This window comes from Malaclemys terrapin, chromosome 1, assembly GCF_027887155.1.
Source record: "Malaclemys terrapin pileata isolate rMalTer1 chromosome 1, rMalTer1.hap1, whole genome shotgun sequence".
Classification (NCBI taxonomy): Eukaryota; Metazoa; Chordata; order Testudines; family Emydidae; genus Malaclemys; species Malaclemys terrapin.
In genome coordinates, this window is record NC_071505.1 from 53,353,604 (window position 1) to 53,870,456 (window position 516,853).

At 41.3% G+C, this 516,853-nt stretch overlaps 1 protein-coding gene across 3 annotated transcripts; it reads left to right on the plus strand.

Annotated features, from left to right (window-relative positions):
• Positions 1-16,947: 16,947 nt before the first annotated feature.
• Positions 16,948-447,781, plus strand: CNTN1 (contactin 1). 3 transcript variants are annotated; one of them, XM_054024415.1, is made up of 24 exons: positions 16,948-17,073; positions 151,876-151,923; positions 267,235-267,367; positions 296,069-296,195; positions 301,261-301,433; positions 306,507-306,602; positions 311,015-311,224; positions 313,090-313,186; positions 313,368-313,549; positions 321,297-321,421; positions 324,217-324,334; positions 328,878-329,028; positions 332,902-333,029; positions 335,628-335,803; positions 357,369-357,489; positions 363,890-364,048; positions 365,365-365,514; positions 369,680-369,750; positions 377,317-377,551; positions 382,037-382,140; positions 391,114-391,300; positions 393,169-393,281; positions 394,452-394,608; positions 445,164-447,781. In XM_054024415.1, exons 3-24 carry the CDS (start codon positions 267,307-267,309, stop codon positions 445,238-445,240), a joined length of 3,018 nt encoding a protein of 1,005 aa, XP_053880390.1. In that variant the 5' UTR covers positions 16,948-17,073; positions 151,876-151,923; positions 267,235-267,306; the 3' UTR covers positions 445,241-447,781. The 3 variants fall into 3 exon arrangements, with proteins under 3 accessions (XP_053880390.1, XP_053880395.1, XP_053880403.1); XM_054024420.1 differs by lacking the exons at positions 382,037-382,140; positions 391,114-391,300; positions 393,169-393,281; positions 394,452-394,608; positions 445,164-447,781 and adding an exon at positions 381,131-381,705; XM_054024428.1 differs by lacking the exons at positions 382,037-382,140; positions 391,114-391,300; positions 393,169-393,281; positions 394,452-394,608; positions 445,164-447,781 and adding an exon at positions 380,288-381,105.
• The last annotated feature ends 69,072 nt before the right edge of the window (positions 447,782-516,853 follow it).

A 516,853-nucleotide genomic window follows, 5' to 3' on the forward strand; every position in this document is an offset into this window, starting at 1 on the left:
GGTTGTTTCTTTACAGTTCCAGAACTAAGTGCTGAGAACAGAATGGTACAGGTCATAATGGGGCCTGTATGGGTTATAAATTTTCTGGTACAAAATAATTCAGGCAAAATGCCTATTACAGAAAATTCTCAGAGGTGTTTTATTACATTCTCCTCTCTAACCCAGGGAAACTTGAGTTCCCACGGCTATCCCTCACCAGGGCCAATAAAATGTGAATAGGTAGCTAAAGAAGGAAAAGGTTCAATATGGGGAAAGGCAGTAAGAACCGGGCAATGGCAATGTGTGCTAGTAGACAAATCTGGAACACCTGCACACTCCAATAGTCTCTTGGTAGCCATAGAAAGAATAACTAGTACCCCTTTTGTAATTACAATACCAACAAACAGTGTACAGGCAAAAAAAAGGGGGGGGGGGAAATAATACTACAATGATATGTAAATGGTCTTTGGATAGAGATAAGAAAACATGGAGTTTAGTACACTATACCAAGGTAGTAAATATGAAAGAGGGCCATTCCCAATGGACAACCCCACCTAATCCATGTGATGAAGAAAAAATTATCCAAATTTCTGTAATATTAAGTGGACAAAAATATCAATGGAGTTGAGTAAAGAAAGGAAAAACATGGGCACATGTAGTTGATAGGTCACTGACACAACAAAATATGACAATTATAAATGATGGCCCAGGAAAAGATAAACTTATGCTATTGTACAAAGGTGGAAGGGTTTTGTGTATGGAACTATAAGGAATAAATAATTGTATACAAGTTTTAAAGGAAAGCCCTTCATGTGCTTTCATAGCATGGTATGCTGCCAAATGGACAAAAGAAGATATAAAGAACCAATATTATTAAAAGGGGCTCAGAACAATGCTAAAATAAGGGATGCTATATAATATCGTTGATCTGCAGGGAGGATATAGCAGAATAAGCATTCAGTGTGTAGCACAACCAAAAGTTCTATTTAAAAATCAATTAAGCCTGCACGCACCTTGGTATAGACAAATAGTAGGGGGTAGTGAATGTAAGAGAAATGACACAGGACAAGTTTTATTTTCCTATTGGAGGGGAAGGTAGTACAGTTATAACAAGAAAACATGGAAGTGGGACATGGAGAATTACTGGCCCTTATCTCAATTATACTTTTACTAATCTACAGATGTCCGAACTTAAAACCATTAACATTGGTCCTTCTAGTAAAAGAGAACATTAAAAGACAATTAATAATAGATCCCACTTATTCCCTAAAACAACAGTAGTAGACTTAGCTTCCATGAACTTTTTATCCATACAACCACAATGTATTAAATACATTGCACCTCTGTTTGTAGAATGGAAAAGAGGGATAGAAACCCAGCTTTTATTAAAAGCGCCTACTAATAGGAGGAAAAGAAGTTTAATAGATACAGCTCTAGGAGAAGCAGATACAGGATTTGGAGTGTTGAATAGTATAGATGTAGAGGTATTGGCTAACAAGTTAAACGCAGTAGGACAACACTTAGGAGTTTTGTCCAAGCCTTTAAAAACATGTTTAAATTACATTAGTACTAGCCATTACCTAATTGCTAGTTTACTCTCTGGCTGGGAAAAGTTACAAAGAGATGATCATTTAGCCATAATGTCCACGGCATTGGCTTGCATACCAGCACAGGCTTGGACTGATGATGTGGTAAAAGACAATTATAAGAGATGGAATGAGTGGAATCTTATCTTTAAATAAGAAGCATAATGTGGAAACATGCCACTAGAGCTGAACAAAAGTTGTCTTCCTGGTGGAAAATGGTGAATTTCACATACAATCCGCAAATAAATCAAATTACCACATATATAGTCATAATGTCCAATGTCCAAATTGAATGGATATCTCCTATTGTAGTGCTAGGGTTAAATATGAACAATAGCATAATGCAACAAATAGAACACAAACTATGGACAATAAGACAAAACTCTGAATGGAAAACTGTAGAACTTGAGGCTTGTATGGAAGAACATGGATTCGGATATGTTTGTAATAGTGATACAATCCAGCCATATGATGTATGTTTAACTATGGAAAGGAGAAATGCCATTATCAGTTAGACCCTTTCCCGTTTAACAGATCCGTGGTTGTGTATATTGGAAACAAGTGAGTATATATAAGAAGCTGGTGTAAGCTGTTTAAAGTTAATCATTTGTTCAATGTAACTCATAATCCTTATGAAAACCAATGTTTTTGTAATATCACCTCAATGATTGGTTGCAATTTCAATTTCAGGCTACCTGAAATTGGTAATGAGGAAATGAAAGATCAGTATCAGATATACAGGCAGATTGACCCGGTGCCTTTGGGATTAGATATAGGTTTAGTCAAACAGCTAATAGATCATCCTGATTTACAAAAACTAAAAAAGCCCAGGAAAACTCAGAAGATTATGATTACTGTTCATCACTCAACTAACTAACAACTAACAAAATTGGACAAATCATTGAACGTATAAAAAGGGACACCAAACATAGCTGGTGGGAAGTATTTTTAGGATGGGCCCCCTACAGCAACAGGATCCTTTAATACAATTTTATATCCTTTTATAATAATCTCAGCATTTCAGATTGTGATGCACTGATGCTTATTGTCTTCGTATGCTGGGTCAAACAAAAATTTATGCAGCTAAAGCATGTATAGTCCACAAATATTGAAAGGAAAATGTGACCTTGGTGAAAATCAAGGATGGTGAGGAAATGTGCCAGTAAGAAGAATTATCTGCTTGATCTCATGGGAGAGCCTTGAGCCAATACTGAACTAAACCGAACATCCATTGACCTCACTAATTAAATGTGTATTGGGGTTGATAAATAAGGAGGGGACTGATACAAGAGGCTTTTAGCTGCATTGTCCTGTGTGAGAAAAGCAGCAGCACCATGGAGAGCACTCAGCCACACAGCTGGAAGCAGGCAGAGAGGGAAAAAAACATGGTAAAAGTCACCTGTCCCAATTAGCATAACAAAAGTGGTGACAGTATCATAATGTTTAGACATGTGTAAAAATGTAATTAGTTATAGATTTAAGGCTTTTTATTAATATTAAATAGTGATAGTTTAAGCAGATTTAGCTAGAAATCCAAAATGGTGACCGCAATGATTTCTTAGGAAATCAAAATGGTTGTCTCGGGCTGAATTGACCAATAGCAGACAAGTAACTCGGGTGAAGTATTCACTAGGCTGAGATTAGGTTCACTCCAAAAACCTGAAGGGAGGGGTCAGTCAAGTAAGAGGCAGGTTCTCAAACAGGTCTATCTTGATTGACAGGTAAACCTGATTGGCCAAACAGGTATGCTAATAGCTGGCATTGAGAGAGCAACCAATCAGAAAGGGTCAAAATTTGTATATGAGGCAGAGGGCTGACAGGCTTCAGTGTGGATGTGCAGTGATAGAAGAAGGTGGAGAAGAGTTATAGGTGCAGTAAAAGCGAGCGGAAAACAGAGAAATTGATGAAGAAACAGGTGGAAGGAATCAAAGAAGAACAGCTGAAAACTGTACCTGACAGATCAGAGGACCAGAGACGAGTCAGATTCCGAGAAGAATAGGAGTAAGTATAATTATGTTAAATTATAAAGAATGCATGGGTACCGTTGTAAATAAAGCTGAATGCCTGCATCTGAATGGATTCTTCCCCCACACATTCTTTGATTGCCTGATCACCACTCATAGAATCTTATTACTTAGTAATGCCATTTAATGTATAGTATTGTAATGTTGTGTAAGGCTTTCTTAAGTGCACTGTAATTAAATATTATGTTATGTTGTTCTGTTTTTGAAGAATTACTGCTTGAGTGTCAACCCTTTGAGAGGAGGACTGTATCATATCGTCCCAGTTGTAGGCAGGCCATTATTAGGGTGCCCTGGGTCCAAATTTTGGGGTAACAACTTGGTGTCCCTGGGTGAGCCCACAGTGTTATTTGACGTGTATGGGAAGATACAGCTCCCCCTAGTGGATAGGTGAATGATAGGCACCAAGCAATAAAAAAAATATTTTTGTTTATTTTATTGAATTGTCTTGAAAACGAGTTTTATAAACTCCCTGGTAAAACCTGGGTAATTCCTCTAGGACGGGCCACCTCCTGTTACCCATTTAGACAGGTCAAATTGAGAATTGCTTTACAGTTATAGGCAGGCAATTATAAAGGTGCTTTGGGTCCAAATTTTGAGGTAACACTTGAAGCACCACCACCAGAGAATGTGTCATAATTCTTTTCATTCTTAGAACTGCTTACATACTACAGTAAATGTTTGCCTAATCTGTAGACAGTATTGGCATCTTTAGTTGAACTGTTACAAGCAAATAAAAAATAGAAATGGACTAAAAAGAATGTGTGTATGTGCATTTAAGGAAGCAAAGAAACTGCTGACATCAGCTGAAGTTCTTACACACTTGGATGATTCGCTACCATTGCAGTTTTCTTGTGATACTTCACCCTATGGAGTGGGTTCCATTCTTCCCCACATTTTCCCCACCTTTTTCCTAATGGCAATTACTTTTGCCTCATGAACAATCACTCCTGAGAAGGACTATGTGCAAATAGAGTGAGAAGCTTTCAGCATTATCTTCAGAATTCAGAAGTTCCTTACTTATCTGATGATCTGATGGGTTATTGCCATTACTTTCAATTTTTGGACTAAAACATGGAATTCCATTATTACCTGCTGCTCGTATGCAACAATGAGTATTGCTACTTTCAGCTTATTCCTATACTATTCAATTCCTTCAAAGGACTCAGCACAGTAGTGCTGATGGGCTGTCACTCCGTCCGTGCCCAAACTCCCATCAACCCAAAGAGACTTCAGGAAAAGTGTTCTATCTCAGTTTCATGGATAGGTTACCATCACTATCAAAGACAGCAACAAAAAGACCCGCTATGGATGACGTGCTTTCTCTTGTGAATTGAATGGTACTACAAAGTACAGTGTTGGATCAAAAGAATCCTCAGTTTGCACAATTTGTGTTACATCAACATGAATTATCTGTGAACCATGGTTTCATCTTATGGGGAATACAAGTGATCATTCTGAAATCACTTCCCTCTCATGTTTGGAAACTCTTCATGAAGGTCATTTTGTCACTGTATGGATGAATGCCATAGCATGGAGTCATGTCTGGAATTGACAAAGATATTAAGAGGCAGGTGAAGGCTAACACTTGTCCTATTTGGATTTGAATCAGGTAACTTCCTCTTTCACACTGCCTGGGCCCAGCAGCAGAGTCATTGAGTGCACAGAAAATCCAGGCTCCCGGCTGTTAGTTCAGATGTCTGGGTCCAGGCCTGAAACAGCCTGGAGCTGCAGTTGCAGGGAAGTCCTGCTCAGTCCCAGGCTGGAGCATGCAGACCAGGTCCTGCAGACCTGGGCTTAGTGTAGACATACCTGGAGTATTTAGATTTCTTCCAAAAGTGGTGTGAAGAAAGGCGAGACAATCCAGTGATTGGCAGAGGCCCTGGGTTTTTTTTGCCTTCCTCTGCAGCGTGGGGCACGGGTCACTTGCTGGAGGATTCTCTCCACCTTGAGGTCTTTAACCCACGATTTGAGGACTTCAATAACTCAGACATAGGTTAGGGGTTTGTTACAGGAATGGGTGGGTGAGATTCTGTAGCCTGCATTATGCAGGAGGTCAGACTAGATGATCATAATGGTCCCTCTGACCTTAAAGTCTATGAGTCTATAAGTGCTGTGCTACATGTCAGCAAATTCAGCATTATCCTGGTCGAGTTCATCTACTCCCTTGGTCGTGGCCTCAGACTCCAGGGACATGTATTCATGTAGACTTTGCTGGACCTTTAGAAGATTATATGTTTTTGGTCATAGCTGATGCCCATTTGAAATGGCCAGAAGATTTCAGAATGACTTCTACAACAGCTATCAAGACCATTGGATATCTTCGTACCTTGTTTAGCCAATTTGGTTTACCATTACACTTGATGAGTGACACTGGAAATGAGTTCTATTCTGAAGAATTTCAGAGGTTCCTAGCTTCAAATGGAAGTCAACACATACACTCTGCTCCATACCATCCTGCTACAGACAGACTAGCAAAGCACATTCTACAGACTTTTAAGCATGCCTTAGGAGCTAACAAGCCTATTTTGAGTCATCAGCAGAAATTGCATAATTTCTTGCTTGTCTGCAGGAATACACCACATGATACCACCCAGGAGTCACCTACAACTCTTTTCTTGAAGTGATCTTTGTGTAACTGTTAGGACCTGCTGCCTCCTGATATTACCTCACATGTAGCCAAATCCCATGCTGTACAAATTGATCAATAACATAAGACTTGCCATCTTTCTTTTCAAGGAGACACTTTTAAAAGTCAAAACAAGGCAAATACACACATAAGGTAGAGAAAATAGTGGCAAAAGATCAGAAAATGCCACTTTTACTTATGTTGCAGTTCAGTTGCTGGAAGACCACAAGCACAGCACAGAACACGTTTAGCCACTCATGGATCCTGGTTTTATTCCACTGGCTGTGGAATGTATTAGGCTAAGTAGCCTTTATTTTACTCTAGGTAATATATGGCATGTGATGCACTAGAATTAGGCTTCTTGAGAATTGCTTTCAACTTGCTAAAGTGGTAATAGCACAAAGAGGTGAGGTTAGATTTGTCCTAGTTGGACTCTTATTAAATAGAGTGCAAAAAGAAAAATGAAGAGAAGTAAGGGGTGTGTATATGGGGGAATTAACTATCTGGAAAGAGATGAGTATCAAGAACCTTATTTTCACTTCTTGGGATTGCTCAGTACACAGCCATGGAGATAGTTGGTATCATCTGGTTCCTTTCTTCATCTGGTCCAGTCAGAACGTCTTTCAGAATCAGGAAAGAGTGTGGAGGTAAATCTTTGGGTCACAGCATGTCATGGTGATCATGAAAATGTTGCACAGGATAGTAGATGTGGCAATTATATTGTAGTCTGCCACACCATAGTGAGTAAGTTGCTAAGTATGCCTCAGAAAACAAATGCCCCAGAGAAGTGGCAATGTTGTTTCATCAAAAGTGTCCAGTGCAGCGGTGGGCAGCCTGCAGCACATCAGGGTAATCCACTGGCGGGCTGTGAGACAGTTTGTTTACACTGACCATCCGCAGGCACGGCCGCCCGCAGAGCCCACTGGCTGTGGTTCGCCATTCCTGGCCAATAGGAGCTGCAGGAAACTGCAGCCAGCAGGTACCTATGGCCCACGCTGCTTCCCGCAGCTCCCATTGGCCAGAAACAGCAAACTGCTGCCACTGGGAGCTGTGGGAGGCCATGCCTGTGGATGGTCAATGTAAACAAACTGTCTCGCAGCCCGCCAGTGAATTACCCTGATAGGCCACGTGCGTCCCACAGGTTGCCCACCACTGGTCCAGTGTAAAGAAACTTCCAATAGTCCTATCTATGAATACTTTCTCTCATCTTTAGGAAATTCTGGTGTCTTACTATAACATTTTGCAATCTCACCAGAAACTTTGAAAACCCCTTCGCAACAGTTCTTTTAGTCCAAAGTCAGCTTATTATTAAATCATAGAAAATCATAGAATATCAGGGTTGGAAGGGACCTCAAGAGGTCATCTAGTCCAACCCCCTGCTCAAAGCAGGACCAATTCCCAACTAAATCATCCCAGCCAGGGCATTGTCAAGCCGGGCCTTAAAAACTTCCAAGGAAGGAGACTCCACCACCTCCCTAGGTAACGCATTCCAGTGCTTCACCACCCTCCTAGTGAAATAGTGTTTCCTAATATCCAACCTGGACATCCCCCACTGCAACTTGAGACCATTGCTCCTTGTTCTGTCATCTGCCACCACTGAGAACAGCCGAGTTCCATCCTCTTTGGAACCCCCCTTCAGGTAGTTGAAGGCTGCTATCAAATCCCCCCTCATTCTTCTCTTCTGGAGACCAAACAATCCCAGTTCCCTCAGCCTCTCATAAGTCATGTGCTCCAAACCCCTAATCATTTTTGTTGCCCTCCGCTGGACTCTTTCCAATTTTTCCACATCCTTCTTGTTGTGTGGGGCCCAAAACTGGACACAGTATTCCAGATGAGGCCTTACCAATGTTGAATAAAGGGGAACGATCACGTTCCTCGATCTGCTGGCAATGCCCCTACTTATACAGCCCAAAATGCCGTTAGCCTTCTTGGCAACAAGAGCACACTGTTGACTCATATCCAGCTTCTCGTCCACTGTGACCCCTAGGTCTTTTTCTGCAGAACTGCTATCTAGCCATTCGGTCCCTAGTCTGTAGCAGTGCTGTTTGACTCCATTTAATACTTTTTTTCAACAATCAAAACACTGAAAGAATAGCAAGATTGGAAAGCCAAGCTCGCATAAGTTAGGGAATGCCAGTATTAAGGTTGTCTGTGTCCTATTATATTGTATAATGTGTGAGGCTGTTGTCTGTGGGACCTCTGCCTCATTTACTGCAAAGACTGGAAAGGTCAGTAGTGAATAAATAGAGTATGCAGGAAGAAAAAGGATAATCTTGTGGTTAAGGCACTTGACTGCAACCCAGGAGACTGCAATTGGGTCCTATCTCTGGTTCTTCCATAAACTTCCTGTGTGATATTAAGCAAGTCACGTAAATCAGATTTTTTTGAGGAATGCACTAATTGTGTGTTCTTCATTTTTTGAGTGCCCAACTTGAGAACTAGGGTTTGACTTTTCAGAAGTACTGAGTATTCACAACTCCAGCTGAAGTCAATCCTCTCGGTGCTCAGCATTTCTGAAGAATGAGAACTAGGTATCTCAAGATGGTCACCCACTCACTAGGACATTAGTGAACATGTTTGTAAATTTTGTACTTCAGTTTCTTATCTGTGAAATGGAGATAATAATATCTCCCTATCTCACAAGATAAATTCATTAAGCATTATGAAGCACTTAGTATAGTGATGAGCACTAAAGAAAAGCCCATGAGGAAATAAAATATTTTTATTCAGATTAATATTTAGATAGTATGCAGTAAATAAGGACTGGAGCCACACATTGAACGATGAGAATAAAAAGAAATGTTAAACAGATGCCATATTTACTGAGCATCATCCATCCCATGTATTGAACAAGGCTGCAATTCTCCGGAAAAAAACTTTGTGATCATGTGATTAATGATGGTATCATAATGCATACATGCAGGGGGACAAAACTAAGTTTTCATGGCATATTTCACTTGACTCTGCAACCTTAATATTAAATAAAATGTGTTTTATATGAATTTTCCTGTGTGTGTGTGTGTGTGTGTGTGTGAGGGGTTATTTTGTTACAGAAAACTGAAGAAGCATAAATTTCAGCATGTAAAACTGTCAATAGAGCTTGAACTCAGGACCTTCAAATCCACAGCAACATCTTTTCCACTTGTGTTAACAGGAGTAACTGTTAGACGCAATATGCTGTTATCCTGTATGGGAAACAGCCACTACAGGGAGACACAACACATATTTTGGAAGTGATTTACAGAGCTTTATTCTAGAAGCGCAGTAGGATTCCTGGGTTCTGTTCCTGGCTCTGGGAGGAGAGTGTTGTTAAAGCTGTGATAAAGAATAGCATAGCCAGACATGTAGATTTAATGCATTCATTCAGAAAAACTGTTGGTAAGTAAACTTAGAAATGCCTTTTCAGAGGCTTGGTTTCTAGCTCTCTCAGAAGTGACTTTGTGCAACATCTGTTACCCCTTCAGTAATGCAGCGGGCAAAGGCTTTGCCTGCCTTTTAGGGTGTATATGAGGACTTGTTAATACTATGGGTTATTGCACAGAAAAATTGAAAACTAATCACTGAAAGAAATAAAGTTATGAACTCATGGGGTTAGATTCAAGAGGTGGCTGAGCTGCACTTGGTGCAGGATACAGGATAAAGCTAAGCCACTTTTCTACACCCCTTAGCCTTCGCCCGAACAGGGGGCTAAGCCAAACTCCAGTGTAACTTAAAGCAGCCTAAAAAGACTGTAAGTTCCCTAGAAATTGCTGTGCTGTGCAGAGACCACACCATGCTCTGGCTCCATTTGCTAAGACCCTGGGCTGGCCAGCTTCTTGACCAAATCTGGATGGATTTTCACAGGGATAGCACAGGCTCTTCTCTGAGTTTAGGACTACCCCACCCCCCCCTTAAATTACAAGTTCCTGTTCCAAACCATGCACCTGTTCAAATAAATGGTTAGAATATTTTTTCATTCACAAAAATTACCCATATTTCTCTAACCTCATTCCAAATATATATATATATTCTGAACTTTGCAAACACATTCCACTTTGGGAAGAGCTCAAGCATGGGAAATTTCAGCCTGAATGTTTAAAGTTCAGCACATTTATAAGCAATTGAAAACAGAGACTTACAATGAGACATGGAAGGTACCCTGAACTCTTGGTGTTGCTAGAGGCTTCCTGCCACTATTCAACCACTTTGGATAGGTTAAGATTCAGCAAGTACAGGATTCAACATAATTGGATCCAGTTCCAAAGCTTTTATTTTCAGCTAATAATGCTTTAATATAAAGGAAAATATTTGGCATCATTTGGATGCAACAAAAAAGAACTTGGGCTAGGGTGACCAGACATCCTGATATTATCGGGACAGTCCCAATTTAGGGGACTTGTCCCGTGTCCCGACCTTACATCGGTCAGGACGCCCTTTGTTGCATTCTCAGGGACTGTCCGGACCGCAGCCACGGCACCGCCACTCACCGCTTCCTGGGGTGTGCTGCAGGGGTGGGGCTTGCAGGCGCCGGGAGCGGGCAGAGTGCCCTCCGCCCCACCCCCACCCAACCTGACCTGACTTGTGACCCTAGGAGCCAGAGGGACCAGCCTGCTGGATGCTTCCCGGAATGGCAGCTGCCCCAGTTGAGCACCGCCGGGACTCCCCACCTCGCCCCTCTGGCTCTGGGGGGGGAGGGGGGGCTCTGCGTGCTGCTGGCACCTGCAAGCCCCGCTCCGTGGCTCTGGCAGCGCCCATTGGCACTTTTCCCAGACAATGGGAGCCACAGAGCTCGTGCTTGTGGCAGGTGCAGCATATGGAGAGTCTGGAGACTCCCCTCGCCTCTCTCACCGTAGGAGCCAGAGACCTCCCAGCAGGGCTGGTGAGTGCAGCCAGGGAAGGGGGCAGGGTGTGATGGAGTGAGTGTCTGGGAGGTGTGTGGGGGGTGCTGGGCTGTGAGGGTGCTGAGCAATGGGGGAGGTTTGTGTGTTTTGGGTGCTAGACAGTGGGGGCCTGTTGGTGGGTGCTGGGAGGTGGGGGAGATCAGCGTGTATCTGGGCACTGGGCAATGTGGATCTGTGTGGGGCATTGTGTAGTTGTGGTGGTGGGTCTGTGGGGAAGGGCACTGGGAGGGAGGGAGGAAGGAAGGGAGGGAGGGGAAATGTGTGTGTATTGGGAAACTAGCGAGTTGGGGGTTCTGTGTGGGGTGCTGGGCAGCTGTGGTGGGGCTGTGGGGTGCTGGGCAGGGTGTGTGTACACAGCACTGTGCATTTGTGGTGGAAGAGTTGTAGGGGGGCTCTGGGCATAGTGGATCCAGGGGGCGCTGGGTAGGGGAGCTGTGCGGCGCAACATGGGCCCACCCTCAACAAGAAGAGGCATGCTGGTAGCACAGGGCCAGGTGGACCAGTGTGCCTCTGGCTCCGGTCAGGGCTGTGCACCTGTGTCTGTCCCCCCGCCTCTCCTCTCCCCTCTGTTTGACCAATGTGTCCTGATATTTCACTCTTGCGATCTGGTCACCCTAACTTGGGCACCTGTGCTATGTTCAGATATTTCAGGGTTCAAACCCTGTGTGTGTGTATGTATGTGTATATATATATATATATATAGGCATTCAATAAGCAAAATACCATTGTTTTAAAATGATGTAATGTCTTGCTAGCCCTTTTATGTTGCTTTGAGCTGCTGAAAGATTTTTTCAAAGGATATACTGACATCAATATTAATAAATGCCCTTTTCCTTGGTGGAAAGGACCCACACAGTAAAGTCCAAAGGAATGGGAATTTGTTTTTTTACATAACATTTGCAGTTGGAAATGTGATTTCTGATCTTTACCTCTAGCAGTATTTCAAGGCGGTGCTGGAGTAGGGAGTAACATATGGCCACTTCTGTATGTTGACAAGAAAAGCCCCTTTTCAAATAAACAGCCATTAGCTAAACAATGGGGGTTCTAATTTTATTAATCCTCTGAAAGATTGCAGAGAATATGTAGTGTGTATAAAGCTGCTGCTGCTGCTGGCCTGTGCCTCTGTTTTATTATAATAACAAAAAGCTGCTGTCCCTGGTTCATCCTCCCCCTAGATGGTGGATAGTAAAGTCTTAGCTATAGAATGTGTACAGTGAGGTCAGTGGGTTGCTGGCTGGATGGATTCAAGTCTGTTTCACACCTGTGACTGAATTCTAAATGACCTGTACCTTTTTCCAGTCAGCAGATCCCTCTGAGGAATCAAGTAAGTACAGCTAGACATATGTATGGGTGTATTTAGTGATTTACATGCATATGTCATCTATATTACAGTGATCTCTGCAGAAACTGAGAGCTAGGGTGCAGTGTTAGCATGATACATACACTAACTGTCAGATTATTATGTGAATGAATAGTGCACTGAATCCACTCTGTCTACTGCTTCTTTTATCACTGTTTTGTTTTGGTGAATCCCTGGATCTGGCGATCACTATTTGGGTCATACTAGTGGAGTAGGAGGGGGGATATGGTGTGCAGTGCAGAGCAGAGACCCCATCTTACTGGCACATGTGACAGCAAAAATTTGCCCTGCCTTAAAATGTGCCTTTTAGCCATCTTAACTTCTGCCAATGAAATCTATGACTGGAAATGCTGAAGGGCATGGAACAGCAGCCTTCAGAAAATACTCTAAACCTTAAATGTATGGCCATGAGATATGGTACAAACCTCAGAACATGTCTGTCTTCCTGTTTGACTACGTGGGGCATCAGAGAGCAATATGGTACGTCCCTCAGAAAGTGCCCATCATAAAGTTACCATCCCTGTGCACTGAGAGGCACATTGTGAAGGCTATGCTGCACCCCTCAAATTGCCCCACCCACCGATTTTCATCCCCCTTCCACCAGTTGCTTATTCTAAGAATTAATGTTATATTGTAACAGAAGTCAGCACCCATGAATATATACATATTCAATCAGCTGTCTTTCAAATCAAATATTTTTCTTTTTTCCACATTGATACAGTTAACTATAAATGTATTCAAATATAAGACTGTGGAAGGCATCAACTATTAACAACCCAGAACTCACTCTATGACAGCCTTCAGGAGAAAATACCATAGCTTCACTGTGCTTGTAACAACTAATCACAGTAGTGGGAACACTCCATTTTAAACACATGGGGATATTTATTGAGGCATTTTGACTTTCCATGTTACTGGCATAGCCAGCTTTATTCCTGCCTGCCAATATCCTGAGCACAGGAGGCATGATTAGTGTGCACGGCCTTCTAGTGATCCCCAGCAACAAACTGCTAACCCCTGGGAACTTTGGTAGCTCAAGGTCATTTATAGCAATCCTAAAACTGCAGTGAATTGTGCTGGAATCTGAACTGGCCTCATCGCCCTAGGTATGGGACAAAGCAAAAGTGGTGAAAACTCTGCTGCAGCTGAAATCTGGGTCTGGGGTTTCAAAGTCTAGTAATTAGGCCCTACTTGAATTGTGGGATGATTCTCAAATAATGGCAGCTGAGTTGTGGACAAGACATGGAAAATCGTGGAAAAGTAATAACAGACCTTTATTAATTGCGGTAATTTGGAAAAGCCAGATAAGACCTATTTGTGTAAGGAAATTTTGCTGGAACAATATAAACACTAAAGTATTATGTTATGCCTGCTAATTGTTTTGATAACCCAGACATTTTGCTGTAACTATATTGCAATCATTAATGTGTGAGGCTGACCGCCTGAGCCCCAGCTGCTATCAGCTCAGATAAATGGGGTTCTATTGAACTAATGGGAGAAAAGTGTTGCAAACATCAAAATGTATGCAAAATTGTGGACTCTGCAAAGTAAGCTAATTAAAATCAAAATTGTAGTGGAAGCCTAATATTGCAGGGTCTGCAATTTCTGCAATATCACAAATTAAGTAGGGCCTTACCTATTAGTATTTTCAAATTCCTTCTGATCTCACTTGACCTGCTTCCATTGATCTGCTACTCCATACCCATCTGATTTTCCATTACTTCCATGCTTCCCATCTCACCCAATCTGTTCCCTGGCATACATATGCCCCCAGTCCCTTTCTGACCTGCTCTTTTGCATGATTTTGCACACAGATTAAGACACAGGAACTAAAGGTCCAAGCCTAGACCCTCAGATCCTGGAGTCATGTCATTACATCAGAATATATTTTTATTACAATCAAATAAAAAAATAAGTTTTTACCCCCCGGGTTGCAAAGAGAACCTTGAAAGCATGAGTGTGGCAGGGCAGGGGTAAAATCCCCTTTAAAGCCCTGCCAAAATGCTGGCTGCAGTCTGCTGTCTGGCAGGAGACCAGGGTAGAGACACAGGTATTCAGCAGTGGGCCCAGCTACAAACCCTAATCAGGGCTGGCTCAGTGGAACATGCTGAGCTGAGTGCTGACAGCTGGGCTGAGGCAGGGGAGGGCTATAAACACCCTGAACAAACCTCAGAGAGGGGACTAGACTGGGAGGAGACAGGAGGGTAGTATTGCTGTCCCCTTACCAAAGTGGGACATCTCAAAGGTGGGAGGGTCTGTGCGGTGCTAGTTGTTGGGAGACTGGGGAACTGTACAAACGCTGTAAATAAAGACACTTGGGTGATCCAGCAAAAGAAGGCATGGAAGACCCTTTATTATACCAGCCTAAACACAGGCTGCAGGCACAAAAGTGGGAGAGCCTGCACACACCCTGTGACAATGAGCCTGAGCATAACGGATGCAGTGATATCTGCCTTAGTCTGTGGATCTGTCAGCCTGAGTCAGTAGGTTTGAGGGGTGTGAAGTGCCTTCTGCATTTCAGTGCAGTACTAACTCCAAGACCCCCTGTAGGGGACAGCAAGAGAGCTATGCCAGCACCACCCCAACAGAGAATTCTGTGGCTATGTTTACTGTACACACCACAGGTGCAGTGTATCTACATGCTGCAGTGAAAAACACACCATGTCCATATTGCAATGTCTACCTACACAGGTCAGTGAAAGGCTCTGTCAGAGGGGAGACAGTGGAGAAAGTCTTTAGCTGCCAGAGCCTTTCACCGCAGTGAGGAAAGGCGCTCTGGCAGGGAGAGGCAACAGTGAAAGGCTCTGCCTCCCCACTGCTGGAGCTTTTCCCTACTGCCAGTCTTTTCCTGCAGTGGGAAAAGCTCCAGCAGTGGGGAGGTAGCAGGACACAACACTGCTACAAACAGCTGTGTAGATGGCTTGGGCAAATAGTGAGCTCTGTAAGATATCTACTCAATTACATACCCACACCCTTCAGGTGAGTTTACTCTACTCACAGATGCTGTGCCTCATCATCTACACTGTGAGAGGACTGTGTGTCTGTGTGTGTATGTAGATTACATGCAGCCAGAAGAAGGCTGGAACGTAGATGCACCCTGCGTATGGTAGGGGGAGAAGAAGAAGCAGGCCCAGACCACCCAAGTAAATACCCCTGTTGCTGGAATAAGCACTGTGAAGCCCCTGTTGCCACCCTTGTTTGTCCAGGAGGCAGAGGGGATTCTGTGGTGCCATTTCTAGTGAAAATAAGGGTATTTCTGCCTCTTGGGGAGGGGACAGGGTTGGGGAAATGGAGCTACAGACACCCCATGTTGGGGGTCCTAGGGCCACAGATTGCCTTAATCTATCCCTGATCCTATGACCCTGCCTTAATCTATCCCTGATCCTATGACTCATCTACTCAGCTCCTCCCATGAGTTTGCCCTAGCCTGATCTATTTTCATGTATGTGTAACCTTGTGGTGAATGTGTAGTGCAGGTCCCCACTCTGTGTAAATCTATAGAGGACATGAGATGTTACAGTCCCACCCTATGTGTTTGGCTCTTTAGCTCAAGATGTAGCAGTTACTCTTTGAGCTCTAAAGGTTGCAGTTCAATTCCTACTCTGTCCTTCCCCACTCCCTGTAGGGTAGTTGGTCACAGCTGCATCCCAGCACTGGTCCTGTTTGTTCTCCTGCACTCACTGTCCAGCAAACCTCCTCACTACGTTCTCCTGCATATGCCCATCCGATCTCTGACTGGTCTCCCACCATATTTGCTGTTTTTCCTCAAGCCCCAGCTTCTGGAGTCATCTGAATATGCAAGACTCTGAGCTTTTATTTTAAGTAAACATGTGACCTTTATCTCTGTGGATAAAAGCTTGAAAACATGGTCTCCATACAACCCAAAGGCTCAAAACCCAGAAAGCAAAGAAGGCAAAATGCAGTATTAAAACCCCCATGATTTTGACCCACTCTCATGATTGGCAGTGGCGGAGTCCTTATTGAATCTTGAAGGTGGTAATCCTGGGTGTGCCCCTTTGAGCATCATCCCTGCCCTGCCAGCCTGCTCCTCTCTCACCAGCAGCTCCTCTCATCACTCCCCGTACCCCACACTGCAAGCCGTGGGGGGAGGACAGTGAATCTCAGGGCAAAGGGCTGGGCAAGGGCAGCCGCTTTGGGCATGTGCGAGGGCCGCGCACACGCTGCCTGACACCCCCCGCCCGCAGGACTGGGTGGGGGATGCTGAGCGCACCGGCCGGCCCCCAGCATCGGTCTCCCACTCACTCTCCCTCCCTTGGTTTAACGGGCTGCACCGGGCCAGCGCTCAGCGCCCCGCAGCCTCCCGCCCACTGCCCCCTCGGACTGCGGACCCGCTGCAGCGGGGCGGCTTTCCAGCCCCCCCCCCGCGCAGCCTGGGAGTGACATCACCCTTATCCAATCAGTGCCCGCCGCTCCCCCTACCCCAATCGGCCCCGCTAGTCGCGAGCCCCCAGTGCGGGCTGGGAAAGGGCGGGCCGCTGTCCCGCAGGTTGGCTGGGCGCGCAGAGCAGAGCAGGGCGCTCCCAGATGTTTGCAGCGGAAGTGGGGGCTCCTCTAGGTGACAGTCCCGCTGTGCAGCGGCAGCAGCAGCATTGCACAGGTAGGACATGGCCTGCTATTTATTTATTGTCTTCTGCGCGCGGGGGAATATTTGCTTCACAGTAAAAAAAAAAAATTGCAAATGCTGTAAAATAATAGCAATAAAAAGATCCTGTTGCATTAGCTTTTGTTAGGGGAGCATTGCAAGCACGCTGGGGCGGCAGGGACGGAATGGGTGAAGTGTGACTCGGCAAGGGGAGGGTTCAAGGTAGCTAGATGAGGAAATGTCTTGGGAAGAGGCAGAGCTTTGCCTGGTGCAACGCATTCAACAGAGGGAGGATGGGGATGGTGACAAGTCAACTTTCCCCTTGGATTCAGCAGCCGCGCTACTGTGGCAGCTGCAGCAGTAGCACTAATCTGTGACTGGCATGATGATAATGTGCAACCTGTGCTGGAGGACTAGGAGCCACCTGTATATCCAGGATATCCGAGAAATATGTGCATATTTGAAACCAGTCACCCCCGTCCCTTCCTTCCCTATGTATCTTCAGGTAGAAGAAGCTCTCCTTCTCCCTAACCCTGCAGTCCAGCCATTTCTTCTCCTTAGACAGGAAGCATAGAGTACATTATTCTGTGGCCTGAACGCTGAAACCGAATCATAATTTCCCATATGGGTTCAGAGAAGTGACAAGTCAGTGGCATTTTCTGTTCATGAGTGTCTGGAATTGCAGCAGAGACAGCCAAGGAGGAGGGAGACTGTTCCTAGTCACTAGTCCAGGCTGGCGTTGGCTATGGATGGCCCAAGCAAGGCAGATAGGAGTTGACACATGTGTACTAAGGGCATTGACCAGAATATAGAAATCAGATCAGTTTTCACAACATGTGGAAAGGCCAGCCAAGTGAACTCTTAAATTACCATGCCCATGTTACAAAATGCCTTCTCTGTACTAATAATAATGAGTACAGGGTGGTCTCAGAACACCAGACTCCTACCGCAGGAAGTAGGATGTGCATCCTATTGAATCCTTTGTAAAATGCAGTTTTTTTCTGTCACAATCCCTGCCAAAAATAATTAAAAAAAAAATGTAAAAAGTATTATACATTCTTCATTCTCAATATGCATTGGCATGGATTGGACAAAAAGACCCACTACAGAAGATATATTTCTGTCATTGATTTCTAGGAATTTTTTTGGCATGTGAATGAATGTTTGGAAGCTTGTGAAAAATGTATCTACATTTATAACTCACTCCCATTTTCATACTACTGTTGCTGCTGTGCAGGCATCTTTTGGAGCCAGTCTGCATACACAAAGGAAGGTAGCACCGTCTTATTTGTTTGAGATAAAACTGTTTGCATGTATTTATGGTAATCGGGTTGCAAGACCTTTTTATTACCTCTTATTACAGTTACAATCACATTACTTCACTGTTTTTATTTTAAAATGTTACTTTCCTTTTCTTTGGCACTTTATGTATAAACAGTAGTAATTCACATTGACTGTAGTAACACCTGCTGATGAAAATAGATCTTTTGCAGACTTTGTCACTGCTGAGCTCAGCTAAAAGTCACTTCAAGAGGATGCGCACTTAAGTGCTTCTGATCACTAAGTTGCAGAAGGAAAATGACTGTCTTTTTATGGAATTTAGCTTCCTGGGTGGAGTGCTATTTAATTATGTCTGAAAGCAAGAACTTCTGCCTTTGACATGTATTAGAGATTATCTATGTAACTAATAAATACAGTCCATTTAGTAATTAAAATGAACCATGACCCTTAAGCTAAGGCAGTGATAAGCTGATGTTAGTGGTTCAGGAGCCAAATTAGCGATCAACATTACCCAAAAGAGCCACAGTAATGTGAATTCACTATTTCATTTACTATAGTACTAGTCATATGTAAGCAGTATGACAGGGGAAATATTTAGTTTTATTATATAATTCTCACAGCAAATAAATTAATAATTTAGTGAAAGTTCATAACTGGTTAATAACATAGTAAAATCATCCTGATTGGTTAATAACTTAGGTTGGTTAATAATTAAATCACACAGTGTTTTAATATCATGTGCAGCAAAAAGCCGCAGGAGACACATTAAAGAGCCAATTGCAGCTCACAAGCCGCACTCTGAATATCACTGAGCTAAAAAAATAGTTTTAAATTGAATTCCAGTTTGTGATTATCAGCCATTATGTAATTATGTACAGCGCAGACATTTTTTTTCCTAAAGAAGGCTATATATTTCTTTGCAGTGCTAGCTGAAAGAAAGAAGATGTTAACTAACATCCATTATTTAAGATGAGTATCAGCAAATAACTTTTTAAAAACATAGATAATTTCTGCCTCAGTATAATTATTATTAAACAGCAGGAGGAGGTCTTTCGTAACAAGGTTGGACTTGAGAAGTTTTAAAAATCTCGAAGTGGTCCCCTCGCATCACTAGTTTTTTTTTTTTTTTATAATATATGTTTTGCAACATAAAAATCTCTGTAAATTGATGTTTCAATATGATTGTAGGTACTTATCCTTAATCTGGCAAAACTCCCACTGACTTAAATTAAAATTTTCCCTTGTTTCCAGGACCTGGTCAATAGTGCTCTTTCTCTTTTTTGGAAGTTGTTTGTTTCCACTAGCAACAGTTACTTCAAGAGATTAACAAACAAAAACTATGTTTAATGACTGTTCAGGACATACCTCATCCACCCCAAACTTAAAAGCTTGGAAATAGGAAGAAGTTAAGGGGGAAGACCCCTGGTTTCCTTTACACCTTCGTATTGCCTACAATGCTGTTGCCTATACAAGTTTAATTTGCCTCCTTGTGTGTATGCATTATGATATAGTCTTTAATGACATGATCACATACATTTTTTTCCACAAGACCCTGCCTCATTTAGTGCACAGAATGGAAGATGCTCACTTAGGGTCAATGCTGCAATTAAAAACCTGCAGCTGACTAGTGTCAGCTGACTTGGGCTTGCATTTACAGGCCTGTTTAATTGCTATGTAGATGTTTGGAGTTGGGCTGGAGCCTGGGCTCTAGGATTCTATGAGGTGGGACGGTCCCAGAGCTTGAGTAGAGCTTGAAACCAAATGTCGGATATATGTTGGGAAAGTAACACAGCGGGGAACAGACTATCCAACAAATTCTTGGACTGCATTGGAGACAACTTTTTATTTCAGAAGGTTGAAAAAGCTACTAGGGGGGAAGCTGTTCTAGACTTGATTTTAACAAATAGGGAGGAACTCGTTGAGAATGTGAAAGTAGAAGGCAGCCTGGGTGAAAGTGATCATGAAATCATAGAGTTTGCAATTCTAACGAAGGGTAGAAGGGAGAACAGCAAAATAGAGACAATGGATTTCAGGAAGGCAGATTTTGGGAAGCTCAGAGAGCTGATAGGTAAGGTCCCATGAGAATCAAGACTGAGGGGAAAAACAACTGAGGAGAGTTGGCAGTTTTTCAAAGGGACACTATTAAGGGCCCAAAAGCAAGCTATTCCGCTGGTTAGGAAAGATAGAAAATGTGGCAAAAGACCACCTTGGCTTAACCACGAGATCTTGCACGATCTAAAAAATAAAAAGGAGTCATATAAAAAATGGAAACTAGGACAGATTACAAAGGATGAATATAGGCAAACAACACAGGAATGCAGGGGCAAGATTAGAAAGGCAAAGGCACAAAATGAGCTCAAACTAGCTACGGGAATAAAAGGAAACAAGAAGACTTTTTATCAATACATTAGAAGCAAGAGGAAGACCAAAGACAGGGTAGGCCCACTGCTTAGTGAAGAGGGAGAAACAGTAACAGGAAACTTGGAAATGGCAGAGATGCTTAATGACTTCTTTGTTTCGGTCTTCACCGAGAAGTCTGAAGGAATGCCTAACATAGTGAATGCTAATGGGAAGGGGGTAGGTTTAGCGGATAAAATAAAAAAAGAACAAGTTAAACATCACTTAGAAAAGTTAGATGCCTGCAAGTCACCCGGGCCTGATGAAATGCATCCTAGAATACTCAAGGAGCTAATAGAGGAGGTATCTGAGCCTCTAGCTATTATCTTTGGAAAGTCATGGGAGACGGGAGAGATTCCAGAAGACTGGAAAAGGGCAAATATAGTGCCCATCTATAAAAAGGGAAATAAAAACAACCCAGGTAACTACAGACCAGTTAGTTTAACTTCTGTGCCAGGGAAGATAATGGAGCAAGTAATTAAGGAAATCATCTGCCAACACTTGGAAGGTGGTAAGGTGATAGGGAATAGCCAGCATGGATTTGTGAAGAACAAATCATGTCAAACCAATCTGATAGCTTTCTTTGGTAGGATAACAAGTCTTGTGGATAAGGGAGAAGCGGTGGATGTGGTATACCTAGACTTTAGTAAGGCATTTGATACGGTCTCGCATGATATTCTTATCGATAAACTAGGCAAATACAAATTAGATGGGGCTACTATAAGGTGGGTGCATAACTGGCTGGATAATTGTACTCAGAGAGTTGTTATTAATGGTTCCCAATCCTGCTGGAAAGGCGTAACGAGTGGGGTACCGCAGGGGTCTGTTTTGGGACCGGCTCTGTTCAATATCTTCATCAACGACTTAGATATTGGCATAGAAAGTACGCTTATTAAGTTTGCGGATGATACCAAACTGGGAGGGATTGCAACTACTTTGGAGGACAGGGTCATAATTCAAAATGATCTGGACAAATTGGAGAAATGGTCTGAGTTAAACAGGATGAAGTTTAACAAAGACAAATGCAAAGTGCTCCACTTAGGAAGGAAAAATCAATTTCACACATACAGAATGGGAAAAGACTGTCTAGGAAGGAGTATGGCAGAAAGGGATCTAGGGGTTATAGTGGACCACAAGCTAAATATGAGTCAACAGTGTGATGCTGTTGCAAAAAAAGCAAACATGATTCTGGGATGCATTAACAGGTGTGTTGTGAGCAAGACACGAGAAGTTATTCTTCCGCTCTACTCTGCTCTGGTTAGGCCTCAGCTGGAGTATTGTGTCCAGTTCTGGGCGCCGCATTTTAAAAAAGATGTGGAGAAACTGGAAAGGGTCCAAAGAAGAGCAACAAGAATGATTAAAGGTCTTGAGAACATGACCTATGAAGGAAGGCTGAAAGAATTGGGTTTGTTTAGTTTGGAAAAGAGAAGACTGAGAGGGGACATGATAGCAGTTTTCAGGTATACAAAAGGGTGTCATAAGGAGGAGGGAGAGAACTTGTTCACCTTAGCCTCTAAGGATAGAACCAGAAACAATGGGTTTAAACTGCAGCAAGGGAGGTCTAGATTGGATATTAGGAAAAAGTTCCTAACTGTCAGGGTGGTTAAACACTGGAACAAATTGCCTAGGGAGGTTGTGGAATCTCCGTCTCTGGAGATATTTAAGAGTAGGTTAGATAAATGTCTATTAGGGATGGTCTAGGCAGTATTTGGTCCTGCCATGCGGGCAGGGGACTGGACTCGATGACCTCTCGAGGTCCCTTCCAGTCCTATAATCTATGAATCTATGAAAAAGTCTACACCAGAGTTTAACAGCCCCTTAGCCTGAGCCCTGCAAGCCCGAGTCAGCTGGCATGGGCCAGCTGTGGGTGTCTAATAGCAGTATAGACATACACTTAAGGTGCTGCTATTTAACATTTTATTTTCTCTTCATTGCTTATTACTACATTCTATTCAAACTCTCTGTCCTGAAGACAGAATTCATCACTATAGTATCTCAGTGCTTCACAAATATTAACAAATGTATTTGTACAACACCCCTATGAAATGGCTGAGCATAGAAAGATTAAGGTCAAAAGTATCCATTAATTTTGGGTGCCTAATCTGAGAGACCTAGGATCTGATTTTTCAGAATGCTTAGCATTATATAACTCTTCATTTGTTCGAAGTTCAGCTGCTTCACTGAGTGCTCAGCAATCTGCAAATCTGACTCCAGGGTCTCATGTTGCTTACCCGTGAAATATGAGGAACACTCAATTACTGACCACCTGTGAAAAGTTTGGTTTGTGTGACTTACCTAGCATCACACAGGAGCTCTGTTAGAGGCAGGAACAGAATCCAGTTCCAAAGAGCAGCAGTCAATTGCCTTAGCTTTGAGGCCATCCTTTCTCTTAAAACTATTCTTTGACTTATTCACTCTACACCTTCTAACTTCTGCAACAAATGAAGCAGGGGGTGGTACAGACAACGTCTCTTTCACTGCACAGCAGTGCTCCATCCTCAGAGCCGGTCTGTGCTGTTCACTGAATGAGGCAGAGGCCTGTGGAAAAAATCATATGTGATCATGTAATTTAAGACTATATCATAATGCGTATGCACAAGGGAAAGTTGCCCAGGCAGCCTTCATTCTGGTATTTCCTAATTTTTGTGTACTTGACTTTGCAACGTTAATAAAATTCTTTCAACATATTTTTTGTGTATGATTTCCTAGGTTTTTAAAAAATAAAACTGGAAAAATGGATATCCGGTATGTGGCATCATATTGACACCTATATGGGTCATCCGTAGGGTAGAAACCTTAAGTCCACTGCACAGACCTCTGCCACTTGAGCTAATGGAGTAACTCTTAGCAGCAGTAAGTTGTCATCCTGTGTGGACCAGTACCAGAGGAAGATGGGGGACACACTTTGCCAGTGGGTTTCACAGATATTTGCTGACAGCAGAAGAATGGTGAGACTCAGGAATCTTGGGCTCCATTCCAGGCTCTAGAGGGGAGTGTTCTCTAGTGGGCACATAGTTTTCTGCCATTCTCTTCAAGCATGACCCCTTCTGCTCAATCCCATCCCTCCTGTTCCTATCTCACTCCTGTCTCTTCCCACCCCGAATCTTCATTGCATCTCCCCATTTCACACACACTCCATGTACAAGTCATTTTGCCCAATCATTCCTAGTTCTCCCTCCACACCCCAACTCCTCATCAGACTTGTCTGCTTCTCCTCACTGGTTATCAGTCCTAGTCCATTTGACAAGTCATCCCCCTGGTTCTTCAGCTGATCTGTCTCCCCTGCTCCTCAGTTCTTCTCCACAGATCCTAGTCCCAGTCTCCTTGCCCAATCTGTCCCAGTTTCTGTGTCTGGCTCCTTAGGTATCTAGCCAATCCCACACTCCCTCCCTACCCCTAAATCCTTGTCTGCCTGTCCCCCACAACCCTCATCAGTCATCAGTCCCAGCTTCTGCCTTCATATCCAGGGCTGCCCAGAGGATTCATGGGGCTTGGGGCAAAGCAATTTCGGGAGCCCCTTCTATAAAAAAAAAAGTTGCAATACTACAGTAACATGTATTTGGAAATGTAAAAAATAACCGGTGAAATATATTCAAAATAATTTGAAAATACACAAAATACATTATTTAAAAATATTAAATGCTTTAATGGTATGTATATATTTGCAATTACATAATGTGCAGTCGCTGGGTGATGGTGATGGTTGGTGCCAATGGGCTGTCGCTGCCTGGGGGTGGCGCTACTGTTGCCCAGGGCTGGGTGGGGAGCTGGGCTCTGGGTCGGGTGGTACTCGGCTCACAGGGGCTGGGCTCAGAGCTGGGGGTCAGGGCTGTGGGGGGGGTGAGGTCAGGGGGGTGTCCAGTTCAGACGGGCTGGGCTCTGAGCTGGGGGTCAGGGCTCGGGGGGGGTGGAGTTAGGGGGGTGTCCAGCTCAGAGGGGCTTACCGTGCTGCTTACTCCCGCCTCCCCCCTCTCCCGGAGCCTCAGCGCGCTGCGTCCAGGAGCGGCCCTGGACAGCGCTGCAGTGGCGTGGCTCCATGGGACCTGAGCTCCCACCGCTCAGCCTGGAGCTCGGAGCCCCGCCCCCTTACCACGCGGCTCCGAGCGGGAGGAGCTCAGCCCACGTGGCTGCAGCGCTGTCCAGGGCCGCTCCTGGACGCGGCACGCTGAGGCACCGGGGGAAGGCGGAGACTGAGGCGGGGGGAGCCTCCAACATTCTCGTGGGGGCCCCTGCAGGCCACAGGCCTGGGGCAAATTGCCCCACTTGGCCCCCCCAGGCGGCCCTGTCCCTATCCCCAGACTCTTGTCCCCACCTATTTCCTCTCATCCCCCACAGGGCTAACACTTGTCCTATTTGCAATTGAATCAGGTAACTTCCTCTTTCACACTGCCTGAGCCCAGCAGCAGAGTCATTGAGTGCACAGAAGATCCAGGCTCCTGGCTGTTAGTTCAGATGTCTGGGTCCAGCCTGGAGCTGCAGTTGCAGGGAAGCAGGGCCGGCTCTGGCTTTTTGGCTGCCCCAAGCGCAAAAAAAAAAAGGGGGTGGCCAGAACCACAAAGCAAAAAACAAAAAAAACAAAAAAAAAACAGTGATCTGTGTGCCGGAGCATGGGTGCAGGGGGACTGGCTAGCGGGGGGGAGGGGGAGGAGGAGGGAGCGGGCGGAAGAGAGAGAGAAGTGGGTGGCCAAGAGGGCTGCCGGGAGGGCTCCGGTCGGCAGGGAGGGAAGGACGAGGACTGCCCTGCTGGGCTTGCTGCAGGGCGCTCCCGTTCTCTGTGCTGCTGCCCCCTACAGGGCGGCTGGAGCAGAACAACAACAACAACAAAAAGCGGCCGTGCCGCCCTAGGATTGGGCGGAATGCCACGTTGTTCAATCTGCCGCTCCGAGCACCAGCTTGCTCGGCTGGTGCCTGGAGCCAGCCCTGCAGGGAAGTTCTGCTCACTCTTAGGCTGGAGCATGCAGACCAGGTCCTGTAGACCTGGGCTTAGTGTAGACATACCTGGAGTATTTAGATTTCTTCCAAAAGTGGTGTGAAGAAAGGCGAGACAATGCAGTGGTTGGCAGAGGCCCTGGGTTTTTTTTTGCCTTCCTCTGCAGCGTGGGTCACTTCCTGGAGGATTCTCTGCACCTTGAAGTCTTTAAACCACAAGTTGAGGACTTCAGTAGCTCAGACATAGGTCAGGGATTTGTTACAGGAGTGGATGGGTGAGATTCTGTGGCCTGCATTGTGCAGGAGGTCAGACTAGAAGATCATAATGGTCCCTTCTGACCTTAAAGACTATGAACAGTGAAAAATGACCTTCAGGGTGATTTTTGAATACTTATGGTTTTTTTAGGAATCCTTTTTTCATCAAACCAACATGAAAAAGTAAAACACTGTTCATAGTTTATATTCTATTTTTTGTGTGTGTGTGGCCATTTCAATGACATTCTTTTAACAAACCCTCCTGTTAAGCTAAAATCTCAACCATGGTAGAACTACCACTCCACTATGCTATCTTGTCATGGCAAGCAGGCACTTCTTATATGACGCGGTATAGTTTCAATAACCGTTGCTGTAACATACAACTCTGTTTACAGATTTATTTACTTCTCTGAGAGAAAAATATTTATTCTAGTATGTGATTTGGAAAAAAGAAGAAAATAGTAATCTTGGGCCGTGTGATAAAGTGAGTTACCTATGGCTATTAACATCAGAAAGTATGTATAAGAATTTCACTATCTGCATAATCTTCAAATGGACTCAGCAGGGCTATAGGATTTCAGTTTTAAAAATGAGAAGTACAGAGCTTGATATATATGCAAGGTTGTATTGTTTTTAAATGGTGTTTTTTCTTTTAAGTTTGACACTTATCCAGCCAGATTGTCTGCTGCTCCGTCCTAATGGAGTATAATGATCTGATGGTTAAGGCACAGCACTGGGAGTCAGGAGACCCAGCTGTATCACAGACTTCATGTCTGAGCTTTGACAATACATTTAGACCCCAATTCAGCAAGTTAAACACACGTCTAACTTTAAGCAAAAAGTAGTTACATTCACTTAAAGTGTGTGTGACTTGAAGTCAATGCCACTACTCAATGCTTAAGGTTAGTCATGTGTGTAATGATCTCACTGCATTAGAGTATTATTTCTCTGTGCTTTAGTTGTCTTCAGTTATACAATGGGGATAATATACATCAACAATAATTTGATTTAGTTTGTTTGTATAGAAAAATGGAAGGCATTATATAAGAGCAAATCATCAATATCTATTTTGAACAGCAGCACCTGAATTAGAGGATGTAGGCTATGCTGATGTGAACATTTTAATTTTTAATTTGCTGAGTGAAATATTTCTTATGGCAAATTGAATCCTCATTATGCTTCTCATCAGGATTTTTATTTAACACTACTAGTTATTGCCTGCACTCATGTTAGTCTTTATGTTATACTGTCTACTTTATGGGAGTATTGTGTATTAAGAAGGCAGTGGGTTGGTCATTGTGTGTTCAGATGTCAGGCTTCATTTACAGAATATCAGACAGATTTAATGTACATACCAGAATATAATCTCTTCAATTCTGTTTTTTAAAGCAAGGATTAAATTCATTTTTATTCTTGGAACTGCAGTTTACTATTATGTAACTTGTATTTTTCAAACAAAAATGTATCAATTTATTCTTGTCAAACTGCATGTAAATATTTAAAACAAAACATACACTGATTGATATTAATAAATGTAAAAGGTTTGTAGTGTTTGCCTGATATATCCTTCCCTGTTAGCATGTGCTGATTCTACTGGCTGACTGAAGCAGGTGACTCATTACTCTACTTATTAAAGGGATGTAGACATGGCTCTCTGAGAAGAGAGGATCTAGAATGTGACTTTGAGCTGTCCTGAGCTAGGAACTCTAGTAAAAGCCAACCCTCGGTAAGAAGGTTTAATATAAAGTACATGTTGTTAAGCTTATTAAGCTTAATGGGGTTTCATTTTGTAGTTTTCATAATATATGGACTGAGTTTGAGAGCTGGTTGATACTCTCTCTTCATTAGTGCAGTAGATTGGGGGGTCCGGGACTGGATGCACTTACCTCTTCTTAATGCTGCCATGATTTTACAAATAACATTGTAATATTTTTCAAAGCACAGTTTTCTCTCTGAGTGTAAGTAATACAAAACTGAATATCCGATAATAGCATTGAGACATGGCATTCTTGGAGCTTTTCATCTTCAAGTATAATTGCATGGTGGGAGAAATATAAGAGTGTGTACCAAGGAATGCCACTACATAGCTGCTGAACAGGCAGGCACCAAAAACTTTGGTGTCGTGATAAGATTGCCAGTGATGGACATAAACTGAATACAGCCAGACCATCCTAAGGACTTAAGTCAGAAATTGATCTGCAAGGAGGCCACAACACTTGGGATTTGCAGTGATGATGAGAAATATAAGAGCTGCGATAAGAGAGAATAAAATAGAAACAGCCTACATTCCAAACATTTCTTTAGGAGAGTTTCTAGTAGGCATCCAGAATTCTATCTACTACACTTTTCTTGTAACTTAATGTCCACTTACCTTGATGGAAGCAGCTATTTGCTCTTGCCAAGTGTCTGTCCCAAAATGAGATCATGCGGAGTATATGCATATGCTCCCCCATAAGTTGCACTGTTTTTGAAAGTCATAACTTCATATTTGCCTTTACCCACCATGTGGATTAGTAGGCTGTTACTGCATATTACAAGACATGCACCAATACCTTAGTAGGCAATCAGCGAGCTATCCGCTGGCATAGCTTCAAGTATCACGGGGTAGCCGTGTTAGTCTGTATCCACAAAAACAACAAGGAGTCCGGTGGCACGTTAAAGACTAACACATTTATTTTGGCATAAGCTTTCGTGGGTTTTTTACCCATGAAAGCTTATGCCCAAATAAATCTGTTAGTCTTTAAAGTGCCACCGGACTCCTTGCCTAGCTTATTACTGTTAGAATAGGACTCTTTACAGTTTCATTTTAAGAAAAAAATAGCTTATCCTTCCACTGTGAAAAGTAGTTCCTAACAAGAGAAAAGGTGGATAACCTCTATCTATACAAATATATACTTTTTCTCTACTATCTTGAATAAATTTATCTGAGAACTGTTATAACAATCTTTCTCTGTTTTTTAATAAAGGGTAGCTGAACTCCTTTTCTCCATCTTACTGTCACCAGAAGCCCAACTCCATTTTATCATCCTTTTAAAATACAATATTTTTTAAAAAACAAACTTTGGAAAACTGAACAGTCCACAGTTAGTTTTTCACTAGGAAAGGAGTTAAAAATGGCTTAAAGGACCACAGACTGCTGCTGAAATGGCAGTTTCCAACTTTAAGAGTTGAACATTTTTTAAAGTTGTGACTTTTCTCTTCATCCCATTGCTCTGAACCCTCCCCCCAGTGCTTCTCTTTACCCCCTTGCCTTGTTATCTTTGGCTTTTCTGCCTCCACATTTTTCCCATCCCCCAATTTACCCAATAAGCTTAGAGATTTTTGTGTATGATTTAATAATAATAATATCCCATCTCCTAGAACTGGAAGGGACCTTGAAAGGTCATCAAGTCCAGCCCCCTGCCTTCACTAGCAGGACCAAGTACTGATTTTGCCCCAGATTCCCAAGTGGCCCCCTCAAGGATTGAACTCACAACCCTGGGTTTAGCAGGCCAATGCTCAAACCACTGAGCTATCCCTCCCCCCCTGAAGAGGTCTTCAATATCTGCCATCGGGACTTGGTACACATCTGTGACATCAGAAAGGCACAATCAGTCGATCAGAATATGTCTTCAGGCAAATAAGGTCCACAGCCAGACTCTAATAGTAGAAGTTCTGTGCTTTAGTATTAAAATATATATTTTTAAGTCACAAATAGGTTAGCTAATACTGAAATTACATGTGAAATTCTAGAAAGAAGATTTGTACTTCTATATCTCATCTTTCTCCTTTCTTCTACATGACTCTCTGTAGAATACACTGCATTTGAACAGTGTGACATCTGCTAGTCATGGCAACAAATGTCATCACGACAGGAGAACTAGTGGAACATTGCCAGTGCTGACTTTCATTCCAATTATTAGCTCAGTGATATTTGGCTACTTAAACATCTTCCATTTCAGTTTTGCCTTAGGTCTTGCAGGACAAATGCAGTACTGTTTAAAAAAAAAAAAATCAGTCTAGCAGAAACAGACTACATTCACAGTTATGGAGTTTTAGTACTGAATATGATCTTTGAAGACCCTGGTTCATCATGCTAGTTCATTACATCTTTTATTTCTTAATGTAGACCTGCCCAATTGGAGAGGTAAGTTTTTTGCAAAGGTTATTGGTGCATTAGCTGAAAAATGAATCTTTCATTATACAGTCCTACGTGCCAGAAATGTATCCAACTTTTATTAACTGTTTGGTTATCTGCACAGTACTTACATTCAAATAGCTCAGTGATACAATGGATTCCCCTGTTACCTCTTTGTTAGCATTCAGATTTAGACAGAGTTAATTTCCTCTTGAGCAGAACAGCCAGTAATTGTAAAATGAAAGTATGAATAGCATAGGACAAAAATATTTCAAAATACAAACAATGACACTTATAGTTAAAACAGATCACTTAATCGGTCTGATCTGGATTTACCAATGCACCAGGGTTACCTGCATTGATACATTATATTGATTACATTCATTTGTATGAACATCAATACAAGTATCATTCTAATCTGTAGTCTTGACATGTGTGAATCTGCACCTTTTCTTATGAGGGTGATTATGTCTTAAAGAGAGTGTTATCTGTCATTAATACACCAATACTGAGAGAAGGAAAGCCTTTTTAGGAAAGGAGAAACAGACCTTCCTTGTTTAGGATTCATGGCATAGTATTAATAGAGTGACAGCATGGGATTCCTGACTAATCATCTGTTAGTTAGCAAATAAGCCATATTTTCATATACTATGTTTTCTTTTTCAAGTCATTAGTTCTTTGGTGATCATCTAGTCTTAAGATACTTGAGAAAATGTCATTTAATACCTCTATTATGAGGGTTGCATTGCCACCTATCTTTGAAAATCGGCCACTGCATTTGGGCATGCACATGCAGTGGTTGATTTTTGAAGAGCAAAATGCAACATATCAGAGGATAGGATAGCATGAAGATTGGTATGCAGTATTGTTGTTTGAATCATAAGAGAGGCTATATAAATTATCTGTTCCTAAAGTAAGGAGTTTGGCCATTAATAACCCTAAAACAACAGAGAGTCCTGTGGCACCTTTGAGACTAACAGAAGTACTGGGAGCATAAGCTTTTGTGGGTAAGAACCTCACTTCTTCAGATGCAAGACTTGCATCTGAAGAAGTGATGTTCTTACCCACGAAAGCTTATGCTCTCAGTACTTCTGTTAGTCTCAAAGGTGCCACAGGACTCTCTGTTGCTTTTTACAGATTCAGACTAACACGGCTATCCCTCTGATACTTAACCCTAAAACAGAATTTTGAGCTAAATGTTACATGAAAGTGTTTGACATTATTAAGCAACAGAACAGGAATATAAATATAATAACCCTTTGGACATTTGAAATGGCAAGTTCTTTTCATATAGGCACCTTTTTTCATTAAACACATGAATTACTGACTTGTTATTGTGGGGTTGAATTGAGCTGCACTCTCTCTGCCTTTTAAAGGAAAAATAAACATTAAACCAATATTTAAAACACAAGAATTATATTGCTTTTACAAACATATGAGTAAGCAGGTTAAATTTTGTTAATCAACTTCAGTATATTAAATGGTGGAGTGGTTTAAAAATCTCTCTTAAAAAAAACTGGGTAGAATTTTTTTTCATTAGGTTGTAATAGTGATAGTTTTACCATTTCAGAACACTTCAGACTAGTGGAAAATTTTGAAATAAAAAGCTTGAATGCATTTCCACTCACCAACACATTGTCAGTTTATTTTTTATTAAGATGCGATTACACTACATGATAGGGCTGGCAGGGAAGCGAAACTATTGAGAGGAAAAATTAATTTGCACTTAGTTATGTACATGAGACACAGTAAAAGATAAATCTGACATTCTGACTTGATCAAGTATATTTGTTGTGGAGATCAGAAAGCTTTGACTTTGCTTCTCAGAATGGCATGAAATGCTACAGAAATTTATAAGCTTCAAGAAAGGTTTGTGCTAAAACAACCCAAGGATGGTCATAAAGCACACCTGTTTTCATTTTTGTTCAGTCTCTTATTGTCAAATGGTTTGTGAGTTTCTACAAATCAGCTGACTCTGTCTTTAAATATGGCTGAACCATAAAACCTTGTTTTTTCCCATTGCTTTGGGATCGTATTTGAAGATCTCAAAGGATATGGATACTCCTTTCCCTTCCACCCACCATTCCAGAATGATTAGCTCCACTTTTGTCAAGCACACTTTAAGTGTACATGGCCCCAGAAGAAGTTTAATTTAATTTATTCTAATTAAAAATTACAGCAGTTTGAACTGTTTCATATACATCAGACCTGGATTATCCTTATATCAAAAGCACGAGAGTTCAGGATGGACAGTAATGTTGGTGGTGCCACTAGGGATTCTGCTCAAATACCATATTTCACATTTCCATTATCTTGGTCTTATTTACATTCCCGCCACATTATGTTTTAATGGCATTGAAATCAGTCACAAGTTGGTCAGGTCCCTGGCAATGTTGCCAAGTAACAATAGCTTTATGGTCAGCTAAAACCTGCAAGTAGTGCTATATTGATGTTATATGCTGATTTACTCAAATCACACTTGCTGAAGCTTGTGTGCCAAATAAGTTTACACTGACATGAGAGGAAAGGAGAATACACAGGGAGTTCACATAGACTTCTGGCTGCTGCTCAAACAAATTCTGTTGTGTAGCACATCTGGGAAACCCATGAAAACCACTTGGCATGTCAAAATTCTTGTTTATTTATTTATTTATTTTTTTAATATAGCTCCTTAAGTGTTCTAGGCACTTTATGTAGCAGAAATACATAGTTTGCAGGCTTTCTCTGCAGTGGTATCTATGGATCAAATAGTCATAATGAAGGAGCACCTGAAATGAAATTTATGCTCCTGCAGTTAGGCCCATAACTCTAGCTGATCATTTGATACCCAGCGAACCTATAGATAGACATAACTGTCGATATACTTCTATCTAACCACCCAGATTCTAAAACTAAATGTTTGCAAGCAAAGTGCAGTTATGCATAAACTGTCATGCAGTGTGAATCCTACAGTTTTCATACTTGTATACATTTGAATTCTGTGTCTTGTTTTACCCATGCTGTATGTTTGGTTTTCAAACCCATCTGTAGTGATGCTAATTTAAAAACTGATGCCTCACTGAATTTTTTTTTTTAAAGGCATGTCCCAAAATCCAGAACAGAGGGATTGGATCCTTTACCTATTGTACATTACTGGAAATGTAAATAGTGTACATGTATAAGTTAAGAACAATAGATACAGATTCTTATTTTTCCCCTAAGATTTTCTTTTTAATTGTTTAATAATTTAGAGGCACAGTAATTTGAAAACCAGCGAACGGTTGAATGACTGCTTCTTGCTATGAAGCATGTCCAATAATCCATTACTCAGGTATTGGGTGTTTTACTCTGGGTACAAACCAAACATTGTCCCATCAACCAAGGGTATTTATTTGTAATGGTACATACCTTATATAATATATGCCTGGTTATGGTCTGTCCAGCAATTTTTGATAAATATTCTCTTTGCTGGCCAGTCCATAACGAGGCAGCAAGTTCCTATATAAATTATAGAAGGTATGTACCATTGCAGATAAATACCCTTGGTTGATGCGTCCGTGTCTTGTTTTGTACACAGAGTAAAGCACCCAGTACATGGATAAGACATGAGTAGAATATGCCTCCAAGGAAGGAGTATTTAGCAATTTGTTGTTGTTGTTGTGTTTTGTTTTTTTTTATATTACCGTGTTTCGAAATTACAAAACAATTCAAAGGGAAATCTGTGAGGAAAAATGTGGCAGTTTATGCACCTATGGTTCTATTTTTACAAAATTTATATTTTGGAACTTTAACTGTCACAAAGTAATTCAGGTTCTGGCTTCATAAAATACAGGGTGTCATTCCAAGAGCACTCAAGTTTTAGTAACATTTCTTTGACAACTAAGGGAAAATCACCCTGCTCAATACAGCTACCCAGGACTTCTGGATCATCACTAGATCACACACCATGGCAGTACTTCCTGGCAGAAGACAGAATGCCCTTCAGCTCTTAAACACAGTTATAGGAGAATCTGTATACAGGTAGAAGTAGACCTTTTAACCTCTGTCTTCCAGCCGCTAAATTGATTTGGAATGACAAGCCCCATATAGAAAAGGTTTGTCGTGTTTAAAAGAAAATGACAATCTTTGTATCGTTTTTTTGGAATCACCTCATAGACTTTAAAGAAAAGTATACACCTGCAATATAATTTTATAGGATGTATCAAAATACATGTAGAAAGGCTATATATATTCACACACACACTCTATTTCATTTTGTAGGTTTTAAAGAATATTTCTTTCCTTTTTGATTTCATCCTTATTAAATTCTGTATGACCTTTCCCATAAGGGTCTGTGCAGACAAATGATACAAACATGCACTTAGCTCTTCATATTTTAACATAGTGTCAGCCCCCTTACTCTGGAAAACAATGGCAGTTGTTCATAGTCTCTAATTCACATTTCATGGAGTAGGTTTATCTATGACCCCCTCAAAAGGACCCCAAAATAACAAAAATTGAAAACAAAGGAAAATCTGCCATCTGCAGATAATTATTCAGACATTCCTATATTAAATAACATGTGACCAAACCCAACACACACTTTATACATATTAGTAGACCATGGTAAGAAATCCCTATTTCAAGTTCAGAAGAAATGAGTGAACTTAAGTCTCCTATACAAACCAAATCAGAAGCTCTTTGCTGATTAAGTGTACTCACTCTGTATATCTTTGCCAGATTCTTTTGTTGTGGTGAATATAAAGTTAATGCTTCTTTCTTAACTAGAAGTTATCTTGTATTCATCTGCTTATATTTACCTAAAGTGTTGTATTCATGAACATTTCCAGATCTTCCAAACTGCCTCTAGCATTTATGTGACTTTTTGGTGTATATTTAAGCCACTCTCTCAGGGATCATATCAGTTCTGCCAGTTAATTTATGTTATGTTTCAACCAGTGTATAAGAAAATGCACAGATACTGAGAGAGCCTCTTATGACCAGCAAGTCATCTTCATCAGTCTGGATTTCTTTATCTCTCCCACTTATCTGGGAATGGCTGTTTGTTAAAGATGCTTTTCCTATTAAATAGGCAAAGTAATGAGAGAGATGCTTGGCACTCATTGCTGGAAATGTAACTTCCTGTATCCTCTTTTAAAACATAACAATTATAATAACAAGCAGCTATTGGAGAGCAAAGCTACATTATTGCATATAGATAAATGGAAATAATCAGAATTTCCACTCTAATTTTCACTTATCCAAGTCTAAAAGGCTTCTCAAAAAGAGTTGATGACAATAAAGGAAACCATTTTATTTAATTTCCCTATATCAGTGACCATATATTTTGGAGTAAATTGCCTGTTACACCACATGTGCTTTAATTTGTTTTCAACATTTTACAGGATGTTTCCCTTACATTTTGGATGGTTTGAATTTGGAATGGGGAATTTTGTTGTTTTTACACTATAATTAGCTGCAAAACTATATACATTACTGTATTTCTGTTTTTCTTTCTTGATCCAGTGACAGTAGGCAGGTATTAGCTCCCAATAAGTAAGAGTTGTAAGCTGCTGCTTGATAATTGGCATAGAAGTCGGGTAAGGAAATCACCCCCTTCTGTCATGCTACAATATAGTCTTTTAAGACAAGTTCTTCTGTTCTCTTTCCATAGGAAATCAGCAATTATCCTATCTCTAAAAGAAAATGTGCACAGATACAAATAAAGTAAAGAAGACATACTTGCCCTCTGAGTTGTGTGTGTTCATCTGAGGGGCGGATCTGTTTCTTTTCAAAATTGATCCAAAAGTGTTTGAAAATTAAAGTGGCTGCCAAAATGGAAAATCTTCTATTTTTTATTGATATATATCTCAACATCTGTTGAAAAAATAACACAGCAGGGCACAGATTATCCAACAAGTTCTTGAAATGTATTGGAGACCATTTTTTATTTCAGAAGGTAGAGAAAGCTACTAGGGGGAAGACTGTTCTAAATTTGATATTGACAAATAGAGAGGAACTGGTTGAGAATTTTAAAGTGGAAGGCAACTTGGGTGAAAGTGATCATGAAATGGTAGAGTTCATGATTCTAAGGAATGGTAGGAGGGACACGATAAAGACAATGGATTTCAAGAAGGCAGGCTTTAGCAAACTCAGGGAGTTGGTAGGTAAAAACCCAATCGGAAGCAAGTCTAAGGGGAAAAACAATTGAAGACAGTTGGCAGTTTTTCAAAGAAACATTATTAAGGGCACAAGAGCAAACTGTCCCATTATGTAGGAAAGATAGGAAGTATGGCAAGAGACAACCCTGGCTTAAACCAGGAGATCTTCAATGATCTAAAACTCAAAAAAGAGTCTTACAAAAAGTGGAAACTGGTCAAATTACAAAGGATGAATATAAACAAATAACACAAATATGTAGGTACAAAATTAGAAAAGCCAAGGCACAAAATGAGATCAAACTAGGTAGGGACATAAAAGGAAACAAGAAAACATTCTACAAATACATTAGAAGCAAGAGGAAGATCAAGGATAGAGTAGGCCCGTTACTCAATGAGGGGGAGAAAGACAATAACAGAAAATGTGGAAATGGCAGAGGTGCTTAATGACTTCTTTGTTTCAGTCGCACCAAGAAGGTTGGTGGTGACTGGACGTCTAACATAGTGAATGCCTGTGAAAATGAGGTAGGATCAGAGACTAAAATAGGAAAAGAACAAGTCAAAATTACTTAGACAAGTTAGAAGTCTTCAAATCACCAGGGTCTGATGAAATGCATCCTAGAATACTCAAGGAGCTGACTGAGGAGATATCTGAGCTATTAGCAATTATCTTTGAAAAGTCATGGAAGACGGGAGAGATTCCAGAAGACTGGAAAAGGGCAAATATAGTGCCCATCTATAAAAAGGGAAATAAGGACAACCCAGGGAATTACAGACCAGTCAGCTTAATGTCTGTACTCGGAAAGATAATGGAACAAATAATTAAGCAACCACTTTGCAAACACCTAGAAGATAATACGGTGATAAGTCAGCATGGATTTGTCAAGAATAAATCATGTCAAACCAACTTGATAGCTTTCTTTGACAGGGTAACAAGCCTTGTTAGGGGAGAAGCGATAGATGTGGTATATCTTGACTTTAGTAAAGCTTTTGATACTGTCTTGCATGACCTTCTCATAAACAAACTAGGGAAATACAACCTAGATGGAGTAGTTTATCAGTGGTTCACAGTCATGCTGGAAGGGCATAACAAGTGGGGTCCCGCAGGGATCGGTTCTGGGTCTGGTTCTGTTCAGTATCTTCATCAGTGATTTAGATAATGGCATAGAGAGTACACTTATAAAGTTTGCAGACGATACCAATCTGGGAGGGGTTGCAAGTGCTTTGGAGGATAGGATTAAAATTCAAAATCACCTGGACAAACTGGAGAAATGGTCTGAAATAAATAGGATGAAATTCAATAAGGACAAATGCCAAGTACTCCACGTAGGAAGGAACAATCATTTGCACACATACAAAATGGGAAATGACTGCCTAGGTAGGAGTACTGTGGAAAGGGATCTGGGGGCATCATGGATCACAAGCTAAATATGAGTCAACAGTGTAACGCTGTTACAAAAAAAGCAAAGATTCTGGGATGTATTAGCAGGAGTATTGTAAGCAAGACACGAGAAGTAATTCTTCTGCTCTACTCTGTGCTGATTAGGCCTCAACTGGAGTTCTGTGTCCAGCGAAGAGCAACAAAAATGATTGAAGGTCTAGAAAACATGACCTATGAGGGAAGATTGGAAAAAATTGGGTTTGTTTAGTATGGAAGAGAGAAGACTGAGAGGGGATATAACAGTTTTCAAGTACATAAAAGCTTGTTACAAGGAGGGGGGAGAAAAAATGGTCTTCTTAACCTCTGAGGATAGGACAAAAAGCAATGGGCTTAAATTGCAGCGAGGAAGGTTTAGGTTGGACATTAGGAAAAACTTCCCAATTGTCAGAGTGGTTAAGCACTGGAATAAATTGCCTTGGGAGGTTGTGGAATATCCATCATTGGGAATATTTAAGAGCAGGTTGGACAAAAACCTGTCGGGGATAGTCTAGATAACACTGGTCTACAATTTTTGAGAAGTCTGCTTCAGAGATAAAATGTGCTATTTATTATGTATTTTGATGTGCTGAATTCAAATATGACAGTTAAAACAACTGATTGGCTACTGTTTCTAAGATATTTAAGTTTTTAAATTTTATGTCTATGTATATTGTGTAGATAGTAGAGTTTTAATCATAAATTGTAAACCTAGGTCTTTTCATGTGTTTATGGTTGCTTTACATAATATTTCACCTGTCCTGTTTGTGTAACACTTTAAAAATCAGCAAAAGGGTTATATAAATAAAATTTATTATGAAACAGAAGGCAAAAAACTATTATGTACATAGTTTAGTCCTATTCAGTGTCTCCTCGGCGCTTCTTGGCTTGTCTCTTGTATTCATTAAATGGAGCATCTCTTGTCACTGTCCAGCAATAGTCTGCAAGCATTGATGGGCTCCATTTGCCCTGATAGCGTTTCTCCATTGTTGCAATGTCCTGGTGAAATCGCTCGCCGTGCTCGTCGCTCACTGCTCCGCAGTTTGGTGGAAAAAAATCTAGATGAGAGTGCAAAAAATGTATCTTTAGTGACATGTTGCAACCAAGGCTTTTGTGTGCCTTGAGGAGGTTTTCCACCAACAACCTGTAGTTGTCTGCCTTGTTGTTTCCGAGAAAATGTATTGCCACGACCTGGAAGGCTTTCCATGACGTCTTTTCCTTGCCACGCAGTGCATGGTCAAATGCATCATCTCAAAGAAGTTCACGAATCTGAGGACCAACAAAGACACCTTCCTTTATCTTATCTTCACTTAACCTTGGAAATTTTCCACGGAGGTACTTGAAAGCTGCTTGTGTTTTGTCAATGGCCTTGACAAAGTTCTTCATCAGACCCCGCTTGATGTGTAAGGGTGGTAACAAAATCTTCCTTGATTCAACAAGTGGTGGATGCTGAACACTTTTCCTCCCAGGCTCCAATGACTGTCGGATTGGCCAATCTTTCTTGATGGAGTGGGAATCTCTTGCACGTCTATCCCATTCGCAGAGAAAATAGCAGTACTTTGTGTATCCAGTCTGCAGACCAAGCTAGAGAGCAACAACCTTCAAATCGCCACAAAGCTGTCCTTGAACAATAATTGAAGCACATTGAGTGAATGTATACATAATCACAAAGTAGGTTAGATATTTCAGCTTCCACAGAAATCAGTGGGGCTCCATGAGGTCACAAGAGTCCACATAAGTTGCAGGATTGGGGTCAGATGATGGCTTAGAGTTTATAAAGCATCCCCTTCTGTTTCATAATAAACTACTTTCACAGCACCCTTATTGTGCTGCATCCTTCAGAACTGATGACAGACTATTTTTTTTCCTCAAAAAGATTTTTCCATCAAAATGAAAAAAAATCCTGTTAAAGTAAACAATGCTGATGCTTTAAATAAAACAATGTTAGGTGTAGGTGTTGAAATGTATGTCTATATGCCTAGCACAATTGGCCCTGATCTCGCGGGAGGTGGGGGGAGAAGAGGAGGGGGCAGGTGTTACAGAAATATCACTATTAATATGTGAATTTTCCAAAAGAACCTTGTGAAGAGTTCCCTCTCAGCCCTTTTCAAACTTACACTATTCTTAACTTGTATTTTGTTTGCAATCAGTCTAGTTTGAAACTTGGTATTGGTTCGAAACCTACTTTCATAGTAGTTTTGCTCTGGACTCCATTTGCACCAAGTTCAAGCCCATTAATGAATTGGTACAAAGATCGGAAAACAACAGACTTTATCACTTTAAATGTGTTTCATCCCATTTTCTCTAGCTGCCTGTTAAAACTCATTTGTATTGTTTTAATGGCTTTATAAATATCTCAAATAAATTTACTATTTTTGAGTGAAATATTTCTACTGAATGCATTTTTCTACTTTAGTCTTAATGGTATAATTTCAAGATTATATCTCTTACCCCCTTCTGAATTAAAATTGTGAATAATTTATTTTGTTTTAGCAATTTTTCATAATATAGCGCCAAGTACTGCATATGGGTCTTAGGTTATTGTGAAATCTTCCCTTTGCCCGTGAGAATAGGCAGAGTAACTTCAATCTGATTGTTTCTAATAACAGTACTGTGCATCCTGTCCAAAGCAGTGGTATAATTCCTAATAAAAAAATTGCTGCAAATGTAGTGCTTGTGATGTCCTATTGGCAGAGTTAGAGTATGAAATCCTCTATTTTTACTTAGGTGGTTAATATGACTAATCTCATTTACAGTGGTATAAATTGGGACTAACGGATGAAGTCAAGGGAGTGGCACTCGGGTAAAACAGATTTAAGTAGTTCTATGTCTGTAAAGCTTCTTAAAGATGAAAAACATTATATAAAGTAAATCGTGTCTGATGTTTGTTCACAAAGGCATAGATTCTTCCACTGGTATTTTGAGCAGTGATTTCAATGGGACAACTCGCAGAGTAAGGTAGTACTTATACACTGTAACTAAGGATAGAATAATCTGCCCCAAAATAAGTCAGAAGCAGTGCAAGTATCACTCTGTGGATAATGAAACCACTTGTGTGAAGCAGCATTTTGTATATTCAAAGTGCTGCAGTAAAAAGTACCTCAAACAGAATCTTAAAGATTGTGTTGCTGCCTGTTCAGTCCTTGGGCACTTTAAGCCAGGTAACAAAATATAACAGAATTAGCACTAATTTATGATAACCTGTCTACCATTGAATGGACTGTGACCATTAACTCTCTTTTCATAGATAGGGCCCTACCAAATTCATGGTCCATTTTGGTCAATTTCATGGTCATGAAATTTTCTATTTTTAAAATCCTCTGATTTCAGATATTTAAATCTGAAATTTCAATGTGTTGTAATTGTAGGGATCCTGACCCACAAAGGAGTTGTAGGAGGGGGGTTGCAAGGTTATTGTAGGGGGGGCTGTGGTACTGCTATCCTTAATTATGCACTGCTGCTGGTGGTGGCAGTGCTGTCAGAGCTGAGTGGCTGGAGAGCAGCAGCTGCTGGCTGGGAGCCCAGCTCTGAAGGCAGAGCCAGCACCAGCAGCAGAGTGGAAGTAAGGATGGCATGGTATGGTATTGCCACCATTACTTCTGCACTGCTGCCTGCAGAACTGGGTCCTTGGTCAGCAGCTGCCACTCTCTGGCCGCCCAGCTCTGAAGACAGCAATGTAGAAGTAAGAGTTGCATGATATGGTATTGCCACCCTTACTTCTGCACTGCTGCTGGTTGGGCGCCCAGCCAACAGCCACCGCTCTCCGGCCGCCCAGCTCTGATGGCAGCACAGAAGTAAGGTTGAGAATACTGTGACTCCCTTAAAATAACCTTGTGACCCCCTCCTGCAACTCCTTTTTGAGCCGAACTCCCAATTTGGTTTTCCCTGTGAAATCTGTATAGTATATGGTAAAAACACACAAAAGACAAGATTTCACAGGGGGAAGAAGATTTCACCGTCCGTGATGTGTTTTTCATGGCTGTGAATTTGGTAGGGACCTACTCATAGACCATAAAACTGTACTGATTTGAGGTCACTAATAACATTGGGTAGGTTTTTTTCAATGATCGGGACTATATTTGTAGTTACTCATAATTCTCATATTTTTGAAAGAAGGACAAAACATGCAAGGAGACCAGCAGAATACGGACCCTGGACTTCAGAAAAGCAGACTTTGACTCCCTCACGGAACTGATGGGCAGGATCTCCTGGGAGAATAACATGAGGGGGAAAGGAGTCCAGGAGAGCTGGCTGTATTTTAAAGAATCCTTATTGAGGTTGCAGGAATAAACCATCCCGATGTGTAGAAATAATAGTAAATATGGCAGGTGACCAGCTTGGCTTAACAGTGAAATCCTTGCTGATCTTAAACACAAAAAAGAAGCTTACAAGGAGTGGCAGATAGGACAAATGACCAGGGAGGAGTATAAAAATATTGTTTAGGCATGCAGGAGTGAAATTATAAAGGCAAAATCACACTTGAAGTTGCAGCTAGCAAGAGATGTTAAGAGTAACAAGAAGGGTTTCTTCAGGCATGTTATCAACAAGAAGAAAGTCAAGGAAAGTGGGCCCCGTACTGAATGAGGGAGGCAACCTAGTGACAGAGGATGTGGAAAAAGCTAATGTACTCAATGATTTTTTTGCCTCTGTCTTCACGAACAAGGTCAGCTCCCAGACTACTGCAATGGGCAGCACAGCATGGGGAGGAGGTGACCAGCCCTCTGTGGAGAAAGAAGTGGTTCAGGACTATTTAGAAAAGCTAGAGGAGCACAAGTCCATGGGGCCAGATGCTGCATCCGAGGGTGCTAAAGGAGTTGGCGGATGTGATTACAGAGCCATTGGCCATTATCTTTGAAAACTCATGGTGATCGGGGGAGGACCCGGATGATTGGAAAAAGGCTAATATAGTGCCCATTTTTAAAAAAGGGAAGAAGGAGGATCCAAGGAACTACAGGCCAGTCAGCCTCACCTCAGTCCCTGGAAAAATCATGGAGCAGGTCCTCAAGGAATCAATTCTGAAGCCCTTAGAGGAGAGGAAAGTGATCAGGAACAGTTAGCATGGATTCACCAAGGGCAAGTCATGCCTGACTAACCTAATTGCCTTCTATGAGGAGATAACTGGCTCTGTGGTTGAGGGGAAAGCAGCAGACGTGTTATTCCTTGACTTTAGTAAAGCTTTTGATACGGTCTCCCACAGTATTCTTGCCGGCAAGTTAAAGAAGTATGGGCTGGATGAATGGACTATAAGGTGGATAGAAAGTCGGGCTCAAGGGGTAGTGATCAATGGCTCCATGTCTAGTTGGCAGTCTGTATCAAGTGGAGTGCCCCAAGGGTCGGTCCTGGGGCTTGTTTTGTTCAATATCTTCATTAATGATCTGGAGGATGGCGTGGACTGCACCCTCAGGAAGTTTGCAGATGACACTAACCTGGGAAGAGTGGTAGATACGTTGGTATGGTAGGGATAGAATACAGAGGGAGCTAGACAAATTAGAAGAATGGGCCAAAAGAAATCTGATGTGGTTCAACAAGGACAAGTGCAGAGTCCTGCACTTAGGACGGAAGAATCCCGTTCACTGCTACAGACCAGCGACTAAATGGCTAGACAGCAGTTCTGCAGAAAAGGACTTACGGGTTACAGTGGACAAGAAGCTGGATATGAGTCAACAGTGTGCCCTTGTTGCCAAGAAGGCTAACAGAATTTGGGCTGTATAAGTAGGAGCTTTGCCAGCAGATTGAGGGATGTGATCGTTCCCCTCTATTCAACATTGGTGAGGCCTCATCTGGAGTACTGTGTCCAGTTTTGGGCCCCACACTACAAGAAGGATGTGGGAAAATTAGAAAGAGTCTAGCGGAAGGCAACAAAAATGATTAGGGGGCTGGAACACATGACTTATGAGGAGAGGCTGAGGGAACTGGGATTGTTTAGTCTGCAGAAGAGAAGAATAAAGGGGGATTTGATAGCTGCTTTCAACTATCTGAAAGGGGGTTCCAAAGAGCATGGATCTAGATTGTTCTCAGTGGTAGCAGATGACAGAACAAGGAGTAATGGTCTCAAGTTGCAATGTGGGAGGTTTAGGTTGGATATTAGGAAAACCTTTTTCACTAGGAGGGTGTTGAAGCACTGGAATGGGTTACCTAGGGAGGTGGTGGAATCTCCTTCCTTAGAGGTTTTTAAGGTCAGGCTTGACCAAGCCCTGGCTGGGATGATTTAGTTGGGGATTGGACTAGATGACCTCCTGAGGTCCCTTCCAACCCTAATCTTCTATGATTCTATGAACTTTTAGGCTTCTTGTAAAACCCTATTTCTTTTATTATTATTATATGGAGATAGGTATATCTCATAGAACTGGAAGGGACCTTGAAAGGTCATCAAGTCCAGTCCCCTGCCTTCACTGCAGGACCAAGTACCATCCCTGACAGATTTTTGCCCCAGATCCCTAAATGGCCCCCTCAAGGATTGAACTCATAACCCTGGGTTTAGCAGGCCAAATGCTGAAACCACTGAGCTATCCCTCCCCCCTCATAGCATTGTCTCCATCATCATAGTTTATTAGCATCTCATCATTAATTAACTTGTCCTATATATAATGTTTTTATTAGCTCAGTATAAAAAGTCATAAAGCATATGTGGGTTCATTCCCCCCCCCCATTTTATAAACATTATATGAGCTCTTTAGACTACAAGAAGGAAAGGCATATAACAGTGGTGGCCAAACTGTGGCTAGTGAGCTGCATGTGGCTCTTTTACAGCTAAAGTGCAGTTTGTGGAGCTTCCCCCCCCTCCATTCTCCTACCAGACTTGAGTGGGGGGAAGCTTAGGGCTTCTTCACTGAGCAGGTGATGGAGCTAGGGGCTTCTGCCAAAGATTACTGAGGCCTGCTGAGAATGGGGGGAGGGAGGGGCACAATTTAAAGATTCGGCCTCTCCACAGCCTGACTCATGCCCCCAAGCACCATCTCCCTTTTATCCTCAGCAGCCCCTCCCTGAAACTCCCAGGTGTTAGCTCTGTGTGGAGAGGCAGCTGCAAACATTTGGGAGCTGCAGGGAGGAACGGCTGCTTTAGCTCCGCAGCAAGAGGCAGCAACAAAAGCAGTGGCTGTCCCTGCAGCTCCCAGCTGTTTGCTGCTGCCTCTCCCCAATGCTGCAGCTCCCAACTTGCCAGGTCCAGCAGCTGCTGCACAGGGTGGGGGCCTGGCAGTACCATGTGACCCAGTGGGGCCAGCAAACCCTGGCAAAAATCTGGGGTGGCACATGACCCCACATGCCCCCACCACGAGTCGCCTCTGGCTTCTGCCCAGCAGGCTGATCAGCTACTGAGGTGACCCTGGGAAATACACCCTTCCCCAAAATGTGACTACCTTTCTGGAGTTCCTGCTTCAGGAAAAATTTGCAGCTATCAGCACCCTGGCTTTGGTCAGAATTCATGAGGGAATCAACAGGATGCTGAATTAGCTTTCACGTGGCTTACCTTGTTATGGCTGCATGCAAACATGCAGAACTCCACAGCTTTTCTTCCTCTCTTCACCTTTGGCTCCATGCTGGGTGACATGCCTACCACCTGGTGAAACTACTCATAAAGTGGGCATGAGCTTGGTCAGTTGTCCGAGGTGCAGTTCTGATCCCTGGTTTTCCAGTACTCATTCTTGAGCTGCTTAATTTGCTCCCTGCACTGGTCACCAATCTAGTAAATTTGCAAAACTGCCAACTTCTTCGCTATTTGCTGGTGTGCGTGGCCATTCGTAGTATTCTTACAAAAGTTCACACTTTTCCAGGCCTTGCACCAGAGATTAATCAAAATCTGTTTGTGCTCCCATGACCATGTAGCAGCATGCTTTGCAAAAGGCTTCTTCTATTCAGTCTCCGTTCAAACACACTAGACTCTCTGATGGTGTGTTTGCAGCTCAATAGTCAGAAGACAAAGGAAGGGTTAAAATTGACTTGCCGAGCGGCTGCTGTACATCAAGGGAGCTTCTTTCTGTCTTCACTGGATTCAACTGCAGATTCTTGGGATGAAGAGGACAAAGGAGGTTGGCACCTGGAATTGTGGGATACTTTTGTAGGACTCCCAGAACCTGAGTTGAGAGTGCTGCATCTCTAGTGCAAAGCAATGGGGCTTGTTCCCTGTGCCATGACTTGATGTGGGTTTGGACCTGGGCCCTTTGGTCTGAGCCATGGGTTAGTGAGATTTATGTGTAGATGGAAGGGGGTTTAGGCTTGAACCTGAGTCTGAGCCTGCCCGTACATTGCAGCATAGATATACCCTTAGTGCATATTGTTGTTCAGTGTTTGAAGTAATCCTTGTTCTAATGAGGAGTCAAAGACCAGGAGGATACCAAAGAATGGTCTCTAAATACCTCCCCCCACCTGCCCCGGGCTATGCTGTAGCAGCATCCTGCACTATGATTTCAGCCTTTCATTTCCAGATGATTTGAAAGCAGGTGACAATCGCGTGCCCCAATATTAATAGCCCCTTCTGTGCCCCAATATTAATAGCCTGATTAGCTAGTTCAGACTGGGGAGCTCCTCTGAGCCCTTGACTGGTGTGACGAACTGGGACTGTTCTTACTGTGGTCTTTGAATGCTGACAGGGGAGTGTGGCTAGGATAGTCTGCATTGGGGGATGGGAGACTGACCTACAGAGAATACCTGAGCATGTAACATGCGAACCCAGGAAGGGGTTAGAGGCCAGGTGACATCTTTGCCCGGGGAAACTGAACAAAGGCGGTGGGAGGGGTCGCTGAAGGTAGAGTTTCAGGAGCTGGCTGGTGAGATGGCTGGAGGCAGACGGGGCTCTGACCTCCCAAGGGGCTGGGGTGCCCTGAGACCCCAAGATGGACCCAACTGAGGGGGGTCCTGTTGTCTGTGCCTGCAAGACCTGTCTTGGACTGTATTCCTGTCGTCTAAATAAACCTTCTGCTTTACTGGCTGGCTGAGAGTCATGGTGAATTGCAGGAAGCCGGGGGTGCAGGGCCCTGAGTCCCCCATACTTCATGACAACTGGATTAAAAAAAAAACTCAGTCATTACCATGGGAACCTCTGAGAACACACTAAGACTGACTGGTCGGAACATCCCAAACCCCAGCGCTCCTTTAAAGGCAAATTCCCTTGAACTGTAAATTGTCTGTTTATCTCTGTCCAACTGCCTCTTTAGCTCAGTTTATCTCACAGAGGCATTTACAAAATCTCACCAGATAATCCCAGTCAGGCAGGGCCTGGATTTGTTATCTTTCTGGACAGGTTGCAAAGCTGTCTGCTCTTCCCCCAAACCCAAGCTTTTGATATGATGATGGGGTGGGTGGTAATGCTGGTCACATGGAATTGTTTATTTTTGTTTGTTTTGGGTGATCCTAATGGGGCAAATTATGTTTCTTTACTTGCATAGTGCATTCACTGTTTTTGAATGATTGCATTGCACCTGAAGCCATTGATAGGTGCTGTCTTTATTGAAAGAAAAATATAAAATAAGAGATACACGTAAAGACACAAATCAAATTGGGATTGAAATGTCATGGTTTGCAAAAAAAATAGAAATCTGCCTTAGAATGACATCTTTTGCTTGATTTTTCACATGTTTAATAACCTAGAATTCACTATGTGGGTTTCTTAAGTTTTCACCAAGTGTTGTCTTGTCCTGTATTTTTGTAAATATTTCATTTAAAAGAAAGGCATTTTGATTTCAGTTAATGGGAGCTGCTTTTACTTTGTTGATCATATAACACATATGATGTATTCTTAAAAGTTTGTCTTCTGCGTTATCACGAATAGCTTCTGGATTATATTATATGATTTTTTTTTTTTGGTAGCTACTCAAACAGCAAAATTAGATAAATGGTTGTCCTATATAGCATGTGCAAGGATGTTATTTTGTCAGGAAGACAAGGTGTGTGAGGTAATACCTTTTACTGGACCAACTTCTGTTGGTGTGAGAGACAAGCTTTTGAGCTTATACAGAGTTCTTCTTCTGGTCTGGGATGTAATTCAGAGTTGAGTGTTGAGAGCTGGGGATTGTGTGTTTTCACTCTGTGTACCTTAGGCAATGATGTGGCCCTTGAGAACAGCCTTTTGGTTATCATTACAGGCAGTAAATGAGCACTGTAAAATCTATGAAATAGGTCTTTTTCTTTTGTTCTGTTCTGAGTTTATCACCCAATAAAGTAATAGAAAAGTCAATGAGTATTGAAACCTGAGGGCATCATTTGTGGGTGTTGATATTGTTATGAGGAGCAGTCTGATATGTCCCTGATTAAATATTTGCATGATTGGATTTTATGAGAAAAAAGGTGATAATGATGTTTCCCAATCCTGTTTATGTAGGATTCTACTCAAACAAATGTTTTTTGCCCTTCACACTTACACAGTTTAAATATTGAATTGGGTTGAGGTTTATGGCCTCTAGAGATTTTTATTTTATAAAGAAAGCACTTTTAAAATTAAATGTTCAACCTTGGTTAGAATAACATTAGAAATAATCAAAATGAGTGTCACTGGTTCATGCCTCTTATTGGGACATTGAGACACACTCACTCTCACCACCCCCCCACGCATCTCTTTGACTTTTTTTAAAGAAAGTTTAAATGTTTAAATATTCAAGCCCAAATTTTCAAAATTGTGTGGATAAAGATAAGCTTTTAAGTCTATATGTAGTGATTAAAATAAGTAATTGGGTTCTCAAAAGTGCTGATCGAAGCAGCTCCCTTGATTCAACATGGCTGAGTTAACATTGCATTAAAACCTTTAATTTTACATTTTTTTTTGACGTTTAATTTTTTTTAACTCTATCCTTATGCTGGAAGTTAGGAGAAACATTGGTGAAGCTGGTGGGCACAACAACTGCTTTCCATTAAGACTAAAATAGGGAACAATTAAATGCCTCTTGGTTTAGAGATAGATGGAATATTGGGAACCATCACCTCAAACACAGGTCATATACATGGCTGGGCAGGAATCTGAACTCTGTGGGTGGAGGGGTTTCACTGTGGGCTGACTGTAAATGCAGAGCTGGGAGATTGATTTGTGTGAGCGGGAGCAGAAACACCACAAGACAAAGCAGACAGAGAGGGGACAAATAGCCGTGAATAGTGTGACCCTGAGAAAAAGCCCAGAGAGAGAGCTTTTTGGGTAGAGTGCTGGCTGGAAGAGGGTAAGAACTGTGAGAAAAGAAACTATCTCTTGTTGTTTGATTCCTACAGTATTCAGGGGAATGGGACTTTGTGTATATTCTCTATAAATAAACAGGATTGCATCAAATAAATACTTGACTTCATCATCAGTTTCTCCTCCTAACAGAAGAGACCTCCGCAAGACCCTCAAAATTGGCCAAGTGCTTGGGTCAAAAAGAGGTAATAATATTTTAGTTGTAGTACACTTTTCATATTTTCCCCAGTATTTTCAAATAAAAAGAGGAAAAAGAAACTGCTTGTGCTTAATAAAATTGGCATTCATGTCTCAGTTATGGTTTGTAGTTCACACCACATTGAGGAGTATCAGAGGCATGTGTTCTCTCCATTGCTGCTGCTATTTGGCTGAAGATGTCTCTCTTGGTTTACAGTATGCTGGATATGTCTTTGCAATGGAAAGCGGCAATGAAATGAGTATTGAGAGGTTTTTGGATGTACAGCTAGAATCATAGGTGCTGGAACTAGGGCTGCTGGGGGTCCTACTGTACTGATGTGGTTTCCATTATATACAGGGATTTACAATTTTGGTTCAATGGTTTTCAGCACCACCACTATACAAATTGTTTCAGCACCATGGATAGAATTGTGGAGAAGACACTAAATAGTCACAACTGTGATTTATTTTAGTTTTATTTGCTCACAATTTATCTTGTTCTGCAAAAACTCAGCCTGGGCTGTGAGTGTCATGGTAGATTCTTTCCCTTAACCATGTCAGTGCCATTAATAAAGGTTCCATTGGACAAATTAGGCCCACCTTTGCAACCAAATTGTCTTCAGACTACATCCTTATTGACACTTGTGAAACATTATGGCTATTAGTGAAATTGCACAAGGAAACTGATTGGAACTTGTGCCCCAATCCTGCAAATCCCTACGCGCATGCTCAGCCTTACTCCTGTGATTTCATACTTGTAAAGTGTGCATAAGTGTTTGCAGGATTCATAAACAATTCTGCCAATGATGAACAAGACCGAATAGAATCCAGTTCAATATAAGTTTCAATATAACTTGTTTTGGCTGTGCAGGGACAAGAGAAGTAAAACACATTGAAAATTTATTTTAGTCACTAAAATAAGCGGGTATGACTCTTAATAAGCAAAATGAACTGATTTGTTGAATAAGAAAATGCCATTTTAACATGGTCATGTTTTAGATTTCTACTATACTTTACATTTATATCTGTGTATTTACATGTGTATATTTATATGTAACAAATTATTTTACATGCCTGTGCATATATACACACATAAGACAATCCCTCATGGTGATATACTACAGTGTAAAAAGTAAAGCCCAGGTGGACTATATTTTGATAAGAAGAGAGCATATGAAAATGGTAAAAGTCACAAAGGTTATACCTAGTGAATATGCGGCAGAACAACATAAATTATTAATAGATAAAATCTGACTGCAACCTGAGGAGACAGGAAAGAAAATGAAATTGAGTAAGAAATTGCGGTGGCCGTGCTGTGGGGGAAGAAAGAAAGCTTTTTGTCAAAAAGTGAAGGAAGTTCTTTCATGCTTTGCCAACAACAGTGAAGTCAGTGGCAGAAGAATAGAGGAAGTTTAAAATATGTTTCATTAAGGCAGTGGAGGTAATGTGGCAGAATGAGTGGTAAGATGGAGTGCTTTCAGAGAACAAGCTGGTATTAGAAGTTTGATACACAAAAAAAGAAAGAACTACTCGGAGTTTGAGGAAGCAGGTCATGATGATGAGACATTCAAAAATGCATACAAACAGGTTAAAAAGGCAGTTGCTAAGGCAAGAATGGACACAGCAGAGGAATTATACAGGCACTAAAGGAGGAGGATGGTAGGAAATTGGTTTTTGGGTTAGCAAAAGAGAGGAACAATAAAACACAAGATATGAAGAAATCTTTGTGTGAGTGATGGGGACTGTGTGGTCACTAACTCTAAAGAGATGATAGAGGTTTGGAAAATATTTTCAAAGGCTGTTAAATGAGAGGAGAGAGTTGTGAGTACAAGCACTACCAACAATTATGGGGAAGCCTCAAAAGGTATTGATCTCTGTTGAGAAGGTAGAAAAAGAACTGAATAAGATGAAGAATGGTAAAGCAGTTGATGAAGATGGGATAATTGTTGATTTGATTGAGGCATTTGGAAATATTGTAATAGAATGGTTTCATAGTTTACAATGTGTTTGCTGGGGTCAAGCGAGGTTACCAGATGACTGGAGAATGGGATTAATTGTGCTTCTTTGAAGGGCAAGTGTGCTGAAATGATCGAAACACCTATCAGGGCATCACCCTATTAAGTCAGCCTCTCAAAGTCCTTGAGAATGTTTTGGTGGCAAGGTTGATGTTCAAGGTGGTGGAAAATATAGAAGAGAAGCAACATGGCCTTAGGAAAGGAAGGAGTACTATAGTCGCAATATTTGCAATGAGACAGAAGTTTGAAAGAATGATGAGTGGAGAGTGTAATTGCTATGTAGCATTTATAGATCTTGAGAAACTATATGACTTGATTCTGTGGGAACTGGAAGGTGGAGGTGGAGGAATCTCCATCCTTAGAGGTTTTTAAGGCCTGGCTTGACAAAGCCCTGGCTGGGATGATTTAGTTGGAGTTGGTCCTGCTGTGAGCAGGGGGTTGGACTAGATGACCTCCTGAGGTCTCTTTCAACCCGAATATTCTATGATTCTTTGAACTGGTGTTTGGAGAATTTGAGATGGATGGAAGGGGGACTTAAAAAAGTGGAGATGATACAGGAGCTATATCGAGGGTCAAGAGCTAACATGGTAACAATACATGGAATTTGGGAGAATTTTGAGGTGATGGTGGGATTGAGACAAAGCAGTATTCTGAGTCAACTTCTCTTCATCCTAGTTATGGAGTTAATTAGTAGGAGAACCAAACCAGTGGATACACACAGAAAACTAATGTATGCTGACTCTTTTGGCTGACAGCAAAAGTAAATGTGTTATCAGAGTGGGAATCTGTGTTTGAAGAACGTGGTTTGAAGGTAAATGCACAGAAAACTGAAGTTATGCAGGTAGGAAAGGTGGGAAAAGAGATGTTGATCGAAGTTTCAGGAGAGAAGTTGAATCAGAAGAATTTGTGTACTTTGGAAATACATATAGTGCTATTTGAGAGAGAGATTGAGAAATGAGAAGAAGAACCCAATGTGCATGAGCAGTAGTGAAAAAGGTAACAGAGTATTGTAGGATCAGCAATGAAGTAACAAACTGAAAGGACGAGTATGCTGCATGCATTTATCGCTGCCTACTCTATGGTTTGTAAATAGAGGGTTTTATGGAGATGGAAGAAAAGATGATACATGTAGTAGAAAATAATATATTGAGGAGACTGTCTACCCACTGTTTGCACATGGAAGAAATTATGGGGGAAGATAAGCTTGAAATTCTCAATGATAGATAGGCTGGAGAATTCACATTTGAGGTGGACTGGACATGTGATAAGAACAGGAGAAGAATGACCAGCAAAGTAAGTATGGGAGGAAGGAAGAGCATGGAAAGGACACAGAAGACTGAAGATATGATGGAAAGACTCCCAAGACCTACAAACCCATGCTATGATCCAGAAGGTGTGGTGGAGAATCCACATACAAACAAAAAGGAGATGAGAAAGAAAAAAAAGTGTGTGTAAGTAAAATAATTAGTGTCTTGGAAACATCAGTAGTGTGAATTACTGTACTGTATAGTAGTTATTATAGAAAAATTAATATTCCTGTATGTTTATATTCGCTATGGAGCAAAGGAGAAAGAGTCAAAACATAGACAGTTACTAAAAACCAAACAAAACCAACATCATAACAAATGACAGTTACAGGATGCAGTAGTTTCAGTTTAAAATTCCAGGTAGTGGTAATTAGAGTATAAAAATAATTCAGTCGTCTCCCACAGATTAGAGCTGGTTAGGCAATGAAATTGGGACTTTCCACTTTTTTTTCTTCTGTTGCTGTGTCTGTTAGCATCAAGTGGTTGAGGCTCTCATTCTGAAGCAAAATGTATAACTCTCAATCTACTTGACATAGCTGGTTATATTGTGTTAGTTGAGATAAAAAATAGAGAACATCATGTATGGCTGAATGATTGATATTACTTTATATTACAATAACTCCCAGAGGCCCAATCAGGATTAGGATTTCATTATTTATTTTTATTTATTATTGTGGTAGGACCTAAGGGCCCCAGTCATAGCCCAGGGTCCCATTTATCAAGGCGGTTGAACTAGAGAGGCCTCTTGTTCAATTAGGAATTAATTTACCAGACCTCCGTGACTTTTTCCGCCTACATAATGATTTAGTGCACATCGGAGGGGTGTAAATTCTGGTGCGCACTGGTATGTTGTGCACTAACTAGTCATGTGAACCTGCTGGTGTGCACAAAAAGAATGCTCTTCTACCCCACTGCCATGATCTGGCCCTCGTTATTCAGGAGTAGGGTGACCAGATGTCCCAATTTTATAGGGACAGTCCTGATTTTTGGGTCTTTTTCTTAAATCGGCTCCTATTACCCCCCCCAGCCCCTGTCCCGATTTCTCACATTTGCTGTCTGGTCACCCTATTCAGGAGGCCAGTCTAGTGATCACATTGGTCCCTTCTGGTCTTATCATTTATGAAAAATTTAGAAAGATTTAACAGCAAAACCTGCAGATACTCTTTTAGCTAGAAAGTAACTTACTTTGTTCAAGGGTAAACTGCTCATGTGACCTCTCTCCATGACTAAATCGTAGCCTTTCTAATGACTGGTATGAGCTTATAGTGAGTGAGGACAACTTCAACTTCAAAAACAAGTATGAGTTTTGTTGGTTCATAGAAATTTAACAAGCAGAGAAATACAGGGTTAAGACAGTACAAGCCTAAGCACATTCTCTCTTGCCTTTCCTTGATAGTTGAAGCATGTTCAGTTTAACTCAGGTATCCTGAAGCATTTGGTTTGTGCGAGACAGTTTCTTTCCCACACTACCCCCAACTATTATGTTTTGGACAGTCTTATTCCCAGTTAGCCTGAACTCACAGGTTGTCTTTGTACCAATTCAAAGTGGCTCTGTCCAGAGTTCTGATCCAAAGATCCCCAGGGATTTTGAGCAAAGACTTTAACCTGACCAGACTGGTTTATGCATTTCTTCAGACTGTCTCAGAGATACCTTGACACAGTGGATTCCTGGTATTGTCCCACTGAGCACTAGGCAATGGAATTCTGTCTACAACCATTGTGTGTGGGTTCCTGCAGGATTTAGCCCTGAGCTACCTTTAAGCCAGCAATACCATGATCCAGTGAACCCACAGATATTTACTGTAGATATCTATCTAGATATATAAACATTCACAAAAATAATGCAAATTATTTCAACGTTCTTCACTGTAACCCTTTATCTTTTAGCTTTCATTTAGTAAGATATAATAATATTGACATGATAAACAGAAGTGTGTTTGACAAACTAGATGTGTAAGTGAATAAAAGATACTAGGAACAATATTCCTTTACATCTTGGTTATAGATATAGCCATTAGAGCTTTTAATTTTTGTTTTGTTATTATTGTAAATATGGGTACTTAATGTATTTTAATGTATAATGTTGCCTGTCTGCTGATGCAAGGAGCAATCATGTTACGTAATCCTATATTATCACCAAACTACATTGTCGCTTAGCAACAAGAGAGCTTATTAAGCACAGTGTGGTACCAATTCATTCTTCAATCCCTTATCCCATCAACAAATGATCCTATAATCACAAAATGATGGCTGAACTCTTGATATGTTACAATAAGTCAAAAATGGACTTTGAAAACTATCAAAAATATTTTCCCCCTCTCCCATCTCCCAATAAACTGATCTGAGCTGTGTTCCAGCTTTAGGCAGTAAAACACACATGAATAATACTGCTTCTGTATCCCAGTACACAAGTCTAAGGCAGTAGGGAAGTAGTGTTCTTTTTGGGGTTTGTTGTTTTTTTACAAAATGCCTTTAAATCCAGATAACTTTTGATCTTACAACTCTGAAGCTTGAACTTGTGCCTTGGATTTGGATTTGGAGACTGGGAATGGCTGAGCCATTACATGAATTGAATCTATTTCCCCATGTTAAGTATTCTCACACCTTCTTGTCGATTGTCTGAAACGGGCCATCTTGATTATCACTACAAATGTTTTTTTCCCTCCTGCTGATAATAGTTCATCTTAATTAATTAGCCTCTTAGAGTTGGTAGGGCAACTCCCATCTTTTTAAGTTCTCTGTATGTATATATATCTTCTTATTATATGTTCCATTCTATGCATCTGATGAAGTGGGCTGTAGCCCACAAAAGATTATGTTCAAATAAATTTGTTAGTCTCTATGGTACCACAAGTACTCCTATTCTTTTTTTAAAACTCAGGGCAGGCCTTCACTACAGGGGAGGGGGTTGATTTAAGATACGCAAATTCAGCTATGCGAATAGCGTAGCTGAATTCGACCTATCAGAGCCGACTTACCCGCTGTGAGGACGGCGGCAAAATCGACCTCCGCGGCTCCCCATCAACGGTGCTTACTCCCACCTCCGCTGGTGGAGTAAAAGCGTCGATTCGTGGATCGATTGTCGCGTCCCGACGAGATGCGATAATTCGATCCTCCAGAGATCGATTTCTACCCGCCGATTCAGGCGGGTAGTGTAGACCTAGCCTAACTGCATCCATGGATTAACCCAAATGAGTTACAGCAATAAGAGCAACCGAGAGACAGAACTTAACTCCATAACCACATGAACTGTATATATTGTAATAGATTCTGTGGTGATAGGCATTTGCAGAATGCCAAACATAGATAAACAATGCAAGTAATTAATAACATAGATTATTAACAATCTTTATAAACCAAGCATATAAAACATTGTATAGTGCTCCCTCAGTTAACATTTTGTCTTACACATGTATTATAAATTGGAAGCTGATTACTGGAAATCAACATGCTTCATTAGTAATTACACTTTATTCCTGGAAGTGTGATATTTGATTTCTGTGACACATCAGGTATGGTACAGACCAGTGGGGGACTATGTCATTCCTGCCCGTCAAACTTGCTAAAGTAGCTCCCACCTTAGCTGCTCACAGCATGAAGAAGTGGGCTGTAGTCCACGAAAGCTTATGCTCTAATAGATTTGTTAGTCTCTAAGGTGCCACAAGCACTCCTGTTCTTTTTGCGGATACAGACTAACATGGCTGCTACTCTGAAAAGTGTATGTGTGTAACTGCAGCCTGCCAGTTACATCCTGGCTCTCACCAGCCTTGGTTATATTGCAGGGTGATCCCAACAGACCTGCAGTCCTGGATTTCCCCCCAGAAATGTATGTCCTGTACTGCCCAGCCTTCTCCTGGACAGTACAAATTTATTAAGTCTGTTATTCCTTTAAGGGAATAATATGCCAGTTTATTATTTTAAATAGAGTTGGCCAGACACTTCAACTTAAACACACTGAATTAGGTAAAACAGTAAAACAAGCTTATTAACTACAAAGAGAGAGATTTTACCTTAACCAAAAGAAGGCTGAGGGGGGATATGATTGCTCTCTTTAAATATATCAGAGGAATAAATAGCAGGGAGGGAGAGGAATTATTTCAGCTCAGTACTAATGTGGACATGAGAACAAATGGATATAAACTGGCCGTCGGGAAGTTTAGGCTTGAAATTAGATGAAGGTTTCTAACCATCAGAGGGGTGAGGTTTTGGAACAGCCTTCCGAGGGAAACAGTGGGGGCGAAAGACATTTCTGGCTTTAAGATTAAGCTTGATAAGTTTATGGAGGGGATGGTTTGATGGGATAAAGTGATTTTAGTCAATAGATCAATAATGTGCCATCGCTGGTAATTAGTAACAATGGTCAATGATGGGATATTAAAAGTTACTACAGAGAACTTTTTCCAGAGGGTCTGGCTAAAGAATCTTGCCCGCATGCTCGGGGTTCAGCTGATCGCCATATTTGGGGTCGGGAAGGAATTTTCCTCCAGGGTAGATTGGCAGAGGCCCTGGAGGTTTTTCGCCTTCCTCTGCAGCATGGGGCAGGGGTCGCTTGCTGGAGGATTCTCAGCGATTTGAAGTCTTTAAATCATGATTTGGGGACTTCAACAGCTGAGTCAAGGGAGAGAATTATTCCAGGAGTGGGTGGGTCAGCTTTTGTGGCCTGCATCATGCGGGAGGTCAGACTAGATGATCATAATGGTCCCTTCTGACCTTAGTGTCTATGAGTCTATGAGATTTTAAGTAAGTAGAATTATTGAGGCAAAAAAGTCAGAAATGGTTACCAGAAAAATAAAGATAAAACGTTTACTAATGCCTAACTGAACAAACCCTGTTGGATTCAAACAAGTATGCTTCCTGCAAAGTTATTGACCAAACTCTTCAGGTCAGGACCCCACCCCAAAAGTTCAGTGGCTATTTCCTTTTGTCTTTTCAGGTGTAGAGAACGTGATGGATAGGGAGGGAGAGAGAGAGAGAGAGAGGATTGTCTTGTGGTTTTTGTCTCTTCATTTTACAGTTCCAGTCCCCCTCTTGAAAAACATTTCCAGCTGAGAACCTAGAGACTGTGTCTATGTGGAAGGATGTTCCCTGCTGGATTTTTTTCACCTGTTTGAGCTTTCTTTATTTTTTCCTTCCTGCTTAATGACTCTGTTTATTATTTAAATGAAAATTAAGGCAAGCACACATTCCTTTGTGTCGGACAGATCTGTTTGCCAACTTCTGCCTAGGCAAGCCTCTGGGGTTTGGAACGTATGTTAATAACATAATACAGGAAAATCTTATAACTTCACAGACAGCGTTGCCACACATTTTTTTCAGGACAATACTGACCAGCAGATTGAGTTTTCAAATAACTTACAAGGCATACCTGTACAACGATTATTACAGTAGTGTGTAGGGTGTGAATATAGGGGTGTATTCCACTACAGTATCATCTGCATGTTGCATCAGGGGAAAGACTGATCCCACTGAAGTGAATGGCAAACTCCTGTTCCCTTCAATGGAACCAGAAGTTACCCATGTGCAATCGTCAGTGGGAGTTACACGACTAAACCACAACTTTGCTTATTGACCTTCGAGAGTTTCCCTGAAGTTTTATGGAAGGTTGATAGCAGTCTAACATGGCCCTAAAATGATAGAAATGTTACTTAATAATAAAAAAAAGTTTGTTGGTATTACTTTAGATAATCAGTGTTACCAACCCCATACATTCAAAAATCATGAGTCACACACACACACCAAAAATCATGAGATTGGCTTAAAATCAAGGGGTTTAGAAAAAATAATGCATGTTAGGGTCTTTGCTTTCTGGTTTTTGAATCTTTAGGGTGTATTCGCATCATTTTTTAAAACTTTTCTCCCCAACTGTGAGGCATAAAAATTTACTTAAAAAAACCAAACCAAAAAAACTCCTCAAAACTGAGCTTGTCATGTAATCCAGTGAAACCATGGAGCTGGGTGGCTTAAGAAGACCCTACCAAATATCACAAGAGTTAACAACACTGACAAGTGAAAGGTGTGGGGAGTCTCTCAAGGAAGGACTGCATGAGTGTATAAATGTGGAGTTACCATCACCCTTTAAGGCTTTTGGGAAATGTCTAAAATAGACGTGATCTGGGAGGGTAGACACCATTCTCCAAATAACATGCATTGAAGTTTACAAACCTAGGCTAAAATCCTGGCCCTGGTTAAGTTGGTGGGAGTTTTGCCATTGACTTCAATGGGACCTCAATTTCAAACCAAAAGTTTCAGGGCTGGGGGGAAGCATTGCTGGCCATACATCTATTGAATTCATGAAAATGTGGCAATTGCTGTCATGGGTTTTTTTCCCTTAGGGCAGTTGAGAAAATTTTACTCCCTGCTCAGGAGAAATCACACAAAATTACAGACCCTGCTACAATGGGAGTGGCAGAGCAGGATGGCTGCTCTGTCACCTAAGTACTTGCAGAGGCTGCTGGCACCATGCATGCTAACTTGAACAGTTCTTTGTTTGGGTCTGACAGTGTTTTCCCTGCTATATTTACAGCTAATGACTCAGAGTAACTGATGAGAGAAAAAGCATTTGTCTTCACATTCTCAGTTTGATTACTTAGTACACTTGACAGCACCATCGTGGGTCTCCCTTCTTTGTCTATGATTTTCACTCAGCAGCAGGGAAGAGGAAAAATGGATTTAAAAAAAACGGCAGGGGAGATTTAGGGGCAGATGTGCTATCGGGAACCACTTAAACTAATTTTTTAAAAGATTGACTAGATTTCATGTTGATTGTGTCCCTTTAACATATTTCCATTATTTTGACAATATGGCAGTAGAGGCTTCTGCAATGCTGTGTGAAATGATTTTTTTTCCACCAAGCATGTCAACAGCAATCTACTTTAAATGTCTATGAATTATAAAATCTCAACATGGTTTTGGGGAATTAGTCTAGGATTAGAATATTTTCTATTATTAATGAATCAGATGGTGGGAGAATAGCTTTGGCAAATTAAATATGGTGTCTACTTATCTGATAAAGAATGTTTCCAAATTATTACACAAAATGTAGCATTACTGCTGTGAGATTCTAGAAACCCCACATTCTGTTGACAAACTTTAGATGGATAGAAAGTAAAACAGGATTTGCATCTAAAGCCAGATGCCATAACGGTATGACAGTAGCCATTGAATGGTGGTCAGCACACAAGTTCATCATATTTTCAGGTTCTTCTGACTTAATCTCAGCCCTGTCTAGACATCTGAAAACTAGACTAATTGTACAAAGTACAGCAGGAAAAAATTGTAAATAAACAGAAAACATTCTCATTCTCTCCTGCCCAAAATACTACCTCCCTACTGGCTCGCTGATCTTTTTCTTTTTTTGTATGGTTTGGGAAGATAGCAATGATTACAAATCTGTATCTGGATTTGATAGCCAGAACATTGCTGCAGCTGATGATTCCATCTCTTTTAAGAACTCCACCCTTGAAGACTTGCTACAGGCAACTGTCCTCCTGCTTGTGAAGCATAGAATGTGACTCTTTGGGTGCCACAGACCTCTTAATCTTTTACAAGGGAGTATTGTTGGCATGACCTCATTTGCTCTCCTTGTCTTAGAATTTATAATTGAGAGGAACTGTGGGGCAGGATTTCTCAATCAGATCCAATACTCTCCTTTTGAACAGTAAATTATAGGTCAACAGTTCTTGATTATGAGGTGCATTCATTCCTCTTTCAGTGTGAACGTTGCTATGATTATATTTCATAATCAAAGATGGTAATCTCTCACAGAAAGTAAATTGGATAATGCAGACCCTGCACTGCTTCATTAAACAATGTTCTACCATTAGAGTAGGACAACATACTGTATTACGCTAGTCTTATCTACCAACCATTTTTAGAATATTTAATAGATTTATTGCAAATGCTTTTTTTTCTTCCAAATTTTCTTATCTAATCCAATAATGGATTACCATGGGACAGTGGTCTCCAACCTTTTTACGCCGAAGATCACTTTTTGAATTTAAGGGCAACCCAGGATCTACCCCGCCCCTTCCCCCAAAGCCCCACCCTGCCCACTCTAGCCCCCCTTCTCTCAGTTGCTCGCTCTCCCCCACCCTCACTCACTTTCACCGGCCTGGGATAGGGGGTTGGGGTTCAGGAGGGAGTGAGGCGTGCAAACTCTGGGAGGGTGTTTGAGTGCAGGAGGGGGCTCTGGGCAGAGTGGAGTGTAGGAGGGAGTACGGGGTGCTGGCTCCGGGAGGGGGCTCAGGGCTGGGGGTTGGGGTGCAGCCTCCCGCCAGGCGGAACTTATCGCGGGTGGCTTCCGGTCGGCAGCACAGCGAGACTAAGGCAGGCTCCCTGCCTGCCCTAGCCCCACACCAATCCCAGAAGGGGCGAACACGCCTCTTGGTCCTTGGGAGTGGGGAGGGGGGCACGTGGGTCTGCGTGCTGCCACTCTGCAGGCACTGCCCCCAAAGCTCCCAATTGCCACAGGTCCCCGTTCCCGGCCAATGAGAGCTGCGGGGGCGATGCTTGCAGGCAGGAGCAGTGCGCGGAGACCCTTGACTCCTCTGGGGCAGTGGGGCCATGCTGGCCACTTCTGGGAGCCACGTGGGGCTGCAGCAGGCAGGAGCAGATCGCGATCAACTGGGTGAGTCCCCAGGATCGACCAGTTGATCGCAATTGATCGCTGCCATTGCCATACGAAAATATAATTATATTTAGGGCTTCGTGTCTGTCACGAGGTCGTGGAAGACTAAATCGTAGCCTTAATTATAATATTTTGTTGGAACATTTTAAGGCTTAAGTTTCATACTGAAAATTATGGATCTTGTAACCATAACAGTTTATTTGAAAGAAAACTGTTTTATTTAATGTGTATAAAATATTACACTGCTATGCTGACTCATTCAGTCATTACAAACTAATGCCAAGAAAACTTTGTGCTTTATCTTTACTGTGTATTTTACACCATCTTATATTTGTCAATTACTATATTTTGTGGTAGCTGACAAAAATATGACTTTGTACAACACTATATAGTATCTAGGGTTACCATATTTCCACAATCAAAAAAGAGGACACTGGGGGGGGAGAGGAGCCCTGCCTTAGCCCCACCTCCGCCCTGCCCCATCCACTCCCTCCCACTTCCCACCCCCTGACTGCTCCCCTCAGAACCACCAACCCCCCCGCTTCTTGTCCCTGACTGCCCCCTCCTGAGAACCCCCCACCCTAACTGCCCCCCCTAGGACCCTACCTGTCCCCTGACTGCCCCGACCCTTATCCATGGGTGGCAGGTTTGTAGAAATTTTGGTGGTGGCCAGAACCCGCCCTCCCCACCTGCCTAAGGCTCTGGGAGGGGGGTTGGGTGTGGGGAGGGGGTCTAGGATGCAGGTCCTGGGCAGGGGATTAGGGTGCAGGAGGGGTCCAGGGTTCAGGCTCTGGGATACAGTTTGGGTGCTGAGTGCAGGCTCCGGGCTGGGGCAGGGGGTGGGTGTGCAGGAGGGGGTGAGGGGTAAAGGCTCTGTGATGGAGTTTGGGGGTGGGAGGCGGTGCAAAGGGAGAGGGTGCAGGCTTTGGGAGGGAGTTTGAGGGCAGGAGGGGGTGTGTGGGAAGGGGGAGGGAGTTTGGGGATAGGAGGGGGCAGGGGTGAGGGCTGTGGGTCTGAGGATGAGGGGTTCATAATGCAGGAGGGGGCTCAGGGATGGAGCAGAGGATTAGGGTGCGGGGGGATGAGGGTTGGGGCTGAGGATGAAGGGTTCATGATCCAGGAGGGGGCTCAGGGCTTGGGCAGATGATTAGAGGGCGGGTGGCTGAGGGCTGGGGATGAGGGGTTTGGGGCGTTGGAGAGGCTCGGAGCGTTGGAGAGGCTCAGGGCTAGGGTGGAAGGGCAGGGTAAGGGCAACCTGTCTTGCCATTAGTGGTTGGGGGGCACTAGGACCCTGGGGCAGCAGAACGCAGTTGCTGCCGGGAGCAGGGTAGGAATGTGCTACTCTGGCAGCACAAGCAGACAGGGGAGAGGGGCGTGCTGCTTTCTTTCGGGCAGGGACGGGGGGGCCCCCGTGGGGGCGGGTACGCGTGGAGGGGGGATGGCAGCTGGAGGCCGGGGCCTGCTCCAGGCAGGGCCGGGGGAGAGACCCAGCTCCAAATATTGCTGGAGCAGGGCCCCCGGCCCTGGATATTGCTGGAGCTCGGACACCACAAAAGAATATAACCCGCCGCCCCCCCCCCACCCGCTATTCACACCTCCACCCTCAGACAGGCCCCTGGGACTCCCATGCCCCATCCAACCACTCCCCGCCCCCTGACAGGACCCCCCAGAACACCCGACCCATCCAACCCTCCCCTCTGCTCCCTGTCCCGACTGCTCCGATCCCTCTCCACAACCCTGCCTCCTGACAGGCCCCCCAGAACTCCCGACCCATCCAACCCTCCCCCTGCTCCCTGACTGCCCCCCCGGGACTCCCCTTACCATGCCCATGCCGGTCAGATGCTGGCTCCATGTGTAGGCAAAACACGCTGCCGGTGGGGCTGTTTGTGTTGTTACACCGGGCTGCAGGCAGCAGGGGGAGAGCAGGGGAGGGGCTCTGAGCCGCTCCCATTGGCCTCCAGCAGCCAATCAGGCCCAGCCGCCCAATCAGCTGCGCCACACTCTGCATGGAGGGGATGGGGGAAAATCCCGGACCTCTTAACCTTGTTACCAATTCCTCCCAGACGGCTATTTAAAGATGCAAAAGCCGGACATGTCCGGGGAAATACGGACGGATGGTAACCCTAATAGTATCAGCAAAAGAAACTTGATCCAGACTATCTCCTTAGAGTTGAATCCTGCTTTTTCTTTGCTGGGTCTCAATCTTGTTTCTCTTAAATTGATGAGAATCTTACCATTGACTTCAATAGAGATAGATTAGGTCAATGATATACTAAAGCAGAACAGAGGGAAGAGGAGGTAGTGGAGGTCTTTTCCATGTCTGGTCTGCACTACGCAGTTAGGCTGATGTAAGCTGCCTTGTTTCAACTAGTCTTGCAGGTGTCTACGCTTAAACATATCCCCCACCAGTGAAAGCTCTACCTTATGCTGTCCTGAGTGGCATTGAGCCATGGTCAATGTATGGAGGTAGATGCAGCTGTTACCCTGAAAAACAGGTTTTGGGGAGCCCCTAGAATAACCTGCCTATTGCCCCCTTAATCTGTCCTTTCTTGAGTATGTGACTCCAGGGTAGCTAAGGAAATACTTAAAGGACACGGATACAGCCTTCCGATAAATGATTGACATAGGCAGCATTCTTTCCAAAAACTAGATACCTTTTATTGCTGCAACTAATAATCTCTAATACAATAATCTACAACTACAAATAAAACATAAATCCCTTATTGCAAGTTAAAGAGCATTTTAAACTGCAATAATGTACAGTTCAAATGATTTTAAATGGTTGTGCTCTGTAACAGATGGCCAATCTGTTACAGATCGCTGACAAGAGTTCTTAAATGTACCTTAAATTTTACATCGGTAAATTACAATAAACACACACACACACACATTGATCCACACACACATACTAATACTACATTATATTATACTTTGATTAAAACTGGCAGGCTTACTCTGTCTATTGGCTTTCTGTTGCTGCTACTGCTGCTGTTGCTGTTGCTTCTTCTTTTGGTCAGCTCTTTCTTTCTTGATCAGCTCCACTCTTCTTTCTCAGCAGCTCCCTGCCAGATCATCCACTTTACGCCTTTCTCCTCTCAGCGGTCCTACTCGTTTGCCTTTTATGCTGTCCTGCCAGAACTTTTCTAGACCTTTTTAACTGCACATTCCATTTGTGATTTTTTTACTACACATTAATTTATTCATGCTTACTGCCAGTTGTTTTCCTCCGAGTTATAAGCTACTGACTTACCATGTGATCTGCAGCTTCCAATGGTAGAATGACTTTTGCTTATTCAAAATGGAAGCTAGTGACACAAAATGGAGTCTGAGGAATTTCTCTGGTATCACAGCATGAATGTAGTCATTGTATTATCTATGTTGATCCTAACAGTTCTCCAGCAATTGTTCCACAATGCCTGACACTGATGACTTTTGTCACAATTGTGAACTCCACTGTCCCTGGACACTGGAAGCCATCCCCATTTAAGCCCTGTAAGTTTTTGAAATGCCTTTTCCTGATTATTTAGCTTGGCAAGCACACCTAGCAGCTCTCCATTGTTGTGTGCAATTGAACTGTGCCAGCTGCATGCTCCAGACATACTCGGGCATGGAGTAGATAAAGAGGTGGCCTGGGCCTGTGGGGAAAAGAGGCTGTGCAAGCTGACCGCTAGTTGGGAGGGAAGGGATGAGCATAAGAGACCAGTTACTTCATCCATACCCCTGCAATCGCCACCCCCTCTGCTGCCTCCTTGGCAGCAGAGTGTAAAGTAGGGGGGAAAAAGCTGAGGATCCCCAAAAACCTCATACTGTCTCTGCGCATGTTAAATGTCTGTGTATTCCAGAATGTCTTGTTACTCCTGACACTATAGTAGTATCTCAGCGTTGAACAGGTATTGTTCACAGTGAACATGATAGAGGACGCTCCACAGGCTGTCACAGGCTGTAGGAGCCTCTTCTATGCGCGTTATATTTTTTAACCCCCTCACTCTCAATTAGCATTTCTTGTCATCTGTTATGGCAGGACAGCTTTGACAAGAAAGTGGGTCTTGCAGTATGTTCTGAAGATGGCCTGGTTTGGGCTTAGTCTTCTCTAGTAGCTTATCCCAAAATCACGTGCTCTTTACCAAGAATGCTACATCTCGAGCTTCCACAACTTCTGTCCTAGGACTTGTGTTGTCTCAGAAGAGTCAATAGAACTTAGACCTCTACATGATGTAGGTGCTTTTGAAAAGTCTTAAGTTGTCAATAAAAGGGAGGTAGGAGCTAATGGAGGGTGCAAAGCACAGGTCTGAAGTGCTCTTGTCCAACTGAGGAGATGAGCTGCTGTTTTCTACACAAGTGCTATATGTTTTCCATCTTCAATCCTAGATACAACAAATCAAAAGCTAGCCTAGAGGTGATACATGTAAGCATCACTGTGGTCAGATCCTAATCCAAGAGGAAGGCAGCATTTCTCTCCATCTTTTGATTTTAAAACAAAATCAAATTATGCATGAAAAAACAAACCGTGGAGAAGCCACAAACAAAAAATTTATTGTAACAAAATTCAGGCCTGCCACACTCACATCTACCAATCTCATGTACCTCTTACTTGAACATCTTTTTTTTTTTTCTTCATTCGGATGAGGGTAAATAATTCCAACATCCCATTACATTGTTTGGTTATGTCATTAATCATATTAATAAGATGTTTATGTGAAAGCAATGTCAGCATACTAATCTTTTAAAGTAGGTCACAACAGCTTTTCCACCTTCTCAGGGTAAACATTTCTAAAGGAATGACCTTGGACAATATAGTAGAACAAACAATGCCTGGCATAACAGGCATTAAAAAAAAAAACTATTTGATCTTGGGGAAATTGTTCCAGACTTATAAAGCACTGGAACTTAATATGTCCCAAACCAGTGAGACCCTTGGTGAACTGCTATAGAAGAATCCATGGTGACCCAAGATAAATTGCTCGTTGAAGACGGAAAAGGCAGCAGGAGAGAGAAAGAAATGGTAAGGAAAGGGAAAAGGCAGAGAGGAAAAAGGAGCTTAGACAATAGTGATGGGCATTTTAAAAAAAAAAGGTTAGCCCATATAATTTTATTACCAAGAATTAAGTGGTCTGCCAATTTTACCTGTGGGATACCATTATTTATTATTTTGTTCACCCTTACAATAAGAACAGTGTTCATTTTGTGATATTTACTTTGGTTGCTACTGCTGGTGTTTTTCTTGAGCTCTCAGAAACGTCTGGAACAAGCAGTATAAAAATCTTTTGGTCTTAGTATGCTTTATCTGTGTAACTTAATTTGTATCTCAGCAGTGATAAATGCCATGGTAAATTATAAATGCCATGGTTAGATTTCTTAATTAAGCTAGTATTTCAGACTGGTATGTGCTAAAAAATAAAACAGACAAAACAGTACACATTACCTTGTTTTTAGTAGGCTGTGACTGAATGTGCCCCTGTATTCACACCCTACACACTACTGCAATAATCTTTGTACCAAATATGCCTTGTGAAGAATCATTTGAAAACTAATAACTCATTGGTCAGATATTGTGGTGAAATGTGTGTAGTATCATCATATGTAAAGTTATGAACAGAAACTGAAATTATGACTGAAATGTGTTTACTGGACAAATCTGGGCAGGGGGTAAACCTGTTTCTCAAAGAAAAGCACAAACCGATGCCTCAAGCCAGGAGTCATCAAAGTTGATTGGCAACCCCAGTCAAGTGGCCATTCTTCGGAAACAGAAAGGGGCAGGAACAGAACGATCTGCATTTTAACAAACACCAACATGGAACTTCTTTCACCATGAGACTCCATGTCTCTGTCCTCACAGTGGGAAGGAACTTTATCTAGGGATAAGCCTCTGGAAAATGCATTTTAAAGGGTGACTGGGCTATAAAATTGAGAGGCAAAACCACCTCAGGTATTTTTTTTTCTCTCCCAGCTCTCTTTTTCACCTAAGAAGACAAAGGAACCAGCCTTTTGACTTTGGGAGGGATCCTGACATGAAAATTTGGTTAGCAATATTGTTGGGAACATGTAAGGATTTTACCTTAAAGCAAGTCTAGTTTAAGTTTTAGTGACTATATTTCTCTTATAGCCATTTCTGACTTTCATACCTTGTACTTGTATTCACTTAGTCTTTCTTTGTAGTTAAATAAACTTGTTTTATTCTTTAATGAAAACTAATCCAGTTTGTGATTAAACTGGGCTATGTTGTAACTCCATTTAAAGTAGCAAACTGTTGTATATTGACCCCTTACAGGGGCAATAGTCCTGTTATTAAAAAAAACTTCTTCAACATAGCACATAAACCAAATGTATTCTTCACATCATTTTTAAAGCTGGAAGCAGAGCTAGTCTCTAAGCTTCCCAGTTAACTGCTATATATTGGAGACAAATGTAGCGTGTAGCCTTTTCTACTTAGATTTGATTTAGGGCTATAAGAGAAATGAAAATGTAAGAGAGTGACCCGTCCTCTTTCATCTCAATTCCATTCGCTCTTGACAAGAGTGAGGTAAATAATTCACAGCAAATCATATATTAATCAAATGTAACTTTTTTCTGTTTATGAATATCTGTAAACAAAGATTGAATTTCATAAGTTGCTTATTGTTAAAACTATTAGCTCAGGTTGAATGTGTACATATTTCACCCAGTGGATCACTTGTGAACTATTAATATTACTTTGTTTATTTGATATTAAAAATAGAAATTTTAGATGATTTGATTGGGTACATAGGTTACATGGTATACTTCTGTCCCCTGACTGGATGAGTATAACTTAGACTCATCTTCCCATTTGAACTCTTGTGATTTAAGTTTACATTCCATAAATATTATTAGGGCCCTACCAAATTCATGGTCCATTTTGGTCAATTTTACGGTTTTAGGATTTTTAAAATAAATCCTAAAAATAAATTTCATGATTTCAGCTATTTAAATCTGAAATGTCACAGTATTGTAATTGTAGGGATCCTGACCCAAAAAGGAATAGGGGTGTGTGTGTGTGTGTGTGTGTGTGTGTGTGACACGTTCCCCTAGTGTTATCCGGACTGGTGATGTGCCAGGTCACTCCAATCCTTGACTCTGGGAGCCAGCCTAACCCTGCTCTGCTGTGAGAACCTCCACTCCTGGGCTGTTCACGCACAGCCTCTGGCATGTAAGCTGCTCCCTGGATTGTACAACCGAATGACACTAGCCAATATCTCTGGTCCCAGACACAACCCTAGGAACCTCTGTCTTGCAGTGTCCAGTTATGCCCACTGGACGCTGCAAGCTTATCATCGATTTAACAAAGAAATTGATATGTACCAGACTTGTTATCCCAAGGGGAGTCTCCGACACGCTTCAAACACACTGCTTCGGTTAGAATAAACGAACAAATTTATTAACTGCAAAGATAGATTTTAAGTGATATTAAGTGATAGGCAAAAAGTCAGAGTGGTTACCAAAATAAAATAAAATTATAATCATGCGGTCTAAACTCTCAACCCTATTAGACTGGGCAACATCTAGATTAAGCAGTTTTTCTCACCCCACTGGATATTGCAGTCCTTAATATACATGTTTGTTCCTTAAACCTGGGCCAATCTCCTCTGTTGGAGTCTTCTTCTCAGTGTCTTAGTTGCTTGCAGTGAAGGTGGGGGCAGGAGAAGAGCCCAGTATGTATCCACTTTGTATGTTTTATACCCTCAGTCCATGTGCTTGGGGAGCACAAATCCAGGCATGTCTGGGGGCATTGCTGAGTCTCTCCAAGCAATGTTGAGCAATTCTCCTGGTGTGGCCTCATGCAGGTGAGTCATTTCATTGTAGCTCCCTTGCTGGAAAGTGGTGGTTGGTGGGTTGTTTGGCACCCTGTCCGGGCATTGGCTACTTTCCTTGCTGTTGTCTCTGGGGAGCTAGTATCTGGCTGATTCCCCAACTGACAGCATGTTTTAGTGACCACCCTACAACATAAGTCTCATAACTTCATATGCTTCATATGAACTTAATATAAACTTTATACGATACACATATGTGTCTAGAGAAATGACTTTCAGCAGATCATAACCTTTCCCCGATACCTTACAAGGCATGTTTTATATGCAAGATCACAATTATATGAAAATGAGGAATATGGGGGTTACAGTACGCTCCCCCAAGGCATAAAATGTCCCGGGGTGGGGGTCACAAGGTTATTGTGGGGAGGTTGCAGTACTGCTACCCTTTCTTCTGGACTGCTGCTGGTGATGGCGCTGCCTTCAGAGCTGGCCAGCTGGAGAGCAGTGGCTGCTGGCTGGGAGACCAGCTCTGAAGGCAGAGCCTCTGTCAGTAGCAGCGCAGAAGTAAGGATGGCATGATATGGTATTGCCACCCTTACTTCTGCACTGCTGCTTGCAGAGCAGAGCTGGACCCTCAGTCAGCAGCCACCACTTTCTGGCTGCCCAGCTCTGAAGGCAGCGCAGAAGCAAGGGTGGCAATACTGTGACCCCCTTAAAATAACCATGTGACCACCCCTGCTATTCCCTTTTGGGTCAGAACCCCCAATTTGAGAAACACTGGTCTCCCCCTGAAATCTGTATAGTATAGGGTAAAAACCACACAAAAGACCAGATTTCAAGGGGGAAGACCAGATTTCATGGTCCGTGATGTGTTTTTCATGGTCGAGAATTTGGTAGGGCCCTAAATATTATTATTCATTTCTAATTCTACTTTTATTTAAATGGTCTATCTATTGCTCTGAACAGTTTAACAATAATTAAAATAATTGTAATTGTTAATTATTATTTATTATGCTAACAACTTTACATGTAGAGAAACAAATTATATATAGAGTAAATAAACTGTCAGGGTGGAATCTGAACATTGCTTGGTGTGTGTGTCCCATGCATCTTCTGTGCCCTGGCAAGATATCACACAACCTCCTTTGAGGTGGACAGCAGGATTTCCATCTTGCTGTTGATTGGCCCGTCAGGTTATTATGGGTGGTTTTCAGGTCATCAAACTGACTCTCTTCTGAGCCTATCATCCTGAAAAGGAAATGGCCTCAACTTATTTCAGCGGCTATCTCTCCGATTTACGTTGTGTAGGATTTAACAGATTCTTTCAGTTTGCATGATCAGAGTAGTGGGGACTGAATAACATTTACTACCAGTTTTGGCATGACTGTCTTCAATTGCTTCCACTTGTTTCTGTGACTGTTTGCTGCTCACAGTAATGGGATATTCCCTCTTCAACCCTCTAAAGCAGGGATGCCTTTTTCGTCTCATAATTTGGTTTTCTAAGCAAAGAGGACTGATCTTCCAAATTGTCATGAACAATTGGTGGGTTGATGCTTATGTTGGTAAGGGAAAAATGACTGAGTCCCAGAAAATGAAGACTGGAGGCATTTGCTTCTGCACAATGTCTCCTTTTTATATACTTTGTATTGTTACAAATTGTACAGTTTTCACAATGCTTATATTTATTTATTGTGTGGGGTTAAGAGTGCCCAAAATCAAGCAAATACAAGCTTTCTGAAACTTTCATTTAACATATGTGTCAGAGGAAATAGCATCCATATGTAGTATTTTTGGTGCAATTATTTGAGGGTTAATTTAATGAGTCAGCTTGTCCATATGATTTTAGTGTTTGAAGTTCTTCTGATGTATTTTGAGGACGTTTATTATGTAAAGTTGTATCTAGTTCCAAACACCGCAGATAACAAAGTACTGTCTGTATATCTTCAGTCAGAGCAATTTTTAGTTTTATTTCTCAGCAGTGCTGTGGATAATTCAGTTTCAGCTTGACGCTGTAAAATTTCCACAGTGGTGTTTATAACTTATTGCCTTTTATTTTAAGACATGCACATTTTGGCAATATAGTATCTTGACATTTCAAATCTCTGGGTCTTCCTTATGAACATTTGTAGGAGTAATATCTAAATTGTGAGATAGGAAATTCATCCATGAATTAAAGGATCTCACTTCTATCCGAAGAAGAGAGTTTCAATCCCAATTAGGTTTCCCAAGTCATTAAAGAAGGATCAGAGTTCTATATAAGATTGTATTGGACTAACTTGTATGCCAAAGCTCTTAAAGTAGAACTGATCTTTTTTTTTCTATTGGAATAGATTCTGTGTTATTGGATAAATTATTAATTTTCCCATATCTGAGTTGTATCTACTGTTGTCAGCTAAATCATTTAAGTTGTGTGAATATGTTGATTGAGTTCCCTTCGGAAATGTCTAGGGTAAATATAAATTTTTTTAACCAGTCTGTGGAAATATCTGTGCTTTTTGCTCTGTTATTCCTTCATGATTGTTTTTATTGTAGCATCGAGAATTGAAGCTACTTAGATCATTACAACAATGATTGATGGTCTGAAAAATCTGCTTTGCAGTGACAGACTTAAGGAGCTCAATCTATTTACCTTACCAAAGAGAAGGTTAAGAGGTGACTTGATCATGGACTATAAGTAGCTACATGGGGATAAGATAAATGATACTAGAGGCCTTTTTAATTTAGCAGACAAAGGCATAACAAGATTCAGAAGCTGGAAGTTTGTCAGAAAAATTCACATCGGAAATAAATGCGGAGTTTTTGCAGTGAGGGTGATTTAATGTTGGAACAGCTTACCAAGGGATGTGCTCAGTTCTTCATCTCTTGGAGTCTATAAATCAACAATGTATGTCTTTCTAAAAGATAAGCTTTAGATGCATGAGAAATTATTAGGCTTGATAGCGGAATCACTAGGTGAGATTTTATGGGCTGTGTTACACAGGAAATCAGGCTAGGTGACTCTAATGGTTCCTCTGGTCTTGCAATCTATGACTCTGTTTCCCATGCATGTCTTTCCAATACTGTTACTGTTCAGTTGTGCTACTGCGTGAAGATGTGGGTGTAATTTGCTGGCTGCTGTCACTCGCAGTTAGTCACTTTCTCTACCACAGGAAATTTATTTTCTTGGCTATGATCTAGTAGAGAATCTGAAAGCAACAGCATGTTGGCCAGCAACAGCATGTTGGCTAGAGAGGGGAAGTAGAATCTGGAATAGCAGTATTAGTAATAATATTTAAGATGAAAATTGGGAAAAACTTCATTAGAATTAATTTTTAATTTTTTTTTTGGTTTTCACTCAGGGATTAAGTTATTTTAGATTTGGTTTTGCACAAATTATCAGTATTCCATACTTATAGACATGCAGTTACTTAATAAGAATACATCTTTCTAATATCTGTCATGCATGTCTGCTTAAAAATGTATAACCTTCTAAATGCTTCTTGGAAGCTGAAACACAGCCTCACCTTTCATACTAATAAAGAGCACAGTGCCAAGCACAAGATGACAATCCTGAATCTCACAATAGATAAGTGGGACACTCTCTGGAATAGGCATGTATATGTCAAAAAGAACAGGATAAAGTTCTAAATTGACAGTGTCTCTTCCCACCCTCTCCCTTTTTGTCTGAAATGTTTTAAACCTACTGTCATGACAAGTAACACCTCAGATTATAAAACATGTATTGCTAATTTTGTTTGTAATAAAATGAATGAAGATGCACACATGCACAAAGTTGTTGTGAGTCTCAGGCCTGGTCCACACTAACCCCCCACTTCAAACTAAGGTACGCAAATTCAGCTACGTTAATAACGTAGCTGAATTCGAAGTACCTTAGTCCGAACTTACCGCGGGTCCAGACGCGGCAGGAAGGCTCCCCCGCTGATGCCGCGTACTCCTCTCGCTGAGCTGGAGTACCGGCGTCGATGGCGAGCACTTCTGGGATCGATCCCAGAAGATCGATTGCTTACCACCGGACCCGGAGGTAAGTGTAGACCTACCGTCAGTAAATTTGGCATTTCAACTTAGATCCTCCTTTGAAAGATGCTGCTGAAGTTGTATCAGACAAGTATCTGAATGTTCTGTTGATGAAGAATCATATGGAAACAGAATCTCCCTATAAAAGTATTCAGAAAACCACTTTATTGAAACAATTTCTCATTTTTCTTTTATTGGCTATTTTCCAACATTGGAGAAAAATACCAGTGACAGCATACAACATTCTCAGCATAGCACAAGTATATGACACAGCAAGCTTCTGAATAAAAAGTCAGTCATCTCTCATAGCTGGACAAAGCCTTTAATACAGAGCTTTTGAAAACGTTCTTCTTTTGTATTCTGTTTCAATTGACAGAGTTTACAGTTCTTACAAAGCCTCAGAAAGATTGGCTGTATAATTCTTCATAAATTTCAGTTTAGTCCTTGGATGACTTTCTCCAATAGAGCTGAAGTGGTTAATTCTGTAACTTAATGCGGAAGGTGAAGCAGTAAAGTATTATTCTATACTTCAAGAATTACTAAGTATGCTGCATGAGTCCCAATCAAAATAGGCCTCCTGTGTTGCATTGCTGTGATTTCACTTGACTGAACAAGAAATGTCCTAGCCGGTATTAGTTAAAATCCAGTTTTCCATGCCTACTCAATTCTTTCAGTGCTTGATTGCTCGATAATTATATAGCATTGAATAGCTTCAGAATTTATATAAGAGCTTATTTTTCTCTCATCTATGTTTTAGACACATCTTTGTTAGTTAAATGTAGTCTTCTCGGAGTAATGTTCTGTGGAAGATTTGGTTGGCCTCAGTTGAAACCTAGTATGAAAACATGTTGATGCATACCCAGCCTATGGTCCTGTTCAGACCTCTTTTTTTAGTTTAAACATTAGTTAAATAGGAATCCTGTAAGTAAACTATTTTCAAACACGTTCCTTGTCAAATAATTATATAATATTATCGATATGAATACATGGGAAGTTAAATAAGTTTGACTAATATCATGCATAAAGATTTCTGACATTTTCTATCAATAATTACTTGTCCTCCTCTTGTTGGGTTACATCCCTTTACATCACCTGAACCTCCAGTAAAAACTACTCTATTCCTAAAGGAGTTCATGGTCAGTAAATACGAGTAGTGATTGCAACATCAAAAAAGTAATACATCTGTTAAGGCTGTATTCCCACTTTGAACTTTAGGGTACAAATGTAGGGGCCTGCATGAAAACTTTTAAGCTTAACTACCAGCTTAGCTTTGGTTTGCTGCCACCATTCCCTCCCTGGGAAGCCTTGAAAAACCTTTACCAATTCCCTGGTGAATACAGATCCAAACCCCTTGGATCTTAAAACAAGGAGAAATTAACCATCCCCCATCCTTCCTCCCACCAATTCCTGGTGAATACAGATCCAACCCCCTTGGATCTAAAACAAGGAGAAATTAACCATTCCCCTCCTTTCTCCCACCAACTCCTGGTGAATCAAGATCCAAACCCCTTGGATTTTAAAACAAGGAAAAATCAATCAGGTTCTTAAAAAGAAGGCTTTTAATTAAAGAAAAAGGTAAAAATCATCTCTGTAAAATCAGTATGGAAATTAACCTTACAGGGTAATCAAACTTAAAGAGCTCAGAGGACTCCCCTCTAGTCTTAGGTTTAAAGTACAGCAAACAAAGATAAACGCTCTAGTAAAAGGTACATTTACAAGTTGAGAAAACAAAGGAAAACTAAGACGCCTTGCCTGGCTATTTACTTACAAGTTTGAAATAGGAGAGACTTGTTTAGAAAGATGTGGAGAACCTGGATTGATGTGTGGTCCCTCTCAGTCCCGAGAGCGAACACACTTATAAACAAAGAACACAAACAAAAGCCTTCCCCCCCGCCCCCCTCCAAGATTTGAAAGTATCTTGTCCCCTTATTGGTCCTTTAGGTCAGATGTCAGTCAGGTACCTGAGCTTCTTAACCCTTTACAGGGAAAAGGATTTTGGAGTCTCTGGCCAGGAGGGATTTTATAGTACTGTACACAGGACAGCTGTTACCCTTCCCTTTATAGTTATGACAACATCAAAAAGTATTATAGTTAAATTTCCATTGCTTATTGCAGCCTGATTTAGGCTCAGTTCTGCTCTTAATGTTTGTAAACTGTAAGAGTGGTTCAACGGCACAAATAGTTATGGGCTCTAGTTTCGGAATGAGTACTCCCAGATACTCTACAAGATGTCTTACAATGCTTTCTTAAAATCTCTTACTATCTTGTGCTGTGGATGCCATCAAATCTCTCAAACTAAGCAGGATTGAAGTGAGTGATCACAGTGTGGTTTTAAGAGATTTGAATGGCTTGGCTATGCCTGCAGGCTCTCCTGTATGGACTTGAGAGCAGTAGTCATGCAGTTTAAAGTATTGCATGTTATATATTAGATATTAAATCATGTGCATGGTATGAAATTGTAAGTGAAACTGGAAATCTCTGAGTTGTCCTTCGCATGTGCGTGGGACCATTCTGAAGTTCAGCCTGTTTAGTAGGAACTGTTATACAGAATCAGTTTTGCCCTCAACCTATTTTTATAACAGAATGCAGATATTTTTTTTAATCAATGAATCCATCTATAAGTAACCCACACACCTCCTGGTTGTGATGTTCTGTCACATTGAGTGGCACCGAGACTACTTAGAAAGCGAGAAAGAGGGAGAGATTAATGAGTCTGCTCTACAGCCTTTGCTAATAGCCAGTTGGCTTTTAGCTCATGCAGTAGAGGCCCATGCACTAAGCTCCAGAGATCCCGGGTTCAATCCCGCCTGCCGACAATCGGGGTCTATCGGTGTTACATATACATTTGTCACTAAATTGTAAAGAAAGGACCTTGTTTTCTCAGAGCAGCTATGGTTGCATAGGGGTTAAAATTAACAAGATGGAAATCACAAGTGCTATTTGGTACTAAGAAGTTAATTCTTAATGTATTAGGTCCAGCACATTTAGGGAAAATTCTGTAGAGAAGAATTTCAGAAGGTCAGATATTTAATGGATGTTAATGCCTTACAGTATGACCACATTTAGAACTCTGACTAGACTGGTATGGTGATGTCTAGAGCACAATAGCTTATAGCTTTCTATACACCCTAGTATCTGGCCCAGAAACTAGTTTCAGATGAAGATGTTAATGTATTCTGCGTCTTTTGTCTTTTCAAAGCCTGGTTTATTTGTTGCTAATAATGATGTAATGCATATATACTGCACATAATCTCAGGATGTTCTGTAGGTCAAATATAGTTAAAAGCATTAAACAGATACTTTCAGTTTAGATTTAAAACTGAAATAGATTCATCTTTCTAAATAAGAAAAGGAAGGGGCAAAAGCATAAAAACCTCAATCTTTAAATGTCTCCAACTTATATTTTGTACAAACCAATAAATTAGCAGAATCAGACCATCTATACAACTGCTATAAGCATAATGAAAAAAGTTAGTCTGAAAGATATCATACTGTGTGTATCCCTTATCGCTCACTCACAATTTTATATTAGCACTGTTCTTTTTTAATGATGTGCTGTTTTGTATATACATTCCAGTGGTATATACAATTTGCCACGAGCTTAAATCTACTTTCAGATAAATGGTTACAAGTTTATCAAAATCAACGGACATCAGGCAAAACCAGATTCTCCTCCTAACACTGACACAAGAATGATGGTGCTTGGCCAAGAGAACCCTCCTTTCTAGTGATCTATAGTGCCACTGAATAAAAGCCCTTGTCTCCAACTGGTGTTTTAGGTAATTGGGCTTTTCTATTTTAATTCTGGCTGTGTCTGGAAACTTCCTCTTCTCCACGTGGATACTAAAGAGGTTTTTCATCAGATCTCTCATTATTTGCCTTTAATAAGACTGGGATGTTCAGGCTAATGGTGATGTTGAAAAATGTTTCCCTTTTCCTGGTATCAGGATCTTAGTGAATAATGAACAAGAGGAGTTGTGCAGTATGCCGATATCCCTACATCTCCGATCAGTGCATCTTCTTTTTTACTTTTTTATTTTGAATTTTAACTTAACTGTTACTTTAAAAAACTGTTACTCTTCCTCAAAACTGCTACATTTAACTTTTGTATTGTAAGTGTGGCATAATGCTCTTTCTGTTGTATATACAGACAGTTAACACTATTTGAAACGTCAAATAAGCAAGAAAAGGTTATAATTTAATGTTTTACTCACACTTCTATCACTTTCACAGAAGAGTTTTTACCATTTCTGTTCTTCAGGTTTAGAGCAGTAAAGCTATTTGACTTTATCATTTTTTTTTATTGATATAAAATCTCTGATTAAGGAACCGACATCTTTGAAGCCTCTTTTACAGCTAAGCCCCAAAATAGAATTCCTACATTCACGTGCTTTTAAAGTGAATTTTCCATGTTGCACTTCCTTTGACAACTCTGCTTTCAATTGAGAACAAAGATGTTACTATGTCCAATTTAGTCACATGTTTGTAAATGATGAGCTTCTGATGCCAATGATGGCTTTGTTTTTACGTTTATTAGTCCAGGCTCTAGTGTAGTTTAACTTGTCCTGAATTTACTCTACTGATTCAGAGCTACATAGTCTACATTATCTTCCTCCTGCCTGAATGACATTCTTCATTGATGAGACCTGCTTCTAGTTCACCTTGGGGAGAGGTCAATGTAACTTTTTTTAACTTTATATACAAACTTGCTCAAGTGTTTGATTTTTCATTTTAGTATATTTGGAATATTGTTAGCTTGCATCTAGGGTACTCAGATATCATGTCACTTGCGTGTGCTTTCACCGTGACCTGAGGCTGGACTACTGCACTTCTCTTTTCATTGGCTTTACTCTTATCTCTATCAAAAGATTTCAGTTAATTCAAAATGAGACATAACCAGTGTTATTAGTCATGACAAATGTTCATATGCTACCCCCTATTTTAGTTTTCTTCATTGGCTTTCAGTATTTTTGGCTTATTTATGTTTGTTGGAAACTTGCTTTTGACATATAGTCTAATTTGTGAGGCTTGTTAAACTTTTACACTGCTAGGTTGTAAATAGATATACGATGTATGCTTATAAAATTACAAAATTTTTTATATGAAAAGAAATACTGTCATTTGCTAGAAATAATAATGCTTTCATTCTCATCAACATTCTTCAGTATTTTCAAGAAAAATCTGAGAAACACTAGGATATAGAACACGAATGCGATACAGAGGAACCCTTTAGGTTTGCCTAATTTTGAATGAAAGTGTTCACACAGGTTTAATGTAGTTTAACTAATTTATTTTTCTGGATGTCCTTGTGTAGACAAGCCCTTAGCTCTTCATTTCTAATGCTCTGTTGTTGATCTGTTATTAATTTGTTTGTAATTTATTTATTACTAATCCTGATTGCTTTTACATCTTAAAGCATTGGTGATCCAAAGTTTCAGACAATTCAGTTTTTGTTAACTACACCTCTGCTTCGATATAACGCGACCCGATATAACACGAATTCACCCGGGGGGGTGGGGCTGCGCACTCCGGTGGATCAAAGCAAGTTCAATATAACGCAGTTTCACCTATAACGCGGTAAGATTTTTTGGCTCCCAAGGACAGCGTTATAGCGAGGTAGAGGTATATTTAACTGGTCTGTTATAAAGTAACTTTTTCTAGTATGTTTTCTGAGATTTTATTTTATGTAAATATGGTTTCCCTACTGAAAAGTGGTAAGGTTAAATTTTTACATTTGCAAATGATTTGGTTTTGTGTAAGAATATTTTGCAATATCATTCTGGGGTTTACTGAAAGGAGTGTCATATGTAAGTCACAGCAGGTAATTGTTCCACTCTAATCAGTAATGGTGAGCCTCAGCTGGAGTACTGCATTCAGTTCTGGGCATCACACTTCAAGAAAGATGTGCACAAATTAGAGAGAGTCCAGAGGAGAACAACAAAAATGATAAAAGGTTAGAAAACATGGCCTCTGAGGAAAGGTTGAGATAATTGGACATGTTTATTCTAGAGAAGAGAAGACTGAAAGGGGACATAAGTCTTCAAATATGTAAAAGGTTGTTATAAAGAAGGTAGTGATCAATTGTTCTCCATGTCCACTGAAGATAGGACAAGAAGTAATTGGCTTAAATTGCAGCCTGGGACATTTAGGTTAGATATTAGAAAGTTTTTCCTAACTATAACAATAGTTAAGCTCTGGAACAAGTTATCTAGGGAGGCAGTGGAATTCCAGTCATTGGAGGCATTTAAGAACAGGTTAGACCAGGGGTCGGCAACCTTTCAGAAGTGGTGTGCCGAGTCTTCACTTATTCACTCTAATTTAAGGTTTTGCGTGCCAGTAATACCTTTGAATGTTTTTATAAAGTGTCTTTCTATAAGTCTGTAATATATAACTAAACTATTGTTGTATGTAAAGTAAACAAGTTTTTAAAATGTTTAAGAAGCTTAATTTAAAATTATATTAAAATGCTGAGCCCCCCGGTCTGGTGGCCAGGACCCGGGCAGTGTGAGTGCCACTGAAAATCAGCTCGCGTGCCGCCTTCGGCATGCGTGCCATAGGTTGCCTACCCCTGGGTTAGCCAAACCCCTGTCACGGAAAGTCCTGGTATACTTAATTCATTCGAAGCATGGGGGGTGGTAGACTAGATGACCTTCTGAGGTCCCTTCCTGCTCTACATTTTGATGGTTTGTTTCATAAAATTTTCCAATTAAAAGCATAAATCTAATTAGATTGATTGTGATTATTTGATCCAATATAATTAAAAATCAGAATGTTTTCATGAATTAGTCCATCTTGCAGTATAGCATATAGTATTGTATCTATTGATTTGAAAAAGAAGAATCTTTAAATGGTCTAAAATAGTAAAAGGTCAATATTATTAAAAACTATTTATTGATATTAGACTAGCAAATGCATGCACATCATTTTATTGTTGAGAATGATCAAATTTTACCCAGGTTTAGCAGGAAACTTAGGACTGAATCTAATACATTGGTCTAAATCTGAAGTCCATCCGTATAACCAGATTTTTTTATACTTTATTTTTCATGTTGGAAAACTTTAGTGCATTGTAGCACTCTAGATACATCAAGAAGTTACACTTCAGCTGTAGATGCTAATAGCTCTAATTTTACAAACTTTTTTTTTAAAATGTTGGATGTTATGATGGGCAAAGGATTTTGTTCTACCAAGAAAAGGTTGTATAAATCTCTTCAGATTATTAATGGAATTATGATATTTCTTTGCCAGCAAGTTAAAGAAGTATGGATTGGATGAATGGACTATAAGGTGGATAGAAAGCTGGCTAGATTGTCGGGCTCCATGGGCAGTGATCAATGGCTCCATGTCTAGTTGGCAGCTGGTATCAAGCCAAGTGCCCCAGGGGTAGGTCCTGGGGCCGGTTTTGTTCAACATCTTTAGTAATGATCTGGATGATGAGATTAATTGCACCCTCAGCAAGTTTGCAGATGACACTATGATGGGGGGAGAGGTAGATATGCTGGAGGGTAGGGAGAGGGTCCAGAGTGACCTAGACAAATTGGAGGATTGGGCCAAAAGAAATCTGATGAGGTTCAGCAAGGACAAGTGCAGAGTCCTGCACTTAGGAAGGAAGAATCCCATGCACCACTACAGGCTGGGGACCAACTGGCTAAGCATCAGTTCTGCAGAAAAGGACCTGGGGATTACAGTGGATGAGAAGCTGGATCTGAGTCCGCAGTGTGCCCTTGTTGCCAAAAAGGCCAACGGCATATTGGGCTGTATTAGTAGGAGAATTACCAGCAGATTGAGGGAAGTGATTATTCCCCTCTATTTGGCACTGGTGGAGCCACACCTGGAGTATTGTGTCCAGTTTTGGTCCCCCCACTACAGAAGGGATGTGGACAAATTGGAGAGAGTCCAGCAGAGGGCAACGAAAATGATTAGGGGGCTGGGGCACATGACTTACGAGGAGAGGCTGAGGGAACTGGGGTTATTTAGTCTGCAAAGAGAAGAGTGAGGGGGGATTTGATAGCAGCCTTCAACTACCTGAAGTGGGGTTCCAAAGAGGTTGGAGCTCGGCTGTTCAGTGGTGGCAGATGACAGAACAAGAAGCAATGGTCTCAAGTTGCAGTGGGGGAGGTCTAGGTTGGATATTAGGAAACACTGTTTCACTAGAAGGGTGGTGAAGCACTGGAATGGGTTACCTAGGGAGGTGGTGGAATCGCCAGCCTTAAAGGTTTTTAAGGCTCAGCTTGACAAAGCCCTGGCTGGGATGATTTAGTTGGTGTTGGTCCTGCTTTGAGCAGGAGATTGTACTAGATGACCTCCTGAGGTCTCTTCCAACCCTAATATTCTATGATTCTATATTATCAATAGGGATAGATGATTTTAGTAAAGAAAAATACTTTTAATGAAGCTTACAAGTATTACATTTTCTAAGAGGTTGTTAAATGTGAGGTCATTAATTTGAAATGCATTTGCTTTTTTTTAAATTAAATTCCTTTCTTAACCCCCACTATTTTCAGATGTTTGCTTAATGCTCACAAAGGTCTTTACCACAGTGAGATACAGCTTCAGATTTCTCCAGAATTGTATTGACCTTTATTTGAATAGTGTGCACTAGACCAGAAGAATAATTCATCTGCAGCTTATATCCTTCTATGAACAAGTGCTGAACAGAGTTTTGCCATGTACCTAATTCAACTCAATTTCCTACTACTTAACTTGTCAGTTAGTGGAAAGTGAACTGCATTATTGCAGACTACAAATGTTAGCTTACAGAAATGGATCCTGAGTGATTGTTCATATTGTTTTGTAATCATTCAATGACTTACAAAGAGGGGGTGTTACTTTGCCACTGTTGATTAAAGGTATGCGTTAATGCATCTGAAATGTTATCAGATACAGCAAATATGGTATGCTACTCAAATGACATGATAGACTTGTGTATGGGACAATTCTTACAACACATAGGTTATCCAGGGCAGATTCTTGGCTCTTCTATGCTTGCTTTGCAGTACTGTAGTGGCACAAAGCAGCTGTAAAGCTAGCATATCCGGCTGAGGATCCTCCTTGTGTAATGGGAATTCCCAGTATTGCCAACATGAAATGTTAAAAAATAATGAATCTGGGTCAAATAATCATGAGATTAGCTTAAAAATCTCAAAATTTTAAAATAAAGTTTGTCTTCTTATTTCCCTTCTGGCTTTTGAGCTTCTTTTGGGTTGGGATCATGTTTTCAAGCTTTTCTCCCCAACCATTAAAGCTGGAAACATACTTAAGGGGGTGGGTGAAAAGCAGAGAATTTCACACTATCTCCAGGAACTGGGACCTTAAGAAAGCCCTCCAGTATGGTGAGTCTCCTGATAAAGTTGGGAGAGCTGGCTACGCTGCCAGTGGCATATAAAGTAACAGCTCCTCTTCACCACCATAGCGACTAGTCATGTATGGGGCTTTCCCAAGGAAATGGCATGTGATTGTAGCGTCCCCATGCTCCCATGTATTCCCTTTTGGCACTTGTGATAGGGCGAATGTGTTCCATGCCTGGCCGAGGCAGAAGGGCTGAGAAAGGAAACCTAGACCATAATAATTACCAAAGCTTCCAGGCTTGAGCTGGGTGGGGTGGGGTGCATGGTGCTGACGTCTGTGACCTCTTAGGCTATGTCTACATGGGGATAAAAACATGCAGCTGGCCCGGGGCAGCTGACTTGGGATCTCAAGACTTGAGCTTTGGAGCTGAAAAACTGCTCTGTAGATGTTTGGGCTTGGGCTGAAGCCTGAGCTCTGGGACTCTGCGAGGCTGGAGGGTTGCCGAGCCCGAACATCTACACAGCAATTTGTAGCCCTGTAACCCGAGCCCTTGTGTAATGGGCTGAGTCAGCTGACCCACCATGGCCGTGCTGCAGGGGTTTTATTCAGGGCCGGTGCAACCCATTAGACGACCTAGGCGGTCGCCTAGGGTGCTGCGATTTGGGGGCGGCGACCGCAGCGGTATTTCAGTGGCGGGACCTTCTGCCGCCTCTGTGAGGGGGCAGCATTTCGGGGCGGGACCTTCCGCTGCCTAGGGCGGCGGAAAAGCTGGCAGCTGGTTTTATTTCTATGTAGATGTTCACTTAGGTTGCTGGAAGGGGGAGGTGGCAGTTGCGATTGCTAATTGCAGAAGACGTAAGAAGAAGCTGGGGCTTGTAGAGGGGAAGGAGAAGTGCTGTCATACCTCCTTCTAGCCTAGGAGGCTGCTGAATCAACCTGCAGGCCAGGAAGGAAGGAAGCCAGGATGGACAGGCGGACAAACCAACGGGGAATTTACTGTCTGTCTGACACAGAAGGATTATACCAGAAATGCCAACTGCAGTAAAGACTGTTTTGAAGAGGCCTTTCTTGGAGCTGAAGGAAGCCACCCTGTATTTGTGTGAGTGTGTGTTTTGTTTTGTTTTTGTTTTTCCTTTTGCTTAGGCTTCAGGAAGCTGCGACTGATGTCTTGTTCTTTTCTGAACCTGGCTTACCAGGGCATAAGTAAGAACTAACTGGGACAGTTTGCAGCAGTATGGCTTACTACACCACTCCTACAATGACTGCTTGTACTCCAGATTCTCAGCATCCTAGTTTTATTTTTTTAAAGATGTTGAAAATGCAAACCATGTGCAAATAATGCACAAGTCTGATGCCTGAATCTTCAGAGTGCATGAAACAATAGCTCTAAAAGATATAACCCTATCAATTTGTCTCACTGAGGGTGCTAACTCAGTTGCCAATTATGATGCTATAAATGTCAATATACTTAACTGTGTTATTGCCATTGTGTAGATCTAGTATGGTCTTCTTAATTTACTCTGAGTGACAGCTCATTTTGGTTTCAGGTGTGGGTGGACATGGGAGATCTTTTGCTACAGTTACTATCTAAGACTACAATAACAGCCCAGGATGTGTCAAGAGACCTAAATTGCAAATTGTATGTCAAGTGGTGGTCATGTATCTCTCGGTCATAAATGCAGGGACTATTCCTATCAGTTCTGATGGTAGATTTGAGCAATTTGTAAACATTAGTTTGTCTTAGCCTAACAGAGATGCAGCCGGCATGCTCTCATCTAAGCCCCAATCTTCAGCAGACACCAAGTCATCTACTTTATTGCCATTATTGAATCAGCTCTACTTTTGGGTACTGCAAACACATACACATACTTCAAGAAGGAAAGACTCTTCCCGTATGCTAATCTCAGCTTCAACATTTTCCTCCATCTCCACACCAAAGGAACTGTACCCTGGTAAAAGTGACTCATAGCTTTTTTTCTTGCTATGTCTAAGGGTCACATCTTTATATTCATTCTTGTCAATCTTCTTCCATAGATATCCCGAAACACCCTCTTCTCCTTGATGCTTTCTCATCCTTTCATGTTTTCTGTGACTCTGTCCTTTATTGGTTCTCTTATTTAGTGGACTACATCTACAGTGTTAGTAGATCCTCTTCTTCCTTTCACCCTTCTTCTAGGATTGTCACTCCATCCTCAGTCCTCCCTTTTTCACTGTACACTTAATCTGTTATTGATGAGACTCAAGTCTCTTGCTCATCTTCATCTTCAACTTGCATCTTTGCAACAACTTCTTCTGGATGTCCTGCAACTTGCTAACCAAATAGGACAGACTCACTCAGGTAACACATAACATGTGACTTCTGTTTTATGATCATTCTAACCCAATATGAAATAATAAAATGAAATACTGAAAAATACTATAAATTACTTAGAACATAAAAACAGCCATACTGGGTCAGATCAATGGTCCAATGGTCCATCTAGCCCAGTATCCTGACTTCCGACAGTGGCCAATGCCAGATGTTTCAAAGGGAATTAACAGAACAGGCAGTCATCAAGTGACCTATCCCCTCTCTTCCACTCCCAGCTTTTGGCAAGCAGAGGCTAGGAACACGCAGAGCATGTGTTGCATCCCTGCCCATCCTGGCTAATAGCCATTGATGGACCTATCCTCCATGAATTTTGGTTCTTTTTTAGAATCCTGTTATAGTTATGGCCTTCACAACATCTTCTGGCATGGAGTTCAACAGGTTGACTGTGTGTTATGTGAAGAAATACTTCCTTTTGTTTGTTTAAATCTGCTGCATATAAATTTCATTGGGTGACCCCTAGTTCTTATGTTATGTGAAGGAGTAAATAATATTTCCTTATTCACTTTATCCATATCAGTCAAGATTTTATAGACCTCTATCACATACCCCCTTAATCGTCACTTTTCCAAAGTGAAAAGTCCCAATCTTTTTAATCTCTCCTCACGTGGAAGCTGTCCCATATCCCCTAAAAAGCAACAGAGGGTCCTGTGGCACCTTTGAGACTAACAGAAGTATTGGGAGCATAAGCTTTCGTGGGTAAGAACCTCACTTCTTCAGATGCAAGCCACAACACAGGCATTATGATATTTTCTGTCATCTTATCTATCCCTTTTAGTTCTCAACATTCTGTTCGCTTTTTTGGCTGCCGCTGCACATTGAGTGGATGTTTTCAGAGAACTATCCACAATGATTCCAAGATCTTTCTTGAGTTCTAACAGCTAATCTAGACCCCATCATTTTGTATGTATAGTTGGGGTTATGTTTCCCAATATTCATTACTTTGCATTTATCATATTGAATTTCATCTTCCATTTTGTTGCTCAGTCTCCCAGTTTTGTGAGATCCTTGTAACTCTTTGCACTCTACTTTGGACATAACCATCTTGAGTAATTTAATTTTATATCATCTGCACATTTTGCTACCTCACTGTTTACCCCATTTTCCAGATCATTTATTAATATGTTGAACAGCACTGGTCCCAATACAGGCTCCTGGCAGACACCACTATTTATCTCTCTCTCCATTCTGAAAATTGACCATTTATTCATACCCTTTGTTTCCTATCTTTTAACCAGTTACTGATGCCTGAGAGGACCTTCCCACTTATCCCATGACTGCTTACTTTGCTTAAGAGCCTTTGATGATGGACCTTGTCAAATGCTTTCTGAAAATCAAAATACACTATATCCACTGGATCGTCCTTGTACACATGTTTGTTTGATCCCCTCAAAGAATTTTAATAGATTGGTGATGCATGATTTCCTTTTACAGAAGTCATGTTGACTCTTCCTCAGCAAATTGTGTTCATTTATATGTCTGATAATTCTGTTCTTTACTATAATTTCAACCTATTTGCCTGGTATTGAAGTTAGGCTTACCAGCTGTCATTGTCGGGATTGCCTCTGAAAACTTTTTTAAAAATTGGCATCACATTAGCTATCCTCCAGTCATCTGGTACAGAAGCTGATTTAAATGACAGGATAGGTTTAAATCTAAACTCTACTGATACCCTGGCTCAGGTATGGGAATCTCCCTCACATCCTCAGCCGTGAAGACAGATGCTATGAATTCATTTAGTTTTTCCGCAGTGGCTTTATCTTCATTCAGCACCTCCATTATCCAGTGACCCCACTGATTGTTTAGCAGGCTTCCTGCTTCTGATGTAGTTAATTTTTTGCTGTTACTTTGACTAGTTGCTTTGGCTAGTTGCTCTTCAAATTCTTTTTGACTTGCCTAATTATTCTTTTACACTTGACTTGCCAGAGTTTATGCTCCTTTCTATTTTCCTCAGTATTTTTTCCCTCTAACTGCTTCTTTTACTTCGTTGTTTAGCCACAGTGGCACTTTTTTACTATGTATTTTAATTTGGGGTATACATTTAATTTACTTGCTTTGACTATCAGCTAATGGGAACTTTTTCATTTAGTTTCCTCTAAAATCATTGTCAGTCCAAAATCTTAAACTAAATTTACCATCATTTATGCATATATAACCCAATCCAAAACTGGCAACTCACAATACAGGTTGTATACAAATGTTGGCTTGTCTCTAATAATATCTCTAACTCTAATATGGAAACTTTTGTCCTCAAAGAGACGCAGAATAATGAATTATATCTTTCAACCAGGATAAGAACTGGGTGGGTAACCAGTTGAAAGAAACTGGGACAAGCCCCATTTTTACAAAAAGTAGCAGAGAGAAATAAATTTATTCAGAAAAACTTGCTACATGGAACTCAAGTCCATATATCTGTCTCAGAAGGATGAAGGGCTAAACCCATGTTGCTGGATTTTAAACCAGAACTCCATAAGTATTTCCTGCTTGATTCTTAGATCAATAAGTGCTTACTCTTTATGTCCATTCTGTGTAATCTTTAAAATTCAAAATTCCAATCCTTTTAATCCTTTTGGCTTTTAATATGATTATTTTAACAGATGTATTTTCTTTTATTCTGACATGAATTAAACAGGACAGTTACTGTTACTGCAGACTTATGTCACCTGGCTTATTAAGAAAATTGGAAATAATCTTAATAAATGTTTGCTATCTTGAGGGATCCTAATTTTGAGTTTATTAATCTGGAACAAATCATTAAGTGACCTCTCCTTTTGTTGTTTGCTCCATGGCAGACTTTCAAATAGAGAAACAATATGAGGAAGAAGATAGTTTTGACTTAAGGAACTATCATTCTCTTCCAGGTGGATTGGAGTCTCATAAAAGCTCTGCTCTTTATGTGAAAGTTTAAAACAACCTGAATTCAATCCTTGCTCAGCTAATTCAAATTAATAGTTGGAGAGTTATATATCTAGATACTAGCTCTGTGTATGTGTATAAATATATAATTTCAAACTAAAATGATCAAGTATTCTCCCTGGTGTATTAACTGGATAAAACAGATTATTAATTCATGCTGAAGAGCTGTTCGAGTGTTCCTGCTTTGGGACTTTTGAGTCTGCCATCAGTTGTTAGAGTTGCATTTATTGTACAGTACTGCGGGAAATTGAATCATATGTCCACACAATTTAAACGTAATCAATTTTTTACTGGGGCTGTCAATTAATTGCAATTAACCCAAGCAATTAATGCAAAACAAATTAATTTAGATTAAAAATTGGTCACAATTATTTCCAGTTTTAATTGCACTGTTAAGCAATAATAGAATACCAATTTAAATTTATTATAAATATTTTTGGATGTGTTTCTACATTTTCAAATATATTGAGTTCAGTTACAACACAGAATATAAAGTATACTGTGTCAACTTTATTTTTTATTAAAAATATTTGCACTGTAAAAAAGATAAACAAAAGAAATATTATTTTTCAATTCACTTCATACAAGTACTGCACTATAATCTCTTTATTGTGGAAATGCAACTTATGAACGTAGATTTTTTTTCCATAACTGCACTCAAAAACAAAATGATGTAAAACGTTATAGCCTTCTTCTTGTTCAGCCAATCACTAAGACAAACAATTTTGTTTACATTTATGGGAGATAATGCTGCCCACTTCTTATTTACAGTGTCACCTGAAAGTGAGAACAGGCATTCGCATGGACTGTTGTAGCTAGGGTCGCAAGGTATTTACGTGCCAGATATGCTAAACATTCATATGCCCCTTCAGGCTTTGTCCACCATTCCAGTGGACATGCTTCCATGCTGATCATGCTTGTTAAAAAAATAATGCATTAATTAAATTTGTGTCTGAACTCCTTGGAGGAGAATTCTATGTCTCCTGCTCTGTGGTTTTACCTGCATCCTGCCATATATTCTGTGTTATGGCAGGCTCAGATGATGACCCAGCATATGTTGTTAGATTTACTGCAGATCTGATAAAACACAAAGAAGGTACCAATGTGAGATTTATAAAGACAGCACTTGACCCCAGGTTTAAGAATCTGAAGTGCCGTCCAAAATCTGAGAGGGCCGAGGTGTGGAACATGCTGTCAGAATCTTAAGAGTGTTATCATGCACGGCTGTCTGAACCAACTTGCAGTTCCTATGTTTTTAGTATACTTTTTTGCCATATTTTCAAAATTGTCCTAAGAAATGAGATTAAGTGCTTGGTGTTTTTGATTTAAACACTGGAGAATTTCAATTTCTGGACAACATAATGTTCTTGTGTCAAGGAACAGCAGCAGCCTGTAAAGAATTAAGGGAACCCTGCCCATCACATGGCTGGGCAGGGTATATATGGAAGCAGAAGCTGGGCCCGGGAGTCACAAAGGAAGGGTGTCCTGCTTCCCTTGGCTGCTTGAGGTAGGGAAAACCCTGAGGGGACTGTGTCTCCCATTCATCAGTTGAGTTATTTTATTCATGATGTTTGATACAAGCAATAAACTTCCCAAAGAAAGGGCCTTAAAAAGGACTTGATAGTGGAGTTTGCTTCCCTTCCCCAGCTTGTGAAATAGCTCAGTAGCCTACAATCGTCCAAAAAATCTGGGGAAATAAAGGCACTGTTTGACACAGTAAACTTGTGGGTTAAATAACCTAAGCAGGATTGCACCCACCTGATACAATGCACATCAAGAGTTAATATGAGAAATTTCTTTGAATCCATAAACACAGTTTAGGCTTTGCCCTTGAAAAGTTCATCGTTCAATTTTGGTACCATATTTTCTTTCTTGTCAGATATTTGTGACTCAAGAATCTTTGGACGTGTTAAAAGCTATTTCTTCTGAAATGCTTGTCACAGGAGTGCTTGTCCCGCTCTCAGATCTGTCTGGTAAATGGCAGACACTGGCTTACATGTACATCCCCCAATAATAGCTTTGTAAATGCCTGTTTAATCACAAGATTAACAAAGCTGGCTATGCTATTCTCTAGAGAGAAGTACAAATATGTAGTTTTCCTAGTTTGTTATATTTGTTTGTAGTTTTTAGATGTTTTAAATTCCTCTCAAATATATATTAGAGACCAACAAGCTGGACATTTTGCAGAGTAAGTTTAAGGAGAACTAAATGAAATTTGTGTGTAAAACTCCTGACCTTAACTAAATTGAATATTAAGACCACTGTTTGGCACAGTAAGTTTGTTGCTGCGATTGGGTAATTAGATACTAAATTATGCTGCAGTCTTAGTTTCTGCCAGCAGGTGGAACCTTGGTATGAAATAGTCTATATCTGCTGACCTTCAGGACACACTGCATGACTCCCCTATTTCTTGGAGCATTGCGGAAGGGAGAGTTACTTAAGGAATGATGCTGAAGGAGGGAGGGGAGTATGATTTTTTTGTTAATTATAGGCAACATGTAAAAATCAGATGATATAATATAATGATGTATGTTTTTTCAAGGCTACACATCTTTCACTTTCAGAATTTTGATTTTTTTTTTGTGGTTGTGGGGTGATTTTTTGGAGGAGTTCAGATGTTCTGGCTTTATATAAAAGTTGAAAATGTTTAGTAGTCATGATTTCTTCAAGAAGTTTTTTTTTTTTAAAGTGTTTCTCACTCAGATGAGTTGACCTAATTCATCAGTTCCATCCTTAAGTGGAATGTTGCTTCAGTCAGGATCTGCACATATTTTTAAACCACAATATTTACAAAGACCCAGGGAAAAGTGGCTGTGGAAGCAGCAGAAGCTCAAGGAGCTCCTTTGTAGTGGTGTTAGTTGTGGCACAGGATGTTCAATAGACATCTTGAAGCCAGTGAGCTATTGCCCTTCTGAATGGTAAATGGTACAATGTTACATACAAACAATTCTGGAAAAATTGATCTTTTTATTTGGTATATTCAGTAAAAGCAGTATATTTTTGATTACATCTCATATAGTTTTGGTTTTGTCTAGTGGTTAATTACTATGGGTTAAACTTTGTTGCATTAACACTGTTTATGCCCAAATCTCGTTGATTGTTAGTGGGATTAGTGTATTCACTATAGTATATTGTACTTCCTGTGCATTGCTTTAATACTTTTCTCCTAAGAGGATGGGGTTTTCTTGTAGGCAAAAGCTGAGAAGTCGTAGGCAACTGACTTCTAATGATGCATTGCAGTGACAAGGTTTTCATTCTATTCAGTATCTTGATGTATGTGCAGACTTAGGTCCACTCAGACCATTCCCATAAGGATGGGGCTGAGCCAAAATGCCTCATCTGTCCATTGTCGCACTTTGTGGATGGATGTTTGATAGCCAACCCCAGATTTGAGTTTTATAAATGGCCCCTGTCTTTATAAAGGATAAGACCTCCAGAACTTTTGGGTTTTCAAGATCCTAATCTGAAATTATGATTCCCAGGCTTATGTTGGATGTTAGTAAAAATGGCTCGCTTTTAAGCTCTAGATTTTTGTTCATTGCTTGTTTTATTCTCCCACTTAGAGAAGTTAGGGTAATTTTAGAATTTCAAACTCCATAAAAAAATCCAACACTGAAATATATTGAATAAATACTATATAAAGTCACTTTGTTCTTTGCTAATAGTAAACATTCAGGGCATGTCTGACTGCTTTTTTTAGTTCACCTTTTTGTTAAAACAGATAAAGGTTATTTTAATCTCTAGCGATTGCTGGCTGATCACTGTGTTCCGTGTCAGAGAGAGGCTTGAATAATCTCTTTGAAGGCAGTATTCAAGCAGAGAATTAGCATTCTTTCCAGCTGTACTCCACTGTACACAGGTTGATTTCTCATTTGTCGTTGCAGTTTTTTCATTAGGTCAGCTGAAAAGCTGCCTTTCTCCCTTTCAGAATACAAAATGAGAAGCGAATAAAGAAAAACAGAATCATAGAAGTAACTGTTGGATAATGTGTGTCAATTAACCATGAAAGTGTCTACATTCTGATCGTTCACAAGTTTTAATAATTTGCATGTGGCTTTGTACACGGAAACATTTTGGACACATACTGGGGTTTTTTGGGTTTAAATGAGGGCAGAATTTGGCCCACTGCTGTTTAAATAAGCATATCTTTTTCTTTTGTTTTCAAATTAGAGTAAGTATAGATACTTTTTTTTCATTTTTGATTTGGGAAATAAAAAATTCAGATTGCTTTTGGTAGAAATTTTAAATGTTATCTTGTAGAAGTCTGAAAATAATACTGAATTCCTAATATTTTAAAATTTTTCTATGGTATAATAATCTTAATATTGTAGATGTATTCATCCTTATGTCTTACAAACCTAAACTGATTTTCTGGCAAAATGGAATACACATTACATTTTAAAAGTTTCACCTATTTTGAAATATGTTATTGTTTTGAGGGGTAGTGCTTATTAAAATAATGGGGATTAATGGTCTCAACTATCAATATCTCAACATCCCTCAAACCGATGTAAACTTTTAAAAATGCTTTGACATCTAAGATGAAAAGTGCTACTAAAACTCAAATATTCTTAAGTGCATCCACTGTGTGTTTGACATTTCCTAATTCTCTTTTAAGTTCCTATGAAAATGGGGAGAGAATTTTTTTAATAGTAAAGGCTTACGAGCATTAAGTATTAAAGGGAGTACTCTACAAACTCAGTCATTAGAATTATATTCCTTGTTGAGGAAATAAAAGTATATCTGCACTTCTGAGAGACATGTAAAGCAGTATATGGCTTTATTTATTTATATATCAATATATAATTAATAGCCACAAGGAATGTACACACTAGCGTGACTTTTCTGCACTTCTGAGAGAGGTGTGCATTCCTTGTGGCCATTAATAATTGAATCAGAACTGGTTGGCAATAGGATAGCTTCTGAACCCCAAATTAACAGCAGAGTGAAAACCCAGACATAGTTAATTAAAATTCACTTTGGAAGAAAAGCAGAAGCACAAACATTTTGCTGTGGGCTTAATGTTTACTCTGTCTTTTGTGAACTAGAATAAGTTGAAATGGATTTCCTGTTTACTGCATAAGATTAGATTGCAGACCAGATGATAAGAAAATGTAACAGTAATAAACTAGAGTTCACTATAGACATGGCCAGCCTTACAGATCAGATAGGTTGTACAAAGAATGTGATGGTGATCTGGAGAAGTGGATAAGAATGTTGTAGTAGTTTCTGGCACAGCAATAGTGTCTTACTATTTGACTGCAAAAGATGCAGTCAAATAGTGTGTGTTTTTCAAGTGTGTGTTTTTATACAAAAATATTGAAACTGAAATATGGGTCCTTTCGTCAGAACATGGATGCCTAAACAAACGTGGGAAAGGTTACAAAATCTGTTTCTCTGTTTGAATGAAACAAAGTAGAAAATCTGACTGTCCTTATTCTGCCAGGCTGCACTTAAAATAAATTTGATTAGAATATACCATTTCATGAATTTTGGAATTATTTTGGCCTCAGAATGCAGAAAATGATCAAATACAGAGAAGCTGAATAACTGACATAATGACTAATATGGTGTAATGTGAAATTTTACTGTTCATCCCACTTATCAAGATCTGTCTTGCAACTAATTTGTTGTAATATAGAGTGAACTGAAATTTTCAGTACTTTTTGAGTGATCACCTTCAATGACAATTTCTTATTTATTAGAAACCAAACCTTTTTTTTTTTTTTTACTTTAAATGGTAAAAATAAAATAATCCTTTTGGGTGGTTGTGATGTGCTGGGTCACAGAGACCCCCTTGGTACTGCTACCTGATGTTCTGGGACTACCTCTGAGCCCGTTTTCCCTGGGAGCTTGGGACTTCAGTACTCTGCCTTGTTGAGCCAGACACACTAGCCTGCTACTAACACAAGCCCAGGTCTGAACCACATCCCCGAAAAGATGCAGGCTTAACTGAAAACAGCATAATAAGTGCTCCTGTCTCCAACACCCAGATACCCATTTCCCAATGGGGTCCAAACCCCAAATAAATCCATTTTACTCTGTATAAAGCTTATACAGGGTAAACTCATAAATTGTTCGCCTTCTATAGCACTGATAGAGAGAGATTCACAGCTGTTTGCTCCCCCGGGAATTACTTACTTACTCTCAGTCAATTAATAAGTAAAAAGTGATTTTATTAAAGAAAAAAGTAGGATTTAAGTGGTTCCAAGTAATACTTTGTTCTGTCTGTTAAGTTACTAAGCAAAATAAAATAAAACACACAAGTCTAAGCCTAATACAGTAGAAAACTAAATGCAAGTAAATCTCACCCTCAGAGGTGTTCCAATAAGCTTATTTTACAGGCTAGACTTCCTCCTAGTCTGGGTCCAGCAATCACTTACAGCCTCGTAGTTACTGTCCTTTGTTCCAGTTTCTTTCAGGCATCTCTTTGGGTTGGAGAGGCTATCTTCTGAGCCAGCTGAAGACAAGATGGAGGGGGTTCCAGGGCCTTTTATAGTCTTTTTCTCTTGTGCAACATCACAGCCACAAGATGGGATCTTTAGCCACCTGGGCAAGTCATATGTCTATGAATGATTCAGCTTTTTGCAGGCTGACACCATTGTTTACATGGTAGTTTGAACGTTCCCAGGAAAGCTCAGATGTGGATTGGCATCTCCCAAAGTCCATTGTTAGTTAAATTCTCCCAATTACTTAAATAACCCCATCACACTATGCTGACCAAATTTGCCTTATGTGCTTCCTACAGCAAACACTTTAAATACAAGCATAGAGCCAGTACTCATAACTTCAGCTATAAACATGATACATGTATACAGATAGGATATATATATTCAGTAGATCATAACCTTTGCAAAGATATGTTACATGACATATCTAGCATAAACCATATTCCAGTTATGTCATATTTACACTCATAATCATATTTCTATTAATCATTATGGGGTGCAACCTCACAGTGGTGTCAAGTGCTTTTCACCTATTCTAACCAAAACAGAGAATGATCACATAGAATCATAGGGTTAGAAGGGTCATCTAGTCTAACCCCCTGCCAAGATGCAGGATTTGTTCTGTCTAAACCATCGAAGACAGATAGCTATCCAGCCTCCTTTTGAGAATCTCCAGCAAAGGAGCTTCCACAACCTCCCTAGGTAGTTGTTTCAATTGTACAGTATTGTAGGTTTTCCATAGTTGGCATGTATATTTATTGCCCAGACGGAGAGGTACCTGTGCCAAATTTGAGTGGCATAGGGGGCAGCCCTCTGAAGTGTTGCCTAGAGCAGCAGATTTTGTTGATTGGCCTGTGTACAAGACATTGACTAGGTCAGGGGTAGGCAACCTGTGGCACGTGTGCCAAAGGCGGCAAGCAAGCTGATTTTCAGTGGCACTCACACTGCCCGGGTCCTGGCCACTGGTCCAGGGGGCTCTGCATTTTAATATAATTTTATATGAAGTTTCTTAAACATTTTAAAAACCTTATTTACTTTACATACAATAATAGTTTAGTTATATATTATAGACTTATAGAAAGAGACCTTCTAAAAACGTTAAAATGTATTACTGGCATGCAAAACCTTCAATCAGAGTGAATAAATGAAGACTTGGCACACCACTTCTGAAAGAAGAACAGGAGTACTTGTGGCACCTTAGAGACTAACAAATTTATTAGAGCATAAGCTTTCGTGGACTATAGCCCACTTCTTATATGCATCCGAAGAAGTGGGCTGTAGTCCACGAAAGCTTATGCTCTAATAAATTTGTTAGTCTCTAAGGTGCCACAAGTACTCCTGTTCTTCTTTTTGCGGATACAGACTAACACGGCTGCTACTCTGAAACCTGTCACTTCTGAAAGGTTGCCGACCCCTGAACTAGGTCACTATGACTGGATAGTTTTGCCTAAATAACGGGGATAATGTGGACCAAACCTTAATGTGTACTAGTAATGAAGATTCCAAAAGATGCACAAGACCACGTAGTGATCCCTATGTCATCTGTCATGGTAGAAACAACACTGAGTACTTCTTCAATGGAAATTATCCACTTCATAGCACCCTAATATAAATTTAAATTGGCTTTTAAAGTCTTAAGACCGCAAAGTTTCTTTAGAGGTAAGAAAAATGCGCTCTAGCTTTGGCTAAGCAGAAGGTGAACTCCTCCGCTTATCATAGGTTCAGACTCTCATGAGTGTCTCCCTCAATCACAGCCATTATTTCTCCTCATATCTTGTGTGAGGGAACAGTAATCTTTTCTGTCTCCTACACTCAAATGTGTGAAGAATTAATTTAACAATAACAAAGATATGTGGCCTGATATAATAAGTACTACAAACATTCTATTTGTAACATGCCAAAGCCACAGCTTCTTAATGTTACCCTCTTCTTTCTGGAGCTTGCAAGCTGTCCCAGGTATTACCAGGTCATTTCTTAGGCTGAGAAATGTTGCACAGATCTGGGTGAGAAGCTTATTCCAGGCAGATTGCTCAACAACCTACGATGTGCTATTGCACCAGGCAAGTCGGTTCTGGCATCAACCTTGTGGATTAATGCAACCAAACTCTGTATCACCAAATAAGTAATTATTTAATCATAAGAAGATATTCAGCAAAGGAAAATCCATAGAACTTAAGGCTGAGACTGCTCTTGAAAAAATAAAATAATTTTGAGGACTCCATATTATCACTATAAGTTGTTGTTATACCTGCTAGAGGCGATCTTCAAATCTTTAGGACAGACCAAGACTCCAGATTTGTCAGAGGACAGGTTATTGCAGTTGCTCCTTCAACCCATCTTTCAGACCATCATAAAGGAGGCCAGGGTTTTTAGTTATAGGGGAAGAGGATATATTTTTCAGTCAGGTAAGAAGTTAGTGGACTCTGTGTCCCCAGTCACTGTCAGGTAGTATCTCTGGCTGCAAGTTGCAACGTTGTCATATACCAGTCTGATTGCTCTTGTGAATACTGAGGATAGCAAAACAAATGTACAACAACAATCACATACCCCACCCACATTCGCAAAGACTTATACAGGATTTAGGGAAAGACCTATAACATCAGTCTTGCTCTTAAGAGCTTTGGGAATGTCTCCTACTACGCTGCAGAGTAGGGACTAGCAACCTGTAAATTTTAATGTTTCATATACAAAGAAAAAACATTTTGAAAAAACTGAAGTACTTTAGACTTTATGTATTTTATTAACGTTTACTGCGCTTAGCTAACTGTTATATAATCTTACAATTTGTGAGAATTTGTAGGACTTTTTGCTTTTGAAAATTTGGCCCTAAACATTGTACATAATTTACAGCAACCACTCACAAGTCCTTCCGGAATGCTGTGATGTTCAGACATATCTTAGCTAAGGATACTTAGGCAATACTGGACTGTAACACATCACTTGGCAGATGTTCCTCATAAGTCGTGTTCATTTTCCTCTTCATTTTAATTTAACTCGGTAAGCTGTACCTCATTTATATAAATGTAATTTAGATTTACCAGCAATATAATCAAGGAACATCTTACATATTTTGAATCTTGTGGAGCTTTCCGCTGCTCATCTAGGAGCACTGCACAAAGCTTGACGTTGTTCAGGGCATCGGAAGCGGCGGGGATTTTTCAAAAAAAGAGAGCTGATCCTGTTTGCAAAAATACATGCTTACCTTTGTACTTTCAGTTCTTGCAAATTGCATGTGTTCTGATTAGTGTAGTGTCTAAATACAACTGTGTGCGCAAAACATTAATTAGATGAAGGAACATAAATCCACACTGTGTAGAGGTCAAGCATAGGAGTTTATTACGTACAGCGCTGACGGAGTGTCATCTTGCTTATCAGGCTCAGAGTCACTGTCAATCAATTGATTACAATGGAATATATGGATTTTCCATGGGCGAGGGAAAGTGACGGGGTAGGCAATTTCAAACCTTGGATAGGTCTAGCAGCAAGCAAGATAGCACAGTAGCCAGTGGTCAAAGGTTACATAATTTCTCCTCCCATGGTCTCAAGTTAACAAATTAACATTTAACATTTCATTAGTACTTTAATAAATGTATTAGGATAAAATATATATGTTGAATTCTGATTTGTGGTCCGTAGAAGTGAAGGAGCTCCTTTAATTGTCCAACAGGTACATTCCTAGGGGTTAAAGCAAAGAAACAGTGAAAGTATATGGCAATAAAGATTGTCTTTCAAGTTGCTTATTTGTATTTTAAGGCAGGCATTGGTCCCTGGCAAGGGAGGTGGGAGGAGGCCATATCTTATACTGACATGCTTGAACCATTCATAAACTCAAGACTGATGTGTGGGAAGAACATCTCCCTACAACAGAAACAAACACAAATAAACAGAGCTTCTTTGTTCTGTGTGCAACTTTGAATAAGACACAATTATTGCTCTTAGTAAAGCAAGGTTATTTTATGTTTTTTCTGCTTTTCTTAGCTAATCACTATTTGTTAGGCCTCTGACCTCTTGACTTTTGGCCTATAGAAAGAGCTGACAATCCATACACCAGGTTGTTACATAAGCAGCTAATGCGTTTTGACCCTTCATTAGACATTTTAATCCTGGGACCTGAAATTTCCCTTTTTGCAAGTTTGATTCCAAAGGGTAAATACTCAAAGCACATCCATAATTTCCATTAACTATAAAAGGGTATGCATCTAAGTGAGAATAGATGTCAAACAATCAGAACGTTTGAACTTAATTATGATACAACTGGTCTTCAGATATGTGAAAATAACAGCCTGTTATTCCATAGATATGCCTGATACAAAACAATGTGAAGATTATTCTTAGTTTTTCTTGCTCTAAAGAAGCAATTAACTATATGCCATCAGTTTTATATTTCAGTATTGTCCAATATTTTTGGAAAGCTGGCTGACGTACAGTGAATGAATCATGACATTGTCCTGGGTATTCAGAGACACTATCAGTTACTTGATGATTGACACATACAGCACCTGACACTGAGGGAGGTGAAGTGACTCCATTGTTGATATGAATCACCTAATTATGAGGACGGACAGAAGATGGGATTTGGGTGCAATCTGTAGTGTCTAAGACAGAGGGAAAATTAGCTGTTGTACAGTTCAGAAATAATCTGCTGTTAACACAGTTGATCTCTACATCTTCTGAAAATAGCATCCACAAACAGATGAATGCACTTTTTGTCTGAAGAGTTCACTAATGCATATATGGTGTTTTCTGTGGTGGTTTAAAAAGAGCCAGAAGCTAAAAAGCCTAAATAAATTCATATGTTTAAAACCATGGCAATGCATTATTTCTATTGGTAAGAGCTACATTTTTCTACTCGTACAGTTAGAGAGACTTCCATTGTTTCTACAGGATGGTTGGATCACTTCCTAAATCACCTTGAATAGTCAGTGAACTCTGCAGGTCAAACTATAGATAGAACACACATATTCTATATCATAGAATATCAGGGTTGGAAGGAACCTCAGGAGGTCATCTAGTCCAACCCCCTGCTCAAAGCAGGACCAATCCCCAGACAGATTTTTGCCCCAGATCCCTAAGTGGTCCCCTCAAGGATTGAACTCACAACCCTGGGTTTAACAGGCTAATGCTCAAACCACTGAGCTATCCCCCCCAATATGGGTCAATAGGTTTCTGTCCATTTATATTTATTATCTTCTTAACAGTTTTCAAGTTCTCAGTGAAAGATAACTTTTTGCTAACTAACAAAAAAGGTGCACAGGAAAAACAAATTGATTTTGTAAATTTAATTTTGGGGAGTAAATATTTCATCCCTGTTTTTGGATGTCTCAGATGACAGTGATCTCCTTCCACTGGGCCATTCTCTTTAAGCTATTATTCTTGAACTTTAGCTAGGCTTAACTAGCATGAATTCAGTTGCTTGTAATGTTCAATCTGCATGAAATTTAGCCACAGCCTACTTTTCTCTACCTTCTAAAGTTCCAGTGATTTGAAAGTTTACCTTGGGACTTACCCAAATCTGTATTTTATGTAGGGCTGAAGTATGGCTTGATACTGGAAACTCTATTGAGACTCGCACAGCCTTTTAAAGGAGGCAGCTTAAACAGGTAGAGGGAAGTGGATGTAGCATCCATGCAGAATGATGATTGGCAAATATATTAGTTCTACATACAAAACATGAGAATAAGATGCAGTGAAGGGGAGGAGTTACTAGAAGGATGGGAATAGGAAAACAATTAAGGAAAAGTACGTTGGTGGGGGAGGGAATGAAGGTAAGTAGGGAGAAGACAACAGGGAGAGGAGGGAGGTTAAGCATGGAGATAAGGTTAGAGGACCGGGAGAGTGCAGAAGTGCAGCCTAAATATATCTATTTTCTTTTTTCAACCACCAAGATGCACCTCACCACTGCATCCTAATCTAATTATTATGTATACTCTAAAGTTTTATCCAAGATATCTGTCCTTAAAAACAGACTGCGATCTCTCACATGAATGAATAAACAAAACTAATTTAGTCTTTTAAATACGTGTATTGATATCAAAACTTGCTTTTTATTCTATTTCTTGGATAGTTTAAGGCACTTATACCTAGAGTGACATTTCTATAAATGTAGCTGTTTTGGTAATTTAGGTACTAACCATAAACTATAATTTTATAGATTGTGTTATAGCACAAGGAGCAGGGCCTGCTCCAGGCACCAGCCCACCAAGCACGTGCTTGGGGCGGCACCTTGGGGCGGGGCGGTGCTCAGGTTTTTATTTTTTATTTTTATTTTTTTGGTTTGTAGGGGCAGCGCTGGAGGGTTTTATTGTTTCCGGGGCGCGGCACTTGGGGGGGTGGGGCTTCAGGTGGCGCTCGGATGGGGGGGCAGGGGTTGGCACGGCACTCAGAGAGGGACGGGGGCTTGGCGTGGCACGGCGCTCGGAGAGGGGGGGCGGGGGCTTCAGGCGGCGCGGTGCTTGGAGGGGAGCAGGGCTTCCGGCGGCATGGTGCTGGGAGGGCGGGGGCTTGTGTGGCGCTCAGGGGCGGGGCTTCGGGCGAAGGGTGCTGGGGGGGCGGGGATTTTGGCGGCGCGGGGGGGGTACGGCGGCGCGGCGCTTGCGGGGGCGGGTACGGTGGGGCGGCGCTCTTCTTTTTTGCCTGTGGCGGCAAAAAAGTTAGAGCCGGCCCTGACAAAGAGACAGATATCTATTTTTTAAAACTTGTTGGGAGAAAAACAAGTGGAAAAATAGGGACATTTTCAAATTTCTGTATTTACCTTTATAGTAATGTCAAAGAGAGGTTACATTTAGGAAATAATATCTCAGCAGTGTCTTTTAAAAAGATCATGTTTTACACTACCAAGTTCAATACATTGTATTTATTTTCTGTGACTAAAAATGCTGACAACTCTGACATAAGCATGTATCTTAAACATGAAATGGTGAGGCATGATACAACTATTCTAAAAAAATGTTTTGTGTAAACAAATGTCTGTTGCCATATGCACCAATCTGCATCAACCTTTGCAGCCATTTCAGTGGTTCATTTGGCTGGAATATTTGAGTGTTAATATGAATATTGGTGTGTCACCTTATTTAACTGTGCTTGATCATCTCATTTTAACTATATGCAATTAATGGCCAGAACCTGCTGCCCTTACTCAGGCAAAATCCTTAGAGATTCCAGCCCTGAGCTGATTCCTGGTTACCTCTTATTTCCTTCCAGCATGTAAAAATGCCTTACAGATGATTGTATTTTCAAAAGATTTAAACTCCTACTTTGGCCTTCCCTGACAGAAACAAGTTTAATTCCTCTCTGGTTTTCTCTGTACTTTCCCCATTCCTTAGTGCATGTTATGACCTTTAACAAAGCCCTAAATAACCATTGTGGACTTTGTTCTAGCATGTGCCATACTCCGTGCAATGCAGGGAGAGAGGGAGGGTGGGGTACCCAGGATGCACCATTTGGCTTAGGCAGAGGGGAGACTGTTGTGCATTATGGGAATGTAGTCTGGCCCATAGGATCGAATGGGGATGTGAAACTCTAAAACTACCACTCCCGTAAGGCACCATGGAATCCTAGGCAGATGGAGTTTAATGGTGAACTAACCCCAAACCTAAGTATTTCATTTTAATCTTCCACATGGGAATTCAAAAATTTTCTGAAAAATGCCATTGAAAGTGGAAGCTGCATTATCTGTGGATAAATCATTCTGACTGAAATTTCCCAACCACTTCTACTGGTTACAGCCCTCCAGCTCCCTCCCACCCCACCAGTATTCTTGGACCCTACAATGCTTAGAAGAGCTGATATCAGGTAGTTCTAAATTCCACCCCAGTAGACCTTCTACCAGTTGAGGATTGGGTTAATGTAGTGGAGCTCCACCAAAACCCCCCGCTCCAGGGAGCGGGACAGCAGGTACAGATCTGGATCTCACACAGTTTTGCTCAGCAGAGGGTTCACCTACGCCAGGGAAAGTCTCTGCTGGGCATTTGTTACTAGATTATGGCCCTTTTATGTTGCCTGAGTTCTGGCACTGTGAAGAATCTTTCCTCACATCTGTATTTGTGCCAAACAGCCTCAGTTAAGATCAGTGGAGACACAAGAGTAGGAGCCTTATAAGAACCTAGATGGATAAAATAGAGAAGGTTGTTTTTAAGGCTCTGGATTAAATCAAAGGGTTCTGCTTTAGTAAGGAGCTTAGCAGAAATGCAGTTGCTGTTCTTCCTTGCAGACTTGCTCTCATACAGTCTTTATATGAATTCACTGATTTTTTTCCTTTAAGTCCTTGAACAGCCAAACCTGGCAGGTATTATTTTGCAGGATATATTTATTTGTTATGTAAAGTATAATTTCTTCATTGATGCAATATCAGAAGGATATGGATATTAATAGATAGATATTAGAGAGATACAGATTTGGTTTGGTTTTCTCTTTCTCTCTGCCATTTCAGGGTATCTATGACAATTATTATTAGCAACTGTCTCGTTATTATGCAAAATTGAATTACAGCAAAAATACACGTTAGAGAAATTCAGTGTACTGTGACTTTGAAAACTTAATCAAAACTGACATGGCTTACCAACACAGTCCTGCTTCTTAAATCATAACAGAAGAAAATAAGTGTCTAGTCTACGTCTTTCTTTTAAAATGAAAATTTCTGTGTATAGGTCAAATCCCTGAAGCATGTTTTGTTATGAGTGCTGTATGCAGGTTAATCCCAGAACCAGAGGCTGTTTCAGGATTCCAGCAGGTTCATTGTATGTGAAAAATTGATTATTAGACATGCAATAAGCTGATAGCCCTTCCTTCCCTAGCCCAAGATAGTTGCTATTCTCCATTTGAGAAAATGATAGCATGGTCCAGTGGATTCCATTTTCATTTGTGCATTTGTAACACCAATAGACCCCAGTTGTCAGCAGGCAGGATTGAACCAGGGACCTCTGAAGCTCAGTGCTACGACATGAGATGGAACACCACACTCTGGAGGTGTGTGGGTTACTTACTTCCCCAAGCGAAGGAAGCATGTCCTGAGTTTTAGAGATTTCCCAGTTGAAATCCCGGACGAGCGCCCACTTGTAACGCTGACAGACCACGGTCATAAGCGGGCGGGGTTGAAGTGGGGACCTCTGAAACTTAGTTCATGAGCCTCTACAGCATGAGCTAAAAGCCAACTGGCTCTTAGCTCAGGTTGTAGAGCAGATTCATTTTTTTCCTCTCTTTAAGTGGTCTCGGTGCCGCTAGATGGGGCAGAACACCACACTCAGAAGGTGTGTGGGTTACACATTCATCTACAAAGACAGCAGGTAGACAAGCAGTCTTTTAATTATTTCATTTCAAATGATTTAATATCTGCAAGGGGAAAAAGTATGTGTTTATTTTGTTATGGGTCCAATTGTACTCTGATTTACACTGGTGTAAACTTCCTGGACGTTACTCTGCAGTAATTAATAGTAGACTTTGGGCTGTGCATACACATACTATCAGGGTCAGCTCAGTTTAGACAAGGGTACCAAACGTACAGCTGCAAAGAATTCGTGATTGTGTTAGCCCCAACCTACTAGGTGCAAGTTGAAATAATGGTCTTACATTTACCACTCAAAGAGCAATCAAAAGGCAGATTAATAACCAGACACTGGCTGGCCCCTGTTTGGGTGTATATGGGAGGCTGCAAGAAGCACCTGGGTCCCCATGCAAGGGCCAGCCATAATTGTCACCCTTACATTCCCCTGAGTTCAGGAACTGTACTTTGTTGGCCCATTATAGACTATTATGGCTGGCAGCCTGCACAAGATGGGGCTGTACGTATGCAAGGATTGTAGTAGTGGGCATGTGCCTCCTGACTGTGGAGATCCCAGTGGCTTCATGCTTTTCTAAGACATAGTGTCACCGGCTGAGTTTATTGGGATGGTGATGCCAGCATACGGAGGCTCTCTTTACTGGGCTGCAAAATGATGGAAAGGTCAAAGGAGATGTGAAACTCTTGACTCTGCAAAAATGTATTGGGGGCACCTTTTGTTTTCAGTCTCCAGGTCTGATAGTTATTTGACTCCAACACTAGGACTCTGGGTGAGGCTTAATGCTCCTGTTAAGAAAAGGGTTTGCTGCAAGCTATTGGGTGGGCTCCCTGAGGATTTTTCCTCCTCCCCACTGCTATCCATGAAGCTCCAGCAGTGCTGCTTCAGCCAAAAGAAAAATGGTTTATGTCCTGAAGGCCAGTAGAAGCATAAGTGAAAACATATCCAGTAGCAGCCTTGGTTTAGGGTTGATTGTGGCAAGTCCCTTCCCTCTGAGGTTTCTAAGTGGCTTTTGGTTCATATTGGGCACAGGGATGCCATTTGGGGGGGAGCAGAGCAGGCTTCTCCCCTCTTGCCCCCGAGTCTTGTACAGGAGGTCTCCTCATGGCACACATCCTAGCCCCAGGTGGAGCTCTTAACTGCAGCACAGCCTGTATATTTGTGTGGAATGAGTTCTGCAGAGGAGAAGTGCTGCTCCCAGCTTGTGTCCCTGGCCTGGGGAGTCAGTATTTTGTTTATAAACAGAGGCAGGGTGATTAAGATAAAAAAGGGCTCATGATTAAATTAAGGATCTGGAAGTCCTTAGATGAACCTGTAAAACAGGAATTCTTCTGCAGAGAATGGGTAGTTTTGAAGACAGAATGAAGTGGACTCAGAAGAAATACAGCCAAGGTTACATTCAGAAAAGAAGGAGATGTGAGGGGGATGGGTGAAAGGAAGGGGTGAAAATCAAGGGAAGGGATAGCATTTGGCCCCATCACTGTAGTATCTGAGTGCCTTACCATGTTTAACCTATTTCTCCTCAAAGCCCCTCTGTGAGGTAGAGCAGTGCTGTTATCCCTATTGTACATGGGGCACTGATATGCAGAGAGACTAAGGGCTAGATTTTCAAAGGTATTTAGGCACCTAGTGAGATTTTCAAAAGCACCTAGAAGGTTAGGTGCTTTGTAAACCCCACTAGTTGCCTCTTTGAGTGCATAAAGCTCTGTCCCTAAGGCACTGGCCTGAGACCATACAGGAAGTCCATGGGAGGAGGACTCAGGTCTCTGAGAGCTGTCTATTTCTCTGCTGCATGCTGCAAAAAAAAAGTGACTCTGATAAATGGGAGCAAAACCAAGAAGGCCAATTCTCTGAGACTCCAGCAAACAGTCCCAGGAGATTGGGAAGGATGTCATGGTTGACCACATGAAAGGCAGCACAGAGGTCAGGAAGGATAATGAAAGAGAGAGAATGAGAGTCAGATGAGATGAGATCAGTTACCCCCCCAGGGATGGTAGGTTCTGCCCCAAGGTGGCTGTAGAGCAATGGCTGCTGTGCAATTTTACATTTTGACTGAAAACCATTTTGTTTTGTCATTTTTTATTCTGAGTTTGAGAAAAGGAAGGAAGGAAAAAGTGTCATATGCATATCAGATGTGTTTTCAGGCCAATTCCAGAACACAGAACAGAAATTGTATCCACAGAATCCATAAAGTCGATGATTATTGTCATTATTTGTATTATTCACTGGGTACCATCTGTGTGCTCAGCAATGTTCAGAATATGCTAGAAAATGTAGTACCTGAGCCAATGCATATATAAAATAATGAAATCAAGAAAGCAGGTTTCATCTGTTTCCTTCCCCCTTCCTCTCCCTCCCCGATTCTCCCATAACCAAGGAAGGGGAGATTTCAGACTCAAGTTTCAGGGCTCTAAATATTGACTTTCAAGCTAGAATGTTTCCACTGGAGTGTTTTCCAAACCTTGATGAAGAGTTAAAATGCAGACCATTATGAATGACCAAGAGGATGCAATTAATGGATGCGAAATGTATTTTCTTTGCCCTTAATTCAGAACAAGAATTCCTTAACAAAAAATAATATATTTTATAGATCGTAGAAGGACAGGATACATTATGTACAAGTTGCAAAGGCTGATACAGCGGCAGCTGTGCTAGCCAAGGACACTTCTATAGATGGAGAAGTTTTTCTTAGAGAGAATTCAGAAAGACACATAGAAGTGACTCTCAAGAGAAATCATGAGGCATTAGCAACTTCTCTTCAAACATAAGTAGATTCTATTTGTTCTGCAAGAGCTACTCTGGCTTGGTCTGCACAATTGAGAGACAGTGCATCTGCTGAGGATAAAAATCAGAAGTCGCCTACAGGTAGGGTGACCAGACAGCAAGTGTGAAAAATTGGGATGGGGGTGGGGGGTAATAGGAGCCTATATAAGAAAAAGACCCAAAAATTGAGACTGTCCCTATAAAATGGGGACATCTGGTCACCTTACGTACAGGAGACATCGCTTGCATTTCCCCCAGAACTCCATCTCAGCCCATAGGTCATTGCACCAGTCACACCCTGCTGACCTTAACTCTGGTTTCTTTTGCCCCTTGCGTGGGCATACCAGAATAATTTGTCCCTCCAGAGCCTCAATACCTTGGTGTCTGCCCTTCTCTATCTTATCATCTCCTTTCCTCGGGACTATCAGGGTAAGTTTGCTAGTCAAGGCCTCATTATCAGGACCCTGCTCCCTCTTTTCAGCCTGCCCTTTCTCTCAAGCCATGTCCCATGGCTTGTTTCTCCTAGGAGCCTCCCCCCTCCTTTTCCTCTAGATGTCTCTGACCAAGTACTTCCTGATTTACTGCCCCCTTCTTGAGTTTTTCTCCCCCCAACATGCTCTCCTGGATGTTGGTTCTTTCTGGGCTTGTTAACATGCAGTTAAGTGCTTTTGCACTACCCCTGGAGGGTCTACATTTGGGATTATTTTATTCAGACCCACCTATGGGAGTCGCCTTCTCCTTACCCCAAAATTTTTCCATATAATCATACTTACCTTTCCTACTAACGCCTGTTTAACCAGCAATGTTAATAAATGCCATGTATATCATAACTGCTATAATGAATTGTTTGCATCTCTGTATTATACCCAGTGTCACAGTACTTAGTTTTATTGAGGTTTATGTACTGCAGCAGTGATATATGGGACAGGATATCTTTTGTAAGAAACTGTATCCCCATATGTAACCTCTTATGCTAGTTGTGTTGTATGTGTTTGTTGGGGGGAAGGTGGGTGTTACAGGATTGGCTGGCCCTATAAGGGATTTGGGCTCAGCCCTACTTGTATCTTGTCATCCAGTCCCAGATAATGTGTTTGGGCTTAATCTGATTGTTGTGTCTGCTGATCAGGCATTACAAGATGGTACCAGGGGGCAGGGCTCTGTCAAAGAAAGGAAGACCAGGGTCTAGGAAAGACCGTGGAGAGGTCTCCAAAGAAGCCCAGAGTTTGGTATGGGCCCAGCAAAGCTACCCTGGTATGAGGAGCTGAGAGAACTGGTGCCTGATGCCTTGATTCAAGAGTAACTGGGAAGTCTGGTCATTTGAACTGTGGTGTTATTTTAGTAAACAAACTCCAAGAAGGGGTGCCGTTTGACTCGTGAGATTCTGCGCAGTTACTGGGAAACCCATGAAGGAGAAACTGAGGAAATGGCAGGGTTTGAGGCCAGACTGGGTAAAACCCTGTTACAGGGTGGTTACATTTGTTTAAATTCTTGCTTGTCTTGTTTTATATCTCATTTCTGGTTGTGTCCCCAGTAGAGGGCTGGTGAACATCCCATTTATGAGAGAGAGGGCAGTGCCTTAACAATTTAATTTCTCATAAATGGAATGTTCACCAATCCAACCCACTCTCAACAAAATAAATGGTATGTTATTATAATCTGTTCAAAATTAGCTGGATTGTTGTAAATGTGATTTACATTTTAGGCCATTTGTATTGTGGTTGAGTTCAAAGGGATTGATAGCTCCCATAGGTGACCAATGATTGACAGTCATAGAATTGCCTTTTGTTTCACCTTTTCTGGGATCCAATCTTATAGACAGGCTGCTTAAAATAATTTAGTTTTTCTTGAATATTTTTTCAGTGTGCTGGCACAAAAATGTTGTGTATGTTGTAGTCAGCCAGTTCAAACACACAGCCCTTCTGAGACTTATCTTGAGTCAAATAATCACCAGAAATAAAATGCAAGATGTCGCTGGGCTTAGGAAATATGTAAAACTATGTGTCTAAAGCAGGAAGAGGGGATAATCTTATCAACATACAGAATGCAAGACATGGAAAATGTTAAGAACATCTAGAGAAAGTGTAGCATAATTTATCAAGATGGAACCACACAGGGACTAAGGAAGCTAGTTTTTGAGGGCTTTGGCAACATAGATGAAATGATTTGGGGTATCTGCTTGAGGGGTGTGAATAGGTAGTAGGACTGGGCAAACTAATATAAACCACAGATTTCCCTGTCTCTTCACCCTAGAGTCTGATAAGAGTGTTAGGCCATTCTATTAATATTGTATAGAAACATAGACTATCAGGGTTGGAAGGGACCTCAGGAGGTCATCTAATCCAACCCCCTGCTCAAAGCAGGACCAATCCCCAGACCAATTTTTGCCCCAGATCCCTAAATGGCCCCCTCAAGGATTGAACTCTCAACCCTGGGTTTAGCAGACCAATACTCAAACCACTGAACTATCCCTCCCAATAGTATCTGTTGATTCTATCTCTGATTTTATTTTGACTCTATGAATAGTGTGGTGAAATAGTATTTGTAGTAACCATTAGCATTTCATTGATGTCACCGATAGCAATATACACAGAAGATAGCTAGCATAGTTAGTTTGTTCTTCAACTTGCTATAGATATCAAGTAATGTACAGAATACAACTAGTCAGATGTTTTTTTCCTCCTTTCCCCTCCTAGGAAAGAGGAGGCAGCACCTGTCCTTTTAAATAGGTATTTAATTAATCTCCAAACAAGAAAAAGGTCAGGTTTCTCCAGTTTGGGAGAAAAAATGTCTTCCAAAACATAAAAGGAATATTAAAATACTTGTGACCTCTGGTGTATTCTGTGAAATGATATTTGTGTAATTAAGGAATGGGGATAGATCCTGGGCTCTGAACGGTACATACGGTTTGGAAGAATTGAAGCAAAGAGAAAGGACGATGAGCTGCTGCTGCTGATACTGGAGCAGATAAGGGGAGGAAGAGTGTGATTTTAATATTATGGATCCATTTACCTTTCTTTTTCTTTTGGTGAGGCGTCTGCAGTTCCTTCAGTGAAGCACAAAAGCATGTATGTTGTGGAGAAGTTTTCTTAGTACTGAGAATTTTTGACTCATTAGTGTAGGGCTGATAGAGTCCATTCTTGTTTCCCTGCTATGCATTGTTCTCAACTTATTATGAATTGAGGGTGCTCCTGGCTAGCATGTATAAGTCTTAATTACACAATGTAGCCTCTGTTTTTCATGCAGGCTAATCATGTCTTTTTTTTCTATGATTTGTTCATTTAATTGGTACAGTAGAGAATAGCAAGCCACTCTTACAGCAGGGAAGTATTTAATGCATATGAAGGGCTTCAGCAGTGGATATCATTAAAGCCTTGACATTTAAAGTTTGCATAATAATTGAAGAATTCCACATTCTCACATATAGGGATTATAAAAAATATAGGTAAATAATATAGCATGATGAACACTAAAGGCCAGATTCAGGGCTGCACCTCTCTAGTTGCATCAAAGTCTCTGTGGTCCCTGGTGTAAAGTTCTGGGGGCTTTATCTTTCAGAAATTGTGATTGGCAGCTTATTGGCTGCTTTGCATCCCAGAATGATGGGAGCACAGAGCATTACAGGCATGTCCATCAGTAGCATTGATTCAGAGATTTCTTGAGAGGGCAAATTCCAGATACTGTCCCGGGCAGAGTCCCCCTTCTGATCCCTGCTTGTGCCTCTCCACTGGGACCCCAGGTTTCTCTCAGGTGGGGAGTCTCTCCTCTCTCTTACCCCCATAGTGCATGAGCCGATGCTGCCAGGAGTCAAGTTCTTGGCAGATTCCCTGTGCTCCGCTGTACAGGAACAGACTCCCTGGACTCCTGTGTGCCAGATTGCAACACTCCATCTGGACAGAGGAGCAGACAGGCCAAATCTGAGTGGCGTTGCAACACAATTCACTGAAGCTTGGGCGGATGCTCCTTCATCTACAGAGAGAGGTGGCTGGGTGAAATGTCAGTAATTTTGTGACTACGCAGCTGGAGCAACACTACAGACTTATCTGGAAGCAGCCATGTTGATGCAGTACAGGACCACTGCTTAAAAACTGGTTGGGCCATTGCTCTTCCCCTGTCCCCACCATCCATGGCCTTTGAGCGTTGGAAAAAACTTGGTAGTAGAGAGGAAGGGTTCAATCCCTTCCTTAGTTGATGCTACTGATGCCTCTATGCCAAGGGCTGTGCAGAAAGTGGTATGAGGCTGCTGACATTAGCCCTACATCATTCCTGTTCTGGGAATATTGTCCAGGGGTCACAGCAGGAGTAATCTGGAATCATGAATTTCATAGAATCTACTATATATATGTAGGGGCAGCATACTGTTTGCAATGTAGATGCAGTTAGAACTGTAATCATGTTTAATTGGAGAAATTACATAACTTTATATTTCATATACATGACACGTTACTAACGCACAACAAATCCAGATTTACCATGATTCTTAATTTTATGTAGTATTAATGTAGGGGGAGATTTTTTAAAAGCACTTGAGGGATGTACTTTTATTCAGAGAATTACACACACAATATTTGGGGGCACCTGTGATGATGTGTCCCTATAAGGTTAATATAGTATTGTAACCTAAACCCCAGCAATGCTTTCTCCTAGGGGAATTCTGTGCCTAGGGCGGAAAAAAGTTAGAGCCGGCCCTGTGTGGTGCAACCCGGCCCTTCCTCACTCTTTTCCAGAGCTGGATTTCCCGCACCCTCTCCCGTCCCTGGGAGAATGAGGATCAACCATGGCAGCCAGAGTGTGTAGCCTCTATCCCCGCTGGGCTAGGCACTCCACTCACTGAGAGCTGGGCTCTGCAGAGTCCAGCGGTCTCTAGTGGTGGCCAAAAGCTCTGCAGCCCCAAGTCTATGGGAGAAATATGGAATTCTGCACAAATTCTGCATTGCACAGTGGCTCAGAATTCCCCCAGGAGTAAATGCTGGATGGAATCTAGTGCACAAGCTGTCAGTGTGAAGCAGTATGCTAGGGCGCTGTAAGTTATACAGCATTAATCCTATACCTGTTGTGGAAAGAAATCCAGGCACACAAGATACAACAGCACCCATAGACCTTTTTAACAAACCAAGAGACATTCGATCAGTCACTTGACCTGTGAAGACTTGTAATGAATAATGCTATGAATTCTTGAGCAGTAATCTCTGCCTCTTTTTAATATAAAAGTGAAGGACAAAGTAAAAATGTATACAAGTTGTTAAACAGCAAGCATAAAAATATAAAAATCCTGGATATTAAATATATATGTGCTAGAAATTCACATATACTGTACTGGTCTTGTTTATAAGTGTTTTGTCAACTTAGAAATAGCACATGAAGCAGAGGTAGTGTAATACAGAAGTATTAATTCATGTAGAATCCCTCATTCAGGATTTATTCTCTCGCTGAAGAATGTTAAATTTTACTCAGTTATTGTGGGAATTTCTTATGTAGGATACTCTGTGCATTATAGGGAGAATAGACATTTACAGTAAATGTCTAGCAGATAAGTTACATTTCCTTAAGGGAGACTTAATTTACTGACTGACTTTTGAAAATGTGTTACTTTTCCAGCCCCCCCCACCCCCAAATAGGTATGTCTTTTTGCTAAGCTGGAGATAGAGCTGTAGCTCATGGGCATGTATTGGTTGGTTAAGGGACATTTAATGAAAAGTTGCAAAGCTCATATGCTGCTTTATTTCCTGCTGCATTGGTTTATTTTGGTGAAAGGCTGTGTAAAAAAAACTATAAGGAGTGTGTTTCCAGGCTTCTTTGTGAGGTATTGTATGTGCACTTTAGAAAATGGGAGCTTGATTTTTATTTACACTGCCTATTTTCATTGCTCTTGCACCTTAGTGTTATAAAGGGGCTTTAATGCAAATGATACCCAGCGACAGATGTTTAGTGAAATTTTAATGCTATGTGCTGAGTTTCAGAAATATACATATGGATAAAAATCAACCATTCTCTAGAACATTAAAAGAACCCTGAAGTGACTATTCGTAATTGGTACTCAACACTGATTTACTGGTTATGTGTGGTGGTGATTAAGGCTTTTTTTGGTCTGAAGTCTTACCATCGGAGACTGTAATCTTGCCATATTTCATAAGCGGGGCCAACACTTGGGTGGGAGACCTATAAGTAGAGCCCCGTGTGGATATAAAATTTGTATCTGCATCCGATCCGTGATCCGCAAACCTGGTCTGCAGATATAAAGCGGATATCCGCAGATTTGCAGGACTCTAGATATAGAATTTGGATTTGCATCCATCCGCTGTCCGCAAACATGATCTGTGGATATCCACAGATTTGCAGGGCTCTTCCTATAAGAAAAACAAAGGTTTGCATGTGATGGTTTAGGAGTTTCAGTAGTTGTGACACTCTCCTTTGAGCTTATAGAGAACCAATGTTCCATACTGGTGTCAAGAGCCACAGTGGTGATGGGTGAAGACCTGAGTTTTGGATGTGAGGTAAAAATGAAGTTTTGATCTTCCTTTAGTCATTAAGGATCCTATATTACTTTTAATAAATTAAGGGTTTAGTTTTGGTGTGATGCTGCTATGTGGTGTGTGCAAATCACCGACAGGGCAAAAACAGCTAAATTAACCAAGAGGGACAAACAAGCAATATAACAAATTCAGATGTTGCACATGTAGCACATCAGTCCCTGCTCTTACTGTGTTCAGGAAGAGTGAGGCACATATCAGAAGGGAAATTGGAGGTGGCAGGATTTTTCTAAGCAGTATCTGAGTTGTCTTTCTTCTGTGATATATCAAGATGGTGAGACCCTCACTTGGAGGAGGAGTGAAGCTTCCCAGGGCAAGCCAGTCTGTGATGGAAAGATGGATGGCAGAATTGCAATAAGGACATAATCCAATCAAGTCAGTGGGAATTTTGCTGCTGACTTCAATGGGAGCCAAATCTGTTTAGAAATATGGAAGCCTGGCATGCCTCAAATTCAAGAATTGGTTCCCCAAAAAGTCCAGTGTGACATTGTGCAGTTTATATGGTTTTATAAAAACTTAATAATAAGTCAATATAATGTAACTGAGATAGTTTTAGAGAAAATACGGTAATAAGTGAATGTAACGTAACTGGGATATGCCTCATGCAAAAGGTCTCTTGTAAGGTATCATTACAAAGCTTATAATCTACTGAGTATGATCATCTGATTTGTATAAATGTACCACTCTTGTATCTAAAACTAGAAATATAAAATGTAACTCTGAGGGCCTATTGTAATTGTGTAAAGTGTGGACCATTAATGATGGTTTGAAATCTTGATGACTCCCATTGTCTGCAGATGGCTGTATTTACCTGTGAGTCTTCCTGTATATGTGTGTGCTGGCAAGTAAGTAATAAAGTCTTGCAGTGACATGTGATCATGTCACCTGAACTGGAATCCATCTTTAACTTGGTGCTTTTCCAGTGAGGGGGGTGGAAAACCAGAGAGACAAAGAGTTCCTGCCTTATGCAAAAGATATATAAAGGGGTGGAAGAGAACAGAGAGGAAGAGGAGCCATCATAAAAAATCCCCTAGCTACCACCTGAGCTGCAACAAGAGCTGTACCAGGGGAAAGAATTGTGCCCAGGCCTGGAAGATGTCCAGTCTGAAAAAAACTTACTGAAGCATCTCTGAGGGTGAGATTATCTGTATTTAGTTTGATTAGGCATAGATTTGCGCATTTTATTTTATTTTGCTTGGTGACTTACTTTGTTCTGTCTGTTACTACTTTGAACCACTTAAATCCTACTGTCTGTATTTAATAAAATCACTTTCTATTTAGTAATTCACTCAGAGTATGTATTAATACCTGGGGGAGCAAACAACTGTGCATATCTCTCTATCAGTGTTATAGAGGGCGAACAATTTATGAGTTTGCCCTGCATAAGCTTTATACAGGGTAAAACGAATTTATCTGGGTTTAGACCCCACTGGGAGTTGGGCATCTGAGTGCTAAAGACAAGCACACTACTGTGAGCTGTTTTCAGGTAAACTTGCAGCTTTGGGACAAGTGATTCAGACCCTGAATCTGTGTCTGGAGCCAAACAGGAGTGTCTGGCTCAGCAAAACAGGGTGCTGGAGTCCTAAGCTGGCAGGGAAAACAGGAGCAGGGGTAGTCTTTGCACATCGGGTGGCAGCTCCCAAGGGGGTTTCTGTGATGTGATGGAAAGATGGATGGCAGAATGCAATAAGGACATAATCCAATCAAGTCAGTGGGAATTTTGCTGCTGACTTCAATGGGAGCCAAATCTGTTTAGAAATATGGAAGCCTGGCATGCCTTAAATTCAAGAATTGGTTCCCCAAAAAGTCCAGATCTTGGCTTTCTGGTAATAGTTAGGATTTCTGCACCACCCATAAAACCCTTACCATGTCATTAAACCAGAGTTCATTTCTTCCAGTTCCTACCTATGTAGAGCTTCAAGCACTGTCATGTTAAAATAAGTTACCTGCCTCAAAGGCAGTTGCTCAGTCATTATCCCATACTCCTCTAGGTCCACTAACAATTCTAGAATGAATACATTAAAGGCTAGATTTTAAAGGTATTTAGGCACCTAACTCCTATGGGATTTAGGCACCTAGATACCTTTTAAAAATCTGGCCCGAAGGCATTTGCCAAATAGGACAGTTCACTCTTAGAACTTTAGGTATTTGATTTGGAGGAATTTGAAGCCTGATTGGCTAGCAGCTAAAAGATAAGAAATCAGAACAAAAGAAAGCATATTAATAATCTGTCATTTGTCCTTTCTTCTCCTGTATCCCTCTAGTATGAAGAAAAAGAAATCTGAAAAAGGAATAAAAGATCTAGTAAAGCCAAGAGTAAATATTGATCCTGTTATTTTGATAGTTCATCTGTGGAGCAAGGCAAACTCTTGCATTTGAACTTGGAGCATTCTGAGAAAGATTATAAGCGCAGGATTCCTTCCTCTCCCATCCCACTTAGGAATGTCAGTGGTCATCCACACATCACCAGATTGGTCAGGGCAGCAAAGATACTCATCATGGTGTGTAGGTACAATGTTTCTCATCCTGTTCAGGTTGTCAGCCTCTTTTTTTGAAGTAAAAAAAAATTGCATGACCCCTTAAACTTTTACTCCTATTTTTATAGTAAATGTATCAATTAGCTTATATAATTGTATGTGTTTGTTTTGAGAGGTTGACAGAATACTTGACCTTGAAGGGTAAGGATGTGCAGAGAGTGAAATTGGTCTTTTCTTTAGAGTGTGAGGCATTGAAAATTTATTACAATCCCCATGATTGTCTTTCATGGCCAGCCCCTGGTGTCCTATCTGGGGGGGGGGGGTGACCCACTGATTGGGAAACTTTGGTCTTGTGGATAGGCACTGGAGTGGGAGTAAAGAGACATGGGTTCTAATCTCTGCTTTGCTAGTGATCCACTGCGTGATGTTGGGCAAGTCACCTCACCATGTCTCTGTTTGTGCTCCTACCTCTTGTGTTTTCTCCTTTGGGGCAGGGAGTGTGTTTTATTCTTTTATAAAGCGCATAGCGTAATGGAGTCCCAATCTCATTTGGGGTCTTTAGGCACTACGTACACATATCCACATATAATCCATAGATGCTTTAGTTAGCACCTTAATCTCACCTTCCAAGCTTTGATGAGCAGACCCTTTGACTCTCTGAAGGACATCTTGCTCTCCTTCCTGTCAGTTGAGGTCACCCTAAATCTTAAAATTCAGAGCTCTTTTCCTGTGGAGAATCTCTACTTTATGAATTACAGTAATAGGAAGCAAGTGGTTGGAACCTGGACATAGTTCCCAAAGTTTGCTTGCTATTTCATAGTTGACTTGCACATGCTCACTTTGTCTCTTCCTCTCCAATTCTCCCCACCACCCAGAGCAGATGGTTCAATTTTGGGGACAGATTGCGATGGTGCTTGTGCAGCTCTGCAGGAAGAGGAAGGGACTGCACCAGAAGCCTTCCCTGAACCTTTCTGAGAGGACCTCTCCCAACAGCAGTCCTTTTTCTCTTGGGAGAGCAGGGACTGCTTGCTTCCTACTCTGGCCTGGGGTACAAATTACCTAAAAGGGGGCAGGGAGGAGGCATGCTTTGATAGAGTGTGCTCCTCCATGTGCACTGATAAGCCCTAAGAAACTGTGCATGGTTTTAGGCACAACATCCCTGGTGCTTCCTCTAAAGTGGTGGTCCTTGATATCAGACAATCCACCAAAATATAGTATTGGTAACAAAGTTTCAGGGCTTCAGAGCTTATGTTTGTTGCATTCTGTCTCCGATGCAGAGATAAGGCATCAAAACCTACCATAGTTGGATGGATTACTTTGGGTACATCTCAGCTATCCAAGAATAGCTGGATGGATCAAGTTGTGCATTTCAGTGTCCACTAGACAGTAGAGGACAATGGCCTGTGCAGATGAAATGCGCATGGCAGAAATCAGAAAGTCTCTGCACCTTTTCCAGACTTGATAGTAATCTGGACTAGTTGTCAACATCCAATACAGCTTTCAGATGACAGATTCTATGTTTGGCTGCATAAAGTGGACAGAAAATGTCCATGATAAGGCAGCCAAAGATTCCCCTTATATAGGAGTGTTCCTACATAGGCCAGTGTGTGGCTCAGCAATCCACAGCTATCAGAGCAGGTCAGTCCCAAAGTCAGAGAGTAGAAAGTGCCTGAGTCACTAACCCCTGCCCTGTATGTTGGTTCCTGTGCTGAGGACAGCTCTGGTCCTATATTCCCTAGCATCAGGATGCAGACATTGATGCTTTCATTTTTCTTCAGTTCCTAGACTCTTCCTTGGTAGTGTAACAGATCTGCTGATGGATTAAGAAGTTAGTCTGTTGTATAGGTTTGATTTGGCTACTTGTCTAATAGCCATACTCACTGACCTAACTCCTGCCATGACGTAAAATCTGAAGAAAGTCATGTGTGTTTACGGGAGAACTGAAGAGGAAGATTATTTTGGAGCCTCTCATAAATCAGGTCTGGCATTTCCTGGGTTCAGTCTGCTGATTCTGCCAAACTGAGTCAATTTATGTTTAGTGGTTTTATAATGCAAGACTTTGATCCATTAAGGACTGAGAGAGAAATTATTAACCTCAATCATTCATTTATTATTTATAACATTTTAGACCTGGGAAATCTTGGGATTTTTGTGTGTTGTTTTTTCTTTGTTGATGTTATGGGAGACAGCACTAATTTTCTCTAGGGGAGAATGGCTGGGTCAGGGGATTGGCAGTGGGATACAGAACCTTTCGACTCTAGTTCAGGTTGAATATAGACTGAGGGTTGGATTCACAAAAGGATTTAGGTGCCTAACTGCCACTTTAGGCCCCTAAGTCCCAGAATCAAGCCACACTGGGATTCAGAAAGTCCCACTCAGCGCCCCCCCTCCCCCAACACTATAGGTGCCTAAACTTGCTCAGTACCTAGATTTTTGCAGTAAAAGTTCCCTTGGCGCTTATGTGTCTGCCTCTGAGTGTGCACGCTGCAGCACCATGGCATGCATCCAGATCCCACAGTGAAGCATGAACTGGGAGAAGATGAGCGTTCCTCCACTAAACTCACCTGCAGGGCCCAATATGGTAAGTGTGCTCATACCTTGCCTACTGGATCCTGCCCCGGTAAACAAGATGACACAATAGGGCCCTCGGGAAGGAAGGAGCTCATAGCCCAATGGTTTGGGTACTCACCAGGAATGTGGGAGACCTCCCCCAGTTCAAGTTCCCCCTGTGCCTGAGGTGTAGAATGGATTTTAAATGTGCTGTCATCTCTCAGGAGGTGATATAACCACTAAGCTATGGGATATTCTGAAGCAGGGTTCCCTCAGTTTCTCCTGATGAAGATGTTCCACTGGGGATAAATAATGTTAAACAGTCACTGGTGCGGGGGGAATGGATCCTGGAGCCAGGGCCGGCTCTAGGCACCAGCGTTCCAAGCATGTGCTTGGGGCAGCCCTTTTCCAAGGGGCAGCATTCCAGCCCTTTGGGGGCAGCAATTTTCAAGGGACGACATTCCTGCCCTTTTTTTTGTTTTGTTCTTGTTTTGTTTTTGCTTGGGACGGCAAAAAACTTGGAGGCTGCCCTGTCTGGGTCTCCCACCTCCCATGTGAGTGCTCTAACCACCAGGCTATCGAGTCATTCTCATGGTTGCTTGCTTGCTTGCTGTCTCTGGCCCAATGATTGTTTCTTTATTCATCCACAGTGAAACTAGGGCACTAATCTGAGAGGTGGCAGATCCCAGTTCAAATCCCTTCCCCCTGTCAGCTGGAGGGGGGGACTTGAACCAGATGTCTCTCACATCTCAGGTGAGTACCCTAACAATTGGGCTAAAAGCTATGAGGGAGGCAGTGGTGTTGCTGTTAAAATGGCATAGGTGCCTATGCTAAGAGAGGGGTTGCAGCTCAGAATCCCAAGTAGACGGAGGTGCTCAGTGTCATCGCGCCTAAGTTTCTTTGTGACTCTAGCCCTGAATATTGGGTGAGCATGTTACATGAGTTGGTGGCTTAGTCCAGCTCTTACTGGATAGGTGTACATAAACCCCTCCTCCCCCGTGTCACTAATTGAACCCCGAGTTGACTGTCTCAGCAGAGATACATGTGAGAAAATGAGGTATGACAAATGCCCTGTCACCCAAAGAAGATGCCTTTCTAGGTCCTGGCTGATGCACATTGGCTCAGCAGTGTGGTGAAGTTTGCCCAGATATTGCTTGTATTGTGTCTGTTCTTGTGCATAAATAGAAGACTTGGCTCTCCATGGCTTTTCGTGGGCACTGAGTTTCCTGGACAAAAGTTAAATATAGAAGAAATAATGAAAGAAATCTTTCCATTGCTGAGTGATGCTTTTGTTATATATAGATACACACATAATTTTTTAGATTATTCTATACTGGAGCTATTTAAAGAAATGCTAAGAAAAACTAGTACAGTATCTCTCTATCACACTGTAGTTATGTAGAGTTGAATTAATAAGTAACTGGGAAACTCAAAATAGACATGAAAAATATACTTTGGATCTGATTTTGCTATACATACAGAAATCAGCGTTTCTCTGTCTCAATATTTTTCAGTTATTTTGTCTTAGTAAATATGTCAAATGAACAGAAATTTTTGATAGTGCTTCACAAATCCAAGGGAGATGGCCTTGGTCTTCAATTCACAGTTAGTTTCTGAGAAAATCATTTTATTACCAAGTACAGTAAATAGAAGAAAACAAAACCTGTTGAAATATATTTATTCTAAATTATTTTTAGCAAGTTCATTGTATACTATTTGAAGTCTTGTATTTAGATTTTTGAATTATGATCCTCATGACAACAGATAATTTTTAGAAGTCATCTTGATCTTCTATTGAGAGAACAGTTGAGTACATTGAGGGCTGCAGATAGAATCACTTCTGATACATATTTCTTTTTCCATTTCCCAGTTTTACAGTCAGTGTTCACCTGATTTTTTTGGTTTGCTGGCAATTCTGAAAAATTGGAAAAAAAAAAAAAAAGTTTGATCAAATCTAAATATTGCAAAAAAGAATTAAAATTTAATGAATTGGAAAAAAAATCCATTTGGGGTTGAACAAGCTGGGAGGAAGGGTGCAGGGAAGAGGAGACTTCTTTTATAACTTTTAGCCCAGTGACTACGGGACTCATATTGGATATGGGGGAGACAGGCTTAAGCCCCACCATGCCTGATGCGGAGAAGGGATTTGAGTTTGGGTCTCCCGCACTGCAGAAGAGTGCCTTGGCCACCAGGCGTCTGAGGGAACAGTGGATTTGAACTGGGATCTACCATCTTTCAGAAGCTGCTCTAACCATTAGGCTATGGGATATTCTGAAGTGGGACTCGCTCAGTCTCTCCTGTTGAAGCATTTCCATTGTATATAAGCAATTAGTCATTGTAGCTAGGACTTCCACATCCTATGTGAGTGCTTTAGCCACCAGGCTAGAGAGTCTGTCTCTTCTCTGGGCCAGTGACTACTCATTGTCAGTTATATGGCAGTTCATAGTCAGAACTTGCTCATGTAGGATGAAATTCATCCCTCCCCACACAAAGTCTGAGTAATTTGGCTTTATGAAGAGGATTAAGAAGGATTTCAGGGTAGGATTCACCACACAATTCATGGGTTGAAGTGCTCTTATTGTAGTCAGTAGACAAAATTTATTTACCTGTGTGCAGGGGCTCTGGGCCACTGGATCTTTGAAATCACAGACCTTATTGTATGGCTGCAAGTCTGTCACAGAGGTCACAAAAGTCAAGGATTCTGTTACTTTCCGGCACCTCTGTGACTTCTGGGGTCAGCCACACTGCTGCTGCAGGGCAGCCCCAGCAGCTGGTGCAGCCCCGATACCAGCCGCACCGGCAGCTGCTCGGGAAGTCCCAAGCAGCTTGCCCCGGGGAATGCTGGAGCAGCAGCGGTCCCGGGTGCTACCGTGCCCCTCCCCCCCACTATCTCCCTGCCCCTGGAGCAGCCGCCCCCCCCCGAGCAGCTGTGGTGCCCCCTCTCTCCCCCCCCAAGCAGCCGCCCCTCCGAGCAACTGCGGCACCCTGGGCCGCCCTCCCTCCTGAGCTGCCGTGGGACTCTGGGCTGCACCTCCCCCCAGAGCAGCAGCAACACTGTGGAGCCCCCCAGAGCACCTAAGATTTAGTCAGGGGTATTTATTGTACAAGTTATGGACAGGTCACTGGCTAAATGTAGCCTTACTTATTGCTTTGTCCCTCAGCCATGATTTGGTGAGTGATCTGTTTAAAGACACAAACCTCAGAAGGCCAGGGCTTGAAATATCCGCAACTGGTAAATGGAAAAAAATGTCCGGGTGAATCAGGAAATATTACTCATCAACTTCATCATCATCTTAGTTGTCATCTTAAAAAAATATTTCTGGTGGGGAAGTGTATTGATTGCTGGGTTTTCTTGGTGCAGGGAAATTATGTAATTTTTTTTTAAATTTTAGAACTGAGGGATTTTGCAGTTTAGAGAGCTGAAGCAATCTCAATTGAATGTGTGTTTTGTTTCCCTCATCCCCAAAATCCAAATAGTAGAAATGCTTTTAGAAGTGAATAACTTAGGTATTCTAGGTTGAAACTGCCAGAACAAGATGTACACTGGGATAGTGACATGCAGCTTCTTACTATGCTGGGTAAAAAATATCTTTTTTTTATAATATGTAGATTATAGGACAATAACGAGAAATATGATTTGGAGCATTACTAGAGGAGTTGCAGAACAAAGTACTTTCAGTCTGAAAGTAAAGCCATTTTCAAGGTAAAATGGCAAGCATCTTTGGTTTTAATTTTTATTGGCCTTCCTTTGATTTAGGGTTTATTTCTACAGAAATGTACAGGTATTACTGATTACTGCTGGCAGATATTTTCAGGGTAGCCAGTATTGATTTTCCTATCAAGTCATGAAGGATTTAAGTTGCTAGAGTTAAGTTTTGATTATATACTCCATAGCCCCAGCCAGGCAACTTGATTGCCTGAATATTTATAGGCCTTGGTCTCTACATACTCTATGGAGTCTCTCCTGCTATATGTTTGCTGGAATATCCCATGTGTTTGTTTGAATGTGAAAAGATTTATATTCCATTTATATTGTATTAACTTATTAATCAGTTCCTACCCCACAATATCATCGTTAAATTATCATTACAATTATGACATACAGTGAACTATTTTTCAGCGGAAATGGGGACTGTAGAGGGGTTTGGCCGGGGTTCGTCCCTCTCCGGGGTGGCGGGGAACCACACTGCCTTGCTGCTTCCTTCCAGTTGCTGATGGGGAATTAGCCTGGCAGTGGGAGTCTCTTGACGCAGCAGCAATAGAGGCAAACACAGACAGTTATTCACACCTGGCCAGTGGTCGGCGAGCAATAGTGAGTCAAGGCCTCAGGCGGGGGCTGAGCAAAGGCAGGTAATCAACAAGCCCAGGCTCTTGGCTCAGAGGGGCCTGGGAGAGGGGGAGACTGCCACCCACCAGTTGGGTGGCAGGAGCGACGCAGGCTCACCCACTCCACGGCGTCCCAGCCCGGGGCCCTAGTAGTGGCAGAAGACCTGTTGCTGAGTCAGTGGGGATCCTGGCCGCAACACACTGACATAGGCTCTGACAGTGCTGCAGCCAGACTAGGGTTGGCTTCCCCGGGGCCACTTCCAAACTCCCCCTCTGGAGGAACCTGGGTCTGGACGATGCCCTCCGGGGGGGTCAAGCACCATGGGGTCCTCTGGGTAACTAGCGAGGGACAGGCTGGGCAGCTCCTCTGGGGGGTCAAGCACCATGGGGTCCTCTGGGTAACTGGTGAGGGGCAGGTTGGGCAGCTCCTCCGGGCTCTGGTCAGCATCGGGTGTCGGTAGGTCAGACCAGTCCTTGGGTCACTGTAGGTCGCTGGGGTCTCCCAACCAGGAGATAGGCCTCTCCGGCGGCTGCCTCTTGAGTGAGCTTAGGGGCCGGGCTGTAGGTTTGGATTAGAGACCCTGAGCTGGAGAAAATTTGTTACATCCTGATGTTTGTTCTTTGATTCAGGGTAGATGAACACTCATTCAGGGGATATGATTTCAACTCGTGTAGACATACCTGAACTAGCTTTAATCTGTCTAGCTTGAGTAATGGAGCAGTGAAGCCTTGGCAGCGTGGGCCATACAAGCCCTCCTTGGAGCCGGATAATTACTTGGTCAGCTAGCCCATGCTGACACTGCATCACTAGAAAAGCTAGCTCAGGTATGTCCATACAAGCTGCAGTCACACCTCTTGATTACAATGTAGGCATAGCTTCACATATAAAGTTCTCCATGAAAAAATGGGACATGACCTCTTTGTTGACCTCTGAAGCCCACTCATGACAACCTAAAAGTCACCATTGAAAACTTTATTTTACTGCTGATCATTTTAGCAGAAATATCCAACTTAATGCACAAACCCATTGTATTGGATGTAGTAGAAGCTATAGCTGGCAAGAGTTAAGTCATCTAGTCCATCCTTCTGCCAATACCAAATTTTCCTGACTGTGTAGCTTTTAAAGAACTAAATGCATTTTAAATTTTTCTTAGTGGTGTTTGTTATAATAGATTAGCTGAGGGCTTATGATATGAATGATGGGATGTTATCAATAAATCATATTCTACATGTCAAGTCATATTTCTACCTTTCAGTATCCAGATGGATTGCATATTTTTCTTGTTAAACTTTCTAACCTTCTCAACAAAGATTTAGGAGTTATTCTCAATTAAGATTAACTGTGAGGAAAATTTAAAATCCATCTGCTTGTCAAAAGAAGGAAAGATGGAATCAGAAGTGTTTAGTAAACATCATTTATGACTTTTAGCTAAGGAATTTTGTAATGCATAAAGTAAAGGAACTGCCTTCCCAGTAAGAAAGTTGAAGGACGTATCATTAGTCCAAGTTGGTCACCTGCTCATAAGTTTAAAAAAGCCAAGGTTCCCTTGGACATCTCCAGATCATGAGCTGTCAGTTGCTGTGTAGGACATCCAGATCACTTCAGTAGGAAAAAGGATTTCTGAGCAGCAACCAGACAGATATATATTTTATTATGAGAACTGATTGAGTTATCCTGAGGGCACTGCATCAGTTTGTATTATAAGATGTCTTCTTTGCATTCAGTTAATTTTCAGCACCCCACTTTTCAGTGATCATGCCTGAACTCACACTACTCACTAGACACCTATAATCTACCAATAGAAGTACCTTCAAGGCATAGTATCACTTTGCATTAAAAACAATTACTGCAATACTGCAATGATAATTCAGATTTGGTGCTTCCTACTGTACATGTGTTTGATTCCCATCTTATTCTCTCTCTCTCTCTCTCTCTCTCTCTCTCTCTCTATATATATATATACACGCAGAGATTATGTAGACATATATGGATGACATATATCTTGCTCCAGAATTCTATATCCATATCATACACACATTTCCAAATCTATTTTCAAACCATGAGAGCCTCTTTATTCATTTATAAGTTTGAGGAACTGACTTTTGAAACTGTCAGAAAACTGTTACCAAAACCCTGCTATTTAAAGGAGAGAGGGCCTGACTACAACTTTCTGACATTACTGTATATTAGGAGTAACTCCAATGAAGTCAGTCTGACTACATTAACACAAAACCATTGCAAGTGCAAGGGCAATAAACACCAGAAAATTACATTACTCATACAGAAATGACTATCAAGACTGCTATTTCAGCCTCCTTACTGATATAAAATTATTCTACTTAACTGCTAGGGGGCAAATTTGTCATGTACACATGGGAGAAAGAAGAAGGACAAAATGCAGGGTCAGCTATAGGTAGTCAGGAAGTTCCTTCAAGAGGAAATGTAGCCAAACTCCAAACCTGGAGACAATGGACCTTTCTGTGTCTGCGTCCTGTAGATAGCTAACCGCTTAGTTTGCAAAATAAGCAAGGAGGAGGGGGCAAATAGATGAACAATAAGGGGTCATAAGAGGGGCAGATACATGTAGCTTGCTAATTGTGTATGGTAATGATAGCAAATTTTGGCCAGTCATAGAGTGATAGATTATCATAAGCAACTGCATATAATGCTTTGGTGTAAGTGTTTTCTTTGTTCTTGCTGACTTATGAGCTCGAACCCAATTGCAATTGAAATAAACGAATAGGCCCTCCCGGGGCTCCTTGCTTGGCTAGCTATGTCCGTCTCTCCTTATTCCTCAGCTGGAACGGACAGAAATTTCTATGACATTATGAATTCAGATGAGTTGTTTAGTTACTAGGAAAGACCAGATAGCAGAAGCTCCTAACAAAGGTTGGAGGTCTTTTGCATCAGATTTAAAACCAGTCAAGTCTTAGATTTTTTTTGCTTGGAGTGAGGATTTCCTAATCTACTCAAAATATGCCCTACCCTCTGCACACACAAAAAAAAAAATCACAGAAACATAATTAGCAAAAACCATCACATTGGCATTAGTGGGGACAGGATTTCACACAGGGTTTCTCAAGGATTCTTCTCTTGGAAAGAAACCCCCCCCCTGAAAATGTGTTTTAAGAAAATTGCAACTCCCTCTGTTGGGCAATGTGCCCAAAAACCTAACTGCTGCTGTGTACCCAGACTAACACTGTAAATTTTCATGCTACCATTATAAACTCAGTTTAAAGAATATCTGCATATTTAGTTCACTGGCCTTTATTAATAAAGTTAAACTCAAATAGCAACTATTGATATATGAGAAATTACATGCAAAACTGTTTAAAAGAGTGGTATTTAGGTTGCAAAGCCAATATTTGAGAGTTCAGATATGTCCAATTTATGGTTGCCCACACAACCTTAAATTTGACCCCTTGTGCATCCATTCTGTGAACTGAATGAGGCAGGGATCTTGTAGAAAAAACAGACTGCCGCCACTACTTGAGCTAGAGAACTAACAGCATTAGTTGGCTGCAGGACAAGACTATGGTGATTTTTATCTCTGCAAAAACCAAATCAAATTTCATAGGTCAAAGAGAAGGCTCTTTTGTAGTCTTGAGAGTCTTCTCACAGCTGAATATCAAAAGCTTCAATATCTCAAAGAAAAGAGTATAAGAATCATTTAGTGTGGGAAGTGTTAGGCTGCCTAAATATAGGGGTTGTTACCAGCTTTCCTTTAATAAAATGAGTTTTACTGATCCTTGTTAATTTTGCCTGTTCTATAAGGAATGTACTGGCTAAAATAGCTTCCAAATATCTGAATTTAAAAAGGAAATAAGCTATGAGCTTGGAGTACAAATCCCCTAAAGGATGTGAACTGATATTAGCAGATGTAAAACTCAATTAGCCTGTACACCAATCATTTACTACTTAATATGGCAGCAATCTAAGGCAAATTTATGTGTGAAATTTAGAGTGAAATTTGTGTCTTTGAGATGTGGCATTAATAACTTTTTAGTTGCATCTGGGACCTTCATTATTCTGCTAAACTTAACATGAGACTGAATCAAATCAAATCAAATTATAAAGTGTATTGAAATCATCCCACTAAGCATTCCCACTAAGCATAGTAAAGTACCTCTACTCAAACCCCGCCCCCAACAAAAGAATTGCAGCTTCAATCTTTATGTGACAATTAGGGTTACTACACTCAAACTTTAAAAGAGCTTAGTGTTCAGAAAGCACTTGGGGCAGTCTATAATAGGTGTAATTTCAGGGGCAAATGGGAGAGTGGCTTAAATAACTTTTCTACTTCTTTTTATTGCTCATAAAATGGCTTTTAAACGGCATGTCTTTGATTCCGTACTTCATTACATTTCTGCATAGGCTCTCTTGCCTGTGTGCTAGTGGAATTATAGAAGTGCTCTTGCTTACTGTTTGTGCACTTACAATAATCGCTCTCCTGTTGCTTATGGTATTTGGTATTTTCCAAATGGCTCATGAGAATACTTTAAAAGTCCAGGAAAAAGATGTGAGAAGAGCCCTTATCTGTTTAGAATTTGATTGAGATGATTCTTGTGCCCTGTAATTTTTTCTTGGTTAACTATCACTTCTTCTTTAATAGCCTTTCATTTGCTTATGGCAAATGCGATCAGGGCAAGTTTGAATTTTCTCACTCTTATGTTATCAGACTGTACCAAGAAACTAAACTGCAAATCAACACTCTACAGTTTTTCAAGAGTTTTGTTGTGAAAAAGTTATGGGAAAGGCCATATGTGCATGCATATTAAAACAGATGCTTAAAAGGATGAGGTGAAAAAGTGTACAAAGGGTTTAAAGAGGATTCTCATGAAAAGGAAGTAAATTATCATGAACAGCTTTGACAAAAGCTAATGGAAAATCCCAGAAGTCCGTGCTATTGTGACTCATAGCCTAAGTCTGAACACATCATATCCCTTTGTACCATTTCAATTTCCAGATTCAGAAGAAGTCAGTTTTTTTAGTATTCTGTGGAAACCTATTGTAGATCTTGATTTGGACTTTGATATTTGCAGATAGATGCAGCCTAGTTCACTGGATAGTGTGGAAAAATCCAGCCACTGTGTCTGCATATGCAAAGAAAGCATCAGCTTTTTATGAGTTATACAAGTGCATATTTTGTATCCTAAGGCAGAAGCAAACTCAAAATAGATAATAGATATCTATTCCTGAATGATACAAAAAATTGTTGATCACCATTTATAACGATTTGGGGAATCTATCTACAGCTTATGAATTCTGGTTGGTTTTAGTAAATTAGGGTTACCATATTTCCACGATCAAAAAAAGAGGACACTGGGGGGGAGCCCCGCCCCTGCCCTGCCCCCATCCACTCCCTCCCACTTCCCACCCCCTGACTGCCCCCCTCAGAACTCCCAGCCCCCCCGCTTCTTGTCCCCTGACTGCCCCCTACTGAGAACCCCCACCCTAACTGCCCCCCAGGACCCTACCTGTCCCCTGACTGCCCCGTCGATGGGTGGAAGGTTTGTAGAAATTTTGGTGGTGCCCAGAACCCGCCCCCTCCACATGCCTAAGGCTCTGGGAGGGGGGTTGGGTGGGGGAAGGAGGTCTGGAGTGCAGGTCCTGGGCTGGGGATTAGGGTGCAGGAGGGGTGCAGGGTACAGGCTCTGGAATAGAGTTTGGGTGCTGGGTGCAGGCTCCGGGCTGGGGCAGGGGGTGGGTGTGCAGGAGGGGGTGTGGGGTGCAGGCTCTGGAATGGAGTTTGGGGGTGGGAGGCGGTGCAAAGGGAGGGGATGTAGGCTTTGGGAGGGAGTTTGAGGGCAGGAGAGGGTGTGTGGGGAGGGGGTTGGGAGGGAGTTTGGGGATGGGGGTGCAGGGGTGAGGGCTGTGGGTCTGAGGATGAAGGTTCATGATGCAGGAGGGGGCTCAGGGCTGGGGCCGAGGATTAGGGTGTGGGGGGATGAGGGTTGGGGCTGAGGATGAGGGGTTCATGATGCAGGAGGAGGCTCAGGCCTGGGGCAGAGGATTAGGGTGCATGGGGCTGGGGGATGGGGATGAGGGGTTTGGGGCGTTGGAGAGGCTCAGGGCTAGGGTGGAAGGGCAGTGTAAGAGCAGCCTGCCTTGCCATTAATGGTTGGGGGGCACTAGGACCCTGGGGCAGCAGACAGCAGTTGCTGCTGGGAGCAGGGTAGGAATGTGCTACTCCAGCAGCACAGGCACGGGAGAGGGGCGCTCTGCTTTCTTTCAGGCAGGGACGGGGGCGGACCTGCGGGGGGGACAACGCGTGGAGGTGGGAGTGGCAGGTGGGGGCCAGGGCCCACTCCAGGCAGGGCTGGGGGAGAGACTCAGCTCCAAATATAGCTGGAGCAGGGCCCCCAGCCCTGGATATTGCTGGAGCTCGGGCACCACAAAAGAATATAACCCGCCACCCCCCCACCCCATATTCATACCCCCACCCCCAGACACGCCATTCCAACCCTCCCCCTGCTCCCTGACTGCCCCCCGGGACTCCCCTTACCATGCCCATGCCGGTCAGATGCTGGCTCCACGTGTAGGCAAAACATGCTGTCGGTGGGGCTGTTTGTGTCGTTACACCGGGCTGCAGGCAGCGGGGGGGGGGAGCAGGGGAGGGGCTCTGGCTGCTGGAGGCCAATGGGAGCAGCTCAATCAGGCCCAGGCGCCCAATCAACCACTCCACACTCTGCATGGAAGGGGGCGGGAGGGGATCCCGGACCTTTTAACCTTGTTACCAATTCCTCCCGGACGACTATTTAAAGACGCAAAAGCTGGACATGTCCGGGGAAATACGGATGGATGGTAACCCTAAGTAAATTATGTTATCATTGAATGCATCAGTGTATGTGGAAGTCACGATCCACTGTCAAGGCTGTGTCTTGTGTCCCCCCCAGACTAGGGACAGTGGGGATCATTAAGCTTTGATGGCTCCTCATAGGAAGCACTTTCAGACAAATAGGTTGGCCGAATCCTCATTGAAACCAGTTCTCTTCAACCTTTCCACAGGGGTTTGCAGTTTGGAAAGTAGAAAATCCGCAAACAGGAAAACAAAGAACCTAACCTGTTTGTGCTAATTCTTAAAAACTAGAGAGCCTGTGAGACTCTGTTGAAACTAAGATTTACTCATGGAGACAAAACTTTGGCAGGAAAGAGGAACACGTTATCATAGCAGAGGGGTCTTTTTTAACTTTGGGACCAGCCAAGGAAGAAGGAAGCTGAGAGAGAGTCCATGATTCAGAGGAAAAGCCATATGCAGAAAGGGGATATTGGACTTTTTAGCAGACTCTGACCTATGCCTAAAGAATGCTCGAGAGTGGTGAGGAAACTGAGTCAGGGAAATGCATACAGTTTGTTCTTGTTTTGTCTAGATCTGTGTATTTCTAGTGCTAGCTACTGTAAAGAGTGATTGGTTTTTGGAACCCTTTGCAAAGCCTGTTCTTTGAGTGCTTGCTCGTGTGTCGGTATATTAGGCGCTGCTAGCCCTATGTCCTCTCAGTTCCTTCTTACTGCCTGTGATGGTTAGTCAGAGCACCTTTCCCTTGCCTCACAAGGGCTAGCTGTTCTTCTACTTCAGTCTTCGGCCTTAAGGCCTTGTAGTTTGTTTACAGTAGTTAGTTAATAAGTAGTTAAATAGTGTAGTTAAAGATATGGTCCCAGTGGGGACTTTGCCCCAGGCAGAGCATGCCCGGGTCTCTGGGCTTTAAGCCATGCTCTGACTGCAACAGGACTATGCCTGTTAGTGACCCCCATAGCAGCTGCCTCAAATGTTTGGGGGAATCACACGGGAAGGAGAAGTGTCGCATCTGTAAGAACTTTCGTTCCAGAACTCGAGCGAGATGTCTGTTTGAGTGCCCTCCTCATGGAGGCAGCTTTCCGCCTGGTGTCTGAGCCTTCCTGGCCTTGGTCTTGGTGCGCAGCGCACCCCTGGCACCACGGTCTGCCTGGCACCACTCCCAATCACCGGTGCCTAAGAAAAGGTTGAAGAAGTTACTCCCCAGCACCTAGCAAGAAGGGCAAAGGACCCAATTTGGGCCGACAGCCCACACCGGAGCCACATAGGGATGCCTCCCAAAACGGGGACCTCTAGCCCCCCCGCGGGATCTGCCACTGACTCCAGGGAGCAGTAGGGGACCCAGACTCGTGGCAGTACTGACGCCTTCCGAGGCTCTCCTGGCGCTCAGAGAGCAGAGGCCTCTACCAGCGCTGCCGGCAATGCATGTGTTGCAGGTCACAGCAAAGTCTCCTGGCGTTAGAAAAGGTTCAGAGAAGGGCAACTAAAATGATTAGGGGTTTGGAACGGCTCCCATATGAGGAGAGATTAAAGAGGCTAGGACTTTTCAGCTTGGAAAAGAGGAGACTAAGGTGGGATATGATACAGGTATATAAAATCATGAGTGGTGTGGAGAAAATGAATAAGGAAAAGTTGTTGACTTGTTCCCATAATATAAGAACTAGGGGCCACCAAATTAAATTAATGCATAGCAGGTTTAAAAAAAAAAGGAAGCTCTTCTTCACACAGTGCACAGTCAACCTGTGGAACACATTGCCTGAGGCTGGTACTATGGGTATGTCTACACTATGGGATTAATCCAAATGTACAGAATTCGACTTTATACAATCTGTTTCCAAAATTCGAATGTATGCGGACACACTAAGCACATTAATTCGGTGGTGTGCGTCTATGTACCGGGGCTGGCGTCAATTTCCGGAGTGTTGCACTGTGGGTAGTTATCCCATAGCTATCCCATAGTTCCCACAGTCTCCCCCCGCCCATTGGAATTCTGGGTTGAGATCCCAGTGCCTGATGGGGCAAAAAACATTGTCGCAGGTGGTTCTGGGTACAGCCTCACCCCTCCCTCCATGAAAGCAAAGGCAGACAACCGTTTCGCGCCTTTTTTCCTGGGTGAACACTGCAGACGCCATACCACGGCAAGCATGGAACCCACTCAGCTCAAGACAGCAGTCGTGAACATTGTAAACACCTCGCGCATTCTCGTGCAGTTTATGCTGAACCAGGACCAGAAAAACGAGGCGAGGAGTAGGCGGCGACGGCAGCGCAGCGACAAGAGTGATGAGGACATGGACATGGACACAGAATTCTCTTAAACTGCGGGCCCCGGTGCTTTGGAGATCATGTTGTTAATGGGGCAGGTTCTATCCATGGAACGCTGATTCTGGGCCCGGGAAACAAGCACAGACTGGTGGGACCGCATAGTGTTGCAGGTGTGGGACGATTTCCAGTGGCTGCGAAACTTTCGCATGCGTAAGGGCACTTTTATGGAACTTTGTGACTTGCTGTCCCCTGCCCTGAAGCACCAGAATACCAAGATGAGAGCAGCCCTCACAGTTGAGAAGCGAATGGCGATAGTCCTGTGGAAGCTTGCAACACCAGACAGCTACCGGTCAGTCGGGCATCAATTTGGAGTGGGCAAATCTACTGTGGGGGCTGCTGTGATGCAAGTAGCCAAAGCAATCACTGAGCTGCTGCTACGAAAGGTAGTGACTCTGGGAAATGTGCAGGTCATAGTGGATGGCTTTACTGCAATGGGATTCCCTAACTGTGGTGGAGCAATAGATGGAACCCATATCCCTATCTTGGCACCGGAGCACCAGGGTACCCAGTGCATAAACCACAAGGGGTACTTTTCAATGATGCTGCAAGCCCTGATGGATCACAAAGGACGTTTCACCAACATCAACATGGACTGGCCGGGAAGGGTTCATGATGCTCGTGTCTTCAGGAACACTACTCTGTTTAAACGGCTGCAGCAAGGGGCTTACTTCCCGGACCAGAAAATAACTGGGGATGTTGAAATTCCAATAGTTATTCTTGGGGACCCAGCCTTCCCCTTAATGCCATGGCTCGTGAAGCCATACACAGGCAGCCTGGACAGGAGTAAGGAGCAGTTCAACTACAGGCAGAGCAAGTGCAGAATGGTGGTAAAATGTGCATTTGGACGTTTAAAAGGTCGCTGGTGATCGTTACTGACTCGGTCAGACCTCAGCCAAACCAATATCCCCATTGTTATTGCTGCTTGCTGTGTGCTCCACAATCTCTGTGAAAGTAAAGGGGAGACCTTTATGGCGGGGTGGGAGGCTGAGGCAAATCGCCTGGCTGCTGTTTACCCGGGCGATTAGAAGAGCACACCAGGAAGCGCTGTGCATCAGAGAAGCTTTGAAAACCAGTTTCATGACTGGCCAGGCTACAGTGTGAAATTTCTGTTTGTTTCTCTTGGATGAAAACCCGCCCCCTTTATTGACTCATTCTCTGTAAGGAACCCACCCTCCCCCTTCGATCACAGCTTGCTTTCAAGGGAAATAAAGTTACTATCGTTTAAAAATCATTTATTCGTTATTAATTGATTATAAAAAGAGGGAGAGAACCCGGATGGGGTTTGGGAGGAGGATCAGCGGGAAGGAAAAGGCCACTAAAAAAAGGTTTAAAAAAATGACAGCCTTTTGCTTGGGCTGCCCACTGGGGTGGAATGGGAGGGTGCACGGAGCACGTTCTTACATGTCTGGGTGAGGAGGCTATGGAACATGGGGAGGAGGGAAGGGGGTTATACAGGTGCTGTAGTGCCTGTCTGTGATCATGCTGCCGTTCCTGAAGCTCCACCAGACGCCGGAGCATGTCTGTTTGCTCACGGAGCAGCCCCAGCATAGCATCCTGCTTCCTCTGAACTTCCTGCCATCACCTCTCATCTCGAGCGTCTCTCCTCTCCGCACGTTGGTCCCGCCTGTCCTCACATTCGCTGGCATCTTTCCTATCTTTCCTAAACCATGTCCTTCCACTCATTCAGATGAGCTCTTTCACTGCGGGTGGATTCCATGATTTCCGCGAACATCTCATCTCGCGTCCTCTTTTTCCAACGCCTTATCTGAGATAGCCTTCGGTACGGAGGAAGGAGGCTTGAAAAATTTGCAGCTGCTGGAGGGAGGGAAAAAAGGAGAGAATTTTTTAAAAAGATACATTTTACAGAACAATCCTTATACTCTTTCACGGTGAACAACACTATTCACATTACATAGCACATGTGATTTTTGTGCAAGGTCGCATTTTGCCTCTTAATATTGAGTGCCTGTGGCTTTGCTGCTAGAGATCAAAGACGCAGATCTCTGTCCCCTTAATTAAATTCTGGTATTTCAACCAGGTTACCATGAGCGATATCACTCTCCTGAGGATTGCACAGTGAGATAAAGAACGGAAATTGCTTGAATGCCAGCAAACACCGGGACCATACGCTGCCAGGCTTTGTCATGCAATGATACCAAATTACTTGCTACTAGCATGGCGTGGTCAAGTGTCCTACCATGGAGGACAGAATAAGGCTGCACTGCCCAGAAACCTTGTGGAAAGGCTTTTGGAGTACTTCCAGGAGAGCTTCACGGAGATGTCCCTGGAGGATTTCCGCTCCAACCCCAGACACGTTAACAGACTTTTCCAGTAGCTGTACTGGCCGCGAATGCATCCCAAATCCTCAGGGCAAAGTAATCATTAAAAAACGCTTGCTTTTAAAACACGTTTTATATTTTAAAAGGTAAACTCACCTGAGGTCCCTTCCATGGGGTCATGGTCTTAGATACTGGGTTGGGAGGGTACTTCAGTCAGGCTGAGAAAAAGATCCTGGCTGTTGGGGAGAACGGAGTGCTGTGTGCTCTCCGCAAGCTCGTCCTCCTCCTCCTCCTCTTCCCTGTCCGCAGAATCCTCAGGTGTGGCTGATGAGATTACCCCCAGTTTGGAATCCACGGTCAGAAGTGGGGTAGTGGTGGCGGCCCCCCCTAGAATTGCATGCAGCTTGGCGTAGAAACGGCATGTCTGCGGTTCTGACACGGAGCGACCGTTTGCCTCCTTTGTTTTTTGATAGGCTTGTCTGAGCTCCGTGACTTTCACGCGGCACTGATCTGAATCCCTATTGTGGCCTCTCTCCATCATGCCATTGGAGATTTTTTCAAAAGTTTTGGCATTTCGTCTTTTTGAACGAAGTTCTGCTAGCACTGAATCCTCTCCCCATATAGCGATCAGATCCAGTACCTCCTGTACGGTCCATGCTGGTGCTCTTTTTTGATTATCAGCCTGCATGGTTACCTGTGCTGATGAGCTCTCTGTGGTCACCTGTGCTCTCCACGCTGGGCAAACAGGAAATAAAATTCAAATGTTCGCTGGGCTTTTCCTGTCTACCTGGCCAGTGCATCCGAGTTCAGATTGCTGTCCAGAGCGGTCACAATGGTGCACTGTGGGATAGCTCCTAGAGGTCAATACCATCGAATTGCGGCCACACTAACCCTAATTCGAAATGGCAATATCGATTTCGGCGCTACTCCGCTCGTCAGGGAGGAGTACAGAAATAGATTTTAAGAGTCCTTTATTTCGAAAGAAATGGCTTCGTTGTGTGGACGGGTGCAGGGTTAATTCGATTTAACGCTGCTAAATTCGAATTAAACTCATAGTGTAGACCAGGCCTATAACAGGGTTTAAAAGAGAACTGGATAAATTCATGGAGGTTAAGTCCATTAATGGCTATTAGCCAGGATGGGTAAGGAATGGTGTCCCTAGCTCTGTTTGTCAGAGGATGGAGATGGATGGCAGGAGAGAGATCACTTGAGCATTACCTGTTAGGTTCACTCCCAGTGGGGCACCTGGCATTGGCCACTGTTGGTAGACAGGATACTGGGCTGGATGGACCTTTGGTCTGACCCAGTATGGCCATTCTTATGTTCTTATGAGGGCAGGCCAGCTGTAAACTGCCCCTCCAGAGTACGGGCAAACAACGCCAGGCTTTGGAGACCACTGGCCTGTCCCAGGAAATGCAGACCTTATTCCAGGATCTTCCCTTTGATGGGAATGGTCTCTTCGCAGAGCAGACTGATGCTAGGCTGCATGGACTGAAGGACAGTTGGGACACCTTTTGCTTACTGGGTCTGCGTATACTGCAGTCGGCGAGGAAGCAGTTCTGGCCCACCCTTTGGCAGCCTTGACAGGGGCCTGCATGGAGAAGGGATAGAGACATGAGTTGTAGTAGTCACCACCCTTCATTACTCCACTCCCCTGCACAACCCGGCCCGTCAAAGCCTCAGAGGGGCCAGAAGCATTTGTTTTGAAGGTGCGTTCGAGAGCGATGCCCCAGTCAACTCCCCAGATCCACCTTGTTCTTTCTTCAACCGTCTTCGTCCCTACTGTTGAGCTTGGTTGTGGGTCACCTCAGACCGTTGGGTGCTCAAGATTGTATCTTGGGGCTACACCCTGCAAGTCTTGGCTGAACCTCTCCCCCCCCACTCTCCTTCCCTGTCCCTCTTCAGGGACCCTTCTCATGAGCAGCTCCTCTTTCAAGAGGTCGAGAACCTCGTGCAGCTGGGGGCAGTGGAGATATGAGGGGAAAAGGGTTCTACTCCCATTATTTTCTAATCCCAAAAGCAATTGGTATGTCGCCCTCCATCTGAACATAAGAATATAAGAACGGCCATACTGGGTCAGACCAAAGGTCCCTCTATCCCAGTATCCCGTCTTCCAATAGTGGCCAATGCCAGGTGCCTGAGAGGGAATGAACAGAACAGGTAATCATCAAGTGATCTGGCAAACAGAGGCTAGGGACACCATCCCTGCCCATCCTGGCTAATAGCCATTGTCTGAAGGATGCTTATTTTCATATCATGAAGCTCAAACAGGACAGGGCGAAGGTTATCCTGATAGCCCCTGTGTGGCCTTGACAGCACTGGTTTGGCACGCTGCTGGAGCTTTCGGTAGCGGCCCTGCTACAGCTACCTCTCTGGTCGGATCTGCTGTCCCAGAACCACAGAAGTCTTCTACACCCAAACCTGGCGGCATTGCACTTGACAGCCTGGCTACTGCATGGCTAAATGAGGAGGAATGGGAATGCTCGGCCTGTGCTCAACAAGTGTTGTGGAGGGCTTTCTGCTACCCAACCAGAACGGCCTACCTGTCTAAATGAGAAGAGGTATCCAGGCTGAGCAGGCTTCACTGCAGGCAATCCTGGGCTATCTTCTGCACCTCAAGCTCCAATGGTTGTCCTTGTCATAGATCAAAGTCCACTTGGCTGCCATTTCGGCCTTCCACTCTCTGCTCCAGGGGAGGTTGATCTTCGCTCATGACATACCAGTTAAGTTTTTGGAAGGTCTGGAGCTTCTCCACCCGCACATCAGGGATCCCGTTCCTCCCTGGGATCTGTACCTCATGCTGTCGTGACTCATGGGTCCTCCCTTCGAGCCTCTCGCTTCCTGCTCTGTACTCCTCCTCTCCTGGAAAGTTTCTTTCCTGGTCTCAATAACGTCCGCATGTAGGTTCTCTGAGATCAGGGCGCTTACTTCAGAGCCTCTCTATCTGGTGTTCTACAAGGAAAGGTCCGGCTGCAGCTACACCCAGCATTCCTGCCCAAGGTAGTTTCACAATTTCATACAGGCCAAGACATATACTTACCCGTCTTCTTCATAAATCTGAAGAAGAGCACAAATTGCATGTCCTGGACATCAGGAGGGTGTTTGCCTTCTACATCAACAGGACTAAGTCATTTCATAAGTCAACACAGTTTTTCGTTGTGGTGGAGGACAGGATGAAAGGTCACCCAGTGTCCATGCAGAGGATTTCATCTTGGATCACGGCTGCATCTGTTACTGCTATGACCTGTTGAAGGTGCCTCCACCGGTGACCGTGACTGCCTGCTCGACTAGGGCACAGGCTTCATTGGCAGCCTTCCTGGCCCAGGTGCCAATTTGGAATATCTGCAGGGCTGCTACCTGGTCGCCTATCTATACATTTACATCTCATTATGCACTCACCCAGCAAGTCCGAGGCAATGCTGGCTTTGGCAGAGCAGTGTTGCAAGCCGCATGACTGTGAACCCGCCACGAAGTATACTGCTTGGGACTCATCTAGAGTGGAAACAACATGAGCAAGCACTTGAAGAAAAAAAAATAGTTACCTACCTTTCCTAACTGTTGTTCTTCAAGATGTGTTGCTCATGTCCATTCCATTCCCTGTCCTCCTGCCCCTCTGTCGGCAAGGACTTAACTGAAAGGGCGTAGGGCCTACATCATCTAATATACTGATCCATGGGCACGACACTCAAGAGGGCACTATAACCAACCCTACCGATACTGCTAAAGCAAAAATCTCTGATGGCCGCACACATGGGTGCGTGCACATGTAGAATGGAATGGACATGAGCAACTCATCTTGAAGAACAACTGTTACAAAAGGTAGGTAACCATTTTTTTCCCCCACTATCATGTGTCCCTGAAGAGGTGAACTGTAAGCCTAGAGCATCCACAAGGTTGGAGCTCTGATAAAGGGTGTGCTTAAGTTACAGGAATGTTGTGGGTGGGGTGGGGGTTCAACACTGTTCCTGATGGGCGAAGGGAGTTGGGTTGAGAGGTCCCATTTCCATGAAGGATAGCAAATAGAGTCTGTGCGCAAAAAATGTATCAGAGAGGCGAAGGTAGAGAGAGACAATATGGAAGCCTACTCAGACCAAGAGAAGCTTAATAGCACCAGGGTCTAGAATGATGGAATCCAAACACAGCAGTGTGAAGTGCATCCAGTAGAGTGAGCTCTGCCAGGGCTGTGACACCACTTAATTTGGGAAACTTTTTTTTGATAGGAAGCCTTAGAAAAATGTACATGTTGAATTATTTTCAGCAGTTTTTCCTTATTGCACTGCAGGGTTTCTTTCCATTGGTGACCCTTGTATACCACATTCAGTAAATCGTTCTTTGCAACAATTTATCAGTAGAATAATCAATAATACAACAATTTTTTCCATGTATGGTTTAATTTATGATGACCCATTTTTCCCCATCATTACCCCTACCAAACACTCTGCATTGCCTTGATCTATCCTTCCAGCCAGTGAGAATGGAAGTGACTTCTACAAAAGCCCATCAGTTTAGCTTAGGAATTGTTGAGTTCAATAATTCTGCAGTGCTCCCTCCCTTAGCTCAAAAATATGACAGAAGCTGAAGACCTCAACTTACAATTGCAAAGCTGATTCTAAGTTTTGTGTGGTCATCTGTAAATTAAGATGTCTGGGGCCTCAAACAGACATATACTTACCCTGTAGTAAATCTGGAGTTGGTAGGTGAGGAAATGTTATTACTGGTGAAAGAAGCGTTTAATCAGCTAGAATATTGGTCATGAGAGAATTTTGTCATTTGGGATGGAGGTTGGGCTCTATGGTTTGTCTTTCGGTGTGAAGTATTGCCATGGGCACTTTGGTGGAAGAAAGCGTGGGTGCTTGCTTACAAATAGGCATTTCCCAAAAGCATGTGTCTTCTGCTGTGGCATATTTGGTACCCATTTCATGAATCTTCTCTAACTTTACTTCCTGTATTGATTAAATAAATACAGTTAGACATGAAGAGTATCCTGTGCCCAGCTTCTCCTGTGTTGCCAGGCTACTTGCTAGGAGATGTGCAGGTGGTTGGAATCCTACCCGCCAGGCCTTAGAGAAAGCAGCTATGGATCTGCTGTGTGCAGAAAGCTCCACTCCAATGTCTTGAGTGGCCTTTGTGATTCCTTGCCCTTCCGCTTGCTCTGCAGGGATGAGAATCAAAACATCTGTGAAGTGGCAGTTTCCACACCCTACCCCTCTCTGGCTCCCTATGCACTGCTCTGCAGGGGTTGTGCACCCTCTAGAATCCTTCCCCCATCCTGCACTTGTGCAATGAAACCATGCTGGTTTAGATGCCAAATGAACCTTTATTGCTGAGGAGGTAGGTGCAAAATTTGTTCTTAACTGAAGATTGCCACATGAGGCAAGAAGATTCTCGCACAATTATGAAAAATGATATTAACTGAGATCTATTTTTGTTTTTAGGCATAATGTAGTTTGCATTTTGGAGAGACACATTTGGATAGAGGTAGTCAAATTTTATGGGATTTGAGGAAACTTCACATATTACCCTAGAGAGACAACGGGTGTAAGGTAGTATCTTATTGGGCCAACTCGTGTTGATGAGAGAGACAAGTTTCTGAGCTTGCACAGATCAGATCTGAAGAAGAGCTCTGTATAAGCTCGAAAGCTTGTTTTACTCATCAAAACAAGTTGGTTCAGTAAAATATATTACCTCACCCTTTGTATCTAAAATCCTGGGACCAACACAGCCACAGCAACCCTGGGGGAATCATGGTAATAAGGTATAGATTTTTTCCCCGCTGATATGGAAAGATTGATTGTAACTCACTGGAAATGTTTATTATGCATCTGAATAATTTACTTCATACTACTAAAAATGAAGGAAAGCGTAGTCAGGAAAAATTACCTATTTTGATGTGCAGATTAAGAGTTAATTGATCACATATTTAAGAAAAAATTACAATGAAAATAATGTATATGTACAGAGTTATTGCGCTTAATGTCTGTGTAGACTTTAAGATTTTCACAATGTTTAAGGACCAGGAGAATTTGTACAGATTGGGAAAACTGAGGAGTCTAAATTTGTTAAAATTTTCTTCACAATTCTTTACACATCTGAGTTTAAAAGCATTTTAGGGTGAATAATTGTAGCACTGAAGATTTTGTTGGGAGATAAAGATTATTAAATTTCAAATTCCTACCCTCCCAGACTCATGAAGATGATGATATTCAGACAACCAACCAACAAAGCAAAACTCCTCTCCCTTATCCAATGAATTGTTAATTTAGGCTTCTGTTTATCTAAATTTCTTTTATAACATGCAACTTATATTGTGGTTGATTTTTCTAACAATTCTAATTTAAATTGTTAATATTTAAATACTCTTAATTCCTTCCTGTAGCACCACTAAAATCTGTCCTCAGCTTATCTTGTGGGTTTTTTTATTACTGTGTAATTTTTGTAATAGACCACAGTTTATGTTTATAAACAAGTGGGAAGGAAAATAGGCAAATGTTGCAGAGGAGGTTTTTGGATCTTCATTCTGCATGCTCTGGATAAGATCATTAGCGCTACTGATTATCTGTGTAATTCCTGCAACTCATAATGACCCAAGTGAGAGCTGCATGTGATCACCCACTGATAAGTCCCACAGAAACCCTTTAAGAAGAATGTGAATTATTTCATTTTTTAGAAATCGCATGATCAGGGCTGCAGCTGATTATTTGACATAGGATTATGAAAGCTGTGGATGCCATAAGCAAACACTGGGTTTCTCAATACAGTCCTCAAACTGTATTATAATATTCTTTTGTTCTTCAGTCTGTATTGTGCATACCTTGTAATCTGTAATATTGAGCCCTGCGAATTCATCACTGATAGTCTTACTTTATTGTTTAGTAAAGGAAAGTGATTTATTTATATTAAAATATGGCTACGAAGAAATGATGAGAGAACAATGTCATAAGCAGTTTCCTGCTTTTATGATGATTTAAATTTTTCACATTAGTCATCTAGTATTAACTTTATATAACCTTGGCATTTCATGCCGAAAGTATTTACATACTAGTGTGACATGAATTTTTGCCCTTTGACTTATCCCCTTTCTTTGTGAAGTGACTGTGCACATACAATAATAAAGCTCCAGATTGTTCTGCCTATGGAGAAGTCCTTCATTTTTATATACTTGTTGAATTTTAAACCTGTCTAAATAACTGTTGCAGTGAAAACAATTGTATTTGTGCTGCTTTAGATTGAGAAAAGTATTAGATTCTTAGACTTTAAGGCCAGAAGGAACCATCATTATAATCTAGTCCAGTGGTAATCAATTATTTTTGTCAAAGTCCAAATTTCTTGGTCAATGTATAGTCAAGGTCCAGACTCCAGAGAAGATAATACAAAAATAATAACTAATGATAAGGAAATAAAAAGATTTTTGCCATCTATTCAAAAGCATCTGACGGTCCGGATTTGGCCCGTAGTCCGCCTATTGATTACCCCATTTAACCTCCTGCACATCACAGGCCACAGAACTTTGCCCAGCCACTCCTGTAATAGACCCATAACCTCTGGCTGAGTTACTGAAGTTGTCACATCATGACTTAAAAACTTCAGGTTACAGAAAATTGACCATTTACACTACTTTAAACCTGAAAGTGACCTGTGCCCCATGCTGCAGAGGGAAAACCCCCAAGATCTCTGCCAATCTGACCCAGGGGAAAATTCCTTCCTGACCTCAAATATGGCAATCAGTTGGATCCTGAGCATTTCAGCAAGATCCAACAGCCAGACATCCAGAAAGATTCTCTGTAGTAACTCAGAGCCCTCTCCATTTAGTGTGCCATCACTAGCCATTGGCTACTAGTAGTTGCAGATCAGGTACATGCTACTGTAGGCAGTCTCATCATACCATCCCCTCCATAAACTTACCAAGCTCAGTCTTGAAGCCAGTTAGGTTTTTTGCCCCCACTGCTCCCCTTCCAGAACATCACTTCTCTGATGGTTAGAAACTTTCACCTAATTTCAAGCGTAAACTTGTTGATGGACAGTTTATATGTCCACATGGACACTTAACTTAAATAACTCCTCTCTCTCCCTGGTATTTATCCCTCTAATGTATTTACAGAGAGAGAATGTATCTCCCCTCAGCCTTCATTTGGTTAGGCTTAACAAGTCAAGCTTTTTGAGTCTTTTCCATTCCTTTGATCATCCTAGTAGCCCTTTTCTGTACCTGTTCCAATTGGAATTCATCTTTCCTAAAAATGGGAGACCAGAATTGCACACAGTATTCCAGACGATGTCTCACCAGTGCCTTGTATGATGGTACTAACACTTCCCTGTCTCTACTGGAAATACCTTGCCTGATGCATTTTAGGATTGCATTAACCTTTTTCATAGCCACATCACATTGGCGGCTCATAGTTATCCTGTAATCAACCAATACACCCAAGTCTTTCTCCTCCTTTGTCACTACCAGCTGATCAGTCTCCAGCTTATAGCAAAAATACTTCTTGTTAGTCCCTAAGTGCATGACTTTGCACTATTAAATTTCATCCCATTTCTATTACTCCATTTTTCAAGGTCTTACAGATCTTCTAGTACGATTTGCCAGTCCCTCATCTGTATTAAGAATACCTTCCAACTTTGTGTCATCCACAAATTTTATTAGCACACTCCCACTTTTTGTGCCAAGGTCATTAATGAAAATGGTAAATAAGATTGGTCCCAAGACCGATCCCTCAGGAATTCCACTAGTAGCCTCCTTCCATCCTTGACAGTTCACCTTTCAGTATGACCCACTGTAGTCTCCCCTTTAATCTGTTCCTTACCCATCTTTCAATTCTCATATTAATCTCCATCGTCTCAAATTTAATTGATAATTTCCCATGTGGAATCGTATCAAATGCCTTATTGAAATCCAGGTAGATTAGCTCTACTGCATTTCCTTTGTCTAAAAATTCAGTTATTTCCTCAAAGAAGGAAATCAGGTTCGTCTGGCACAATCTACCTTTTGTAAAACAGTGTTGTATTTTATCCCAATTACTATTTACCTCTGTCTTTAACTACTTTCTCTTTCAAAATTTGTTCTAATGGGCTACTGTCAGTTTCTACTAAACCTCTTCTTTATAATTTGGATTTTGTTTGCACCCACAATGGGGTAGATATTATGAATACACACAAACCAATCCAGCCCCTACTGCAAAATGCTTACAAGCATAGATTAACAATTATGTAAGAATCCTCTCCAGAAGAAAAGTGCATATTGGGCAACTAATATAAAATTTCATTAGAAGCCTGTGCAAAAAGCCCTTTTTGTCTTCCTATTTTCCAGTAACATGGAGCCATGTCTAACTTCTCACATCTTCAGAGTCTAATTTACATTTGATAAATTATACATCAGTTCTGGTCAACCTTGACAGATGTACAGTACTTAGGAAAACCTTAAGTGCTATATGGGTTCCTATTCACTAAACCTCAGAATCATGAAAAACGACACAATATTTAACGAGAGATTGCAGAAGAAAACAACTGGAGAATGGAGTTAGTTCCAGCTTTCTCCCTTGTTACCAAGAGAGAACCTACTAAGATGTATGCATCACCTTAAAAAAGAAAAGTTGTGACATTGCATCAAACTAGTATGTTTTAGGAGCAATAATCATATCTGAGAATTTACCTTGGTGCTATTTATAAATTTTGGCTTTTTGTTAGGATTGACTTACCACATAAAGCTGCTATCCGTTCTTCCAGCAGTGCTTCGGTGCAACAGGAGGTTTACTGACTGGCATGAACAATTGTGATTCTATTATGCTACTATGTATTCTTTACATTGTTTTTTAAAATGTTGCGGATTGACTTTAACTAAACTTGGTTAAGCCCCAGCTATTTCTGTTTATTGTGTGTATTATGGTTGAGTCTACGTGCCCAACTGAGATCAGAACCCCATTGTCCTAAGCACTATCCAAATTCATATTGTACATAAAGACTAAAACAGAAGATAGACAAAGTAAAGGGGAAAGGAATTACTTTTATTCCCATTTTACAGGCGGAAAGCTGAGATGTAGTGAGATTACAGCGCAAATCCTGAAAGGTATTTAGGCATCTAACTCCCATTGATTTCAGTGAAAGTTAGGCACCTACTTACTTTGCCAAAGGTCACACAGGGAGATTGTGGCAGACCTGAGAACTGAACCTAAACCTCCTGAGTCCCAATGCAGTGCTTAAGCCTGTAACTGTCCTTCCTACTAGTACCTGAACCTTAGCCTGATAGCTATTTATCCTCTCTTAGCACCCATCCCTTAGGGCTTCCATTATTGCTTCAACAGTTCAACAGGTGATCATGCTTCTATCTTTACTGTACAGGACTCTTGGTTTAGAACTCATTCTTGCTTTCCAGGTGTCTGTCAAATCTACTTTCTCTTTGGAAAACATTTTCCAAATGTATTTTTAGTCTGACCATTGTTGTCATCTTCTCTTTCCCTGTAGGGAGTGGGGTATTTTTGTTTGTTTCCTCTTGCATTGGGCCCCATATATTTGTTTTTGTTTGTTTGTTTTGCTTAAAGATTTAAGATTTTTATTAGAATTTTTTTGTTATAAGGTTGTTTTATTGTAATTATTATTGTTGAAATATCCCAAACATTTCTAAAGAAAAGGGAAGGCACTTCATAAATGGTTCATGTTTATGATGAAATATTGTGTGTGGGCAGAGTGGTTCCACCAGTTGAACAATCATTCATCATAACTTCCAACATGGCTCTGTGTGACACACTTTCGGCACACAGGGAGACTAGTCCTGTAGACCTGACTTAGGCAAAACTATCACTGTTTCCTGAATAAGGAGTCTTGCCTGAATAAGGACTGCTGATTAGGCCCAATATATCTGATTAAGCCACATAGAAGACTCCTCTAAATCCTGGCCTTGGATATACACGAAGGGTAGGTGACCAAGTATCAGTTTTTTGACCGGAACACCTGGTCGAAAAGGGATCCGGGCGGTTCTGTTCTGGTTGGCAGCCCCGCATAGCGGGACTGGCAGGCTCCCTGCTAGCCTCTGTGTTATGCAGCTCCCGGGAAGCAACCGGCATGTTCCACCTCTGGCTCCTATGCATAGGGGCAGCCAGGGAGCTCCGCATGTTGCTTCTGCCCCAAGTGCCACCCCTGCAGCTCCCATTGGCCGGGAACCATGGCCAATGGGAGCTGTGTGGGCGGCGCCTGTGGACGGGGCAGCGTGCAGAACCGCCTGGTCATGCCTCTGCATAGGAGCTGGAGGGGAAACATGCCACTGCTTCTGGGAGCTGCTTCAGGTAAGCACCGCCTGGAGCCTGCACCCCCTAATCCCCTCCTGCACGTGAAATCCCTCATTCCCGGCCTCACATCAGAGCCCGGAGCCCTCGCCTCCCCGCATTCCAATCCCCTGCCTCAGGCCAGAGCCTCCTTCCATACTCCAAACGCCTCAGCTTTGCCCCCCTGCCCGGAGCCCCCTCCTGCACCCCAAACCCATCATCCCAGCCCCACCCCAGAGCCTGCACCCCCAGCCGGAGCTCTCACCTCCTCTTGCATCCCAACCCACTGCCTAAGCCCGGTGCCCCCTCCCGCACTCTGAACTCCTCATTTTTGGCCCCACCGTAGAGCCCCCCCCCCAGCTGGAGCCCTCACCCCCTCCGACACCCCAGTCCCCTGAGCCAGCCTGGTGAAAACGAGCAAGCGAGTGAGGGTGGGGAGAGTGAGTGACGGGGGTGGGGGGGATAGCAGGGTCAGGGCCTCGGAGAAGGAGTAAGGCGTGGGCAGGTCCTCAGAGGAGAGATGGGGCAGGACAAGGGTGTTCAGTTTTGTGCAAGTAGAAAGTTGGCAACCCTGATGAAGGGTTCCCATTTTAGACAATTGTCGAGCATACATCTGAGAGCAAAATTTGGTCCTAAAAGTTCAAGAGTAAATAAGGCCCAGATCCACAAATGGATTTAAGTGTCTAACTTCCCATTTAGGCCCCTAGGTCCAAAATTTAAGCATGACTGAGAACCTGAAAAACGCTGCTTGGTTGTCGCCTAAACTTATTGGTGGTGAAAAATTTTGCAAAAGTTTCCTAAACACCTATATTTCTGCTGTGGGCATGAGTGCAATGCCTCAGTCTAGGTGTCTGGCTGCCTCTCTGATGCTCAAACCCCAGCAGGATCTCAGGCCAGGGAACCTCTATCTTCACCTGGTTTATCTTGTCTGAGGGGCCCAAAAGAGAAGGTGGTGCCTCCCTTATAACTTTTAACCCAGTGGGTAGAATACTCAGCTGAGATGTGAGAGACCCAGGTTCAGTTTCTCCCTTTGTCTGAAAGGATTTGAAGAAGGGTCTCTCACCACTCAGGAGAGTGCCTTAACTGCTGGGCTATTCCCATGTGGGGCTTTAATGTTGAAGCTGTTCCACTCTGGATAAATAATTAAATGGTCATTGAAGCAGGGGGAGTGAGCCCTGGGTCTCCCATCTCCTAGGTTTATTCCCTAACCATGCTCCCTACCTCTGACCCAATGATATGTTGTTAAGTATTTATCCAAAGTAGATACCACTTAAGACCCTTTCTGGAGCAGAAGTTCATTTTTGAGTACACAATAGTATTTGCTTAGTAGTAAATTCTGTAGCAATACCATTTCAGTTATAACTCCTGTGATTAGCTTCTTATAACTTTTGAAAAATTCTCCTTGGGATGTAAATTTGCCACACTTGGCCTCAAAAGCGAAGTTCTGGAGAGAAAATTAGGGGAAAACCCATTGAGCTGTTACTGTAATTACATCTTTTTCCTCCTGCAAATTGTAAAGCCAGATTTGCACTTAGTGATGTGACTATTTTAGTGATATGACTGTGGTGTACCAGAGTTAGCTGTTTAGGTGGAGAGGGAAAATAAGTTGTTCTATAGGACTGTAGCCAGGAACCAGGCAGGAAAACTGGTGAGGAGGCAGTCAGAGAGAATGCAGGTTTTCTGCAAAGTTAACATGTTCTAAAGTTTGCTCTGCTCATTTCTCCGCTCCTTTTACCTGAGTGAGGTGAGACCTACTGATCCTAATCAGGACCATTATTATGCTAACATTAATAAACACGGGATATTTCTTAAAAGCAGTGAAGTTAATTAAATTTTAAAGTTAAAGTTAAAAGTGCCTGTTGTGATGGAGGATTTTTTTATTTTTATTTTTTTCCCCCTGAGTGCTGGAACTGCTAAAGTTAAGGTGAAGACTCAGATTCAGCTCCTATCTGGCATTTTGACACCTCTTTCATGCTGCCTTCTTGTTCTTCACAGTCTAAGACTTCACTTACTTTATAATAAAAATAAAATAGTCTGTAGTAGATATGCTTGCTGAGATACACTCAGGTTGCATTTCCAAGGCTAACTGATGCAGTGCGGTCTGTATGTATTTATAAAATATGAAATAAGAGCTCTAAGAGGTGTGACTTGCCCCATTCATTTCCATGTGTACTACTCAGATGCCAGTAATAGTACTTTAAATGTCATCATTGTTAACTCACTGCTCCTTAAAGCAGAAAGAGGGAGCAATATATTATGAAGATCTGCACAAACTACTGTGACATAGCTCATTTGGCACTACCACTGAGTGAGTGGGCCTGAGAGAATACAGCTTACTCCCCCTTCACCTGCCCATTTAAGAAAGAGCCAAGCCCCTAGAGCCTAGGGTTGTTCAATGGGCAATTTGAATTCCCACCCAAGGGAGAGCTAACTCAAGAAGTCCAGAGGAGCATATGAACATCTCCACTCCTGAGGCTTTGATGTATTTGGACCTCACTGAGGGGTAGCTGAGCCCAGAGGAGCATGCACTGTTATATTTTAACATCTGTACAATCTAGTGGGAGTAATATCTCATGTGGATACTTTATTTTGTGGGGAAGGCTTGGAATAGAGTACCAATAGCATTTTTCCAATCTGTCTCCTTTAAGCTGCCCTGAGTAGTGTGACTTGGTCCAGTGCTTTTTATATCTTGTGGTATCTTGAAGGTAAGTTTTCCACTTCAAGTGGTGAATAAATCTCTTAATTAAACAACAATTGATAGAAATCATTCTCCAAGATGGATTCTTTCAAGAAAGAAGACATGTTAAATATATACATACTTTAAATCTTAGAATTCTACCAGAAAAGTAATAAGTTGATTTAAAGTTACTTTTTAAGAATTGTATCTAAAAATGTTAATGCTTTTTCATAGTATCTGATGTCATGTGAAATTTCATGCAAATTCTAGAAAAGCCCAGTATTTTTTTTTGGGGGGGGAGGCAAGAATATTCAAGATATAATTATTAGAATGGTTTCCCAAAACAGTTTATTTTTTTTGCCATGGAAGCCAATTGGACACTATTTTCCCCCAATAAAAATTAATCTCCTGTTCAATCTACCTTCCTGATTCCAGGCTACAGCCATTGGCAACTTTCGTCTGTACCTCTTTTAATTCCTGTCCATTTTCACTTGAGTTGTCTCTTTTTTCATTCTAAAATTTACTGGGTGGAAAGTCATAATATAAATTCTTTCTATTCCTTGGGAAAATCTGATGTAACTTCAGCCATCTTTTAAAATGATGTGGTTCAATATTGCATCATGAACTGGCAAACTGAATGGTCTGTGAGAATTAAATCTGAATTAAGTTACTTCTGTTGTTTTCTTTCCTGTATAACTGATTAAAGATGTCATGGTAAGGGACTGCCAGAAACAACAGGAAAAAAACAATGTTAAATTGTTCCAGATGTTGTGAAACAAACACAGACCTATTATGAAGTTATTAAAAATTGGATCACTGTCTCTGTTGATTATTCCACCTAACACTTCGTATCCAACGTGGTTTTTTAAAAAAAAGCATGTTTAGAGAAGCATTTGGGCTAAAAAATTTGTCTGGAAGCTTAATGCATCCAGCTTTGGGATATTCTCCGCAAACAGCCACTAATGATAGATAAATGATCAAGGTTTATAAAGCATGTCAGAATCCCTATTTTGAATGTATAGGTGGGCCCAGCATAACAGTAAGCATACAGACAGGAGGATTTGATCTCTGATCCTTCTAAGCCTGCTGGATAAATGGAGTTTGTACTTTGCAGTTTCCCACATTGTATTCTTAAGAGTCCCATCATTAAACCTCAGCATGGTATTGTTCTGCTGTTCCCTAATAGTAACAACAGTCTCCAATGCATGCTCTGTTCCAATCTATCTTCAAATGCCACTACATTATTGCCTATTTTTGTAGTATTCTATTTATCACACTTGCAAATTCATTTCTAATTTCCTGATCTACAAAGTAAAAACATGTTTCTGTTTTATTTTAGCAACTGTATAGCTGATACAGGTTTCTCCATAATGTATTGTTGACTAGATATTAAAAATTAATACTCAGACAGGTGAAATACTTATAAATGATGGACTAATATTACCCAAAATGCGGTTGAAAGGGGTAGAATGCATTGAATTTATTCCAGCATATTTCTAACCACCTGTTGCCTCAATCATCTTCCAGTGAAATGGATTCCTATTGATCTCTTTCATCTTTGTTGGCTTCTTGCATTCTGCAACAGCTGTTGGCTTCATTTGAGAGGCATACAGCAAAACAAATACAGAGTTTTATATAACAAACATATTTTGAAAAAAAAAATAGATATAGAAGTCTAGGTATGTTTTTAATGTTAGGATTTTCCACTAAATACGTGACAGGAACTAGTTAACACATTTTTAATTTATAAAAACATTATTTTTAATCAACATAATTTCTATGAAAACTTCACATATTTTGAATAATTGTTTGTAATTATCTTGTGGGTGGCATGCCCTTGCCTCAGGGCTTACAATGTGTCTATCTTTTCATCCTCTCCAAGGAAGGGGAGAAAGGGGTTTAAGCCCTTTCCACCAAAAGGGTAGGGTTGTAGGGAAGCCTGGGTCTTCTCTCTCCACAAGACTCCAACCCAGGGCTATGTGAGAGACAGTAATAACAAACTCTCTGGAGTGCTTTGGGGCTGCCTCCCTGGGCCACTTCCTACCACTTCCCCTCCAGGTCTTAAAGTCCAAGAAGAAATAGCACAAAACAACTGAATCTTTGGCTCAGCTGGTAGCCACCTTCTTTGCATGCTAGCCCCAGCTTCATGCTGGTCTAGCTTCCTGGTTTCACTGTCATCACCTGGGGTCTGCCACTCTCCCTCTACCCTGGGTTTCAGGCAGGCTGTAGTCCCAGATCAGCCCCTATCTCCAGTCAGCCTCCAAGGCTTCTCTCAGTTTTCAGCCCAAGAGAGAGAGCTCCCAGCTACCTCTCCCTGGAATCCTTTCCATGGATGCTCCTCCAGAGCCTGGGATAGCTGCCACGTGCAGTAAGGACTCTGGCTATACCTTATTCAGGGTCTCCCAAGATAGGTCTCTCTGCCTTTACGGTCCCTGTCTTCTCGTTTCTCCCTCCCTCCCCTCTGAGCTGTCTGTCTCCCTTTTCAGCTCCTCCTTCCGCTGGAACAGGCTCTGCAAGTGCAGCGGGGCAGATCAATCTGGGCCCAGAACTGCTTCTTAACCCCTGCTATTCCAGTGTGGCTTATATACCTTATCACAAGGACCCTCAGGCTAACTTTTCTGTATCTCATCATGTCTTCTCAATCCAGATTATAAACTGTGATGCAAATTTGTACCTTCTCTTTATGAAAGATTTAGGGGGAAGGAGGAATGGTGGTACTTTTTGTCTAAGTGAGTTAGTGGAGAAGCACCTGTCTTCCCCCAGTTCAGGGATCACACTGGGGCTTAGGTGGGAGGTGAATGTCCAGATGCCTAGAGGGAGGCAGCAGCACACATGCTCAGAGGTGGAAACAGGCATCTAGGAACTCTTATTGTAAAACCTAGATGTGGAGCGAGTTCAGGTGTCTACCAGGATGCTGAGCAATGGTTTTGTGGATCACAGTGGTGCCTAAAAATGAGGTTTGGGTGCCTTACTCTGAAGGTTGGGTATCTGAGTACCTTTGTGGGTCCGGGCCTAAAACTAATGACCATGCAAATGACAAGTTGTGATGAGTTGTACAAACTCCATACTGACCAGGAAGGCTGCTGTGGGCTGAATCAGCCTCACCCTGCTACACCTGCTGTCAGGCTTAGAGGGAGGGATTAAAAGGGGGAGAGCACAGCTCTGGTGGGATCTGAGTATGAAGGAGCGCGGACCCCATTCTGTGAGAGAAGCCTGGCTGGGGCCAGGAACAGCTTGAGAGGCTGTTCCCTGCTTGCTAGAGCCCATCGGCAGGAAGATGGGACTATTGTTTTGACTTGTCACCGGTGACTCACCAGCAGGTGCAAAGTGAGTCTCCTGCAGTTACTACCCTGCCTGAAGAGGCTAAATAAGACCTTTTATTTCCTTACACTCAATTTCGGACGCAGCAGTGGTTTGTCCTGTGCCCAGAAGACCTCAAGTGTTGATGCACTGCCTCTCAACCGCCTTGCTCTTTCTCCACATCATCCACATAGGTCTGGGTGGTTTATTGACAATCTGTGACAGATCTGTTGTGAAGGGAGGAGGCAGGTATGCCTTTGATGGAGAACTGGCACAGCATCTGCTGAGCTGTAGTCTTGAGTGTCTAGGTACTCCTATTTTATGGCCTACACCCCTCACACTTCTTCTGTCACTTTGTCATTACCAAAACTCTCACTTTCCTTTCTCTACTTTCCCTAGGGTGACCAGATAGAAAGTATGAAAAATTGGGATAGGGGGTAAGGAGTAATGGGCTCCAATATAAGTAAAAGCCCTGAATATCAGGACTGTCATAAAATCATGACATCTGGTCACCTTAACTTCTCTCCCCCCTGCTCCTTATTCTTCCACTCTTCCCCATACCTGCTCTGCCTTCAACATAATTTTCTCTCTTACTTTCACTGCAGCCCCAGTGTTATTTCTAGAGTATTATTTCTAAAAGACTTTGTCTTTTAAATAATCACCCATCTAACTTACTGTTTTTTTGGAACTTAGGACAATACTTACCCTATTGCTCATTAAAAAGCCTTCCTGCAATAATAGAAACTGAAGCACAACAATGAGGATAGGAGATGTAGGTGGGGACAGGGGGATGGAAAGCTAAAAGCTATGTGGCTGAATCCTAAAATGGCAAGAGTGTGGTTCACTTTGCTTTACAGGTGAGATTACATCTTAAAAGCCTTAGGAAATTGCCCATAGGGCAGAATGTGGATGCTTGGTTATTAATCGGTATCCTCCACAGAAATATCCCAATCTACCATTGGATCAGTGGTCCACACCAGATACTATTTTATTTCCAGGTGTTTGGTTTTGACTTGTGTAGTCCTAAAAAATGCCTGAGAATGCAGTTAAAGGCAGCTGAGTGATACTTGCAGCTGCAAATCAGAGAAGGTTTGGGAGTAAGATATCAGAGAGCGCCTTTTCGGTCATCAACAAGGATTCTGAGTGGTTAGGAAAAAGAAATCTAGCATGTGAAAGTAAGACTGAAATAAGAAGAGAAATCACAGGAAATATAGTCTGTGGAGGAATGAATAATTGTGGGGCAGGGAAGGTTGGAGCTCGATGAGGGTGATACAGAGCATGTGTTCAAGCAGTGAGCTTGGCATAGTTTTATGTGAGAGACAGTTGAGGAACCAAGTTTTTGAGATAAGATATTAATGATCTTTTGGTCATTTGTATTGATTTTAGAAATGTATAATAGCTTGTATTTAAGTAATCAGGAAAACTAAAACCACTCATGCTAACCTTGCATTTATAGTTAATGAAGATGGGATTTTATGAATATGTTTTAAATTGTTTCTCACAGAGTGACTAACTGGAAACCCATAGGAAATGATTAATGTCAGGTTGTTTCTTGGAAACGCTGCACATGAGTGAGTGTTGTGAAAGTCTGTTATACAAATATAAACAATAAGCTGTAACAGTCTGGCAGTAGAAAATTATGTTTAAAAACACCTGGATTGAATTCTGTCTGTATTCACTTGTAGGTAATGATTCAGGATCTGTACTGAAACAGTTTACTACATATAGTAAGGGTAAGTAACTTTTCTTTCTAAATTCCCTCACTGTTGTTCAATAGTAAAATAATTATTCATTGGTATATGTAAATAATCAAGTAAATGATATGAATGCTTGGGGAGTTAAAATATTTTTACGTTGCATTGAGCTTACATTTAAAAAGATGGGTAATATGACATCCTTAAATTCTACTATTGTATGTAACTGACACGCACAGGCGGGTCTTGCTGTTTTTCATATCCCTAACACTGCTTTTTAAACCTTATCTAAAGTAAAACTCTCAATTTTTTAAATTTACTTAAGTTTTTTAGTTTGAGGTTGTGACATTATTGATATAATCTGGGGCCATATAGATCATTGTTGCAACCATGGTCCTGTAGTGGCACCAAGTCTTGTATAAAGGGAGTCAAATGAGGTGTCTAAGACAAGGTTATGGTTTACTGGTTATGATTATGCTGTGTATATGTGTGTATCAATTTTGTAGTTGAAGTTATGAATATTGGCTCTATACTGTCTGTATTTCAAACTTATGCTTCTGGGAGACTTCCCAGACAAGTTGGTGTTAGCTCTGCCTAGCCTGCTTGATGGCCCATTAAGGACCATCAGCTATACAACTGACCCATTAAGAGAAGGCAAATACGCCTTGCAACTCAGCAAAGTATGCAGGGACTGGCCCATGTGACTCCAGACTCCATTTTGCTGTAATTTTCCACAGTAAGGACAAAGAGGTGTTCTTAAACCTGGAAAAGACTATAAAAGGCTGATGCCATCTTGTCTTCAATCCTGTTTCTTATCTCTGGAGAGACTTTGCTACAAACTGAAGCTCTGAATAAAGGACTGATGACCCATCCCAGCTGGGGATGTACTCCAGAGACTTGATCTAAACCTGCAGTTTATTCTATCACTGCTACAAGCCTGAACCAAGAACTTTGCCATTACTGTATGATTGATGTAATTGATTCCATTTAACCAATTCTAACTCTCATCTCTATATTTTTCCTTTTATGAATAAACCTTTAGATTTTAGATTCTAAAGGATTGGCAGCAGCGTGATTTGTGAGTAAGATCTGAGTTGTATATTGACCTGGGTCTAGGGCTTGATCCTTTGGGATCAAGAGAACCTTTTTTCTTTTCTGGGGTATTGGTTTTCATAACCATTTGTCCCATAACGAGTGGCACTGGTGGTGATACTGGGAAACTGGAGTGTCTAAAGGAATTGCTTGTGTGACTTGTGGTTAGCCAGTGGGGTGAGATCAAAGTCCTCTTAGTCTGGCTGGTTTGATTTGCCTTAGAGGTGGAAAAACCCCAGCCTTGGGCTGTAACTGCCCTGTTTCAGCAATTTGTCCTGAATTGGCGCACTCAGTTGGGTCCCGCCAGAACCAGCATCGTTACAGAGGTAATATTTTGATTTACAGGCCTTGCTTCTTGTTTGAAGGGAGCGGCAATGGGCACTATTGAGATGATGTCTGAGAAGCCATTGAAACAATGACAAGAACAAGTAGATAGAATGCCACTCTCTTATATGCTATGTACATAATGTTCCCATTCTCACTCCCATAGGACCTGATCTAAGGCTCACTGAGTGATTGGAAATTGTCCATTGTCTCTAATGCTCTTTGGTTTGGGGTTGTAAGGAGTGAGTTATGGAAGGGAGGCACACAGAGTATATTCCTGTCCTAGGTGACTTCTGTTGGTGGGGGAATGGATTAAAAACCTGGAATGAGGGCATATGGTAGTGCAGCAACAGACAGCTTCTGAAGAACATTTGATGTGCCGCCCCCCTGTTTAGCATGGGGCAATATAATGTATGTGAGAACCTGACTAAAGTAAAGCTCAGAAATAAGACAATTCTATATAGATTTTGGAAATGTTTATCAATATATTATTTAAAAAGCATGAAGTAGCATTTCTTGTTATATGGTAATAAAGAACCAGAAGAAGCCCAGTCTCTGTGTCTGGAATGGACTCATGACTACTCAGCCACCTCTTGCCTAAATATTATGTATTTTAAATAGCTTTACACTTTTTAAAACTTTTGTATTTTTCACTTTATAAATCATTAACGTTTTCTGCCAGAGGGATAGCAAAAAGCATTTCCATATAAACAGACTGGAAACCCTCAGCCCCTAGAATGCTGTAAGTTATCCCTGAGCCAAAACTAATACCCTTTAAAATCATTAAATTCTACATAATCACCCAAGTTTTGCTTAAATATATTAATATTTGACTTAGCTGCCTCAATTGGATCCTATATTTAGGCTCTAGTCCTGCCAGGATTTACTTATGTGCTTAACTTTATGCATTGTGAGTGGTTCTATTAAAGTAAATGGGACTACGCTCAATATGCCAAATTAAGCATGTGTATAAATCTTTAAGGCACCAGTCCTGCAGACCGTAAGCTCTTTGTGAATGGGGACAAGGCTTTTTTTGTTATGTTCATATAGTGCCTAGCACAATGGGGTCCTGTTCTTTGAATTGGGCCCCTAGGTACTACCACAATACAAATAAATAATAATTCCTCCTATTTATTACTTTCTCTATAAAATACCTTCTTAAATTCTCCTTATACATGTTGTTTCTTAACTTAAATGTACCATATATATCTTAGTTCTGGTTTGTCCACTTACTTTAAATAGATCAAGCTGAATTTCATAATAACCCTTAGCTAATTTAAATACTTCTGTACTTGATGGAGTCTTGAAAGAAAACAGCTAACTCCGTCAACAGTTAACTTTATCAAACCTCCCTCAAATTTGAACCCTACCACTCAACCTGTTATAGTAGCCCCACTATTCTGTACTCTTTCAAATTTCATGACATTTTCTCCTCTACTGTATTAACTAATTCAGTGCCATAGAAACCAGATATGGCATGGACACTATTTCTGTTCGAACGCATCTTCTATCTTTAGAGATATTGCATTTTTCATATTCCACCTGTGAGCACTGATTTATCACTTGGTCTCTCCTTTGAATGCTATTCTTTTTTATGGCTTGGAAAGTTGATTTCTTTGGTAACAAGGACAGAAGGGCAGTTTGTTATTACAGTATTACTTACTTTTTGGCATGAGCCAAAGATTACTGAAGTCAGTGGCAGCCTTTCCATTGTCTCAGTGGGTTTTTGATTGGGCTCCTATGGATCCTGGTAGGTACTGAGGCCCTATTGTGCTTCATGTTGTACAAAAGTAAATGATCTTTGTTATTTTTAATGATAAAATGTAAGGGGTAGGGTCTCATCTTGATACATGAGTATATCTATATATAACTTCCATAGCTCTTTATCGGTGAGATCCTGCCAAAGTTCAGTAAACTGGTTTTATGTGGTGATGAGAGAGGACAGAGTTCACCTCAAACCTGGGGCAGTGCATGGGACTACAAGCAGACTTTCTGCATTTCTGTAATTGTAAGGGGTACGAAAGGGCGGGCATGTTCATTCCTGGCTTCTGGATTCATATATGCATCTCATACATATCAGTCCCTATCAGACACCCCTGATAAGATACGGTCCCGCATCAGACATTTGCTTCTCCTGTACGATCTGCTTTCTCTCTGATGAATCTCATGTTGCTGTGATGTTGCATTCCATATGCTTTATAAAAATATGTTTATAAGTGTGAATATGATGTAACTGGAATATGCTTTACGCAAAAGATCTCTTGTAAGGTATCATTACAAAGCTTATGTTCTACTGAGTGTGTTCATCCTATTTGTATGTATGTATCATTCTTGTATCTAAAACTAGAAATATGAAGTATTACTCTGAAGTCCTACTGCAATTATGCAAAGTGTGGGCCATTAATGGTGGCTTGGAATCTTGATAGCTCCCATTAACTAGGACAATTGATTGTAAATGGCTCTGTTTACTTGAAAAACTTCCTGAGTACGTGCTGGCCAACCTTGGAAGAATGGAGACTAGGGGTCTCACAGGACATGTGACCATATCACATGATACTGGAATCCATCTTAAACCTGGTGCTTTTCCATTTAGAAGGAGGGGTGGGAACCCAGAGAAAGACAAAGGATTCCTGCCTTGTGCCAAAGTTATATAAGGGGGTGGAACAGAACAAAGGGGTCCCAGTCATGTGGAATCCTCTGCTTTTCACTTAAGATGCCTGCTGTAACTAACAAGGGCTGTACCGGGGAAAGGATTGGGCCCAGACTAGGAAGGAGTCTAGTCTGTGAAAGAAGCTTATTGGAACATCTCTGAGGGTGAGACTTATTTGTACTCAATTACTTAATGTATCAGGCTTAGACTTGCGTGTTTTTGTTTTATTTTGCTTGGTAACTTACTTTGTTCTGTCTTTTATTACTTGAAACCTCTTAAATCCTATTTTTATACTTAATAAAATCACTTTTGATTATTAATTAACCCAGAGTAAGTGATTAATACCTGGGGGAGCAAACAGCTGTGCATCTCTCTCTATCAGTGTTATAGAGGGCGGACAATTTATGAGTTTACCCTGTATAAGCTTTATACAGAGTAAAATGGATTTATTTGGGGTTTGGATCCCATTGGGAACTGGGTATCTGGGTGCTGGAGATAGGTGACCCGCTGAGCAGTTTTTGTTTAAAGTCTGCAGCTTTGGGGACGTGGACCTGACCGGGGTCTGTGTTTACAGCTGACTAGCATGTCTGACTCAACAAGGCAGGGTTCTGGAGTCCCAAGCTGGCAGGGAAAATGGGCTCAGAGGCAAATTAAGTACATCAGGTAACAGTCCCAAGGGGGTCTCTGGGACCAACCTGTCACAATTGCATCATAGGATAATGTGTAAAAAGCAGAGGCAGCAAATGTGCTTCCTCTCCCACACAGATTTCTTACTCCCCTTTTAAATCACCAGCTACCTTCTTTTCTTATGCAGATTCTCCATCCCCATTCAGCCTCTCATTCCTTCTTCATACAGAAACTCAACCACTTGCCTCTCTAGTGTGGGCATACCACCACCTTTTAATGCTGATACTGGGTGGAAATAGAGGTTACTAGTTCTAGTGGGTAGACATTTTGCTCATCCTGGTGGAGTGTGTATGTAGTGAGGAAACAGGAGCCTGAATGTGTGGGAGTGATGGTGGTGCTGCTGGTCCCAAAGGCAAGGGTGTGGTGGCAGTGGCGGATTAACGCATGGGCCCACAGGGTCCGTGCTCCGGGCCCGTGGCAGGAGCACCAGAACCTGGGTAGAAGTGGGGAGGGCCGCCAGTGCCAGAACTGTGGCCCACCCCTGCTCCTTCTCTTCCACTGAGGCCTGCCCCCTGCTGCTCCTCTTCCCCCTTGGGCCCTGGCCAGGCCAGAAGCTGGAGCTGGGCCATGGTAAGAGCCACCCAGGGAGCCCAGGCCACTGTGGGGAGCACTGGATCCTCCATGTGCTCTCGGTGGTCGCTCCAACCAGGGCAGATGGAGGGTCCAGGGCTCCCCACAGTGACTTGGGCTCCCTGGGTGACTTACCACGGCCTGGCTCCGACTTCTGGCCTGGCCAGAGGGCGCTGCCTTGCGGGGAGAGGAGAAGCAGGGGGTGGGGCCGCATGGTGAGCGGGTTGTGGGGGGCCCAAAAGTTCTTTGTGGCCAGGGCCTCAATAAATCTTAATCCACCTCTGTGTGGTGGTTATGGTGGGATGTAGGGAAAGGATGATGCGCACCTCTCCCGGGTGGCCAATTGTTGTATTGCTTAGGGGTCCCTCAATCTGCTTGTTCACTGTGGGCAGATAGTTGCCTTTGGAAAAGCAGAGGAGGCCTGTTTGGTGAAAGACCTATAGTTTGACCTGGGTGGCAAATTTTTTGATGTTTCTAGACAGGCAAAAATTCATAACATTCACAGTACCAGAAAGGCCAGCTATTCCAGCGTTCCAAGCACCGTGGTTCTGTCCCACATCTTGAGTGTTGGATTATGACAAACCCAGATTTACCAGTTCTCATAGTATTATTGTGTGTCTCATGGTTTTACTCATTGTTTTTATTTTTAAGCTGCTCATGATCTCAGGAACAGCTGGGTTTTTTTGATGATTTTTTTTGCCTTCATTAAAAATGGCCGTTATCTCCCAATGTTGCTCCCAGGCTGCTGTCAGTAATGATTAGGGCTCAGATTTTGTCATGGATATTTTTAGTAAAACAATAAACAATAATTCACAGAAGCCCATGACCTGTCCCTGATTTTTACTAAAAATACCCCTGTCAAAATGGGGAGGGAGGAGTGTACAGCACCCACAGCGGCTGGACTGCTGCGGGGTCCCCCTACCTGCCACCTGCCGTGCCTGGACTGCTGTGGTCCTCCTGCCCTCCCCCACCGCCCTCCGTGGCTGGGCTGTTGTGGGGGGTCCCCCCCCGCCGCAACTGAGCTGCTGGGGTGGGGGGGTGGGGCACTGTGGCTGCCTGCTGCAGGAAGCCCAGCTGCCCGCAGCGAGTGGGAGCTCTGGGGATCCCCCAGGGAGTTCCGGGGTTCCCCTGCTTCCTAGCGGCTAGCAGGGGAATCTTGTGACCTCTGTGACATAATCGTAATTCTAGTAATGATGAATACTCCTTGTGTTTTTATCTTGGAAATCTGTCATTAGATATTAGATGCGGAGGAGAAAGTGGAGAGACAGAGACTATAGAGGCAACAGAATGTGGGAATAGGGGAAGAAGGAGACTGCGAAGCATGGGCAAGATGGGAGGAGACTGAGGAGTAGGGAGGGAGAATGGAGGAGACTGTAGAGGAGTAGGGAGGCAGACTGAGCTGCAGGAGACTCTGGGGAATAAGAGGGAGGATATGAGGGGGACAGGAGGCTGGGAGAATAGAGAGCAGTTTGGGCACTGTGAGGATAGGAGCTGGAAGTAGGGGGTGGCAGGAGAATGTGAGGGGAAAGCTGAAGATAAAGAATGGCAGCTTTTCTGCTTTAGGGGTTAGGGGATAAATGAAATTCCCTCTGCTAGCAGCCAGGATGGCGGGAGCTACACTTTTAGGTCTGCATTGAAGGTTGCACTTTAATCCTGAAACGATCACACACAGATCTGTAGGATGAGGGGGCTTCATCCCTGCCCCTAATGATTTAAAAAATCAAGAAGCAGTCCAAAAAAACCAGCAAGATTTATTATTGTTTAGATCTCATTTGGTTTTGGATAATCTGACATGCATTTTGAACTTGTAGAATTAATAATACTACACATCTGAATAGGAAACCATATTTACTAATCTGTTTGTGGCAAAGTTCTGGAGCTTTAAACGTTGACATTTCTTCACAGGGCCGGTGCAAGGAAGTTTCGCGCCGTAGGCGAAACTTCCACCTTGCGCCCCCCCCCCCCCCCCGTGGCAGCTAACCCCGCCCACTGCCCCCCCAGTGGCAGATAACCATGCCCACCCACCCGTCCCACCTGAGGAGCCCCCCCCCGCGGCAGCTAATCCCCCCACCCCACCCGGGGAGCCCCCCCTCGCAGCAGCTACCCCCCCTTGCAAGTCCCCCCTCCATGGCAGCTAACCCGGCCCGAGGACCCCCCCCCACGGAAGCTAACCCCGTCCCCCTCCACGGCAGCTAACCCCACCCGGGGAGCCTGCCCCAGCTCTCCTCCGTGAGCATGCCGGCGCTGCTCTAATTCTCCTCCCCTCCCAGGCTTGCGGCGCTGATTGGAGGAGAATTAGAGCGGGGGCTGTGTGCTCAGCGGAGGAGGCAGAGTGGAGGTGATCTGGGGCGGGGAGTGGTTCCCCTGTGCGCCCCCCCTGTTACTGCAGGCGTCCCCCCACCCCCGCCACCGCCCCAGCTCACCTCCACTCCACCTCCTCGCCTGAGCGGGCTTTTAGGCGCCCTCAACCACTAGGCGCCCCAGGCGGCCGCCTAGTTTGCCTAAGTGGTTGCACCGGCCCTGTTTCTTGAGGGGAGGGGGAAAGTGCATCATTTTTCCTCCTAGGAATTCAGTGTTATTTCAATGAACTTCACCAGGCAACACAGTGAAACCTTTCCAGTACAGGTGCAATTTAAGACTCCTAGTTTTAAACACTACAGTATTAGCAATATGACTTATGTCCAGCATGTGCTGTTGTATCAGGATTAATCTAATGAAAGAGAAATACTTTAAATTTTATTTGGGGAAAAGAACTTAATCAGGATCTGCTGGTGCTCAGCACCTCTGAATATGATGGAACTGGTAAAAACAGTTCAGATCAACATTCAGCTGGAAAGCCTTTAGCAGGATATATTCTATTATCTATTCTATATTATGTTAACTTATGCAATTGGCCACTATGTAGGCACCATTATTTTGTATTATTAAAGTACTTTAAGAGTTGTGCCCTTGGTGAAGGCATAAACAAAGTACAAAGGCCAGTCTGTTTTCTAAATAGTAGATTGTTGTTGAAGAGTTTGTGCCAGCCAGTACAGAGAGAGCAATCATGTTTTATTCCTCTCAAGAGAGCTGAATTACTCAACTGCCTCTGCTCCTGCTGTATTACAATCTTATCCCTGAGTTAGAAAATGAAGAGGTCTACTCTGTTTGACTGAATTGCTGTTGAGAAAAAAATAATTTCTAATATAACTGGGCACAAGTTAGATATAAATATATAGAATTGTTCTAGATAGGGTCATTACCTGTGCAGTGTCTTGGACATATGCATGCAAGGCTTCTCAACAGTTTGGGGTTTTTTGTTTGTTTGTTTTTTTGTTTTTTAGAAAAGTCAGAGTAAGTTTTTTTGAGGGGAACGAATTTGTTCAGTCATCATCAGCACATTACAAGTGGCTATGTCACCCATTTATATGTTTTGATGTTCCAGGTAATGTTCTGTACTATTCTGCTGTCTGGAAAACTTGCACATTAACTCTCAATAATATTGATTTTCTCACTGCAGCAGGGAGATGTAGAGTTAAGGTAACTTGGAATAAGGGAGATCACTTAGCAGTTTGGGTGTATTTGCATCTTTATTTCAAGTCACCTTCATTTTGTTTTGGCACTCTGACCTCTTTCTAGACATGAAATAGCTTTCATTGTGTACCATGTCTTGCAAACAGTTTATCAGTTTTTTAGTTTGCATTATATAGTGAAATAGATTAACTGTGCTATCTGTTAACAGTGTTGTGCTGTTACAATGCAGGCCTTAGCCCTTGGTGTTAAAGTGGGACTGACATGCTAATGAAGGGCTCGTCTTGATGCCACAGATCAATGACAAAACTCCCTGTGACATCAGTAGGAACAATAGGGGCTGTATGATTAGCTATGAGAAGGCACTGAACAGCATTGCTAGGAAACCAGAGATGAATGCGGAAGGATATGCATGGAAGAAACCAGATTGCCTAGCCTGTAAGTGGATTGTGTGTAAAAAGGTTGGTTGCCCATCAGGTATGCAGTCTGATATAATTTTGGGGAAAGAAAGAAATTAAGATAAAGGACATTAAATCTGTGTAGTTTGGGAAATTGATAGTTTCAAAGAATATTTCATAATCAGCTTTACTTGCAAAGAGAAGGTACACTTGTGTACTGTCACTCATCATTGACTGTGTAAGAAAATAGATGGATCCACTTAGGAGGTAGATAAGATTAAAGGAACATAAGAACGGTTATAGTGGCTCAAACCAATGGTCCATCTAGCCTAGTATCTTGTCTTCTGACAGTGGCCAGTGCCAGATGCTTCAGATGGAATAAACAGCACAGGGCAATTTTGAGTGTTGTTCAGTCCTTGCCTGTAGCAGTTGGAGGCTTGGGGGGGGACGCACAAAATTTGGGATTGCATCCCTGACCATCTTGACTAATAGCCATTGATGGACCTATCCTCCATGAACTTATCTAACACTTTTTTGAACCTACTTATACTTTTGGCCTTCACAATAACTCCGGCAATGAGTTCCACAGTCTGATTGTGCATTCTGTGAAGAAGTACTTTCTTGTGTTTTGTTTTAAACCTGGTGTGTATTTTATCAGGTGACCCCAAGTTCTTGTATTATGTGAAAGGGTAAATAACAATTCCCTATATGCTTTCTCCACAGCTTTCATGATTTTATAGTCCTCTGTCATATCCCCTTAGTCATCTCTTTTCTAAGATGAACAGTACAGACTTTTTTAAATCTCTCTTCATATGGAAGCTGTTCCATACTCCTAATAATTCTTATAGCCCTTTTTTGTACCTTTCCCAATTCTAATATATCTATTTTAGATGGGGCAATCAAAACTGCATACAGTATCCAGGTTGTGCGTGTAGTGTGGATTTATATAGTGGCATTATGATATTTTCCATCTTATTATCTGTCCTTTTCCTAATGGATCCTAACGTGGTTAGATTTTTTGACTACTGCTCCATGTTGAGTGGATTTTTTCAATGAACTATCCATGATGACACCTAGATCTGTTTCCTGAGTAGTAGTAATTAATTTAGATCCCATCATTTTGTAGGTATAGTTGGAATTACATTTTCCAATGTGCATTACTTTTGCATTTATCAACACTGAATTTCATCTGCCATTTTGTTGCCCAGTTACCCAGTTTAGTGAGATCCCTTTGTAACTCTTCGCAGTCAGCTTTGGACTTATCTATCTTGAGTAATTTTGTATCGTCTGCCAATTTGCCACCTCACTGGCAGATTATTTATGAACATGTTGAACGGCACAGATCCCTGTAGAGCTCCTTGGGGAACCCCTCCATTTACCACTTTCCATTGTGAAAACTGACTATTTATTCCTATCCTTTATTTCCTATCTTTTAATCAGTTGCTGATCCATAAGAGCATCTTCCATCTTATCCCATGACTGTTTACTGTGCTAAAGAGCCTTTGGGGTGGAACCTTCTGAAAGGCTTTCTGAAGGCTCAAGTACAGTATGTCTAGTGGATCACCCTTGTCCACTTGCTCTCTCATCTCTCACAAGTGGCGAGAAGCTTGTCATATTTCCATAGTATTATAATTCTTTATCTTTCAGTGTTCTGCACATTCAGAACCAATCTAAAGAAACTTATTCAAATATTTTTATTGGGCTGTTAAATCTGGGATAATTTCACAGGGACCATGATGTCTGTCCTGTCAAGGTAGACAGAAGGAAGTGATGGGAGTGACTTCTGTGTAAAAGCCATGTAGTAGCCTTACAGATGAGCTGATGGGTGATTAAGCTGATGGGTGACAAAGTGAACAAAGGGGTTTGAGACACTTGTTCCAGTCATAACATCTAGCACAGTGGATGAGAGCCTTCACCCTTACCACAGATAAGCGGGACCTTCCCCCTATCTTGGTACAAGAACATATTTTAAATATTGTAAACATAAAGAATGAGGAGTACTTGTGGCACCTTAGAGACTAACAAATTTATTTGAGCATAAGCTTTCATGGGCTAAAACCCACTTCATAGGATGCATGCAGTGGAAAATACAGAAGATATATATATCTATACACGCAGAGGACATGAACAAATGGGTGTTGCCATACTAACTATAACAAGAGTAATCAGTTATGGTGGACTATTATCAGCAGGAGAAAAAAACTTTTGTAGTGATAATCAGGATGGCCCATTTCCAACAGTTGACAAGAAGGTGTGAGTAACAGTAGGGGAAAAAACCATGTAGTCTGCTCCCAGTGCAAGGCTCTTCAAGGTAGATGCAGAGCTCAGATGAGTGATGTTTAAGGGATTCTATTTGATCTGACACAGGCTTACCAGGAACAAGAGTTTTGACTTCCTGACAGGAATTGCCCCTCAAATATTGTCATCAGGTGTTTGTACCTCTTAGTTTTCAAATTATATAAGCAGAGACTCATGTAACTGAAGATAAAGACAACTAAGCAGTCATTCTTTATATAGGCAGTAAGGGGCACCAGAATCCTCCCTCCTGCAAGAAACTCCAATCCTGTTGAATTGAGCAAAAATGATTTCACTAAGAATGTCATGTTCCAATACTTGGCTCAGCTGACAATCAGTGAAATGTACTTTCCACCCATCGGTTCCCTAGATGCTAGGGAGGAAATGGGGTCAGCTTTGTTCAATCTGTTTTACTTCAGAAATGAAAAACTAGATAATGGGCATATAGCAGCACTATTTCCATTATTTTAGTAAGTAGATTGCAAGATTTACATTAAAGAAGGTTATATTTATACTTCTATGTAAGGTTTCATTACAGCACTTAAAGACTTGCTCTAAATAGCTATGTTCTTACAGCTTCCTCATTTGGGTGCTACCTCTCCCCTTTGTTTTTCCATTTTGCCTGGCACATTCTCCCCTCCTATCTCCTCAGTTGTGTGTTAGATTTTCATTTTTTTTTTGTGAGAAGGCCTTATCAGAGAGTACTAAAGGAATCTCTACCAGGGCCTCTGCCCAATCCTGAGAAGAGATGTGACTCTCTTGTGTAGAAGTGTGTGTGTTTTGGGATTTTTTCCCTTTAAATGTAGTCAGTGTTGAATGGAGAAAATACTTCTTTCTTTAACTTTAGCAAAACTAGTAACACTATCCAGGACTCTGGGACTTTCCTTTGCTCTTCAGAAAATTGCCACAGATTTTGGAACTGTTACCTGGACAGATACCACAAAGAAAGTTGGTTCAGTATCTCATCTGAAAGATGGCACCCCTCACAGTACATCACACCTGCACTGGTGTTAGCAGTGGGTTTGAGCCAGTGTGTGGGTATGAAGTTCTTAGCGTAGGATAAACATTCTACAAAGTGAGCTAGACTGCTGCATCTGGAACATGTTAAGCTCTTTATATTACAAAATTATAATACATCTGAGTTGGCTCTATAGTTGGTAATTAGCTAACCCTTTTAAAAAAAAGTCTGAATATATTTGCAATAGAGAAATGTGGCATCAACAAAAGTGCAAATTCAAACATGTTCAGTTCTGAATCTTTAGTCCCTAATCCATTGTGAACTACCAAGTACATTTCTAAAAAATTTTTGGATAGCCCCATTAACCTTCATTGTTAGGTTAGGATCCTAGTCTTGTAAAGTAAACAGATACTGCCAGGGACCACTGGTCTTGAACTCATGCCTGTGGGATTGCTGAGCCGGAACTTTACTCATTGTGCCTCAGCCAGATAAGGAAACTGTAGCGGATATTCTGCAAACAGAGGCTACATCCACTGACTAAGCAGGATCAGCTGAATGGCAGCTAACTGCTGATTGGTAACTGCCTAGCATAAAGCTTCCTGTTCCTGCTACACCCCTTTTCTGACTGACTAGTCATTAGGCCTGTTGCTGACCAGACCTCTAAGACGAAGTTCCTGCCTCCTTGCCTGGTTCCCACTCCTTGTTCTTGTTACCTTGCTTTGTTCCTTATTCTTGTTCCCTCGTCTTGACCCCAGTTATTGACTCCAGCTTTGACTCCTTGTGTGACTTCTGGCTCTGACTCCAGTTTGGAAAATTGCAACAGCGACATAGGAGCAACAAGAGGGAATACAGTGAGGGAATCTGCTCAATATCTTAGATGTCTATATACAAATGCAAGGAGTAGGGAAAAACAGGGAGACCCAGAAGTATTGGTAAATTAATGACTTATTTATGACTTAATTGTCATCATAGGAAGTTGTTGGGATAAATCTCATGACTGGAAGACTGGTAGAGAGGGGTACAATTTGTGTAGGAAAGACAAGTAGGGAAAAAAGAGATGTGTTTCACCGTACATCAAGAATATATACACTTGTTCTGAGGTCCAGAAGGAGGCGAAAGTCAGACTAGTTGCCCCTTTCCTCTTAACCCAGAGACTTTCAATGTCATGGTAGAGGTTCACTGTAGACAACAAAATCAGGAAGAGGAGGTGGATGAGGCATTTCTAGAACAAATAACAGAAATATCCAAAGCACAAGACTAGGCAGTAATGGGGGATTCTAACTATCCAAATATCTGTTGGAAAAGTAATGTGGCCAAACACAAAATGTTCATTTTTTCAGAATGTGGAGGAAATAACTGGAAAGACAGCCATTTTGGACTTGATTCTGACTAACAGGAAGGAATTGGTTTCAAATCTTGAGCAAGGCAACTTGGGTAAAAGTGATCATAAAATGAAAGATTTCATGCTTCTAAGGAAAGGAATGTGTAAGAACAATAGAATAAGGAGAGTGGTCTTCAAAAAAGCAGTATTTAGCAAACTCAGAGATATGATAGGCAAGTTCCCATGGGGAAAAAACCTAAGGGGAAAAGGAGTTCAGGAGAGCTGGTGGTTTCTAAACGAGACAATATTAAAGGCACAACAGCAAACTATTCCAACACGAAGGAAATATAGGAAGGATAGTAAGAAGCCAATGTGACAGCCTCAGAAGCTCTTTAATGTTCTGAAAATCAAGAAGTGGAAACATGGACAAATTGTTACGGATGAGTACAAAAGAATAGTACAAGCAAGTAGAGAAAAAATGAGAAAGGGTAAGACACAAAATGAGTTAAACCTAGCAAGGGACATAAAAGGCAATAAGCAGAGGTATTATAAATCTATTAGGCGCAAGAGAAAGACAGGGAAAGTGTAGGTCCAGTACTAGGCAAGGAAGGAGAGCTAGGCAAGGAAGAGAATAATGGATGAAATCAAGAAAGTTGGGGTGTTTAATCCTTTTTTTGCTTCGGTCTTAACTAAAATGGTTAATTGTGACCAGATTCTTAAAACAATTAACAAATACTAATTTGTTAATTAGTATTATCCCTCGTGGGAGGGATAGCTCAGTGGTTTGAGCATTGGCCTGCTAAACCCAGGGTTGTGAGTTCAATCCTTGAGGGGGCCACTTGGGGATCTGGGGCAAAATCAGTACTTGGTCCTGCTAGTGAAGGCAGGGGGCTGGACTCGATGACCTTTCAAGGTCCCTTCCAGTTCTAGGAGATGGGATATCTCCATTAATTAACAAAAAGGGAGAATGAACACATGAAAGAATAGGTTAAAATATTTAGATATATTTGATGTATTCAAGTTAGCAGGGTTTGACTAAATGTACCCTAAGGTATATAAAGAACTAGCTAACACAATCTTGGTTCCATTAGCAATTATCTTCAAGGACCCATGGAGAATGGGTGAGGTACCAGAGGATTGGAGAAGGGCAAAGATAGGTACTTGTCTTTAAAAAGGGGAACAAAAAGGACCTATGGAATTTTACACCAGTCTGTCTAGCTTTGATATCTGGAAAGATACTGGAACAAATTATTAAAATATCTGGAACATAAAAATCTACAGTTTGCTTTCAAACTGGGAGGACATATCTAATTGTTACCTGGGGTTCTTTCAACCCAAAGCTCTTGGTAACTTTTACTCTGTGCAAAGTGGTGTCAGGAAATAAATCAGGGGAGATACATCCATCCGACCGATAGATGGCTGGCACAAACAGGACAACACAAGAGTGCTTTCACTTAAAGTTAAACTTTTACTTAGCCCTACACTCCGAGTTTAGGTCGAATTTAGCAGCATTATATCAATTTAACCCTGCACCCGTCTACACGACAAAGCCGTTTTTTCCGACTTAAAGGGCTCTTAAAATTGATTTCTGTACTCCTCCCCAGACGAGGGGATTAGTGCTGAAATCGACCTTGACGGGTCGAATTTGGGGTAGTGTGGTTGCAATTCGACGGTATTGGCCTCCGGGAGCTATCCCGGAGTGCTCTGGACAGTGCTCTCAACTCAGATGCAATTGCCAGGTAGACAGGAAAAGGCCCGCGAACTTTTGAATCTCATTTCCTGTTTGGCCAGCGTGGCAATCTGCAGGTGAGTGCAGATCTCATCAGCAAAGGTGACCATGACGGAGTCCCAGAATCTCAAAAGAGTCCCAGCATGAACCGAATGGGAGATACGGGATCTGATCGCTGTATGGGGAGACGAATCCATGCCAAAAGATGAAATGCCCAAACATTTGAAAAAATCTCCAAGGGCATGAAGGACAGAGGCTATAACAGGGATCCGCAGCAGTGCCGCGTGAAACTTAAGGGGCTGAGGCAAGCCTACCAAAAAACCAAAGAGGCAAACGGCCGCTCCAGGTCAGAGCCCCGGACATGCCGCTTCTATGATGAGCTGCATGCCATTCTAGGAGGTGCCCCTACAACTACCCCACTCCTGTGCTTTCACTCCATCAATGGAGTAGCACGCAACGGGGATGCAGGTTTTGGGGATGAGGAAGATAGCTCACAGCAAGCAAGCGGAGAAACCATTTTCCCTGACAGCCAGGAATTGTTTCTCACCCTGGACCTGGAGTCAGTACCCCCCCTCCCCCGAACCCACCCAAGGCTGCCTCCTGGACCTGCCAGGTGAAGAAGAGACCTCTGGTGAGTGTACCTTGGTAAATATTATACATTTAAAAGCAAGCGTGTGTAATGATTAATTTGCCCTGTCATTTGCGGTCAGTACAGCTACTGGAAAAGTCTGTTATCGTGTCTGGGGATGGAGTAGAAATCCCCCAGGGACATCTCCATAAAGCTCTCCTGGATGTACTCCCAAAGCCTTTGCAAAAGGTTTCTGGGAAGGGCAGCCTTATTCCATCCTCCATGGTAGGACGCTTTACAACGCCAGGCCAGTAGCACGTAGTCTGGAATCATTGCATAACACAGCGTATGGTCCCAGTGTTTGCTGGCATTCAAACAACATCCATTCTTTATCTCTGTGTTATCCTCAGGAGAGTGATATCATTCATGGTCACCTGGTTGAAATAGGGTGATTTTATTAAGGGGACATTCAGAGGTGTCTGTTCCTGCTGGGCTGTTTGCCTGTGGCTGATCAGAAATGTTCCCCGCTGTTAGCCATGCAGTGGGGGGAGGGGTGAAGCAATCATCCCAGAGACTTGAGTATGTGTAGGGGGGTTAGTTGGGTTTGTGCTGCACGTTAACCCGAAAACCGCAGCCCCTCCTTTTAAATTGCCAACTCATTTTAAGTAGTCTACCCATTGTTCTCTAAAATGTGTCTTTTTAACTACCACTCTCCCTTTTTTTTCCTCCACCAGCTGCAAATGTTTCAACGCTCACACTATCTTCTCCTTCCCAGAGGCTAGCGAAGATTAGAAGGTGAAAAAAACGCACTCGCGATTAAATGTTCTCTGAGCTCATGCAGTCCTCCCACACTGAAAGAGCCCAGCAGAATGCGTGGAGGCAGACAATGTCAGAGTCCAGGAAAGCACAATATGAACGCAAGGACAGATGGCGGGCTGAAGATAATAAGTAACGGTCTGAAGATGATAGGTGGCGTCAGCTTGGTGACAGAAGGCAAGAGACAATGCTGAGGCTACTGGAGGAACAAACTGATATGCTCCGGTGAATGGTTGAGGTTCAGGAAAGGCATCATGAGCACAGACCGCTGCTTCAGCCCCTGTGTAACCAACCGCCCTCCTCCCCAAGTTCCATAGCCTCCTCACCCAGACACCCAAGAACACGGTGGGGGGACCTTCGGGCACCCAACCACTCCACCCCAGTGACTGCCCAAGCAACAGAAGGCTGGCATTCAATAAATTTTAAAGTGCAGTGTGGCCTTGTCCTTCCCTCCTCCCCCACCCCACCCAGTGATTCCCTCCTCCCCCACCCCTCCCGGGCTACCTTGGCAGTTATCCCCCTATTTGTGTGATGAATTAATAAAGAATGCATGAATGTGAAGTAACAATGACTTTATTGCCTCTGTAAGCGGTGATTGAAGGGGGGAGGGGAGAGTGGTTAGCTTACAGGGAAGTAGAGTGAACCAAGGGGGTGGGAGGGTTCATCAAGGAGAAACAAACAGAACTTTCACACTGTAGCCTGGCCAGTCATGAAACTGGTTTTCAAAGCTTCTCTGATGCGCACTGTGCCCTCCTGTACTCTGCTAACCGCCCTGGCATCTGCGTGTAATTAGCGGCCAGGCGATTTGCCTAACCTCCCATCCCACCATAAACATCTCCCCTTTACTCTCACAGATATTGTGGAGCGCACAGCAATCAGCAATAACAATGAGAATATTGGTTTCGCTGAGGTTTATCCAAGTCAGTAAACTGCACCAGCGCGCTTTTAAACATCCAAATGCACATTCTACCACCATTCTGCACTTGCTCAGCCTATAGTTGAACAGGTTCTGACTACTGTCCAGGCTGCCTGTGTACGGCTTCATGAGCCATGGCATTAAAGGGTAGGCTGGGTCCCCAAGGATAACGATAGGCATTTCAACATCCCCAATGGTTATTTTCTGGTCTGGGAAGAAAGTCCCTTGCTGCAGCTTTTGAAACAGACCAGAGTTCCTGAAGATGCGAGCGTCATGTACCTTTCCCGGCCATCCCACATTGATGTTGGTGAAACGTCCCTTGTGATCCACCAGTGCTTGCAGCACCATTTAAAAGTACCCCTTGCGGTTTATGTACTCGCTGCCTTGGTGCTCCGGTGCCAAGATAGGGATATGGGTTCCATCTATCGCCCCACCACAGTTAGGGAATCCCATTGCAGCAAAGCCATGCACTATGATGCACATTTCCCAGAGTCACTACCCTTGATATCAGCAGATCTTTTATTGCGTTGACTACTTGGATCACAGTACCCCCCACAGTAGATTTGCCCACTCCAAATTGAGTGGCACAAGCACTTTGGAGGACAGGATTAGAATTCAAAACAACCTTCACAAATTGGAGAATTGGTCTGAAATCAACAAGGTGAAATTCAATAAAGATTGTAAAGTACTACACTTAGGAAGGACAAATTAAATGTACAAATACAAAATGGGGAATAACTGGCTATGCAGTAGTACTGCAAAGATGGAACTGGGGGTTATAAAGGATTATAAATTGAATATGCTCAATAATGTGATGCAGTTGTGAAAAAGGAAAATGTCATTCTGGGATATATTTGCAGCAGTGTCTTATTGAAGACAGAAGAGGTAATTGTCCTGTTCCACCTGGCACTGGTGAGGCCTCAGCTGGAGTACAGTGTCCAGAAGGCTGAGGGGTACATAATAAGTCTTCAAATATTTTAAGGGCTATTATAAAAAGGATAGTGATCAATTGGACTCTGTGTCAACTGAAGGTAGGACAAGAACTAATTGGCTTAATCCGGAGCAAGGGCAATTTAGGTTAGATATTAGGAAAAACTTTCTTTTTGTAAGGATAGCTAAGTATTGGAATAGGTTACAAATGGTGGATGTGGAATCCCCATCTTTGGAGGTTTTTAAAAACAGGTTAAATCAATACCTGTCAGAGATGGTCTAGCTTACTTAATCCTGGACTAGATGACCCCTCATAGTCCCTTCCAGCCCTACATTTCTATGTTCACTAAATCCTTTTCAGAGTTACTGCTTTCCAGGATACAGTCACTCACTGTGTAAGTGAAATTGGGTTGTTTCATGATGATTCTTCAAGACAGCACTAATCCAGTATTTTTTTAAAATACCTCTACCCTGATAATTGAGAAGAGAACCTTCAAAATGTGAACCAAACTTAATTTGATTCAGTAACGTTTTCCTGACTCGGCAGGCAGTCTGAAATAGCTCTGAGAGAACTGTACTCTGTTGCCATATGTCTGAATGGGGATTACTCATGAATCCTAATGAGAGTTTGTATGTCAGTATTGTTAATTGATTCACTGCTCGCATACGCAAAAAGAAATAAATAATCCTATTGTATACACCTGCACTGTCTACTATGAGTGGGATCTGTTGTGGTGTTATGGAGTCAAGGATGTTTTATATTTTTAAGAATAACCCTTGGCTCAAAGATTCTCCTCGAATTCCTCTGAAATACCTTGTTTAAATATAGAATATAGTGGATACCATTATACTACTTAGAAGTGCCTTACCAAGTAATTAACATTACCATGATATTCTGTTTACTAAGAATAGAATACCACATGTACCACAATGATGTACTATTTGGACTATTTGTAAAAGCAAATGTTAAAAAGATTCTAATGGTGACTCTAAAATGCAGTTCAGGAAAAGCCTAGAAAATCTAATTTTGCTTCCAGTAGTTACCAGCATCTTTATGTATTTACTGATTCAATTGGTGGCTCTGCAGATGTGGAGTCCATTGAGGGTTACGAAACTCATAGGGGGTGATCATATATTTTATGGGATGGATCCCATGCGTACTGTGGAGTGAAATGACTGTGTAATCGAAGACGCTTTACAAATCAGGGAAAATGGGACAATGAGTACATGTGTAGAAAGGTTAAATTCTTAAATATGCTTAATATAATCAATAATTATAGATTGAGTTGGTGCTATGTTTTTAATAATGATTCAGCTGAAGAAATTACACTTGATAAAAGTCAAGCAGTCTTTTAAGGATTTTAATTATGCACACTGCTCAGTATTTTCTCGAAGATATGAAAAATAATCTGCAAACATTGAAGTGAAAAGTAAAAAAGTTAAGTAGCTGAAGAATCTTTTATTTGCCATATATATACACTGCACTATATTTTCTGCGTATTTTATTATATATTTATGTAACATGGTTCTTGTTTTTTTTCTTCATTTTAAACTCACCATTTACATGAAAAGCTAATCAGGGTGCTCAGAATTTTTTTGATTTTGGTCTTCATTTCTAAACTGTGTTTCACTCCAGAATTATACATAATTTTTTAAAGAATTCTTGTGTACTACGGGTACACATTTTTTGTCTCTCTCACCATCTGTATGTGTGCATACATACATACAGACTGTATGTATAATTAATATATAAGTATAAACCCAGTGAAATGCCCAAGACTGCTATAATAGTTTATTTCAGATTCCATCAGCTTTCAGTTTTGGTAAGTCAGTAACGTCAATTGGAATTTTTCTAAATATAGTTATGTAAAAGTTTCTGCAATTTCTGTATATGTTATCAGTAATTATTGTAATGTAAGTAGTGGTATATTGAAGTCATCTAATCAAAAGATGTGATTAGAAATGATCTTTTCACTGAAGAAACACACATGGTCACTGCCAGTGGCCTGCAGGGACCCCTGTTTTTAAGGACTAGAGAGAACTTAATTTTAATGCTACATGTTTAGTTACAGATCTCTGTTGGAAACAAGCTACTAAATGTGTGAAATTGTGCATGACATTAATAAATGCAAATAAATGCACATTGGAAAACATAATCCTAACTATATGTACAAAATGATGGGGTCTAAATTAGCTTTTACCACTCAAGAAACAGATCTTGGAGTCAGCATGGATAGTTCTCTAAAAATATCTGCTCAATGTGTAGCAGCAGTCAAAAAAAAAGTTAACAACGTTAGGAACCATTAGGAAAGGGATAGAAAATAAAACCAAAAATATCATCATGCCACTATATAAATCCATGGTACACCCACACCTTGAAAACTGTGTGCGGTTGTGATCACCCTGTCTCAAAAAAGATATATTAGAATTGGAAAAGATACAGAAAAGGGGAACAAAAATTATTAGGGGTATGGAACAGTTTCCATATGAGGGGAGATTAAAAAAAGACTAGGACTCTTCAGCTTAGAGAAGAGACACCAAAGGAGGGATATGAGAGAGGTCAGGGATGTAACCCTAATCTCTGACTGCCAGAAGCTGGGACTGCACCTCGAGACGGATCACTCAATAATTGCCCAGGTCTGTTCATTCCCTCTAAAGCATCTGGCCCCGGTCACTGTCAGAATATAAAACATAGTGCTAGATGTACTGTTTTCTGACCCAGTATGGCCATTTTTATGTTTTACTGCATCAAATATGCTGTCAAATATGAACAGAACTCAGACCACACACACAACTGCCTCTTCTCTTTTTTCTCTTCTCCATCTCTCTCTTTCTCTTTCTTGGACTCAGGGTGAAATCCTGACCCTACTGAAGTAGAATGGGTTTTTTTTCCATTGACTTCAGTGAAGTCAGGTTTTCACCCAGGGTCTTTCTCCTCTGTTCAGCGAGTGGATCTCTCTTCCATTGGGTCTCTCTTTCTAATGGAAGCTCTTTCTTTATCTCTGTGCCTTCAGTATGTTTGTGTACTCCAGCTTGTGTGTTCTTCCCAGCACTTCAGACACAGTCCACTTAAGCCCTAATAAAAATGTCCAAAGTAGCACCCTAGCTCTTTTGATTAGTCTAGAATCCCTTACTCCCAGCACTTTGCTTCCTACTCCCAGCTGCTTTCTCCCCCACAGATATGGGACTTGTGGGGTCCTGCCCTAGTGAGCATCAGCTCTGCCCATAAAAATCACTGAAGTGGGGAGCTGATGGTGCTAGACTTGGCACTAGTCCTCTCTCAGCCCTACTCTAAAGTCACTCTCAGACACTCAGAGAAGGGAGGTAGGGCACCCAGCAGGGGTGAAATGGTTGCTCATCTCTACATGTCTTGCCCTCTGGTGAGAGGCAAAAAATGCAGTTTTTGTAACTTTTTAATGTGTTCCATCCCATGTCCCCTTGCAGAGATTGAGCACGAGACAGCTATCTAAACTGAAAATATTTAATTACTGTAGCCATAAGGCACAGTCTGATCCTGTAGATGCTGTGCACGTGGAAATAATGTGGGCTATGAAATAATAATGGGAATTCTGGAAAAGGAGCAAAGGCATACTGGGAGCCATGTTCTTGACACACATTGCCTCAATGTCAATTTGCAATGGATTTAAAAATGTTTCATAACACATGGCATTAAGACATTGAAGGATTGTATGTTTGTGCATATGTATTGTACTATGTATATGCCACAATTAAAGTTGGCATTTGATGGAGAAGATAATATGACAATTTTTCCATGGATAACCCAATTATATGCCAGTATGGTTGAATGTTCAGTTATTTAAAAAACTTGAAATAAAGGGTTGTTCCTAATGTACTGTCATAGGGCATACCTGCCCTTTAGCATTCCCTGCTGGCTGGGTGTGGTTCTGCAAGCACTCCCTGCCTCAATTTCTCCTCTCCCAGGTTTTCTGTCCCTGCTGGGAATTCGTGTGGCTCAGCCCGCCAGCTGGGTCACTCTCCGCTCACTCCCCCTCTGATAACACAAACAAAAAGTTATTGCCACCCAGCTTGGGCTTCAGCCCTTCCTCAAGCTCACTTCCCAGTCCCTTCTTGGCTACCTTTACGTTTCTCTGGGATAGAATCTGATTTCCTAGCTGCTTCCCTTCCAGACTCTACTTCAGGGCCTTCCACAGGAACTTAACTTGCTCCTTGTGGCTCCTCCTCCAAACTGAGTTTTCTCAGTCCTTTGAGACCCAGGTGTTTCAGGCTGTCACCTGACACCAGTCAGTTCAGCCCCCCTTAGTTGAGGAGGCAATCAAAATATGGCTTGTAATGGAATTCAGCACACCACGTTAATTATGGAGCTGTATCCAGTGCTTCCGTTTTGTGTGAGCATCTGTGTGTAGTATTATGATTAAACAACACTAAATTGCATTTCATCCATCTTTGGATGGCATTCCAAGTAAGAGTAAAACCACCAACCAAATATTTTTTTAAAAAATGGGGTGGAAATCTCAATAATATAATTTCTAATGTCTAAGGATTCAGTCCTGTGAGGAGGCAACCACTCTGCCTGTGAACCAGCAAAGCACACAACTTTCAGTATGCAGGTAATCCCATTGACTTCAGCAGGACTATACTCAAATGCTTAAAGTAAAGCATGTACAGTACTTAAGTATTTTAATAGACTAGGATGTAAGATTCTGGACTGAGTACGTAATTGAGCTCCATAAGCTTGCAGTCACTATACTATCAACAGCTAATTAATTACCATGTAAAGAGTTTTGAGACATTGTACCTGAAGTGTGAAAGGCAATCTACACCACCATAAATTATTCTTCTGTTCTATTTCGCAGTAGTGGAAAAATGTATTTTACAGTTTTTACTAAACAGTTTTGACAGTTTAGGGGATGTCTGTCAACTTATGAATTCCATTTTGGTTCTGTGAACACCATGTTTTATTTCAGTCTCTACTTCCCTTTTGAATGTAACCTTTAGTGTGACTTTCAGCATACATTTTGTAGCAGGAACTTGACTGTCAGGACTGGTATGCATTAAGAAATTAGGTCGATATAATTACATTGCTCAGGAGTGTGAAAAATCCACACCCCTGAGTGACACAGTTAAATAGACCTAGCCCTCTCCCACTCCTCACCCTCCGATATAGACAGCTCTAGGTTAGCTACTGCCTCTCAGGAAGGCGGTGTACCTGTGCCAACAGGAGAACCCCTCATGTCAGTTTAGGTAGTATCTTCACTTACGCGATGCAGTTGTAGCGGTTTATGTGTAGACATACCCTTAGTGGAGAGACAATGTCTGGGAAATTGTGACAGAGCAATCAAGGGCTATCAACATTGAATAGCCCTAGCCTGGTGAAACAATGGATTGGCTGCCAGGATGATCATTGACTTTGAACAACTCTACCCAGAAGTTGACTGGGGCTGGGTATAGTTTCTTGCTTGGAAATTCCCCAGTGGAAGCTCAGGGTCAAGTAAGGTTTCCAAAGCAATTTCAAAAGAGGAATGCTCTCTAAGCAAAGGAGACCATTCCAGTGCCATAAAGAAGATCATGCCAAAGAGGAGGGAAATCTGTCTGTCCTAAGGACCTCGACTGAACTCAGGATTCACAGGGGTGAATCAAACTGGATCAAACTCCTCAGCAGTTTCCAAATTGTATTCAGCAGTTTGTTTTCTGAAGATCTAAAACTCTCTTGTGCTTTTTAAGAGTATTTGTAGCTAAGAAAATCTTTTGCTAAGGCTGTGTTTCATTTCTTTACTGCCATGTTGGTGCTGAAGGGTATAAATAGGGGGAAAAAAACACGTTGATGGGGGGGATACATATCTAGGTTACTTGGGGCTCAGGAGACACTGTTTCCAGGATCTAGGTGGCCAGATTGCAGGGTCCCACTGTCTAAGTAGGGTAGGGAGTGTGTCTAAGACACAGAGCTGAGAACTAGGGCTGGCTGTAAAACAAGAATTTCTTTTTGTGAAACTGTTAAGAGGCTTTTTAAATTGGTTTCCATTCTAATGTGAAACAAAACCAAGACCTCTCAAAAAATTATGTGGAAAAACCAGAGAAAGAGACCCACTTCAGAATAGCCAATAGCCTGTTCATAGAATCATAGATTAGTGTTGAAAGAGACTTCAGGAGGTCATCTAGTCCAACCCCTGCTCAAAGCAGGACCAACCCCAACAGGATCAGGAGTAACCCTTGTTGGTAGGTTACTCACCTGGGTTGTAGGAGACCCAGGTTCAAGACCTTGCACTGTTTGATTCAGACCAATTTCTCAAATCAAATCTCCCACACCATAGCTGAGTGCCCTAATTAGTGGGCTATTAGCTAATCAGGGTGTCTCTCTCTTGTTCTGACCAGAAGGGCCATGCTGGACCTGAGAATCCTTCAAACCAACGCTTTGTTGAAACAGGTAAATCTCCATGAAAAGTTTGTTTTGATTAATCCGCATTCTAAGACAAAAAAACATTTTGTTGAAAACTTCCCAGTCATCTCTTCCAGGACCAGTGATCAGTCATTATCTAGAATCACGGGACCTAGAAACACGTGGGATTCTGCAGTTGGATCTAGAGAGGAGGACAGGAGCCAGTTGTGACTGTAGTTATTAAAAAGGTTTAAATTGTAAGCTCCCAGTCCTGCATTGAGACCTATGCAGATGCACTGTCCGACTCAAGTCAGTTAATTTCAGGATAGGGGCCCTAGAATGGAAAAATGGATACTTTAAAAGGTTGCTTTCAGTTTTGACTTTTGTTGTTTGTTTGTTTTTGTACTAGGCAGAAAATTGGAAAGGTAATGTGACTAGGTGAAACAAGCTGCTATAATTTACACAGAAGCCCATGATCCAAGCATCACTTAAACTGCTTTTGAAAGTTTGAATTCAGTGTGGCCATTTTGTATTGTTTTTCCTGAGAACGTTTTCAAACAGTCTAATTACTAAAATACAACCTAAATAATACACCATATATAGTGTACGTGAAATAGGAGTCTGAGAAGAATGAGGAGAAAATTGGGGGGCTTTATATAGTATTTGTAATATTCCAGCTTACACTTAGTCTTTAGAATTGTTAACTAAGAACCGTTTGCAGGACCAGATTCTGTTCTTTGCTGTGCCTGTGACCTGTAGCCTTTAGAATTTTTTTTATTACTGATTATTAAATTCAAACCAAGAAAAACACATCTTGGCTTGTCAGTTAGAGAATTCTTCTTTTTACCTGTTTCTGAGCAAATTTGCTTTGGCACTCATGAAACACAGTAAACATGGAATCTCTTAAGGCTGCTTTTTCAGAATCAATTTTTCACAATAGAACAACACTAAAAGAGTCTAAATGTCTAGCTGCTGGCTTTATCATAAGACATCCACTAACTACTTACGTATATTTTCTTATTGTCTTATAACAAAAGAACTTATGCATTATACAGTGATTACTAAAAACAAAAAAACCTTCAAAATTAAATCAACAGTCCTACCTTTTACAAAAGCTTGCCAGGCTCAGTTCATCCAGCTAACCAGAACACACAATAATATTAAAAAAAAATTGCCTTCAACAGCCTGAGTGAACCAAAAAGCTTTTCAGCATGATTTAAAGTTTGCCAAATTCAGGTCCCGATGGATGGTTGGGGAAGCAAGTTCCAAAAATGATGGCTTGCGACTAAGATTGTCCCGTCATTGTCCTCAGAAAGCCAAGCTCCTGGCACTAATATCATACATAGATTCAGTAGATCTGTTGTGGTGAGATGTAGGGATGTGCAAAGATTGTACCTTGGAATATACCTAGAAATGAATGGGTTTCTTAAAAAATGTCAGTACATTTAATTAAATGTGAAGAACTCCAGAGGAGCAAATAAAGGTAAGTGAATGGACAGCATGATGGCTGATGAAATTGTTTCTAAATGGAAGATAATGCACATTGGAAGGAAATTTGAACTAACTATTATACATTGTTGTCTTTTAAAATTAATTGCAATTACTGAAGAAAAGAAAATATCATTCTACACAGCTCACTGGAAATCTCTGCTGAATGCTCAGTGACAGTCAGAAATAATGTTGCATTGTATTGAGAATTGGATTAAAAAAATGCTAAAACTAATGCTATTACCTAACATGATGGTACCTCTTCTTCTTGATCAGTGATGAGGGGTGCTGAAAATTTACAGCTACATATGATGAAAGCTAAAACTGACTAGGACTGTATTTTAGAGAGGAGACATATAAAAGGGAGCATGACTGGAGATATATAGTGTAACAAATAGTATAAAGAAGGTAGATTAGGAACTCCTAGTTATCTTTTCAAATAATAGAACAACAAGGGGATGTATACAGAAATTACCAGATGATAAATTTAAAATGTGTTGAACTCATTCCCACCACATATGATTGAAGCAAAGAGCTTGGCAGTGTTCAAAAAAACAGTAGACAGTTAGTTTCTTTAGAGAGAACAGAAAATATAAGGGATACATACTCTGTGTTTCAGGGTATAAGCCAATAACTAACAAAGTTTAGAAAGAAGGTGTTCATTAAGGGGTGATTCTGACATTTTCTTCAGAAGCATAAAATTGTAAGACTTGAAGGGACATTGAGAGATCATCTTGTCCAGTCCCCTGCACTCATGGCAGGACTAAGTATTATCTTCTAGATAGACCATCCCTGACAGGTGTTTGTCTAACCTGCTCTTAAAAATCTCCAACGATGGAGATTAACAACCTCCCTGGGCAATATATTCCAGTGCTTAACTGCCCTGACAGGAAGTTTTTCTGAATATTCAACCTAAACCACCCTTGCTGCAATTTAAGCCCATTGCTTCTTGTCCTATCCTCAGAGTTAAGGAGACAAATTTTTCTCCCTCCTCCTTGTAACAACCATTTATATACTTGAAAACTGTTATCATGTCCCTTCTCAGTCTTTTCTGCACACTAAACAAACCCAATTTTTTTCAATCTTCCCTCAGAGGTCATGTTTTCTAGACCTTTAATCATTTTTGTTGCTCTCCTCTGGTCTTTCTCCAGTTTGTCCACATCTTTCCCCAAATGTAGCACCTAGAACTGGACACAGTACTCAAATTGAGGTCTAATCAGCGTGCTGTAGAGCAGAATTACTTCTTATGTCTTCCTTACAATACTCCTGCTAATACATCCCAGCATCTCGTGCTGCCCACTATTAAAGAGAATACTGGACTGGCTGTAGCATTGGCTTGATCTGGTTTGGTAATTCCTATGTGTGATCATATCACTATAACCCTTGTTCTTCTTAACCCTATTTGGTCCTTACTATTCAGCTATGAGTACTCATTAGGGTTACCATATTTTAAGTGTCCAAAAAGAGGACACTCCACTGGGTCCCGGCCCCGCCCCAACTCCGCCCCAGTCCCACCCCGTCTCTGCCCCAACCCCAAAGTCCCCGCCCCAACTCCGCCCCCTCCCCTGAACGCTTTGCCCCCTGCTTCTCCCCCTCCCCTGCTTCCCACGAACATTTGATTCGCAGGAAGCCTGAAGCAGGCAGGCAGCAGGTAAGCTGGGTCTGGGGCTGGGGCTGGGGGGGAGGGGGGAGGCGTGGCCCAGTCCGGCCCCCCCAGCCGAGTGGCTCCATCCGGTGGCCGGCCCCGGCCAAGAGTCTCTGGCCCCAGCGTCCTCGGCTCGGGCCCTGGGCGAGCGGCGCCGGCCGGCGGCTGAGCAGCCCTGGTCTCAGTGGCTCTGGCCGGCTTGGCTCGGGCCCCGGTTCCAGCCAAGCAGCTTCGGCCCAGCCCCGGCCCTGGCAGAGCGAGCGGAACCGGCCGGCAGCCAAGCACCCGCCAGCCCCAGCGGCTCCGGCCCTAGCGGCTCCAGCCCAGACCCAAGATCCACGACCCCTCCCTCCCTATTTTCCCGGACATGTCTGACTTTTTGGCAGTTCCCTCTGGACGGGGATTTGAGGACCAAAAAGCCGGACATGTCCGGGAAAATCCGGATGTATGGTAACCCTACTACTCATGGAGCTGGGTACAGTCACTCAGAGAGGGGGCAGTTTGCCCTTGGCCCCCATTTGACAAAGCTCCTAAACTGAGTGGCATTATGATCTGGTGCACAGGCTTGCAGTGCCACTCAAATTTGCTCTGACCACCCCTCTCATGATTGAGGGGCTGGTGGGCCAAAAATGAGCAGTGCTATCACCCCGTATGTCAGGTAGTAATGGCCAGAGCAGGGAGCTAGGCCTCTCCCCATGAGACAGGAGTCTCTGTTGCAGGGTGAGGAGTGGTTGAGCTTGCTCTCCAACCCCTGCCCCCCGGCTTCCCCTCAGTGGTAATTTTTTTTGGAAGGGTGGGGGGTCCTCAGTTTCAGATTTAGTTTCAGTCCCCAAAATATGTATCTGCAACCCTGGAGCTGGGGGTGTGCCTCCCAGCTTACGTGGACATACCCACACTAGCTTACGCAGAGCTAGCATGCTAAAAACAGCAGTGTAGTTGGGGTAGCCTAGGATACGGCTCAGGCTAGCCACCCTGAGTACATACCCAGGGGTTCTGGGTGGGTATGTACTTGGGTAGCTAGCCTGAGCAGCCACCTGTGCCACCCTGGCTATTTTTAGAGTGCTAGCTGGATCAGAGCTGAAGCGGGGACATCTACATGAGCTGGAAATCACACTCCCAGCTCCCATTGTAGACATAGCCTATGTTACAGTCACCCTGTCACATAAAAAGCTTAGATTGTAGGATCTTCAGGGGGAAAACACAATCTTTCTGTGTTTTCTGTCAAGTGCTTACCATAGTCTTGGGAACTGTATCTGTGTAATCAATAAAATGTATTTCCATATCATACTTTTCTGTTTTAATTTTCTCGCTGACTCATCTTTGCATAAACCTTTAGCCTGAATGAGCCAGGCAATCCATTCATCTTTTCAGTGACTGTATAATTTGTTTTGCTGCTGTTAATGCTGTTTGCTATCATGTTTTTTGGTATTGACTTATCTTTAATAGTGTTGGAATATCCTTCAACATGTAGAAGGATGAAGTGGCCTTTGCATCTTTTGTGTGTCACTATATCTTGGATCTTGCTCACAATTTCCCCTGTTTTCTTTCAGATGCCTGTCATCCCCTACCAGGTAAATAGCTTAGGGGAGGGAAGGATATCATGGGTGATTAGTGTTAGAGATTATTACTGTTTAATAGGAAGTTATGCAGATGAATAGTGCTCTGAAGAGCTGTACTTCAATGATTGTACATTGATTCTGCACAGGTGGGAGGTTTAAATTAGTATTCAATGCTTTTTTGCGTAAATTTGGCAAGAGTCACTTCTCCATTTATGGACTCAGCTGCCCTATACAAGGAGCTAACCCTATGGGATGGAAGGCGATGGTGCTCCTGCCACCCTTTTCTGAGATTTTTATCAGGGGACTGGAACTTTTTAAAATTCCATGCAGGATTTCATAGGACTGTTGCTGGACAGCATTATAGTGTAAAAAAAATTCCCCTGGGGTGGGGAACTCAGTTGATAGTTGATTTTTACCAAGTTTTTTTTTTCTTTTCAGTTTTTTAAAATTGTCACTGAAGAATTTCCATATATTGGAAAATATAGAAACTTTAGCCTCTGCTATCAATGTGTGAATATACATTTTAATTATTTTAACAATTAAAAGGGAAGGGTATAAGATCTCTGGGGTGGAGGCCATCTTTTATGTGTGTACAGTGTCTCGCACAATGATTGCTGATTGGGGTCTGTACATGCTACCACAGTACAAATGAAAAGGAGAACATGAAAGGCTAGATTCACAAAGAAACTCAGTGAGCATTACTAAGCAATTAGGCCAAGCATCACCACACCTAATTTTAAGGCACCTAAAAAACTGCTGGGATTCACAAAGCCTAAGTTTGGTGCCTCAATTCCCTAGAAACTGGTGGATGGGAAGGATGACCACCCTCATCAATTTTAGCCCAGTGGTTAGGATACTCACCTGGGGTGTGGTAGCTCCTGGCTTAAGTCCCCTCTTCACCTTTCTCCACTCCAATCATGGCTTCATAAACCTGTATCAATGTTGTCTCTTTTCTAAGATGAAAAGTTCCAGTATTTTTTAATCTCTCCTCATATGGAACCTGTTCCATACCCCTAATATTTTTGTTGCCCTTCTCTGTACCTTTTTCCAATTCTGATGCATCTTTTTTGAGACAGGGTGATCACAACTGCACACAGTATTCAAGATGTGGGCATACCATGGATTTATATAGTGGCATTATGATATTTTCGGTTTTATTTTCTATCTCCTTTCTAATGGTTCCTAACATTGTTAGCTTTTTTGACTGCCACTTAACATTGAGTGGATGTTTTCAGTGAACTATCCATGATGACTCCAAGCTCTGTTTCTTGAGTGGTAACCGTTAATTTAGACCCCGTCATTTTATAGTTATAGTTGGGATTGTGTTTTCCAATGTGCATTACTTTGCATATATCAACACTGAATTTCTTCTGCTATTTTGTGGCCCAGTCACTCAGTTTAGTGACTCTTAGTGACACTCTGATCTTCACAGTCAGATTTGGATTTAAGTATTTTGAGTAATTTTGTATAATCTCACAATTCTGACACCTCACTTTTTACCACCTTTTACAGATCTTTTATGAACATGTTGAACAGCACTGGCCCCTGTAAAGCTCCCTCGGGGACCCCACTATTTACCTCTCTCCATTGTGAAAACTGACCATTTATTCCTACCCTTGGTTCCCTCTCTTTTAACCAGTTACTGATCCATAAGAGGATCTTCCCTTTTATCCCATGACTGTTTACTTTGCTAAAGAGCCTTTGGTGTGAGACCTTCTGAAAGGCTTTCTGAATGTTTTAGTACACGATAGCCACTGGATCACCCTAGTCCACATGCTTGTTGACGCCCTCTGTCACATTGTCTGGAGTGGCTCACAACCGTAAGTGCCAATCTCAGGTTAGACTATCAGAAAACAGGGCAGACACCCCAAACTGGCAGTATGTTCTTTAATTAGATTTCAGGAAGCCATAACAAATATGAATTCCTGGATCACTATATTAGTCTTACCATGGAGTCACACACAGTCCACTTAGGCTCTTCAGTTTTTCTGGGTGGCAAGATAAACTGAACTTTTTAAGGAAAACGTTATATAAACCAAAAATCCCATCGCATTAGGTTACTCCCAATCCCAAAGGATCAGTCACTTACCCTAGATCAGTGGTTCTCAAACTTTTGTACTGGTGACCCCTCTGCCTTATAAATTAAAAACACTTTTTAATATATTTAACAACAACATTATAAATGCTGGATGCAAAGCGGGATTTGGGGTGGAGGCTGTCAGCTCATGACCCCCCATGTAATAGCCTTGTGACCCCCTGAGGGGTCCTGACCCCCAGTTTGAGAACCCCTGCCCTAGATCAATTTGGTACTCTGGCTCTCACACCAAAGACAATGCTGGCAGCCAATTCTTTAGTAAACTAACTAAAGATTTATTAGCTAAGAAAAGAAATGAGTTGTTGAGAGGTTAAAGCAAGTAAAATACATTAAAAGGTAAGTCAAAGAATGTAAATCCAAAATGATAGCACAGACGTAATAAACTTCCAATTTCCCAAAAGTCTTGTAGGGTTACCCAGAATAACTCTGGGGAACTCTGTCTTCTTGTCCAGATATTCCACCCTGTTAGAATCCAAACAGTCCAGACATAAGGATTATTTCTTTGTATCTGTATTTATAGTTTCCCTTCTCAGAAGGCAATCTGAACAGTGTCTTCATCCATGTGGGCCAGTGAATTTCCATTGTCGAACACAATGGCCCTTGCTTTGAAATTAGCATTCTTCTTCATTTACATTTCCAAGGCTCCAGTCGTGTTTGATGGGTAATTTAATTACAGGGATGTACATAATGTAAAATGTAATGTAATAACAAACAACAATCCCTCATTAGTATTCATGAAGTTTTCACATCAAGTACATTCTCATCTTAACACTAACACACACTTTTGATGTATGGTTAACTAGTTACAGGGATATACATAATGTAATGCGATAGCAATCAACAGGTTATAGATAAGTGAAGACAACAATACTATTAACATTTCCTTTGAACTAGAGGAACAGAGAAGTGCATTGGCCTTATTATACTACAATACCTTCTGAAACTCCTTTGATTTCTATTAGCATATGAGTGAACTAGTCTGTAGTTCTGTTCTGAGTTGGCATCTGGGTAGACCGTGTCACAGCCTCAAAGAATTGTAATGGATTGGTGAGGTAGGATTTTCCTTTACAAAAGCCGTGTTAACTCTTCACCAAAAAATCATGTTCAACGGTATATTTTATAATTTTGTTCTTTACTATATTTTTGTATGAGATTTGCCAAATGCTGAGGTTAGGTTTACCTGCCTGTAATTGCCAAGATTGCCTCTGGAGCCTGTTTAAATATCGTCATCATCCTCCAGTTGTCAGGCACAGAGGCTGATTTAAGTCATAGGTTACATACCACAGTTAGTATTTCTGCAATTTCATATTTGAGTTCCTTCAGAATTCTTGGGTGAATTCCATCTGGTCCGGGTGACTTATTACTGTTCAGTTTATTAGATTGTTCCAAAACCTCCTCTATTGGCACCTCAACTTTGGATAGTTCCTCAGATTTGTCACCTAAAAAAGAATGGCTCAGGAATTCCCTCCCATTCTCTGGAGTGAAGACCAATGCAAAGAATTCATCAAGCTTCTCTGCAAAAGCCTTGTCTTCCCTGAGTGCTTCTTTAACATCTTGATCATCCAGTGAGTCTCCTGATTTTTCCTGCTTCTGATTTACTTAAAACATGTATTTCTAATTTCTGTGTCTTTCTAGTAGTCTTCAAATTCTCTCTTGTACTTTTACACTTGACTTGCCAGAGTTTATGCTCCTTTCTAATTTCCTCATTAGGATTTGATTTCCAGTTTTTAAAGGATGCCATTTTGCCTCTAACTGCCTCTTCTACTTTGCTGTTGAGCCATGGTGGCATTTTACTGGTTTCTTACTCTTTTTTTTTTTTTTTAACTTGAGGTATGCATTTAGTTTGAGCCTCTATTATGGTGTTTTCAAATAGTTTCCATGCAGCTTGCAGGCATTTCACTCTTGTGACTGTTACTTTAAATTTCCATTCAACTAGCATGCTCATTTTTGGGCCTATTGTGTCACAGAGAGATTCTACAGAAAGCCACCAATTTTTTTTAAAGGATTCAAAAATTTATATAATCTTTTATTCCACATAACTATCGTGCCTGATCCCTAACCCAAACATCCAACAGGAAGAAGAGTTTGAAACACGAGTGATGGAATGAAATCCTGAGTTTCTTCCTTCTCTTCTGGCCTTTAAAATTGATGACACAGGTTCGTAGCCCAAGCCTTTGTTTGTTTTTTATCTCTCTCTTGGCCCCATTCCTGAAGTATGTGCTGAGGGAAACCCCCCATTAAGGTAAATGGCGTAGAGGGACATCCATTGACATTAGAAAGGCATTTTGAATGATTAGTTCAGGATTGGGCTCACTCTGTTGGTGAGTCTGCACTTAACTATAATAAAGTGCCATCAGAGGAAAATGGCCTTGGCCTTGGTAAAATTTAAGTAAACACTTGTTAATATTTTCAGATTAACTTGACCTGAGAGCAGCTCCCTCCACCACATGAAAGCAGATTGACCAAATATTCTTTTAAATATTTAAATAACCTACAGAAATTTGATAAAATAAAGCTGTTACACCAGCCTTCGCATATGTTCAGAATATTGCTTTCATTTTCACTGATCCTAGTAACAAAATAGGAACACTGCACAACTGGGTGCAGTAGTGTGTACAGTTTGATATAGTCCCTGTGCTGTAGGCTGGCAATCTAAATAGACAACAAATAGGCAAAGAACAAACACTTTGCTGCAACAAAACACACATGATTGAACATTAATTTTAAGAAGCTCACTTGTTAATTCCACTTCCTTCTCCATTCTAAGCAGTATTTACCAATATCAGAACAGAGAAGGTCTATGGCTTGTAGGCATTTTGCAAATGGTGCGTGTTCATGGGGGACTTGAAAGGGGAGCATCTCTAATTGAGGGGGGAAGATGAGAGTGAGAGAAAGACATGAATAGGCTCCTAGTCTATCTTGGGCAGAGTGAAGGAATGGAAAATGAAAAAAATATTATCAGAAAAATTGGCAGGAACTGAAAGACAAGGGGCACAATTCATTGTTGTCCTTTGGCATACCCTCAGTTTCAATAGATAGCACATATGTAAAGAATCATTCCACCAGCTAAAGAACTGGCTATGCATCCCCTACAGATTTTCCTCCTCTGCCAATGCATGTTGGGGCATTCCAGGGTGGGCCAGGGGACAAGCTCTGAATGGAATTTGGCAGCTGGGTTGAAAGTCAGGACAACTGACAGGTCTGCCCTCGCCTGCATAGATGGCTAAATTGACTCCTGCAGCTCCTAAATAAGGGAAGCACGGGTTATCTCCTTTAGATCCCTGCACCAGTACTTGTGCTGATGCAGGAATTAATCCCAACCAAAGAGCTTAATCATAATGCAGTGGCAGAAGGGAAGCCAGTGAAGGATGTGAGTCTAAGCTTGGAGCAGCATATGAAGGTGATTAGTTTTTGAGTAGCATTGTGGTTGGATTGAACAGCACAGTGAGGACCGAGGCAGGAAAATTGGGGAGGAAAAGCCTGATTTTGGAATTGTTGTAAAGGAAAAACGGGAAGGGTTAATGGTAGCATGGATCGAGGGGGAAGAGAGTTTGTGCAGAACAGTCTTTGAACTATTTTTCAATGTTTTAGGCCCAGACAAAATTTTTAAATGAACGATACACATGCTTAGCTGAAGCATATATAGGTGAAAAGCAATCTTGTAGCACTGTATATTGAGTCCACTGTAAGAAAATGCTATTCTCAAACTCTCCATTAATATCTGCAAAAAGAAGAACAGGAGTACTTGTGGGGCTGTAGTCCACGAAAGCTTATGCTCTAATAAATTTGTTAGTCTCTAAGGTGCCACAAGTACTCCTGTTCTTCTTTTTGCGGATACAGACTAACACGGCTGTTACTCTGAAACCTGTCATTAATATCTGGGTTTCTTTATACTCTAGTTGTGATGAATGAAGTCCTTGCTCTGCACATATGCCTGAAGATTCCTGTACTGCAGCAGAGCACCTGGTACAGTTTGTTTTCTTCCAACATCAGCTTAGGGGGATTTTTTAGGTGGGACCTTGTTTTATATAACTGTTGAGAATGCACAATTCCTGAAAATGTGCCTTGGTACCAGAAAGAGGGAATGTGAACACAACAGATATCTAAATAGTCTATGTATCCATTTATTTATGTTCATGTTTTCAATAGCAACGAGTGCTGGAGGTGGACATGTCACAAACATCAATGCATTATACAGGATTTGTCTTTGTTGTTGTCCAGGCTGCACTTGAGTGCAGAACAACATAGTTCTGCCCATATGCTCTGTAATGTTCAGTAGGGTTTATGGTCTAACCTCCCACTGGTTCCGATATAGTTTCTTTTACTTGGAGGACATTTTGTCCCCCTCACCATGCTCTTGATCCCACTTTGCTATTAAAATCATACTGTTCCTGTAAAAGAAAATGAGACAGTGTTCACTGATGTGTCAGCTTGTTCTGCCTGAGCCAGCTTTTTTTGACCATATAACAAACAGAGCTAATATTTAAAGACCAAATTCCTCCCTAACTTTCACACCCTTCCAGTCCTAGTCATGGGGGTTGCCTAAGTTCTTAAACAGAATTTGGGCCTAAGGCTGCAAAGATCTAATTTCAAACTCTGGCCACAGTGTAATAGTCTGTATCTCTAATCTCAGTGTCACTTGTTTGTCCAATATGCTTCATAATGTATGGCAGCACATTTATGATTATTAAGAAATGAAAGGATAGTTCCCACAGCCTTCCAACGAATTCCATGAATTCCTGTACTCCTGATGTTGCAGAGCATTTCACTCTTTCAGGAGTCATAAAGCGTAAGCATTCAGAAATACCCGGTCAAATCAGAACTGCATGGAAGCCATTACTGTTCAGAAAAATCCTCTCCTTCTGAATGGACCAGATATCTTGGGACATTACTATAATACCCTCTGACAGGAATAGAAACCTTCTGGATTCTCATACCTTCCAGTTCTGTGTCCTGGATTTCATGGGACTGTCCTGCTTTGACACCCGCTCCCCCATTCCCTGAGTCCCAGTTGAAGAACAGTTTGCCTTAGGCCCTCTGTTTGAGAGAGCCCCGAAACCAGTTGGCATTGAATCCGGTGCACGGGGTCACAGCAGCATTCAGGTGTGACCTAGTTGCCCCTCTGTCTTGGCCTGTGGAAGGCCAGGCCATATTTGTATGTGCTAGATTGCAACTACAGTCAAATTTGGCATGTCTGACTCCACCTCCATCAGCGGAGGTGCGGATGGGCCAATGCTGAGTGGTGCTGTGCCCAGCTTTAGCAGCTTAAAATGTTGGGAGGTATGCATTCTGTTTTAGCAGGAAATACACTAAAAATGAGCCCAAAGAATGGTGGAATATGGCCAATTCCACTAACTTGAAGACTGATTCCTTTCCTTTGTTCCTACCTAGAGCACATAACAAAAATGGCCTTCATTCTGCAAAGGATTAATCTGCTCTCCCTGATATTTTTTAACGTGTGTGCCAGAAGTTCTACATTCTTAAGACAATTTTTAAGGCCATTTTTAACCCTATCATACTTGATACTTTAGAGAATGTGGGTTGAAAAGGTACATTTCTCATTTTGCATTTAAGTAATTGGCATTCCTGTTTTTTTTTTTTTCTTAAAGTGCTAAAGTTGCAGTGCAGCACAGATTTAATTGATTTCACAATACAGTCTCAGTGACATGTCACAGTTCTTTTCACTTCCCTTAAAATACTAGATTATTTTCTGATACAAGGTATATACTTAAAGCTAGTGTTTGAGTTAGTGATTTTTCACAGTGTGTTCCTAATAAAAGATTAGAGACCTAACATCTTGAGAGCTTTTGGGAGCCATGTTGGGAACCGATGCCGCTGCGGTAATGGCCTAATTCTCTACCTGGTAATGGCACCACATACAAAAATCTTTTCCAGGACAAGCTGCATCTCAGATTTGCTTGTCAGGTGACAAAATGTGGTTGTCATAAGGCCAAAATGCGTAATTTTTGTAATTTGTATTTATCTCTAGTCAGACAGGACTATTGGGAGTGTTATGTGGAAGAGCATCTGTTCATACAGAGTTGTGAAAAAGTGGCGATTGTCAAGTCAAAAGTCATTCTCTGGTGAGGGTTTGAGAGGGTTCCATCCTTGAGGTAAACAGAGCCAGAGGCTGATTCTGACTGGTAGTTCATCCTGCTGTTGGGGAAAGAGCTTGGCTTCTGTGTATTTTGACACTTTACTGACAAGCTACTGATCTGATCTGACCTGGACTTGAAAACAGTGGTTGCTGCTGACTGACAAGCTGTCTGACATGAGATTGAAAAGTAAATATTGGCCTAGCTGCATCCCATGCTCCATATCATGCAGCAAACAGATGCACTGCATTTTTGGAAAAAAGAAAGTATGTGTGAGATGCAGAGCAGTGTCATTGGACATATGTGGCAAAATTAGCAGGCCGGACAAGCAGATCATAGCTTTCTTCTGCCATTCGGTGGTATTTACAGGGGAGTGAAGAAAGCAGGCCTGTTTTCATTTTTAGTCATATGAATCAATAAGTGCACCTGAGATTTGCAGGGCAGTTGTCAAGGCTGAATCCCAACTTTGTCACTCTGAGTGCAGAAGTGGGGCCTACAAGGATGTTTAAAATTAATACTTGCCACTCCAGGCTTGTATTAAACTCCCAAGGTTACAGCTTTTCTCTGAACTTGGCTTGGTAAACGCTGCCACCACCCAAATGAGAAAAAAAAAAAAAACCCTTTGAACCCAGGAAGGAGCTCTTGGGAATTCCTTCCTGTGGGGTACCCTCAAGCCCTTTCACACCCCCTCTGGGGAAGAGCTAAGAAAGAAAACAAATGAAATCAGCTGTGGCTACCAGCTAATCAAACAACATATGCACAAACCTCTTAGGACACCAAAAATCCAATCCGTTCTTAAAAAAGGTAAATTTTATTAAAAATAAAAAGGAAAACATTACATCTGGAATTTAGGCTTTTTATTAGATCTTAAAAGAAACAATTACAAAAACTTAAGCACCCAAAATTGCTTTTTGGGGGGTTCATCTTAAAGGTTACAAGCAAACAAAAGCATCTGGGGTTGGCACAGAGGAGTCCACAAGCCAATAAGAAATAAAAGAAATAACCCTAATTGTGTCTTTGTAGACATTCCCTAATTTTACTTACTTATCTGAGGCTCCAGAGAAGTAGGTTCGAGGTATGACTGGATAATTTATAATCATACCTGGCTTAAAGCTGGTTACGGTGTTACTGCCCGTGTCCCTGCAGCTCAGAGAACAACAGACAAAGGAAATGTTTCTTTTCCAATTTTAAAAAGTTCTACCTTCCCATTGGCTCTTTTGGTCAGATGTCCACATCTGAAGGCCCTTCCCCCAGCCTCAGGGGAGAAGCCGGTGAAACCAGGGCTCAAGTAAGGTTGAGGGACAACAAATGATAAAACAGGGTTACAGGGTCAAAAGCAGGGAGCCAGAGGGAGACACCGAGCAGAAAACCCCGGTCAACTGAGACCTACTGAATTCTGGGAAAGGGGCGGGCATGAGCCCACCCTTATCAGAAGGCCCCTCCCCCATCTTAAAGGGGAGGAGCCATTAAACCCAGGGTTCAACTGATCACGTGGGGCAACAAATGATTAAGCAGGAACAGGAGTGAGGGTCATAGGTTCAAGATCAGGGATCCAGAGGGGGACACTGAGCAGAGAACCCCGGTCAGACTGAGAACCAGCAGCTGAACCAGCACTCTGGTCAGGGTGAATCCAACTAGTTCCCTGGAGAAGGCCTGATTGAGGGAAGGAGTAGCTAATTACTAGATCACCCTGAGCTGGGGAGAGCTAAAGGAGATAATTAGCCCATTAACTGCAAGAGTAGAAAAGGAGCATAGGAAAGAAGTGCAAGGGGGAGGAGAGAGAAAAAAAGAAAAGGCTAAGGGAGATCTTTGCATAGAGATATTTTTTCTCTCTCCTCTCTGGCAAAACAGGATGATGGTTGTATGTTACTGTAAATCGAATCGCTGCATGGGACAGTGAAGGGGTGGTGGCTGATACAATACAAACTACATGGTGAAGATTACAGACTAGAGGCGTTAGAGCCATTTGTGCAGGAAGACCTCGTTGACTGGGGCTCGGACTGCCTGGTCAGCACTCCACTGAGCTCAGGCTGTCAGTCCCCGCTGACCACTGGGGCTTGGGCTGCCGGTCCCAACTGCCCAGCCCCATGCTCCATGGGGCTTAGGCTGCCAGCCCCCGCGCTGACGGGGGCAGGGCTCGGGCTGCTAGCCCCAACTGCCTGACCCTGCCCTCCAAGGGGCTCGTGCTGCCAGCCCCGCACTGACTGCCATGGGCTCAGGCTGCCGGGGGCAGGGCTTGGGCTTCTAGCCCCAACTGCCATCTTCATGCATCCCCCATGCTAAACCCTGCCTTGGTCATTGCTCCCCTTGACTCCCGCACCTGCCTCCTTCCTCAGCCCCGCCAAAGTATTGTAGCTAAAATTACCTTCCTTCTTGCTGCTCTGCTCATGTCTCTCACTTCTGCAGAACCCTTCACTGTCTGCCCCGTTCCTCCTGCATCAGTCAGACTTCTACTCACCTGCAGGGCCCTACCTGCTCTGCTTCTGCTTACATCTCTTCCTGCTCCCCCCTTGCTCAGACCAAGCCTCTCTCCTCACCACCCTTTTGTAACCTTCTCCCCACTCACTTCATGCTGCCATCTGTGCCCCACTTTGTGCAGTGGTGTACAATGGCTCTCTCTTCCCATGCATAGGTGCTGGAGCTAGGGTTTCTGGGGGTGCTGCTGCACATCCTGGCTTGAAGTGGATTCCATTATATACAGTGTTTACAGTTTGGTTCAATAGCTCTCAGCCAGGGCCGGCTCCAGGCACCAGCTGAGCAAGCTGGTGCTTGGGGTGGCAGCTTGTTGGAGGCGGCATTCTGTCCAATCCTAGGGTGGCACGGCCGCTTTTTTTTGTTTGTTTGTTCTTGTTCCGCTCCTGCCGCCCTGTAGGGGGCGGAGGCGTGGAGAACCAGAGCGCCCTGCATGGCAGTCCTCTTCCTTCCCTCCCCGCCGACCGGAGCGGAGCCCTCACGGCAGGCGGCAGGGGGCGGTGCAGCGGGAGGGGCCGCGTGGCAGCGCCCCTGCTGTAGCCCTGGCCGCCCCCTTCTCTCTCTCTCGCCCGATCCCTCCCCCCGCCCCACCCCAGCCAGTCTCCCTGTACCTGCGCTCCGGCTGCGCCGCAGGTTTTTTTTTTTTTTTTTTGCTTGGGGCGGCCAAAAAGCCAGAGCTGGCCCTGCTCTCAGCACCCCTACTATAAAAATTGTTCCAGTGCCCTTGTTCCCGTGTGTCAAATGATATCCCTCTCCTCCTTCACATCCTCACCACAGCTTACTCCTCCTAATAGCATTCGCTGTGAGATCCCTGCACACAGCTCCAGGTGTACTCTGCGGTCTGAAGTATTCTGACTGGATTGTAAGCTTCCAGTTTTTATCCAAATCAATAGGGTTTTGCCCACTGACTCCTAGAACACCCCTGAAATTATGGAATTGATTGGCTGTCGTTTTTCAGATTTATTGCATTACTGATAGACAAACAGAGAAATGTCATTAAGTTGAGTGTAAGGCATTGCTTTGCTTAGCTAGTGATACCATTTCTCATGGTGATGGGGGAAAAGGCCAACAAGCTGTGTTTTGAGGGAAATGACAGAGATGGGTGCTTGCTGTCCATGGTTAGGGAGAGCATTCCAGAGGTAAGGCATGGTAAAGAAGGCATGTACTACATGTGGGCAATACATGGTTGGTCATGAGATTTAGGCAGAGTGATCGTGGGGAAATAGGAAAAGATCAGAGAAATGTGCAGAACCTTTTCATTGAGCATAAGGCACTTAAATTTTATGCAGAGGTTCAGATGCTATAGTGATAGGCATAGTATATGGATCTAAATAGGACAGCGAGCCAGTGAAAGGATTTGAAGAGGTGAGTGATGTGATCAGAGTAACGGTGATTTTCAGATCATTATTTTGGATAGTCTGTAGGGGGAACATAATTTCAAGCATGTTGCTATCTACTTAGCACTATTTTTTTTTTTGAAGCAGTAGCAACTTAAATTATATCACTCTACAATTGCTGAAATAAGATTGGAACTAGGGTACAAGGATTGGACTTTTGACTGAAAAATCAGGCAGTGGGCTAGATAAGTCCCATGGAGGAGCACTGGGTCCATTTTTTTGCAGATCCTTCTTTGGAGGGAGGTGTTTGTCTGTTATTACAGTGTTAGCATCACAATAATAAGCAGCAACAAATAGAACACAGAAGAATTATTCTCAGTGCTCCTTGGCTCTGTGTGTATGTATTTAGTTACTGAATGCAGGGTGCCATTTTGAGTGAGTTACAACTACCACATATTCATGATCATTTGGTGCAAAATAACTGTGTGGTGGCTATTTTAACGTCTGCAGAATATGTGCACAAGTCTTGGCATTTTCCTCAGTTCAGACTATATACAGGATCCCTTTATCCATCACTGAAATGCATTTACCTCTGAGTGAGAGACAGCAACTGTTTAACAGCACAAAGCAATGCTGCACAGCAGTTTAGTACAAAAAGTAAATTATCATTTATATAAAATATTTGAAAGTATTTCAGTCCTTGCAAAAATGAAATTCTAAATTAAAGGTAAGTAGACACGTTTTTAGAAAAATATAAAAACTATTGAATATCTGAAATATCTCAAGACAGTGACAATATAGTGTATTTATATACTTAAATGGAAAATGCATATTTGAAAAATTGTTTAAGTGGTAGTACTTGTGTCCCAGCCGGGAATGTTGTTTATGCATTCAGCTCTAATGACTGAATTGACAATCTTAGTTCCATCAACTTCTAAGACTCTAAGTAGGGCCTTTATTGACTCATTTATTAGATGCTTGATCCTGGGGAAGAGGTAATGTAGTGTGAAGGCTGGGATGGTAGATATGGGGTACTAAAACTGATGCGTGTGATGCATCAGCAAGAGCAGAGATACTTCTTTGCATTTGTATGTCTAAGTATCGGAACTCCAACAAGATACAATAAATACATGAGACCCTGCTGTACAATGATATGACAGCTTTAGGTTAAAAGGTCTGGGCAATGCAGAAAGAGACAAAAGAAGGTAAGACATTTGAGCTATCTCATCTTCATCTTTAGCATTCTTTGGAATGCTAAAACCAGTTTCTAGTGCTGTTTTGGTCAAGGACTGTCTCTTACGATATGTATGTGTTTTGGTTTGTTTATTTTTGACTGTGCCTAGGATGATGGGGCCTTGAGCTGATTGAGGCCTTTTGGTAGTGCTGTAGTACAAATAAGACATACTCAGATTCAACAGTAATATTTGGATTCAGTTAGGGCAAATTCTAGACCCCATCCATTCAGATGGGAAGAATCTCAGTATCTGTTGGCCTCAGGGCTGCCCACCAGTCAGCTCCTCCGGTGGCCCAGGGCTGGCTGCCAGTCAGCTGATCCAGTGGCCCCATGGCTGGCTGCCAGTCAGCTGCTCTGGTGGTCAGTGCTCCAGCAATCCCAGAGCTGACAGCTGCTTCAGCCCTGCCCCAGAAGAAGTCATGGAGGTCCTGGAAAACACGGAATCCATGACCTCTTTGACTCAAAAAGTAATAGCAATTTTTTTTCAAAGTATATCAGAAGCAGGAAGCCTGCTAAACAACCAGTGGGGCCACTGGATGATCGAGATGCTAAAGGAGCACTCAAGGATGATAAGGCCATTGCGGGGAAACTAAATAAATTCTTTGCATCGATCTTCACGGCTGAGGACGTGAGGGAGAGTCCCAAACCTAAGCCATTCTTTTTAGGTGACAAACCTGAGGAACTGTCTAAGATTGAGGTGTCATTAGAGGAGATTTTGGAACAAACTGATAAACTAAACAGTATTAAGTCACCAGGACAAGATGGTATTCACCCAAGAGTTCTGAAGGAACTTAAATGTGAAATTGCAGAACTACTACCTGTAGAATGTAACCTATGATTTAAATACGCTTCTATACCAGATGACTGGAGGATAGCTAACGTGACGCCAATTTTTTTAAAAGGCTCCAGAGGTGATCCTGGCAATTACTGGCTGGTAAGTCCAATTTCACTATCGGGCAAACTAGTTGAAAATATAGCAAAGAACAGAATTATTGGACACATAGATTAACATGATTTGTTGGCGAAGAGTCATCATGCTTTTTGTAAAGGGAAATCATGCTTCACCAATCTACTAGAATTCTTTGAGGGGGTCAACAAGCATGTGGACAAGCATGAACCAGTGGATATAATGTATTTTGATTTTCAGAAAGCATTTGACAGGGTCCCTCATCAAAGGCTCTTAAACAAAGTAAGCTGTCATGGGATAAGAGGGAAGGTCCTCTTATGGATTGGTAACTGGTTAAAAGATAGGAAACAAAGGGTAGGAATAAATGGTCAGTTTTCAGAATGGATCGTGGGAAATAGTGGTGTCCCCCAGGGGTCTGTACTGGGATCAGTCCTATTCAACATATGCATAAATGATCTGGAAAAAGGGGTAAACAATGCGGTGGCAAAATTGGCAGTTGATACAAAACTAGTCAGGATAGTTAAGTCCAAAGCAGACTGTGAAGAGCTACAAAAGGATCTTACAAAACTGGGGGACTGAGCAACAAAATGGCTGATGAAATTCAGTGTTGATAAATGCAAAGTAATGCACATTGGAAAACCAGAATAGCAACTATACATATAAAATGATGGGATCTAAATTATCTGTTATCACTCAAGAAAGAGATCTTGGAGTCATTGTGGATAGTTCTCTGAAAACATCCACTCAATGTGCAGCAGCTATCAAAGAAGCTAACAAAACGTGGGGAATCATCAAGAAATGGATAGATAATAAGACAGAGAATATCATATTGCCTCTATATAAATCTAAGTTGCACCCAAATCTTGAATACTGCATGCAGATGTGGTCGCCTCATCTCAAAAAATATATATTGGAATTTAAAAAGGTTCAGAAAAGGGCAATGGAAATGTTTAGGGGTATGGGACAGCTTCCATATGAGGAGAGATTAAAAAGACTGGGACTTTTCAGCTTGGAAAAGTGAAGACTAAGGAGGGGAATATGATAGAGGTCTATAAAATCATGACTGGTGTGGAGAAAGTAAATAAGTGTTATTTATTCCTTCTCATAACACACAAACTTGGGGTCCCCAAATTAAATTAGTAGGCAGCAGGTTTAAAACAGCCCAAAGAAAATATTTGTTCAGACAACGCACAGTCAATCTGTGGAACTCCTTGCCAGAGGATGTTGTGAAGACCAATACTATATCAGGGTTCAAAAAAGAACTAGATAAATTAATGGAGGATAGGTCCATCAATGGCTATTAGCCAGGGAGGGCAGGGATGGTGTCCCTAGCCTCTGTTTTGCCAGAAGCTGGGAATGGGCAACGGGGTCGATTTCTTGATGATTACCTGTTCTGTTCATTCCCTCTGGGGCAACTGGCAGTGGCCACTGTTGGAAGACAAGATACTGGGATAGATGGACCTTTGGTCTGACCTAGTATGGCTGTTGGTATGTTCCTTATCTGACATAATGACTTGCAGATGACTAATACCTTGATACAGACGTCAAAAACATATTTTCAGTTTTTATATGTAGCTCCGTACATAGTATCTGTATGTATATTTCACAATAATATTTATGACCAGTGTGACTGGCTTTCATTTGAGACTTCTAGAACATTATTTGGTGAACCAGAATGTATACACCAGACTCATAAGATCTGCACCTTATTGCCAGTTGGCATTAGGGGGTTCTTGGGTCATACAAAAAATCCACAGACAGTGAAATTCCACAAAATATCGGACAGACCCATTGTAGTACCACTTGGAAGAAATTTTGTCAAGACTGTACTGGGACAAAGAGAGAGAGAGGTTTATTCTTGGTATTTTCTGATACAGGGATGCATTCTGGTCACAGAATCCAACTCAGATTTCTATTAGGGAAATTTACTCACAGTTCAAGGTGTTGCTGTTTGGTCTGACTTTATTTTTGTAGAATGTTTGGTGGTTCCTACATTGAACTGGAGAGTGTAATCATTCTCCTATCTGTATGACTGACCAAGGTTGGAATTCCAGAAGGAATCTGTCTGAAACAACATGTCTGTCCTGGAGTTCTGCCCACCTATCAATAAAATCAGTTACAAGCTTTTATCATAAACTATTTAAAGACCACATGGATTCCTAGTCACGATTGGGTTAAATATAATAAAGGTCATCAAAGTCAATATTTTCCAACAATTACCATGTCTCCTATTCTGTGCTTAGATATTTGGACAATCCATGGTGTAGTGACCATTGACAAATACTGACATTTTAATGGTGACCACTCTGTTAGCTCTTCTAGTTATGACACAGATTAAACTGTCATTCTTTCCCATCCAAAAGTCCAAATTATATTGGTTTTGATGGGAAGTATAAGAATGAGCTATTGGGTTTTGTCTCTGCAGTGATGGTTGATGGCACCCCAGGGCATGCCTTAATACGAAGGGTCATAAATGAGCACTAAGATCTGTGGTCAGAGACCTCATTTTGCATTTCATTTGGGTAAAACTCCCTCCCTGGTTTCCAGGTCTGTTGAAGGTGACAGTGGCCTATCATATACATCATCAAAGAGGATACATAACTTAACATCCTGAACTGGATTTTTTGGCTTAATGGGGGGAGGGTGAAGGTTGACAAGTTTGATATCTGAATCTCCTAGCCCTCATGACTGTGTAGAAAGGGTGTATAAAAAAGACTTATAGACTCAAGATCTGTTCTCAGTTACATTTGTGCAATCCCATTGATGTTAATGGGGTTACACTGGTCAAATGAAAGCAAAACGTAGCCCATATTTTGTGAGTGGACAGGCTCATGCTCTGGTTTGAAGTGAGTTATGTGAATCCCTCCACGCATACCTCACAAGCTCTGTCTAATTACTTTGTGTGTCAGTCTGGGTTACGGATATTTGTGCCAAAATCTGCTATTCTACACCAAAGCAACTGAACTCATTGGAGTTACGTGGAATTTACACTGCTGTAAACAAGAATAGAATTTAACCTATGGCGTTCTCAGCTTTCTATGGATATGTGAAAGGTCTGTAGTGATCCCTCTGAAGGATTTGCTACAGCTGTTTTTCACTCCTCCCCCTCCAAGAAACCATTGGTGTGGCTCTTAGTAATCTTGAGAATGTTTGTTTTTGAGATGCTGGAAACCTGTAAGTTTCTTGCATGGGAGGGGCTTTATTCTGAATGACAATTACTTTTGCTTATAATTGGAAGAAAGAAAGTTGGTAAACTGTGCTGGGAGCTTTTTGTTGAGGTCAGTGTAATGGAAGAAGAGGGAGCATGCTGGAAAGACTTCACAATGTTCCGATCTCTGGATAAGGGAGGAACCATTAGGATGCTGCTCTGTACTGCAGTTTTAATCAAATCAGAAATAAATTACCATGTGAACTATGCTATTCTAGACAAAATGATACATGTGTACAGATTTATATAGCGTGCATGTAATATATATGTGTAAAAATAGGATTTCAGTTAAAGAGATTGCTCTTTATATGAACATTCTGATACATATGGATCATCTATAATAGTATAGAAAGTAAAACAAAGCTTTAGTGTTATAGCAGCTCTGTACGTTTAGTGGTTTGCTTCTTATATTATTTAGTGCAGGGGTCGGCAACCTTTCAGAAGTGGTGTGCTGAGTCTTCATTTATTCACTCTGATTTAAGGTTTCGCGTGCCAGTAATACATTTTAACGTTTTTAGAAGGTCTCTTTCTATAAGTCTATAATATAAAACTAAACTATTGTATGTAAAGTAAATAAGGTTTTTAAAATGTTTAAGAAGCTTCATTTAAAATCAAATTAAAATGCAGAGCCCCCCCGGACAGGTGGCCAGGACCCGGGCAGTGTGAGTGCCACTGAAAATCAGCTCGTGTGCCGCCTTGGGCACACGTGCCGTAGGTTGCCTACCCCTGATTTAGAGTATAAAACAAATGACTGCAGAGAATGTACACTTTGAATAAAAGAACAGATGATGCAGCATTTTATGAAGGGTGAAGAAATGCAGGGCCCATACTCTGCAGTATGTAAATGCCATGCCATGTACGTTGGGGTTATGCTTGAGTGCTGCAGGGGTGGAAAGTGTGTGTCTGCATCTGATTTTGGTTGTATATTGTTTGTTGCAGTAAACCAGTTGCCTAGCCTCAATTGTTTTAATGATGAGCAGATCAATATCCCATTATTGGATATAACAGTGGCTGCAGGAAGTGCCCAGAAGATTTTAATGCATGAATTATGCATTCTGTGCTCATTTTTTAGTCTCAAAGCACAGTAACAGAGATGGTGAAGATGACTGGGATAGTTTTTTGCATAAAGTAACTGCAGTCAAATGCTTCATATTTTCATGCACACAGGCAGCATCGAGTGGGACGGCCTATTTAAGAAGATATAAATCCCTGAGTTTACAGCACAGAATGCTTGATTTGAAAGCATTGCAGCCATGTACAGAGCCAGTTTTCCTGCTGTCTAACCTGTTTTCTACAGAAGGTTGGCTGAGGGATGCTAACGGCTGTGCTTTGCTCTGAGGTCACAGCTTGAAGTCTTTTCTTTTTTTTTTTTAATTTGCTTTCTGCCGCAGGAGAGGATCTGTGAATTTTATTGGTGCAGCCATCATTGTATTTTCAAAAATATAAACTTGGAATAGTTACTATGAACAAAAGGACATGAAGGAACTCACCTTCTCAGGTAAAATGAGTATTTTTTTCTGTAGGTTTGATTGCAGAAACTGGAATGTGCTGAGGCAGGATTATGTGGTAACATTGACACAGATCTCTGTACTGGAATTCAGAGTCAGGTTTCTCAAATGGTTATTGCTGAATTTATCCTACTATGATTATTTTTAAATGACTATTATTGTGAGTGACTGTTTTATACTTTTTGCATATTGCAGTTTATATAGGAGTATATATTGGTGATCAGTTTGTATCTTCTGTAGATGACTGCATCATAGGGAGGGGCTGTATCAAGCTTAATTGATAAAAATAAAGTGATCTGTTTCATTAGAGGTCCTGGCAGGAAAATGACAATGGAATTTCATTGACGTTTATTCCTATTTTTGTGCATTTACTATTACATTTGCAAACAATAGTAAAATAAAAAGCGTATCTGGGATGTGAGATAGCAGAATCTACTCCCAGACTGTCCTGTAAATGATTGAGATGATTAAACTGTTAAATCTTGGCTAAAAGTCATGACTCTCATATAGTACAGAAACAAATCTGTCCGTATTGTCCTTCAGAATACTCCATGCTGTCTGACAGTTTACATCCTCTGAGATCTATTTATAGTGACTTAATTTGCTGGAACTACGTGTTCTTGACAAGAAATATGGGATTAAAAATCATGTAGAATCTTTACATTTGCACACAACATACAAATTGTGAAATGTTTGTAATTTCTATATAATTAATCTAGAAGTACAGTATAGCAAACACTATTCTGAAATACAAGAGTACAATCAGTTTATACAATTCTTGCTCATCAAACCAAATTTTCTAGTACAGGAAATGCTTTATATGTTTGTATCATTTCCAAATATTTTTGTATATTTAAATGTTGAACTTCTGTGTTTTGGAGGAAATGGGATCAAATTAAATGCAAATCTACAGTCTCTGTAAAATAACTTGTAAAGATGTATCCAAATTTTTTTACATAGAAATATTTTTTTCTGAATTACAGGTACTGAAAGACCCTGACAGATAATTTAATAAGTCTGAAAGCTATGTGATATGAATTGTTGAGGAGCTAGTTAGTGCCATCTGTATTGTGTAAAAAAAAAAAAAATTAAAGGAAATTCCATGTGTTATATTTCTTCAGATAAATAACTTTGCCTCTGAAATTACATTATTATTTAACAGTGTCGCAGTAGCATCCGGAGGCTCCAATCAGAATCAGAGGCTCATAGTGCTAGACTCTGTACACACACATATGGGCCCCAACTCAAAGAACAGGCTGTGTTTGATTACTTGCAAAAAGTTCCCTTGAGAAATATGTAGGAAACTAACTAATCAACTAGCAAATGGATTTTCTTAAACCGATAACTATTAATATTTCAGATTTGTGTGGCAAGATTATTGCTCATTAGTGTTGTTTTTCTATTGTAAGCTATCTTTTGGTTGCACTCCCATATAAAAGACAGAGTTTAGACCATGTTTTATTATTCTTTTTGAATTGGGTGTATTGTAGAGGTGACACACACACACACAACTTCTAGGGAAGGGACTGTGTTGCTTGCTTGAATCTTAAAGGCCACTCGAATGCTGAATCACAGAGCAGTTTTAGGTAGGGCTCACTTGCCTCCTGGCTGGAGATAAAGCAGCTATTGCAGTATGATGACGATTGTGAAAAATTAGGGAAAAGTGCTATCCAAAATGAGTGGAGAGGGGGAAGTCTTAAAAATCTTCCATGGCAAAAACAGTATCTTAAACTAAGAATAATGTGTGAACATGCTTCTGGATGTGTGATTTTTCAGGGTGAAGTGGAAAGATGTAAATCCTGTTGTGTGAACTGCAGCAACATAAATGTAAAGCTAACACAGTAATTTTAACAAGCACATGTACATCAGTTTATTTTTTGGCAATGTGTTACTCACTAAATGCTGTTCTGCATTTGTTGTAAAAGTATTAAATATATGACGCCACTTTTCTCACAAGTGATACAAAAGTAACAAGAACCAGCTTCTTAGAGGAGTTAGACAATACTTAACTTTTGTGTATGATAGTAACTAACTACAAAATAACTACAAAATTTGTATGTATTTGTGGGTGTGTTTGCACAGATAATGTGTTCTGAGCATATAATACCTACTAAAATGTCAAAAATGAAGTTACATGTTATTCAGATAATTATGTATGTTCTTAATTGTCATAGTTGAAACATTAATAAATATTAAAATGTCAGAATACAGTGTTTAGCATTAAAAAGGAAAAATACTAATTTTCAGAAAAAAATTGTGGCTGGGGTTTTCCACAGTGGCTAAGTGAGTTAGGAGCCCAAACACCATTGTGTTTTAATGGGAATTGGGCCCCTATGTCCCATTAGCTAAGATTATCAAAGGAGCCAATATAAATATTTAAGTGAATACAGCAGGGACAGTTTGGCTAGAAAACAAGGACAATAAAGGCAGTTTGATTGTTCACAGCTGTTAATATAAATCTGGAGAATAATTAGAGAAAGATCAGAAATCGTATTATTTTCTCCCCACATAACTCTATTATTGTTTTGTGAAAGGATCAAGAGGCAATGCATGATGTTACAGAGAAATGAATTTAATATAAGTTGTTGGGAGAATCCTGAAAACTGTCTTATTATTAAGGGATTTTATTGAAAAAATGCAATTTGATTCAGGCATTAAGTCATATTTTACTAATCTATTAGGGTTTTTTATATCTCATACTTACGTAAAAGACTAAATAAAAGAACTAAGTGGACATAGTACGCTTAATTTTCGCTTTTGACTTTGCAGGTTTTGAAAAACTATTTTGGAACAAACTACAGCCATGTCATCTTGGGCTCTAAACTAAGCACAGTTCAGTGTAGCCAACAGCTGAATGGGAGACCACTTACGAAAACCAGGTACTTCAGGAAGTAGTAATGAGCTTCAAGGAGTGATGTTTAGATGGCAGTCCTATGAGTCAGTTCTGGACCAGTGCTATAACGTAGCAGCACTATCGTAATATTGTGCTCTATTCACATGTAAACAAAACTGAAGACTTTATTTCTAATTTCCATGGTACTTGTTACAACAGGAGAGAGAGGGAGGAGAGAAGGTATTAGTAAAAGATCAGCAGAGGCTAGTGAGCATGTAAATGAGGATGCAATGAAAATGGAAACAGAAGTTAAGTGGATGATTAGTAAAGTAATAAGAAATATTTACACAGTGTATTTTCCAGCAATGTTGAGTTTATCAGTCATTAAAGGGGATAAGGAAATTTCACTTTCTTCCATTCCTTATGACACTGTTTGTGAAATGTCTGAGATATCCTTGTCAAGTATCAGAGGGGTAGCCTAGTTAGTCTGGATCTGTAAAAAGCAACAGAGAGTCCTGTGGCACCTTTAAGACTAACAGATGCATTGGAGCATAAGCTTTCGTGGGTGAATTCTCCAGATTGATTCTTGCCAGCATATTTATACCTGCCCCTGGAAATTTCCATGACATGCATCCGACGAAGTGGGCATTCACCCACGAAAGCTTATGCTCCAATACATCGGTTAGTCTTAAAGGTGCCACAAGACTCTCTGTTGAGATATCCTTGGCATTAGTGCTGTGTGTTTCCCAGTGAGGGAGAGAGGAGAGAGGTTGTTGAGAATAACAGAATTTTTTATGAAATGATTGGACACACCTGAGATAACTAGATTACCAGTTCAGATCTATTCTCTGAAACTACAAGTTTTAAAGAAAGTGAGGAAAGAAATGTGTGAGTTCTTCAACTGTGTTTATGGTCAGGTAAGTATTTATGTATACATGAAAGCACAGTTTTACTCAGCAAATAAATTCCATCAGATCTTACTTTACTTTACCAATAAAGTACTGCTACTTTTTACTCCAGCTCACACTCACAAGCCAATACCTCTCTATGATACTGAAGTGATTTCTGTTGGCATCACTCATTCACAGAACTGAACACTACTTTGGCTTTCATATTCTATTGTGAGTTAACTGAGCAGCAAACTCAGAATTCCATGATGCCATTTTACAGAGATGCTCTTCAGAGTGAAGTCACACACCATTGTATTTCTGAACTTCTCAGAGGTTGGAAATAAGCTTCTCCATCACATCAGAATTGGTAAAAAGGATGCCTTGGGTGTCTTGTAACTCTATATTTATTAAAATGCTGTTGATACACTATGGACTAGTTTTCTTTCTACCCTATTTTATTTATTTATTTACCTGCCTAATTAGTTAGACACTATAAGCCTAATGATAAATGTAGCTCAATGAAAGCTTTTAGAGTTTGTCTAGTTCTCAAAAGTACCTCTTTATCCTCTTCTTAAAAGCTACTTAAGTGTTTTAAAGCAATATTCATTGAATTAGAACAGATATCCCTATGCCTCCTGCAGCAACTGTGCCCTAGGGGCATATTAACTGCTGGAACAACTGAGCAGAAAATTAAACAGTTGCAGATACCAAAGTCTCTTCCTCAAGATTCAGTGTTTATACCAAGAAAGTAAAGTATATCAACATAGTCGGACAGAAACCCAGAAACCTCTCCAACATGGTATTCAAGCACAAGCTTTCACGCACAGGCCTTGGCTCCCACCCCTGCAAAGATAATCTTCCCGCTTTCTCCTAAGTAGACATTCTTTTATAGTCATTACCTTAAGCACTTGTGCCAGGAGAGGGGTACCTGACCTGGAGTTATCCCTTTACTCACCTGGTACTAGGTTGGGCTCCTGCACCCTTTTACAGGGTGGTACTTTTTTCAGGCAGTGGAAACGTAAGTGTCACAAAATGTCACATTACAGCTTTTTATACCTGATATACTTTATAGCTTTTATACTTGCATACAAACTGTGGGCCAAATCCTAACCTATGCATTTTGGAACAGATTTTCAAAAGTGCTCCACTCCCATTTAGAGACCATGGTAACTGGCCGGATTTTCAAAGGAGCTCATCACTTTGGGTGCATGTTGGGAGCAAGCTCTTTTCAAAATTCTGACCTTGGTGGGTGAGGCGACCAACCAGGATTCAATAGTATTCAATAGTATAAGCCAGGGAATTGTTTTGGGTGCATGTAGTGAGGGAACTCATGTCTATTTCCCTGAGTTGCTCCTGAACAGCAGTCATAGAGCTGTCCAGCCCTGCCTCTCCTCTGCTCCCCACCCTCTTAATTTAAGTGGGAAGCACAGGGTGTTGACTCTAGGTGAAGTCTCATCAGCTGAGTTGCAGATCAACCAGAAAAAGGACTGATTCTGACTTTGAGCAGTAAGGTGGGAATGGCAGGGTCCATTGGTCAGAAAAATACCATTCCCCCAAAAGCAAATGGGCATAGGTTATCAGCAGAGCTTTTCTTTCTACCTTTCTACTCTCCCATATTTCCCCTTACCACAAACTTCTTTGAATGACTCTAACTGAGCCCCCACTCAAAACACACAAGGATTTACTGAATCACCAGGACTGCCATAGTCTTTGTAGCCTTTTGGTGGGAGAGGGAAAGGGACAGGGATCTGCAGAAAACCAGAGAAGAGCCTCTCTGGGGCTTCTTAGGACCTGATCTGGGAGTGGCTTTCGCCACAGCTGCTACCATATCACAGTGACTGTCCTGAGGATCAGTCAGGCTGAAATAAAGTTTTGAAGCTTTCCTCAGGAGTAGCAAGACCTTTGCATCTTTCAGGATACCTATACACAGCAGGTCCCTTTGCTAGACGCACAAGCACAGCTACCACTAAGATCAACCTTGGCCACCTTGCATAGCAGTCTAAAGTAGCATGTGAAGAATACTGTATCTAATTGAAATTGGGGGAGGTATATAGATATGCAGAATGTTATTTTACCCATGTTAAGATTTGACCAGGACAAACACTGCAATAGGAATGTTACATCTCATCTGATGAGGGGACTTGAGGATTAGGTTCAGTACAAGTAGGGAGGGTGGGCCATTCGTCTTCCTTTCCTATGATTGTCTTCCCCTGTTTGCTATGATTTAAATAACCTTGCAGAGAAAGGAAAGTGTTGGTTAATGTCAGTGCCACCACAGAAGGCCCCGTGGGAGAAAAGAAAAGATGCATCTTACAAAGAGAGACTGTCCATGTGCTGTTTTTGGTATAGGAGTCATGTCATCTTTCAATTTACATTTATTTGCTGGCAGATTGTTTATTTCTCCTGTCTTATAGCATGGAGTGTTTTTATTTATTTGCTGTGGAGGTCCAATTATGTTGCCCAGTTCCACTGACTTCCGGAAATGAAGCCCTAGTGGTGGAAAACATGCATAGTAGAAGATGTATCAAGGTAAACTGGCTGCAATCCTTGTGCAGCTCACATGTAGGGCTATGGCAATTTGCTGTCCTCTAAGCAGAACTCTGCTGACAAGTCTCATTACAGCCTGAAACTGAACTTTATGCTGGCATGGCATGGTGCGTATCTGAGGGAGAAGGGTTGTGTAGTGCCTGCCCTACTTCAGGAGTGAATTCCCTATGGGGTAAAATTAGCATTTATTTATTTATTTGCATCCCCCTTGTCCCTGAATCAAACCTGGACTCTTCAAATAACAACATACCTTATTTATTTGCTGAATCATCGAAGACCTGAGTACTGCTGCAAATGCCAAGAACTGTGGACATTTAAGGTTTGATGTTGCCAGTTAGGCCGAACCCATAATATGCGGGGCTGTAGAGTTTCAGTACACCGTGCGCATGGTGATCATTCTGTCTCCTGATCTCCCTACTGCACAGCAGGAGCCTGCTTCTCCTTTCTGAGGTGCAGTCTGCCCCAACATGGAACCAGTCCCACCCCCCTTTGCATCTCATTTGGAGCATCCTACATCTCTGGCAGAATAGATACCTAGCAGTTCCTCCCTTCCCTTGAGTGCAGGGACTGCAATTCCTTCTGCTATATGTGGGCTTCCTAGTGCCCTCCTCATCACTGCTCACTCACATACGGGCCAGACAGCATGTGTCCCTTCACCAAGACTGACCCACTTCTTTCCAGTCTTGTCATTTCTTTCCTAGCTGTTCCTGACCAAAGGGTACAATATCAATAGATATACAGCATGTAACACGTGGGGGTGGAAGGGTGAGGCAGTCTCAGTTGGGGCTTCTAGGCACTACTGGAATACAAATAATATGTGAATAACAGTAGCCCTGCCCTCCTGTCTCATTTCCGCTCTAACAGCACCGCTACCATTGGAATTATTGATCTCCTGAGGAGAGCTTTGTTTCTTATCTGAACCAATACCACCGCTTTAGAGTTTTTTTTTCAGTTTTTCCTTGGGAAAAGTAAGGATTCCTGACTCTTACTTCCATCAGTAAAGGTCTCTTTAACCCTAATGTATATGGGGAAATCCCCAGCTGGCTCCTTAGTTGAGCTTTCTGTCCACTGCTTCGTGGCACAAAGGGGACAGAGAAGGTCTGAAGATCTGGCCATGTATGTCACTGTGATCTCAATATCCCTGCCATTGCAGGGCCTTGGGCACTGGTGCACTTCAGTCCCTCCTGTTCTCAGCCTGTGGCGCATAACAGTCTAGTCTCCTATGGGCTGTAACACTTGGGTCTAATTTAGGTTGTTGGGTTTAGTGTCCTGGGTGCTGGGTGGTGTTGGTGGCCTGTGATATACAGGTCAGACTAGATGATCTGGTGGCCTTAAGCACCATGACTCTCTGTGACTCAATATCAAATATACTGAGGTTTATGTCTTCTAGCACATGTTTCTGTATTAATTAGCTGTGATGGAGAGTTTTGCTCAAAACTGAATGCTAAAAACCCGCTGTGTATTCAGGATCCTAAATATATATTTTTACTGTGTAGGTGCTGAAGTTAAATTTCCTCTGAGTAAATGTTATGATAATTTAGGATTTATTTGTCATAGCTGCATTCAAAGTGCCATTTTTGTACTTTGCTTTTTTTCCTAATTTTATGCTCAGTTTGAAACAGTGAAAATTCTGCACTGGAAAATACTATGTATTTGTGCTCCAGTTCCAGAAATAAGAGTCTTCCTTTGAGTTGATTCACATATTTTATCACATCATTTATGAAAACAGGAGTACTATACTAGTTACCTTTCAGAACAAGAAATCTGGTTGTTCTTCTTTTCCTTTTCTGAGATTTACTCAATTGAAAGGTACTCCTTTAAAGAAGGAAGTGATGACATACACATCCATAGTTTTATCTGAGTGAGATAAAATATACAGAATAGGAACTCTGAGACACTCAAGTGAGTTATTGAAGCTACTTTACTGCCTGCCTTTAATAAATGTGTGCATTTGCAGAAAACCTCAGAACAACTATTTATGCAGTTAAACTGCACATAAACTCTGGCTTGTGGGATTAGAAAGTTTTGAGTTAGTTTCTTAATTATTCCCCTTTACACAAAGTTATCTTTCCCCACTGATGCTGGCTATTTTAGCTGAATACAGTTATGACAATTAGGGCCCAGTGTGACAGACTTTCTGTGCACTTTCTCTTGTACAGCGCTGGCGCTAAAGGCTATGTAAAAATTCCAAAAGATGACTTCAGAGTTCAGTCTGTTTTGAGGTTGCCAAGTACTCCTTGTGTATTATGCTTAGTTTTCTCCTGAGGGACTTCTGCGCCACTGTGCATGTGCAGAATTTTTCTTCCCCACAGATTTCTTTGCTTCCCCGCAGAAAAATGATTTTCTGATGGGGATGCATAAGGAAGCCACGAGCGGTCATACGACCCTCCCCAGCAGTATGTTTTGGGTGTCTAGGGCAGCCGGAAGAGAGGTAAATCATGGGGCGGGGGTGGGACTGGAAAAGACCCTGCTGGTGGCTCCTACCCTGCACCATGCTCAGCTGCTAGTCCTGGCTGTGTTGGGAAAGACGGGACTTCCTTTTTCCCTGCATGGCATCTGGGGCTGTGTCAGACCCACCCCACCCCACCCCCAGATTTATCCCTCGGCAGTAGAAAGCTCTGTAACCCTCCTCCCCACACTTCCTTCACCCATCACTCCTCACCTGCAGGGGGAGGGATCACTGTACAGGGAGCTGCTTCCACATTCAGCCAACCCCCATGCATCCAGAACCCCTCATACCCAGACCCTCCCACCGAGCTTCACCCCCCCCCCCCCGCACCCAGAAACCCCCCTGATGAGTCTCACTCCCCCTACCCCTGGACCTCCCTGGCAAGCCACCTGCATCCCCACCCTCCCGAGCCCCAACCAAATGCACAGGTATCCCCACTCCACTGAGCCCCACTCCCCCAGGATCTAGAACCCCTCCACTGAACTCTGCACACTCAGACCCCAGCCGAGCTCTATCCCCCCCCACACCCAGATGCCCCCTCCCCACTGAGCCCCAATCACCTTCACCTGGACTCCCCTGCAGAGTCCCATTATCATTGCCACCCAGAACCCCCCAACAAGACCCTATGCATCCATATCCCCCCCCACACCCAGATACCACACTGCGCTGCCCGCACCCAGACTGCCCCACACAGAAACCTCTTATGCCACACCTGGATCCTCCCACACTAAGCCCTTGCACACTTGGATCCTGCTGGGCTAAGCCTGCCCACCCACACCTGCTGCATCTGGCATGAAGGGGCAGGGTCCTGTGGTGTTTCTGGGGCATGCCGGTTCCTTGCGCTGTGTCAGGGTTTGGTACAGCCTCACCGCTGAGTCCATGTCCCGGTGGGAGCTGCACAGTGATCTTTTCCCCCCACCCCCGTGCAGCCAGTGGCCTGTGCTCCCCAATGCCATGCTGGAGCCTGCATATCTATTTGACAAAAATTTCAGAATTTTGAAGAATTTTAAAATATTGTGTGCAGAATTTTTAATTTTTTTGGCACAGAATGCCCTCAGGAGTATTAGTTGTAATATATTGATTCAAGCATCAGAGCACCTATATATGGTATATGAGGGAGAACAGGTTCTCATCATAGTGTGAAAAATGTAAATATTTATATTCTTTGCAGTTTCTGTAGCATCCCATATGTTTGAACGGAAGACACTTTTGTGACCCATTGAATACAGCTTTCAGCTAAGGGCAAAACTGAGATACTTCATAGCATTTTTTATAAAAGATGAACCCATATTCTGATGTGTGTCTTAAAGAGCAATCCACTCTGCAGCATTCAGTCCATGTATCTTAAGTGGTCACAGGAGATGCCTGTCAGGAGAGGAATAGCTCTGTATTGACTTAAGGCTTAGGTGGCCTCTATGACCTTCAGCCACCACTTTAGCAGTAGGAAGGCACCAGTAGATCTTCTGGTTCTAGCTTTCCCTGGGCCTGCTCCACTATCAGATACTTCTGTGTGCTTTCACACAAGGGGGACACACAGAGCCCACCTGCTACCTTTTTCTTTGTTACTGGTACAGCACTAGTTCCATTATCAGGATGCTCCCTGAACCCACTCACATAAGGGCATAATTTGCCTCAAAAATTACATCTCACTGCTGAATGCAATGCTGTAAAATCAGCATTTCCCAGCTGCATTGCTGGTCAGTCCCCAAAGTGTTTTCACTTTGGCTACGGACAAGGACCTCTTTGCAACATTTCCTGAGCATAGCAGAATGTGCAGGTATGCCCATCTATGTCTTATAACAGCGATGTGATTTTTAGTGCAAGTGAATATTAGCACACTTCAGCAGATCCAGTTATTTTGAGTCACTTGCTCAGTTTCTGACCCTTCTGCATAATTGCCCTTTACCCCTGAATATGACCCACACAGAGCAAATTAAGCAGATTTTTTGTTTAGCCTATTACATAGGCTGTCTATTCAATACATATAATGAGCACATAAAAAGAATTTATGCTTGAATTCATCATATCATTGTGCATGTTTCAATTCTTTATGATTAGCTTTGATTAGTTCTTTAGTATTGCTAAGAAATGAATCCACTATGTAATGTATTACAGTACACCCAGGAAACAGCAAAAGAAAGATGAAATTTAGTTTGGGGTATGAGTATCTGGACTCGTGGATGCAGATCCAGGAAGGGCTCTTCAAGTTGGGACAGAATCCTGACAGAGTGATTCAATCTCCTCTTAGATGTGCTCTATCTTTTAAAAATCTTTGTTCCTTGCTCTAATAAAGTTTTTTAAAAAGTGTTATGACCAGGATGTGGGTGGTTTGGCCGAGTGGGTAGGACCAGGAGTCAGGCCTAGTGATCAGAGCAGGAGTGGGGAGCTGTGGGTCAAGCCAGAGTCGGAAAGCAGGAGTCAAACTGAAGGCCAGAACCAGAATTGTCAGGAATCAGGAGTCTAGTCGGAGATTGTCGCAGTGTCAGGGATCAGAAGTAAAACACTGGGTCAGAGCTAAAGAACAGAGCCGGGGTCCAAAACAGGGAACAGGAGAGGGGTCTGTTGTAGCAGGAGGCCAGGTACTGCTGTGTTGCTCAGATAGCTTCCTGGAACTTCTTCCATGTATAAATAGTGTCCCTGGACGAATCAGGGTCTTCAGTCGGCGGCACTTCTTCTGGTGCTTAGTCTCCTAGGGTTTACAGTGTTGTGATCAGAGCTCAGCTGTATTGATCAGAGATCAGAAGCATTGGTCACCTGGAGCCATGCAGACCTGGGTTTTATCCTTTGCAGTGTTAGTTTAATCTTTCATGTGACACCAAATGTCAAAATATGACCTGACTTAAATCCTTCCTCCATACTTATCTGTATATCATTCAAGGTCACAATAAAGTAATATTACTTAGCACTTAACATCTTTAAAGCTTTGTACAAAAACTAACTAACTCTTGCTGCACAGCTGTGAAGTAAGTGAGTACTGTTATCCCCATTTTACAGTCAGGCAAACTGAGCTAGAGATGTGACATGACTTTCCCAAGAGGCCACTTTTTCTCTATTTAAGTAGAAAATGTATACTATAAATTTAAGAAAATTACATGGTCATAACTTAGAAAAGATCATATTGGAACGTTGAGAAGAGGAGAAATCAACAATATGATTTGTGTATCCACTTAATGTCATAACTCAGTGGTTCAATGGTTGCAGATTACTAACAAGGTTTAGAAAATGTAAACATATTGCTACTAAAAAGTTTCTATTCCTAGTTGTCACATGAAAAAAAGGTAAATACAAAACAATCGCATTGGCTGCTAAATGCTGAGACAAATTGGGCCAAATTCATCAATTGATTTATCTAAACTGGGAAAAAACTGGGTGACATTCATGCCCCTACTCTGGCCACTTCAAGAAAAACCAGAGGAGCCTATAAGGGCTCTAAAAGTCCCAAGTCCAATGACTGGAGGAAATAGGGTGACCAGATGTCCCGATTTTATAGGGACAGTCCTGATTTTTGGGTCTTTTTCTTATATAGGCTCCTTTTACCCCCCACCCTGTCCCGATTTTTCACACTTGCTGTACGGTCATCTTAGGAGGAGAATTCTCTCAGTGCAAGAACTGAGAAGACAGCTACAAGCTGTTTGATGAGGCCTCTTTTGCCAAGCCACAGCCTATAGTGTGTGCCAAGTAGTCAGAAGGATGGGGCAGGGCTGCAACGCATAGAGCTGTGTGAGTTCTGGGCAATACTGCTGCCCATCGGCAGCTCATGACAGGCTGTCATAACTTACAGACCTCTCAGAGCTTTCTAGGTTATGTCATGAGTTATAGCCACAACCAAGACTCCGGTGGCTTAAAGCCCCCCTCATGGGCTGCAATTTCTGTGCTGCGCCTCAGAGGTATAGCCCAGAAACGCACCCTCTGTCACATACGCAGTAGAACTAAAGTGTAGATTAAATGTTTTAAGCCATTTTGTTTGGTCGTTAATGTTAAAGGTTTTAGAAGAAGGAGGTAAAAATATTGTCAAGATAGTGTGTATTACTATAAAAAATAGTTCACAGCAGTAGGATGGGTATATTTTAAGAAACCAATACAAATATTTGTATAAATACATATATATTTATAGAAGTATGTAAATAATTTAAAAAGTCTTATACAGCCACACCAAGCATAACATACTAAAAAAAAAAAAAAAAAAAAAAAACTTGTTACTCCATACCTTCAGATGTGAGAGATTTAAAAATAAAATATAACAAAACCTTAATTTACACCTACAGTACACTTAGCATTCCATCAACAACAAGCTAACACGTTGGAAGAGATGTCAGATAGTATTGTTGCATATGTCATAAAATATAAACGTTTAACCTATTATTTTGCAAAGATCTGTCTGAGAAACTGTAATCTGGGGGTCAGCTGTTGGTGGTCTGGTAGCCAGTCAGATCCTAGTAAAAACTGGCATCTTGTCTCAGAAAAGGAGACTCTGTTTTCAGAGACCGATAGAAAAAACAAGCATATAGTATTACCCAGAGGACAGTGGCTCGGGTTACCTATTACCCACGGCTTCTCCAGCCACCCTTTATAACACATATTATCAGTCTCAGAATTTATAAAGAACAGTTTGTTCTTTTGCTACATCTTAGTGTCCAGGACTAATGTATAATGTGTGATAATTAAAATTTAAAATGTACATGGGGTACAGAGGGATTGTACGTGTGCTCTCATTTTCAGTCTGATGCAAGCTGAAACAGTGGAGCTAGAAGATTCCTAAAAATGGGTTAGATGGGAATGGATAAAAGAAATTTTTAAACTGAAATATGGGTTTAAAAATAGTACTCAAAATAGAAACAACATTTTCTTAACTACCACTGTGCGTATTAGCGGCTGTAATCTGTTTCCTTTTCACTCCCCACTGTGAAGATGAATGCTGTGCTTCAGTATTTTTCAAATGACTCGTGAACTTTTCTCTTTTATGTCCCTTATGATTGCAAACTCCTCACAGATGCCTTTTTCTGACTCTAGCAGGCCCTTTTTATGCTTTTTATCATGAATTATAGAAGTTTTATATACTGTCAGAGCCAGTTCAACCATTAATAATGGTATTCAAAAGATAGAAAGAGGTAAGCAGTCTTATGGAAGTATACATGTGCATCTTAATTGATTAATATGAAGTAATCACTCATTTATTATCATCTATTGATTTGAGAAAGGATGGTCTTGTGCTTAAGGCACTGAACAGGGACTTAGGAATATAGGTTCTGTTCCTGGTTCTGCCACAGACTTCCTGTATGATCTTGGGAAAATCATTTTGGGTGGGATTTTCAAAAGTGAAAGGAAAAATGAGACTTGCCTTACTTTAATTCTTCATCTGTAAAATGGGGATGATACTTCTTTTCTCCCCACCTTTGTCTACCTTGTGCGTTTAAATTGTAAGCCTTTTGCGGCAGCAACTTTCTCTTACTGGGCTTTTTTACCGTTCCCAGAACAATGGAGTCACAATCTTGGTCGAAACATCCAGGCCCTACTGTAATGCAAATAAATAATAATGAGTATGATTTAAGTGGCAATTTAAAAATATAAAAATTAAATTCACAAACTGATAACCAAGCTCACATGTAATCAGATTTCTTTCTATGTAGCTAGTAATTTAAATATTTTATCAGCATCAAACATCTTGAGAGATGAAAAGCAAACTGTACTTCTGAAAAAAGATGGAACTTTCATTCCTGAATCATAAAAGCACTATCTTTTTATTACCTTTCTAAAATATTAAGCACTGAAGAACTGTGATATCTAAGTACTTTTTTCATTTGGTCAGAGAGGTCATGATGACGAAGGGAATGTGGCTTATTCCATCAAATTACAGTTCCTGGTTTGTTGGACTCAAATTACAAATTACCAATTTCTGAATAGCTGCAAATAGCTGTACTATTTTAACAACTTACTTTAATCAATCAGTTTTTGTCATGATGGGGCTATACAAACGTTTAGATAAGAAGATAGGAATTGCCATACCTGAACAGACCAGTGGCCCATCTAGTTCCCTATTCACTCACTGACAGTGCCCAGTACCAAATGCTTCAGCGGAGAGAGAAAAAAATCCCATAGTGGTGTAGCCAATTATTTTAGTTTATTGTTCATTTATTGTGTTGTTAGGCTCTGATAGGGGCCTCTCTATAGGATTGGGAGCAGGCGGATACCGGACACAGTGCTGGTGTATAATACTCTAAATACTATTATTGATTACAATATAAACCCCATTCACTCCGCATTCACACCCTAAACATACTGCACCAGAGACCAAAAATGACAACGAAGTCCCGATGGCCAGTCGAGGTTCGCTCTAATCATAAGGCGTGGGGAACTGGCACTGCACACCTCTTCAAAATCAGGGCTCGGGATCGGTGACTGACTCCAAATTTCAGATATGTCAGGCAACTATTTATAGACCAGTCCGTTGCGTCATCAGCTCTTTCTCTCTGTTTGCTAGGCCTTTCACCCATAACTTCAGGAAAACGGTTCTGGGCAGACTGCCATAATCCCAGATGATTTTTTTTAAGTACATCAGAAGTAGGAAGGCTGCTAAACAACCAGTGGGGCCATTGGACGATTGAGATGCTAAAGGAGCACACAAGGACGATAAGGCCATTGCAGAGAAACTAAACGAATTCTTTGCATTGGTCTTCACATTGAGGATGTGAGGGAGATTCCCAAACCTGAGCCATTCTTTTTAGGTGACAAATATGAGGAAATGTCCAAGATTAAGGTGTCATTAGAGAAGGTTTTGGAACAAATTGATAAACTAAACAGTAATAAGTCACCAGGACCAGATGGTATTCACCCAAGAGTTCTGAAGTAACTCATATGTGAAATAGGTTATAGACTACAGTTTGTATTCCTGCAATCATTTAAATCAGCTTCTGTACCAAACGAGTGGAGGATAGCTAATGTGACATCAAGTTTTAAAAAGGGCTCCAGAGGTGACTCTGGCCTGACTTCAGCACCAGGCAAATTGGCTGAAACTATAGTAAAGAACAAAATTGTCAGACACATAGATGAACATAATTTGTTGGGGGAATAGTCAACATGGTTTTTGTAAAGGGAAATCATGCCTCACCAATCTACTAGAATTCTTTGAGGGGGTCGACAAGCATGTGGCCAAGAGGGATCCAGAGGATATAGTGTATTTAGATTTTCAGAAAGCCTTTGACAAGGTCCCTCACCAAAGGCTATTAAGCAAAGTACGCAGTCATGAGATAAGAGGGAAGGTCCTCTCATGGATTCGTAACACGTTAAAAGATAGGAAGCAAAGGGTAGGAAAAAATGGTCAGTTTTCAGAATGGAGAGACGTAAATAGTGGTGTCCCCCAGGGGTCTGTACTGGGCCCAGTCCTATTCAACATATTCATAAATGATCTGGAAAAAGGGGTAAACAGTGAGGTGGCAAAATTTGCAGATAATACAAAACTACTCAAGATAGTTAAGTCCCAGGCAGACTGCGAAGAGTTATAAAAGGATCTCTCAAAACTGGGTGACTGGGAAATAAAATGGCAGATGAAATTCAATGTTGATTAAATGCAAAGTAATCCACATTGGAAAACATAATCCCAACTATACATGTAAAATGATGGAGTCTAAATTAGCTGTTATCACTCAAGAAAGAGATCTTGGAGTCATTGTGGATAGTTCTCTGAAAACTTCCACTCAATATGCAGAAGCAATCAAAAAAGCAAACAAAATGTTGGGAATCATTAAGAAAGGGATAGATAATAAGACAGAAAATATCATATTGCCTCTATATAAATCCATTGTACGCCCACATCTTGAATACTGCATGCAGATGTGGTCACCCCATCTCAAAAAAGATGTATTGGAATTGGAAAAAGTTCAGAGAAGGGCAACAAAAATGATTAGGGGTATGGAGCGTCTGCCATATGAGGAGAGATTAATAAGACTGGGACTTTCAGCTTGGAAAAAAGACTACTAAGGGGGGGATATGATAGAGTTCTATAAAATCATGACTGGGGTGGAGAAAATAAATAAAGAAGTGTTATTTACTCCTTCTCATAACACAGGAACTCGGGGTCACCAAATGAAATTAATAGGCAGCAGGTTTAAAATAAACAAAAGGAAGTGTTTTTTCACACAACTCATAGTCAACCTGTGGAACTTCTTGCCAGAGGATGTTGTGAAGACCAAGACTATATCAGGGTTCAAAAAAGAACTAGATAAATTCATGGAGGATATGTCCATTAAAGGCTATTAGCCAGGGAGGGCAGGGATGATGTCCCTAAACTCTGTTTTGTCAGAAGCTGGGAATGGGTAACAGATGATGAATCACTTGATGATTGCTAGTTCTGATCATTCCTTCTGGGGCACCTGGCATTGGCCACTGTCGGAAGACAGGATACTGGGCTAGATGGACCTTTGCTCTGACCCAGTATGGCCGTTCTTATGTTCTTATGTTCCATTTCACCCAGTTTTTATCCACAGCTGTAATGGATACATTATCATGACAACACCATCGATGTTATTCTGTTATCTGCTGATTCTTCATATTTCCCATGAACACAACACAGTTGTTTATCAAGAACAGTTCTTGACTGCTCATGACCTTAAATCCTCGCTTCAGTTGCCAACACGCAACTCATGTACTCATGTCAAACACACAGCATTCATACTAGGCCACAATGGCTTATAACATATTACAACGTATACTACTATATATATTCCAACAGCGTGATGTTATACTTAACTAACATGTTATGTTATATATAATCATTGTATGATAAATAGAGTTAAACTGTAAGATTATAGAAGTATAAGACTGATCAATATGTAGAGGGAATAATCATGTATAAGGTATCTAAGTACATAGTGTTGAAATGCAAGGCCTGTAGGCTGAGGCCTGCAAGATTTTAGCTTAGCTATTTTAGGCCTTGGAGCTAAGAAATGCTGATATAAGTAAGTGACCGAAGAATAACCCGATGCCCTAAGGTTATGGGAAAAGAGGTACCAAGTGGTAATATTGCAAAAAAGTAACCAGAAGATTAACTTTAAATCATAAAAATGCTGCAAAGGAACATCTGTTTCCAACATATGCCTTAACCACAGGACACAGGTTGTGCGTCAATGCTAAAGCGAATAAAGAGAGCTGACACAACCTATAGAAATCAGGGTCCCTTAAGTTTCTAGGGAACATCAGACCAATAAGGAAAAAGAGGGTTGACACGTTTATGGACATGCGCAGAATGTAGGTATAGACAGAATCACTTTATAAAACGAGGGAGCCTTGAGCAGCCAAATTTAGCTCCCTATGGGAAACTCCAGCAGGAACCATTCCTCTATTGATGATCAGTTCATGAGAGAACCATCAGAGCCTAACACTATTGTTAAGGATGTGAGTAAGGGAGGGTGTAACTTGTGCATAGGTCTGTATAGAATTTCTATATGATTGGGTATTCATAACTTTCACTTGTAAAATAGACTAGACCTTATATATATATAGAGAGAGAGAGAGAGAGTGTGTGCTATCTCATAGAGCTGGAAGGGACCCTGAAAGGTCATTAAATCCAGCCCCCTACCTTCATTAGCAGGACCAAGTACTGATTTTGCCTCAGATCCCTAAGTGGCCCCCTCAAGGATTGAACTCACAACCCTGGGTTTAGTAGGCTAATGCTCAAACCATTGAGCTATCCCTCCCCCACCTTGTACTTATGAATGTATGTGTGGTCACTACCCTTGGTCTTTGTGTTCCTACAGACTCTAAATCTAAAGTAAGTAGCACAGGTGGCAGTGGACAATTTCATGGAATAATCTATTGTTGCCCTGAACTGTGACTGCACCTGTAGTCCCCTCTATGGTCCAGCAAGGGCACCCACTCTCAAGCTTCCAGCTCCCCAGCTTTTGGGAGAAGGCACACTTCTCTCTCCTTCCCTGACTTTGGTATTTTCAGGCTGCACAGTTCCCTGCTTGCACTATAAATTCCTCAGCAAAGTCAAACTGACAAAGCAGTGTGCTATGCTTTTCTCCCTAAAGGCTATAAACAATGTAATTTACACATTTAGAAGTTACCACACAGTGCTTTCTAAGCAAGTACATTTATTCTTATGGTAAAAGCATTACAGAGAAAACATATTAAAAACAATAAAAGAACCTACATGCATGCTAATAAGCTTACCAGAGGTCACCCCCTCACTCCAACAAGGGTTTTGGCAGGCGGACAGTCCTTCAGACCCCATGAAAGGGTTTTTCTGTGGTCACAAGTTCATAACAGCTGTTAACTTAGAACAAGCACACCCATGAATCGGAGAGTCCCTCTTTTATCCAGTTGGGGCCTCTGATCTTGTCCTCATGTAACAGGTAATCAGCAGACAATGAGTTTCTCCTCAGACTGCAGCTTCAGAAGGATGGGCCCAGAGAAGGATAATTTGCATTCCCCTCTTCCTAAGTATTTCCTGGGAAGCCTGCTCAACTAAAAGTTCAGTCTTATCTGGCCCATTGTTTTAGAGTCCTTTGAAGCTCATAACACTCCCTAGAGTTTACATTAGTCCTGTCTCCCCCTTAACCAGGTTACATAGAATCCCCCAATAACACATAAACACTTGCATTTTTAATATAATGAACTCCTTAAATACTTACACTTAATTCAATAGGTTTAGCTTAATTCTCCAGGAAATTGCCCACACCTGTCACTAACGGAAGGTTTTATTTTAAATAGCTGGTTTATGCCCTGAAACAGAAAGGTTTATATCTCTCCTAGTTTTTTAATTTAATCTAATGTGACTTTGTATGTTCTCATTATGCATATAAATGTTGTTCTCTTTTAATCCTACTGAGCTCAGTCATATTTTGTGGCAATGAGTTCCACAGTTTGTGCTGTCTAATAAAAGTATTTATTTTAATGATTTATTTTTTGCTTTTTAGTTTCCTTTAATGTCCTCTTGCTCTTTAATTATCAGAGGAGATAACTAGGAGTGCCTGATTTACTTTGTACCAGTCATTATTTTGTTTATCTCTATATTCCTTGTTATTTATTTATTCTCAAGACTAAACAGTCCAAATCTTTTCAATCTCTTTATATGGAGGTTTTGCCATGCTTCTGGAACCTTCCTGCTTCTGCTCTGTTTTTTAGCCCAGGTGACATTTATTACTGAGCTACAATCTAAAGGCCTGATTCATAAATGGTAACTCCAGTGTCACTCTATTTCAGCAGGGATGAATCAGGGCTACAGTGTACATGACTCTGCTTTATTAGATTAATATCAATTCCTAATTAATTTGACCTTTGTTTTTTAAATATAATCAAATGCGTGTTTTGAGTGAACTGGGTGTTAAATAATTAATAGTTGCAAATAATTGGGCTCTAGATGCTAATCTAATCCTTACCATTCTCAAAATAGTTCCATGCTTGAAAAGGTTCACTTTACTGTAAAGTTTGAACAAAAGTGGTTCATCATATGCTCTATTTTTGAATTGGAGTATGAAAAAATAAACTTTCTCCATATGTTCTGATCAGACTTTTTTTGTTCATGTGGCTTGAAAAAGGATAAAGATAGAAAATTCAAACATGCCTGTTTTGTAGTCTTTCCTGAGAATTAAGACATGATGGATTCAAGTTTTGAAATATTTGGTACCTTAGTTTGAAAGTTATGAATAATTTGCATTGGCAGTTTTGTGTATTTGGCATAGAAGTTTTCCATTTTCTTGTATGTAGTTTTAAAATTTCTTTTAAGCATTTGTATCAGTTATTTTTACTATCTGTACTTAAGGCAGTATCTGAGCAGTAGATCTCCAAGTTATTTAATTCTGGCAGTTTGTTTGATTATTTAGGAGTCTCAGATCTAAACAGCGAACATCTGGAAGGACTGCAGCATCTTCCTAGTTGTAATCTCTATAAGAGGAATAGCTCTGGGTCAAGTAATTTACAAGTGCTGCTAGTGCAGCATCACTTAACCACTTAGCACTAGCTTAATGTTTTCACCATATATCAGAATTTATGCTAATATGGTCCTGCTCAGTCACTATAATTATGATAAATTGTTTCCCTAGAAGATATTTCAACATGTGGTGATGATATTAAAAGTGTGATTGGGTGACGTGTTAAACTACCAGTATATTGACAAATGTAACTGAAAATGCATGGGTTAAAAGCAGATACAGTAATGTCACTTAATTTTATTCCACATTTAGTCTCCTTTTTGATCAGTCTGCTATTAGTTTAATTTATGCCAGATATGTTAGGCCACTTTTGTAAAATAACCATGTGAACCACTTCATTAACATCTATTGAAAAGTTGTGAGTGAGCCATGCTGCCAGAAGGGAGGGGCAGCAGGAGACCAGCCATGTACAGGACCTGCAGCAGAATTCCATGTGGCTTCCTGGCTCTGTAGGTTTAAAAGGCAATGCCCAAACTGTTGCTCCCTGAACTCAACCTCCCAGGAAGAGAATCTTTTTGTTAAACACTCCTGTGCTCTGTTGCCATCCCGTAGGTTTTACTATGAGAGGGCACAGAATGGCCTTCACTGTTAATGCTTCAGGATGATCATTTTGAAAACTATAGTATTGCACTTCATTAAGGCAGGAATAATTTCCTCAAGCCTCTCAAAGTCTTTGATGTATGACAAGCCGATCTCAATCAGAAGTTGGACATATTTATATACCGTAATTACTTTCATACAGTATAAGGTTACAATTTGATTCAGTCATTAAGAAAATAGCAGATGTCTGTGTAGAGATGTCAAGGTAATCATAACCCAGAAATGATAAGGTAGAAATAATTACCTAAAAAGCCCAACTGTATGCAAAATGTCAAGTGCTATATATTTTTGTACTTGTTTGTTTATATTTATTGTACATAGTATTTATTCTCTACTCCTTGCATTACTATTAGTAGATTTATTTAAAGACAAAATGGATTCACTTAATTCCTAAGCTATCACATTTTCAAATTTGTATGATTAAAATGGACACCTGTAAGTAAAGCAATTTCTCGTCATAGAGCTCTGATGCTGCTTATGCTGGTGCAAATCATGAGTAACCATTTAAATCAATGGAGTTATATTGATGTAAAACTAGGGTGAGAGCATAATCAGGACCATGGTATCTACAGTTCTCGGTACTTGATTCTCCAGTGCTGTATACCCTGTGAAGTCATTTGTTCCAGTATGAAGTGGGTGGAAAGCTGGCTCTCTGTCCCTCACTCCTGGTTCTGTCTATGTGTATGGGGATGGGATAGGGTGTGGCTGGAATGCTTTGGGCTCTGGTGACTCTGGGCCAGTGGAAAGGCCCCTACTGGGCAATTACCAGCCAGCATATCGTGGAGCAGGCCTGAGGCTGCATCCAAACAAATGTGAATATAAGATTTCATTGGATAATCTTAGTTACACTTTTTCAGTCGACAAGGTGTCAGTTGACCCTAAGGACACTAAACATATTGCTGAACTTACCAGTGGGACTGAAGTCAGGAGCCCCCTTAGATTTGCCAGTGTAATCCACCGGTGCCAATCCACAGAGGATACGAGTTGTCAGCTAGATTTGGCTCACGTTCTGATAACTCATGCTTTTAGCTCTGGAACCTTGGTTCAGTCCCTGGTATGTTGGCCAAGAGGGCCACCATCACACCAGCACATGACTCTGAAAGATCGCTAGGTAAGATTAATCAAGGAGTAAACAAAGAAACATCTTGTAGTGCTCATTCATATTAAGAACTCTCATCAGTGGGTAAATAGTGGTCTGCTTAGTCAAGGGGCTATGGTTAAATGCACAGGGCACCAGACTGGGAAACATGAGTAATTGGGCCAATTCCTGGCTCTGTCAAAGGACTTGCTATTTGGCTAAGGACAAATCACTCTGTGCCCCACTTTTCTTGTCTATAGAATAGTTCATTATGATCATTGTTTGCTACCTTTCTACAGAATTTCAGATCTACAAATAAAAAATCTAAATATTATTAATACCTTGATCCATTCAAGGCTACAGAATTTATTATTAATGCCAGAACAGTTAATCTTGGGGTTCTCCTGGTACTATTTGATTCTCAGGATGATGTTTTTACCACTTTCTGTATATGGCAACAAAACTTTGTCACTAGTCAAAGAATATTATTTATTAACTGAGTCATTTGTTGTCCTCTGGGGATAAAGATGCATGTCTCTTTCTCTCTCTCTCTCAACACAACTTTCCTGTTCTTGCCAAGCCTTTGCAATTCATCTTTAAAATGCTTCTTTCCATCCACTAGCTCAGGTTGAGCATTTGATGCTGAAACTACAAGTTTATTGTACTTTTTTTTTTTTTTTTTTTAAACAGAAATGTACAGTCTTAGTTGACTTACCCTGCCGGTTACTTCTTTAACACACTCTCTCGGATATCTTCGTATAGACATTTCAGTGTTATTTCACTTCTTAGATAATGTCCTTGCAGAGTCATAAATCTCAAATAGGAATCCTATAGAAATGTTATTGTCTTTAATGCCTTAATTCTTTAAATCATTTAGCCTTAACTGATACCTCATCTTGCATCATCAGGAGCACAACTACTAAACTGTCATGACTCTTATCTTTATATTGGTCTAGTAGGGTGTCTGGGTGTCTAAACTAGCTCTTCCAGACACCAGTGATCCCTGGATGAAGAAAAATCCAATGGGCAAATTTCTTCTCTCTGGAAATTCCAACACTTTGCTAAATTTTAAACCCTGCACTGTTTTATCCCTTCATACATAAACAGTCATTGAAGTAGGTTGTACCACGGTCTTACTCAGAGCAGCATCAAACCTGTTGTTCCCTCAATTTGCCTTTCTTGGGTTTCTCAGTAACTGCACACATATTGTCATATAAGTCAAACAACGTGCATCTTTGGGGGTTGGTTTATTAAAACAATATCACAATGCAAATGTCAAAACAAATCTTCCCCTAACTTCACAGTTTCTTCAGCTGCTTGCTTCCTCAAATCTCATCATCAGGAGAGACAGCTAATAAGGCATAGGTGGGGTTAGCCCAATCTGTTTTGTAATGCTATTGTAAAGACTTCAGAGTGGAAGGAGCTCTCTGCTCCCTCTATTGGTGGAAGGGGGAAAGAATAGCTATAGGCAGCTTCATTTACATGTGTTACTTACCTACAATTCCACCAGTCTCATTTGGAAATCATCCTAATTTTGGGAATAAGACAGAGAATATCATATTACTTCTATAAAAATCCATGGTATGCCCACATCTTGAATACTTCATGCAGATGTGGTTGCCCCATCTCAAAAATATATATATTGGAATTGGAAAAAGTTCAGAAAAGGGTAACAAAAATGATTAGAGGTATAAAAATGGCATCCATATGCGGAGAGATTAATAAGATTTTTCAGCTTGGAAAAGAGATGACTAAGGGTGGGTGGGTATGATAGAGGTCTATAAAATCATGACTGGTGTGCAGAAAGTAAATAAGGAAGAGTTATTTACTCCTCATAACACAAGAACTAGTAGTCACCAAATGAAATTAATAGGCAGCAGGTTTAAAACAAAGGGAAGTATTTCTTCACACAATGCAAAGTCAACCTGTGGAACTCCTTGCCAGAGGATGTTGTGAAGGCCAACACAAAAACAGGTTTCAAAAAAGAACTAGATAAGTTAACGGAGGATAGGTCCATCAATGGTTATTAGCCAGGATGGGTAGGGATGGTTTCCCTAGCCTCTGTTTGCCAGAAGCCGGGAATGGGCAACAGGGGATGGATCACTTTATGATTACCTGTTCTGTTCATTCCCTCTGGGGCACCTGGCGTTAGCCACTGTCGAAATAGCGGATACTGGGCTACATGGACCTTAGGTCTGACCTAGTATGGGTGTTCTTATGTTTTTATGTTCTTAAGCACCCTAGACATATGGAGACTTGCCCTTATTGCTGCTATTAAACCTTCTGCATTATAGTTACCCTTAAAGGGCTAGTCCACCCTGCAACATATATATTGAAAGATTTGCTGACAGAAGGATAGTAAAGGCACCCACTCCAGAGCAACTTCATCTTGAGGAATATCTCCTAACTGAGGGATGCTTCTTGCAGCAGGGCCGGCTCCAGGCACCAGCCTGGCAAGCAGGTGCTTAGGGCGGCCACTCCAGAGGGGGGTGGCACGTCCAGCTATTCGGCGGCAATTCGGCGGATGGTCTCTCACTCCCACTTGGAGCGAAGAACCTCCCGCCGAATTGCCGCCGCAGATTGCGATTGCGGCTTTTTTTTTTTTTTTGTCTGCTTGGGGCAGCCAAAACCCTGGAGCCGGCCCTGTCTTGCAGTCAGTTGTCCATGAATGAGCCTTTCTGCTATTCTCTGTCACAGTGGTGTGCTGAGTCTTTCCTGCTCTGGCATAAATTCCATTTTTTGTGTGGCTATGGTGGCCATCCATTCTGATAGAGTTTCCCCCTAGTTTGGGCAGATAGGATACATGTGAGCTGTTATGTCACATACCATGTAAGTGGTAGGTCAGATTTGCTGCATTCAGGTATACTGACCTTTTCCAGAGCCCAATCGTAACAAAACAGAAAAAGGCATCTACAGCCAGAGATTTAAATTGGAAGTTCAACAAGCTGTTTCTCTTGGCCCAGTTTGCCGAAGAAAATCAATGAAATCAAAGCCAAAGGAGTCCAAAAGGAGCATTTCCACATTCCTACAGTAGAGTCTGAAGGCCAGATTTTTTAAGCTATGTAAGTGCCTAAAAAAGCAGATAGGTTCCTTCCTTTGAGGATCAAGGCCCAAGCAACAAACTCCTGTTGATTACAGGCAGCTAAGATCTGGGCCTTAGTGGGATTTTCAAAAGCACCTAAGTGCCTAACTCCCATTGATTTCAGTTGTCCTGCCATAACAATAGACATTTTGTCCTGCATTTTTCACTCTTAACAAAATAAATTCTTCTGCCCTGAGTTGGATCTCAGAAAGTTTCACACTTTCTAGTCTTTTGCTCATGCTTCAACAATGAACATCCTTAAAGAGATCTCCCCTGCCACAACTGTATTGTGCATGCACAGTGCTTTATGCCCCCTCCCCCATCCTTTGGAATCTATTTCTGGGAATGAAATACTGGGTGAAAGCCTCCTCCAAATTTGGAGTATGCCATTCCAAATTAAATTTCCCTCAGTCTCTCCTTGAGAGTATTTCATAAAGGTCTAGTATTGGATTTCTAACAGCAGGCAGAAGCCTAACCGTATTGCTCATTGGTTCCCCCTGAGCCTCATATTTCCTTTGAAGTGGTTCCCTTGGGAACTCAGTCTAGGTAAAGCATTCTGGTGACTGTTTTGCTGTGGTATGAGATAGTTGCATAGGGAGGAGGGTCTCAACCCTCCATCATTCAGTAGTTTCCATGGAGGCACAATGGGATTTCGATAGTCCCCTTGACAGGGCTGGCGCAACCCATTAGACGACCTAGGCGGTCGCCTAGGGTGCTAACATTTGGGGGGCGGTGACCGCGGTGGCCGGATCTTCATCCGCCTCTGTTGGGGCCGGCATTTCGGGGATGGGACCTGCCGCTGCCTAGGGTGGCAAAAAAGCTGGCGGCGCTCCTGCCCTGAGGAGAGATTATCTCAGATTTGTTTAGCGTGACTCAGAATTAATGGCCTGATCATTTGGGTAGACGTGAAGTGAGGGCCTGTGAGGAGAAGGAAAAGTATTCAGCCTAGCAGTCTCTTGGTGGTTTTTCTAATTAAGACCTGCATAATCAGCCTTTTGGCATGAGATTCAGACTTCCAGGAGATTTCTGGACTTGCTCAGAAAGCTCAGGACTTTTGGTGTGGCCAGAACAATTAGTGACAGAGGTGCCATGGATGCAGTGACCATTACCAAATAAAGGAATAAAGAATGGGTCCCACAAAAAGCAGACTACAAAGACAACAAAGAAATAAGCTTGACTCTTTTAGTCTATTGTTTCACTTAAAATAGGAGATAAAATTATTTTTAACCCTAAAGTTAATAATCTGTGATATTTTCTTGAATGGGAGAGAGAATGCCATTGTTTGTGTGGGGGTATTGGGGAGACCAGGGAATGACTCCAGGGAGTAGCCAGAGTTTAGACTTTTTAATTTGACATTGTAAGCAATGACTCTGAAGACTATCAGATGTAACTTTTCCATCTTCCCCCCCTTTGATTACTCCTTTGGCAACTGTTTATGATATCCTCAATTCAGTATCCCCAGTCCTTGCTCAAGCCAGGAATTGGACATGAACACTGTAAAATTATAGGACAAGAGTTTAAAAGGTAGGAGCCTAAAGTTATTGGGGCTAACTGCAAGTTACCTTGGGCTGTTGTTACAGAATGGTTCTTGGGGAGCTAGTAGTGAACTGGCTTTGAACTGGTTTGCAGCCACTCGACTGGATAAACAAGTAAAGAGATAAGGAAGACCAGAGGGTGTTGAGTGTGAGAATAGAAAGCAGTAGTGTTTCCTGCCAGAGCCTGCTTGTGTGTGAATATGCACCCCCTTAGAAGCAGATGATAAAAGCAGCTTTGAGAATTGCTTTAGATGAACAGTCTCACCTGCAACCCTGGCCTTATGGGTGCCCAGGAATTCCCCACGCTGGAGCAACACCTCCTATGAGGCCTCAAGGACAAGGCTAGAGGGTCCAGGACTATCCATAGCAGAAGGGATGTAAGCATTGATTCTTGCTTGCTTGCTGGAAAGCACGTATTTAGTAACGCGTGAAGGCTGGGAGCTGCTTATACTTTGGCAATAAAACCGGTTATACTTATGCACCTGGTGTGGCTTCATTGAGTGTATCCGAGCCCCCCACACTTTGGCTTGACAAAAGTCAGTCCATGTTGAGGCACTTAAATAAAGTACCCTGATTTTCAAAAGTATTTACCATCCAGTAGTTCCCACTGTCCTCTCTGGAGGCTGTTAGGTGCTCAACCGTATTAAATATCGAGACACTTTAAGTGTCTAAATGAGGATTTAGGAAACTAACTCTAGGCTCTTATTTAAAAAAGAAAAATCTTTGTCACTATTTTTGATATAAAATTAAACAGCAAAAAGAATTGGAGTGGGAGTTAGTGCACCTAATATTTGAAAATCTATTAAATTGATTTTTTGGTAAAATTCTACGCCCCTGAGCAGATTTGTCATGTATTCTTTGTTTGACCAAAGACTGGAAACAGAGTGAGGTAGAACCACCACTTCCAGAACAGAAATAGAAAAAGGACAACACAACATGTAGATAGACCATATTTTATTTTAAGTTTTTTAGTCAAGAGAAGGCACTGCCGAAAAATTGAAAAGGAATCTCCATACATTTTACCACAGAAATAAGTCTTAAAATATTTCCTTTTTTTTATAGTACATCTGGAAATCTCAAGCTGTTGTCAGAAAAGCTGTTCTATAGGTAACATTTAAGTCTAGTTAACTATTAAGAGTAATACAGGTTTATGATGGAGAAACAAATTAATACAATTTGAGGACAATGAATTGGAGTCAGAGTGAGTGAAGTTATCAGTTAATATTATTTCAAAATTCCTTTACTAATTTTGTTTTGCATTTGTAAATGTACATACAGCACAAGGTTTGAAGGGATTTTTTTACCTTCACTTTGCTTTGCTTACATTATACCTGCATTTGCTTACAGTATATGTGCAATAGTTTTTAGTGCACTGTTCTCAGTTACTTCATCATCCATTTTACAAAAGAAGTCCCGGAAGCTGTAAACGACTCCCAAAAAGTAGCAAATGTAATTATTATGAATTAAATTTTGTCTGTTATAGAAATTAGAGTGGTTTACAGCAGTGTTATTTTAGTCATACCTGCTAAACCAGCTCAGGGGGCATATTTTAAAAAAAAAAAAAAAAGAATTTTTGTTATTTCTTGAATCGGGGGCAAATAAGTAAATATCTTAAAGACTTTAAGAGGATTTCTTCAGCAAGTCCCAGTGCAGAGGATGACAAGAAAGATTAATCTGTCATTGAATATACTGTTTCTTAAAATCTACTGGACCATTCATAGAAGAATATAATTGAGGGCTAAATAGTGCTTTCCTTACTCAGGCAGACTTATTGGGCTAAGGCTCAGAGAGGCATCGATTTTGTGCAGATGTGGAATGTTATGAGCAGAAGGTTAAAAAAAAGTCAAAATCATTTGCAAAGGAGAACCCCATGCTTAATAAATAAAAATGCTACACTGTAGCCTCCAAGTACTAATGTCTAGTAGCAAAATAAGATCAAAAGGAGCCATATTCAGCCAAGGACTCCTATCTCTGAAATAACCTCTCTCTTACTCTGAGCTCAAGAGGTTTTGCAGGATCAAGGCCAGAATTGGCAATAAGTAACAATGCTGCAGGATAATGCATCTATCTCCCAGCATTTCAAGAACCTAAATTGGATATTTGCATGAAGAAACTCCAGAAAGGGTGGTTTCTTCTGATCTCGACTTTTACAGTAGTTTTGTAAAGCAGTATATTCTTCATGGAATAACCCTATAAAATAGATATAAAAGGAGTATAACGTACTCACATACTTTGGAAATTTTAAAAGAATTAAGACACTTCAATGAACTCCAAGCACATCCAGTTCCTGTGTCGATCTTGGACATCATTCATTTTCTCTGTTACACTGGAGCCTGACAATATTACCCAAACACATAGCTAGAAGTGTGTGAAACAAAATTTGCTGCACAGATTGAAACCTTTTAATGTTAGATTTATGTAGGATAAATTTAGGGACAAATCTGCTTTGTTATATCAGTATAATCATTTTTCCAGAGCTCCTAGAGATTTAAACATTGTAACTGAAATCTGAATTTGGCCCTGTGTCAGGAAAATAAATGTACATCTGTTTTTTTTTCAAACCTGGGTGCCCAAACTTATGCTGCTAAATCCATAGTTAGGCATCTAAATAAAGGTGGCCAGATTTTCCAAATGCTGATACCGGCAGCTCCAGTGAACTTCAGGTGATTTTGCAGGTGCTCAGTACCTCTACAAATAAGCTACTTTTATTAGGTGCCTAGTCAGGGATTTAGGAGCCTAACTTTAGTCACCCAGTTTTATTTTGGCCTTAATTTATAACTGCAGAAGGAGCAGCAGTGTCTGCTACAGTTAATATTGTATAAGCATTTCTACTCTTCCCTCCCTCCCTGCTAGTAGTCCACTAGAAGTTATAACACAGTCAAGGGCAACAAAAATGATTAGGGGGCTGGGGCACATGATTTACGAGGAGAAGCTGAGGGAACTGGGGTTATTTAGTCTGCAGAAGAGAAGAGTGAGGGGGGATTTGATAGCAGCCTTCAACTACCTACAAGGGGATTCCAAAGAGGATGGAGCTTGGCTGTTCTCAGTAGTGGCAGATGACAGAAGCAGCAGCAATGGTCTCAAGTTGCAGTGGGGGAGATCTAGGCTGGATATTAGGAAACACTATTTCACTAGGAGGGTGGTGAAGCACTGGAATGGGTTACCTAGGGAGGTGGCGGAATCTCCATCCTTAGAGGTTTTTAAGGTCAGGCGTGACAAAGCCCTGGTTGGGATGATTTAGTGGGCGTTGGTCCTGCTTTGAGCAGGGGTTTGGACTAGATGACCTCTTGAGGTCCCTTCCAACCCTAATATTCTATGATTCTAAGGTAAAACTGAAGGCAGAGGGCTACCAAAAGGATGGTGGGGTTTGGAGAGGGCAGGAAGGAGGATGGTGCTACTGGGCTATTATTTATAATTTATTTCTGTATAAGGCTTAAGCTATGCAGGAGTGAGTTACGAATTCATAGTGGGTAAGCAGTCATAATAATAAAAAAAATAGCATAATAATATAAACTTGAGAGCTATAGGAAATAAATTCCATGAAAAATTCTTTTGAAAAGAAAAACTAGTTTTTTTTCCTCATGAAGTCCATAAAATAATTATTGTAACTAGTAGTTTTAACTAAAATAAAGGATACTGTCAAATAGCTTACCCTCCTTTTCCCCGTTACTATAACTAAACACAGTGTATAAATGAATGAAAAGGATTTAGGTGCTACTGTCATACAAAGAATATTAATAATTTACAGAAACCTATCAGATTTTAATCAACAGTCAATAAGATGTTACACCAATGTCTGTTCGATAGCTTGACTGTAAAAGGTATTATAGAATTAGAGAGTGTGTGTTTTCTTACTGCATTTGTGCTAAATAATATTATGGTACATTTATTATGCATAATACATGTAATTGAACATTGCATCAAGCTCTTGAGTATTCTAGATGAAGAAGCAGGAATGCATGTCTCAGTTATCTCAGAAAGGGCATGCTGAGTTTTGGACAATATACTCTACAGAGAGGCAATAGAAAATTTCTATTTCCTTTAGATATTCACATCCTCATTTATAGCGTGTAGAGTATTAATGCTTTGTCCCCTAGTGGTAGAGTCTTTCATCCTGTGATTTCAAAGCCCTTTACAGACCTTAAAGCCCCAGGACTCTATACACACTGTGCAAAGTGGACATAAAGAAGGGATCATTTTTAGGATATCAATTTTCCATACAGTTGAAAGAAAGACAGAGAATTGTGACATGACTGCAAGACATGCAGCAGAGCTGAGAATAGAACTCAGAAGTCCTGACTTAGTCCTCTGATCTAACCTCTAGAAAACAGTTCTTTATGAGGGCTGTGTGCTTGGATTTGGTGGTAAACATGTGTTTCACTCTTCAAATGGTCAGTAATATTCCATTAGGGTAAAACTTGTCAAGATGTCAGCATGCACTAATAAATTTTTCAAAACTATGCGAAGTACGCACAAATAAAACTGCAAATAAGATCTTCAGGGGAATATTATATATATACATTTTTTAAAAAGATGGTGGGATTAGATGGTAGGATCCTCAAGTGGTGCAATTACCAGGCATGAATTTGCTTCTCCCCACCCCCACCAATGCTTTCCTTTTTAAATGTTATTGAAGCTAATAGAACACTTTCAACTTAATTAAATTGGAGAGATGATAAAAGCAAAAACTAAGGTAATAGAAATAGTGATAGAAAAGGAAACTTAATAGTGATAAGCCAAATTCCTGAGACAGCAGTTTCCAAGCTCTTATCTCTACTGCCTGATAAGTGTGGTTTTGGTTGGCATTTTGTTAAGCAGCAGTGACATCCGGTGGCCAGTAAGACTAATCCCAAATCTCTTCACTCAGAGATGATCCAGATATATTAAATATCCATCTCTGAAGTTGGTACTCTGAAATTATTTCATTTATCTACTCTCTTATTTGGCTCATCTTTTCTTTACAGTTTTCCTTTTAGATTATTGTATGCTGCATTGACAATAAGATTCAATAAATGTCTCCAGCTGGCATTGCCATTTTATTGGACTGCATGATATGCTAATTGCTATGTATTGAAGCCACATGTGATACCAGCTAATGTGTATACTTTAGAAAAAGACGACAGGACAATTAAAATTGTATGAGTTGGCTTCCCATACAGTACAATCAGGGGTCGGCAACCTTTCAGAAGAGGTGTGCCGAGTCTTCATTTATTCACTCTAATTTAAGGTTTTGCGTGCCAGTCATACATTTTAACGTTTTTATAAGGTCTCTTTCTATAAGTCTATAATATATAACTAAACTATTGTTGTATGTAAAGTAAATAAGGTTTTTAAAATGTTTAAGAAGCTTCATTTAAAATTAAATTAAAATGCAGAACCCTCTGGACCGGTGGCCAAGACCTGGGCAGTGTGTGCCACTGAAAATCAGCTCGCGTGCTGCTTTCGAGACCCGTGCCATAGGTTGCCTACCCCTACAGTACATTATCAAGGATAAATTCAAGTTTATTCTGAAACTAATTTTTCCTTGTTTATTTAGCATTCATTTTATTAACTGTTTATTTTACGTAAATGTATCTGAGGACTGTGGTTTGGTAATACATTTCTGTTGATTACAAACTACTCCTTCTATAGCAATTTATGACTAGAATGTAATAGGTAAACATGAAATATGCTCAGTTCTGTCATGTGCCTCTCATTATCAGCCCATGAGACAAATGCAGTTTTCAATGTTAACAGTTGTCACAATTATGGAAAAATAAACCTGTCTTGCATTATATATCATCTAAACAAAGCATATCAATTAGTAGATATGACTCATTCCTAAATGTATAAATCAACCATGATTTTAATGTTTTTTTTTAAACTTGATCTCTGTTCACATTGAAGTGAAGTCCAAAGGAGTTGAGGATGTTAAAACATTTCTCAGAAGGGCTCAGCACCTTCCAGAATTGGGCCCTAAACAAGGTCTTATCCAAGTGAATAATTAAATTTCGCTTATTGTTATGTATTATGTATTTGATTTATGAGGCTTGTGACAGGGTTGGGGGGATCCTGTCCAGTGACGGCAAGTGCATCATCTCCCTTAAGGTGTAGGGGCAGAGTATACGTAACCTGCATCAAGTCAATATACTCACCTCTGTTAGCATGGCAATGAGGCCCAATGGCCAGAGTCAATAGATTCACCCCTCTTAGCAGGGTAGTAAGGCCTAGTGGCCAAAGTCACTGTATCTGCCCTAGTTAGTAGGGCAGTATGGCATAGTGGCCAGAGTCAGTGGGTTCATCCCTGTACGCAGGGCAGTAAGGCCTAGTGGCCATGTGTCATCACTTAGGGAAGGGGGCCATCACTCCCAGAAAGGGGGATGGTGGCAGCCTGGGTAGGGGGGCCAGGCCGTCCCTCTCCACCAGGCCCCAGCCCAGGGCCCTGGAAGTGTCAGGAGCGCATACCTATCGCTAGCAGTTCTGAACTATGTCAGTGTATGTGTGTGTGGGGGGGGTCTGACCAAAACATGTTGATTCAATATTCCAGTTCACTAACCAGACCACTGCCTGATTCCCCTGGGCTGCTTCCTCCCCTGGTGCCTGCTGCTGCTGTCCACATGTCTCTGGGTTCCCCAGTCTGCGCTGTCCCTGGCGACTCCGAACACTATGGAGCCTCCATGGGTAGCCTAGTGTCTGCCTGGGTTGCGGTGTCTCCAGCTCCCATAGCTTCGGCTGGAGCCAACAGCGTGCACCCTTCTTCTCCAGCAGCCAGCTCCTACTGAGCTGAGCTGCTGCTCCCTTTTATAGTGGTGCATTTGGAGCATGCCCAGTAGAGTTGGGGGGTCATGGCTTCCTTAGCCCACAATGTAGGGTTAACTCTTACCCGTCCAGTGCGGGGTGAGTGTGCCCTGTCACAGGGCTAACTAGAGGTCCCAAGTGAGATGGTGGGGCAGCGGAATCACTGTGCTATACAAAGAAGTAGTATGAGACAGTCCTTGTTTAAAAATTAGAAATTTATTACTGAAAGAAAAAACCCTGGAGATTTTAAATTATGGAATATGCTTTTAATAGATAAGAGATTTTGATTGAGTCCACCAAGCATGTGCTGTACACTTATTCTAGTTAATACAATACGTCTCTCAGCATTTATTGTTTATAGTGTGGTTGCAGCTAACTGTGTGAGTTATTTTCCAGAGGGGAAGTTGCAGCCTCTGCTCAGAAGATCATACAGTCTAAAATGACAAATACAAAGACCCCAATCTTGCAAACACACTGATGCTTAAATGTATTGCCCGGAGCAGTCCAATTGAAATCAAAGCTAATGGTAGTGAAGTTAAGCACGCTCATAAGCATTTGTAGGATAAGGGTCAAAGTGTATAGGTGGTGTGGATGGGAGAGGGAGGAAAGAAAGTTACTGGTTTGGCAACAGTGATAAAGATTTGGGAAAAGAGTGTATTCACCCCTTCAGGAAACTAAAAATAAATGGTCAAAATACTGAAAAAGTGAAACTAGTAAAAATATTACAATAAAATTTTAGGTAAGGAAGATAATTGTGGTTTTGTAGATACATGGCAGATTAAAACACTAGATACATGAGCAAAGAGATGTCTTCCCCCTTCCCTCCCACCTTCTCTGAGTGGTATGCCTTACTTGTATGCTTACTTACAGTACTTACTCTGTATTTTCATTCATCTGTCAAAAGCACACATCATAGCTAGATGTTCATGGATATGTGCACAACAGAACATGAAATCACATGGATCATTCATAGTGATAAAAAGCTTGATTCTAAGAGGCACTGAGCACACACAATTACCACTGATGTTGACGGAGTAAAACTGCAGAATATTGAAATCAGTGAATTTGTGTTTAGCATCTCTCAGGATTAACCCACTATTTTTGTTTAATTATAGTGTGAACGTTCAGGCTGTATCTTCCGGAGTGAGGAATGGGCATTTTGCCAAAGCTTTGAGGAGAGACCCTGGGATTTGCAATCTGTCCCTCTCCAGTATTCTGCTGTTCAACTGTAGCAAGAAATAAAAAATAGGATTTAATAGAGAAAATGGGTGGCACCAAAGTTGTGTTTAATATATTTGTATGGAATACGTTATGTCTTTTCAGACAGGCCTTTAAGTGATGTTCCACTTTATACTGGTTTATTACTGAGAGACCTTGTGTTAAACTACAGTCTTGCCTCTCTCTGATATTCACACAGTCTTATCTCTCTCCAAATCTGTGGTGATCTTCTTAGTTACACTAAGATCTTCAGGACACTGTTATTTACACTGCACAAAGTTATTTACAAGAGTATATGAATGAATTGTTGGATGCTGCTGTGATCCCACTGAGATTACTGAAAGCAGAAGTGGGACTGGATGCTGTGCTTTCCATGCGTCCATCACTTATGGGGTGGCTCCTTAATGGAAGTCAGTGGAACTATAATAATTTACATCAGCTGAGGATCTGCCGCATAGTTACTTTAGCGACTGTCTGTACTGGAAATGAGGAGAGGTATTAAGTGTCAATTTTATTTTAAATAAATTAAATACATTTTATTTATTTTTTACTGAGGAGAGTTGTTAGACTAAAAGTCTAAATGTGAGTAGCGGGACCAAATGATTCAGGGGACTGAAAGTTGGGTGTGTAGGGTTTTTTTTTTTAAGTAAATAGTTCAAATGCATCCTAAATCAGTAGTGAAATCTGACACCATTCACTGCTGTAGAGCAGCTTCTGTCAAATAGGTTGCTGGACTCAATCCATTTCCTGATGGACAAATGTCCCCATCGCAGAAAACACTCTTTTGACTAATTGGTCATTGGCCTTGTTAACCTTGATGGTGTTGACAATCTCAGTAGTGAGGCCAAGGATTCAGCAGGCATCCCCGGGCCTCAGGTATGGTCCTTTTTTGTCAGGGTTGAGGCTCACTGACAGGGAAGTTTAGTGAAGCTGATATTATTGCTGCCGGTGCTGTAATGGTTTGAGTACTGAGGACTTTAGTTTCTAGTGGCATCTGGCACATTCCACAAGTTCTAAATTCATCTCACAGTGTGCTTGATATGGATGGATAGGGTCTCATTGTACCCAGCCCTCCACAAGTACACTAGGGTGCCGTGCATACAACTTCCAGCACCCTGGAAACTGAACAAAGGACAGGTGCAGTCTGCCCATTCCAGTCCTCTGAGCACAAACACTTTGAGGCTAGTGCCAGTAGCAGCTTGAGCCACTTCAAAATGGGCAGGGAGCTGGCATGAGAGAAGGGGAATAGAGCTGCCTCTTTGCAAGGAGTGCCAAAGGGGCTGTGATCCCCCTGCTGCTCCAGTACACATTGTTCCTGAGAGCATTGCCTTTGGGAGCTCCTGCTGAGGCAGTGCACCATCACAACATTCCTAACAAAGAAGTGTACCTTAAAGGCACAGTATAGCCCATAATGTTCTGTTGGCTAGAATAATATAGAAACTCTTCTTTGGGGGGATAGAATTTTTATTCTGGCATACCTCTCTAGGGACCAAGCTGGAATTTGCAGATGTAATATTAGTCTTAAGTACCTTTGTTTTTTAATGCTCAGTTTTAAAGTGGCCGGTTTTCAGAAAGTACCAACCATCCACCCTCTGAAAAGCAGGCCCCTTTAAAGTGTCTCAGATTGAACCACTGGCACTTGAAAATCTATATGTAACTTTTCTGTGTTGCACTACAGAAGGTTGCACATGTCCCTTTTGGGAGCTTAAGTCACTTTGCACATCATATGCATTGGTTGGGCTTCTTATTTAATCTGGTTCTAAGATTTCATTCTAAATTATAGGTAGGTAATTTTGCCATCAGGTATATGTGCAATAAGTTATCACTGGGGGAAAGAAAGAAGCTCCCTGTGCATGCGGGGGTGGAGGGAAAAGGTGGGTAGGAGGGCAGTCAGCTCCAGGCTGGGAAGGGGTGTCCCAGCAGTTCCTACTGCTGTTCCTACAGCAGGTCCTTGGTGGCTGGGGCCTAGTGTTGTTCCTCCCCCAGTGGCTGGTGCCCTGTGTGCCCTCTGCCCAGGTGCTAGTGCCCTGTCCTCTCCCCTACTCCATCCCAGCAGCCGGCTGATATACTCCTGCCCCTCCCCTGGACAAGAGTCTTCATCAGGACCCATGCTGTCTGGAAGGTGGGCTCAGACTGGGCCGGGGAGTTCTATCTGCTCCCTGGCAACTGGCCCAATGTTTCTGATATGCTTTGCGCCACCACGAGCCCACCAGCCCCTCCTTTAGGTCCTGCTCTTGTCTCTGCCCCTCGGGCATGTGTGTGCTCAGCATAGCCAGGTGCCACTTTTGCTTCCATGATATTGCGGGAAGAGAAACAAAGATCCCCTCCCCCAAATGTCTATAGTAGGGTCACTAGCTGCATCCCCACCCTGCTCTGCAGCCCCTGCTTATCACTGCTCAGCAATGCATTTCAAAGTGTGTGGGTGTTTGTGGGTGTGAATGTGTAATTTTTTTCCCTATTCATTTTGTGCTGGAATTGTCCACAGTGAATTCAAGGCTTGAAAAGACTGAGAGGCTGTGTGCTGGCTCTCTGCACTGGAGTGAATTTCTTACTTTGATTATGTTACTGTCAAAAAAGGTTCTTGTTAGTACCATGAAATTTACAACAAAACAATGGGCCGCATCCTCTGATCTAGCCAAGCTGCATTTGATGCAGGATGTGGGCGTTATAGGGTGGAGAGACAAAACATCGTTTTACTCTACCTTTGTGTTTCCCCAACCCACAGCCCTCTTAGGAGGCTGGGGGATCATCTGAGGGTATCTCAACTCTGGCTACATCCCGTTCCCCTAAAAGTATGTCTCCACTTTGAGCTGGGGGTGTAATTCCCATCTTGAGGAGACATACCTGTGCTAGCTCTGATTGAGCTAGCACACTAAACATAGGTGTACCTGCAGTGGTGCGAGTAGTGGGAGGGGTTATCTGCCCCAAGCACATACCTGTCTGAGATGGTAGGCATGTACTCGGGGGGCCGCTAACTCCTCCCTCCACTAGCAATGCTGCAGCTACTCTCTATTTGTAGTGCACTAGGTTGATTAGAGCTAGTATCTGTGTCTCCATGAGCTGGGAATCGCACCCTCTGCTGATCAAATACACCTACCCTAAGACAGGAACCCAATGATTCGCCTTATAGCAGGAGAATTCTAAGCTAACAAATTTAGAGCACTGGGACAGTAGCAGAGTTAAGAACTAGCACATTTTTGGGGGGGAATTCAGTGCATAATTTTACAAGTATTTGTAATCAGTTTAAGTCCCATTTAAGCCTTTAGCTTGGGGTGTCAGTAGATATGAGGGCATTGTCTGAATACTCTGGAGAGAATTCCACTCATTGTGAATGAAATTTTCTCTTAATGATGTGATAGAGATCTTTACAAGCAGTTTTTTGTATAATTGCTTATTAAGAAGTATACGTTATTTTTCAATTCATTAGCGGGAAAGTACCAAAAATGCAAAATTAACAGATGCAAAAATGAACATCTCACTTCCTGTTTGAGAGACATTATGCAATGACCTGGTGAAATTTATCTATTTGGCCGAAGAGGAACCTCCTTGCATCAGCCAGACCATATTTTTTTTCTGAAGCATTTCTTCAATTGAAAAACAATTCTATCTTTACTCCTATTAGCAAGTCTAATAACCATTTTTGTTTTTAAATTGTCAAATGCAATCAGGTTTTTTTCTGAAGATGGGTGTATTCTGAATATTGGGTAGACAGTGACCAAATATCCAAGTAGCTATTTAATTGGTGCTGTTTTGCTGTGTGTATACCTTTACAGGTGGCTTTAAAGCAATAGAAAAAGATTGCATGCATCATAAAATATTAATAGAAAATGTTCAGATTGAATCTTTGAACTTTTAAATATCTACTTTTGTGATGAAAGCTACCTTGTCTGGAGGATGATTGGAACTGGAACACAGGCCTTTGAACGTAAACCCATTGCAGGTGGAAAGAAAATAAAAGTTGTCACTGTTTTATTTTCAGTAACATACTGTAACTGGGACAAACAAACTTGGCATGAGGGACTTGGAAGTGAGCAATCCCAAGTTCCTTTCATGACACTGGAAACTTGCCGCCAGAGTACAAAAGCGACTGTAATGCTTCAGTGACTGTGCTGGAGTTCTTCACTAGCTTTCCAAGTGGAACTTGGAATTTGGTTGGCAGTGAATGATAATCTCCCCTGTACTGGAGTGTTTCACTGAGCACATTATAGATTTCGGTTTATAATAATGTACTCAACTGTACAGTCTCTCAATCTGGGAGTTAACCAGTTATTCAGAAAACACTAGCTGCACTTAATATGAGCTAAAGTGTTGGATGGAATGCCATCCCTTTAGATTTGGAGGTTTTTCGTATAAGCATGACTGGCGTGATTCATATGAAGGTGGCAGTTAGAGACCAGCATAAAGAACTGTTTCTGAAAATGAAGGTCTGTTACACAGGTTCCAGATGCTGAAAAATAAATCTTCCATGTTGATACCTCTTCATCTGCAGAAATTAGCATTGCTGAGTTCAGTATGCTTTCCGTGATAAGGCCTTATCAAACCCCCATTGAAGTCAATGAAAACACACCCATTTATTTCAATGGATCTGGATCAGGCCCAGCACAGGCTATTGTGAAAGTAAAAGAAATAATGACATACTCTGGCATCTTAAATGAGGGGAGAAGAATGAAAAAAGGGTATGGGGACTACGACAAAAAGGAACTCTCACCCCAAATGTCAACCATGCAACAATTGGAGGAATTCTTTACAGCCTTTGAAGGGTCTTTTTAAAGGCAAAAAGTCTGTAGACCTGTACAGTGACACAGTCTTCAATAATTCTGCATTATTCCTCTGAGGAGATTAGGTGAATGAAACCAGGTGAGTTTTTTTGGTTGGTAGGAGATCTTAAATGTTGTTTTTTTGAAAGACACGTGTGTGCAGGCACTGTGCTATACTCTACCTCCTATTGCAAATGAATTAAAGGCAATGGCTGGGAAAATGTACGTTTACAAAATTGCATGTTACAAAATGGGAAATGAAATTATTTTAAATTACTCATTCCGTGTTTTGATTTGTTTGTTACATGACATTTGTCCATCAAGTGATGACGTCTACTTTGTGTATGATACTTGGTTGTAACAATTAAGAGGACAAGGCATGAAATCAGTCACTGTAAATTAAGTTCACTGTAATGTAAGAATAATTAAGTATGGGTATGTCAAATCACTCTAAATACATATGTTTTTAATGCATCAATGTATTTCATCCATGAATTCTGTTAAAGGATATTTCTACACTGCCGAGGGTTAGTGGGACTTGAGTCAGCTGACCTGTGTTAGAGAATCCTGGGATTGAGTGTCTACATTGTTTCTTAACCCTACGTTAAGGCTTTTCTAACCCAGGCTTGAACCTGGAGCTGTGGTGTCCGCACTGCAGCACTCAGACCTAAGTCAAATCAATCATATTCCATAGTCTCTAACACCTTCCTGAAATGTAGGCGCTCTTGCTCTTTGATTGTGATGCATTGTGAAAATTTTGCTGCCCATCCTGAACTTTACAAGAAGTTTGAACAGCTCGCCAACACAGCCTGCCAAGCAGTCATTTTGGTCTGTATGCTCCCAGCTACCAGGGCCAGCAACATGACCAAGGCGCTTTTTGAAGAAGTTCTCTTGCTTGCACTTTCAGTCTAGTCAGCAACTAGGCAGAGCATTCGTGAGGCACTGGTGGACATTTCGGCAGGGTCTTCTGTCCCACCAAAGGTACATAACAGATTTCCTGATGGAGCAGCAGGAGCTGGAAAAGAGAGGAGGCAGAGGAAGAGGACTGGCATGGCAGACACTGCTCAGTACAATTGGCAGAGCTGCTGATACCCCTTGTGTAGACTGGTGCTTCTGGTCCACAAGCACAGACTGGTGGAACCATATCCTCATGAAGACCTGGGATAACGAGCAGTGGATCCAAAACTTTCATATGAAGAAAGCCATATTTCTGGAGCTTTGTGAGCAACTTGTCTTAGTCCTCCAGGAAAAGGCACACAAATGAGATCACCCTTGTCTGTTCAGCAGTAGGACACTATAACCCTCTGGAAACTGGCTAGCCCAGACTGCTACAGGTCTGTTGCCAACCCATTTGGTGTTGGAAAGTCAGCTGTGGGTAAAGTAGTGACAGAGGTTTTGGAGGCATTCAGGCATGTGGTTACCCCAAGGTGGGAGGCATTAAAGATATTCTGGAGATAATTGCTGGCTTTGAGAGAATGGGGTTTCGGAACTGCACTGAGGCCATTGATGGGGCTCATGTGCCCATAATTTTCCCTTCTCAAGGAGCACATGAGTACATACACTGCAAAGGGCTCTATTCCATTGTTACGCAGGCCCTCGTGGACCACAGAAGCCAATTTATGAATGTCAGCATGGGCTGCACTGGAAAAGGTCATGATGCCAGAGTTTTTTGCCACTCAGGAGTCTGCATTCATGGACAGACTGGGACACTATTCCCACCCAATGACTCATAAACAGAGTTACTGTCACCACTTATTCTGGGGGATCCAGTGTGTACCCCCTTTTGCCTTGATTTATGAAACTATAACCTGATTTCAGAGGCCCTGACAAAAGAAGGTTTAATTACACTCTCAGCAGGTGTAGAATGGTTGTTGAATGTGCTTCTGGCAGATTGAAATCCCATTGGAGGATGTCATTAATGCTGCCTGCATTAGTGTGGCTTGCTGGGCTCTTCACAATCTTTGTGAAGCCAGAGTTGAGCCATTTCCCCCTCTATGGACCTGTGACAACGATTGGTACCCTCAGCCAGAAAGTCCACCTACCACTGCAGAAGCCGGTTGCACCCAGGCAAAAAAAGTCAAGAATGCTTTGTGTTCTCACATTATGGACCTCCAAGGGAAGAGGAGGAATAGTACCTCTATGAATGTGCTTGTGTGGGGAAAGGGGCTAATTATTTTGTGTGTGGGGGGGGGTGTCAGCGTTTGGGAGGGGTGTGAGCTTGATTGCCATGCAGTGTCCTTATGAATGACATGATGAAGAACAAATCGGGGGAGGGAGGGGAATCACACCATGGGTTTATATATGAAATTTATTGAAGTATGAATTGCTGTACCTAACTAAATAGAGGAACGGTGTTTGCTTATTAATGCATAATTACTCCTGATTATATGTTTAGCTTTACTCTCAAATCATGGTTGCATCATGAGATGGACTGATAAATAAATAAACTTTCTTGATATACAAGGCTATATTTGTAATCATGGATTAAAACAGTACAACAGTCACCCAGTGCTGGGCAGTCCAGCTCCTATGCCCTGCATTCGCCTTTCCCTTCTTTCCCCGTTTTCTGCATACTTAGTGCCTGGCGAGGAGGAGGGTGAAGTTATCCACAGGAGAGGGGTTGAAAAAGGAAGGCTATATGAGGTTTAGTTGCCCTGTCCAGTTGCTCATAGGGGCTGAATGTATGGGCCATCCTGACATGGAGTTGTCCAAGCTACTTCTGGACTGAGACTGCATTGTGGGGGGATCAGGCCATGGTGTGGGGGAGGCAGCAGGAGCCGATGCTTTTGCAGCCATGAGGGAGGTGAGTCACTCAGGCAGTTCTCTCTGGTGAGCTCTGTCCTCCTCCCTTAGCTGCCATTCCTGTTCCATGAACTGCTTTGCAAGTGCCTGCTCCCTTGCTGAAAGCCTGTCCTCCTCCAGCTGCGTGGTGAGCCTCAGCCTTTTCTCCTGGTTCTCCGCATGCCGTTGTTCTAGTCTTGCATCCCTGTGATTCTGGTATGGGACCTGCTGGTCTGCCCTCTCAAGAACTTTGACCATAACTTTAAAGTTATGGTCAAAGAAATGCTTCCTTTTGGAACCATCTGTGCAGTTATGTTGGGCCAGGGATTGAGTTTTTTATGAACAGCAGACAGTAGAGGTGAAATAGGGCAAGAAACAGAGCGTTATTGTCTACAGTAGCTCAGTGGAGGAGCACTGAATTAATTCTTGTGGAATATGAAGGACATAAAGGGATGCTTCAGTCCACATTCTCTGGACACAGTCTGGTTAATCTTTAGAGAGCCTTCCTATCGCTAGCAGTTCTGAACTATGGCAGTTGTTTATTAAGAAGAATGATTTGCACTTTACTACAGTGCACAATTCCTAAAATGTAGTGAACCCAAAAGAGGGGTTGGTTCCAGGCTGACAAAATCAGGAATTTTGCCATTCATCTCAATAATCTTGCTAAATATGGATGAGGAAACTAATAAAAAGGCTAATATTTTTGCAAGGATGAATTCTTCAACAATTTTCCCAGCCAGAAGCTACTGTAATTGGTCAGCATTTGCCACGGAGTGGGAACAAGTGTAGGATAGATAGAGCAGAGGGCAATAATAAGAAGCTGGACAAAGAGTATAAAGGCTTCCATCATGCACAACACAAGTGAGTGGGGTCTTATGTTAAGAAATACTGGCATGGGAAGTGGAAGAGGAAGCAGCAATGCAGCAATACAAAGCTTATATAAGGGCAGCATTTTCATGGTACTCGGCAAGCAGAAGTACACTGATTATCTCCCTTTGGCATGCTCCCTTGGCATCGGCTTTTGCATGTACTTCAAAGCAGGGTCTGCTCACTTTAATTGTTTGTAATTTTGTTTTGGGTTTTAGGGTACAAAATCTTATTCTAACAAATATCTATATTTTCCTGATTTGTATTTCCAGAGGGCACCTAGCCCTCTCTAAGTACCGTACATCAGCTCCATCTTTTTGTACACTCTAATTTTTGTAACTCATAGCAATAAATGTTTTTTTAAATGAATACTAAATATACACTCCATACCCTAAGCACTGGGAAGTGTAGGGAATACCATAAACTCTGAATTATCATTAGCTGTTTACTTAAGGCAAAATGATGAGGTTTTTAGGGCAAGCTTTGTAAAATGCTTTGAGATCTGTTTGTATGACTGGCAGTAAAATATTTATTATTTCAACTGGTATCTTTAAGTAGGACAGTTTGATGAGCAGTAAGGGGGAGATCCTCAGCTTGTGTAAAGAGCCAGGGCTCAGTTGACTTCACTAGTGATTTATATTGCATGGAACACTTCCTGAAAGTTGTTCAGCATAAATCACTAATCCCAGGGTGAAGTGCCTGTGTTATGAATCACAATTTCTGCAGTTATTTACTGTCATCTGGAAAAGGCAGGAACTTCACTGCAATGCAGGTTTAAGAGCTGAATCCTAGAAATCGGTGAATATATTATCTAGCCCTTATATATGCTAAACTCAGGTGCCATCATTCACACTAATTCTCAGAGGCTCAGATTGTATATGCATCGTAACAGGAATATAAGCTGTTGAAAGTAAATTGGTGATTTTTAGTGGTTTCCCTTCACTACATTTGTACATACAAATCAAATAATATTAAATGTTATACTACGTAACCAAATGTACAATACATGTAGTGTCATGTTTTGTGCAAGTCCTAAATGAAAGTAAATGCATAATTGTTTCACTAGAACTACCATCCCCTACATATTAAGTATTTTTTTTCTCTAAGGTAGCCCACGTACCAAAATGGTATGAACTGTATCTAGCTGCCTTGGTAGAAAATCTGTACCATCTGCACATCGTTGCTCACACCGTTTACAAACTGGGGAAGGCAATATAAGAAAACGTTCAATGGCAAGAGATAGCATGTAGAGTAGAGCTTCACACATGCAACAACACTATCAACTAATGTTATTTTAATAACACCAAAGTTTTATGTAAGAGCAAGAAGCTGACCATCTTATTTAGAACAAAATGATAATATGGATCAGAGGCGGGGAAACCGCTTAAGGAAATGGAACGGACTCTAATCCAGTTGGATATCACAGACAACATATTAAGCCAAATAACCATGTTTATTCTCCCTCCTGCAACCCATCCTCCTCCCCTCAGGCCACTACTCTTCCTTCTTCCGAGCAAGTTGTGGAGGGCTTGATACCTGATGTGATCACTTTGCATGCCTGGTTTCTGTTCATGCCAGCACTTAGCACTGGATGATTTAGTTGAGGATTGGTCCTGCTTTGAGCAGGGGGTTCAACTAGGTGACCTCCTGAGGTCCCTTCCAACCCTGATATTCTATGATTCTATGAATAAGATGGAGCAATGTTAATATCTATTTCTGTAGAATGGTGTTCTAGAATAACTTGCCAGGGACAGTATGTTTTGTTAAAATACCAACAAACATAAACCACCCCCCCCCCCAAGATCTTATTTTTTTGTGCATATTTCCTTCCAGGTGCAATTCATAGTGAAGTGGAATAAAGGAAGAGAGGGGGATAAAAAACCCCTAAGGAATGAACTATGTTAAGGCAATTTTATTATTATTTTGTGTAAGTTTGATGCAATAATGTTACCCCATGGCATTAAACTTTCAACAAAATAGTAAGTATAACAAGTGTATGCTTTCCTTTCCTTTTTTCATCATTCAATCCACTTTCCTTTTAATTCAGTCACTGTCTGTTTTTTACTTGATTAACTTTTCTATCACCTCTTTCTACTTCCCTCCCTTCTAGAGAGAATTATGATCATCTGAAATCATGGTCCACTCCCCTCCCTTTTAGGCCAGTTAAGGCACATGCAGTCTATTTCCACCCATCACCTGCTGAGCAGAGAGTGGTGGTCCCTTTTCTTCCACCCAATAGCTGATTGCTAGCAAATAGGAAGCACCTGAGTCACTCCAGGTGAGCATTGCTGTGTCCTTCACAGTTACTCAACATCTGTGCTGGGAATTGTTTCCATGGGGGTGGGAGGCGCATGAGGGGGGAAAGAACATTGCCTTTAATTCCCCACTCTAGTGGGCCTGTGTTCACATCTTAGTAAAGACAGGCAGATACCATTTCCTGTCCCTGGTGTCAATCGCTTGAAAAATTATTTAGAAATAAAAAAATAAGAAGGTTATAGCAGCCTAGAAACAAAAGGGCTTGATTCACCACTGCGTTACTCCAGTTTAATGCCAGTGTAACCCTATTCGCAAGCTGGAGTAACACAGCAGTGAATCAGGCCTGCTTTTATAAATGCTTTCAAAGTGACATGCAGATTTAGTTGGATTGAGGTGGTTAAGAATTCAGACTATACCCTGAAGCAATGACTGTCTTGTTGGTTGAAAAGAGAGGTAACATCCGACATATTGGTTACTTCTCTTAACAGCTCGTTATTACAGCCAGTATAGTAATACTGCAAATTCAAATGAACACAAAGAAAACTGTTGATAATGGCAATAATAAAAATCACAAGATTCATGAAGCAACCACAAAGCAAGGAATGTGATGAATGTAGAGGGCCATTGGGAGATTTTAGCTTTCTGATTCCATTCTTTTTGTGCAATGCCTCTGTTAGATGTCTCTATTCTCTTCTAACACAAGTGACCGATATTTATATGCTATTTCCAGTGATGGAATTTCATTTTTATTTTTCCCTTTATTTTTCTTCTCTTGGAAAAGTACTTACTGTTTGGGTTACCTAGTAACATCACTTGAGTAGGCAGAGTGCAATCAGTGGTATATTTAATTGGCAATTAAATAATAGAGCAGACCGTGATTTAACTGAAAATCATTATGCACACTTCATTTACTGCGTTTCACTGTATTTTTGTTTTATAGTTTTAATAAAACACATAAAACTGTTATTGAGTCACATTCTTTTTAATAAACAACATGGGTCCGGAACCTGTGAAGAGTGGGGTGAAGCCAGGCTACCTAAAACCCTGAGGAGCTCTCCCTAATTAGCCTTGGTTCTCACAATAGGCATAAACTCTCTTCATACTAACTAAAAAGTATTCAATTCAAGTCTTTCTTTTACTTAAAAGTTGATTGGATATTAGAACAAATAGGCACAGATGTGCTCAGAGCATTAAAGAATGATGGTACAAAAGGCTAACAGAGATCAACAGGTAAACAAAATAGTTAAGGGTCTAACCTATAAGCACTAGACTTAGTGCTATACTATTAAGGATATAGGTAAAGAGAGTGATCTCAGACTTTTGTAATAGATATGTTACAAACACACACCAAAAGAGATAAAAGAGCAACTACAAGTAGAGAAAAGAAAACCTGCCAACTCTGGCTTCGCTCCCCAGTCTGGCTTCTTTGATAGTGCCTGTAGGTACTGGCAGTAAGCAAGTAATGAGTCCGTTCCCTAATTTATCTAGGGGCTTGTCTTCACTACCCACCTGGATCGGTGGGTAGAAATCGATCCCCGAATCGATGCGCGTACTCCACCAGCCCAGGTAGGAGTAAGCGCCGTCGACGGGGGAGCCGCGGTGGTCCATTTGCCACCGTCCTCACAGTGGGGTAAGTCGGATCAGATACGTCGAATTCAGCTACGCTATTCCCGTAGCTGAATTTGCGTATCTGAAATCGATCCCCCTCCTCCCCCCCCCCGGTAGTGTAGACATAGCCTAGTAGAAGTGTACAGCAGTTTTCTAGCATAATCTTCCCAGAAGTAATCTCGGGGTCAAATATGATGGTATGGATTAAGGGAGTTTTTTCACATTGGCCGTGTTGAGAAATTTGTCTGTTGGGTCAATTTGCTGTATGCCTTCTAAGGGTCCATCCTTTCCAAAAAGCATAAAGAAGACTGCTCAGCTAGAACATGTACAACAGAATAGGATATCCAGGCATCTTCTCAAACATTTGACATCTAGCTAGTACCCTGTGAGGTAATATGATAGGAATTCTATGTACCTGATTCAGATCTCACTTATAGTAAACAGTGTAAATCAGGAGTAAAATGTGGAACCAAGCAGATACAAGGCATAGAAGTCAAAAGAATCACTCAGAAAGAATTCTCCAGCTGGTACTTTATGCTCTGAGGTCTTACATCATGATATTTTGCCTTATGTTTCTCTGTGCTTTCACCATCATCCCTGCTTCATACAAGCCATTCTAGTTGGGAAGGGTTATATGTATCTCTTGACACATATTATTGTAGTACCAAAGAGTGTGATCCCTAGAACATTGGAACAGCCTGCAAATGATGGTATTTTAGAACTTTAAAAATTGTCAGTGCTTTTCACTGCTGATTGACCAGATCAAATCCTGGTTCTGGCATTAAGAGAAACTGTGGGTATGTCTACACTGCACGCTAAGTCCAGGTACTGACTCAGGCTTGAGCCCAAACACCCCTTCCATCCACACACAAATCAGTCTGACGTGGGTCAGCAAGCACTCAGAGCCTGGGTTCTAGGACTTTGTTAGGGGGATGGGTCAGAGCCTGAGTCTGTACCTGGACCTGGACTTAATATGGACATAATCAAGCCACAGAGTCGAGTCAGAAGGTGTGTGTAGTGCAGTATGGATGTGTTAATGCGTCTGTGAGACCCAGGTCCATCAATTGTAAACCAGATTTACAATGTAGTGTGGATGCTCAAGCACGGGCTTGGAAACACTGAGTCCAAAAGCCCAATTCCCACTAAGCCCAGTTTATTGTGCAGTGTAGACATATCCTATATGTCTGAAACAATAACAGATTATGCATTCTACACAGTTAATATAAAAAACTGTATTCAAGTTCATGACTTATATACTGTCAAATTTGGAGACTTTAAAACAGGAGTTTTCAACCAGACCCTGAGTTTAGATGTCTGCTCTCTACTAAAAATGTGGCCTTTTATATGTGACCAAGAGCTTCTCTCTAGCAAATCAAGATAGGATGTTTTTCCCAAAAGATCTGCTCTTGGAATTATTTTGGGAAAGTTCTATGACCTGTGTCAGACTAGAGGACCACAATTATCTCTTCTGGCCTTGGAATTTATGAAATGCAAATTAAAACCCTTGATGTATTAAAAATAGGCACCGTTTTAGTAAACCTAGTTTGTGCTTTTGTTGTTTAGGTGCTGTCAGTAGCTCCTGAAATAGCCTTCTGTGTTGTAAAACACATACACTGCATGGTGTGGATGCTGTAAATCTTTAATTAGCAGGGACAGCAGTAAATACTGGGTTAATGTACCAGAATTCTTGGGATTTATTTTGGAATTCAAAGGCAATGCCATTTTATTCCTCTGAGCAAAATGGAGCTGTGGCAAGATGTTATGGTATTACCGTGCAATCATTTTATGATGCATTTGATGGTTATTCTGCTTTGTTGGTGTGTCACCATATTTGGTTGGTAAGTATTTTTGTAACTGCATCTATAAATAGGTACTCATCTATCTAGTGGAACAGCTAATGTCTGGAATATCCCTAAATGTTTAAAATTATTCTGTCAGAAAATCTCACACTGATGTTACTTTGACAACTAAAGAGAAGACATGGCTTTTTTTGTGTCTGACTTGCCTAATCCATATTCAGAAATGTAATTTTTTTGTCACAGCAATATCAAACTCAAAACAAAATCTATAAACTGCTGCTTTTTAGGGATCAGTCCTGCAAACTGATGAGCACCTCATATCATTTTGCTGCATATCCTCCTCTCATAACCTAAATAGTTGCTGAACCCTCACAAGATCAGACCTTTGACTGACAGGTGATATTTGCTTGTTTGCATTTAAATTGTCTCCCTAAGTGCTTTTAAGCAATATAAAGCATAGCAATGTCATTGCTAAGTATGGCAAACCTCTCTTCTCTCTTTCACCTTTAATTATAAATTGATGAATTGCTTAGTTGTGCTCTGAAATGTCCACATATGTGCAAGTGCTCCATTGATTACTCATACTTTTTCAATTTAAAATTTGTAGATGATTGATTTTTTTTAAAAAATTTAATTGGTCTCCAGCGCTTTGGTGCTATCAAATTTTAATCAGGCATACGTTACTCCTAAAATATTTATATTTTTACAAATAAAAATTATTTGACTACCAATCTATATGCACAATACTCGTATGATAGATTGTGATGTCTAAACTGGAACTTTTATATGGATAAATCCTGTATGTCATTATGGAAATTTAGTCTCTTCAGCTTTGGGCCTCAGTATATGTTGAGTTTCTCAACAGTTCAGTAGCAGAAACTTTGCAGTTCTGTGCTCACGTACTACTTAGGTTTTAGTAGCAACCCATGTCTGTGGTTGATGGTATATTCAAATCACTCATTTAGACTTGGAACCATAACCAGTGTTAACAGTGAACTAAAAAACAAAACAGATTGTTGGATTCTTACAGGTTCCCTCCTTTTAATGATATGTTCCAATTGTCAGCTACCTGGGACAAAGATTAAATACGAGATAAAATTTATTTGAATGCATTAGGCAATAAAAGTCACAGGGTTAGATTCATGTCATACCTGCCTGCATTGCATTCCATTATTATTCATTATTTGTTAAACCTCACCATTCTCAGCACCACGTTTCAGGAACGATGTGGACAAATTGGAGAAAGTCCAGAGAAGAGCATCAAAAATGATTAAAGATCTAGAAAACATGACCTATGAGGGAAGATTGAAAACATCGGGTATGGTTAGTTTGGAAAAGAGAAGACTGAGAGGGGACGTGATAACAGTTTTAAAGTTCATAAAATACTCCTGGGGGGATTCTGCGCCAAAAAATTCAAAATTCTGCATACTTTATTTGTCAAAATAATACAGTATAATCACACCAGTTTCAATTATTTTAGTAATTTATTTAAACTACAATACAGAAAGAATTCACAATAACTATTCACCATTTCCTAAACACATGAAAGTTAAGTTACGAACACTTGGTTACTAATACCCTGCATTCCAGTTATAATCCTGGATTTTCATTTAAATTACATTACACCAAACAGCAAAGAAAAAAAAAAAGAAAAAAAAAAGTAGAATGTAATTTTAAATTGCTCAGACTTTCACACATGAAAGTCATACACTTCTCTAATCATTGTCCTGGACCTGGCTGGGTACTTTGGGAAGTGCTTGGTTCTGATTGTCCTGACATTTTATTGATTGCCTGGTAAATGTTTTAGTTGCATTCAAAGTCTTTTTTTTTTTTTTAATGGGTAAGTAAAATAAATCCTGAGCTGTAATCTAACCTCATTGTGCCACTTTGGCACAGGAAAAAAGTAAGAAGGCACATAGATTTTCCTAGCTGAGGATTCCCTTACTGTCATTTATAATAAGGCTCCTTTACATCACTCTGGCAATGTAGGGGCCTTAAAACTTTCACAGGTTTTTTGCTCCTGTGCGGGTTGACTGAGGATGGGAACAGTTAACTAACAATAGGAACATTAACAATGTTATTACATAGGCAGGCTGCTACATATATGCCTCAGAGAATGAGATCAATTAACCATCAATGGCAACTTTAACAACCTTACTACACAGTCAGGATGCTACATTTCTGCCTCTAGCCTGCCACGTGCATAATAAAAAGCCCTATTCATCCACGCCAGCGAGCTGCAGTCATGGGAGAGAGACAGTCTCTCTCTCTCTCTCTCTCTCTCTCTCTCTCTTGTTGGCATGCACATATGCCTGGCCCTGCCCTCCTGATGGTGACCAACCATGCAGGCACGCACCACCAGCCTCTCCCCCGTCTCTGAGGCTGCTCCAGGCATGCTGGAACAGACGTGCTGCCTCTGCTGCCAGGGAAAGGGCACATGTCCCCAGGTGGATTTTTTTGTGTGATTTTCTGCATGGGGGGCACAGAAAAATGTGGGCCATATGAATTCTGTGCCCCCACAGGGGCACAGAATTCTGTCAGGAGTAATAAAAGATTGCTACAAGGAAAAGGGAGAAAAATTTTTGTTCTTAACCTCTGAGGATAGGACAAGAAACAATGGGCTTAAATTGCAGCAAGGGAGGTTTAGGTTGGACATTAGGAAAAACTTCCTAACTGTCAGGGTGGTTAAGCACTGAAATAAATTGCCTAGGAAGGTTGTGGTATCTCCATCATTGGAGATTTTTAAGAGCAGTTAGAAAAACACCTGTCAGGAATGGTCTAGATAATACTTAGTCCTGCCATGAGTGCAGGGCACTGGACTAGATGACCTCTCGAAGTCCCTTCCAATCCTATGATTCTATGATTGTAGAAGTCACAAAATGATATTTCCTGTTTTGGGAATTTTTATAACCTAAAAAATCATAAAGGGAGAAAGGGGAGTTCTGGGAAGCAGAGACATGGGGTTTTGGTGATAAATGACTAGATGAAAGGTATAGGGCCCAGCAGAGTTGGGAAGGGAATTGAAAATGTGGACAAAACATTTAAACTTGATGTGGTAGACAAAGAAGAACCTATGTATGGGAGTGTGGGTGACATGATCTGAATCCCTGGAAATGAAAATAACTTCAGCAACCATGTTTTAGATGGACCAGAGTGGTGGAAGGCAGGTAGTGTTCTCTGATAACACTCCTCCTGGGATGAAGCTACTTTAACCCATGCTGGGAGCTCCAAATGAGCTCTGCATGCAGGACCTACTGAGGGAGACTCTGAATTAGCTCACTAATTCTCCCAGCTGGCATGGCCTTGCCAATTCTGTGATCCACATATACATATTTGGGGCTGTCTTGGCTGCATATTCTCTTTCCTCGCACAAGAGAAGTGTGGCTGCCTTGAATGGCCATAGCTTTGTGTCCTGTTGGACTTTCTACCTCTGGAACCCTCTGCTAGGTTTTCATTGAAAACCCTGATGATCTGTATTTCTTGATTCTGTATCACTAATTACTCGGAATTACTGGGAATTACCAGAGCTAGACATGTAGCCTATGCGGTAACTACAATGGGTGGGAGAATGATGATCCCCAGTGGCAGGGTGGCCCACTTTTTTGGAGTCTGCACAATTGATTACTGGGAGTTACTGAGGGCATTGCAGTGTATGCATAATAAATTATTTGGCTACGATGTGGCAGCCTGGGTTAAGGGGGCACAGAGAATATTGTAGTTAAGGTTGACTAACACTTCGTATTATAAGACTCTCTTTTCAGTTACTTATAACTGTCAAACTTTTACTATTTGAACTGAAATTTTCCATGCTAGGTGTCTGCCTCAGGCTGAATATTTTTTTGAAAGTTTCGGAAAAATTGGTTAGACATTTCTTAGAATGAAGTTAGGAGAAAATTTGTTGCTTTGATTTTTGTTAAAATTCTTACAGCAGTTTCATTGAGAAATTCTAGAGCCTCCAGGCTTTGGAGCAGGGATTTGGAAGTTGGTCAGAGAGTTGCCTTTATGTCTGGAATGTGTGTTTTACTGTTTCGGGGGTGGGGGCAGGGAACCAGCAACATTTGGTGACGTTATAGCCCTTTGAAAAATGTTAGCTCACACATGATCAGTAGAGACCTGTTAGAGTGTGGCAGGTAAATTCTCTGAAGATTCTTTCTGCATAGAGCATACTGCAGCCAAGGGATGCAGGTACTGAGCAGGACTTTCCTTCCAATCACTACTCCCCGCTGTGGATGGCTGTGGTGCCTGGCCCTGGATTTGGGTGCTGTTTATCCTGTGCTCTCAATGCTCCTCCTGTTAGACCCAGGCAATGAGGAGGAGGAAGCAGAAGGGACACAGTATGTGATCACATACGGTATTTAAAAACTATATTATAATGTATACTCACAAGGGGGCCACATTCAGATTGTATGAGCAACCTTAATACTGGCATTTCCTGACTCTTGAGTGCTGACTTTGCAACCTTAAGGTATTTGTGTATCATTGATTGATTGATTGATTGATTGATACTACCAGGACTGCCTGATGTTTTGTACAATAATCAAGGGCCTGACAATACCCAATGATGTAAATTAGATTCTTTCTGTTGATCTCATTCGGCACTACATCAGTTCCCACTAAAAGGAAAAAAATCCAAAAAAAAACCGACTATTGCCTCATGTTTACTACCAATAAGTGTTGGGGAAACTGGTACTTTCAGGTTCCACTGTCTGATAACTGTGGCAACCACTGTATATCCTTCTCTTGCTTTCATTTAGACCAGTGGTTCTCAAACTTTTTTTTTCCTCAGACCACTTGAAAATTGCTGAGGGTTTTTTGGCAGACCACTTAATGATCTTTCTAAATGTTGTTTGTACCGTTAGCTGTAAAGCGCTTTGGATAAAAGCGCTATATAAAAAAACTTAATAATTAACATTTTTTTGTTCTACAAATAAAAGCACAGAACTCATATTTTAATATCAGTAGTCTTACCTTACTAATGAGATGGATGTGCCCTCTCTCCCCCGCCGCGGCAGCCACCGAGCTGGACTAAGAAGGAGAGGGGTCTCTGCCTCTCTTCCCCACCGTGGCAGCCCCCGAGCTGGGGCTGGGAATGACGGTGGTATCTCCCCCACCACAGCAGCCACAGAGCTGGGGCTGGGAAGGAGGGCCATCTCTCCCTGGCAGCTGCAGCCCTGGAGCTGGGGAAAGTCGCCTCTTTCTCTGGCCACTGCAGCCCTGCACATCCCAATATTCCTCCCACCCCCTCTTCTCACACCACTGCCCCCTCTCACCTACCTTTAATCCCCCCCCCCAACCCCCAAGGCCACCACCTCACATGTGCATCTTCTCCAGGGTCCAGGCACCTAATTAGTGGAGCCACGCCTGCGCGGCTCCACTAATTAGGTGGGTGGCCCTTCATTTTCTTGTGTGCGGCCACCCAGGCGCGCACCTTAGAGGGAACTATCTGCGGACCACCTGAATGGAGCTCACGGACGGACCACAGCGTGAGAACCTCTGCCATACCCTGTTTTTCCAGAGGCTCACATGTGGTGAAACAGCAGTTCAAGTATTTAACTGACCTAATATCTGCAAAAATATGTTGTTATTAGGAGCAAGACTTTTGCCTTCTTTGCAAAATATGTTACAGAGAGTACTTCAGTGCAATCAAGAAATCCAATATTTTTGTTGTTATTAAAATGGCATGATTTGATTTCTAATCTAATATTTGAAAGGTTTTGTCTCTGCATTTGATCCAATGGCTGTTCTAATAGCATAGCTTTCCTCACAACAATGCATCTCTTGGTTGACTGAACATTATGAGAGATTTCTATTTATTTTATGTGGCCCAGAGGTTAAGTTACAGCTAATGTGCAACATATGCATGACATTTATTCATTTATACCTAGCAAAATACAAATGCTAAAAACTTCCTAATTTATTGTAAATTAGAAAGCTATAGAAAAAGATTGTTTTGGTAATATTGCCAATCTTCTGAAACCTAGGTAAATGAATATAATTTAACTTTAAATGTTCAGAGTACAACAAAGTCTAATTAATGATTAAGCATACATGAATATTAATCTTCAATACTGTATATATAGAGATTATTTCCATCATATCAGAATTCAAAATATTTTAAACAGTCTGATTATTTTCAATATTCCACCTCATGACAACTCAAATCCTTAAAAATTAGAATGTATCTTAAAAACAGCTACTTGGAAATGTGAATTTGTTTCTTAAACTTTAAAACTGAAAGACACAAATAACATATTACTCCAAAATCAACTAGAGAATTCTAGTAAACATTGAATTGATTTTTTCCTTTTTTCTCCTGTTTGCAGCTGCCTGCTAGTCTAATTCATATTGTTTATTCACAGGATGAAAGAGATGTTTCTCTTTCATTCTCATTCTCAACAGATGCAAGTGATTGATGTAAAAAAAGCCACTCTGGTTTAAAGAGAGTTGCTAGGAAACGTGCAGTTCGAAAATGAAATCCCCCACTGAGCTTGTCTTCAGATGTACAATAAAAAAAGTGTTATGGCATGTCCTGCTTCTGAGACTATAAGAATAAATAGATAACTTTTCGTAGATAGAAGTAAATCTAGTATGAACTTACTTAAAACACTTCATTTTGGAAATGTTTTAAAAAATTTTACTTACTTTATATATTGCAAATCATCTAATTTATCTGAATAGTTCCCAAGTCTCTATTTCAACCGGTACATGTTACTAAACTTGAGGAAGGTGAAAGCAGACAGAAAATAAACGTTCAGTGTTGGAAAGAAACTCATTCATATCCAATTTAAGCTTACAAATCTTTGTTTTAATATTTCTCAGAAATGGAAAATAAATAAACAAAATAAATCCACCAAAACAATGTTGTGCTGATTTCTTTTTTGAAACAATAATTGAGTCAGACGTCCAAGTGTAGACAGTAGTAACCAAGAGTGATGAGACATTTTCAAATCCCTCAAATTTCCTGGGAAAGTTAATCTGTTTGCAGTTTGTAAACAGATAGTGTGAAGAAAAAATAAATGATTACCTGTATTGAAAAAATGTCCAATTTTTAAAAGTGAGTATTTCTTTTTGTTTTTCCCTTCCATGTTCTTGTTTTCTTTATTAATTTGAGTTTGGAATCTATGTTCTGAGTGAATTTTGAGTGTCTTAGAACCAGAGTTAAATGACTTGGACTTTGTTGTTGTTGGGTGCTGTAATGTTTATGTTAATGCTAAAGGAGGGGAGAGAAAAATGGAAATTACTTGACATGAAATTGTATATATGTTCGCGAAAGAAAATGCAGCAATATGCTCTTTTCCCTGGTAAGGATTTTTGTAGTGTTTGACAAAAAGACTATTTGATCTTTTCAGTTGTTTGTTTGTTAAAACTGTTAACTAAGAGGCAGACAAACAGAATATTCGCTAAAGAGGACTTTAGGGCATGTAAGTATGGCTGTTAACTACTGGGAAGTGTGTGATCTTGGTGTTATTTATTACCCAAAGAAGAAAAAACAGCCTGTTGTTGATAGAGCAACCCATGTGAATAGAGGACTTAGAGGACTGGTTTTCAGCCCACTTGCTCCCACAGTGATGATTAAACACAGTGTTTAAGTACATCTAAGAAACACTTTTCATTATCTGAAAGCCTGTAAAAGCATTCTTTTTTGCAGCTCCATGATTCAAGAAAAATGATGTCGGTCTTTTAACAATTAACATTTAGGTCAATATCTTGTACATATCATGCATTATGAATTGCCCAGCATATTAACCTTTCTTGTGCAAAAATAAGAGTTTATAATTGAAATACTAACTGACCCTTCATCACAGTGCAATAATTAACTGTAGTAATAAGAAAGATGCAATGCCATAAAAAGCAATGCGGGTGGGGGGAGGGGGGAGAGGAATAGACTAATGTCAATACACAAGGAGGCTCACAATGCAATTAAGAAAAATAAGACCTCTTACTGGTCAGTTAACATATCTGGGAAAGGAGGGGATTACAAAAAGTCAAAATGGAAAATCATACTTCTATTTTGACTTTTCTATTAGATACCAGACAAGGCAAAGAAAATCCCATAATACTTCATTTAATTATATAAGAAGCTTAACAGAAAAGCAAAAAAAAAAAAAAAAAAACAAGGAAACTGACAGAAAAGGCTGCTATTGCTAGAGGTCTGTGTTCTTTGACATGCTAACCATAACGGAAACATGAAGGTAAAACGTCAGAGACTAGTATATATATTTCCTGTTAGAGAAAGTGGCATGTTTAAAGATACTGTAGTGGAAACTGGACCTCCAAAACCAGCAGAGTTGCATTTTGATTATACAGTGTCAATCATTATAATTTACAACAAAACACAATAGAATGTGTTTCTGTTTCTCAATACAAAGACTTTTAAGCTGTAGAACCTATTGCTTACAAGTACTTGGCTGTGAGCATGAGTAAAGAAGGGATTAATCTTTTCTGTGGTTACTCCGGGGAGAGAAATTGCAATTTCCAGAGAAGGTGAGAGAGAGGGAGAGAAAAAAAAGGTAATTCTGAGGTAGCATATGATGTGGTGTCATCATCCTGCTACAGTGCTGATTCTACTTAAGATGCCATTGCAGGTGCCACTAGAGAGTTACATAAGGAAAGAGGGTGAGAACCAGTAAACAAGTAAATTGTACTTGCTTGGAAAACAGGACCTACCTTGTTGCACTCTGGGAATATGTTAATATCAATCTATAGATTAATGGGAAGTGTACACTGGGCTGCAGAATCTCCACAAAACTACTGTACTGATTAAAGAGAATTGAAATATCAAAAACGACTTACTGCCAAATCCCTACTTTTTTAAAGAGTTATTGCTGAATGAGAATAAGGGAGATATGTTGGTGCACAATTAGTTTTGCTGAGCTAAATCTTGAGGTGCTGGATACATGCAATTCCAGTGGACAAAATGTTGAAATATTTACTAAGTCAAAATTCCCATATTCAGACAAAACCATTGTTGAAGCACACAGGCCACTGTGTTTGCTAGTTAGTTATTAATATTATGCGTTTAGACCTTTTGGGGGTTAGCACGGCATTTATGAACTGATCCTGATTTTCTCTGAATTTAAAATTGCCAAAGAATTTAGATAATTTCCAGATTTTAAGTTGTTCGCAAACTGTTCATTTCAACTAGTTGCTGTTTGTTGTACTATTACATATTGTGCTGGAGAGTGATGCTGGCTGCCAGAAAATGCATCTGTGACCTATTGGCAATCACAGTCAGGATGGAAGGTCATGGGCCTCCTTTCATTCAAGCTAAATGAAAAAAGCAATTAAGCACCTTTATTGAGTAAGATTGCTAAAACAAAGAAGCCACCACCCAAGGCACTGGGCCATATAGGAAGGCCTGAGCAAGAACTAACTCAGGGAGAATAAAACAGGGCATTGATTGCAAATGTAGGGGCTGGGACATTGATGGCTGGAGTTGTGTGTATCAGAAGCAGAAAGTGACCAGGAAGTGAGTAGATAGTAAGAGAAGCATTGGTAGCATGGCTGTGAGAGATCAGAGACAGAGCTCCTTGTGGCACAGGTCTGACTGGAAAGCAGACTTAGATTTCTGAACACGGAAACTGCCTCCTGTTGTTTGAGGGAAATGTCAACTGTGTTCAGGGAAATGTCCTCCCAGTTTGACAGTAATGATTAATAACTACTCTTTGAGTATGGTCTTTCAATCAGTTGTGCATATACTTTATAGTAATTTAATTTAGACCACAATTCCCTAATTTGCTTATGAGAACATCATGCAGAACTGTCTCAAAAGCCTGACTAAAATCCAGAGATATCATGTCTACAGCTTCCCTTATCCATTAATCCAATAACCCTGTCAAAGAAGGAATTTAGGTTGGTTTGGCATGATTTGTTCTTGACAAATCCATGCTGGCTGTAACTTATAACCCTATTATCCTCTAGGTGCTTACAAACTGATTGTCTAATATTTGTTCCAGTATCCTTCCAGGTATCGAAGTTAGGATAACTGGCCTGTAATTCCCCTGGTCCTCTTTGTTTCCCTTTTTAAAGATAGATACTAGGTTTGCCCTTCTCCACCCCTCTGGGAAAGCACCCCATCCTCTGTGAGTTCTCGAAGATAATCATTAATGGTTCTGAGATTGCTTCAGCTAGTTCCTTAAGTATCCTAGGATGAATTTCATCACATCCTGCCAACATGAATACATCTAAATATTCTTTAACCTGTTCTTTTTCTATTTTCTCTTGTGATCCTTTTCCCTTGTTGTTAATAATTGTGTTAATCATCTGGTCATAACTAACTTTTTTGGTGGAGACTGAAGCAAAATAGATATTGAACACCTCAGCCTTCTTGATGTCATCACTGATTAGCTCTCCTTCCCCACTAAGCAGAGGACCTGCACTTTCCTACGCCTTTCTCTTGCTCTAGACAATAAGCAGATGCCAATGATACTATAGAATGTCTATTGTCCAAATGGAATTCCACAGTATATTTAAGAGTGTGTGTGTAAAATTATTTACAGAACTAAAACTCCCAAAAGATATTGCTTAGTGAAATTTACTAGGATAGCTCTGTGTTACACTGTACAATTCATTTAATTGTCATGTAATTAAGTACAAACAAGAGTGCATCATCTGTCATGCTGTAGCATTAACTCGATCCCATCTTCCTCACCTTCACCCTTTCCCAACTAAACACAAACAAAAGTATCTTGTGTCTTTACTTAAAAAATTAAAAGTCTGCCTTTATCCTAAAAATAATTAGAAAAGTGGTCCGTATTTCAATAGGTTTTTTCAACTATTTTTGTATTGTAGTAAAACCACTAGTGGAATATTACAGAATTAGTCATATCACTGCATATGTACAGCGTATCACACAGCCATCCTAGTGAATTTCACTTAGCAATATCATTTGGGGGTTTTAGTTTCTTAAGAGTGAGTGTGTGTGTGTACATACAGTAAATGGAAATCCATTTAAATTAGAGACATTTTATAGTATCATTGACAACTGACTGATGTATAAAGACAATTAAATACTAAACAATTAAATGCAAGATTGTGAACTGAATTACCAGCTATTCAGGAAATAAGAAACTTCCTTGCTCTCCTGCACTTGCTACTCAGTCCTTGGGTCTGGGACTGGTGCACAGGAGCAAAGAGGATCTGTGTGCTCTGTATTGTCCCACCCCAGAGCAGGTTAGGAGCTGAGCCTTAGTTCTTCACCCCCGTGCACCAGCCAATGTTATTTTGCTACTGTATAGACCTTGAGTGCCACCCATTGCTCAACGCTGTGCTTGAAGACCTGTTGATTTAGTTGCACAATAGAATTGCTAAAGCCACAAATGAAGGGAGGACAGAGAGAGATGCCAGGTAGTATGCAATATACGTCATTAGTTTCATTACATTAAAAAAAAAGTAATTGGTAATTCTAGGTGCTGTAGCAGCTGATAAGATTTATGAAAAGTGAGTCAGTTTAAGTAATGAAAACTGCTAACTCTTCAAAGCAGAGCTAGAAAATGAGCAATTAAATGCTTACCAAAATCACAAGAGGCTAAAATAAAAATAAATACAAAACACTGGGTTGAAGTAACATGCCATTCTTAAAAAGCTTTGATTAGAACTTGCCACTGTGATAATTTGCTAGTGAATTGTTGTAATTATGCATATTCATGTTTTGAGAAAAGGTGGAGAACTAAAGATTTTTTCTAGATTATTGTATCTATTTATAATGTAATCTTGGTGGATCCTCCATTCTCTAACCATTTTCAAAGCATAAATGTGTATAATTGTAGTAATAGGCTAGTACACTGTAATAATAAGGGACTTGATTCACCTCTGCTGGCTAAATATGGCAAAACTGCAACTCCTTCTAAACACACTTCCCTCCCCACTCACTCCATCACCATAGACCGGGGGTTTTCAGCCTGGGAGTGATGAACTGGTGTCACAGGAATTTGACCACTCTGTCTTTCCCATATTGCAGAATCGGGACAGATAGACAGGAGGGAGTCCCAGATAGGTCCTGGTATGGAAACTGGCATAAACAGACAACTCCACTATCCTTTCTATCCAGGGCCGGCTCCAGGTTTTCTGACGCCCCAAGTGGCAAAAAAAAAAAAAAAAAAGCCACAGCAGCGTGATTGCACCGCTCCACTCTTCGGCGGCAATTCGGCGGCAGGTCCTTTGCTCCGAGAGGGACTGAGGGACCCGCTGCTGAAGACCCGGACATGCCGCCCCAATAGCGGCCAGAGTGCCGCCCCTTGCTATTGGCCGCCCCAAACACCTTCTTCTTTAGCTGGTGCCTGGAGCCGGCCCTGTTTCTATCACTCCAGCTCACAACCTGGGGATTATTTTACAACCCTCTCTTTCCCTTCTCTCCTCACATCCAGGCTCTCATCAAGACTTGTTTCTTCTTCCTGTAACATTACTAAAATCTGTTCCTTCCTTTCCTCTCTGTCTCCACTGGAGCTACTGAAGCTTTCCCCTCCCTGGCCTTCCAGAATCTTCCTTTTCCTCTCTCCAGACTGTCCAACATGCTACAAATAAAATAACCTTCCTCCACTGCTGCTCTCTCTATTCCACCCCCGCTCCTTCAGTCTTTTCACTGGCTTCTGGTCTCCTGCTTTAAAAAGTTCAAGCTCCTTCTCCTCATTTTGGTGTTCCACACTTTTTGCTTTGTTGTTTCCTTTTTCTCCTCCTCCTCTCACTTTCATGCTTTTCCTTCCCCCCCCCACCCCCCAGCTGGAACACCATCCCACTTCCAGTGTGCTAAGAATCTTTATAATCTGCTTCCAGATGCCATTTTTTTGGCTGCTGACTGCCACCATTATGCTGACTATTCCCCCGTTCTTTCCCTACCTTGGTCTCAAATTTAGAAGGCTCAGAAAGTATAAGATTCATTTGCACTATTTTCTGCCTCACATGATCTTTGTTTTAACTGTAGTCCTCCCTTCCCTTGTCTGTTATCTTTATTTTCCTCTGTATGTGTTTGTGTATTTGTGTGTGTGTGTGTGTGTTTGATATTCAAATAACTAGGTAAATGATGTGAAATACTGAGTTTGTTCAAAAGTGCAAAGCCACAAGAGTCCTGTGCCACTTAGTTAGGCCCTAAAAGGTGTGCAGTTGACAGTCCCGAGGAGGGGTTGTCAGGAGCTGCAGCACTCTGGAGCAATTCTGGGAGGCATTGAGCATTAGTGAGTTACAGTGTCCGTACTGTGCAAGGTGCAGCATAAACTCTAGTGTGCAGCTAGTCAGCTCCTCTGGCTAGTGTATGTGTGAGGGGGAGAGCAGCGCCAGTGCCTCAATTTCTCTCCACCTCTTTAGGGTGCCAGGAGTTTCAGGGAGCCCAGAAGGATCAGTTCTCCTATATTTAGAAGAGTGTGGGGACTGCAATTGTGGCTGGATCATGTAGGGAAAAACAAAATTGTCAAAAGGGAAATAAATGCTTTAGTATTAGGTCCATTGAATTAAATAATTAAATAATAATGAAATCTGACACTGAGGCAGGCAAGCATTTGCTGTTTTCAGCATGTGTTTTAAAATCTTTTATTAATTTGCCAGAATTATATGTCATTGAAAAAAATACATGCTAGTAAAAGATATATAGAAAAAAGAAATCTATCTGGCCACGTAGTCATTCTCAGCATGTACAGGAAAGTAAAGAAAGTTGATGGGGAACACTTTTCACTTATGATACGGTATGCCTCTTACTCCAAAGAGAAAAAGGTGCAGAGCTTCAAGAGAGAGAATCTTTTAATCCTTAATTAAATAATAGACATGATGCATGAGCAGTGCATCCACAATCCTGTCTCTTCTGATAGGGCTGCTGTCTTAGATCAATTTGAACGGCTGCTTGGGCAGCTGGGTAGCAACATCATGCTCAGTCATACTATCCTAGTCCTATAAAAAGTAAGCTGTGCACTGTCTCATTTAATAGCAGGCAGTACTACTGACTTGATCCAGAGAAATATATCAGAATGCCTCACTTCTCTTCCATAAGTCAAGATGAATCAGGCTAGACGTAGTGTATATGCCATTCTCGCTCAGCTGAAATAATTGCAAGTAAAGGAAGATTTTTATATCTTGGCAGGGTGTCTTTCTGTACTCACAGCTGAGTATGCTTGGGGATTTACAGCATGGGGACTTACAACCACAACATCCATTAACCCTAATTTCTGATGAGGTAGGGGAGAGAAGAGCTTTTCAAAATTGGTCATAATTTCCGCAAAGATCAATACAAAGGGAGAGGACGGAAGGGCCTTGCATCAGCGATAGTGCCTCTAATTTCATATAGATGACATAGTCTTACTGTTAATGCTCTCTAACTCATTGCTTTATTATATTCAAATACAGTTATTAGGTGATGACCTGGTAATGTTAACATGAGTAACATATAGTTACCATTATTCCCAGTGGAATTACTGTTTGTTATTTAATTATGTACATCATTTTGCAATAACTATCCATGTAACTCATGTCAGGCAATAGGAAATGAATAAACAACCTCATAAAATGATTAGCTTCATAGTCAGGAAATGTTCGGCCCTTGGGAAATGTTTTCAAAAACTGGCAGCATCTCTCTCCTGGAAGGGGAGAAAGAGAAGCAGAGAACCCACTTCCTGGTACTGGTTTTAGAATTCAGTGATGGTTGCTATGACGTAGTGGGTCTATTAAAACACTTCAAATTCCTGCACTTGTCCTCTTGCATTGCCATACTGTTCAGTGGATTATGCTGTATGTTAATATTTTGATTTTCTAAAAGAGAATTCTTTTTAATTTTGCATTCCAGGCAAAACAGACAGTAGTGCTGGACTGTAAAGAAGCTTTAGTGCTATGATAAAGGCAGGAGGGAAAGATTTTTAGTGGAAAAGTATTCCACGTAGATTAGCACATTCACCTAGAGTGAATACATTTTTACTAACTAAGAATTTTTTACTTGGGGCTCAAATAAGCCAGGGTTCTTTGGACTGCCCTATAGTTGTATGTATATTCTGCTGAACTTTAGCTGTTTTTTAATCTGAATAACATAATTAACAGGCTCTGACAGCTAAAACAGTTTTTAGGCTGCTGTTAAAGATTTCATCTACCAGACCGAAAAAGAGCAAACCCACCAAATCTGTCATTCTCTGCCCTGTATAGATTGCACTGGGACACTGCATACCATGTTTCCATACAATGAATGAATATTACGTGGCTTTATAGAGGTTTTTTTTTTTATAAACCCCACCATTGGCATGGGTGCAAAGTTGCATGGAAGACCAATGGGAGGAGATCCCTAGAGGTCTTGCATTCGTGATTAGTTCAGATAAGGATTCTAAAGTGAGGCACCCCCACCAGGCCTGCTAGCATCCCTCTCCATCTTTCGGCAGGGTGTGCAGAGGGAAGATAACAACTGTTCTTCTCTCCTAGTGCCATTTCTGCATTCTCTGGTCTCTCTCTATTACCTCTTGAAGGTCTGAAGCTGCTGCCTATGATGATGATGATGATGGGTGGGTAAATGAGTGAGGCAGCTGGTCCTGGTAGTTGCTACCTCCTGGCAAAGCAAGGAGCCATAAGATGCAGTTGGGGAGGAGGAAAGGACCTTCATAGCAGCTACAACAGCAGACCCTAGTGGCGAAGAGAAAGAGTTACAGTTCCTTAGAGAGGGACACAAAGGTAGGGTGGCATTGAGCTGGACCTGACAAGAACACTGTGGGATCTCAGAAACAACAGAATCCCCATTAATCCAAATGGCATTCGTTCCAGAATATAGCTTTAAATCTATCTGATTTAAAGTTCAAAGGCCTATATTTCTGGATATTACAGAATCCTACCTCTGTAGTGTTTTTGTTTTCTTTTCCCAGCAACCTCCATGATTTTTGAGTAGAATTGAAAATATTTATCAGCCTGCTGCTTCTCCTTTCTGACTGTTCACATCCATTCTGGGCTACTTGATAAAAGGTGTTTTGATAATGAATCATCAATTGCCCAGATAAGTCGCATGAAAGTGCACACTAGGACAAATGAGGTGAAGGAGGAAGTGAAACTGAGAGAGAGTAAGTGAAACTGAGAGAGAGTAAGCAGGTAGGATCAAAGGCATTTGTTTTTAAAAAGAAATAGTAGAGTAAAAATTTCAACAGACCCATGTGCCCAGATCCTCAAAGGTATTTAGTTTTCATTGATTTCAGTGGGAGTAATGTGGCTAAATAGTCTCTATGCAAGCCAGTAGATATAATCAGAATCACCAGCGCATGACAAAGCAAGCTGGTAGAAAACATTTTTGGAACTGAGAAAAGAGAGGTTTCATGATGCCTGTGTTAGCCAATATATAAACATGCATTGGGATCCAAAGAAAAAAGGGTCTAGAAGACACTATGTGAAGTTTTTAATCTTTAGTAAAAGGAATTCAAATGTACCATATTTGTATAATGAAATAGAGTCACAAAGGCTAAAAAAACCCACCACCCCACCTAAGAGCAGGAGTAAACCAAATGGATGGTGTCCACTCATGGGTAGGATATGCAGATATTCCTTCAGTGATGAATTGGAAATCATACCCTACCCACAGGTCATAGAGAAACTAGTGACACAGCAGAACCAATGAGCAGAAAAAAAGAGAAATGTGAACAAGATGTGAAGGATGTAAAGGATACTTTTATACACGCAGGGCAAGAAACCCATTAAACAAAACAAAATACATACTTCAATCACCATGACTCACTGCCTAAAGAAATAGATAACAGACAGCAGAAAAGAAAAAGCTAGCAAAATATTCTAATCTAAACAAGGAGGAAATATAGAAGCAAAGAATTCTGGAAAACTATGTCTGAACTCTGGAAGGATCCAAATGAAGCTGTGTACATCCATTACTGGGTTCACTGCAATCTTTGCCGCCCAACCACATACAGAATATAAAATCGCTCAAATCACATAAAATAATTGACTTATTCAAGGTTTTAAAAAAATCCACTAACCAGAGAGTAAAAACTAAGATTGTCTTTCCACAAGTTTGTGAACTACAGATTAGAACTCTAACAACTACAACATGCTAAGCAAAATAAATGCATTCTGAAAGAGATTACGTGCCACCATTTCATGGTCACAGAGGGTCCTGTGGCACCTTTGAGACTAACAGATTTCCAATTCATCACTGTTAGTCTCAAAGGTGCCACAGGACCCTCTGTTGCTTTTTACAGATTCAGACTAACACGGCTACCCCTCTGATACATTTCATGGTCATTTTTCTCTTAATGACACTGAAATCCCTGGGATTATTTTTAGTGTAAGGTGCTACTTAGCATGAGTAAGGGTGACAGAATCTTGATTTATATCATTAGCTATAATCCAGAAACCTTTTTCAAAGACCTCCACGCTGTAAAGTGTGTATACTAATAGCATCCACATCCAAACCAACCCTGGGTTTGGTTTTGCAAGATGAGCCAAAGCAGAAACTATTACATTAACTCTTCCAGACTTTGCATAGTTCAGATGAATGATTATAAAGTGCTTTGAGATCCTTAGATGGAAGATGCTCTGTAAATGTACATACATTTGTCAACATACATTTGGTCTAGCAGATTTGAGAGTACCCTTAATTTACAAATATATCTATTCTCTGTCTATTAAACATGGAAAATGTAGCTGACTTAAATGTAGTGCTAGTCTCTACAGGAACATTCTCTTATCAGAATTATTCACTCTTTTTGTTTCCTTTTTTATTATCAGGTATTTTTAGTTCTCTGAACACTGGGGCTGCAAGGCAGAAATCCTTTTGAAATAATCATCTCTGAATAGAAGATGAAAATGTGGTTCTTAATCAGTCATCTTGTTACAGTATGTTTCATCTTCTGCCTGGCAGGTAAGACGATCTCTCATTTTAGTTAAATGAATTAACTTATTTTCAGTGCCACACATTTCAAGGTCAATGCTGGTGTTTGTATCAGATTTAATTTATTCGTGCAGATGTGGTGAGCTACTAAATGTGGATAATGAAACTGGAAGAAAGAGTTTCACAGTATAACTGAAGCACTAATCCAAAAAAAAAAAAAATGAGCCGGACCTTACATTTGTTTCTGGGTCTGTCTGATTTAGTAAATCCCCTTGATTTATCAAGTTTTACATAAAATCAGTATAAGAAACAACTGTTTGTGGCCAGGTGACCAAAATGACTAGAAGAATGGAAAGATGTCTATGGAAGGAGAGATTAAAAAGATTGGAACTGCTGTAATGCAGATGCCATTTAATAAAAATAAAATAATCAGCATTCAGCAGCAGTGCCATATGGTGGTATCTGCTATGTATCTTGTATAACAGTGTGTTAATATGGCATATGTTGACTTTAATTAAATTGTATGCAGTAAAACTATAATCTAATCAGAACTGGGCCCTTGCCATAAAAATTCAGATTTTAGGGATCTAGATTTCTAACATTTCAGAATTAGAGAGTGTTTAAAACTGAAATTCAGTCCTTTGTAATTATAGCAGCCAATTACAAAGTTCAGATCCAGGCTTGAATTATGACAACCAGCACCTATTCCAACCACCCAAAACACAAAGGACATCAAGACAGTTAAATGTGCATTTCAAACATTAATTCCACCTTAAACAAATGCCATTTTTATAATGACACAATAAAGGTCAGTTTTGTAGAGCCAATGTAGGCAAAATTCCTTTCAGGGGACATTTTGCATATGTATGGACCATGTGATTTAGCCTTTGGTGTCTAAGAAGCAGAATATATAATGTGTGTCTCTTATAAAATGCTGGCTGAAGCAGATTTTGAAAAATTCAGGTACCTTGTGGAAATAATACGAGAAATTTTCTGCTCACATTGAGCCAGACTGTGAATCCCTTACTGCTATTGGCAAACAGTTATTCATGTGCAGTTCCTTTCGAGTTAATAGGGCTGCTTGTGTGAGTAACAGCTTGCCAATGGGAGGGAGAGGTTCATGGTCTGGCCCAGTATTACCTCCCATACTGGACATTGTCTTGGTTTTTCCCTGTTTGTGTTATTTATGGAAGTAGATCACAAAGTACTGTTACTGAGTCACAAAAGCTGAACAGCATTATGAGGTGCCACAAGTACTCCTGTTCTTCTTTTTGCGGATACAGACTAACACGGCTGTTACTCTGAAACCTAGCATTATGATGTCAATCCATTGCTTCTAAGACAGTCCTTCCAGAAAGGACTTCATAGCTTACAGTAGTGTAATTTGGTTTAGTCATGGGAACACAAGTATATTTTTGATCTCTGTTGGAATCATTCCAGTTGATGTGCGCGTTTTATCGTAGTTCACTGGAGAACAAATTAAATGACTGGCAAAGCATTAAGAATTCTTGAATATAAAGTGGTATGCATTGCAGGATTTTTTATATGGCTTTTGCTCAGTTCAGACATGAGAGCTATTGATGGGCCAGAGAGTAATTCATTCATTGGTTTCATTTAACCTGGGGCTTTTCTTGCAGAAAGGCTGTCAGCTCCAGTCAGTAATGTTACCTATGCCATTTCACCCTAGCCACATCAACATTTGGGTCAACGTGATTATCAGTTCCTGTAGCTAAGTGAGTGTTGGGTTTTTGTGTTCAGGTTTTTTGTTTGAAAGCAGTGCAGTGGGGCTAAGGCAGGCTTCCTGCCTGTCCTCGCTCTGCGCCGTTCCCGGAAGTGGCCAGCATGTCCCTGGGGCCCCAGGGGAGGGGTCTCCACGTGCTGCCCCTACCCTGAACACTGACTCCGCAGCTCCCATTGTCCAGGAACTGTGGCCAATGGGAGCTGTGGGGGCGGTGCCTCTGGGCCCCCCACCTAGGAACCACTGCCAGAGGGGTGCGGCGGTCGCTTTCGGGAGCCACCCGAGGTAAGCACCAACCCCCTGACCTCCTCCTGCAACCCAATCCCCTGCCCCATCCCAGAGCCTGCACCCCCTCCTGCATCCAAACTCCCTCCCAGAGCCTGCGCTCCACACCCCCTCTTGCACCCAAACTCTCTCCCAGAGCCTGCACACACCCCCAGCACTCAAACTCCCTCCCAGAGCCTGACCCCTCACCCCCTTCCGCACCCCAAACCTCTGCCCCAGCCTGGTGAAAGTGAGTGAGGGTGGGGAAGATTAAGCAACGGAGGGAGGGGGGATGGAGTGAGCAGGAGGTGGGGCCTCAGAAAAGGGGTGGGACGGGCATGATCTCAGGGAAGGGGTGGGGGAGTGGTCTTTGGGTTTGTGCGATTAGACAGTTGGCAACCTTGTCGGGCAGGCATGTGGAAGACCTGGCCATGATGGAAGCAGCGCAGCCGACAGCTTGCTGGGCACCAGCCAGTGCAAGCGCAGCACCACCCAAATGTCAGGTGGACCGCGTCCACCTGGGTGCAGCTTGTGCGTGCATGGCGACCAGAATTGGACTGTTCTGCCCTGCGACCCGGAATTCCTGTCGGCGGGCCTGTTTGTGAGACTCTGCAAATGGAGTGTAAAGGGAGAAGAGGAGGACTCCCACAAAGGGAAGAGGGTAGAGAAGAGTTCACTGAAAGAAACATTGAGGAACAAGGCATATTTGATAAGTTTAGAAGGGAAGGAAAAAAGGAAATGAAGAATCTGAAGAGGCAGGAGGGTTTCTTGACAATAAGGAGCTGATGAGAGCATGTTTGCATTTTAAAGAGAGCAAGCCAAAAGTGAATGACTAAAAAGGAGAGAGATTGGGAGGCTGATATAGATGAGGTAGATGGATGGTGGAAAGTAGGTGAAAAACCTAGGTCTTGGGGACAGGGGAGAAGTAGGATGGGGAGTAAGGAAGATCATGATAGATTTTATCAATCTTCTCCTGGAAGTTGTCATTAAGATCCTGCATGGAGAGGGAGGAGGAAGTGAAGGGTCAAGGGGGAATTGATGGTGGCAAAAAGTAATGTGGGTTGTGGGCGTGGTAGTGGGGAAATAATGCAGTTTGGGAAGAAATATAGCAGACGTGAAGGGGGAGAGTATGAATGTGTAGTGGTGATGGAGATGAACCGTGTCTATTTTAATGATTTATTAGGATACACCAAATATTTCTCATTCATTTCTGGTAATTCAAAACTAATGCTGCACATGAATGTGTTAAAACAACTGCTGAGGACTTTAAGGTAGGTTAAAACAGAAAGATACAAACAATTGCTATAGCAGCAGTTCATTTCAAAATCTCATCAAAACACTGTCAGTGGGAAGCCTGGAGTTACTTTGATGAGCAGAAGTGGACAAGAGTCAATGCAGCTGCTTTACAGGTGGAGATCATCTCCAGCAGTTGGGAGCAACATTTATTTTTCAGGTAAATCAGTGCTTGGAATCCAGTCTGGCAAATAGAAGTTGATAAGAAAGCCATGGCTAATTTCAGTGCTTCATCTCTGATCCATCTCTGACAGACAATAATAAAGAAGGTTCGCCTTTCAGAGTGCACTTTAAGCGGTGCAAGGCAAATGAGAGCAGCAAATCACTCAGTGAAGAGTGGGGTGATGATTGGCCGCCCCGCTGTCAGAGATATTTCATGCCTATCGTCAGCAATATTTGAGTCCCCATCTTCTCCCCATATCTGGGCTCTCTCCAAGCCCCCGGTAACATTTCTAAATTGGCTAACTTCCTGTACAGATTCACCTCTCCCCACTGTAAAGGTGATTTCAAGCTTTTCTTTTTCATCAAGTTGACCGCAAGCAAGCAAGTCAGTGACTCGTGGCCGTGCCTCAGTCTGATAAATTTGGGCTTAGTAGATTAGGCTTCCATTTCAGTAATGGCCTGGCTTTTACTCTGTTTTCCAATAAAGCATGTGCCAAAACCTAATGGCCATTTTTTAGTTTTTACTGTGCTTCATGAACCCTCAGTTCTGTTTGGCTAAAAGGAGAATCTGTGGAACCAAAAGATATGCGACATGCTACACTAATTCCTTTTTAATGAAAATACTCAAAATAGCATATGCTCTCAGACATTCTATTGCAATACAAGGCAAATACCCAACTTTGGTTCAGATCTGACCCAGAGAGTCAGTACTGACTGTAACCTTTTGCCATTCTAATGGCTGTTTGGCCTGTGCAAGATGATTTTACGGCTCAAGCATTTTTGAAAACTTTGCCCTAAGTTCCTAAGTGTCATTGAAAGTCAATAGGTCCAAAATCATTTTTGAAAATGAGGCTGAGGTTCCTCTGTACTTTGGGTGCTTGTGAAAATTTTAACTTAAGTTTTCTAATGGACATTATGCATGTGTGTCAATATAATTACAAACTATTACAACATGTATTTATTGACATCTTTGTTGGCAGTCTCAAAAGAGAAGCAAAGGACTAAAGTTACTCTTTCATTCATAAGCAGAGTGGATCACTGTGGAGAAATATATACTGTCCTGTGCCTATTCTGCATCTGTTCTTTAGAAAAGTAACACTTGAGTTCTGATGCTGATACTTTTCATATGCACTAAATTCACTTTTAACTTTTAAATTAGAAAAAGAAAAAAAATCTGCATGATATACCATAGTGAATCAGTGATCTCGCTGGTAGCTGGGAGATGGGCATAGATAATAGCAGTTTTCTTATCTTCTTTAATCTAGTAGTATACTATTTGTCTGTTCCAAGACAATCTAGTCACTTTGTACAGAAGAAGGTGACTACTTTTTGATGGGTGTTCTTTCTGTCCAAGTGGTGAAGTGTTCTTGGGAACCAATATCCATCCAATCCCTCAGGGTATGTCTACACTGCAGCTGGGAGCGTACCTCCCAGCCTGGGTAGACAGATGTGTGCCAATTCTGCTTGAATTACCACACTAAAAATAGCAGTGTGGACTTACTAGCCACCCACGCCCAAACCCACAGGGTTGGGGAATCTTGCACTCAGTCAGCTGGCTGGTATCATCACCTATGCTGCAATATTCCCATTGCTTGAGCTAACACGTCTATCTACTGTGCTAGGAGCCACACCTCTGGCTGCAGTGTAGACACACCCTCATTAGCCTATGCTGATATGTTATTCATGAAGTTGATGGCAACTTTCTAGCAGTGTTATGATGTGCCAGGTCCATGACCTTCATGGTCACGGACACAATGCTACAATAGCCAATGAGGCCCCACTGTGAAGTGCAGCATTCCCCACTCTGTTATGAGAGAAATAAAATACAGATCTTACATTATATATCGCTTGAGTTTTTCCAAGGCAAAAGCTTCAAAGACACATGCTGTTAACTGGGGAGTTGAATCGACATTATTTAAACTTTTTTTCCATACCATATGGCATTCACAGTTGTTAAAGGGGGGGTGGGATACACTTGCCTCTAAAAATAGAAAGTGGGTGAATGTACATATATCCATTTATGGCCTCCACCATGTCCCTGCTTTGTCTGACAAGGGCACTTTGTGCAGCACTGATGGTACTAGTGAATAAATAATCATGATGTTCTTCATGACCATAATGCTCGGAAACATGAAAGTGCATTGTTTATCTTCCTGTGAGCCTGGCAGAGTACGTTTTTGGCTTTTTTCCAAATTGTCTTGGTACGGACCATGAGCCTCTCTAATGCTGGTAAGTCATATTTCATGTGAGTTTGAATACAGTATCTGATCCAGTTCTCAATATCAAGTAATTTCTAGGGTGTATTCATAAACCGAGCCTGATGATTTAGTGATGAGTGGTAATGTCCATGCCTCTTCTCCTGTACCAATGTACATCAGCATTCAAGGTCAGCCTACCTGTGTACTATGTTAGGATATCTTTGGCCTTTGCTGTCTGAAACTGATAGATTAATACTTTTTAAGTTGATCATTATAAGAAAGAGGAACATTTAAGCATTTAAATAACATTTAAATCTTTACATGAGTCCACCCTCCAATTTTTGCAGACTTTGAGAATGATATCACTTAGGGCATGTCTACACAGCGAGTTCCTGCACATCAAGCCAAGGTATGAATCAACAGCACACCATCTTGCTGCACAGTAGCATCCCATGTGAACAGCAGCGTCCACACTGGCTGTTACTTTGTGGTAAGCTGGTGTGCGTTAGGTTTACAGCCTGATTTACTGTGCAGTAATTTGTTATTTGTTTGTAGATTCTTTAAGGCAGAGGCCATCCCTTTTGTGTGTGTTTGTACAGTACCTAGCACAGTGGGGCCAAGTGCCTGATCGGAGCCCATAGGTGCTACCACAGTACAATTAATATGCAACATTACTAATAACCTAACCTCATGTAAAGTTTCTAATTTTGAGATTACTGACTCCCCCATTCTCCCATGTGTTCCCTAATCCCCAAATTTGAGTTTGACAATCACTTATTATCTGATGGATTATTTGGTAATGAAATGAAAATGTTTTGTTCACAGACTGGGAAACATCTCATCTGCCAGCTCTAGAACCAAATGTTGGTTACCACAGGAATTGTGAAGTTATATGTCTCCAGATATATGCTATCCGTAAACCTACATGAGTTGCTATTATATGACCTGTAGACTAATCAAGATATTCCTTTCACCAGTGGAGAAGAAAGAAGAAGAGAGATGGATATGCTATGGAGGCACTCAGATACTGCAGTGATAACAACCAGATGTGTCCCTAGATGGGTAGTAATTACCCTTACCAACACTAAATGAATAGGAAGCAGATAAATATACAGAAAGCAAGGAACAGAGGGAGGAGATGGTCCTAAGAAAAAAAAAGAGAGAGGAAGCTAATGCAAATAATTCATTGATTCTAGTGGGAGTTGCAGGTGTTTGAGATGCTGAGCACCTCTCAGATTTTGGCCATTAGGAGATCACATTGAAAAGTTTCCTATCAGTATACTTAGAGCATTTTTCTTAAGTTTTGGGGGTCAAATTAAGAACTGTATCCTTCAAAGTGCTGAGCAGCATACACGGGTCTTGATCCAGCAAAGCCCTTAAGCATATGCTTAACTTTAAACACATGAGTAAACCCCATGGATTTGGGACTACTTATATGCTTAAAGGTAAACGTGTTTAAGTCTTCTGTTGGATCAGGATAGAGCCCTAAAAGAACTCAAGCAAGTCAGCTTACTGTCATGTTTTTTTAATAAATAGTGGTAGCGTCCTTTGTCCAAATGTGCATTCTAAAATGCACTATTTAAATATTTTCTTGGGAAACTTTCCTCCCTCACCAGAAATATTTTCCCAGTAGGGAGAATACTATATAATGCAAAGTTTGCTCTTTTTAAAACTGCTGTATATTCGTCCCTGACAGTGTTTTGATTTTACCTTCAAAATGCATGATTTTATCCATTTTAAACACACACAAGGAAAGATTTCCCAGAGTTTCAGCTTTACAGTTTTAAAAAAATGTTGTTGTTTATGTAAAAATATACAGAATTTCTGCTTCTTGAAAACCATTTCATCCCCTGCCCCTTTATTCTCAAGCTATTCCAGGTGAGTGGAAGTTTAGTCATTCACTCCAGGATCTGCTTTCTTTAGCATTGACCCCAATGAACACCTAGTAAGGCCTTATCGTGCAAACACTTACGCACGTGCTTAACCTTTCTACTGTGAATAGATCTATTGAAATGAATGGGACTATTCACAGCAGTAGAATTAAGCAAGCGGATAATGTTTGCATGATCTGGGCCTAAGGATGCATGCAGTGTAGTGTCTAAACAGATGGCACTTACAGGGCCTGTGTGTATATAACCCATATGTTTTATTGAACAGATTGCCAACTCTTCACTACATTTCAGTAATATCCATCACCTTTTCCTCCTTTAGTCTGTCTGTGACTAAACCATACGGTAGTTTACACACTAATATTCTTCTGTTTGATATATGCATACTGTTCTCTCTGATTAATTCCCCTTTTTGATAATGCCTGATCTGGAACCAATTCCAAGAACCTGAGTGTGCTAGATGTTGACTAGCTGTTTCCCTTCTTAAAATTCAATTATGGCTCCATTTTGTGTGTTTTTATTTAAAAATGTGATAAGATTTAAAACATGTAGGAATAGAGAGAATAGACCCTTAAATAGAAACCCACTAAAAGTCACTAATTAAAACAAAATCTGCATTAATTTGGGTGAGGTGGTCTAATCTTAAATGCTGATTTCCTTGTAACCATAACCATCAACTCTGCATCCTAATCACCAGATTCTAATATCCAGTGTGTTGAATGAGTCATTGAAAAATCCATTGCAGGTACAAGTTCAGGAAACGATTTTCTAAAATCTGTGTAAGTTATTAATTTTTTCCTGACATCTAATATGGGCTCTTACTGTAAATTCCAAAAAAGATGTAAAATGTTACCCATGAGGTTCATAGTAATAATAATAATTGATATATAGTCAAATGAAATAATCTAAGTTTAGGAGTAAACATGACTAACTATATAGGAATTTCATATTTTAGATTTCATAAATGTGCGTTCCATAAACTGACATAATATGGAATCAGCCTTCCATGATGGATTGAAAGGACCTTCTGTAGCTGCTGCATGATATATGTAGCCTAGGTCTTCTATACATCATCTTGTGCAGAAAAAAGAAAAAAACCCGAAACACTCTTATATGAAATGCGGGAAATGAATACATGCCTGAAATCACATGGTCTCACAATGGGATTTCTCAAAAAATATGAGAATAAATATTAACTCATAACAAGTCCTGGCCAAATCTTTTTGCCAGTAAAGTTATGAACAGGGCTTGTTATTAGTTAATATTTATTCTCATGATTTTTGTGAAATTCCAGTGCGAGAATTAGATTTGAAGAATGTCATCACTTCCTGCATTGTTTTTGCTTCTGTGCAAGTGGACTCACAAAAGATCTAACATGGGTGGATGACATATCACTGAATGAGACAGGGTTGAGGAAATCATTATAAATAGAGATATGAAACCTGTGATGAATAAAAGTCTCAAGCAGGATTGACAATTATATTCTCAATTTTAGGGAAATAAAACACAACTAGTAAAACACCTGTAAAGTGGTTTCTGATTTCTTGTGCCCTACTATGTATCAAACTGGATAATTGGTTGATTGCCTCAAATGCAAGAATGAGCATAGTGCAGAGACAGGCATTAGCCTGTATAAGTAATTTATACATATAAATAGGACTGCAAGCATTTCTATAAAATTATCTTCCAGATGAGATTTAAATGATCTCCCCATTTATCTATCATAAGTCCATGATAGTCATTACCGAATAAAAGAAAATAAACACATTTGAATCTCTCAGATGGCTATATGATAAATATTAAATCTAAAACAATTTATAATTAATATTAGCTGAATCTCCTAATTAACACTTTGCATCTTTTCTGTGTTTTCCTTTTATTCTCTAACTGCCTTTCAACTATTATGCAGTTCTTGAATTAAAACTGCTACTATGCCTTTGTGTGTGTATTTGTGTGCCTTTTATATACTGCATATGTGAGTTGTTTGACCAGGAGTAACTGGTGAGCAATATTCCAAAATTTGCAGGAATTCACTGGATATTTCTTAGGCTGTACTGGAACTAGATCCTCTGTCTTAATACCAGATATACCAAGGCCTGGTCTACACTAGGAGGTTATGTCGAATTTAGCAGCGTTAAATCGAATTAACCCTGCACCTGTCCACAAAACGAAGCTATTTAGTTCGACATAGAGGTCTCTTTAAATCGATTTCTGTACTCCTCCCCAACAAGGGGAGTAGCGCTAAATTCGACATGGCCATGTCGAATTATGGTAGGTGTGGATGGAATTCGACGCTAATAGCTGCGGGAGCTATCCCACAGTGCACCACTCTGTTGACGCTCTGGACAGCAGTCCGAGCTCAGATGCTCTGACCAGCCACACAGGAAAAGCCCCGGGAAAATTTGAATTCCTTTTCCTGTCTGGCCAGTTTGAATCTCATTTCCTGTTTGGACATCGTGGCGAGCTCAGCAGCACTGGCAACGATGAAGAGCTCTCCAGCAGAGGTGACCATGCAGTCGAAGAATAGAAAGAGGGCCCCAGCATGGACTGATCGGGAAATCTTGGATCTGATCACTGTGTGGGGCGATGAGTCCGTGCTTTCGGAGCTGCGATCGAAAAAACGGAATGCAAAGATCTACGAGAAGATTTCCAAAGCCATGATGGAGAGAGGATACAGCTGGGATGCAATGCAGTGCCGCGTGAAAATCAATGAGCTGAGACAAGGCTACCAGAAGACCAAAGCGGCAAAAGGACGCTCTGGATCCCAGCCCCAGACATGCCGTTTCTATGAGGCACTGCATTCCATTCTAGGTGCGACCACCACCACTACCCCGCCACTAACCGTGGACTCTGATGATGGGGTATTGTCGACGGCCGCTTCCTCGGAGATGTTCGTGGACGGGGAAGATGAGGAAGGAGATGAGGAGGACGAGGCAGTCGACAGCGCATACAACGCTGATTTCCCCGACAGCCAGGATCTCTTCATCACCCTCACGGAGATCCCTTACCAACCCTCCCAAGGCATTAACCCTGACCCTGAATCAGGGGAAGGATCAGTCGGTAAGTGTTTTAAATATGTAAACATTTATTTTGATCAGAACAGGAATGGAATATTAACAATGGGTTTTTCATGATTACTTTGCCCTAGGCGCTTTACTTTTTAGTCCTTGCCAGTGCAACTACTGCAAAAGTATCTCAAAATGTCCGGTTTTGCATGATTACTTTGCCCTAGGCGCTCTACTTTTTAGTCCTTGCCAGTGCAGCTACTGGAAAATTCTGTCAATATGTCTGGGGATAGAGCAGACATCCTCCTAGGACATCTCCATGAAGCTCTCCTGGAGGTAATTTGAAAGCCTTTGCATTAGGTTCCTGGGTAGAGCGGCCTTATTGTGTCCTCCATGGTAGGAAACATTTCCGCAACAGGCTAGTAGCAAGTACTCCGGGATCAGTGCCTCGCACAGCATGGCCGCATATGGCCCTGTGTTTTGCTGGCATTCACGCAGCATGCGGTCTTTCTCTGTGTCTGAAATCCTCATCGGAGTGATATCACTCATGGTGACCTGCTTTAAATTAGGGGAATGTTAGTATTGGGACTGATTGCCTGTTCCTTTACATAACTGTAACCGGCGGTTTACAGCCACGCGGTGGAGGCGGGACGGGGCAGCATACAGGGATCTTTCCTGGGGACAGCCGCGAGGGGGGTGGGCAGAGTTCATCCTGGCCGGATTGCCGGCAGCAGGAACTGGCCAACGCTAGGGGCATTGCTTTGAACGTGAAAGGAGGGTACTGCTATAAATTAAGCTTTCAGCAGCCAAAAGTCTACGGCTTACCATGTCCGCCTGCTACCCGAATTCCGCTGTCCTGCCCCGCTTGTGTGATCTGTACTCCAAGACCCCAGGCACTGAATGGGAAGGCCGAAAATTCGACCTTGTCCTGAGTGCGCATGTGATAGGTTCTGTGCATGGTCTTGTTCACAGAGAAAGACTATGTTTATTGTTCACAAAAATGTATCTTTGTGAGGAATTCACTCCCTTTTTCCCATCCCACAGCTGCGAGTGTCTCCCAACCTACCCCGGCATCCCCCTCCCAGAGGCTGGCGCAGATTAGGCGCCGAAAGAGAAGGACACGGGACAAGATGTTCTCCGAACTTATGGGCTGCTCCCGAGCCGAGGCAGCATAGCAGACCCAGTGGAGGGAGAACATGTCGCAATACCAGCGATCACACAGCGAACGGGAGGACAGGTGGCGGCAGGAAGACCAGCAGGCGACTCAAACGCTGCTTGGACTAATGAGGGAGCAAACGGACCCGTTCCGGCGCCTTGTAGATGTTCTGCAGGACCGGAGGCAGGAGGACAGAGCCCCGCTGCAGTCTCTAACCGCCCTCCCAAGCCACAAAGTCCCATCCCCGCCTCACCCAAAGGCCCAAGCAGGAGGAGCTGCAGGGGCTGTGAAAACAATCACTCCACCCCTGCAGATTGCTCAAGTACCAGACGGCTCTCATTCCCAAAGTTTTGATAAGTCCTTTCCTTCACTCCAAAAGCACCTCACCCAAGCCCCTGTCCCAGTGTCATCCGCTAACTGTGTAGTTGTTAATAAAAAATACGTTTCTGTTAATTACTGTTTCCGTCAGGTTCTTTTAGAGGAGAGTGTGTTTGAAAGGGAGAAAGGGAGTTGGTAATTGGAGAGGACAATCACCTTTACCAGGGTACAGACACGGGGGCAGGTTCAGCAGCAGGTCGCACACACATTGCAGTCACTAGGCACCCTGGTCAGTCTGGGAGGTGGTTTTCATGTTCTGTGTGGGGGGGGCTGTGTGAGTTTGTGGCAGGGGAGGGCGGTTACAGATCTTATGCAGCGGTCCTTAGCCTGGATGACAGAGCCACACAGCAGGGGATCTGTATCCGTCCTACCCTGCCACAAAGTCACATAGCCCCCACACACAGAGTCCCGAAAAGGAGGGGTGGCAGGCTCCGTTGAAACAACCAGTCCACCACTGCGGATCGCTCTAGGAGCAGGAGCCTGTCATTCCTCGAGTTTAGAAGTGTCCTTTCCATCACTACACCCGCTCCCCACCACAGTCTGCATCCCAGTTTCAACCCTTTACCACGAAACCCTTAATAAAGAAAACGGTGTTAATGAACAAAGTTCCATTTATTTTATTTTTAAAGGTGTGTTGGAAAGGGGGCAATGTAACTGGAGAGGATAGTCAACATTAAGTGGGTAAAGAAACGGGGGCAGGTTCAGCTTCTCTGTAAACAAACTTAATAGTCACAGGTTACCCTGCTCACTCAGGAACCTAGCTTTCAAAGCCTCCCGGATGCACAGTGCGTCCCGCTGGGCTCTTCTAATCGCCCGGCTGTCTGGCTGGGTGTAATCAGCAGCCAGGCGATGTGCCTCAACCTCCCACCCCGCCATAAACGTCTCCCCCTTGCTCTCACAGAGATTGTGGAGCACACAGCAAGCTGCAATAAAAATGGGGATATTGGTTTCGCTGAGATCAGAGCGAGTCAGTAAGCTTCTCCATCTCCCCCTGAGACGTCCAAAAGCACACTCCACCACCATTCTGCACTTGCTCAGCCGGTAGTCGAAGAGTTCTTTTTCACTGTCCAGGGCGCCTGCATAGGGCTTCATGAGCCAGGGCATTAGCGGGTAGGCTGCGTCCTCGAGGATCACTATAGGCATCTCCACATCCCCAACAGTTATTTTGTGGTCTGGGAAGTAAATACCTTCCTGCAGCCGTCTAAACAGACCAGAGTTCCTGAAAACACGAGTATCATGAACCTTGCCCGGCCATCCGACGTTGATGTTGGTAAAATGTCCCCTATGGTCCACCAGTGCTTGCAGCACCATTGAAAAGTAGCCCTTTCTGTTAATGTACTGGCTGGCCTGGTGCTCCGGTCCCAGGATAGGGATGTGAGTTCTATCTATAGCCCCGCCGCAGTTTGGGAATCCCATCACGGCAAAGCCATCTATGATGACCTGCACGTTTCCCAGGGTCACTACATTTGAGAGCAGTAGCTCAACGATTGCGTTGACTACTTGCATCACAGCAACCCCCACGGTAGATTTGCCCACGCCAAAGTGGTTCGCGACTGACCGGTAGCTGTCTGGCGTTGCAAGCTTCCAGAGGGCTATGGCCACTCGCTTCTGGACAGTCAGGGCTGCTCGCATCCGGGTGTCATTGCGCTTCAGGGCAGGGGACAGCAACTCACAAAGTTCCAGGAAAGTTCCCTTACGCATGCGAAAGTTTCACAGCCACTGTGATTCATCCCAGACCTGCAGCACTATGTGGTCCCACCAGTCAGTGCTTGTTTCCCGGGCCCAGAATCGCCGTTCCACAGCATCAACATGACCCATTGCCACCAGGATGTCCACGGCGTGGGGTCCCGTGCTTTGCGAGAGGTCTGTGCCACTCTCAGACTTAATGTCCTCACCGCGCTGCCGTAGCCTCCTCGCCCGATTTCTCAGCATCTGCCTCTGAAAAAGGTGGATGATAAGGTGTGAGGTGTTGACAACGGCCATAACTGCAGCGATGGTCGCAGCGGGCTCCATGCTCGCAGTGCTGTGGCGTCCGCACTGTCACTCACCAGAAAAGTGCGCGAACTGATTTCTCTCTGGTGTAACTCCAGAAGTCATTGGAGCTACCCCACAAAAACTTATGTGAACAATTCAGGTTATTTAACAGCCGGCATTTGTGGTTAGTGTATCCCTTTATCACAAGTGAAACCCTGGCTTTGGTCCACTCTACCACTCCCCATGCTGCAAGGAGCTGGAAATAGTGCAGAGATCTTGCAATTAAACCTTGTTAAGGAAAAAAACATGTCATGACACCCTGATGCAACCCGTATAGCAGAGCAATAAATATTGTTGATGAACTGCAAATGAAGTTCCATCCAGCTCTCCAAGCTTAGGGAAATATTTGCACAGGGTCAATTCAGGAGTCACCTATTCCTGAGGGCAAAGGGAGGAGTTTGGGAAATAGGGGATGCAAGGTTGGGGAAACATAGGCTAGTTTGGCATGAGGGAGATTTGTAAAGTGTGGTGCATATCAGGAAAAGCTTTTTTAAAATTAAAACTTAATTAGATAGGAAAACCTTGGTATTGAAATTATTATTATTTGGAATTATTAATATGGGAGATTACCAAGCACTAATTTAGCCATACATTCCTTTATTAAACCCAAAAGCCAAATGGAATTTCATACAAATGCTATACACATGCCTAATAGCATTTTAAAAAAAAGTAGTTATTACCATGAATATAGTAACAAAATATTCATAAGTATGTGATGAGTATACCTAAACAGTTCAGAGCTAGGAAAAACCATCTCGTCCTGGTGTGCTCCAGCATGATTTATACCCTTCCATATGATAGCCAATTACTACTTTAGCTAACAACCAATTTGTCCAGTCTTACTCCAGATAAGATTTACAACCTCCCTTTCTCCCCAAGGCCTCTCCTCCTTCCTGCTGACGAGTAGCTTTCTTGTTGCCCCTGGGTTCATATAGGCCTTACTTTTTAGATAACACTGGAATGTGGGGTGGAAAGGTCCGTGTTGGCTCCTTCTAAGGCAGATTCTCTTTGTCTCATTTAATACCATCTGCAGTCATTCTTTACAACACACGTTTCCTTAACCCAACTTAAGCTAACTCTAATTCTTTAATTTCATGTTTATTCTATATTCCAAAAATGTCAAGGGGGACCCTAAATCCATTGAATGTATAGGAGTTTAGTGCACATGGATTTTCAGTGTCCATGTGTCTAGTGCTTTATTTGCCCTTCTGATTGTTTCTTTCTCTGATGCTTGTGTCTTACCAAAGCTATTTCTTCTTGCCTTACTTGTATGGAAAAAAAACTTGCGGAGTGTATTCTCACATGATGCTGCACAGGCTGTCTCTTCAATTGCATGCGGAACAACCTAGTAGGTTCAGTCAATTACTAAATACTGCTTTATAAACAGACTTAGAGAGTTTCACAGATGGTACAACCTCATCACATTGGTTACACAGTGGGACAACAATTTCTCACCTCAATGCTTTAATAATTAAAGCTATCCCTCCCATGATTTATTACTTGTGGACCCAAATGCAGGACCCATACTGACAGAAATTAATCCATAGAGTCATTATAGCAAATGAATGGCCTATTGGAAAGAGTCACCGATAAATCATCTGAAAGGAAATGATGTCCCCAAGTGTGGCACTGAAATGACTATGTGATAGATTTCTGCCCCATGTCCATGGGAAAAGATGTTTAAAGTGGTAACAGCACCCACTGAAGTATTTTTCCTTAGAGCTCTCTGGGGCTGAGGAAATGTATACACATGGGGCCATGGCTCTGTCTCATCCCTGTTCCTCTCCCAACCCTTTGGGATGTCTGAAACCCCAGGGATCAAATGCCGTGAGGAGGAATCCAAGCACTCCAGGGAGTGCAGAGACTGTAGTTGTGCCCTTCTGCTGCATAGGAATGGAAGAATCCTCTCTCTGGGGCAGGGCCTGTTGTCTTTGTTGCATGACTATACAAAGGGGCCTTGATTCTTGACTGGGTTTCCTAGGCACTGCTGTAATACAAATAAAAGCAATAATCATAACTGGATTTCACAGCAGTAGTAGAAATTGGCCGCCATTACCCTCTTCCTGGTGGGTCGGCATCAGATTAGGAGAGGTAGAAAATATGCTGCCAATAGCCTCTTTGTTATGCAGTTGCCCTTGGAGGTGGTGGGAATACCTCAGTATCAGTCTCCCACGTTTGTAGTCGCTGCCAAAGATTGGACACAAGTCGTTAGTCCCCCCCCACCCCCCGATCCTGGGAGCATGGCTGGAGGCATCTGGGCGAGATTTTACTTTCAGTTGCAGAAATGTAAATCCAAAATCTGTGAGATTGGACTCTGCATTTACAACAGAATAGCAGGGAGCGGAATCTTTCCTTCTGTCTATCTAACGTAACTTTATCGTATCTATCTAACCTTGCTGGGTTTTATGCTGCGTTCATCACCCTGGGTTGAGATACTGTAGAGTGCTACTAGCCCTGGTTATAAATTAAAAGCGACAGTTAAAGGATTTTATGTTTTAAGACATTTGGCAAAAATCAGGGTCAAAACATCTGTAAAAAACAGTTGCAGTATCCAAAATTTGTGTGACTATCAATGAGACAAAGGAAAACTTCAGATTAGAATTTAAAGGCTAATTTTTTTTTTAATTTCCCCATGGGAAAACAGTCTCATCAGTACAACCCACTATGAAATATAAAAATGATGATGGTAGTATTTTACAGTGTACGTCCAGCTTCCCCCACTCTGCCCCCTCGTGCACACAGGGACATGCACACACACATATGCACCATACAGGCTGGTATAATTATAAATCCTAGCTTTACTGCATGGCATTATCCTTAATCTGTGAATAAAATTGATTTTCAAAACTAAATTAGATAACTGTAAGGATTAATTTAGCTGAAGATAAAATAAATTGGCTTGGCTGAAAGTGATTGGGATGGATGGTGATGGAGCAGAGACTAAATCTTTGCTGTCCCTCTAAAGACAGAAATTATTTACATATCTTCTTGTCTACTGAAAGAGATGTTTGGGAGCAAGGTTACATATATAGTCTGGTTGGTATAATTGCACACTAACTAAACAGTATGTAAATATTGTATTTGTTAAAATCTTCATTATTGCATATGGAGAACGGAATGAATGATCATGCAAAGCCAGTCTTTTGCTGCTTTTTTCTTTTACTACTCTATTTTGCACTAAGAAATAGTGAAGACAGTATAAGTAGGTTCAACATGGAGGAGGGCAGGTAGATTTCCAAAAAGTGACACAGTGACACTAAACTTTAGGAAAAAAGATGTCAATAAAATGAGGAAGTTAGTCGTAAAGCCCCCAAATCAGAAGTAAAATCCTGACCATTGGCCAGTATACGACTTTAAAATATATTAGCGTCTCAGAAGACTTCTGTGCCATTGAACATACAGAAAGCCAATAGAAAACTAATATGGCTAAATGGCAAAGTTTGAGAGGTTATTTGAGCCAAACAGATCTTTTTTCAAATTTTGGAAATCTTAACCTAGTGAAGCCAACAAACATGAGTACAAAATACGGTTGGCAGTAATAAGCAAGAGGGAAATTGCAAGGCCAAAATGGATTTCCAAGATGAAATTGCTAAAGGTGTAAAAACAAACAAGTAGAGATTCTTTAAGTATATCTGAAGCAGGAAGTCTGCAAAAGAATCTGTGCATCAGTTGAATCATCAGGGATTAAAGGGAGCAATTAATGATGATAAGACATTGCTGAGATGCTAAATGATTTATTTGTATCATTCTTCCTGGATGATATTGTTGGGGAGATTCCTACCCTGGCCCAGCTCTTTTCTAGTAATAAAGATGAAGTACTTCCAGAGACTGACGTGTCAGAAGAAGAGGTGCTAGAGGAAATTGATGACTTAAGAAGCAATGAGTTGCCAGGCCCAGACAGTACTTCCAAGACTTCTCAAGAAGCTTAATATACAATCTCTTATTTAAAAAAAAAAAGTCACCGAGGATTAGAAGGTAGTAAATATTAACACTATATTTTAAAAAGAGTCTGGTGGTGAGCTGGGATATTATAGACCAGTAAGTCTTTAATACCAGACATATTGATTGAAGGAACTCATTGAATATTTGAAAGTGGAAGGCAGCTTGGGTAAAAGTGATCATGAAATCATAGAGTTCACAATTCTAAGGAAGGGTAGAAGGGAGTACAGCAAAATAGAGACAATGGATTTCAGGAAGGCGGATTTTGGTAAGCTCAGCGAGGTCCCATGGGAATCAAGACTGAGGGGAAAAACAACTAAGGAGAGTTGGCATTTTTCAAAGGGACAGTATTAAGGGCCCAAAAGCAAGCTATTCCACTGGGTAGGAGAGATAGAAAATGTGTCAAAAGACCACCTTGGCTTAACCACGAGATCTTGCATGATCTAAAAAGTAAAAAGGAGTCATATAAAAAATGGAAACTAGGACAAATGACAAAGGATGAATATAGGCAAACAACACAGGAATGCAGGGGCAAGATTAGAAAAGCAAAGGCACAAAATGAGCTCAACTTAGTTACAGGAATAAAGGGAAACAAGAAGACTATTTATCAATACATTAGAAGCAAGAGGAAGACCAAGGACAGGGTAGGCCCACTGCTCAGTGAGGAGGGAGAAACAGTAACAGGAAACTTGGAAATAGCAGAGATGCTTAATGACTTCTTTGTTTCAGTCTTCACCGAGAAGTCTGAAGGAATGCCTAACATAGTGCATGCTAATGGGAAGGAGTTAGGTTTAGAAGATAAAATAAAAAAAAGAACAAGTTAAAAATTACTTAGAAAAATTAGATTCCTGCAAGTCACCAGGGCCTGATGAAATGCATCCTAGAATACTCAAGGAGCTAATACAGGAGGTATCTGAGCCTCTAGCTATTATCTTTGGAAAATCATGGGAGACAGGAGAGATTCCAGAAGACTGGAAAAGGGCAAATATAGTGCCCATCTATAAAAAGGGAAATAAAAACAACCCAGGAAACTACACACCAGATAGTTTAACTTCTGTACCAGGGAAGAGAATGGAGCAAGTAATTAAAGAAATCATCTGCAAACACTTGGAAGATGGTAAGGTGATAGGGAATAGCCAGTATGGATTTGTAAAGAACAAATCATGTCAAACCAGTCTGATAGCTTTCTTTGGTAGGATAACAAGTCTTGTGGATAAGGGAGAAGCGGTGGATGTGGTATACCTAGACTTTAGTAAGGCATTTGATATGGTCTCACATGATACCCTTCTCAATAAACTAGGCAAATACAACTTAGATGGGGCTACTATAAGGTGGGTGCATGACTGGCTGGATAACCATACTCAGAGAGTAGTTATTAATGGTTCCCAATCCTGCTGGAAAGGTATAACAAGTGGGGTTCCGCAGGGGTCTGTTTTGGGACCGGCTCTGTTCAATATCTTCATCAACGACTTAAAAATTGGCATTGAAAGTACGCTTATTAAGTTTGCAGATGATACCAAACTGGGAGGGATTGCAACTGCTTTGGAGGATAGGGTCATAATTCAAAATGATCTGAACAAATTGGAGAAATGATTTGAGGTAAACAGGATAAAGTTTAATAAAGACAAATGCAAAGTGCTCCACTTAGGAAGGAACAATCAGTTTCACAAATTCAGAATGGGAAGAGACTGTCTAGAAAGGAGTATGGCAGAAAGGGATCTAGGGGTTATAGTGGACCACAAGCTAAATATGAGTCAACAGTGTGATACTGTTGCAAAAAAAGCAAACATGATTCTGGAATGCATTAACAGGTGTGTTATGAGCAAAACACGAGAAGTCATTCTTCTGCTCTACTCTGCGCTGGTTAGGCCTCAACTGGAGTATTGTGTCCAGTTCTGGGCACCGCATTTCAGGAAAGATGTGGAGAAATTGGAGAGGGTCCAGAGAAGAGCAACAAGAATGATTAAAGGTCTAGAGAACATGACCTATGAAGGAAGGCTGAAAGAATTGGGTTTGTTTAGTTTGGAAAAGAGAAGACTGAGAGGGGACATGATAGCAGTTTTCAGTTATCTAAAAGGGTGTCATAAGGAGGAGGGAGAAAACTTGTTCATCTTAGCCTCTAAGGATAGAACAAGAAGCAATGGGCTTAAACTGCAGCAAGGGAGGTTTACGTTGGACATTAGGAAAAAAGTTGCTAACTGTCAGGGTGGTTAAACACTGGAATAAATTGCTTAGGGAGGTTGTGGAATCTCCATCTCTGGAGATATTTAAGAGTAGGTTAGATAAATGTCTATCAGGGATGGTCTAGACAGTATTTGGTCCTGCCATGAGGGCAGGGGACTGGACTCGATGACCTCTCGAGATCCCTTCCAGTCCTAGAATCTATGAATCTATGAAATACAGAATAACAAAACAGATAAAAAAATCATGTCAGGATAGAGTACAACCAGCATAGTTTCTGCAAGGGAAAATTGTGTCTTACTAATCTGTTAGAATTCTTTGAAAGTATCATTATAGTCATGGATAATGGAGAACCTGTTGATAGTTTAAGGCCTTTGACCCATACAAGAGGCTAAGTAGTTATGGGGTGAGAGGCAAAGTATGGTTCAAGCCTAGCATAAGTAAATGAAAGTAAATGTAATTACAGCAGGGATGAATTTGGCCCTGAATCTTTAAATCTGGAAACAGCAAATGTAATTAATGAGAGCAGGAATTTTGTAACTAAACAAAGTATGGTTCAAAAATTGGCTAAGAGACAGAAAGTAAAGCATAGCATTAATTGTTAAACTTTTGCCAAGATGAAAATTTACTATGGGATACCTCAAGGTGCAGTATTAGGTCTCATTTTGATCAATATTTTAATTATCTGAAAAGGAGTGTGGGATGTGTGCGTAGTGACGTAGCAAAATTTGCAAATGACACTGTTATTTAGGTTAGTCAGGACTAGAGGGGACTGTGGGGAGATCTAAACAAGCTAGGTGAATGAGCAATATGATGGCAAATGAAATTCTGAGTCAATAAATGCAAAGTAATGCACTGTGGAGGGAAAAATTTACATACGTTTTACAGGGTTCTAAATTAACTATCAACACAGAAAAGGTTAGTTGGTGTCATGGCAGACAGCTCAATGAAAACATCTGCTCAAAGTGCAGCTGCAGTCAAAAAAGCAAATAATATGTTAGGATGCAGAAGGAATGCAGAGAATATTATAGTATCTATATAATCAATGGTGTGGCCTCATCTGGAATACTCTGCACAGGATCTTACTCTAAAGCTTCTGGTGGTGGCCACTGTCAGAGATAGGATACTGGACTAGAAAGACCTAGGATTTAATCCAGTATGACAATTTCTATATTCCTATTTTTCCTGTGAAAAAGAAAAAGATTCTAACATACATCAGTATAGGCCATTTTCACTTGGGTAACTGCAAGCTATTGGTGCTTAATAATATATAATAATAATCAGGAACTCCATAACTGAAAATGTCACTGGGGCCTAATATCTGCATGTCACTGGTTCACATGCAGCTTTAGGTATGGAATGATTAAAATTCACTGCTATGTGATGGCAATTTATTGGCTTGCAATGAATGAAATGATTTGGTCTCAGATGAGTTCTTTGCTGACGGATGTCCAGATTGTTGAAGTTGGAGTTACTCTGAGGGCTTGTCTACACATACAGAGCTTCAGCGGTGCAGCTGCACTGCTGTAGCGCTTAGTGAAGACACTACCTATGCTGATAGGAGAGCTTCTCTCGTTGGTGTACGTACTCCAACTCCCTGAGAGGCAGTAGTTATGTCAATGAGAGAAGCCATCCCATTGACATAGCATCTGCACCAAGAGTTCAGTTGCTATAACTGAATGTCTGGGGGTGTGGACCTGAGTCTGTAGTGTAGACCAAGCCTCAGCATACGCTGGAGTAAATGAAAGCAAAGTTGGCACCAGCCTGAAGCTCCATACTAACAATAACAATGTTTAATTGGTGTGTTTTTGAATGAAGAACTGTAAACTTATCAATGAATGTTACTCTGAAAACTTAGCATATTTTAAAATCTTTTTAAAAATGCAGTACTTACATTTGACTTTCCGGTTCTACGACTTTCACAAGTTAACCCCATAATTTTTAACTAGAAAAAACAAAAATGCCACTGGGGTGCTGTTTCATCAGGTAAGCTCAGGCATCCAGTGTTGCCCTGACCTATACCTAGGGCCCTATCAAATTTAGGGTCCTTCCCCCCATGAAATCTGGTCTTTTGTGTGATTTTACCCTACACTGTACAGATTTAATGTGGGGAGACCAGTGTTTCTCAAATTGGGGGTCCTGACCCAAAAGAGAGTTGCGGGGGGCTGGCAAGGTTATTTTAGGGGGGGTCACAGTATTGCCACCGTTACTTCTGCACTGCCTTCAGAGCTGGGTGGTTGGAGAGACTGCTCATGCTCACCAGGGGTCTCAGACCTCTGGTTGAGAACTGCTGATACAGTGTTGTCGGTAACCATGTAAATGACAATGTGTATATATTTGGGAAGTATTTTAAACTGGGGTGGAGGAATGTGATGTCCCGCCCTTTTAAATGATTAAGCTCTCTGAGCTCAGTGCAGAGCTTCACTTTCATTTTAGTTTCTATTTTGTGGCCGAAACAATTAAGTCTTTCTGTCAGCTTTCCCTATATCTATTTCCTTCTCTGTTGGGTCCAAATATAACAGCACTTTAACACTTTCCCAGTAAGTAGCCCCTGCTCTCTGGAACTAGAGAGCTCTGTGTTCTAGTTCTGCTCACTCCAAAGTGCCATCCTGGAGTGGGTTTGGATCTTCCGTTTTAAAGAATCACCTGCTTCAGGTTTGACAAGCCTCACACGTGCGCTAGGTTGGGCTGATTGTGCCCACAGAAGTTCTTTAACCCCTTCCTGAGTTGTGTAGCGATCTGCCCCACTACATAATCCTACTGAATTCATTGCCATTTCAGGGTGTAATTCATTGCACAGGATGTAAATCAAGTCGGAATTTGTCTGCTTTATCTATTAATGATTATAACAAATTCAAGCCTAGCATAAGTTAATGAAAGTCAATGTAATTACAGCAGGGATGAATTTGGCCCTGAATCTTTAAATCTGGAAACAGCAAATGTAATTAATGAGAGCAGGAATTCTGTAACTAAACAAATACTGAGGTAAAGAAATCTGCTCCTGGCATAAGAAACTGATGGGAAGAAAAAATGGAAATAAAAATTGAAAAGCAGATCTATACAGGGGACACAGTTAATCTTTTTTTTTTTTTTGCCTTTTACTTGAAGTTATCATCTTTTCTAGTGGTAGTCCTGATTATAAGGATAGGAAATACCAGTTAAGCCTTTTAAAGTATTATTTGCAGATTTATAAAAGGTTAGAGAGAATTTTGAACTTTACCCACCACATTATGGCCATCATTAGAAAGTAACCAGTTAGGCACACACATCACATTGTGGTATCAGAGATGCTGCTGCTGTGGACTGTAATTGCATCAGGCTGTGGGGCATATCCTTATCTGTTCCAGAGCATTGCTTAGTGTGGGGAGTGGATGGTGCAGGGGCATGCCTCAGACAGCAGGTTCCAGCTCTCATATTTTGAGAGCCGGCACTACACCCCTCAGAGCTGTTGCCAGGAACTCTAAATTACATCACTGATTTGGGGTCTTAAGCCTGTGGAGGATTGGTGTGTAAGCAGAGTCAGAATGAGCTCTACCCTGACATCTGATGGTGAGCTGTGGAAAAGGACTTCAGAGGCTGATCTCGTTTGCATGGGCACACCCACCCTGCCTAGCATGATAGACTGCTTGCTCAAATGGTCACTTTGGCTGCTGTGGGATCCCCAGTTTCTTTGTTATTGGGGCAGGAGTAATAAAGTGTTATCCTGGTTGGGTGAATCAAGGACAGTAGAACTGTACTTGGCATTTTATGACTGAGGGACTCACCCTCAACTAAGTAGCACTCGCTAGGCAAGAGACATGGGTTCCAAAGCCCAGTGAATTGAGAGAGAGGCTGGGACAGGTATGTGTACATGGTAGTGTGGACCCCTTCTGAGGGCCCCAAACACCACTTTGACACCTCTCTCTTTGTGGTGTAATAATAGAGCTAATTTTGACTCAGTTAGAAGTCTTGTTAGGTGCTGCAGAGCTGAAATCACTGATTCCTAGGTCTAAGCATTAGACCTACTTTGGGCTAGTGGTTCTGAGTGTGCCAGCACTGAGGCCCCCCTATTAACAGATGAAATCACTGAGTGCTGAAGTTACTGAGAGCCAAAATCACTGGTGTTAAGTAGGGGTGGGGCCTGAAGACAAGTTGGTGAGCGGCTAGCAGGACAGATAGCAGAGTGAGGAGCGGATAGCAGAGAGGTGCAGCTAGCGGAGAGGACGGCTGGTGGAGAGGCGCAGCTGGTGGTGAAGGCTGTAGCAGAACCCCACGGAGAGGCGTGGCAATCGGCCATCAACCTAAGCAGTGGCGTATGTAAGATGCCCCCATACCTCCCCCCACTTCCACCCAGGCTGGGAGGTAAACTCTGCAGATGAACTTCTGAACTCTGGGGGCTGCACTGACCAAGGACAGAAACTGTGGGAGGAGTGACTTTTGGGTTGCTGGACTCAAGAACCATTCGGGCTGCACTGACCAAGGTCAGAAACTGTGGGTGGGGGTGACTGTTGGGTTGCTGGACTTAAGACCCTGAGGGGAAAAGGACACTGCCAAACTTACTTCGGGGTGGGTCTTTTGCTCATGGTTCATGTTATGAATCCTGTTTGTGGTGTTTCCCCAACATAATGCCGCATTGTTTCCCCCCTTTATTAAAAGGCTTTTGCAACACTCAGATGTATTTCCTCTTAGAGGCACCCAGGGGGGTGGCATGTAATTGTCCCAGGTCACTGGGTGGGGGCTCGAGCCGGTTTTACATTGTGTTATTTAAACGGAACCCCTAGATACTGAACCTGGCCCTTGTTGCTGCCCTCTGATGGGCAAAAGGGTTACAGGTGCAGTGGAGTGGTGCTCGACCACACCCCTGACAAATGGCCTACATAGGGAGGTGGGGTTGTAGAGGTTCAAGGCCCAACTGCACCTAGATGCACCACCAGGGTGTTGCATAGATACCAGTAGGATGATTCTTTAAAATGGGGGAAATCTCTGCTGCTGATTTGTGGCTGGATTATGACCCCTTAACACTAGCTGATTAATGCAAAGGGGCATAACTACTCCTGGGGATGTGTTAATCTGTGTATAGATAGAGGATCACTCTCTGCTGGTGCACAGCATTTACTATTCACACTATGACACCATCATAGGTTGATAAAAATTATGTGTTTCCATAAGACAACAAAAAGTCCAATAATATACAGATGGTATTTTTGTTATTCCTAATTCCCACATTTTTGGGCCAATATTTGTATTAGAAAACTAGCAGAAAGCTATCTGAGATACTGATAAAGAGCTTGATCCTGTTCTACTTGAAGTCAGTGACAAATTTCCATTGCCTCGACTGGGAGCAGGTCCAAAGAGGTACTGTTTTCATTCATTCATTCATTCATTCATGCAAATTCATTTATAACAACATCCAGGTAAGGAGGAGAGAGACTTGTCACAGAAGCGGGAGGAGAACTGGAAAGATGGCCAGAACAGCTGAAGAATGATTTCCTTTCTCTTTACTTTTACAGCATACTATTATTTAAAATTCATGTATTATTAAACCACATAAATATACCATCTTATACTGTAACATAGACAACTGGTATCTACTGATTGTGGGGGGCACAATTTAAAGGTTACCCCCCCCACACCTCAGCACGCCCCCTCTTATGCTCAGCGGCCCCTCCCTGCAGCTCCGAGAAGTTAGCTCAGTGGGGAGAGGCAGCAGCAAGAGCAGCGGCTCTCCTTGCAGCTCCCAACTATTTTGCTGCTGCCTTTCCCCATGGCCGCAGCTTGCAGTTGGCCAGCCCCAGGAGCTGCCGTGCAGGGATGGGGCACTGCTGGCAAAGCCTGGCAGAAATGTTTTCAATTGTGCCTAAGTTACTTAGGCACACACATCCCTGTGACTTTTCAATGGGGCCCCTCAGACATTTCAGCGCTTTTGAATATCCTACCCCTCAACTTTAGAATTTGGCACAGAGTGCCCCAAATAGGAAGAATGAAATCATATAACTTACTCAAATTTGAAATATAATTTACTTATTCTTTTGCATAGAGTCTGTCTGGTTTGGCCAATGTACATGGCAGGGGGGCACATGATGGTATCACATTGGTAGATGTGCAGATGAACGAGCTCCTGATGTTGTGGCTGATGTGGCTAGGTCCTATGAATGAAATACTGATATTAATTTATTAGTTGATATTTTAGGTATATTCCATTTTCTCATTTAGTAGAGAAGCTGTAACACCTTAAAGTGTTCTCCCATTGGTTTTTGAGTACTTTAACCTGTCTGGCCATTCAGTGACAGACCTGCGGGTGGCTATATTACAACAGAAAAACTTCAAAAACAGACTCCAAAGAGAGACTGCAGAGCTAGAATTGATATGCAAACTAGACACAATCAACTCCGGGTTGAATAAGGACTGGGAATGGCTGAGCCATTACAAACATTGACTCTATCTCCCCTTGTAAGTACTCTCACACTTCTTATCAAACTGTCTGTACTGGGCTATCTTGATTATCACTTCAAAAGTTTTTTTTCTCTTAATTAATTGGCCTCTCAGAGTTGGTAAGACAACTCCCACCTGTTTATGCTCTCTGTATGTGTGTATATATATCTCCTCAATATATGTTCCATTCTATATGCATCCGAAGAAGTGGGCTGTAGTCCACGAAAGCTTATGCTCTAATAAATTTGTTAGTCTCTAAGGTGCCACAAGTACTCCTGTTCTTCTTTTTGCGGATACAGACTAACACGGCTGTTACTCTGAAATTTGTTCAGTAGAGACTTATTAGAGTTTGTCAGTTAAAATCTCTTAACATTCCACCTGCACTGAGCATGCTCTTCCCCCCAGAGCATCTACATGCACATTCTGCAGACTGTCCTGTGCGTGCTACATACGAGGGCTGCAGGGGCTAGACAGGAAATTCCCTGTCATTACTCTTCCCAGGAGCTGGGGACCACTGTGTCAACAGTCACCAGAACTAAGAGCCACTGCTGGTGCCCTGGCAATGTGGAGAAGGAGGGTGAAAGCAGCCTGTCTTGAATGCAGGAAGCAAGGAGGGGAAGAGAGAGAGAGCAAGGTGAAGAGGTCAGGAGCTCAGGAAGAGGACGGGCATGGGGGGGGGGGGGGGACAAAGCTATTTAAAAATGTGAATTGCTCAGAGAACTTTAATTCTGGAATTTCCTAACTTGTGAGACTTTTCAATGCAAGCATGAATGTAAGCAATACCTGTCACATCAACTTTTCTTTTAACATAGCTTTTTTGGGATTTAATTGAATATACAATGATAAATTTACCTTTGCCTGCAGCATCTTACATCAAAGTGGCAACATCATTTTTCTTTTCCAAGAGGCCTGAATAAAAGGAGAGCAATTTGATTTGGAGAGGAAGACTCAGCTTCATTTTCTTTCATATTAGTCTTTTATCCGTACAGTAAAGATTCATTCCATACATATAAAAACTTTGGTGTTCTGTAGGTCATAGGAAAAGAGATTATTCAGCTTTAGCTCACTCGTTTGTATTTGTCCCAGCTCACATGTCCTCACTATCAGTGCTGGCAGTATGTTGGCCTGTGTCAGATGAGTTGGTCTCAAGTGCATTCCTAGTAGACAGATGTCCAAATGACACATACTTCCATCAGACCTGGCACTAATTGTCACTCTAGTTGGTAATGTCAACAGAGAGGGTAAGAAATTAATGGAAATGAAATCTAAATTACCTTCTCCCTCACCCCAGGGCAAGAATGACCCAGAGGAGAGTGGTAAAAGGAAGCCAGCACTGATGTCCATGCTGTGCTTTTTTTGTTGATGCATGCAGAACTTAGTTTTGCAGGGCTAACAAACCAACAGCATCCACACACACAGCATGTTATAAAGGGTGGGCCTTTTGTATTTTTTATTGTTTGTTTCTTAATGAAAATCAATACCCAATTAATAGGTGTGGATGATGTAAATTGGTTCAAGAGAGATTAATAAGACTGGGACTTTTCAGCTTGGAAAAGAGATGACTAAGGGGGGATATGATAGATGTCTATAAAATCATGACTGGTGTGGAGAAAGTGAATAAGGAAGTGTTACTTATTCCTTCTCATAACAAGAACTAGGGGTCACCAAATGAAATTAATAGGCAGGAGGTTTAAAACAAACAAAAGGAAGTATTTCTTCACACAGTGCACAGTGAACCTGTGGAACTCTTTGCCCAAGGATGTTGTGAAGACCGAGACTATAACAGGGTTCAAAAAATAACTAGATACATTCATGGAGGATAGGTCCATTGATGGCTATTAGCCAGGATTGGCAGGGATGGTGTCCCTAGACTTTGTTTGTCAGAAGCTGGGAATGGGCAGTGGGGGAGGGGGACCACTTGATGATTATCTGTTCTGTTCATTCCCTCTGAAACACCTGGCATGGGACACTGTCTGAAGACAGGATATTGGGCTAGATGGACCTTTGGTTTGACCCAGTATGGCCGTACATAAGATTTACTTTCTTAACATCTATTAATTGTGAACCTATATTTTTATTTCAGAGGATGGAAAAGGATATGGCCCAGTTTTTGAGGAGCAACCCATTTATACCATCTACCCTGAGGAATCTACAGATGGACAAGTTTCAATGAACTGCAGAGCTCGAGCAATCCCTTTTCCAACTTACAAGTAAGCCTTTAGCTTGGTTTTGAATTACAGGGCTTGTCAGGCATTTCACACACTAAACATTTCAACTATTATAATTTGCTGATTCTGAATGAATGAATGGTTTAGCAAGTGGATATATAGTCTTCCTATACATTTTTGAAGTTTGTGCATTTTTTAATTAAAAAGACAGTTTTTGTTATACTTGCAATAATGTCTAGGGAAGTCCTGGACAGAAAATATCAATTGTGTTTCATGAAACATTTTCAGGTTTCTTAATTTGTTTTTGGGAGCCTAGCTGTGATCTTTCAAGACAGTCCTTCATTTCCTGTCAGTCAAAATCAGAGATAGCAGTGTCATCCTGGACCTGAGAAGCTTTTTAATTGAAATTTATTTTGAAAATGTTTCTACGAGCTCTAGTCTAGAGTTTCACCATATGAACTCTGTCATCATAAACCTCATATTCTTAATGAACCAGTCCATGATGATTGATTCTTCTGTGCAAGTGTAGGATCTCATGGCTTCCATGGGTCTCTACAATAGGTTCAACACACATCAAAGGACATACTCTGGAGCTTATCTTTTGTCATGAGAGCATGGTAGTTTACATTCTTGTCATGGTCAGATAACCACCTCCTTCAAAGTAGGGACAGACTCCTAAGTCCTCTCAAGGCGAGGGACCCATTTCATTCATCTACCCTCACAAACTGACAGACTTACTCCTCTGTCAAGAGTTGTATGAAGGAAGACACAATTGAGTCACTGAGCCATTCTGTCAATGTCTATAATAACATTATGATCATCTACTGTACTGTACCATCAACACAGTACCCCCCAAATGTTCATTTTCACCTCATCATCCTTGCAGATCACTTGATTATACAAAATATCTGTGATGAATGGAGAACTTGAGAGGAGATTAGAACACTGGGGCTAGACAACTCATTCTGATTCTGATCCTTCGTAATAGAGAGAGTTCTTGCGTTCTTATGGTGATGGTGGAGGCTAATGGTTTTTTTTTTCCCCCCCCTTACCACCATGACTTCTTCAAAGTCCAAACCAGCAGGATTGTTCATGGGGAATGTAGACTTCCACTAGAGCTGTCGATTAATCGCAGTTAACTCGCACGATTAATTAAAATAATTAATTGCAATTAATCGCAGTTTTAATCACACTGTTAAAAAATCTAATACCAATTTAATTTACTAAATATTTTTGGATGTTTTTCTAAATTTTAAAATATATTGATTTCAGTTACAACACAGAATACAAAGTGTACAGTGCTCACTTTATATTACTTTTGATTACAAATATTTGCACTGTGTAAATGACAAAAGAATATTTTCTATTCACCTCATACAAGTACTGTAGTGCAATCTCTTTATTGTGAAAGTGCAATTTACAAACGTAGATTTTTTTTGTTACATAATAGCACTCCATAACAAAACAATGTAAAACTTTAGAGCCTAGAAGTCCACTGAACTACATCTTGTTCAGCCAATCGCTAAGATAAACAAGTTTGCCTCTTCATGCTTTGATTCATAGATTCTAGGACTGGAAGGGACCTCGAGAGGTCATCGAGTCCAGTTCCCTGCCCTCATGGCAGGACCAAATACTGTCTAGACCATCCCTGATAGACATTTATGTGTTAATACATCCCAGAATCATGTTTGCTTTTTTTGCAACAGCATCACACTGTTGACTTATATTTAGCTTGTGGTCCACTATAACCCCTAGGTCCCTTTCTGCTGTACTCCTTCCTAGACAGTCTCTTCCCATTCTGTATGTGTGAAACTGATTTTTCCTTCCTAAGTGGAGCACTTTGCATTTGTCTTTGTTTAACTTCATCCTGTTTACCTCAATTTGTCCAGATCATTTTGAATTATGACCCTGTCCTCCAAAGCAGTTGCAATCCCTCCCAGTTTGGTATCATCTGCAAACTTAATAAGTGTACTTTCTATGCCAATATCTAAGTCGTTAATAAAGATATTGAACAGAGCCGGTCCCAAAACACACCCCTGCGGAACCCCACTTGTTATGCCTTTCCAGCAGGATTGGGAACCATTAATAACAGCTTTCTGAGTACGGTTATCCAGCCAGTTATGCACCCACCTTATAGTAGCCCCATCTAAATTGTATTTGCCTAGTTTATCGATAAGAATATCATGCAAGACCGTATCAAATGCCTTACTAAAGTCTAGGTATACCACATCCACAGCTTCTCCCTTATCCACAAGACTCGTTATCCTATCAAAGAAAGCTATCAGATTGGTTTGACATGATTTGTTCTTTACAAATCCATGCTGGCTATTCCCTTGTCACTTTACCACCTTCCAAGTGTTTGCAGATGATTTCCTTAATTACTTGCTCCATTTTTCTGAAAGAACTCAAATGTGAAATTGTGGAACTATTAACTATTAACTATGGTTTGTAACCTCTCCTTTAAATCAGCTTCTGTACCCAATGACTGGAAGATAGCTAATGTAACGTCAATATTTAAAAAGGTCTCTAGGTGATCCTGGCAATTACAGACCGGTAAATCTAACTTCAGTACCAGGCAATTAGTTGAAACAATAGTGAAGAAAAAAATTGTCAGACACACAGAAGAACATAAATTGTTGGGCAAAAGTCAACATGGTTTCTGTAAAGGGAAATAATGTCTTACTAATCTATTAGAGTTCTTTGAAGGGGTCAACAAACGTGGACAAGGAGGATCCAGTGGACACAGTGTACTTAGATTTCCAGAAAGCCTTTGACAAGGTCCCTCACCAAAGGCTCTTACGTAAATTAAGTTGTCATGGGATAAGAGGGAAGATCCTTTCATGGATTGAGAACTAGTTAAAAGACAGGGAACAAAGGGTAGGAATAAATGGTAAATTTTCAGAATGGAGAAGGGTAACTAGTAGTGTTCCCCAAGGGTCAGTCCTAGGACCAATCCTATTCAACTTATTCATAAATGATCTGGAGAAAGGGGTAAACAGTGAGGTGGCAAAGTTTGCAGATGATACTAAACTGCTCAAGATAGTTAAGACCAAAACAGACTGTGAAGAACTTCAAAAAGATCTCACAAAACTAAGTGATCGGGCAACAAAATGGCAAATGAAATGTAATGTGAATAAATGTAAAGTAATGCACATTGGGAAAAATAACCCCATAACTATACATACAATATGATGGGAGGCTAATTTACTACAACTAATCAGGAAAGAGATCTTGGATTCATCGTGGATAGTTCTCTGAAGATGTCCACGCAGTATGCAGCGGCAGTCAGAAAAGCAAACAGGATGTTAGGAATCATTCAAAAAGGGATAGAGAATAAGACAGAGAATATCTTATTGCCCTTATATAAATCCATGGTACGCCCACATCTTGAATAGTGTGTGCAGATGTGGTCTCCCCATCTCAAAAAAGATATACTGGCATTATATGGTTATATGGTTTGTGCACATTTTGAATGAGTCTATTAAGGTCCATTTTTATGACATTTAATTATAGAGTAACCTTGTTTTACGAAGGAATATAAATAATATTGTGTTCATACAAAAAGAAAAATTCAAGCTGGATCAAGGAAACATGACTGTGTACTGACCTCAAACTAACAAGTTCAGAAGAACATGTTTACTATGACTTTTTCTTCTGATTTGCCACAGATTCCAGTTTGTGTAGAATGTTCTGGTCTGTTTTGTCATATTTTAAACTATGTATGTGATAGCTACCCTTGTATATTTCTGCATATATTTTATAATTTATTAATAATGTCTACATGTGATTTTCTTAATGGTAATGAAATAACAACTTTTAATTCCCATGAATATAATTAAAGATTTTATTACTATTATTATTATTGTTTATTACTGCTGATGCTATGCAAAAGCTTCCTTTTTGAAAGTTATTGAGTTTTGATCTTGTTAGGGATGTATTTTTATTAAAATCACTTAACATGATTTTTTCTCTCTTTTTCAAATTTCAATTTTTAATTAACTTTAACTTCCCAACAGTAACTGCATTTAACACAACCTTTCAGTAGTTCTTTTTGTTGAAGAAGCAAACAGAGAGTAATATGATTTTCAAAAAGTATTGTTTGCCTGTAGATCTTGATATGAAATTGTGTGCATACTTTGAACTTTATAGACTTTATATATTCTCAATACATTTCTGTTGCCTTCAAGCAAGATTATGGGCTCCCTCTAGTGGACACAATAATACCTATACATTCCCATGGAATTGTGTGGGCAATTCAAAAGTATTGGGTCATATTCATTTCTGGAGTAACTCCATTGAAATGAGTAGAGTTACACTAGGGATGAATGTGGCTCACTGAGTTCCTGCCTTGTTGGGGTTGTATTTTATGGAATGAAACAGCAATGCCTCAAATGTGGGAGCTGACCCATCCATTTACACACCCAGTCTCCCATGCAGAGTGCCCCAGTCATTCTTCTAGCAGTCAGGGTAGCAATCCCCAGCAATTTTGTTGTTTAAAAAAGCGGCAGTGTTAGAAGAAGTCTGACTTTCTTTTCACTGGTATTACTATTACTTTATGCCTGGAGTAACTTCCTTGGCCTACACATCCCCAAGTGTATGGGGGAGGATCTGGTAGAGATTAGGTAGTAACTCTGCATATTCCATGGGTGCACAGTGGGTGTTTTCTTTAGCTACTTGACCCCCTCCCCCAGCCCCACCGTTGTATAGCTCTTTCAGTCTCACGGATGGTGGTTGTTCTCACCTTGCGAATTGGACTGACCATCATGTTTATAGAGAGATAATTTGGGTGAGGTAATAATTTTTTATTGGACCAACTTCTGTTAAAAGATATTACCTCACCCACCTTGTCTCTCTAATATACTGGGACTGTCATGGCTACAACTACACTGCCGTACATCACGTTTATATGCTATTAAGGCAGGTAAAATTTGAGAGCCTTGTCTGAGGAAAATTAAAATAAAACCATTTATTGTAATACATGAATATAATATCATAGTTATTTACAATTAATAGCAAGTTGTGAACCCATATATGAAGAGTTTTCTTGCAAATAATTTTTTGAGTAGATTTTTTGCAACCATCACATCACCTTTTCTTTTTTTAATAGGTGGAAACTAAATGACTGGGATATTGATTTAACAAAGGATCGCTACAGTATGGTGGGAGGTAGACTTCTTATCAATAACCCAGAGAAATCAAAGGATGCTGGGAAATATGTTTGCATAGCATCGAATATCTTTGGAACTGTCCGAAGCGCTGAAGCTACTCTAAGTTTTGGATGTAAGCAATTGTTAACTTTAAAACAGATAAGCACATACCGATTAGGTTTAAATGGTCAATGTTTCACTGTATTATTGTTGCAGCAGTTTACAGTCATTGCATTGTATCATTGTATTGCTCTGTGAAAATTATATAATGTGCCTTCATCGACAGACCAGCAAGAAGTAAGTTTTTAAAGCAGCTTATACTCTTCATCCTGCTGTTGGCATTACAACCATTTCAAAGGCCTTAAGTTTATATCTGCAAAGAGGGTCACACAGCTTGTTTAGCCAGAGAGGGGGAATTCCCACAATCTTCAGGCATATAGTGTCCTAATTTTTTTAAGACACAATAGAACCCATGGGGAAGTTGTCAGAAGAGAGATACAGATAGGTTCACATGATGAAGGTCAGCTGTCATCCTTGTCAAAACAGATTGGAAGTTCTTGAAGATGGATGATGTGTCATTTTATAGTGAAAAGAATGCTGCAATTCTTATGCCACATTTAAGGCCCTGCTGAGGGCTTTTCTGTCAACTTCAGACAATGGAGCCAGTTTTTTCCACACACACACTGTCAACAACAGATACTTTGTTGAGAAAGATTAGGGTGACCAGATAACACGTGTGAAAACCTGGAATGGGGTGGGAGGAATAGGCGTCGATATATGACAAATACCCAAATATTGGGACTATCCTTATAAAATCGGGACATCTGGTCACCTTAAAAAGGATGTACCTAGGTAACATAAATAGCTAGATTTTATCATCTGTAGAAAGAAGGGTTTTTGTTGTTGTTGTTTTGTTTTAATTTCCCCCTTAAAATGATGTTATCCTGGAAATATTTTGTACATTAAAGACACAGGGTGAAATCTGTCCTCATGCAGAGATCCTGTATAAGGCTCTATGGACCGCTTAATCCCCATATTAAGGGCTTAGGCAAGACAAGTGCTCCATAGGCCTTGTGATAGCTCTCTGCACAGGGCAGTATTTCACTTTTAGTGGATAATACCACCAGTTTAAGAGGTTTAATGTAAACCCCATGTTGTAATGTTTTGTGAAAGTAAATTTAATATTATGGGACCAAAGATTTAAAAGTGAAGCCAGACTCATGGATTTTCACATAAGTCTGGATGCAAGTGTGGTCTGTATTTTAAATAGAAATATTCCACAGTGCGTTTTCTACCAGAAACGCAAGGCTGGATTAGAGTTTCTCTGTAGTGAAGGTGAATTTAGCCCGTAGGCACACTTTCCCACTAATATCCAAGGAGTGGCATGCATTCCAGTAGTTCACACTGCAGATGCCTGTGGCTGAAGACTTGGAGTCTAGCACTTTAAAGAGGTGTAAGCCCCAGCCCCGGGCTGGCCAGAGCAGCCCCAGTCCCACTCCCTTTAACCGGTTAAATGATATGATTTTAATCATTTAAACGATTAACTTTTTAAATGATATTTACATCCCTAGGTTATATCAGGTTAACAGCATTGTTATGCTGAGCTTTGTAAGCAAATATTCAAATGCTAATGACAGGGATGAATAAAAAAAACAACAGAAACCAAAATATGCCAGGAAACTGCTGAAAATCAGTTTTTTAAAAAAGCATTAAAACTTTGTGGTCTCTTGCTTTCTTTGTTCCATTATTTCCCCTTCCCCGGTCTCCCTATAGGTCAGCAAAGCTCTTCTCCCTCCCCACCACCACCACAATAACTGTGAAATATTTCTGTTTCAGAACCATATTTGGCATAGAGCTCATTCAAAAATGCTAAAAATAATTGTGAAAAACTTTTTAATTTTTTTCATTGACTTGCCCGTTCTATAAAACTGAAAAAAAAATTGGTGAAATTCAAAGAATGTTTAATATTTGTACTTGGGAGAAAAGGGAAGAGATTTTCATAGTGAAGACAGCCATCTTAAATTCAATTAAATAAAAATTGTCATTGGGAGAAAATCCAAGCTGGCTTCTTAGGAAGGCGGGGGGGTAAACTGAAAAGTCCAATCGTTTTGCCAAACAGTGGCAAAAACTGATTTCAATGGGGCTGAATTGGGTCTCCAGGAGAGAAATGAATCAAAGGTTTTAAAGTAGTTTTTAAAAAGATTTTCCCTTTCAGCTGTTACCACACACATGCACGCACATCCTTGCACGTGCGCACGCACACCCACAACAACTTCCTTTGCTTTGGGGAATTTTCTTCTTTCATGTAAAATGTTGGTGCTTTTTTGACTTATGCTGATGGGAGTCAGAAGCTGAACCACCTCCTTTTTGGTGGAAAATGAATTGAAAATTGTAATAACAGGAGCCAAATCATAGCAGAGGGACTGTAGTAGCCAAACAGAGCAAGCAAAGACATTTGCATAATCAATGTACAGTTATAACTGTAAAGTGATTATACAAATTCTTGCACTCTGGTTAATAATGGATATCTTCCAGTTACAGTTCAAGGATTCACATTCTTTATAATTACTGAGTAATAACGATAGTCATTATGCAAATCAGACACTCAGAGCCAATCAGCATTCAGGGCATTTCATAAGTGGGAAGAAACTGTGCAGTTATAGATCAGTAATTGTACAGACATCTCTGTTCACTCTGGCACAGACCGTTCTATTTCACTAAAAACCTAATTTATTTATTTTTACATTTAAATTGCCTGTTCTTTTCTATGCCTTTGAATTTGTGGTGATTATTCCTAAAGTTCACGAATTTATCCAAAACACACCATAAATAAAAAGTCCAGATATAAAGTTAGGCATTTACATATTTTAACTGGAAATTATTAAAGTAAATATTTAAAAAATGACAACTAGATTTTTTTTCTTTCCTCAAACCATACTTTGGCCATATTCAAAATAGTAATCACTTTGTTTTATATTTTCCACGCATGGATAGCACTAGTATTTTAACAATCACTATAATAGATTTACAACTGCAGTATGCCAAGATGAAAGAGGGAAAGAAAAACAGTGGCAACCTCACAAGAAATTGTGAAATTTTAGAGCCAGGAAAAACATGTTGTGAAGTCGGGAAGCAAATATCATGGACAGCTGCTTGATAAGAGTAGTCCACTTTGACAAATAAAAGGCATCTGTTTCATGCTGTAGGTGAATACATACATACATGAATTCCAAGCCATGCCAATTTAAGAACTTATGTCCTTCCTGGTGGTCTAGCGGTTAGGATTTGGTGCTCTTGCTGCCGTGGCTTGGATTCAATTCCTGATCAAAGAAATATGTTTTAATAGGCAGCAAGTTTCAAGCAAACAAAAGGAAGTATTTTTTCACACAACGCACGGTCAACCTGTGGAACTCCTTGCCAGAGGATGTTATGAAGGCCAAGACTATAACAGGGTTCAAAAAAGAACTAGATAAGTTCATGGAGGATAGGTCCATCAATGGCTATTAGCCAGGATGGGCAGGGATGGTGTTCCTAGCCTCTGTTTGCTAGAAGCTGGGAATGGGCGACTGGATGGATCACTTGATGATTACCTGTTCTATTCATTCCCTCTGGGGCACCTGGCATTGGCCACTGTTGGAAGACAAGATACTGGGCTAGATGAACCTTTGGTCTGACCCAGAATGACTGTTCTTAACTAGCTCAGATTTCATTGCAAATCTAGTTTGTACCAATACTAAACCAACCATACATAAGAATAATTGGTTGAATTAGTTGTGAGCTAGAAAGTGAATCAAGAGAGTGTGGTGTTCAGACATTTGAAGAGATACCCTGTTTATATATTAATAGCAGAGGTCCTTAGACATTTCTTTTATGATGTTTGTCCTACAAGCAGTCACTAAAAAGATCTGCTTCTCCTCTTACCCTATTATTTTGATGTCCCTCTGCTATGTGTACAGTATTTATTCTACTGTCTTCTCAGTTACAGTAGTTCATAAACCATACAGCTGTCCTTTTGTGTAAGTGCGTATGCATCTCTATCCTGATTAGTTGTTATTGTTTCTGCCTTGCTACTCATGAACGTAAGTTGTAGTTAGATCCTGGAACCAGACACTTTTAGCAGCCTGGGAAAGAGAGTTGAAATAATCTAAATTTAGGTTGGATGATTCCTTTGGCTTTTGATGGGAAGGATTTTGTGCACAGCTTTTAATACTTTATTATTATTTATTTAGACTACATCAGCACTTAGAAAACCCATTCCGGATTCCCCCACTCCCATTGTACTTTGTGCTATTCAAACACTTAGTAAAAGAGACAGTCCCTGCCCCAATCTAATTTGATAAGAGATACGACAATGAAAGTGACACAAGAAGGGTAGCTATTGCCCAGCTTGTAGGTACCACTCTTAACATAAAATCTGCTGTCAGTAACTGACATGCAACCAAACCATCACTGTCTTATAATCGTGGCCACCATTATTGCAATACTACAGCCTGTAGAATGTGTAACTCAAAAGGATCTGATTTTTGGCCCTTCTACAGAAGACCCTTTGCACTGTTCCACTGGCACAAGGTGGTCATAGAGCTGTTTCAGCTAGCCACTTCGAAAACCCATTCCGGATTCCCCCACTCCCATTGTACTTTGTGCTATTCAAACACTTAGTAAAAGAGACAGTAGGATCCCCCAGCTGGCTTTGTGCCCCCATCTCAAAGCTCTTGGCATAGGATACATAGCTGGACCACTCTGCCATTGAGTAGTTGGCTGTTGGAATAGTCCAGGAGGCAGGGACAGCCTGGTTCATCTTGGGGGAAGCCATGGGGATGCTCCAAGTTACAACAGGGGTTGAGTTGGCCTCCTGGACAGCCCCTCATTTGGGAAAATGAAAGATTCTCTGAAGTCACCTACCCATCCTTGGGGTCTTGCTCTAAATACACCTCACCTGGACCTGAGAATCAGAGCCAAAGTCAACATTTCTTTTTTCTTTATGGGCAGTTGCAACTGCAGTGGTTAGAACAGGCAGAGCCATTACAGTTGGTGCTACTAGTATTAAAGCAAACAAAACAGGCTGTATGACCCTGCACTTTGTCTCAAGCATTGATGTATTTTCTACATTCATCTCTAAAGGAGCTGTATGTTTAAATCCGAATATAGAAAATAATCCTAAAACACTGAAAAACACTTATATTGTCTCTTTATTTTTTTAATCTAGATCTTGATACGTTTCCACCCGAGGAACGCTATGAGGTGAAAGTACGGGAGGGTGTTGGAGCAGTGCTTCTTTGCCAGCCTCCTTACCATTACCCAGGTAATTCAACTGAAACTACCATTTTCAAACTTTATAGTATGGAAGGGATAGGATGTATATGTGTGATTAAGATATTTTCCGTTTAAATCTAATAAAAGGAATAAAGATACTGCTGGTATACACCGTGTAGTTTAAATTAAGAGTGCATTAAGAAAGGCAAGAAATTATTCCTTCTGATAGTTTTTCTTTAATCCTTCGGAGAGTGTACTGAGCCCTTTAAGTTAATGAACAAAGATTTCTGGAGACTGTTAATACTTCAGTTAGTTAAAATTAAATAAAATCTCTATATTTCTCTCTTCCCCCCAAAACCTATGGTCTTGCTTGCTTCATGGACATATGGAGAAAGGAACTTTTTCTTGACTCATATGAGATGTAAATAAACAGCAGTAACTTTTTTCCCATTCTCAAATCCACTAGATAAGTTTCAGGCAACATGTTTGTAGATGAACAGTGTATAAGACGAGGGAGAAATTTTCCCAGATGTACAAACTAGAATAGAGAAAAGCACAATGCACACAAAACATTGCTGGTTTTTCTGGTCAGTTTGTCTGTAAACTATTAAAAGCATATATAGTGATATGGAATAAACAATAAAGCAAGACTAATAGAAGCTGAGTGAAAATTATATTGTAATGTGTATAACTAAGGCTTCAATTATATGGTGACAGCAATAAGGTACAGATTACTTGTAGAATTTACAAACAGTTTTTGAAATTAGAAATAAGATTACTAAAAAGAAATCAAGTAATTTACCTAGAGAGGTTGTGGAATCTCTGTCACTGGAGTTTTTTTAAGAACAGGTTAGGTGAACACCTGGCAGGGGAGGTCTAGATAATACTTAGTCCTGCCTCAGTACAGGGGATTGGACTAGATGACCTATCGAGGTCCCTTCCAGTCCTACATTTCTATGATTCTATGAATTTGGGAGGAAGGATGGTCCATTACCTATGGCAGTAACCTGGGACTGGGTTCAGTTCCTTGCTCCACCACAGATTTCCTGTGTGACCTTGGGCAAATCACTTAACCTCCCTGTGCTTCAGCTCCTCATCTGTAATAGCATTTCCCGACCTCACAGGGGTGAGGCACTCAGATACTACAATGATGGGCCAGATATCTACCTAAGATAAGACAATTTATCTCATCCAGTGGACATAATAGCACCTTGTATCAGGAAAATCAGCAACCAAAATTTTCACATGATAGTTTGTTTCATCCTGATACTGTTGAAGTCTTACCAGTGGAGTTTTACCAGTGACCTCAGTAAGAGCAGGATTTGGCCCATTACATTTTAACTGTACTGCATGGTATCATTTACTGTTCTGAGAAGATTATATATTGACATAATGCAAACAGAAGAAATATATGGATATTTTCTTCTTGGTCTTAACATTTCCATCTGTCTATTTTACGATTTAACAATGTTTAATTCAAGTTTGACATGAATTTAACGTTGAATTGTGTTTAGACTCTTTAATTTGTTACAGTAATTACCAATTCTGAGCTCAGCTTGCCACGTTAAAAGCTGCAGCTGAAGGTTTGAAAGCAAGCACATTTAAATTAACTCTGCAAACTAATTCTTTCAGATAGTAGTTAGACAATGATTTGGTATTAGAAGGCTAAATTATGCTTCCTTTTAGGAAACTTGCTATTACTGCTAACTCCCCCCAAAATAGAGATTCTCTAGCTGATAGAGAATTAATCATCAAGAAGGACATAGAGAACATGCAACGTTTCTTATTTTCCTAATATCCAAAGCATTAATTAAATCTGTTGAAGAAATATTGAAACAATTGTGTTTCTTCAAATAGTGACACTTTATTTATACAATAAATGATTGCTGGATATCATGTCAAATTACCAAAAGTTATCCTGCATTGAGTATATGCAAGGAGGTAGAAATAGCCGTGTCCTATGAGGTAATTATGGACTCGGGCACCTAATGTTAGGTGCTTAGTTCACAGATTTTGATGCTAGTTCCTAGCGAGTTAGCTGATGAGATGGTGCCTCCGAGAAAGTTCTCTGATCACTCCCCTAATGGGCTAAGTCCCAGATTTGTAAAGGTATTTAGGTGTTGCGGTGCCTAACTCACTTAGGAGCCTATGTCCCATTAATTTTTAAGTCAGACTTAGGTGCCTAAAGACCAGATCCTCAAAAAGATTTAGGCACCACCTCACAGGCACTTTAGGCAGCTAAATACAAATTTAGATCCTCAGAACGTCTACTTAGCTGCCACTTAACTTAGTATGTGCCTAAACTCCCTAGGCGCCTAAGTTTCCTCTGGTGGGCATATGCAAAGCCATATCAGTCCTGACACTCGGCATCTAATTCACACCTAAGCCCCAACATAATTCACAAACTAGGCGTTCCTTTACCTACAGGGTTCAATCTGGTCAGCATGCTGAAAGCACACCTACTGGATTGAGGGCCTGAACAAAACACATCTGCCAGAGGAGGAGATGGTGGCAGTGGTGGTGCCACCCCCATTTTAACCAATAGACATGGGTTCAACTCCCCACTCTGCTTCATGTGGAGCAGGGACTTGAACCCGCTCTCCCATATCCCCTGTGAATGCCCTAACTACTGAGCGATTGGGTATTCTCAAGTGGGTCTCTTCCAATCTTTACTGTTGAAGCTGTGCCACTTTGTATTTGCATATATTGGGCCTAAGAGAGAGGGAGAGTGACTTTCTAGCCTGATGGTTAGGCACTCTCTTGAGAAGGGGGAGGTCTATAATAATTAATATTTAAATCTAGAAAAGGGTATATGGCCGTGAATCCCAAGCAGAGGGAATCTTAAGTCCCACCTCTCTCCTCAGCATTTCCTACTGGCTATCTTAAGTGGCTCCCTGCTCAACTTGCTGGCCTTTGTGAATTCCATTCTTAGGTACCTGTCTCTCCCCATGTGTTTGTTCGAGGGCTTTCCCTTCACCATCTCTCCTGGTTCTTGTCACACAGACGGAAAGCAGACCAGAAGACCGCAGTGCAAGCAATGCGATGTTTATTGGGGTTAATTTCCAGAAGGCATATGTACAGCATAACTCTGACGCCACAGAGTCTTGTTTTCCTGTGTTTCCACTCCCCACTCCTCAGCAGGCACAATTATACCTGAAATGCACGCCCACAGTCCCACCTCTTATAGCTTATGGTCATGTTCCATTCTGGGGGGTCGGCGGGCTAGGGTCTTCATTCCCACCCCTTTTGTATCCCATGGGAAGGGTAAGGAGTGAGGTTGTACTCCAGTCAGGGGCAGGCATTCCTCTGGTCTATTAGTGTTTTACCTTCCTCCCGAATCCCCCCTTCCCCTTCCCGACTAGTTGCTTGACCTTGCCTTCAGATAAGGAGTCGAAGCAGTTTTCAAGTGTGTGCTGATATATTACATTCCCACCAGGCCCAGTGACACTTCAACTGCTCTTATCTATTTCCATTATACTAACAAACCCATGTGATTTAGGCAAAAGCAACATTTACAGTGTCTGTCTTTATTCTTAGTAAGAATCCCTTTGTTCACACATATTAGTAAAAACATATAGCTATCCAAAACCAAACAGGCAAGCAGAACTCATAGTACTATCTCAGGCAAAACTACAGGCCTGGATCCTACATTGGCACAAATACTCCTAACAGTGTTGTATTGTGGGACTGGGCACCTAATTCAGGGATTGCATTAAGCAGCGCACCTAAAAGTTAGGCATTGCAAACACTGAATGGATCTAGTCCCCTTTGTGGATCTAGTCCTGAATACCTATGATACTTTTGAAAATGAGATTTAGGTTCCAATCAGTTAGGCATTGCAACATTGAATGGAGCGATGCCTAAATACCTTTAAAAATCATGGCCTAACCCAGTATCTCTGTTTTTTATCTGTGTGATTTTTCATGTAAGCCATCTTTAGATTTGTTTTATATCACCTGATATTTTGTATAACGTTAAATGGAGTATTTTGAACTTCAGAAGCAAATAGATGGTATCTCACAGACATTCATCTTAATTTGGTCCTCTTAGCAGACAGTGCAACATTTTGATTTTAATATTTTGTTTTTAAGAATTGAAGTTGACCTTGTGAGGAGCTGGCAAACTATTTTGTCCCTCCCTACTTTCACTCCTCTAATTTGCTGCTCTGAGATATGTGTTCTTATTTCTTATGTGACTCCATCTTCCTAACTAAAAACTAAGGAACTGCTCATTAAAAGGAAGTAAATCAGTTCATAATCTAGTGGGTTTTCTAAATTTTCTGATTAGCTTTATAGATCCTCCTTATTAATCCTTAAATATTGCATACTCTGCAAAAAATCACTGTCTTTTACATTACTATAGATGATACTACAGAACACACTGTGGCTTGATTTGGTACAAGAAGCTGATACTATTACTATTGGGTTTGCTAAATATTAACTGGAAAATATTTTCCTCTAGATGATCTCAGTTATCGCTGGCTTCTAAATGAGTTCCCAGTATTCATTACTTTGGACAAACGGCGATTTGTGTCACAGACAAATGGCAATCTCTACATTGCAAATGTAGAAGCATCAGATAGAGGCAATTATTCATGTTTTGTGTCCAGTCCTTCAATCACAAAGAGTGTATTCAGCAAATTCATTCCACTTATTCCTCAGGTGGTAGACCGTAAGTATTTGAGAAGTGTTCTGTTTGCAATTTGATTTTTTTCCCATTTACTGCAGTATTTTTAGCTCTGAGATAAATCTTAAGGCAGTCAGTGAACTAGCATTTTGGTAGAGTTACTTCAGAGATATTATTTAAACGTTCCACATACAAAGGCCCAGATCATTCCCTCCTACAGGGGTGGTCTTGGAGAGGAAACCTCCATGAAGATCCCCTCAGAGTCCCTTCTCTATCCTCAAGGTATGAGTTTTTCTCCACCATCACCATCATGGAGTAGGCCACTGGACCTGTCTCAAAACCTGTCATATCTCCTGGCTTTGGCAGCCCTTGGGATCCCTGTTGGGGAGGTCGTGACTCCATGGAAAAGTTGAGACAGCTCCTGGCAGTATTATGTTTTCTGGGAAATCCCCTAAGGAGTGGGAAACCCAGCCTCTTCTGGCCCACTCTCCCATGCCATGCTACCTTCCGCTATGATGACTCTGGAATGGTATTGTAAAAGCCACTGACCTGCTCTTCCTGCAGGAGGGAGGGAAGATCTGTACTTGGTTATCGAGAGATCAAAGGCTTTGTATAGTTGTGCCAATCCCCTGAGCCTTCTCTTTGGCTTCATGTTACTAGATTTTTCACTGCCATTTCATCAGCAAAGTTATGCATTTTCAATACTGTAAATACTGCCCTGCTTGCAGTTTGGAATGTCCATCACTTGTCTTTCACCCACTATTTGCTTGATGCAAGATTTAGTTTTAACAAAACTGAGCTTACTTGATAAGAGGGCACATATTTGTCATATTTTAAATTTTAAAGAATACACTAGATTCCTATTTCATATTTATTTACTTTACTATTTTAACAGAATGTTCACCACAGAATTTCCACATTTAGAGAGAACTTAGGATAAATACTTATGGTATGTCTCCAGGTGTGAGTGGTTCCTATCCATGGAAAAACATGTTAATTGGCATTAGAACTATTGGATAACAATTAAATTAATAATCAATAAGTGCCATTTATTCACTAATAGACAAATTATCGACCTTATGCCAGCCTGACTTGAGGCTGGTCTGGAAGAGGGAAGGAATCCGCCCCTTTCCTTGGACCATGGAGCAGCAGCAGAGGTGCTCTGTATTTTCAGAACTTCAGTAACCCTTGCGGCTGTTAGATTTTTTTCTCTGCTCTCTAACTGGTAATAGCCAGTGAATCTAGGTAGTTTCAGCTCAACTGATCCTGTCCCTAGCTGTTCCTTGGCCCACACCCATATTGAGTCCTTCATCTGATAGCACAACAGATGCTCCACAGAGCTCAGCTCACTGGTAGATAGGGTTTCATGTGCCCACATAGACTCCTGGCATTCCATCATTCCCTATTTCCCTGTGCAACAAAGCACAATAGTTCTGCTATTTCCAAGTATCTCTGTGCCTGCGGAAGAGAAGGGGGTGACCTTAAAGTTCACAAAAATGAAAATGATTCTATCCACACTTGTTCTAAGGAAGCCATGGAGATAAGTTGACTAGGCTTTGACTGCCCACAAAAGATAGGAATGTGCTCTCTCCCTCATCTTTACAATCTACTGCTACACTTCAAAATAAGTTTAAATGTGTTTACACTACAGAATTGTGCTCTTGAATATATTAGCTATTAATCATCCGATGAAAGATAATTCTTTTTTTTTTTTTAAGAACAGTTCTGCCTTATTGTTAAAGTTGTTCAGTGTTAAGTCAGACTTCATTGATAATGGACATGGTGTCACATATCGTAAAGAAAACTTCTCTCTGGATTTTTAAGATGTTTTCTTGAGCTGTAGAAGTTAAAATTGCTGTATTAATTTCTGTCACTGACTGGCTATGTCTGTGAATCTCTTTTAACGTTAGGATCTAAAGTATATCCAGCTGATATCAAGGTTAAGTTCAAGGATACATTTGCGCTTCTGGGGCAAAATGTGACTCTGGAATGTTTTGCACTTGGGAAGTAAGTATACTGTATATTAATTTAGTTGTAGAATAATATATTGGCTTTCATATCTCATTGGGAGCAAAAGTTCAGGATATTTAACAGAAAAACATTTCATCAGCAAATACATTTCTGCATAATGCAAATTAATAGCCAGTTCCTAAACAGTGCTAACTTGTATTATTATGTCTTTTCAAAGCCCTATTCCTGAGATTAGATGGAATAAGTCTCTTGAACCCATGCCAGCAGCTGCTGAGATAAGCATGTCTGGTGCAGTACTCAAGATCTTAAATATTCAGTTTGAAGATGAAGGAATTTATGAATGTGAAGCTGAAAACTATAAAGGAAAAGATAAACATCAGGCAAGAGTTTATGTTCAAGGTAGATAAAGCATTTTAATTCTTCAAAAATTCTTATGTTGGGAAGCACCTGTGTTTTCACACTTGATATCCATGTTATCTAATTGCATCGTTTTGACACACTGTTGTTTGAGTTAATAAAACAAAATCCAAAATTCTGCATTGTGAGACAACCATAAAAATGATGTATTAATTGAACAACTGCTGAATTTAATTCATTGTAATAGCTGTACTTACATCTTGAATGTTCAAGGGTTTAAAAATGACATAAAATGGAAGCTAATTTGCTTAATTGTAGAACAGTCAGGGCCACCCAGAGGATTCAGAGGACTGGGGGTCTTCGGCAGCGGGGAGCCCCCGCTGCCAAATTGCCGCCGAAGACCCAGAGTGGAAGAAGCTCTGGGGGCCCCGAAGCAAGTGAAGGACCCCGCTCCAGGGGCCCCAAAAAACTCTTGTGGGGGCCCCCTACGGGGCCAGGGGCCTGGGGCAAATTGCCCCTCTTGGCCCCCCTCTCCCCCGGGCGGCCTGAGAGCAGTCAAATGTAAGAACTGCTAAGGGAAAAAGAGGTCACTAGATTTATCACACTTTCTTGTTTCCTCATTCTGTCTGGCTCTTTTCACCCTTTCTGTCTCTTCTTCCTGCCTACAATTTCTCTTTTATATACACACTTTCTAAAGATTTCTAAGGTCTGTTAAATGTCTATTTAATCCTAACTTCAGTGACATATGCTACTAATGTATATGAATGTTAATAATTCTTTTGAGCATTCTCTACTTCACTTTTTCTAGATTTTAAATACCTTTGGGGTTTTTTCCCATTGGAGGCACATTTCCATTAAATCACTTCATTTTGTAAAAAACTGTATTTGTAAAAAAATCTCAGTGGTGTTTGTTTTCATTCAACAATTGTTTTTATTTTTGTTTCTGTCATGTTGCACCATTGGCTTTCTCTTCTTCCAAACCGTGACATGTCTATCATTCTATGTTTAGCACTCAGGAACATAGTGCATTCTACTGCTAGCAGTGGAATGGGCCTGAGATAACCTGACTCTCACTGTCAGAGGGGCACCACTGTTTCTTATACGTGATGATAATAAATATGACTTTTCTATTATTTTGGCACTTATACAGCGCAAGAATAAATGTAGGTGCATTTGGGTTTTGTTTGTTTCTTAAATGCCTTCTCTGTTTCCATGGAATATTTTCTGGGGAAGAATAAATAATGCACATTTGAAGTGTATTCCTTGTTATAGAATCATAGAATATCAGGGTTGGAAGGGACTTCAGGAGGTCATCTAGTCCAACCCCCTGTTCAAAACAGGACCAATCCCCAGACAGATTTTTGCCCCATATCTCTAAATGGTTCCCTCAAGGATTGAACTTACAACCCTGGGTTTAAGTATCAGGGGGTAGCCGTGTTAGTCTGTATCTACAAAAACAACAAGGAATCTAGTGGCACCTTAAAGACTAACAGATTTATTTGGGCATCAGCTTTCGTGGGTAAAAACCTCACTTCTTCAGATGCATAGAGTGAAAGTTACAGATGCAGGCATTATATACTGACACATGGAGAGCAGGGAGTTACTTCGAAAGTGGAGAACCAGTGTTGACAGGGCCAATTCAATCAGGGTGGATGTAGTCCACTCCCAATAATAGATGAGGAGGTATCAATTCCAGGAGAGGAAAAGCTGCTCCTGTAATGAGCCAGCCACTCCCAGTCCCTATTCAAGCCCAGATTAATGGTGTTAAATTTGCAAATGGATTTTAGTTCTGCTGTTTCTCTTTGAAGTCTGTTTCTGAAGTTTTTTTGTTCAATGATAGTGACTTTTAAATCTGTAATAGAATGACCAGGGAGATTGAAGTGTTCACTTACTGGCTTTTGTATGTTACCATTCCTGATGTCCCTCCAAGTCTGCAACTCCAAATTGTTTACTTATATCTGTTTTATGGTGCTACTAATCAGTTAGTATGTGGAATAACTGCAATCTAATAAGAACACAGTAGAGGTAACAAGTATTATCTTACATTCACTTCAGCAATCACGATGTCACATCCACTTCCCATTGTTACCGCTATAAAATTGTTTACAGTTATTATGGTGCTCATGGGATAATTCCAAATATTCTGTGACTACCAATGTTTCTTACTTAAATTAGTTGGTGCATTACTAATTTACAATATTCCCTATGCTTGATGGCCTCTGAATCACCCATGTAAGAAAACCTTCACTATAGTATTTCTTGCAATGTGCAGCATTCCTTGTGATTACAGTTACTGCAATTGGTATAGGACAATTCAACTCCCCTATAGTAAATTTGTATCTGCCCTTATGTTTCTGAGACTTCTGCATCTATGGGAAGAGGTGCTTATACTTTTTTCCCCATATTTTAATATGGTTTTGTGCATTCATTCACTGTCTCAGAAGGAAAATTAACTTTCGAAGAGAAGTCCATCAAAAACATGCCAGCGCATGTTTTAGTGGGACATTTCTGATATCAAGATTACTGTCATGACCTTTTCTGTTAAATGAAAGCTATATTCTTAAACTGAAATTTCAAATTAAAATGTTCTCTTTCCGGAGACTATGGTCAGAGCCGTAAAGCAGTCATTTGCGGATTGGTCCTGCTTTGAGCAGGGGGTTGGACTAGATAACCCCCTGAGGTCACTTCCAACCCTGATATTCTATGATTCTATATTTGACCCAATATGCCTGCCCATACTATTTTTAAAAGATTAACCTTCTTTAACTTTATAAAAAATCTCGTAATTTGGAGGGGCAGGTAGGAGGGTGGAGGGGAATTATTATGACTTGGCCCTCAGACTCTAAGTTTGCTATGATTAGTTATCTGTGCTGCAAATATGTGTATTTTAACTTTTTGTGAGGGCTTAGTGGGGAAATTATAGGGATATGTATTACAAATATCTTGTAGGGTGTGTATGCCCCCATACAGAGGGGGTTGCATATACCTAGTTGCCCGTTAGAACAAGGATATCAAAAAGGAGGAAGTGGAAAAATGGGCATGCTTCCAGTTGGAAGAGCTTACAACAGTTCCAGGAAGCAATATGGAACTAGCAAAATGAAGGACTATCATGCTTAAAAGAGATTTGATATGAAAAGCGTTGTTGATTTTCTCTGAAAAGCAACCCACCTTGTTGCATCTACTAGATTCTGCAAGTACACTCAGCAAGATCTTCTATAAATGAATGTTTTCAAGAGGGCAAGTTAAAGATAAATTTCCAGCCATAAGCCTGGATTCCTTCAATTGGTTTAAGCCAGATCCGTAGTATTAACTTTGCATACTTTTTATGTTCATTATTTCATTATAGTTTGTGCATGCCTTTGGCTAAAATTTCAGCACAGTTTGTCACTCAGAATGACTTTCAGTTGACTGGTCTCATGAAACATTTCATGCCATCACTTGTAATTAGTATAGGAATTATATTCTTGCACATTCTGCTATAGCTGACATGCACTGATGCTTGCAGTCTAAGAAGAAGAGTCTGATTTTTTCCATGCAAATAAAACCTTATGTGCACACTGCACATGAAAGCATGAACATATGTTTTGACAAAAAAGGAATAATCCTTAGTACTGATATAACAATTGTAAACTGGACTGCTACACTTGTAGTGAACTGAATTTAAACATATATAATGATACAGTCCATATAATTATAGCAAACAATATTTTGCGAAGAGACACACGAGAGTAATTACAAATAAAAGAAAGAAAAACCTCTCTGCTCCTTCCTTATAAATTCTCAGTTCCTTCTTAAAGAATATATAAAGCAGTATGAGATATAAAACACAGCACCATCAATACAGTCAAAATATCTTTGTATTGCTGCTTAAAACTAGGAACTAATGTTAATGAATAGCACAGTATTGTAATGATTCTTCTTTTAAGCGATTGCACATGTCAATTCCACTGTAGGTGTGTGCGTGCTTCGTCCACAGTTGTCTGTGCCCCATCAAGGCAGCATGAGCTCCTGGTGCCTCATGCCACTGCTCACAGGTATAAAGGGCTCCGCTGCCCCCAACACTGCCCCTCAGTTCCTTCCTACCACCTGTGACAGTTATTGGAGCTGTGATCTTTGCATTTCAAAAATCTTCCCTCACCTTGTTTATATAGTTCCTGTCATGTTAGTTTGGCTTAGAGTAGTGTTTTTGTATATAGTTACCAATTACAAGAAGTTTAGTCTAGTTCTTGATGTAAACTGCTCTCCAGTGCCTTTTTGGGTACTGGGTCCAGTACCAGACTCATGCCACACTCTCCTGGCTTTAAGGGCTGTCATGCCTATGGCAAGCCAATACCAGTCAGTGACTCCCATCACAGCTGAAATTCTGGGGGAAGCCCACATAGGTGACAAATGTCACATTTGTAGAGGATTCAGGCCTCGTTCAAAAAAGGACTGGGTGGCCAGGCTCAAATATTTACTCATGGCATCTGTGCTTCACCCTCCATCAGAACCTTCCTGTTTGGAGCACGTATGAGTTAGTCAAGAATGCTCCATCCACTCTAGCTAGCCTCACTGGTACCAAAGGAGTCCTCAAAGGATTTGGTACTGGGGCCTTCGAGAGCTACAGGCCAGGCACTGGGTGCTGCAAAGGATATTGAGGGGCACTCAAAGAAGAGACCCTCCCCCTGGCACAACTTCCCTGCAAAGAGGATTGCTGACTGCCAAGCTTAGGAAGGGCCCATTGAGACCAATCACAGGACTGGCACAACTCCTAGTACTGACGGGTCAACTCCTGGTACTTTGACAGTACTGTCTACACCCGAAGTGCTTGTGGGAGCTTGCAAACTACTGAACTTGTTGGTTCTGGTTTCACCTATGGGACCAGATTCCTGTCTGGCACCAGGAGTGGGCAAGTTGGATTCTCCAGTGCCTGTTCTGGTACCAGTCACCATTCGATACTGGTGGCTGCTACAGTTGCAGCGTCTCAGCAGATTCCATCAGAGGAAAGCCTGCAGTGATCTCGCCGTTGCCTCTGTCACCTGATTCGCAACAGGTCTCCCTGATAACACTGGAGTCAGCTCCCCCAGGGCCAGAGGAAGCAGACTCATTCCTCTTTTTGGATTCTAAGGTCGGATCTTATGCCTCCAGGCCAGAACAACCCCAGCAGGATGTCTACCCACCTTGGTCCAGATCATGGCCGGCAAACAGCTGGGTCCCAGCACTGTCCCAGTCCCCTTCTGGAGCCTTTGTGGCTTTCCTCCACACTCTGCAGCATTCAGTAGACATTGGGATGTGAGAACCAGTATCCATTCCCCCTCTGTTGATATCAGTACTGTGCAAGGGGAATTGATTACTCCAGTTCAAGAATTGGATGAGGGTCCCCCTCAGCAACCACTGGCCTCTTCTTCTTCATCCCTGGATGAGGCAGTACTTGCGGAGTCTACCTCACCCCCACAAGATGACTTCAGAGTCCATCAGGACATGCTAAAAAAGGGTGACTATGACTCTGGATAGCCAGCCAGAGAAGGTGCAAGGAAAGTCACACAGATCGGTGGACATTTTCACCTCTGCTGGATCCTCTAGGGTAGCTCTTCCTATAAATGAGGCCATCCTAGAGCCCACCCTAAGCTTATAGCAGACCCCATCCTCCCTTCCTCTCACCACTAAAAGTGTGGAAAGGAGATTATATGTCCCTTCCCAAGGTAATGAACATTTTTACAATCACCTGCCTCCAGGTTCCGTCGTATTGTGTGCTGCAAATGAAAAGGATCAGACTTCAACCCCGAAGGGGAAGAAAGCAAGGAAGCTATCCTTTTGTCGGGAAAATTTATTCCACATGAGGGTAACAACTGAGAATCGTGAACTAGCAGGTTCTACTTGGTTGGTATGATTTTAACCTGTGGGAAAGCATCCTGAAGTTAAGGACAAGCTTCCTAATGAGGCCAAGCAGGATTAGTGGCCAGGTCAGCTGCGCAGATGAGCCTGGATGCGGTGGATTCAGTGGCTCATGTTATGGCTTCCGCCATTTCCATGCGGCATTCATCTTGAATGCAATCGTCATGTTTGCCCCGGAGGTGCAGCAAACCATTCAGAACCTCCTGTTCAAAGGCCTTTCACTCTTCTCTGAGAAGATGGATGAAAGGCTTTGTAGTCTTAAGGACTCAAGAGTGATGGTTAAGTCACTGGCGACTTATACACTGGTGATGAAAAGAAAGCCATTCCACCCACAACAGTCTCAGCGGTTCCTCAAAGCATTCATTTTGACTTGTTGCTCGAGAGTAACCTATAACCTCCCAGGGTACCATCCCCTATTTTTACTAACCGCCTTTCCCACTTCCTAAGTGCTTGGTCCCACATTGCCATGTATCGGTGGGTTCTAAGCATGGTGGAACTGGGTTACGCCCTCCAGTTTACTTCTATCCCTCTTCCTATCCTCCTTCCCTGACCCTCTTCAGTGACTACTCTCATGAGAATGTCTCTCCTCCTTGTGGGCGACATATTGGAAGCTCCCATGCCTTTCCGAGAAAAGGGACTCTATTCCCGATACTTTCTGATCTTGAAGGCAAAGGAGGGCCTCAAACTAGACCATCCAGAGCACCCTCACAGCTTTTTGTGGCAATCCAGACAGAATAAAGGACCACCTGATGTCCATTCGGAGAATCTCCTCCTGGATTATGGGCTATATTCATATACACTACTGTTTGGCAGATACAGAACCTCGGTAGAAAGTGGTGGCTCACTCAAGTAGATCACAAGCAGCTTTTGAGGCCTTTCTGGCCCAGGTGCCCATCCTGGACATTTGTAAAGTGGCAACCTGGTCTTCTGTCCACACTTTTATCTCCTGCTATGCCTTCACTCATCAGTCTAGAGACGATGCCAGATTTAGACAAATGGTCCTACAATCTCTGTTCTAGTAGGCTCTGGATCTGCCTCCAGCTCAAAATGCTTTTGAGTCACCTGCAGCAGAATAGACATGTGCAATCACTCAAAGAAGAAAAAATGGTTACTTGCCTTTCCCTCTCTACCCTCCTTCCCCTCTCTATCGGAGTCTGGGGGGCTGGGGGCAACGGGGCTCTTTATACCTCTGAGCTGTGGTGTGAGGCACGTGGGGGCATTAACACTACCCTGATGGGAACTACTGAGAGAAGAATCTCTGACAGCTGTGTATCAGGCATGCACACACCTACAGTGAAATGTGCATCACATCTCAAAGAACAACAGTTAAGGAAAGGTGAGTAATCATTTTGCCTACACTGCACCTACACTAATAGATGGTGCTATATCCTTATCTTAGTGTTAAGCTGTTATCTTGTATGTTGTTAGATGTTGAGCTGGCCAGGGAGTTAGCAGGGAAATTCAATCCTGTCTGTGTGTTCTGGAGTTGGTACATGCAGTGTCCCAATAAATCCTTTCGTTTCTATAAGCGAGTATTATAACCGGAGTCATCAGCTTCAAGATGGCAAAAGCACTTTTGCCTGAGCAGAAATTTATGCAGATTAGACTGGAATCTGTGATACTTGGCAGACCTTAAGCTAATGATCTCTGTCAATGACTGGACTAATGAGAAAGCAGCTCAGTACCTAGCAGTGTTTTTGGATGGTGATGTCAAAGCATTTTACCAGCAGCTTCCCAGTGAGGATTTTGAGTCTGACAGACAGTTATGCAAACACTTTTTACAACTGCTGTGAGCGGGGATTCGGCCTTTTGAAATTCTGGAAGGAATGGCAAATCAGGAGGAGAACTAAATAATGATTGATTATTACATTTATATTTAATATTTATAAGGCATTCTGTTTTCTTTGTTTTTCAGCATATCCAGAATGGGTAGAACATATCAATGACACAGAGAGAGACATAGGCAGTGATCTAGACTGGCCTTGCGTAGCCACAGGCAAGCCAACTCCAGCAATCAGGTGGTTGAAAAATGGAGTATCGGTTGGTATATTTCTATGTATTTTGCTGTATTTTTTATGTAGACACTGAAAATGATTTTTAAAGTATGCATTATTAAACAGTTAGAAGCCTTGTGAATTATATGATATAAACCTTTGATAATTCAGACTGCCTTAAGCAGGGCCGGCTCCAGGGTTTTGGCCGCCCCAAGCAGCCAAAAGAAAACAAACAAACAAACAAAAAGCCGCGATCGCGATCTGCAGCAGCAATTCGGCGGGAGGTCCTTCGCTCCCAGGCGGAGTGAGGGACCGTCTGCCGAATTGCCGCCGAATACCTGGATGTGCCGCCCTCTCCGAAGCGGCCGCCCCAAGCACCTGCTTGAGAAGCTGGTGCCTGGAGCTGGCCCTGGCCTTAAGGATAAAATATATTTTTATACCCTACTTATATCTCAGTCTGCTCTTCGGTTGTTAAATATATCTTCTCACAACATTTCATATTCAGTTCAGATAACCTGCTTTTTCGTAGCATACATTTGGGATACAGATATCTTTTTTTTTTTTTTTTAACTGGGAGCCTTTACAATGAATGCTATTATGTTGTTTCTAAATAAAAGCCCCCCCTCCCAATTTTTTTTCCATTTTACCACGTTAAACATGAATGTATCTCAAAAGATACGTGGAAAAGACCGAGCCAATGGAGGGATGTCGGAAATGTTTAAAAATAAGATTGCTGTCCTCATTATATTACATACAACTTTTTCATGTATTTCATGTCACAGAATATTGCAAATTTCACGTTTTCAGTGGATGTGAAGTGTAAAATAAAAGCAATGCCAAATAACTTAGACCTAATTTTCTATCAGCTTTCCAATTGTTATCCTTTTTTGGAGGAGTATTTTCTGGGTCTTAAATATATATTAATTTTCACTTCAGCACCCTCAACAATAGTTTTAATAGCCATTGGTAGGGCTTCTCATTTTAGGTTTTAACTGATAAACACTGATATAGCACACCCTATAGAAAAAGAAATGATTGGTGTTTATTCAGTGAATACTGGAGAAATACTGGAAATGGTTACTTGTACCTAAGGGCTTGTCTACATGGAGCAATAATGTGGATTACAAGGGTGTGATTTCTAAAGTGCACTCAAGTGTGTTGCACATTAATTGGTCTGTGTAGATCCTGCTGGTGCACATTAAAGTTTCCCTAGTGCACTTTCACATAGTGTCATTTGAAACAGTACTAAGTTAAAGTGCACTAAGGAACATTGGGATTAATTGTTATAGTAAATACAAAGAGAAAGCCCTGAAAAATCCTGATTTTTGGACATCCACATAGGACTCAACACTGCTACTAATATAAACCCCCCAAAATGAAATTAATAAACCACAAAAAACAGAAACCTTACCATTGTTTATGTTGGACTCACAGTATTGTGTGCTCTGCTACTGTAGAACAGGTCAAAAAGAAGAGGGTTCACAATACAACTAACACACTGCTGCATTTCCTGAGCTGTGATGACAGTGATACTAGTATACAGACAAAGAAAACAATGGGGCAGAGCTATTTTGGCTACATGCTTTAGGAAAATATGGTGGAGAGGGGAAAAGGGGAGCAGGGATATCAGTGTCTGCCATATGGAAAAGGAATAAACCCGAAGAAAACAATCCTATTTTCAAGCTTCTATGGTAATTACAAACAAGTGATTTAACAAGCAAAATTACTTGACTGTCCCTTTTAACTGGACAGCCACTGACAAAATCTACATATTGGGTTGCAGAAAACATCATGTAGTTCTCAAATAATATGTCACACAATTATACTGTGTGTTAGAATTAAAATATTATTTCTGATAGAAAAGAACAAAAATATTCTCATTTCCATGAGAAATTTTTTTTGTTTCTAAATCAAACAGGTTTTCTTTTTTATATTAAATATTTCCCTTGGTTGACACAAAGAGAGAATTCCCTTTAGAAAAGCTGATTGAAATATTTTTGATTAATAAAAAACAGTACAGAGAATGCAAAAAAGTAATATTTCTTTAATTTTCAACTATCTTACATACGACAATTGACTCTTATGCTAAGTCTAAAGCTGCTAAGCCTATTTTCCACAAGAACATAGTTTATTAATTTTTTTTAAAATGTTTATGTACTGTAGTTCACAAAAGGTCTTGCTGTGTTTCTGTTTGGGGTTTTATTTTTCCCAAGCTATATCAACTACTTCATCATATTTACCATGTTATTGGTTAGTAGAAACAAGACACTCAAAGAGGCCCACACCAATCCGCATTGAAGTCCTTTAGAAGAATCCCATTGTCTTCAATAGGTTGTAGAGCGAGCCTTAACAATGCAAATACTAATATTATTGTAGAATAAGGTACTACAATATACTGTAGATGTTCTCTTGCAATTTGTTGAAGTAAAGCACATTGATGTGAGCCATTGGCTTAGTGGAAGTGCTATGTGCTAAGCATGTGCAAAAAACAGATTTGGTTCCTGGTTCTCCAGCCATCTTAACACTGGATCTGCAGTGCTAGGATTATTATAGAGGCATCTTACACTGATGTACGTGATTGCTCAGCCATGATCCTTCCAGTGAAGTAGGGAGCCAGCATGGAATCTTTTCATTCAAAATGATGGTGGCTGCAACATATTTCCGTGAGGCCTGGAATGTAAAGTAGGGGAAAATAAATGGTCTTCAGTGTTTTAAAGGAATGTGAAAGACTCACCTCAAGCACTAACTCCAAAATAAGAAAATTAAAGAAGCATGGAAGGATAGAAATCTCAGTGACTGTGCAGTGAATGTGATATTTTTATTGTTCTGGGTTTTTTATAGTTCCGGAGAGGTGAATTAAGAATACAAAGCCTGACTGTCGAGGATGCCGGCATGTATCAGTGTATAGCAGAAAATAAACATGGAACTATATACGCAAATGCTGAGCTGAAGGTTGTGGGTCAGTGAGATATTCTGTTTTGTTTCAACTTGTAAAACACTTTCAAATCTGAACAAAATGGTAGTCAGATTTCCATATTTACAAGCACTGATTTTTATGTAAAATACAGAGTCCTGGCACCACATTGCTTATTCTGTAATAATAAATTTAATAATTGTATTGCCCTGTTCTTATTGAATATACCTGAGATGATGTTTTAACACTGGAAATATTTAAAATCTCAAATGGGGTACTGAGAAACCAAATTTTACCACCTTTAATTTTGTCATTATGAAATGACAAAGAAATCTTTGTAAGAAATCTCTTCTGGATTTTCACCTCCTCGTGTTGACTTCCCACTGTAGCTGCAAACTTGGATGGGGCTCATATCAAGGGTTTGCAGTGCTTGTGGACCACACAGAGCTGGTTGAGGTGTGGCTTCTGCCCCTGCTCATCTTACCTACTCCATTGGCCACCCCCTGCTTTCTCCAGAACCTGTTCTGCCAATTAACACGCAACTTCTAATTGACTGCTGATGCTCCTCCTACCACCTTTTTGCCCACCCACAGCCTTTCAGGAGCTGATGCTCTTTACCCCAGTCTAGAGGCTAGACCACTTTTAGAGGTTTCAGCCTGTTACTGCCTCCAAGATAACTCATGCTTTCAATAACTCAAGCCGTAGAAACTCAGATTGTTAAATCCAGAGGTCCCATGTTCAACCACAGTGGATGACCCCTCCATTGATATATTTATATTGCTTGATACCCTGTCCAGCTTACATGGCTCTCTCAGGGATTTCCTCAGCCCAGTTGGCTTGTGATCTTCTCATCTCACATCTGCCTCCAGCCCATGTCTGCTTCTCCACCTCCCAGCCTCCCAATTTCTACCTTCTCATCTGCCTGCCTCTCTCCCACAGCTAGAACTCCCATGGTGCATGACCAGTTCTGCCCTGTTACTTTTCAACCCACCCAGGCCTAAGGTTCTCCTCCCTTCCTCCAGCTCCTCACCACTCCTGCCACCAGTCTTGAGTTCCTCAATTCATTTCTCAGGAACGCATCTTCCTTCACTACTCAACCAACACTTCCAGTAAGTCCCCTCATCCCTTTACTAGCTGTTACCCCATTACCAGCGACCCACCACCAGACCCAGATCACCCAGAAACACACATGGATGAATGAGAGGGTTAAATATCTGTTTGCTTATTTTGAGATGACTGTATTGAAAAGACGTGACCTAAACCAATGTTTGATCATTTTGCCTGTACAGCTGCAATTAACAGACTTATTTCCCTGAGCTGTGCACATTTTTGGTAGCATTATAAACCATGTTGTCGCACAAACAGAGAAGTCAACAAAACAGAGATGTGTTGTCTTATGATCTGGTTACAAATAGAGAAAAACTCAACAGGCCAAGGTCTGACCCCAGATATGTCTGAGTGGCTCTTGCTAAAATCATGCTGCAGCTTGTGCACATCTGAGAGCAGAATTTGACTGAGCAAATGGCCAAATGGAAAACAACAGAAACTGCAAAGCTGAGGAACTGTCTACTGTTTCCTTTAGGGCTGTTTAAAAACAACAGAGAACAGAAAACAAATATTAAATTATTTAAAAAATTCTTGTGACCTGTGCGGAAGCTGAATTTTAAAAAGTGCTGTTATCAGATTCTTATGTCTGCTCCAAAGCCCGGTGAAATCAATGGAAGTCTTTCTGTTGGTTTCAGTTTGAGCTGTAGAGCAGACCCATAATACAGCTGGACCAAGCTCAGATGAAATTTGAGAAATGAACAGATAAGAATTTCAGGAATGACACAGTATATAAATGTTGTTAGTGTAGCTAATCTGTCAGACCTTCCACTGTTGCAGAGCCAAATTTCTGCATCTATGCTCACCTGCAAAGTGGAACTTGTGGAGCCCAATTCCTTAGTTCTTCATAGAGTCATTGAGTTTAAGGGCAGAGGAACAACCAGATCATCTAGGCTGACCTCCTGTATATCACAGGCCATGACATCACCCAGCACCCACACACTAAACCCAACACTTAAATTAGACCAAAGTGTTACAGCCCACAGAAGACTAGACTGTTATCTGCCACAGGCAGATAAGAGGAGGGACCAAGGTACACCAGTGCCTGAGGTCCCTGCAGTGGCAGGGAAATGATTAAGTGAGATATAACCAGATAATCCTGCTAGTGACCTGCACCCACTCACAGAAGAAAGCAAAAATCCCTCAAAATCACAGTTAATCTGACCTGGGGGAAATTCCTTCCTGACCCCACATATGGTGATCAGTTAGACCCTGAGGTTGTGAGCAAGACCCAGCCAGCCAGGCACCTGAGAGAGAATGCTTGGTGCCCTCAGAGCCCTGGAGCTGCCCATCCAGTGTCCCATCTCCAGCCATGGCCATCCCTGATGCTTTAGAGGAAGGAGGTTAAAAAAAACAAACCAAACCCAGAATTGAGGGAGAGGGAAATCCCTTCCTGACCCCTGCTGATGGCCTGAGCTCTTAGGAACATGTCAGAAACCTGAAATGAGCCCTACCCTCTATAACAGTTCGCTCACCATTGAGACACCTCATTGTGGCCACATCTGGGGATTATCTTCTGACACCTCCCTTTCCGTGGTTGTTCACACCTCACTCTCCAGGATTCACAGTGCTCCCTCTTCATGACAGCCCTCTGGCCATGTCACTGTATGGTCCTCCCCTTTTGAGGTATCAAAGTCCTACTAGATCAACCATCCACATGCCATTCCAGACAGCCTTCCAGACCAAGGCCACTTTCTCAGTGGCTGGTAGGGGAACCCGGGCTTTCCCACGAGTCTGGGTTCAAGCCCAGGGACCCTATGTCCAGCAACTACAGTATGCTTGCTCCCAGATCCTGTTGCTATTTCCCTGGACTACTTCCCTTCTCTATATTCTGCCCCCACCCCTGGGTTTAATAGCCAACATTCCCTCCTTCCAGGTCGTAACTGTAGACTACTTCCTCTCTTTGACTTCTTGCTAGACTCTCTAGCCCTAAACAAATCCCCTTCTCAAAGGGAGTGACTGCAGACTGCTTCCCCCTCAGCCTCTTCCTGTTCTCAGCTTCATCCCAGTATACAGGCCCAAACTGCTCCTTCCTAGCTAAACTTCATCTTCCATTAGGTACCCCATCATACAATCTCACTAATAAATTTGTCAGGTTCCCTCTTAAAGCTAATTAGGTTGCTTGCCCTCCACAATTCCTATTGGGAGGCTGTTCCAGAATCTCATCCATTCCCCTAGTCCCTCTAATGGTTAGAAACCTTCTAATTTCCAGCCTGAAATTGCTTGTGACCAGTTTATCTCCATTTGTTCTTATGCCAACATTGCCCTTTAGCTTAAATAGCTCTTCACACTCCCAGGTATTTTTACCCCTAGTGTATTTATAGAGAGCAATCATATCCCCTCTCAGCCTTCTTGCTAGACAAAACAAGCCAAGCTCTTCTAGTCTCCTCTCATAAGATAGGTCCCGCATTCCCCGATCATCCTAGTGTCTCTTCTCTGCACAGTTTCCAGTTCTGAACCTGTGCCACTTTAAATTAATCTTTCTTGAACGTGGGTGACCAGAATTGTACGCAGTATTCCAAATGAAGTCTTGTCATTGCCTTGTACAAAGGCCTTGATAGTTCTCTAGCTCTACTAGAAATGCCTCACATAATACATCCTAGGATTGCATTTGCCTTTTTCACAGCCACATCACACTGGTGGCTTATTGTCATCCTGTTATTGACCCACTATACCCAAGTGTCTCTCCTCCTCTGTCACTTCCAACAGATAAGCCTCCAGTTTGTAGAAAAAATTCTTATTATTAGACCCTAAGTGCATGGCCTTGCACTATGTATTACTGAATTTCATCCCATTTCTGTCATGCCAGTATTCAAGGTCATCCAGATCTTCCTGTATAATATTCTGATCCTCCTCTGTGTTGATGATGCCTCCCACCTTTGTATCATCAACAAATTTTATTTTATTATTTTGGGCTAGGTCATTAATAAAAATATTTAAATAAGATTTGGTCCCAAGATCGATCCTTGAGGAACTCCACTAGTAACCTCCTTCCAGTTTGATAATTCACTGTTCAGCACAACCTGTTGCCTTTTCTCCTTTTGCCAGTTCCTAGTCTACCTTGTAATCCTTGTACTGATCCAGGTCTTCCCTAATTTAACTGATAATTTCCCATGTGGTACCATGTCAAATGCTTTCCTGAAGTCCAAATATTAAAAAATCAGTTATTTTCTCAAAGAAGGAAATAAAATTAGTCTGGCATGATCTTATCTTTGGTAAACCCATGTTGCATTACATCCCCTTTACCATTTACCCTCATGAATTTAATTATTCTTTCCTTCACAATTTGTTCTAAAGTCTTGCACACTACTGAGGTCAGACTAACAGGTCTGCAATTGCCCGGATCATTCTTATCCCCTTCCTTAATTATAAATATGTATGCTTCAATACACCCAAATTATCTTTAATGTCCTAAAACAAACAGTATTACATACCTTGTCAAAAGATATGACAACAGTGTCCATATGTTGCTTTTTCTCTTCAGCTTCACCTCCTAATTTTGAACTAAACCCAATGAAGAAGAAGTTCTTGGCTGCTAAAGGAGGCCGTGTAATAATTGAATGCAAGCCTAAAGCTGCTCCTAAAGCAAAATTCTCATGGAGCAAAGGAACAGAACTGCTCGTAAATGGGAGCAGGTCAGTATTGGTTCTAGAGAGCATGATCGGTCTTAGAATAGTTTTATGATACCTGTATATTCAGCTGAAATAGAAATTTAGTTAGAGTGCAAATTTTACTATAGATTTTTAATGATTAGTGAATTCTTACAGCGAAATTGAAGCAAAGAACCATTCTTAATTAAATTCTTTATTTTTATTCTTCATTCTTAATGAAAAATTCAAAACATTAATTCTTATCTTGCATATAAATCTTCCATGTAAACTTGCAGTTCAGCAAATAAATATTGCATTTATTAAGCAATAGCCATGAGATATTGGGTCTGGGTTTGGCAGGACAGTGCTTTCATTTTTATTTAACTTTCACTTGTCCCATTTTTATTATGTTCCTGCTTGCTATTCTTCTCCAGTTTTGAAATGCAGAGGCAATTCATGAAGGAGAAAGAAAAGTTACTGACCAGTACTGGTGGCGGCATGTAGGGTATGTGTAGCTACACTCCTCAGTAAAAGCAGGCTGCATCTACACACTATGGTGTGTAGCTACACAGTGATGTGAAGCTACATGCCACTGTGAAAGACTCTGGTGGGAGGAGGCAGTTGGGAAAGGCTCTAGTGTTTCCCCATTAGCAGAGTCTTTCACTGTGGAGAGAAAAAGGTCCAGCAGCTTCCCACAACTTAGCCGGAAAGAGATTAAAAAGCGTAGGACTGTTCATCTTAGAAAACAGACAACTAAGGGAGGATATGATAGAAGTCTAAAATCATAATGGTATGGAGAAAGTGAATAAGGAAGTGTTATTTACCCATTCATATAACACAAGAACTGGGAGATCAATGGCTATTAGACAGTATGGTCAGGGACACAACCCAAAGCTGGGAATGGATGACAGGGGGTGGATCACTCAATAATTTCCCTGTTCTGTTCATTCAGTCTGAAGCATCTGGTACTGGCCACTGTTGGAAGACAAGATACTGAGCTAGATGGACCATTGGTCTGACCCAGTATGGCCATTCTTATGTGCTTATGTACTGTGAGTGTATATCCTCTGCAGATGCACAGTGGCCCTTCCTTCTCCCCACTCTTCAGTACACTCAGGAGCAGTAAATCTGGACTCAGGGCCTCTTATACTCTCAGTTTTTAAAATCAAGTTAACTATAAGTTACCTATGCTGATTATACTGCCACTAGGTTCAGAGACTTGCAAGCATGATGCACAGTTCCTATGCTGTGAAACAGCAGAGGCAATATTGCTGGAGCATGCCAATAATATGTTAATAGTCTCATGGTAATTTACAAAGGTTTCCTGCATTCTTAATTTGATATAGCATACAGATGTATTGACAAATATATATAGGGTTTTATTTTCAGAAATCTTTACTTACTCAAGGTATAATTAAAATTGATTTAATGCTTAATGTAATGTTTCTCCAATTTAATTTAAATATATACACCACTGTGTTCTTCAGTTTCTTGTTTTTGTCATAGCTGTCTAGCCCAGTGGTCTCCAAACTTTTTTGATCGTGCACCCCATCAGTAAAAATATTTTGAGCACGCACCCCCCTGCCGCATCGGCTCTTCCATTTTTGCCAAAGCAAAAAAAAAAAGCCGCTCGGATTCCCACCCGAACTGTCGAAGCAAATAAATAAATAAATAAGCGCTTCTCCTACCACGTACCCCCAAGGATTCTCTCGCGCACCCCACTTTGGAGACCACTGGTCTAGCCTACTTTAAGCTCACCCTTTGCCAAAAGAAACCATTGTAGTGGTTTAGCCTATGTAAAGGTGGCTTATTTCTGAACATCCCATGCACTATAGAAGTCACCTTTTAAATGCTATATTAAATGAGATTTTCAAAGCTTTAAACCCAATACTCAGAGAATTTCCCTGGCTGCAGATAAACTTCCTCAAAAAACTAATTTAAAATATCAGAGTTAGCCTAAAAGGGGGTGCTCAGTTTTCAACACTAACGTATAACTGTTTAAAACGCAGCATTTAGAAAGTTTAGAAAATTTTAATTTGCAAAGTGTAAAAATCTGGAGCTGATTCATGACTGTTACCCCACAGCAAGTAGAAATCTACCCATGGATAGAAGTTAATTAATGTTAAATTAGCAAGGGATGTCCATGCATTTATATATAAAATTCTAAGGAATACCGAAAGCATTCATTAGCCTTATTTCATATAGCAAAAAAGAGTTAATTCAGAATGTGCATAAGGGATCAGTTTTGAGGCGCTGTTAGTAAATTCCACCAGAATCTAAAATAATGACCCTTGCTTGTCCTCCATTGCTATTTCATGTCTGTTGATGGAGAAACCAAGAATTTTGTTTAAATATTAAGTTTTTCCCAAGGGATATTGCCTTCCAATTCATAGATGTCATTATGCCAACACTTGCTGCCCATCAACCTTGTAGGGTATGTCTACACTGCAGTAAAACACCAGTAGCTGGCCCATGTCAGCTGACTCAGGCTCTCAGAGCTCAGACTATAGAATTGCAATGTAGTGCTGGCTGGAGCCTGAACTCTGGGACCTTCCTAGAACCAGACTTCTACACTGCAATTTTATAGCCCTACAGTCCCAGCCCCGCGAGCCTGAGTCAGCTGACACAAGCCAGCAGTGCGTGTTTTATTGCAGTGTAGACATACCAGTAGTGTCCCATTCTATACGTGGGGCCGATCCTCATCAAGTTCCTTGAGTAGATTTAGTGGAGTCCATTTGACATGATTGAGCTGCTCTACCACATATCATCAGTAGAAAGACATGGTTCGTTCAAGCCTATAGGAGCTGCACAAAAGCTCAAAGATGGGTTTCCATATCTGTGAGGGGAACATTTTGTCTTCTGAAATAGAATTCATCTTCACAGTTGGCAAGCTGCTGGTGCTCCTTAGCAAGCAACAATTACATTGAATTATCCTGTCTTACATCCCTCTTTAAAATCTACCTGTGCCATGATGCTTATGAATCACTGCCACCTGGAATTGGTTAGGCTGGTGACTGCCTGTGGTTCCTGATTCATGTAAATATACCTATCTCTACCTGCCCCCACCCAACCCCATTTGTTTGTTTATTCTTCTGTCAGATTGTGAGCTCTCTGTTCCAAACTCCCTTTGTTTCACTCACTGCCTGGCAAGTGGGGCCCCAATCCCTGACTGAGGCCTCGTGGTGGTTTCTACAGCATAGATTTATTTAATAATTTATTTGCAAACTAATTCTAATTATTTTATCTAGATGTTAAAATATGATATTACTTCAAGAGAGAGACTATGATTAGTGGTATATTGTTTTTAAAAAGGGGATTTTGAGATGAGGGGTTTTGAAGGAATGTGTCAGAGATTTCTTGGATTTGTGCACTATTTGTTCACCACACGTGATGCAAGTTCAAATCCTAGCTCATGTTCTCAGTGAAAATGTGACTGGTTGTCTCATGCCAATCCATAGTGACCATTTGTCTATACAGTTTGTATTCTTGGAAGTCCCAGCTCAAAATAACCCAGGAGTGAAATTGCAGGGAGGCGATAAGTCAAAATATCATTAATGTTGACAGGAATAGCTTCCTTAGCACCTAGTTTTAATCACTCTAATTAGTCTTGCACTTATTTGAGTATTAAACTTGCAAAACGAAAAGAAAAAAATATTTGAGAGAACAAAAATAAGTGAAAAAAATCCCCCCAAATGTAAATTGTATGCTTTATTCCAGATCCCATTAACCATGCTAAACTCTGTTTAAATCACAATGGGGTACTGGAGCATATATAAAAGCAATAGTTAGACATCAGCCATTGAGAGACCCTTATGATCTTTGTTTTGGCTTATTTAGGAATTTCCACTGGAAATACTTTGTTCTTTCTGATGCAAATAACTATTTTAACTCACAGTATATTTTTCACACTTTCAATAGGATATCTATTTGGGATGATGGTAGCCTGGAAATTGTTAATATCACAAATCTGGATCAAGGCAGCTACACGTGTTTTGCAGAAAATAACCGAGGAAAAGCTAACAGTACTGGTACTCTGGAAATCACAGGTAAAACTCCATTTTTGTTAGTTCATTTCACATAACATGCCTCAATTTAAAATTATAAAGCTTTGCTTTATAAGATTTCCCTTTAAGACTTTCCCTGCAAGCCATTTTATGTTATTTCTTTCCAGCTGAATTGAACTGAATTGCCCATTAAGAGATAGATTATGGCTTTTAAGCCACAGCTCTAAATAGGGGGAGCATGCAACTGCGCCATTCCAGGAGGAGCAAAGGAAAGGAAGTGTCTCAGTTCTTCTACCAGTGCTGTTCCTTCCACAGGAGAGTCAATAATCTGATCCATCCATTCAGATGGTGCTGATATCTCTCCCTCATGCACTAGGCCAACACTGCAGCCCAACACACAGAGCGATGGGTCCATGACCATCCTCTTCCCTGCCTCTCCTTGGCTCCTCTCTACTTCTTTTTCAGAGCATTGGGGTAGTGAGCATGGCAATTAAATAAATCATTTATTTGAATTTGTAATGTGGGATCATTCATCCAAATAAACGCACCACTGTAACACATTCCAGTACTCGATTCAGATGCTGATGTACTTAATCACACCTTTTACAACCCTGTCAGATAACTAAATAGCTGAAGGGAAGAGGAAGGGAATATAATGTTCATGAGCACTTCTGTCTGCCAGGCCTCTGGAAAACCACCTATGTGTTAAATGTATATGAAAAGATAGCATTTCCTGCAGCCAGAATGTGGCAGTCTTGCTCAACAGCATGGTGCCACAAGATAAACTTAGCAACATAAGTGTGAATCCATCAGAACATATGACAACATTTTTTTGTAACTTCTTCCCTAGACTACATGTAATGATGTTTCAGATATTGTAAAGAATGTATTTTGAATCACGAGGTCTGTTTAACTAGTATGATTATTTATTTTTCTTTGTATTTTGTAGCTTTGTTTTTTTAACACTACATTCATCATTCTTAGTTTTCTGGAAACATTTAAAAATAAATATTCAACCCCTTTAACGTTATACTATACATTTTAGAATCACAAAAAATCATTGACTTAAAAAATCTCCACAGTTAAACATTTAAACCATATGTGTGTATAAGCTAAACATAAACCATTTCTTTTTATATCTGAGGACTCTAACCTAGTTCATCTAAGGAGGGAAAACTAATGACTGAGCATGTCCCTTGCAATGCAACTTTAACCAACAGAAACCGTGAAAGGCTAACTGGCAGATTTCAAAACTTGGTATCTGTCATGGACACATAAGAATTTCCTCTAGCACTGTGTCCACACCATGGGGTGTAACTACACATGCCAGTGAAAGACTCTGGTAGAGGGGAGAAAGCGCAGAAAGGTTTCAGCCACTCTCCACTGCCAGAGATTTTCACTGTGGTGAGGAAAGGCTCTGGCGGGGGCAGACAGCAGGAAAAGTCTGAGTCTTTGCCTGCCACCTCCCCACTGCTGGAGTTTTTCACGGTGGTGGGGAAGGACTCCAGCAATAAGAGCCATTGGAGTCTTTCTCCACTGCCTCCTCCTGCCAGAGCCTTCCCCCACTACTGGAGTCTTTTCCTGTGGTCCTGGAAAGCTCCAGAAGAGCCAGTGGGAAGGCAGCAGGGTACTACACTGCTAAAAACAGCACTGTAGATGAGAGTCATAGCTTGGGCAAGTAGAGCTCTGTGCAGGGTATGTACTTGTGTACCTTTCCACACCCTTCAGGCAGCTCTTTACTTGCATAAGCCATGCCTCATGGTCTATGCTGTTGCTTACACCTGTGCTGGGGGCCTACATGAGTATGTATATGACCCGCCGCTGAAAGACGAGTGCAGTGCAGATATACCCTAGAATACCTCTAGGTTGATAGAAGACTCTACAATACAAAACAAAATCCAGCAACAATTATAAAATCAGCTACCAAATGTACATGCACATGGCTAGAATACCATTCCCTTCTGTTATGCTAAGCTCTTTGGTATCAAAGCATGTGTCAGCTAAATTAGATCTGTACAGCAAGATCCCTGAGGGATTTCATGGAGTCCCCTGCTCTTCTTCTTTTCTTGATTATAGTAAGCTCTGATTATACATATTTTTCTTCTTTGCTTCTATTCTCTTCTGTCCCTTCCCATCATAGCTATTTGCATTACATGCAGAATTAAACATTCTTTCTTAATAGACGCATTAGAATCCCCCTTTCCAGGGTGGAGTAATGGAAATGAGAGTACTAAGCAGAGCTCCCCATTTTTTAATGATGTTTAAAAAAAAAAAACAGGATTGTTATGAACAAAAAACTACACAATGGGTCATGCAAAATAGATCATCTGTCTTCTACACATGAAATAGTCTGTGAATAAAAATAAGTCAGCATAGTTTTTTATAGTCATCATGATCAAGAGGCTAAAATGTGTATTATCAGAGAATGAGCAATCAAAAGCCAAGACATTTCATTTGTAAGGGTGTCACTTTTCTTAGGCTAGAACCTCTCTGTTCTAATCAGTGTTCCCCTTTGAAATGTAGTTGCATAAATAACATGTAAATCAGTTTGTTCTTTTCATGTATAATGAAACAGCTAGATTTGCATCTGTATAGTCACTTGTTTATTAGAATTTTCCACATTTTCTTTTAACTTCACAGAAGCTACAAAGATTACCTTAGCACCAACTAATGTTGATGTCACAGTTGGAGAGAATGCCACCATGCAGTGTATTGCGTCCTATGATACCACGTTAGATCTGACTTTTATTTGGTCTCTAAATGGCTACATGATAGATTTTGAAAAAGAGCATGATCATTACGAAAGGAGTGTTATGGTAAGATTTTGCAGACTCTCATTTGATACGCTAAACTCTGGTTTTCAGTATCATGAAACACATCGTGTTTTCTGTATATTCTAGTTTATTGGTTCATACCCAGGAAAATGCATCTGGAATCACCTATTTAAAGAGGCCTAAAAATATAAAACAAGGATCAAGGCCTCTAAATGTTGTTTACAGTTCATTAGTTACTTCATAATGGAGAAGTGAAGAGATTGTTTGTAAAAGTTTGTATGTTCTCCTAACCTTTTTCTTTAGCGGTTCCCATTTTTCACTGTAACAGCTTTTGTGGAATCCCCAATCACCAAACTAGAGCTCATTGAATTCTGATTAATAAATTGTCTGAAAACGCCACTCTCTTTTTCTGATTGTGAATAGTTCACAAACCTCTACTGACCTATTTGAATAGTTTAAATGACTGAATTGCAGCCAGTGTGCTGTGTCAAATGAATCACTTTGACTCCTAACTATGTGCTATTCATGCAGTGAGAGTCTCAGAGGGCCAAATTGTGTGAGCCCTACTCTCCCCACAAGTTTTCCTCTTGACTTCAATAGGAGTACTTTTGTGAATAATTTTTTACTAGTGTGAATAAGGGATTTGCAGTCTGGTCCATAGTGTTGTTTCTAAATGGCTGACTGAAACATTTAAAATTAAAGAACAAGGAATAATAAATGATAGATATTGAATAGTGTGGAAGAAAACAGAGTCTTTGCTCTCAGGTTGGTTGCAACAAGTCAGAGACAGTTTATTTTCCTGACACTTGCAAGGGGAGAGTACACCCAGACAGGGGTTCCCCCCCTCCCAGGCAGGTCTCCATTAGATACACAATTAGGGCAAGCATTTATACCTTTTGTTACAGACAATAATGATCAACAACCGCATCTGGTTTATACATATTCCTTCTGATATCTTACTTTTCTCAGCAGTTCCTGCTACACTCTGTATTCCATTCTTATCTAACACAAGGTCGAAAAACAGTATCTCTTACAGTTATTTTGTTCCACTCACTTTCCACTTGCCTAGGCCCTGCCTGAAATCTCGCATTATTAGAGCTGGTGTTAACCTGACTCTTACTTTATTCCTAAAAGTTAAGATATCTGCGTTCAAATTCCCTTTATCCTTTTCTCTGCTTCTACAATAGGTAGGCTGTCACGGAACATAGCACAAATAATCTTTAAAGGGAAAGGTATTTGTCTTCCAGAAGCTGGATGACAGGGGATGGATCACTCAATAATTGCCTTCTTCTGTTCATTCCCTATAAAGTATCTGGACTGGTGATTGTCGGAAGACAGGATACTGGGCTAGATGGACCATTGGTCTGACCCAGTATGGCCATTCTTATGTTCTTATATGTGTGTATTCCTTATTCCTGTCTGTGCTCTTCTAATGAGCATTTCCAGGGCCTGGCACAGGATAATGAATAGGAGAAAAAAATTCAATAAGCACTCAGTCCTAAACAAGCTAATTCAAAGTCACTCATTTTGGCACACATAAAGAGACATCCCAGATCCTGTTAATGAGCATGTGGGGTTACCCATTCAATCTGCTAGGCCATTTCTCTGGCAAAATTTTTGTCTTGAGCATAAATCTTCTCTGGTTCAGTGTGTCCCCTGATGTCATGTTTTAGCAAACTATCTGCAACACTTGAGGGTCCTACACTGCATATATTTATTTCCATTTGCAGAAAGCCTCCATCTCATAGCTCTGTGCTTGGATCAAATTTAAATAGTATAAAAACACACAACAATCAATACAAAATACAAACAAATTATCCAACCCAAACCATACAATCTGAAAAAATATTAGCCCAGAATAAATATCAATAAAATAATTATCCCCACATCCAGCCATTCTTAATCTTCAACACTCCCCCCCTTTTTGAAATCCCAAGAAAAACAGTGGATTTTGCATCACTAAGCTCCACCTACAATATTACCTACATTTTAACACTCCATTCCATGGAGTCTTTCTGATTCCTAGACCTGCAAAGCTGTCTGATTTGGTGATAGCTAGTTGAGTTCCTTCTTCCGCTCTCTATTTTTTAAATATCATTACTAATAGCTGCAAATAAAAGTAAATTAAAAATATCTTACAAATCTGAAGCAGAACTAAAATTTCGTAGTCACAGTAGTTAACATGGGGCTGTAATCATAAACATAACAAATGAAACGTTCTGCCTAGGAGCATGCATATGATATCAGCAGTCCCACAAGACCAAAAAAAGAACAGGAGTACTTGTGGCACCTTAGAGACTAACAAATTTATTAGAGCATAAGCTTTCGTGGACTACAGCCCACTTCTTCGGATGCATAGAAGTGGGCTGTAGTCCACGAAAGCTTATGCTCTAATAAATTTGTTAGTCTCTAAGGTGCCACAAGTACTCCTGTTCTTTTTGCGGATACAGACTAACACGGCTGCTACTCTGAAACCACAAGACCAAATTAGCCAGTCCCAACTTCTGTTTAGAGCTAGTTGAAATGTTTTTAACAGGACAGTTTTCTGTCAAAAAATACAGTTTAATCGAAATTGAAGTGTTTCATGAGAATGTGTCAATTATGACCAATTTTTCAATAGGAAAATGTCAAATGTTTCAATTAATTTAATATAGACTTGTGTATTATATTAAAATATTAATTTTATGTTAAATTTCTATATATTTAATACTGTGTGTATATATGTAACAAATATTTAGTAATGAAATCAAGAGTCAAAACGAAACACTTCAACACTATCAAAATGAAATGTTTTGATGGTCCTGAATCAAAATTCTCTTATTGTGAAGGTTTCTAGAAGCCCTATTAGTATCTTTCAATGAGAGTCTGTGTGGACTTTCCTTGTCTGTTCTAATGTTCTAGGGTTCTAATGCCAGTTTAAGGACACTGAAGCTCAAAGTCTCAATGTTCCTTCAAAGTACCTTACAGAAATCTGTGTCTATTGAAACTCCAATAGCAGCATACTAAACATCTCTAGAAATGTACTTTACACTTATTTCAGGAATTATGAGATGTATAGATCTACCTCATTGTCATCCGAAGAAAATGATATTTTCCATGTTTACATCTGAGGATTGCTTTATTGATGTGTGTTTAAATTTGCACTTCTGCACTGTTCAGTGCATATAGAGTATTTTGCAGAAGCCTGAAATTACAGCTTGCAGACAGCTCTTCTCTTAGATAACAGCAGGAATGAAATCTTAGTATCTGTCAAACCCTTCCTTAAAAAATACAAGAGGTGGGAAAATATAAAGAAGAAAGCCCTCTACTAGACAGAAAAAAACCATCTCTTTCTTGTAAAAGAGCAAAGTAAAAACATACCTAATTTTTTGTCTTGGTCCTTGAGCTTAGTCCCCTGACCGCAGTCATTTAGAGAAGTTATTTAGGCTTGGGTTCAATTATGTACCACTAAACCGCAGACTGGGTTTGGAAGTGTGGATAAATCAAGTGCTTTGGTGTGTAGTAAGGAAGAAAATTCATTGACATGAGGATTTCCCCACCTTAGCCTGAGTAACACCAAAGGAAAAAATATATAGAATGGCTTTATGCAGTGGCTGAACTTTGTCAATCTGTTGGCCATGTGCAGATCCTAGGATTTTTATCCAAAAAACGTATTGAACAGGAGCCATAACTTTACACCAGTGGCTATTTTTGTGGTACAAGATTTTACTTGTAATAGTGCCACTACAGGGAAACGCAAATAATTTTTAAGGAAATTAATTTTAATGTCCCGTCCTGATACTGAAGATGTTTCTGAAGAAGTCTAGCAAAGTACTTCAGGAAGAACATACCGTGACCCACTACCCCATGCCAAGCAACCCACTGAGGGTATTTGTGCAAGTCCTGAGGGTGCCAACTCCTCAAAACAGCCATCTACCCCACCCATGCCATTCAAGAGATGATCTCTGGACCTGCTTCTCTGCATCTGTTTATAGCTGTGCCGTGAGGGTAGAACACCACCATTCTGATTTTGGTGGCATTTTTTGCACTCGCTCTACACAAGATGTAAATGATTGAACAAAGCAGTGGAGAATCCCACCCCTACGACTCCATCTGCTGGAGCAGAAACATCTACTTCATATGAGTTTTCCTACTCTTAACTAACTTAATTAGTTTTGTTGCAGATACTCTTTGACCCCCTTCCACCATTTGCTCCATCCTCTGCAGTTGGTTTGACTTCAATTGTATGCAAGGTCTTGGAACAAATTTTGAAGGAGAAAGTAGTTAAGAACATAGAGATAAACAGTAACTAGGATAAAATGCAACATGGTGTTACAAAAGATAGATCATGCCATACCAAACTGATCTCCTTCTTTGAGAAGATAACTGATTTTTTTAGACAAAGGAAATGCAGTAGCTCTAATCTACCTGGATTTCAGTAAGGCATTTGATATAGTTCCACATGGGAAATTATTCGTTAAATTGGAGAAGGTGTGGATTAATATGAGAATTGTAAGGTGGATAAGAAAATGGTTAAAGGGGAGACCTCAACAGGTCATACTGAAAGGTGAATGGTCAGGCTGGAGGGTCAGATTACTAGTGGAGTTCTTCCAGGATCAGTTATGGTACCAGTCTTATTTGACATTTTTATTAATGACCTTTGCACAAAAAGTGGGAGTGTGCTAATAAAATTTGCAGATGACACAAAGTTGGGAGGTATTGCCAATACAGAAGAGGACCAGAATATCATACAAGAAGATCTGGATGACCTTGAAAACTGGAGTAATAGAAATGGGATTAAATGTAATAGTGCAAAATGCAAGGTCATGCATTTATGGACTAACAACAATATTTTTTTCTATAAGCTGGGGATTTATGAGTTGGAAGCTATGAGGAGGAAGACCTGGGTATATTGGTTGATCACAGGTTGACTATGAGCCACCAATGTGATGTGACTATGAAAAAGGCTAATGCGATCCTAAAATGCATCAGATGAGATATTTCCAGTAGAGACAGGGAAGTGTTAGGACCATTATACAAGGCATTGATAACACCTCGTCTGGAATACAGTGCGCAATTCTGGTCTCCCTTCTTTAAGAAAGATTAATTCAAATTGGAACAGGTTCAGAGAAGGGCTACTAGCATTTTCAGAGGAGTGGAAAACCTACCTTATGAGAGGAGACTCAAAGAGCTTGGCTTGTTTAGCCTCACCAAAAGAAGGCTGAGGGACGATATGATTGCTTTCTATAAATACATCAGAAGGAAAAATACCAGGGAGGGCGAGGAGTTATTTGAAATTAAGTGTCAATGTTAACACAGAACAAATGGATATAAACTGTCCTTCAACGAGTTTAGGGTTGAAATTAGACGAATGTTTCTAACATTCAGAGGAGTGAAGTTCTATGACAGCCTTCCAAAGGGAGCAGTGGGGTCAAAAAACCTAACTGGCTTCAAGACTGAACTTGATAAGTTTATGGAGGGGATAGTGTAATGAGACTACCTAGAATGGCATGTAGCTGATCTGCGACTGCCAGCAGCAAATATCTCCAATGACCAGAGATGGGACACTAGATGGGGAGGGCTCTGAGTTACTACAAAGAATTCTTTCCTGGGCTGAGTCTTGGCTGATGGGTCTTGTCCATGTGCTCAGGATTTAACTGATCACCATATTTGGGATCAGGAAGGAATTTTCCCCAGGTCAGATTGGCAGAGACACTGGGGTTTTTTTTTGCCTTCCTTTGCAGCATGGGGTAAGGGTCCCTTGCAATTTTAAACTAATTGGTGGATTCTCCATAACTTGAAGTCTTTAAATCATGATTTGAGGACTTCAGTAACACAGTCAGAGGTTATGGGTCTATTACAGGAGTAGGTGAGCGAGGTGCAATGTGCAGGAGATCGACTAGATGATCATGATGGTCCCTTCTGGCCATAAAGTCTATGAGTCTATCCCTTTCTGTCTGGATCTGAGGTTTGTATTTATGTAATTGTTTGGGGTTGGGATTTGTGGTTATATTTAATAATCAGGAATAATGTTGTGGTGGTTCTAAAAATTCTTGGAGTTTCATACAAGTTTCTGCCTAGAATATTGTATATGAAATGCCCATCAGCAGTTTATTTCTTCATTTTATTCGTATATATTCCTGCTATTTCATCTGTTTATTTATTTCATTTATTGTTACATTCATGCTTTTTATGCCGCTTTTATGCGTGCTTGTACCTGAGAGTTTTCACTCTTTACCTAGCTTTGCTGGATCCATATTGCAGGTCTTCCTTTCAGCCACCAGGTGGCACCCTTGTATAAGATTTCCAGTTCAGTAGTAACTGGGGCTTTAAACAGCCTCTAACCAAACCTACTTGGTGGAACTGGTAGAATCACATTTTGCCATGCAACTTTTCATAAACGTAAAAAGATAAATATTCCATTATTAACATTATAATTGTTATATGTGCCGCAATTTCCTGTAGCTTAAGGAGCTTCATAGATCTTTCAAATAATAGGGGGCTATTCATTTATGGTGAGAATGCAGATCAAAATGCTGACATCTAATAGCATCCTTCAGTTGCTAAAATAATGCTACTATTGTTGTCATAAACACATAATGAAATGATAAAATTTATGTAAATAGCTGAATAAATCTTTTGTCTTGAGCTGGAAGCTTTGGTAGTGCCATCGGTTGCTGAAGACAGAACTAATTTGCATTTCATTAGCACTACAGCTCGTTTTTCAGAAGAAAACTTGTCAGTGTTGTTTTCATCTCACATGACAAATTATGACATTGCTATCTAAATGAAACAATATGTATTTAAATTTTAGTGCATGTTCTTTTCAAATAGTTTCTACATTAACAGTTCGCTTTCAGGGTTCTCCTAAACTGAACATTGTTCAACTTTGTGTTTGTTTGCCTAGTTATTTGATTGAGTAGTTCAACATTATCATATTCTTTCAAATACTTAGAGAAATAACTATGGAGATTTAGCACTTCAAGCTCTCTCAACGCCTCTGATGATTCAACATTTATTTACTGAATTGTTTTTATCATGTATATTTAAAGACTGAAGAGTTTACTGTTAGACTTTAAAAAATTAATATCCACTATCTAGAGAAATATTAAAATATTTTTATTACCAAAAGTATTCTTAAATAGCTATCCCCACTGAAAATAAAGGGATATATTTTTTCTGTGATATGCATATGGAATATGTATTCATATTAATATGCATGCATAGAGGAGAAAATGGACCTCATAATCTCATTTGGTGCAGAAAGATTTGGATAAGACCTCAAAGAAAGTCCACATTTGGACTGCGTTCTCTTTTTTTGTCCTCTGAGAATTGGAGCACCTCTCGGAACATGTCCTCTTTGCTCCACCTCGGTTGCTTCCTTATCTGGTGGAGGCGTTCCTCCAGTGTGCAGAGGGTTCCCCTGAAGGCCACATCTGCAGAAGCACAAGAAACAATAAACAGAAGCATGATTGTTAGTTCACACAGAGCATCGAATCATTACAGTAAAATACACCTCTTTTAACATATGAATCACTTTCTCAGTGTCCCGTGGCAAGCACACATTTTGACAAACACTTTGAACATGGTGAGTTCGGCCTGGGTGGGGATTGGGCGTTCAAGATGGGGCAGAGGTCTAGGTGTTTTTTTTTTTTTAGGGGGATCAGTGCAAGCAACTAGGGACAATATTGTAAATTCTGCTACCGTTTTCCACAGGAGGGGTGATCATAGCCACTATCTCATTCCTGAGGGTAAGCAAGGATGCAAGGGTGCATATTCTGCATGTGTACAGTTTCCGACCTGGGCCCTATGCTGCTTGCCTCTGTGCTGCTTTGGTCCCTGCACAGGTGATTGGCGCAGGAAAGTTTCCTACCATGGGGGAAGGAACAAAGCAGCTCTGCCAAGGAACCTGCGGCAGAGGATTGGCAAGTACCTCCAGAAAAGTTTCCTAGAGATCTCTCTGGAGGATTCCCATCAAATTTTGGTGTGCATTAACACACTGTTCCGCCACACTACTTAGCTGCACTGGGGAATGTGAGCACACGCGAACACAGCTAGTCTTGTACATTTCTATCCCTTCACCCACTTCTAGAATATACAGAGCAAAGGACAACTCTACCTCATATAACCAAGCAGCATCAACTCAAAAAGATCACTTTCCTCTCCGACATCATGCGCACAATAGACGGACTGCTGGGACTGGCTAGACCCCTTCAGAGTGGAAAAGAGGTCCTGAGTCGCTGCGCCACTGGACGACCCTGCCATGTGCTTCACGTTGTCTTCCAACTCAACCTCCTCATCCACGACTTTGTCCTCGGGTTTGAGTCCACTGTGGACTTGACTTAAAAAAACAAGACCAAGTCCAGGACTCTTGCAGGTGGATGTGGGGTAACCGCCAAAGATGGTGTCCAGCTCCTTATAGAAGCAGGAGGTCTTTGGTGCAGCACCAGAGCAACTGTTTGTCTCCCTTGCCTTCTAGTACACCTGCCTCAGCTCCTTTATCTTCTCATGGCACTGCTGCATGTCCCGTTCATAGCCCTTATTCATCAAGCCACAAGAAATCCAACTTAGGTATTGACGTTCCTATGGCTAAAGCACAGCTGAGAATGCACAGCCTCCTCTCCCCACAGACCCAGCAGATCCAACAACTCATGTATGTTCCAAGCAGGAGCGCGTTTGCTGAGTGGAGCTGCCGTGGTCAGCTGGGAAGATGCAATGTGAGCTCTCCATGTCGAGCAAACAGGAAGTGGAATTTCAAAAGCTCCTGGGCCTTTAAAGGGGCAGGGCAGAGGCCTGAGTGCCTGGGTGCAGGGCAGCGGAGTTTGAACTGCTGACCAGAGTGGTCGGGATGGGCATTGTGGGACACGTCCTGGAGGTCATTTAAAGCAACATAACCCAGTGCGGGGTCTACGCTGATACTTTGTCAATATAACTTTGCACAAAAAGCTCTATGCCTCTCGTGGAGGTGGTTTTATTTTGTCAGCAAAGCCGGAGAGTTTTGTTGGAAGGAGGAGCATGGCAGTGTGTACACTGTTTTGTTGATGAAACCTGACTTCTGTGGACAAAATTGGGAATGTGTAGACAAGGCCTTAGATGACAGTGGATCTAATATTTTTTTCACCTCTGTTTTTCTTTAATAAAAACTAAACTAGATTGCTACAGATAAATCCATAAACTTGTTGAGATGATCTGGCAGATCAGTTTTATTCAGAAGAGTTAAAATATGGAATATATGTTTGGATTTAAATGCTTTAAAGAGTTTTGAGCCATTTTTGAGAAGAGAGGACTGAAAGACATAATGACATAGGAAGTGGAGGCTGAGATAAACTTAGAAAATTGGATTGTTGGGGGCATATGGTCTTTTTCCTGCCCTGCACATCTCTAATATTACCACTGGGGTTTCCAAAGGAGACTAAGGGGCTTAGTTCCCATTCACCCTTTGTAAATCCCAGCCAGTATCTGTAAGGTATATTTCATTATGAGATCCATGGCTCCTTTTAGACCAAAATTTACTCTGTCCCTCAACATCTTGGTGCTTTCTTACTGTTAAAGTAAGACATGCTGAATCTAGAAACTGAGGCTATAGAAAATTACAGGCATAACTTAATAAAGAAACAAATCCCACATAAATTTGTGATCTTCATTGTGTCTTTTATACCTTGTCTGTCAACAGTCCCATCTGGCTGAGCATGTCCTGCAGTCTACAGAGTCATCACAAGTATGCACAGCCCCAGGGGCCGTGGCATTTGCTGTCTTGTTTTTTTAAGTCAACTCTGGACTCCTGCCACTAGGGGTTGCTTTGATTAGTGGAACCCTAGCTGGTGGCTGCCCCCCTCTCTCTGCCTCAGTTACTCCTTTGTGATTCCTCTGGCTCTGAATGCAGAGCAGAGGTGAAGCAGGTAGAGGAGGGGAGGGGAGCACTCAGCAAACACCTCCTACCTCCTTAGCAGAGTAGGTGAGTGTGAGCGGGAGTGGTGGTGTGCGTCTGCCTTCCTCTGGGACCTTGGGGACAAGAGGAGAGCGTTAGGGAAAGGATATAGAGTACCTAGTAAGAGAGAGATCAGATATGTATATCCCCTGGAGTTATAGACCACGTGGGCAGGACGGATGGTCCAGTGGCTAGTGTAGGACATAGGATACCATACCTGGGTTCAATTCCCTGCTCTGCCATGCACTTCCTCTGTGACCTTGGGCAAGTCAGTTACCCTCTCTGTGCCTCAGTTCCACATCTGTAAAGTGGGGATAGTAATGCTTCCCTACCTCACAGAGGTGTTGTGAGGATAAATACGTTCAAGATTGTGAAGCACTTTAAGATCTACTGGTGAAAAGTGTGTATAAGAAATAGGCATTGATATTATTTATTAAAGAGGTGAGATGGGTTTGCCACCTGCCCACTGAACACAGCAGAAGAGGCTAGTAGACTCTGGAGCCTCCTTTCAAGAAGACAACTTGAGGACATGGGAATTCAGTTTGGGATGAAGATTGTGTGGGAACTAGTACAGAGGCTCAAGGTGTTGCATGAGGTCTCCACTACTTTAGATAAGATCTCAACATCTGGGTACTTAGCTGAATGCTGAACTTTGCAGGTTCTCCCATCACTGTTTGTAGTGTTACTGTATCCAAAAGGTGAGTCTATCATGGTGGTTTTGAGCTCAAGAAAATTATTTGTATTAAAAATCTAAAATTCACCAGGTGCACACACCACCGCTTGGCTGCGGTTTAGCATCCACCAGCCAACCTGTTAATTTGGAGAATTGCCCTGAGTTGGGCAGGGAAATCAATTATTGGCCACTGGTTGCACGCTTTGAAGGGCAGTCCCCTACATTTGAGTTTTGACAACTTGCAAGCTGTGTAATGCTTTGTGATCACTTCCTATGAAAGCTCAGTGTCCCATGGAGTCTCACAATTGCCAAAGAAGTATTTCAGTATGGAGGCTGCTAAACTGGGTTCATCAGAGGTGTATAGAGAATTTGCTGCTGCTTGTTTTAAAGTTTTTGAAGAAGAAATGTATCCTTGTAAGTGGTCTCATTAGAGGAACATATGGTTGTCATTTGTAATGGTTTCTTCTGAGATAGTATGCCTGTAGCCGCTTTGGGACCTCCGTTGTCATCTTTTTTTTTTTAAACTTCTTAAATGCATAAGAATTGGAAGCTTCAAAAGAGGCATTGTATTCCCATTCTCAGAAGGAAAGTTTCAAAGATGGCAGCCACTAACTGGACTAAATAGAGGCGGTGTTAATAGTGTTTTTAAACATTTTTCATGTTTAATAATGCTTATTGAGTATTATGAGCCCGTGTTGAAAGTATGTTGCAGAACTTTTCCATTCATGTGGTAAAGTTATATTGCAGTGTGCAGTAGCTGTGTGTGAGTGATTTTTAGCCCTTCTTTCCTCAGGCAGCATGTCTGGTCCTTGTGGCAAATATTGCCTGCATCCAATATAGTGGTTCTAATCTCAGTCCCTTCAGGGGTAGGGCCACCTTAAAGGGCATACAGTTCCTGATTTGATCCATCTTGTCTCCAGTTTATCCTGAAAGTCTGGCAAATCATTCTGTCAATTCTCTTAACATCTGACAGCTAATTACCTTGCCAGCAATTGCAATTTATTCCTCCTCCATATATCAGCTTCTGTGCCCCTTAGCTTATGCAAAAAGTTGTATAGAATTTTATTTTTAACAGATTTCTTCAACTAACTCCATCCACCCCCATATCTCAAATGCCCAAACTTAGATCTTCTATTATAGAATTGGAAGTGAAACTTTGCTAAGGAATTCCCCTGCCTGCTAGGGAATTCCAGCCAAGGTTTTTCAGACATGGTACATTTGATCATCTTTTACATCAATTATCTTTACAGACGCTGCCCGGGTTACACAAGACCCAACTTACTCAAATTTGCACTTACGGAAAAAGTTCTATAAGCCAGAAATAGGATTTTCGAGTTGCGTAAATTTGTGCGTAACATATGGGTATACGTTTCTGACTTACACAAAATTCAAGTTATGCAAGGCTTTCCGGAACGGAACGATTACATAAGTCGGGGGCATCTGTACTTTGCTGTTTTCTCAAAAACATTTTTTCATGCAAATATTAATTAGTTCAACCAAGCCCTCTCCACAATCTGAAAGCACATAAAGATTCTCAGTCTTCTAGGGCATATACGGAATACTTAGTGGATATGTAATGCTATCCCCTTCTTCTGTATCTGTCCTCTGTGTCTCTTATTATTTCTCCTGCCAAGGTGGACAAAGTTGGACAAAGGTAGAATGTGTGCTCCTAAGAGCTATATGTGACAATCCCATCTGAGTCTTTAGCGTGCTACATATATGTAATGTAAGGGCTATATTGAACTAGGAGGAAAGAGGTAACATGCAACAAGAAAAAAAATTCCTTCTGGCCTATGTGAAATTAGTTGGTGTTTTCAGTTCACAAGTTTCTAGTAAATATCCACATCACAAAAAAATACTGTAGCCATTGGCACTTCTCTCCTGGCAAGCTCAGTTGACAGGTCAAGAACTAAATGAACTGGAACTGGTCCCTTTAGGAGGAAATCACATTGGCAGAGTAGTATGAGGAAGCCTGCATTGCTGTTGGTTGTGATGTACCTGTTTCATAGAATAATGATAATAATTCCTAACTCTTATATAATGCTTTTCATCCATAATTCTCAAAGCACTTTACAGAGGAGGTATTATGCCCATTATACAGATTGAGATATGGAGGCACAGGGTGATGAAGTGACTTGCTTAGGGTCACAACAGGAAGAGCAAGGAATAGAACCCAAGTCTCTTGAGTCCCAGTTCAGTGCTCTATCAGTCATTAGTTGCTAAATACTAAACACAAAGAGTAAGAAGTAGGTCATGGACAGATGGAGCCGGCATATGGGAAAAAGTGAAATTTGTTGTTACAGATTTCTTTGTAAACCACGCAGTGTAACTTGGACTGTAAAATTGTTATTAGATGAGAATTGTATGGTATCTGCTCATTTTTGTAATTTAGATTATGATTTGCAGACAGCAGTGGCTCCTTGGGAGGACATGGTAGACAATGTTGTTTTGTGCAGCTATCCATTTCTCATATAACATTGCATTAAGTAGAGACCCAGTGTTATTTTATAATTGTCTGCTTATTCAGATAACAAACTGCGTTGCACCAAAAAAGATGGGGGGAAAGTATTTTGCATTTTTAAAGTTTTTAATTACTTTCTCTGTATACCACTTTGCAGAGGACAGCAGAGTGCATTAGACTGCTCTGCTGAAGTATGCCCAAGGTTTCCACTGAGCAAAAACATTGGAAGTTTGTGGAGGAGAGTTTTAAAATGGAGGGAATGGAAAATTTATACAGAGAAGCTAGTTTACGGAGCAGGAAGAAAGAAGTGCAGATGCATGGATTGGGATGAGAATGAGAACCAGAAGCACAGCAAGCATGTTCAGAGCAATATTGAGCTGTTGGCAGAAGGACACTGTTAAATAGTTTAAGGGAGCAGACAGTGGCTGATTAAGGCATGGTCTGGCAGATCAACTGATCCACATCCTATCTCTAAAGGAGTTCTGAGACGCTAAAGGTGACTTCCAATAAACTTTTGTCATCAGCCCTCCCTCCTCCACTTCCCCCTCCCCCACATACAGGTGAGTTTGGAGTCATTTGTTTCTGCCCAGGCTAGGTCAAATTTTGGGGAAAACCTGGAATTTTTAAAGAACATAACAATAGGGGAGCAGGCATGGATTGAGAGGAATTGAGTCAATGGTTAAGAGCAAGCAGGAGAAGGAAAGCAGTAGATATGGTGCTGAGGGTGGGATAAACAAGCAGTTAGCTAAGACAGGGGCACTGAAGAAACGTATTAATCTGCAATGCTATTTCCAAAACAATAAAACCTTTTCTATTCAGTAGAAGCTAGAAACATGCCAACTGCTGCTCTAGGGAGAAAACAATTTCCTGAAAAAACAGCTCACTGTATCTTTAATGTGTTTGCGAGATTTTGAGGACTACAAGAATCCATGTGTCATGCCTGTTTTGGCAAGCCTGGGCTCAGAAAGGCATATGTCCTTAACGCCACTCAGAAATCTAGTTAGCAGTTTAGTTTATATCCTCCACCCACAGGCTACTAGGAACATGAGCCTTTCGCAAAAGCATATTCAGCTTCTGACCTATTTTCTTTCTTGAAAATGAAGTAACAGGACACCTTATCACAGTGATACCAGTACAAAGCATAGCTTCCCAGATGTCTTCTGGCACAAGAAGCAGTGAAATGTATGAAGGGGAAGAATAATATATTTGTTGGAAATATTTCCTAGTCCACATATCAAGGGTAGAATTAGCACCATACTTCCTTCTCATATAAATATAGGGCCTTTGAAGGATGAGGTCCTTCCGTGTGAGCCCTATTATTAGACTGCTGATTTTTAGTTACCCCTAACTCGCATGCCAGATATCTCTTACAAACCAGAATGAGCCAAATTCTTCTGCTAATGAGATCCAGACGAGATTGCACTGGTGTAAATCTGAGTAGATTTTGTCCCTGTGTTTTTTGAGAACAAGGAATCAGAAAAGTGACTGTAATCACAGCTTACACTATCAGGACAAGTAGCCACAACTGTCGAAGTATCTGTGTTGTTTGTATTTATTATAGTGCAAATGGATATCTTTTGCCATTCCTCATCACCCTTCACTGGGACAAGGGAATTCAGGAAAACTCATTTTCATTTAATATTTTTGTCCACAATGAAAGGATTTACAGATGTTAAGAGGATCTTTTAGGCTTTTGCAAAGAGAGGAGACAGCAAGGTCTGGCTAAACTGACTCCTCTTTTTCTGAATTACCTGTTATCTGTTGTATATTCAAGGTACCTCTTCAGAACCTCTGAAACTCACATGCCTAATTTTGGGGACCCAAATTTGAAAACTTTGCCCACTGCTTCTGATTTACTATACTCACTGGATTTTTATGGTTCCTCCAAATTAGCTTTGTTAGTGCCAAATGGCAAGTCAGCTGCATCATGGGATGAAGTCTTTTCCTGTGATCTGGTGTTCCTTCAGGGATGAATCCTTTCTTTGGTCAGATGACCAGAGGTACTGTGAAGGATTTGCATTCACCTTTGGGCACACTCTGACAGCAGTCAAAAGGTTAACAAAGTGGGAAAGGTCTTTAGAGAGCATCACATCTCAAAAAGAGTGTACATCACACAGAGATATTTTTTGCCTTTGGTGTGATTTTATAGTCTAAAAGCATAAGTAGAGGGCTCATATGATGAAAGTCTTTTGCTTTAAAGTTGGCAAATATTTGGGTGGTGAACCGCATATACGCTTTGGAACATCCCTGAGTACTGCTATCACAATTTCCAGTCTGTGATTCAGCTCTCTCTGTATTGACGGAGGCAGTTTGTAACCCAGCCAAGATGAGGTTTTGAGTGAAAACATACAAAGCATTCATATCTAATTTGTGGACAGAATCTGCTTATGTCCATGTTCTTTATTTGCTTTGTAAGCTTTCTTTTTACCACTGAGAACCGAGGCTCCTATTGGGGTATGGAAAGCTTTATCACCAACTACAAAAAGCTTGGTTCAGGAGAGCTTTGTAGAGAGAAAGAGAGAGAGCAAGTGTATGCATTTTTTTTTATTTTCTGGGTAGATCACATTTTTATCTCCACATTGTTTAGAGTTTCAGCACTAAGCCACTTGCCATAATATATAAGGGAAATTTACGGAAGGTTATTAGTGTGGGTCGGTAGATATAACATTACTTAAAATGTTTAATGATATAATTATAAACTTAAATATATTTGAATTAATGTATACGATTAGGAAAAAAATTAAATATATTGAATGGAAGGAGCAATATGATTAGATCATGTGAATTCTGAGCTATGCAATTGAGACCAAACCTGTGTGGTTCGGAACAAGTTTTGCTTATGTGTATTTGCAAAACAGGTGATGCTCAGAGATTCATGGTCTACATGATTCCTCCCAGGATATGTTAAAAGTTAATCAAGTTCAGGCTCATCATTGAGGTTTTCTGGATGGGTTTTTTTGTTTTTTTTGTTTGTTTTTAATATAGGGAACTGGAAACTCCAAGAGTTTCCTCCATTGTTTCATCGGAAGGGTGGGGCAGTTGCCCTCTCTCACTTCCATAGAACAATGGTATTTGACCATTCACCCCCTTGGGCAGCATAGGTCAGGCATGACAGGGAAAGAGGAGTTGATATCTAGAACCAGTCAATGTTAATTTATGCAATAATCTCCATATACTTTGGGGAAACACTACTCTGGAGAGCCCTGTAGAATGATCACCATGAAACACTCATGGAGGAGCTGCTATGGGAGAAGGGAACAGTATGCCACAAAACTGGCACCAATCTGGATTCACCTGACATGTGTATTCTCCACCCACATTGGCAGAGGGGACAATCAGGCCTGTAATGTTAGTGAATTGAAAAGTGCTTATAGGCATTAATTTAATAACAATTAAAAGCAATAATGGTGCTAATTAGATTCAGACTATGGGTTGTAGGAAACAAGAATTAATATACTGGAACAGACCAATAGTCCATCTCGTCCACGTGACTATGGCCAATCCAGTGCTTCAGAGGGGAAATCAATACTGCACATGGCATGTGAATTTACTACATTGTGAACTGGAGTTTCTTCTTCACACTAGATGCCAGTGAAGTATAGAACTAACTTCATGTGCTATTTTTTTCCATATGTGTGTAATCCTCCTTTATACCCAATTAACTGATTACCTCAGTAGCATCCTTAAAGAGAGAGTTCCTATGTTTCACGCAAAAAAAAAAAAAAAAGTTACTTTTTAATTTTTGTTGCATGTTAATTTCATTCACTGGCTTGTTTGTTCTTTTATCACAGGAGGTTCCTGATAAGACGTCTCTCTACTTTTCTTTTGTATACCTGTATTCTATCCCGACTCCTCTTACACATCTTCTTTCCAAATTGCTATACATTTCTCCTTTGTCATTTTCATCTCTAAGTATGGCTATTCTCAATTGTTTCAGAGTCTTTACAAAACATTTACATTTTATTTTTTGTTTTCCTGTTTTCAGTCAAGAGACATAAACCTGGACCTTGTAAATGTCCATTACATCCACTGTGGTGTTAACTGCTTAAACATTTCTAACTTCAGAACCATATGGAATCCCGTACAATTTTTGTCTGCATTGAAGGTTTATACCTTTCCCTAACCTTTTGATGAGAAAAAATTCACAAATAACCATTACTTTTAAATGTAATTCTACCAAAATTGGTTTTTACATATTTTTTTTATTTTGAATGTTGCCTCTATGCTTCTGGCTGTGAAATTTCATGATTGCAAGGAGCTATTTCAGTGTTTGTTTTCCATAGGAAAATGCAGTTTCTGAACAATCTGGAGTGAGTTAGGAGAGTTAATGTTAATCATTCCAATGTGGTGTGATATCAATCCAGCTGTTAATCTTTTGTAACATTTTACCTTGCATGAAAGAACTTTAGATATATTTTGAAAGGATGATTAGGGTTTTTATGAAAATATTTTAAAGACTAACACGTGTGTAATGCTGTGATTTACTTCAGTAATCCTTTTCTAAATAAGCTACAGGATACATTTACAAACTAGCATCTGCAAATAAATGAATTATTTTTAAACATTGTGTACATGTATTATTTAACATACACAATTATGCGCAATATTTTATGTTTAGGGAGGTCCATGTTTTACAGTGTTTTGCAGGTGCAACTCCTATTGTTGGATTTTGTACTGGTGTAACAAAGAACAGTATTTTACCCACAATATGTGTGTGTGTGTGTGTGTGTGTGTGTATATATATATATATGAAATTATTATAGATGCTGCAGATAACAATGCATATAGTTAAGGTTGACTGATACTTCCCATTATAAACCCTGTTTTCAGTTGGTCATAATTTTGCCAAATTTAACCATATGAGCTAAATGCCAAGTGTCTACCTCAGGCTGAATATTTTTGGAAAGTTTCAGCAAAAATGGTTTAGTCATTATTGAGAACCAGGTTAAGGGGGAAAGACCTTATTTTGCCCATGTTAAAAAAAAAATCTTATAGCTGTTAGGTTGTGAAACTCTGTGACCTCCATGTTTTGGAGCAAGGACTTGAAAATTCGCAGGGGGGTTGTCTCTGTGGCAGGGATGTACCCTTTGCTGTTCATCTGAACAAGTCCCAAATTTGGCAAAGTTATTAGCTTTTGATTATTATCCAAAATTAGTGAACACATTTTATATTCACTTCTCTGTGCTTCAGTTTCTCCTCATTAAAATGGGGATAATACTACCACCTCACCTGACACGTGTATTTTGAAAACAAATTCATACATGTTTGTGAAGTACTCAGATACTATAATGAGGAAAATTAATAATTCTTTCTTTAGAGCAGGATTTGAATAATAATCAGTAAATAAGGCTTGGCTCACACATTGAACAAGCAAGATATAAAAAAATAATAGAATAGCTTCTCGTTCAGTGAGTACTGTCCATCCTATTCAGTGAATGAGGCAGAGGTACTGTGAACAAAATAGTATGTGATCATGAAATTAAAAAGTGTATTATAGTATGCACAAACGGGGTAAATTAAGGTTAAACAGGCAGCCTTAAGTATGGCTTTTTCCTAACTTTTGAGTGCTTGACTTTGACCTCATTGTTCTTTTAATGTATTTTTAAATGCACAAAATGAGTGTATGGATTCTGTTTATTTTACACCCTCATTAATGGATTATAGAGTCCTGGAGAATTTTTCAGAATACATTGTGTTTTACTCTTGAAGTCAGAAGGAGTTTTGCCTGAATAAAATACTTTTTTTGGTCGAAGACACCCATTGAACATAGTAATACATTTAATAATAGTCACTTTGAAAAAGAAATAGATTCCATGAAAGAGTAGTATCCACTACTTAGTTCATAATAATAAGTCAGACCACGATGAAATAATGAAATAAAATTCTTAAGGTAACTAAAAGAGTAGGATTTTGTGCCAGAGTCAGAAATGTTTGTATACCAGAGTCCTGACTCAGGAGCTAACTCAGGACCCTGTCACTCAACTCCCCACCAGGTTATATTAATTGAAAGACAGGCAGTTGGAAGAAAAGCCCAGTTAGCTGCATGGAGATACAATTGAAGGTCTAATTGGATGGAAGTATCCCCAGCAGCTAGGACTATATAAGCAAAAAGGAAGGAAGAGCTACAGGAGAGGAGGAGCCTGAAGGAAGAGAGAAGGAGGCAGGATTGGCTGCTACTGCTAGTGTACTCTTTCCCAGAAGCAAGTGGGGAAGAAGGCTATGGATTGTAAATATAAAATATAACAAAACACGGTGGTGGTTGAGAAGAGCTGGAGTAGCTGTGGTCTGAGATTAGGGCTGAAAAGGACTCTTAAGAAGTTGTTTCTACAGTGCTGTGTTTAGTAGATAACGTTGCATGAAACATTCTGTAGTTCACATAACTTACCTATGTGAACCTTAGTAAAAATCTCACTTCCTACAAAATGTTATTGCGAGCTCTCACTGTAGATTAGTATATGTATACCATTTCCATTCATAACTATTGCCCTTTGAATTAAATTTTGTTTAGAATTACTATGTTTATCCTGTGGAGACAGAAGTCAACTTTCCATGCTAACATCTGGATTTGCTATCTTATAATTATACTGTCCTTACGCTATCAGTTAAATGATCTATTAACATACAAATGTAAAATTAACACTTTTCAGTGAAAAAAGCTAGTCTGTGGTGCATTAATATGAAACATAAAAATCAGCTCAAAATTTGTGACAAAAACATTCATCCAGAAACCCCCTTTTCAACTTTCATTTTAGGCAGAAAAAAAGTAGAGGCAGTTTGTTCTAGGCTGACTTTGTGTCACACAGACTGAATGCTTGCATGAACAGATTCAAAGGAGTAAGACTTCCAGAACATTATCTGGAGGTATTTTGGTTCTAGTCTTTCCTCCATAAACCTGCTTGATTCCAGTTTAAAATAGGTGGGAGTTACACTGAGAAGACGATAGGCTATGCAGCACAGTGCAAAGATAGTATATGTGTGGTTTTCAGATTGTGGGAGGATGTGTGTGAGCCTGATTGTCATAGCAGATCCCTTACTAGATGGCCAGGGAGAGCTGTTGGCAGGTATTACTCCTGGGTCCGTTTACTCCTCTTATTTGTCTGGGATTGTGAGGAAAGCTGCAGGCTACTCCAGAGAGAGCAGGATGAGGGAGAAGGGAATGTACATACATTTCATTTTCCCCCCTGAGGCAGATAACAAGAAAAATGTTTAAAACCAAATGTTATCATTCATTTTGTTTGATCTTACACATGTGATGCAAATAAATAATTGCCCTGTTCAGTAGCTACATATTTGAAGTGCTGAGGTCTTAAAATACCAAGCATTATGTACTTTAATTAAATTCTATAGAATTGTTTCTGAGACCGAAAACAATACGTAGATATAAAATGATATAGATAATTAATATAAACTACCGAACATTTTATACTATTTACATATTTGTAGTATACTTTACCCATAATCACTATTAGGTATACACATTATTTACACTGTTTACTCTTCATAGATGTGTGTTGCTACACACCATATGACTGTTACCTGTATACAGGTTCTGTTGTATGTTAGTGACCAGACATCCTGTTTTTAAAGAGACAGTCCTGTTTTTAAGCCCTCCTGTAGGTGTCCTGACTTTTTCTTAAAAACAGGCAAATTGTCCCATATTTTCAATCTCCCCCACATCAGTACTGGTGGGACCTGCTGCTGGCCAGATCCCTTCTTGCCAGCCACTTGCCCACCAGTGGTGAGTGGGGGGTCCAGTGGCCGATTATGGGGGTGGGTGTGTAAAGCTGATGGCGGGGTGAAGATGTAGTGTGTGAGACCGGCCACTCCCCCTGCTGGTCCGTCAGCGCAGCCCCCACTGGGTACCGGCTCCCAGTATGGAGGGTTTCCACGTAAAGGTGATACAGCCTGGAGTTGAAGATCTTTATCCAAATGTGATGCTATTGGGAGGACAGCGTAGCCTCTTGGTCTTGAACAGGCTTGTTCTCTCCTTGTGGCATCCCAGGGAGGCAGAAGATAGTGCCATGGAGGCAGCTGATCCATACATATATTTCTGGGGCCTGATCTGGGCCAATATATGGAGCAGATCTTTACTGACATGGATATAGATTGTGGTGTTATCCACTGCTGGTTTTTTTCTATATCTATGCTTAATTCCACAATAATTTAAGTAATATTGGGAAATAACTTAAAAGTGAATCATGCAAAATTCTAGGCTAAAGCTATTGTAAACCAGTGTTTTCATGTGGCAGCGTACGTGCACATGATACATGTGCACAAAGTGTAATACTGGCTAGTGAAAAAGTTTTTAGTTTCAGAACATTTGGATTTTCAGCTCTATTAAAAAGCAACAACTTTTCAAGAAATACTGAGTAGTTCCCACTGCTACAATATAAATAAATCAAGCATTTCTTTTGAGGGATGTAATCATCTCCTTTCTGTCCTGAAAGTGAGCACTTGTTAGTCATGAGTGACAATCACTGTATATCAAATGATAGAGGTGTGTGTGTTTGTGTATTAAAAATATATAAGAAAATTATTAATCTAAATGATATAATTTTTGTAACAGATAAAGAACAATGGTGAAATGCTTATTAAAAATGTACAGCTGCAGCATGCTGGAAGATACACGTGCACAGCACAAACAATTGTTGACAACTCCTCAGCTTCAGCTGACCTTGTTGTAAGAGGTAAGATTTTTCAAACTAAAATAATTAGACATTTTGCTATCTCTCATGTAGGTTAACAGAGTGGTGGGAGTTGTTTTTTCTTCATTAAAACCATTTTATTTCTCATCAAGAATTGATGGGGATTAAAATTAGGAGGAAATTAATATTTGAACACCTTACAATCTACTCATGATTGTTATTCTGGAAGATGTTTAAATGTGTGTGTTCTGTTAGTATATCCAGTGTGCTTCTAATGCATTTCCTGTATAAGAATAAAGATTCATTATCATGTTTTTTTCCTGATATAATATTTTTTAGACAACTTAATTTGATGTTCACTTTTATATAGTGAAACTTCTCAAACTAGAGTGAGGAAATGTCATTCCTGTTTGTCTACTAAATTTTGAAACAGACATTCATAATGTTTCACTGAATTGTATATTGTGCATGAAACTAAACATTACAATAAAAGTCCTGCTGATGTTTAAATTATTGAAACAAGGAAATTTGGAGTGAAGGCTATCACTCCATCATTAACTCATCCCTCTGTCCCTAAGTATTTCTGTTGTCTCAGAACAGTGTGCTTGCTCATATGGTAGGTATCTTAAAACATCTGTTACAATGCACAGGTTCAACAGGGTGAGTTAATCTGTTTTTTTCTGGCCTTCACATGCAACTTCTCGGCAGACAGCAACAGCATGCTCTGAAGTGCTGATGCTTTGGAATGTCAAAAGTGACATACCTGATGCATGGGGCAGCACAGGCAGTATGTTTTGACCCACTTACCAAGTATGTTAGACAGCAGTATGGTAATTAAAGGACAGTTTATGCCTTGATTCTGAATTTCCTTCATTTTTAGAGTCTGGTAAGTTTTAACATTGTTGTAACTTTTTAAATTTAATTTCCTATGGTTAATAACAGCAAATGAAGTTTCTATTGACAATCTAACAGTAGAGTCAGAGCTGTCCCTTGGTATGGCAAATCAAGGTGACCGCCCAGGCCCCGTGCTTTGAGAGGCTCCACGAACGGGGTGAAGAGGTGAACGGGGAGGCGAGCAGTGGGGGGGGCAAGGAGGAGCCCCTCTACCAGAACTTCCCCCTCCCCCAGCGCCTCCTTCCCGCTGGCAGGCCCAGCCAATCAATTCCTCCCCCTCTCTCTCAGTGCCTACCTCCTGCTGCGGATCAGGAGGTGCTGGGGAGGAGGGGAGAGGAGCGAGGGTGCAGCCGCTCGGGGGAGGGGGCGGAACTAGGCGGGGCAGGGGTGGGAGGAGGCGGGATGGGATCTTGGGGGAAGAGGTGGAGTGGGGGTGGGGCCTGGGCAGAGTCGGGGGGAGCACCTATGTCCTGGGCCCCACACCTCCCTTAGGGACAGCCCTGAGTAGAGTAGACATCATTTCAACTGGATGAATATACTGACATTACAGAAGACTCCTTTGGAAGGAAAGGAATAGTCCATTTATATGGCTTAATATAATGTAAATAGCAAGCAACACTTTTTTTTAAATAAGAGAATATCCTGTTGGATATATTTCTCCTTCAAACCCAGTATGTGGGGAGTAGAATTATTACCATTCACATAGTGAAATACTATGAAATACACGACCACCAATGTTGCATTCGATGTACAGGTTCTACAGGATGGCGTGGTCCCCTCCCCCATTGACATCAGCGGGACTCTGGGAGTGCTCAACACTTAGCAGATGGTGCTCAACATTGAGCCATGTCTGGCCAATGTCATGAAAGTGGCATTGTCACTACAGTGTCAGTGGAGAAGCATGGCAATAAAACAGTCCACAGATCAGTGGTAATATAGAGCCAGGTGAAATAGGATACATGTCTCATAGATGAAGTATTAGAACAAAAGCCACTGTACATGGAATCTCCTCTAAATGTTTTCCCATTCCCACAAACAATACATCCATTTATCTGGATTAATGTTACATCCCTTCTGACATCACAGTTAGGATAATGGAAGTGCTGAGGTGATCAGGAGATATGATTATGTCAATAGGGATTTTACAGTGTTCTGAAGACCATACCGTTGAATCAGGTCTCTGAATGGTTTAACGCTGAATCGCACAGGTGACAAAGGCACCCCATAAAAGGTACCAAAGAAGACGGCCTTGGGGCAGATGCATCTTCTCCCAGCACCACTGATTGAAAGAGTTCCATAAAAACAAATGGAACCACTGTAGAACAATCCTGTCCAGCTTAGTCTGTGCAGTTGGGCTAGCAGAACATTGGAATCACTCATGTCAAAAGCAGATGATCGATCTAGCAGTATCAGTAAGGAGAGTTGTTTGGCATCAGTCTTCACAAACAGGGCCATCTCTGTGCCATGCCACAGTCAGGAACCAGAAACTCTGAACTTATTCAGCTGATGATCTTTTCAGTCACCTTCTCTTGGAAAGGATGGTTCAAGGTATGTCTTTGATGTCAAGAGATGGACTTTTAACAAAAGTTGAAGACTGGCTATCTAGTGCTGGCTGTGCTCGCCCTAAGGGATCCATTGATCCAAATGGGTTAGCGCTTTACTCTTGGCTTTTACAAGTGACAGACAGAGATCATGGACCTGAGCCCTAAGGACCCTGCATATGTTTTAGGATGAGACACCAAATCAAATCAGTATAGCAAAAATATTTGTCCCTTCCATCTTCACTTCTGCTTTCCAGGTGTAAGAGAGACCGGGTATAACATTAATACATTATTTTGGTGACCATGTTGTATTTCTCGCAGCATACAACTGATGACTGTTTCTCATAACCTAGACTGTTCACCGCCCTAAACATTTTGGCCCAGTGAAAATGAATCTTTGCCAAATCAAAAGTAGAGCTAAAGTTTGTTCCCCCAAGTTGAGCTATAAACCATGGAGAATGTCGAAAAGGAAAAATAATTATCATAGTTTCCAAATAGTGCAGTTTAATGTTGATAGCTAATAGAGAGGCACAAATGAGGTTTTGTTTTTAATTGTATCAGGTCTCTGAATGGTTTAACACTGAATCGCACAGGTGACAAAGGCACCCCATAAAAGGTACCAAAGAAGAGGGCCTTCGGGCAGATGCAGTTTTCAAGGTATCTAGGAAAAAGAACTGTATTCAGTTCTGTATAGGGTTTGGAAAATTTGCCTGCCATTATACTGGAGATGTTTGGTAGTTATTATTAGGTTATTTTGTTCAGGCTTACTGCTACAGTATTCATTTAAGATCAGATTTACACAGGTATTTAAGCACCTCAAGATACAGATCAGCACCGAGAGAGATTTACAAAAGCACATAATTCTATAAATGAGAAAAATTTTCTTTCAAGGAAATTATTATTTTAATTATTAGGTGTAAACTTTCAAAGCCAACAACATACAGTAATTATAAAATAGAAGATAAATACAATTTTTAAAAATAAAATAACGTATGTAAGCAGTTTTAGAATGGGAAAAAAGTGCTACCAAACAAAATATTCTTTCCAGATTCTGTTTAAAGGACCCTATATTTATGAAACCATTGCTGACTCAGTTTAAAAAGAAACAATTACTGTACTTAAAATATTTTTAGATTGCTATTTTAAGCTCTGTATTAAAGAAAGCTGTGGAACAGGAAGAATTCTTAGAAAAATGCTGTTGTCTCAACCATTACATAAAAAAAAAAACATTTTAAGGTGTCTATCAAGCAGTGCATATATTAATTTCAAGTCAATGAGACTTTAGCAATATTTGTACGTCTTCTCATGCTTATAAAGTTTAAGAAAGACAGACCTCTTAGGCATCTGTCATAGCTGGGTACAGTCCACCCAGAATGGGGCTACACACTGTTTGGGGGCTTTTGATATCAACACATCAAAGATTGTGAGGCACTCGGATGCTCCGGTAATGGAACCACAAAAGTACCATAGATAGATCCCCTGTGTCTGTTTGCATTACGGTCCAGTGCTAGAATGAAATCCTGGCCCTGCTGAAGTAAATGGGACTGCAGTGGGGCCAATATGTCACCCCTGATTTGGTGGCAGGTTGCTATGTAGCATGATGTGATTCTATCTCTGTCATCTCTTCCCTTTCTCCCAAAGTCAGTCAGACACAGTTTTTTTCTGCAGCACTTTATGATGAAGTATCTTTTAAGATTCCTGATAATTTAAGGAAATATCTTTTTCACATTTCCTTGTGTCTGAGACACAGAAGTAGAAAGTCTCCCTGTCTGTCTCTCCTTTGTCACACTCTTGGCTACACAATCACTCGTCTGTGGGTTTAGACTTTGCCTTGAGCCTTCCAATTTCCACCTAATGATCCCTGCTTCTGAATTTGGGGAGACTCTGCTAGCATAATATTTCTGTGCTATGATTTGTATCTGTTTAGCTTGTTCTTAGTTTTAATTTGTTCTTCCCAATGACTCATGTATTGTTATTTTATATTCTGGTCTATCTTCCTAAGTATTTTTCAGATTGGGGTAGTATTGTTTGCTCCACAGGTTAGGGTGGAAAAGTTTTTGAGACCAGGGAGCAATGATCTATAGGAGCGGATTGTGTTTTCATATGGAACAAGTTCTATATACTCTTGTACTTTGCAGATGAGTGAGTGAGAACTTCTTTGGCGGAGGGGTCACTAAATATTCTTTGGTGTATGTTGGTTAGCAGAGGGAAATGACCCAGATCTGGTCTGCAGCTGTTGTTGCTGGAGTTCCTATGCACATGGAGTATTTGTTTATAGAACTTCAAAAGTAGAGTTTCTGTTAAGGGTTTTATCCCAGTCAGTGTAATCAATTGCTGAAGTTGGACCCCAGATTTCACTTCCATACAGAAACTGGATCATGCTGGTGAACAAATTTAGCTAATTTTCCTGGGGGGTGGGATCTTTCATGCAGTACCTTAATGGCATAGAATACCCACAATTCCTTGGTGGCCAGTCTGAAGCTCTGTGCTGCATTTATTATGTCTAACTTAACGTAACGCCGACAGACCCCGGTCATCAGTGGGCGGGATCAAATCTGGGGCCTCTGGAGCTTAGTGCGTGAGCCTCTACTGCATGAGCTAAAAGCCAACTGGCTGTTAGTTCAGGCTGTAGTGCAGACTCATTTTCTCTCTCTCTAAGTGGTTTCAGTGCCACTAGATGGGACAGAGGTTTGTTTAGGTTTTTTTTCTGAAATATCTTGATTTTTATTTTTTCCAGGTTTATCTGTAGTCTTGTAGTAGGTTTGTAGAAGATGTCCATTTCTCTGGAGATCTTCTTCCATAGGTGATAGTATGATGAAGTCATCAGCATACAGCCGGCATTTTATTTCTGAGTGATTAGTGGGAGGTTAGATTCAGGTCTGTAATATCATAAGTTATTTCTGCATCTTCGTTAAAATTGGTCAATAATTGGTTTATTTATGAGATTTCTCTTGTTTTCAAATCAAAATAAATTATAAAGAGGCTATCACTGCATTTGCTAGGAGCCTGGTAGTTTCCAGGTCTGCACAGTAAAGAGAGACTAGTCCCCTTATTCTTCTGAAGATACCATGTGACATGTTCAGTCACATTTGCTGTAATCGGCTGAAATTGTTGGAGTAATTCATTGAATCATAGATGAGATTTGACAAGCTGTTAATCATGGAAAGGGAATCAGCAAGTCTCATTTTAGCGGTTGTAATGCATTGCCGCTGCTTTTTTTACTTCACTGATTTTTTTCTTGTAATTCGATCCTAATGTCCAAGGCAAATGCAAGCAGGATAAAATAAATTGTATGAAATGACCCGCAAGCAAAATTCGCAAACAGGTGCCAAAGCTGATGATCACAGAGCTATCGGGCAAGGAGTTTATTTTTAGCATGGACTTCTGACTTTCATAGTGTCTTTTACAGATCAAGATTCCTACACATACACACACACACACACGTTGCATCACTGTCCTCTGTTTCACTCTAGCCTAGACTGCTAAGAGTCCTAGTCACCTGTGGTTGTTGACCTGTATGTTCCAGGTAGCCAGGCAGTTCTCTTCTTGGAGTTGAGTAAGGCATGGCACAACACATGTATCTTATGTTGCTTGAGTTTTATGAACCAATTGGGAGAGTAAAGGAGTGCTTTCATAATAACAGTAAGTACCCTGTAAAATGAGGGCTTGGAAAATAATGCTGTTCGTTTTAGCAAATATTATCATGTCCTCAGTTCATGAGTCTGTTGTTGTGGGATAAGACCATCCAAATTTTAGGTGGAATTTAGAAAGGATCATGAATAGCTATAACTCTTAGTATCTTTTAGATGCAAATGCAGAAATCAGCTAAATCATTTTATGAAGGTTATAAAGACGTGATTGTATTGCCCATTCTTCAAGCAGTTCTTAAGGGAATGTAAGAATAGAAATCGTATATAATGGTTAAATAGATTGTAATACATTAGTTAGGAAACCCTTTCTTTTTAAAAGTATAATTTAATCTGTAAATTGCCAAATGTGCTTTTCAGGTCCTCCAGGTCCCCCTGGGGGTTTGAGAATAGAAGAAATTAAAGATACTTCTGTAACACTTACTTGGAGTCGTGGGACAGACAATCATAGCCCTATTTCAAAGTACACTATCCAGTCAAAGACTTTTCTTTCTGAGGAGTGGAAAGATGCCAAAACAGGTAAGGGTAGTATTAGAACTAATAAAATCAATAGATTAACTTTTGACTCATCTTACATGTGCTTAATTTTATACATTCCTTTCTGGATGACTAACAATGTGCGAAGTTGAGTACATAAGCCTTTCCAGGATCATGGCCTTATTCTTTAGAAAATATTTTATGACAAAATACATTTCTTCAGAAAATCTGCTTATCTTAAACCCTTCTAAATTCTGGCAGTTATTATGAGCCAATCACATGCAGAGATTCTGCCCAACAAGTAAGTAGTGCAGATTCTCAACCATGAAAATTTCTTTCCCACTCAGCACATTTAATTTTTGAATAATTTATTCTGGGTAATATTACCATATGGTCTATAGAATTAACATTTCATTCCTTTTGTTATGCCTAATCACACTCCTTTAATCAAATGGAACATCTAAAATCTTTTCCTTGAGAATTAGGTCACCACAAATTGATCTTTTGACTGTCAAATATAGTAGAATTTTAATAGTTCAATTATTACTTTTCATCGAAGTTATGCTTTGATACCACAGCGATAGATGCTTTAGAAACATACCCAGCTTTATTGACCCCTAAATCCCATTATCAGTGGGAGTGCAAGCATTGCAGGACCAGGTCTATTCTAGAATGTATAGTAATATTTGTTGTTGTATATTATTTTAACAATAAATATTAGTATATCTGTCTTACTTTGCCATTCCCCTTCCCACCAGTTCACCCACAAACTCATTCAACATTGACTCCCCTCCCAGCGAGGGACCTTTCAAATCCCTCAGCTTCCTCCAAACCAAGGTGCTAACTTCTAATCATATTATATGTTCCATTCCTGGATAGTTGACGGATCTTTCTATCTATGCCTGGCTAGCCCATTGGCACTTACTCAACTTTGTATTTAACTTTCATAACTATGAGTGAAATTCCAGGATTATGAGCTTCAAAAGCATTGTATTGTTACATGAAATGTAGTTGCATTCCAGCTTTCTCAGTGCATTATTCTATAGGAGAAATATCCAGATGTCACAAGGTCCAGTATGCAATTATTAAGGCTACCTTCACCACTCGTCCACTTGCAATTGCAATTTGTGATCTTGTAAAAGTTTATCCCAGATAATCTCATAGATTTCAATTTCTCGTTCTCTGGCAGAACTCCTTGTACAAAAAAGAGATCCCGTTTTATAATGTAGTAATGTAGTATTCGTCTAGGTGGCTGATTACAAACCGAGCGAAGGGATAAACTACAGAAACTGTAACCAGATTACTCTTTCAGCTCACTGCAAAATGCTCCTTTCTAAGCAATCTCTTGTTTCATTTAGATCCCCCAAACATTGAAGGAAATATGGAGACTGCAAAGGTGATTGATTTAATCCCATGGATGGAGTATGAATTCCGGATTATAGCAATGAATACTTTGGGGACAGGAGAACCTAGTATGCCATCACAAAGAATTAGAACAGAAGGAGCTGGTACGTAGACACAAATTGTCAAGATATCTTAAAATGCTTAAATGTTCTTTTTATTTTTCTACATTTTCATTAATTATGGTAGAGGCAGAGTGCAAAAAAGCACTTAAGTCCAAATAGAATGGTGTAACTAGTCGTAATTGACTGTAGTGAATAATTATCAGATATCCTAGTGTGCTAACCGCAAAGTAGGCAACAAAATGAGCAGTCTTGACACCAAATGATAAATTTACACTGTCTTTAGTGACTGCTGTTTTTTACTATCTCACTGCTATGGCTAGCCATGATTCCAAAGTCTGGAGAAGATTTTATGGTCTTTCATTCACATCAGACTAACAAATTTCTTGCATTGGGAGCTTAGACCATTTAATGGCATCTGTGTGTTTTAAAGACACACTTCCTACAATGAGTTTATCCACAGATACATGTTCAGTTACTGAGCTCATCTCATCACGTCCGCTAGAGAGCTGGCTTCAATGCACAAGAGCATTTCCCGCCTGTTCAGGTTGCCCCCACAATCTGGCTCAGCCTTGTATTCCTGTTGGCTCTTTCAGTGCTCTCAGATTGGTCTCTTCCTGTTGTCTCCAGCCTGTTGCTTCTCTTCCCATTTATGGTAGACTTCTTGGTGTTGCAGCCTATCTGTTGCCCTTCAGACTGGTGTGACTACTTGTTCCAGCAGCACTACTTATAAACCAAACCATCCCTCCTGTCTCAGCTGCTGGCCCAAGCTTTTATGCCTCCACTCCTGGGTCAGCCTAATATCAGTTACAGAAGGAAGGGTAAGATTTCAGACTACTGGAATATAGACTTTCAACCCATGGCCAACATGAATCACTGGGCCCCATTGGTCTGATTACCCAGTACTTCTTGGTCCAGTAATAAATTCAGAAATAGAGAATGAGAGGATAAAAGTCATTCCCAGTTGTTACTGGTGGCTAAAGGGAAATTCTTGACAAGGAAGGAGGCCCTATTGCAGTACATTAGCTGTTGTCCAGTAGTAGTGAGAAATTACCCGAAGAGAGTTGTATTATAGCTCTGACACTTGTATCGTCAGTTGTTCTCCAAGAAACACAGACATCATATAGAATGACTTACTCTTTCATTCATGTAGAAAAAATTAAATTAACAAAGAAGAGAAAAACAGCATGAAATTGCATTCATTGGGGTGTTTTCTTCTCCTGCCTTTCAGAGATCCTCTGCAGTATGTTTTAAATTAATTAATTATTGTTTTTGTGCAAGAAGAATATATACATTTTTTTAAATCAGCAAATGTTCATTTGTTTCTTAGCTTGCTGTATTCTAATCATAAGATATGCCAGGATGTGTGTTGTACTGGATAATGCCACTTCCCTGTGATTGAAGGTTTGGTCTTGTGCCTTCTAATGCTGTGTCAAAGGCATGACATTATCCAACACAACACATGCCCCAGTCTGTCTAATTGCTTAATGTTAAGATCTCAGAGCATAGTTAAGCATATCCTGTAGGCTGGGACAGGTACATCATAAAATGAATTCTCCCAAATGAAGAATTAGATGCTGAATATATCATTCAAGATAATATATTCTGTTTTGACTGTCTGAAGGAGATAACAGCAGTGCTTTTAGAGGTAATATGTCACTGCAAAAAGGTCTATGTCCAACAAGACTTACATATCACTTTACCACCTTAACAAATACTAGCTCCACTTTGCAGCCCTGTTCTTTATTATTTTTAGAAGGCTGATGTCCCGTTACTCGAGGCTGAAATATATATTTGGTAAATAGATTAAACGTTTGTCCACTGCAAATTTTGCTAAGAATAATAAAAAGCATAATCAGTCTTTAAATTTAGTCTTTTAAAAATTAGATTGTTAGGGAGTAAGGAAGCATTGATTCATCAGGTTAATGGAGACAGGAAAGAAAAATCCACAGAACTGTAAAACCAAAGTGAAAGGAAATTACTTCCAATAATCTTGGCTATTAGCATCATATGTTTCCTTACTCCACACCTGCATTTGGACAAGAGCCTAGGGGTCTAAAAAAGAAATGTGCACTTGCTTCTTGGAGTGGTGGCATAACATTATTATTTTTCTGCTGTTTTGAAGGGAGGATGGAAACAACCCTCACATGTAGAGGGATTGTGATACTTTACGTATATTAATAGCCTTATGCTGGGTTCATGAAACTTCTTTCAGTCTCCTTCCCAATTTAAAGAATGATATGTCCTCCCCTTTTGCATCAGGCCTTTAGTATCTTTGGAAGATTTAGTTGGTTGTCTTGCTGCCCATGCAGAATGGAGGACAACTAGGAGCAGCATTTCTGCCTGTGACAGGTTATGACTGGCACTTTTGGTGAATCTAAACAGACTGTTAATGCAGGCATTTATAGAAGTTTTATGGCATCAATCTTGCATGCTTCTTATAATACAAACTGAAGAGTGTAATGCACTAAAGTGTTAATGGATAGGATCCCCTGTACTGAAGAAAGTGTATTTCTTACCATGAGTTGGCACTTATTAGAGAGAACTGGTGCCATCCCCCATTTGAATTTCCTGCCAAGAATCTCAGGCTAATATGGGAGCAAGACACTATATGTGGCTTTTCAGTTTAATATGTGTTGAATAGGACGCCGAGGGTATTAGGTATTTTCATTGCACAGCTTGGAACCAATGCTAGTATATTTTGATTATCTGATTATAAAGAGCAGCTGCTCAATATGACATAGGATCAAACATTGCTACTAATCTGCTGTGCCATCTGAGTAATGGATAACACATTGCATAAGTTTAACTGTGGTATCTGACAATTGTCAGTGGCACAAACAGCTCTGAACCTTCACCCTTTCTTCCATGTGCATATGGCTTTCATTTTAATGGCTGCTTTTAACTGCATACTTGTTGTACATGTAATTAAGATAAGTTTAAATTAAAATTTGTTTATTTTGTTCAGTACCACTTAAGTTACATAGTGACTTCTTGGGATTTTCCTATTAGAAGACTAGCTATATATATTTTAGCTACTAGACACTAACATTCAATAATAAGTCTCTGAATCCAATTAATGTTAGGAAAATGAAGGCTGGGCACTTCTCCATTTACTTGAGTTGTCATGATAAATATATTGCTCCCAGTCATCTCTTGCTTTGCACTTTGGGTGGCCATTTACACCTGTGCTAAGTGAGCACAAAGTGGGGGTCAGCTGCTACCAGTATGATTTGAGCTGCTTGATCTTTCAAACTTACAGTCATCTCAATGCTAGTTTTTGAATTTCATTTTCTTCCAATGAAATTATCATTTTTAGTCTGATAAGGACTACCAATTGCCTAACTTTTGGAAAGTGTTTTGTAGTCATCATGGCAGAGATGAGTTTCAAGGAACCTTCCTTACCAGATCCATGGGAGGAAGGAGCCTGCACACCTTAGGTAGTTCTTAACTTTTACCCCAACTATATTCAGTGGGAATTGAGGGCTGTTAGTGTCACACAAGTGAAAATAAAGGAGTAAATTATAATGGAAACAGTGGGAACTTCCTGTGCAGATTTCTAAATGAAACATAAAAATACAGTGTATTCAATCAGCAGTTTACTTTACTTTGAGTACTGGAGCCTTAAATCCCGATCCTCCACCCATTCAGATCAATGGTTGTTTGCCATTGACCTGAATGAGAACAGGTCTAAGGTCCCAGTCCTGTAGAGACTTACCCATGTGCTTAACTCTATGTATAGTGAATAGATCCATTGACGTCAGTGGGCTATTCAAAGAGTGTGTAAAATGAAGCATGTGTTTAAGTCTTTGTTGAATGGAGGCATAAGTCTCTAAAGACCACAGGGTGAGCAGAGATAAGAATAATAAAATGCTTTTCTCCTCAGATCTATGAAGGGCGTGTTCAGTTTCTGAATATCCAATTTAAAAAGTAAAGTGAACATGGATAAAATCAGGAAAGAGTTATTACCAGCCGTGCCTAGTTACCATAAGTGGAGAGAACTGGCACTTTTCCTGTGGCAAAAGCTATACGTTAGTCTTGGCAAGACCACAGACTCTCACAGCTATTACAGGCTATCATTATTGTAATTGTGTGGGCCATATGGGCTCATTGGCACTGCTGGTAAAAAGAAAAAAGTAATTAATGGTTCTTTATTGAATGAGAGCTCTGAAGTCTGAGAAAATGTTGCTTGTCTTTTCTGTTATTCCAGCTCCTAATGTGGCTCCTTCTGATGTTGGAGGAGGGGGTGGAAGTAACCGAGAGCTGACAATAACATGGATGGTGAGTATCAAAATGAAACTGCATTGATTATGTGCTGTGCTGGGTATGCAGCGTCTGATCCTCTTCCCACTGAAGTCAGTGGAAGTTTTGCCATTGACTGCAGAGAGGGCAGGGTTGGGCCCACAGTAAGTAAGTTTGCAGTCTTGTCTTCTGAAATACATAAGAAGGAAGGGAAAATGTGTGCTTTTAGATTATTTATTTATCTTTATAAAATATAGCTTTAGGCACCTATCTGATGCTCTGGGCACATATTGCATAGATTAAAACACAGAAGCAGAGTCTACGATACTAGATTAATTTATAGAACTTCAAAAAACAGCATTTGGATTTTACTTAAATTGTACTTTGGATCAAGTATTATTCTAATTTTGAAGCCCACAATCCAAACAGTAAGCAGGTTCACTTAAATGTTTTAACAGCTACATTGCTAGACTTTTTAGTTTTAATTCTTCTCACATCACACACCTACCTGCAACTGGAATGGAATGCAGAGTTGGAGAATGACACTGATTGTTAGAAAAGCTTCACAGTAAACAAAGCTTTTTGTAAATTACAGGCACAATAAGTGGTGGCTCCATGATATTCTGTCTTTAGAAAGTCTACTGTAGAAATGTGTAGTATTACTGTTTTCCTTCTGGGGCTGGAGCAATTCTTTGGAAAATTCCACCCACTGGAAAAAAAAAAAGCCTTCTGGAAATGCCCAGACAATGAGAAAGAGAGCCAGAGAGAGAGAGAGAAGGGCAAAGGTTGAAAACAGGGAATGAAGAGAAGAAAGGCAAGAAAATGGAAAGAAGGAAAAAATGGAGCAGAAGAGGATAAGAAAGCAGGGGAGAGCAAGATCATATGTAAACTAAAGATGGATGGGATGGAAAGGAGAGCTGAGAAGCTACAGAGGATGAAGTATCGGAAAGAAAAAGAAGTTCCTTCCTTGATACATGGTAAAAGAAAGAGTCGTGGAAGTTTATACTTGCCTCCAGCAATCAGAGGCCACAAAATTATACTTTTAAAAAGTAACCAAAGTTATCTTGCTGTCGTTGGCCCCCTCTGTTCACTTGCCCAACGTCATATGGAGAGTAGAAAATATATCCTTTGTTTCTTTAGGAATGGTTGATACGTCAAATGTAGCTCATACTGTATGTACCTCTACCACTAAGACTGCTTTCTCTTTGATTAATCAGTACATAAAGCCTACTTAGGACTGAAAGTATCTACTTTATTGTCCTAGTAAGGATGCTCCTTTAAGAAAATACAGGTTTGTTTCAAAAAGTATGTATATTACACCTGTGTGTGGGTGTGTGTATGTGGAATGCTGTATTTTAGGGTTACTAAACCCCTTGGGAGGAGAATGTCAAATGTGACAGTTGTAACCAACCACAAATTTGGGAGAAAGTTTTTTTTACTTCAGGTCAAAATATTTTCAACTGTATTTTCAATTGTATCTGCAACAGTAGAGATGCATGGACATGAACTGACTCAGAGACAAGAGCTTTAAGTTTAAAAAAAGGAAACTTCAACATTCTGTAAAAATAGGTTTTCAAGATATCTTTCTCAATGCCAGTAAACAGTCATTTAGACTCCTATTATTTTCATTTTGTTTTTAATTGTTCTTTGAATAGAGAGAATCAAATAAAAACACATGCAATGCACAGTTGAGCAAGACAGATTAGCTTTAAAATATTGACATACACACTGTTGTCTCAAAGAAAGATTAAGAATGACTTGTATTCATGGCAGTGTTGGCATCAAGGAGACTTGGATAATTGCCAGCTATGACTAAATTTTTAAAAAAATTATAACCAGGAGGATAGTGACTAATGCAAGATCTGAAGTCTAAGATCATTTATTTTTTTCTAATGGCCCCAAATAGATTTATATTCCAATTATTTCACTTAGCTAATGTCAGTTTTTCCAGCAGTTCTGTAATGGGTAGTTCATTTAACCATTCAAACTAAGTGGGCGGAGTTTCTGTTTCGCAGGAATATCCAACTTTCCACTAGCATAACTATCAAGGGATTTTTTTCTATTAAGGTTAGATTTACTATGCCCACCCTGACACAGCACAGATTGACTCAGATAAGGGTATTTGTTCCCAAAAATGTACACACATTTGCATATGCTATTCCAATAATTTCTTAATTAATGGCATGAAAACAGAATACGAGACAGGTTATGTGGCTGCCAACACCTACAGCATTTTCTGATACATAATCTCAGTTTGCATGAGATATTCAGGGATCCAGCCAGAGCTCTTTGAGATCTTGGTTTAAAGGAACTGCAGAGATAGAGGACTAGAAGTGGTCTTCTTTTTGGCCATACCCTTTCTCCATTTCTCTTCATGGACAGCATGGTTAATTCCCTTTCCCATTCTCCTTTGAGGACTAGAATTGGAGGATATTGCATGGTGTTCAGCAATGTATCGTTATTTATTTCAATGTGACATTTATGCTGACTATCTGTCCCTTTTGGCTGACCGCAAAAGAGGAACTGGACATACTGAGAAAGAGGGACTATTGATGAGTTATCTTAAGTGCCTATACACAAATGCAAGAAGCCTGGGAAACAAGCAGGGAGAACTGGAAGTCCTGGCACAGTCAGGGAACTATGATGCGATTGGAATAACAGAGACTTGGTGGGATAACTCACATGACTGGAGTACTATCATGGATGGATATAAACTGTTCAGGAAGGACAGGCAGGGCAGAAAAGGTGGGGGAGTTGCATTGTATGTAAGAGAGCAGTATGACTGCTCAGAGCTCCGGTTTGAAACTGCAGAAAAACCTGAGAGTCTCTGGATAAAGTTGAGAAGTGTGAGCAACAAGGGTGATGTCGTGATCGGAGTCTGCTGTAGACCACCAGACCAGGGGGATGAGGTGGACGAGGCTTTGTTCCGGCAACTAACAGAAGTTGCTAGATCGCATGCCCTGGTTCTCATGGGAGACTTTAATCACCCTGATATCTGCTGGGAGAGCAATACAGCGGTGCACAGACAATCCAGGAAGTTTTTGGAAAGTGTAGGGGACAATTTCCTGGTGCAAGTGCTGGAGGAACTAACTAGGGGCAGAGCTTTTCTTGCCCTGCTGCTCACAAACAGGGAAGAATTAGCAGGGGAAGCAAAAGTGGATGGGAACCTGGGAGGCAGTGACCATGAGATGGTCGAGTTCAGGATCCTGACACAAGGAAGAAAGGAGAGCAGCAGAATACAGACCCTGGACTTCAGAAAAGCAGACTTTGACTCCCTCAGGGAACAGATGGGCAGGATCCCCTGGGAGAATAACATGAAGGGCAAAGGGGTCCAGGAGAGCTGGCTGTATTTTAAAGAATCCTTATTGAGGTTGCAGGAACAAACCATCCCAATGTGTAGAAAGAATAGTAAATATGGCAGGCGACCAGCTTGGCTAAACAGTGAAATCCTTGCTGATCTTAAACACAAAAAAGAAGCTTACAAGAAGTGGAAGATTGGACAAATGACCAGGGAGGAGTATAAAAATATTGCTCAGGCATGCAGGAGTGAAATCAGGAAGGCCAAATCACACTTGGAGTTGCAGCTAGCAAGAGATGTTAAGAGTAACAAGAAGGGTTTCTTCAGGTATGTTAGCAACAAGAAGAAAGTCAAGGAAAGTGTGGCCCCCTTACTGAATGAGGGAGGCAACCTAGTGACCGAGGATGTGGAAAAAGCTAATGTACTCAATGCTTTTTTTGCCTCTGTCTTCACGAACAAGGTCAGCTCCCAGACTGCTGCACTGGGCAGCACAATATGGGGAGAAGGTGACCAGCCCTCTGTGGAGAAAGAAGTGGTTTGGGACTATTTAGAAAAACTGGACAAGCACAAGTCCATGGGGCCGGATGCACTGCATCCGAGGGTGCTAAAGCAGTTGGCGGATGTGACTGCAGAGCCATTGGCCATTATCTTTGAAAACTCATGGCGATCGGGGGAGGTCCCGGATGACTGGAAAAAAGCTAATGTAGTGCCCATCTTTAAAAAAGGGAAGAAGGAGGATCCGGGGAACTACAGGCCAGTCAGCCTCACCTCAGTCCCTGGAAAAATCATGGAGCAGGTCCTCAAGGAATCAATTATGAAACACTCAGAGGAGAGGAAAGTGATCAGGAACAGTCAGCATGGATTCACCAAGGGGAAGTCGTGCCTGACTCACCTAATTGCCTTCTATGATGAGATAACTGGCTCTGTGGATGAGGGGAAAGCAGTGGATGTGTTATTCCTTGCGTTTAGCAAAGCTTTTGATACGGTCTCCCACAGTATTCTTGCCGCCAAGTTAAAGAAGTATGGGCTGGATGAATGGACTGTAAGGTGGATAGAAAGCTGGCTAGATCATCGGGCTCAACGGGTAGTGATCAATGGCTCCACGTCTAGTTGGCAGCCGGTTTCAAGCGGAGTGCCCCAAGGGTCGGTCCTGGGGCCGGTTTTGTTTAATATCTTTATTAGTGATCTGGAGGATGGTGTGGACTGCACTCTCAGCAAGTTTGCAGATGACACTAAACTGGGAGACATGGTAGATACACTGGAGGGTAGGGATTGGATTCAGAGGGACCTAGACAAATTAGAGGATTGGACCAAAAAAAACCTGATGAGGTTCAACAAGGACAAGTGCAGAGTCCTGCACTTAGGACAGAAGAATCCTATGCACTGCTACAGACTAGGGACCGAATGGCTAGGTAGCAGTTCTGCAGAAAAGGACCTAGGGGTCACAGTGGATGAGAAGCTGGATATGAATCAACAGTGTGCTCTTGTTGCCAAGAAGGCTAACGGCATTTTGGGCTGTATAAGTAGGGGCATTGCCAGCAGATCGAGGAACATGATCGTTCCCCTTTATTCGACATTGGTGAGGCCTCATCTGGAGTACTATGTCCAGTTTTGGGCCCCACACTACAAGAAGGATGTGGAAAAATTGGAAAGAGTCCAGCGGAGGGCAACAAAAATGATTAGGGGTCTGGAGCACATGACTTATGAGGAGAGGCTGAGGGAACTGGGATTGTTTAGTCTCCAGAAGAGAAGAATAAGGGGGGATTTGATAGCTGCTTTCAACTACCTGAAGGGGGGTTCCAAAGAGGATGGAGCATGGCTGTTCTCAGTGGTGGTAGATGACAGAACAAGGAGCAATGGTCTCAAGTTGCAGTGGGGGAGGTCTAGGTTGGATATTAGAAAACACTGTTTCACTAGGAGGGTGGGGAAGCACTGGAATGCGTTACCTAGGGAGGTGGTGGAATCTCCTTCCTTGGAGGTTTTTAAGGCCCGGCTTGACAAAGCCCTGGCTGGGATGATTTAGTTGGGAATTGGTCCTGCTTTGAGCAGGGGGTTGGACTAGATGACCTCCTGAGGTCCCTTCCAACCCTGATATTCTATGATTCTATGATTATGATATCAGAGTGGGCATCTGTGTTTGAAGGTAAACACAAAAAAACCCCACAAAAATTATGAAAGTAGAGAAGGTGGAAGAAGAGCTGTTGATTGACGCTTCAGGAGCAGAAGAAAATTTGTGTACCTGGGAAGTACACTTAGTGCCTTCGGAGAGATCTGTAGAATTGAAAGGAAGAACCCAGTGTGAAAAACGGTGGCAGGAGTACTGTGGGACCAGAGATTAAGCAACAAACTGAGAGGAAAAGTGTATGCTGTATGTGTTTGTCCCTGCCTGCTCTATGGTTTGGAAATGGTGGGTCTTACGAAGTTGGAAAAAAAGAAGATACAAATAGTAGAAAATAATATACGGAGGAGAATGACAGCAAGCAGATGGTAAACAGAGGGGGGATGGAAGAAATAAGGGGGATGATGAATTTGGGACTTCCAGTGATAGATAGGCTGGAGAGTGCACGTGTGAGGTGGGCTGGACATGTAATACGAATGGGAGAAGAATGAGTAGCAAAGAAAGTGGAAGCAAGGAAGAGGACAGCAAGAAAGAATGTGGAAGACTGAGGATACAAAGGAAAGACTGTCAAGAGTAGTTTGAAGTGAAAAGGACTGGAACTCTAAGACCTACGAACCTGTGCTATGGACTGGAAGAAGTGGTGAAGAATCATGGGCACTTCCAACCCCCATGGGCACTTCCAACAGGAAAAGGAGTCGAGAAGTGAAGTGATATATTACTAAAGTTCTTAAAATAACCTACCTGTGGAGAATGCAATCTCACACTTTCTCTTTCCCATTTGGGGGAAGATGAAGGAATAAAGATCCCATCTGGTCCTGGTTTATTATATCTGAAATGCTACAAGAATGAAGATACAGTACATGCTAACAGCTAACAATGGTAACCCAAGATAGGGAATAAAAAAACAAAGCCTGGCACTCTTTCCACGTTTCAGAATTAAAATTTCAAATTTCAGAATCCTCCATAAAATAGAATTTGTGTTTTCTTCCCATTCCATTTAAAACTATTTTTAATTCTGAACCAGAGTGTCCATTGAGTGGATGATATAGTAATGGACAACAGTGTAAAACCTGAAGATAATATATTCCCACCTGTTACACTGCTGCAGGTCGATTGCTCCTCACATAAGCCCTTGCATGGATGTTCTGTGCAGGAGAGACTCTGTTGGGTTTGGAGAGCAAGAAAGGGTGGAGCAGGGGACTACTCTCAAAGACATCAGCCTCTGCTTCGCCTTCAGGTTCACACAGAAATCAAAGAAATGGTAAATAAAGCTTGTAGCTCTATTAATCTGAGTCTGCTCCATGTCTGTTGCTGAACAGCCACAGGAAGAACCCAGCCAATGGCAACAGGATCCTGTCTCTTTACATCTAGAATGATAGGAGTCTCTATTTGAGAATCCATGGATGGTGGCCTTGGATAAGTCTTCCAGAAGTGTTACCCCCGATTCAGCCAGAAGCATCACTGATCAGTGACATGAGTAGGGCCCTACAGGGTGCCATAAGGATGATGGATGGTAGTCCATGTGGGTCTGAGGAATGTCTGAAGTCTTTAGGGAGTGAAGTTCTGGCAACACTGATGATAAAGCAGTTGAATGGATAGCACATTACCTGCTCTAACTGAGAATTTGCCATTACCCCTAAGTATGGGAAATAAATCATCATAAGGATATTTGTGATATAATGGCAGGTATGAATCCATTGCTAATTGTCTGTGTTTGGAGCCTGTGATAGACATCTGTGAGTTACACTCTCTCTCTCTCTCACACACACACACACACACACACACACACACACACACACACACACACACACACACACACTCTCTCTCTCTCTCTCTCTATGGTACATACTCATTGCCACTCATCATTTCTTAAAAAGGTATATTTTGCTGGCTGCAGCTGAATATAGTTTTAAAACAAAATCATCTTAGCCTTCTCTGGTTGGAGACAGCATGACTTGCATTTGTGTACTACTGGATCAAAAGCAGAAGTTGGACTTGAATCTTATTATTACCAGATGTAGTCAGTGATGGAGATGGTGTGCTTTTGAAGTGGACGGAAGCAAATCAGAGAATGTAATTTCAATGCAATATTTTTGCAATTTATATGTGGATAAATATTTTTAAACTTCTAGTTAGTGATCCACTGGTTAACCATAAAATGTTAATTCTTAGTCTTTTGTCTCTTCAGCCTTTGTCAAGAGAGTACCACTTTGGCAAGAATTTTGGTTACATAGTAGCCTTTAAACCATTTGGTGAAAAGGAATGGAGAAGAGTTACAGTTACCAATCCTGATATTGGCCGATATGTGCACAAAGATGACTCTCTGCCCCCCTCAACAAAGTTTCAAGTAAAAGTGAAAGCATTTAACAACAAAGGGGATGGACCATTCAGCCTTGTTGCCATCATTTATTCAGCACAAGATGGTGAGTAAAATTTACATATTAAAATCTACAATAAGGGCCTGATCCAGCACTAACAAAGTCAAGGAGACCAGGGTCAGGGCAAGTGAAATTAACTGCAGCAGGAGTCAGCAGGATGTACCTGAATGAGTAGGGTCATTCTTGGCCATCACTCCTGAAGTTCTTACTCAGACAAAACTCCCGTGAGAGTTTGTCTGAGAGTATGGCTATGCTACAGCTGGTAGCATACTTCTCAGTGCACGTAAACTGACAGGTGCCAGCTCTGCTTGTGCTAGCATGCTAAAAATAGTAGCGGGGCCATGGGCAGTGGCTTGGGCTAGCTGCCCAAGTACCTACCCAGTGGGCTGCGTGAGATTGTACTTGGACAGCTAGTTTGAGTCCCTGCCTGCACTGCGGCCATACTGCTATTTTTAGCATCTAGTTTAAGCAGAGCTAGTGCATGTCTGTCTATCTGCACTGGGAAGCATGCATGAAGAACTGTAGGACAGTGCCCTTGATGGGCAGAACAGCACTGAACTAACAACCCACAAAGAAATTCACTAAGCAAATATCCATTCTGAACCTTTGTACAACTAGTTAAAAATAAAGGATTTGGGGAATTGAAAAAAAAAGTGCCTCCCTCCACATTTGTTGTCTGAAACATGGCATTGTGATACTACAGTCATATTTGGGTCATCCTCACCAATGCAGTATGATTGATTCATACATTGAAAGGTGAATTGTTATGTCTTGCTAAGGAAAACTAGAAAATAAGTACTCAAATTAAATTTTGCTATCTTGTAATACACAGGTGAGTTTTTAGTGAGAATTACTGTCCAAAACTGTCTAGGACAGTTAGTGGCAGAGTATTTCAGATATTTCAGTTAATAAGGTTGATATTCATAATTGAATTAATGGAAGCAAAAATGCTGTTAGTTACACTTTTTACATATGCTTTAGTAGTAGTCAGCTTTATTCTAAAATAAAGTAGTAGTACATGTTTTGCTCGTTAACTGATGGTGGTAAATCCTATCAGTCTTAATATAACAGCTGTAGTATTTAAGCATACTACTGCAGAGGAATGATTAATTTGGTTAAGTTTTCAAGCCTGTTCAAATTCTAATACTTATTCTTCCATGCTCTTTTATTCCTGTTTAAACATTAAAGCAATCAGGTGAATAATTAAATGAAAACCCTTGACATTTGACTAAAACCTTTTCCTTAATCCTTGCTGGAATTATTTCAAATTCAGCAATCTGCAGGATTTCAGTTAGAAATGTCATTTCCTATGCTGAATGGAAGAAAGCATTAGAAAAAGGTAAACCTTAGAGCAGAATAATAAAGGTAATAATATATAACAAAAACATTACACTATAATGTCTGCTGCCAGAAATACAAAGCAGAACTGTAAAGAATTGCTCAAATTTTTCGTGTTGCAGAACAGAATCTGCTTCACCAAAGCAGAACTCCAGCTACTGAAATGAGAGCAAAGAGCCAAGAGGTGGGGACCAGATAACAAGGCCACATTCTCACACTTCAGACTCCATTCTCATCTCAGTGTACTTTATAGGAGATTTATGCTTGTACCTCCCATTAGCACTAATGGGAACTTTGTATACAAATCGCCCACAGAGAGAGAGAGAGAAACATAGAATAGACCCTTTTGTTTCTTATGATAATTCAGGGTCCACACTAGCAACACTTAGCTAATGTGATTAATACTGATCCTAGTTATCAGAGAAGTGTACCTTAGGATATCATCTTTAACAGCTGCTGCAGAAACAGAATGATTATTGTTGTAGTAGTGTAAATGAATTAATATGTTGCTGATACCCAAATAACATTTCAGTATCCCTTCATTTCTAAGAACATTGTCAACATCTGACTTGTAAGTTTCCAGGCCTGTTAGTGAAGTGCTAAATGTATTTCTTCTAGAAAAAAATAACTATTAAAAGCAAAAATTAATAATAGGAACATTAAACATGCACTTGAAACTTAATTGTGTTATATATGTAAACTGCCTATATGATGATAGCAAAATTGTTTGTTTTCTAAGTTCAACTGTTTAATAGAGCCATCATGCTCATGTGACCAAACATCTTGGGAGCAGCAAGCAGGTATAGCTCCAGAAAAATCAGAGAAAAGGAAATGAACAGTAGTACTGACTTTTAGAAAATTAAAGAAAAATAATCTTGGTGGTTGCCACCCTATAACTCTAGTACTAGCAAAATAACTCTGCACCTGCACAGAGAAACTATAAGCATTCAAGCTCATATTATGCCCATCACAGCCACTAAAGGGGGTTGAGGACACAAAGAAACTACTTCCTCCCTAGAGCACCAGTAAAGGAGGGATCCAAAATTGCGCTGTAGGTGTCAGGGAGCTCCAAACATTGTCTACAACATTAGCAGCCCCAAAGGAGAATGCATCTGTGCACAGCCATGTTCCTGTTAACCCAGCACATCAATAAGCCAGGGCTGCAGGGTAACCCAACATACACCTTTCAAACAGGTGTAGCAAGAGGCAGTGCACACCATGTGCTCCTGAGACCCATGCAGGCATTGGAACTTGTATAGTTGTGAAGATTCCCTGTAGTTTTACCCTACACAGAGCCACACCGAGTTTACCCTCTCACTGTCCTGACAGTACCTAATTCCACAAGGTTTCCTTTATAGGATAACTGAACTATGAGCGATAAGCAGCATGTTTTTGGTAAAGAATACATCTTGTGAGGCAAACTGAAATGCTTTTTTATTGCAGAATTGGAAAATGACAAATGGAGTGGATGTCATGTATTTGAACTGTAATGTGAAAATGGACTGTCTGCAAAATACTTAGTGTAAATACCAAATAAGAAGCAAAATTAGTATTATTGAAGGGGGCATAAATAAGCTTAACAGGGTGAAATATGAAAAGTAACATTCAGATTGTCTCATCAAGATAATCACCCTGACAGTAAGAACTATTCGGCCCAAGGGAAATGATGGAAGCCCTGTGACTTGGGCATTTAAATCTTGAGCATTGGACAAAACACTACTAAATGGAACAACGGGAAGCAATCCTGCATTGGCCTGGAGATGGACAAGATAACCCAGTCTTTTCCATCTCTAATGTCTGCACAGCTATGATTCAGCAAATGATAAGGCTACAGATAGGCAAGGGAACTTATCAAATGTGTTGCGAGAGATTGTAAAGCTACATAATCATGCTATATACTTTCATTGCTACCGAGTTCTGTGTTTAATCATAAAGCTATATATGTCTAATTATAATCCTAGACATCTTTATTCATTTTTAGCGCACTACTTTTATTCTGTGATTCCATGTGTTTCATGCAAACGTGTGTAATGAAATTGCATTAGCACTAGTTATACTTAGTACTAAAACTTTAGATTGTGGTGTTTGTGCTTACTTAAATGTTTGTAATAGAGAAAATAGTCTTAACATCAGTGCATCATTTTTTTTAAAAAGTTATACATTTGAATTATTAACTGTTAGTGAAAGACAATTAAAAAGAGTAACTTTGCACATAAGATTATTTTGTTACCTTAGATACTTCTCATAAGAAATGTAACTGATTTTTTTTTCTGTTTTGATACATAGTTGATTTGATGCCCAGTTGGAAGATTAAATATATGAAAGCTTTCCTGTGCTGAGGCAGCAGTGGCTGTCTGTTGCAACTTGTTTCAAAAGACCCATAAAAGAGAACTGATCTTAGCTTGAAAAATGGAATTGTTCATAGATTCTGTGCGCTGTTTATGCATTTTTACATTCCTTAACTCCTTTTAAATGCAAGCAATAGAGTGAAATTGGCAGCTTCCTCTAACTAAACTAGCACCTATTGTTTTAGGCACTACAAGTTAATTTTTAAATAAAAAGAAAACTTTTCAAATTAAAATGGTCTGATTGTGCATTTGGCGATGCAAGGTCAGATTTTTAAAGTTAAGCACACATAAACATTTGCATTTGTTCAACTTACATGCACAAATACCTGATGTGAATGCACATGCATAGTCAGACACACAACTAGCCCACTGCATGCATAATTATCTGACTTGCATGCACATAATGTACAGTATGTTATATCTGCATGTATAAGAAGCAAATAAATATTTGCATGCAATTGACTTTGAAAATGTGGCCTACAGTTTTTAATGTGAGAAACTCTATACAACTGAATGAAAGATCACTGGTTTTTTTTTTTTTTTTTTTGGTTCTGTCTGTTTTTATTTGAGCATATTTTTAGTTTATTAAACTTTCACTTTGGAACCTGCTAAAGCTAATAAATATTTAATATGGGCCTAATCCTGAGATCCCTACTCCACTTTTTCTCAGTTCTGTCCCAAACAAATACCCAATGAAATTAAAGTTTACCTAAGTAAACACAGGTTAAAGACCTGAGAACTTGGCCTTGTGAAAATGAGAAAATAATATGAAATGTTATGAGAAAAGACCATGCAAGTAAATATTACAATGCACTTGATGGGGTTGAATGTTTTCCATTTCCAGCTCCTAGTGAAAAGCCTAGAAATGTGAATGTAAAAATCTTATCATCTTCTGAAATCTCCGTTTCCTGGGAGCATGTTTTTGAGCAATCTGTTGAAGGATATCAGGTGAGTTCAGAAGTGACACTTATAAATATTTTCACATTCATTTAAATACAGTAATTGATTATGCACAGGCAATACCCACTGTCACATTCTAACTCTTAATGCTCAGCATTAATTTGCTGTACAAATTTGATTCTCTACCTATTAGATGTTTCATATAATGTATAATTTTTTGATACTAAAATGTAAGACTTTTGGTCAGATACCCCTACTTGTGTAAGTTGAGATAGTTCCACAGAAATCTTCAGAACTCCATAGAAGAACTTTTCCAGTTTATACCAGTAGAGGATCTGGCCCATAAATGTCTCAAAATATGTTCAGAATAAGTTTGGGGTGTAAACATTCGCTGTACACTGTAATGTCTTTGTCAGTGCAGAAACAGACTTGTAAGTATCTAATGGGCCACTACATTATCAAATGATCAGGTATAGTAATTATTTTTGAAATATCCCCAACAGAATTTATAGTAACTTGGAAACAGAGGCTGCAGCCTGAATATAGTCAGTAGAAGATGCAGAATCCTGGGATTTTAATGTGCAGGGTGGAACAGGATTTGAGGGAGTCTGTCTGCATCTTCTGCTTGCCATCCAGCATTGGTGCACCCTAGCAAGAAGGAATGATTTGGAAGCAAGGTAGGGCTACTGGGTCCACAACAACTCAAATCCACAAGTGAAACCTTCTCTTACTCTCCTGCAAAAAAAGAGCGCAGCAGCTAGAGAGCTGCTGTGATCAAACAGATGCGGAAGTTGTCATGGAGCAGCCCAGCAGAGAGTGGGTTTCTTCCTGCACATATGCAGTAGCCACAGCATACAGTCCGTTTATGTCAGCGGTGCTCTGAGAAAAGGATTTGGGTCTTGCTAAGTTAATGACTTGCTTTGCAATTTTAATTCTCCGACATATGATATTTACCTGTAAAAAGAGCATGTGCAAATGCAGAATAGCCTCATAGAATGCATCAATTAGAGGTGTCAGTTGCCCTGTGAATCCCAGTGGGGTGTTAATTCCAAGATTCGCTGCTCTGGGGGGAGCTCATCAACATTGCCCCAGCAGAGGATTCTCTTTGTGTCCCAGCCTACCTACCCAAGCAGATGTACATCATCTGTTGGGGTGAATGTGGGTGGCCTCTTCTGCTGCTCGTGTTGGGAGAAGGGGGTATTATCCTACTGGGGAGGGGAGGAGGACCCTTTGCCACTGTCAGTAAAGGGTAGCAGTGGAGCTTCAGCACGGGGGCAGGACCACATGACAGAGCTACAGGGAGGTCTGTGTCCTGGACTGTCTTAATCCAAGCCTGGAAGGGGTGCTAATTTGATCAAAGTAAAGTTGTTTAAAAACTGGAATGCATACTCTCGGGTTTTATTTATTTATTTATTTGCATTATTGTCCATTTCTAACACAATTTATAAAAATACCTAGTTAAATCAGAATACTGTCTCCTTTTCATTTTAATCCTACACATTGCCTGAAAAAAAGCTCTCTCAGGACATAACTGGCAACATGTATTCGAGAGCCGAAGAGTTGGGGATACTGAGAGAAAAGTAGTTGAAGGCATTTTACCTGTGATACTAGCCTTTTCACACCGTGAGGAGTCAGGTTTTCTTGACACTAATGCAGGCTCTCATGACTACTGCACTAGCAGTGATGAGTGTGAACTGATAAATTTTGCCATTACTGAGGTGTGTCCTCAGCTCACACCTAAATGAAAGATAAAATATGAACTATCTCCCTCCATACAGAGAAGGTAAGATTTATGAGTGCTTGTCAAGTAATCTTGAAAAAAAGGGCTGCTCAGTACATGCAGTTCTAGTGGGTATATATATTTCCTGCTTCTTACATGTAGTAAATATATTGTTTGGCTTTTATTATACAGGTTTATGGTAATAAAACTGTTTTGTGGGTTGTTTTTTTTAACTAGGTACTAAGTCTCCTCACTAATATCAATAAAGTAAATGAAATGAGTAAAATAAAATTGGATTTTGGAGCTTTAGTCATCTTTCTTGGAAGTGACATAGATAAATATGAAAGATTTGGTTGCAAATTCCATGATTCTAGTACAGGGGTAGGCAACCTATGGCACGCATACCGAAGGCGGCACACGAGCTGATTTGCAGTGGCATTCACACTGCCCAGGTCCTGGCCACCGGTCCGGGGGCCTCTGCATTTTAATTTAATTTTAAATGAAGCTTCTTAAACATTTTAAAAACCTTATTTACTTTACATACAACAATAGTTTAGTTATATATTATAGACTTATAGAAAGAGACCTTCTAAAAATGTTGAAATGTATTACTGGCACACAAAACCTTAAATTAGAGTGAATAAATGAAGACTCAGCACACCACTTCTGAAAGGTTGCCGACCCCTGGTCTAGTACTTAAGCTTTATTGCTGCTTTATTTTGTAGCATACTTTGTGTTGTACAACTGGTCACCATAAAATGTTTGTCCTGTTATGATAAAGAACAGTTCTTTAACTTTTTTCATGTCAAACTCACACAAGGATCATACAGGACTTCTTTCTTGATCATTGTAATAATATCTCTCCCATGCTTATAAAGGGTTAGATACTCTGCTGTGCAGTATCATCGGGGCACACCAGAGGCACGGGACCACAAGGGAGTTAAGGGTGTTTTCCTGAATCTAGGGATTTGCAGTCTGTGCTAATCTATGATTGCATGTGATGGCCCCCATTGGGCCAGAGATTATCAGACAACCCCCTCCTCAGTCTTGGCTCAACCTTTCCAGTGAGAGCTGGAGTTGGGTCGGCACAAAACTAGCAGTGCCTTCTGGAGATTCCGTCACTCTGGGGATTTCTACATGGATAGTCCAGGACACCACAAAAAAGAAGGAACTGAGCCCAAAATTTGACCCAAAATCTTTTAATGAAAAAATTCAGTTTGTGATGCAAATGTAATGAACAGACTGGGCAACTGAACAAGCTGGTGGCAATGAGGGATGTAATTTTGCATATTACTTTCATTGACCCAGAGTACAGGATGACCAGGGAAGAGGAAAAAGAGTAGCGATCAAGTGCTCCATAGACCTTTAAAGTATTTGAAGTATACTTCAAGAGTCCCAGGGATTTTGTAAAGGTGGCAGTGTTAGTGTCTCAGCACTCAATGGAATAATTCATAGTTTCCAAAAATAATTATCATGACCCAGATATATAGTCATGTTTGCATCCTAAGTAGATAGGTAGAGAAAAGCTGTACAGATGTCTGAGTTTAATACATACAAATCACATTGTCACAGTGGTTAAATCTAAGTCATTTGAACCAAGATTCAATGTATTTGGGATTTAGGTTAATTTAATTTTTAAATGATCTTATTCCTGCAAGGGATTTAATTCGCATCTCAATGGAGTGACTTAAAGTTTAATTCCATTTTCTCACTCAAATTTTTTAACAGCTCTGTATAACTTATTTTATTATCCACCTAGTTGTAAAGCATGTAGATGAATTGGAAGAATATAGAAAGTTTTATAACTAACAAACATTTGACCACCTACTACTTCACAGATGTCACTTTGCTGCAGACTCAGGCCCATTTGGAACTTCATGGCAGAAATGAAGAGAGTGCTCAGATCCCCTTGTTCCAATTGCACAGGCCCCAACTTAAGCCAAAGGAGAAATACCTCAAGCTGTCAATAGCATAGGGCACACAGTTGAGGAGTTGTGGTTCTATCCCAGGGGCAGGCAAACTTTTTGGCCTGAGGTCCGCATCGGGTTTCGTAAATTATATGGAGGGCTGGTTAGGGGAGAGGGTCGTGGCCCAGCCCCCACCTCCTATCTGCCCCCCCCCGGGACTCCTGCCCCATCCACCCCCCCCTGTTCCCTGATGGCCTCTCTGGGACCCCTACCCAGCCACACACACCTGCTCCCTGTCCCCTGACCACCCCCGGACCTCCGCCACCCCATCCAACCCCTCCTCGCATTCCTGACCCCTCCCTGGGACCCCAGCCCTATCCAACCACCCCTTCTCCCTGTCCCCTGACTACCCCCGGAACCATTGCCCCTGACTGCCCCCTGCCGCCCCATCCAACCCCCTCTCCTTCCTGACTGTCCCCCCCAGGGCCCCTGCCCCCATTCAACTCCCTGTTCTCCCCCCCGACTACTCCAACCCCTAGCCACACCCTTGCCCCCTGACCACCACTCCCCTGCCCTCTATCCAACCCCCCCCCCGCTCCCTGCCCCCCTTACCGCGCTGTCTGGAGCACCAGTGGCTGGCGGCACTACAGCTGTGCCACCCAGCTGGGCCATGCCGCCGCCGCCACCACGCAGCACAGAGCAACGGGTCAGGCCAGGTCAGGAGCTCACAGCCCCAAGGCCGCCCACAAGGGGGGCAAGTGGGGCAATTTGCCCCGGGCCCTGCAGGAGCCCCGCGAGCCCTGGCCGAGAATCCCTTCCCTGGCTACTCACCCGGCGGTGGTCCGGGTCTTCCTCGGCACTTCGGTGGCGGGTCCTTCAATGCGAGTGAAGGACCCGCTGCCGCCGCAGACTCAGAGCGCCGCCCGGTGAATACAAGCGCCGCAGTGGCTGGCGCCTTTTTTTATGTCCGCTCCCCCGCTTTGCCCCAGGCCCCCTGAATCCTCTGGGCGTCCCTGCACAGGTCTGCCGCCCAGTGCATTGCACCAGCGGCGGAGCGAGCGAGCTGAGGCTGCGGGGGAGGGGGGACAGCAGGGGAGGAGCCGGGGGCTAGCCTCCCGGGCCAGGAGCTCGGGGGCTGGGAAGGACGGTCCCGCATGCCGGATGTGGCCCACGGGCCATAGTTTGCCCACTTCTGTTCTATCCAGTAGAAGGCAGAGGCCCATATACAACAATTCATTACAGTATTATGGAATCAAAATACTACTCTGAGACTAAGCAACTATTTAGAAAGATATTTGATTATCTATACCAGAGAGAATCTCTGAGAGATGCATATTGTTTCTCCACATTGTAATAATACCTCAGTAAGGAAAAAGCCTGGATATTTAAAAGATTGACATAGAAGTAATTTTAGTTCATATTTTAATAAAAATAAGACAATTATACAGGCTTGTTATTTTAAAGCCTAAACGTGAACATTTTCTCTCCAGTATTTAAGCACCACAAAAATCTGTTTTTTTCTGTAGAAGCATGGAAATATATGAATACCTTGGTGCCCTTTGCAAGGGATTCCTACGCCAAGAGCTCTGGCTTTGTCTAGGTAGAGTGCTGAAGTGACCTGGATCTGAGTTGGGTTACTAAGGCTTCCAGCTTCTCCCGAATTCTCAGCCCTCCTTTTCATTGCTCACTTCACAACACATGCTTCTCAAACAGAATCATCATAAAACTGAGCTTAAACTAATGCTGTTCTGTCAAATATCCAGCAAATGTTACCAGCAAGCATCATCACTAACCCCAGCCTTTCGTCGACTTTAGTTCTTGCCTCCAAAGAACAGGGAGCCTCATTGGGCCCAGTCAGTGAAACTGTTCTACAAATGTCATGCATAGATCTCCCAGATGGCAACACACAACATTTCCTCCAAGTCCTGATTTATTTCCCAAAAGAATGTATTGACATTGTGTGTATATTTCATCCTAAATGTATTTCAAGAAAATTCTAAGTGGTGTCTGCTTCTGGACTAAATTTCCAAAACTCTGTGCAGCATGTTCATTTCTATAATCAGAAAAATACATGTGCTTGCATGCTGTAAACCATGTTTAAAGCGGGAGCCAATTTGGTCAGCGTATGCATGTGCAATTATATCTATATTGTGAAAGAGTTGGTAGAGCCATGATGGTAATCATATGGTTATAATGATCATAGTATGGACAGCTTGTATTATTGCTATTGACGGGCAAACTTATGTAAGCATTGACAATAGACTTTGATGTGTAAATTAAATTAGGAAAGCCTCGGTTCAATTATTTTGGCTGCTAAAATGCCCCTCTAGGCATTTGAATTAGAAGGGAAACCCTTCTACTGTCTCACCACTCATTCAGCTACAGTGCATACCTGGGGGTAGAAGAAAGTCATAGTTTTATTAAACGGTTTAACTTAAACACTTAAGAGAAACATCAAGCCTTGCCAAACAGCAAGTTATACCATAATTTGTGAGTGGGAGAGCGACAGCGGTAGGAGCTGGAGAAACAAGCCAACGCAACCTCTCCCAACACATTTTTGGAGTCTCCTTAAAGTGAAATATCTAGGGAACAAAACTAATGCCACTTGAAAAGAAGACTAAGCCAAATGTGGCTTGACAGCAAAATAAGGGTGCTTATGTTATCAGAATATGCTACATCAGTTCTGTTTGAGGCCTCCTAGATTATAAAGCTAGAAAGGATGATTGTGACCTAGTCTGCCATATTGTATAACACAGGCCATGGGACTTCCCAGAATTAATTCCTGTTTGAACCAGAGAACAGCTTTTAGAAAAACTTCCTATCTTGATTTAAAAAATTCCAGGAATGCAAAATTCACCACAACCTCTGGGAAGTTGTTCCAGTGGTTAAGTACCCTCACTATTTAAAATGTGCACCTTATTTGTAATTTGAATTTGTCTAGTTTCAACTTCCAGCCATTGGATCTAGTTATACCTTTGTCTGCTAGATTGAAGACCCTCCAAGGAAAGGTTTACCTAAAGGATGAAATAGTTAAGTAATAACATTAACCTCTTTCTTAAAGGAAGGCTTAAAAGGGCTCCGTTGTAGTGTCCTCTAAAATAATTTAGAAGGAAGGTGGGAGCAGAAGAAAAATGCACAGACTAAAAGTACTTGAAAAACAAAATGCTATGGACCTCGTCCTCCACAGCTTGTGCCTTGTGTAGTTGCTTACACCTGTGCAAACTGTGCTACCAATTGATACTGATAATGTTTTACTCTCATGTAACACAGTTGTGAATGATTCTACAAGGCAGTGGTGATTCAGACCCTATGTAGTATCACCAAAAATCATTTCATAATGGCCAGGATTTGTAATAAGTGGGTACCTTATATTTCCTTCCTAAATATGTGTTTTGGTGCTTAAATAAATGACCGCCTAAGTTCAGAGGAAGCTGCTGGGTGATCAGCACTTTAGAAAATCAAGTCAACTTATTCAGTTGCCTACGTATCGACTCAGGAGGCTAGTCATAGGCATCCATTTTTGAAAATCACAGATAATGTATCTTTAATAGAGTCGTCCAGGCTATTTTGTGTAGATATGTATGAGACAAAAACACGTTAGGATGTTTTTTAAAAGTACTGTTGCTAACACCGCTAAACACAACTTGTTTTGGTCCGCTAATAGCCTCAGGGAATACCTACAAAGACTAGGGGGAGCATCCCCTGAGAGGGGCACTGAAGAAACCATCATAGGCAGATGGAGAACCAGGAGAGGGCAGTATCTTGCAAGCTTAATGAGGATAGGGTGCTAAGTAGGAGAGGGTGATTGACAGAATCAAAGAAGTTGGTAGGTCAAGGAGAATGAAGATGAAGTAGAGGCCCTGAGATGAAGAGGCCATTAGAGTAATTGGGAAGATGTGAGCGTTTGCATATGTGTCCGAATTCTACTGAGAATTGTTTTAGTAGAGTGGAAATATTGGAAGGGATCCAAGACAGAGCTCAAGGAGAGGAAGTGAGTGCATTGGTTTTAGACTGCACATTCAATGAGTTTACAGGTAGAAAGGAGAGGAAAGAGATTGGGTGGAAGAGGATATAAATCCTGCTCCCTTGCTAATAAAAATGTCTGTCAACTCAGTGATGACCCAGTATTAAATCCCTGAGTTGCCCCCTGACATTGGCATTAATGGACGGTCTGAATATATTTCTCAAATGTGTAATTTAAGTTGATATTAAAAAAAAGAGAGCAGAGGAGAATTTTGAGGGGAAGGAGAAGAGGGAAATACGGAACCTATACAACGTAGGTTGTGGAGTGCTTGTCAGTGTTTTCCCCCATGGTCATATGTGGTTTAATAGTGATTAATGGTATTTGGGGGGAGAGTGAAATAAAAGATAATAATGCACAATATATTTAAAGAGAGGGGAAATTATAACAATTTATAAACTCTCTTAAACATTAAATATTATAGAAAAGTCACTGTTAAATATTAAGTTTAAAAACACATACAATATTGCACACTTCTTTAGTCTAACAGTTTAAGCTTCATTACTTAGCTAAAGCACCTCCTAAAAGACAAGAGCAGATTAAAAAAAAAAGTAAATTCTGATAACAAGTCAGTTTATTAAGTATGTGATAGTGCTTTGATGTCTAAGTTCAATGCATGTTCAGTCTGTTAAACACAGTTCCCAGAGGAATGAGCAGGAAATGGATATCAGGTTGGGTGTTGTAGATCCCTTTTGTTTTTTATACCTTGTTACTGTGCTGTCAAACTGCTTTGTCAATTGCTTATTATAACCTTTAAATCGTGGAAACAAAAATACTGGCTGAATGTGATAAAAGTTATAGTGGATAATAAATTTTAGTAAAAGTGTTTTGAGCAGCATCTTTCATAAAGTAAGAAGGGTTTGTCCAGCTTGGTCTGGATAGGGCATACTGTATGTGGGGAATGAGAGCAGAATGAAAAATATGAATGATTTGCTTTTGTAGGGAATGTATTAGCTAGGATGCCATGAAGTAGGAAGTGGAGTGTACTGTACAACTTAGTCAAAGGTGTCTGCATTACAGAGTACATTGTGACCTAGAAAATGATATTAAAGTTGAGCATAAAATTTTCAAGTATAAAAGAGCAACAGCAAGATAGCCCTGTTCTAGTAAGGCCCAATCCTGCACCCAATTAAGTCGATCACAAAACTCCCATTGGATTAATCAGGTTCATTAGTGCAAAAGTTTCCACGTCAAATCTGAAGTATTTTCTGTTTCTTGATATGATCCTATCACTTGGATTAATATAAGGAGCAGTAATTAGCCAGAAACAGCCTTTATTGTTTTAGAATTATTCTGTCCTCCAGTCTAAAGTTTCTGTAACATTTCAATATCATTAATTACACCAAATTATTACTCAATCCAACTGTGTACAGATTCGTTACTGGACGGTTCATGATAAAGAAGCAGCTGCACAGCGGGTGCTAGTGAGCAATCAGGACTACTCAACCAAACTGGAAAATTTGAAACCTAGTACCCGGTACCACGTAGATGTTTCCGCCTACAATAGTGCAGGGTATGGACCACCCAGTGCTGCTGTTGATATCATTACAAGAAAAGCACGTAAGTAAAGGAGCTCTGGATTTATTTCTAAAGTTCTGCACTTCATTACTATTCGTTTGTACTTTGCATGTACTAATACTATAACTACTGGGTCTAACACCATACTGTGACAAAGTGGGAATGTTCTTAATGTTTTTTCTGAATACTGTGTGCCTGTGTCAGTTTTCCCGATGCATTACTCAAGTGTCTAGTGGTGGGATAAGGGTGTTTGATCGTTGCAGAGACCCCTAGAGGGCAGGTGTGACTGCTGACTGGGTTCAGAGAATGGCTGACACTATGTAGCCTGGCAACTGATGGCCGGGCCCCCCCCTCTGCAAGAATGAGCCAGAGGTATTGGTGCTGACCAGGTGTCCTGCTTGCCCGGGAAAGAACCAAAGGACGGAGGAGGGGCAACAGGCGTGTCTCAGGCTGGGCTGCTGGAAGCTGGGCGGTCTCCTGGCTGGAGTCTCAGCGGGGAGGGTCAGGGCCTTGGAGCTTGGGTTCCCCTCCCACCAAGATGGGCTTTGCTGAAAGCTCTTGATTTCTGTGCTAACAAGGTCTGTTCTATGCTGTGTTCCTGTCACCTAATAAACCCTTCTGTTTTACAATGCTGGCTGTGAGTCACTGCTGACTGCGAAGTTGGGGTGCCTGGCCCTTTGGAGGCATATAACACTTCCCCTGGTGTCCCATCCAGGTGGACTTGCTGCGGGGAGCTCATGGTGTGAACAGGTGTGCTGGACTCTGAGGTCAAACCTAGGAAGCACCGAAGCTGAGCAGGCTTCTTGCCCTGGTGACAGCGTGCCCTAAGGGGAGATACACTGCATCAGAGTTCTGCTTGACTTCATTCAGAGTTGTTCCAGAGCACCGGGACAGGGGGCTAAATTGTGGCACTAACACAAGCCCCTTGTATGGGGCAGCAAGTAGTTGTGGAGGTGTGGCTCTGAAGAGGCTAATCTCCACTCATCACTGCCATTTCAACTTGGAAATCTGGCACAGTGGAGTAAGGGACATCTCTGCAGCCAGGCAGGGCAGGCCAGGATCTGGTCCAAGAGGAATGTAGGCTTGGGTCCATAGGTTATAGCCCCAAGCAAAGATTTTCACAGAACTTGTGGCACTTCAGTGTTTTGCTCCCTAGCTGGAGATACCTTAAAAGGGGGCTGATTTTCAGAATGTGCTGAGCACCCACCCTTTAAAAATCAGGCCTCTTTAAAGTGGCTCAGTTTGGGCACCCAGAATCACTAGTCACTTTTGAAATCCTGTATGCGACAGAATTAACTAATTAAATAATAATGAAGCCATGAGTGATATTGAATTAAGGACTGTGTTATAAATGTGCTTGGATGGCCTAAAAAATGTATGAGAGTAACATATGCTTTGTCAATAAGGTAAGCAGTATACTATCTGACTCAGACCTGCAGGGAGCTTATGTTTGGATAAGAAGATTCCATTTTACATGGCTACTATTCTAACTATAATTACACTTTGTGCAGGAAGGCACTCTGATTACCACAGATAAATTCTATAGAGATGCTTTTATATAATTTTTTAAAGATTTAAATTCAGTGAATAAGTATAATTAAGCTAAATTCTGGGAGGTTCTGGACATAGATGCCTGCAAGGAAACACAAGCCCAGTTCCACAGAAAGGGATAGAAATTGGCCCCGTCTGTTCTGGCAACACACAAATGCCAAACCCACAGGGAGCCCATTGCACAAGCCATGCAAAAATGCATAGGTGGAGCCATAGAACTGCATTCCAGGAGAGAGACTGGCCCATATTCACAGAAAGGCCAGCCATAATCTTCCTTTTTAGAAGGCTCATTCAAATGTAAATGAAGGTTTGTGAAGCATCATTGTTTCTGCACACAAAATTGTATGTTTATTTTTCAGCTCCAAGCCAACGTCCCAGAATTATCAGTACAGTCAGGTCTGGTTCAAGGTACATCATCACCTGGGACCATGTGACGCCAATGTCAAATGAATCTGCTGTTCAAGGATACAAAGTATGATCTATAAAAATCGTTTCTATCTTTCATATCCTGCACACAGTATATCTTATTGTCAATATTGCTACCTACTCTGGCTCTAATGTGCTTGCATCCTTAGTTTAGACCATGGGTTCACAATCTAGAGGTCACAACTCCCCTGTCCCCCAATGGTTTTGGAGGAGGGTTATGGCCATCCTTCTTTTTTTATGGTGAGATGGGAAGGAGGCTAAAATGTTATGTTATAATGTGGGTCAAAGTATGGAAAAGGCTGAGAATCACCACTTTAGACATACAACAGAATTGATTGCTCCCACAGTGACATGTCTCCCACAGCATACGTTCAACAAATTATACTTTTATATTTTTTCCCCTTTTCCCAGCATGAATTACTTCCAGCCTATTGTTCCCATCCTCCCCCTGAGAATTACAACCTCCAGAATACCTGGAGTTATAGATCAAAGACACTAATAGAACCAGTCTATCTAAAGCTGTCCTTAAAGGGACAGCATATCATGGTACATGCAAGTACAGTGCAAGCATATCTGTAAATTATAGGAAGATGGTTAGTTATAGCTATCAATATGCTGAAACCATTAAAAACAGGCTATTTAGTGTTGTTGTTTACTTGGCAGTAATATAGCTAGAGTGCTACACAAGTTTTTGTTTGATGGATTGAGTTACTTCCTGTGAATCATTGAAAATGAGTAGAGATCTTTTCCATATGTCTCATAAGTCACATGCTAACTTCACACTTAATTTGCCAGCTCTGAAACATATTAATAAAAAGAAAAACTGTGCTACTTTCTGAGGACATTGTTAAATCATTTATGCTCTAGTATATGGTAAGATGTATGGTATGTTTTTGTTTTGTTTGCTGAGCTTGAAAGTATTATCCTCAATCATTCTTAACTTGAACCCATATGGAAAATTTATCTATCAAGGAGATGGTATTGTTTTACCATTTGTTAGAAATAAAAGAGGAAATATCTGCTCTCTCCAAGCTCCTTTACATTATAGCAAGCTGCAAAGCAATATATTTTATTCAGTTTTGATCTAAAATTAAGCATGTACATGTAAAATTAGCATTTGTTAATCAAACTTGTTAATCAAAACTGGAAGGATGTAACTGTGGTATCAGCTGCAACATGTCATTTCAATAACTGTACTTGTTTATGGCTTTGCAAGGTGCTGTATAGACCAGATGGCCAACATGAGGGCACATTGTATTCAACTGGCACACATTCAATAGAGTTGCCAGTCCCCAGAGATGGTGAATATATCGTTGAGGTTCGAGCACACAGTGAAGGAGGAGATGGAGAAGTAGCTCAAATAAAAATTTCAGGTAGGCATTTTTTTTCATATTGGGAATATATGGCTAGATGAAGTCATAGACCAGCAAATGCATGCCATTCCTGATGAGAAGAACCTGGGGTAAAACTCTGTCTCTTTATCTCTCTGTGTCTTTCTGTCTCTCCAATCTTTGTATATCTGGGGTACCAATTACCATAGTACGGGGTAGGCAACCTATGGCACGCGTGCCGAAGGCGGCACATGAGCTGATTTTCAGTGGCACTCCCGCTGCCTGGATCCTGGCCACCGGTCCGGGGGGCTCTGCATTTTAATTTAATTGAAGCTTCTTAAACATTTTAAAAACCTTATTTACTTTACATACAACAATAGTTTAGTTATATATTATAGACTTATAGAAAGAGATCTTCTAAAAATGTTTAAATGTATTACTGGCACGCAAAACCTTAAATCAGAGTGAATAAATGAAGACGTGGCACACCACTTCTGAAAGGTTGCCAACCCCTTCCATAGTATGTAGTAAATGCTATTTCAGAATAAGCATAAATGTCATGAAATTGGATGCTGGTGCTGCCATTTTAAGGTCCAGACACTTACATTTGATTCTTGGTTATTTTTTTTAAACTTGAGGAGGAGAAAGGTGACGACTGTGAGCTTTATGCCTACCCCTTAGCGCACACCCTGTGTAGCCATTGGTACTACTTTGCAGCAACAGCATTATAAAGGCCATCCAAAAAGGGAGCGCTAGGGTGTCTTCATAGAGTTTTACAGATTAAGGTGAGAAGTGACCATTAGATCATCTAGTCTGACCTCCTGTATATCACAGGTCATTAAATTTCACCCAATTACTCCTATAACCGAGCCCAACAACGTGCGTTTAACTAAGTGTATCTCCCAGAAAAGCATTCAGACTTCATCTGAAGACATTAAGAGATGGAGCACCCACCGCTTCCTTTGGTAGTTTGGGTCATTGTTTAATCAGTGTTAAAATTTTGTATCTAATTTGAATTTGTCTTGCTTCAGCTTCCAGTCATTGGTTCTTGTTATGTCTTTCTCCCCTACGTTAAAAAACCTTTTATTACCCAGTGTTTTCTTCCCATTGTTATTTGTACACTGGAATCAAGTCAATTTTTTTTTTTGATAAACTGAACAGATTGAGCTCTCTAATTCTCTCCAGTAAGACTTTTCTTCAGCCCTAGTATCATTTTCCTGTCTCTTTTCTGCACCCTCTCCAGATTTTCAGCATCCTTATTAAAAATGTGGACACCATAACTGTATGTAGTAGTCCAGCATGAGTTTCAACAGAGTGGTATAGAGGTAAATCACCTCCCTACTCTTACTCACTACACCCCTGCTTATACATTCAAGGATCTCATTAGTCCCATTTGTCACACTGGGAGCAAATGTTCATCTGCTTGTCCAGTGTGACCCCTAAATCCTATTTAGAGTTGTGCTCTGTCCCCTAAATGCTTTCCAGGATACATGCCCCCATTCTGTAGGTGTGGCCTGCACTCCTTGTTCCTAGATGGATGACTTTCTAACTGGCTATATTAAAACACACTTTTCTTTGAATGGGCCTATCCTCCCAAGCGATTCAGTTTGCTCTACTGTCCTAGTCATTGTTTACCACTCCACCAATCTTTGTGTTATCTGTAAATGTTATCAGCAAGTGATTTTATATTTACTTCCAGATCATTGGTGAACATATTGAATAGTATCAGGCTTAGTACCAATGCCTGTGAAGCCCCCTCGAGAAACTTACCCATTTGATGATGATTCCTCCTTGACAACTGTTTTTTGGCATATTGGTCAGCCAGTCAGTTTTTAATCCATGTACTGTATGGTAATTTCAAAATCAGCATGTTATGCAGTATTAAGTCAAAAAAATTAGTATTATTACATTTTGTATATTACAGAAATCTAACTATGTTACATTACCTAATGTTCTAGCACCCTTCAGCAGCCACTTTTGACCTGTCTTGCAGATAGCTGTGTAGGTGAATACTACTCCATGCAGTATTAGCCGCTCAGTTTGTGACTTTCATCACCCTCAGATAGGGAGGAACTATGCAGAGAGAGAGAATGGCAACATGACTGTGACTGGACCATGCACATGGCAGTGGGGGAGACTGAAAAAAAGGCATGAGGCTGGGCACTCTCCATTGCCATCCTATATGGACCATAGGGCCAGCATTTCTTGCAGATTTATGGCTCAGTCCCTGCCTCTTCCCAAAGAGAGCAGAATGCACTGCTGTTTCCATATCCACAACCTGGCAAACTTTTAGCAGGGAGGTTACTGGTGGCTGTGTGACAGGGTGGTAGCATGCTCCCTATCAGCTCTTTCCTTCCTGGTGGCCCTCTCAGAAACACAGTGCTGGGAATAATGCATGTCCAGTCTGTGTACCACAGTGGAGCTTCTAACTCTTAAACAGTGAGATGTACATAATAAGCAATGCAACTGTAAACAAAAATGTTGCTCTGTTGGAAGAATGACTTCTTAACGGGGTCCATCTGGCTACTGAGAATAGCTGCTTTGCTAAAGTGAAATGGGAGCAAAAAAAGGTAAGTTATAGCACACTTATTTCTGCAGTTAATTTAGTTATTAAAAGCACAACAACATATATATATATTTGACTTTCAAACACAACATTTGCAAATCAAAATCTTATATCTATAAAAATGTGGAAATAAATATTCTTTCTATTCCACCCCTCTTCCTCCTCGTTTTCTCTCTCTTCTCTTTATACTCTGTTTTTTTTAAGCAGATTCCAGTTTGAAAGATGTACTGTTTTAGCAGGGCCGGCCCACAACATTTTGGCACCTGAAGCGGGGAGCTCAAATGTTGCCCCCAAACCCCATCGCTTGGGCCAAAACTTTGAAAGGTCTCAATTCTGCCTTCTTCCTGTTCTACTCCTCTCATGGTACTGCTCTGCTACCTACCCCAATAAAGGAGAACTAACAACTTAAAATGCCTTGTTCAAAAATGTTAAGTAACACTTACATTTGCTGTTCAGGCGCTTGAAAGTTAACTTTTCTTGTCTGCATAGTAAACACTGGCATTTTTATCTGTTTGAATAATCAAAGTGGTGCTTTCCGTGCCTTCTTGGTTGCAAAGATTTGAACTGCTTCCTGCTGAAGGTCCACAGTCTGGGCCAGCTCATGCTCTCCTGAGATGGTTGCAAGGCCAACCAGCCTCTCCTGTGTCATTGTGGAGCGTAGATGTGTTTTTATTAACTTCAGCTTGGAGAAACTTCGTTCTCCACTGGCAACTGTTACAGGAAGTATTAGAAGTATGCTCAGAGCAACAAAAGCATTTGGAAAGAGGGTGGTCATCTTATTAGTGTACATATATTCCAGAACAGCCTTTGGAGTTGATCCTGCTGAAATGTATCTTGAAAGGGTTTTCAGTTCATCACCTAAATCACTCGCATCAACATCGCGCATGTCATCATGTGTCACTGTCTCTAGTGTCCTGCATTGCTGCTGTAGGTCTTCTTCAGGTATAGTGAGGAGTTTTGGAATATCATACAACATCCCAACTATTCTGCTGTGTTCCTTGAGCTGCATGAAACGTTCTTCAACTGATTGTATTGCACAATCTAGCACCTGGTTAAAGAATTCAACTTTGAATTGTTGTTTGGGGTCTCTTCTGGGATTATCCCATGCCTCGTAATCAAAATGTTGTCTTCTTCGGTGACTTGTATTCTTGAATGGGTGGGAAAATAGCTTCAGTGTGAAGTTCCTCTGCCAGCTTCTGTGCACTCTTCAGAACAATTTGAAATCCCTCATCTGATCGGTAAGACTGTAGGTATGACTTTGCTTTGTCCAGTTGTACCATTGCTCCAGATATATCAAGGTCAACATCTTGGAGTCTCTTGCTTACAACATTTATTTCAAACAGTATGTCATGTCACAACACTAAGCCACACAGAAATATGAAGTTATGTATGTTTCTGGTGATTCCATTTCCCTCTGCCACTGTTCTCCCACGATCAGTTCCTGTCATAGCATTATCCTCCATAATGGCAACTATGGCATCATCTATCTTCTCTGTTCTGAAGTGCCACGCAGTGCTAGGTTTTGGGTAGCAAGCATTCTCACAATGGCAATAGCCTTTTCAGAACATTTTGCTAGTAAAGAGACTCTGATGCAATCGTCTCTTGATGCTGATCATCTATGGTGGCCTTTAACCTTAGTCTCATCTCAAACTCTTTCCCCCTATGGAATGCTCTCTGGTTATTTGCTGCCTTCTCATGGCATGCCAGATTTCTCGCTAGATTTTTCCAGTCCTTTGTTCCTGTAGAACCCAATGTGGCTGGAACATTAGACTGGAAGAGTTTGCAACAAAAACAGTATCCAGCATTCTGGGTTTTTGAGTACATAAGCCATGGCCTCTCCACTTTGTCACCATTGGGGATTTCACGCCAGTAATATGTTGGATGGAAACTTCTATTGTCATTGTCTTTGGGGAACATGAAGTTTTTCATTTGCTGTGGCCCATGCAGTACAAGGAAGTCCCTCAGGCTACTGCTCAAGTGGGTCCAGAGTCCTGGATCATCTACATTTAAGGAACTAAACTCAGCAGCAGCTGTTTCTTGCATCTCCATCACACTCTTCTCTGATCTACACTTTTCTTCAGGAATGTGCATGGTTACATCCATTTGAGATGGAGATATGGATGCTGCAGTAGCTGCCAGGTCACCTGCACTCTGACTAACTGGAAGATCAGGCATCGCCTCACCATTCACATCCTCACTGGGGCTGGAAGGCTCACCATGAACATTTGTGTCTATGTATCTCAGGAGAGCTCCTTCCTGCTTAGATAGAAAAGCTTCCTTTGCTTTCTTTCTTTTTCTGAATGCTGCCCCAGAGGGGCGTTTTCTTCTTTCACTCATGACTGCTGTTCTGTGCCAGCAATAGTGGCTCTCACTATTGCTGAGAGTTGAAGGGGACAAATAAGCAGGCTGGTAGCAGGGCCTGAGTGAGGGAAGATATCAGCGTCTTAAGGGCTAACTGGCTCCTGCTACTTCAGTTGACTGCCTGTTCTCCTCAAGTGGGTTCAGGGAAGCAGCAGGAAACAGGAAGCTCCCTGAAAAGCTGGAGTTAATCAGTCCAGGCTCCTGGGGGTGCTAGAGAGGTACATAAGAGGCTCCTCCTCCTCTCTCTCCCCTGCAGCTCCTGCTGCTTTCTGTTATTCCTTCTCACCTTTTCTCCTGCCTCCCTGTTATATCTCTTGTGCCCTCCTTCCTCCAGCACAGCACTCCAACATCTCTATGCATCTAGAGCAGAGACAATACATATGCACCAGCAGCCGACACAATTGTCTACACTCTGGGTCCTAGTGGCATCCCCCCACAGTCTGGCACCTGAGGCGGCTGCCTCAGTTCGCCTTATGGTAAAGCCAGCCGTGTGTTTTAGCTTTAGTATAAAGGAAGTTTATCAATATAAATATAAAAACACACATTCCTTTACACTGAGTAATCTGATATTTAAGAACTTGTCATAAAATAATCAGCTGCATATTTATTGAACTGCATTTCAGAACATTTACCATAATCAGAGTAAAATGTAGGCCTACTGTCTTTTGTTAACCAATGTCTGGTGTTTAGTGATTTTTCTTTACCACATTACAGTGAATTCATGAACTACACAGTTTTAAACTCTATATTGAGATACCACAACCAACTGAAGACTGGAACTGCTTGTTTAACCATAGGAGTCAGTTTCTTCAGCTAATAGCAGGCTTATCTAATTTTTTAAAAATACATTAAAGGTTGGCTTTTTTCTTTTTAGTTTCTAACATGCTTTGCTGATTGAAATATCTTGTCATAATGCAGATATTAATGTAATCCCAGCATTAGTCTGAAATGCTGCAATAAATACAAATCAAAAACATATTGTGCCTTGTTATCCTCTCACGCTACTGTAATTGAATTGGTTTCAGTGAAGTTACACCTCGTTTATGCCAAAGTAAGTTACAGAAGAATCAAGCCCATGGACATTTAAATGACTTCACACTTCGCGGTATCTTCACTTGCTTACAGTACTTTCCTAAATCTCATTCTAAATGTCTAAGTGAAAAAAGAATAATTTACATACTGTATGTGTACAGCTTCTGTTTTCCCCCACTTAAATATGTATTGAGTTTTCATTGCCAGAGGCATACTTTGAAATTCTGCAAAATGTTTACTCACAAGCATTCATTTCAAAGCAAAATGCATGAGGGTTTTTTTTTTTTTTTTTTTTTTTTTTGCAGCCTCAGTAACTCATTCAACATTTTAATTTTATTTTATCTTTTAATTTTCAATTTCTTTTTCTGCTACTTAATAGGAATAGTAAAATTTATTGAAAAGCCCTACAAATCAGAGTCAGCTGACCTGGGGCAGACGTGGCTGTCCCACGGGTCTTTTATTGCAGTGTAGACATACCGTCAGTCACAAAAACACAGTTTGTTTCTTTTCCGCCACGTGAACCTTTAGTCCTCTGTTTCCAAACAGGACAGGGCGTAGCACAGGTATACTGCAGGAGGAGGCTTTCACACAGCTTCTCTCCTCCATGGAGCTCACCGTCTGCGCTTCCCTCATCCCTGTTCCTCCCAATGATCTATCCTCCCAGTGACTGTGCCAATTACTTCAGTATCCCAACAGTTACCACCAAGTCTCAGTAATGCCCTCTAGAAATAGGTTAATTGGCTCCAATTAAGCCTGCAGCCTTCTCTGTGCTGCAGCAACCTCACTAACCAGAGTGCTACAGCTAGAACTCCATCACAGTCTGTCACATCTAAGGTTGTGGTATTAAAAAGATTAGGTGGAGAAAACAGGTAGATCCTGTAAGGAAACTGTTATATCGCCATTATATCAAATCTGATGAAGACTTGGACTGTGTGACTGTCCATTATAACCGATCTTGGAACTCATTAATAATTAGTTACAGAAATATAGCAAAAATGTTCTATAAAATCAATAACATGATTTCAAAAGTGAAGTCATACTAAAGAACTATTCTTCTTGCTATTGCATTTCGTCCTCGGTCTCTTGTTTCACAGCAGACTAGGAGAATGTACAGAATAACCTCATACTTCACTGTGTTAATGCTTCTAAGTACCACTGCAGTGTAAATTTTTGATAGACCCATTTAATATGAGAATTAAGGTTTGATTGTGTCACATTTCCACACATTACGCCACATTCAGTTATGGAACAAGCATGTTCTCAAACAGACATGCTGCTTTTGAATTTCAATGTCTTATATTTTCTCTTGTATTCAGTAACAGGAAGGACTAGGAAAACATTTGGTAATAATACATTCTACTATGGTCTAGTCAGCATTATCCTACGTTATTCATGACCATGTTTATTTTGTTGTTCATTTCTAGATTAAAGAACCTTGATATGTAGAAAAAGTTAATAACAGAGCTCAATACAAATTAATTAACAAATACCCATAACACCCTGTGAAGTTGTAGCATTGACTCCATTTTACAGAGAGGGAAACTGAGGCAGAGAGATTAAGAGACTCTTTAAGACCACAAAAGCAATTAGAGCAAGGATTAGAATTCAGAAAGTCATACTGGTTCTCCCAGTCATGTGTTCAGACTTCTAAACCAAATAGTTGGTCTGTCTCCTTCTGAACTCATTTATGGTATCCTATTGTACAGTACAATTAAAATTATATTCAGGTTTGAAGTATGGTGTAATATGACTGATCAATTATCTGCAGTGAAAGTTCAGCTAGGAGTCGCATGCCATTGCATAAGTGAACAGCTATGTCATAAATATTGTCTTTATGTTGGATGAAAGATTTAGGCCAGATCTACAGAAAGAACCTCTTTTTTAAATTCAGTTTTAAAGTTTTCCTCCTCTTATATCTTTTTTCCATGATTTTTTTTCAGATAGTCGCATTGAAACTGTTATTGTTATTTCCCCTGTAAGCAATTGGTTATTGCTGATAATTGTGATTTTTAGGGCTAGAGTTAGCAACTATGAATTTTTGCATAAGTGAACCCCTAAATTGTCCCAAACCAAGTGGTTAATAGTGCTGTAGCTATTGAGGGGTAACTCTGACTGTTGTCTCTCTGTGCATCACCTACCTTATCTGTAACTTCTTTTTTGTGACTGTGGCCTCTGATTTTGAAATGGTAACATGAGTACAAACAGGTAGAGATAGCAGCCTACAAAACGTTGGTAACTCCTTTACTAAACCACATTAACAATTATTGGAAATACAGTAGTCTCTCTCAAGTATGTTGCGCTGTTGCCGCTTCCTCACAGTCTACCTCCTTCAAACAACTTTTCCACATTCACACTTCCTGTGAACCTGCCAGATAGGCCACAGGTCCCATGAGTCTGTGTGGCATTGTAGTTCTTTTTAGTCCCCGAAAGTAAGCAAAGATTAAGGCAATCTGAGTACTACTTGAGTGGAAGGACATAGGGGAGTTAGAAAGAGAATGTAGAAGAATAGTCTGTTCGAAGCTAAATGCTATGCGGAAATCTCCGAAGAAGAATTTGCTGGATATAGTAGGAGTCTTGTTTTTGAGCTGAACAGAACGTGCCATGGCATGCATTACAAATAAAAAAGAAAGCAAGAAAATAATGCTCAGCCAGGGCCAGGAGCAGAATAAAGAAGTCCATTCTGACAGTTCCAGCAGTGACTGAATTAAATTCCAGTGAAATCCCACTTGCAGGATTAGCCTCAAGGTTATTACCAAACCCTTCTTTTTTTCCATCTCAGCAGCAGGAAATGTAGATTTGCAGGATAAGCAGGAGGACAAACAAGAACAGCGACAGGAAGAAGTGGATTTTAAAGAAATCCTCAATGCTGTTCAAGAAAATATGTTTTCTCTTGGATCTAAACTTGATTCTGAAGCAGGGGAATTGATCATGATGAGAACTCATCATAGCATGCTGTTAGAATAGAAAATAACTGTAGAGTTCATATAGGACAGAGAATAGATATAGGAGAGGCAAATATAAAAATGCCAAAAATCCGAAATGATGAAATAATGTCTGTGTTTTAGAAAAGTACAGAAAACTCTAGTATCAAGAGCTTTCTTTTAGGAATCTAACTATTTTTGGTAGTAAAAAGTTTCACAGATAGATTATTTAGGACAAAATTCTAGTATTAAGTCTGAAAGATGCAGTTGAACTCCAGTATTATGCTCTACTTCAATGCAGATTTTTTTTATTGATGACAATTTGTATAAGGAAGTTACAGAAAGCACCAGATTAAGCCGAAGTGAGGCCTGGATCCAATCAAACCAAAGGGCACCCACAACAAACCAAAGGACCCCTGCAAAAGTGCTTGTGAATTCCTAACCATTATTTTCTGACCTTAGTTAATAATAGATAATTATTAGTAGATAGACTTTTCTTATAGTAATTTTAAAAAATTAACATTATCATCTTGTCAGCTGGTAGTAGGTAAGCCTTATGGGAACCAAAAATTTAACCACAACCAGGTGACACAATGTTAAACGTTACTTGTTCCCATCTATACTGACTACCAAGTCATGTTTAAATGGTGTTATTTAACATGATTCCTTGAGGCCATTTTCTAATATGAATTAATTGTCTAGTAAAGACAAGCCCAATGATTTCAATATGTTTGCATGGGTGTAACAGGTAGTAGAATTTATCACCAAAGATATTGCTTTAGGACCTGCTTTCCTCCTCCTGTTTAATTTTTTTTTTTTTTCCTAACTGACCTTGGTGTGGCACAGAGTGCCTTAAACTCTGGATTGGTAATGGACTCTTGTGGCCATGTCTGCAATAGGAAAAAACGTTACATTTGTAACACATTAGGTACCGTGTCAACTAGCGGGTGTTAAAATCTTAGTATAGACAAGGCAAGTTGTAGTTTTAATATATATTAGCCAGTTGAGGTAAACTCTAGTTGGGAGCTATGTATTAAAACTACAATTTGCCTTGCCTACAGTAGGATTACAGTTAGCTAACACTTGTAAAAAAAAATCTTTTTTGCCATGGAATATAAGGCCTATGTCAGACAGTCAGATAGCTGACTGAAACATCTCATGATTGTAAAATTCAAGGAGAAAATATTCTGTGCCCGTGCTATGATTGAAGACTTGTCTATGCTTGGAATTGCATCAGTTTAGCTTAAGGTGTGATTTTAAGCCAATTTAGCTAAATCTGTGCAAAAAGCTTGTGAACTCTCTTATTTTGGTTTGTCTTCAGTCAGTTAGGAGCAGGTTTTAAGATGCCAGAAATAAGCTACTCCTAAAATTAAGTAAGTGTGTTTACACGTGTTCTGTTTTGTCCAAAAGAATTACCAATTAGGGACCTGGGCCCATGCATGCCTTGGGATTTCCACTGAACTGGGATTCTGCATGAGTGCCGAATCCTTTACTGTCAGTTCTGGATGCAGGATCCGGAGCTAAGATGAAGAAAAGCTTCTAAGTTATGTGCAATTTTGAACTTAATGGTTAGGAATGAATGTTTAGTCTCCAGCTGTACACGGAAATGAAAACTAGGAGGGAGCATGTCTAATAAATACACTGGAAAACAGGACTTGGGGGTTTTATTCGCACTTTGCTTCAGACTTGCTATGTGACTCTCGGCACGTCACTTAGGCCAAATTTTCAAAACTTACCTGCCATGAGACTACATTCCTGCTGAAGTCAGTTGCAGTTGTAAATGTCAGTTCCTCTGGCCTAAGATATCTAAAGTTGGATGTTTTCTGAAATGTGGCTATTAATATCTTGATGGTTCCCTCATCTTTAAAATAAGGATAATAATAGCTACTGTATGTCACAGGGGTGTTGTGAGACATATTTGGTTAATACTTGTAAAACACTTTGAGATGATGAGATGAAAGGTGCTGTAAAGTACCAAATGATGTCAATTTGAAGAAGTAATTTTGGAAAATGAAAATTAACTGAAAACTGTTCTTGACTTACAATCCTAGGGCTAGGTTCAGAAAAGGCTGTAGGTGCCTAACTGCCACTTTAGGTGCCTGAATCCCAGAATCAGGCCCCACTGAGATTCCCAATACCCTTGCTTAACTGCCCCGACCACTGTAGACACCTACACTTGCTCAGCACCTGAATTTTTGCAGTAAAAGTTCCCTAGGTGCCTATATTTCTGCCTCTGAGCAGATGCACTTCAGCCCCATGCCAAGCATCAGGACGCCTAAGTCCCAGAGTGATGCATGAATTGGAGAAAGATAGGTTTTCCTGTGCTGAATGCACCTGCGTGGCCTAATCTGGTAAGTATGCTCATAGCTCGCCTACCAGATGAGACCCCTATAGGAAAGTTTACACAAAATGGATGGGGGCGGGGACCTTTCTCAGATCTTTTAGCCCCGTGGTTAGGGTACTGACCTGTGAGGTGGAAGACCCCTGCCTCAATTTGCCCCTCCACCTGATGGGGAGAAGGAATTTGAACAGGGATCTGCCACTTCTCAGGTAAGTGCACTGGGCTATGAGATAGTCTGATTTGTGAGGAGGGGTGCTCCCTCAATCTCTTATTTTCAAGCTGTTCCACTGTGGCTATATAATGAAGTTGTCCCTGGGGAAGAGAGAAAAAGAACAAGCATGAGAATGACTCTGGAGCCTGATGGTTAGAGCACTTACCTAGGAAGTGAGAGAGCCAGTCCCCGTGTTCCAATGACTTTTTAAATTATTTATCCACAGTGGAACAGCTTCAAAAGGAGAGACTGAGGAACGCCCCCACATCAAAATATCCCATAGCCCCATGTTATGGCACTCACCTGAGAGGTGGCAGATCCCTGTTCAAATACCTTCTACCCCTCAGGAAGAGGGGGATGAACCAGGAGTCTCCCATATTCCAAGTGAGTACCCTAAGTCCTCCTTCCCCAGCATCGCTCAGCTTCTCACTAATCGTAAGAGTGGGTTTGCAGCTGAGAATCCCAGATAGGAGGAGGTGCCTCCCTCCAGCCCCAGAGTTAGGTGCCTATCTCCAAGAGAGGGATGGGGCTTAACACATACCCCTCGCCTTGGCATCTCCCATTGACTGGTATAAGTGCTGCCTTGCATGCTGCCTTCTGTGAATCCCATTCTAAGGCTAGGTCTACACTACCCGCCTGAATCGGCGGGTAGAAATCGACCTCTCGGGGATCGATTTATCGCGTCCCATTGGGACGCGACAATCGATCCCCAAATCGGCGCTCTTACTCCACCAGCGGAGGTGGGAGTAAGCGCCGCCGACAGAAAGCCGCAGAAGTCGATTTTGCCGCCGTCCTCACAGCGGGGTAAGTCAGCTGCGATACGTCGAATTCAGCTACGCTATTCACGTAGCTGAATTTGCGTATCTTAAATCGACTCCCCCCTGTAGTGTAGATGTACCCTAAGGTGCCTACCTCTCCCCATTCTTTTTATAGAGAACCTAGGCACCTAATTCAGGCTTTGTGAATCCCAGTGATTTTCGAAGCAGCTAAAAGACCTGGTGATGTTCAGTGTCACCATGCCTAAGAGTCTTCTTGTGAATCGAGACACTGGTGTTGAAGAGACTTATAGTCATTGAGAAACACTTGAGCTACGAGAGAGAGGGAAGGAAATAAGGATTTTGAAGAATTTGACTCTGTGGAAATTATGGGTTTTGAAGGGTTATTTTTTATCTGTTTTCAATGTTTATTTGCATTTTCTTATTTGGCTATGGGAGGAAAGGAGACTTTACATTTAGACTGAATTTGTGAAGGCAGTTACTTGAGAATATTTGAGAAAAATATTAGTGCTTTAATATATACGTCAAGGAATGCAAAAGAGCTCAGTAAAGTGGTTACAAGAATTGGGTTTTTACTTGGCTTAAGGAACTCTTTGTCAGTGCTCCATTACAAACTGTACATTTCTACAGTAGGCAAGTTTATGGGGAAATGATTGATACGTTAAAAAATAAGCTGCATTGAGAATGCTGAAAGGTGCCTTGTAAAGGGCTACAAGCATAAGGTCCAGTAGCTACGCTAACATATTATACGAGGGCTGTGGTTAGCCCATTCTACTGATAGAGGGAGGTGGTTTTAGCTTATAGGAAATAGGGAGAAAAACAAATATTAACACGGGGTATCTGAGAGTGGCTTTGGGGTTTCTATTTTTAGATGTGGAATGTTGACTTCAAGAGTGAAATTAAATTAACCACTGTGCAGAGGTCCAGCACAGGGCCAAAGCACACTTAAGTCTCACTTATGCCTATTTTAATGTTAAGGGAGAGAGATTTAGTTGAGGATGAACTAGGCTCTCTCCAGAAGATATCACTTTTCTTTTTCTTTTTTCTTCTTTTTTCGATTAACAAAAATTGATATGTTCTTTATGAATTCACACTTTTTGCAGTAAAATTGGTAATATTTGTTGTTATCAAGTCATTGTCTTTATGGAAACTGAATAGAATGATTTCTGTTATCCTCTATTGCTGATGGAATTATCTCTGGATTTACAGTGGAGATTTATGATTTTCTTCTTGAAAATGTACAGTTTAAAATAATTTAACCAAGGACATTGATTTCTCATTGTTAAAATATACATCTCTATATCATTCCTCAAGTGAGAGAAAATACAATATCACTTACAAGGGGAAATAAACAATATGAATGCAAATTATGGAGTAATCATGTGGGGGCTTAAAAGACCAGAGGCATTCAACAGTGAATATAGGTTTGCAGGGAAGAGGCTGCTATTGATAGGACAGGATTCTGCTTTTTTCCCTTAATTCCCTAGTGTGAAGAGACACACAGGAAAGAGAGGAATGGTGATGGAATTGCTATAGCACCAGTAGATTGAATGGCAAATAGAGACAAGTGAGTTGGATCTCAGACAAAGCCAGGAACCTCTACATCACTTTCATTAAGACATAACTGCTCTTGATAGAAATAAAAATACAAGAAATAACAGTTGCTCAGTGGCCTCATGATAGCTTACTGAAAGGTTTAGGTAAAAACAAAAACCAAAAAACCCTGTAGTTGAAATGAAAACACTGAGGTAGCCAGTCCAGGATACTGAATCAGATAAGGCTTGCAGGGAAAAGGGTAAGGTTTGCAGAAAAGCAAAATGAATAAATGGCAACCAAATAGGAATAAGAAGCATTTTAAAAATCAAGGGGGAAATAGTACTGGGAGAAAGAAGACCCAGTAATACACGAGGAGGATGAAATTAATGGTGACTCAGAAGAGGCTGAGGTGCTGAATTTTTATTTGTTTTAGTATGTCTTTAACAGGAAAATGTATAGAGGAGCATGAGCAACCAGTAGAGTAGGATATTAAGGGAAATAACTAACTTGCCAAAGAAGTCTAAAGAAATGAGTCCTTCATATGAGCACTTTATTTGAACTATTAGAGCATTTCCAGGAAATAACGCTTAGCACCCTCATCTGAGAGATATTGCATCATTCTGGATGGATGTGGTTAAAGAAGAGAGTCCAGAAAGTGAGACTGATATCTTGGGAAATGAGGACATTAACAGAACTGGCTCAGACATTTATGAAAAGGAAAGTACAGATTGCCTGCATTCAAGAGACCAAATTGAAGGGAACGAAGACAAGAGCATTGGAGAAGGCTATAAGCTACTACTATGGCACATTGAATAAGAGAAATGTAGTTAATATAGTTTTAGGGCATGGCCCCATTGTTTACACTGCCTTGCAGGTCAGACCGGTGGTGTGAATGGTCCTCTTCCAACAGGACTACATTAATGTGAAGTAGGAACGTTTTAGTTAACACCTGCAGCATCCATATGGGGGAGTTACAGCACTCCTGTAGTCTGAACAAGTCCTTAGACAAGCCCTTAGACAAAGTGATGCAGGAATTTGTAATGATTGTGGATAGGTGAAGTGACAGGATAATTTTGGTTAAGATAGCTATTGAAAATGGTCCCTAAATGTAATATGTACATATGCATGCCACGTGGAATGTGATGAACATGGGAAAAAAGGATTTCTGGGGGGAAATGGACACTGTTGTACAGAAAGTTGTAACAAAAGAGTCATCATTGGAGCTGACCTTAACAATCATGTGCGGAGATGGCAAGTGCTTTAAAAGGTACCATAGCCTCTGTAGACATAGGAGCAAGGAAGGGCAAACTATATTATACTATGCCCAGACATATGACTTGGTCATCATTAATACATTTTTCACTAACAAGGAAGAACATTTGATTACCTATAAGAGTGGCAGGATAAGGGTGCAGATAGATTACTTCCTGCTAACGCAAGCTGAGCTGAAGAACTTCAGAAACTGTAAGGTCAACACAGGGGAAAGCATTGCATCGCAACATAGAATATTGGTTGTTGACTGGCAATATATAGGATACATGAGAAGAAAATTGTCCAGATCAAGTGGTGGAAGCTTAATGAAGTTAGTAAGGAGTTTAAAATGAAAGTGCTGGAGAAGATCTCTTTAGAAGGATTGAGAGAAAATAAAAATCAATGGTGGAATCATATTGCAAGCAAAATTCTAGAATGTGCAAAGAACCTACTTGGTGAAAAAAAAGCAAGAGCTTTTTTCCTCAATGAGAGCAGATGGTGAAATTTGAGAGGCCATGAAGGAAAAGAAAAAGTGTTTTAAATTTTGGCAAGCAATGCTCCAACAGCAGGATTTTCAGAAATATATAAAAAAAGTCAAAAAGATAGTGAATAAAGAGGCAGCAGCTACTAATGCTACAGCCCTGAAATGAAAAAGGTGAGAAAGAAATACCTAAACTAGCAAAGACTTGCAATAAGAGAGCTAAAGAAATTGGTGAGATCAAAATGATCAAAAATGAAAGTGAAAATACATTAATCAATGAGAACCAGATTAAAGAATGGTGGAGAAATTACTTTGAAGAAAATCCATTATAACCAATCATAGAAGATGTAGTTGCAGAAGCAACATGGAAAATAAAAAACTCTCAGCCCCAATGGGATACCAGCAAAAATATGGAAGTGCATAGGGCAAATAGGCATGAACATATTGACACAATTGAGGGGAGTGAGAAGATGCCTGGAGAAAGAGCACATTAGCATCAATATTTAAGAGAAAAGGAGACATGAAGTCTGTGGTAACTACCAGGGCACTAAACGCATCAGCCACACGATGAAGATCTAGAAGGAAGTTGTAGATAAGAGACTATGAAGAGAAATAAAGGTCCCTGACAATCCGTTTGGATTCATGCTAGGTAAATCAACTATAGATGCTACTTTTGCATTAAGATTGCATGTAGAAAAATATAGAGAGAAAAAAGGAAAACCCTGCATATAGTATTCATTGATTTTGAGAAAGCTTATGCCCATATTCCAAGAAAAGTCATCTGGTAATCTATGAGAATGAAAACAGATACCTGAAGTCTATATCAGACTCATCCAGGATGTGTATGAGGGTGCTGTTACCAAACTCAGGAGGCCATGATGGGGAGAAACTGAACAGTTTCTAGTAAGTAAATTAAGGCTTGGCACTAAGCGCCTTTTTTGTTCATGTTAGTGCTTGAATGCTTTCTGAAAAGGCATCAGAGAGTGGCACCATGGTGCGTGCTTCGTGTGGATGATGTGCTTTTGAGGAAGAGCAAAGAGGAAATGGAAGAAGATTTAGAGAGATGACTGTCACATGGGATGAAAACTGGCAAAGAGAATCTAAAGAATGTAATTATAAAGTGTGATATATTGAGTTGGAAGGAGGTTCCTCATGTGATACTGCAGGGATAGCACTGGTCTTGTCAGGACAGTTTTATTTAACATTTTCTTCAATGATTATAAAGAGAGTAAACGGCACATTAAAAAAAACTTTTATACTAAATCAGGAATCATAACAAAATCCAGGTAGGGCAGATAAACAGTAAAGAGATTTAAAGAGATTAGAAACATAGATACAAAATAAGGGCTCTAGTTCAGTAAACCATTTAAGCCTATTCTTAAATCCATTCCTATTCAGCAATGCAGTTAAGCACATGCTTAACTTTAGACGTGCTTAAAATTTAGCATGTGCGTAAGTGTTTTGTTAAATAGCGATTGACTGCTGAATCGGGGTCCAAATGAGATTCTGGGTAAAGTTTTCAAAAGCCCTGTAAGTGACTTAAGAGCCTAAATGCCAGTGATTTTCAATGAGACTTAGGGTACATCTACACTGCGCAAAAAAAAAAAAAACCCTAGGGTCTGGTAAGCTTACTTGGGGTCATGGGGTTTGCACTATGATGCTACAAATAACAATGTAGATGTTTGAGCTGGATCCCAGATCCTGAAACTTGGCTGGGGGGGAGAGCTGCGGGGGTTGTCTCAGAGCCCAGGCTGCAGCCCAAGTGAGAATGTCTACACTATTTTTAGCCCCATGAATCAGTTGACTTGGGCGCTAAGACTCATGGCCACAGGGTGTTTTTGCTTTGTAGAAACACCCTTAGGCTCCTAAGTGCCTATGCCACTTTTGAAAATGTTACCCACTGTTTTGAAATGTGCAAATGAATATATCAGGAATTAAATATTCTGAAACACACATACTGAGTGGGAGGGAGAAACTGGCAAGTAGAAATGCTGACAGAGACCCAGGGATGACAGCCAAGAGCAATTTAGACATGAGGTTGCAGCATAATGTGATGGTGGGGCACGGGAAGGGAGTCAGTCTTGTCTGGGGTTGCCTATACAAAGACTTCATTTCAGAACTTGAAGGTAATTGTCCTATGGGTGTAGCTCTGGAGTTGCCACACCTGTAATGTTGCAGTCAGTTAAGGACACCCCTTTGCCAGAAATGTAATGGCAAATCAGAGGGAATTCAGAAAAAAAAATGTATATAATAAATATTGTACTGCATAAAACTGGATTAAGCCCTTTTTCCCCCAATGATGAGCAACTGAAATGGTATTCTTTAAGCCGCTGACATCTTCCCTCACTCAGGCCCTGCTACCAGCCTGCTTATTTGTCCCCTTCAATTGAGTGTTGATAGCCACTATAGCTGGCACAGAATAGCAGTCATGAGTGAAAGAAGAAAACGCCCCTCTGGGGCAGCATTCAGAAAAAGAAAGAAAGCAAAGGAAGCTTTTATTTCTAAGCAGGAAGGAGCTCTCCTGAGATACATAGACACAAAGGTGCTGGTTGGAACAAGACCTCTGTCTTATCCAAACTGATGGTGAGGTCAAAGAGCTGGGATGCTTCAAAAAACCTGCCAATGATGAACTGAAGGTCGTCATATCTATGGATTATCAAGGTGAAGTCATCTGCAAAAAAAGTGTCTCTCCAGCTTCTTGGTCTTAGCAGTGAGTCTTCGAAGATCAGAGGGAGCCATCAAGTCAGTAACGGATGTATATCCCCTGATCCAAGTCCCTTGTGGCATGGCTGAGAACACAGGAAAAGAACAAATTGAACTGCATTGGCGCAAGTACCCAGCCTTGCTTCACTCCATTTGAGATTTTGAATGCCACAGAAGAGTCACCACCATTGGAGACCACTTGCACTGCCATGTAGTTATGGAACAGACGGATGATTTGTATAAACCTTCTTGGGCAACTAAGTTTGTGAGAATATCCCATAGACCCTCTCTGTTGACCATATCAAAAGCTTTGGTCAAGTCAATGAAGACTCCATACACGTCCATGTTTTGCTCTAAACATTTTTCCTGGACCTGCCTTATGACAAAAATCATGTCTGTAGTACTACAACCTGATCTGAAACCACATTGTGCTTCTGGCAGATTCTTCTCAGATAGTTTGCAATGAGTCTGTTCAGTAGAATGCGAGATAGTATTTTCCCGGCTGTACAGAGGAGAAAAATGCCTCTGTACTTTCTGTAGTCTGCTTTGTTGCCTTTGTTTTGAACAGTGGTACAATAAGAGCATATTTGAAGTCTTGTGGCATTTCTTCTTCTTCCCAAATGCTACTCAAGGAGTCGTGAAACACCTCAATAGCCTTTCGGTCTGCTTCCTTGTACTGTTCTGCTGGAATACCATAATTTCCAGATGCTTTGCTGGAGTACAGTTGTTTGATGGCTTTCATGATCTCTTCAATTGATGGAGAGAGATCGAGATCCTCTTTGATGGGTTTCACAGGTAATTGATCAAGGACACACCAATCAACTGTCTATTGGTCTATTGAGTAGACTAGTGAGGTGTTCAGCCCATCTCTGTATGATTCCCTCCTTGTCTTTAATAATAGTTATGCCATTTGCCAACTTCAGGGGAGCTGTGGCAGATTTAGATGATCCATAGATTGTTTTGAGAGAGTAAAAGGTCTTTGCGTTGTTCATATCCACATTATGCTGAACTTCTGCAGCTTTCCATTCCCACCACTCATCCTGTATTCTCCTCAGTTTGAACTGGGCCTTGCTCTGTAGGCACTTAAACCTATTTTTCTTTGAGATGGAAGTAAAATCATTCTACCATTCAACAAATGTTTTCTGCTTATCACTTAGGAGTTTGGAAATGTCCTCGTTTTTCCAGTATGTATGTATTGTGTTTAGTGAGTTTAGTGAAACATTTTTATTGCAGTAGCTAAAGTACAGGGGTATAGTATTTTCTCTAGGCATTTTTACCACAGTAAACTCAATAATCTCATACTATACGAAGTACTGAAAAGGGGCAACCTCATGATGAGCATAGCGTGAAAGCCTAAGACACAGTACTTCAAATTAATGTAGTTTACCTTTTGGACATTTAAAGTAAAAAAGAGAGAAGTTTTTTGCTTCTTTATAAAGAGCAGCTATCAGAAATATTACTTGTCATGTCATTGACAATTTTTTCATTAATAATTTTGGAGAAGGTTTCATATAAAAGCTTCAAGATAAAAATAAGATTTCTTACATAAAAATGATGATAATGAGACTTAATTTCCTGAAGGTTTCACAGATTAAGAAAGCATTTCTTCACCAATAGGATTTAATTTCACAATCCTCAACTAAAATCTGGTACTGTAAGAATAGTTGAGATTAAAAATGCAATAAGAGAGCCCTTCAGTTTAAGGTGGAATGCTTGGAGAAAAGTGAATATCTAAAAATCAGCTGGCCTGGAAGACCTTTTTTATGATTTATTAGAAATATAGGGGAATTGCAATACCAGATTACACCAGTTGTCCATGTAGTTCAGTATTCTGTCACTATCAAATGCTGCAGAGAAAGGTGCACAAAATCTTTAAGTGGGAAATAATGAAATGACATGTCTGTAGGGGGAGTTTCTCCCTAACCCCATCAGTTAGTGGTTAGTTTATATCCTGCAGCAGGAGAGTTTCACTTCCTAATATATATTTTATCTAACTCATGTAACTGTGCATATTTTCATTGTCCATACCAATGGCTGATCTATTCTTTAATCCTGCTAAACTCTTGAACATACTGATATCTTGTGATGGTGAGTTCTCTGGGTTAAAGAAAGGATTTCCTTTCATCAGGCTTAAGGCCACATCTACACTAGGAAGAAAAGATGTGTTTAACTCATGTCAGATAACATATGTTAACGAAAATGTGTTGAGAAGGCAAGTTGTAGTTTTAACTTGTGTTAACTGGTCAAGGTAATCACTAGGGGCAGCATGACAGGTTGATTAAAAACCTGTAGTCTCAGAGCCCAGGTCAACTGACTGGCTCGTGGGGCTCACGCTGTGGGGTTGAAAATAGCTGTGTGGATGTTTGGGCATGGATGGGATCCTGAGCTGTGAAACCTGGTGATAAGGGAGGGTCTTAAAGCCTGGGCTCCAGCCCAAGCCCAAATGTCTACACTGCAATTTTCAGCCCGGCAGCATTAGACCTGCAAAACCAAGTCAATTGACCTGAGCTCTGAGATTCATTGTCGTGTGTGTGTGTGTGTGTGTGTGTGTGTGTGTGTGTGTGTGTTTTTCCTCCCAGGGGAACCCCCAAACCTCTACACCCACCTTGCCTCAGTGGCTACTGCCAGTCATCATCTAGCCCCCACTCCCTGGGACAAACTGCAGTCTGTCATTGCCACTCATAATTGGCAAGGAGGTTGGACCAGCTGCTTCTGCCTAACCCCAGGCTGCACCTCCCAGCCCCAGTACCCGCACAGGCCTTTATCAAGGCCTCAGTCTGGGAAGTTGCTAGGCTACTGCTCCCCAGCTCCTCTTCCCTTTCCCCAGGACTGCTCTGCTCCAGGTACCCTATTCCCAGGCAGCTGGGTCCTTCTCACTCCACAGCCAAAGAGAGACTGACCCAGCTCCTCCCTGAGCCCTTATAACAGGGCCAGGTGTGGCCTGATTGGGGCGTGGCCCCAGCTGTGGCTGCTTCCCCAATCAACCTAGCCTTTTTCCACCAGAGCAGGGTAACTGCCCTGCTACACCTGGGTATAAATAGCAGGAGAGATGGTGTAGCACTGCTTAGGTGAGTAAAGATAAGCCAGAATCTTAGAGTATGTACCCTACGCATCTACACATGCCCAGCAGTTCCTCCCCTATCTACACTGCTGTTGGAGCCTTTCCTGTCACAGGGAAAGGCTCAGGCAGTGGGGAGGCACAGTAGGAAAAGGCTCTGCCCACTTCTGGAGCATTATCCTGCCACAGGGAGCTGCCTAAGACTTTCCATGCTGCAGGGAGAGACTCTAGCAGTGGGGAAAGACTCCAGCTGGGGAAAGGTAGTGAGGAAAGTCTCTGGCAACTCCCCACTATCAGAGATTTTTTCCTGCTGCCTTCCCCTGCCAGAGCCTTTCACTGCCACAGGTAGCTACATATAAACTGCCTACATGTACCCCACACACTGCTGCCAGTGTAGACAAGGCAAAGTGATGTACTATTAGATCCTCCCTTTAGCATTCTTGATGCCAGCATCTTCTCTCTTTTCATCCTGCTGTAACTGACACTACATACCTTAAGTTCCTGAATACCACTTGCATATTGAACTTGAATGTGAAAATTGAAAACCTTTTACAAACTCCTTTAGCAATCAGTTCATTGTTTCTTCTAATCCTCAGGGACATATAGAAGTAAGTAAATCTTATTCAAGTATCTTCCTGAGCAAAAGATTATTTCTTCTCCCAAAAGTTTATTGTTTTTATTTTAGTTTATTTTTACTATTTAATCAATTTGGGTTTTACCAAGGGTATGCTGAGTTTCACAGCACTGCAGATGAAGGAGGAAAAAAATGTGTGTTAAGGTGCAATGGGGAATACCATAATTAAAAATTCCAGTTTTATATTCCTTCAGTTACTATTATTTTGCACATCTGCCATTTGGTTCATAAATCAAAGGTTTGGCATTCAAATTAGCATTTTCCTGAATTCCTCTTTGTTATAGATTCATAGATTCATAGATAATAGGACTGGAAGGGACCTCGAGAGGTCATCGAGTCCAGTCCCCTGCCCGCATGGCAGGACCAAATACTGTCTAGACCATCCCTGATAGACATTTATCTAACCTACTCTTAAATATCTCCAGAGACGGAGATTCCACAACCTCCCTAGGCAATTTGTTCCAGTGTTTAACCACCCTGACAGTTAGGAACTTTTTCCTAATGTCCAACCTAGACCTCCCTTGCTGCAGTTTAAACCCATTGTTTCTGGTTCTATCCTTAGAGGCTAAGGTGAACAAGTTCTCTCCCTCCTCCTTATGACACCCTTTTAGATTAATGTGTGTTTAATTTTTTCCCAATAATTTTTCCAATTTCTCTGATAACATATTCAGGTTTTTTTTAAATACACCATTATCCCATGATAGAAGCATCTTTTCCTTATATTTGAAAAAATATATATCTTTTTTTATATTCACTTCACCAAATCATGGGAAGGAACCTGGAGAATTTCAGTTGGAAAAAAACTCTGAAAAATATATATTTAACTGTTTATTACTCTGGTCAAGTGACACAGGAAAAAGAAAGTCACAATTGTACAACACTTCATTAGCAAGATTAATAATTTTGGTTTAATATTGTAATTATTTTAATGTACAATTTTATTTAATACAAACTAATAACACTGGTCTACAATTTTTGAGAAGTCATCTGCTTCAGAGATAAAATGTGCTATTTATTATGTATTTTGATGTGCTGAATTCAAGTATGAAAATTAAAACAACTGATTGGCTACTGTTTCTAAGATATTTAAGTTTTTACATTTTATGTCTATGTATATTGTGTAGATAGTAGAGTTTTAATCATAAATTGTAAACCTAGGTCTTTTCATGTGTTTATGGTTGCTTTACATGATAATATTTCACCTGTCCTGTTTATGTAACACTTTAAAAATCACCAAAAGGGTTATATAAATAAAATTCATTATGAAACAAAAGGCAAAAATCTATTATGTACATAGTTTAGTCCTATTCAGTGTCTACTCGGCACTTCTTGGCTTGTCTCTTGTATTCATTAAATGGAGCATCTCTTGTCATTGTCCAGCAATAGTCTGCAAGCATTGATGGGCTCCATTTGCCCTGATAGCGTTTCTCCATTGTTGCAATGTCCTGGTGAAATCGCGCGCCGTGCTCGTCGCTCACTGCTCCGCAGTTCAGTGGAAAAAAATCTGGATGAGAGTGCAAAAAATGTATCTTTAGTGATATGTTGCAACCAAGGCTTTTGTATGCCTTGAGGAGGTTTTCCACCAACAACCTGTAGTTGTCTGCCTTGTTGTTTCCGAGAAAATGTATTGCCACTAACTGGAAGGCTTTCCATGCCGTCTTTTCCTTGCCACGCAGTGCATGGTCAAATGCATCATCTTGAAGAAGTTCACGAATCTGAGGACCAACAAAGACACCTTCCTTTATCTTAGCTTCACTTAACCTTGGAAATTTTCCACGGAGGTACTTGAAAGCTGCTTGTGTTTTGTCAATGGCCTTGACAAAGTTCTTCATCAGACCCAGCCTGATGTGTAAGGGTGGTAACAAAATCTTTCTTGATTCAACAAGTGGTGAATGCTGAACACTTTTCCTCCCAGGCTGCAATGACTGTTGGAGTGGCCAGTCTTTCTTGATGTAGTGGGAATCTCTTGCACGACTATCCCATTCGCAGAGAAAACAGCAGTACTTTGTGTATCCAGTCTGCAGACCAAGCAAGAGAGCAACAACCTTCAAATCGCCACAAAGCTGCCACTGATGTTGGTCATAGTTTATGCACCTCAAAAGTTGTTTCATGTTGTCATAGGTTTCCTTCATATGGACTGCATGACCAACTGGAATTGATGGCAAAACTTTGCCTTTATGCAGTAAAACCGCTTTAAGACTCATCTTCGATGATTCAATGAACAGTCTCCACTCATCTGGATCGTGAACGATGTTGAGGGCTGCCATCACACCATCAATGTTGTTGCAGGCTACAAGATCACCTTCCATGAAGAAGAATGGGACAAGATCCTTTGACGGTTACGGAACGTGGAAACCCTATCATCATCTGCCAGGAGATTCCAGCCCAACAGCTCTGCCTTACTCTTGGGTAGTTCCAAATCCCTGACAAGGTCATTCAGTTCACCTTGTGTTATGAGGTGTGGTTCAGAGGAGGAGGATGGGAGAAAATGTGGGTCCTGTGACATTGATGGTTCAGGACCAGAAGTTTCATCCTCTTCCTCTTCCTCGTCTGACTCAAGTGAGAATGATTCTGGTGCATCAGGAACCGGCACTCCTTCTCTGTGGGGTACTGGGCGTATAGCTGATGGAATGTTTGGATAATGCACAGTCCACTTTTTCTTCTTTGACACACCTTTCCCAACTGGAGGCACCATGCAGAAGTAACAATTGCTGGTATGATCTGTTGGCTTTCTCCAAATCATTGGCACTGCAAAAGGCATAGATTTCCTTTTCCTGTTCAACCACTGGCAAAGATTTGTTGCACAAGTGTTGCAGCATATGTGTGGGGCCCACCTCTTGTCCTGATCTCCAATTTTGCAGCCAAAATAAAGGTGATAGGCTTTCTTAACCATAGTGGTTATACTGCGCTTTTGTGATGCAAAAGTCACTTCACCACAAACATAGCAGAAGTTATCTGCACTGTTCACACAAGTACGAGGCATCTCTGCTCACTTTGGCTAAACAGAAATGTGTCCCTTTGCAAAATCAAACACTGACAAAAAAGAGAACACGACACTGTATGATTTCTAGAGCTGATATAGGGCAATTTGTTCAGCAGAGTGATGTAAGCTTTGTTATGATTGCATCATCTATGACTTCTAGGAATAACATGATGCAATTCATATCATGTATGATGCAATACCAGCTTCAGATTGCATCATTCATTGTTTTGCCTAAAAAGCAAGTACTGTCCAAACCCAGTCATAGATTTATTCATAGATCCAGTCAAAGATGTATTTAGTCATTTCTGGTTTAAATTGAGATCCGTTCCCTTTATAACTCACTTATCCTCCGCCATTCCCAAGTCAAGGGTCGTATATACTGACCCAATAGCATATCTTGAAAACTAGAGCCAATCAACAATTTTAAGCATCATTTTTGTTCTCAGTGACCCAGAATTAGTAAAGTTCGACTACATTTATTTCAGAAACATTTTGGCTGTAGAGCAGTGTAATCTACCTCCATCAGTTTGACAGAACATCAAACTAGTGAAATAAACTTGTGTAGTATTTTTATTTGGTTTTATAAATCAAAGCTAGTCAGCTGGGATTTGGGGACGATGTGAGGTAATCTTAGCACTGTTTTTTGGAAGGCTGATCTCACGAAACTATTTTTCTCTATATTTTTCAGGCAAGTGTGCCAGATTTGATCCCAAATGCAAATTTTTTTTAATGTCTGAAATTTTCAAGTGTTTGTAATGAATATGTCCCAATCCAGGGAAATTCTTATCTGTTGCTTAGTTTTCTCCAGCAAACTGATGGACATCTTTATTAAAATCAATATGGCTACCATTTATTTAAATTATGGGGATAAAAATTTACGGCCTGTTTTGTGTGGATGAACTGGTGGGGAAGTGTGCCCAAGGAGCCCATCCTCCACCCAGTATCCCCATATTGGATCAGGACAGGAAACAGACCTTTGGCACTGGGGAAGGCAGCCAGACAGCTAAAACATCTGGTAGTGCTCCATGGCTGCAAGAGAGTGTGAAAAGCCAGCATGAGAGATAGCCATACTCTCTGAGGATCTGACCTTGCTCCTAGGCATTGCAGTGGTGCAGGACCAAGCCCTGAGTTCCATGCACTGTCAGTAGCTGGCATTGGACAAAGTGCACAGACTGATTTTTGGAAAAGTAATAAGGAGTGCTACAGAGTGTATAGCTCTCTCAGTAATCCCCGGGCAACTGCAGGATAGTGTCTCTATCTGCAGTAGTTGCAGTTGAACTAAATTATATAATCTTAACTAAGAACCCAGTGTGTATTTTAGTTCTCTTTCACCTATGTATCGAACCAAAACTCCCTAAGTGTGTCTGCACACATTAGGAGCAGCTACAAACTCGATAAATTGCTACATGTTGTTTATTTGCAAGCACCAAAGTTGTACTGATTAATACTTTTACTGGGCAGATGTGCTGCACGGTAAATGAACTATGATTAGGAAAACACACGTGTCCTAGATTATTTCCACTGAATGTGAATGTAATCACAAACATTATGCACCTTTCAAAAGTCACACAGGAAAAGCTTTAATGTGTCAAACTATTGTTTCATTAAGCTGAAAGCATCCTGGTATATATGCCTATACTCGTAAGATCTGCATACCTTTTGCTGGTAAATATGTTCAAGAAAATAATATTGAGATAGATGAAATCATGTATAGGATTTGAAATGGATGCCAGTTTGCTATGTAAAGGTTTTATTTATTTAAAGATTTTAAAAGATCATTGTGTGCTTTGATATGTGTGACTGATTTTACAAAACATGTCATACAGTGTTGCTTTTGAATATATCAGATAGAAGTTCTTTTTGAATGTTCAGATATTTTTACCTTAAATTTCCTTTCCTTGACTTTATAATCAAGTCAGATTTGTCAAATTAAATGTGTTGGTACATGCAAAGATGTGTCAAAGGATGCTTGGGCTGTTATAAGTAAGGTTGATAGGTTCTTTATTAAAATCCCTCTAGTCTGAACACATCCATATTAGATGATTCCAGATTAACAATGTATAATATAACTTTCTGTTCTTTCTTTATACATTTGCTGTAGAAGTGTCTAAAGTTAACTGAATTGGAAATCCTGATATTATCTGCTTTCCATGTTAACGTACATAGACTTATTCACCATATTTCAGGTTTAAAGTTAGATTGACTTGTTTTCAGATTAAATATCTGCATTTCAAGTTTAAACTAGAACTGCTGTATGCCCTTTAGAAGATGGACAGGATCAGGCTAAGAAGTGCTCAAGATATCAGTAACTCAATCAGTGATCAAGAGGCAAGCACTGAAAGTGAGCCACCAAAAAGAAGAAAGAGGAAATTAGTCCCAATTGGGTTGTGATCCAAGACATCTGTGGCATAGATAAAGAAAACAGAAAACAGGACAGTCTGGGGTCTCCTTTGTGTAGCACAAAGAATGTCAAAATAAGGATTTCCTAAAGGCTATCATGAAGAATACTGTGGAATTCCCAGTGCCTGTAATCCATTCCATACAAGGAACAATCACTTCTGGGGTAAGAAGAGAACCGAGGAGGAAATTGAGAGTTCTCTGCAATGCCAAATACTAGTGAAGACTAATGCATGAGATCATCTGCTGGTGCAGTGAGGAAAGTTTGGAGGCTGGAGAGTCACTCTGTCATTGTCAGAAAACCTGCTGGGGGCAGGACACAAACTCATTTCCCAGAGGGGGTCATCTGACATCCTAAGAGTTTTCTTGCCGCTACCATCCTTGGAGGCATTAGAATAAAGAAGATTATGCATTTTTAAGTACAATTCCTGTGTATCTTACTTCCGATCCACATAAAAAATGAATTGATAGGTAGCTGTTCAGGATAACCTACTAGACCTTTTTCTTTCCTAATTTCTGTTCCCACACAAAACCCTTCATTAAATTAGAGTTCAACCAGTATTAACATGAGACCAATCTCAGCTGGCACTCATTACACCCAAATACAGTCACAGACTGCATATTTCCACAGCTCCCTTGTAATTACAACTACACGTATCCAGTTCCTCACTACCACACTCTAATGCACAGCCTTAACTCCAGGCACAAACCTTTTCATGGACAAATAACATGATAGATTTTTACCCACCACATATGTGTTTATGGAAATATATCTTAATGTAGCTGATGTCCGTGGTTGGCTTGTGGGTTTGGGTAGGATTTTTTTAATGATTAATAAAAGGAAGTGTCTTTCCTTTCCACAACGCTCCTCCAGTCCCTTGGGATTTCTTCCATTTCTATGCTCCTCCACATATACCCTCATATGACCACTTCCATAATTCTCCTTCAGCTCCCCTATCCCACCAACTCTCCTTGTCTCCTTGCTGTGTTCTCCCTGGCAATGCTCCGTGTCTTCAGCTTGCCTCAACCCCTCTGTGCTGACCCCCTCAATGAGTCTCGTTTATGGTCTTGTCCCTTTTTCACTTTTCAACATCAATATCGATAAATATCAACATCTAGGGAAAAGACTAGGAGACTGTGAGGCAGGGAGGAATTATAAGACTAGCAGAGCCAGCCTTGGCAGTGAAGCTGGGATGACAGGCTGGTAAGGCAGATTGGGAAGCATTGTTCTCGACTGACTCCTCCTGGCCTTATTGCCCACCTGTCCCTACCCCGGTGCATCATACAATTGCCAAACTGGCTGCATAGCTCCATGGCTGCCCCTCATTCCACCTTCACCTCTTTCCCAGTCCACAGTGATTTTTTTCCTTTGCTTATTGTTACAACAGTCATTTAATGTTAACGTTGATTTTTAGTAATACAAACAAATATTAATAAAAGAAAAACAAGGAAATAGGTATGCTGTGCAGTGGGTATGGGAAAAAGGAAAATGAAGATGAGGCAAGCTGGGCATAGGGGCAAAGGAATCGGGTTAGGCTGTCAGATCAGGGACCCGTGTGAAACACTGGCCAAGGAGCCCTGTTCCACAGCCCCTTCCAATCTTTATGCCTCCCATCATCCACGTTCCATACAGTCTTGGACATTCTACATTTCAGCAGTGTGGCTCCTCGTCTGATGCTCCTGCTGAAGCAGGAGTCCCAGTCCTGCTAAGGACTATGAGAGTAGGGCTTTCTTTTGGAAAATCACAGGAGCTTCACTAAATGGAAAAGCTGCCTTCTCATCAACCTTACTTGCCACTCTCTGCCTTCCTCTGCTCTCTCCAACCAAGGGTACCAGTCAACATGGTTTTATGGAAAATAGGTCTTGTCAGACAAACCTGATTTCATTTTTCAATGAGAATAAAAATGTGTTTGATAAAGGTAACTATGTAGATGTTGGATTGCTTAGATTTGTGTAAGGTGTTTGACTTAGTACTCCATGATTTAAAAATTCTCACTATACAATATCAATAAAATACATGATACATTAATTAAGATCTGGCCAGCTGAAAGATCCACAAAAGTAGTTATTGATGGAAACGCGTAATAAAATGGGGATGTTTCTAGTGGGTTTCCACAGGAATCTAGGCCCGATGCTATTCAACATGTTCATCAGTGATCTGAAAATAAATATAAAATCGTTGCTGATAAAATTTGTGGGTCACACAAAGACTGGTGGAGTGGTAAATAATGATGAGGACAGAAAGGACAGCCATACAGTGAGATATGGATCGTTTGGTAAGTTGGATCCATTCAAAGAAGATGTGTTTTAATACAGCCAAATGCAAAGTCAAACATCTAGGAACAAAGAATGAGGGCCACACCTACAGAGTGTGAGACTGTATCCCGGAAAGCAGTGACTCTGAAAAGGATCTAGGGGTCACAGTGGACAAACAACTCAACATGAGTTCCCAATTACACTATGGTAAAGAGAGCTAATTTTCTCCTCAGATGTATAAACATGGGAGTAGGAGAAAGAAGGTGATTTTATTCTTTATACAGCATGGGTGAGACTGATACTGAAATACTGTGTCCAGTTCTGGTGTCCACATTTTAATAATGCTGTTGAAAAATTGGAGAGAGAGCCAAGACCACCCACAAAAATGATTTGAGGGCTGGAGAAGATGCCTTATAGTGTGAGACTTAGAGTTCAATTTGTTCATCTTATCAAAAATAAGATGGAGAGTGACAAGTTTACCCCTATCAGAGTATAAGTACCTTCACAGGGAGAAAATCCCAGATAGGTTCTTCAGTCTAGCGGAGAAAGGCATAACAAGAACCAGTTAAAGCCAAGCAAATTTAAATGAGAAATTGAGCACACATTTTTAACAGGGTGGTTAGCCATTGGAACAAAGAACCAAGGGGAATGAGTGGTCAGTTCTTCATTTCTTGATCTCTTCAAATCAAGACTGGGTGCCTTTCTGGAAGATATGCATGGTCAAATACAAGTTATCAGACTCAATGCAGAGGTAACGGGGTGACATTTTATGATCTGTGAGATTATATTATCTAATGTTCCCTTCTGGGTTTAAAATCTATGAAACTATGATTTTCTGATATTGCTGCTGAGAAAATGTGTTAGATGGTGTGTGAAAAATCTGTGGAGTTTAAATCTTGCAAAAGTAGTTGATGGAACATTCTAACGGGGTGGCACTGCTCACTCACGTGTACCCTGACAAGCAGTTGCTTAGACGGATGAGGTAGGACACCACTTGCCCACTGCTCTCAGTAAGTAGAGCCTTCCCCACTTACACACAAATAGTTTTTCTCTCTCCTCCAAAATAAAGTTGTTCATCATACTCCAGAACCAGTACCTTCTCTGGTGAAATTTAGAGTAGTGAAAAGCATTTGCAACTATAAAAGCTGCTTTTCTGTCACTGCAAAATATGTGAGCAAAAAGCCTGAAATATTTGTGATTTTTTTTTTTTTGCCTGTTTTCTTGGAGCAAGAGGTTTTCATATTGCACTGGAAATGGCTTGAAAATGTGATGCCAGTGTTAGGACTTTAAAACATAAAATACTGAGCTAGAGTAGCCTGGTGTCCCCATGATGATTCACTACTCAGCAGTACTGCTAAACAGTATCTTTCTGCATGCACAGGTAACATGGTCCCGCTTAAAAAATTATTGCCTTGTTAGAAAGTTTTAAGGGAATTCCAATATATACATAGAAAATATCCCTCAAGCTAGTAAAAACTTTCACACTGTAGCCCCAGAACTTGCTTATGTTTGCACCCTCGTCTTTGAGAAATTTTGGTTTTCCTATTTTATTTTTTATTTTTTGGATTCTGAGAAGTAGGAAATTGGGCAAATTGGCAGCTTCTCTGTGGAAGGCTTAACATAGATAGCTGTAGATCCTAGAAGTGATGGAATAGTATGTTGTAATGTGTGAGCAAGGCTTCCAACTAAAGCTGTAGATCAAAAGACAAGGAATCTGGAGACAGTACTTCTGTCTTCATATGGGGCATGTTTACTCCAGGGAATACTCGGAAAAATAGTATTGGTTTTAATACTGATTCAGCCACACTGATGTTGTACTGTTGCCCATTTGGACTAACTGTTTAGTCAAAAATTCCAGGCCTCTGGGCATTATTTCCATTATAATGAGACATTGGTGCTATACTGTACATTAGGTATACACTTTGTGTAATCTACAGAGAATGTGCACCGAGTCCTATTTCCCTGAATACAGCAGGCAGTTACCTTGCTCAGAAATCCTCAAGTCTGCTACTCCCTAATTTCAGTGCTGAAAAGCTCTCTGTCTGTACTTTCTTCAGGGTCACACTTGCTTCCTTTCCTGGCCTTCTCTTTTTCATGACTTTTTTTTTTATTTTGCAAAAAAGCCCCACTATATGTGTGAAGTGGAGATAGGAGTTCTGCATGGGCTCATTCATCACAGAAGGGCTTCGAAAATCCAAAATTGCTCCTGCAACTATCATTTATAGGTGCAGTACTGGAAAAAAAAAAGGGAATAAGCATATTTTCAATACAGTGCCTGTGTGTTTTACTTAGCTCTCCAGCACAAAGAGGCTATATTTAACAGGGCAGGGACTGTACTGGCTAGTGGGTGGCTGAAAAGACAATTTACACTTACTGGCAATTGAGTAGTAGTCTCCCCATTGAAAATTATCTCACTTGTCCCAGAGTACAAAGCATACTCTCATTTTGGCAGTCCAAGTCTCTAACAGAGCCAGAGTCAATAGCAAAGAAGCCTGCCAATCAACACTGCCCGCAGGCCAGATGCCATGGCAAAAAAAAATCATTTACTTGGCATATGGACTTATAATTGCCTACCAAATAGGAGGGGAAAGATTAATGCAGTGGGATGAACAAACCACCAGAAGTCTGCTGCTAAACACTTTTTTATATTCTATTTTTGTTTAATAGTTTCAGTAGTTTGTTGAATAGTATTCTGCAGCTATATAGAAGATAGGAACACAGTACAAAACATGAGCAAATATGCACTCATGCACCTTGTATCTTATATATAGCAATTGTGTATGAGCAAGGTTGTGGGGGCGGTAGTGAAGAGCTAACTGGTCTCAAGCCAGTTAATGGCCTCTCAGTCAGTAGTGTTCATCTTGACAAGATCTCTGGGGAGCCAAGCACAAAAAGAACAACCATCCAGGATGTGTGCAGCATCCTCCACAGCACCACAGGTACACAGGAGGCTGTCCTGGGTGCCCCAGGCATGATTGGTCTTGGCACAGTGAACCACACCCCACAAGACCCTGTTAAGTTGGCTCCAGAGGCAATGTGAGGCCCATAGCCAGGTAGCTATTCCTCTGGCTTGTTGATGATGTAGGGGTTCCTGGTAGTGTCAGAGACTCTCTGAATGGAGGAGGTGCAGCACTGTCCAAAAAGCATTTTTGCTATGCAGTCGATCACCATTATAGAATTGAAACATCTCTACAGTGACACAAAACAGTAACCCACAGTACTGCACACATCCATAGACCCTATCCATCTTCTGTATAACAGTACAGAAGAAAAGGTTAGTATACTCCCCAAATATTGTGATGGGGCTTACCCCCCATCACCTGCAAGGCAAAGGAAAGAACCCCAATTAGGAACCGAGGGAGCAGTAAAGAGGAGAAGATCCTGGAGACAAGAGGTGGGGAGTTCCCTATCTCTGGGAGGATCCTGGGGTAGGCAGACTGAGGAAAGGTGCAAGAGCAGAACTGGTCCCTGTATCCAGGGAGAGATTGTACAGTAGGCACGATTTGCCTACAGAGAGCACCAGAGTAGGTTCCTGTGGGGAGGCCTAAGTTAGTGCCTACAACAGGTAGAAGAGACCCACAGGGAACAGAGTAGGCTGCTATGGGAGGGAGCCCTGAGATAGGGTGTGTAAGTAGAAACAGAAGACTTCAGTAGCCCAAAGGGGCAGGAGAACTATTCAGATTTGTTTGGATTTTCATTTGGACCTTTCAGTTACCCCAGAAGGGGATTGAATTTATGTGACTTGGCCAGAGGACTGAGCCACAGAAAACCCCATGAGAGGCAGACGGTCAGCAAGAGGCGCTGGAGCCATGGATTCTGGCACCATTACACACAGATGCAAGAGGGTGCTCCCGGGGTGAGTGTGTCCCATCACAAAGACCCACAAATTCCTTTAATAGATGCATCTGCCCATGCTACTTTATCAACATGCTTAGAGTATTGTGGATATGATTGGGAAACATGGTGGGGGTATTTATGCATGGTGGAAGCGAGTGGAAATCGGTAGAAGAAAATGTGCCTATTAGGGACTTGTGGGACTTTTTTGAAATATATTAACCTTTTCTTTGTACTATGTTCTATGCACTTCATGATAACACCTATGGAAGTGTACAGTACTGTGCTACAGTCTTATGTCGTTGCAGATAACTTTAAAACCCACCATGTATAAATGTCTCCACCATGTTTCCTAAGTTTGTCCTCCGCACTCTAAGCATGATTTCTCAAGCAGCAGTCTTTCTACAGAATATCAATTGCAGTAACTAATGACCGTGAAAGTAGGGATAATAGTATAAAGGCCTTGGCTACACTGACGTTTGTGTGACAATCTCCCACCATTCCTGTAGCACTGATGCTGTCTGCAGGGGAAGCAGTAGTGTAGATTGGCTGCTCTGAACAAGCTTAGATGATGTGATGGCAGCTGCTCAGTACTAGTTCTCCTAGTGTTGCTGGCATCATAAGAGCCAAACAAGAGGAAGCAACGATTAAAAAAAAAAGTTTTTAAATGGTCAGTGTAGACAAGGCCTTTAGGTAGACCTGCCTTCTGTAGGCCTGCACACTGTTCAGGGTGATAGAATTTACTATTTAAATGTATTTCTGTCATCCAACATAGAACACCCACTCCAACAATCAGCCCTCTACTCCAGGTATTTTGCAACTTCCCCTGTTTAAACACTTCTCTTTTGTTCTGTGCCCAGCATGTGGTTTGGGAAATTGCTGATGAGACATTCCTCCACAGGCATTGAGGTTGGATGGCTGTCTGAGGGGATAATATACTGCAAGAAAAAGCTACTTAACTTTTGCATCTTATTTTAGCATCTTATTATTTCAAAGGTATCCCAGCACTTCAGGAGAAATACTGCTGCTATCAGCTTTGAAAGCACCAATATCTCACAAAATGACTTTAAGAAGTTGCCAGTTAAAGTTAACTCATCTCATTAATGAGCTGGGATCATCTTCTGTAAGGATTTTAGCCTCTTTTGAGATAAGATTTCTCTCTATCTCAAGATAAGTTATTTTGCATGACATGATTGTTACCAGTGCACGTTGTTGGGGTATTTCTCCTCTCTGCTGATAATCAGATGAGCAACAGCTAATCAAACCTAATCCCCAGAAGATTCATGTTCCTGTAAATTTGTCTTCACTTGCTTCCCTCCTTCCCTGAAGGAGGAAGTGGGATTTTTCCCTTTTAATCTGCAAAAATATTTACTTCCCCCATCCCCAGCCTGAGATCAGAGTAACTGTAACTCCTCCTCCCCCTGAGCCTAAAAATTGTTCTAAGGAATTTATTCAAGCTGTTGAACTGAATAGACCTTACACCCATAACCTTAAATGTGGTTATGCCTGAGAGAGGAATAGACCTTAACTTCCTAATCTTAAAAGTTTTTCGGCATTCTGGTGGCTGAGCTAGCAGTCATATCCATGTTGGCCTTGTGTATGTGAGGATAATGTGGGCCCATAATTCTCCACCAGTAATACCAACGGTGGAGACTATAGTGTAGATGAGACAGGCATTTTATCTCTCTAACCTCACCTTGCTCTGATTACTTGAGTAATATACTCTTCATTATGGGTAAGGAAGGCAGACTTTCAGTTTACCAAGATAGTTACATGATGACCCTTGCTTATGTTCAGTAAGCACTACAGAGTAGAATGCTTAGAGAAACGCAGTCTGGACTCTGGGCAAGAGCTGATGGCAGTCTCTTCAGGTAACTACCAGCACCACATATGCCCATCTCATGGAGTTATGCTTCCCCTTCCTCTCCAGGTAGCCTTTCCTAGGTCATTTCTATATGTACATTGCTGCAGTGGCACAGCTGTCGTTGCAGCGCATCTGGTGAAGACGCTCTGTGCTGATGGGAGAGCACTCTCCCATCGGCATAATAAAACCACCTCCATGAAACATAGCACTGTGCACACAACCGCTTATGTTGGTGTAACTTATGTTACTCGGGGGTGGTTTATTCACACCCCTGAGCAACATAAGTTATACCGACATAACATGTAGTGTAGACATAGCCCAAGAGACAGTCTGTCTCTCAGGGCTCCTATTCTGAACTGAGCAGTCTACACTGGTATTTATCAAATCACAGAATAATAAACCTGCTGATTTGTTTTATGTGACTTTGTTCACAAAGCAAACACCGTCCCAAGGAGGTATGTTGTCAGGAAATAGGCCATGTCTACACTGGCTACAGTGCTGTAGCTATGCCAGCATAATCTTATAATATAGACACACCCTGCACTGACAGAAGGAGTTTTTCCATTCGTATAGGAACACTACCTCCCCAAGTGATGGTAGCTCGGTTGATGGAAGAATCCTACCTATGTCAACACTGGGGGTTAGATTGGTATAGCTAAGGCACTCAGAGGTGCAGATTTGTCACACCTTTGAGTGACATAGATATGTCAACCTAGGTTTTAAGTGTAGACCAGGCCTTAGACATAGATGAAGCTGTGTTGATATTACAGAAACTAAAATGATGATTTTCAGGCTCAGCTTCCCTGTACTTAGGAAGCTCAGCATCTTTGAAAATCAAGTCATGTTTTTCTTTCAAATATGGAAGTGCTCAACGAGGGAGAAGAAAGAGAAGAAGGGAAAGCATGACAAACTAGCTGTGATTGGCTGCTCTAAGAACCAATAAGAGGGAAACCCAAACAACCTGCCCTGGTGGGAAATAGATCTCAGACAACAAAGTAACAAAAAATTAAAATTAATACTTGATGAGTTTTTGCCACTGTTTCAAAAATGTTTTAGGTCTGATGACAGCTGTTGAGTAAGAAAACAAAATTTCTTTGCTGTCATAGTAAGTAAATCTAGCTCTGTTAGCAATTTTACATTATTTATGAATCATAGGCGATATCATGCGAGAGATGAGGCGTCTCTGTCTCTCACTATAAAATGTTAAACATTTGATGATAACTTGTGGTCTATTTTTACAAATGGATGGTAGTTACAGAATTAATACATTTAGATTTTCAGTTCATGGGAACCAAGAACATTGCTGTAATCCTGTACATGTTAAACATAATTTCTTGTACGTTCTTGAAAAAGTCTTTCCTAAGGACCAAAGTAGAGAAAGAGTTGTGCCACAACAGGGTCAGCTCATGATTAGCCCAATGTTAGCTGAAATTTTACATATATTGGTTGGTTAAACATTTTGCAACTCAGGGCATGTCAATCCTAGGTCAATTTACAGCCACCACGGTAATTATGCTGGTGGCTGATGTCCACACTACCCTCCTTCTGGTGGTGGTGCATGTCCTCACCATGAGCACTTCCACCGACTGAAAAGGGGCAGGGATCTCAGCTCCATGCAGCTCCACACTGGGAGCCCAGCTACCCCATGGGCTTCTCGCCTCTCCTCTGGGAACGGAGGGGCAGCCGCCCGGGGCTTCTTGCCTCCAGCGGGGAGAGCTACACTCAGAGGCCAGTCGGCTGCCGTACTCCTGGCAGGGAGCGGGGAGCCAGGATCCCAGAGGGCAGCAGGTGGGTGGCAGCCTGGCTTTGAGCGGAGCCGGCTTTCTAGAGATTTCTAGAGCTGTGAAATTGACATGACAGCTAACAGCCAATGTACGGAACACAGTGTCTACACAGACACTGTGTTGCTCTAACTACACCTACATAAGCCCTATGCCTCTCGTGGAGGTGGAGTTATTATGTCGGTGTAGTAAGGCACTTACACTGGTGGGAGCAAAGCTGTAGTACAGACACTGGCATAGTTAGGTCAACTAAGGGTACATCTACACTACAGGGGGGAGTCGATTTAAGATACGCAAATTCAGCTACGTGAATAGCGTAGCTGAATTCGACGTATCGCAGCCGACTTACCCCGCTGTGAGGACGGCGGCAAAATCGACTTCTGCGGCTTTCTGTCGACGGCGCTTACTCCCACCTCCGCTGGTGGAGTAAGAGCGCCGATTCGGGGATCGATTGTCGCGTCCCCACGGGATGCGATAAATCGATCCCCGAGAGGTCGATTTCTACCCGCCGATTCAGGCGGGTAGTGTAGACCTAGCCTAAGTCAGCCCTGTAGTGTAGACCAAGCCTTAGAAAAAATAAACTCCTTTGTGAAGAGGAACTTTACTATATGGATTAATTACAACAACTAACTTATTGGTAGTTTAACATCTATATGGTAAGAAATTATCCTGCAGTTTGCTTCCAAAGCTAATATTTCTTCATTGGTTATAAAAGAACAGGAAGTTAGGACTTGTGGAATCTCTTTCCAGCTCTGGCACTGAGTAATAGTGTGACACGGGCAAATCACTGACCCTTTCTATGGTTTCTATGGTTGTGCATCTGTAAAATACGTATAAAAATACTTTTCTATCCCATGTTCAATATACATAGAATACTTTGAAATCCTTGAATGGAAAATGCTGTAAAATTGTAAAACATTATGGCAAGAGTCACCAACTAGTGGTATTGCACATAGTCTTACACGTTCTTAGAATGTGAACAAGTTTTTACTTTTTGAAGAAATGCAGTATTAGTTCTATTATACAGTCTTCCTTTGAGAGACGCTGTAGCAGGTTGCAAAGAGTTTGCTCTCTGCTTTATTCTCTATAGTAGAGGCAATTCATGGGACAGAGTACACTTCCTGTCAGGGCCAGCTCCAGGCACCAGTGAAAGAAGCAGGTGCCTGGGGCGGCCAATAGAACAGGGCAGCACTCCGTCCGTTATTGGGGCGGCACGTTCAGGTCTCCGGCGGCAATTTGGCGACGGGTCCTTCAGTCCCTCGCTTCCTCTTTGGCGGCACTTCGATGGCAGCTCAATCGGTTTTGTTTTTGTTTTTTTTCCTTTGCCGCTTGGGGCGGCAAAAAAGCTGGAGCCGGCCCTGCTTCCTGTGATTTGGCCACTGGTATGTGGATTGAGATTTCTGGAAGGGTGGATTACCCGCATGCTGTTAGTGACTGCCTCTGTTCCAGGACTGGTGTATATGTTTAAATAAAGCAGGTTACTCGTAGAGCATACCCAGACTCCAGGTCATTGATTTCTCTTCCAATAGAGCTACAAGACCCCAGAATTCAGCTACCACTCAACAGAGGGTGACACTGATGTCAGAACAAGGGGCAACAATATCAAATTTAATAATCAAAGTCTAAAGAAAATAATTGTTACAAAATTTAGAGTAATATATAGATGTCTTAGATGTTTTGATACACATTAGATTTGTTATTTTTATATTTAAATGGTAAAATATTGAATGTCTGAAGTTGCTAGTAATACAGTGTATGAAGAATGGAAAATTGATATACAGGCCATCTTTGTGACCTTCTGCTAATTCTCTCCCCACAAAGCCTTAGTCCAGAAGTGTGGAGGACTTCTCTCTGAGCTTTCTCTGCTTCTAGAGGATGGCCAATGCTGAAGCAGGGAATGTAAGATGTAAGGAGGATAAAACCATAGATATGTGGGATTTTACCTGGAGTTCATCTAACACACATGGCTCCCACTGGAGAAAAATGTGTCCAAAACTACTGATATTTCCTTCGTTTACTCGGACATATAACTTTTTGAAGGAAAATGCTTAACTGTATTGACAGTGTGTGGTTTGTGGCTTTCAGACTCCTGAGATCTCTTTAAAGCAGAATGCAAAAAATAGATTAACCAAGTGCAGCCCATGCATCATAGAAACAAAATCCTGTATATATGTAAAGTGCATTCTAGATATTTCCTTATCCACTGTAGAAAAGCTAGTGCTAGGTTTAAAAGAATTCAAGATTTCCACAGCTGAGCTTCGTTTTTATAGTAATCCAGCCAAATCTGTAATTCTTCCCAGATACATAGAGAGGACACTCATGCTCAGGGCCAGTAGGAAAATTGAATATAACACACACAGCCATACACTGTTTATTTGCAGTAAATTAGATACCTTGATGCCAAACCCGCAAACAGAAAGATACTTTCATTTCAGACTGGTGGTCTTTAGGCCTCATGACTGGCGTGCTGACTCGGCTTGGCCTCTCCCTCTGTGGCTGCAGTTTGCCATTCTGTGTGTTCAGTGCTGTATGTACTTGCAATTGATGGGATAGGGTTACAGATAGCGTGGTACTGGAATAGGGCTTCACTTGGAGTCATAAATAATGTTAATACGAATCATGTGTGTTATTTCTAAATGGGTCCCAAGTCAGAGAAAGGAAATACCAAGTTCATACATGGCCAGCCTTTATGGAGAGTGCAAAAATCTTCCTTTTATATAAATTCATACATTTGTTTCCACATATTCACAAATACTTAAAAAAAAATTTGTCTACAGTCATTCATATTTTAAATTAGGTCAGATGGTAGAGGTTCAGATTTGACCACTGCAGTAGCACTCTGTAGCATGTGTGCTAATGGTTCTGCCTGGTTTGTCCATAATATGGCTTGTTTGCATGTCCTTGTATCTATATGGCAAAGGTAATCAAATCCATATATAAGCAACTATTTAAAACCTCTTACTCTACATATATACATCTCTCAACTGTAAAATCAACCATTTTGTTTTTCCAAGGAGGAAATAAATAGGTGAATTATCATGCCAGCAATGGCAAGTTACACAGCATAGAGCAGTTTTCTGTATTAAATATATATCAATGCTTCTCTCATTTTTAAAATAGTTGCTAAGACTGACAAGTCAGACTTACATCAGCATTGGCCTACAGCTGTAAAACCTGCAGTCCTTACTCAGGTAAAGTTTGCATTAATCTCAAAGATGTTGTATATGAGTAAGGGGACTACAGGATTGCACCCACAGGCCTGCCTGGAGGTCTAATCCAGCATGTACCTCCTGACATCAGCATCAGTAGTCCAACAAAAAAGACAGAAGTCTGCTTAATGTGATAACTTTCCTCACAATGTTCTGTTAGTGTCATGTCGGGGTATAAGAGTAACCTTACTGAATAGAGCTTACATGGTACACTGAAGTGGTGCCTAATCTATTTTTGAGCCTGCTGCGCTGGGATAAATTTAACCCCAAGTGAATTGTGTTGAATATTGCCCACTGGGAGTACTTCTCAGGGAGTAGTTTATTTCAGATTGTAACTTTTTTTTTTCTGTGCAGAATATTCATGTGTTTTACTCCGCATTGTTTGTAAACAATCAACAATTGAGCTGTGTTGCTTAATTTTGCCTGTGCACCTAAGGGTATGTCTACATAGCAACTGGGAGGTTTGATTCACAGTGCAAGTAGATGTACATGCACTAGCTCTGCTCAAGCTAGCATCTAAAAATAGCAGTATAGCCATGGCAGCTGCTCTGGCTATCCACTTCCTGGGTATATACGCAGGACTTAACCAAGCTGCTGCCCATGCCACCATGGCCACGCTGATATTTTTAGGCACTAGAGCTGGAGCAGAGCTAATGCACATATGCCTACCTGAGCTGGGAATTACCCCTCCCAATTGCTGTGTAGACTTGCCTTAAGTCACATGATATAGCTTCTGTTCCTAGATTGGATGGTTGTACAGGAATTTCCAGTTGAATACAATTCCAACTGAACTGTTCTTGCAAATTTAAAATCCATTTTGTGTGGATATTCTCACATACAACTCTAAAATTATTTTTCTGTAGCCCACATTTATTATTACTGTTTGTTTGCTAAGGTCCATCACTCTAGCATATGTGGAGAGTGATTACAAAAAGTTGTTTATATGTGTTCAAGTGATAAATAATCCCAATGAGGTGCAAACTGATCAGGGTTATTCCCATAATGCAAATCATTTCTGAATGTGTGATGGTAACATGTGTTGTGATGCAAATACTAGAATACCAAATTATTTTCTTTTTAAATATTTATAAAAGCAACTTTCCTGCATTCATCTCATCCCTTTGTCTTTCAATTGATTGGATACCGAACTTTCTGCGGAAAGACAAGTTTGTAGTGTTTAGGAGCTGAGCTTATGAAGGAAGCACTGTTGGATCTCCTGCTGTTCATCCTCAGTTTACCTGACAGCTGATTTCATGGTGGTTGGATATCAGCAACATATCAGAAAAAATAATCATTACTTAATTGAGTGGTCACACAAATTGTTGCTGAAATCCCTCCAAACACTTTTTGTATTGATACAAGTTTTTTGATTACACAATATGTGCAGACCGAAGACTATGTCGAAACTATTTTATCTCAAATATGCCTGAACTGTCTTTGTTTACTAAATAACTTAATATTTTTATACTCCTTGACCTCAAAGTCAAAACATCTTGCTCAGCTAACAAGCGTATAAATGATATTGGCTTGACAACATTAAATACTGACAGTCTGGTGTGCCCAGATATTGCCATTTGCAATCTTGTTTGATATGGAGGATGTGGACGTGTTTATTCAAAGATTTTAAAGATTAAGCTAGTAAACAGTGAAGACAGTATGGCACACACCCATTGGTGATAAAATAAGTTGTTCATTTTTCAGTCTTGGCCCATTTTTAAGCAGCTGTATTTAAAGTCTAGTGTAGTGCTTTCCATAAATTCATTACTTAATATGAGTACGGGGAGAGTGATGAGCTATGTATTGATTTTTCAGATACTATGTACATGTAGAATTCAAAGGAATCACTATAGCAAGTTGTAAATAAGTTGTATTGCTAAACGGTAAAAAATCTCTGCAAAGATAGTAGATAGTGCTGTGTAATCATTTGGGTGAGGCTTTTACCGCATAGATGGTTTGTTGTAGTGAGGACAAAGCTCCATTCTTCTCATTCTCAGCTGACACATAGTCCCTCAGAGCAGGATGTAATCAGGAGAAAATCTGGCTCACAATATTTAGCTCGGTAAGGGGCATATAGGGAAAAGCCTACCGAAAGCAGAAATAAGTAAAAAAAAAGAACTTTTGTTAATCTCTTCAAAATAACTAGTTTTCTCTCATGATTTATACAGAAATCTTGAACTTACTGAGTATTGAACTCTCTGTGTGTACATGTTCAACATGTTGCACTTTGGGGGGGGGGGCCTTGACCCTCATTTACTTATAATATCTTACAGAGAGAGTTATTTTGATTTTACAGGCCTTCCTATGATGCTCATCATCATAGGCGCTGACTCCATGGGTGCTCCGGGGCTGGAGCACTCACTGGAAAAAAATAGTGGGTGCTCAACACCCACCAGCAGCCCCCCTACCAGGTCCTCCCCCACCCCACCCCAACGCCTCCCACCCTCTGTCAACCTCGCCGGTCAGCACCTCCCCCTCCCTCCCAGCACCTCCCATCCACTCCAGATCAGCTGTTTAGCAGTGTGCAGGAGGTGCCTGGGGGTGGGGGAAGTGAGGACTGGGTGTGCTCAGGGGAGGGGATGGGGTGGGAGTGGGGGTTTGGAGAAGGGGTGGAGTGGAGTGGGGGCGGGACCCAGGGGGAGTGGGCGTCAAGCACCCCCTGGGAAAGGACAAAGTCAGCGCCTGTGCTCATCATCATCATATCTGAGTATTTCCTATATACTAATGAATTCATTCTCTAGATTGGAAAATATCATGATCCCCATTTTACAGTTAGAGAACTGAAGCAAAGATCAATTAGATGACTTGTACAAGGGCATGCAGGGAGTCTGGTAGACTGGCAATGGAACTCTGATTGCCTTTGTCCTTAGCCACAAGTCCATCCAACTTCATTTCCAGCTGGTTTCCTTATTTTTCCAGAGTGCAGGTAATAAGTGTCTCAATTCAACTTTCAGGCATTTATTTTAACTTGTCTTGATCCCAATCCTGGTTTCACCTACAAACTCCTGTTGGCTTCAGACATCTGATCAGGACAGCATTTGTTAACGGGAGATTCTGAGTGCACATGGAATGCAGGCTCAGCCTCTTTACTTACTGAAAGATGTAGAATATTGTGGCTGAAAGATTGCGCGTCTTCCACATCCTTAAGTACAAATGTATGGGCTTGATGCAGAACCCACTTAGTGTAATCCTACAGCCTGTGTTATATAAGAGGTCAGACTAGGTGATCATAATGGTCCCTTCTTGTTGTAAAACCTCTGAATCAAAAAAACACTTGATATTTGACTTTAATATTCTTTGCTGCTACTGTATGGAATAGCGCTGCCTGCTGAATCTTTGCTTTATGGCTTATAGTTTCCTTTTGCCATCCTTCAGCTCCTTCGTTTCTTCCTCAGTCAGCTACATGAGCCTTTTGGCAAAGAAAGTAGACCCCAGAAACTCCTGAAGGACTCTGTTTAAGGAGATTGAACTTTACAAGCCATTTTACTCCATCTGTGATTGATAGTCACACTATTCAGAAGAAACTTTATTGGAAAGAATGTGAGCAGAAGCAGCTATAACAGAATCGTGTTACAAAATCATTTTTCTTCTTTGAGTAATGTCCTTGTGGGTGCTCCAGTTCAGACGCTCATGCGCCATCAGTCAGAGATTTTAAGTAGCGGTGCCTGTTTGACCTGCGCATGTGCTCTATTCCACACCATAACTAGATAGAGCTGCACGGGCAAACCACCCTTCGCAACCGCCTCAGCCTGAGATGGAGCCTCAGCAGTGTCCAAGCTGAGCTTACCTCAATTGCAGTTTTTCTCATAATTTTATTTAGCTTAGCCAGTTATAATAGTGGTAGTTAGTTATAGTTAGTAGTAGTTTAAAAAAATTGTTCTAAGGACTTTAGATTGCTGGGAGGATATGCCCAGCTCTCTAGTTTTAAACATTGCTCTTTGTGCCAGGAGGTTTACCCAGTGAGTGACTGGCACTCCTGGGCTGTCCATTGCCCGAAGGAGTCACCTGTCCCCCAAAAGTGTAATTTTTGCCTGGCCATAAAATTGAGATCCAGAAAGAACCAGGAGATTAAGACGTGCCTGCTTATGATGGAGAGCTCCCTCTGTCTGTCTTCTGACCCAGACCAGGGGATTCCTCCCTCCCCCTCTGTACACCAGTCTCCAAACAAGTCAACTGTCAACTCAGCTCAATACTCCTCTACAACTTCTAAAAGGAAGACTCCAGAATTCCCTCAAAAAGACTCTGGGAAATGGAGCTTAGATTCCCCAGATAGGGAATCTCAAAGAAACCCCGGTCACTGATTGAGACAACTGCTTCAGCACCTGCTGATCCCCAACTTGGTACCCATGAGGCTTCAGGTTTCTCAGATACTGTGAGCACCAGTAAACCCAAAGAATCTAAGGGTTCTGTCTCAGGAGGATCTTCATTATTGTCAGGGGATTGAATCAACAAAGATAAGAGGACAACCTCTTCTAAGCTGGTCCCAGTGGAATCAGCCAGGCACTCGGTACCTAACATTTCAGTACTGCAGAAGACCAAGCTATCAGCTAGTGGATTCTCCTCAGGGAGCATAAAGCCTGCAGTACTGCCTGCTCCATCTGCCACAGGCTTTTGTCAGGCTGCCACCTGTGTATCGGCCACCATATTGGTACCTCATAAGTTTACATTTTCATGAGACCTTGCAATAACAGAGATGCCTGACTCCCCTTTGTTTGCTACCAATCCGTTCTTGATACCGAGGACCTCTAGGTCTCCAGACATTCACTTGATACTGACAGCGCCACCATCTTTTTCTCCTGGTGCTCCACCTCTACAAAGTGATGTTGAAGATGACAGTGATGATGGTGATTTCGCATTGGTCTCACAAATGTCAGTTCAGGGCTCCTCTCCTCACTATCAGACGGAGATGGAACATATTTGTGAAAGACACTCTCAAGCTCCATCCCAGTGCTCTGAGCACTCTTGGGTGCCCTCACCTATATCATATGGCTCCTCTAATTGGAAGTACTGGGATCCATGGGCGGTTTACTGCCAACAATTCTCTAGGACCCCTAACATCACTCATTGCCATGATAAGGGTAGACAATTCCCCCCACATGCTCTCTCTCAAAAAAAGACCTTATCCAAAAGAAGAGACCTTTGAAAACAGGAGGCAAGAGTAGTCAAAGAGGTCATCCCACCAAACAACATCTCTTCTTCATCCCCAGATGAAGCAGTCATGCCTCCCCCACCATCCCTGGCAGACAACTTCAAACGGTTCCAAGACCTCATTAAAAGGATAGTGGACTCCTTACGAATTCCACTTGGGGAGGTTAAGGTGTTACAATATATTCTGCATACATCATCATCTTTCCAAATTGCACTACCTATTAATGAGGTGCTGCTGAATCCTGCAAAAGTAATCTGGCATACCCCAGCAACAATACCATCCACCCGTAAAAGGGCTGATAATAAATAGTATGTTCCAACTAAAGATTAGGAGGTTCTGTTTTCTGATCCCTCTCCCAACACTCTAGATGTCAAGGCTGTAAATGGATATGTAAGGCAGCACCATGCTAAATCAATGCCATAGGATAAAGATCAGAAGTGTCTCAATTTATTTGCTCGCAAATTATATTTGTGTGAGACACTGACTATTAGGCATTGATGGTGAAATATAATCATGCCCACTACTCAAAGTTCAATTTATTTATTGAGCATTTACCACCAGAGCAGAGGACCAATTCCAGGCAATCATGACAGAGAGTCAGCTCCTCACCAGAACATCTCTGCAGTCCTCTCTGGATGCCACTGACACAGCTGCCTGCTCTATTTCTATGGCTGTAGTAATGAGAAGGGCCTCCTGGCTTCAGCTATCAGGATTTCTGAGGGAGGTTCAAAATACAGTTGATGACTTTCCCTTTGATGGCTTAAAATTGTTTGCAGAAAATACAGATGAGTCTCTTCATATATTAAAAGACTCCAGGGCCACTTTGCGGTCTCTGGGAATTTACATGCCTGCACATAAAAGGAAATCTAGTAAGTCCCAGACAGCACAGAGATCCTGTTCTGCTCAATTCTTTGGCTCCCAGAGACCTTATGAACCCCAGCAAAAGAGGCAGAGGTTTCAGAAAAGGAGACCGTCTGAGACACAGACATCAGCCTTGCAACCCTCATTGCCAAAACACCAATTTTGTTGGGGTTATTGAGTTACCCTCCCCCCTTTTTCCTTACCAGCTGCAATGATTCACAGCCAGTCCCCAAAACAAGGAAGACATTTCTCACTTCTGACAAGCTTGGGAGCATATCACTATGGACATAGGGTTTTGGAGATCGTATCAGCAGGATACTCCATCCACTTTGCTTCCCTTCCTCCATCCAACCCCCCTTCCCTTTCTCTCTTCAGGGATTCCTTTCATAAATGCCTTTTAAAGCAGGAAATAGAGTCCCTCCTGAGCCTTAGCAGTACAGAATCAGTTGGGAATGAGATTTATTCCAGGTACTTCCTGGTTATAAAAAAGAACAGCGGGTGGAGACCCATTCTAGATCTAAAGCTCCTCAACAGGTTTGTGAAGATACAAAAGTTCAAAATGGTAACACTTGCAGCAATAATACCATCATTTGATCTAGGGGATTGGTTCTCAACCTACAAGATGCATGTTTCCATATAACGACCCACCTCTCCCACAGACGGTCCCTATGTTTCACTCTAGGTCAAAACCACTTTCAATACAGAGTGCTTCCCTTCAGACTCTCTTTTGCTCCCAGAGTGTTTTCGAAGTTCTGTCAGTGGTAGCGGTTTACCTTCACAGAGGAGGAATCCCAGTATTCCCATACCTTGATGATTGGCTGCTAAAGGTTTGCTCCTACAGTGAGATCTAAGTGGCCCCTCAGAAGGCCACAGAACTGTTTCTCAGCCTGAGACTGCAGTTAAACATTCAGAAGTCCACCCTGGTCCCAGTCCAAAGCTTGGCATTCATAGGAATCTGCCTCAATGTGGTAGCCACCAAAGCCTTCCTCCCAACACAGAGGTTTACCACCCTTTTGAATTTAGTCTTTATAGTCCAAATCAGCCCTCAGACACTGGTTAAAAACTGTCTTCAGTTGTTGGAGCTTATGGCAACTGGGACTTTTGTGATAAACCATACAACGTTGCAGATGTGCTGCAGAACTGTTTATTTGGCAGGCAAACACAGCTTGTACAAACTACTCTCAGTTCCTACTGTTCCCACTGGAAAGACCCTCACAACATTTGCGCAGAAATCTCCTTTACTCAACCATTCCTAATGATGATGAGAACATAAGAACATAAGAACGGCCGTACTGGGTCAGACCAAAGGTCCATCTAGCCCAGTATCCTGTCTACCGACAGTGGTCAATGCCAGGTGCCCCAGAGGGAGTGAACCTAACAGGTAATGATCAAGTGATCTCTCTCCTGCCAAACATCTCCACCCTCTGACAAGCAAACAGAGTCTAGGGACACCAGAGGCATCTCTTTTGGGGTGGTAACCACGTCTAGATACATTGCTCAAGGCATGTGGTCATCTCACGAGAGCATTCTGCACATCACCTTGCTGGAACTTAGAGTGGTCAGCAATGACAGTCTTCATTTTATGCCATTGATCAGGGGAAATATGTGAAGATCATGACAGACAATATGTCATGAATGTTTTATATCAACCATCAAGGAGGAGTGAGTACCCCCAGTTCTGCTTGACAGGCGGTCTGGAATGCTATTCCTTGGGGGAGGTGCCTTTCTCCTTGGTTGGACATTGGGTCTGTTGTATGCATTTCCTCCAACTCCTCTAACATCCAAGGTGTGATCAAGATAAGGAGACAAGGTCAGAGTTATTCTGGTGACCCTAACTTGGCTAAGACAGACGTGGTTTCTTACCTCGTCCAGTTGGATGCTTGTCAACCAATTACCCTTCAGGCAGTCCCTCATCTTCTCTCTCAGGATGCTGGTCAAATTTTTCACCCCATCCTCAGGGTTCTTTGCCTGGATGATTGATGTCTCCTGGGGTTAGAAACAACGTGTTCCGAGGAAAAAAGAAGAGTATTTTTACATAGTAGGAAGAAGTCTCCCCATAATACTTAGCTACAAAAGTGAATGAGATTCAGTCACCGGTGTGACCTAAGACACCTTTCATCTGCATCCTCATCACTGTACGATATACTAGATTACACCCTAGACCTGAAAAAGTCAGGGTTGTCTTTGAATTCCATTAGAGTACATTTGGCAGCCATTACAGCCTTCCATTTCCCGGTAGAGAGTTTTTCAGTGTTTGCACATCAGAAGATAGTGAGATTTCTCAAGGGGCTGGGGAATATTTTTCTATGAGTCACATGTCCTATCCCAGTTTGGGACCTCAACTTGGTGCTTAGATGCCTTATGAGACCTCCCTTTGAGCCACTGGTGACCTGTTCCCTTCTTGACTTATCTATGAAAACAGCCTTCCTGATAGCCATTACTTTTGCTCTGTGTTGGGGAGATAAAGGCTCTGATGGCATATCCCCACTTTACAGTATTTTTCAAGGACAGGTCACATTGCGACCACATCCCTAATTATTACGGATGTCCTCTGATTTCCACATTAATCATTCTATTGATCTTCCAGTTTTCTCTCCTAAACTACACCTGTATCAGGAGAATGCATTATTACATACACTCGATGTCAGAAGGTCATTTGACTTTTAGTTGGCCAGGACTAAGCCATTTAGAAAATCTCTTAGATTGTTTGTGTCTATTGTGGACAGATCTAAGGGATCTCCAATTTCCAAGCAAATTCTCTCTAGATGGACATCTGACTGCATTACCTTTTGTTATGAGTCTCATGATCTCTAAGCTCATTCAAGAGTACTAACCCATTCAATAAGATCTTTCTACTTCAGTAGCCTTTCTTAAGAACGTTCCCATCACTGAAATATGTAGAGCCACAAATGGGACCTCCATACTCACCTTTTCTAAACATTATGCAATAATTAATGACTTAGCTTCTGATGCTATGTTTGGCTCTACTGTATTGCCTTCAATTTTGGACTTGACTGTGAAGCACCTCCTCCCCCATCCTTAGAGGGCACTGTTCAATAGTCACCTGAAGAGGAGCAATCATAGGGACACGACTCGAAGAAGGAGAGGTTACTCACCCTATGCAATAACTGTAGTTCTTCGAGATGTATGTCTGTATGGATGCTCCACTCTGCTATGGAGCATTCCAGTAGGAAAGGAACTGAGGGGGTCACCCACGCAGCTCTAAATAGCCATGTTGCAGAGCACAAGACAGAGTAGAGTGTATGTTGGGCCGAACAGGCACTGCTACCTAAAATCTCCAATCAAAGGCTCATGGAACACATGCGCACCTGAAGTGAAACATCCTTAGGGACACACATCTCAAAAAATTAGTTACTGCATGGGGTGAGTAACCTCTCCTTTGGGGTTTGTTTAGAATTTAATGAAACCATAGAGAGAGATACTAGATTAGGTGCTAAAATACAATGAAGATGAGCAGATAGATAGATAGGGACTGACAGCACTGGATCCACCTTGAAGTCTTCTATCCATAGCCGAAGTACATCACCCACGACAGCAGTGCAACCTTCTTCCATACTGCCCAACTAATCTAGCTCAATCCTGATCTACAGGAACCATCTCAAGGGATGAGAGGATAGCTTGTTCTTCATCACCATTCATTCCTCCCCAGATTGAGAGCAAGGTTGCCAGATAGATCCATTTGTGGCTTTATAAAATAGATGTTTGTTTACAGGAAGCTGGACCGAGACAACAAAAGTCATTGCACATAGTATCATTATTATGCTTGGTATTTCAAAGCAAAATCACACAAAGATTGTAAACTGTCACTGAATATTTTTGTCATAAAATATTTATTTAAAAGAGACCATGTGATTTTTAACAGAAATATACACACAAATGCTGTATTGTTAGAGATTAGCCATCTGGACTTCATAATCCAGCAGGTAAACAAATGGCCCAGGATCTGTGGCAGCTCTCAGGTTATTATTGATCATAACAACATTAACATTTCTGGAGGTATCTCTTTGCTTCATCACATTTCAAAGTCTCTGCTCATTTTGTTTTCACATGTTTAAATATTTATTTTGACCTTTTGCCTCCTGGTATAGCCTCCTGGCTTGCTGGACCATCCAAACCAAAATATACCGATGTGATCTTAATGGCCTCACTGATTATATAAACATGCTGAATAAACAGTTCACACAGAATGAAAGACCGAGTCCTTAGTAATATTGTGGTGACTTTTATCCATTTTAAATTGTCCATACAGGTAGAAGCTGCTTTGTGACGTACCGGCTGGTTTTCAAGATCTCTCACCTTAAATCATTGCCTGCATCTAAATTTGTGGTGATCATTCACGTAAAAACAGAAATGCATTATCTCTTTTATTTGTAGGTGCTGCTGGAGTATCACCTGGTCTTCTTGGCTTATTGCTGCCTGCCATTGGTGTCCTTGCCTACTTAGAATTCTGAATGTCTCTGGATTTATCTTGTCCTCAGCCCAGTGTAAAGGACACCCTTCAAACCTGTGAGGACTACTATTCTTTTTGACTCCTGGCACCATCTTAAGCCAAATAAATTACACTTTAAAAAATTACCCTACTGATTTACTATGAACTTTAAGAGGATTGAGGCATCCAGGAACTCCTCCATCAAGCGAATCTACTTTTGAAAGGATAAGAAATGATTTTTAACTTGTTCCGATATGCCTTATAAAACACTTATGCTGACTTGTGACTGTTGCATGATTTGGTCCAATGGGGCAAGTTACAGTGTTAAAATCCAATAACATAGGCTGTACAGTGAAAGTAAAATCACCATACATAGGTGCTTTAACTTGAATAACAAATTGTGAAATATAATAGAGATTGAAATGTTGATTGTGTGTGATAAATGTAAGAGTAATTATGTCTGTCTGTACTATCCTATATGTTTTGTGTACTGCATATTTTTGAATGGCCCTACCATCATTTATGAGATTTCAGGTTTTTAGGGATACAGTCAAAGCAAAAACATTGAATTCATTTTTAGAGCTTTTTTTCTTGAAGCAATTGAATATACTTTGGGAGCATTTGAGCATACTGGGTTCCATTACAAGGAATTTTTATTTTAGATGCATTTGGGAGTTTAATTTTGAATACTAACAGCAAAATTGAATTATAAGGATTTTCCAGTCCTTTACTTCCTATAACACAACATTTAAAAAAAAATGCTCCTCAAACAAATTGTGATTTTCTTAATTAGTAATAGATTATTTCAATTTTATCAAGCAAAGAACATCAGTGGCAGCATATACAGCTTGATACCATTTCTTTTACTCTGTTCAGGAGTTATTGTTTAAATAATTCAGTCATCGCTGATTTTAAGTGTGAAATTCTGGCTTTTATACAAGCAGTATAATTGCCCCTCCTCCCTTAAGATATTGGAACAGCATGTTAAAAATTTGAAAATGGAGGCCAGTATAGGATCAGCCACTGGAACATCAAACAATAGAATGTTTAAGTTGTGTTTTAAAATATTTATAATAATAAGCTAAAACATATACAGTAAAATGGCAAAAAGAAAGCACAGTAACAAAAAATTATCCTGATTACTTTTTTATGCTGCAGATTCAAGTTTTTATTTTTCTTTAGTGAAGCCCTGCAGTTGGAAGAATATGCTTTTTTTTTTCTTTCAATAACTCGATATTATTCTATTATTCCTAGTGCTGTAAATAAGAGTTTAAAAGTTCTTAGACTATTTCCCTATCTGATATAATGCTGAAAGTTATGAAGATGTTAAATGAAAGGCAGATCCCAGCTGGTCTGATTCTAAATGTCAACTATGGCTTTTGCAAAAATGGAAGTCTAATAGGAGATAGAGAATGTTTTTGCTCTGACTGTGTCTACACTGTTTCAGTGGTTTTTTTAAAGTTGTTAAGGAAGTGCATATTTCTTTCTTTTTCCATGGTGTGCTGAGAACTTAGTCTGAGTGTGAATGTTGAAGAAAAACGGTGATATTGAATCAGCTGGCTCAAGTAATAGTGCAATGTCTGATGCTTCAAGAATTATAAGCTTTGAATCATATTTTATTAGCACAACCTTGCTAGCTATTTAGAGATAGAGTTTATCTTTTTAGAACGGATACTGTAGAGGTCCATAATAATACTATTTACATGAAGCAAGAATAGGCCTATTAATACTTTACACCCCTTTCTTTAATTTGTATGATTTTGTACTATATATTTACCTGTAAAAGTTTAGAGTCTTCATTAAGAAATATCAATAATACTGTTTTAGTTTAATTCTTTGTTCCAAGATTAAACTTTTTTAAATAGGTGAAAGTGATAACTTCCCTATAGAGGAATGTCAAAAGTTATAAGAGCTCTCCTGAATTTCATAAACTGTATAGTTATTTGAAAGAAAAATGAGCTGTTTTCATGTGTAACAGAAACTAATACTCTGTAAGCCTTCTGTACAAAAGAGTGTTTTATTTTGTTTTGGTTTTTATGCAGTATGACTCATTTTTATATAATGTACAACCACAACTAAATCTTTTGCCAAATGCATGATTGCCTTTTGCTTTTCTAATGTGTGATATAAGGAGCAAAACTGTTTAATTTTTGGATGAAAACGATCTGGAAGGTAAAACCACTTTTTTTTTTTTAAATCTGTAACACAGATGAGCTAAATTAAAACATCTCACATACTGATCTGGTAATTCCAGATTTTTATTGTTTTACACAACTGTGTAAACTGGGACCTTCAGTTTCAAACTGTTGTCAACAAAACTAACTAATGTATCATCTGCTTTAAAACGCAAGGTTCATAATTAAAGTTTAGATAGACACATTTGTTGTTTCTTTATACTTCAGGAAACTTGATATTAATATTACTTAATACTGATGAATTTTGAATTTGTTTTAGTTACTCTTTATCTTATTTTTTTTAATTTAGTAGAGCAGGACCATGCTTTGTCCTTTTTAAGAATGAAAAATAAATTATAATTAAATAAATGTATTAATGTTACTCAAGATGTAAAAGCTGTCTTTTGAATTTAACAGGAGATTTAAAAACCCAGCGGCTCTTTATTGGTTTGCTTAGGGGAAAATGGTGTGAAGAAACACCATTTTCACAGCTTTAATAACAGAAAGATTCTATTGTGAAATATTTTTGGAGCATCACCGAAGGGTTAACCAAGAAGAACAGCTGTGATCAGTAATATTTCCCATTCCAACTGATTTATTACCAAGAGATCCATTTTCTAAAACTGATCAAAAGGAGCCAAGTTTGGCACTGATGTACACCTTGTGCAATCCCATTGATTTCAAGAGGCAGTCTCAGATGTAAGGGCTTCATCTGGTAAGATGCTAAGTGCCTCTGAGAGGCAAATTCAGCATCTCAATGGGTTTGAATTAATCTCACTAAATGTGGCAATAGGAGAAGTAGCACCTCTGTTAATGAAACTGGTGGTCATCTTGCAAATTTTTGTTCCTTTTTCTGTTCTTGCAACTGCTGGGAGCTCTGCACTTCCAACAAAGAAAGTAGGAGTCTGTCAGAGAAGAGTGTTCTTAACCTTCGTACAGTGAAATAGAAAATAATCTCCAATCGATCCAGTGTGAAATATGAACAGATCACTAATACAGTAATTATTTCTTTGTGAAATAATGAGCAAAGGAATATCCATATTGTCAGCCTGATGGTATACACCAAGACAAGATCAAAGATACTGGGAACAGGAGGCTTCCATTGCTCTTGTTTGGCAAGTACTGTAATTTTTGTCCTGATTTTTCTTGGTTCTCCAGACTTCTGGGCTTGTGGCAATAGACAAGGAAAACCTTCATACTCTTACAGTGTTGAAAGTCTGACTCAAGATCTGATGTTTCTAGCTTGATTGTGTCATGTCTTATTTCTTATTGGAAGTATCATTAAAATAACAACACCAGGTATTACACAGATGTTTCAACGAAGCTTTTGAAAGTTCCAAATATTTTTTTTTTAATTCTGCTTTGGAATTTCTGTTTCAACTCACTGTAAAAACTCTGATTAAGGAGATTTTTCTGTAACTATGTAAAGAAGGAGTAAAAAATACTGCAGTTTTCAGCAGTTGTGTATCCTATAACCTACATTTCACCTTTCATTTAGGTCTTTCAGTGGAACTACTCTACCTGTGCTAGACTATCAAAACCACAACAGAACCTTCCATTCAGGGCTGGCTCTGGCTTTTTTGCCGCCCCAAGCAAAAAAAAAAAATAAAAAAAATCGGGGCGGCCAGAACAGCAAAGCAGGAAAAAAAAACAACCTGCGGGGCGGCCGGAGCCAGGGTGCAGGGGGACTCCCTGCGCTGCAGATGTGCCCTGGCTAGCAGGGGGGAGGGGAAGGGAGCGGGGGGAGAGAGAGAGAGAAAGGGAGGGAGCGGCCAGGGCTTCACTGGGGCGCTCACCACGCGGCCCCGACCGCCGCACCGCCTGCCGGAAGGGCTCCGCGCCACTCTGGTTGGTGGGGAGGGAAGGACGCGGGCTGCCTTGCTGGGCTTGCTACAGACCTGGCACCAGCTGGGGCAGACGGAGCGCACAGCCTGCTCCCAGCAAGGCGCTCCCCTCCTCCGTGCCACCGCCCCCTACAGGGTGGCCGGACCAGCGAACAAAAAAAAAAAAAAAAAAGTGGCCGTGCCACCTTAGGATTGGGCGGAATGCCACCCCATAGAATCTGCCGCCCCAAGCACGAGCTTGTTTGGCTGGTGGCTGGAGCCGGCCCTGCTTCCATTTTATTCAGACAGCAGGAATAACTAACACAAACTGCCGGTCACCTCCCTCAGATTATTTCTCCAATGATGCTTGAGTCCTCTTTTCTTTCTCTGCTGGTACTTCCCCAGCTGTGTCATACCGCATTTCTTTTCATTTTTCAAGAATACATAGGAAAAAGGGAATCACAAAAAGGGCCATGACTTACATAGACAAAACATGAAAATCTAAAAATACCTTCCATATTTCAATTAGAAAGGGTGCAATTTTTTTCGATTCAATGTATGCTTTTTTATTTTTGTTTTTATTTCCCTGTATCCAGTCTGATCAAGCCTGGCCTGAAGGATGTCTTGAAAATCCCCTTGAAAACGTCTCCCCTACTTCAAGTGGTGATGACTCTGGTCCCTTTTTTTGGATAATATGGTGTGACTGACAAACCCTGGAGATGATGCCAATCCCTTCCCCCAGACACTACCTAAGAGACGCTCCTATTTAGCAACTCCTATTGAGTGATTGTACCCAAGCTTCACTGAACTGGGGAAAAACAGACACCTGTCTTCTCCGCTCTTTGGTCTCCAATGCTGCTACCACATCTCTTGACCAGCTACATGTTACAGCCTAGTTTTCAGAAGATTCAGTGAGTGTTTAAGGCCCACTGGTAATATTCATTTATACTCTTTTTAAAATATGTTACTTATAGAGCTGGGCCAAAAATTGAACCATTGATTCCAAGCCTTCACAACTTAGAGGTTCCAATAACATGGTACCCAAGGCCAAACCAAACCCAACACTGATTTTGTCCAGTTGCAGTTTGTAAAATACACCTTTTACAATATATGTGTATTGAATTCTACAGCTAAAGGGATCATGACAGGGCTTGTTATTTTTATAGGTTAATTTTTTCTAACTTTTGTTACTAAAAATCCCATTAGAAGATTAAAACTCCTATCTGTCTCATTACAAAAAGCTTTCTCCTTCCACCTCCTGTTCCCATTGATTTGCTATTGAATGTTGTTCAAGAGGACTAAGCATGGCTTAAGAGTACCTCCTCAGACGTCACTATACGTTACCCTGGCTGAGAAATAGCAGAGAAGAGAATAAGGAGTCAAACATTCCCCAGCACCACAGCTGGCTGATAGCTCAGCCATGAAGCACCCACTACAGCTGAAAACAACCCCCTATCTACAGGTACTCTGAGGACTGGCGTTAACATAGCTTCCTGCAATCAATCCTCCACCTCCCTCCCCATCTAACACATAATATTTGGAGGGGAGGGAGTCTGACTGAGCCTCTCAGCCCCAAGATGCAGCTATTGCAGAGTTATTAGAAAGCCAGTGGTAGCCTCCACAGGACTGGGATGGGGGGAGACCGTATTCACAGAAGCCCAGTGACCTCATTTGCATGTACTCCTTACCCACTTCTAGGACTCCACCAAGGAGAGGCTGAGCAGACACTCCTTGTCCCACCATTTTGACCTAGCTATGCCTAGTTTATTCACACTGGTGCAGAGCTCCTCTCCACTTTGCCTCCAGGCTTCATTTGTTGTTTGCATCTGCTAATTTTTAAATTTTTTTTATTTGACAACTGAACACCTTGACTATGCTTATTACTGAAATTCTCTAACAAATAGTATTTGTACTTATAGGGAGACTTTAAATTATCTCTGTGATGGTGGCTAAATCAGCATCCCGATTACAGAGATGGGAGACTGAGGCATGACACGTGGCGAACCCCAGTGTCCTAACTCTGTTTCTTCCTGTAACTGTTAGGCCACATTGCCACCCTCTAATGAAAGTGCACACACTGTCTTCATGCAGGGTTGTTCCCTCAAATAATTGATTCCTGTGGCACATTTTATAGAAAGAACAAAATCCAGTACTAACAGTATAACAGATTGATATCAGATTGTTTTCCTTCCGCACTCTAAACCTGTTTCCACATTATTATGCAGGTTACAAATGTACAAAATAGGTTTCAATTTCAAAGAGATAAGCAGGATGTGTACATGCAAAGCTATTTGAAAAGGAATTTTGTTGATGCAGCAGAGCTCTTATGCTTAGTAATTAAACTACCCAGAGTTATCCTGTGTCCTTTTGTAGAAATTATGTTCATGAAATTGTGTTGACTCAACACAACAAGTTTTCTGTGCTGTCTGGGTCAGTGCAGGAAGTCAACAGTTTTCCATTATAAATCTGCATTCTTCAGTAAGAACTCCTGTATGACAGCACTGCGATAAATACAGTTCTTTATTGAACCATGTCACCTGAAGAGTAACGTGTTCCAGAGTTCTCAACATATGGTTCTCCGTGGATTGTCCTATAGCTTAAAGAAGAGGCAGAATCCAGCCAAGTACTCCATGAAGCTAGCCTTTAATCTTTGTCAAAACAGGTTATAATCCTACCACTGGTATTTGAAATGACAAGTCACTTCCTAGAGAAAATATTCTGCTTCTCATTGGAAGAGATTGTTTTCTGTTGAGCTGGCACTTTAACTGATGTATTGAATATAACACATTGAGGAAAGTGAAACTTGAGTAGCCAACCATTGGCTGAGCTCTGAAAAGAAGCTTTTTTTGTCCTACCCAATATGTTCAGCATGCAATTGAACATTCCCACAATGACCTGCCTTCTAAAGGAAGGACTTGTAAAGCCCATAATGTATAGCTCTTCGATATATGCCATTCACGTCATCACTCCCAAAGCTGCTGTATGATACTGTGGTTAATGCTGGCAAAGATACAGTGTGCTGAAACTGAGATTATGTCTACTTTGACTTTAAACTTTAAGACCTTTTAACAAATGTTATTGTTTGGAGCCAATCCAAACTAGTGGGAAGTGGGGGGGATGATAACATGAATACATTGTATAAGCATGTAAATGTGTGAATCATGTCTGTAACTGGGCTCAAAAGTGAAAGCATCTGAATGAATCTGACAAAAGCAGTAAGAGAAAAGGTAAGCTCCACATTCTGCTTTGTGGTGGTTTTTGAACACCCACTTTAAGCTTTGCGGCACTGACTACTGGAGCCAAGAGCAACATAGAAATTGGCTGCACCTTGCCGTGCTTGGCCAAAGTTTCCATCATTCAAGTTGGGGCACAGTGGTTTCTGCTTTGCTGCAGATGGTGGTGATAATTCACAACAGAGTGCAACAGAAGTGAGGAAAGAACACTTTTTATAACCAGTCATGGAGTGAGCATCTTTAATTGTTCCACTCATTAGGCTGCCTCAGCCAAACACATGCTTAATAAAGCAAAATCTCAAATTGTAGAGATTATTTCTCTTTCAATACTTACATAAGTGTAAGTTTAATAATCTTCTCTTTCAGGCATAATGATGCCAAAATGTATCTTTCCTACTTCAAATAGCATTTTATGCTGTATCATTAGCTTTGACGTGATATTTTTAATCAGTAAATTGACTGGATTAAATTCGTCATTCCTTCATCAACGTAGAAGTAGAGAGGTTATTCTGCCTCTGTATTTGGCATTGCTGCTGGAATACTGCATCCAGTTTGGTATCCACAATTCAAGAGGATGCTGGTAAATTGGAGAGGGTTCAGAGAGGAGCCACTAGAACAATTAAAGGATTAGAAAACATGCCTTATAGTGATAGAATCAAAGAGCTCAACCTATTTAGCTTAACAAAGAGAAGGTTAAGGAGTGACTTGATTACAGCCTTTAAACATCTTCATGGGGAACAAATATTTAATAAAGGGCTCTTCAATCTAGCAGAGAAAGCTATAACACAATCCAGTGGCTGGAAGTTGAAGCTAGATAAATTCAGACTGGAAATAAGATGTACATTTTTAACAGTGAGGGTAAATAACCATTGAAACACTTTACCAAAACTCATAATAGATTCTCCATGACTGACAATTTTAACGATCTGCTCTAAGAATTAGTTTGGGGAAGTTCTATGGCCTGTGTTATACAGGAAGTCAGACGAGATGATCACAGCTGTCCCTTCTGGCCTTGGAATCTATGAATTTCTTAAATAAAAAAAACCATGGTTTCCCAGAAGATGTGAACTTGGCCAACATGTATTATTTTGTTACTTGCCTGGTTTCAGAATATCAATGCTCATCAATTCTACTGTTAAGAATGGGATAACCTCACCACTTCTGGCCAGCATTCTACTCCTGTTCTCAGGCCTCAGGCTAAAATAAACTAAAAGAAGGTATTTCCTGTGTCCAAAATATGTAACTTTTTTCCTGAAAGAAAAATGAAACTGGTGAACTCAGACAAAGGAGGCGGTAAACATTCCAGCAAATAACTTTGTTTCTGGTCAATCTCAATTGCAAAGCAGTTGAGGACACAGGCTAAGGAAGAGCTTCAGTGTAAAGCATCTCAAGAGATTCTGCAAGCAATTAAGCCTCACAGAAAGTGCTGATTAAATAAAACAGTGAAAATGGAAACACTTTTACTTGTCTCAAGCACCCACATAGATTTCCTTCAAAAATGTTTGATGCAATGAGGGTCAAGAGCACATTTCTGCTTAGGAAAAAAAAAACTGCAAAAGATGTTTTCTATCTTGCATCTAAAACTGAAAAATAGATTAAAGTGCTTCAGCATCAGAATCATGGATGTTCTAGAAGGATCTGAAATAACATGGGCTTAAAGTTAAATGCTGTGCTGGAGTGGGGACTCCTGCATGATTTCTATTTAAAGTTAATAACAGAACTGACGGCCAGGATGACTGTATTTAATTGTACATGATAGGACAGCAAAAACAAAACAAAAAACAACACAAAACACTTAATAATGGGTGCGCCAATAGATATGTACCTAACTGTGGAACAGGGGCATTTCTTAACAGTGGAATTTTCAGAAGACTCAGTGTTGGCCAACTCTGTCCCCAACTGAAGAGTTTTACAATTGACTTCAATTATAGAATTAAGCTAAAGTTTTGAAAATCCCACCTTTCAATAATACTTTGTTTCTAAATTTGGGGCAATATATTGAAGATCTGATCATTTCAGAAAGGGTCTTTAATGAAGTTAAATGAGTTCCTGATAAAAACAGCTAAACAATTTCCCCCTCTAGAAATCTGGAGGACTTGATTGAAGATAGGGGACTTGTAAACACCAGCAGGAAAATTCATCTGAGAGAGAGAGAATATTTCTCTTACTTGTGTATCACGCTGCCTACTCATCAACTGACATATTAGTGAATAGACCAGGGGTTCTCAAACTGGTCATCGGGGGGAGGGATAGCTCAGTGGTTTGAGCATTGGCCCGCTAAACCCAGCGTTGTGAGTTCAATCCTTGAGGGGGCCACTTGGGGATCTGGAGCAAAATCAGTACTTGGTCCTGCTAGTGAAGGCAGGGGGCTGGACTCGATGACCTTTCAAGGTCCCTTCCAGTTCTAGGAGATGGAATATCTCCATTAATTTAATTTAAAAAAAAAAAAAAATCCCTCAGGGGGTCGTGAGGTTATTACATGGGGGGGTCACGAGCTGTCAGCCTCCACCCCAAGCCCCACTTTGCTTCCAGCATTTATAATAGTAATTGATTACAGTCTTTAAACATTTAATATAAATATAAAAAAGTGTTTAATTTATAAGGGCAGGGTCACACTCAGAGACTTGCGGTGTAAAAGGGGTCACCAGTACAAAAATTTGAGAACCGCTGGAATAGACTGTGCTATGGGCAGAATTGTTTTCTCCAGTAATTCATCTGTGTACAATGAATTGTACCAAATACACCTAATTATTCTACCATATGGACAATAAACAGATTATTGCCACAGGAACACTGTGGTTTAGAAAGTCTTAGATTAAACACTAGTGAAAGTGAGGGAGAGAAGCAGCACAAGTGAAATAGAAAACCCTGGGGGAGATCTACTTCTCAGGGGATAATTAATTTACACTATCACAGGGCAGAAGAAACTCAGAGCACCATAACTGCATGTGTTAAAAAAGGAATTGATGTCACTGGAAGAAAAACAAACAGAAAAGGAAGCTGATAATTTATAAAGATAATATAAAAATCAAAGAAGAGATTAACATCTTAGAAATTAACTAACTAGAAATGTGTGAATAATTGCACATAAACTCCAGTAATAATGCCTTATATCAGAGGTGATGACACCCACAGAGGATTAACTTTAGCAATGCAAAACTAAAAGGAAACAAAATTCCATTCATGATATTAAAAAAATGCTACTAGACAAATCATGCAAAAAATCCCCTGAGAAAGAAAGCATAGTTGTCACATTTTATATACAACTTTGCAGCCCAGAGAGTCCCACTTAAGAACTGCAATACATCGTCATCTGAATAAAATTCCCCTGTTATGTTTATTTCAGGAGAATGTTGCTCTTTCTTCCAGATTAAGGAACTCTCTTCCTGAGCTGTTTCACAAAGCAACCATTCTTTCTGCATTTAAATCCCTCCTCTATACCCACTCCTCCTGCAGTGCTAACAAGAAAGCAGTCAGCTACTTACCAATTTCTTTATTTATCTTATGAGTGAATTGCTCATTAATGTACAAGCACAGGAGTGGTGTACAGACACTGGAATTGCAGCTGGAAATTTGTGGGTGGGGGGACAGTACAAACGGGTCGAATTGTGGATGGCAATTGGGGGATGGGGTATGTAATGTATGTAACTTTAAAAATGTACAAATAACATAAGAAGAGCTGTGCCTGATCACTTTGCTTGGACATTGTATTACTTTCCCCACCATTCCTTATGTCTTTGGCTTTATAAATTGTGTGCTCTTTGGGCCAGGTTCATGCAATACGCCTTGCATAATTTTGGCACTACCGCAATCTTAGATAGCACTGTCAGAAAAGTACTGGAGGACATGCAAGAGATTGCAAAATGGGGAAGCAGCTGGCGCTAGTGGTTTCCTTATAGCAGTGTATAAAGCCTTACAAATTCAACTGGCTCTAATATCAAACAAAGTGTATATAGAATCATTAGCCAGTAACAAATTATCAGCCATTATGTATAATGCTAATGTGATGAATTTGGAGCTGCTCTGTAACGATTTAGAATATTGTGAGTTGATCTGGCTATTTAGGTGTGTTCTGTATGACTTTTTTGGTTTCACTCAACAGGTGTCTGGAGAAGCAGGCAGGAAGGAAAAGAATGGCTCAAAACAGCCACCTCTCAGCAGTTGTTAAGGGACAGTGCCAGAACTATTAGCTTTGATTTCACTTCCAACTCAAGCAAACTTCCAACTCAAGCACAACTGATTTGGATCAGGAAAGGTCAAAGCCTGGGAACACAGAAGAACAATAGCGGGGTTATAAGGGACCATCTTTTGAGAGAGAGGCAGTAGTTGTTCAGGGAAAACAGACTGGCACAAAGGGACTCGCTAGGAGTCTCTAAAGAAGTTAGGCCTACCTAGGTTACCATCCCCTTTACATACGAGAGACACGCACATAGACTATTGTTTTAAATCCTTTTTTCTCTAATGCTTTGTTCCTACTTCTGAAACAAACAGTTCTTTCAAGGAAGCTGTCCGGTTATGGTATGCCACTGGTCAGACTCCCAAAGGAAGAAATTGCAAGTCCCCAAACTCAACCAGAGCTTCAGGAGAAGCACAGTTGTTACAAAGGGTACAACAGCCCAAGGCCCAGTGTAAGAGTGGGAGAATTACAAAATTCTCTGGCAGGAGTAAAGGCACAAAGCCTAAGGCTTGAAGAGGGAGTAGTTTAGAGACACCAGAAAGGGGACAGAGGAGGTTCAGCCAGCCTGGAACCATGACATAGTGTATGCCGGAAAGATGGAAGACACATAGTAGAGTGTGATGGCTACCGCTCATTGCTCTATTGAATGCAGGTCTAAGAAATACAATAAAAAAACTTGAACAGGTGCTTCTTAAAAACAGTAATATTGACCAAGTGGGAGTTGTAAAAGTAGATATGGATATCAGTTATTGTTTAGCTACTATACTAGTATAATTTTATCACCAGGTGCAGGAAGACCCTTTTGATTGGATCAGGTGGGTTCATTTGTGAGATGCAATGATTAAAATGAGATTTAGAGCTAAATATTTGTAATTAACTAACTCAAGCAATTTAAACTTCATTAATCCTATCAGTGTGTATTCACTGAAATAAATACAAGCAGTTTAATTGTGTATGGGCACCTGTGATAAATGAAGGCGGGGGGGGGGAGAGGATAGCTCCCTTTTATGGACACCCAGCCAGCCAGTAGCTATAAAATCCCTCTTAGTAGCTGTTCTCTAATCGCTCTACCTGTAAAGGATTAAAAAGTCTCACTGCTATGCATAGGTAAAAGGAAGTTAGTGGCCACCTGGCCAAAAGCACCAATTGGAAGGCTAGAACTTTTTAAAATTGAAAAATGGCTCAAAACAGCCACCTCCCCTTTTGTCTGTCTGTGGTTGTTCTCCCGGAGAGCGGGGACAGGGCAGAGCTATGCTACAAGAAGCTTGGGGCCAGGTATGAAAAATCCTCAGTATCATACCTAGAAACTACTTATTTGAACCCCAGGCATGTAAGTAGATCAGGAAATGTCTAGGAAGCAGCAATTAGGTTTATCTCTTTTTATTTCTTTATGGCTTGTGGACTCCTGTGTGCTAACCCCAAAGTGCTTTTGTTTTGCTTGTAACCTTTAAGCTGGACCTCGAGAAAGCTATACTTGATGCTTAATCCTTGTAGTTCTTTTTTTTAAAATCTAGCAAAAGCCTAAGTTCCCAGATGGGTTTTTTTAATTAATAAAAATTTACCTTTTTTAAGAACAGAATTGGATTTTTGTGTCTTAAGAGGTTTGTGCACATGTTTAATTAGCTGGTGGTAACAGCTGATTTCTTTTCTTTTCTTCCTCAGCTCTTCCCCCGAGGGGTCGGGGATGAAAGGGCTTGAGGGTACCCCACAGGAAGGAATTCCCAAGTGCACGTTCCTGGGTTCTCAAAGGGGTTCTGCATTTGGGTGGTGGCATTATCTACCAGTCCAAGGCCAGAGAAAAGCTGTAACCTTGGGAGTTGAATACCAGCCTGGAGTGGCAAATATTAATTTTTAGAGTCCTTGTGGGCCCCCAACTTCTGCACTCAGAGTGCCCAAGTGGGGAATCAGCCTTGACAGCACCCATATCTCTGCTTCGTTTTAATATTTCTTTGGAGCTCCTTGTAAACATGGTTTATTCAAACAAAAATAGTTACGTGATAGGGGTAACTAGATTAATGGGAAAAGGAGATTTTTATACATGCACAGAGCCCAATTAACTTAAACTGAACGCCACAAAGGCCCTCCTGAGGGGCTTTCAACAACTCTGTTTTCTGAATAAAGCTGGTCAGGAATTTTTCAACCTAATATTTTTTGTCAGAAAATGTTGACTTGTTGAAACCTTCTCAGCTCCAGGATAGAAGAAGAGAGAGAATTGCCTTCTGGTTAGGTCACTCACCTGGGCTATGGAAAAACCCAGATTCAAATCCCTGCTCTTCCCAACTCAGAGCAGGACTTGAACTTGGTTATGCTTCTTGCCAGAGGAGTGATTCAGCCCCTAGATTATTAGCTAGCCTAAGCATACACTCTCTCTTACACCTCCTTCCCCTCCCCCCAAATATTTTGAAAGGTCACATTTTTGTTCCAATATGGAACGAAACCAAATTTAAAAACCTCTATTAGTTTTTCCATGAAATGGAATCCTTGTTTTATGCCCACCCCAAATTCTGATTCTCTTTGCTAATGAAATCCTCCATCTGTTTGCAGACTTGCATCTTAGGTTTTACTAGATAAGATATAAATCCTACTGCAGTGCACAGAGAAAATTGGCATCTGAGTAAAGTACGCCTGTAGTTCTTGATTAGACTATTTGGACCATATTTTGCTCCTGTGTGTGCTTCCTTTTGAAAGAGTTAGGCAGAGCAGTCAAATAATAGTTACACTGTTAATGGAGTTACTCCAGCTTTTCACTGGTGTAGCAGAATTTAGCTAGTGCAAGTGTGCGCAGTTTAGGTACACACAGCCCCATCTTCATGTGACTTTATAGCTTTTAATCTCTGTTTTGAACTTTTCTCCCTGTCATTATAGGATGTGTCCATTAATCATTCTTTACTGTGTGTATTCAATGATCAATTAAAATTAATTAATACATGTAAAATTAAAATGTTTGTGATATTTAAAAAAGAAATTTCTGAATTGTGAATATTTAATGTTGTGTCTATTAAATATAAAGAAGAATTTTCTGAAGGGAAGTATTTAAACCAAGCTTTTGTAGTATCCCAGACAAAACTACATGGGATTGTTTCAGGGGGCAAGACAAAGATGCCACATTTATTATGATAACACAATTTGATTTATGACCAATAACTAATAACTACTACCTAATACCTACATCCACACACACACACACACATCCAGCTGCTGTATAGTTACCAGTCCTGAACATAGCTCAAGTCCATGGCTTGATTTTGCAGCTTGGGTTCGTAGCTTGTGGCGGCTAACTGGCCAGGAAAGCCGGGCACAAGGAAGGGCTGCAAAGTTGGACCACAAACATTACCGTGTTGCTTCAGCGTAAAAAATAAATACTAACTGGGTCTGCCCTCCCATGTTGGCAGCAGAACGTTACCCTCTAAAGTCTTCCATCGCAGCCATCGTTTTTGTAGGCTTTAGTTTGAATCCAGAGTCTATAGGTCTTGCTGTGTCACGCTGCCTCCGGGTTCAGTATGATTGATCACCTGTCAATTGCAGACATGACTTTCAGCCTCAGACCTGGCTTTGATCTTCCTTCTATTGTACCTTTGTTCTTTTCTTTTTAGGGTGGACTCTTCTTACTTTGTTAGGGCTGTTGTCTGCATCTTCAGCCATTGGTGTTTGAACTCCATTTCATTAGGACAGGCTGGCTCTGGAGGGTGATTCCATCATCCTTACATACCTCATTCACACATTTAAACTAAACTAATAAGATTACAGCAGGGTTTTGAAAAAATGAAGCTTGCAGCAAGCTTTTACAAAATGGAGTAAGTGTTGTAAAATGGAGTTTGAATTACAATATGGCAAACAATGAACAGAAGTAACAATACTGAAACAGTGCAGTGATTTAAGCAGGAATTAGATTGACAGTGAAACTTACAAGGGCAACTGGCTGAACAGCTATGGCTCTTAACAAGCATCTTAATTGTCAATTAGCCTGTTATTGGGGTAACCGGGTTTATGAATGAATGTTGTTTCGTCTGACTCAAGTGAGACTCTCCGTGGGGTACTGGGCGTATAGCTGATGGAATGTTTGGATAATGTACAGTCCACTTTTTCTTCTTTGACACACCTTTCCCAACTGGAGGCACCATGCAGAAGTAACAATTGCTGGTATGATCTGTTGGCTCTCTCCAAATCATTGGCACTGCAAAAGGCATAGATTTCCTTTTCCTGTTCAACCACTGGCGAAGATTTGTTGCACAAGTGTTGCAGCATATGTGTGGGGCCCACCTCTTGTCCTCATCTCCAATTTTGCAGCCAAAATAAAGGCGATAGGCTTTCTTAACCATAGTGGTTATACTGCGCTTTTGTGATGCAAAAGTCACTTCACCACAAACATAGCAGAAGTTATCTGCACTGTTCACACAAGTACGAGGCATCTCTGCTCACTTAGGCTAAACAGAAATGTGTCCCTTTGCAAAATCAAACACTGACAAATAAGAGAGCACGACACTGTATGATTTCTAGAGCTGATATAGGGCAATTTGTTCAGCAGAGTGATGTAAGCTTCGTTATGATTGCATCATCCATGACTTCTAGGAATAACATGATGCAATTCATATCATGTATGATGCAATACCAGCTTCAGATTTCATCATTCATTGTTTTGCCTAAAAAGCAAGTACTATCCAAACCCAGTCATAGATTTATTCATAGATCCAGTCAAAGATGTATTTTAGTCATTTCTGGTTTAAATTGAGATCCCTTCCCTTTATAACTCACTTATCCTCCGCCATTCCCAAGTCAAGGGTCGTATATACTGACCCAATAGCATATCTTGAAAACTAGAGCCAATCAACAATTTTAAGCATCATTTTTGTTCTCAGTGACCTAGAATTAGTAAAGTTTGACTACATTTATTTCAGAAGCATTTTGGCTGTAGAGCAGTGTTATTAGAGGACCTAACAAAAAATAAACCTGATGCATTGGGGACCAAAGTCTTTTGGACAGAGGTGGATGTGATTAATAATTTGGTTGGAGATGGGGGAAGTAGAGAGAGAAACAGACATTTACCCTGTCTAGTGTAGTATTTCCTGTTTCTTTGGATGCAGTGCTAGCACAGAACATGCAACACAGAACATGCAACACAGACTTTGTCGTGACACTATAACTATGGTATTTTATAACTCTTCAGCTGGTACCAGCTCTCCTGATGTTCTGGTTCAGAGCCTGAAAGATAGAAGCTTAGAAACAAATTAGCACAGTACTCCCACCATGGCAGACCCTGCTCAATCTCTTCCACAGTGTGTCCAGTACTTGGGGCTGCACAAATGTTCATTAAGTGGTGCATTTCTTGTGAGTTTAAATTCTCCCTTTCTTCCAGTAAAAGGGCATTAACACTTCATCTAGAAAAAAAAAATTCGTTTCAAAATCCCCAGCCACTTTGCCATGGCCTGGAGGTCTGAGGCAGAAGCAGGCACTGTTGTTACTGTTGCAATAGTATTTTGGCCCTGGGAGGAGGAATCTACCCAAATATCCCTTCCCAATCTCCAGAGGGGTCCCAAAAGTCTGCCCCTTCTGGGGTCTCAAATGTCCCTTCTCCTGATGTTACTGCTGCTGTAAGATTTGAGAGTGCAGTTTTAACTCTCTTTACCCATCCTTAAGGGCATCTAACTGGGTTTGGGTACTAATGGACATACATATCCATTTTTCTGCTTTTGCAGCAGAGGTTTGTAAATCTTGGTGCAGTTTTTCATTTTTACATTTAGCCAATTGAAGAAATACCTCATTACAGGCTTTCCATAGAAGCCAAACTGAGGCTGCTTTCTTTTTCATTGGAGTTGAGGGTTTATATATCAATAAGTACCTAGCCAATTTGTCTCCTAGGTCTGAAATTGTATGGACACCCGCTCACACTTGATCAGACCAAGGGCTGTGTCCGAATTTTTGCAAGATTTGTTCAAAAGGTATGGGTTCTTGTACAAAAGGCAATATTTCCTGTTTTTCTTTAAGGATAGCTTTAGACAGTGTTTTCGTAAACATTTTTTTTCAACAGTTGTGAGCAACAACCAACCACAACACAACACCAAATTGATAAATATCAATCACTATAACCCCTAATTCCTGAAAGAGCAACTTACAATTCCTGAAAGAGCAATTTTTCCCTTTTTTAACTCCTGGAAGAGCTACTTACAACTCCGTTTTACACTTTGGTAGTAAGTGATGGCTACTGACATTTAATACATTAATTATTAACAAATATTCAACATAATAAGGGTTCGCCTTGTGAAGATTTTTGTGGTTGCAAATCACAGCATTTAAAACAATTGCAGTCTGCCCTTTCTAAAAAATAATGCAGTAGTACAGCAGCGATCAGGAATGATGTACAATTAGTTGCTCTCTGCCAATTAATGAGATATTTTTCTCCAGTTAAAAGCTAGAACATTCCAGGAGCTAATAATGGGAACCATTTCCTTGAAGTATTGCAGTTTTATTGTTTTTTTAATGATTTGTACTGAAGGTTAGTGTTACACTTCCAGGTAGAGTCATTCGTTGGCTAAACATATATGCAATACTTACTAAATCACTATCTATGCACTGGATTAGCTGACAAACAATAAACCATTGTAGCGATTTGGCTGAAGAGGAAGAAAGTTAAATAAACCACATTTTATATCCTTTTCATCATCTTATTTATTTAAAATAGTTCCTAGAAAGGAACATGCAGAAGCTGATCCTGCCTAGAGGCATTTATAACAGGTTTTTATGATCTGTTATTCACTATAATCAAGTATTCTTAAGATAGGAACATGGCGACTATAGGCTGCCAACAGTAGACAGCCACAAGAATTACTTTCTTCAATTAAAATATGTTAATGCTCTAAATTTTACAATATTTTCATATCTTACAGTAGATATTTTATCTTCCTCTTTTTTTCACCATTATATTAATGTAACATTCTTTTCATTAAAAAGCCATTTTCTGGGAAGCTCTGAAATCCCCCAGGAGAATTATCTAGTTCCTTTCTAAGGAAAAATAACAAGAAAAGTAAATGTTCTTTTCCAAATGATTGCACATGTGCATTCCACCCTTGGTGTCTGTGCATCCAGCCCACAGCCAGTGAACATTTTTTTAACGGTGCCTGTTGGGCAGCTTGAGCTCCCTCAGCTGCCATGCATCACTGCATGAAGCTATAAAGGGCAGAGTCACCTCTAGCATCCCTCAGTTCCTTCTTACCTCTCATGAAAGTCATTGGAACCCCTGCTCAATTCCAGAACAGTTTTCTCTCTCAGCTTGGTGTATAACATTGTGAATAATATAGTTAGTAACATTAGTAAGTTTTAGTTGTGTTTAAAAACAATGGATTTTTTTCAGATCTGATGTTTTTACCCATTTTGGGATTTCTGCTGATGGCACCGAGGTCTGCACCAATCACTGGGCTTCAAGCCATGTTCTTCTTGCTTGAGGCCTATGCCAGTGAGTGATTGGCACAATAGCTGCCTGAAGTGTCTGGGTGAAGCACATGTAATATACTGGTGCCAGATTTGCAGTCAATTCAAGCATAGAATGAAGAAGGATAGGAAGGCTAAACTGAAATTCCTGCTGCTAGAGACAGCCCTCGGGCGACCATTGGAGCCATCCTGGTCCAACGTGATGCCAAGTATTGCAGTTAATTGAGAAGCACGCCTCCAGCATTATCAGAATCCTGGCATCTATCTCCCTCACGTGTGCCAGAAAAAAAATAAGACTTCAAAAGAGGTCCCAACCAGGTGCAGTTCTCCACCCTCCAAGTTTGTTAAGAAAGACGAGAAGGAATTGAATAGAGTGTACCTGAAATCTAAGCACACCTCCGAATCAGAGCCACATTACGGATGATTGCCCAATCTATGCTCATCCTGGAGATGTCACAGCTATTCACCTGGCTACCCTCTCTGTTTTGCTCGGCTATGCTCTGCATAAGAGACCTTAAGGGCCAATTGTAGTCACACCATTGCTTTCACTGTTCCACTATCACTATACGAAAGAAGATGTGCCTACATTGGCACAGTTGGCTTTGGCACTGCAAAGAGCATCATCAAGCCCCAGTGCCAGAAGCAGCACCATCAACTTAATCAGTACTGCAACACGATACCTGTAGCACCGTTTACCCCAGAGGAGTTTGCAAGCAGCAAGAAATCTGCTCTGCTTCTCGGTTTTGGTGTCATCAGTACAAAAGTCAGATCCCTTGGCACCATTGCCCCATCTGGTACCAACAGTTCAACCTATTGTACCACAGCTGCCTACTTCCAGGTCAGATGGCCCTTTGGTCTGGTGCAAGGGGAAGCCTGCATTGATGGCTGTGTTCTGCCCATCTCCTGGTTCTTGGCACTGGTTCCCCAAACTGACTGGATCAGCCCCTGAGTGGCCAAAAGGAGGACAGTCTTTATCATCAACCTCGGATGTAGGATCTTAGGTCTCACAAGCAGGACCCACCAGTCTCCTCATAGAGCCTCTCCCCCAGCCTACCATTGTGACCCCACAATGGGAGCTTCCAGGGGAATATGTGGCCGGGACATTGAGGTCTGGCCCCATATCAATGACCATTTTGAAACCCAGAGGGGTTTCCCCCAGCTTTCAGATCTTCTCCTTACTGTGTCAACTCAGTGCCCTTGTCTAGAAGGGGAAAGTCTGCACATCAGGCTGCTCTGTCTCTAGGGTCCAGTACGGGCCTGATACCAAGCACCAGGAAGAGGTCCCAGAAGCAAAGGAACAGCCTGGAAAAGAGATTCAAGCTCCTCCAGTTTTGGCTTCCTCTTTGTCCTCTCCAGACAAAGCTGTTTTTCTTTGGAGGCAACTTCACCTCCTCCTGATGATTTTAAAGCTTATCAGTAGCTGTTAGAGAGTGGCTGCAGACAGGTCAAGGAAGTCAGGGAGCCCTCACATTGTGGTTGACATTTTATCAGCTTGGGTCCCTTCAGGGTAGCTCTGCCAATTAATGGGGCAATATTAGGTATAAAATTGCTATGGCAGACCCCATCTTCATTATCTCCCACCTCAAAAATTGCAGAAAGAAAAGACTATGTACCCTTCTAAGGTTTTAAGTACCTTTATACTCACCCGTTTCTGGGCTCATTAGTCACAACAGTGGCTAATGAAAGGAAGTGACAATGGTGCGAGCCTGCTGCTCCCAAATCAAAGGACATGAAGTGGCTGGACTTATTTGGCAAAAAAACTTATTTGACAAGAGGTTTGCAGCTGCGTATCACTAACCAACAGGCTCTGCTGGGGCATTACAATTTCAATTTGTGGGGCTCCATGGTAAAGTACAGAGAACTCTTTCTAGTAAACACTAGGCAGGAGTTCTCTTCCCTGGTCAATGAGGGCAGACTAGTCAGAAGAACATTGCTGCAGGCTGGGCTGGATGCAGCAGACTCAGCAGCTAGACCCATGGCTTCCATGGTTGCCATGCAGAGATCATCCTGGTCGCTATCTCCTGGTCTTACCTATGAAGTCCAGAATACTATCCAGGACTTGCTGTTTGAGGGTCCTTTTCTATTCTCAGACTAGATGGACAGCAAGCTTCCTGAGTTTAAGGATTCAAGAGCCACCTTAAAGTCCTTAGGTTTGTACATCCCTGCCCCAGTCAGAAAGCACTATTGGCCCCAGCAGACTCACCGATATTCCGCTCGACCTCCTCAACAGGACATGTGAAAAAAGAAGTTCATGAGTTATAGGTGCAGGTCTCCCGCTCCTGCTGCTTCTGGATCCAGCTCTGGGCACTTCAAGGCACCCAGGAAGTACAAAGCAGTCTTTTTCTTGGACCTGTCAAGGTCACCATGCCAGTTTTCTTATCTCCAGATCCAAACTTCCTCACATTTGCAAGGCATCTGTCCCACTTCCACAGTGCTTAGTCAAGAATGGCTTCAGACCTCAGAGTCTTGACCACTGTGGAGGTGAGATAAACTCTCCAGTTTGGTTCTACCACTCTCTCCCACACTCCCTCCCCATTCCTCTACAGAGACCATTCTCAGAAGGAGCTACTCATCCAAGAGGTGGAATCTCTCTTTTGGTTGGGAGCCGTAGAGCAGGTTCCATATGGTCTCAGATGGAAAGGGTTTTATTCCAGCTGTTTCCTAATTCCAAAGGCAAAGGGGGGACTCAGACCAATCTTAAACCTCCATCAACTCAACAAGTTTTTGAAAAAGATAAAGTTCCACATAGTCATCCTAGTTTTTATTATTCCCTCTCTGGTTCCTGGGGACTGGTATGCTTACTTTCATGTGGGAAGCAATCAAGCGCACAGGAAGTACCTCTGATTTCTGGTAAATGAAAATTGTTTCCAATTTACCATACTACTACTCAGCAGCTCCCAAAGTCTTTAGTAGCTATAGTTTTCCAGTGAATAAGAGTTCTGGTTTACCCCTATCTGGACAACTGGCTTGTCAAGGGCCAATCCAAACTGCAAGTACAGAACAGTGTTGCCTTGATCTAGTCAACATTCAATATCCTGGGACTGTTAATCAATGCAGAAAAGTCTCTCCTCTCCCCAGTCTAAAGGACAGAATTTATAGGGGCTGTAGTGGACTCGTCTCAACCCAGCGTTTTTCTTTGAGACTCCAGGTTCCTGGCAATTCAATCAATTGTTCTAGCTGTGAAGGCTTACCCAGTCACAACAGCATCAAACTGTTTGAGGCTTCTGGGAAAAATAGCCTCCTGTGCCCACATGGTTCAATATGGCAAACACTCCTCAGAATTTTACATGCTGGCTGGCCTCAGTCTACTCAATGAGCCATCATCAGCTAGACTTGATGATGCGGGTCCCTCCCATTTCCTCACCTCCCTGGATTGGTAGGCAAATCCAGGGAATGTATGTGCAGGCATTCCATTTGCTTGCCCCACAACCGACATTTGAGCTAGTGACAGGTGTGTCTGCTCTAGGATGAAGTGCCCACCTGGGTTCTCTACAGACTCAGGGTCTATGTTCCTCAGAAGACTTAGCTTTACACATCAATGTCAAAGAACTGAAAGCTGTCAGACTGGTGTGCCAAGTATTTTTAGCGCTGACCAGGGGAAGCAGCCTGTTAGTCCTCACAGACAACACAGTGGCAATATTCTACCTCAAAAAGCAAGGGGATCCCACTCTTCTCCACTCTGTCAAGAGGCGACTCTGCTATGGGAGTTCTGTATTCCTAACTCAATAGATCTAGACGCCTCTTATCTTCCGGGGGTCCAAAACAACATAGCAGAGAACCTGAACAGAGCATTTACCATGAGTAGTCTTTTCATCCAGATGTAGCCAGAGACATCTTTCAGTGATGGGGGTTTCCCCAAATAGACCTATTTGCGACAAGGACCAATAGAAAGTGTCAGCAGTTCTGTTCCCTATTGGGTCACAACCCGAGTTCCATGACAGATGCATTTTAGGCAGGCTCCTCTATGCTTGTCCACCAAGCCTGCTCATTCACAGGGTATTATATTAAAGATAAGACTGGACTGGAGCAGTGTCATGCTTATAGCTCTGGGGTGGGCCCATCACCACTGGTTCTCCACTCTCCTGATGCTGTTGGTGAACCCTCCAATCTCACTTCCAGTAGACTAGGCCTAATCTCCCACTGGGCCACCTACTCCACCCAAGTCTACCATCCCTTCACTTAACTGTGGGGATTCTCCCTGGCTACATACTAGAGAGTGGTCTTGCTTGAAAGAAGTTCAAGAGATCCTGCAAAATAGTAGGAAATCTTCTACAAGAACTATTTACCTCTCTAAATGGAGTTTTTCTACCTGTTCTTGCCAGTATGGGGTATCGCCATCCCTTTCTTCAGTTCAACATATTCTGGATTACTAGTTAATGTACCTGAAACATCAAGGTTTGGCTGTTAGTTCGATCAAAGTACATCTGGCAGCTATTTCAGCATTCTACCCTAAAGTGGACAAATCACTCTATTTTCTTTAATGACATGAGCATAAGGGTTTTTTTTGTTTGTTTGTTTTTGAAAGGCTTCGTCAAATTACATCCTCAAGTGAAAGACCTCATCCCGGGGATCTAAATGGAGTGTCGTCAAAGTTTATAGGCCCCCATTTGAGCCTACTTGCTCTCTGCTGCATCTATCAGTGAAGGTGGTAATTTTGGTGGCCATTAACTCAGCCAGAAGAGTTGAGAGCTTGCGTGCCTTCATGCCTGGGCCTCCTTATATGATCGTCATTAAGGGCAATGTTTACCTATGTCCTCATCCAAAGTTTGTTCCAAAGGCAGTGTCATCTTTTCACATCAACCAGCCAGTTTATTTGCCTGCATTCTATCCAAAGTTGCTTTTGAGCAGAAAAAAGGAACATTGCACACTTTGGATGTCAGAAGAGCACTAGCATTCTAGCTGCACAGAACTAGGCACTTCCATAAGTTCTCCCACCTATTTGTAGCAGTGGTAGTCAGAATAAAAGGACAAACAGTCTCCATCCAGAGAATTTCTTCTTGGATCACCTGTATATGCATGGGTTATGGCCTGGCTAATGTTACTCTGCCTAGTAGAGTCACACCTCATTTGACGAGGTCACAAAAGGCCTTGATATCTTTTTTGGCACGTTCCATTTTCAGACATTTGTAGAGTGGCAACCTGGTTCTCGATCCCACTATGGTGTGGCTCAAGATTCCAGAGACAATGCTGGTGTTGGACATGTTCTTTCCTAATCTTTATTGAAATAGACTCTGATCTCACCTCATAAGAATAAGAATGGCTGTATTGAGTCATACCAAAGGTCCATCTAGCCCAGTATCCTGTCTTCCAACAGTGGCCAATGCCAGGTGCCCCTGAGGGAATAAACAGAACAGGTAATCATCAAGTGATGCATCCCCTGTTGCCCATTTCCAGCTTCTGGAAAACAGAGTCTAGGGACACCATCCCTGCTAATAGCCATTGATGGACCTAGCCTTCATGAACGTACCTAGTTCTTCTTTGAACCCTGTTATAGTTTTGGCCTTCACAACATTCTCTGGCAAGGAGTTCCACAGATTGACTGTGCGTTGTGTGAAGGAATACTTCCTTTTGTTTTAAACCTGCTGCCTATTAATTTCATTTGATGACCCCTAGTTCTTATGTTAGAGAAGGAGTAAATAACACTTTCTTATTTACTTTCTTCACATCATCATGATTTTATAGACCTTTATCATATCCCCCCTTAGTCATCTCTTTTCCAAGCTGAAAAGTCCCAGTCTTATTAATCTCTCCTCATATGGAAGCTGTTCCGTACCCCTAATCATTTTTGTTTCCCTTTTCTGTACCTTTTCCAATTTCAATACCTCCTGTTGTCATGGCTTGTGTGTCACCAAGAGTGAAATCCACATGTGTGATCACTCAAAAAAGAAGGAATGGTTACTCACCTGTTTTAATTTTTTAATAATGGAGATATCCCATCTCCTAGAACTGGAAGGGACCTTGAAAGGTCATCGAGTCCAGCCCCCTGCCTTTACTAGCAGGACCAAGTACTGATTTTGCCCCAGATCCCCAAGTGGCCCCCTCAAGGATTGAACTCACAACCCTGGGTTTAGCAGGCCAATGCTCAAACCACTGAGCTATCCCTCCCCCCCTGTTCAGTAACTGTTGTTCTTCGAGATGTGTTGCACATGTCCATTCCACAACCCACTCGCCTGCCCATCAGCATTCTGGCAAGAAGGAGCTGAGGAAGGGGCAAGAGGCAGCTCTGTCCTTTATACCTGCATGCAATGGCACGTGGCTGCAGAGGGATTTTTGAACCACATAGCAGGTACTGTTGAGGGGAAAAATTTCTGATGGCCATGCACTGGGCGCACAGACACCAAGAATGGAATGGATAAGTGCAACACATCTCAAAGAAAACAGTTACTGAAAGGTTAGTAACCACCTCTTCTACTCAGGCCTCTGCAGTGATTTGCCTTTGATATCATCTAAGGACTGAGGGTTACGTTGTAGCCTAACTTCCAATTCCATTGTCTTCAAGGAGCCAGGGGAGAAGTCCTGGCTCCACTGAAGTCAATAGCAAAACTCCCATTGTCTTCGATAGGGCCAGGATGTCACCTCATGTTAACTAATCACAGCTAAAATTTGAGGAATCTCAGACACTGACCTAATTGTGGCTCCTCAGCTGGTGTAAATTGTTATAGACACTGACATTCATGGATCCGTGCTAACTTACATGAGGGAAGGATCTGCCTGAACTTTGCAGTTCTGGCCTATCAATTCTTTCAGTGCTTAGAGTTTAACTATCTTCATGTATGACTTAATATATGGACAAATTTAGCAGCTGCACTTTTCCTTACCCTAAGCACTTGACTATACCTCTGAGAGGAAAATGTAATAGCAGCAAAACTTTGGGTACTTTGCAACATCTTAAAGCACTTGAGTTGTGAAACCTAATTTTATCAAATCCCCAGTGACTGTTAACAGGAATAGTTTCTTAAACCACTTAAATCATTAAACCACTTCATTCACATACCTATACATCAAATATAATTTCCCACCTGCTCACAGTCCATTTTATAAACATCTTTGTTGCCTCATGTTTCCTCAACTGAGAGAAGCATGGGAGGCCAGGCCTTGCTTTCCATTTTAAAGTTTAACAATGCAAGCTACAAAGTAGGAAATACCTGTAAAAGGCTGACCACCAGGCATTGCTCCCTAAATCTAATCCTCGAAGACAAAACAAACTTAAAACATTATTCTCCCTGAAGACAAATAGGGAAAAGTTATGGCAGAATGGAAAGGGCACCTCAGCACCCTGTCATGCACTCCTTTCAGAACAAGCTCTTTAACAAGTTGTATTGGATACCAGAATATCTCATTTGAGCTGGGATAATGTATCTTAGCAAATGCTGGAGGTATTGGCAACTGCATAGCTACCTGCCTCATAGACTATTCTTATGCCATAAACTAAAAAGGGATGGGAACAGGACAGCATAGCCTCGCTTATATGAAATAGTTTGTAGCAATCCGTAAAGCTGGTGTTAAAGGGAGTAGACAGGCTGAGATATAATTGCATTTGCTGGCTGACTCGCCAGGACACCACCTGGAACTCCTTAATATTAAAGCTTTCAGTCCATATGCCTGTTAGTGAGCTTCCCCAAGGCCAGTTGTCTCAGTAGCACATAGCAAGACTGAAGCCCTGGGGAACTGGTTACTTAGGTACCTTTGGAATGAGACATCTTTTTTACCATGGATAATTATTTTTGATTATTTGTATTACCTAGATGCCTCAACTTAGATCAGGAATCTGTTGGGCTCGACATTAGACAAACACATAGTGGGAGACTGACAGCTTGCAATCCACAAACAAAAGACAGAGGGTGGGGAAAAGGATGTATTTCTAGTCACATTTTACAATCAGAACAATGAGGCATAAAGTCTGTGGTAGAGCCAGGAACTGAAACCAGGTTTTCTTAGCACAGGCAAGTGAGCACAGGCTGTCAGAAGGAACTATGATGTCTCACTTGAGATTTCACATTAGTCACTCTCTTCCCAGTGTTTTATACACACACACATATATTTATTTATTTATTTATATTGGATGCAGTTGGAACTTCTCCAAATCTCTCTGATGCCAAACTTGCTATGAATATGGGTCTTTACTTGCAATAAGTGCTGTATCATTGTGAGCTTATTACTATGAGAGTCAATAGGATATTTTAGTTAGTCTGGGTTTTGCTCAACTGTTCATTGTGTTTTAAGTGATTCTTTTTTTCCCTTCAGAAACAAATAAAAGACAAAATGTGATGATAAAAAAGGAGGAAAAAGGAAGACCATATTACACTTGGAATAATGTGGAGTGGTGAGGGCCAGAGGAATCTGGTGTATGTATTGGATGTCATACTCTGACTGAGTCAACATGTTGACATGGGAGAAGGGAAGTATTTTTATTTCCATTCCAGGGATGGAGAAATGAGGCAAACGAGATTAAACTTCTCTCTGAAAATGCTTATTTGAATAGCATTGAATGAATTCCGGATACTGCTTTTGTTGTCTAAAAATAAGGAATATTTAAGATTCCAGCAATCTCCCACCAGAGCCCTTCCAACCCTTCACTGATAGGGAACGACAACTGGCCTTGAACCATACCTCAGAAGCTGATAAAACATAAATGTTTAGAACCAGGGGAGAGCATACTCCAAAGCTGAGGGTATTATAGAGAATACCCAGCCAGCTGCCCTCTGTCTCCTACACGTGGATCTTGAGCTCAGGTAATTGCACAGATCCTACCTATGGCAGTAGAGTATGGGGCAAATACTGGTCTTTCAGACAAGTCTTGTCAGCCATCAGTCTGTTTGGTATCTACTGATTATTTTTCTGAGCACTTGGTGCTATCTATGGTACTTATGGCCCCCATCAACATACTATCTGAGCACCTCGCAGTCTTCAATGTATTTATGCTCATAACACCCTTGTGAGGTCGGAGAACTACTATTGTCTCCATTTTACAGATGGGGCCCAGAGACACAGAGTCCAAGGTCATTCAGGAAATCTTCAGCAAAGTACGGAATTTCATTCTTTTTAAGACTGGAGAAATAATGAGCAAAAGTGGGGGAAAGAATGAAATGCCATAGAATAAAAGCAGGTGGGTTAAATTGCATTTGCTAAAAGGCATAATTTGGTAACGTTCTCTAGCCAGAATTTATTTATTTTTTAGCTATGCCAGTGACTGGATAAATTAATTTAGAAGTTTAGCAAAGTATCTCCCTTCACAGCAAACCCACTAGAGTGCTAGAGTTCTTGGTTCCAAAACTTGCTTGGCACATGTGAGTTACAATAATTGTTTTATCATTGCTCAGATGGGAATACAATATGCTGAAGGCCTAAGGAACAGGTGTAATGCATCATCATATAGGACCTGGAGAAAAGCCATTTACCCCGCTTCCTCATTCATATCTATCTTAATCTTTCCATTCCAGTGCTCTTGATTAATTTGACCCAAGTTTGCATTATGCACAGTAAAATCAAGAGACATAATGTTAGTCTTAATGGGAGCTGCTGGTTGATAAGCCCTTTAGAACTCAGGCCATTTATTTAGGAGCCCAGCTTTAGTGTCCTAGTTTTGAGATGTTTGGCCTAGATGTTTAGCAATATTGGGGGAGATTCTCAAAGGCACAAATTGCAGGTAGGCAGCCAGTTCCCTTTGAGTTTCACTGAGAGTTGGGTGCCCAACTAGCCTTTGTGTCTTTGAAAATCTCCCTCTTTTTCTCTTTTCCTGTTTTTCTAATGGGGATATAAGCTAGACATACCAAGTGTGACCAGCCATTCTTTCATTTTTCAAAGATTAATATTATATTTGCTTTACTTCAACCTGTATTTCACAGCGTTTAAAAATAACTGTCAGTATTTTGGAACATTCGTTAACCTGCAAGAATATATATCCTCCAAACTCACTTGAAGTTACCAAGTGCTCTCTTAACCTGGTCTGTCTCAACAGCCATTGTCACAGACTCATCCTTATTTCCTAAGATCCCAGTCCTTAACTGACTACCACAGACTTCACGGGGGCTCTGCGTGGGTCCAGGATTCCACCTATGTGAAGTCACTTTCAGGTCTTATTTTCCAAATACCTTGTCTTATTTCTCTTGTAACAGACAGATTTGAAAAAGAAATTCATCATCTCAGTCATTTTGGATTCATAGAGTATATCTACACTGCAGCTGAGAGCATGCCTTTGCAGCTGGAAGCTATCACGCTAAATAGCAGTGGTGACATTGCAGCACATGCAGTGGCATGGGCTAGCCACCAGAGCTTGGACCTAGGGGGTCAGATGGGCTTGTACTCAGGTAGCTTGCCCATGCTGCTGCTCACGTTGCAGGGGCCACCCTGCTATTTTTAGTGCATTAGTGCCAACAGGGGCGAGGCACTCTCCCAGCTGCAGTGTAGATGTATCCTGGATTCTAAGGCCAGAAGGGACTATTATGATCATGTAGTCTGTATAACAGGCCGTAGAACTTCCCGAAATAGTTCCTTTTGAACTAAAGCATATCTTTTATAAAAGTCATTCTACGTCAGTCACTCTTCGCTTACAATGGAGAATACTTTTTCCTGATCTATCTGTAAAGCCCTTTATATTCCTCTTTCACTAGCATTATCTTACTTTGCTTTTTTTTTTTTTGCCTCTCCTATTTTTCCCCACTCTGTGTATTCTTGCTTGGCTGCAGTCCAAACCATTGCAGTCAAAACACATCTGTACAGTAAGTAATGAGTTTTTAAAAGATGTAAGCATCCAATAAATTGTTATGGGTTTTTGGCCACAGAATCTAAACAGCTTTGATTGTTAATACTTATTTTATTTTACTTAATTGGTTAGTGAAAACTTTTTGCCAGGTAACCGCAGAGTCCCACACAGCTGACACAGCAAGGTCTGGGGCTCACTCTCATGTGTAAATGACTTGTAGAGCAAAACAATGCCTCCGGGTTCCATGTGACCGGGGCCAGCTCTAGCCGAAGCAAAAAACAAAAACAAAAACAAAATAATGGCAGCCGCAGGAAGCACGTGGAGGGTGGTCAAGGCAGCTCGCAGGGGAGTGAAGGGCGGCGCCTTGCAGCTGGGTGAGAGGGGCTTCCCCCTCTGGCCTTGGGGTGCCTCTCCTGGTCGGGCATGCAGAGCCCCCAGGGGCTGCAGGAGGTGCTGGCTCAGCCGCTCCTTTAAAGGCGGCTTGGCTGGGCCAGGCTCAGAGCGGCGCGGGAGGTGGAGGCCGGTGCAGGTGGTGGGGAGTGGCACGTCCTGGGGAGCCCAGTGGCACGGTGAGCAGTGGGGATCACTAGTTCCTGCCCCCCCCCGGACCGGGGTCCGTGCCCCTGCAGGGCTGGGCTGGGACTGGCGGAGCGCGGGGAGCCGGCCGGGGGCTCCGGAGCTGTGGACTGGGCTACCAAAGCAAAAGAAAGAAAGAAAAAAAAAAAAAGAACCATGGCAGGGCAGCCGGAAGATTGGCCGGAATGCCGCCCCTTACAATGTGCCTCCCCAGGCACGTGCTTTCTCGTCTGGTGCCTGGAGCCAGCCCTGCATGTGACGGGTCCCGATTCTGCAAGCAGCTCCTTGCAGGCTGCCTTCTCTACCTGCACGGTGCTCCCTTGGCATCTGACAGATGCCATTGCAGAATCAGGGGATCAGATCTCTAAGCTGGTCTGTGTGGGTAGATCCTTGTGCCCATGCAGACCCCCCACCAATCTCAGTAAGGCTCCGTGCAAGGGAGTTGGGGCCTTAGGATTCATTCCTGCCTTCAGTTATACAGATGCAGCCCCCTCAATTCACCCAGGCTCTGTTATTGCACTATTCTATACTTAGATGGTCCCTATCAAAGCAAATGATCCCTTTCCAAGATCTTTAAACGTTTTATTTTCTTGCTATTTTTAATATACTTGAAAGTATTACATCTCTGTCTGTATCTCTGCAGGTTTCAATAAGGTCACTCATCACCAAGGTATGTGAGTGCCTTCTATGAAAAGTAAAGTGACATCGCTTTCCTCTCCATTGGTTTCCTTTTATCCCTCATGCATACCATTTTGTTTCTGCGAGGTCTCTCATTTCTCCATCACTGGAAATATAATGAACTAATGGAGCATTTGATTTGGAGAAAAAAAGAATTGCTCAGATGTTTATACTGCTGGGTTTTTTTTTTTAATTGTATCGTTTTAAGAGGAGTGGTCTATGGTAATTTTCCCACAAAAACTTGATTTCTGATAGTGTCAATAAAAACAAGAGGGACAAACTCTGCCTTTGTGAAGGGTCCATCCTGAAAAACTGGTGCCTGTGTTAATTTTCTGTAGATGCATAATGCCACTGAAGTTCATTTGCAGATCAAAACCTAAGTGAGTATTCCCTGAAACTGAACTTCAGAGAACATTGTGATTAGCAGTAAACATTCCAAAGAATGAGGCAAAGGCTTAAAGCGACTTGCTAGGTTGTCAGCATATATTGAATCATTCCTGGAAAATCTGAATATATCCTAGCCTAAGACAGCATGAATCCCAAGTGTACGTCTTCAGACTCCCATCCTGCAATTGATAGTATACAGGCAAACTGCTGCGTCAATGCAGAGCCCCACTGAAGTCACTAGGACTCCACATGCTCTCACTACAGGATTGGGGTCCTAATATTTTACTGGAGCATACAACTTGTTTGGCTAAGTGCTGTTAAGCTATTTTGGCAATAAAGTCAAACAAGAAGTAGCCTATTATTCTGTATATTAGAATTGTTCTAGTCCTCCTTGCTAATGCTGCTTTTAGGGCTTGGATAATTAATGAAAATGGAAACAGAGATGCAGTGGTGTGTCTTTTCTCAGAGACACTTAGGGTATGGTTGGGAATGTATGCCCACAGAGAGAGCTTGATTAGCAAACTATGATAAGAATTTTTCTCTGCTTTAGCTACTGCTATAACTTTGTGGATGAGCCAGTTTCTTAAATGGCTGGTGATATCTGCAGGAGTTTAGATGTGTAATGAGTGCTTTGGCAATATGTAGGAATATGACAGAAGTGGAGAGATCTCCACCCATAAGACACCCCAGGGTCAGACTACTGCTGCCTTGAAATCCATATTCCTAAATAGATTTTGGCCCAAGAGAAGGAAGAAATGGGAGCAGTGTGTGAGACTTCAACGGCACCATGATACCCTGATATTTCTTTTTCATTTGACAAGAACTAATAATACCTTAGTGACATATTTCTGTCAAACGAACTGTCAACATAAAACTTTGTTATTCATTTATTTTCTGCTGGTGTCTAATGGCTCTGCTGTTCTAAGCACTGTACAAACACTCACACACCATAAGAGAGCTTCCTGCCCCAAAGAGCTTACAGTTTAAGCAAATAGGTTGGGGATAGCGCTGCAACATACAAGCAAGCTTGTGTTGTTGGTACACATCATGTGAGGCCCAAGGTTCTTTTTTGCAGTGGTGAAGGGTGAGGATGGATAAATAGGATGGAATAGAGGTGATGGTGAAGAGTAGCTAAGGAGGGTGAGAGACTGAGGTAGGAAGGAGAAGGTGGGAAGAGTTGAAGGATGAAGCTTGGGTTAATGAGAGGTTAGGCTGGTCAAAAAAATTCAACTTAAACATTTTCCCATCATAAAATGTGCTTTCTTCTAAATGAGACCCCCATGCTGTACCATGGCAGCTCAACCACAGACAGAGACTACTGTGCATGCTAGGGAACGTAGTCAAGCCGGGCAGTGGGACCCATAGAAGAGAATGGGGGTATGAGGGATTCAGACCTGTAACTCCCATGAGTCCCCACAACAGTTCAGACAGATGAAGAGATTACTGTCGACCCAACCTGAAATGAAACGTTACAACTTCTCCAAATCAAAAATTTTCAGGGAAGTTCCCTGCAATTGGGATGGAAATTCCATTTTTCAATCATCTCTTGGATTCAAAGTCCAAGCATAAGTCAGTGGTGATGTCATGAAGCTGAGGTTTTGAAGACTAGCTCCTGCTGCTTGTGCTACTGCTGGGAGGATGCTTTTTGAGCTGCCACAGAAGTCCCCTGTACCAGCAGTAGTCATGTAAGTGGGAGGGAGCAGGCTGCTTATAAATGAATTACAGTTGGGAATCTCTGCGCATTATATTTAGGCTCTGTGCGTTATCCATGGGTAAAAACTGGTGGAAGTGTTTTACGTATACCTGCTGTCACTGGTTTATCAATTGGTTAAACCAACGAAATAGGATAGGAGCATAACTTTGGGAATGGGATACATAGTTTAAACAGTAGCAGCCATTTAATCTCTAACTACTCCTCCTCCTCCTGGAGTCTGACCCACCTGCAGACAAAAATAGAGTCAGCAGTAATTACTGTTTTATATAACCTGCACCTGGGTGGCATATTAAGTTTCAGCACTGGCACTGATATCAGTTTTACTTGGGATGATTGTTCTGTTCATTAAACAGTCAATTAATATTTTAATCAAAAATGGAGCCCAATCCTGCAAACACTCAGGCACATGAGTAACTTTACTCATTTCAGTAGCTCCATTGACTTTAATGTGACCACTGACATAGTTATGTTGACGGGACTGGGCCCACAGTGGTTAAAGTAATATATGTTACACAGGTAAGTTGGATACTTTAGCATATTTATGTATCCATGTAGAAGGAATTTTTAAGGCATTTACAGCACTTAATTTTCTAGTTGGTCATTTGAAAAAATGTGATGTTCCTATATTTTTTCTAAGCCATACTTCATTTTCAGTGCCGTGGCTTTATGATGTTCAAGGCAGTCTTTAAAATATGACAGTTGTTACTGTGATATATGGCGTTAGGTGAACTAAATGATATATGTGGTGTTAATTGCACTGGATAGACTCCAGATGCATTAAAATGCTCATCCTCCCTCTCATGTTAATAAGCTTTGATTTCTGAACTGTCAACAAGAATTATTTATTACAGCATTATGTCTGTGATACTGTACAGTAGTTAGGAGTCTGTCAGCACTGTCATTCAAACACTCCTTATTCCCTACCTCCCCACATAGTTCTGGCACAAAAGAATAAATTGCTATGCACTGAAACTTCGCAGTCTAGGTGTACATATTAGGGAGGAGGCGGAGGTAAACTATGCATTAAAATGACAGTTTGGGATCGTGTGTTAGTTTGAAGAGAATTTGGTTTACACACACACACACACACACACAGGCAATACCCAAACTGACAGAAAATACTTGACCTAGGGATCAGCGAATATATTTTAAAAGGTAAAAAAAATCACCTCATTTGAAAAGTTAAAAAATAAAATTACCTTTTACACCTCTACCCCAATATAACGCTGTCCTTGGGAGCCAAAAAATCTTACTGCGTTATAGGTGAAACTGCGTTATACTGAACTTGCTTTGATCCGCCGGAGTGCGCGGCCCCTCCCCCCTGGAGCGCTGCTTTACTATGTTATATCCGAATCTGTGTTATATCAGGTCGCGTTATATTGGGGTAGAGGTGTATATGGTGATAAAATACTGAACACTTATTCAGTGCTTTCTTTCTCCAAAGGACTTTACACATATTAACCAATTAACTCTGCTGCTTAGAATAGGCAAATAAGAAGTATTTATCCTCATGTTACGGACTAGGAAACCAAGTCAGAGATGTTAAATAAATGACAAAAAGCCAAAGAAAGAGTCTGTGCTAGATCTATTTTATATATATATATAGAATGTAAACTCAGCTGCATCATGAGTTTTTTATGGCATGTGTTTGACATTTAAACATAAATATATTTAGCTATGCATTTAACCAGAAAACAGGAATAGAAAAATAGTATACATTAGGGGTGGGCAAACTTTTTGGCCCGAAGGCCACATTTGGGAATAGAAATTGTACGGCGGGCCATGAATACTCACAGAATTGGGGTTGGGGTGTGGGAGGGGTGAGGGCTCCGATTGGGGGGTTGGGATCCAGGTTGGGGCCAGAAATGAGGAGTTTGGGGTGCAGGAGGGTGCTCCAGGCTGGGATCGAGTGGTTTGGAGCGCAAGAGCGGGATCAGGGCTGGGGTAGAGGGTTGGGGCATAGGGGGAGGCTCAGGGGTGCAGGCTCTGGGTGGCGCTTACCTCAAGCAGCTCCTGGAAGCAGCGGCATGTCCCTTCTCCGGCTCCTATGCAGAGGTGCAGCCAGGCGGCTCTGCGTGCTGTCCCGTCAGCAGGCACCGCTCCTGCATCTCCTATTGGCCAGAGGTGGTGCTTGGGGTGGGGGCACCATGCAGAGCAGAGCCCCCTAGCTGCCCCTACGTGTAGGAGCCAGAGTAGGGCCATGTCGTTGCTTCTGGGAGCCACGTGGAGCGGCCCCCGACCTTGCTCACCGACTGGAGCGCCGGAGCAGGGCAAGCCCCAGATCCCACTCCTGGTATACATGTACATCTGTATTGTTACTGTTGAAATCATAGACAGATAGATGGAGTTAATTGAAATTTTGGCAAATTTATCATAAATTGTTTGGAAAATTCATCCTATTTTTTGGCCAGCTCTAATATTTACTCTTCATAAATATTTGTAATTTTAACCATGTAATCTTAACATTGCAATAATATAACTTTTTGCATTTAATTTCCTAGTTTGTTTTATTTTTCATTTTAAAATAATGAAACTGCTTTTGCTTAATTATGTTAACAATTCAATATTTTCATGTTCTGAAGTTGCCAGTTAAGCATTCTTACAAGATTTTTCAGTTGCTTTGTTGTTTTTAATTCCACTTCCCTCCTAAGTGATTATATCCTTATATAGGTCTCAATCCTGCAAACTATCCTGGTACTCAGACAGGGAGGTAGAGGCTAAGGGATGCTGGGAAGGAGTGCCAGGAGCACCCCCTTTGCTCAGAATAGAGAGAAACTAGGGAGTGAATAGGACTTGGGGAGTGTTTTTCTCTGCTGAAGCAGCATGGAAAAGCCATGCCATGTGGCTGTCTGTATCGAGGGGGAAGTCTGGGAGAGGTCAGCGTTCTGGATCTCTCCATAGGGAACTGGGAAGAAGCCCAGCAGGCTGGTGACAAGAGGGTTTCCTGGAGTACCACAAAGAGAATAGTGCAGAAAGCATCTTGAGGGGGTGGGGAGAGAATGAAGCACAGGTAGTTTGGGGCTGGATCAGATGGATTCTTCACTTAAGGCCTCAGCACTAAAGCTCCTTTATAGCTTTAAAGCTCTGCCAAGGGGGTGTTTCGGGCAGGGGGGAGGGAGGGGGAATTCACAAAGAGATAATCTGTGACCTAAGGTGAAAGACTGGATGAAGATTGGTAGATGCCTTCAACAGTGAGTTAGTGGCCCGGAAAGGGGGAGAACCTGGATGAGAAAAGGAAACTGTTGTTTGTTTTGGACTTTTGTAACCCTGCAAGGGGTGGAATTTTTGGTTTAGCCATAGGGCTAAACTACCCTATCAGCAAGAGGGAAAACTGAGGCATAGGCACGCCTTCATGTCCCAGAGGTTTGGTGCCCATTACACTCACAAATTGATAAAGGGAGTTGGCACCAAATTTCAAAAACAAAATTGAACATTAGATAGAGACCAAGCATGGAATATTTCAGCCCAAAGTGTTCATGTTTTAGAAAGATATGTGTTTGTGAAAACAGGTTTTAAGGAAAACTGCTAAGAAACTAAAGTCAGGTAGACCTGGTTTAGAACAGTCGCTTTCAAGCTTTTTTCATTTGCGGACTCCAAAATAATTTCAAATGGAGGAAATCTTAGACATGGGGGTCCACAGACCACAGGTTTAAAGCTACTCTTCGGGGGTAACAACAACCTTTCAGGGACCCCTTAGACATATTCTGCAGACCCCCAGGCGTCTTCAGACCACAGGTTGAAAACCACTGGTTTAGGAGAAAGAAGGAATGGTCTGGGAGATCTGACCTGCACTGCATTTTACCTTCTCTCTCCCTGAAACAGGCATTGTCCACTGTATTTTAAAACACCTGGCAGCTATATGTTACACCGTACAGTGAATTAGTCCACTTATGACAGACCTTCTCAGGTTGTCAGTGCTATGGGAGAGGACAAATCACAGCGTAGCAGCAACACAAAGGAGCAGTGTGTGCAAAGGAGCAGCTATGACTAAAACTATTAAAGTCAGCAGATACTGGTGCTGGCCATTGTCATGTGACATTGGTTATCTTTTACCACGTTTCTTAACAGCGTTCAAAGATTGATAGATGTTAAAGCCGACATGAACTGTTATGATCATTTAGATCAGGGGTAGGCAACCTTTCAGAAGTGGTGTGCCGAGTCTTCATTTATTCACTCTAATTTAAGGTTTCGCCTGCCAGTAATACATTTTAACGTTTTTAGACGGTCTCTTTCTATAAGTCTATAATATATAACTAAACTATTGTTGTATGTAAAGTAAATAAGGTTTTGAAAATGCTTAAGAAGTTTCATTTAAAATTATATTAAAATGCAGAGCCCCTCGGACCGGTGGCCAGGACCTGGGCAGTGTGAGTGCCACTGAAAATCAGCTTGTGTGCCGCCTTCGGCATGCGTGCCATAGGTTGCCTACCCCTGATTTAGACTGATCTTCTGCATACAGAAGCCACAGAATTTCACTACAGCAATTCCTGCATCAAGCCATAGCTTTTCCTATTTTGATTTCAAGTGACAGAAAATCCACAAGGTCCCTGAGTAAGTTGTTCCAATGATTAATTATTTTCACTATTAAACCCTTGTGACTTATTTCTAATCTGAATTTACGTGTTGTTATGCCTTTGCCTGCTAGATTCAAAAGCTTTCTACCTTTCTCCATGTAGGTACTTATGCAGTGTTGCTATCTCCAAGCATTCAAAAAACATAAGTCAGCCCTCAAGAAATCATAAGACTGGGCTAAAAATTATTAGCTTTTTTAATAATGAATTTGGGGCTTATTTTATTCTTCTGGTTTCTGATCCTTTCGGGTGCACTTGGGTCATGTTTTAAAGCATTTTTCTGTACCCATGAAAGCTAGAAATTACATTTTTTTTAAATTAAAGCTGAGGTTAACATCTAATCACATAAATTCAGGCCTTAAGAAAAACCTCAAATATCACGTTCTTGTGATAAAAGCACAAGACTTGGCAATGCTGCTTATGATCAAGTTATCTCTTAAAATTCTCTGGGATAAATTAGATTGTGCTGCTTTAATCTCTCCTTGCAAGGCAGGTTTTCCAGACCTCAGGCCATTCTTTTAGCTCCTTGCTGAAGCCTTACCCATTTGTCAATGTCCTCTTTAAAGTGTGAATACCAGAACTGGACACAACTAGGGGTGCCGGAACCAGGGGTGCCAGAGAGCCATGGCCCTCTTTCTGAAAGTGAATGGGGCTGGCCTGTCCACTTGTTGCCATGGTGGACTTTCCCCCTTACCCTCCTCTTCCCCCCGAGGCCTGACCCCCAGGCCAGGCCAGCAGCTGGTGGAGCCCAGCGGGGGATTCTGGGCAGTTGTAGGAGCTGCGTGGACCCTCCACCTTCCCGCAGTGCAGGGGGCCTGAGAGCAGCCCCAGGCCTGTGTCCCTGCCCCCCGGGATCCTGCCCAGCTCAAGGCAGGTGGAGGGTCTGTGACTCTGCGGCTGTTCCACACTGCTGCCTGTGCGGCTCTGTTCCCAACCTGGAGGGGGGCGGTCTCAGAGAGGCTCTGTCTCCAATTTGGAAGGGGGTGGTCTCGGAGCCACAGACCAGTCATGGTAAGAGCTGGGTGGGCAGCTGTGGGGAGCTGTGGACCCTCCACCTGCCCTGGGTGGGGAACCTGGGGGACGGGAAAACGGGCCAGGCAAGGGCTGTTCTCTTCAGGCCCCCCGCACTGCAGGCAAGTGGTGGGTCTGTCGCAGCTCCCCACAGCTGCCCGTGTGGCTCTTACAATGGCTGGCTGTGGCCCCAAGGTCCCGCCCCCCAGGGGAGCCTGGATCCCTCAACTTGCCTAGGGTGGGGACATGGTCCGGGGCTGCTTTTGGGCCTCCTCACCCGCATGCCAGGGCTGGGGCCTCGGGGAAAGAGGAGGGGCAGGGCTGGCCCCCGGATCCCCACTTTTGGGAAGGCTCCGACACCCTGGAACACAGTATTCTGGCAATGACCCTCACTAGTGCCATATTCAGTGTCAATATCACATCTGTGCTTCTATTCAATATTCCCAGTATCACATGCTATCTTAGTCACTTCAGCACACAGGAAACTCATGTTCAGTTGGTTATCCACCATGACCCCCAAGTTCTTTCCAAATACAGTATTCCATCTTTAGTGCTTTCTAAAATACGGTCTGTCATCTTATAAGTGTTATAGTTTTGGTTCCTAGATGTATGATATTGCATTTAGTTATATTAAAATGTATGTCGTTCAAGTGAGTCCATTTTACCGTTCAGCCAGATTGGACTCCTGTATTATATTAGCAAGTAATCATAATAGACCAATTTCTGTAATTAACTCCTTTTTTCTAAAAACAGTGCTACCTTTATCGGTTCCAATGAGGAGAGTTTGGCTTTATATATATACGAACGTCAACTAAAAATAACTGAGAACCAAACTAAATAAACTCACTCACTGCTCACACAATAAATCCTATTAACAGATTTGTGTTTCTGGAATATTCTTCTTCCTATTATTAACTGGAATTCATCTATGGCATCTTTCAAGATAAAGATCAACTCTTTCTGTGTCTTTCGTAGATTCTTTTTTTGGGGGGAATTCATTTATTTAGGTGCCAATCCTATGCACACATGCTTAACTTCACTCATTCTAGGAGTCAGTGAAAAACCTGAATAAGTATTCATAGGATTGTGGTCTTGGTTTGTTCTCAGTATTTGTAGCTGACTACAGTACTTTCTGTAACGTATTGTCTGTCATTGTTTATTATAGTGATGTACAAGATATTTCCCATTAAGGTGCCCAGAGGGTTGGGACATGGGCCTCCATAAATTAACACTTATTATTTCCACAGAAAATGTGTTCAGAATGTTTCATGTGCAGCATTTTCTCTGATTACCTTTGCATTCTGCGTATTGACAGCACAGCCCACAAAGCATGGCATATGTGAGTAACTAGTAAAAATGACACAAGTAAATGTATATCACCCCTTTTCAGTGCAATTTGGCCACCGAAAAATAAAGTTGTATCAGGAGCGTAGACGCTAAGTAGTACAGTACTTTCTTTTACCTATGTTCAGCTTCATGTAGTCTAAGAAACAGAAGCCATGTATATCATTCTCATTCTGAATTTCTTCCTAGTGGAACCCATTTGTGCCACTTTGTTTATGAAGCTCATGTTTGGCAGCTTTTGTTTTTCTCACAGGTCTGATGCGACTGCCAGAGGAAAACAGACATCAGAAGCCTTCCTCTCAAGCTGCCAAAGCCCTCGTGTGGGATGCAGAGTGTGAAAAAGGCCCAGACTAAGAGACACATTCATACTATTCATGGAAGACATTTAAGAGGTGAGAGTCATTCCTTTTCTGTAACTAACTCGTTCTATAACCTCAGTTTCATGCTTGTTTATCTGTGATGTAATGTTTCAACAAAAATGTGAAGGGACACCAAATGTCTACGGAATGCAGGTAACTGAGATTAAAATGAGGGACATTAGAGATTTCAAGGAAAATAAAATAATTCAGAAAACCAAACATGAGCCATACCGCAAAACTATATAGAGCACATGCAGTAAACCAGCGTCAAAGCTGCATATAAAACCAGTGACCTGAGTAACTTAAGTGGTTCAGAGCTTGCTTCAAACAAAGATATGGGCATGTTCAGACCTCAGAGGCCCCATGACATTCTATCACAACTATCCTCCTCCCTACTTTGTCTCCTTGGGAGTGGGGAGGAGAAGTGCTACCCCATTTAACATCTTCCAGGTGTAGCCATCATCCCTTCTTTCCATACAGATATTAAGGGACGGTGGGGGAGTCAAAATGGTTTCTCCAAACCTTCCTTTGTGGCAGCTTTAGCCAATGAGGAATCCTTAAGAAATACGTTGAAATTCAACTATGTGATAAAACCCATCCAGCTTATCTTGAAAACTCATAATACTCCAAGAAAAGGTGCATGGTGATTTTTGCTGCCATCCTGATAGTAAACTGCAGGGTGGAGGGGATAGTGTCCAACACTAATTACATTTTTGTGACATGAAAAAATGTCAAAATAAGTTGTATTTGTGCAGAAACTCTGCAAGATAAGAAACAAACTTCTAACCTTGATTTCCTTTAATTTTATTATAAATTGGTAGGCGTTATTCATGCTGCTAACATCTTCAAGCAAAGAAATCTATTGTGTGTTTACAAAAACCCAGCCACAAGACATCAGAAGCTAGTATCTTCACACTTGTAAAATTAGGGCCTAATACAACTGCTGACTTTGAATGGGTGCACAAGACCCCTTCCATGGCGTCATTTGCAAAATCAGGACTTATATTGTAACAAATCTCCGAAATCTCTGGAGTTATGTGACGGAGTATACAAATCCCACACTGGAGAGGAAAGGGTTAAGGAATTGTTCTGGGCCCAGGGAGCCCTGTCTTACCACACTGTAAAGCCAGCACAGGCTGGAGGAGGAGCTTAAAAGGGGGGGCAGAGTAGCTCAGTAGCAGGTAGATAGTGGAGGTGACCTGACCTGTGCTCTGAGCTCCTGGGAAGCTCCTCTTGCCCAAGGCCTGGCTGTACGACCCAACCAAGCCTGCAAAGAAGGGGCTGGTGACTCTTGGAAAGTCGGAGACTTTATCTTTGGGTTTAGTTCTTTAACATACCCTGTGTGAAGAGAAGGGATAGTAGGAAGTGATACACACAGCACAGGACTTTGCTGCCTATCATTGGGCCCTGGATTGGAACCTGGTGGAGAGGGTGGGTCCAGGGTCCCCTAGCAGCACCTAAATAAGGACAACTACAGAAGTATATCCCTTAACAGGGAAAAGCTACAAGTGTCTTGACCAGAGTGAGCAAACTTTTTGGCCCGAGGGCCACATCTGGGTGGGGAAATTGTATGCAAGGCCATGAATGTAGGGCTGGGGCAGGGTGTTGGGGTATGGGAGGGGGTGTGGTGTGCAGGACGGGGTGTGGTGTGCAGGAGGGGGCTCAGGACAGGGGTTTGGGGTGCAGGAGGGGTGTGGGGTGATGCAGGGGCTCAGGGCAGGGGGTTGGGGGCACAGGGCAGGGAGTTGGGGTGCAGGAGGGGTGCGGCAGGGGGCTCAAGGCAGGGGGTTAGGGGGCTGAGGGCAGGGGGTTGGACTATAGGGTACAGGAGGGGCTCGAGGTGTGGGCTCCGGCCCGGCACTGCTTACCTCGAGCAGCTCCAGGGTAGCAGGGGCACATAGTGGGGCTATGGCAGTCTCCCTGCTTGCCCTGGCCCTGCGCTGATCGCGGATGTGGCCAGCATGTCCAGCAGTGGCTCCTGGGGGTTGAGTGGGGCAGGTGGCTCCACCACATGCTGCCTTCACCTGTGGGTACCTCCTCCACAGCTCCCATTGGCCACAGTTCCCCATTCCCAGCCAATGGGAGTTGCTGGGGGCTGCGGTGCCTGCAGGCGAGGGTAGTGCTCAGAGCCCTCTGCCCTTCCCCTCCCCCAGGGGCCGCAAGGACATGGTGCTGGCCACTTCTGGAACCAGTGCGGGGCCAGGGCAGGCAGGGAGCCTGCCTTAGCCCCACTGTGCCACAGGGCTGGCAATCCCTGCAGGTTGGACCATGGGATCCTAACCCAAGGGGGAAGCCCTTAATCCTGAAGACCTCACCATTATTAGACTCTGAAAGAGTTGGACTTGAAAACATGACCTGTTTGAGGTCTGAGTCACTAAAAGACCAAGACCACTGCAGAGCCCAGCAGGAGTGAAAAAGGAAAATGGCTGGGAGGAGCTCAACCTGCCATGCCCCTGCCCAGCCACTAGGCACACTGGCAATGATGTTTCCCCCCCTTTACAGGTTAGTGGCTTGTTTTTTCTTTGCCGTATTTCCAGTGCTGTTTGTATTTGCTTTTCCAAAATTAGAAGTCCTGAAAGGATGGTGATTTGGGATGGGGTGGGGAGTGGGGGGGAGTTAGTGCCTGTTAGATTAACCCTAACTATTATCCCTTAAATAACTTTGATTAATGTCAAATGGAGAAGCAGAAATGTCAAGATATTTTCAGCAACTCTGTACTGATGGGTTTAGAAGAACTGGTAATGACATCTCAAGGTTGGTCACTGGAAGGTGAAGGAGCCAAAAATTCATGGTTGGGACTGTTGGCATGGAGAGGGGAAAAGTTGATCTTGGGCCTCAGGAAATAACTAGTCAATTTCAAGAGAATGTAGCCCCAAGAAGAAATTTCATCCCACTTGAGTGGCATGAACTTCAAAATCTGAGAAACTCTTATATTAAAAACAAAGGAGAAAAAAATTCTTGAAAATGATTCCATGTCAGAGAATCTGGGGAACGTGGGTTTGTGTAATGTAAATTATGAGAGAAGTCAGGGAAACAGAAGTTTATTCTTAGCATTTTACTACCTGAGCTATCCTTTAACATGCATTTGCTGATTTCTTATGAAATCCCTCTGCACAGAGCCCAGCATCAGAAAAAGCTGCAGATTGTGAAGATTCTCAGTAGACCAGTAAACTGAACCAAAATAGAGTGGGCTACTGGGAAAAGCAATAGACATAGCATTAGCTAAGCCAGTGGTTCTCAAACCGTGGCCCAATCAGCACATCGCTTTGGCCCATGTGACATCCTCAGGCCCATACAGGTATTATATATTTTGTGTGGATGCGGTCCACAAAACACACAGTGAGCTGCATATGCGGCCCACAATGGTAAATAGGTTGAGAACCATGAGCTAAGCCATACTAACATCAGTTAGAACTTACTTAGCCCAAGTATAGACATTCTGTGCCATCTTGCTAGGTTTTTTCTTTTATAAATCACTTTTGAAATTAAACATCAAGAGATCATAGCAAAGCCCCGTTGCAGCAGTAAGCATGTTTTCCAAATCATTGTATTGCAGGGAGAGAAGAAGGGGAAAATATCAATATTATGGCTATCCAAAGTGCTTCAGTAGGGAATCCAGGACTTGAAGAGAAGAGGCTGGACCCTCAGCTTGATCCAGGCCAGGTGAAAATATAGACCAAGGAATTTGGGTAAGGGAGTGACTTAAAGAATATGTAATAGCCAGATTCTGCCCATGGATGTGTGCACAGGATTGTGTGACCGCCACAAAGTTAAAATAAGGAGAAGCACATCAGCCTCTCTTCTCCTTGCCCTTGGTTTGGAACACTGCTCTTTTAGAGTTCCCCCTTCTCCTGCCTCCTCAACTACCAGTGAAAAAGGGTGTAGACTCCTCCCCAGGCAGCAATGTTTTGAAGTGGGGACAGGAGGAGGTTCGTAGGAAGTTTCTGTTGTGCCCAAATTTTGGACTGATGTCTGAAAGAGGAAATTTGATGTCTGAAAGAGGACATCAACACTTAGGGGAATTTTAGCCTCTTCTTCCATCATTTGATTCCTCTTCTTTACAGGATGAAGATCTGTGCCAGTATCTGTACCTCCTCCCTCTCCTCTGGAGTGGAGAAGAAGCCCTCACTGACCTCGCTATCACACAGTGAAGGGGACATATGAGATGAAATGGCAGAATGGCGGGTGACAAAGGGGGAAGAAAGGAAAAATGGAGGAAGAAATAGACAGAGATGGGGCAGATTTGGGTGAATGTAGAACAAAGAAAAAATGAATTATAGGAAAAACTAAACAAACAAACCCCCAAACCCCTGAGAAAAGAGACAGGAAGATATGAAAAGAATGAGAAAAATGTGAGTGGGAAAGGAAAGGGAGGACCCTCGTATGTCCCAAGATAACACACTTCCAGCTATGACATTACACTACATGCAAAATGTAGTTTTATCACTTGTAAAGGTATATAAAATGTTTTCTTTCCATCTGAGGTCTGTAGAGTTGGACTCATGATTCTGAGGAAGCTGGCTTTACAAACAACATTTCTAAAATAGCTTTTCCACACAATATGTGAAGGAGCTGAACTTCCATTTGAGTCCTGCACACCTAGTCAAGAAAGTGACTGCATTGACCTACTAGTCAGGAAGATTGGTTCCATTGGGCAAACAGAACTAGTAGTTCATACTCTCCTGTTGACTGCACTCTGGCTGGCTGTCCTGCATGGAACATTTCCTGAAAGCAATCATCCTGTCATAAAGCATGCTGGGGGGAAATTCCTGTCATGGAGGTGTTCTGCTAACACAAACAAACAAACATTCCTCAAAGAAGTGGTGAGAGAGATTTCTGGAATTTTAGAAGGGGCTTTTGTATTGATTTTAATATAATTGAAGTTTCAAATCAGTGGGTAAATACTTTATAATTTTACTTATAAATTGTCGGAGGAAAGGAACTGTCATGGGATGACCACTGAGTATGTCATCACCGTCTGGTATTCAGAGGAGCAATCATTTTACTGAGAAATAACTTGTGAGCAGCAGTGTGTTTTCACTGAGTGAGAGCCTCTACTGACAGCAATATTTAACTATGTAGGAAGAAACCGGTCTTCTGATTCTGAGGTCTAGTGCACTTTGTGGGTTTCAATGGACTCCATTAGGCTACATATGTGACCATTAAGATCATTTCAACCTTAGCCAAGTAATTGGCATGCACTTTGTCATCATGTTAGCCTCAAGGGAATAGTTAGTATGACTAATATAAGTTACTACTTGATATATGAAATTATTATTGGTGGTTTCCAAAATTAATTTGTCTGCATATATTTTTCAAATATCCAGCTGTCTTTCTCTTCCCAAAGTGAGGGAGGTAAGAAAGCATGCTCAGTCAGATTCCATTGGAAACCGTTCATAAACAGCCTGCTGTTTCTCCTCATTTCATGTGTGAAAACCACTACATAAGACAGAAAAGGAGCAAGAAAATGTTATTTGGTTCTGTGATACATCCTTGTGTAATGGTTAAATTTAATAGACCAGCCTTTTATTACTCATAATGCGCCTTCATATTTAACTATTCCTAAAATTACAATGTTGTCAAAACAATCGCTTATTTAATAATGGGCATGGTATTGTAAATTTTCAAAATGGAATTTAAAATAATTACACCGCTATACAAAAAGGCCATTTTTTTTTCAAAAGAGAAGACAAATGAAATCCAAAGCAAGAATCTGACAACAATAAAAATGGTGCATCATTTATTTTCTTTCATTTAAAATAAAAAGAATTCAGTTTGCCTGTGCAATCTGCAAAGGAATCCATATAAAACAGTTTTCCTGCATCTTTGCAAGTGACTTAAAATTAAATAATCCCAGTTGTTAAAAACTCCAGTTTTCCTTTCAGCAGCACAGCTGGCAAATGCAAAAAGATGGTGCAAGTTAACTCAAGCACTTAAAAAGTTGTGCAAAATATATGGCAAAGCCAGACCTGTTGCACATAGTCAGGTGCTTCCCATAAGTGTAGATCAGAAAACAAAAGGGATGTACCATACAGAATTGAGATATAGCCCTGGGAAAGATGCCTGCACCATATGTTCTGCCTTTCATGCGCTTGAAAAAAGTGCAAGAAATGGTGTAATATAAAACTGCCTCTCGGATCTCTAAAATATGCCTTTTGGTCTTCTTCCAAGGCAGTACCAGCTGTGAAGATAGGAAGGAGTGATAGTGAGAGTGGGCAGGCACTTTGTTGACCATTGACTGAGAAACAAAGCAGATGTCCAGATAATCACACATGAAATCACATATCAATTATATGCCAAAGAAATCCTTTGATCAGTGAACTCCATTTTCCTTCGTGCCAATTGATTTGAGCTCCTCTGTGGCAATTTATCTTAATGTGGTTGTACGTTTGCCATCCAGAAAAACATGCCTTGCAGCATTTCTGTGCTGAGATTATCATACTGGTGTGAAATAAGGCTCCAGCTAGTTTTTCCAGCCAAACATTATATTCCACTATCGGTGCGATACCTTGGATGACATAGGTAACTATTTAATTGCATCTGATTCCATTTCTAGACCTTTAGCTCCAGGCTTCCAACTTGTCATATACATTGTACATACTGTACATTAATTTCTCCTGACTTTCTCTATTTCCTAACAGTCTGGTTACATAGGTTCTTGCTCCTGTCACTTCCCATCTCCTCCAAGCTATCTAGTTCAGAGTTCCACTGCAGTCCTCTGACAAAGAAGGTACAAGTCCTGCTTTGTTAGGAGTTGAACACTGGTTGCAATATTTGATAGCTTCTGAGAGAGTCATGCTATAGGATGCTCTAGCACAGAGATCTCTCAGCAATGACACCAAATTATTTTTTATGAACAAAGAGGCAGGAAGGGATGGATTAAAAATTTGTGAAGTTGTGATTTGCCAAAAGTTTGATGCACTTAAAAATTGCAATCTCTTGACCTCCTTGATCTTCCTTTCCAGCTCATGCAGATAGCCCCTTGCTGGTCCCCACCCTCCTCAGTGGGTTCTCCTGTAATGGGTTTACAGCTTCCCACTAACTCTTCTTAGTCTCCTCAAACCACCAGGCCCAAATCCAAAGACATTGCTTTCTTCTTCCTATGAACACCAGACGTGAGGGTGATATCTAGCATGCAAAGGTGACTGATGAATATTTAATTATTAATATACAGGCCCCAACAGAGATCAGGGCTCCGTTGTGTTAGGTGCCATACAAACAAGCTGTCCTTGATCTTAAGAGTTTATAATATAATATAGTCCACGAAAGCTTATGCTCTAATAAATTTGTTAGTCTCTAAGGTGCCACAAGTACTCCTGTTCTTCTTTTTGCGGATACAGACTAACACGGCTGCTACTCTGAAACCCATAATATAAGGAGACAAGATAGAAGAGTGGGAGAAAGGGAGTAATGCTATGAGTGGTGTAGTGGAGACCGAATGCACCAGAACAGTCTTCTAGCTCTGCTGCCCCACTGTGCCCCGCTCCTGCAGCTTGGGGGTGGGGTTTTTAGAAAGCCAGATGGTGGTAAGATTAGAGGGAGGGAGAGAGGTACTGCAGTTTAGGACTACACCAGTGAGACTAGCTCACATTTGACAGATAGGAATCAAGATACAGAAATTGAGTCATTTGCTGCCTCTCAATCTAGGTTCTTATCTATATGCTGCCATCACCATAGTATCTGAAAATATCACTGGTTAATAAATCCTGTGAATGAACCCTCACAGCACACCTGGGAGCAGAGAATTATTATCCCCATTTTACTGAATGGGATCTTAATGAATTTCCCAAGGTCACACTGGAAATTTGCAGTGGAGCTAGGATTTGAACCTAGGTCACCTGCATCCTAGTCCAATGCCCTAACCAGAGATCAGGCTATATACTCAATTCTCATAGTTTATGGCACTTAGACTCCTTATGAACATGGTGTGCTTTGTTTATCACCAGCCAGCCACAGTCACTCCTAGGTATATTTTGAGTCCAGTTACACTAGATGGTAAGAGGTAAGTTGCACACCTTCTTGTCAACTGTCTGAAATGGACCACTCTCGTTATCACTTCAAAAGTTATTTTTCCTCCCTTGGTATTCTGCTGTTAATTGAATTGTCTCATTAGACTGACCTCACACTTGATAAGGCAACTCCCATCCTTTCATGTATTTATACCTGCTCCTGTATTTTCCACTCCATGCATCTGACGCAGTGGGTTCTAGCCCACGAAAGCTTATGCCCAAATAAATTTGTTAGTCTCTAAGGTGCCACAAGGACTCCTCATTGTTTTTGCTGATACAGACTAACACGTCTACCACTCTGAAACCTGTGACCTTGGTGAGTTTCTAGTGCATCTATGTCTCATACTTGCTTTTGCGCATCGCAAAACATGATAGTACTGTCCATATCTAAATGCTGTACTATCGTGAGAGAGACAGATTTTGCAGATACCTGGAAGAAAAAAGATTATAGACAGGATTTTGTTTGTTCATATTAATGTGGTGTTGTTCCTAGCAGATAAAATTACTTTTTAAAACAATACATAATTCATTATTTTGTCTTAAAAACAAACAAACAAAAAGTTTCTAACTGGCAGTAGGAATGGGGAACAGTTTGGTCTCACTGTAGGGATTCTAGTCCTGATATAGGGCAGGAAACACCCTGTAATCCTTTGTGGAGCAAGTAAGTATCTAGCAAGCACCATGAGGTTCCTGAACAATTGTACGTGATTAGTGATGAACAATCCATTGTCTAATTGCCCCCTATGCTCATAGGAATATGGGATGCTATCTGCTCTTGGTCAGTTACATACTCATCTCAGCTGGACAATTGTATGGCTCTGTTGAGGATGGGGACAACCCCTGAAGTTCCATTCGGGAATTGTTGGAAGCAGAGGGTCTCTGTAGCAGCCTTTCAAAGAGGTTGTTTTCAGGGAACAGTCAGCAAGCCATTCAGTGATCACCCCCTGGAAGACATTAAAAGCTAAGGTGTGTGTATGTTATTCCTAGGGCCTGGGGTCAGCTAGGAACACACTTGTGAATTGCCTGGATGGAGGCAGAGAAGGAGAGAAGAGGGTATGCTTTCTTGAAGGCTTGGGTTTTGTAGACCCCAAATCTCCTAGTGATTAGCAGCTATTGGCCCAAAGCCAAGCCCTACAAATAATCCTAGTAGGTATCAGTGCATAAGCCGTATGACCCAAATCCTGCAGGTTTCACTGTGTCCTGATTCGTAGTTCCCTCTTTGACCACTGACCATGCTATCTTAATTAATCAGGTTTAGTGTGACCAAATAAAATTACTGCATTTGTTTTCAGAGACATAGCAACACTATTTTAACTCTGTCTCTGTTTTACCTCCCTCCCAATTCCACCCCGTAACTTCTTTGCCTCTGAATCAAACTGATAATAATGTGAATATCATATGACAATAAATATACATGGCAGAATAGAAACTGTGCCTCTGTCAAATATGTCTATCTGATACATTTGGGAGAAGACAACTGGTTACATTATGGCTTCTTATTGGGCCTGATCCAATGCCCTCTCAAGTCAGTGGATTAGACCCATTTTCATCAATATTAATGAATTATTTCAAAACCACATACTACTACTCGGAACTGTGTCCTTGAATTATCTTTGTGTGAATTGTTCTGCTTCTTTAACACAGTTCTCTTTTGCTCATACCCAAGTGAAAGCTCCATCACAATGAGGGGAAATATACTTAGCATTCAATCTCTGTGTTCCCTTGAATAAATGGTCCTATTTTTTTGTTTTACAGCATCCCATATCTAGCCAGGATAGCCAGTGAGTCCAGTGATGGATAGCCAAGGATAAGTGGAAGTTTAGTTCTCCAGTGTGAGTGAGTAATGTTTCTTGGCTTAAATAAATGTTGCAGTGAAACATAGCCTTGATTTACTGAGTCCGTTCTAAAATTGATGACCAGCTATGTTCTGACAGCATAAATGATTAATCCACTCTGTTGCAAGGCATTGTGGGGAATCAGCAGACTCTGGGACACTACATTGAATATCTGGTAATGTTTGGTTCATCTTTAGCATTTAACTTCATTTTTTGAAGGTGACAAGGAAAAACTGTTCTTATGCCAGTCCAAAATCAATGCACCTAAAAAAGTTTATACAAGTTGTTTTACCCAACAAGATGGCCTTTTCGCTCTTCATTCCTAGTGTTTAGAAGCCACAGCATTATTAGTGAAATGTCACCTTTTGGGCTGCTCTCTCTCTCTCTCCTCAGGTCCCATCTATTACCAGGGAATCATTTAACAAAATCTACATTTAAGAATTCTAATTAAGGACCCTACACTTCCCTCTACTCCATGCCATGATCAGAAGCCAAATAGGTTCATTTTCCTTCAAAAATTCTTCTAATGCAAGAGGGAGATAGTAGCAGCCCAGAGCATGACCACCCCACCACCATCATATCAGCCAATCAAGACCTCACCATGTTGTTGCTGTTTTGTTAGGGCTTCACAGTTTAAGAGGCAATGGGAAAGGGACAGTGACTCTCTGTTGCATAATGTAGCCTTGACTCTCATTTTACACCTCACCACCAATCCTGTTGGGTAAGCCATGCTGCTAATGATAACAGGAAACATCACAAAGGCTGATTCTCTGCATGATGACTCTTTCAGCAATAAATGTGGATTTGCCTGTGGATCCTTGGGTTCCAAGCATTGAAAGGGCAATGTTCTCTGCTTATCCGCCAGATGAGTCTGCATACTCTTGAAGGAAGAAAGCAATGGAAATGCTTCCAGTTTAATCTTGTGGTATTTGAAAAGCACTTTTTCTCCTCTTCCTGGGTTTTCTGAGAGAGAGAAGACTACAGACCCAAGATTTTAATCTGCTTACTAGCCTTTAATTATGCTAACTGCCAATAAATTGTATTACTAGTCCAAAGAAAATACTGGCTGTTGTGCATTTTTTGAGCTATGATTGATTAAACATACTTGTCTAACATTAGGTCATATTCTTTGTCAGCCTGTAACTTTTGAATTGGCAGCTACACCATTTAATTAGCAATTCTGCTGATAACCTCTGTTTTATATAGCAATCAATCTGTTTTTCCATACCAGCTGGCAGGGGAAAACAAGAAAATGATACTTCCATGGTGCCACAAGTCTGAAGTCAGAATAACTAGAGAAAAACACTCTGCAAAGTGCTTTGTTCCTTATAAGGTTTTATTTTGTTAAATGTTTCATCACACCTGTTTCATTTCCTTTCACAAGCTCACACTCTTCCTTTTTGATGTAGCCGCTCTTTTTAGATGCTCCAGAATATTATAGGTGGGGCTGGTAGTGCTGCCTTGTGTTTTATTAAGGTTGCCCAACACTTTTTCCTTGTAAGACCCTGTTTCCAGTTGCGTATAATTTTGCCAAACTTTAACTCTTTGGGCTGAAATTTTCTGTGCAGAGTGTCTCCTCCAGGATGAATTGTTTTGGAAAATTAAATTAAAAGTCAAACTGGTTTAGCTGTTTCCAAGAGGGAGGCTAAGGGTAAATACATCATTTTGCCCATGTTAAAAAAAAATCTTGAGACTGTCTCTTTGAATAGCTTTAGCACCTAAAATTTGGCAGGGGCTGGCCTTTGTGTCAGAAATGTGCCTTTTTCTATCCCTGTGAAAATCCACCCACATCACATAATAAGCCTTTGAAAAATTGCAGTACACATGCTCACTTCTTAGACTTTAGCAGTGAAAATCATTGAGGATTCCATCCTCCTTGAGTATGCTCACACCTCTTACAGCTCTAGTACTGACAGACTGCCCATGCCCGTCTCCACAGAGCAAGTGAGCAGTTCTATCCCCTCACAACTCCTATGTGTGACCAGACTGTGCATGCAGCATCCCCACAGAGCGACTGGATGGGTAAGGAGATTGGGGTAGGGTTGGGGGGACTGGGATTGTAACGCTGTGAAGGAAACAAGGGGACTGGGAGCCAGTTGGCTTGCGGTTGGGGGGACAGTGAGATCAGATGAGGAGTGAAGTGGAGGGGAAGGGGATAGATTGTAGACTGGCAGACAAGCAGACTGGAACTAGGAATCAGTGTGGTGGAGGGGGGTCACAAATGTAACGAGGAGCTAGAGTGTAGGGGGAGAACTGGGAATGGCTGGGCAGAGACTGGAACAGGGATTTAGGGAAGGAGGAAACTGGGGCAAAGAGGTGGAGAGGCAGTGTGGGGGTAAGGGGAGACTGAGATTGGATGAGGAACCAAGGAGGCAGATAAGGACTGAGATCTCGGGTGGATGGGAGGGGGGGAGACTGGAGGAGAAACTAGGAGTGGTGAACCAGTATTGGCTGGGTAAGGAGACTGGGAGTGGGTGTGGGAAGGGAGAGAGCCTGGGAGTGCAGGGCAAGGGAGAATGGGACTTGGGCAGTGACCCTAGAGAGAAAAAATAGGAGTGGCTGGGCAAGATGACTGGGACAGGAATGAGCAGCTTGAGGAGTGGAGACTGGAACTGAGTCCACAAGGAGAATGGAGTTGGGACAAAGAAAAAGGATTGGGACAGGGGCAGTGTGGAGGGCAGTGGGGATAGGGAAGATGGGGTTGAGTTGAGGGACAATGAGTCTGTACACACTCTCCTCCAGACCAAATTCCTCTGCTGTCAGCAAATATTTGTGAAACCCACTAGCAAAGCATGGATATCATCTGCCTCTAATGCTGCTCCACATAGAGGATGACAGCCTACTACTGCTTTCAGTGCCTCCAATGCCTCAACTAGAAGAAGAAGAAGTCTGTGTGTGGATCTAAAGCTTCCAAACTTGATGGGGAAATATGGTGGTGTCAATATGATGTTGCGTGATGACATTTCCATTTTTTCAATTTGCTTTTCTAAAAATGTAGAAAATTACACACAAAAAGCTACATTAAAAAAACCTTATCAAGGTTGCAAAGTTAATCCCTCAAAAGTTAGGAAATGCCAGATTTAATGTTGTCTGTGCACCAGCCACCATGGGTGTTCACATTATGATACAGTCTTTAATTATACGTTCACAGTCCTTTTTTTCCTCACAGGAGCCCTGCCTCATTCACTGACTAGGATCAATCTGCTCTGGGCATGAATCATGGCTGTGTAGTAAGGCAAGTTGTTGTTTATAGGACTCCTGTACCTCGTGTGTAATATAGTAATTAGTAGGAGAAGAAGGACAGTTTTGTGATTTAAGGCACTGGCCTAGGGGTTAGGAATACTGGGTTTATTTCTTGGCTCTGCCTCACACTTCCTGTGTACTCAGATGTGCTGAGCACCCACAGCTTCCACTGAAGTAACTTAGATATGTGGGCACACAGCAGCTGTGAAAAACAGGTCTAAGGAATCTCAAGTTGGGCTCCCCAAATTTGGTCACTTTTGAACATTTTGACTGTAACACATACAAATATAAATGTGTTTTCAGTTTACTTAGAACAACAACAACTGAAAGGTAATGAGAATAAAGACAAATATTTCTCATTTTTGTGATTGCGTGTCATAGTACTCTGTGTTATCAGTTTTCTTAGTTACTATAATAACATACTAAAACCTAATTAATGTAATGATAAATGTATTCAGATTGGCAGCAAATGAAGAGGGATTTTTTCCTCCTATTATTTTTTCCTAACCTCCTACTGGCAACTATTTTTAGTGGAAGGATGTGTGACATTCTTGCACATCTCCACCTCAATAAATCTTGAATTTTAAAAACTGGGTTTTTTTCAATCCAATCCCACGGAACCACATTCTAAGTGCAATAAACCACATCAGAGTGTGTGTTGCTAAGCTATTGGTTCACTTCCCGGGTGGTTTAAGGCACAAATCCAGTACACTCCAGGCGTGTACCAATACTATGCTAATGCACACCCTGCTGTGGCTTATTGCTATATTAATAAGTTTCAGGGAGTGTCTTTGTACAGGTGAAAACATCTTTTTGCCAATGCAGCTTTTTAGAAAGCTGAGTAATCTGTCCAATTTCATGGGAAAAATGCCTTGTTCTACGTCCCAAATTTGAGGCTGGGATATCAGAACGAGGGCTAAAATTTCTTGCTGTGCAATAATGATTATTTCCCAACATCTGAAAAAAATTCATAAGAGCAGAAACTCCAGAACTGATTACCCTCTTTCATAAGCAGAGAATGGAACAAGAGAACTGTGACCAAGACAAAATTTGCTACACAAGTGGCCAGCGGATTTTAAGAAGTCCTTGCATGATTTCAAAATCAGTGATATGATATATATTGTAAAGACACACACACACATACCCTCTTCACTTACAAGCCAACAGTTACTTTTGAGAAGCAGTATGCTTCATATGCAAATTCTGCACCATAGCAATGTTATTAAATTATTGAACAAAAAGATGGCATCATAATTCTGACACCTTTTCTTTCTTTCTTTCTTTCTCTGACAGACTTTGGGAGTGAGATATATAACACTGTACTACATGTAACTATTTCTCTTTCGTTTGCTTAAGAGTTTGCTGGCCTGGTTTTCTGTTGCATGACATCTTTATGAACCTCTGTTTATTTTATTGGCTTTTTGCTTAACTTCTTTCAATCCCATTTTACAAGTTGTTCTTTATACTTCAGGTACAAAGTTTGTTTTGGTAAGAAGCATAGCTGGAAAATCGCCACTAGATTTACTGGAAAAGCAGAGAGACAAAGGCGGCTTTGGGTCACAGAAGCAACATTGTGTTGCACTACCACCATCACCATATGCTAAAATTGTTGGGCAGAGTTGTAATCTCAGCACGCGCTCTGAGTTACACACTGAAGCACAGTGTAACAGACTCTGTATATCCAGAATAGGGGAAAACTAGGATGATGAACTGCTGATTCATTGTAGCCTCCTGATGTAGCTAAATGTTCTATCAACCTTAAGGAGACAAGACTTTTTTTTAAATCACTCACCAGAGAATAACACACACAAAACCACAGTGTTTTGAGATACGAGGTCAGTTTTTTAAATCCAGGACACACATTAAAAAGGCAGTCCATGCCAAGAAGGTATTTCATTGATATCTGCTAATGGGAGAGATGACTTTAATGGATGTGCCATGACTCCATTTTTAAAGTAAGGAGCCAGTTTAGAATGATGAGAGGGCACAAGTGCCGTGATGCATCTGTTTCAAGGCAAGTTGAGAGGTGCAAAACACATCTGTAATCTAGAACAAAAATAAACAGAACATTAACCCTGAGGTTAGAGAACAGGGGAATCCCTTTACAAGTAAATAATGCTGTAGGCTTAGAAATCTGTGTGTCTATTTCTCAAGCATCGTTTTGTTATGATTTTATTGTAATAGAATCAATATACACTCTGACCAGGATCTCTTTTAAAATACCTTCTTGTGTGTTTGTTTTTAAAAAATGATTTATATTAAAAGATAGAGAACAAATATATAGAAAATAAAACAATTCAGACAGAGATAGACACGCAGTCACAGAGACATGCTGTGTGTCATTGACACAGCATAAAACTATTTCCTATACTGCAGTCACAGCAGCATTGTAAGTCACAAGATGAAGAAATATTAGGTCATTTCTTGCCATTGATTTCTAATGCATTGCTCCCCACTGACTTCAGTGGGAGTTCTTCATTAAAATAGACAGGGCTATAGCTTGCCATCTCGCTTGCTGTTCATAGGAACAGTATATATTGCAACAGTATAATATGACTACAGTATAAGCCAGTAATAAGGAGACAGAGCCCACTCTTGTATCTGATAGTCAGGAAAAATTCTCTATTATTTCAGTTGAGTAATGACTACAGCAGGATCAAACCTGTATATATGAAGAGATAATGGCACCACAATCAGGCAGTACTCTCATTGACTTGAATGACAGCAGGTGCGTGCTCCAAATCTTTATTGCATAAGGTTTTTTGTTGTAACTCTGTGTCTGTTGAATAATGTCTGTAACTGCTGTTGAATAATTGCCACACCCTCTGTGCTTTGTGCAGGGAGTTTTATGGGGGGGGGGGAGGATGTGCAAAGGAGTAGAAGCATATGCCATACTAGTGCAAACATTAGGCTGCATTGTGCCTTTTGGGCACAACCCTGAGCAGAGGGTCAGAATGGAGCTGCACCATTCCTGAGGGATCTTGTCCCAGGGAGAAATTGTCCTTTGTTGAGTTCCCCAGTGTATAGGGAGAGTAGGAGGGCTGCACCCCTTCCCTCTCCTTGGTCTGTAGGATGGTACAGCCTGCTCCCTGTGATGTACTTGGCTAATTGTCCACCTGCTGCACCTGGCCCAGGCCATGTCTACACTACAGAGACTATAGTGGCATAGCTATGACATCATAGCAATGTCAGCATAAACAGATAGTGCAGACACAGCATATAGTGACAGAAGGGGTTCTTCCATTGTTGTCGGAACACCACCTCCACAAGCAACAGTAGCTAGGATAACAGAAGCATCCTTCTGTTGACCTAGCTGTACCTACACTGGTGATTGGGTGCAGGGGGAGCTTGGCTATGGCATTCGAGGCATGGATATTTCACACCCCAAGCACTGTAACTACGGCGCTCTAAAGTTTTAAGTGTAGTTCAGGCCTCAGTCATGGGCTGGGTCTCAATAAGATGGGTGGTGACCAAAGCTCCACCTTCTCCCTGCTCCCTTTGAGACAATGTACATCCCTGGGGCACGCTGAGGAAACAGTCTCTGCATTGCCCTCAAATGAAGGGACTCTGAATATACCCAGCCCTTAAACAGCGCAGGCAGCAAAAGTTCTTTGTTCTGTGCCTCACCTATACCCACAGAAGTGAGGGGCCAATTTAACCCCGTGTGTTCCAAGTACCTCTGTAAAATTCTATTCTCAATATTTTACAAACTAAGAAGCCTAATGAAGTAAATGGCCAAATCCCCATGGACTTTAATGGTATCAGGAACAGGCCTCTAAAACAGGTGCCCTTATTGATTTCCAAGACAAAATTAAGAGTATAAACTATATGTGATAGGTTTTCAGCTAAAACTAATATTTTCTTCACCTTCTGTCTGAATTGTTTAGAATGTGATAAAATTCCTTTTCTCTACTGTATTCAGACATTGAGAATGCTTGCAAAATATTTATATTGGATAATCCGTATATCCAATGCCTCTCTTTATCAATAGAACAATATTTATGGAGGTCAGGCTGCCAAGTTTGCCAGACAGTCGCCTGTGGTGTCCAAAAGAAAACACAGTTCATCACAGGATTGCGCTTTCAGCTGTAAATTAAACTTGTCCTTGATGAACTAAAAGATACAAATCCATAAAATTATTGATAGCTGGAAAGGATGCATCCTTTGGGACTGACAATACTTGCGTCTGATTACTGATATCTTAGATGCACAAAAAGTATATTTTACATCCCAGTGGCAACTTTTCTAGAAACAAAGTCAGTACAATATTTCAGATCATTTTGTTAGTGCTTCCAGGCAGAGATTGTCTTTTTACTACATGTTTGGACAGCACCTAAGACAAAAATAACACACAGCTTTTATATAGTGCTTTTCATCAGTAGATTGCCAGGTGCTTTACAAAAGAGCCATCATTATTCCCATTCTACAAATGGGAAAATTGGGGCACAGGGAAAGAAGGAGACTTGTTCAAGATCACCCAGCAGCCAAGCTGGGATGAGGACCCAGGTCTTCTGAGTCCCAGCCTAGTGCTCTATTCACTAGGCCACACTGCCTTCCCACACAAAGGGACTCTGATCCCTATTGGGGGCTTTCCACATACCACTGTAGTACATGTAATGAATCATAATAATTAAATAAAGTAGCTGTGATAAGCCTACCCTATCTTACACACTTTTGGCTTATTATCTTTCAGCATGCATGTCCACCCTGCAGATAAAATAGACTATCTCTAATCTCCAGTTTACCCAACAGAATAGGAATTGGAGGGAAAATGTCACTGGTGAAAATGTAATAATTAATACCTGATTGGTATTTCCAGAGCTGTTTGTCCTGTTTTACAGTTACAGATGCACCACAGAGTTATTATTGTTCTCCCCCTAAGCAGCACTGTTAACAATATTTCATTTAGTCTCACTTACCTAACCTTTTAATGATAGCTACCTGGCAGAATCACTGTCTTCGTCTGCAACTAAAGGGCAGAGGCCTTTTCTGAAAAAATAATCATTAGTAACAATAATAATACTTGGCACTTTCATCATGTCTTACATCTGAGAAACTCCAAGTGGTTTACAAACATTAGTCATTTTAATTAAGCCTTACAACACCCCTGTGAGGAATATGAGCATTATTAGGTTCATTATATGTGTGGGTAAACTGAGTCAGAAGGTTAATTAACTTGCTGAAGGCCACAGAGTATTTCAGTGGCAGGATCAGGAATTATACACAAGTCCCATGCCATGGTTTTGTTCCAGACATTGGACACATCACTTTGTCCTTTCTCAGCAAAAAAGAGTTAGAGCTTGCAAACTGTTCATAGTTATAACTAGTCAATGTAGGAGCAGTTATTTGTTTATTGCTAAAATGAAGTTGAGGAACTCAATAATAAGGGAGATTGTTGCATTATCTTTAACTCAGTCTATTGTGCATATGGTAGGTATTGTATTGAGACAGTAATATTTGCACAGGCGTCTCAGAATATTGAACTGGCAAAGTCAAGTTGTAGAGTTATGGATTGAAAACAGATTGCCAGTACAAAACCAAACAGTTACATTCTGCTAATAGAGCTGATCTCTACAGGGAGCCTGTAGGGGTATGATAGCTCTCCTGGTAAAGATTGTGCAGATTGTTGCAAGACCCAAACTAGTCCAACTTTCAGCTTGACTGTACTCTTTTGGAGCACGGCGTATACAGGAAAAAGTGATTGATTTAACATTTTTAAAATGACCCAAAGCCTTAAAAATCATAAGGTTCTAGGGACCAAGAAAACCTAGAAAGGTTTTATAATTTGTCTTGATCCATCAGACAAAGATGCTTTCTTCTTCATTCCTCTCTGCTCCAGAGTGCTGCTTACATCAACATTACAGCCTTGACAGAAGCTCTTAACTCTGCTTCAGTGTCTCCTGGGATAGAGACTGGCATCAGTGAATTTAAACTGGCATTTTATGCTGATGGTATATTAATATGTATTACCTACCAGGGATTTCAGATTTGTTTTTTTTTAGTTTGGATGATTATTAATTGTGGCAAATTTTCTGGTTTTAAAATGAACTATAATAAATTTAAAGCCATGTCTCAGCATGAACCTGATAACATACTCCCCCTAAAGAATCTCCTATTTAAGCTGATATAATAAGGTCTCTCAAGCTGGAGTTTATGTATCCTCTTTTAAAAAATAAAAATAAAAATCCTTAGAGTAAAATTGCAGGTGAATATAAAATAGTTTCCAGTCCCTTGATCTAGTATAAAACATAAGTAGGAACCAGACCCTGCTTACCCTATCCATATGAGCATCCCTTAGAAGACAATGGCAGATTTTGCACTTATCAAGGTGTGTAGGATTTAGCCCTAAATTACATGTTATTGCTCTGATTTTTCTAAGGTACTCAGCACGCACAACTCCCAGTTGACCTCAGTGAGCGTTGCGGGCACTCAGCAACTCTGTAAATCAGGTTATGTTCTTGAAAACACAAAAATTAACCATGAAATAATGAAGCCAGCTTCAGCAATATTAACCTCCTGATAACATGTATCAAAACAAGATGATCAGGCTGCTCTACATGTGAATCCTTAGCACAGGTGCATTTACTCATTAGAAAATTATTGTTGTTACATCAGAGATAGTCAGTGTGCCATGTGCTTGATCTCCTGACTAAATCAGAGGAACAAACATATTTTTGTATTTTGTCAGTTTAATCCATTTAGAGGCCATGGTGACAGGCATCTTAGAAATACCATAGATTATAGACAGATTAAAATGCTTTCACTTGTCCATATGTGGGCTATTAATAGTTCATCAGATAGGCTAGAGTGTCTTTAAATCTCAGAAAAGACAGGAAAACTTGTTTTGGATAAAGTAAGAGACAACTTGAGTTTCTCATCAAATTGAAGTCACGTTGAAACTTTTTGGGTCCATAAAAGTTCGCTTTATTTTTTTCTTCTCATTTCAGGCACATCAGTCCTTTCTGTATAACCCAGGACCAGAGCTATTAAAATAGGATGCGAAAAAATTGATGATTCAGCACTCATATTCCCTCTAGATCAGTGATGGGCAACCTGCGGCCTGCTGGCTGCACACAGCCCGTCAGGGTAATCCGCTGGCAGGCCATGAGACTGTGTTTACATTGACCGTCCGCAGGCATGGCAGCCTGCAGTGGCCGTGGTTCACCATTCCCGGTCAATGGTTGCCCACCACTGCTCTAGAAGCAGGACACACTGAAATTTTGTGTGAGTGTTGTCTCAGAAGCCTTTCAGCTTGATTTTTACTCCCTAAAATATAAAAATAAAATATAAAATATGAACATCTGAACTTTCAGCCATTTATCTGCACAGAAACATCGTTAGTATTAAGACTGGTAAGCCTTTATTTCTTGCCCATATAAAGATGGTTTCCTACACTGATCTGAACACTGAAGGTCACCTGTGCACATGGGTCTCCTCTCTCCCACATGAAAGCCATCCCCACAGAACCATCCCAGACTCATACCTGGCTCTGCATGGGTCTAGGGTATGAGGAGAGAGGATAGGAATCCCAATCCTTGCCCACCTACTATCTCCACAAAAAGGGTCACTGTTTTCTTACTGGTTGTTAGATAAGGTAATATTAACTGTTACCTTATTGCACAGAGCCTATGAGTCCTGGCTTCACAGCCTGAGGAGTATGGGGGTGGTACAGCAAGGAGGTCTATGTTAAGTAGCAGAAGATCATGGATACTGTGACAGACCCAAACCAGTGGGGTAAGGAGAGGGCAAATATACAGGTCACTGGATGAGTAGTTTTCTGTTCCCTGAGTGACCAGAGCAGGGGCTGCACTAGAGTAATCAGGAACCTGCTAGAACCAGTTAAGACAGGCAGGATAATTAAGACACCTGGAGCCAATTAAGAAACTGCTAGAATCAATTAGGACAGGCTAGCTAATCAGGGCACCTGAGTTTAAAAAGGACCTCACTTCAGTTAGTGGCGTGCATGTGAGAAGCTAGGAGCAAGAGGCATTAGGTGCTGAGAGTGAGAAGACATCTTGCTGGAAAACTGAGTACAAGCATTATCCAACGCCAGGAGAAAGGTCCTGTGGTGAGGATAAAGAAGGTGTTGGGAGGAGGCCATAGGGAAGTAGCCCAGGGAGTTGTAGCTGTCACACAGCAGTAACAGGAGGCACTCTAGACAGCTGCAGTCCACAGGGCCCTGGGCTGGAACCTGGAGTAGAGGGCGGGTCCAGGTTCCCCCCCAATCTCCCAACTCCTAATCAGATACAGGAGGAATTGACCTGGACTGTGGCTTCTACCAGAAGGGAAGGTCTCTGGGCTGTTTCCTGACCCACATGGTGAATTTGTCAGGCGAGCAAATCTGCCAATAAGCGCAGGACCCACCAAGGTAGAGGAGGAACTTTGTCGCAATACATACTGAGGAAAAATTACAGCTGGGAAAAGGTTCCACTTATATTTGCTGATGCTGGTGACCGTGAAATTGATGGAATTAGTATTTTAAATATTTTTTAAAATATATTCTTATTACATGATTGTTTTTACCTTATACGGTGATGATTCCTAAATCCTAATTAAATAAATAAAACTGTAGACGGAGAAAATGTTTGAAATGAGCTGAGTTTTACACCTGGTATTAGAAAGCACAGCTATTTCTGGTGTCTTATAAACATTGACTCTGATAAGTAATTTGTGAAAACTTCAGTAAGCTATGGCTTAGAGGAAAAAATGAAGAAAGGCCCGTAAAATAGACGAGGAGCAGGAAAAAAATTACAAAAAACAAACATATTGCCTGCTTGGAATAGCCTCTCCCCTTGCTTAAAACAGTTATAGCTCTATGATGTTTTCTGTGTTACTATAATAAATTGTCTATACACACTGTTTCATGGTTTTCCTTGCTCTCTCTGCATGCAGATACAAAGACAATTAGATCATTTTAAACACATTAATTTCATAACTGTCTAATGGAAGAAGTGCCATCATTTCGGAGTTCTTTTCTTGCTAGAATATAAAACTTACATTAAATATGGAAATACAGGCTTCTTTGCCCCCTCCCACATCCACTGAATAGTGCATTATTGGAGTTAACACAGGCTTGGTCTCAAAGGGACTGACCTCGGGGTCATTAAATGTTTGGAGTGTGTAGCTCACATTTCATATGAGGAATATTGATAGAGTGGCGTGTGCTGCCTGATCATTTTGTGTTTAATCTCTTTTTTAAAAATATACAGAGATTAAGAGAAGCTGAACTAGATATTCCAAAACCTGGATTTGCAAAGGACTAATGCGACAGTCAAAGCAATACCACATTCTGATGTCTTCATCCCAGGATCCATAGGAACCTTGAGACACCCATTTTGTCATGCTTCTTTTGTTTCTACCCTTTTCCTGTTTCCAAACTTATACTGTACCTGACAGAAGAGAAACAATGGCACAACAGTGCTTGTATGCATGTGTTCTTCTACACTTTTATAACTATACTTTAATTTATTTTTAAAATGGTTTCTTTCAGTTTTTAGTCATATTTTTCTCTAAATGTGTTTTTTCTGCCAGCATCTTGTTAAACTGCATAATGTAATCATAATTCTCTTCACACATTCCTCAGGCTGCTTGCCTGGTTTAGACTCCGGCCAACCACATTCTGGTGGCCATGGTATTTAAATTTAATTTCAAAGGCTTTAATCCAAGGATTTAAGTAAAAGGACTGAAAATCCTACCACACACATTCCCACATTTCCCCCCTTTTTATTTCTTCATATTTCACTCGAGATCTCTCTTTTATGCTTTTGAACACATTTCACTTCTTTTTTTTCTTTATTGATGGATGGGCAAACATGGGTATTTTAATTATGTTAATGTTACAAGTAATGATGGTTTTCTACACCCTGTACAATTTAGCATTGACTAGTGCAATATGAAAAATGCAGATATACAACAAAAAGGCACTATTGCAATCTCAGCCATTATCAGCTTGAGAATATTCCTGTTTAGAAGTTGAATTCTTGCCTCTCTATCACTCAGTGGTTTGTCTTTGATTTTGCTAAGAGTATGCAAGGTGACAGTTTTTTCATTTTTGGATTTTTAAGCAAATTAAGTGTTTGTAAAGACAGCCTTAGAGACTGAAGCCTTGTGTTTATTCATTAAACATGTTCTGCATAGCCAGGGCAATTCCTGCCAGTGGACCTCATCCCTGTTCTGGATGGAATATCTCTAGTGGTGGGAAGGTAATTCATTTTCACATCAGTCCTTCGTCTGTCATCTGAAATTTGCAACCAGGGTTCCATTTAATGCCAGTCATTGTGGTGGTTTTATAAAGTGGACACCAGTGCACGAGGAAATAGACTGAGACTGCCAATTCATTTCATATATTATCACATACTCATTCCACCAGATAGACCAGTGAAGGCACTACTGTCCCAGAGCTAAATTCTAAGTGGTGACCTGGAGATGAAAGGTTCCAAATTCCATTACTAATCCTTCAGCTATCCACTTTCCCATCTTTGAGAATAATGCATGAAAGGGAGACGAGCACTGCCTAGTTTAACATTGGTTTTAAGAAATGACATGCCAGATTATGGGTCACACCAAAGCTGCACTCTGTGCAGCTCAGGAGGATGTGTGTGTAAAGTCCGATTTAAGCCACTTTCATGAGTTCTGCTTTCTTGTATCCAGAAGGGGGAGCAGCAATGGGAAAGGCAGACAGGCTGCATGAGTTACAATCCAGCTGGGCTATAGGAATGCATTTACAGGGTTAACAAATGTGTGTGTCATGTGAGTAGTGTGACTCTTGGCAGCCCTGTTTTTATCCAGTCTTGGCCTCTCCTCTCTCTTCTTTCCCACTCTCCTGTCATGTAACAATGGCAAAGCATCATAGAAAGAGTGGCTTTTCTTTAACACTGAACAAGGAACTTTATAGAAGTATCAGAGTAACAGCCGTGTTAGTCTGTATCCGCAAAAAGAAGAACAGGAGTACTTGTGGCACCTTAGAGACTAACAAATTTATTAGAGCATAAGCTTTCGTGGACTACAGCCCACTTCTTCGGATGCATATAGAATGGAACATATAATGAGGAGATATATATACACACATACAGAGAGCATAAACAGGTGGGAGTTGGTAAGACAACTCCCACCTGTTTATGCTCTCTGTATGTGTGTATATATATCTCCTCATTATATGTTCCATTCTATATGCATCCGAAGAAGTGGGCTGTAGTCCACGAAAGCTTATGCTCTAATAAATTTGTTAGTCTCTAAGGTGCCACAAGTACTCCTGTTCTTCTTTTTATAGAAGTATTATCCCGAAAACGTTTGTTTCTGTGCTTCACCCCAGGGCTTCTGCCTGTAAACCCCCACTCTCCCATCCTCCCAGCTGTATGGCTAAAGATTTAAAGCAACTGTACATATATCCAATGTGCTCCTCCAATTCAACCTCTTACCATCTTAGCTCCCCCTACTGTCTCCCTGCCCCAACCATCATTCATTCACTCACACCCCTTTCACTTGAAACCTTCTCCTCTCCCCAGTCTCACCACCTTTCACCCTCAGTCAACCTTGCTCCCTAACCTGACTCCCTCTTTGTTCAGAATGCCTTTCCCAATTTCTATTAGATTTTATTTTCCTTGGTTCAGTCCCCTCTTGGTTCAGAACCTATTTATCCCCTCCCACCCTCTGCAGCTCCAGCTCCAGCTCCACCAGAAGTTCCTGGTGGGAGTCAGGTAAAGGGCACCCACTGAAGCTTCCAGGGTCGGAAGAAGCTTTTTCCCCAACAAGTCTCCTGAAGAAAGAGGAAGGATGGGCTAGTAGTTAGGGCACTAACCTGATACATGAATACAAGTCCCTGCTCTGCCACAGACTTACTGTGTGACCTTGGGCAGGCCACTTAGTATTCTATCCTTCAGTTCCCCATTTGTAAAACGAAGATAATAGTTACCTGCCTCACAGTGTGTTTTGATGATAAATACATTAGAGATTGTGTGGTGCTCAGATTCTTTGGTAATGTGGGGACTATATAAGTACTTAAGATAGAGGAAAATTGTGACAGCTTGGAGTACACATTCTGTATTACAGGCATAATAGCATAGGCCCAGATAATCAAAGGTATTTAAGTTCCTAAATCCCATTTATTTCATTGGAAGTTAAGAGTCTAAATAACTTTGAGGATCTGGGCCATAGTGCCTGTGATTTGGCTTAGCCCCATGAGCGTTAAATTATCAGCTGCCTCAGACAATTCTGTGAAATAGGGTAGATAGAATTATCCCCATTTTACATGTGAAGAAACTGAGGCAAAAAGTGGTTATGTGACATGCCCAAAGTCACACAAGCTGTGGCAAAGCCGTAGATAAAATCCAGATCTTTTATTGACTTACATTCTAAGAATTTCTCTCATTTACCCTCTTGCTGTAAGTTGATTTCTAACACATTTGATGCCAACAGGGTCAATTCTAGGGGTGGACAAACGAGGAGGTTGTTCTGGGTGCCAACTTCCAAAGGGTGCTGAAGCGCTGTGCCATTGGGCTTTTTTTCCCCCCTCTCCACTCTGATTGGCTGGCCATTCTTGCTTTCTCCTGATTTGCCAGCCTTTTTCTTTGGCCAACCTCCTGGAGAGGCGCATTGCAAATGTTTTCCACCCTGGCCAGCAAAATGGATACCAAACTTAATTAAGTCGAAAATATATCATGTCTCTGTGCATCAATGAACAGTATAAATAACCATCATTTTCACTGTGTAAACTTCCTTACTCAAAGGCTGCTGTTGTCTGGAAGAGTCTCTTGCTTGCACTGATGAATGGAAATATTTGTCCAGTCTTCAGAAAGCAATTGGGAGGCTTCAGACTATATTTCTACCTGCCCATTTTAGGGATGATGTCTTAAGCTCTTAAAGTGCTGCAATGATATAGACTGTGGTTCAGAAAAATTGCTTGCTAAGATTAATATGGATGAGAAAAAGATATCTTCTGAGGTGCTTCTCAATAACAACATGGACAAACATAATATTTGCTCTGAAATCTTATAACATGCCATCCTCTAACATTCCTGATAATAAGTTTTAATAGCACCCCCAAATTCCATTGACTGTAGTGTAGTTATCCCAGTTACATTGTTGTAGCTGGCAGAAGAATCTGGCCCTGAAATTGTTCAGATGCACTATGAGGTGAAATAATTATGGATTACAATAAAAGAAAATACATGGTTTATTCCCAAGTTTGGGAGTTGAAACTCCATGGGTGAAATCTTGGCCCCATTTAAGTCAATAGGAGTTTTCCCACTGAGTTCAATGGAAACATGATTTCATAATAACATAAGAATAGCCATACTGGTCCATTAGACCAATGGTCCATCTAGCCAGTAATGTGTCTTCCAACAGTGACAGGTGCTAAATGCTTGAGAGGGAATGAACAGAACAGGGCAATTTATCAAGTGATTCATCCCCTGTCATCCAGTCCCAGCTTCTGGCAGTCAGAATTGGAGGGAGACCCAGAGCATGAAGTTGTGTCCCTGACCATCTTGGCAAATAGCCATTGATGGACCTATCCTCCATGAACGTATCTAATCCTTTTTTGAACCCGTTATATTTTTGGCCTTCACAATATCCCTGACAATGAGTTCCACAGGTTGACTATGTGTTGTGTGGAAGAAGTACTTCCTTATGTTTGTTTTAAACCTGATGTTGAACAGCACTGGTTCCTTGGGGGACCCCACTATTTACCTCTCTCCACTGTGAAAACTGACCATTTATTCCTACCATATGTTTCCTATCTTTTAACCATCAGTTACTGATTGAGGAGAGGACCTTCTCTCATATCCCATTACTGTCTACTTTGCTTAAGAGTGTGTGGTGAGGGACCTTGCCAAAGGCTTTCTGAAAGTCCAAGTACACTATATCCACTGGATCACCTTTGTCCACATGTTTTTTGTTCCCCCTCAAGGAATTCTAATAGATTGGTGGGGGATGATTTCCAAAAGCCGTAGTGACTCTTTTCCAACATATCGTGTTCATCTATGTGTTTGATAATTCTGTTCTTTACTATAGTTTCAAAAAGTTAGACTTCCTGGCCTGTAATTGCCAGTAAGAAGCTTCACCTCTGAAGCCTTTTAAAAAAATCAGCATTACATTAGCTATCCTCCAGTCATCTGCTACAGAGGCTGATTTAAGCGATAGGCTAGATATTACCGTTGGTAGTTCTGCAGTTAGATATCTGAGTTCCTTCAGAACTCTTGGGTGAATACCATCTGGATCTGGTGATTTATTACCATTTAATTTATTAATTTGTTCCAAAATCTCCCTTACAACCTCAACCTGGGACAGTTTCTCAGATCTGTTACCTCAAAAGAATGGCTGAGGTTTTGGAATCTCCTTCACATGCCGTGGAGTGACGACCAATACAAAGAATTCAGTTAGTTTCTCTGCAATGGCTTGGTCTTCCTTGAGTGCTCCCTTAGCACCTCAATCGTTCAGTGGCCCCAATAATTGTTTGGCAGGCTACCGATGTACTTTTGCTAGTTTGTACTCTCATTCTTTTTTTGACCTGCCTAATTATACTTTTACATTTGACTTGCTGCCAGAGTTTATGCTCCTTTCTATTTTCCTCAGTAGAATTTGACTTCCAATTTTTAAAAGCTGTCTTTTTGTCTCTAACTGCCTCTTTTACCCTGCTTTTTAGTCATGGTGGCATTTTTTTTTGGTCCTCTTACTTTTGTTTTGTTTTTGTTTTGTTAATTTGGAACAAATTTGAGAATCTGTTATGGGGTTTTAAAAAAGTTACCATGCAGCTTAATGGCATTTCACTCTTGTGATTGCTCCTTTTAATTTCCATTTAACTAGCCTGCTCATTTTTGCACAGCTCCCCATTTTGAAGTTAAATGCTGCTGTAGTGGGTTTCTTTGGCATTCTCCCCCCATGAGGGATGTTAAAATAAATTACATTATTGTCACTATTACTGAGCAGTTCAGCTATATTCACCTCTTGGACCAGAACTTGTGACACAATAAGGACTAACTCAAGAATTGCCTCTCCCTGTGTGGGTTCCAGGACTGTTCCAAGATGCAGTCATTAGTGATACATGTTCTCAGTCAGTTGCAATCCTCCATTAATACTGGGTTTTCTGTTTGTGTACCCTCTCTTCACAGTCACCATCACCATCCTGGTGATACGGTTGGTAGTATATTCCTTCTGCTATACTCCTATTATTCAAGCATGGAATTCCTATCCAGAGAGATTCTATGGTGCTATTTGATTCATTTAAGATTTTTACTAAATTTGACTTTGTTTTCTTTCACAAACAGTGCCACTCCCCCTCCAGCATGACCTACTCTGTCATACCTATATATTTTGTACCCTGGTATTACCATGTCCCATTATTCCACCAAGTTTCTGTGATGTCTATTCTATCAATATCCTCATTTAATACGAGGCACTCAAGTTCACGCATTTGAGTATTCAGACTTCTTGCATTTGTATACAAGCACTTATAAAATTTGTCAGTATTGAGTTGTCTGCCTTCATGTGATGCAATTGAATGGGGAGGACTCTTTTTAAAACAAACAAACAAACAAAAATATTGTCTGTCTCTTCAGTTCCTACCTGTACTTTATCAACTTCTATCCTCTCCTCTTTACTAGGATATCGATTATCCCCTTCAATGAATCCTCCCCTAAGGGATGTGTCTGTCTGAACCTGTCGGCTTTCGCTACCCTTAGTTTAAAAATTCCTCTAGAACCAGCAATCTGGTTCCATTTTTGAGTGGTGCCCATGCTTCCTGTATAGGCTTTTATGTTCCCAAAAGGTTGCCCAGTTCCTAAGAAACCTTAAATCCCTCCTCCAAAACCATTGTCTCATCCACACATTGAGTTCTGCCTGAATAACTGGCCCTGCATGTGGAACTGGAAGCATTTCAGAGAATGCTACTATGGAGATCCTGGATTTTAATTTCTTACCTAGCAACCTGAATGTGGCCTCCAGTACCTTTGTCCTACCTTTCCCTATGTCATTGGTATCTGCATGTGCCACAACTACCAGCTCCTTCCCAGCATGGCACATAAGTATGTTTAGATGTTTCAAGAGGGCCATATCCTTTCACCCCATGACTTTCAATTTACAGGTTATCTTGAAATTTTTCCATTTGAGCAGTTGCCTTTGGAAACAGTTGTATGTTTTACACTTAGACCTGCCTGAGGCAAGAGCTATACGAATATAGAGCTCTTACTTTTATATTGCTGCCTGACCGCTCTCCATACCTCTCTAGTGACCTTGGGTGCATGCTCTTCCATGCTACCAAAGAACTCCTGCAACCAGAGTGTTTTCCCTGGAGCCTCTCTTCAAGGAGAGTGTGTGTGTCTGTGCATGAAACTATGAAAGTTAATGCCCACCCTTTTTGCAGCAACCTGAGTTCCAGTACCCTACAAGCTCCATGTCAGAGAGAGTGAGAGAATATGGTGGAGCTAGTCAAATATGTATGAAATTACTGAAAGAATGACCATGATATGAGGCACATCTGTTACCAAGTGATTCATAGCTCTTGGAACTGGAACTAAGGATCATGAGTAAAGCAAGACATTGTAGAGTGACAGTTATTGGCCATTTTCCCTATTTCACCACTATGGTGATGTCATGAACATGAGCTCCATGGAAGTAACAAGTCTAGATATTGAAGCCTCACAGGTCCAAAATGGGTTGGAATGAGCTGCCCTCTTTGAGGCAAATTATGAATTGTAATGGCCAACAATGAATGTGGTGTATTGTTCATGGGTTTTTCCTTATGATACAGGAACCAGTAGGATTGGATCCTATTCTAGAAGCTCCAAAATCTTCATAGCATAATCCCAAACCAGTGCGTGGGAGATGTTTCTGTCTGTAAGCAGAGTCTGAATTAGCTCTCCTCTGATATGGAGAGCTGTGGAAAAGGAGTTCAGGAGCTGATCTTGTTTGCATGGACACACCCACCCTGCCTAGGTGCTCAGCATGATGGATTGCTTACCCAAATGATCACTTATGGTTGGTGTTGGATCCCCAGTCTCCTTGTTATTGGGGCAGGAGTAATAAAGGGTTGTTATCTTTGTGTGAACCGAGGGCAGCAAAACTGTACCTGGCATACCCTAATGGAGGGACTTGCCCTCAACTGAACGGCACTTGCTAGGCAGGGGACATGGGCTCTAATGAGTTGAGAGAGGATGGGTCCCATTTAAGGGCCCCAGACACTATTTGACCTGGTTTCTCTCCATGGTATAATAAAAAACCTAATTTAGACTCAATTGAGAGTCTTGTTGCATGCTGTAGAACTGAAATCACTGAGACCTAGGTCTAAGTATTAAACCTACTTTGGGACAGTGTCTCTATTGCAAGAGATTGCCCAGGCTCCTCCACTAACATTAAATCACTGAGAGCTCTGTTAAGTGGGGGCCCTGAAGACATCTTGGTGAGTGGCCAGCTGGGTGGCTGGTGAAGAGGTGTGGCCAGCAGGGTAGCTGGCAGAGAGAGCCAGAGCAGAGCCCCGCAGAGATGTGTGTGGCAGTCAGCCATTGGGGCAATGAGTGAGTGCCCAATCAGTGGAGTGTGTAAGGTGCCTCCTTACCCCCCTCCTCTTCCACCCAGGGTGGGAGGTGAACTCTGCGGATGAACCTCTGAATGCTGGGGATGCACTGGCCAAAGACAGCAACTGTGAGTGGGGTGCAGAGAAAGGACGGGCATGTTAAAGGGACTTTTGGGTTGCTGGACTTAAGAACCTGAGGGGAAAAGGACACTGCCCAACTTACTTGAGGTGTGAGTCTTTTGCTCATGGTTTATGTTTATGAATCCTAGTTGCAGTGTTTTCCCAAATTAATTCTGAGTTACTTCCCTCTTATTAAATTTTTTTCTACACTCAGACTCTGTGCTTGTGAGAGGGGAAGTATTGCCTCTTAGAGGCACCCAGGGGGTAGTGTGTAATTGTCCCAGGTCACTGGGTGGGGGCTCGAGCTGGTTTTGTGTTGTATTGTTGAAAAGGAACCCCTAGATACTGAACCTGACCCTTGTTGCTGCTGGCTCCACCTGGCAGAAGGGTTACATGTCTATGTACTTATATGGTACCACTCACCACGAGTACCTGCTGTGTGTGTTTATCTTTCTTCATGGTGCTTTGATAATGCTGCATGGAAATTGAGTTTTATAACTTAGTTTATATTGGATGATCTCCCATTGAAGTGTTTTTGATATGAGCCAGGTCTCATCTGTTGTCCTGAAGTCCTTGTCCCTCAGAAAAGAGTAGGAAAGATAATTTTCTACTCTTCTCTGAGGACAGAAAGAATGAATCTACTTGGAACAACGATGCACTGAAAGGTTGGTAAGGGATGGAACTGAGAGCTAACTAAAGAAACAAAGGCCAATATTTTTAAAAAATGGGTGCCTAAAGCTAGGCTATTAAA

Bases quoted from the DNA above. Each gene is read 5' to 3' on its own strand.
- CNTN1 (XM_054024415.1), top strand. From the start codon at position 267,307: ATGAAAATGTGGTTCTTAATCAGTCATCTTGTTACAGTATGTTTCATC. The intron at 313,187-313,367 runs GTAAGTATACTG...GTCTTTTCAAAG, and splicing joins GAATGTTTTGCACTTGGGAA to CCCTATTCCTGAGATTAGAT. The intron at 394,609-445,163 runs GTAGGCATTTTT...TTTTATTTGTAG, and splicing joins AGCTCAAATAAAAATTTCAG to GTGCTGCTGGAGTATCACCT.